The 552,759-nt window shown below is 36.4% G+C and overlaps 3 protein-coding genes and 1 pseudogene across 33 annotated transcripts in view; 1 reads left to right on the top strand and 3 right to left on the bottom strand.

Annotated features, from left to right (window-relative positions):
- The window catches only part of TTC6 (tetratricopeptide repeat domain 6), a 229,610-nt gene extending 113,075 nt beyond the window's left edge, over nt 1-116,535 (bottom strand). For 5 of the 14 annotated variants that reach the window (XR_013521159.1, XM_017977426.3, XM_078334802.1 and 2 more), the window contains exons 1-7: nt 116,411-116,535; nt 103,308-104,252; nt 54,565-54,675; nt 51,013-51,219; nt 29,529-29,647; nt 24,895-25,089; nt 11,699-11,840 (exon numbers count right to left, since the gene is read on the bottom strand). Coding sequence is in view for 13 of the 14 variants with exons in the window: in XM_017977426.3 (XP_017832915.2) it covers nt 11,699-11,840; nt 24,895-25,089; nt 29,529-29,647; nt 51,013-51,219; nt 54,565-54,675; nt 103,308-104,237 (1,704 nt within the window). In the remaining variant the exon portion in view is untranslated. Of the gene's footprint in view, nt 1-2,594; nt 2,749-11,698; nt 11,841-24,894; nt 25,090-29,528; nt 29,648-51,012; nt 51,220-54,564; nt 54,676-81,050; nt 81,935-103,307; nt 104,253-116,350 lie in introns of those variants that run through there. The other 9 variants (XM_054240616.2, XM_035260381.2, XM_035260383.3 and 6 more) reach the window with 9 other exon arrangements.
- Nucleotides 116,536-132,487: 15,952 nt separating this feature from the next.
- On the top strand, nt 132,488-138,355 carry FOXA1 (forkhead box A1). The gene is made up of 2 exons (XM_017977060.4): nt 132,488-132,833; nt 135,207-138,355. The coding sequence occupies exons 1-2, from the start codon at nt 132,762-132,764 to the stop codon at nt 136,536-136,538; spliced, it is 1,404 nt and encodes a 467-aa protein (XP_017832549.1). The 5' UTR covers nt 132,488-132,761; the 3' UTR covers nt 136,539-138,355.
- On the bottom strand, nt 135,731-549,005 carry MIPOL1 (mirror-image polydactyly 1). Of its 18 annotated transcripts, none has more exons than XM_054240619.2 (15): nt 548,947-549,005; nt 542,737-543,358; nt 503,969-504,106; nt 503,299-503,377; nt 483,730-483,961; nt 482,103-482,238; nt 480,367-480,472; nt 465,879-466,008; nt 445,327-445,360; nt 444,897-445,067; nt 398,265-398,372; nt 318,220-318,314; nt 231,671-231,901; nt 147,906-148,051; nt 135,731-145,862 (listed from the first exon to the last, which is right to left on the bottom strand). In XM_054240619.2, the coding sequence occupies exons 4-15, from the start codon at nt 503,315-503,317 to the stop codon at nt 145,846-145,848; spliced, it is 1,425 nt and encodes a 474-aa protein (XP_054096594.2). In that variant the 5' UTR covers nt 503,318-503,377; nt 503,969-504,106; nt 542,737-543,358; nt 548,947-549,005; the 3' UTR covers nt 135,731-145,845. The 18 variants fall into 18 exon arrangements, 16 of the variants coding, with proteins under 16 accessions (XP_054096594.2, XP_078190921.1, XP_035116256.3 ...); XM_078334795.1 differs by lacking the exon at nt 542,737-543,358 and adding an exon at nt 485,576-485,648; XM_035260365.3 differs by lacking the exon at nt 542,737-543,358.
- Nucleotides 270,963-271,081, bottom strand: LOC118145460 (5S ribosomal RNA; annotated as a pseudogene).
- Nucleotides 549,006-552,759: the final 3,754 nt, after the last annotated feature.

Raw genomic sequence — 552,759 nt, 5'->3', positions numbered from 1 at the left:
ACAAAAAACTGTATTATTTATTGCTTAGGCTCCCAAATACATCTAGTAAAGTATAAACTCATGGACTTGAAAGGCTGCTATAATTGTAACAGTAACTGCTGGGGAGGAATAGAAATGGAATTAAGAAATAGAAGAGGCCGGGCGCGGTGGCTCAAGCCTGTAATCCCAGCACTTTGGGAGGCCGAGGCGGGTGGATCACGAGGTCAACAGATCGAGACCATCCTGGTCAACATGGTGAAACCCCGTCTCTACTAAAAATTACAAAAAATTAGCTGGGCACGGTGGCGCGTGCCTGTAATCCCAGCTACTCGGGAGGCTGAGGCAGGAGAATTGCCTGAACCCAGGGGGCGGAGGTTGTGGTGAGCCGAGATTGCGCCATTGCACTCCAGCCTGGGTAACAAGAGCGAAACTCCGTCTCAAAAAAAAAAAAAAAAAAAAAGAAATACAAGAGGCCTTAATAATACTTTTTTAAATGTTATGTTAAAAAATGTGAAACAAGTACGACGAAATGTTAACATTTTCAAAATCTTACCAACATGTCAGGTGTTTGCTAGTTTGGTTTCTGTATTTCTTTTCCAAATAAAAATTAATCAGGCCTAGGGGAATTTTTTAGGGATATGAAACTATTCTCTATGATACTGGAATCGTGGCTACATGACATTATACATTTTTAAAACCCCGCTGAACTTTGAAGCACAAGAAGTGAATTTTGATAAAATGCAAATTTATGTTTATGGCCATACCACCCTAAATATGCCTGATCTCATCTGTAATATGAATTTTTAAAAATCATTTAGGAGGTCGGGAGGAATCCCAGGCTGGAATACAGAATGTAACAAAACAACCTAACTATATTACAAATATATGAAATAATCTCACCCAAGGGGTGGGGAGAAAAGTTGCTGACCTCAGTAATTTTGGAAATGAGTAGAGTATATAAAACTAAAGGCAAAAGGAACTGTACACATAGCATTGTACATTAGATAATAAAGTTGTAGCCCACATGATTATGAATTAACAATTCTGACACTTTCATGCATGTGCACTGAAATTGAAAAATTTGATAAATTGAGGGAGAATGGTGAAAACCTGGTTTGTCACTGCTGGAGTGGAAGTTTAAAGAAAAGGAAGGAAACTAGAATTATCCATGATGTGAAGAATTAGAGTTGGATGTATCAGTAAGAACTTATATTAAGCTTACTATAGATACAGATGTTTACATATAGAGATATGTATAGATATGTGTATTTATTTATACAAGTTTATATACACACATACATTTCCTTGCTTTGTCAGCAGACAAGACCTAGAAGCAACAATGCCTAGCATACCTACTGCCATACCCAATAAAGACAGCCAGGGCTTCTTATTGAAATGGCTGATTCTAGGACTGGGGCAAGAAATACACAAGATGAGCCTAGAATATCTAATACTGCCAAAAAATTAAGAAAGCGACATAAAAGCCAACTGAAGGAATTCCCAATGGCCAAAGATCAAACAATTTTAGCAAAACTAATAGTAATGTAATATTGGATTACAACTCAAAGTATAACATATTCACAAATCATACTGATATAAATAAATGACTGAATGAATAAATAAATGAGAAGAATAGACATACTTCCTATACAAAAGAATTCTAATAAATTCTAACAAATTTTTGTAGACACTCTACCCTTAAGGAGGTAGAACATAACTCCCCACTTCTGAGGTGTGGCTATGTATGGTGCCTTCCTTCTGAAGAGAATAATATGGGAAGGGGAAAAAAAGAGAAACTTTAAATGAAGAAACCTGGTAAACATTACCTAGCCAGGTGATGGAGGTTAACATCAACATTGATAAATCATGTTGATAGTATGTAGCCAAATACATTATGAAAATGGCACTTTTTATCTCATGGTCTTCCTCCCAAAATCACATAATCCAATCAAATCAGAGAAACATCATGACTGGGCATGGTGGCTCACACCTGTCCCAGAACTTTGGGAGGCCAAGGCTGAATAACCACTTGAGGCTAGGAGTTCCAGACCAGCCTGGACAACATAGTAACACCCTACAAAGTAATTTAAAAATTAGCCAGGTGGGCCAGGTGCAGTGGCTTACGCCTGTAATCCCAGCACTTTGGGAGGCCAAGGCAGGTGGATCACGAGGTCAAGAGATCGAGACCATCCTGGTCAACATGGTGAAACCCCATCTCTACTAAAAATACAAAAAATTAGCTAGGCATGGTGGCACGTGCCTGTTATCCCAGCTATTCAGGAGGCTGAGGCAGGAGAATTGCCTGAACCCAGGAGGTGGAGGTTGCAGTGAGCCGAGATTGCGCCATTGCACTCCAGCCTGGGTAACAAGAGCAAAACTCCGTCTTGGGAAAAAAAAAAATTAGCCAGGTGTAATGGCATGTGCCTGTAGTCCTAGCTACTCAGGAGGCTGAAATGGAAGAATCACTTGAGCCCTGGAGATCAAGGCTGCATTGAGCTGTGATCATGTCACTGTACTCCAGGTTGGGCAACAGAGCAAGATCCTATGGGAAGGGAAAAGAAGGGGAGGAGAGGGAAGAAGAGGAGAGGGAAAAGGGAGGGAAGAGGGCCCCCTACCCTCAAAACACGCCCTGGTGTATGATGTTCCCCTCCCTGTGTCCATGTGCTCTCATTGTTCAACATCCACTTATGAGTGAGAACATGCGGTGTTTGGTTTTCTGTTCTGGTGTCAGTTTGCTGAGAATGATGGTTTCCAGCTTCATCCATGTCCCTGCAAAGAACATGAATACATCCTTTTTTATGGCTGCATAGTATTCCATGGTGTATATACATCCCACATTTTCTTTATCCAATCTATCCTTGATGGGCATTTGGGTTGGTTCCAAGTCTTTGCTACTGTGAACAGTGCCACAATAAACATACATGTACATGTGTCTTTATAATAGAATGATTTATACTCCCTTGGGTACATACCCAGTAATGGGATTGCTGGTTCAAATGGAATTTATTTATTTCTAGGTCCTCGAGGAATTTCCACACTGTCTTCCACAATAGTTAAACTAATTTACCCACTAACAGTGGGAGTGTAATCTATTTCTTCACATCCTCTCCAACATCTGTCTCCTGATTTTTTAATGATTGCCATTCTAACTGGGATGAGATGGTATCTCAATGTGGTTTTGATTTGCATTTCTCTAGTGACCAGTGATGATAAGCTTTTTTTTCATATGTTTGTTGGCTGCATAAATGTCTCCATTTGAGAAATGTCTGTTCATATCCTTTGCCCACTTTTTGATGGGGTTGTTTGGTTTTCTTCTTGAAAATTTGTTTAAGTTATTTGTAGATCCTGTATATTATTAGCCCTTTGTCAGATGGGTAGATTGCAAAATTTTTTTCCCATTCTGTTGGTTGCTGGTTCACTCTAATGATAGTTTATTTTACTGTGAATAGCCCTTTAGTTTAATTAAATCCCATTTTTCTATTTTGGCTTTTGTTGCCATTATTTTTGGTGTTTTAGTCATGAAGTCCTTGCTGATACCTAGGTCCTGAATGGTATTGCCTAGGTTTTCTTCTAGGGTTTTTATGGTGTTAGGTCTTATGTTCAAATCTTTAATCCAGCTAGAGTTAACTTTTGTATAAGGTATAAGGAATGGATCCACTTTCAACTTTCTGCATATGGCTAGCCAGTTTTCCCAACACCATTTATTAAATAGAAAATCCTTTCCCTATTGCTTGTTTTTGTCCAGTTTGTCAAAGATCAGATGGTTGTAGATGTGTGGCATTATTTCTGAGGCCTCTGTTCTGTTCCCTTTGTCTATATCTCTGTTTTGGTACCAGTACCATGCTGTTTTGATTACTGTAGTCTTGTAGTATAGTTTGAAGTCAGTAGCATGATGCCCCCAACTTTGTTTTTTGTTATTTGTTGTTTTGTTTTTGCTTAGGATTGTCTTGGCTATGGGGCTCTTTTTTGGTTCCATATGAAGTTTAAGGTGGTATTTCACAATTCTGTGAAGGAAGTCAATCTCATTTATAGATAACATTGAATCTAAGAATTACTTTCAGTAGTATGGCCATTTTCATGATATTGATTCTTCCTAACCATGAGCATGGAATGTTTTTCCATCTGTTTATGTTCTGTCTTATTTCCTTGAGCAGTGGTTTGTAATTCTCCTTGAAGAGGTCCTTTACATCCCTTGTCAGTTGTATTCCTAGGTATTTGATTCTCTTTGTAGCAATTGTGAATTGGAGTTCAATCATAGTTTGGCTCTCTGTTTATCTATTACTGGTATATAGGAATGCTTCTGATTTTTGCACATTGATTTTGAATCCTGAGACTTCGTTGAAGTTGCATATTAGCTTAAGGAGATTTTGGGCTGAGACAATGGGGTCTTCTAAATATACAAATATGTCCTCTGCAAATAGAGACAGTTTGACTTCCTCTTTTTCTCATTGAATACCCTTTATTTCTTTTTCTTGCCTGATTGCCCTGGCCAGAACTTCCAATACTATGTTGAATAGGAGTGGTGAGAGAAGGTATCCTTGTCTTGTGCCAATTTTTCAAGAAAATGCTTCCAGTTTTTGTCCATTCAAAACCTGGAATTGGCGGTGGGTTTGTCATAAATAGCTCTTATTATTTTGAGATATGTTCCATTGGTACCTAGTTTGTTGAGAGTTGTTAGCATAAAGGGCTGTTGAATTTTGTCAAAGGCCTTCTCTGAATCTATTGAGATAATCATGTGGTTTTTGTCTTTGGTTCTATTTATGTGATGGATTATGTTTATAGATTTGCATGTGTTGAACTAGCCTTGCATCCCAGGGATGAAGCCTACTTGATCATGATGGATAAGTTTTTTGATGTGCTGTTGGATTGGTTTGCCAGTATTTTATTGAGAATTTTTACATCAATGTTCATCATGGATATTGGCCTGAAATTTTCTTTTTTAGTTGTATCGCTGTCAGATTTTGGTATCAGGATAATGTTGGTCTCATCCAACATTTGTCTGTGAATTATTAAGTACATTTTTTATAGGATGCAAGACTTAGGTCAGGGTTCTTATTTTTGGCTATGGGATGTACAATTGATTTAGCACCAGTTGTTTGAAAAGGCTATCCTACACCATTGAATCACTTTTGCATTTTTATAAAAAAATTTGTACATATCTGTATAAGTCCATTTGTGGGTTTGCTACTCTGCCGCACTGATCTATGGGTTTATTCATCCACCAAGGCCACACAGTCTTAATGACTGTAATATAGTAAGTCAGAAAGTTAGATAAACTGCTTCATCCCATTTTATTATTCTTACCCAAAATTGTTTTAGCTATTCTACTTTCTTTCCATTTCCACACAAATTTTAGAATACTCTTGTTTAAATTTACAAAAGAAAAAAAAGAAAGAAAGCCTTGCTGGAAATTTGATAGGAATTGCTTAAATCTGTATATCAATTTGAGGAGAAATGACATGTTTACTATGATGATCCTTCCAATCTATAAATATGGAATCTCTCTATATTCTTAGATCACTTTTATTCCTTTTATCAGCATTTTGTAGTCCTTAGCATCTAACTCATATACATGTTTGGTTAGATTTACACTTAATTATTTCCGTTGCTAGAATTATAAATGATATCGTTTTTTTTTTGTTTTTGTTTTTGTTTTTTTTGAGACGGAGTTTCGCTGGTTACCCAGGCTGGAGTGCAATGGCGTGATCTCAGCTCACTGCAACCTCTGCCTCCTGGGTTCAGGCAATTTTCCTGCCTCAGCCTCCCGAGTAGCTGGGACTACAGGCACACACCACCATGCCCACCTAATTTTTTGTATTTTTAGTAGAGATGGGGTTTCACCATGTTGACCAGGATGGTCTCGATCTCTTGACCTTGTGATCCACCCACCTCAGCCTCCCAAAGTGCTGGGATTACAGGTATGAGCTACCAAATGATAGAGTTTTAATTTCAGTATCTAGTTCAGTACACATTCATCTATAGATAACATAAAAATACAATGAATTATTCATGTTTATCTTGTATCCTGTCACTTTCTTGAGCTCAATTATTAGTTCTGTGAGATTTTTCTTGTACAGATTCCTCAGAATTTATTTAATTAATTTATTTATTGACACAGGCTCTCACTGTTCTCTAGGCTGGAATGTAGTGCATGATCACAGCTAACTGCAGCCTCAACCTCCCAGGTTCAGGTGATCCTCCCACCTTAGCCTCACGGAAAGCTGGTACTACAGGCACACACCACCACACCAAGCTAATTTTTGTATTTTTTATAGAAATAGGGTTCTGTCATATTGCCTCAGCTGGTCTCAAACTCTTGGGCTCAACCAAGCTGGCCATCTCGGCCTCCCAAAGTGTTGGGTTTACAAGCATGGGCCACTGCACCTAGATGATTCCTCAGAATTTTCTGTGTTGACAATCATGTCATCTGCACATAAGGGCAGCTGTATGGCTTCTTTTCTTGTCTTTAAGCTTTCCTTTCCCTTTGTTGCCTTAATACACTGCCTAAAATTTGCAGCAGTATATTGAGTAAGAGTGGTGTGGGTAAACAATTAAGCTTTCACCGTTAAATACAATGTTAGTTCTAGGTTTTTGTAGATGCTCTTTATCAAGCTGTAGAAATTTCCCTCTATCCTATTTTTCTGAAAACTTTTATCATGGAAATGGGTGATAAAATTTGTTAAATGCTTTCTCTTTGTTGATAATTATGATCATGCGATTTTTCTTCTTTATTGTGTTAAAATGATAAATTACAAAGATTGACTTTCCAATACAGAAGCCAGTCTCAATCTCTGAAATAATTCCCTAAAGTCATGGTGGATAATTATTTTTACATATTTTTAATTCTATGACCTAACATTTGTTAAAGACTTTTATATCGAATATTTATTTATAAGGAGTTGTCTTAGTCTGTTTTGCACTGCTATAACAGAATACTTGAGACTGGATAATTTATTCTCTCACAGTTCTGGAGGCTAGGAAGAAGTCCAAGATTGAGGCACTAGCATCTGATGTAGGCCTTCTTACTATGTCCTCACATGGTAAAAGGCAGAAAGTCCAAGAGGGAAAAAGGGGGCTGAACTTGCCCATTTCTAATAGCATTCTTCCCATCCATACGGGCCTAATCACCTCTTAAAGGTCCCACTTCTTAATACTGTTACAATGAAAATTAAACTTCAACATGAGTTTTGGAGGAGACAAACATTTGAATCATAGCAAGGATATTGGTCTGCATTTTTCTTTCTTTCTTTTTTACTGTCTCTGTCTAGTTTAGATACTAGGGTATTACCAGCTTCAAAAAATGAATTGGAAAGTCTTCCCTCCTCTTTTATCTTCTGAAAGAGATTGTATAGAATAGGTGTTAATTATTCCTTAAATGTGTGGTAGAATTCTCTCTAGTAAAGTCATCTGGCCTGACATATTTGGGCAAAGGGGAATGTTTTATAAATCAATAATTCAATGTCCTTAATACTTACAGGGCTATTCAAATTAGTTTTTACTGGGTGAGCTGTGGTAGTTTGTGTTTTTTGAGAATTTCTTCATGTCATCTAAGTTTTCAAATGTATGTGTGTGCAGAGTTGTTCATAGTATTTCTACATTAATTTTTTGATATCTGCAGGGTCTGTAGTAACATCTCATTTCATTTCTAATATTGTTAATTTATGGCTTTTCCTTTTTTTTCTTGTCAGTCTTGCTAGAGATTAATTTCATTGATCCTTTCAAGTGACTAGCTCTTTCTTTAATTTTCCTTACTGTTTTTCTGTTTTCAGTTTCATTGATTTCTGCTTTTATTCCTTCCTTCTGCTTCTTTGGGGTTCATTTTGCTCTTTTTTTCTTGGTTCTTAGGTGGGAGCTTAAATCATGAATTTGAGACTTTCTCTTTTCTACTGAAAGCATTTAGTGCTATAAATTCTGCTTAGCTATATCCCACCAATTTTGATATGTTGTATTTTCATTCAGTTCAATGTATTTTTTAAATTCCTTGAAACTTCTCCTGTAACCCATATATTATTTATAACTGTACTGTTCAGATTCCAAATGTTTGGAGATTTTTGTTATCTTCCTCTTACTGGTTTCTACTTTTAGTCCATTATGGATTTGCTCTATCCTGCTATATGCTTCATGGCATCTGAAAAGAATATGCATTCTGCTTTTGTTGGGTACAGTATTCTATAAACCTCAACTGGAACCTACTGGTTGATGGGGGTGTTGCTGATTTTCTAAGTGTTCTATCAATTCTTGAGAGAGAAATGCTGAACTCTCCAACTACAATTGCGGAATTGTCTATTTCTCCTCTCAGTTCTTAGATTTTGCTTTGCATATTTTACAGTTCTGTTATCTGGTATATATATTTTTAAGACTGATATATCTTCTTGATGTGCTGATACTTTTATCATAATATAATGCCCCTCTCTGTCTCTCATAACTTTTTCAGTTGGAAGTCTATCTTATCTGACATTAATATAACCATTCCCACTTTTTTTTAATTGATGTGTGCATATTTTTAACCCTTTTATTTTCAAGCTGGCTATATGATTATAAGTTTGCTTCTTATAAACATTATATACCTGGGTCATGTGTTTGATTCCAGTTTATCACTCTGTCATAACCATTTACATTTAAGTTAGGGCTTAAATCTGTCATTTTAGATTTTGTTTCCTGTCTGCTCTGTCTGGTTTCTTTTGTTTCTGTTTTCTTTTTCCTGTCTTCATGTAGGTTACTTGAACATGTATTAGAATTCTACTTTTATTTATTTATAATGTTTTTAGTATATCTCTATATGGCTTTTTAATTGTTACTCTAAGTATTACAATTTATAAACATAGCGTATCACTATTGACTGAGGGTGTCATCTTACTAGTTCAAGTGATATATAGAAATCTCACCTCCCTTATGTCTCTTTACCATTTCCCATTTATAATATAACCTAAATATTTCCTCTATATTCTGTTACAACCACATCAGCATGATAAATTTTACTTCAACTGACAAATATAACTTGGAAAACTCAAAAGGAGAAGGAAACTTTATTGTACTTATCCAAATTTTTGCTTCACATGTGCTTTGTTCCTTCTAGATATTCCTGGATTTCTTTCTCTTGTTATTTCTCTCCATTTAGAGAACTTCTCTGAGCCTTTCTTTTAGGGGAGGTATGCTGGCAACAAATTCTCTTAGTTTCCTTCTATTCAGAATGTCTTGATTCCTTCATTCCTAAGGGATATTTTCCTGGAAATGTGATTCTGGGAACACATTTATTTTCTTCCAGTACATGAAAAATGTTCTGCCACTTACTTCTGGCCTCCATCACCTCTCATAGGAAGCCCATTTACATACAAATTATTTTTCCCCTGCAGGTAGCATGTCATTTCTTTTTTGTTACTTTCAAGGTTTTTCTTTATCTTTCATTTTCAGAAGTTTGAATATTATGTGGTTTGGTCTATATTTCTTTGGATTTTTCCAGTTTGGGATTTGCTCAGGCTCCTGAATCTGTAGCTTTATGCCTTTTGCCTAACTGGTGAACTTTTCAGACATTACTTATTTCAGTACTTTTCAGTCTCACCCCATCCTTTAACACAAATACTAGATCTTTTGTTATAGTCCCTCAGATTCCCTAAGGCTCTATTAAAATTTTTTTCAGTCTGTTTTCCCTTAGTTGCACATATTGAGTAAATTCTAATTGTTCTGTCTTCAAGTTTGCTGATTCTTTCTCTCTTTTCCATTCCACTCTTGAGTCCAACCATTAAGCTTTTCATTATAATTATCGTATTGTTTCAGTCTAATATTTTAAAGTTTCTTCTCTATGTCTTCAATTCATTTACTAAGACTTTCTATTTCCTTCCTGAATCTTTTTTCTTTAATTTGTTTCAAGTGTTCGTAATCGGCCATTAAAGTATTTTTATGACGGCAGCTTTAAAATTTTTTATCAGATAATTCTATGTCGTCTCAGTATTGTCATCTATCAATTTTCCTTTTACTTTGAGTTTGAGATTTTCCTAGGTCTTACTAGAATTAGTGATTTTCAAATGAAATTTGAATGTTTTGGATATTATGATATAGGATTATGGATGTCATTTAAACATCCTCTTTTAGCAAACACTTCACTGGACCTCCCCTCTGATACTAACACAGCAGGGAGTGGGAGGACTGGCTCATTACTACTAGAGGAGGATGGAAGCCCAAGATCCCCAGGTGGTCCCACCTGACAGTACGGAGAAATCTCATTTCACTCTATTAAGATGAAAGTCCCAGCTCCACACTGAGCCTTTTTTGACCCCACCTTGGCAGTAGTGTTGGAGAACCTTGTGACACTCTGCCAAGGGCAGAAGTCTAGGTTTCCCTGTAGGCCTTTACTGGTAGAAGTGAGGGTGGAGCCGCAGTTTTTTACTGTGGTTTTTGGGTGTAGTACTGAATTATTTGTCTAAAAATGTCTGTGTTGCTAGGCTACCTCTTTCCTGGTTCTTTGGCTAGAGATAGCAGGCTTTTGTTGGGGATTTTTTTTTCATTACCTGTTGGTATAAACTAACTCACCACCATGCCGTTCTTTTGGTCCCAAAGTTCTTAGCTATTGTGCCTCCTTCTCCTCACCTTGCAGAGTCTACTTACATTTGCAATACCCAGGGTTTCTACTCATACTTAGCAGGAAGAATGGGAAAAATTGCTTCTACTTCATCTTCCTCAGAAGTAAAAGGTCTTGCAACTTTCAAGAAACTACCATTTGTTAGGTTTTGGTGTTTACCAAAGGAAAATATTGACAATTATGGTTTAAAGGCTATTAAAATAATCTAACTTTTCTAATTGCAAATTTCTGTGAGGCCAGAATCTTCTTACACATTTCAACAAAACAAACTACCACATAATTAATGCAGAAACAGACATGAGAGTCCATTTGTCTTTTATTAAGCCAGGCATTATATTTTTTTAGTCTTAGTTTCTCACTTAATTTTTTTCTCATAATTATTTTTCATAAAAACACTTTTTTGGAAGCTCTCTGTCACCTTGTCACTCTGCCACCCTGGCACCCTAGTTGACTGCAGCCTTGACCTCCTGGGCTCAAGCAATCAACCCACCTCAGCCACCCAAGTAGCTGAGACTACAGGCCCGTACCACCATGCACAGCTCACTATTTTATATTTATTTTTGTAGACATTGCATTTCAATATGTTGTCCAGGCTAGTATCAAAATCCTGGCCTCAAGCAATTCACTTGCCCTAACCTCCCAAAGTGCTGGGATTACAGACAAGGAACATATAGAACTTTATTACTGCAATTTTTAATAAATAAGTATTTTAGCATTTTCTCAGTTTTCATTATTAACAACATGTTAATAGATGTAATTCACATAAAAAATTATTGAGGTCCTTGATAATTATTTTCTGAGAGGGTCTCTCTCTGTTGCCCAGGCTAGATTGCAGTAGTGCAATCATGCATGGCTCATTGCAGCCTCAATTGCCTGGGCTCAAGTGATTCCCTCACCTTAGACTCCCAAATGGCTGGGTTATTATTTGTAGATACAAGGTCTCATTATATTGGCCAGGCTCTTCTAAACTCCTAGGCTGAAGCAATCCTCTTACCATGTTCTCTGAAAGCTCTGGGATTACAGGCATGAGCCACCACACCTGGCCAGTCCTCAATAATTTTTAAGAGTACAAAAAGTTTCCTAAAACCAAAAAGTTTGAGAACCTGTGAGGTAGAGAAAACCAATATTAAAGAAAGTCCTTACTTCCTCTCCCAAGACTTGCAAGTGTGGTTTGTGAGCACGCTCTCTAGTTCCTTGTGCAAACTCAGGTGGTATCCCTCGCGGTGTCAGAGGAACATGAACATATTCTTGGTTGTCATCCATAACAGGAATTCCATACAATATTCTACAATGTGATAAGAACAATAAGTTTGTTTTTCAAGTAGTTGACAAAGCATAAGATGTTTGCCCTCATTTTGTAACTCTGCTGAAATAAACACATGGACATTTGACATCTCCACTAAACGGAGATTGTGTAGAAGTCAGATAATCCAAAATTAGAAATAATAAAAAAATACTCATCTGGTTCTTAATATATTTTAGTAATAATATTTATGATGGTTTTGTTTCATTATATTGGAATAATAAATTCACCCTATGAAAGCCTAGTTACAAAAGAGGTTTTAAAAAAAAAAGCTTCTCTACCTTCTAATCTAACCTGCTCCCCATTCCAAGCTCACACATACACACAAAGTTTTGTTCTTGGATTGGGGCAAAGCATCAGCCTAAGCAGAAGTGTCTTCTCACATTGTGGTTTTCCCTTCTTAATGCGATGAACAGAAAACTGTTTAGACATCAAGTCTTCCTTTCTAGGCTAAAAGCTACATATACATAAGAATACATATGGAATAAAACTTATCAATAAAAGCCTTAAGCTGAAACATGAGATAAATCAAAATTTGAAGATAAAACGTATCATTAATTACTGACCTACTGAATGGCTTAGAAATACACTAACTTTTGTATTGCAACACTTAACCTTAAAATAAAGATAAAATGAACATAAAGACAAAATATCTAAGAACATATATACAGTCATGTACCACAAAATTACTATAGAATATCAATATCACATGGAAGCATTTAGAGCTACTGTTGCCTCTAACTTACTGATATACTCTTACATGAAGAACCACTTTATGAGTTACCAAATGTGAAAATTAAGCATACAAAAACCCAACTGATTTCAGTTGCTTAAAAATACACTGAAATACTCAAATCCCATCATACCTGCTGTTAAGAAGTAGACCCACTCAAAGCCATGCTGGAGAAGATATGGCTTTGTCAAAGTAGAGTCATGAAAAAAAAGCTTCCTATCTTACCTACTAAAATACCTGAATTCAAAGACAGGTTAAAACTCTACTTCCAGCAAGGTGAACACCACGGCCATTCAACACCCATTCCATCCACCTTCTAATGTGCTTTCCTGACCTGCCAAGGATGGGGAGGCAAAACTCTCCTGGCCAGGCATGGTGGTTCATGGCTGTAATCCCAGCACTTTAGGAGGCCAAGGTAGGCAGATCACTTGAGGCCAGGAGTTCAAGATCAGCCTGGTCAATACAGCGAAACCTCGTCTCTACTAAAAATACAAAACTCAGCTATTGAGCCCTACCAGAGGTTGCAGCCAGCCAAGGTCATGCCACTGTGCTCCAACCTGTGCTACAGAGTGAGATTCTATTAAAAAGAAGGAAAAAGAAAAAACTCTCCTGAAGCCAGTGTTCTAGATATTATTTAGAATCCACTAACCAAATGCAATTTAGAAGGCAAAAGGTTCTGATGTTTCTGTTGGCAAATACAGTCATGACAATGTTGAGTTCTTCTGTAGCAGTGTTCCAGTTACTACTTTGTGAGTTATGTTTTTTGTTTGTTTTTTGCCAGTGAGCATGTCAAACAGACACAGTGTGGCTCCAAAGTCCAAAGCTGTTACAGTAAAGGCTACTTAATCCCTGAATCTCAGCTAAGGTGGTATGTTGCCAGTGCTGGCTTCCAGATTTGCTGCCTTCCTGCGTCAGGAGCAGCAGTGCCCTAAGCAGCCAGTTAAACATGCTGTGTGAGTCATCCCTGGGAGATCTCCCTACCTAAACCCACTCACTGATTTTAAAACACCAAATTCCCATTACTAAATCCCTTTTTGCTTAAAATAGCTAAAGATGTTATAAGGTTTGGCAGTGTCCCAACCCAAATCTCATCTTGAATTGTAGTTCCCATAACCGCTATGGGTTGTGGGAGGGACCCGGCAGGAGGTAATTGAATCATGGGGGCAGTTACCACCATGCTGCTGTTCTCCTGATGTGAGTTATCACAAGATCTGATGGTTTTATAAGGGACTTTTCCCCCTTTTGTTCATCATTTCTTCTTGCTGCCACCATGTGAAGAAGGACATGTTTGCTTCCCCTTCCACCATGATTATAAGTTTCCTGAGGCCTCCTCAGTCCTGCAGAACTGTGAGTCAATTAAGCCTCTTTCTTTTATAAATTACCCAGTCTTGGGTCTGTCTTTATTAGAAGAATAAGAAGAGACTAATACAAGATGTTTCTGTTTTCTGCAGCTGAATCCAGGAAAACAAAAGAACAGGAGAAGGTCTAGGGACTAAGAGAAGGAGACAAGTGAATACATATATCAGGATCAATAAGTACTTCTAAGATAGGTTGTAGGGAGAGGGAGATGGTGATGAGGAGAGTAGTGGCTAAGAAGTTATCTAAAGGCACTGTTGTACTTTTCTCTGGCTCTAAGCCAGAAACAGGGTAGTAAAAGTCATTTACCTCTTATTATCATTTGCTCTTTCATATTCCAAAAGCACACCAAATGGAAATACGAATTGGTTGGAAGAAAGTGAAGGTCATTGGACATTCTAGAGTGCATAGCTCTGGTAGACAGGAATGGGGGCCTTCATGTCTACCTTTCTAAGTGGAAAGATTTACCTAAGGTTAACCTTTATGCTCCTGTATGACTAAGATGAACCACTTACCTAGAAATTTTTATCCAGATTTTCCCTGCTTCCTTCTTTCTGTCCAGAAAAAAGAACCAACCCTTTCTAGTGTTCTCTTTGGAAAACACCACTATCTATCTCAGTGGTTCAAACTAAAAATCTCTTCATTGCCAATCTCTCCCTCACTCCCAACAGTAATGACTATTTCTGTTCATTCTCCCTCCATGATGTCCCTCTTATCCATTCCATCTTCTCTCATCTGAGTTTTATGATACCATTTTTTCTGGTCCCTTACCTCCACACCCTCCTTCCTCCAATCCATGCCACATAGCCCTGCAACTGCTGTTAGCAGTCATCCTCTCTCCAAACATCTTACTAACTGCACACACAGTATACATAACCCAAGCTCCTGACCCTGGCAGTCAGGGTCCTTCACAGACTGGGGACCACCTACTTTGCCAACTCTGCTTCCTTCTCCCAACTTACCACCCAAGCTATGTTTGCAATGCAAAAAAAATGCCTTATGTGCTGGGATTACTCCAAGGACAATAGGGGAAACAGTAAAAACCAACAGGCCATTATAGTACCAAGTGGCTATGAAAATGGCGAATGATAAGGGCAAGACCTTCAGATCTCAACTCCTCCACGAGACCTTTACAAATCCTTCTCTGCCCAGCCCAGATACATGTCTGCCTCCCTGGTTTCCCTGTTGCATTTGATCTGCTCTTTCATTATACAATATACTGCATTCTATTCCATATGCCTTTTTTCACAGTAGAGCATAGGCTTGTTTGGGAGAAAAAGTGAGACTTATTCATTTTCTGTCTCCCAAAAACTTGAATGGAGTAGGTACTAAATAAATATTGTTGAATTTTGCTGAGTAAGAAAAGTCTCACAGCCAAAGCCAGCCCCAGACTCTGCCCTGGGGAACTGAGAATCACTGGTAAGGCATGAGATGCTGGGTGGTTCTCAAAGTGGGTTCCCTTTCGAGCAGCATTAGTATTACATAAGAACTTGTTAGGAATGCAAGCTACTGAGCCCTACCACAGACCTAATGAATCAGAAACTCAGGAGCTGAGGCCTAGTCATCTGTGTTACAACCACCTGAAGGTGATTCTGTCCACTCTGAAGATGGAGAACCATTGAGGTACTCAATCTTTCCTAAAGCAGCCTAATCATAAGAATATCCTGGGGTGAAATCAAATCTACACCTTCCCAGACCCCTTCTCTGAAGATTATAATTCAGAAGGTTTGAAATAGAGCCTGGGAATTGATACACTTATCAACCCCAATGACTCTTACCCTCAAGGAAGACTAAAAATCACTGATGTAATGGAAAGAGTGAGCCTTTGGAATGATGTTAAAAAACAGAATTTGGGCCCCTCACTATGCTATGTTTCCTTCTTCAGTCGATTTTCTCATTGACAAATGACAACAGTGATTTTTTCAGAGTCTAATGTCTTAGAAATCAGACATGATTTCTAAGAAGAGGCTTGCACACAGAATATGCTAAGAAAGTGATTGATATTACAACCACTATTTTTTATGGTCATGGAGGGAGAGGAATGAAGAAAACAAGCCCACTCTCTCAGAGTGAAAGTTAAACCTCCTTTCAGGTCAACATTAGTCTCCCATGAGGCCAGGCAGAGAAATGTATTTCAGATAGTACGATGCTGTTAAAGAAGTTTGGAAAACATTTTTTCTAAGCTGTGAGTACTCTTAAAATATCTCTGCACACATCTTCTATGAGTTCCATAAAGATGACTGTGAGCTACATCTTGTGAAGCATGAAGAAGGGATCTCCCTCCAGCAATCCTCCCCTACCTTGGTATGACCCTAACAGAGAGGCCCTCCATTACAGCTTCACTATCTCTTCTTAACAAATTTATCTTGCTCCTTGGTGTACAAAAGCCTGAAAGAGGCTTCACAGGATGTTGCTCACAGTCACTCTTAAGTAACCACAGAAGATGCATACAGGGAAATTTTAAGAGTGCTCACATACAAAAGTTTCATCAAAGTCAATCTCACATGCAATGGTTCTATTCTAGATACCATTTTTTAAAGTGCTCATAGCAAACCACTAAACTGATTTCACAACCCACTCACTGGGTCACAATCTACCATTTGGAAAACATTAACTTGCAGAGAATGTTGTTTAAAAAGCAGACTTCAAGGTCTGGAAAAAGCTTTAGGTATTCATCTTCTTGAAAATGTTAATCTATAGACAATTTTCTTTAGTCTTGTGTAATTTTTCCTTTAAAATCGACAGCAGAAGCATATGAATACTTTGTATGTTTTAAAAAGATCAGAAAATATCGTCTTGATAAAATAACAAGTCTATAGAAGAGTAAGTGTATAACTACAGAGAATTTTTTTTTTTTTTACAAAACATGACTGGGGAGGGGGAGATTGTATTTTTCATCATTGTAACTTCATTGCTACATGCAAACAGTGACATCTGGTGGAATGATACTGCTTTACTTTTTAAAATATCCAGCTTTCACATATTGGCAGTTACAGAAACAGACATATTTCCAAATAATTCCTTTTTTGGCATTTCTACATAAAAACAGAAAGACACAAGTCTAAAATCTTACCAGACATTGATAGTGCATACTGAAATGATTTTTTTCATCCCAATCTGTATTTTTTTAAAAATGCTAAAGGCATACTGATGGGGCTATTTGTTCAAAGTGAATATAACAAATTTGAAATGAGGTTACTATTGATTCCAGTTCTATCTCTGCCAGCAACTGTAATTTAGAGTGTAAAACTTTTCCTCAGTTTTTCATGCATAATATGAGAGGCTTAGGCTAGGGAACTACTAAGATCTCTTATAACTCGGTTCAGTGTACTTCTGTGACATATATCACCAACTCGCACAGTGATTTTTGTGTTCTTTGGTGTAATACCTTAGACCACTGCTTGGATTATGTAGCAAGGAACAAGGCCATGTAAGGGGTAGGGGTTGGACTAGGATTAGATCTGATCATTGAGAAATGGCAGATGGTAGGGGAAGTTCAGTCCTAGATACCGATACTGGTAGGAAATGAAAAGCATATGAGACGGAGCAGAGTATTACAAATGAAGTATAACAGACCACAGGTCCTGGGTGCACTATAATTAAAAAGGTCTAGCATGAGATGATGGCACATTTGGGTGGGGGGCAACCAGTGATAGGAAGTACAAAACCAGGCAATATACAGAGACTCCAAAGCTTTCAGTAATTAAGTAATTAGCATCAGAGAAGTCTCCCACAATTACCAAGGCCACATCCTTGGCCTAGACTCAAAATAGGGGATTTTTCAGTTCCTACGTGGGAACAAGGAATAGTAAGATAAAAATCCTCATTCTGTATAAGCAGAAGTCCTGCTTCCAAAATTGGTTTACAATGGATCAAAAACAAACTACCAAGAGCAAGTAAAATATGCTTCACAAAGATTATCCAACTAAGGCTCCTCAGATTCTTCCTAGATTAGATCAAATTGGTCCTAAAAACAGAATGAGAGTGAGTATACAGAATTAAGCATAAAGAGAAAACATGAGAGGACCTTTCACAAATACACAAAGCAGTAGAACATAATGGAAACCACATTTAAAATTATAAAGACCTGGGTTTGAATCCTAGCTTTTTCTAGCTACATAAACATGGTCTAGTCAATCATTATGCTGTATTTTTTATTTTGGAAATAAAATGATTTTATCTACTACATAGAGTTGTTAATGACACAAAATTAAATCATAGATGCAGTGTACTTCAATGCATTTTTTCTGTTAGATGATTTTCCATTTTCCCAACAAATATTACTACCTTATTTGAAGGATTTGGATAAAATTTTTCAAATAAAAGCACACATTATATATCTGATTTGTAAGCTATCATTAGTAGAGATAGTAAGTCAAAATAATTACTCATATATGTATCTCTACATTTTTATTTATATATATAGATAGACATCCTCAAAGGAATACAGGTTGCCAAAATAACATATACAATGTCATTTTCATGAAATGTATGTGTGTGTGTGTGTGTGTGTGTGTGTGTGTGTGTATATATGCACAGAAAAGCTTATAGTAATCTACCATATAGAAAACCCAATAGGAAAAGGTCACCCTTAGTACAATACTTTTAGCAATCACAGAGAGAAACTATAGAAGCAAATTTTTCAGATCCTGTCCCATTCCACCCCAGTGCCTTTCAAGATTCTGAATTACTCAACTACTAACATAAACCTGCATCTCTGGTTCTCCTACTTAAGATCTAAAAGTACTATCCTAATACCTCCAAGATAAACAGTCAAAAAATGCCAGATAAATCTATCCAATAATAACTTTGGGTAGCCAAAAATAACTTGTCTTCATTCAAAGATGAGTACACAGAAAAACCTAAAATAATTTCTGTGAAGACAGTCTGCAAACTATAAGAATGAAATACAGCATTCAAAAAGTGACAGAAAGAACATCCTTTTGGGAAAGATTTATTATAGGAAACAAAAATATTTTTGAAAGATACTGCTTTGTGTTCTTGAAGTAATAAAATTCATATAAACAAAAGAGATTTTCTTAAGAGACTGATAGAATTTAGAAAAATATGTAGATGCCATAGCAGTCTTACAACGGAAATTAGAAGGACTTTTTAAATTTTATACCACAGAAAATGAAACCTCTGAAGAACAGAGGTTTGAGAGACAAATGTAAGCCAAACAATGATAAATGTAGAGGAAAGATAATGAAGATCCAACATACAGTTAATTGATATTCCTGAAGAAATGCACAAAATAAATAGAATAGAAACATTACTCAAACTAAAACAAAAAAGTCCTATAGTGAAGATTTATATTTGCATATAAGAAGGGCTTTCTGTGCACCCCCAAAATTAATTAGAAAGCAATCCACTCTCAAACATATGCTAGGGAAATTGTTCAAATTAAAGCAAAACATAAAATTCTGTAAGCATCTAGATGAGTAGGAGAAGCAGATTACATGCAAATAAATAAAAAACAGATTGGCTTCACATTTCTGTCTCACAAAATTAGATATCAGATAATGATACAAACAAAAAACACATAGACAAATGCTGGCTTATGAAACAGATTATAGGAATAGCAAAGAAGCAAAAAAGAAAAAAAAAGAGACTATAAAATGACAAAAAATAATACCAAGTACATCTGATAGGACAATAAATGAATATGGGGTGACCCAACCTATTATAAGAATAAAAATTCTGATTGGTTAAAAAATATTTCAGTCTATGCAATCTACAAGGGACGCATCTAAAACAGACTAAAATGAAAGTGGAAATAGATAACATATAAATAAAGCAAAAACAAAGAAAGTAGTTTTCACTTTTATGAGTTTAGTGTAGAATGAAAACAAGAAAATCACAATTAACAGTTTCTTGAAGTTTTTCACTCACACACACACACACACAAATTGTTTTATATAATCACATACTTCTGCATTTAGTTCTACTTCCTTTCAGAATACAGAGCCCTACCTCATTCTTTATTATGGTTGCAATGCGTCTCATTATTGAATGCACAATTAAAATTCTTCCACTGACGGATGCTTAGGTTGTTTCCAGTTTTTAGTTAATATAAAAAGTGATATGATGAACATCCTTGGGCATTTCTCTTACCAAATGATAGTCATCAGCATATAAAGGTCCTTGATAAGATCAGCTTGGTAAGCCTGGCCACTCCAAAGCTGAGAAGTCAAGGGATCAGAAGTCCCTCGAGGAGGGACTGAGAAGCCATAGCCAGGGAAGCAGGAAGATAACCAAGAAAGAAGTGGTCCCTAAGGCCAAGGGATAACTGTGACTTCTATAAGAATAAGTGATCAACCGTGTCAAACACAACTGAGAAGACAAGGACTGTGAGATCTTAAAGCAAACCTGATCATGTCATTCTTCCTCAGAAACCCTATCAATGCTTTCCCAGTGCACTGTGACTAAGAATCCCTCCCACAAGCACTCACACACGCCCTCACATACATACACATACACATACACATACACATACACATACACATACACATACACATACACATACGCATACACCTACAGGGTAACCATAAAATCTTGCCTTCTCTCTAGCTTCAAATGTATCACTACTCTTCCTGTTCTCTAATACTGGACTTCTTTGCAATTCTCAGATGGATTCCAATGATCCACAGCATGAACTCAAACCTCAATGTGTATACAAATTTCCTGCATTTCTAACACCTTCCCAGATGATGGTGATGCCACTAGTCTGTGGACTATACTTTGAGTACCAAAGATGTAAAACATTCTTTCCCCTCCTCCTATCTTCTATCCATATATTCAATATAAGTATCATCTCCTCAAATCTTCCCAAATAATCAGGGACTCCTCTTACATGTTTCCATAGTACACTGCACACCTCCATATTGTCGCATTCACAGTAATTAACTCACCTCTCTTTTCACTGATCTCCAGGTTCCCTGAGGGCAGTGGTGTCTCTCTTGTTTGCAGATGCCTCTCTAATGCCTACCTCTGTGCATACAACAGAATCTGGCATGCCATTTGATTTCACTATTTCTTGACATGGAAATATATTTACACATAAGTTTTTAAAAGTTAGGTTACAAAACATTATGCGTATAGTATTATTCTGGTTTTGTTCTATCTTATTTATTTGCAAAAGGAAAAATCTGGAATCCTATATTTAAGAATGTTAACAGTGTTATCTATGAATGGCAAGATCTTGAATAATTGTTTTTCATTTTTGCATTTGCTTGCATGTTCTTTCATATTTGTTAAAATATTTGTATTGTTTTCTGTAATAATCAAAAATGAAATTAAACATTGAATTTTGACACTTAACCTTTGGTTTTTCAGTTGTTGTTGCTGCTGTTCTAATATATAAAACTAATGATCTATCCACATATTTTACAAAAATTGACTAGAAATTTCTTATTTAATTTGAAGCCAACTAGAGGGTTAAGTCTGGGATCTATCGCCTGTTGTTCACCATCCAGAAGCTGGCTAAGAGGGGGGCCTGATTTGAAAAGGTCAGCCAATGTTTGTAGGACAGCATTTTTGCCACCAATTTTCTTGATGGTGAATCAAGAAAATACACAAGCAGTTTTAGATGGACAAATAGTGAAATGGAACAGAAATCCATAAATAGACTCAACATGCTTGAATTTAAGGTATTTAAAAGTTAGCATTTTGATTCAGTGAGGAAAAGAAAATTCATTGAATAAAATATATTTTACAATTATTCTTATCAAAATAAATTACAAATGGATTAAATATTTAATGTTTTTGAAAGAAAACCACAAAGTTACTAGAAGAAAACATGAGAGAATATGTTCAAATGTAAATATATAAACACCCTTTCTAAGATTAGCATTAAGACAAAAACACATAAAATGATTGCTACATTTAAAAATTTCTGATAGCATAAAACACTATAAACAAAACTGAAAAGCAAACAACAAATTAAAAATATATCTATAATATATATATGGCAAATAACTAAAATTTTTAATATAAAAAGATCATTTATAAAATATTTAATATAAAAAGATCATTTACAAAACAAAGAAATATATGACAACTCCACAAAATATGATCTAGTAATTCTCAAAAGGAAAAAAGCAAATAACCAAGAGGCATCTAAAAATATGTTCAACCTTACAAGAAATGAATAAAAATAATAAGACTTTTAAAAATTCAAAAAGAGTAACAATCATAGTTTGGCAAGAGTGTAAGGAAAAGAACAGTGTCATAAATTGGCATAAACAGCATCACTGCAGCTTGGTTATAGTAGTAACCATTTGGCCAGGCACAGTGGCTCACACTTGTAATCCTATCACTTTACGAGGCTGGTGCATAAGGATCACTTAAGGCTAGGAGTTTGAGACCAGCCTCGTCAGCATAGTGAGACTCTATGTCTACAAAAAAATAATTAGCCTAGTGCTACCCAGGAAGCTGAGGTGGTAGGATCACTTGCGCCCAGGAGTTCAAGGTTACAGTAAGCTACAGTTGTGCCATTGTGCACCAGCCTTGGCAAAAGAGCAAGACCCTGTCTCTATTTAAAAAAAAAAAAAATTGTATGAAGTAGTAAATATCATGAAATAAATGTAGAAACTCAGGCTATAGAATGTCACATGTGGATTAAACACATACATATACAAAAGATGTCTGAAAGGCTGTTCACCAAGCCATTAACATTAATCTAAGTCTTTTAATGATTTCCCCTACTTTAAAGCCTCAAAATATAAAATTCCATACCAAAAAGTTGAACTAAATATCTATAAACTTCTCTGTATAATATACAAATATTTTTAAAGCAAAAATATGGCCAATATGAAATATTTTTATAGTTCTCATCATAATTACTGTTTAGCAAAATAAGCCTAAGTTTGAACACTACAAAGCTGTTCATATAAATTTAAGTATATACTCTTACAATTCCATCAAAATATTCTTAGTGTTTCCCATAAATGATTACACAAACTTGGAAACGCATTAAAACTATACAACCACAAGTATTACTACCTTTGAAGTTAACTGATCATTGCACAAAAAAATGCAAAAAGCCATCAAATGAAAGGGTATGGTATTCATTTTGTTTACAGTTACCTTTCTTGAGAACACTCTGTAGTGCAGAAAAAAATTATATATTTCTCCGAACTTGTAGGTTCAGCAGACAGATATATTTTGAAAAGGTTAAGCTATGTTTAGCAAGGTAATCCTCAAGAGATAGATGCTGGAGAATTAAATATTCAGTACTTAAATTAACTTCTTATTTGGTACTTAAGAACAAATTGCCAAGAATTATCCTCATCAAATAGAACGTTTATTGACTCTCTTGGAAAAAGAAAGTGAAGTCTACTTGAAGAAAAATATTTTCAGAATTGAAAAGAAACCAGCATTTCTAACACTTTGCATGAATAATTGAAGCTGTAAGTCCTGCAAATGATGTTTGGCTTGCATAGTGCTAATGGTAATGATTCAAGACAACAGAGTTTCATGACTACTAGATTATGTTTATGTCTTTATTTTCTACTCCCAGCTTTAGGCTCTAAAATACATTCCAAAGACTGGCATGTTGAACTGCTGTTTTCTACTGGAGATACTGGAGCAGTTCTGAAATTTCAAAAATTCTTTATATATAATTTTTTTAAAAACTGTAATTTGATAAAGCAAAACTAACAGACTTGAGATGTATAAAATTATGATTGACAAATAAATCCTAAATCTTTTTTGCCTACATAGAAAACAAACATAAATATGACCTTCTTTTAGGAATTCAAACTGAAACTAATTGTGACTGCTAATCACTGGGAAACAAGGTAATTTTTAATTCATGAAAGAATGCAATAGTGTTGCAATTTTTACTAGAAGTCAAGTTGGAGAAAATTCATTCAAAATGTACCATGAAAAGTAAGGGTACTAATAAATTTTCCATTTAACTTAATATTTAATATTTGTAATAGTCGTAAAACATGTAGTACATTTTTCAGTGTTTTTACCATGGCTTCTGAAAGGCCGTGACTGGAGGGTAAGCATTCTCAATGGGCAGGTGATATTGGTGCTTTGGGTGGGTGGGCACAGAGTGAGTACAGCTTACTCTTTTTATTTATAAAGCACAGACATTCATATAGTATATAAACAGATATACAGTATATCTGGTGTATTAAAATTTAATTAGCAGGGGTGATTAGGAAAAAAAGCCTTAAAATTCTCTGTAAGTGGGTGATAATATTAAAAGGCTGAGAAAAACTGAGTTAGACAAACCCAAATTCTAATTACTATCAAGAGATAAGAACTTCGGCAAGTAACCTGATATCACAGACCTGAAATTTCTTCATAAATAAAATGGAAATTACAACTTCTCCCTTACAGTTAAAAATTTAAATAGAAAACATATGCAAAGCACACAGCACAGTGCTGAGAATATAGTTACGGCAGCATAAACCTTAGGTTCCTTCCCTTTTCTCCTCTCTTTTGATGATGCTGTCAATTATATACCCTCCACAAAAGAATATGTAGATTCCAAAGGAAGGTGAGACCCAAGGAGAAGTGGAACAAACTCCAAGAGCAGTGACTTTTATACATGATCCGTGGACTCAAGTATGCCCAATGATGATGAAATCTAGTTCAAAAGACTGGCTTGCTTAACTTTTATTACCCTCAATTTCCAGATCTGTACTCCAGAGCTGTGATGACAAACAAATGAGATCATGTAGGTAATATGCAACACTCTGAGAATACTAAAGTTACCTTAAATTTGGGAATGGGTTCATGTTAATACCGTCAGGAAATGGAGACACAGACCTAGACTGTGTACCCGAGGAAGCATTGGAAAAGATGAAAAACTGCTCCCCACTCTTTAGTGTCCAAGAACAGAATCAAGTCTTTAAAATCTAGTCCTCAAAGGCAGGATTTACTTGACAGTTTAAATTTAGTTTAAAATAAAATTACTAGTGGAACTCTTACCTCTCTGTTTGTTCTTCATCTGTAAAGCGATCATCTAAGAAAGAGGTTCCAAAGATTCCAAGCAAAGTACTGTGGCCTTTCCTGTTAGCAGTGTGATACACTCGAGAAGCCAGGCACAGGTCAATGGGCAGCTGCCGGGCTGGGATGGTGGTGCAAAGATTGTGAAGGTGCGGTGTGAAGTAGTCTCGTGGAATTCTGCAACAGAGAAAAGAAAGTGGACTTTCATCATGTTGTGGCCTTTTAGATATAAAGTACATTTATACTGATAACTTAGTTCAGGTTCTAAAGACATATATAAATGTGGGAGATCTGATTTAAAACTACAATAATGGTATATAACAAATTTAATATCACAATCTTAGGCCATTGTTCAGAGCTTTAAACTTGTGTCCAACTGCCTGCTGAATAGCTCAGCCTGTACCTCTAGAGACTATAGTCTACAGGCCTCTCAGGATCAATAAGTCTAAAAACAAACTCTTCATCATCCCACCCTAACCTCTTCTCTCCTGAATTCTGAAACTCAGTCTAGAGATGTTGTATCCAGCCTTCATGCATTATTCCTTTGCTACTCTGCTCAAATGCTAATTTCCCTAAAGAAGTAGAACAATATTGGTAGGGCATTACCCATTAGTAGCATTGATGGAACTCTGGGTATCTCTAAATCAGTATGGTACCTCCTTTCCCACTCTGCTGAAACTTGACTCTGTCTCCTGTCTTTCCTAAGTAGAGAGGATGACATGAAATCTGCTTTTTTTTTTTTTCTTTTTGAAACGGAGTCTCACTCTGTCACCCACACTAAAGTGCAGTGACACGATCTCAGAGCTCATTGCAACCTCTGCCTCCCAGGTTCAAGTGTTTCCCATCTCAGCCTCCCAAATATCTGAGGCTACAGGCCTGTGCCACCACGCCCAGCTAATTTTTGTGCCTTTAGTAGAGACGGGGTTTCATCATGTCGGCAAGGCTGCCCTCAGAGTCCTGACCTCAAGTGATCCTCCTTCCTCAGCCTCACAAAGTGCTCGATTACAGACATGAGCCACTGAGCACAGCTGAAAATCTTTAATCCCCAGTGCCACCTGTCATCCAATCGACAATTATTGAGCACCTACTACCTGCCAGATTCTGTGCTAAGTCCTCTACATACATTTTCTCTAATTCCCACAATGAAGTGCTATTGGAGGTCTAATTATCCTTATTTTGGATAGGTCACAAAATTGGGTATCCACTAGTATCCACACACAACATTACTGGCTATCAGCCAAACTTCTTGCCTATTAGTGACTTCTGGGTGGAAGTGCCCTTCTCCAGAAGTACTCCATGCCTACCTTCCCACTAAAGCTTACATAACCAAATGGCCTTCTTTTCATCAAATCAAATCAACTTTAGATATTTAGATCATGTTCTCTTCTGACGCCCAAAACGCAGCTGAGAATATGAATCACTTGTTGAAATTGCTCTTCCTTCATGGGCCTTTAACGCTGCACTATCCCAGATTTCCATCTACCTCTCAAATTCATCATAATCTGATTTAGTCGTTAGTTTTCCTTCTCCAGTTTCCAAACTGGATGTGGTTTCTGAGGTTTGAACTTCTCTTTGTACATTGGAAAAATCATCTTTAGTGTTTCAGCTATTACCTCTGTGCTGAGAACTCCCAAATCTTACCTCCAATATCACTACCTCAATTAGATTCCTCATTTTGAAGACAGAAAACGTTTTTGACCCCTCTCTCTTTTGCCTGCTCATCCAATGGAGAAAACTGAGTTTCTACCCTACACAGGATTGCTCAGGTGTTCTCCTTCTCCATCCTCACTGCCAGCACATCCTTCATCACCTCAGCATGCACAGGCAGTCGTTTGCCAGTTGGGTTGAGCACAGCACCCTCTGTCTATTCTTCCCCTCTGCAAAGTTCTACCAGATTAATCTCCTTTACTCAGCACATTGGTTGGTTGTTGCTTACTGCATCTGTCTAACTTCCTCTCTCTGTTTCAAGGCTCCTAGACTTTGAACTTACTTCTAGCATTGTGATTAAGAATGCAGACTCTAAAGTCAAACACTCTTTATAATTCTCGCTTGGTCTTAAGCAAGACAATTAATGTATCTATGCCTTCTCTTGGATACAGTTGCTTAAGAAAGAAGAGTGAATGCATTTAGAATGGTGTTTCTCACATGGCAGATGTTAGCTATTCTCATCAGTTTCTGGGACAAATTACAAGACTAGACCTGTCAGTCCCTTCAGTTATGGATACAATGCTGTCTACCCTTTTGTCCATGTCTAAATATCCTTCAAACAAGATCTCAAGGACAGACTTCTCTGCCAAGTTTATCTTTTTTTCTTTTTTACAAACTTTTTTTGTAAGTTGCTCTACTCTTATGTCACCCACTTTGACCCTTTATCTAGAGGGTTAATGCTCGTCTGTCCACTGACTACTCCATATGGCTGGGACTGCTTCAGAGATTAGCATAGTGTAAAGAATATAGACTTTGGAGTTGACTAGGCCTGGATAAGGATCTTGGTTCTAACACTTGCTAACTGTATTACTGACTTCTTTAAAAGTCTTCCGATAAATGAGGATAAAAATCCCTAACCCTTGCCTTGCCTTTATAAAAACCGACAAAAATAGAAGATATGTCATTCCCAGTCTATGGAAATCTCTCAATAAATGGTTTATTATTGTTGTTGTTACTATTATTTTGCACTACATAGCACCTAACCCATTGCCAGGCACCATATGTACACTACTGAATCATCTGAATCATAGAGAGTGATCTATGGCATTTCCAAAAGAGCATAGGGCCTACTAAAAACAGGATATGAAATGTGTACGTGTGCATGTGAAAGAGGAAAACAGAGGTAAGTCTAAACATTTGGCGCCTGAGACAAAGAGGCCAAACTAGAGGAGAGAAAGGGGGTATCCAGAAAGCCAGGGCTTCCAGGTACTCTAGGCTCCTAACAAAGGGCTTTTAAAATAGAGGGGGGAAAAGGTGTGCTCTGATGTCAAGCTCGCCTACATCATCATTCTACCTGAGACAGGTCCTGACTAGTGGAACATGTGTGAGATTACTGATTTTTATTTTTTCTTTTAAAAGCATCACAACCAATGTGAATTCCTGTGTACCCATTATAGTCTATTAACATGAATAAGCAAATAAATTTCCCTTGGTTATTAACCTCAGTAACAATGTGCTGCAACAGATGTTTGAACTCCCAAGAATACAATTTAATTTGAGGGCTAGTGAGAAAATTTAGGTTGAAAATTGAGTAAAGGAAAAGGAAGAGTAAATAAAAGACTTTCAGAAACACTTTTCCAAGATTCTCTTTTACTATATAATTTTTTAAAATATCAGACTCTTATTGCTCTGCATCTCTTTCTATTTCTCACTAATGGAAATTTCTAATTTTGGTTTTAATGAATTAAAGCAGTACTATATATATCAATAAGATCTACAAATATTTTTGGCATGCTCAAGAAAAGCTGTGTGTTTTTATAGCACACTCTTCTTAAACAGGACTATTTGTCATTCTTTGAAACACTAAGACATAGAAAAGAAAAGACTCTGACTCTGTGTGTGGCCATACTACTCTACTTAATGCACTAAACGCAAGGTTTTTTAGAAAAAAAAATCAAGAAGTTTCTGCTTCATTGATAGTCTGACAGTAACTATTTATTGAAGGTAAAATACTTGTTGTCTGCTGTCACTATTTGTTTTAATACATAATCTTGCTAACTAAATGAGCTTAAAGCAATGCAGATAAGCAATGGTATGTACAGGGTCACTTAAATGCCAATTTGACTGTTTCATAAACTTTGGAATTCTTTTCCCATGAGTCTATTCTCAGCTACTAAATTGTGAGTAATATCCATTTACAAAGTTTGAGCTGGCTATAAAAAGGTTGTCTTCCATGTCCAGCATACTTTTCAGTGCCCTAAACAACAACAAAAGCCAATAATTAAACCTTCTTCAAACCCCCATTACGAGTTAAATGAAGAAGAATCTAGAAGAAACCAACCCATAAAAACTTAGTGGTAAAATAAGGAGAAAATTAGAATTTCAACAAGGTGACTAGCAAAAGGTTAACCATAATCTAAAGTGCATTTCCACATTATTATTTAAAAAATTGTGGTTGTATTCCTGTGTAGTAAGAAACTCCATTAAAAATATGGATGTGAGCATGAAGCACGATATTAATAGCAGAGAAAAATAATGCCATCTAAATTACCAAACTGATGGCTTATGGACATTTTGCATTGGCTTGTTTTTCATTTAATCATAACAAAATCAACCAATACAATAGGCAATTGATCCAAATCAGGCTTTAAAGTGACCAAAAATATCAAATCTAACATGCTAACATTTAATTTTCTCTAGTCTCACAAAGAGTTTTTTTTTTTATTCCAGCTATTGTTACATCATGAAAGTAAGTACATTTTCCAAAAACAGGAAAAGAAAAAAGCATGGATTATAGCACATATATTTAACTGTAAAATCTACCACCAACTTTTCCTGTAAGAAGGTTTAACCTCATATATGAATTTCTAAAACATCTAGGTTTTTTTTTAAAAAAATGTATTTTCATGTCTCAGTGCTACTGAATAACTTCTCTTCCAATAGAAAAATTGTAAGTTTAAGAAAATTACTTTTTATGTAGTTTTTTATCACAGCGTGGTTTTGAAGACTTTCTTGGTCTCAGTGATTCATATTTCCGCATTCGCTTAATTTGTTTTCCTTTGATTTGCAAGAATTCTGATGATTTTGCCTTTAAAAAAATACAAAGTGTGCTGTTAAGGGAAGATGTAACATGAGAGTCAGATCTTTCTCTCATATTTAATAAGCCATCTCATACTAAAACTCCAGATTTCTATGTATATTTTATAAAAGGATCCTAAAAGTAAGTTGATGGTTTCCTCTAAATCCATTCCTAAATTTTACATATACACCTTTATAACAATAAAAATATTAGTACCATATTTATTTACAATATTTTTATTTATTACCTCAAAATTATTAAAGAATAAATATAATATTTTCCCTCCATAAGTGCACTCTTCTTTATTGGTATTTGTAATAAAACTTACCCTTAGTTTCTTAAAATTTGGTATGACTGCTGGTTACAACCACAAGCTAAAAAGAACTTCAGTGCTTTATATTTTTGTTTTGATCAACATTTATCAAAAGTTGCACTGTTTTAAAGTTTGTACGTCTTACAGTTGTACTGTTTTCTATTTGTTTTGCTTGAGGAAAATCAAATACATTTTGTATCATAAATAATTGCCTTTTACTCATTGTAAGTATCAGGGGTATTATTTCCCTAGATTTTCTAGAAATTTTTCAGAATTCATGGTGATCATTCATGTAAAGATATTTTTCTCTGTGGGTTGCTCTATATATTTTTGAGATTAGACTTAAGAAAGAAATCAGGGAGGCCCTCCTTAGAAAAAGCTATGGTTGAATAAGTAGAAGATAGCCAGATAAAAGGAAGTTAGTTTATTTATGTTAGGTAGAGGGTTTAAGCTTGATACAGTAGCAAGGAAGGAGGTACTGCAACTTCTTGGGTAATGAAGTAATGACAAATAAAGTTCAATGAATATGAGCATTCCATCTAAACATCTTGGTAATCTGAATTTCCTGTACAGTATTTCCACAAAGTGGTCATCACCTGGCTGGAACATGGTCAGGAGTGGAGAACTTGAATGCAAATAAAGTCAGCCACTTTCTCTTTGAAAGTCTTCCAGTCCTGGAGTTTTTGCTTGTTTCTTTATTATTGAATCTAACAACTTTCATCCACCAGTATCAATTCAAACCTCAGGAACCATACAAGCACAATGTAGCTCTCAGTTGTTTGAGAGACAGACAAATATTAGAATACAGTTGACTCCCCTTTGCCTGCTTTTCCCTCAGATATATATACCCAGTCCTTTCAACTCTATCTTACATAACATGGTTTTGAAGTACTATACTTAGTCATCTTCACTGCTCTCTTCCAAACAGACTCTAATTTGTCAGAGCTCCTTCTGGGGTTGGATACCTGGATGTGAACACAATATGTGAGGTGTGATATAATCAGATCAACCAGAAAAAAAATGGTATTTGTAAATCAATGCAAACCATGATTGCATTTGGCTTCATCACAAAACAGCCTAAAACACCAAAGCTTTTCACATTTGCTACTAAATCTTGTCATCCCATATCTAAACACTTAGTGTGTGGATCCTAAGGCTATCCTAATTAAATTTTATCTGAGATGACTAATTATATCTTTTTTTAATTCTTCATTTTTGTGGGTACATAGTAAGTGTATATATTCACAGGGCACATAAAATGTTTTGATACAGGCATGCAATGCATAATAATTACATCAAGGAGAATGGAGTATCCATCCCCTTGAGCATTTATTCTTTGTGGTACAGACAATCCAATTACACTCTTTTAGTTATTTTTCAATGTACAATTAAATTATTACTAACTGGCTGGGCATGGTGGTTCACGCCTGTAATCCCACACTTTGGGAGGCTGAGGTGGATGGATCACATGATGTCAGGAGTTCAAGACCAGCCTGACCAAAATGGAGAAACCCTATGTCTCCACTAAAAATACAAAATTAGCTGGGCATGCCTATAATTCCAGCTACTTGAAAGGCTGAGGCAGAAGAATCTCTTGAACCCAGGAGGCAAAGTTTGCGGCGAGCCAAGATCACATCATTGTACTCCAGCCTGGGCAACAAGAGTGAAACTCAGTCTTAAATAAATGCTATAGTCACCCTGTTGTGCTATCAAGTACTATGCCGTATTCATTAATTCTAACTATTTTATGTACTCATTAGCCACCCCTACTTCATACCCGCCAAGTCTCCCTTCCCAGCCTCTGGTAACCATCCTTATACTCTCTTATCTCCATGGGTTCAGTTGTTTTTATTTTTAGATCCCACAAATAAGTGAGAATCTGTGTTGTTTGTCTTGCTGTGCCTGGATTATTTCGCTTAATATAATAATCTCCAGTTCCTTCCATGTTGTAGCAAATGACTGAATCTCATTTTTTTTTTTCTGAGACAGAGTCTCAATCTGTAGCCCAGGCTGGAGTGCAGTGGTATGATCACAATGCACTGCAACCTCGACCTCTTGGGCTCCATTGATCCTCCCACCTCAGCCTCCCAAGTAACTGGGACTACAGGATGTACCATCAAGCCTGGCTAATATTTGTATTTTTGTAGAGATGGAGTTTTGCCATGTTTTCCAGTCTGGTCTCAAACTCCTGAGCTCAAGCAATCTACCTGGCTAGGCCTCCCAAAGTACTGGGATTAAAGGCTTAAGCCACTGTGCCCAGCCTCATTCTTTTTTATGGCCGAATAGTACTCCATCATGTGTATGTACCACATTTTCTTTATTGATTCTTCTGTTGATTGACACTTAGGTTGCTTCCAAATCTTGGCTGTTGTGTGGCCAGTGCTGCAACAAACATGGGAGTGCAGATATCCCTTTGATATACTGATTTCCTTTCTTTGGGGTATGTACCCAGCAGTGGGATTGCTGTGTCATATGGTAGTTCTATATTTAGTATTCTGAGGAACCTCCAAACTGTTCTTCATAGTGGTTGTCCTAATTTACATTCCCATCAACAATATATAAGGCTTCACTTTTCTCCACATTCCTGCCAGCATTTGTTATTGCCTGTCTTTTTGATATAAGCCCATTTTAACTGGGATGAGATATCTCATCGTAGTTTTCAACACTTTTCAAATGTTAGTTTGCCACTTGTATGACTTCTTTTTTTTTTTTTTAGAGACGGAGTTTTGCTGTTGTTACCCAGGCTGGAGTGCATGGCGCAATCTCGGCTCACCGCAACCTCCGCCTCCTGGGTTCAGGCAATTCTCCTGCCTCAGCCTCCTGAGTGGCTGGGATTACAGGCACGCACCACCATGCCCAGCTAATTTTTTGTATTTTTAGAAGAGACAGGGTTTCACCATGTTGACCAGGATGGTCTCAATCTCTTGACCTCGTGATCCACCCACCTCGGCCTCCCAAAGTTCTGGTATTATAGGCGTGAGCCACCGTGCCCGGCCCTTGTATGACTTCTTTTGAGAAATATATATTCAAATCTTTTGCACATTTTAAAATAAGTTATTAGGGTTTATTTCCTATGGAGTTGTTTGAGCTCCTCATATATTCTGGTTATGCATCCGTTGCAGGATGGCTAGTTTGCTAATATTTCTCTCATTCTGTGGGTTGTCTCTTCACTTTATTGATTGTATCCTTTGCTGTGCAAAACCTTTTTAACTTGACATGAACCTATTTGTTCATTTTTGCTTTGGTTGCCTGTGCTTGTGTGGTATGGCTCAAGAAATTTTTGCCAAAACCAATGTCCTGTAGGTTTTCCCCAACATTTTTTGTGGTAGTTTTACAGTTTGAGGTCTTAGATTTAATTCTTTAATCCATTTTAATTTGATTTCATCTATGGTGAGAGATAGGGGCTAGATTCATTCTTCTACATATGGATATCCAGTTTTCTCCACACAATTTATTGAAGAGACTGTTTTTCCCCCAGCATATGTTCTTGGCACTTTTGTTGAAAATGAGTTTACTGTAGGTGTGTACTGAATTCTGTTCCATTGGTCTATGTGTCTGTTTTTATGCCAGAACCATGCTGTCTTGGTTACTAAAGCTCCAAAATATAATTTGAAGTCAGGTAATGTGATTTTCCTCCAGGTTTTTTGTTTTTGTTTGTTTGAGGGGTTTCTTGTTGTTGTTTGGTTTTGCTTTTATTATTATTATTTACTTAGGATAGCTTTGGCTATTATGGGCCTTTTTTGGTTTCATATAAGTTTTAGAATTGTTTTTTCTATTTCTGTGAAGAATGTCATTGATACTTGTATACAGACTGCATTGAGTATGTATATTGATTTAGGTAGTACAGACATTTTAACAATATTGGTCCTTCCAATCCATAAACATGGAATGTCTTTTCATTTTTTAGTCCTCTTCAATTTCTTTCCTCAGTGTTTATAGTTTTCCTCATGGAGATCTTTCACTTCTTTGGTTAATTCCCATATATTTTGTAAAAGGGACTACTTTTGATTTATTTTTCAGTTTGCTGACTGTTGGTTGGCATAGAAATGCTACTGATTTTTGTATGTCAACTTTTTATCCTGCAACTTTACTAAACTTGTTTATCACTTCTAATAGTTTTGTTTGTGGAGTCTTTTGGTTTTTCCAGATATAAGATCATACCACCCCCAAACAAGAATAATTTGACTTCTTCCTTTCCAGTTTTGATGGCTTTTATTTCTTTCTCTTGTCTGATTACTGTAGTGAGAACTTCCAGTATGGCGTTGAACAACAGTGGTGAGAGTGGGCATCTTTCAGGTGCTTCAGATTTTAGAGATAAGGCTTTCAGTTTTCCCCATTCAGTATGATACTAGCTGTGGGTCTGTCATTTGAGGTTTTTTAATTAATTAATTAACTAATTAATTTATTTATGAATGTGACAGAGTCTTGCTCTGTTTCTGTGACTGGAGTATAGTGGTGCAATCTGAGCTCACTACAACCTCTGCCTACCAGGTTCAAGCAATTCTCTGGCCTCAACCTCCCAAGTAGTTGGGCTTACAGGAATGCACCACCACATCCATATAGTTTTTGTATTTTTAGTGGAGACGTGGTTTCACCATGTTGGCCAGGCTGGTCTCAAACTCCTGACCTCAGGTGATCCACCCATCTTGGCCTCCCAAAGTTCTGGGTGGGACTACAAATGTGAACCACTTTGCCTGTAAAAACCATATGTGGTTTTTATTATGTTGAGCTATATTCCTTCTATACCCAGTTTTTGAGGAGTTTTTTTTTTTTCTTTTTCCATGAAGCGATGTTGAATGTTATCAAATAGTTTTTCAGCATCAATTGAAATGATCATAAAATGTTTGTCTTTCATTCTGTTGATAGGATGTATCACACTGATTGATTTGTATATGTTGAACCATCTTTGCATCCCAAAGTGGGATTTATCCACTTTGTCATGAGTGATCTTTTTAGTGCATTGTTGAATTCAGTTTGCTAACATTTTGTTGAGAATTTCCACATGAATATTCATCAGGGATGTTGGCCTGTAGTTTTCTTTTTTTGATGTGTCTTTGTCTGTTTTTGGTATCAGGATAATACCGGCCTCATAGAATGAGTTTGGAAGTATTCCCTTCTCCTCCATTTTTCAGAGTAGCTGGAGTAGAATTGGTGTTAGTGCTTTAAATTCTTGGTAGAATTCAGCAGCAAAGTCATTGGATCCCAGGCTTTTCTTTACTGGGAAACATTTTATTATGGCTTCAATCTTGTTTGTTTGTTTGTTTTTTGAGACGGAGTTTCGCTCGTGTTACCCAGGCTGGAGTGCAATGGCGTGATCTCAGCTCACTGCAACCTCTGCCTTCTGGGTTCAGGCAATTCTCCTGCCTCAGCCTCCCAAGTAGTTGGGATAACAGGCATGCGCCACCATGCCCAGCTAATTTTTTTGTATTTTTTAGTAGAGACGGGGTTTCACCATGTTGACCAGGATGTTCTCAATCTCTTGACCTTGTGATCCACCCACTTCGGCCTCCCAAAGTTCTGGGATTACAGGTGTGAGGCACCGCACCCAGCCCCGATCTTGTCACTTGTTATAGGTCTGTTCAGGTTTTGAAATTCTTCCTGGTTCAATCTTGGTAGATTTTATGTGTCTAGGAATTTGTCCATTTCTTCTAAATTTTCCAATTTATTGGCATACAGTTGGTCATAGTAGCTACTAATGATCCTGTGAATTTCTGTAGTATCAGCTGCAATGTCTCCTTTTTCATCTGAGTTTATTTATTTGGATCTTCTATCATTTTTTCTTAGGCTGGCTAAAGGTTTATTAATTATCTTTAGCTTTTTAAAAAAACCAACTTTTTTACTTCATTGATCTTTCATATTGTTTTCTTCTTTTCAATTCAATTTATTCCTGCTCTGACCTTTATTCTTTTGTTCCCCTAACTTTTGGTTTGGTTTTCTCTTTTTTATTCTAATTCTTTAGGATGCATCATTAGATTGTTCATTTGAAGTTTTTCCCCTTTTTTTGATGCAAGCATTTACAGCTATGAACTTCCCTCTTAGTGCTACTTTTGTTGTATCCCACAGGTTTTGGTATGTTATATTTCCATTATCATTTCTTTCAAAAAGTTTTCAATTTCCTTAATTTCTTCATTGACTTGCTGGTCATTCAGGAGCACACTGTTTAATTTCAACGTGTATAGTTTCCAAATTTCTTGTTGCTGATTTCTAGTTTTACTCTATTGCATTGTTTTCTTGTTTGGTTTTTGTTTGTTTGACAGAGTCTCACTCTGTTGCCCAGGCTGTAGTGCAGTGGCACTATCTTGGCTTACCACAACCTCCTCCTCCCAGGTTCAAGCAATTCTTATGCCTCAGCCTCACAAGTTGCTAGGATTACAGGCATGCACCACCACACCCAGCTAATTTTTGTATTTTTAGTGGAGATGGGGTTTTGGCATGTTGGCCAGCTGGTCTTGAACTCCTGACCTCAAGTGAGCCACCCACCTTGGCCTCTCAAAGTGCTAGGATTATAGAAGTGAGCCACCACACCTGGCCAGTTTTACTCTAAGTGGTCACAGAAAATATTTAATATTGGTGGGGTTTTTTAATGTTTAAAGACTTGTTTTGTGACCTAACATATGGTCTATCCTCGTGAATGATTCACGTACTAATGAAAAGAATGTGTATTCTGGGGACCGACTCAAGATGGTGCGGTGAGAACAACCCAGGATTGAAGCTCTCGGTGAACGTGTGGAGGGTGAGTCAGGGCTGCATTTCCAGACGGATCTTTGTTGCCCACAGAACGGGGAAATTCCCAGGTATAAAAGAGACGCAAGACACCAGCGCAGTGGTTTTGGCTGGTGCAGCCGGCGGCTGGTGCAGCCGGCGGCCAGCACTGCAGTGCAGTAACCTCCACAGCACTCCACACAAACTGCACTGGTCTGGGTGCCCTGCTGAACCAGCAATCTGAGACTTGAGAGGGCAGATTGGTATATACATCTGATTGAACAAGACTTGGACAGTGAGCCAGGCCAGGAGATTAAAGGGAAATGACGTTTGGGCCAGGGCAGTGGGACAAACAAAATGGCGATTCCAAACGCTCCAGGTGGAGAGTTTCACTATGGGCACAGCTGAACCCAGGATGGTGCAGCTCGGTGGGGGAGGGGCGTTTGCCATTACAGAGGCAACCCGCCCCTACTGAGATACACTCCCACTGCTGCCATTGCCGAGGCAACCCACCACAACAGAGAGACTCCACCACAGGGAGTAGCCCATGGCAACAGGGCGGAGACCGCAGCAGCAGGACAGAGCCTGCAGCAACAGGGCAAACCTCACACCAGCAGGGTGGAGCCTCGGCAGGCAAATAGTGACTAGACTGCCTCCTAGCTGGGCAAGACAGTGCAATGGACACTCATAGAAAAAACCTAGACCCCCTGAGACAGAGCATCTGAGAAAAAAAGGGTTTTTTTTATGAGTTCTGCTGCAACCGAATTAAATGTAGCAGCCTAACAGCCCTGAATGAACAACAGAGCTCACAGATCAGCACTTGAGCTCCTATAAAGTACAGACTGTCTCCTCAAGCAGCTCCCTGACCCCTCTATATCCAGAAGCTTGACATTGGGCAGGCATCATTCTGGGACAAAGATAGCAGAAAAAGAAACTGGTAGCATCCCTCACTGTTCTGCAGCTGCTATAGGTGCACCCCAGACAAGCAGGGCCTGGAGTGGACCTCAGCAGTCCTACAGTGGAGGGACTAGACTGGTAAAAGAAAAACCAAGTAACAGAAATACTTCATCATCAAAAATATGGGCGTCCACTCAGAGACCCAATCGAAAAGTCAGCAACTACTCAGATGACAGGTGGATAAATCCACAAAGATGGGAAGAAACCAGCGCAAAAAGGAGGAAAACACCCGAAACCAGAACACCGTGACTCCTACAAAGGACCAAAACTCCTTACCAGCAAGGGAACAAAGCTGGACAAAGAATGACTGTGACAAAATGACAGAATTAGACTTCAGAAGGTGGATAATGAGAAAATTTTGTGAGCTAAAATAACATGTTTTAAATCAATGCAAAGAAACTAAGAACCTTGAAAAAAGATTCGAGGAAATGATAATAAGAGTGGATAACTTAGAGAGGAATATGAATGAATTGAAGGAGCTGAAAAACACAATACGGGAACTTCCCGAAGCCTGCACAAGTTTCAACAGCCGAATTGACCAAGCAGAAAAAGAATATCAGAAGTTGAAGATCAACTCAATGAAATAAAATGAGAAACCAAGATCAGAGAAAAAAGTGCAAAAAGGAATGAACAAAGTCTCCAAGAAATGTGGGACTATGTGAAGAGACCTAACCTACGTTTGATAGGCGTACCAGAATGTGACGAAGAGTATGAATCCAAGCTGGAAAATACTCTTCAGGACATTATCCAGGAAAATTTCCCCCACCTAGCAAGACAGGCCAACACTCAATTACAGGAAATACAGAGAACACCACAAAGATATTCCGCAAGAAGAGCAACCCCAAGGCACATAATTCAGATACAACAAGATTGATATAAAGGAGAAAATACTAAGGGCAGCCAGAGAGAAAGGTCGGGTCACCCACAAAGGGAAGCCCATCAGACTCACAGCAGATCTCTCGGCAGAAACTCTACAAGCCAGAAGAGAGTGGGGGCCAATATTCAACATCCTTAAAGAAAAGAACTTTCAACCCAGAATTTCATATCCAGCCAAACTGAGCTTCATAAGTGAAGGAAAAATAAAATCCTTTGTGAAAAAGCAAGTAGTCAGAGATTTTGTCACCACCAGGCCCGCTTTACAAGAGCTCCTGAAAGGGGCACTACACATAGAAAGGAACAACCAGTACTAGCCATTCCAAAATCACACTAAAGGCTAAAGAGCATCAACATAATGAAGAATCTACATCAACTAATGGGCAAAACAGCCAGCTAGCATCAAAATGGTAGTATCAAATTCACACATAACAATATTAATCCTAAATGTAAATGGACTAAATGCACCAATCAAAAAACACAGACTGGCAAATTGGATAAAAAGCCAAAACCCATCATTGTGCTGTATCCAGGAAACCCATCTCACATGCAAGGATACACAAAGGCTCAAAATAAAGGGATGGAGGAAGATTTACCAAGCAAATGGAGAGCAAAAAAAAGTAGGAGTTGCAATTCTCATCTCTGATAAAATAGACTTTAAAGCAACAAAGATCAAAACAGACAAAGAAGGCCATTACATAATTGTAAAAGGATCGATACAACAACAAGAGCTAACAATCCTAAACATATATGGACCCAATACAGGAGCACCCAGATACATAAGGTAAGTTCTTAATGACTTACAAAGAGACTTAGACTCCCACACAATAATAGTGGGAGACTTTAACACTCCACTGTCAATATTAGACAGATCAACCAGACAGAAAATCAACAAGGATATCCAGGGCTTGAACTCAGACCTGGAACAAGCAAACCTGATAGACATTTACAGAACTCTCCACCCCAAATCCACAGAATATACATTCTTCTCAGCACCACATCACACCTACTCTAAAATTGACCACATAATTGGAAGTAAAGCACTCCTCAGCAAATGCAAAACAACTGAAATCATAGCAAACAGTCTCTCAGACCATAGTGCAATCACGTTAGACCTCAGAATTCAGAAACCAACCCAGAACCGCACAGCTTCATGGACACTGAACAACTGGCTCTTGAATGTTGACTGGATAAACAATGAAATGAAGGCAGAAATAAAGAAGTTCTTTGAAACCAATGAGAACGAAGACACAACATGCCAGAATCTCTGGGACACATTTAAAGCAGTCTCTAGAGGAAAATATATAGCAATAAGTGCCCATATGAGGAGAATGGAGAGATCCAAAATTGACACGCTATCATCAAAATTGAAAGAGCTAGAGGAGCAAGATCAAAAAAACTCAAAACCCAGCAGAAGACAAGAAATAACTAAGATCAGAGCTGAACTGAAGGAGATAGAGACCCGAAAAACCCTTCAAAAAATCAACAAATCCAAGAGCTGATTTTTTGAAAGGATCAACAAAATAGACCACTAGCAAGAGTGATAAAAAAGAAAAGAGAGAACAACCAAATAGATGCAATAAAAAATGATAAAGGGGAAATCACCACAGATTCCACAGAAATTCAAACCATCATCAGAGAATATTACAAACAACTCTATGCACATAAATTAGCAAACCTGGAAGAAATGGATAAATTCCTAAACTCCTGTGTCCTCCCAAGCCTAAACCAGGAGGAAGCTGAAGCTATGAATAGACCAATAACAAGGTCAGAAGTCGAGGCAGCAATTAAGAGCCTACCACACAAAAAAAGCCCAGGTCCAGATGGGTTCACAGCCGAATTCTACCAGACACATGAAGAGGAACTGGTACCATTCCTTCTGAAACTATTCCAAATAATCCAAAAAGAGGGAATCCTTCCCAAATCATTTTATGAGACAAACATCATCCTGATACCAAAACCCAGCAGAGACCCAACAAGAAAAGAAAACTTCAGGCCAATATCCATGATGAACATAAATGCAAAAATCTTCAATAAAATATTGGCAAGCTGATTGCAACAGCAAATCAAAAACTTATCCATCATGATCAAGTAGGATTCATCCCGGGGATGCAAGGCTGGTTCAACATACACAAGTCTATAAACATAATTCACCACATAAACAGAACCAAAAACAAAAACCACATGATTATCTCAATTGATGGAGAGAAGGCATTTGACAAAATTCAACAGCCCTTTATGCTAAAAACCCTCAATAAACTCGGTATCAATGGAATGTATCTCAAAGTAATAAAAGCTATTTATGACAAACCAACAGCCAATATCATACTGAATGGGCAAAAACTGGAAGCATTCCCTTTGAAATCCAGCACTAGACAAGGATGCCCTCTTTCACCACTCCTATTCAATATAGTACTGGAAGTTCTAGCCAGAGCAATCAGGCAAGAAAAAGAAATAAATGGCATTCAAATAGGAAAGGTGGAAGGCAAATTGTCTCTATTTGCAGACGACATGAGAGTATACCTAGAAGACCCCATTGCCTCAGCCAAAAAACTCCTGAAACTGATAAGCAACTTCAGCAAAGTCTCAGGATATAAAATCAATGTGCAAAAATCACAAGCATTCGTCTACACCAATAACAGACTTAAAGAAAGCCAAATCAAGAACGAACTGCCATTCACAATTGCTACAAAAAGAATAAAATATCTAGAAATACAACTCACAAGGAACTTAAGGGACCTCTTCAAGGAAAACTACAAACCACTGCTCAACGAAATCAGAGAGGACACAAACAGATGGAGAAACATTCCATGTTCATGGTTAGGAAGAATAAATATCGTGAAAATGGCTATACTGCCCAAAGTAATTTACAGAATCTACGCTATCCCCATCAAGCTACCATTGACTTTCTTCACAGAACTGGAAAAAACCACCATGAACTTCATATGGAACCAAAAGAGAGCCCACATAGCCAAGTCAATTCTAAGCAAAAAGAACACAGCAGGAGGCATCACACTACCGGATTTCAAACTATACTACAAGGCTACAGTAATCAAAACAGCATGGTACTGGTGCCAAAACAGAGATATAGACCAATGGAACAAAACAGAGGCATCAGAGGCAACACAACATATCTACAACCATATAATCTTTGATAAACCTGACAGAAACAAGCAATAAGGAAAGGACTCCCTGTTTAATAAATGGTGTTGGGAAAACTGGCTAGCAGTGTGCAGAAAGCATAACTGGACCCCTTCCTGACACCTTACACTAAAGTTAACTCCAGATGGATTAAAGACTTAAACATAAGACCTGGTACCATAAAAACCCTAGAAGAAAATCTAGGCAAAACCATCCAGGACATAGGAGTAGGCAAGGACTTCATGAACAAAACACCAAAAGCATTGGCAACAAAGGCCAAAATAGACAAATGGGACCTAATAAAACTCCACAGCTTCTGCACAGCAAAACAAACAGTCACTAGAGTCAATCGGCAACCAACAGAATGGGAAAAAATTTTTGTAGTCTACCCATCTGACAAAGGGCTGATATCCAGAATTTACAAAGAACTCAAACAGATTTACAGGAAAAAAACAAACAAGCCCATTCAAAAATGGGCAAAGGATATGAACAGACACTTTACAAAAGAAGACATATATGAGGCCAACAATCATATGAAAAAATGCTCATCATCACTGGTCATTAGAGAGATGCAAATCAAAACCACATTGAGATACCATCTCACGCCAGTTAGAATGGCGATCATTAAAAAATCTGGAGACAACAGATGCTGGAGAGGATGTGGAGAACAAGGAACACTTTTACACTGTTGGTGGGAGTGTAAATTAGTTCAACCATTGTGGAAGACAGTGTGGCGATTCCTCAAGGCCTTAGAAATAGAAATTCCATTTGACCCAGCAATCCCATTACTGGGTATATATCCAAAAGACTATAAATCCTTCTACTATAAGGACACATACACACGAATGTTCATTGCAGCACTGTTTACAATAGAAAAGACCTGGAACCAAACCAAATGCCCATTGATGATAGACTGGATTGGGAAAATGTGGCACATATACACCATGCAATATTATGCAGCAATCAGAAATGATGAGTTCATGTCATTTGTAGGGACATGGATGAATCTGGAGAACATCATTCTCAGCAAACTGACACAAGAACAGAAAATGAAATACCGCATATTCTCACTTATAGGCGGGTGATGAAAAATGAGAACACATGGACACAGGGAGGGGAGTACTAAACACTGGGGTCTATTGGGGGGAAAAGGGGAGGGCCAGTGGGGAAGAGAGCTGGGGAGGGATAGCCTGGGGAGAAATGCCAAATGTGGGTGAAGGGGAGAAAGGAAGCAAAACACACTGCCATGTGTGTACCTACGCAACTGTCTTGCATGTTCTGCACATGTACCCCAAAACCTAAAATGCAATAAAAAATTTTTTTTAAAAAGTGTGTATTTTGTAGCCATTGGATGAAATGTTCTGTAAATATCCATTATATCCATTGCTCTATAGTGCAGATTAAGTCTGATATTTCTTTGTTGAATTTCTTTCTGAAAGACCTATCCAATGCTGAAAGCAGGATGCTGAAGTTTTCAGCTCTTGTGTTAGAGTCTCTCTCTCTCTCTCTTGTTGCCTCCCTAATATTTGCTTCATTTATCTGGGCACTCCAGTGTTGGGTGCATATATAATTAAAACTGTTATATCCTCTTGCTGAATTGGCCCCTTAATGATTGTATAGTGACCTTTTTTTAAATCTCTTCTTATAGTTTTTGTCCTGAAATCTATTTTGTCTCATATAAGTATAGAGATTCTTGCTCTTTTTTGTTTTCCATTGGCATGGAATCTCTTTTTCTAACCCTTTATTTTCATTCTGTTTGTCTTTACAAGCGAAGTGTATGACTTGTAGGCAACAGATCAATGAGTCTTGTTTATTTAATCCATTCAGTCACTCTGTGTCTGTTGATTAGAGTGTTTAGTCCATTCATATTCAATATTATGAATGATGAGTAAGGACTTACTCCTGCCATTTTATTACTTGTTTTTTGGTTGTTTTGTGGTCTTCTCTTCCTTGTTTCTTTCCTGTCTTTCTTTTAGTGAAGGTGGCTTTTGTTATATGATCTAGTTTCTTGCTCTTTATTTGTGTATCTGTTGGATGATTTTTCTACCATGAGGCTTGAAAATACTGTCTTATAGTTCATTATTTTAAACTGTGAATGACTTTACACTGTTTTTATAAATACACAAACAAGCAAGCAGAAAAAAAAACTAACAACGACTCCACACCTTAAGTCCATTCTCCTGCTTTTTAACTAATTGTTGTTTCTATTTATATCTTATGGTACTGTCTATATCTTGAAAAGTTGTTATAGTTATTATTTTAGATTGGTTAATCATTTAGTCTCTCTACTTAAGTTTACACACCACAGTTATGGTGGTACAATATTCTGTGTTTTTCTGTGTACTTCCTATTACCAGTGAGATTTGTGCCTTCAGATTATTTCTCATTCCTCATTATCATGCTTTTCTCTCTGGCTAAAGTATTCTTTTTAGTATTTCTTGTAGGACAGGTCTGGTGTTGATGAAATCCTTCAGCTTTTGTTTTGTCTGGGAAAGTCTTTTTTCAAACATGAAGGATAATTTCACCTGATACATCATTCCAGGGTTAAAGTTGTTTTTATTCAGCACTTTAAGTTTGTCAAGCTACTCTCTCCTGGTCTGTAAAGTTTCCACTGAAAAGTCTGCTGCTGGACATATTGGAGTTCTATTGTATGCTGTTTCTTTTCTCTTGCTGTTTTTAAAATCCTTTCTTTATCCTTGACCTTTGGGAGTTTAATTATTAAACGTCTTGAAGTAGTCTTCTTTGGGTTAAATCTGCTTGGTGTTCTATAGTCTTCTTGTACTTGGATAGTGATATCTTTCTCCAGGTTTAGGAAGTTCTCTGCTATTATCCCTTTGAGTAAACTTTCTAACTCTATGTCTTTAATCCTCTTTAAGGCCAATAGCACTTGGATTTGCCCTTTGGAGGTTATTAGATAGAGCTTGTAGGTATGTTTCATTGTGTTTTATTCTTTTTCTTTTGTCTCCTCTGTGAATTTTCAAATAGTCTGTCTTTAAGCTCATCAGTTATTCCTTCTGCTTGATCAGTTCTGCTACTAAAAGACTCTGATGCATTCTTCAGTATGCCAACTGCATTTTTTAACTCCAGAAGTTCTGCTTGATTCCTTTTATTTATTTCAATTTCTTTGTTAAATTTTTAAGATAGAATTCTGAATTCCTTCTCTGTGTTATCTTGAATTCGAGATTCTTCAAAACAGCTATTTTGAATTCTCTGTCTGAAAGTTTATATATCTCTATTTCTCCAGGGTTGGCCCTTGGTGCCTTATTTAGATCATTTGGTGAAGTCATGTTTTCCTGGATCATCTTGATACCTGTAGATGTTCATCTGTGTCTGGGCATTGTTGAGTTAGTTATTTATAGTATACTTTGCACTCTGGGCTTGTTTGTACCCATCCTATTGGGAAAGGCTTTCCAGATACTTAAAAGGAGTTGGGTGTTGTGGTCTCAGCTGTATCTGCTTTAGGGCATGGGACCCCAAGCCCAGTAATGCTGTGGTACCTGCAGAATCATAGAGGTACCACATTGATGATCTTGAACAAGATCCAGAGGAATTCTTATTCTCTTCCTTCACTTTGTCCTAAATAAATTATGTGTATATATATCTCCAACTGGAGCTGGGGATGGAGTAACACAAGCACCCCTGAGGCATCTATTCCTAGGTCTGCACTGGGTCAAATCTGAAGCCAGCACAGCACTGGGTCTTGCCCAAGGACTGCTATAACCACTCCCTGGCCACTACCTATGTTTCATCAAAGACCAAGGACTCTACAATTAGCAGGTGGCAAAAACAGCCAGGCCTATATCATTTGTAGCAAATTCACTCACGCCCTGGGTGAAACCAGAGGTACCATCCAGGAGCCTGGGACTAGAGTCAAAAACCCTAGATGGCTATCTGGTATTCTATTGTACTACAGCTGAACTGGCACTGAAACCACCAGATGAAATCCTTCCCACTCTTCTTCTTACTTTTCAAAAGCAAAGGAGCCTCTCCCTGTGGCCACTGCCATCTGAGGCTCATGGCAGATACTGCCAGACTCCTGCCAATGTTTCCTCAAGGCCTAAGGGCCCTTTAGTCAGTTTGTGTTGAATGCTGCCTGGGACTCGTCCTTCATGGGAGCAAGCTTCCCTCTGGCCTAGGGCAGGTCCAGAAATGGTGTACAAGAGCCAATTCCTGGACTCAAGGACCCCAAGAGCCCACTTGGTGCTCTACTCCCCTATAGCCAAGCTGGTTCCTAAGGTGCAATACAAAGTCCTCTTTACTCAAGCAGAAGGAGTCTCACCCTGTAGCTACCACAGCTGGGAATGTGCTGAGTTTTGCCTGAGGCCAGCAAGTCTCAGAGTCTCACCCAAGGCCCTCAGCTGGTATCGTTTCTAGTTATTCAGAGCCCAAGGATTTTTCAGTTAGGAAGTAATAAATCCTATAACAATTTGGTCCTTCTCTTCAAGGCAGCAGGTCCCCTTCTGGCACAGAGCATGTCTAGAAATGCCTAGGAGCTTGGGCCTCATGACTCTGACTAGTGCACTATCCTGCTGTGGCTGAGCCTGTTATCTAAGACACATGAGAAAGTCTTCCCCATTCTATCTCCCTCCTGAAGCAAAAGGAGTATCTTTTGGAGCCATGAGCCATGCAGCCTGAGGTTGGGGGAGAAGTTATGCCAGCACTCCTTAGCTGTCCTGGCTGGTATCTCAGTAGGTTGCATGCCTCCCTAGTCCACTATCTCTGAGCCCAGTTCAACCCCAGGACTTACCTATATGTTGCAGTGCTTGTGACCTACATTGCCCTTCAAATTTATTTGGGGCCTCAGAGCACTTTAGCCTGTGGTGGCAAGGCTTTTAAGAAATCGAGTTCCAACCACTGAGATCAGCTATTCCTCTCTGGCTATGGCTCATTTAAATGCACTCTCTGTGGGCAGGCACCCTCTGAGTTTGGTTAAGTTTTGCTTTCTGCTACAACAAGACAGCACCGGGTTCAATAATTCACAATTGCTGGCTCTACCTCTCCCCAAAGCATAGAAACACTCTCTTCACCACTTCTCTGCTGCCGATGGGTCAGGGAGAGGTGGTGTCAGCAATGCAAGACTATTTTTCCTACCTCTTCAGTTCCTCTTTCAGTGATACGTAGTTACAATCAGGTACTATGTCTTGAGGTACTGTGGTGGGGTGGAGGGAAAATCAGTAGAGCCTTCTATTCCACCATCTTGCTCCACCTCCTCCAGACAAATCTTACCAGCAGCATTTTTAATGCTATCTACAAATTTAGTCAGCAAGCTTTTCATGATCTCATCTGATATGGTTTGGCTGTGTCCCCACCTAAATCTCATCTTGAATTGTAGCTCCCATAATTCCCTTATGCTGTGTGAGGGACCCAGTGGGAGATAACTGAATCATGTGGGCAGTTTCCACCACAATGTTCTCATGGTAGTGAATAAGTCTCACAAGATCTGATGGTTTTATAAGGAAAAACTCCTTTTTCTTGGCTCCTATTCTCTTCTGTTGTCTGCCCCCATGCGAGACACACCTTTCACCTTCCACCATGATTGTGAGGCCTCCCCAGCCATGTGGAACTGTGAGCCCATTAAACCTATTCCTTTTGTAAATTGCCCAGTCTTGGATCTGTCTTTATCAGCAGCATGAAAACAGACTAATACATCATCTAAATCATTAGGAAATATATTGAATTGGACACCACCCCATAGCGGTCCACCAGACTTCCATGTACTAGTTGTGCATCCTTTGCATAACTAATTACAAATCCATTTAGTAGTCCAGCTGACCACAATGTCCTCTATAAAACCATCATTCAGAGGCTTTCATAAGCAGGTTGCTGATATTCCAATGATAATAGCAATAACTAATGTTTATTGAGTTTTCTGTGTGCTAGGCATTGCTCTAAGTGCTTTATGTTGTAGCATCTACATATAATCCTCACAAAAGCACTGCCATTGTCCTCAGTTTACAATACAGACATATAGTAGAGTTCAGTACTTTGCCCAAGGCCACACTACTAGTAAAGGGCAAAGAGAGGATTCTCTTTGGTCCTTGGACATCTAGCTGCAGAGCCTGTGCTATTCTCACAATACTCGTATGTTGAACACCAGGTCTGACATTTTTATAACGCTCAGTCTAGGAATTCTAGGAAAATAAATGAGTTTAGTCGTCCATGGCTAATCCTTAAAGGACCCATACTCCAAGTGATTATCACTTTCTTTTAGAAGGGTTCAAACATGATTCTTTCAATGAGCCATTTAATAATTCTAGAGTTTTGTCCAATGTCAATGCATAGATTGCAGAAATCACAACCTTTACACTTAAAAAAAAAGTCATATTTGCAGTTGCCAGTCTCCAGGCATTGGCACCTCTCCCACTACAGCAGCTCCCCAAAGCTGCTGCTGACAGGTGCAACAAGCTTAAACCCATCTATCTGAGCCACCCAGCAGGCTCAGATGTCGAAGGTAACTCTTAAAATTTTTTACAAGGCTTGGACTTTAAGTTTCTATTATCAATTCTTCTTCTTTCTAAAGATCACTCTGCCTGTCAGATTTAAAGCACACAAAGCATGAGTTTATCAGCTTCCTTTTCTCTTTGTCATACTTCTGTTTATTTAAAACCTCAATCTTTTTCCAAAAATAAATTAAGGCAGCACTGTCATCTCTTGTCATCACACTATTTAATCCATATGACAGAGTTACCTTTCTTTTTAGTCCCCCTCTCTTTGCTCCAAAACTAACATTAAAAATACTTGGTTTTGTTCTTAACATTATTCATAGGACTAAACCCATTCTGGATCTCAGCCTTCTTGGTATAATTTTATACCAACATGCCACCTTTATATTTATCTATGAATATGCATTTCTATGGACATTTTTTAAACTCCAAATGCAATAGATTATTCATATGCATTTTGTGAGAATTTGGGGAATTTAGGGCATCCCCAGACCCCTTAAACTTTCTTTAATTTATAATCTCAGGTCACGTGATCCGATCTACAGTTTGTATAGACTTTTACTGACATTTTCTAAAATGTTCAACCATTCTATTATTGGCTTATGTCAGTTATTTCTTCACATAATCACTATTATTTCTATATAACTTTGTTTTGTTCATCATAACTGAAACCAAAATACTAATTACCTTCATTATGCTAATGAGCTTCTAAGAGTAGAAATGGCCAATTAGGTAAGTATTGATCAAATTCTCTATTTTGCTGAACAAGACCTTCCAGCATATATCTCAGCAATTAGAGTCCTGCATTGTTCCTTTATCATGCCCCTGTGCTAGTTCTGGCTAGTTCTGTTTAATTGGGTCAGAAAAGGTCCCATTAATCCTCAGCCTGGCTAGGCTTGCTGGAGTATATTGTTCCTCATTCTGCTAGCATTTTGTGTAGAAATGCTAGAAACTAACCTTATGCCCTCAAATGTTCACATACAGTGTAAAGTTCATGGATCTTGATATGTTAACACAAAAAATAAATACATAATTCTTGGTGAAGACTTGGTGGGAATAGTTCAGGGCTATTTTTATGGCATTTCTGAAGGGCCCGACAATATCCCACAACAAAAAGGCATAAAATCTTATTAGACATTCTCTTCTCCTCCCCATGAAACATTGCTCATTTCAGTTTAGAGTCTTTTTCTTCCATTCACCAAGTCACTCTGATCAAAACATTCTTCCCTTTGGGAGGCCAAGGCGGGTGGATCACAAAGTCAGGAGTTTGAGAACAGCCTGCTTATATGGTAAAACCCCATCTCTACTAAAAATACAAAAATTAGCCAGGCATGATGGCATGGGCCTGTAGTCCCTGCTACTCAGCAGGCTGAGGCAGGAGAATTGCTCAAACCGGGGAGGCAGAGGTTTCAGTGAGCTGAGATCACACCACTGCACTCCAGCCTTGGTGACAGAAAGAGACTTCATCTCAAAACAAAACAAACAAACAAACAAAATTCTTCCTAGAATGCTTCTTAGAAACATCCAAGTGTATGCTTTGTAAAGAGCACGACTGATTGGGTCAGTCACTGGAAGTAGTTATAGATTTTCTCTGGTCAACTATTACTTGTGGATCTTCTGCTAGTGTCATGCAGGATGAACCTTAGAAAACAGGGCTTGAGAAATGAAGAATAACCACTGCATTAATTCAGACATAAGGTCACCAGGCCCTGAGTAGAATGGGGCAACTAGAAAAGAGAAGAAAAATATAGAAGCAATAACATTTGGGAAATTCCAGGCTTTAGACATTGATCTATACATAAAAAGCAAGGGAAGGGGAAGGCCATGGATAAATCCCTGGTTTCAGAGGTGGGAATCTTGGGCAAAAATTGAAGAACAGGTAATGGCTAGTTGACGTGGGGGAAGTGTAGTAGGAACATAATCACTGGTGGGGTGGGGAAGCCCAGAAGAAGAGGAATTGACCAGAAAGTCTGTTTACCCAAAAAGGGGCATCCATCTGAATAAGTCTGGGAGAAGATTTCTGGTGATAATCAAGACAATACACTATGGTTCAAGGAAAAGGGGCTGGTTTTTTTAATGCTAATAATAATATATCTATTTTTAAGTAAAAAAAAAGTGACTCAAATTAAAGAAAAGAATGAATACAACAGTCCTCCCTTATCTGTGAGGCATATGTTCCAAACCCCAGTGGATGCCTGAAACCTTGAATACTACTGAACCCTATATACACTATGCTTTTTCCCATAGGTACATATTGATGACAATGTTTAATTTATAAATTAGGCACAATATAAGATTAACAACAATAACTAATAATAAAATAGAAAATTATAACATGCTGTAATAAAAGTTATATGAATGTGGTCTCTCTCTCTCTCTCTCTAAATATCTTATTGTCAATTTCCATACTGCACTTGACCACAACTAACTAAAACCTTGGATAAGAGGGAACTTAAACCCTACTGTAAAGGAAGGGTGATATTTAAATATGGTAAAAATTATGTAAACAATACTTAAAATGAATTATGTAAACATTCTCACAGTAGAAAATGACTCGGGGGTTAGTATGAACCTAAATGAGGTAACGTTATAAAAGCTACAAAGTTCACCATGTTCTGGTTCCTGGACTACAATTCCTGACTTCCTTGAGATAGTATCTAGAAGATTCTTGGCCAATTTCTAAAAGACCTAAAAGTTCCTTCCCTCCTTGAAAATTTTTCTCTCCCCAGAGTTGCAATTAGGGTTGACACTAGAAATTCACGAAAAACATGTTCTCTTTTCCTAAGTAGGCAACTTGCACTTCTGTGGCCCTGTTTTCAGGGTGAACACACCACCACCCCCGCCCCCAGCCCCATATCTTGGTCCTTGCTTGGGCCATTCCTTCACACCTGCACATCCTCAATTCTCATAACTCTCAGGTGTTTCCAACATAAATAGTCTCTTACCTTTAAAGACATCGGCTTGTCTTCTTTTGAATCACTTGTGGGCTGTCCATATTCCAAAGGTTTACTTAATTCCTCTGCTGACCGAACTTGCAAAGTTTCCTGAGGTTTAAATACTGTGCTTTCTACTTCTAAGGGTCCCCATTCTATATCCTCTTGTTCAATCTGGAAAATACTTGATATGGCTTCAGGAAGTTCCTTACACATATTCTGTCAAAAAAAGTAAATGTGCAAGAATGCTTTTTTAAAAATTGGTCCTTCTAGGGTTTTCAATAATACAACAGTTTCTATCTGTTTTCAATAATACAACAGTTTCTATCTGACAACAAGATGAATATGAAAAATGTATGCTTGAAACTAAGCAGAGGTGATAAGTTTCCTCTGAATGCTTAGAATCTCAAACTGACTTAAGAAAAATGTGAAGCCTAGCAAATTATTTTCCTTGGCCCTTCTCTCAGAAAATATAGCCATCCCACAGTTGTTATAGGTAAAAGATGGCATTTACTACCAAATACTTTAAAATTGTCTTTATTATGCAAGAAGGCATAGCCAGATCGAGAAATTTGATTTTGAAAAATAGAACTTTAATCTTGAGCTCATGCTTTTTTTTTTTTTCTGCATCACAAGTCATCAAGCAGGGCTCATGTTTTTACAGAGGTACTAAATGGTGTTATGGAAAGATTAAGAACTTTGTTACCAGATGGAACTGAATTCAAATCCTGGACCTGTTAGTTAACAGATGTTTGACCTTAGTCAAGCTACTTGAACTTTTGTAGCCTCATTTTTGACACTGGTAAAAGGGGGTTAATAAATCGATTTTATAAAATGGCAAAGTAGATGCACTGGGGTAATTGCCTTGTGAACCCTCCTCTTATACTGTCTACCTATGGTAAACTCAATCATTATAATGTTCCATAGCTTTTGGAACTGCTGATCATTCCCTTTCTTTTGAATTTCTCTGCTCCTGACTTCCTCAACACACTCTCCTAGAGTTCTCATTTGGGAGGGGAGGGGAAAGGAGGGGAGAGGAGACAAAACCACCACTTGTGGAGTTGTGGTGCAAGAGTATCCATAAGTATATAAAAAGGCAATTGAAATATTTCTCCCTTTCTGTAAGAGATCAGATTTACTTAACATACTTCAACCAAAAGAACACATTACAGCCTGAATGCCAAAGCAGATATGAGAATCTAGTTTCTCTATTAAATCAGAGAGTAGATTCACAACAAATGTAAGACAATTCTACTCTTTTCACTCAAATTGTTTTGTTTTGGATATTTTTTGTCTAAAAATTATGTTCTTATATTAATAATTAGCTTATTATTTTAAATGAGTGAATACATATTTTAAATTTTTCTCAGTTTTAGTTTTTAATATGGTTAATATTGGTTGATATGATCCACATAAACAAAAATTCTCATTAGATCCTAAAAGTAATTTTTAAAAGTGTACAAGTGTCCTGAAACTAAAACTGTGAGTCCTTCAAGACTTTAAAGTTTGAGGATTCCTTTAAAAAGAAATTAACTGTGTCTCACTTTATCTTTTATATCTCAAGCACTTAGCACATTATATACACTGTAATTATTTATGGATAAAGAAATGATTTCAATTTTTCTCTGCTATGTAATCTCTATTAGAACACCCATTACATAGCAGTGCACTTTGTCTCTTTATAAACTGACCTACTCCCTAAATGAGTCTCTCCAGACAAGAGCTGTCTTTTCTATCTTTGGATCAACCGTGTCTGAAACAATACCAAGTACATAATAGGAAGAGCAGTGAATGAATAAATTCTGTGATTTTTGGTAAATATGTAAGGAAATCACTCACTATGATCAAAAACTGTTATATTCAAAATGATGGGTACTCGAAAGGTATTCTATTAAGAAGGCTTCTTTTTAAAAAGAAACAAGTTGCATCAAAGAACTAAGAAAGCTCTGACTTGTGGCGTTGAGATGCTCATGACTGAGGCCACCATGTGCTGAGAGTAGGAGCCAGGTGCCACTTAGAAAGAACAGGTCCTCCCAGAAGGGAGTGTGCTGACCAGTGCCGCCCAGACAAATCTCAGCCCAGGAACCACCAGGGTAAGCTTCTAGGGCAATCTAAGGGGCAGGTAAGGCAGATAGAGTTCTGTTGTCTGGCATAGAGTGGGCACTCCACAAAATATGTCTGGAATAAAAGACACCATAGAGGAGCCTTTCTACCATGACCAGGTACCAAGTTGAAAGGCATTTTACCGCTAAAGTAGTGGTCTGCTTCCTCATAAAAAGCCAGAGCCAAAAGAGGTTCAGTGATTGCCTGTAAATGTCAAGGCTAAAGGAATGGTTCCAGTAGAATTACAAAGAAATTAATCTTTTTGCTTAAATATTTATTTTAAATAATCAAGATGATATTTAAGTTAGGTAACTGATTGTGGGCCTTTTTCACAGTTTCCTTCAAAATAGTATATTTCCTTATACTTTATATGAACATAGTGAATGGTATTAAGTTTATCCTATTAATGAAGATTTCTATCTTGCTAAACATAACTGATCTTGTGTTTTCAATTTACTATACCTGTTAGAGGCTTCGAGGTCAGAAGTTTTGATATCTACTTGTAAATGGTGTCACCTAAAGGCAGCTGTCAATGTCAGTGTTAAGCCCATAGCATATGTGATAAGGCTTCACAATTGATATATACACATACTATTATAAAGGGCTACCGGTACCATCTCATACTGGGTCTTAAGGCAGGTGATGGGAATACAAAGGAGAAAAAGATATGGCCCCAAAGCATCTCGAACTCTACTGGTTCTACCATTTGTGATAACTCTAACATTACAGGATCCATAGCTTTCATGAAAAGAAAAAATTCCATGCACTTTCTGAACATGATATATTAACCTAAAAATGAAATATGATCACAATTTTATGTATGTGGGGGTCATATTTTCAAGAACCAAAGGAGAAGGTTATTTAATAACATTTTAGGAATTCTTTGTAGAGGAACTGACCATTAATTAGGCTCTCACTTTTCTATATAAATGTGGGTTTCTATACACAGGGAGACACTGCCCATTCACAGGAAATATGTTCCAGATTGCTTTGAATCCAATGGTTATTTTGCCAATGATGGATAAAAATAAAACTTTATTTCCCAAACAAATTTCTGTCACCAACTGTCCATATTTCTCAACCAAATTCTCCCCTTGCAATGCTTTTAACAATTATTCTAGCTGAATACAGAGGAAAGTAATACTTTCTTAGAAGCTAACAACTTTTAATTAATGATACACCTACCTTCTAGATCTAAATGTCTCTAAATCAGAATTGTTAAAATCTTACCCTTCTAAAAAGAGTTTGGGGTCTTAGCTCAAAAGATCCATGGAAGCCAGCAACAGTGAGCCAAAATGGCCAGGACTCCCAGGGTGGCATTGAGTTAGATGTGCTCACAGGTAAACACACCTCTAAAATACATCAGAGGAATTTTTTAAGCTCTCTATATAAACATTCAAGCAATAGGAAGCATCCTGTTACTTTAACAGAGGAAAGGAGGATTTTTATTAAAGACTTTACCATTTGCGATTCCTCAGCACCTATCTGGAATCTATGCTCTGCTTGTATCTGAGGTGTTTCTGCTTGCATAGATGATGTTTTGAGGTACAATTTTCCCATTAGAGAAATATCCTTAAGGAGAAAAGGAAACAAAATGATGCCAATTTTTAAAATCTCTGAGGTGCATCATTCATTATACTAAAATGCTATATGTCTCTATTTCTCATTTCATGTAGTAAATGAGAAACAGAGACATATAAGCTAGTCAATCACCTGCAGTAAATACATACAGCAAAAAAAATAAATAAATAAAAGCAGGGTGCAGTGGCTCACACCTGTAATCCCAGTACTTTTGGAGGCCAAGTTGGGTGAATCACCTGAGGTGAGGAATTTGAGACAAGCCCGACCAACATAGTGAAACCCCATCTCTACTAAAAATACATTCCTGCTAGCAGCATACAAGGATTTCAGTTTCTCTGCATCCTTGTCAAGTCTTGTTATTTTCTGTTTTTTTTTTTTAAATTATAATCATCCTAGTGGGTAGAAAATGGCATTCTCATTGTGATTTTGATTTGTGTTTCCCTGATTATTTGTGTTGGTCATCTTTTCATGTGCTTATTAGCTTTTGAATATCTTTCTTGGAGAAATGTCAAAAATACTTTGCCCACTTTTTAAATACATAGAAATAAAAATTTGTTGTCTATCTGTGATTATATTCTCACTTATAGTGGGGTGGCCAGGACACTTACAACTTGTAGGAAGAGGAAGGAAGGGAGTGAAATTCTTAAGCTGAATAATCAGCATATTTCCTTTGAAGCTTCCTTCTGTTGTTATTTTCTACTTTAAAATGGTGCAGCCACTGTGGAAAAGTTTGTTGGTTCCTCAAAACTTACATACTATTACCAATCAACCCATCAATTCCCCTTTTAGAAGTATGCCCAAAAAAAATTGAAAAAAGCTATTTCAATAGATATTTGTACAATGATATTATCGCAGCACTATTCACAATAGTCAAAATGTGGAAACAAGCCAAATGTCCATTCATGGATGAATGGATAAACAAATTTGGTATATCCATACAGTGGAATACCATCCAACCAACAAAGTACTGATGTACGCCACATGTTGGATGAATCTTGAAAACATTATACTAATTGAAAGAAGCCAGATACCACAGGTCATAAATTGTTTGATTCAATTTATACGAAACATCTAGAATAGGAAAATCTATGGAGAAGAAAGCCAATTTGTTGTTGAGGATGGGGAATGGGGAATGACTGTTTAATGTGTACGGAATATCCTTTTGGAAAGATGGAACAGTTTTGAAACTAAATGAAGGTGATGGCTGCTCAACATTGTAAATGTTGATGCCACTTACAGCAACATTTGATGTAATTGTGCACTGTAAGATGATTAATTTTACATTATGTGAATTCATCCCAGTGTAAAAAAAAGTAATTGGATGTGATGAGCACTTGAAAATAGTAGGTGCACAACAAATGCAATTTCCCTGCTCCTTAGACATTTTTAATTAATATAGCCATAAAATTTATTTGTGATAGTTAATATGTTGCCCAATGACACACAGGTTTATTTTTGCTTGCCTATACTCTAGTAAAGCCAGAGAAATAAACTTCACACTTTTCATGTTAAAAAAGATGTGCAATACAAAAAAATGTTTTATTTACAACAATAATTTTGTTAGTGCTGGATCTAAAGTTTAATCACAAAGAAACACAAATGGATGTATAGGTAACAGGTGAGATTTTAAAAAATGCACTTTATTCAACATTAGGAAATCCACTAATTCATAATTAAAGTATAAAAACATACAATGATCTTCATGGTACTCTCAAGTGAAAATCACATGGTAGTCTAAGGTGGAATGATAAAGTGGTTGAGCACACATGCTATGCTTTTGGTTTCAAATCTTGACTTCAGTTGGCTTAGGACATTCTCAAGCAAATTATTCAATCTCTCAATTTTGTAAAATGGGAATAATAATAGCACATACATCATATGCTTATTATGAGGATTAAATGATACAATACATGCAAACAGAAAATATCTTATACATAATAATAGTTATTATTCCCATTAAAATAAAAAAGCAAAATAAGGATGTCTATTGCTACCATCATAATTTGACACCATACTGGAAATTCTAGATATGAAACAGAAAAGAACATAATTATAAGAAATGAATTAACCACATAACTGTTACTTGAAGAGGCTATGATTATATACCTAAAATTCCCAAAATAATCTGTAGAGTTATTCAGATGGAAAATCAATTTATCGAAACCAAATTCAGAAATTTAGAAAATAAGAAAAAGAACAAAATTATGAAAGCAACAAAAATTATAAACTACCAAAATAGTGCCTTAGGAAACATGAGGAAAACAAAAAAAAAAATTGACTGAGACATAAAAATTGACTTTTTAATGTCAATTTTTAATACACAACTAGTATTTTATTTAACATGTATTAATTCTACCTTGTCTCCCTAAGTTGTAAACTGTAACTAGTAGTATACTTCTACACCCTTACAGAGTCTGTCAAAGTGTTCAACAAATTTTTTAACTCCATACATAATTGAAAATTTATAAACCTGTAAGCAGTCCAGCTTCACAATCCTGGATGCATTTTTTTATGTGTTTCATAGAGCTGTTTCTACCAATGGCATGTAACAGAATCCAAAATGTCTGAGCTAGAAGGGCCTTAAAGGATCAGTAAAACCCAAAGGATGCCCAAATTTTTCCAGATGCTGAAACCAAAGCTTTGAGGCTTAAAGGGTGCTGTGAAGTATTCAAAACAAACAGAGTACATGGTCTTTCCCCTAAACTGCTTCAAGCAGATAGATAGCAACAGAAGCGGCAGTGTTCCTGTGGTCTGTAAGGCAGGCCCAGTATTTTCTCAATCACCATTAAAGGAAGGGGTAGAGAGACCAGCTGCCCTCTACCCTTTGTCATGTAATCCAGGTTCTCCCCAAATGGCACCGGCCCAAATAGCATGGGCCAAAACAGTGTTTCTAAAATATACTCCTTATGTTCATCAGCACTTAATCAAGCTGCATTGCCTTTAAATAACTTACTATAAAGTTTAAGCTTTAGAAAGAAGGAAAGAAAAGGCATCGTATGGCCCTAAATGTATGTATTGCCCACGCAGGCTACTTTCTTGAGAAACTGTACTGATCTGCATTGACTTTCTCTTGCTTCCTGCAGGCAAAACCCCAACGGCAGTGGTCTCTGGAATCCTCCTTACAGGCACAAGAATATATCAGGGCTGCCTGACATCCATTCTTTCCCATTGTGACCTTTTACATTAAATATATATATGATTGGTCTGGATGACTGGACCCTGTATTCCACAGACCTGTCAGTTCTAAAAATATTATTTAAAAATGAACAACAAAAAAAGGAATCTGAATGGCTGCCACATAAATTTAAATATCAAAATTTCTATGGGCATTATCTAAAACTAAATGTATATAGCACCTTTCCCACAAAGTCCCAACAGAACATAGTCCATTACTTAAACCTGTTCAAAAAGTACAATAGTTCCAGAAACAGAAAATTATTTCAAGTAAAATTTTCCACTTTTTAATATTACTTCTCTGATAGCTACTCTACACAAGAAAACCACAGTGCTTTTAGAAAAAGAAAATGAGGCTTCTTCTAGATCCTCCCATTTTAACTACTTGTCTCTGTACTTTCTAGAACAGCAAATGCTACTGGACATCACTTTCCCAGCTGTGTCTAGTCAAGGTACTGAGCTATGTTTTCTCCTCCCCCATGATTAAGTATTTGTTTTCCATCTGGCTCTACCATCTTTATATGTCCTAATTAAAAAGGCCAAGTAGATTAACATGCCAATATTTCAACACAAAATATCACAACTACATATTTATGTACTCCATACTAGGTGAAAAAGCAACAAAAATCATTCCAGTCATTAAACACCCTATGTTAAAAGAATTTAAAGTTCATATACAAATAAAAGTACTGACAACTCTTTTTAAGACATTTTAATTTCAAGCTATTCATCTGTAAAGTATGTAATACTAAAATGCGCTTGACCTTTCTTCGTAAAAAGGAAATTAATGGCAATTTCTCTCCTGTGGAAATCCCAATTGCCTGAATTACTGATACTTTAGAAACAGACTTTTTAAAATGCTGTATGTAATTTTATGCAAGTTGACTATATATCTTGGACTTAATAAATTATAGCCTCATTTTGTTATTTGCTAGTTTAAAATAAATTGTTTAATAATAGATGTGTTTTTAGAGGAAATGCTGTCACTTGGAATTAACTTTCCAATGATATAATCTTCTATAACCTACTCATAATATGCTATATGTACTCTGTAATTTCCCTAAAAAGAATGAACTACCACTACGCTATGGTATTAAACCAAAATATTGGGAAAATAAACACTAACTGCTGCTTATGGATAACACTGAAACTACATGTTATGCATATAATATTTTACTTTTTCATATGTATAAACTGCATTTCTTAGGTGTTTTAATGTTTTAAATATATTTACATTTTAAAAATTATTTAGTTTTGTTTTCTGTTTTATAACTGTAGTGAGAATGATGTTTTGAAACAAAGTTTTTGGTTATTATATATATATATAATATATATATGTATACTGGTTACATATGTATACTGGGTCCTATCACTTTTCAGCAAAATACAAAATCTTTTAGAAATTCAGTATAAATAGGTTATAATACCCATATTCTTTATTCCCTTATTGAGAAATAATGTACATGCCATAAAGTTTACCCTTAAAATATACAATTCAGTGGTTTTAGTAATATTTACAAAATGGTACAATCATCATCACTTTCTAATTCCAGAATATTTTCATCACCCCAAAAAGAAATCCTAAATCCATTAGCAGTTACATCCCATTCTTCCCTTCCTCCAGCCCCTGGCAAACAAAATAATCTTTTTGTCTGTATGGATTTGTCTGTTCTGGACATTTCATATACCTAGAATCAAACAATATGTGGCTTTTTTTTTTTTAATCTGGCTTCTTTCATTTAGCTTAACATTTTCAAGGTTCATCTATGCTGTATCATGTATCAGTACTCTATTTCTTTTTATGGCAAATTATATACCATATTTTGTTTATCCTTTCATTAATTATGGGCATTTGGCTTATTTCTACTTTTTGGCCATTATAAACAACACTGCTATGAAAAAAAGGAAAAATGAGGTATTCATGAAAATCTTGTTTAAATCAGGTCGTCTAAAACAGATGCAATGCAATCAGAAAAATATTGCCAGAATATGATAATGCCTATGGTTGGGCAATGCACCATTCTTTATTCCTTGACATTCATATTAGAAAAGACAACAGAAGGTCCAAACTTTTCGTTTCAGAAGGCTATGAAGAAATTTAAATTAACATACCTGACTCTAGGTTATGGCATCTGCTATGTCAGTTATGTCAAATTCATCCCTTTGAATTATGTACCAACTGTTTAGTGAGTTATGATGTGCTATGCAAGCAAGCGGCACTGTGCCACAGCCCTCCAGGACTCAGAATCCAAGAGAAATACAAGTCAAGATTCTCTCCCTCAAGAAGTTTCAGTTAGTTAGAGAGATGAAAACAGCAGACTAGGAATAATGTTTTTCAAAATGCAAAGCAGTATATTTAATCAAGCATAATTATTATGCACAGGCTCCAAGTTCAATAGAAATCTAATTTATTTAGAGAGATGAGGATAAGGGTATAAATATCAGAGAATGTTCCAGTTTTAGTTATGCTAGTGAAAAATAAATGTGGTTCTGGGTCAAGGGATAGAGGGAGGGGGAATGTAGTTCTTATCTCATATTTTAATATAAGAGCACCTGAAAATAATTATGCATCTATATCAATGAATTTTGAAAGTTCGTATGCCTCTTTTGTTTATGTAGTCAATAGTATTTCATAAAACTAAAATTCCCAAGACACACACTGAGTGTATTAGTCTGTTTTTACACTGCTATAAAGAACTGCCCAAAATTAGGTAATTTATAAAGAAAAGAGGTTTAATTGACTCACAGTTCTGCATTGCTGGGGAGGTATCAGGAAACTCACAGTCACGGTGGAAGGTGAAAAAGGCACCTTCTTCACAAGGCAGCAGGACAGTGTAAACACACAGGAAAAACTGCCATTTATAAAATCATCAGATCTCATAAGAATTCACTCACTATCATGAGAACAGAATAAGGGAACCACCCCCGCAATCCAATCACTTCCCTTCCTCAATACATGGGGATTACTGGACACTCCCTCAACACATGGGGATTACAATTCAAGATGAGATTTCGGTGGAGACACAGAGCCTAACCATATCACTGAGGAAATACAAAAACATATTTGCTATGTCTTCTCAAATGACACTACATCTCAAAAACAGTTTTTGCTGTTCTTGAATCAAATAATAAATTTCATTATTTTCTTAAATGTTTTCCATTGTAAAACCATTCAAAATGTTAACTAATATAAAACTCAACAAATTAATACACAGTTCGCCTATCCTGATGTTCAACAAAAACATTTGTAGTACCACTTGCAGGTCTTATTTCAAAAAGGCTCTAGTAAGCATTGTCCAAGATGATCCCCAATGATTCCCTCCTCAAGGTATTGAAAGGCGTCTGGATTCACAGAATAAGTAGAGGAAGGACCAAATAAGTCACAGAACCCAGAAGCAGGAGGCATCATAACAGTCTTTTAGCAATAATAAACTTTCCAAGGTTCCTCATTACCCAATGGCCTGGAATGAATCCTTATCATCCCTTTCATAAACAGATATGGTATATTCAGGAAATGTTAAAATTCAGTTGATGGCTGGCATGGTAAAGTGCATTAATGGTCTCAATTCTTCACCTCTCACTCTATCCATACCTTTTGCTATATGATTTTGCATTTTTTATCCATCAAGAGGCAAAGTTTATTTTCCTGCCTCCTGACTCTGAATGTATCAATTTGTCTCTCAATTTATCCATTTTATTGCTTCAGCCAGTAAAATGAGGCAAAAGTAATGATGTGCCAATTCCTACCCTAGGACTCAAGAGTTTACAGGTTGCTCTCTTGAACTTCTGCTGTTACTATGAGAAGTGTGTGCCTAGTCAAACCATTGGTTCCAGGGGGATAAAAGTGCATAGATGTCCCTGGTCTAGATGTACAACATGAAACAGAGCTAACCAACCTAAAGTCTCCAACCAGAATAGAACCCAGCCTAGATTAACTGACTCCAGCCAATCCACAAAGGTGAGAGCTATAATAATATTGTTTAGTACTAAGCCCTTAGTTTTGAGAGTTTGTCACACAGCATTAACTGTCTGATACAACTGGTGAATAAATTAGAAGGCAAAAAAAAATAAGGCTAGTAAGGTCAAATTATGAAGAACCCTTTATGCTATCTATTCCTGCAGTTAGTAGCTATCTAGCCAAACTTTTAGTGAGAAAATAAATTAATACTAGTGTCTGGTGAATAAGCTTTAGTATGGGTACAAACTGAAAGTTGGTCCTGGAGACACTATAGGGATCCAAGTGAAAGCTGATAAGAGCCTAACCTAAGCCACAGACAGTGGAAATAAGAATATCTGCTTAAAAATAACCCTTATTCTCATTCTTCATCTTTAAAAGGTATTCTTACAGATCAAAATAAAAGATTAATGAAAATAACCCTAAAATTTTTGAAATATAGGGAGCCCTGACTTGATTCCAAATGGGATTCAAACATTTTTGGGCATGTCTGACAAAGTCCGATGGACAGACTTTCCAAAATCTCATTTACATGAGTAATGGAGAGTCACTTGGGAAAACATCCCAACAAATGAAGAAGTTAGCTTGATGAGCAGAGCCCTGTATGAAAACCTTGGTCTTCTGGGAACAGATGCAGTTCTGTCTCTCAGATCTGTTCCCAGCTCCACCCCAGTGAGACTCATATCTGATTCTTAGTATTAATGTCCTGGACAGGGGGTGGGGAACCAAAAAATGAGAACATGGGTACTATAAGTGAACTATGAAAGAACTAATTAACTTAAAACTGTCCCACTAAGACATGAAGAGGAGTCCTCCTCCCCTAACCTAATCTCCCTGTCCCAAGCAGGGTTGACTTACCTAGTAGGCACAGTAGGTAGAGTGTCTACGGTCCATGGTATTTTAAGGACCCACAAAAATGTTTTGTTTTTAATTTATTTTAAAAGAAAAAGAAAACAGTGTGATTTATAAAAGTGAAAGTTTCTTTCTTGTAAATTCATTTAAGCTCTTTGTAGGCTCTGGATATTAGACTTTTGTCAGATGGTTAGATTACAAAAATTTTCTCTGATTTTGTTCACTCTGATGATAGTTTCTTTTTCTGTGCAATAGCTATTTCATTTAATTTAGAACCCATTTGTCAATTTTTGCTTTTGTTGCAATTGCCTTTGGCAGTTTTATCATGAAATCTTTGCCCACACCTATGTCCTGATGGTACTGCCTAGATTTTCTTCTAGGGTCCTTATACTTTAGTGTTTTACATTTAAGCCTCTAATCCATTTTGAGTTAGTTTTCATATATGGTGTGAGGAAATAATCCAGTTTCAATTTTCTACATATGGATAGCCAGCTCTCCCAGCATCATTTATTAAATAGGGAGTCCCTTCCCCATTGCTTTTTGTTGTCAGCTTTGTCAAAGACTGACAGTTGTAGGTGTGATGTTTCATTTCTGAATTCTCTATTCTGTTCTATTGGTCTATGTGTCTGTTCTTATACCAATACCATGCTGTTGTGGTTACTATAGCCTTGAGTATAGTTTGAAATTGGGTAATGTTGTGCCTCTAGCCTTATTCTTTTTGCTTAGGATTGCCTTGGCTATATGGGTTCCTTTTTGGTTCTACATAAACGTTAAAAAGTATTTTCTAATTCTGTGAATAATTTCAATGATAGTTTAATGGGAATAGCATTAAATCTATAAGTTACTTTGAGCAGTACAGTCATTTTCACAATATTGATTCTTCCTATCCATGAGCATGGAATGTTTCTCCATTTGTTTTTGTCATCTCTTATTTTCTTGGGTGGTAGTTTGTAGTTCTCCTTGAAAAGGTCCTTCACTTCCCTTGTTAGCTGTATTACTGGGTATTTACTCCTTTTATAGCAATTGTGAATGGGAGTTCATTCACAATTTGGCTCTCTGCTTGCCTGTTGTTGGTGTACAAGAATGCTAGCAATTTTTGCACACTGATCTTGTATCTTGAGAATTTGCTGAAGGTGCTTATCAACTTAAGAAGCTTTTGGGCTGAGACAATGGTTTTTTTTTTAAGTAAGTGATGATTTGGAAACATGACCTCCTAATCACATAAACCTCATATTAACTTTCATCATAACAGTGTTTGACTTTTCAAAGACAGCCAACTGTGACATAGCACCAATGTTTTCTCAAAACTTTTGTCTATGATAACACCCTAAACCTCATGTCTGAAGTAACTGACATAACTAATAAAGTAAAAAGTTTAAATCTGATGATATTAGTAGGATAATTGAAGATAAGCATTTCAAATTAACTCATAAATCTTGATAATTTATCATAATAATGTTTTTTGAAAAAAGTAAATGTAACTGTGCAATACAATGATTGATTACAATTTTGTGAGACAAAACACCCAAATTTTAGAGTGAAAGCACAGATATATGCTCAAAAGCATCATTTGAGTTTCCATAATCATGTTATTTTGCATAATTTCAAAAGTGAAGGTGAAATAAAGGCTTTTTCAGTGTATCTAGAAAAAACCATAATCTCAACCCAAAAGCTCCTTCAGCTGACAACTTCAGCAAAGTTTCAGGATACATAATTAATGTACAAAAGTCCCTAGCATTCCTTATACACAAACAATAGCCATGCCAAAAACTAAGCCAGGAATGCAATTGCCACAAAAAGAATAAAATATCTAGAAATACAGAAATACAGCTAACTAGGGAGGTGATAGATCTCAACAGTGAAAATTACAAAACACTGCTGAAAGAAATCAGAAATGACAAAAACAAATGGAAAAGCATTCCATGCTCATGGATAAAAAGAATCAATATTATTGAAATGGCCATACTGCCCAAAGCAATTTACAGATTCAATGCTATTCCTATCAAACTCAACAAACTGACACAAGAACAGAAAATGAAACACCGCATATTCTCACTCATAGGTGGGTGATGAAAAATGAGAACACATGGACACAGAATGGGGAGTACTAAACACTGGGGTCTATTGGGGGGAAAAGGGGAGGGCCAGTGGGAGGGGGAGGTGGGGAGGGATAGCCTGGGGAGAAATGCCAAATGTGGGTGAAGGGGAGAAGAAAAGCAAAGCACACTGCCATGTGTGTACCTACGCAACTGTCTTGCATGCTCTGCTCATGTACCCCAAAACCTATAATCCAATAAAAAATTAAAAAAAAAAAAAAAAAAAAAGAACTGGGGAAAAACTATTTTAAAATCCACATGGAACCAAAACAGAGCCCAATAGCCAAGGCAATCCTAAGCAAAAAGAGAAAAGCTATAGGCATCACACTACCTAACTTCAAACTATATTATAGGGATACAGTAAACAAAATTGCACAGTACTGACACAAAAACAGGCACATATACTAATGAAACAGAAGAGAGAGCCCAGAAATATGGCTACACATCTACAACCATCTGATCCTCAACAAAGCTGACAACAAGAAGCAATGGGGAAAGGACTCCCTATTCAATAAATAGTGCTGGGAGAACTGGCTAGCCATATGGAGAAGATTGAAGCTGAACCCCTTTCTCACCAATCCTATTGGAAGTTCTGGCTGGGGCAATCAGGCAAGAGATCAAAATAAAATATATTCAAATAGGAAGGGAGGACGTCGAATTATCTTTGTAGATGACATGATCCTATATCTAGGAAACCCCATCCTCTAAGCCCAGAAGATTCTTAAGGTCATAAGCAACTTCAGCAAAGTCTCAGGATACAAAATCAGTGTGCAAAAACTGGTACCATTCCTATATACCAATAACAGGCAAGCAGAGAACCAAATCATGAATGAACTCCCATTCACAACTGCTACAAAGAGAATACCTAAAAATACAGCTAATGAGGGAAGTGAAGGACTCTTCAAGGAGAACTACAAACCACTGCTCAAGGAAACCAGAAAGGATACAAGCAAATAAAAAACATTTTATGCTTAAAGATAGGAAGAATTAATATGAAAATGGCCATACTGCCTTAATGCTCTTCCCCTTAAACTACCATTGACATTCTTCACAGAATTAGATCAAACTATTTTAAAGTTCATATGTTAACAAAAAAGAGCCCATATAGCCAAGACAATTCTAAGGAAAAATAACAAAGCTGGAGGCATCATGCTACCAGACTTCAAACTATACTATAAGGCCACAGTTACCAAAACAGCATGGTACTGGTACAAAAACAGACACATAGACCAATGGAACAGAATAGAGAACTCAGAAATAACATAGCACATCTACAACCATGTGATCTTCAGCAAACCTTAACAAAAACAAGAAATAATGGGAAAAGGATTCTCTATTTAATAAACGGTGCTGGGTGAACTGGCTATCCATTTGCAGAAAATTGAAACTGGACTCCTTCCTCACACCTTATACAAAAATTAACTCAAGATGAATTAAAGACTTAAATGTAAAATACCAAACTATAAAGACCCTAGAAGAGAAGCTAGGCAATACCATTCAGGACATAGGCATGGGCAAAGATTTTATGAAAAAAAAAAATCAAAAGCAATTGTAACAAGAGTAAAAATTGACAAATGGGATCTAATTAAACTAAAAAGTTTAGGCACACCAAAGAAACTGTCATCAGAGTGAACAAGCAACCTACAGAGTGGGAGAACATTTTTGCAACCTATCCATTTGACAAAGGTCTAATATCCAGAATCTACAAGGGAACTCAAGTAAATTTACAAGAAAAAAAAATTTTTAAGTGGGCAAAGGACATGAACAGGCTCTTCTCAAAAGAAGACATTCATGCAGCCAGTGAATATACAAAAAAGTTTCAGCATCACTGATCACTAGAGAAATGCAAATCAAAATCACAATGAGATATCATCTCATGTCAGTAAGAACTGTCATTATTAAAAAGTCAAGAAACAACAGATGCTGGCATGGCTGTGGAGAAATAGGAATGTTTTATGCTGTTTGTGGGAGTGTAAATTAGTTCAACCATCTAACAGGTGGCAATTTCTCAAATATCTAAACCCAGAAATACCATTTGACCCAGCAATCCCATTACAGGATATATGCCCAAAGGAATATAAATCATTCTACAATAAAGACACATGAATGCAAATGTTCATTGCAACACTATTCACAATAGCAAAGACATGGAATCAACATAAATACCTATCAATGATAGACTGAATAAAGAAAATGTGGTACATACACCATGAAATACTATGCAGCCATAAAAAGAATAAGAACATGTCCTTTGCAGGGACATGGGTGAAGCTGGAAGCCATTGTCCTCGGCAAACTAACACAGGAACTGAAAGCCAAACATTGCATCTTGTCACTTAAAAATGGGAGGTGTACAATGAGAACACATGGACACAGAGAGGGGAACAACAGACACTGGGGCCTGCCCACGAGCGGAGTGTGGGGGAGAGCATTTGGAAAAATAGCTAATATATGCTGAGCTTAGTACCTAGGTGATGGGTTGATAGGTGCAGCAAACAACCACAGCACACATTTACCTATGTAACAAACCTGCACATACTGCACAAGTACCCCAGAACAACCAAAAATAAAAATTCTTAAAGAAACAAAAAACCCTGAAAGACAACCATCCTAGACATAGGAATGGGCAAAGATCTCTTGACAACAATGCCAAAAGCAATTGCAACCAAAACAAAAATTGACAAACAGGATTTAATTAAACCTATAAGCTTCTGCACGACACATGAAATTATCAACAGAGTGAACAGACAACCTACAGAATGGGAGAAAATTTTTGCAAACTATGTATCTGGCAAAGGTCTAATGTCCGGCGTCTATAAGGAACTTAAACAAATTTACAAGAAAAAGCAAACAACTCCATTAAAAAGTGGACAAAGGACATAAACAGACACTTCTCAAAAGAAGACATAGATGCAGCCAAAGAGCATAAGAAAAGAAGTTCAATATCACTAATTATTAGAGAAATGCAAATCAAAGCCACAATAAGATACTATCTCACACCAGTCAGAATGGCTACTATTAAAAAGACAAAAACAACAACAACAACAACAAAAAACCAAAAAACAGGTGCTGAAGAGGTTGCAGTATAAAAGGAACACATATACACTGTTGGCAAAAGTATAAATCAGTTCAACCATTGTGGAAAGCAGTGTGGCAATTCCTAAAGAGCTAAAAATAGAACTACCATTCAACCCAGCAATCCCATTTAGGTTGTTATATGCCCAGAGGAATATAAATTATGAAGATACATGCACACAAATATTCATTGCAGCACTATTCACATAGCAAAGACGTGGAATCAACCTAAATGCCTATCAATGGTAGCGTGAATTATGAAAATGTGGTACACATACACCATGAAATATTATGCAGCCATAAAAAAACAAGATCATGTATTTTGTGGGAACATGGATGGAGCTGGAAGCCATTATCCTTAGCAAACAAATGCAGAAAGAGAAAACCAAATACCACATATTCTCACTTGTAAGTGGGACTAAATTACACAAAGAAAGGGACTCATGGACACAAAGAAGGAAACAACAGATATTGGGGACTACTTGAGGGTGAAGGGTGGGAAAAGGGAGAGGAGCAGAAAAAATAACTATTGAGTACTAGGCTTAGTAAATGGATGATGAAACAATCTGTACAACAAACCCCCATGATGCAAATTTATCTATAGAACAAACCTGCACATGTACCCCTGAACCTAAGATTAAAAAGTTTTTAATGACTTTTTCAGACATTTTACTTATCCAGGACTTTTTCTTTTTTGTATAAATATATGGAGTATAACTGTAGTTTTTGCTACGTGCATACATTGTGTAGAAGTCAGGGATTTTAAGACATCTTTCACCCAAATAACCCAAAATACCTGTTAAGTAATTTCCTATCTTCCATCTCCTCCCACCCCCTCACACTGCCAGGTGTCCACTGTCTATCATTCCATACGCTACATCCATGTGTATGCATTATTTAGCTCCCACCTACCCAGGGCTTTTCTAAAAGTAGAAAACCAGAAGATCAGGCAAACCCAAAATGCCCACACCAGGCCCCCATCACTTCACACACACTTTGAAGTAACAATAGCCAATGTCCTCATGGTCTCTCCTTTGTTCAAAAGAGAAAACCCTGATCCCATAAAATGACTGACAGACTCTTCACAAGGTAATGTAAATAAGTGTTGGCAAAAGAAGGGCCCACCGACCAAATCTGGCTCACCACCTGTTTTTGTTTGGCCTATAAGCTAAGAACTGTTTTTTTATGTATATTTTAATGGTTTCTTTAAACAGAAGAATGTTTCATAAGTGAAAATAATTATATGAAATTTAAATTTCAGTATCCATTATGTTTTACATTTTATCAATTAAAAATTTGTGGAAATTATTTTCTCTCTTGTTATATAAGTGCCTAAATACTATCCTTGATTTTGTCTCCTGGTTCAACGTAGCTTAAACTATTTACTATTCAGCTCTTTACAGAAAAAGTCTGGCCACCCTTGATGTAAATGACAACTAATAAAAAAGCACCTCTCTGTAGAACAAATGCATCTCTAAAATGGACCAAAGGAATGAATTTTTCATACTGCAATGTCAGACAAAAATGTTTTTAAGGGTTGATACATACTTTAAAAGATCAAACTCTCTCCTTATGTAATAGAGTTACACAGGCTATGCTGATTTTATCACTCTATTACATATCAGATTGTTTGAAAAACAAGATATATTGGCATTTTCCTCAAAATTAATTTCATTTAGCGTTTAGGTCTAACTGAGCAACTACTCTGCTCTTCCTCTGTGCTTTAACTTGATTTTTTTATTAATCAAAATATTTTACTACATTATCATCTTTGAAAGAAATCTACTTAATAACAGTATATTAAATAATTTTCAATCCAGAAAGCCAACAAATAAGCTTTTCATTTTTCTTTGTGGGTTGTTCATACCATTCACCTTGGGATATTCAGTCCCCCAAAGACACCAGGCCCTTTCTTGTCTCTGTGTCCTTGTTTATGCTTTTCTCCCACTCAGGAATTCACTTCCCAAATACTCTCCTGGGTAGTTCCCCAGGTAACACAGGAAGATAAGTAAGATTTTTTTTTGTTTGTTTTATTTGATGGAAAGGGTTTTTTTTTATTTTTTTAATGGAAAGCTTCCAAAACTTCCACACCTTTTGGAAAACCATTTTTTTATTAAAATGCCCCTCCTAAACACTCACTCAGAATTTATTGATCCCACAACACATTGCTTGCACTTCTATTTGGCATTTAGCTCGTTATGCATTTAGGCTTTTAGGATCAACCACCCCTAGTTCCTTGCAGATTTCAAGAAGGTGCTTCTCTCCTGGTATTCCCCATCTCCAGAATTTCAAGAAGCCGCTGAAAATGTCAGAAAGGAGAAGCCATCCTTGATGTCTCCTCTTTCTCTCAACTTCTAAATCTAATTCAGCATGAAACTCTTAGATTTTCTGCCTGAAAGTCTCTGGAATCCCCACTGGAGACTCTTAACTGTTATAACCCAGACCTCTAACTACCGTCCACCACAGCTATTCATTCCTCACACTAAAGTCAAGGTAATCCTCTCAAATCAAACTCCCATCAATACACGCATACCCTGGACTAGGTTAACTACCCATAGACTCTCACAGCACAAGGCAGCTTACAAAATTGTTTAGAGTTTTAAGCCTGTCTCTCTCACTAGATCATAAAACAGGGACTGTATCACAATACCTGGTACCTAGTAGCTGTTCAAAGATGTTTTATGGATGAGTTTACCAAGTACCAGCGCGTCTGGGAGACCCCCACCCAGGCGGCATTGAAGGCAATGAGAGGCAGACACCCAGAAAGAACAGCAAAGTGGATCTATCCTGGGGGGCAGCAGCCTACCGAGCTGAGAACCTCAGGGGCTGACAGCATGCCAGGCTGAAGGCCTCGAGCAGATTCTGATTCACATATTTAAACACCCTCTCTTAAACAGGTGATTCTTATTAATAAACAGGTGTTCTGCATTTACTTATAACTCAAAAATATTCCCAGTAGGCAGCTGTTACCCACTTAGCACTAATTGCAAACTAAAAGGTATTCTCCACAAGGGAGCCATGGGGGCAGGGTAAACTCAATGTTTCTCAGCATGAGTTAATGCAAACCAACAGTTCTTTGCATCCTCAAGGCTGCCAACTACTTTAAAGGAGTCCGTTTTAGAAGCTCTATACTTAACGTCTGTAGTTTTTGGAATACCTTTTGGAATTGACTTCAGAGACCACTTGCCATTCACAAAAGAAAATTTGTCTTTCCTCTTCATTGCTACACCTGGATTTTTGACTCAAGGCAGTTTCACTCCAATCAAAGTGTTCACACATTTAATTTGCAAGACATTGCTCTAAGTGACATTTGTTTCCAAAATAAAAACTCCAAACCAACTCCAAAGACTAGATACCTAACAAGAGATTAGCAAAAGAAGGTACTGTGGAAATGCGAGCTAACAATTATTGAACATTGAGTGTCCATGGACACTTTACAAACATTATTTAATTTAGTCCTCACAACAAACCAATGTGGTAGTTGCTATTATTCCAACTTTACAGATAAAAAATAACCTGAAGTTAAGAGAGATGATTAAATGTCTAACCATGTGTAGCCTTCAATTGTGGACTACAAATAAGACTGATTTTGTAACAAAGTCCTTTATTAATGTCCATGAATGAAATATTGGGTGGTGTCAAATTAATGTTTCTGAATGTCAAATTAATGTTCCTGAATGTACTATATTTCTTGGGACTTTGCAGCCTTATTTCATTCCTCTTTTGGTACCTGTTCAGACTATTTGGGGTGTCTTCACGCTGCTGAGTCATGCTGAGTAAGCCTGGGAGGAGCTGTTAGGAAAATAAAAATCTAGAACAGGGAAGTCTCATGCCTTTATCATAGACATGGCAGAAAGTTCAAGAGAAAGGCAGTTTACTTCAAACTAACACAAAGGGAGTTCTGGAAAAAAGGCTAAGACTGCTTGGCTGTTCATACCCTATAAATTCAAGACATCATGATTCATTAATAGCACTATAGCAAAGTAGCAATACAGAAATTAAAACACTAAGTTTTATTTTCAAACTGCTGGGAATAAAATGCAGAAAGTTAAAGTAAAAATAGAATAATATGAGAAACTATTTTGTTTCCAGAATTTTACCATTTTTTTTTGTTTTTGCTTTTCTAGATGAACTTCTCTATTTAGATAAATATATTTATCAATTTATGTTTTATCATAAATATTTATTTTTAGAGTATAATAATTCAAGGGTGGCATTTGGCCATGATTCTTGCTTTTCCAGTCTTTGTGTCAAAATCTCTGGGCCTGCTACACTGGACAAGCAAGTAGTTTAACGGCTGGGGGAATGAGAGCTGTCAGTGGCAGTAACTGTAATGCATGTGCTAAGAGCAGCCAAGATAACTCCCTCACAGTATTCCCAAACACATTCCCAGGGTACTAAAATCATGTACATAGTATGAATTTAGAAATAACAGAAGGAACAAATTAATAAATGGAAGAGTATAATCTTCAGATTAACATAGATTATAAAACCTAACAACATTCCTTGTATATTAGAAAACAACATTTTTCAAAGATTCAAGTACCTGACTTGGCCATACTCTGGGAGAGCTATTATTTAAACTAATTTGAATTTTGTCTGGATATCAACTATATATTTCTCTTAAATGCATGAGATTAAATTTAAAAAGGAGAAAATTTTATCACTGAGCTGCTTACCCTCTGAGTGACAATTCTATCTGTTCTAACTTCTGTTTTCTTAGAGCTACATTTAATAAATGTTCTATAAAAAAAGAATTTCTAAAAAGCATTGTATTAGTCCTTTCTGCCATTGCTATAAAGAAATATCTGAGACTGGGTAATTTATAAGAAAAGAGGTTTAACTGGCTCACGATTCTGCATGCTGTACTGGAACCATGGTAGCATCTGCTTCTGGGGAGGCCTCAGGAATGTTCCAATCATGGCAGAAGGCAAAGGGGGAGCAGGCATGCCACACTGCAAAAGCAGGAGCAAGAGGAGCAAGAGAGCCAGGGGGTAGGTGCTACATACTTAAAAATTTTTTTTTCATTATTTTTTAAATTTTGTGGGTAGATAGGTGTATATATTTATGGGGTACATGAGATGTTTTGATACAGACATACAATGTGAAATAAGCACATCATGGGAAATGGGATATCCATCCCCTCAAACATTTATCCTTTGAGTTATAAACTACTCACTTTTAAATGACTAGATCTCACAATAACTCACTCACTATCTCAAAGACAGTACCAAGGGGAATGCTGCTAAACCATTCATGAGAAAACTGCCCCTTTGATCCAGTCACTTCACAACTGGCCCCACCTTCAGCACTGGGGATTACATTTCAATATGAGATTTGGGCATGAACACACATACAAACTATATTAAGCATCTGTAGAAACAATTATCTTAGACAAGCTTTAACTATAAGAAGAATTGCTTTAAATAAACACTCTTCTAATTGGGGACAAATATGTAAAAGGAAGTTTACCTTGGACATGACTCGATAGTAAGAACCTCAAAATGTATTCTATAAGATAGTTATTTATTCTTGTGCTCGGCTATTATAATGATTGTAGGAAGTTGCCAGTGTATAAATAAATAAAAAGGTGTAACTTAAAAACAATAATAAACATGAATAAGTTGACGAGAGAATGTCTTGCAAATATTTTCTTATTATTTTATCAACAACTCTCTAAGAAATGTGACTACATTTTACTAAAATGAAAGCCCAAAAGCAAAACAAATCATAAGACCTCAGAAAGATTTAGAAATTGGAGGTACCTAATTCCAAAAATGAGAGTGCAAGTGAACCAAAAACAGCCTCCCTAGATAAACCCTCCATGCAGTCCAGTAACATCTCTCCCACACCTCATCAGAAGACAGCAAGTGTTAAACATAAGGCATCCTAGCAGGAATTCATACTTTGATACAAAGTAATAAGCTAAAATGGAAAATATTCTCTCAGAAAAGAAGAGGAGGGAACAAAAAGGAAAATAGGAGAGATATATATATATAAATAAGAAAATCAGTCCAGACCCCCAACATCCAAATAATAGAAGTTACAGAAAGTGAGAATTGAGAAAACAAAGGGGAAAATATTTAAAAAGAAAAATCCCAGAAATGAAGGATACTGGAATGAAAGGGCCACTCTGAACCCATCACAAATAAATAAAAAAGAAGTCACATCATGTCATGTCATATATATTTCCCATGTATCCTTTCTTGGTAGAGTTAGTAAATTAAGAAAGGGGAAGACATGGGATCCAATCAACAAATGAAGGCAAAGGCGGGGGCCACTGCTAAGTATCGAGTCCACTGCTAAGTATCAAGTCCAGAGGGCCATTCATCCTGATTATACCAGGAGATCAAAGGGCTCCAAGAGGAATGCCTCAAAAAAAAATAGATTACCTAACATATCTGAATATTTTAAGAAGACATTTACACGTGTATAAAGAGTTTAGGGATAACTTAGTGATGTACATATAGAAAATTAAGTTATTTTGTGAAAAAAAATAAATCTTTCAATCATTAACTGTAGGGAAAAGCAGTTACTTGAGAAAGGAAATGTTACCTGTGGTATCTACCTAAATATAATATTACAGATATCAAAAATTATAATTAGCTATATTGGGAAGATAGGAAAGTATATGTGCCATGGGTAGGGAGGGGTAGGTGCTAGTAAAAGCAATAAATCATAATATTCCATAATAGGAGTCAATAAGTTCTCTCTAATATGGGGGGAAATCAGAAACTAGTAACATTAAGATATGATTTAGAATCTAAAGGCATATATAAGATGAAATAACTAAAAGGCTGGTAAGTGGTTGTCTTTAGGGAGTACAAATGAGAGGTGTGAAAAGGTTTGACAAGAACTGCTTTAATAAGCCTAGTCATACTATATAGTTTTTAAACTATGTTCATGTATTACTTTGATCAAAATAAAAGTTAAAATATAACAAAAACTAAAGCACTAGAATAATAACAGCAACAAGAAAATTAAATCTACCTCTTCTTGCATCTTCCATCTCTCTCTCTGCTAGATCATTCCTCTCATCATATAAACATTCATTTAAAAGAAAATCCTTATATAACATCTTTCAGCTATAGTCCAATTTCTTTCTATCACAACCAGTCTTACTTTAAATTATTCTCTGATCAGGTGTTCACCATCCCTCCTCAATGTGCTGCAATGGATTAAGGTGAACCATATAAAATTGCTGATCTGATTATTTTTAACTATAAAAACAGCAATTTCATATGGCTCAACTTAGCAGTTTACTGTCATCTCAGCCACCAAATGCTGAGTCCATCACCTGAATACTTGCTGTCCTGTTTAACAGTGCCCTGATCTCCAGCCTCATTGCCCTGCCTGAGTTCAGACATATTTCATTTCCTTCTTGATTAAGGTTTCAGCTCCTCACTCTTCTGCCCACCAATCTGCCTCCAGAATGATCTTTCTAAGATATTAGATGTATCACATCACTTTCCTGCTTCAAATCCTCCAATGGCAGCCCAGTGCCATCAGAATCAAACCTAAATTCTTTTCCATGGCCACATGTTGACCACTGCATGCCTCTCCAGCTTCATCTGTGCCCTCTATACGTGCTTTTTTTTTTTTTTTTTTTTTTTTTAGAGTCAGGGTCTCGCTGTGTTGCCAGGGCTGGCATGCAATGGCTACTTACAGGGGCAATCACAGCACACTGCAGTCTCGAACTCCTGGCCTCAAGTGTCCACCCACCTCAGCCTCCCAAGTAGCTGGAACTACAGGTTTGCACCACAGTGCCTGGCACCCTCTATATTTGAGACACACTAAACAACTTACATGCAGAAATGTTCCTTTTATTTTCATACATTAAAATGTACATATGGGAGATTAAATATCCCTGATATGTGGCACCTTGAAGGTACTTTATAAATATGTATGAAAGGAAAATTCAATGTTTTCATTGATGACCCAAAAATGAATCATGGATGAAAAAATATATATAACATGTACAGTACATATATTCAATTTCTTCTAAGAGCCAAGTGAAAGTTAAAAAGCCTGACTATGGTTATTTAAATATTCAAATGGATAGTGACAGGAATCTAAGAACAATGTATGATTTGTGTTGACAGAGAAAGGAGAATTAGAAAAAGAAAAAAAGAGGAGCAGGGAAGGGAGGGGCAGAGAGGGGTTTGGGAAAATAGCTTCACCTCAATTTTACAATGTAACTACTAAGTAAAGAAAATTCATAAATACAACAATCTGTGTGCAGGAAATTGTTCTCCATTTTCTAAAAAGTGATGAAACGAAGTCCTTATAGTTAGCCTTAAATAATATATGTACCAAGTATTAATACTTATATTTGTTTTCCGATGAAGAACTGCGTCATGAAGTTTTAAAAGCTGCCCAACCAGTTCTCAAACTAGCATCCCATCCAAGGAAAGTTTAATTAGGTTTGGAGTTTTGTTTAAACTGACAGCTGTGATTCAAAAGCCCCCAGGGTCAGCATTATAGTTTGCATTGTAAGTAACCAAATTGCCCAAAGGTATTCTGTGGTTCCACAGCTGTTATTTTTTTATTCTGATTTGCAAAGGATACAGTTAATAACACTATGCTAAGAATATGGATTATTCAAATGCAAAAATATTATTACAGTATCTCTGAGTCAATTTCTAAGGGGGAAAAAAAAGCTGTTATTCTTCACCTATCCACTGTGCAGTCATCCAAAGACCCGACCTCACAGATCTAGCAGAGACACGAAGCAGGATGTAAGCAAAAAAGGCCTTAGAGGAAGCAAAAGAGATGTTAGCAAAGGCCGGTGCAAACGAAGCTTGCTCACTTTCCCATAGGAAAGCTTTGAGGCCCTCCCTTGGAGGCTGTTTACTTTCACTTTACAAACAATGTAGCCAAGCTTATTTACCTAGTTTCTAAGCCTAGGGCAGAATAGAATGAGATGTTAGGATGAGAGCTGTGGGAGAAGGGGTACTTACAGCAAACCAAAATACTGACTGCAAAACAGAGAGCCCTCAGCCTAATGGGGAGGAAGAAACAAAAATTATCCAAAAGGAAACAAAAGAACTCAAAATACAGCTGAATGCAGGGAGTGGGGGCAAACACTTCACTTACCCAATGAGATCTTGGAGTATCACTATATGACAGCATAGCATAGAAGATCGACATCCAAAACAGTGCCCTTTTTCCTCAAGAAAAAGATCAACTTAGAGCCTCTCCAGGGGCACACCTGTGCTGGGTAATGGACATGCAAGAAGGAACGAGCGACACCTGCTTTCACAAGGGAGCCAGAGTATAGCGGACGTTAGAAAATGTTTCTTCTGAAAGACTAAGCATAAAAGAAAGTTTAACTGGGTGGGGCGCGGTGGCTCACGCTTATAATCCCAGCACTTTGGAAGGCCAAGGCAGTGGATCCCAAGGTCAAGAGATCAAGACCATCCTGGTCAACATGGTGAAACCCTGTCTGTACTAAAAAATACAAAAATTAGCTGGGCATGGTGGCATGTGCCTGTAGTCCCAGCTACTCGGGAGGCTGAGGCAGGAGAATTGCTTGAATCCAGGAGGTGGAGGTTGCTGTGAGCCAAGATCGCACCATTGCACTCCAGCCTGGGTAACAAGAGAGAAACTCCGTCTCAATTAAAAAAAGAAAGAAAGAAAAAAGAAAGTTTACTTGTCCTTAAAATACTGAATTGCTAATTATCAAGAAAAGTCAGTATCTAAAGATGACTCATTTTTAAGGATAGCAGTTACAATGAATTAAAAATCTATTTGAAATACTTACGGGGTTGTAGAACCTAAACTCCATAATTGTTTCAAATAACTGTTTGACAATATATAACATCAAAGAATACAGGAGTAATAGTTAGAGGATCTAGAGTTTGTTCTCTCTGCTTCACCACTAATGAAACATGGCCTTGGCAAATGAGTTACTTCCCTGAGACTCCATCTCCCCATCTGTCAAATGAAGAGGTTAAAGAGACAGTTGTGAAATATCCACCAATGTTTCCCTCTAACTCACACAGTCAATATTCTCCCTTTACCCACATAGACCACTGAGGGCCCATGGCCTCAGGTAAAAGGCACTACCACAGAACATAAAATGATAGACAAAAGCCTCTTTCTGGCTTTCAGGTTTCAAAAACCTGGGAATCAGGTGGAACAGTAAGAGAAAATGACAGGTGATTTGGGAGAAAACAAGATGAGTTTGAGTAACATTTCCTTTCTCTGCAGTTAGACATGAATTAAATTCCTGGGCCAGAAGAAGTCGGCGGAGAGGTGAAGAAAACATAAATGCTGTGTGGTCCCTGGGCTAGGGGCTCATACCCAGCTCCCCAGGGATAAGCCCAAAGGAAACAAAAGGAAGATGTGTTTGTGGGAAGGAAGAACAGAAAAGACCTGGGACTTCTCATGAAGAATCCAGGAAGCAGCAAGATCCCAGAGAATAAACAGCCCTATGGAGTGTCAAGGCAGGTGGAACATTATATCATCTCACAGAGTTTAGCAGGACCCAGAATGGCCTGAGAACAGCAAAATGATTTCTGTGTGCCCAAGAGTAGAGAGATTGGAACAGGGACAATTTAGAAGGGACGTGTGTGGACTAACAATGTTGGGAAGACCTAAGCGGACCATCAGATGGAAGTATGGATGTCTCAACAGAGGTGTCCAGCATGGCATGTGATCTTAAGAAACTCTATGTATTCTGGGGGTGGAGAGGTATGGATCGCCAAATTGTACAGACTAAACATGGTTCTTATACATCTGTTTACAAACTGAGATTCAAACCCACTATATGCTGAGATAGATTCCACAGCAATAAAATCAAAAAACCAAGCCACAGAATAAGAAGAAATAATCTAATACCTTCATGATAATAAATGTGGGAAAACACAAATAAAAAGAATAACTGTCTAGAAATGTACAAGTCACAAAATTGACCTGGGGGATGGTTACAATTAACATCCCAAATGAATTAATAATCATTAAAGAAACCAAAATAATTTTTTTAAATCTCTTTACCCAAGACACAAGCCCAGACAACATTACAGGTGAAAATTACCAAACTTACAAGGAAAATATAATCCCTCTCTTATACAAACTGTTTCTGGAGAACAGAAAAAGAAATCAGACCTACAATGTATGAGGATAGTACAACCTTGATATAAAATGTGGACAAAGGCAGTAGGAGAAAAAAAAAACAACAGTCTCACCTTTGAAGACAAATGTAAAAACTCTAAATCATCAGTGTATAGCAACATACTATAACTCAGAATATTTTTCCCAGAATGTAAGGATAGTTCAGATCAACTAGTAGATCACAATAACAGATTAAAGAAAAAAAGTACTCAACAAATTTCAACACTTATTCATGATAAAAATTCTTAGCAAGCTGAGAAAAGAAGTAAACCTAATAATGAACATCTGTCATAAAGCTGTAATGAACAACATGCTTAGCAGTAAAACTCTAGAAGTCTTTGGTTTAAAATCAAGGATAAAACAAGAACTCCTCCTATCACCACTTTCATTAAACACCAACTGTATTAAACAAGAAATTCCACAAATTCAACATATTTAAACCAATACGATAATAAACAATTTGAAAATACAAATAGAAAATGCATCCCATGTACAAGAGCAATAAAATCTATAAGATGGGCAGGGGTGTGAGAGAGAGATTGTGTGTGTGTATGTATGTGTATATGTGTGTATAAATGTTATAGTTACAACCCTATGGTTAAACCTTGTAGTCTTCATCTTACTAGACTTGACAGTATTTGACATAGTTATTGGGTCCTTCTTGAAATATTTTTTTCACTTGGTTTCCACCAAACACATTCTTCCGGTTTTTCTCCTCCATCAGGCTCTCCTCAGCTTCTCTGGTTCATTCCACTTCTCTCTGCCTCTAACAAACAGTGGCATGTTCTTGGGCTCATTTCTCTTCTGCTTTCTAGTTACACTTATCCCCTTGGTCATCTCTTCCAGTTTCATAAATTTAAACACCATCTGATCACTGATGACTTCCCATTCCTCTAACCCTAACCTCCCACCTGAACAGTAGAATTATAACTGACTGCCTGTTTGACATCTCCGCTTGGAAGTATATTAGGCACTTCAAACTTAACATGTCTAAAATCAGCCCCACAATTGGGCTGTCCACCCTTCATCTTCTCCATGTCAGAAAATGGAAACTATTCTACCAGTTAACTACACACACCATAAACCGTAAAGTCATCCTTGATTCACCTCGTCTCTTTCCACCCCATTCACCCAACAGACATATAAACTTGTTATGTTCAACAACCGTCAATGTAGATGCTGAATCTGAACATTTCTCACATCCTTCCCACTGTCACCATGATTGGTCCAAGCCACCATCATCTCTTGCCTGGATTATTTTAACAGGTGCCCAACATATCTTCCTTCCTTTGCCATTTCCCTCCTATAATCTATTGTCCACACTGTAGGCAGATGATCCCTTTAAAACAGGAACAGATCATGTCACATCCCTGCTCAAAACCCTCCAGTGTCTTCCCACATCGCTTGGATTGAAATCTAAATTTCTTACCATTGGCTACAAGACTATGGTGATTCTCAGGAGGGACAGTACTGCTCCCTAGAGAACATTTAGAAATTGCTGGGCAGTGGGTGGGAGACACAGCGTTTTGGTTTGCTAGAATAAGAAAGTGCGATTGGCATTTAATGGACAAGAAGAAGCCAAGGATATAGTAGACATCCTGCAGCTCACAGGGCAGTCCCACAAAACAAAGAAATATATGTCCTGAAAAACTTTCACGTGGGTAAAAAAGTTTCATAAATAGACAAGGCCAGAATCTAATTTCACTTTATATATTTAAACACAAAACATATCCCTCATTTAACCCATGCTATATTTTCCAGAAATGCAACTACTGTGTAAATCCCAGCAACTATGCGACAATAGTTTAGTCACCAAAACAACACACCTGTTTCACTCTGCATTTGTAGCAGTTATATACAAATACATACAGAGAATATATAAAGTTCATTTTGTAAACTTAGAACTAATCATAATTAAATTAGCAGAGACAAGTGAAACTTGGGGCTAAAGAATATTGCATTAGTTAAGGTTTTAAAAAATAAATGTTATTGCCAATCTATATAATTTTTAAATATTTTAGCAAAATAATAATACATTTATATTGGGAAAGTTACATATTGAAGTTACTAATTTTGAATGGCCTTTTGATTTTGTCTTACCCTGAAATTGTCCACAGAGGTCTATTTCCTGTCTTCATGTAGTATTACTTTCTTTTTTCCCATCCATCCTATAGTCTCATCATCTTTTGAAAACCATGGCTGCCAAGGTCTTTGTAAGTACCAGAAACGGAGTATGTTCTGATATGTTCAGATTTCAAGATGGGAGAGATGTTTTACTTGTTTTGGTTTGGTTTGGTTTTCCGATACTTTGTCACTTTGTCCAATGTTGCAACAGAGATTTATTTTGACATTACATTTATAAAGAGGCCTAGCTTATTTTCTCTATTTCAAAAGTCTATCACTGGTCTTGGCATGCATTCTTACTTCATGTAAGGTTATTTACTATTTTCTCATCATGTACAAATAAGCCTGTCTGCTATCATTTATCCTAATATATTCTAGTGATAATTGTACTGTTATTTCATTTTCTAGAACTTCTTATACAACACAACTCCTTATATTCCTACCCAAAGAGATTCACTATGGGTTGATAAAAGCAGCTAACAACTTCATGTGTCTTCCAGTGTAGTTGTTTATAATTGATTTAATCACATGTTACTCTCATTGTTCCTATATGTTACAAAAAGGGTACATTTTCACATTGCATGAATAGATACAAGATAATTATCTATGAATTTTGTTCATGATAATAAAAAGGACAAAATATACCCAATAAGAAAAGTGTGCTGAGTCTGGTAGTATTGACAACCACTGCCCCAGTTGATCTGGCTCTTGGCTACCTCTATGACATCATTTCCCACCATACTCCCATTGAAAGATCCCTACCTTGTTTCTCAAACATCACAGAACATTTCCACCTTGGAGCCTTGCACTGTCTCCTCCCTCTTCCTGGAATGTTTTCCTTCATACATGAATTGGATGGCTTGTTCCCTTACTTCCTTCAGACTTCTGCTCTAATGTCATGTTCCCCTATGGTCCTTTTCTGATCATCTTAGTTAAATGTCTCTCCCTCACCCATTCTTCTATCTCTCTGTCCTAAATTATTCTTCTTTTTGTTACTTATTGCCACCTAAGACATTACTAATTTCTTCACTCTCTGCCTCCTCCCTCTAGACTGTAAGCAAGGATTTCACGTATTTACTGACATTTCAAAGCATCTTGTATAGCACCAGACATAACAGGCACCCAATAACATTGCAAGAATGAATAATTGTTTTAAATACCAAAGAGTGTGCTGGTGAGAATCTGGATTGAGCAGGTAGGTCCAGGTCCTCCATTTCTAATTGAGACACTGCTGTCATGCTACTAAATGTTTGCAATACTGAACTTTTACTGAATATTTTGGAGGCTGAGCAGGAGAATTGCCTGAACCCAGGAGGCAGAGGTTGCGGTGAGTCGAGATCGCGCCATTGCACTCCAGCCTGGGTAACAAAAGCGAAACTCTGTCTCAAAAAAAAAAAAAAAAAAAAAGTTTCCATAACTGAAAAGTATTGGAACTGGCCATTCAAATGAGTAAAGAGTGAAAAGTACCATACTGCACAAAGCTGGTGAGGATATGGGGAAACAGACTTGTATCCCCTACCAATTGGAAAGTAGTTAGTTCAACCTTACTGGGATGCAATGTAGTAGTATATACTAAGAGCCTTTTTAAACGCAGCCTATTTAACATGTATTATCTTATTTAAGAACATTTTATTCTCACAATATTTAAGGTAAGTATTATTAACTCTATTGAACAGATAAGAAAGCTGAGGCACAAATAATTTAAGAAAAAAATAAATCACAAATCAAGGATCCCAACCTAGGTCATCTAACTCTAAACTCAGGGCTGTCTCCACCCTTTTCCATTGTCTGCTGGCTCCCTTGTTATGTTTCCTAACACCTTAAAGCTAAAAACTGTGCCATGTAACAAAATCTTCCCATACTTAGCCAAGCAGAGGGCTAAATATTGCAGGTACTCAAAAAAAAGTTTGCTGGAAGAGTGAATAACACTTTGAGCCATAAGAGTCTCTATAGAAGGTGTATCGCCATAGAGACCATGTCAGAAAACACCTCATTATTTCTTCTACCCTTTCCGTAGTCACAGAATGTGAACCTTGGCACATACCTGCTCAGGATAGTGATTTCATTTTTCATCCTCTTTCATAGCTGAATGTGATCATGAGTCTAAATTCTGCCAGATTAAATATAAGCAGAAGTGGTGTGCAATCTCAGACACACACTTTTCTTGTGTAACACCTTCCTGCTGGCTGGAATGCAGAGGTAATAACGGATGCAGCTATGTTGGGCCTTATGATGAGCTTGGGAATGCAGATCAGTGGAGCACTCAAATGGCAGGATTCTGGATCCCTGGCCCTATGGAACACTACATTGGTATTACATTACCTTTTTGTAAGACTTTTTTTTTTTTTTTAACAAGAGAGAAATAAACTTTCATCCTAAGCCACTATTAATATTACTTCGGGTTTTCTGATTATCTGGACCCATTAGCTGCTCTGAACTAGTTCTATTAGGAGTGCCTCTTACTCCTTCTTTCACTGTAACTTGATATGTAGTTAAACCAATTTGGCTTCGTACTAGAGACAGCTGATATGAATTATGCATTCCTTTTAGCATTTTCAAAGATTCCATTGTAAATGGATATTTAATAAGCCTTTTCACTTAACCCTAAAGAGCAACAGAACAGTCATGCATAAAAAGCCATAATTCCATAAACTGTTTAATAATCACTTTCCAGAGTAATAATTGATTGTCAAAGACTATACAACTAGGCAGGTCTCAACAGCATAATGAAATCAGAACAATGAAAAGTGTCTCAGCTGTCTCAATCTTTCCTTTCTTCATAACCCTATTTCCAATGATTAAGAGATGAAGAGCTTGAGACAGTGATGTTCTTGAGGGGAAATCTGGCTGAAATGATGAGGTCTGGCTTTATTATAATCTGCTCCTGTATGCCTAATAAATGTGTAGTAAGCCAAGAAAATGACAGGAATTTTATTTATTGTATTATCTGTGCAATACAATAATACAGTCTAAAGAAAAGATAGGCTTCCTCTTTAAAAGGTGAGGAAAAGGTAAAAGGTACAGGGAATTTTACTTATTAACAAGACTGAAAAAAAAATCTGATAACAAGTGTGCTGATTAGCAACTGGCCATGTGATCATAGCCATCCTGTAGCCCTCTTTAAATAACATCCAAAGCATTAGCTCTTCCTCCTGGCTTTTGGGAATTCCTGGTAAGGCCATGGACACACCCCATTCTCTCAAGTCAAAAATTCTCAACAAGACCCTAAAACTTATCACAGAAAGTAATATTTCTTTTCTGTTTGTTTTTGTTTTCTTTTGCTTTTGGGTTTGGGTTTTGTTTGTTTGTTTTTTGTTTGTGAGACAGTCTCATTATGTTATCCAGGTTGGAGTGTAATGGTGCAATCTCGGCTCACTGCAACCTCCGCCTCCTGGGTTCAAGTGATTTTCCTGCCTCAGTCTCCTGAGTAGCTGGAATTACAGGTGTGAGTCACCACACCTGGCTAATTCTTGTATTTTTAGTAGAGACAAGGTTTTACCAAATTGGCAAAACTGGTCTTAAACTCCTGGCCTGAAGTGATCCTCCCATCTTGACCTCCCAAAGTGCTAGGATTACAGGTGTGAGCCACCACACCTAGCCAGATGAGATTTCAAACATCATTTTATGTACCATATAATAACATTTCTATCAATGATAGACCCCAATATACAACAGTGATTCTATAAGATTATACTGCATTTTTACTCTACCTTTTCTATGTTTACACATGTTTGCTTAGATACACAAACACTACTGTGTTACAACTGGATGCAGTATTCAGGACAGTAATATGCTTTGTAGTCCAGAAGCAAAAGGCTATACCACATAGCCTAGGTGTGTAGTAGGCTATACCATTTAGCCTAGGTTTGTGTAAGTACACTAGGTTGTTCATGCAATGATGAAATCGCCTAATGACGCATTTCTCAGAAAGTATCCCCTTTGTTAAGAGTCAAAGGAGCTCTTCTTCCATCTGGCTAAGATGAGAAGTACTTGCAGGTATTCACTTTGAGAACACGTCAAAGATTTTAAAAATAATAAAGCTAAGAAGAATAAGTAAAAGCAGGTCAGTCTGTTACTCTGCTGTTATGTGACATGAGAGATGGCATATAAAGATTTTATCTTTCATTAATATTAACAGCAACTTAAGTTGGCAAAATCAGTGGTTTTTGACTGAATGTAACTGGTTAGTGAGCATATAACCAATTGCAAATGTCACCACCACCTGCAGATATCCCTCCTGTATCCTTTCACTCTGATGACAAAATGTGATGCCTTAGGTGCTCAACCAGAGTCTCATCCCACACCCACCATCCCTACCAATAGGGTTCTGTGAGCAAATCCTTGGCTCTTGCTGACCCTCCTCAGGCCTGGGTGTGCTAGGCTCAGAAGCTACCAGCGGAGGCTATGGGGCCATCCAAGCACAGGAAAGTGCAATGGTCCTCCCACTAATGCAGAGATCTGAAGGAGAAGTCAAGGGACAAATAATTCTGGATACCTGAATATCTAGGTTTTAAGGCAGTAAAAGAAAAAAGGTAGGAACAGTATAAAAGAGAAAAAGCAAAGTGCCATCTGCATGATGTAATACGAATAAAATCAGTTCTGGACTGGCTGTCAGAAGAACTAAATAGTTCTAGTCTCAACTATGCTAATTAACTGTGTGACCTTGCAAAAGTCACTTTCCTCACCGGGTCTAAGTTTTGTTGCCTATAATACAAAATTAATCAGGTTACCTTCCAGCTCTAGACACTATTTTAGTGAAAAATTAGGGTAAATAAACACTATGGGGAAATTTATCACCAAGACTTCGAAAGCTTTTTTCCATATGAGAAAACAAAGTAAAATATGTCAAAGAAAATATATTAAATGAGAACATATTATTTATAGTTACAATGAGATAGACTAAAAAATTAAAGCTTTTCCTACTATGTTCATAAAAACTCACAAAAATTATAAATACGACTAATTGTGTCAGGCTATCCCTCTTCCCTACGGCGATACTAAGATTCAGCACCCTTTGCAATGAACTGAGAAAACCAGGTACTTATAAAAGAATATGCCTCAAAAAATAAAACACATATCCAACACAACTTGAAAATGTGCTGTGCAGTCTGTTAGACTGTTTTCATTTGGGATAAGAGATGCTTACACATGATTATGGTTGGCTAGCTCTCAAGATTTTGATTTTACTGTCAAACTGTTTATCTACCCATCCCTAAAACCCACATATTTACCTATTCTGCTTTAAAACAAACACTGTAAAGAATACAGCTGCCTAGCTTCAGGCTGTTTACAGCTACAGAATGGCTGACTTCAATCACAACCAAATACTGTACTTTTCAGTAATAAAAAATAAACAGCTTCCCATGTACAATATGTCAATGTGTAACCTAACTGGAATATTTAGTCAGTTCAATTTGCTGTTAAAGTAACTATATTATTTTAAGCTCTGGTATCAACTTTACATGTTAAACAATTGTTTTAAATTGTATAAGATTTTTCCTCTAGTTTTATACTCAATAAATAAATATCATGACTCAAAGGTATCACAAAAATTACCCTTAAAGTAGACTAACAATCTACAATGTGAAGGCAGCAATCAGTGCTGGATATTAACAATGCAGCTTGTCAGCTAGTGGCCCACCTCACCTTCCACTCGGGGAGATTCTAAGGCCTTGGACCAGTCCTTAAAATGTAAAAGCCTTAAAAGTGTCTACATTGGCCGGGCATTGTGGCTCATGCCTATAATCCCAGCACTTTGGGGGGCCAAAGCAGGAGGATCACCTGATGAGGTCAGAAGTTCAAGACCAGCCTGGCCAACATGGCGAAACCCCATCTCTACTAAAAATACAAAAATTACCCAGGCGTGCTGGTGCACCTGGAATCCCAGGTACTCGGGAGGCTGAGGCAGAAGAATTCCTTGAACATGGGAGACAGAGGTTTCAGTGAGCTGAGATTGTACCATTGCACTCCAGCCTGGGAAACAAGAGCGAAACTCTGTCTCAAAACAAAACAAAACAAACAAACAAAAAAGTCTACATTACAAAATCAAAGGTGATATTGAGTTATATATTAAAATAAGAAACCTCGGATGACTAGAAGCTTTTACCCTAAATAAGTAATTATACCTGAAATAGCCAGAAAAATCATTAAAAATTCTTCACTTTATCTCATATGCAGATCTTAAACTCTGCTATGCATAAATATTGATCACTTTCAAAATTCAAATGCACCTGGCCATTGTCCTTTGGTGTCTAAATTAAGGGATTTAATTACAAAAATAAGCAAAAAAAAAATCATTGCTGGGTAGCATCTGTACTAAGAAATGGAAAATAATACATATGCATTCTATAATAAATTAGCATTTCTTTTGTCAAGTAATTCTATATTTTAATCTCAAAAATAAAATCTCTTACGGAAAGTAAACTGCACCTGTATCCAACAAAGAATAGGCTTATTTTGAAGAAATAACTTCTAGCTGATTCGAAATTCTTGTTAAAATCAAACCAGCTAAAGGAATAGGAATTTTCCTTAAGACCTAATATATATATTAGACCATGTCTTAGACTAGGTCTAAGATACATATATATCTTAATATATATAAAATATATATACCTTATATATACATATAAGATATATATATATCTTATTTTGCTTCTTTTCTGTTTGTTTTGTTTTGAGACAGGGTCTCTCTCTGTCACCCAGGCTGGATTGCAGTGGTGCAATCTCAGCTCACTGCAACCTCCATCTCCTAGGTTTAAGCAATTCTCCTGCCGCAGCCTCCTGAGTAGCTGGGCCTATGGGATTATAGGTGCACACCACCATGCTGGGCTAATTTTTTTCTTTTTTTTAACTTCTTGTAGAGACAAATTTTGCCACGTTGCCCTGGCTGGTCTCAAACTCCTGAGTTCCACCTTGGCCTCCCAAAGTGCTGGAATTACAGGTGTGAGCCACTGCACCCAGCCACTTTGCATTTTTTTAAATAAATAAAAATTAAATACATAGCATTTGTATTTACTGAAAGCATCCAAATGTTATGTGAGAACTTTTAAATTTACACAGAGAAAGCTGTAAATTAATTTGGCAATAAAAGGAAACTTCTTAATTATTATATCATTTGTACTAGCATAAACTGTTACGTCTGTGAGGACCACAAAGAAATGCACGAGGCCAGGCATGGTGGCTCATGCCTGTAACCCCAGCACTTTGGGAGGCCAAGGCGAACAGATCACGATGTCAAGAGGTCAAGACCATCCTGGCCAAGATGGTGAAACCCCATCTCTACTAAAAATACAAAAATTAACTGAGTGTGGTGGTGGGTGCCTGTAGTCCCAGCTACTCAGGAAGCTGAGGCAGGAGAATCACTTAAAACTGGGAGGCAGAGGATGCTGTGAGACGATATTGTACCGCTGCACTTCAGCCTGGCAACAGAAAAGACTCCATCTCAAATAAAAGAACTGCATGAAGGGAATGTTAAGAGAAAAGTGCAATAAAAGTGTCTGTAATTTTGAGTCGAAAACATTTGCCCAAACGAGTCCCTACCAGTTGTACTGGTATAATTCAAACACAGATTGCTTTTCTCTGCCCAAATCCTGGTAGGTTATTTGATTTATACCTTCAATGAGAAAAACGTGTTCCTAAGACAGGAAAAGATAAAATTTGAAAAGTAAAGGGCCAAAAAAATTTTAAATACTATGAATTCTGCAATATGCAGCTCTACAAGATAATACATCATAAGTTATACATAGCAATGTATGTTCTTTGATATGTATCAAAAAGTTAGTTGCAAAATTATATGCATAGTATGTTCTTATTTTTACAAATAAAAAATGTATATGTATGTATGTATGTACAAACATTTGTACTAAGAATTGAGAAGTGTATAAACAATAAGTATTAGTTAGTCCGGGACGTTGGGGGTTTAAAAAATATATATGATTTCCATATATATCTTCTTATAACTTATAAAAAGCACACACTTTTATAAAGAATCTGCTAACCTCTTTAAAGATTTTATTTTGAGATGACTGTAGATTTATATTCAGTTGTAAGAAAAATACAGAGATCTCTTTACCAGCTTTCCCCAAAAGTACCATTGTGCAAAACTATAATACAATAATATCACAACCAGGGTATCAACAGTGATACAGTCAATATACAAAAATATTTCCATCACCACCAGGATTTTTCATGTTGCCCTTTTAAAGCCACACACTTCCCTCCCACCCCCACCTAACCTTAACTCTCAGCAACCACAAATTTGTTCTCCATTCTTATAATTTTGTCATTTCAAGGACATATATATAGGCTGGGGGCAGTGGCTCACACCTGTAATCCCAGCACTTTGGGAGGCCAAGGTGGGTGGATCACCTGAGGTCAGGAGTTCAAGACAAGCCTGGCCAATATGGTGAAACCCCATCTCTACTAAAAACATAAAAATTCGCTGGGCATGGTGGCAAGCCTGTAATCCCAGCTACTTGGGAGGCTGAAGCAAAAGAACCACTTGAACCCGGGAGGTTGCAGTGAGTCAAGACCACACCACTGCACTCTCCAAAAGAAAAGAATCTAACTTTTGGAGATTGGCTCTTATTGCCTCAGCATAATTCTCTACAGATTCACCAAGTTCTTGCAGGTATCAATACTTTATTTCCTTTTCTTGCTAAATTGTATATCCATTTACCCATCGAGGGACATCTGGGTTGTTTACAGTTTGGGATTATTATGAATAAAGCTGCTATGAACATTTGTCTCAGATTTTTGTGCAAGCATAAATTTTCCATTCTCTGTAATACATGCCCAGGAGTGCAATTGTTAGATCACATGTTGCAAAGGGGTGCAATTGTTAGATCACATGCTTAGAAAAGTATGCTTACTTTTTTAAGAAACTGCTAAGCTGTTTTCCAGAGTGGCTATGTTATCTTATATTCCTACCAATAATGTATGAGTGATCTAGCATCTTTGCCTCCTTGCTAGCATTTGGTATTGTCACTATTTTCCTTTTTCATTTTAGGCTTTCTGGTAGGTGTGCAGTGAAATGTCATTGTGCTTTTAATTTGCATTTTCCTAATGACGAATGATTTTGAATATTTTTTCATGTGCTTATTTGGCATTTGCATATCCTCTTTGGTGAAATATCTGTTCATACCTTTTGCCTGTTTTTTTCTCTTTTTTTTCCTCAAGGCAGGGTCTCACTCTGTTCCCCAGGTGGGAGTCCGGCAGCATGATCAGAGCTCACTGTAACCTGAAACTCTTTGGTTCAAGAGATCCTCCTGCCTCAGTCACTTGAGTAGCTGGAGCTACAGGCACCAGCCACCACACTGATGTCTATTTTCCAGCTGGATTTCTTACTGTTGAGTTTTCTATTTTCTAATTGGATTTTTTACTGTTGAGTTTTGAGAGTTCTTTATAAATTCAAGATACTAGTCCTTTGCTGAATGTGTGGTTTGCAAATGTTTCCTCCCAGTCCACGGCTTGTCTTTTTATTCTCTTAACAGGGTCTTTTGCAGAAGGAAAAAAAAAATTTAATTTGGGTAACATCCAATTTCGCAATTTGTCTTTTGGATCATACTTTGAGCGTCAAATCTGAGGACTCTTTCATAGCCTGAGATTTAGAAGATTTTCTTCTTTGTTTTTGTCTGAAAGTTTTATTGTTTTATATTTAAGTCCATGAGACAGATTGAGGCATTTTTTGTTGTTGTTGTTGTTTTGTTCTTTGTTTGTGGGTTTTTTGTTGTTTGGTTTGTTTGTTTTTTGGCTTGTGGATGTCTATTAGTTCCAGTACTATTTGTTGGAATGAAGTTAACTGCTTCTTCACTTTGTCAAATCACTGGGGCATGTCTGTGTGGCCCCGCTGCTATGTTCTCTATTCTGTTCTACTATCTCTCCTTCCATCCCAATATCACACCGTCTTGATTACTATATCTAAATAATAAAGCTTGCAATAAGGCACACTGGTATCTCCCACTTTTTTCTTCTTCTTCAAAATTATTGTAACCATTCCACTTCCTCTGCCTTTCCATTAAAGTTTAGAAATCTGTTTGTCAATAACTGTTATAAAATTTGCTTGGATCAAATGGCTTTAAATGTAATTTGCTTACAAGTGGATACCATGTTACTTATAGTTCAGTAAACCATCCATTATAATATTAGTTGGGAAGTTGGATAATTGATATACTTTTTCTCTTTCCCCTAAGGTATACATTTAGTGCTATTAATTTTTCCCTCATCATTACTTTTGCTATGGTATACCAATTTTGACATGTATTTTTTTTAATTCAGGTCAATTTTTAAAAATTTTCCTGATACTTCCTCTTTGTCCCATGGATTATTCAGAATTATATTATTTAGTTTCCAAGTTTTTGGAGATTTTCCTATTATCATTTTGTTATCAATTTCTAGTTTGATTCCATAGGGTCAGAGAACACACTCTATATAGTTTCAATTCTTTTAGATGTATTAAGGTTCATTTTATGGCACAAGATGTGGTCCATCTTAGTATATAATCAGTGGGAAGTTGACAAAAATGAGTACTCTGCTGTTGTTGGGCAAAGTATTCTAAAAATGTAGGTTAGAGCCTAGTGGCTGTTATGGTCCTTGAGTTATTCTATATCCTTAGGGATATTCTGTCTAGTTTTTCTACCAATTGTTGAAGGTGTTATGTATTTTTAACTATAATGTTCAATTTGTCTATCTCTCCTTCCAGTTTTTACTTCACATATTTTGTAGGTCTGTTATTTGGTAAATACATACTTAAAATTGTGGTTGGTCTTCCTAGTAGGTTGATCCTTTAATAATATCATAAAGTCCTCTTTGTCTCTGGTAATTTTCTTTCTTTCTTTCTTTCTCTCTCTTTCTGTCTACCTGTCTTTTGTTCTTTTTCTTTTTTTTTTTTTTTTTTTTTTTTGAGATGGAATTTCACTCTTGTTGCCAAGGGCTGGAGTGCAATTGTGCAATCTCTGCTCACTGCAACCTTCACCTTCCAGGTTAGAGATTCTCCTGACTCAGCCTCCTGAGTAGCTGGGATTACAGGCATGAACAACCACACCTGACTAATTTTTGCATTTTTACTAGAGACAGGATGATTTCACCCTGTTGGTCAGGTTGGTCTTGAATTCCTGACCCCAGGTGATCCACCCACCTTGGCTTCCCAAAGTGCTGGGATTGCAGGCTTAAGCCACCACACCTGACCATCTCTGGTAATTTTCTTTGCTCTGAAGTCTACCTTATCTAGTATTAATATATCCACTCCTGCTTCCTCCCAATCAATATATTCATCATACATATTTTTCATACCTTACTTTCAACCTGCCAATATCATCATGTTGGAAAAACATTTCTTGTACACAATATATCATTGAGTCATGTTTTTAAACCACCTGCCAATCTGTCTTTCAATTGGTATATTTGGACCACTTATAGTTACTGATACCTTAGGATTTAAGTCTGCCACTTTATTTTTTGGTTTCTTTTTGTTCTTTCTGTTTTTGCCTATCTCCTTATGGGCAACAACATTTTTTATAATTCTATTTTGATGTGTCTATAGTGTTTTATTTTTTATTTTTCACTTTGTATATCTTTTTTAGCCATTTCCCTAGGTAGTACATTATACCAGTATCAGTAGCATGGTCTCCTGGCATGGAAATTGTTCCAATTAGAGTGACACATAGAAACCTTACCTCCCTTTATATCCACTTTAACTTCTCTATGTATAATTGTTTTAAATATTTCCTCACCTACATTTAGAACCACATCAGATAGTGTTATAATTCTAGCATCAATCATCAAACACATTCTAGAAAACTCAAGGAGAAGAAAAGTCTATTGAATAAAACCATAGTTTTTATTTAGTATGTTCTTTCCTCCTAGTTCTCCAAGAATCCTTTTTTCTAATCTTTTCTGCTTAGAGAACTTCCTCTAGTCATCCTACTATGGTAGAACTGCTAGCAAAAAAAAAAAAAAAAAAAAAAAAAAAAAAAATCCTAGTTTACGTCACCTGAGAATGTCTTGATTTCCTCTTCATTCTTTATAAGTCATTTCACTGGAAATAGAATTCTGGTAGACAGTTCTTTTCTTTCAGTACTTCAAAATTCTGTGTCAATTCCTTCTGACTATCGTAGTTTTCAATTAGAAATCTACCATCAAATTATTATTTCCTATAGGTAGCATGTTGTTTCTCACTGCATTATATTTTTGTTTCTTTGACTTTAGTTTTCAGAAGCATTACTATTATGTGTCTTAGTGTGGATTTCTTTGGTTTGGAGTTCACTCAGCATCCTCTTGAATATATGTAGGTTTATGTCTCTTGCATTGGGACATTTGGGAAGTTTCGAGCCATTGTTTCTTTTTGTACTTTTTCAGTCTCTTCTTTCAGGACTATAATGACACCAAGCCATATCTTCTGTTTTAGATCCACAGGGTCTGTAAGCTTCTGTCATTTTTTCTCTCTCAGTCTACTGTCTTTGTTTTCAGCTCAAGTATGTTGTATTGTTCTTCAAGTTACTGATTTTTTTCCTCTGTCTTCTCCATTCAGCTAGGGAGCCCATTTATTGAGTTTCTATTTCAGTTATTGTATTTTCCAGTACTAAAACTTTCCTTTGGTTCTTATCTGAATTTTTTGTTTCTTTACTGAGACTTTCTACTTCTCTGCTAAGAATTTCTAGTTTTCCATTTGTTTCAAGTACATTCATAATTGCTTACTGAAGTGTTTTGGTAGAGGAGCTGCTTTAAAATCTGTTAGATAATTCTAACATCTTTGTCATCTCAATTTTGGCATCTATTAATTGTCTTTTTTTCTTTCAAATTGAGATATTTCTGGATGTTGGCATAATAAGTAATTTTCTATTAATACCTGGACATTTGGGGTATTATGAGAATTCAGATATTACTTAGGCTTTCTGTTTTAGCTGGCTTTCTCTGACACTGCTCAAATAGAGGCAGTGCAGGGAGGCAGTGCACTTCCCCTATTGCTGCCAGGTAGAGGTAGAAGTCTAGGTTCTCACTCAGCCTCCACTGGCAACAGGTATGGGGGCCTCCTTGTTACTGCAGTGGTGAGACTAGGAGTTCTGACTCCCCATTTGGCTTCTGCTAATCCCATCCCACTTGGAAAGACTAAGAGTGTCTCATTACTGTTCTCCACATGGCCTCCATTGACACCAGAGAGAAGAGGGAGAGGGTGGCTTCTTTACTTCTGGGCAGTGTTGAAAGTCTAGATGCTCCATTGTTGCCATCCCACTGGGAATGGGTAGGGGGAACTTTTTACAGCCCATTGATATTGGAAATTATATTAGGCTGTTCTTGTGTTCCTATAAAGAAATACCTGGCTTGCAGGATGACTGAATAGGAACAGCTCCAGTCTGCAGCTCCCAGAAAGATCAACACAGAAGGTGGGTGATTTCTGCATTTCCAAATGAGGTACCAGGCTCATCTCATTGGGACTGGTTAGACAATGGGTGCATCCTACAGAGGGCAGCCAAAGGAGGGTGGTGCATCTCCTCACCTGGGAAGTGAAAGGGGTCAGGGAACTTCCTCCACCTGCCAAGGGAAGCTGAGAGGGACTGTACTGTGAGGAACAGTACATTTCAGCCAGGATACTATGCTTTTCCCACATAGTGTGGGGAGGGGCATCTGCCATTACTGAGGCTTGAGTAGACAGTTTTCCCCTCACAGTGTAAACAAAGCCACCAGGAAGTTCGAACTAGGCAGAGCCCACTGCAGCTCAGCAAAGCCACTGTAGCCAGACTGCCTCTCTAGATTCCTCCTCTCTGGGCAGGACATCTCTGAAGGAAAGGCAGCAGCCTCTGTCAGTGACTTATTCATAAAACTCCCATCTCCCTGAGACAGAGCACCTAGGGGGAGGAGCAACTATGGGCGCAGCTTCAGCAGACTGAAACGTTCCTGCCTGGCAGCTCTGAAGAGAGCAGTGGATCTCCCAGCACAGCATTCCAGCTCTGCTAAGGGACAGATGTCTCCTCAAGTGGGTCCCTGACCCCTGTGCCTCCTGACTGAGAGACACCTCCCAGTAGGGGTCGACAAACCCTCATACAGGAGAGCTCTGGCTAGCATCTGACAGGTGCCCCTCTGGGACGAAGCTTCCAGAAAAAGGAGCAGGCAGCAATCTTTGCTGTTCTGCAGCCTCCGCTAGTGATATCTGGCAAACAGGGTCTGGAATGGACCTCCATTAAACTCCAGCAGACCTGCAGCAGAGGGGCCTGACTGTTAGAGGAATAGCATCAACATTAACCAAAATGACGTCCAAACAAAAACTTCATCTGAAGGTCACCAACATCAAAGACCAAAGGTAGATAAATCCATGAAGATGAGGAAAAAACCAGTGCAAAAAGGCTGAAAATTCCAAAAACCAGAATGCCTCTTCTCATCCAAGAGATCACAACTCCTCGCCAGTAAGGGCAATGAAACTGAAAAACACAGCATGAGAACGTCATGAAGCATACACAAATATCGACAGCCAAATTGATCAAGTGGAAGAAGGATATCATAGATTGAAGATCAACTTAATGAAATAAAGCATGAAGACAACACTAGAGAAAAAAGAATGAAAAGGAAGGGCATTACATAATGGTAAAGGGCTCAATGCAACGAGAAGAACAAACTATCCTAAATACATATGCACCCAATACAGGAGCACCCAGATTCATAAAGCAAGTTTTTAGAGACCTAAAATGAGACTTGACTCCCACACAATAATAGTGGAAGACTTTAACACCCCACTGTCAATATCAGACAGATCAATGAGACAGAAAATTAACAAGGATATTCAAGACTCAAACTCAGCTCTGGACCAAGTGGATCTAATAGACATCTAGAGAACTCTCCACCCCAAATCAACAGAACATACATTCTTCTCAGCACATCACATTTGTTCTAAAATTAATTATATAACTGGAAGTAAAACACTTCTCAGCAAATGCCAAAGAACAGAAATCCTATCAAACAGTCTCTCAGACCACAGTGCAATCAAATTTGAATTCAGGATTAAGAAACTGACTCAAAACTGCATGACTACATGGAAACTGAACAACCTGCTCCTGAATGACTAGTGGGTAATAACAAAATTAAGGCAGAAATAAATAAGTTCTTTGAAACCAATGAGAACAAAGACACAACACACCAGAATCTCTGGGACACAGCTAAAGCACAGTTTAGAGGGAAATTTATAGCACTAAATGCCCACAAGCAAAAGCATGAAATATTTAAAAATCAACACCCTAACATCACAATTAAAAGAACTAAGAGAAGCAAGAGCAAACAAATTCAAAAGCTAGCAGAAGACAAGAAATAACTAAGATCAGAGTAGAACTAAGGGAAATAGAGACACGAAAAACCTTTCAAAAAAAATCAATGAATCCAGGAGATCATTTTTTGAAAAGATTAACAAAAGAGACTGAAGCCAGACTAATAAAGAAGAAAAGAGAGAAGAATCAAATAGACACAATAAAATATGATAAAGAGGATATCACCACTGATCCCACAGAAATACAAATTATCATCAGAAGATCCTATAAACACCTACACCTCAATAAACTAGAAAATCTAGAAGAAACGTGTAAATTCCTGGACACATACACCCTCCCAAGACTAAATCAGGAAGAAGCTGAATTCCTGAAAAGACCAATAACAAGTTCTGAAATTGAGACAGTAACTAATAGCATACCAACCAAAAAAAAGCCCAAGACCAGACAGATTCAAAGCCGAATTCTACCAGAGGTACAAAGAGGAGCTGGTACCTTTCCTTCTGGAACTATTTCAAACAATAGAAAAAGAGGGACTCCTCCATAACTCATTTTATGAGGCTAGCATCATCCTGATACCAAAATCTTGCAGAGACACAACAACAACAAAATTTCAGGCCAGTATCCCTGAGGAACATTGATGTGAAAATCCTCAATAAAATACCAGCAAACTAAATCTAGCAGCACATCAAAAAGCTTATCCACCACAATCAAGTTGCCTTCATCCCTGGGCTATAAGGCTGGTTCAACATACACAAATCGATAATCCATCATATAAACAGAACCAATGACAAAAACCACATTATTATCTCAACAGATGTAGAAAAGGCCTTCAATAAAAGTCAACACCCCTGCATGCTAAAAACTCTCAATAAACTCGGTGTCAATGGAGATAGAATGCATCTCAAAATAATGAGAGTTATTTATGACAAACCCATAGCCAATATCATAGTGAATGGGCAATAGCTGGAAGCATTCCCTTTGAAAACCAGCACAAGATAAGAATGCCCTCTCTCACCACTCCTATTCAACACAGTATTGAAAGTTCTGGCCAGGACAATCAGGCAAGAGAAAGAAATAAATGGTATTCAAATAGGAAGAGAGAAAATCAAATTGTCTCCCTTTGCACATAATTGTCTATTTAGAAAACCCCATTGTCTCAGCCCAAAATCTCCTTAAGCTGATAAGAAACTTCAGCAAAGTCTCAGGATACAAAAATCAATGTGCAAAAATCACAAGCATTCCTATATACCAATAATAGACAGAGAGCCAAATCATGAGTGAACTCCAATTCACAATTGCTAAAAAGACAATAAAATGCCTAGGAATATAACTTATAAGGGATGTGAAGGATCTTTTCAAGGTGAACTACAAACCAGTGCTCAAAGAAATAAGAGAAGAGACAAATAGAAAAAAATCCACACTCATGGATAGAATCAGTATCGTGAAAATGGCCATACTGCCCAAAGTAATTTATAGATTCAATGCTGTTGCCATCAAGCTATCATTGACTTTCTTCACAGAATTAGAAAACAACTGCTTCAAATTTCATGTGGAACCAAAAAAGAGCCCATATAGGCAAGACAATCCTAAGCAAAAAGAACATAGCTGGAGGCATCATGCTACCTGACTTCAAACAGTAATACAAAGCTACAGTAAACAAAACGGAATGGTACTGGTACCAAAACAGATCTATAGACCAATGGAACAGACAGAGACCTCAGAAATAATGCCACACATCTACAACCATCTGATCTTTGACAAACCTGACAAAAACAAGCAATGGGGAAATGATTCCCTATTTAGTAAATGTTGTTGGGAAAACTGGCTAGTCATATGCAGAAAACTGAAACTGAACCCCTTCCTTATACTTTACACAAAAATTAACTCAAGATGGATTAAAAACTTAAATGTAAAACCTAAAATCATAAAAACCCTAGAAGAAAACCAAAGCAATACCATTCAGGACACAGGCATGGGCAAAGACTTCATGACTAAAACACCAAAAGCAATGGCAACAAAAGCCAAAATTGACAACTGGAATCTAATTAAACTAAAGAACTTCTACACAGCCAAAGGAACTTTCATCAGAGTGAACAGGCAAACTACAGAATGGGAGAAAAATTTTGCAATCCATCTGACAAAAGGCTAATATCCAGAATCTACAAGGAACTTAAACAAATTTACAAGAAAAAAATCCCATCAAAAAATGAGTGAATAATATTAACAGACATATCTCAAAAGAAGACATTTATTCGGCCAACGAACATATGAAAAAAAGTTCAGCATCACTGGTCATTAGAGAAACGCAAATCAAAACCACAATGAGATATTATCTCAAACCAGTTAGAATGGTGATCATTAAAATGTGAGAAAACAGGCTAGGCATGGTGGCTTACACCTGTAATCCTAGCACTTTGGGAGATCGAGGTGGGCAGATCACCCAAGGTCAGGAGTTTGAGACTGGCCTGACCAACATGGTGAAACCCTGCCTCTACTAAAAATACAAAATTAGGTGGGTATGGTGGTGCATGCCTGTGATCCCAGCTACTCAGGAGGCTGAGGCAGGAGAATGGCTTAAACCCCGGAGGCAGAGGTTGCAGTGAGCCGAGATCATGCCATTGCACTCCAACCTGGGCAACAATAGTAAAACCTTGTCTTAAAAAAAAAAAGTCAGGAAACAGCAGATGCTGGAGAGGATGTGGAGAAATAGGAATGCTTTTACACTGTTGGTGGGAGTATAAATTAGTTCAACCATTGTGGAAGACAGTGTGGCAATTTCTCAAGGATCTAGAGTCAGAAATACCATTTGACACAGCAATCCCATTACTGGATATATATCCAAAGGATTATAAATCCTTCTCCTGTAAAGGCACATGCACATGTATGTTATTGCAGCACTATTCACAATTACAAAGACTTGCAACCAACCCAAATGCCCATCAGAGATAGACTGGATAAAGAAAATGTGGCACATATACACCATGGAATACTGTGCAGCCATAAAAAAGGATGAGTTCATATCCTTTCCAGGGACTTGGATGAAGCTGGAAACCATCATTCTCAACAAACTAACACAGGAACAGAAGACCAAACACCACATGTTCTCACTTATAAGTGGGTGTTGAACAATGAGAACACATGGACACAGGGAGGGAAACATCATACACTAGGGCCTGTTAGCGGGTGGGGAGCTATGGGAAGGATAGCATTAAGAGAAATACCTAATGTAGATGACGGGTTGATGGGTACAGCAAACCACCGTGGCACGTGTATACCTATGTAACAATCCTGTACTTTCTGGACATGTATCCCAGAACTTAAAGTATAATAATTTTTTTAAAAAAGATTTAATATCATTAAAAAAAAAGAAATACTTGAGACTGGGTAATTTATAAAGAAAGGAAATTTAATTGGCTCATGGTTCTTCTGGCTGTACAGGAAGCACAGCTCTGGCATCAGCTTCTGGGGAGACTTCAGGAAGCTAAAAATCATGGTGGAAGGCAAAGCAGGAGCAAGCACTTGACATAATGAAAGCAGGCACAAGAAAGAGTGGCGGGGAGGGGCCACACATTTTTTAATAACCAGATCTTGCAAGAACTCTCTCACTATTGCAAAGAGAATACCAAGCCATGAGGGACCCTACCATGACCCAAATACCTCCCAGCAGGCCCCACCTGCAACATTAAATATTATAATTCAACATGAGATTTGGGTATGGACAAATATCCAAATTATATCAGAAATATAGGCTCCCCATTCAGCCTTGAGTTGTGGGATGGGAGTGGGGCCACAGGTTGTTCTGCAGTATTTAGCTGGAGTAACATAGTTATTGTCTAAAAGTTTTTTGCTTGCTAGGCTGCCCCTTTCCTGATCCTTTGGCTAAAGAGCAGGCATTTGTTGCAGCTTTTTCTAGCTATAGCCATTCTCATTCCTATGTTACCAGATGCTTTAGCTAACAGTTTGGGAGAAATCATGCAAAAAGAAAAGCCAGAGAATTCACCACCGTGTCCTTCCTTGTGTCCCAAAGTCCCCAGATGTGCTGTCTTCTGCTATGCACCTTTTGGAGTCTTCTCGTATTTGTTTTATATACAATGTTCAGGGTTTATAGTTAGTTTTACTTAGCAGTAAGAATAGAGAAAACAGATATCTATTTCATCTTCCCTGTTATGTTCTAATATAACATTTTTGTAGACTGTATATTATTTGCTTATAGGAGACCTCAGACTATGAATTCTCTCTTATCTAGGTAATGTTAAGCCATTTTCCTTTTGAGCTGTATGATCAAAAACAACCATGCATGACAGAAGCAAGGAACCACCTGGATACTGTATCCTCCAATTAACATCTGGAAAGTGGTCTGTGAACCCCAGCCTTACGTAATTAGAATGTATTTTTGTGACTGATACTATTGAATGTCTTGGCAAAACAAACACTAACATTAATAACATTTTTACTTCTCCTCCCATGGTACATGCATGTTGTTTAAGTCAGTGGTTCTCAATTGGATGAAAGAGTGTGGCACGATTTTGCCCTCACCTCAAGGGCTTACCTGGCAACAGACATTTTATATTATGACTTGGGATGTTCTACTAGTATGTATTGTGTAGAAGCCATGGATGCCTTGAAACATTCACAAGACAGCCACCCTCAATGAAAGTTAAGTGGCCCAAAATGTTAGTAGTGCCAATGTTGAGAAACCTGGTTTAGATGTCAGACATTTGACAGCTAAGTTTAATCCTCTGTATTCTTTACAACTCTAGGCCCATGTAACTGTGGACCTCCAAATGCTACATGTGCAATGTCCTTTCCCAAGCTCTCAACAAAGACAGTCTAGCCTGCGGAGATCATCTTACCTCTCGGCTTCCCTCTAGGGATTGCTGTGTGGCTGTAAGTTATGATTTCTAAAGTGAAGAATCATGTTCCTTGTTTTTCCTGGAAAGAATGTCATTTACATAAGCCCCAAAAGTTTAAAACAAACGTCCTTATTCTAACCTTCTTAAGAATTTTTAAAATCATAATTTGGGCACCACTTTTATACTTGCATTCTTATTGCTGTCTCTCACCTACCACCCATTGCCATTTCAACAAATTCCCCATTGTACCTTATTCACCCTAATTAAAGTTCTGAAGCCAATTTTACTTTAAGAAATGCAACCTCTAACTTCTGGAATTATTGTTGGGTGGGGGTATCAAAATTTTAAAAGCCAAGAACAAAATCCAGGCTGCACTCACAAAATTAAGATAATGAGAAACAGGAATGGGACTGAAAAACTTGATTCTGTCCAAGATATACCTGATTCTAATGCTCTGCAATCCATGCTGCTTTCCTACATAAAACAATTTGGGTAACTGAAACGCCATTAAAAAAAAATACATAGGAGGAATTAACACTTCTGGTAGAAGAGCAGAATACACTTCAAAGTTCATTATTCATTTAATTGTTTATCTTCGTATATCCCTAAGTCCATTTGAGCCCTTCAAAATACAATCTTTCTTATGGGACCCGCTCTGAAGTATAACTTTCTGCAACTGTGCAAGACTTCTGGGCCAGTTTCTAATACCAACCCCTTTTCATGTCAAGTACCTTAACTATGTCATAGAGTATGGGCCTAACTCAGAAGAAGGGGCAACAAGGCCTTTCTTCTCTTTGCTAAGGCTCTTCATTGGGCATCCCTGATTTCTTTTCATATTCGATTCACAGAAAATCTAACTAGAAATACCCATTTTGAAATGACCTGAGCAGTCACCCTGATCTTGTTCAGTAACTATGGGGAGATGTGAGTCTCAACCCAGAACATTTGTCATATTCTGCCCACAAGCACTGGGCCAAAGGCAACACTACAGACACTTGTTCATACCTGTTTTTCTTTCCCTTTATGGTCACATTCCTTAAATCACAGCCAAGAGTGTATTCTGGGGCCGAAACTATTTTAAAGACATAATGCAGTAGCATTATTCTGTGTACTGATAAGATATTTGTAGCTGCAGCCAAGAACAGTAATAGAATATTCTTGCTTCTGTCATTCTCAAAAAATACTATGTCTCATATTTCTTTCTTTCTTTGGCTATGGGGCTCAAGTTCCTTTGTTACTACTTTTGCTGTCAATGTTCCTGCCACAACAAAGTCTGTATAATGGACAAAATATCTTAAACTTAAATATGACCCTATCTAGCTTTGCTTCCTGCCAGGTACAAATCATAGTGAATCAATGGGCTGTCCTGGGCATAGTGTCAGTTCAGTGTCGCAGATGAGACTGACTGGGTTGGAATCCCAGCTCTGCCATGCATTAGCTCCAGAACACTGTGCCAATCTTTTTTAATTTCACTAAAGCTAGAAGGCCTCCACGTCAGATAGGACTTTTATTGCCATCTATTGACCTGAGGGGGTTGTCATGGGGACAAAAATGCACATAAAGTGTGTCCCATCGAGTTTGGCACACAAGAAGCTCTTACAAATCTCTATAATTGGGAAGACCTAGAAAACAAAGTTTTAAAAAATGTTTCAAAAGATGGTTGTCAATAAAAATAAAGAATTCTTATAAATTAAATAGTAATACGCTGATCTTCTTAAGATATAAATGCACTTACTGTAATTCACCACTAGTAATACTAAACTGTAACAGAAAAAAAGAGTTTTTCACATAAAATGCCTGTTTCTTTAATACTAAATAATCACAAAAACCTTTGAAGGGGAAGGCTACCAGCAATGTATTACTGAAGTTTTTAGCAAATGTTCTCTGAACTAGTTTTTGGGATCATCGCTCAGTTTCCCTCACTTTGAAAAGAGGATACACTCCCTAGACAGAAAAATCAAAAATTCAAATGGAAAATTCAAACAAAATGCAAAGAACGTGAATAATACCGCAGTGTTTTCGTGTTATAACACACGACACTGAAATATTATCCATAATTAACTATTCTTACTTATGTAATGTACCACAAATTGCGTTTGGGAGAAATGTTACTCTGGTTCTGGTTCACCTACTTCCATTCTAATGTCGTAGTTCTGGCCAAGTACGCTCCGTATGAGCTCTTTGATGGTCTGGTCGGAGGCCAGCTGGGCCTCGGACTGCAGCGAGGCGATGCTCTCCTGGATGGACGTGGGGACCACGCGGGCTGGCAGCAGCGCCTGCCCGGCGGTCTCCCGCGTGTCGCAGGGCGGCCAGCTCTCCCGCTCTCCCCGGGCTCTTAACCCCGCCGCTTCCGGCGCCTCTGGGGACCAGCTCTCGCTCACGAAGCAGGTGCGTATCCTCACTTTCCTCCTCCCGCCGCCCGCCTCCGCGGAGCCGTCCCCTGCGGAGACGTAGCTGACCTTCCTCTCTCTGGCTTTGCAAGGCCCTGTGAGTGGAGCTACCGTCTGGCTCTCCTCGCGCCCCTTGGCCAGGTCGAGGACCCGCCTGGGGCCCGCGAGCCGCGGGCTCTCCAAGCCCCTGAGCTTCGCCGGCGGCTCGGGCGGCGGCAGCAGGACCACGGGTCTGGCCGTGCCGAACCCCGAGGCGATGACTGGCGGCGGCTTCTGGGGCGGGTGCCGTAGGAACGCGGAGCTCCGCAAGTAAAAGTCCCGGGGGAGAAATGGCCGGGTCTTGCCGGGAGCCGCCGCCTCGCCCAGGCCCGAGGGACGCGGCGCGCCTCCGAGCACCTCCTGCAGGAGGGCGGCCGCGGACCTGGCAGGGCCTTTTGCCGGAGGGGACCCTCTCGACGCCCGGGATGCGTCACGGGAAAGGCGCGCAGGGCGGGCCGGGCCAGGGGCCTGGGGGCTGTGGACCCGGCCTTCACCTACACCCGGCTTGGAGGCCAACTTCTGCTTGAATCGGAGAAAATCCTTTTTAGTCTCCTGCCGAACCTTCTCAAGCTCTTTAAACATGTACGATTCCTCTTTGTGTTTCAGGCCAAAGTGCTTCGGGATCGTGGACATCTTGACAAATTTGACCTTTAAAGTAAGCCCCCAAGAGAATCATATAAGTGGTGTGCGTATATACATAAATATAAAACAAAACTGGAATCAATAAAATTCCAGCTCAGCAAAGCTTCTTATAATGGAACCTCACTGTGTTCCCTGACGCACAAGTGGGTAAAATTATCATGTAATTTTATATCCACCTATTGGTCCTTTCACAAGAACCATGAAAAATCTCTAAAACAGTCATTTTTCTTGGCGTAAGTTTCCCAAACCCCTATTGGATTTCTTTTAACATTTCTTTAGACTCTGATGCAGTGTTCCACTTCTAGGCAAGCAGGCATCATACTAAGCAGGGCTTAGAAAATCCGCAGGACCCCTGCTACAACAGAATAAAGGCCACAAACTGTGGCATGGAGCCTGGATCATTCGGCCCATATTGTTCAGAGTATTTCAACTTTTTTTTTTTTTTTTTTTTTTTTTTTTTTTTTGAGACAAGCTCTCACTCTGTTGCCCGGTGGCTGGAGTGCAGTGGCATGATCACGGCTTAGCACAGCCTCAGCCTCCTGGGCTCAAGTGATCCTCCCACCTCAGCCTCCTGAGTAGCTGAGAGCAGATGTGGTATACCACATTCAGCTAATATTTTAAACTTTTTGTAGAGATTCAGTCTTTTTGTGTTGCCTAGGCTGGTATCTAACTTGTGGCTCCTGCCATCCTCCCATCTCAGCCATCCAAAGTGTTGGAATTACAGGTGTGACCAATAATGCCTGGCTTGTTTCCACAATTTGAATTCATAGCCAACAATTTTAAATTGGAAGATTTTCATATACCAATTCAGATTTGCAGTTTCTCTGAAAAAAAGAAAAATGAAGGCTCTGGCAGTGTAAAGGCCAAATCCCGGCTCTTGTGACTAGACAGCTGTTTCCCCTTCCCTCTCCAGTTGGTGGCAGATGCCCCCTTCCTGTCCCAGTTCACTCCCTCAAAGTGTCACCTGAGCCACAGCAGCCTGTAGGAAGGGAATGTGGGCAGCCTCAGAGTGGGCTGCAGCCAGATTATGAGGCCTTCACTGCCGCTCTCTACTTTTTCTGTGAGCTACTGGAAACCACTCAACATTTTTAGCAGAAAAGTGACTTCGTACATTGAGCAGAAGAAAGAATAAAGCCTGGAAGGGCAAGTAAGAATATAGTAGCTGGAGCCTGAGTCTGGCTTTGATAATGAAGCAGAGTAAAAATAAAGGCAAAGCAAGGTAAAACTGACAAGACCTGGCCAACGATTAGGAATAAATGGAAGCAATTAAAGCTCCTTCGTAAAATAGGGATTTTGAGTCACCCTAATGAAGTATTAGTCATAATAAAACTTTTGTTATTCACTGAACTGTACCCTTTAAAATGGTTAAAAGGACAAATTTTGTTATGTGTATTTTAACTACAGTTTTTTTTTTAATCCATTATTCAGCAGAGCCAGCTAGCTATGACCATAAGTAGATTTCGAGATATTGAAAGATCATTACCCAAAGTCAGGCTAGCGGTAAATATAAATAGGGGCCAATGGCGGGTTCTGTGGCACACTTACCCATGGGAGGCAGGAGCGGCAAAAGCAGAGAGTTAGAAAAATGAAGAGGACAGTGTTCACAGAACACACCAAAAGTAACATTTCAAGAAATCAGAGTAAAATGATTAAAGTCAAACAAAAGACAATGAACTAGAAGAATAGTAAGTCTTCAGAGAATACTCAAGGGCAGGTTTCTTTGAAAATAAATAAAACAATAGAAACACTTCTGGAATATCATCATTATTTCCAGACATGATCATCTACCGGAAAACACAGACACTAGAACTATAATAGAGTTCTACAAAGAATTTTAATTTAAAATATACATATCCCCCAATAATTCCCTTATACCAAAATGGTCCTATCAAAAACATAATGGACTCTAACATGGACAACAGAGACCCTGTCCCTATTTTTAAAAATGTTTTTACGGCCGGGCGCGGTGGCTCAAGCCTGTAATCCCAGCACTTTGGGAGGCCGAGGCGGGTGGATCACGAGGTCAACAGATCGAGACCATCTTGGTCAACATGGTGAAACCCCGTCTCTACTAAAATTACAAAAAATTAGCTGGGCACAGTGGTGCGTGCCTGTAATCCCAGCTGCTCGGGAGGCTGAGGCAGGAGAATTGCCTGAACCCAGGAGGTGGAGATTGCGGTGAGCCGAGATCGCGCCATTGCACTCCAGCCTCGGTAGCAAGAGCGAAACTCCGTCTCAAAAAAAAAAAAAAAAAAAAATGTTTTTACTATGATGGTAAAATTTCATTTGTGATATATTTTCTTTTCTTTTTTTTTTCTGAAATGGAGCTTCACTCTTATTGAACAGGCTGGAGTGCAAGGGTGCTGTCTCGACTCACCTCCACCTCCCAGGTTCAAGCGATTCTCCTGCCTCAGCCTCCCGAGTAGCTGGGATTACAGGCACCCACCACCATGCCCAGTTAATTTTTTCAGTTTTTAGTAGAGACGGGGTTTCACTATATTGGCCAGGCTGGTCTTGCACTCCTGACAGTGGGTGATCCATTCACCTCTGCCTCCCAAAGTGCTGTGATCACAGGCATGAGCCACTGTGCCCAGCCCATTTGTAAAATTTTTTAAAGTAAGTATCTAGGCATAAACCTAACAAAAACAATGTACTAAAATTACTCGATTGCATTTTTAAAATTCTACTGAAGGACATTAAAGAAAGATTCAACCAAATAGAAAGTTAATGTTCCATGATGGAAAGACCAAATATTTTAATTGTATTAGGGCTTCCCAAAATACTATATTGGTTCCATGCCAATGCAAAAATCTGAAAATGATATTTTGAACTTTGAAAGGTAATTCTGAATTCATTTGAAATAAAAGGTTGGATTAGCCAAAAAAAAAAAAGAAAGAAAGAAAGAAAGAAAGAAAGAAAAACAGAAGTGAGGGAGCACTTGTCTCTCAATGAGAAGCAACCAGATAAATAAAACGTTTACAGATGTAAGAATTAGAACTGAAAAACTGCTGCTAAAATCAGTAGCTACACTGAGAAAGTGAAAAAAGGATTAAAAATTATATTAGTTATAATATAAAGGCAGCATTAAGTTGATGAGAAAAGAATTTTTTAATAAATTGTGTTGAGACAGCTGGACAACTATTTGGTAAATTTTTTGGTGTATTTCATGTCATGTACCCAAATAAATCCAGATGGACTTAAAACCTAAATGTGGAAAACATATTTTTATTTTACTTTGCTTTTTTTTTTCACAGTCTCACTCTGCCAACAAGGCTGGAGTTCGGTGGGGAGATCTCGGCTCACTGCAACCTTCCTCTACCTCCTGGGTTAAAGAGAGTCTCATGTCTCAGCCTCCTGAGTAGCTGGGATTAAAGGCACACACCACCACACCCAGCTAATTTTTTGCATTTTTAGTAGAGACAAGGTTTCACCATGTTGCCCAGGCTGGTCTCAAACTCCTGAGCTCAGGCAATCTGCCTGCCTCAGTCTCCCAAAGTACTGTGATTACAGATGTGAGCCACCGTGCCCAGCATTTACTTTGCATTTTTATCACTTATCCACATTTCTTAGTTGGACTCATATCAATTCATGAAAGAATTATCTTTACAACTGTAATTATTCATTAATAATGATGTTTGAGTAGTATGAAGAAAATATTCTGTTTATTCTCCAAATATAGTCCTATTGCTTTTAACTGAAGACCCTGCTACATGAAGAGCTCATCATATCTGGGAATCAATAGGCTTTCTTTCTTTACCTAGCTCTACCACTGACTTGACCTTCGACAATTCAATGCTATCCATCCAAAGGATTCATATTAAAAAGTGAAAATAATCTGTTGCCAGTTTTCCAGGCCATACGATATGGACATTAGAAAATATTTCTAAAGCCCTTAAGAAAGTTTCCCTGCTTTAAAAAATGCTGTATAATCCCCCCCTCCACAGTATTTTGGCTGTTATTGTTTGCACAGGTGGCAATATGTTCATATCAACATTATCTGCATTTCTTCCTGCAAAAGGTTGAAAGGTAGTAACTGGAACTGAGCACAGACCAGAAGTACATTAGTACCTGCTGAGAATCTGACTTGACTCTCCCACTTGCACTTCCCTTTTATTTCTTAGTTCCTGCTTTCCCACTTCTCCCAGGCATTTGGTTTGCTATTGAAGTTTAACAAGTGTTCATTGTTTAACACTTCTCAGTACATTCCCATGAGTTCTTAACAGGAAAGTTGCTCTTTCTATCTAAAATTAAACCAACAGGAAATAGAACTTCTAAATTCAACAGGAACTTTTATTGTACATTCAAGATGTGTGGTATCCCAGTGCTTCATGGGCCAGTCCATCAAAGCTAAGTGCCTTTATATCCCCACCCACTTTTACCACACAAAATAAGTAAAATGACTTTTAAACAACCATTCCTGTGAGAAAATAGCTTGTTCTCTTTTTCATAGGAGTAATTTACTAAGAGAGACTAGTTCTAGTTTGGAGATACCAAGGGAAAAATAATATAGTTGTCTCTAAAAAAGAAAGTATTCATTTACATGATGTGTCAAAGTGGCAGCTCACAAACCAGGTTGATTATGTTTACCCTACACATTAAAATGGGACAGAATGCTCTTAAAATCTATCTATGCCTTTTCCTTTCTCTTCTGCCAGGAGGTTCAAGGCCTGAGCACTAAAGTAGTCAGAAGGGTCAAGAACCAACCTTTTCTTCTCTCTCACAAGGCCAGGTCAGCCATCAGAAAAAAGTTCTTCAGCCAAAAATGGCTGAAGCGTCAGGGAGGCCTGCCTGCTTGAATTTGCTAGACCATTGCAAGTTCTTGCAGTTGCATCTGTTCTTGCTCTCTGGTTCTTGCAGTTGCATCTGTTCCTCCTATTGGAACAGAAAATCCAAAACTCTGCTCTAGATTATAACTAAAGTAGAAATAAATGGAGCAGATTACCACATGACTTGGTTGCAAGCTGCACAAATCCCTCTCACAAAGGAAAAGCAGTCCTGTATATGTTAGGCCTAACTCATCAGAGTATTACATTAGGAATGGGCCCAGCAAGTAATATGGATTACCTGACTTTGACCTCTTCCAATATGTAGTCAGATACCACACTGGGAAGGATAACTTATTAAGAACAAGATTTGGGTTCACCTAGGTCCATAATCAAATATCAGCTCAATTGACACTTCCTAAATTTCAGGCCAATGTCCATTTCCGACGCACAGTACGAAAGTTCTAAAAGAAACCTTTTAGCCCAAGGACAATCTATCTCATGTAGTAAAATCTTCAGCCTCTCAAGGAAAATAAAAATATCCTGAAAACAATATTTGCTTTTGAAATATCAGTGGGAGAAATGAGATCTGTTTGTGCCCTCATTGTCATTTACCAAAAAAAAGCCTCAAAAGAAATATATAAACATATTAATAACTTTGCTAAGAGGATTGGAAAATAGTAAATCTTTTTCTATTTTTCTGTACTTTCTGTAATACTTGTTTTGCTGCTTTTAATCCTGTTAATATCAATAATAGTAACTACCACTTACAGGTGCTCATTTAAAGGGATATAGAAAATAGAGAAAAACATATTTTTCAGGATCAGAAGAGGTTTTTCTCTAAACCATTCAAAAACTCACAGAAATTTCATAACTAAAAACTATAAAAAGCTATAATTTCATAAACTATTTTAGCTGTTTATAGTCACCTAGAGTATTCCTATATCCGTTGTGAATATATATTTACCTTCAAAAATACATACATATAGAAATACATAACAGCTAATGATACAAAAAATACTCCCCTGCCTTTTTCTTCTCCCTATTTTCTATCTTCCCTTCTTGGACTCCCTTTAATTCCTAAAAAGTCAAAATTAAAAATAAAATGTAATGGCCAGGTGCAGTGGCTTATCTTGTAACCCCAGCATTTCGGGAGGCCAAGAAGGGAGAAATGCTCCAGCCCAGGAGTTCAAGACCAACAAGAGCAACACAGAAAGACCTGGTCTCTACAAAAAATAAAAACCTAAGCAGGCGTGGTGGCACATGCTTCTGGTCTCAGTTACACAGGAGGCTGAAATAGAAAAATTGCTTGAGCCCGGGAGGTTCAGGCTGCAGTTACCCATTTTTGTACTACTGCACTCCAGCCTGGATGACAGAGTAAGACTCTGTTTTAAATAAAAATACATTTAAAAAATACATAAAAATAAAATGATGTGTGTGTGTTTTTAATGTTCATTGTGCTTTTGACATGTTAAAATGCTTCCTGCTCTAAGTTTCAAAAGCAATTTGTTGGAGATCCACAGGTGCATCTTTCAGACCAATTCTGCATGACATATAAAGTCTGGACAAAATATTTTGTTATTGACCTAAGAATTCTTAGGAGTAAACAAAAGCAGGAAGATTGTGGAGAAAGTCAACATTTGTAGAAACTGCCCTGGAGAGAAGTTTCCAGGTTTATTGTGGTTTTTCTTCAAATAGTCTCTAATTGCCAACTGCCATAATGCAAGTGGCAAAAACATTGATAGAAAGCCCTTCATCATTCTAGCCAGAACAATCAGGGAAAGGAGCCCAAACAACAAACATCACTGAGAAGTGAGAGAGAAATTCCAGAGGGAAGAGACCCAGAGAAGATAATCCCCAAATTCTCTCTAAACCCCAGGTCTCAGACCGACCTTTGATACATGTATATGCAGGACAGACTCAATGTAGCACAGCAAAGGCTTAAAGAGCTGAACTGAGATTTAGCTGAACTGAACCACCAACCACAGAGTAAGACAGATCTTACAATGAGTTTAACTGACTGGTGAACTGCCTGCTAAATGAAAAACAAAAACATTCTTCAGAAAGGATGTGACAGAACCCAAACTCTACATGACAAAACATTCACAACGTCCAGGATATAGTCCAAAAGTAGTTGGCATGAAAGACTCAGGAAAATTGACTCATTCAATCTCAGAGGTAAAGATAATCAGTAGTTTTCAGTCCAGAAATGACTCAGATGTTGAGAGTATTAGGAAAGGACAGTAAAGCAACTGTTATAAATATGCTCAATGAAGTAAAGGAAAATATGCTAGAGATAAATAAAAAGAACATCTTGGAGTATAAATTAGTTCAACCATTGTAGAAGACAGTGTGGCAATTCCTCAAGGAACTAGAAATAGAACTTCCATGTGACCCAGCAATCCCATTACTGGGTATATAGCCAAAGGATTATAAATCATGCTATTATAAGGACACATATATATGTATGTTCATTTTGGCACTGTTTACAATAGCAAAGACCTGGAACCAACCCAAATATCCATCGATGATAGACTGGACAAGGAAAATGTGGCACATATACCCGATGGAATACTATGCAACCACAAAAAGTAATGAGTTCATGTCCTTTGAAGGGACATGGATGAATCTGGAAACCATCATTCTCAGCAAACTGACACAAGAACAGAAAATTAAACACTGCATGTTCTCACTCATAGTTAGGTGTTGAACAATGAGAACACATGGACACAGAGAGGAGAGCATCACACACTGGGGTCTGTCTGGGGGACTAGGGGAGGGACAGCAGGGGGTAGGGTGGTTGGGGAGGGATAACATGGGGAGAAATGCCAGATATAGGTGACAGAGGGATGGAGGCAGCAAACCACATTGCCATGTATGTACCTATGCAACAATCCTGCATGATCTGCACATATACCCCAGAACCTAAGTACAATTATATATATGATACAAAGAAATATGTAATATTTTAAAAAATAAAATCTTGGCAGAGAAATAATAAAAAGAGAAATTTCATACCTGAAAATATATTTTCAAAAAATTTTGACAAGGAAAATGGAGATGTCAGAGAAAAGAGTAACTAAGTTGAAAGATAAATGCACAGAAACTATCCATCATAAGAAGAGAGAAAAAAGAAAGCCTGAGATCCCTGTAAGGATAATACCAAAAAGTTCTAACATTCAGATAATTAATGTCCCAAAGAAAAGGAAGATGATTGCTCCAGTAGCCTAGATGACAGAGAACCTGTCTCAAAAAAATAAAAAATAATCACGTTTGAGAAACTCCTGAATTTGACAAAAGACAAATTTATAGATTCAAGAAGCTCAGTGAATCTCAACCAGAATAAATGCAAAGAAAATCCTGTGTAAGGTGATCAAAAACAAAAACAAAGATAAAATTCAAAAACAGACAGAAAGAAACAACACATTATTGACAGGGAAACAATAATTCAAAAGACCATGGACTTCTCATCAGACACCACTAAGAACAGAAGACAGGGAAACAGGATTTGTAACATGCTAAAAGATTTTTTTTTTTTGACTGTCAACTCAGGCCAGGCACAGTGGTTCATGCCTGTAATCCCAGCACTTTGGGAGGTCCAGGCAGGCAGATCACCTGAGGTCAGGAGTTCAAGACCAGCCCAGCCAACAAGGTGAAACTCTGTCTCTACTAAAAATACAAAAATTAGTCAGGCATGGTGGTGGGCACCTGTAATCCCAGGTACTTGGGAGGCTGAAGCAAGAGAATTTCTTGAACTCAAGAGCTAGAGGGTGCAGCCAAGATTGTGCCATTGCACTCCAGCCTGGGCAACACAGCAGGAGTCTGTCTCAATAAACAAATAAATAAATTGATAAGTTTAAAAAAAAAACTGTCAACCAAGAATTATATATCTTGCATGCATAATTTTTTTAAAGGTAAACAAAATAAAGACACATTCAGACAAAGAAACCTAAAAGAATTTTGAACTCAGGAGCCAGAGAGTGCAGAGGGCCAAGACTGTGCCATTTCACTCCAGCCTGGGCAACATAGTAAGAGTCTGTCTCAATAAATAAATAAATAAATAGATAAATTTTTTAAAAACTGTCAACCCAGAATTCTATATCTTGCATATTTTTTAAAGGTAAACAAAATAAAGACACATTCAGACAAAGAAACCTAAAAGAATTATTCACCAGCCAATAGGAACTACAGGAAATGCTAAAGAAAGGTCTTCAGGCAGAAGAGAAATGACACCAGAAGGAAATTTGTATCTTTAAGAATGAACGAAGATCAGAAATGTCAAATGTCTGAGTAAGTGCATGAGGCTATTTTTTTCTCTTAAGTTTAAAAATAATGTATGAAAATTATATTGTGGTGTGGGATGTTTATGTAAGTAGATGTGGTACCTATGACAACAAGAACCATAAAGACTGGGATAGCACTGGATAAAGGAATTATATGGTGGTACAGTTTCTGAATTTTATGTTAACTGTTCAATATTAACTCTAAGTAGACTGAAGTGTTAAGGATGTATATTGTAATTACTAGAGAAACCATTCTTAAAGTAATACAAAGAGGTGTAACTACACAATAGATAAGAAAATGAAAAACAAAAGATATTATTAAATCTTAGAAAATATTTTAGATTGAATAATCATGAAAACACAACATATCAGAATGTGCGGGGTATCACTAAAACAGTGTTTAGAAGGTAACATATACCTTAAATGCTGAAAAAAAGAAGAAAGGTCTAAAATCAACAACCTAAAGTTCCACATTAAGAATCTAGTAAAAGAAGACTAATGCATACTCAAAAGAATGGAAGGAAATAATAAGTATACGAATATAAATCAATCACATGGAAAATAGAAAAAGAATTGAGAAAATTAACTAAGCCAAGAGTTGGTTCTTCTAAAATATCAACAAAATTTAAAAACCCATCTGGCTAGACTGTTTAAGTGTACAAAAATCACCAATATCAGGAATGAAAGAGAGAATTTCATTACAGAACCTAAAGATACTAAAGAGCAATTAAAGAATGTGATAAACAACACTATACCAACAATATTAACAATTTAGATGAAATGGGCAATTCTGAAAATTATGACTTACCACAGTTAACACAAGAAACAGGAAATCCGAATAGCTCTATATTTTTAAAAGATTTCATCAAAAAATCTCACCACAAGGACACTTCCAGCCCTGGATGGTTCTCTCAAATATTCAAGAAAGAAATAACACCAATCTTACACAAATTTCCTTCAGCAAATAGAAGAGGAAGGAACATTTATTTTATGGTATCTACATAACCATAATAGTAAACATGACAAAGCCATGTTTTAAAGAAAGAATATTACATACTAATATTCCTCATGAGCATACATGCAAAAATCATTAACACAACACTAGCAAATCAAACCCAAAAAACGTATTTTTGAAAAGGATAACAGATTCTGACCAGAGTTTATCCTAGGGTTGAAAAATTGATTTAAATATCTTGATTTCATTATATTTATTTGCAAATCAATATAATTCACATGAAAAGAATATAATTATTTTGATAGTGAAAAAAACATTTGACATAATTCAACAACCATTCAGGATAAAAATAAATTAGTAGCTCTAGAGAAACTATGAATCATAGGTAACATCCTCTATTTAATTAAGATAATCTACAAAAAAATTACAGCTAACATTATATTTATGCTTTCCCTCTAATGTTGGAAACAAGGCAAAAATGTCTCACGTTTACCATGTGTATCCAACATCATACTGAAGTTCTTAGCCATTGCAATATGGCAAGATAAAGAAATAAAAGTAATAAAGATTGAAAACAAAAAGGGAAAAGTGTTTCTATTTGCAGGTAACATAATTTTTTACGGTAAAAATCCTGAGGAATCTACAAAAATCTATAAGTACTAATGAGTGAATGTATCAAGGTCGCACAATACACAGTTAACAACATACAAAATCAGTTCTATGTTTATATAGTAGCAGCAAACAACTGGAAAATATTTTTTAAATTCCACTTACCCTAGTGCCTCCACACAAAAAAAAAATTTAGAAATTAATTTAACAAGTCCAAAATCTCTACACTGAAAACTACAAAACATTATTTACATAAATTAAAGACCTACATAAATGGAAACATATTATATCCATAGACTGGAAGACTCAGTATTCTTAAAAATCACAATTCTCCCCAATAGATCTATAGATTCAATGCAATCCCAATTTAAAAAAATACAGCAGGTTTTTAAATATAAATTACAAGCTGATTCTAAAATGTATACATAAATTCAAATGACTTAAAATCACCAACGTAATTTTTAAAAAGAAAAAGCTAGAGGACATACACTATCCAATTTCAAAACTTACTGCAGTAAGCTACACTTATCAAGGCAAAGGTTGTGGCAAATCATTATGCCAAGCAAAGGAAGCCAGACACAGAAGGGCATATAGTGTATGCCTTCTTGTAAATGAAATTCTAAAACATGCAAACTTTTCTATAGTGTCACACAGCAGATCAGTGATTGGTCGCAGGGTGTGGGCTAAAAGCAGGGGTGGAGAGCAAAGAGAACAGAAGAATGAAACGGTTCGATTATCTTGATAGCAGGAAATGTTTCAAAGGTGTATGCATCTGTCAAAACTCATCAAATTGTATGTCTGTGCCTCGTACATTGTACAGCTAACTCTTCATTTGTGCAGTTTACTGTACAAATTATGCCTCTATAAAGTTGTAGACAGGGAAAAAGCAATCTGTTCAACTTTTAGATGTGCACATTAAAAAAAAATCTATTGATCTCCTTTAAATTTCTGCAGTAGTTCCATTGTGGGTCTGCGGCCTTCAATGCCAACAATTCTCGCATTAAGCCCACAGTGTCTCACTGACCACCAAGGAATTAGAGCCAAACTCAGGAAACCGCTCTGTGTTCTGAAACTACACACATTGATCCTGGTGGGAGCAGTCACCTAATGGCAGTTAAGGTTTGCTCAAAACAAGCTGCCCTGCAAAGGGACAGTAGGGGTCAGGTAAATGGAAATTAAAGTCCCTCCACTGTGACCTTTCACCTCCCGAAGTCTCTCTGAATCCCCTCCTTTCTCCTTCCTAGCCTATTTTCTCCTGTCCCCACAGTCCGGTCCTGCGTCCTGCACCACCTCTCTCTTCTACCAGGTTCTCTATCCTCCTCCCAGCTCCTCTTCGACCCGCGCTCATTCTCCCACGAAAGGCAGCCCTAAACTCCAGCCCCAGTGCCCCAGCCCTATCTTCCACCGTGATATCTGCCAGGCTGGGGCTGAACCTGCCACTCAGGATTCTCGAGGCGGAACAGAGGGGACAACCGCCCCGCCCAAACAACGCACTTCTCCTTCGCAGAGCGCCAGCACGAAGTCACCGCGCCCCCGGCTGCGCTCTCCTCTCACCCGGCTTCGAGGGCGCCTCCGCTCCGATTCAGGTGGCGGTGAGGTTGCCCCGCTGCCCACAGGCCATTCCGGTGCCGAGGGGCCGGGTGGGCTCGACTGGCCCCAAGGACGAAAGGACGCGCTCCCCGTCGCCCAGCAACGAGCCGAGCCGAGCCGCGCGCCCTCCCCCGTCCCCACCCCCCGCGCCACGGCGCGCACCTCAACTGCACCCACCTCGCGAGACCCGCTCCAGGGCAGCCTCGGACTTGGACCCCTAAACGAAGGCCTCACTTCTCCCAGCGCTAAAAGACACTGCCCCCGAGGAGCCTCCTGGACTGAAGCCTCCTGAATTGGCCGCTTTTGCCGAGCTTAACCAACTTTTTACCTAAAACTCTTGCTCTTTCTACGTTTAAAAGAATAATGCTGGACGCCCAGACTTAAAACTTCAGCTTTGGGGGAACAAAACAGATGAATCTCTCACAAACATAATGTTGAGCTAAGAAGCCAGACAGGAGGAGTACATACTGTGTCATTTCATCACATAAAGTCCCAAAACTGCAGTGCTAATGGATGTAGGCTCAGCTGGCATATTATAAATAAACACAAGAAGGTAACAGCCATAAAGTCCAGAGAGTAGCCATGTTGGGAGTGGGACGGTGATGGTGAGTGGGCAGGCAGTTCCGGGGTAGTGGGGATGCTAGCAACATTCGATTTTTTAACCTTGATGATGGCGTCTCAGATTTTCTCTTTGTGATAAACCATTGTTTTCTATTGTGTTCATTTTCCTGTGTAATATCTCACCATTTTTAAAAGCTCAAAAACAAAAAAAAAGAAAAAAGAAAAACCAATTAGAGAAAATAGTGTAGATGAATGTGTTTTGCTCAGTACACTAAGCAGGCCTGCACATATTTATTTTATATTCCTCCGTACTATACCAACCCCTCTTTCCAAATACTCAGGCAACTAAAAAAATGAGGTGGAGAGAATGGCAGATAAAATGTACTGGAGTTTATTGTCATGAATAGTCAATATAAGAAATAAACATTCTAGAGAGGCTCCATGAGATCTGTGCTGGAAGAGGGCAACATGTTTCCCAGAAGTTCAAGATAAAACGCTTGTTCTCCACATTTCCCTAGGGAGGGGCCTCTCAATAGCCCAGCTTTGGATACTGATCCACTCAGGCATCCTCAGGCCTCTGAGAAGGAAGCTCCTGCTCTAGAAACAGAAAGTCAGGCTGGGACACACAGCTTTACTATGTGGGCAAGTTGCTTTCATTCCCCGGGTTTCTGCATGCTCATCTGTAAAATGGAGATCATTATCTAACCTCTCAGGTCTGTTATTTCACTCCCTAACACAATATGTTCACAAATGGTTGCCGAATGCTCTCAAGATGAGAAGCATTCTACCCTCTGGTTTTATTGCATTCATCTCACTGCCCTGTGAGCACTCTGTATGGGCAGCTTTACTCTAAGTGTGGGAGTAGCCTCTTCAGGCCAGGACTAAATTGCTTTTCCCTACTAATTAAAATAACAAGCAAATAGCCAAAGGGCTTGTGAAGTGATTAAAAGTTCATGGTACTATCCCAAATGCTGCACAAAAATAATACACAGCCCATGTTCCTAAACTGAAAATACATTTTAAATTAATGCAACCTTCAAATACGTCTGTCATAGAGTCAGGAAACAATTCAAATGGCAAATAAATATTGTTGATTAATACTTCATATAATCAAAAAACAATAAATATTGTTTATCAATACTTTATGTAATCAAAAAACAGCAACTAAGAACTCAAGTATCCATGTCATAAGATAATACAATCCAGGGAACCTAGGTAGTATTATCATCTTCATTGTACAGATAAGATATTGTTCAAAAAGATTAAGGAATTCACCAGAGGTCCCCTAGTTAGTAATACTGTGCTAGAAACCTCTATTCCAGGTCTAGTTTGTTTGTTTATTTATTTATTGAGACAGGGTCTCACTCTGTCACCCAGGTTGGTGGGCAGTGGGGCAAAAATGGCTTACTGCAGCCTTGATTTCCCAGGCTCAAGCAATCCTCCTGCCTGAGTCTCCCAAGTAGCTGGAACTACAGGAGTGTGCCACCATGCCCCACTAATTTATTTTTTTTATGCTTTGTAGAGATGGGAGTCTCTATGCTGCCCAGGATTGAGCATTTGGGCTCAAGGAATCCTCCGACTTTGGCCTCCCAAAGTGCCTGGGTTATAGGCACAAGCCACTGTGACTGGCAGATCTAGTTTCATTTTTAAAAAGGTGGGAGTGGGAGACAGTAGAAGTGGGAGGAGAAGTTAGTTATTGATTTAAAGGTATTTTAAACTTGTTGATACTGTAATGTCTTCATATGAAAATGTTAACACTTCTAGTACCATTTTGGGAATAAGACTCAAAATAGCAGCATCAAATCATTCAATAGTCATTGAAACACTATGATTTCCTCTAGTTTTTGCCACTCTCCAACCACCGCCTACGAGTCCTCTTGCCACTATAGCTCACTATAGTGTGAGCGAAAGTAGGGCCAGTGTGACTTTCCAGCTTCCACAGCTTTGATGCATCACCACAGAACAAAGTCCAAACACACAGTTCTCCAAAGAGAATTTGAGGCTCCTCACAATTAGAGCCTGTCTAAAGGTTTAAATACTTGGGAAACAAATATTAAAATCATGACTTTACTTCAAATTATGGCCTAAATAAGTTCTAACTGGATGAAATATTTTGATTTTGTATAGATAAGACTTGCAAGCACTAACCAGGTGCAGTAGCTTACACCTGTAATTCCAGCATTTTGGAAGGTCAAGGCAGTACAATCACTTGAGCCTAGAGTTCAAGAGCAGCCTTTACAACATGGTGAAACCCTGTCTCTACAAAAAATACAAAAGAAAAAAGAAAAAAAAACCCAGGTGTGGTGGTGTGAACCTGCAGTCTCAGCTACTCAGGAGGCTGTGGTAGGAGGATTGCTTAGGCCCAGGAGGTCGAGGCTGCAGTGAGCCAGGATCTTACCATTGAACTCCAGCCTTGATGTCAGAGAGAGATGCTGTCTCAAGAAACAACAACAACAAAAACTCGTAAGCACTAAACCATAAAAGGCAGAAACTATAAGTAAAAACAGAGTTTCTGAAATATTTGCATTATGCATTAAAAATAAAATTAAAATGCAAATAAGAACCTGGTAAAAATTTTATAACACTTATGGCAGACATGGGATCAATATTCTGCAGATGAGAAGGAGACACTCCACATTTTCAACTGGCTAATGAAGGTGAGAATAGGCAGTTCCCAAAAGAAGAAATATTATGGCCAAAAGAAATAGAAAAATATTCAACTCAATTAATCTCATAAATACAAATTAAAACAATGTTACACAATTTTCATTAATCAAATTACAAAGTTAGTAATAGAGTGTGTGCATGAGAGTAAGGAAACAGAATTGCTCATAGATTTCTGAGGGCATACTGCTAGATGTCATATAGCAAAATGTCTAAAAAGGCTTAAATATATCAGTCTGGGCAACATAGCAAGACTCTGTCTCTACAAGAAAAATTTAATAATTAGCTGGGCATGGTGGCATGCACTTTGGGGCTACTTTGGGGCTGAGGTTGGAGGATTGCTGGAGCCCAGGAGTCCAAGGCTGCAGTGAGCTATGATTGCACCACTGCACTCCAGTCTGGGTGACAGAGCAGGACCCTGTCTCAAAAAAATGAAAGAAAGAAAGAAAGAAAGAAAGAAAGAAAGAAAGAAAGAAAGAAAGAAAGAAAGAAAGAAAGGAAGGAAGGAAGAAAGGAAGGAAGGAAGAAAGGAAGGAAGAAAGGAAGGAAAGAAAGAAAAGATTAAATACTTGCATGTATTTTAACCAAGAAATTCCACTTTTATGAACTTTTTCTACATATAAGTATGCCAAAATTTCAAATAATAATGTTGAAACATTGTTTTAATCATTAGAAGGCAGAATCTTATCTTCAATTTAGTACCTTTAGCATCTAGCACAATGTTGGCACATGTAATTCTCATTGATGGTCACATCTAAATAATGTCACTGGTTTAGATAGTCAAGACTGAGTTGTTGTCAGACACAGACCTGAAAAGAACTGAGCTCTAGAGTTAATGTTCTAGAGATGAGGAGCCAAAAATGCTGAGGCCTTGTGGAACACACAAGGACATTTCCCATGAACCCCTCAGTCACTGGACCTAGTTTAGTGTCTGCTTCTATTAACACAACTCACCACTAGCAAAAGTCTTAGTCCTTGATTTATAGCAAAGTTCAGTTCACTGATGAAAAAAAAAAACCTTTATACTATCAATATTTGATTTTAGCATCAGTTACTTTAACAATTATGTCAAATGCAAATCAGCAAATTAAAATGGCAAATATAATGCAAATAAACTCAGAGTTTTCTCCCTTGCTAGACCCATATGCAACCTTTCCTGCAGAAACCAGCCACCACAGAAATCCTGGAGCCTTCATGTCTGTACTCCAAGAGGGTGATGGGGAAGGAGTAAAGCCTTTTGATTACTTACAGGATGAGGATGAACTGGAAAGAACTGAACATATCATACCTCACTTCCATGAATCCTCATTCCTCTCCTCATCAATCAGGTCCCCACAGAAAACATATGGCACACAAAAAAAGATTTTCCTGGGGGAAAACAAATTGAAGGTGGGATTAAAGGGAATTAACAAGAGAAAATGAGCCACTCAAGGTCTAGCAATATTAGGAAGTTATTGCCACTTCTGATCTGAATGGGCAAGGTGGGGAAAGGAGGTGTTAACACAGCCTGGTGAAAGCTGAAACTGTGGAATAAGGGCTGCTGATGCGACTGTAGACACAGAGAGGGGAAATAAAGGACAAAACCACAGTGAGGCAGGGAGGCCTAAATACTTCTACCATTCTACCCTCCTGCCATTCAGTCCTGCATCATTGTCCTACATTGGTCAGCCCCATTTGGAAGTCCAAAGGCAAGGAAGACTAAGTAGTGTGGCCTATGAAGAACTTGGCAAAGTGGGGAGCTGGAGGGCATAACAGAATAACCAGCAGAGTCCCCTACTGTACAGCCATTGATCCACAGAAACAAACATGGAGACAGCTTCCAGTGCCGTAGGGTGCTCCAGCCTTCTCCAAGCACCTGCTCACCCCACCTTCCCCATGGCAACCTAATTAACATCTGCCAGGCTTCCCTCCAATGAGGTTCTAGTATCTAAGCTTATGGAGTTCAGGAATGTACCCCTAGGATGTCAGCTACCACTCTTCTTTGGAACACCCTGGAAGTCTGGCACTGGGGCATGACCTCAGGGTTCTTAAGGCAAGATAAAAATAGCGAGCACTGAGCAGAAAGAAAAAAAAAACTGAGTAAAACTACTCATTTGAAAAAGAAAAGATACAAGTAACACTAATGAGTCTGGTCCAAAGCAGGTGTACTTGGCGGGGAATTAAGGATTTATTTTTCTTGGAGGTATTGGCTGATGTTTAGCATTCCATTTACACTTTACACTTCCAAAGGGCTTTGCTTAGATGTTCTCCAGCTATGGTAATGCACTAGAGATTTTGCTGAGTTTGAGGTCAGAGTCATTCCTTTTCTAAAGCTAGGTATGTAAGACTGTTGTATGTGCTTTGTAGCCTAAACATTGAGCTTAGAGAACCAATGCCTGGTTTATGCTTAGAAAAACTAACAGCTCTCCCAGTAAGCTGTAAAAACAGAAGCTGCATTTAGCCAGGGATCACAGCCTGAGACTTCTGTGTACCAGCCCACTTCCCCCCCATATTCACCTACCCACATACCAATCCAAGAAAAATTAATAAGCTTTGAATATGTGTTGTTTTTCTGTTTTCCAGTGAAGGAAATATTCTATTTTATCCACTTGGATCCTGATTACTGAGTGGAGCAGAATTCAGAAACTTCCTGAAACTGGCACTCATGACCTTCTTAGCCCATCTAAGCCCTGTTTAAAATCTGTGGGACATTTCTTATGAAAGAGTCCTGTATCCACAGCTGAGCTGCAGACATCCCAAACTTCATCAATAGGAAGGTTTAATCAATTTCTAGTCTTCACTTGAACAGACATATCTATATGTGAGCAGACAAATCACAGAAACCCCTCTGTGATTCAGTCTTTTCAGACTATACTGTCTGTCTTAATTAAACTTTAGCATCCCGCTAAGCTTTCTTGCACATGCAAGGTAACATTTAAGTCTTTAATATTTGAAGCATACACCGTAAGCCCAGCATGCTTGCTTCATTTCAGATGGACTTCAACTCCCAAGAAGAAATTTATAGGGAATTAAAATCAAATAATTTTTGAAGACAGCAACTAAAGCTTCCTTGATAATGATGTCTTGGGTTTTCAGGATTTTAGAAAATGTCTAAGTATACTTCTCTAAATGCGTTATAAGTTGTTCTAACTGTCCATGAGAAGGGCAGAGGAGGAAGGAGAAAGTGTCTAGGTGAAATCAAGAGTCTTGCTTTCTCATCTCCCTAAGTTCAGGTGCTGAGGGTGGATTGGCCTCTCAGAAGCCCAGACTTCATTTTCTTTCTCTTTCTCATCTCCCCTCTTCTTCCCAGGTATCTCCTAGATCCAAGCCGCAACCCCATGTTTGCCTGATATACACACAGCCAGGGCGATGGCCGGAGCCTTTGAGAGAGGTGTACCCAGACACCCAATGCCTGCAAGTCCAGCCAGTAAATTCATGTGGGCTCCAAGAATCCTCTCAGGAGCCCAGGAAAGGCACAGAGAGACTCTTGGGGAGGGATCTTCCCTTTCTCACCTATGAGTAGAGGAAAGGACAGTTTGTTCTGCTACCCCAGTCGGGTTCAACAGGGCCTAAAGGGTAGGAGGTTCAAGACCTCTCATCTCCTCTCCCCTTGAACCACCTTCCTCCAGAAGGTCCTTAATGTGAGCTTAATGCAGTCTCTGGATCTCCTTCAGATGGTGCATTGCCTTTGTCATCCATCACTGACTGGGTGGAGAGTGACTCTGCCAGTCAAGGAAATTGGGAAGTTCCAAGCAGAGTCCTGGTGGACACTGAGACTTCTCCCCCTGCCACGGGGCCCAGTTCTCATGGGAGAGCTCTCTCCTCCTCCTGGACTGTAGCCTGGAGGAACTGCAACATCACAGAGAAGGAATGGTGACCACAGGCAAAAGATCTAGAAGGGGGAGTATGGGAGGCACACTTGGTCGGCAGCGCCTGCCACTACATATCTCAGCATTCAGCACCGCCCAGGCTCCCAGAATTCTGTGAAGGCTCTTTTTGTTACCACTTATTGCATACTCAATCTACACTTAACTGGTTTGAGGTGGGTACTCCCAAACCCATTTTACAGTTGGGTTGAGGCTGCAGTATCCAGATTGGAATCCAGGTCTGATTCCAAGCAGTAATTGCATTGAACATCCCCCGCTGCATGGCTGATTGCATGGAATATGCCCCAATGAAGTTTGTCTAATGAAAAAGACAACATTTCAGAGATCTTCACCCTCAGACACTTCACCTGAGACTGCCAGCTCTATGGAAAGGAGTGTGCAGAACATTAAGCCTTTGCCTCACTGAGGAGGCTTTGCCTGGGCTTAGAAATTAGAAGGACAGGTTGGTCTCTCACTCTTCTGCTGCTGCTGCTCCTGTCTTTGGAGATGCCAGCAGTGAAAAGGAGGAAAGCTTTTGCCCTAAACTTACCATAAAACATGGACCACAAACCTGGATATTCAGCAAAAAGGAAGGAAATTTTTGTGGTACCAATTATCCCAGAGTCTTCCTTCTCTCCTGGAAAGTCACTTTGCCACTTCTGGAGCTGAGCCACCCACCACCACAATCACCATAGCAGTTTTCTTCTTAGGTTCACACAGGTTCCTCATTTCCCTGGGTGAGGTTGTCCGGGCTGACTCTCATGCCAGCCACTACTCCAGACTTTGTTCCTGCAACTGACCATTGCCAGAACCCAGACATTGGGTCCAAGCTCCTCACTTGGGAAAAAAAAGGAACGTCAGCACAGAGAGCCTGGCTGGGGTTTCCTAGCATATTAGAGGTCTGCAGCACTGGGGCCAACCTCAGAACCATGTTGCCCCACTCTAATTCTAACACCAGGTCTGCATCTCCACATTCCTCTTTGCTTCTCCCCCCACCCCCACCTCCCTATTCTTGGTCTTTTTCTCTCTCTCCCTCTCTCTCATCTCTTAGGATGGTGGTTTATTCCCATCCAGCACCTGCAGGAGTTTGTGAAGCTCCTGCTCCAGTGTAAACTGACCTTCAACCCCAGCACTGGGCTTTATTTATTGAAACCACTTCTCTTGGTGGGGATATAGGGGGGAGGGTCACGAGGAGGTCAGTGGAGACCAGCAATTCACAATGGAAGGTATTTTGGTGGGAGGAGGCCAGTGGGATTAGAAGAGTGGGATCTACGCCACCGACTGCATCCTCCAAAGCATTTGAAAAAAAAAAAAAAATCGACATCAGATCTGCTAAAACTGAAAACCTGAGTCTCTAAGGTGGGTGAGGCTTAACCTGAGTTCCCAGCCCCGCTCCCTGACCTCTGTAACTGGGGTCTGGGTGGGGCAGCTTGAAGAAGAGGATCTGAAAGCAGGATGGTTGGGGTGCAGATCCTTGGCAGCAGCTGAGCCACAGCTGAACCCCATATCTGCGCAGTGGGAGAGTGGGGGGTGGTAGGAACACCGAAGACACCAGAAGCTGCCGGAGGATCGCACAGCCTTGTGGCTTCCTGAGTGACAGCAACCCAGAAGAGGAGGTAGGCACGTTTACTCTTGTAAAGACTCCCCCAACTCCAGCTTTCATGGCAAATAATATTTAAAAATAAAAAAATGACACGAGGGGTCTCCAGTTATTACCTTGCCGCAACACTGCCCGTTCTGAGATTGGTGGTACTTTAAGGAAATCATTACATTACACAGGGAAAGTGTATAGAATAAAATACTTTGTATCTTATGTATACTTTGTATCTTATGTAAAATAAAATACTTGGTATCTTAAAATGCTTCCTATCTTATGTAGAATAAAATACTTTTTATCTTATGTATACTTTGTATCTTATGTAGAATATAATACATTGTATCTTATGATACAAGACAGAGAGGCAATTAAGGTCAACACCTGGTAATTTCAAGTGCGCTGTCTCGGTCTTGGCCAGCTAAGAAGCAGGCACCAAGGAGGATCACATCTGTGAGGCTCGCTGCACAAACCGGCCCCGCAGGCTCGAAGAGCCCCAGGCGCCCCCCCAGAGCAGGGGCCCAAATGAACACGAAGCGTGTTCTAAGCCGGGAGCGCAGCCTCGAACTAATAGAGAGCTCTAGTGTAAAGCTTTTCCTTCTCACTACATGGGCTCAGCTTTATTTGTTTGCCAATTTAAACATATTATTTAAACACTGATGTTTCTTTTCCAGCTCCTAGTGAAACGTGTAGCTTGACAAGAAATTGATGGGGTTCTTCATCTTTTAGTCAATGTCTGCTATTGAAAGGTGAGGCTGCTGCCTTTTCACAGCAAGGGGAAGTAAAATATTTGACTTTGGGCCACAAGTTGGCCGCCATATAGGGGCAAAGCAAGTTGCTGATTCTGCCCATGTCCAGGTATCCAGGACAGGAAGCATTTATTTGTTATGCCACCAGATGATACTGGTTAAAATCAAGCATGGATGACAGAAAAAGAGTCAGACTCACTGGGTTTGGAAGCTCAAAGTTCTCAAGTATCTGAGACCCTGTCCACTGTGCCAGAGCATCTTTCCCATCCAATTCTTCACTCAGTCCATTGGCCCATTCATTCCATAAAACCTTTGTTTTCCTAGTGCACCTAGCTAAACCAAATCTCTCAGATTCTCTCACTTGGGGACTTTGGATGTGGTGGATATGGTCTCTAGATTCAGGAATTAAGCTAGCCTGGCCAGTCTCCGGGCTGGGGTAGTTAGATGACTGACTCAACAAATCTTTATTGAAAGTCTACTATGGTGCAGGCTTTGCTCTGGCAGCAGGAACCACAGCAGTACCTACCCTCAGGGAGCTACTAGACCAGTAGGGGAGAGAAAAAATGAATAAGAAACAAATGGAATTTGCTGTCAGTATGTGATAAGAACCTGGCAAGGCATCGAGAAGAAGGTGTGGACCTAAGAAGGGCAGGGCTCAGTTGTTTGTGAAAGGCTGCAACATTCTCAACAGGCACTCCAGGAGTCTGCTCTGGACTTGCCACCACAGGTAGTATCCAGTGGTGGCTGTTGCATTTCTTTTCTTTGATCTACGATTCTGGTAGGAAACCAAAATTACAGCATTTAGAAAGTGGTCAGAGTTCCTGCAAATCTTGCTAGTCATCTAGCAAAAGCAAATGCTGCCAATGAGGCTGCTTCATAGTTAAAAGCAAACTCACTGCAAGGTAAGCTAAGCAGTTTTCTTCTGTGGTCCATAAAATAAGGAAAATTTTTTTAAAAAAAATCACACAAATGCACGACTCTTAAAGCAAAACTTTTCTCTGATGTTAGCTCTTGGTATAGCTGCTGGAAGTCCCAAAAGCAGCTACCCAACAGTGCTCTCCAATCGAATTTTAATTTTAAGTAATGAATGTAATCTCCCTCTAGGCATGCCAGTAAATTAGTTGGCAGTCCAAAGCATAATTTTAAAATTTGGGGGGAAAGCAGAAAGCTGATACAATGAAAAACTGCTGGTAGAATATATTTTTATTTTCTTTCCAAGTGTAGGATATGACATTATTGTTATTAAAACATCTGTTAAACAGTGCTATGTAATTTGAGGGTAATCACATATGAATAACCAAAGTTAAACCACCAGGGACTACTGAGAGACCCTGGGAAAGTCCCTGGGTGTGTGGAGGGAAGGGTGCGAGTAGATTGGAGGGCACTGGCTGGCCTGGGACAGAGAAGCTAGACACTGGTAGACCCTTCAGGAAGGATTTAGGTTTAAGCTGTCAGCTTTGAGGCAAGAGATGAAATAGTTGACTTTTCCAAGCCCCATCTGCTTCCACCACTGCTCTCCATTAAGGTGCGCTTCTGCTGATGGAGAGGAATCCAGGTCCTGACGTACCCTCCCTCACCCAGGTTTCCAGCCTCTCAGCTCTAGCACACAGGACAAGTAGGCCGGTGGGGAAACGCCGGGATCGCAAAGCACTCTACTGAGTCTGTGGCACCTAGTAGGACCTCAACTGCTCAGGTCCTTTTTGCTCTAAGGCAAACCTAAGAGCAGTCACGTTTCCCTCTAATTTTCCAACTCTTTGTGGGAAGCGTGCATTGCCACTCCCTTCCCTAGGCCCCTACCCCTACGGGTTTTAAAGTAGAGGTCCGGTAAAGCCTGAGGATCTTTGAGCAGCACGGAGCGGAGACCGCGCTCCCTAGGAAGAGGATCGGCGGGCCGAGGAGGGACCGGCTGGGGCTGAGCACATCCTCCAACAGGCGCTAACCGGTTTGAACAAAACAGTAACTCGGGGGCCACCGGGAGGCAGACCTGGGCGGGGGCATCATAACCGGCTCCTGGGGCCTCGGGGGAGATGGGTTACCGTCCTCCGCGAGGGCCTGGAGGGCACTTCTTCCTTCCAAGGCTGTCGATTGCCCAGCAAGGGAAATCGCCTTTTTCAATCTTTCTCATTTGAATACATGAAAATGCGAGTTGATTTTGGCAAGGCGATGCTCTCCCACGGCCAGAGGGACGGTTCTGTCGCCCGCGGGAGAGGCCGGGTGGGGAACAGCTCCGGCTCCGACATCCGGCTGCAGGTGAGCTAGGTCCGCGCCCGGGGCCGCTCAGAAACCTGGCGGCGCTTAGGCAGCAGTAGGGGAAAGGACAAACCCAGTGGCTGTTTTTGTTTGCTTCAACAAAATAAGCGAAAGCTCGGGATATGTTTGTGTGTTGCTTTTACACACACAGACACAGACACGGGCACACGCACAAGCACATGCACACACAGCTGGGAAAGGATATGACTGTACAGAACTGCCTGCAAAGCCCCGTCAAGTAGTCCCAGGGCCTCTACATACTAGAAAGTTGTGAATTGATCCCTTAAAGATTTAAGGATGGAAGGAAGGGAGAGAGGAAGGAAGAAAAATAAAAAGGCAGCGAGGGAACCGAGTTCGAACCCTGGCCCGGCCCTTGCTTCTCCTCTCGCGCTGGGGACCGCTGTCTCTCGGGGCCCTGGCCCCTTCCCCACCTCGGCGCACACGTCCAACTGCGAAGGCCAGGCACACGCAACTGTGACCCCTTGTTTCCAGCGTCTCAGGACTTCCTCACTTCTAAGCTGAGCCGGGTCCCAGTCGGGGTCGGCTTTGAACCGTGTTAACGACCACAGGTCTTAGTTTCATTGCATCCGATTCTCCCTTGCAGAAGAAGGACTTAAGCTTCTTATCTGGGTGGGGGGCGGGGGCCCGCGGGGTAAGTCGGACCACCCCACACCAAGCGTGTCTGGGCCGCTGCGGCCGCCACCTGACAACAACCCCGTCCGGGGAAGGGTAGGCAAGGAAAGCGGGAGGCGAGGCAGCCACAGAGGGAAGCTCTGGTGAGACTCCAGTGGGACCGCAGAGCCCCGCAGGCCCGGGTCCTGCTTTCTGCCCACCCTGCGGTCCTGCTAAATGGCAAAGACCCGGTCGCCGCGAGAGGCCGCCGGCTGGGCCAGAGGCCGGAGTCCGCGGCCTTTCCTTCCACCTTCCGCCGTCGTCGCCCTCTGCTTCTCCCTGCCTGGTGAATATCTGCGGAAGGGGCTCCCAGCCAGATTCTGCTGGGAAGTGTAAGCTGAGGCAGCCCAGCGTGGTCAAAGGACCTAGTGCCACCCGGGCACTGCGGGACTGCGCCAGGAGCAGGCCCCACAGGTGTAGCAGGCGCAGCTTCCGGGAAGGGCGGAGCCGCTTCCTCCGCTGGCGGCCACCTGGAGTACCCGCGCACCCTACCGTCCTCACTGCCGCCGCTAACCTCCACTTGAGGAGCCCGCCCTCTCGGCGACCTGGACGGCTCCAGGCTGTTGCAGACCCGTCCCTACCCAGGCAACTTTAGCCTGGGACACGCCAGGAGACGCCAAGTGTCTGCCTTCGTCGGTTCCCTGCCCTGAGTCCACCCAGCCTCCCCAGAGCTGAAGACAGGCCTGGTTTCCTCCAACGAGCAGCACAATCCTTGCAAAGCACAGTTTGCAATAGTGTAGGTGCCTGTTTGGGAAAAGCGGCTGGAAAAGAACAGCCTGCAGCCGCTGGACTTGGCTACCGACTGGCCAGCAATCCAGACAGCAGCATTAATTTATGTATGTATGTATGTATGTATGTATGTATGTATGCATGCATTTCCAAGTCAAAGACCCAATACGACTCTGCTGATTCGCCTTTAAACTTCGGGGAAAGTGACTGGTTGGCATTTGGGTATACTAGAACTTCACCTCCTAAATTTGTTAGGGGTCTTGCAGTGCGCTCACTGAGATGGAGAGAGTCTGGGAGCTGGCCGAACTGTCATCTCTCCTTCCACCTCGGCCTAGGCTCTAAGAACCTAAATTCCTGGCTGTGGTTTGCCTGCGGAGTTCAACCCACTATCGCCTGGCGGTGCTCCCTGGAGTGCCTGCGGAAAATTTCAGCGATCCCTCTCCACAACAGGAGGCGCTGTGTTTGTGGAGAGGGATCCATCCCCACCCCCTACCCCCGCACCAGGCCGCGAACCTGTGATCCCCGAGCTGGATTAAGGCTCTGAAGCTGACAGAGTCCATTCTGCACCACCGGTCTTGGGCTTTGAAGAAGCCTAGGAGAAATTTCGCTCTGGCCATCACGCTATGAACAGTGGATGTTTTTTTCTTAAGTCAGCTTGTTTTCTTTTAAGATTAGACTTAGTAAGTTTGGGAAATGGGCTAAAATAATATTTGATATTGTAATTGAGCCCCCTCCGTAAGGTGACAGTGTTTTTACCCCGCTTAACGCACCAGATTTTTGTGCACCATAAAAGCCATTACTATCTATAAATTGTTACTATTGGTAGAAAATACCCTAGACTTGCTCGATGTTATTGAAGAGCCAAGAGAGTGTTGGAGAATCACCTCCAGAAGGAACAAGGAAGCTCATTAGCACTGAAAGTCCCCCCACCCCCATCAGGCCAAGGAAGCTAAGCATCCGTGTACTTTACAAATGGAACTAAAGTCAGCTGCTGATGGAAACTTTGCACAAAAGCATTAGTTTCTGACACACAATTCGCAGATACATTTACACAAACTGATGGGACAACTTGCAGTTACAGGAGCAGGTTGCAGTAGGGAGGGTTCCTGCCCTACTGAGTTCCAGGTGAAGCTAATTTCATTCATTCCTTTCCTTATGATGTGACATTTCACCCACCACCCTTTTTGAAAAAAAAAAAAAGTTGTAATCCAATGCTTTTATCTTTTTTTATTTCCTTAACTGCACATCTTCACCCTCTCTGCTCCCCTGCTGACTTAAGAGAGTTGTTTGGTTCAGGGACTTAAAGTGATTCTCTTGCCAGATTTCAAGTAAGAGAGATTTAAAAGAACAAAGCACAGGGAAAAAGGTATTTGTTTGGAAGACAAGTTAAAACACATTTCTTAAATTGAGATTAATAGCAGTTTAAAAACTTTGCTAAACAAGAAGATTTTGCGGATTCTTAATTACTTTAGAAAGATTTTATTTTATTGTTACTTAAGGGAACCTAGTGCTTCTACAGGCAGTAGAACACACACAGGGTCACAGACACTCAGAAACTAACACACTCAGTCACACGTGCTCGGAAATACACAAACGATCACACACTCAGAAACACATGCACCATTTCCCAACTTATCACCAAGTCATTGCCTATCACCCAGTCACTTCAGTAGTTCTCTCTGCCATGACAAGTGGGCAATCCGCCACCCACGGCCCCATGAAAGTCAAGAGACTCTGCGTGGGGGAGACTCTCCCACCGACGTCCAGAACCGATTAGGAACCAAGCGAGCCCCTGAGATCCCAGCCCGGTCTCTCCGGTCACAGACAGGATCAAACTCCCCTGCAAGCCATCTCGGGCTTCTGCCTGGAAGCTCTTTCGCAGTGCAGATGCGTTCACGCGCCCGGGCCCTTGCGCTCCCAGCTAATGCGCGTGTTATGGAAGATGTCCCCTCCCCCTGACCTTTTCCTATCAGAAACCAGACGGTCGTCTACAGCTCAGTCCCTGAGGCAGCTGAAGGGGGGCGGGAGGAGGAGCCCGGCAGAGGGAGGACCGCCCGACTTGGGTCCGCCTGCCCTATCCCACAGACATCTGCTCTCAGTTTCTTCCTCTTTATGGTCGCTACAGATGACAAGGGGAGAGGAGCGGACCGAGGCTGGGGGAGAAAAAAAGTTATGTCATAAAGATATAAACCATAAAGGTGACTCACCTGCTCTTAGCCGCAGGTACGAGTTTGTGGCAGCGCCTCCGCTCTGCTAGCCAGGAGCTCAGGTCGGCCTAACGTCATTTGGCTCGGCTGACTCAGATGGTCGGGTTTCTAGTGACGAAGCAAAAGTGGGGCTTTTTTCCCTTTTCTAGTCTGAAGCCCAGAGGAAAGAAAAAAAAAAATATCTGTATTCTCCAGTCTCCTGGGGTTGAACTTTGAGTCAGGAATCAGGAAGGAGGGGGAAGGGAGCAGGAGGGGCGCGAGACTGGGACACAGTCGGAGCTCGGAGGGTGGCCAGTACCTCTGGGGAGGAACCCCGGTGTCACTTAGCCCACAAGGTCTCTAAGCTCGGGCTCCGACGCCACCGCCCCCGGCCTTCTCTGGCTGCGAGATTCCCATCCAGAGTCCTAGCCAGCCTGCCCGGCCCCGCCTATTTTTTTCTTTTTCCAAAGGGGGTTACACCCCCTCCCACCCCATTTCCCTCTTTCCCTAGCCTCCGGGCTTAAACCAATTACACTGCTTTGCAAACAAAGTGAGGGCCGGGCTTGGGGGAGGGGGCTCAGGGGAGGGGGCGCGCGGCCGCAGCGGCGGCGTGGCGGGGCGGGAGGCGCGGCGGCCGGACTGGCAGGCGGCCGCCTTGCAGGTGCACCTCGGGCTTTGTAGGTGCGAGCGTCTTTGTGCGGCGGACAAATGGGGAGAGGACGAGGAGGTGGGCACTCGAGCGACGTAAGATCCACATCAGCTCAACTGCACTCGCCTCGCAGAGGCCGCCCGCTCACTTCCCGCGGAGGCGCTCCCAGGCGCCCCGCTCCGCGGCAGCCGCCTGCCCCCTGCGCTGCCCCCGCCCGCGGCGCCGCCGCCGCCGCCACCGCGCACGCCGCGCCCCGCAGCTCCGGACTTGCTCTTCGCCCGGGTGGCGTTGGGCCGGCGCGGGCGCTCGGGTGATTGCAGCGGCTCGGCTCCCCTCCCCCGCCCCGCGCCGTGCAGCGCGGCCGCCCGTCGCTTCGCACAGGGCTGGATGGTTGCGTCGGGCTGGGTGGCTCCAGGATGTTAGGGACTGTGAAGATGGAAGGGCATGAGACCAGCGACTGGAACAGCTACTACGCGGATACGCAGGAGGTGAGAGACTAGGAGAGGCGGGCGGCGGGCAGGGACCCCCTGGAGCCCGTGTCGGGGGAGGCCGGGGAACGGTGGGTGCCGGGCAGGGCAGGCAGGAGGGCCGGGGGAGCCTCCTCGGTGCCACCGCTACCTGCCCGCTGATGTGGCCCCGGCCGGGCCTCGGCCGGGCCTGGAAGCGGGACCTGCTGCCCTAGTCTGTCCCGACTCTCGCAGCCGGCGAGAGAGTTTTAGGAAACTCCAGGCTTTGAAAACAGCGGCTCTGGGAAGCGCTTGCCTCTTCCCAGCGGAGAGGGGGAGCGGGAGCCGGGCCCAGGGTGTCGCTGGCGGGAGAGCGCGGGCGCGAGTTAGAAGCAACTCTAAGAAAGCCGGAGCACGCCCGCAAGGCGACCTCTTCCTCCCGTCGTTTAATTCAAAGACCTCTTCTAATTAAAGCGCCCTGCAGCCAAGTTGAGTGTCTCAATAATGAAACGATTTCTAAATTTCGTAAAACTTGTTCTTCAAAAGCCCTGTTTGGGGAGTAGTGTGTTTCTTTTTCTCTAAAACCGCTGGGTGGCGCTAGTGCGACCAGCATCTTCTTTAGAACTCCGGGCCCAGAACCTGTTTCTCTTCATTGTTCCCTTAGTGGCACGTTCTTGGGGTTTATTTTACAATGTGCATAAAAGGATTACAGGGAAAACCAGGTACAGGCAGAACTGCCACCTATTAAAAGTATTTTTGTGGAAACAGCTGGCGATTACCCCCCAAAAGTTTACCGTTATTGAAAACCCGTATTGGAACTGCCTGGGATAATTTTGGGAAGAGAGAAAGAAAATAAAACCCCAAGGTAAAAAATACTTCTAAGACGTGGACAGAAAAATATAGAATCAGGTAATATTTTGATGGTAACTAATTTATTTAGATTCATATATTCACAAATTTACCTCTGAGTTTATTTGCATACCATAGTTTAGTGGGTGTTCCTATTTAAATCTATTCTCCTGTTTTCAAAAGGGCTCATATTTGCTGATGAAAGTAAACTTAAGGACGTAATTATTCCTTATTAAATTATTAGAGGAGTACTTTTTAACATCCCTAGGTTCTGTATTTTTAAAATACTATACCTAATGCTTCCCCACATTGCTATGGATAAGGATTTTCGCTTGTTGATGATTTTAAAAAGAGCTCAGAGGTCTCAGAGGTTTAATTCTGATGTAGTAATCTCGACCCCACCATTCTATCAAGACCTCTATCGAAAAGTGTTTTCTTACATGTTAAAGCTGAGAATTAGCAAATACAATAGCATTAAGAAAAAATAAGTAGAATTTGATTTTAGAATTTTAAATTATTCAAGACTACTCACGGAGTTTCAAAATCCAGGCATTGAAATCATCATCAGCAATATATCAATATGGGGAAAAAATGATTTGTTTTGACAAACTGTGTCACCAAATTTTTCAAACAGGGGACTGTGAAGTGGTGACAAAATTAATGCAAGTTTCTGAATAGCTTGCAGAGGTGTACAGGTAAAGTCACGTTAAAATCAAAAGTATATAGCACGTTGAAATTATTATGGCACCCTCTCCCAGCCCTTTCTGTTTTTAGTTTTATTTTTCCAAAACTTATTTAATTTCTGAGTTTGCTTCCCTTTTAACATTACAGTTGCTACAGGTAGGTAGAAAACACTACTTCTAAATATGATAAACAACAAAAAGTCACCAAAGGCAATAAACTCCTAGGACAGTAAAGCCAGTTGTAGGGAAATAAATGATTCAGGGGGTCCCACGTCCATAGATGATTTGCTCTATCAGGGAGTTTCATTAACAGCCTCCTAGAACAACCGAAACCGCTGTGTGGTCAGCCAGGCCTACAGACTCAGGCGAAGAGGGCGTGGAGTTGGTGGTTCCCTGTGGTCCACCCCAGTGGGCTTGTGACGTGGAACCCATTGCACCCTAAGGGTGAAGTGAATAAGCGGAGGGTCAGAGATTAATTCTATTTTTGGAGTTTTAAAGACGATTTGCCCCAAAGAGCTCTTTGCTGAGGCTGGTTGGGGTGGATACTTAGGATACCGCCCGGTGTGGATGGAGGAGGCGATGAAGGGGTCCTGGAAGCCAGCCCCTGAGCCTGGCATGTAAGGCGATTACACATCTTCCTGGGGACATACTTTCTGTGAGCGCTTATCTTTTCGTGCCTGCCATGCTAGGATTTTCCCCGTGCTGTGCGAGACGCCTTTGCTCAGTCTGGGGAGGGCGCCTAGCCATTTTCCCGGGTGGGGGTGTCTCGTGTTCTGCAGAAATGCTCTGCACTTGCCCCCGTGTTCGCTGCGGGCGGCAGCCCTCCTGCGCCCACCACTAACCCCGCCCTCCGGGGCCTCTTCACTCGCTGTCTCCGCTCCAGGCCTACTCCTCCGTCCCGGTCAGCAACATGAACTCAGGCCTGGGCTCCATGAACTCCATGAACACCTACATGACCATGAACACCATGACCACGAGCGGCAACATGACCCCAGCGTCCTTTAACATGTCCTATGCGAACCCGGGCCTGGGGGCTGGCCTGAGTCCCGGCGCGGTGGCCGGCATGGCGGGGGGCTCGGCGGGCGCCATGAACACCATGACGGCAGCCGGGGTGACGGCCATGGGGACGGCGCTAAGCCCCGGCGGCATGGGCGCCATGGGCGCGCAGCCGGCAGCCTCCATGAACGGCCTGGGCCCCTACGCGGCTGCCATGAACCCGTGCATGAGCCCCATGGCGTACGCGCCGTCCAACCTGGGTCGCAGGAGCGCGGGCGGCGGCAGCGACGCCAAGACGTTCAAGCGCAGCTACCCGCACGCCAAGCCGCCCTATTCGTACATCTCGCTCATCACCATGGCCATCCAGCAGGCGCCCAGCAAGATGCTCACGCTGAGCGAGATCTACCAGTGGATCATGGACCTCTTCCCCTATTACCGGCAGAACCAGCAGCGCTGGCAGAACTCCATTCGCCACTCGCTGTCCTTCAATGACTGCTTCGTCAAGGTGGCGCGCTCCCCGGACAAGCCCGGCAAGGGCTCCTACTGGACGCTGCACCCGGACTCCGGCAACATGTTTGAGAACGGCTGCTACTTGCGCCGCCAGAAGCGCTTTAAGTGCGAGAAGCAGCCGGGGGCCGGTGGGAGCGGGGGCGGAGGCACCAAGGGCGGCCCTGAGAGCCGTAAAGACCCCTCGGGCGCCGCTAACCCCAGCACCGACTCGCCTCTACACCGGGGGGTGCACGGAAAGGCTGGCCAGCTAGAGGGCGCGCCGGCCCCTGGGCCCGCCACCAGCCCCCAGACTCTGGACCAGAGTGGGGCGACTGCGACAGGGGGCGCCTCGGAGTTGAAGACTCCAGCCTCTTCATCTGCACCCCCCATAAGCTCCGGGCCCGGGGCGCTGGCCTCTGTGCCCCCCTCTCACCCAGCACACGGCCTGGCTCCCCACGAGTCCCAGCTGCACCTGAAAGGGGACCCCCACTACTCCTTTAACCACCCGTTCTCCATCAACAACCTCATGTCCTCCTCGGAGCAGCAGCACAAGCTGGACTTCAAGGCATACGAGCAGGCACTGCAGTACTCGCCTTACGGCTCTACGTTGCCCGCCAGCCTGCCTCTTGGCAGCGCCTCAGTGACCACCAGGAGCCCCATTGAGCCCTCAGCCCTGGAGCCGGCATACTACCAAGGTGTGTATTCCAGACCTGTCCTAAATACTTCCTAACCCCCCGGGACTGGGGGGTTCGTCTGGCATGGCCATGCTGGTAGCAAGAATGAAAAAATTCAACAGCAAACAAAACACAAACCAAACCGACAACAGCATAATAAAATCCCAACAACTATTTTTATTTCATTTTTCATGCACAACCCTTCCCCCAGTGCAAAAGACTGTTACTTTATTATTGTATTGAAAACTCATTGTGTATATTACTACAAAGACAACCCCAAACCAACCATTCTTTTCCTGGGAAGTTTAATGATCCACACGTGTATATATAAAATTCGCCTCCTTCCTTGCCCCCCTCCCTTTCTTCCCTCTTTCCCCTCCAGACAACATTCTAGTCTGTGCAGGGTTATTTAAAACAAAACAAAACAAAAAAGGAAGATGGTCAAGTTTGTAAAATATTTGTTTGTGCTTTTCCCCCCTCCTTACCTGACCCCCTACCAGTTTACAGGTCTGTGGCAATACTCTTAACCATAAGAATTGAAATGGTGAAGAAACAAGTATACACTAGAGGCTCGTAAAAGTGTTGAAAGACAATACTGCTATGTAGCAAGACATAAACAGATTATAAACATCAGAGCCATTTGCTTTTCAGTTTACATTTCTGATACATGCAGATAGCAAATGTCTTTAAATGAAATACATATATATTGTGTATGGACTTGATTATGCACATGCTCATATGTGTAGACATCCTTCGTATATTTACACAACATATAGAGGTAATAGATAGGTGATATCATGATGCATTCTCAAGAGTTACTTGACTGAAAAGTTACAAGGACCCCAACCCCTTTGTCCTCTCTACCCACAGACTGCCCTGGGAATCAATTCCTCAGGAATTGCCCTCCAGAACTCTGCTTCTTGATTTGCAGAGTGCCATCCATGGTCATGTCATTCTGAGGTCACATAATGTGTAAAATTAGCTTCTATGGGTGTGTACCATTTAAAGAATATTTTCTTCCAGAAAAATGGAATATTATGATGTTGGAGGAGAGATAAGTTATAGGGAGCCGGATTTCAAAACGTGGTCCAAGATTCCAAAATCCTATTGATTGTGGCCATGTTAATCATTGCTATCATGTGCTTGTTTCATCCAGTGTTAATGCACTTTCCACAGTTGGACATGGTGTTAGTATAGCCAGACGGGTTTCATTATTATTTCTTTTTGCTTTCTCAATATTAATTTATTGCATGGTTTATTCTTTTCCTTTACAGCTGAAATTGCTTTAAATGATGGTTAAAATTACAAATTAAAATGTTAATTTTTTCAATGTGATTGTAATTAAAAGTATTTTGATTTAAATAACAAAAATAATACAATATTTTAAGCCGTGGAAAATGTTCTTGATCATTTGCAGTTAAGGACTTTAAATAAATCAAATGTTAACAAAAGAGGATTTTTGTTATTTTTCTTCACTTAACTAAATCCGAAGTGGATATTTTAAATACGATATTTTTCAAATTCTAGAACTGAATATAATGACAAAAACAAAAATAAAATTGTTTTGTTTTTGATTTTAACGAATGTCTATCTAGTAAAAAGCAATGAAAGAAAATCAAGTAAAGTGCATAAATTGAATTAATACTCCAAGAATTGAGATTTTTATGATTCTTTGTTCCCAGTGATGTTTACTTCATTTTTTTCTCACACCGGCTTAAGCCTTCTGTGCTTCCTTTGAGCCTTTCCACTACAAAATCAAATATTAATTTAACTACCTTTCCTCCTCCCCCAATGTATCACTTTCCTTTATCTGAGAATTCTTCCAATGAAAATAAAATATCAGCTGTGGCTGATAGAATTAAGTTGTCTCCAACAGCGACTCCTGAACCCTCTTCTCATTAAAAGAGAAACAAAACTTAGCCATCAGGGTAGCTCTGGAGGAGGTGGGAGGAGGGGAGTTAATTCGCTCTGGCAGGGGCAGCGTTGTGCCGACAAGACAATTTAGGTTGGCCCCTATTTTGCATTTTGTGAAGAAATTTTTAAAATTTTTATTCAAAAATATCTTACCTAAGTACTTAAAGTTGATTATTTGTTTGCCTTCTAAGGACTTTTAAATGCAACGTCACACCCCTTAGTTGCTTGGGATCACAAAATGAGTAATCTCCTTTGATAGCAGGCTCCCTTTCCAGTCCACCTATTTCTTTGTAAGTCTTGTTCGGATTGACATCAACAATAACAACACCAGCTCAAGCAGAGGCCGGCCTGCCTGAGCCCTTGTGTATGAACTCCATCCTCACCAGGGCTTGAACTTGGACAGCCTTTACTTTGATCGCCCCACTCGACACCGGGGACAAGATAAAAAGAGCTGTGTGAGTCGCTTAATTATAGCGTAATTGCCTTCCCAGATGAGAGAAAGGGTGCCATGTAGCACTTGAGAAAAAACCAGAAATCCCACACCCCAGCTCACTTCAACTAATGAAAGGAGGAGATGAGGGAAATTACTAGTTTGAGTAATTTCAAACCCTGGTTTGGAGGCCTCGCAAGGACATTAAAGTCCCCAAGAGAGGAAAAAGCTTCCAATCCCAACCGTTACTCATATTTACATAAGGTAAACAAACGTTGGCAAATTCAGCTTCCAAATGTAATATAAAGGCGTGGGCTTAGGCCTGGGAATCCCGCCCCCACTGAATCTAAGATGTCTAACTTCTGTGCTGTCCCCTTTCTCATTTTCAACGTAAAAGAAACATCAGTGCCTTGCCTTCACCCCACAAAGCTTAAGCTAGCCTTAGTTCTTGCTCTCTTACTTGCCGGAGACTTTTTCTAGTTAAGCGGTGAAGGGGGCACTTTGGAGGCCTGCCTCGGGAGTTGGGCTGCGGGGAGGCTGCAGGCTCAGCCCTACCTCGCGGGCTTCTCGCGGTTCTCAGATCGCACACTCAGCCACCTCTGGGCGATGCGACCTGCCGCCCGCGCGTTACGACGCGCGCGGGTTGGCGTCCAGGACAGCTGGTTGCCAGGGAAGGCGGACAGAGCAGGACAGCAAGCATCTCGAGGTGACAAGTGCAGTTAGTTCTTCATTGTTTGGGCATTTTCCCTTCCAAGCGAATAAATCTCCTGTTGAGCCCGGGACCTAAAAGTCAACAAAGAAGGCCAGCCGCCTCGTTACGGCTCCAGCGGCCCCGGCTGCCCGCGTTACCGCGGCTGCTCCCGCTGCGTAATCCCTTCCTCGGAAACCCCAACACACAAACGCCCGGGCGCCCGGGTCGGGGCGTTCCGGCCCAGGGCCAGGAGGAAAACATCTGTGGTTCCGAGGGAGTGCGGGGACCCTCCCCGAGAGCGCCGCCTTTCTGCCACGACCCACCCCATCCACTTTTCGTCTCGGTGTTTCCACATTTCTTCACCTCGCCAGCTCTTGAAGACCAGGGCCGGAAAGGGCCTGCTGACCGCCCCGCCGCGTTGTCCCGCTCGCAGGATTTAGGAATTTCGCCCGAGAGGGGGAGGGGTCCTCGGAGAGGGGAGGGAGGGGGCGGGGAGGGGCGAGGAGGGAAAGCGTTCCTCCCGACCCGAGTGTACAGCTCCGGAGGCACTCGGATCCACCAACGCCATCGAGAAAACACTTCCAGAAAAAAAGGAAAAATAAATGTTTTGGGAGTGTCAGGGGAGGAGAGCTGCAATTGTTACTCTCACCTTGCGTTTGGGAAGCGCAGGTCTGAAACATTTTTAAGGTGATAAAAAGAGAACCAAAGATAGGAAAGAAGAAAAGCTCATCGGTTCTATTCAGCAAAAACTAAACAACTCTCAAGTGTTCACAAGTAGAAGGAAGCTCCGTCCATTTTCTACATGATGACTAATACTGTGTTTAAATCAAAGACAAAATTTAATTTCCATTGTCCCTTTGTGATCCCCCTTATACAGATTAAACTGGTGAGAATTATTAGGGAAGGAGGGATTAAAACAAACAAGATCCTATTAAAGCTCCTAACCTCTGTTTTCATTTTCTGAAGGCTAGATACCTGATTGATTTCACTGTAAGTATAAAACACATTATTTTTATCAGAAGTCTAACAGATTTGAATGAGCCATGACAGAAAAGAAGTCCTGAAGTGATAAAAATGTAAGCCCTTGTTTTGGCATTTTGAAAAATTGGTCTCAATTCCACAAACATGCTTATTAAGTTTTTTTTTTTTTGCAAAAAACTGCTGAGATCAATACAAATTCCTTTCAATGTGAGCCAAAGTAGGAGACCTGTAGCCCAAATTAATTAACCTTTCCTCAAGATCAATTGGCTTTCTGTTGATTTAGCAGTAATATTGTAGAACATTTAGCTATAATGTATTTTAATGTGATACCTCAATGTCAAGAGGAAAAAATGTGTTGAAAAATAAAATTGCTTAAATAATTTAATATACATTTTATACATTTGTAAAAAATATTTTGCCTTCAAAAATTAAATAATTGTAATAAAGTGTGCTTTGCAACCAAATGGAGTTAAGAACATGCCTAATTACTCCAAAATAGTTATATGCAAAAAGGTGATTGTTTTAAAGATACCTAGAACTAAATAGGTAATCAAATTATGCTGAAATTGAAAAACAAAATTTTCTCAAACTAAAAGAATCGTTAGAATCAACTGATCCTCATGAGAGTAAAAATGTAAGAAAATGAAATGAAAAAACGTGAATATTTCACAATATTCCTGTTTATAAATAGAATCTATTTGGAAAGGTAAAGGATTTTTTAAAGTAGCCACTTATGCAAGTTTTATTCTCATCCACGATGTTATTTAGTGCATCCAAATAACTTTTAACAACAGATTACCTTAAATCTTCTGTTTTTTTCTTCCAAATAGTTAAGTTTGGGGGGATAACAGCCCCACTGGCTTTTCTCTTTTTAGCCCCAGCCCAGCGTGGTTCTTTGAACTTTGGCCAGCTGGGAGTGCAGCCCTCAGCTTTTTGTTCTCCACCATCATTTTACCAAGCAATACGGGGCTGGAAAATACTCGTGTCGTTCAATTTCAACTTGTAAAATGCATGCATTTTCCTATTATAAACATTTAAAAACACCCGACAAGGGAAAAATCCTCACTTGCCACCTTTCTTTTTCTATTTAACTTCCTTATTTCTTCAATTACCTTAGCTGTGACTACACTGTAAGAGCAAAGCGCATGGTGAGAGTGAGCTCACCCTTGCAGCCCCGGGAAATAAAGAGCCCTCCTTCTTCTAGGTGCCACTCTGTGATCTTTTGGGGTTCCCTATGTTCCAGTCAACCTACAGGACAGAGGCAAGATATTCTCCCTCAATATCCGGGAAGGAAAGGGCTTAAGTACAATCGTGCTGGAACACATCAGAATCCAGGTGGAACGCAGGTCAAGTCACTAGCGAAATCAAGTTAAGAACCAGGCCAGTGATACCCACGGCAGGCCTGACTCAGAGTTTAGGTGTGAGATTGCCTTGGTTTGACTTTTACGTCTCTTAACACCCGTTCAAGATTACAAATCGGGGGCTTTTTCTTTTCTTTTAATTTCTGGAACCAAGAAAAAAACAACGTGGAAATTCCCCCCAAAGCATTGCTTGGAAATACGGAACAATGAATTAAATTGGAAACCTCCTTAGTCCCCCTCTCCCCCTCCACACCTTTAAAAAGGAGTATATTTGTTACTCTTTTGCTTGCCAGCTCATATCCCGGGTCAGTTTTTTGGTTTCTCTCTCTTACACTAAAGGATTGTTTTAAAACACAAACAATTTAATGAAAAGACTGTAAGGGGCTTTGCGGCGGTTTGTATCCTTTGTATGTTTAATTTTAAAGGTCCATTATGCCCGAGGGAGGAAGAAGGTGCTCGCCTAGTCCCTTGCTCCAGGAGAGCGAAATTTCTTTGCCTGATTCAGGTGATTGGGATATTATTGGAACGTTCCCCTAGCTCTGGGTCCCACCTGGGGGACTTTGTGCCTCACTACCGCAGTCCAGCTATACACTCGTAAACCAATTGCGGCTCAACCCTGGGCGCCAACTCCCGCTGCTTCCTCCACAGCTTTTCGTAGGGGGAGACCGATTCAGGAACTCAAGCTGCAATGAGCCGTGTTGTAGCGCAGGGCCTCGTCCAGGTTTTCTCGTCTCTCCCTGGAGTCACACCGCCTTCTGCTGACACGCGCTTCCTTTGTGTCATGCCTGGCTAATATATTAATGGGGCGGATAACCCGGACCCTTCGAGGAGGGGAGGAGGGGACTGGAGATGGGAGGGCAGCGAAGGGAACCGAACAGCTCTGGTTGCTGACCCTTGGGCCAAAGAGCCCTTGGGCTGACCAGGGATGGGGGAGCGAATCGAGGAGGGGAAAGTTCACATTGGGAGCACTAAAAGTAAACTTAAATGCCTGAAACAAGTTTTAGAAAAGGTGACCTGATGCCAATGCGCGGTCCTGAGCACGAACTGCGCAGCCAGACACTGCGGATGCTCCAGAAACTGCCCCTACGGCAGAGAGGGCTGCGCGCCTGCAGCGGAGTGTCCGCACCGCCCCCCACCCCGGCCACCACCCCCGCGGCCAGGAGCTCCGCCGCGCTGTGCTGTGTGCAGAGTCACAGGTGAAAAGTCCTAACTGCGTGTCGCACGAAGGCCACTCGCGGAGTGCACACCTTCTCGGACGCAGGCTCATCAAGCTCTAGCCGAGCCAGCCACCTTAGATACTGGGTCCCAGTGCCAAAAAATAAAGACCGGCCCGCTCCCTGCCCTCAAGGAGAAGCCACCTTTCCCCACCCTCACCCCCAAAGGGTTTTGCGGCCTCCCAGTCGGAGGTCTTCACCCATCAGCCACACAGGTGGATCCCCTGCACTAAGCCAGGTGGGCGGGAGGCACTGCAGATCCCTGCCGCGAGGCCTGAAGCCCTAAGGACCCGCAGCTGGTTGCTCGCCGGGTCTCCAGTCCAGGCCTCTCGGGCCGAGCCCCCTCCCCGCTGGACCCTGGCCCGCCAGACGGTGCCCTGGTGCCTCGAGACATATGCTGCCCGCAGGCCGCGCGGCCCGACGTGGTGCTCATTGCCGAGGAGGTTCTCAGTCCATCAAAAGCCCGGGCTTTCTTCAGCCGTATGGGCCGCGAGGTGAACAAGAATGCCCGGGCCCCTTCACTTCAAAAGCAGCGATCAGGGAAAAGGCTCCCCAGAGAATTTTTTTTCCCCCTCAGCCTTTCATTCCTGATTTGAAAAAAAAAAAAAAAAGGCATCAGCAACTCCAGGGCCCGGGCGAGCCTAATGCCCTTTGATGGGGATTGAATTCATTATCTCCAATAACACAATTGTGCTTGGCCAACGAAAAGAGCAAAGCAGGGCTCTATCCCGCCGGAGGGGCCCGGCCGGGCGGGGCGGGCAGGCGAACAGCGCTCCTGGGACCCGCACAGTGGCGCAGTCCTGGCCCGCCAGGCCCGCTTCGGCGCCCTCTGGGCGCTGGGGCGCGGGCGGGCGGGAGGCTGCAGGACTAGTGGCACCGCCCGCAGGGACCACGCAGAGGGGCGGGACGGCTCTGTCGTTTGATTTAGATTTATTTTTCGTTCCTCCCTTCGCAACCATCCCCTGAGGGCGGCCTCCGCAGACTGGGTATATCCTCTCTCCTGGCCTCCAGCTGCGAAGCCAGCCTGCGTCCCTAGCTGAGCACGCGAGGTTCTCAGCATCCGGGCCGCGCCGCGCAGCCCCGGCGCAGAGCCGGCTGTACCGGCAACCTGGCACCGAAAAACTGGGCCCCCTCTGGCTTCCACGCCAGCCATTGCGGAAAGGTGCCCCAAGAGCTTGAGCGGGGACCACGAGACAGCAGATCCCTCCCCCGGGTGCAGGGGTCTGGGCTTCCGGCATGATGCCTTGTCCCCTCCTCTCCTGGGCCCGTGGACACTGCCTGGGACCACCACCTGACATGAATGTCGCCTCCTCCCGGATTCCACAGCCATCCTTGCCCTTTCAGCCACCTCCAGCCCTCGCCTTTCTGTCGTCTTGATTGTACCATGGTGGAGATGAAAATCGACTAAAACAGACGTTGCGTGTCTTGACCTCTTGTGTGTGTGTGTGTGTGTGTGTGTGTGTGTGTGTGTGTGTGTGAAAGAGAGAGAGAGAGAAGAGAAGAGGAGAGGAGAGGAGAGGAGAAGAGAAGAGAAGAGAAGAGAAGAGAAGAGAAGAGAAGAGAAGAGAAGAGAAGAGAAGAGAAGGGGGAGGGGGGAAAGAGAAAGAGAGATTATATTTTGAATCTTTAGGAATCATGAGCAAAGAAGACGGCGTCTGGTGTCTTAAGTCGCAGTTCAAGGCACTACTGAGATGCTTCCTACACAACCTTACTTCCCTCCTCCCCCATTACTGGGGAAAGTTCGGAGTGCAGTTTTGTTTTAGACAGACAAATAATAATAATAACAATTTACAGTCCTTTAAAATACAGAACACTTATTGAAATGCTCTGCGGTAGTAACTGTGGATTGGTGGTTCCTCACCAATGAGTCATGACTATCCCAACCTCCAAGCAATGGATTCTTCACCTTTCTCTTCAGAGAATTAGAGCCAGAACACACATGCTGTAGGAGGTATATAGACAGGTAGATAGCTATATATATTCACACAAATAGATATATCGACTTAGAGGAGCATCCACAAGAATTTCTCATCTGTACAACTGTCCTAAAAGCAAGGAAGTAAGAAATTGAGCAATTGCTAATTTGAGGTCAACCAAGAGAAGTGTTTCAGATTTGACTTTCAGCGAGGCATTATTTTCATCAGGAGTATAGGGATTAGTTATTTAATTCTCTTTAGCATAAAGTAGAGTAGTCTTCACAAATTCAACCCATTGACTCTGACTACAACCTTCAATGTTAAGGCCACCGAACTGGGGGTGGTGAGGTAGGGCGGTTTCTCTTGGTGTGTAAGATTAAAACACTTCAGTTCTTTGTTCCGGAGCTTTCTTTTTTCCCCTTTGTCTTATAGAGCAGCATCCTGAATGTAATTTACATTAAAACATAAATTTACTTTAATGAAGTCTGAGGTAAATAGTTTTCATTTACTTCAGAAACGATGTAAAACATTTACCTTGCAGATATTCTGAGTGTCTAATAAATAAATGCATAGGAAATTCTATTCTTTAGGTGAGTTTTAAACTCTGGATTCTACAGGTTATCAAAAAAAAAAAATGAATGACTTCTCTTTTGGACCCTTAGCCCATTTTTTATTAACTTACTAAAAATAGGTTTGAATCTTGGTGACTGGTTCATTTACATTGTGATGACTTACTTCAGTCACCTTTTATAAAATCTCTTTTGCAACATCAAGTGGAGGTTTAATCTTTGTCTTGAATTGTGCCACACACATCCCACACCTAGTGGACTGCTGTGCTTCCTTTGCATATTCATTGTCACATGCTTAGAAATACTGGGAAGAGAAAGGCATTTATACAGGGTAAATATGGCAGTGAATTAGATTTTACACATTAACAATTTGAATAAGAGTTTAACATAATATGTATAATCAGAGTAAGTTATATGTAAGTATAGCTATTTAAGAATTAATTTTCATGATATTTTGAGGACTTCAGAGGACTCAGGACCCAGGGTAAGAACTATTCCCTGCATAACAATATGTTCAAAACAACCACCAAAAAACCTTTAATTCTGACAGATAGTCACCCGACCACAGAAGCTACAGGACAGGCCTGTGGCTTATCACATAAACAATTAATCTAGTGTCTGAGCACACATAAAGGATTATGTGGCTTCAGGTGAGCAGGGCCCCATAGGATGGATGAATTACTAAACAAAAGATACTATGATTTTCACGTAGATGTCTTTGGCCATGGAACAGAATTAGGAAGAAAGGAGATGCGAAACATTTCAACAGAAATGAAAATCCAATGTAATCTAAAGTGCAACTCCAAAGCCCATTTCAGCCTTGAGAATATCTCAATCATGAAGCCATGGAAAGTAGCGATGGAAAAGACCCTTTATGTCTTCTAGTTCACTCATCGGCAAGATTACTCTCCTCAGAATATTCCCAAGCCATGTCTTGAATAGGTTTAAACATCAAGAATTGAAGGACTCCCTTCCACTTCTCGAGTTTCTTGGATAAATTATATTCATGGTGCAAAACATTTTGCCAACTGATTATTTTCTCTGTTATTTATTAAGGTAAAATTGTCTTGCATTTTAAACATGCCTCTTTTAGGATCCATTTTTATTAGTTCTCAAACCGGTTTCAGATACCCAAATGCTTGTCTCTTTATTTATTTAGCCAGCCTATACATACGTACTTTATTTAGTTCCTATATAAGATTGATCCAACCAAAATCCTAGTTGGGAAACTTCCTTTAATATGTATTAAGCATTTGATTTTCTATTCTTAATACTGAGAGTAAAATAATAAATTTAAATCTCAAATTCCTTTGAATGATACCAGCATTATAAACATGAGACTTGATCCATTTGTGAGACGTCACCCAAATGCTAAGTCGTGAAGTTTCTTTGCCTTTTAATTTATGATAAGACATCATAGGACCTCAACTTCTTAAAATATGGTAAACTCTTAAATTATAAGAAAGAAAAACTAGAAACCAATTTGGAGTTGGTTCATTGAGAATACTGTTCCTCTTACTGGAGAGATTTGAGTGTTTGTTTCTTGTGACCCAGAGATTTACATGTGTCCTATCAGGAATACATTATATTCAGAGTTTTTAATAGCAAATAGACCAAGGCAGTTAATTGTAAAACTTCTCTATTTCAATTGCAGAGATTCAGAAGCTGGAACTGGAGTGCTGCATTATGATTTGGCATCCCATACTCAGAACCAGACTCTGGCCCCCAATGTGCCAAAGGAGTAGCCCGCCCTCTCAACAGTGACCTTGCTATGTCCAGGCTTACCGGTCTTTTATACTTCATCATTTCCGCTGAGTCAGGAAATTAGGAAGGAAACGCTCCTTTGGTCTGACAGATAATTCACTTTAGAAGTATAATCATAGCAAGAACAGATTGTGAGGTAAGCAGAGAGAGGAAATGAGAAATATTGAGAAATGATCTCCCCTGAATTCCATTCACCTATCTATCTCATCGTATAAAATAGAATAGGTGAAAAGGGAAAATGGTAATTAGAATCAAAATGAAAGATTGTAAGGTCTCTGACAAGTCAAAGAGTGATACTGAGAAGTTGTGTAATAATACTATAAACTACATACATCCATTGAATACTAGATTGCAAATATTTCAGCTTCCTTCCAATTTGCTACTGGGTCTTGAGAGGAGAAAGTTCTACTCAGTCTTGATAATTTATCTGATACAGCAAGTGACAGTGCTGGGTTTTATTCAATTCCCTGTAAAATGAGTTCTACCTTAAAATATCCAAAGAGACTTTTAGAATAAAGTAAGGTCTGCTTTTCCCCCCAGGATTTATAGTAAACACATATTTTAAAGCCTTATGTTCACTTACAGTTATTACCAGGTGATGCTGTCTGTGGAATAACCTGAGATTTTAACACTATGCACAAATTAACTTTCCCGGAGTATACCAGAATCCTTTCTATTTTCATCTTACCCTCAGCAACAGAAAAAGTGGTATAGTAGCCAGTGTTCAACCTGAAATATAAAAAATATGTAGAGCATAGTAAGATTCCTCTCAACTACAGGCAAGAATTATCATTTAATTACAACTGAAATTATCAATGAGGATAATAAACAATGATTACCATACTTTTAAATAAAAATTTTAAGTGTTTTTAACTCAGGCAGGTAACTTGTTTTCAAGAGGAACAGAAAACTGAGATTGCCAAGGAAACGTAAGTGTTGAAAAGATGAGAGAAACGGAAGTACCATAGCAGAAGCAGCAAAAGGTATTAGGTCATGTATCGACTCACAGCTCAGGGGACTGAGGGAGTGAGAGATGGGACAGAGGCAAATTAATAGCTGGAGAGAGCTAGACAGAGTGTGCTGAGGAAGGGCCAGGCGTGAAAAGATTTGGTGTTGTCATAGCAACAGGCTCAGCCCTGCTCCCCCTGAAGCCCATTCAGCTCTGAGCTGCCGGAACACGTTTTTAATTAAAGCGTATAAAAGTTGTTTTGTAAGGACTTCTCATTCGATAGATTTCAAAATGGTTAATCAGGCTTCATCTCCTTTTGATGCTCACAAGAGCATGGGCTACAGCATGCACAGAAACTACTGCTGCTGCCGCTAAGTGACTTATCTCTCAATCACACTTAATACCAGAAATGAGCAAGGCATCTAGTTATTTACATACACAAAAACAGAGGATTCAAGTGGGAGTAGGGAGTCCATTTTTATAATGGTGAGTGGAAGCATTAATTTTCTTTGCTATGGAACTCAGTTCTCTGGATGGCCATGGTCCCTGGTTGATGTTGTATTTAACTTTTGAAAACAGCAAGATTTTTTTTTTTTTTTACTTTGAGAGATTTCATCTCCCTTTCTCCCAAATCTTGGCTGATGATCTTGTTTCTAACTTCACCGAAAAAGGAAAAAGAGAGAGAGAGAGATTATTTTACCTGTCATCCATTTCTTCATCTACCCTTATCCCAACTGAACATTTATACTCCTATACCAAATGCATCCTCCATTAGGTCGCAGATGAGAAGGAGTCCTGCCTCCTCTCTGGGACAAACATACTGACCAAATGATTTTACTGAACACCAACATTAGACAAGGACACTCTATAACCAGAGTGAAGTGAGACAAAACCAAGACCACTTTGTAATTTTGTCTAAGCACAGATGAAAACAAGATCACTATGTAAACTACAACTTTAGCAAGCATACCCTCATCCCAGCTAATAAGAGTAACTGTTGCTTCTTTATAAATTACAGCTGTAAACAAAGTACCACTTTCTTGAACTCTCCCCGGAATAACCTGACACAAGCATCAATCCTATAATAAGTCCTTTCTAACACCCTCTTACTAAAATGCCACACAAGTCCCCATGATGTGTAGTCTCCCTTATTTGCAGTCAGCAACAAACCCAAATTACTCAACTACAGATATGTCCCTAATGGTCTGGTGTGAGAATATTGACAGGCCTTTTGTTCCTTTGTTTCATGGCTTGAACTATCACATAGCAAACTAAAAATTAACCCTTACCCTTTGAACAAAACTCCTATCTTATTTCTATACCATTTTACTTGGCATTTCCATGATTATCTAATATATTAAAGCAATACATTTCTTTCTTAGTAATAGGGCATCCCTCCTGATTTTTACATTTTTCTCATGCTCTTAGTCACTCAGGCTTGAAAAGTCATAGTCATCGTTGACTTGTCTCTCTTATTACCCGTATATCTGCAACTGATTAATATGCCCTGTCAGTAATCCCCATTCCCAACCTCTATTTTCTGGACATTCCAGAGGTAACAATTTTAGTCCATGCTACTGTTCATTATCTGCTAAAATAGCCTCCAGATGCTCTTTGGCCAGTTCTTATCCGTACACCATTTCTAGCCTAAGGTTCCTGAACAACTAGCTTCCCTGAATGCAAATAAATTCTAACCTCTTGAGGCCACAGTTTTCACAGAGGTAAAATTAGAAAGTATACATAACTAGCACAATTTTTCTCTCTTAGAAAAGATAACATCATCTTAGGCTGCATACATGAAATGGGGAAAGTAAGAATGCACTGGTCAATACAGGGTCATGTTTCATGTATTAGGAGTTATTCTTTAAGGACTGTAGGCCCAGCATGGTGGCTCACACCCTTAATCCCAGCTGTTTGGGAGGCTGAAGTGGAGGATTGCTGGAGGCCAGGAGTTCAACACCAGCCTGGAAAACAAAGTGAAACCCTGTCTTTACAAACATTTTTAAACAGTTAACTGGGCATGGTGCCATGTGTCTAGTCCCAGCTTCTCAGAGGTTGAGGCAGCAGGATCACTTGATCACTTACTGAAGACTGCAGTAAGTGATCACACCACTGCACTTCAGCCTGGGTGACGTGGGAGACCCTGTCAAAAAAAAAAAAAAAAAAACCCACAAAACAAAACACCAAAGGAAAGGAAAAAAAGAAAAATAGAGAAACGTAGAAGTAGAAAAAGCAAGATATTTAAGAGATTGTGACTACAGGTGAGAACTAAATCATGCCTTGTGAAGGATGTTTTCGAATGGGGAGGTTTGGCCACAGAATAAAGTATTTCTGTTATATTTGAAGGATATTACAGTTATTTTAAGCATATGTGGTAGGAAAGAATTAGGGCCAGAGGGTAGAAATTAGGGACTTACCGATTACAGCTTATATGAGACATTCATAACATCGTTCTAGATTGAGTAGGTTACCTCAGGAAATACAGAGCTTGTCAAAATTGGAGATTCAAGTGTACAGAAGATGACCACTTGGATGTACATTTTCCTCAGACTTATGCTTTATTTACTTAGCTCTAGTCATTCAACTTTCAATTACAATAGATATGTTTGTTATGAATAAAATGAACTTTTTATTTCATGTATTCTATTTTTAAAAAGCAGTCAATATTCATTTGCCATATCCCACAGATTTAGCCTTCCTGGTGTATTCATTCCTTCCCTTGTCAGTATGATCCATCTGTGATCACCTTCCTTTTGCCTACCCAATTTCCTCTAGGATTTCTTTCCGTGGACATCTGCTTGTGATATTCTCTCACTTTTCGCTGGGCATTTAATTCAAGGTTGTTGCTGTTGTCTTACTTTCACCACTTTAAAGATGCTATTTCATTCTTTTCGGGCTTCTGTCAGAAAAGACTTACTCCTACTCTCCTGAAAGCCGTGGTTGTTTTGTTCTTTTTGTTGTTTCTTTCTTGAGTTTCTGTAGTCTCTAGCAGTTCCAACTTCTGAGTCACCTCCGGGTCTGGTTCTGCTGACCATTTTGTCTTTTAACATAAGTCTTTTAAAATTTCTTTTTAATGTGTCTTATTTCTTTAAGTTAAATGCAAGGTATTTTTGTGTACAGCAGTAGAGACTGAAGTAAATGTTCAAAGTGGGAATATCTATCCTTCCATCAAACTATTACTGTGGGGCTATTAGTCAATTTAGTCAGCATTTGTGGTAAATTGGGCTTTGGTGTAGCCATGCTTATTTTCATTGTACAGCAGGCTTGAAATTTCTCCATTGGTGGGCTGGGCCCACCAATCTTTACCTGGGCCTAAGGGATAGGATTGTTCGTGTCCTTCTTCTTGTGGCAGACAGCTTTTGCCTCATGTTAAAGCAGGGTTTCAGTTTTCTACATCTTAAGTGGAAGTAGAGCTCTCTGATTGTTTTGAAGATTTGTCTATTTGTATTTGTATTTGTAGCAGTTTTACCATGATGTGCCTAGGGGTGTGTAGTGTGTGTGTGTGTGTGTTTTGGGTTCTTAAAGAGTATCATGTTTCAGCAGCATATTGTTCATCTGTTTTAGAAAATTCTTGGTCAATATATCTCCAAATATTGATTCTACTCCATTTTCCTTCTGTCCCTGGACCCGAATTACACACATTAAGCCTTTTACTGTGTCCTATATATCTTTTACAATGTTTTATAGTTTTCATCATCTTTTTTTCCTTTTTCTTCTTTAATTTGGATATTTTCCATTGGCCTCTCTTTCAGTTCCTGAATTCACTTTTCTGGTAGGTCTAATCCACTAAAACTGTCTATTGATTTATTAACTTCATTCTATTTTTCAGTTTTAAGATTTCCATTTGAATTTCTTTTAAATTTCCATTTAAAATCCAATTTTTGAGTATATTTGATTACAATGATTTTAAAGCCCGTGTCTGATAACTGGATTTGTTTCTAATTTCTGTTTTTGTGCATGTGTGTGTGTGTTGGTTTTTGGGCATTTAGTTTTATTTTCTGCCATGCTTGATAACTTTCAGTTGAATGATAAATATTGTGTTTGAAAATAGTGGGGGTTCTAGCTGATATTGTTGCTTTCTACAGAGATTTTATTTTTTTATTTTAGCATTTGAGAAGATCCCCTTGGCATAGTTGAGGCTAATCTAGTTATAATTTGTCCTTACTCTTGTGATGTAGATTTTCCAAGGTGTGAATCAAAAGCTGAGCTTCTTCTCTTTGGTGAGACTTGCACTCCAACTTTTGTCTCCTCAGAATCATGGGACTGATAGGTTCTCACCCTAGGTTTTAATCTTTCTAATACATATTTTTTTACTTGGTTTTTCTGTGTCTTGTCTTGAGTTTAGCCTGTTGGATATAAAAAAATGCCTTGAAGGAAAAATGCAGGTAGAATGTTGGCCTTAACCATCCATAGTACTTTTCTTTAGATCTTGGCCCCTTGCATCATAACTGGTTAATTTAACTCTGAATTCCATTTTTGGTTTCCTCAGCCCAGTACAACTGCCACAGGCTCAAGAATGCTGCATTTGTTATGCCTCTATGTCCCAAGCCTTGAATCAGCAAACATCCCAAGGCGAAAATAGCTATGAATGCAGTACTCACTTCAGTGTGTTTTCCTTCTCTCCAGGATCTTGGTCCCTGAGGTCCTAGCTGCAGATTGTTCTCCAGAGCTTTCAGATTTTGTTTTGTTTTGCTTTGTATTTTGTCCAAGTTTTATAGTTATTCTCAGTGAATGAATTCATCTGGTTCTAGCAAGTCTGTCATAGCCAGAAGCAGAAGACATTTCCTTATTCTATTCTAAACCGGAGTCCTTAACCATCAAGTCTTGGCAATTCTTATAAGATCCTCTTAATTACCTGTGTTCAAGCCTCAAATTCACTTTCTCACTCATATTTTATGGGTTTGCATATATTTGAGTCACAGTTATGGCAGAATTTATTTTTTGTAAACTTTGGTTGACTGAACAATTAAGATCATTTGCTTATATATCACAACTCTAGAAGAGTTGAAGATCTTGGGATTATTTATTTCCTATTCTTTTATCTTCTATCTTCCAACAATCTTTAGCTTAAAATGTTAGTCACCTCTACAACACTCTTCCTTCACTTCCATCAGCACAGTTTACTATCACTTTAGCTCTCTAGAACTCAGCTTAAAATCCATTTCTAAAGAGTAGAAAACACAGATTAACATCATCATGAAGAGCAAATCTTCACACTTAGAATACAGATCAGTGTACACGATTCCTACTGGAGTTTGCCCAGTTTGGATTAGATAATGTCCATAATGGAGCATTCTTACAGAGAGGCAAGTTGAATACAAATTTAGTTCAAATTACTGTAGTAGTTAAACAATATATAGTAATTGAACAACTAAGCATAGTGATACACAAATCTAGGTTAACCAAAAAATTATCTTGGAAATAGATTACAAACTGGGTTCAAGAGAGCTGAAATGATAGTAAACCATGCTGGTGGAAGTGGACATAGAATGTTCCAGAGGTGACTAACATTTTAAGTTAAAGATTATTGACAAATAGAAGATAAGGGATTAGCAAAGAAACGAAAGTGTGTTAGTGTTGGTATTATACAGTTTTGTTTTTGTTTTGAGACAGGGTCTTACTCTGCTGCCCAGGCTGGAGTGCAGTAGTGTGAACTTGGTTCACTGCAACCTCCACTTCCCGGGTTCAAACAATTCTCATGCCTCAGCCTTCCAAGTTGCTGGCATTACAAGTGTGCACCCCAATGACTGGCTAATTTTTGCATTTTTTGTAGAAATGGGGTTTCGCTATGTTGGCCGGGCCATGTTGGTGAGGCTGGTCTTAGACTTCTGACCTCTAGTGATCCGCCAACCTCAGCCTCCCAAAGTGCTGGGATTTCAGGGGTGAGTCACTATGCTTGGCTGTATTATACAGTTTTCAAATTTCTGTTGGAAATTAAGAAATTTAAAAAGTCATATAATCTAAGTCTACATTCAAAGACAACATATGTAGTGTGGATTAGAAGAAAGAAGTCATTGGGGCTTAGTGAATCTTTTCAGAAAGAAATTGTAGCATAGTCACTAGCTAAGTGACGTAGTAATGGACATAAAGTGGAAGAAATTGATTAATACTATAACTTGCGGAATCTTTCAGTGGAATGGTGGAGCTGAGGGCAGGGAAGAGGTTAAGAGAATAAATACAATGAAAATAAATACCATTTTTTAAAAATGCCCTATAAAGACATTTAAGCTTAGAAGCTATCAAACAGTATTCTTGCAGATATTGGCAGGAGAGAAATTCATGGCAGGGAGTATAAAAGATTTGGGTGCTATCTTTGCCTTATTAAATTTCAGGGATGAATCTCCATTTCAGACTAATTTATTCATTAACACATTCAGCACATTTGTTGAAAACATGGATAAAGCATTGTGTTCATGATTTATAGAATTATATTAGATGATCCTTGATCTTGAGGAATTTATGTGATAGGAGTGATGAGATAACACATTAATAATTAGAACGAAAAGAGAATATGGCCAATTTAGTTTCTGGCACACAGTAGGTGCTCAATCCAGGTATGTTGAATGAATGACGAAGCACATATAAAATAGAGTTGAGAAGAAAAGTTATTTATATGTAGAAGGGTCAAAAAAGTCTGGGTGTGGTGGCTTATGCCTGTAATCCCAGCTTTTTGGGAGGCTGAGATGGGAGGACTGCTTGAGCTCAGGAGTTTGGGACCAGCCTGGGCAACATGGTGAGACCTCATCTCTATGGAGGAAAAAAAAATAAAACACATTAGCCAGATGTGGGGGTGCACACCTGTACTCCTAGCTACTTAGGAGCCTGAGGTAGAATGATTGCTTGAGCCCAGGAGGTCGAGGCTGCAGTGAGCTATGATTGTGACACTGCACTCCAGCCTGGGAGTCAGAGCAAGACACTGTCAAAAAAAAGGGAAAGAAATAATAAAAAGGCTTTTATAGAGAATAAGACAGCTGAGTAAAACCATAAATGTAAGATAGGATTTAGGATTTAGATATGAGATTGCAGTGAGGGACAATTCCAGGTAGAGTTAACAGTGTAAGAAATTGGAAGCCAGAAAGTTCAGGGTGTATAGAGCCCAAGGTGACATTGAAGCATGAAAGGGGATGTCACAGAAAGCTAAAGCTGAGAAAGTAGGTTGGAACAAGAGTCTGGAGGGCCTTAAATGTACCAACAAGTTTGGTGTTTATTCAGTTAATAATACTTAACATTAGAAAGATAATGTATGGATGACAAAGTATTTGAATCCCTTGAAGAGATATGGTTAGAGGTATAAAGAGAATTTATAAGAAAGAGTGAAGAGAGGAAGAGAAGAGAAAGGTTCATCGGGATGTATTTGGCAATTGAGACTGTGAAGCTCCAGAGCAGAAAAAAAGAAATAGAATTGGGAATCAAAGATGTTCATAATACAAAGGTGTAGATATAAACCTCCTTCAAGTGCTGACGCTCTTAATGGAAGGATTCATGTTATTGAGCTTGTACAAGTAGAATGCCATTATTTCACTATCACCCAGAAAACAATCCATTGCTATAATTAGCACTTAATTGTGCTATGTAATATGAAATTCCTTATTATATCTTTTCAGAGGCAGCAAGTAAGAACAGGTAGAAGGCAGTTTCCTGGGAAAAGTGGTCTATATTTACTGTCTGCATTTCTACATTTTTCATTCCCCTCTCAGTTCACTGCTATCTGGATTTTGTCTCTCATTTCAGTAGAACTCACTCTCATTAAAGTCACCAAGGACTTCCTAATTGCCAATCCCAATGGCACTTTGTTCAAACATCATCTCCTTTGGGAAGCCTTCCTTAATGTCACAGAAAGAGCAGGAAACCCTTTTACCTGTGCTGAGCCTATCTCTGTCATGGCACCTACCACGGTATATTACAATCATTTAAAGCTATGTAAATTCCCTTTTAACTGTGATTTCCATGAGGTCAGAGACTATGTCTTATTCAACTTTGTATCCCCAACACCCAGTATAGTATTGCCTGAATAATTAAGAAATACAAATACAAATAATAAACCTGCCTCTAAATTATCTCATTCAATCATCTCTGCAGGATATACTTTTAGAGAACATACTGAAGACTTTTTTTTTTTTTGAGACAGAGTTTCACTTTGTTACCAGGCTGCATAGAGTGCAGTAGAGCTATCAAGAGTCACTGCAATCTCTGCCTCCTAGGTTCAAGCAATTCTCCTGCCTTAGCCTCCTAAGTAGCTGGGACTACAGGCACCTGCCACCATACCCAGCTAATTTTTGTATTTTTAGTAGAGATGGGATTTCACCATATTGGCAAGGCTGGTCTCAAACTCCTGACCTCAGGTGATCCATCTGCCTTAGTCTCCCACAGTGCTGCAATTACAGGCCTGAGCAACTGCACGTGGCCAAGACAAAATACTGAAGATTTCTAAATATAAACAGAACACAAATTGTCCCAAGAACTTCCAAACAGAACTAGAATAGAAACATTTCCTCTGAGAACATTACTTTTACCTTTCCTTGTACTGTACATTATTTGTAAATCATTAAATAATTAATATATATTAATAAAGCCAAAATGTTTTACTATTGGTCTTCTTGTCTCCCACCCCCCTCAACCATTGTCATAGTTCATTATCCATACTTCTTGTGACACTATCATGTTGTGATTTCACTGGGTAAGGACTATTTGGATTTACCTAAATATTTTAAAGTGTCTCTTATAAGATTCCAAGATAAATAAGAATTGATAAAAATAAACAACTCCCATGAACAAACTTATTTATTTCTAATTTTATCTAACATGGTTTTGTCTAGTAATATAGCTCATGGTTAAGTAATATTCCTCATGGTCAATAAAGAAATTCAGTGTTTTATTATTACAACTGTTTTGCCAAATCCTTACATCTTTGAAATTTAACATGTGAAGACCACTCTTGCCTATATTTTTATAAAAACATACACACTGCTAATCTCTTTTTAATCCAATTTTGCAATTATTTTGGAATTTACCAACCTGGATACATATGACAGTTTAGAGTTATTTTTGGTTCTTTCTCTTCCTTTTGCTCCTTTATTGCCAAATTGTTTCTTCTTATCATCTATAAAGCTCACACTTTTTATCCTTTTCTTTAATTCTGGTTAACATTTGCCTTTTCAACCTTATACTTACCTATCTTTACTTCTCCTATTATCTTGTTCATCTATTATTTTGACCATTTTACTTTGGTGAAAGGTCTTCCTATGACCTTCCTATCATATGTAGAACTATCTATGAATAACTATACAGGTATCTACATATGCCCTGAAGATAATCATCCAGATAATCCTTGGAAAAAATTGAGGACAGCCTTTAGTCAAGCACCAGGAGAAATAGGGCTGTCATCTTTTAAGAAAGTTTTTTAAAAAAATCAAATTAGTATCTAATACAGTACAAAGTTCAAGACAACCAAAAACTTAGAATCTAAGAGGTAAAGTATTCATGTTGTCAGTTCATTAGTACCCCATCTGAGTTTATAATTTCCATGAAGAAACTTGATACATACTGTGAGTTGAAATAACAATGACAGTGTATAATCATGTGCTAACAAATAGTAGAGACTAAGCTTCAATGATCATTATATGAGGGTTCCTTGGGGTGGAACCAATATATGTAGGTGGAGCTGACGTCTGAAAACAATGATATCTTGATTTGGTATTACTTGTGATAAATGTCCCAGTTGCCCAAATGCATTATTTATATATATTCCATATTTTAAAAACATGTCTATCAAACTAATTTCAATATTATCATTTAAATAAAATATACTATGAGATAATATAATATGTGACCAAAGGAATCTGTAAATGCTTTGTTCTAAAACTACTATTATTTTTGTTTTTGCCATGAGATTTTCAATTTAATAATGCTGAGGATAGTTATTTTGAGAGGGGTTAAATACAGGTATATTTTAAAACTATGTTCAGTTTTTAAGAATAAATTAATATCTAAACATATTTGAATTTAGTTTCTGATTTTTCTTTAACAAAAGTCAATAAAAGAAAATCATTGGATAATTACCCATTTGTTGGTAGATGGTATTAAAAGACATTAATAATTTATATAAACAATATTTGTTAAATGTCAAATTAAATGTCAAACATTTTCTTTCTGAAGTGCTTTCTTTGATGCTTACAAACAACCATGCTGTCATGCTGGGGTAGCAGTAATGGAGGTTCTGCTTTTGCTCTTGAAAAGGAGTGTTGGAGCATCTCTGGATTTTAGATACATAGGAAGCCCTTACAAAGACTTTACAACAGACTGAAGAAAAACAGAGATCAAAATTTGGTCTTTTAAATAGTACCTCATCATCGTTCCTAATGGAAACTTTTCTTACTTCAAATTCTTTTTTATTTCTAATAAGGTGTAAACTATGCATATATGACAATATTTGCTAGCAAGAGAATCATAAAGAAGATATGCAGAAAATAAAATTTTTAGGAAATAAAATATTCCTTATGATGTACCTTAAAACAACAAAATGAACAATTAAGATGTATAAATATGAACTGGCTGTGCATTTACTTAACTTTAAGGATATCAGAATTAATCTTTTACAAAAAACCACTCATTCTTAAAAGCAAAGTATAATTGTTTGCCACGATTATTTTAATAAATATATTTCTTTCCCAGGATAAATTTTAAACTCAGAAAAGCAAGGATTGGAATTGGAAGAGTTAAAAAAACACGAAGCAACAGTAACTCTATTTAGATAAGGGGATAGAAGGGTGGAGCAAGGGAACAATACACTAAAGTACCTTTCTTTCTCAGATCTTGGTTCAAATTAAGGTTAAATTCCAAAGGAGGATGTGTTTTCCCCACATGGAGTCTTAAAGGACAGGCCTTTGTTTCCAACTTCCCAGAGAAGATATATGTTAACACAAACAAAGCATTTCATAATAAATTTAACTTTTATAGAGTGACTAATGCCCTGTGGAGATAAGGCAGACTCTCAGTCACCTGTGTTTAATCCAGGCCGAAGAAATTATGCCAAGAGCACACTGACAAAACTTTATTTCTTTGGAGAAGATGGCAGTAACTTGGTAGGGAGCAGGAAGGGTCTTAGTTTTAAAAGTCTTGTTGGAATGACTCTCATTCTCACTGTGAACCCGTTTAGCATTTATGTACTTTGGAAGGACAAAGAGGTGAGGTAAGCCTGCCAAAATTTGAATCTGTGTTTCTGGGAACCTGTTAGTAGGTCAACTGTTACAAATGTAAGAGGAACTGCAAAGGAGCGGTAAATACTAGAAATTTGGGAGTTGGCCTGCAAACAGCTTTATTAAAGCTTGCACTGTTTCTTCTTCTAGATCTCAGGTGAGGTGACATGATATTTAAAATGCCACAGAGTATCACTATTTCTCAATCCAACCAGGCTTGGGTGCAGGTAGGGTGGGAGGTAGAACACCATGTAAAGAGACAACTGTTTTCTGCTAAAAATATTTTACAATTAACAGACAGAAACAGAGATCTTTAAACTTTTACTTGGGATCTTGCTAACAATAATAATTTATTAATCTCTCTCTCCTAAGAAAGACAAATAGTTTATTTATGAAAATAGTACTTTTATTTCCCGTTTCCTTCTTTTGTCTTTATGTTGTTATTAACTAGAGGCTTAATTGTGAAGTCCTTATTCTTGCAAAATGTCACTGAATTTGTGGTTAGGTAAAGTCACTCATTGAATATACATCCCCTTTCCATGTGCAATTTCTATTGACTTCAATTGAAGAGTAAAAGTGCTGTGGCATGTGAGGAAGGAATTCCTTTTGAGAAAAGGAAACTATCTATTTGCCTCAGTCATATAAAACACATCTGACTATACATTATACAAGATTTAATTTATTTTTTATATTTATAAATTCACCCTTGATGAAAGGCTTAGGCAATCTAAATAAAATTTAAATAAAATAGAATAGCAGCCTCCCTTCTCCATTCACTAGAAAATGGAGACACAGACATAGAACAAACTTGATTTTAGTTGCTATATGATAACTTTTAAAACACTTATTTAGTTTATCAATCTGCAGGTCACTAATATTGATTTTAGACAAAATTGACTATCATCACTTATTTTACTTATTTTTATCATTACTTATTTTAAAGATTCTCTCATATCTTTACAGTTTTCAAGTTCCTTCTTGTGCTATGTAAAAATACCTTTATTCTCTTTATGTTAGCCAGTGGCTAAAAGAAGATAACTTTTCTGACTCTGGACTACTAGACAAGGGCAATGAGGTTTCTCTTCTCGGGCTACGTAATGCCAAATTCAAAAATCAGAAATTAACTTTCCCAAATTTCAGAAATTGATTAATTTCTCAGAGGGGAACACCACAAGGGGGCAGGTGAATCCAGGCTAGGTCCTAGGTAAGAGGGTCTCAGTATTGGGAATCCTGGTCAAAAGATAGGGAAAGGTTAGGTGAGAATTAGAAACAACTCTAAAGATAGTGTTTCTTCATGAACATAGCATTAGATCGGATCACCCAAGTGCAATTTTATTGATCACATCTCCAAAGACATTAATTACAATACACCAAGAAAATAAGTGAAAGATACCAAACCAATATAAATAGTCACAAATATGAAAGTGCTTACTATGTTTAAGAAGGCCAATGGGATAATTTTACCAAAAAGGAAAAGACTGTATGTGAGAAGAAATCCAAAATTTACTACAGAGCAATCGGGGTATGGTTTGAAGATAAATTACAACCAGACAAGCTAAGTAGCAAGTAATAAAAAGATGACATAAGAAGATATCTTTGCTTCAAGGTGATTTTAATAATGAACAATTTCATAACAGAAGCATAAACTTTGAATAGAGCTATGCCAGTTTTTTTTGAACACAAAAATTAAGAAAATAATTTGAGGCACTTTAGGAAAGAGACATCTGCTGTTTAAAAAGATTAAAGAGTCTGTTTTGGTTTCATTAGAAATTAAACTTACCCTACCAATAAGAGGCAAAAATTTATATTTAAAACTTAGTTCTCCTAAACAAATATTTTAAAGTTGATACCAGATATCTCCTATGAGAATGTCAATGACAGTATCTTCTATGGCCAACATGTATGTATACCTTCTGTGCAAAATAGCCAGGATGAATTCTGTTTGGCAAAGCTTGAAATTATCACCAGTTTCTCTTTTATACCTCGCTAAGAAAATATATTTAATTATTTGATGTGAATAGACAGTATATTATTTTATCTTTTATACATTAACAAAATTAAACACACAGAATAGTGTAGGTTATGAAGTACACAAGTTTTGGTGGTTGTTATTGGTAGTTTCTATTTCATTTCCAATAGCAATTATAATCTTTAATATGAGCTCTTAAGTAGCTTCTTCTATTTGTGATAAAATTAACTTCTTTTTAGGGCTATATAATATTTTTATATAGTGACAATGTACAAGTCATTTCTTTTATTATAATTCTATTGATTGATGAGGTTATCCCATAATAGAATTTAGGGCAAGCCAGGTTTTAGAATGTGGGACTCCAAATTGATCAATCTTTCTGTTGTACCATGATATGTATATATATACATATATATATTTTTTGGTATCATAGGACTCAACACTAAACTAATAAGCCTATTTTTAAAGCAAAACTCTGGACTGAAATGTGAATGCCTATTCCTATTATACTTTAACAAATGCTATTTATTGCCAAATTCCCTCATTCTTTTCATTATATGCATATGCATATATAAACACATACATACATAATATACTTGCATACACACAAACTCATGCATACATACATACATACATACATGATGCGGTCCATTGGTGGTATTTTAGAGCTCTCTTTCTCCTCTTTTCACTCTGAATTCTCTTTTCTTCCTTGTCTTTCTTTACTCCAAGTGCTTGCCATCTCCTCATATGCTTTGTCACCTTAAGGACATGGAAGCAGCTTCTGCAATGCTTGAAATAATAATGCTTTGATTTATTAATGTGAAAAGTTGGATGGCTTTTAAAAGCTGACCAGTCCAGGGTTATTTGCACATAGTAGACATTCAATAAATATTTGTTGATTTGATTTATTCTAGGGTAAAGAAATGAGTAACAACTCTTTTTGTCTTCACTGATGTGCTATGGTTGAGCCTGTGTACAAATCCATTTATGAGTAAATATTAATGGTCAAGGTCATTGAAGATGTTTTAGGGAGAAAAAAAAATCTAGATCTACAGGCTGTTAGAAATAGCAATGTTTGGGAGCATGTTTAATAAAATACTCTAAGTAGTTATGAAAGAATAGATGACAGACACTGTAAAATAGGGGCTTACTAAACAGCATTCTGGATAAATCATGTGGAAAGAAAGTGATTATTCCAAGAATTTTGCATTTTTGTTTCCATATACTAAGGCAAAGGACCTTTACATTTAAAAAAATTAGGGATATTATTTTGGCTATAAAATTTAGTGAGCATATATAAGCTACATAATATTTCCCTTGGTAGATTCTCCTCTGCAATAGTCCCAAAAGTGTTAATGTATGGCTTTATTGACGACTGAGAGGCTCTGAACATATAGCATGAGAATTCGTCCCAAATTTCAAGCAATGTATAACCTTTAAGGAGTTAAACTCTATACTCCTATCATACAAAAGAACATAATTATTTCCCTTTCTGGATTACCAACAGTAAAAACTGTTTCTGAGCTTACAACATGTTAAATTTTGGCTCAAGGCAAATTTATAACAGCAAGGTTTATGATAAAATCTGTCAAAACATTAACCATGATGCCACAAGTTTCAGCTCTAAGCAGCAGCAGATAGGGAAGCTGTATGGCTGACAACCTGAACAGCTTAGGGATGGATGTACATTTGTAATTCCAGCTCTGAAAAGTGCCTGCTTATGTCACGTTATAAATGTTTTTAAATTCCTCTTTTCTCATTTTTCACAAATGTGAAGGTTTTATATAAAAAGACAATGTTTTAAGTGGTTTCAAAGCAATTAGAGATCCTACAATTAAAGATATAATTCTAAATAAAAAGTTATTAGTTAAGAGAACTTTAGATGTTCAAGACAAGAGCTAGGAATCAATAGTGTTTTCATTTCTTCTGTGATGAATCTCAAGAAAAATTAAGTATGAATGCAGGTAGTATCTTAACCTTTTTGCTACTTAAGGCAAATATGATTCCTTTGGTCACATGCTAGCATTTAAGCAATATTCATCTATGTAATTTTAATTTTCAACGTGGAAAAATAATGCTAAGTTTTGGTTTCTTGTTCCTTCATGGTAAAAAAGCTATATTTCCTGAAAAATTATGAGTAAAACACGGTTACTCCTCTTATTTAAAAGTAAATCACTCTGCCAGCAGTCAATTATAATCAAGATAGTTAACTTTGTGTATGAGGTACATACTAGAAACAGTATTGGAGAAGAACATATGATATTGAAAAAAGTAATTTGATTAGACACAGCCAGGACAGATTTATGAGAGGAAAATCTTCTTTAATGAACTTAAAGTATGTTAATGTCACGGCCCTACAAGTAATATGCAGTGAATATTCTTTGCTTAAGTGTTTCAAAAAGACTTTGAGACAACTGACCTATTTGTTGAAGAATGACAGGCATGTTTTTAAGCTTTAGGATCATCATTCAACAAATTACATGATGAAAACTGGTAGAGTCTGAATCAGAGACAAAATAATATTAGTAACCAAATATCAATTTTTGAAGCTGTAGTTTGATAGGTAATATATGTGCATAATTTATTTTTGCTCTCACATATCTTAAAATATGACTTGGGTATTGAAAGAATAATATATAACCAGAGAGTAAAATCTCAAGAAAGTATACCAAAGTCATAAGAACTCATATAACTTTGGTCGTTTGTAGAAAATGAGGGACCACTGAATTTGAAATCATAATTTAAAGTAGATGCAGCAACATGAGAGGACATCCAAACAATTTACACTGGTTTATACACTGTTAGCATTCTCCTTCTCCTTGTCTGAATTTGGACAAACAATGTAGTTATCACTATTGTTCAATAAGGATTTAAATTGCCTATTTTCTCATTGGGAAATTTTGTATAAACTTTGTAGTCAACAAAATAAAACCAGTCTTCAGTTCATCAAAGGAGTGAAATTTCAAACTTTGGACTGCAGAGAACCAATATTTAACAGTTATACAAGAAGTGTGGATTAAAAACAAACCAAGGCTGAATGTGGTAGCTCATGCCTATAATCCCAGCACTTTGGGAGGACAAGGCAGTTTGCTTGAGTCCAGGAGTTTGAGACCAGCCTGGGCAATATAGGGAGATCCTGTCTCTACAAAACATTAATAAAAAAGGAGCCAGGCTGATGGCGTGTGCCTGCAGTCCCAGCTACTTGGGAGACTCAGGTGAGAGGATAACTTGAGCCTGGGAACTTAAGGCTGCAGTGAGCTATGATCACACCATTGTACTTCAGCTTCAGTGACAGAGTGAGAACCCCTCTCAGAAAAGCAAAATAACCACCCACCCTCCACCCCCCAAAAAATAAAAAAAGCAAACCACAACACACACACAACCAAACCAAACCAAAAAAATTTAAGAACACCACAAAACCCCACAACAACCCTTCTCTTTAAATTGGTTAATAGATTATGGTTAAAAGGTTACAGTATTTAGGTAAGAACAATGTTTTACCTGGTAATGTGCCAGGTGGTAGATAATTTGACATAATTGTATATTTTAACATTACTGTTATAGAAAAAATATTTAAATTTTAATCTTTTCATGTCATATTTTTAGAACGGCACATCACACAAATGTTTAGAAAGTTAAAATAGTTTAAAAATTTAGCTTTCATCATTAAACAAGAATGATTATTCATCAAGTATTTACCTGTACAAAGAAATATGAACAAGACTGAATTTCTCCTCTTCAGGAGCTTGAATTCTAAGGGGAAATAGTAAAGGAATACTGAAACGAAGAGAAAACTTAATAACTGCCCTAATAGAGAGATGAAGAAAGAGCTATATGGCAAACAGAAGGGAGATTAACTACCAACTTGGTGGTGGGGTGGGGGTGGGGAATTAGGGAAAGCTTCATGTAGCGGGTGGTACATAAGTGTTCTTGATGTATGAATTGGATTTAAACAAGAGAAGGTGGATTTGACTGAGTAGAGGGTTAAAATAGCAAATGAATCAAACAGCGAAAATATAGGGCAGGAACTGAAATGATATTAGTATGTTATGAATAAAAGTCACTTTTATTAACTTGCTTGCCATTCATAAGACAACAAAATGTGGCATAGAACTTCTTTATATAATCTGGGCAACTGGCTCTATAAAAAATGCAACATGGGCCCAGAGAACTTTTCTAAAATGTAAAGAAAATAATATCTGCCATATAAAACTAACTATATTTCTTGAAAAGTTGTTGCAATTTGTAAAAGTTTTTTATTTATAAAAGCAGAAATAAATTATTGCTGAGATATAATTGAAGCTTTAACTGAAAGGAAACTTCTGATTTAAAAAGCTTTTCCTCACTTCTTTTTGACAACGATTACATATTCATATTCATTCATTCCTCTATGTCACCTAAATAAAATTATACAACTAGTTTTTATAATATGACCACAGTTTAAGATGCAAAAAGCAAACCTAATTTTGCAAAATGCTGACTATAACATACTAAGACATTAGTAATCAGTATACACACTCAAATAAAAGTGTAATTCTTCAAAGAAATAACACTGAGATATTTTATGTCAAATTATTATATCATTGCTTAACATATATTTGAATTTTCTCCCACAGAACTATCTTCAGAACTGGTTTATGAGTTAGAGAAGAAATTCAGTCTCTTGTCTTTCAGTCACTTGGTTTTTAGACTCAAGATACTATAGTTAGAAGCAACATGAAGCAGCTATTTTAAAGAAAAACTTGTTCTTAGCAAGCCAATGTGTACCTAATCTATATGGGTCTGAGAGACATTCTTTGTGACATTATCAGGAGGATCTCCCTAAGCAACAAAAAACATTGTCATGGACCAAAAGGGCCACATGAGATAAAGTATGCATGACTGGTGCATTTGGCAGTTCTCACCTTTTCAAAATATTATACAATTATGGTTCCTCTATTTTAGGCAAAGTTCCTAAGTTTTAAAACAGGTATACTTTTTGAAGTTTCTGTCACAGTAGGTATGATTTTTGAAATGAAAATTACCTCTTAATTTTCTTAGTGCACTTTGGGTTATTTCTTTACTTTTCACATACATAAAGGCTACCTTTTTAGGGAGCAGTTGGTTTAGGGAGGCAAGAGCCTCTTAGTTGCATGAAGACATATATATTATATAATCTTAATTATAAAACTAAAAATGTTGATTGCTGCTGTTTTCTAAGTCTTGTCTTATATGGAGCCAGTGTTAAAAGTTCGTTAGCTAGAGCTTAACAGCACAATGGCTTGAAGGAATGGAGTTACCACACAAGTGTTTAAATTCCATGCCGGATCCCTAGCTACAATGGAGAAGAAAGTTCAAACAACAAAAACAGAGTTGCAAGGTCTGAACTTGTGTGTCATGGATACCTCTTACTCATCACCAGGCAGCACTTATTCAGGGCAACCAGGCCCTCCCAAGCAACATGGTTAATTGAATAAGGATTCTGAACCTTTTGGCTGCAGATAAACCAAAGCAGCACATGGCTCATAACTCAAAGATTTCATTTTAGGCAGCTGTCAATTTTCTTGCCCAGGCTAATTTGGATTATTCAATCATTTTCTTTTCTTTAATGAAAAACTGCTTGTAGTTGCTAGGGGGGACAAAGAGCTCCAATTATGGATCTTGGAAAGTAAATTTACTATCTGCTCATTTTAATCATGCATACAAGTGATACTAAATTCACAACATTTATTAGCAGTGCAATTCTCTCTCTCTCTCTTTCTCTCTCTCTCTCTGTGTGTGTGTGTGTGTGTGTATAGATTTAATAACATTCAATCTTGACTACTGTTTCTTGCTATGATGGACCTGGTACCTCCTGCAGTAAGCAACTAAAAATGTTAGAAAATGGGAAAAACATCTTTTCAAATTCATCAATACGTTGGCAGTCAATAAGGAATACTCTGAGCCCCAAATCTAAGTAAAATGGGACTCTGAGTGGTAAGTAAAGCACAAAAGGCAATTTTCACCTTGAAAGCATTTGTCTTATCATAAAGTAAAGTTGAGCTTGGGTTTTTGTGGCCTTGTAATGTAGAAGGGGACAAAGGACAAAGCCAGAACCCATCTGGGGAGAGAAATCTTGAACTCAGGCTATGAATGAAGGATAAAAAAAAAATTCCCCTATGAATTTTATAACCATAGGCCAGCTCTTCCGTGGATTTTCAACCAAAATTAACATTACCTAACTGGCTTAATAAGAGTAAAATTAAGATTTAGAAGTGATCCAACATGCTTCCAAGTGACTAGCAGAAGCAAATGCAAAGCTCTATGGAGGAACCCACCTATAACCCAGGCTTTGAAAAACTCCATAGAGAATAATTCTAAGAAGATGTAAGCTCACATTAATGAATCACCAAACATCTGAAGAAGTAAGGCAAAATAAATATGGCTAGTAGAAATAACAGACAAAAAATTAGAGCAGCAAATTCTTGACATGTCAAAATTATCAGAAATTAAGAATAAAATACATATATATTTAAAATGTATAAGAAAATAAAAAGGAAATTAAAAATATGACACAGGAACTCTAAAAATGATCATATGCATTTGGGTATGAACAAAATATAACCTCCAGAAATGAAAAGTATAATAAGAAAATTTAAAACTCACTGTATTTCTGCTTCCAGACAGAACAGAATAGTTTGTGACAGACCAGTGCGCCAACCAAAAACAACTAGAAAAGCTAAATAAAGTACAAAAAACAGTATTTGTTTAAAAGCATAGAGGAGGATCTAAAATAAAGACAACTAGAGGGACTAAGATTTCAGAAAGGAGAACAACAGAGAGGTAAACTGATGATCTGCAGCCACTTTTCCCCTGGAGGCATTTGCAGGTTCTGGGTGAAGATGAGGGAATTGATAATGTGGGCTCTGTCCTAGCAGAAGAGTGCTTCTAGGAATAGGGAAACTAGCAGAGCTTTGGGCAATTTTGCAGGGCTGGAGTGACAGAATTGGAGACCTAAAGGGCCTGAAACACATATCTAGTTCTCCTTTCAAGATACTTGGCAAATTCTGAGATGTCTGAAGTGAGAGATTAAAGAAGCTAAAATGAGAATTTCTAAAAACCTTAGTGAAGATATCACTTTCACCACTGAAAGCCCTAGTGAACTATGCAACAAGAACGGAGGCAAACCAGAAAAATGATCCTTATTCCAACTGGAACCCAGCTTCAAGTCAACACAGTACCTTACTGGATAAAGGTGACTGGGTTTCATTCAGTCATACCAGGAGAGTAAAGGATAAATCCTCTCTGGAGGAAGACAAAATCATCTCGAGTTCAGGTTATATTACATTCAATCAAGAATGAATAGGCATGCCAAGAGACAAAACAGACAATAGAGAAAGATCCAGACATAATTCAGATATTGGAGTTAATAGGCATGGACTTAAGAGTAACTATTACCAGTATGTTCAAGAAAATAGAGGCAAAGGGGGAAGAAAATAGATTTAGAAAGATGAGCATTTCACCAGAGAATCAGAACATACAAAAAAGAAAAATGAAATTGTAGAATTTAAAAATTCAAACCTAAAGTTAAGAATTCAATAGATGGCTTTCAAAGAAGACAGGCTTAGTAAAGTAAAAGACAGGTAATTTAAAAAATTCAAAATTGGTTGGGTGTAGTGGCTCAAGCCTGTAATCCTAGCACATTTGGAGGCTAAGATGGGAGGACTGCTAGAGACCAGGAGATCAAGCCCAGCTTGGGAAACCTAGCAAGACTCCGTATCTTAAATAAAAAAAAAAAAATCGAAACTGTTGCACATAGAATTAAAAAAGAAAAAGAATGGAAAATATGGGAACACAGTGAAAAGGTTAACATATATGTAACTGAAGTCTCAGGAGGAGAAAGAGATATTGATTAAAGATGTCCTAAAATTGACAAAAGATGAAGATAGAGATTTACTAAGGTCTCTGAACTCAAGCAAGAACTATAAAAAGAAGACCATAGGGGTCCAAAGTGGCTCCCGCCGGAGGTCATGGCGCTCGCGAAGGCGAGGTCATCGGTTCAAGGCTAACCTGAGCAACCTCATAGAGCTCAAACTGATTGGCAAAAAAAAAAAAAAAAAAAGAAGAAGACCACATCAAGGCATAAAATTAAACTGCCAAAAAAAAAAAAGTAAACAAAAAATGTAAAAATCCGAGAAACAAAAAAGTTTACTTCAAGGAGACAATAAGACTGATAGCTGATTTCTAAACAGGTAAGAGAGAAGCTAGACATTAACAGGATGACATTTTAAAAGATCTACAGAAGGACGTACACTATTGACTACCATGGAATAACAGGGACCAGATTTATCCTGCCACTGTCCTTAAGAAACTAAAAAAACAACAGCAATAAAACCAAAACAAACACCAACCAAATAAAATGCAATAGTGAAAATACATGAAACAATGTTTTTGAACTTTGGACAACAGGCAGTCCAATACAGTGAATCAAACAAATGAAGTGAGCCTTATGATTGCCCCAGTTTATTGTCTGTGGAATTTACAGGGTGTGGAGAGGGGCAACAAAAACAGAGCTTGGAAGTCTCCCTGAGTTGAGAACACAGAGTTGAGAATCTGGGGATACCAGGGAAGACAGAATTTTCAGCTCAGAGTACTGGAGAGGAGAAATTCTAAGCGGAGGAGAGGGCTGCACAGAGAAAGAGAGAGAAAGAGAGAGAGAGCACATGCACAGGAGAGCAAGTGAGCAAGCTCTGGAGAGTTGTAGAGTATTCCTTGAGTCTTCCTTTGAGTACTGATCAGCACACATATGTCAGCGAACTAGCAAGGCCAGGGTAAAAACCACCAGGAAATAAAAGGCAAAATAATGATCTAAACTCACACATGATTAGGAATGGTTTCTGTTGTGACAAATTGGAGTAGATAAATCACATAACCACAAAGAACATAAGGTAATATATTCAGAAGGGGATTGCCTCGCTTGTGTGGAAAACTCTGCTCCAGACTAGCTGTTTTGGTCTTGCCTGTCAAAGTTAAAACAGCCTTAAAAGTATCATACTGTTTCCAATCAACATAACTGCACTCCTGAACAAAACTCAAAACATTTTAAAGAAATACAAAAATATCCAGCACTCAACAAGATAAAATTTACAGTAACTGCAATAAAAAGTTGCCAGCATGCAAAGCAGAAAAATATAACCTATGGTAAGAAAAAAAAATCAATCAGTAGAAACATCTGTAAATTACATAGATGATATAGTTAACAAACAAGAACATTAAAACAGTTACTACAGCAATCCCTTCTTCTCAGCTTGGGCGATACATTCCAAGACCCTCAGTAGATGTCTGAAACCAAGGATAGTACTGAACCCTATATATATTTTTTTTGTTTATGTACATTTTTATGACAAAGTTTAATTTCTAAACTAGGTATAATAAGAGATTACACATAACTAATAATAAAATAGAACAATTATAACAATATACTGTAATAAAAAGCATGGCATGTAAATGTGGTTTTTCGATCTCAGAGTATCTTATTGTACTATACTTACCTATTCTCGGACTGTGGTTAGTTGTGGGTCACTAAAACCAAGAAAGTAAAACCACTGTATATGTCTTATGTTCTTGAAGATAATGTAAAGCATAAACAAGTTAATGAGAGCTATAAAAAATTTTAAAAACTAAATTCTAACTTATAGAGATGAAAAATACAACATCTTGAATAAAAAGGCTCTGGATGGATTAACAACACATTAGACACTGCAAAAGAAAAGACAAGCAAACTTGAAGACAAAGCAATAGAAACTATCCAAAATGAAACAGAGAAAAAATGAAAATACTATAAAAATATAGTTAGATGGAATGAATAAGATCTAATTTTTGTACAAGATGATAAGTAGCACAAGATGATTACAGTCAATAATTATTGTATATTTTTAAATAATTGAAAGAATATAATTAATTATAATAAAAAGGATAAATGCTTGAGGTGATGGATACCCCATTTACCCTGATATTATTATGCACTGTATGCCTGTATCAAAATATTTCATGTGTGCCATTAATATATACACCTGCTATGTAGCCATAAAAATAAAAAAAATTAATGAAGCATGAACAAGCTGTAAAACAACTTTAAGTAGCCTAATATCCAGAGAATAGTAGTTCCAGATAAAGAAAAAAAAAAGAGATAGGGAGAAATATTGAAAAAGGTAATGGCTGAAATTTTCTGATAAGACTATAAATTCATGGATCCAAGAAGTTCAGCAAACCACAGGCACAGAAACATGCAGCAATCTATATTATAAATCATAATCAAATTGGTTAAAACAAGTGACAAGGGGAAAATCTTTAAAGCAGTCAGAGGACACACAATGTAGAGAATAACAGTAAGAATGACAGCAGGAACAAAGTAAGCCAGAGGTATTAGACCAATATCTTTAAAATACTGAAAAAACCCCACAAAACTCTGTTAACCTCAAATTCCATATGCAGCAATTTTTTTTCCACACAGAATGAAGGCAGAAAAAGAGTCACATTTTTAGACATATGAAAGTTGAACCAACAGTTCTGCACTAGTATATAGATGATAAATACTTATCATCAGAAAATATATAAGGAAAACAGTAACAGGTGAAAACCTGGATATATGCAAAAAAAAAGGGCACTGGAAATGGTAAATACATGAGTAAATATGACATATGTTCATTTTTATTTTGAAAATTTTCTTAAACATAATTAAGTTTTTAAAGTTAAAAAAGTTACAATTATGTGCATTAGAGAAGTAAAATGTGTGACAAACCACAAAGGCCATACATGGTGAAACAATAATTTAACAAAGTAATGTGATAGTTTAAATATTACCAGTTTATAGAATCTTTGCCCCTAAAGACACCTAGTGCCCAGCTCCACTCTGTTCCTCTTTTAGTCCTCTTTTACTCTAAGATTTGAATTCTAAGTTCACTCCAGGTGATACATAGTCTGTTTACATTTACCTTATCATGATTGAATAATCAAACACAAGAGAAACATTGTTTTTAGATTTCAGCTATTGACACAAAATTCCATGTACATATTCCAAAATTAGTAGAGATGCTTTATGGTAGATTTGAGTCAGTCTATTATTTCTTAATTAATTTGATCTCCTTTCTTAGGTTCTTTCTAATGATATTTGCTGAAAATAATATTTATCTTCAATATTTTATTACTATAATTTTATTTTATATCTAAATAGTTTTGAAAGATTCCTAAGGTACCTAACAAATTTGTTCATAATGACATTTATCTTTATTACATTTGTTAAGGAAGTCAGACAGTTTGACAGTGAACTTAATCTGTTTCTTTACTGCAATATATTTTATAGTGCATATGTAGTACACTGTCTTCAGGATTGTATACTTAAAAATTTGATTAAGATCGACGTATAAGAATTGCATTGAAATACGTGTAGGATTTGCAATAGGGGATTTTATCTGAATATAAAGTAAACATGTATTTTAGAAATTTGAGTTTGTGCATTAAAATACGCCCTTTTAAATAATCAGATAGTCCCAAATTGGTGCCTTCTAAAATAATAGCATAAACCAAAACTATATTTGGAGGACAATTAGATTACAAAAATTAAGCATATTAAGACTTCTGCAAAGGAGTACCATTGTATGCAATATTTTAATGATTATCAAAAATACATATTTATCATTGTCAAATTCTATTTATGAAGTCCTACATTAAAAAATTCAACCTATAGAAGTTTAACTTAACTTATGCTAAAACATATAGTAAAAAAGAAAAGCTTTTTAAAAAAATTTCAGTATATATGCACCAAAGTGAGCACAAGAAAACATTTTCAAAAAAGATTATTCTGGTAAAAGGATTACAAAAAAATTGGTAACTTGAGATGCTCTTCTGGAACGTAGGCTGCTAGATTAAATGTGCAAGCTCCAACTTAACAAATGTTTAAAATATTTGAGTTTTTAAAACAGTGCCAAAACAAACCAAATCTTTTCTAGAGATGACATATTTAGCTAAGCACGAGCAAAATAAATCTTTCAACCATTCCATGTATTTGTTTAAAGCCTCAGAAACCACGTGCATTTCCAATAAAACACGAACAAAATACTGAAATCACCGGAGCCTAACAGTTGACTTATAAATCATTTTTTTGAAAAGGTAAATGCATCTGTGTGCATATATATATATATATGTAAAATATGAATAGACAGGTTAGTTGTAAATAGTAGTTACCAGCAACACAATAAAATCAGTAAAAAATCTGTATAAAAAAACAAAAATGTATAAGCCATGGCTATTTCATCATACAATGCTTTATTAATCACAACTATTTGAAAATAGAAACTTTAAAAATAATTGTGATCTTTAAGAATAGTACATATAAAATGCTTTTCTATAAAGTTATATTCAATATTAACGGTATAAATCTTTAATATTCTAGCTTTTTAATAAAATAAACTAATTATTAAATAAATGACCTGATAAGATGATTGAGTTTATTTGAATAAGGAAATATACAAAGGATCAACTTTATCAATGAAAAAAGCAAGCAAAATATTTTATTCCATAAAGTATTTAAAATACATTAATACATTTCTAATTTATTTATAAAGTTTAAAATTCTCATATATTAATAATTAGTAACTTTGCTTTAACTGCTTATACCTTGCTTATAACCAATAACTTTGCTTATAACTGGTTTTAGCTCTAATAATTGCTCTAGGAGATAGAGAGAGCCTTGAAGTTTAGACTACCATGTGATAAAACTAAGCTGATAGGTTTTAGCATCAGGACAAATTAAAAATAGTACAAAGAGACTCACATTATATTTTATTAGAAATCAATTGTCAACAATATTTCTCATTATTGAAGGCTGAGGCAAAGCAATGCTGCCACTATAATACCATAGAAAGGTGGTAATAATGTGATGCTGTTTACATATGCAGTTCACATTATTGTACTTTATTGAAAGAAATGTGTACAATCTTTTGATTGTTAGCGAATTTGTATGTAGGTATATGAAAGAAATGGTACTGTAACAACAGAAATCGCAAGAGTTAAAATCTTTACTTTGAATTTTTTGTTTTCTTACAGAGAGGTTTAGAGACTCCTAGTTGCATGGAGTATTGTTGTAAGATCTTAGTTCTAAGTCCTAGGCAGTACTTGGCAAATTCTAAGGCTTACTGAGTCTGTCTCCTCATCGGCAGAATGAACATAATAATAATTATAATGACAGTAATACTAAAATTATCATTGCCATCATTATTATATAGGTTATATATAAAATTTGTTATTATTATTATATGGTTGTTGATAGGATGAAATGAAAAAGAAAAACAGATGTAAAAGGACTTCGTAAATCATCAAGTGCTACAAATGTTTCCTGTGAATTACTTATTTTTACAAGAAGAAGTGAATTCTCTTGTTACTAAGGAATTAGACTTGATGCGTAAAGCAAACTCAAAGCAACATTTCTCAGCAGTGTGGAATACTTCTAAAGTTGCATTATTGTTGAATATATAGAGAACCTATCTTCAGTAAGCAAGGCTATTCCTCCATACAGAAAAAATACATAAAGACCATATGACATACTGTTGATGGACATTTTTAAGTGTATGAAATTAATTAAGATAATATTTGGCTGTAATACTTTGCATTTGAAATTCTGTAGACAACTCATTGAAATTTTGTGAATAACTCATTTTCAAGAGGATATTTTTGGGAGATTACCTACACTGAACAATAGTGGATGTTAGAATTATTTTGTGAATTTAACTTTATAATATCATAGTCTACAAAAGTTTTGCATATTAATTATTGGAATTGGTTATTCTAGTTTGATCATTTAAGTGTAGAAAGATTTGTTTGGAAATTGTGAAATGCCTTTATACTATATTTTATGTCTTCTAAAGCCTCAGACAAAATAACTGAAGAAAAGTTCGTCTGTTTTCAGGATTAAACTAAAAATTCAATTTTACTTGTAATTTATTTTAAGAGGGATCAAGAATGGACCATTTTGTTACAAAAATGGTTTTTCTTTACTTACCTGAACCTCCCAGATGACTTTGAAGATGCTGTTTCTTCACATAGGGAGCTGTTACAACTTTCAAATACAGCCCAGAGACAAGACTCCCTGTATGACCAAATCATTACCTATTTCTGTATTATAGAGTCCCTGGTCTATAAGAGAATATAATTCTCTTTAGAACTATAGAGAAAAATAAATTAGTTTATTTTAAACTCCCATTGTCCCTTATTTCCTAATTCTCATAGTTAAAAAATTACTTTAATGAATACAGATTTAATAAGGAAGAAATAGAGTTTGTTAGCATTATGATTCTTTCATTACCTATGACAAAGTAGCTTACATTTTTCCTGTGAAGTAAAAAAAATTCAAACGTATAATCTACTATGATATATGAAAGAATGGTGCAATAATTGTCTTGGATGTACTTACCCTGTAAATAGGCAATGGTAGCTAATTTAGCTCAATCTTAAAGATAAATTAAAAATGTATAGACTTAGAAAAAAATTTTCCTTGCCTAAAAAATTTTCACTAATTAAATCTCTACTTGTCTATTTCATCCTGTTCCATGCATAGTCATTTCCTCTTGGGCTTCCATCTGTTTTAATCTAAAAAAATAAAAATATTTTGACTATAGCCAATTACATAAAAATTTCAGTTCTATTCATAACTTCATATGAATAGAAGTGATTGCTATGTTGTATCTTAAATAAAAAGCAGGTAACTTTAACCAAATGGCAAGTTTACTTTTTTCTAAGTAATTTCTACATTATAATTTTTTAAAATATTTTTTATTGGATTCCCCTCCTCCACAACAAAAATAAAATGGTAATTAGAAAAAGATAAACAGTAAGAATACTTAACAGGTTTGATGGTCTCTTTTTTTTTTTTTTTAAGATGGAGGCATGCTAATTTTCAAGCAAAAATGACAGAGACTTGGCAATTATTATAGCTTAAGTAGAGTTTGGATAATTATTCAGACCCAACATTAAAAAATACTGACAATGTGAATTCATAAGTGTACATTAACAATCTCCCCTTTTTATTGAAAAGTTTGCATTACTTGTAGTAAAACAAAAAATCATGCCTTGATAAATGTAATTTTAATGTATCTGTCTCTTATTAAAACAAATTACACATTTAATTCATGGGATCTATATTCAATATTTTGTAATACTAACAAAGATTACATACATGCATTGAAGGAAGACTACACACTCATGTTTAAGCCTCTCTCATCAGTTACGAAATATACCCTATATTGAAAAATGCATGTATTTGAAGTTTTGACCTAACACAGTGGATTAAAGCTTAGACAATATTTACTTTGCTGCGCTTTGATTCAGAAAGGGCCATATGTAAAGATATGATCCTAACCAACTTTAACATGTTTCTATAATGATCTCTCTGTAAAAAAATTTATATTAAAGATATTGAGATATAAAATAGTTACAAAATAAGCTGTAACCTTTTATCTACCTATTGGTAAAAGTCTGTAGTTAATATATTTGGATAAATAACTCAAGTCAGCAGCAAAGTGGTTAAACATTTGTGATTTGATTTTATCTCAGCTTGGAATGTGGTTGGAGTGTCCCACTTCTAACAACTGTTTGCTAAGTTAAGGCTTTAGTGTTTACACAGTGTTGAATGAAGCAGCCTGGTCACCAGATGTGATCGCTTCCCCAGACTGTCGTTTTTTCAGTCAGATCACTGTCCTCATGGTCCCGGTTCCAACCTTCTTCCTCAGCACATCCACCAGCCTTTCCAACCTAAGTTGGGGTGGGGGTGCAGGTGGGAAGGGGGAAAAAAGTGCAGTTATTGTTAAAAATATCTTGGCTGATAAAGGACAGTATTTGCCTGTGACCAAGCAGTCCTCACAGTCATGTTAAGAAACAAAGCATTACTGTGAGAGACATTGGTACAGACTGCCAAATATTTGAGGTTAAAAAAAAAACAGCAATGACACAAACTTTAACCCAGATTCTTGAATTATGTCAGCATCGGAAGCCACACAAAGTTTTTATGATACTCATTTCGATACATTTACCTATTTGCATTAAGGTTGTGAATGAATCATTTACTATGCAATGACAGGATTGTATATTAAATGGAGAATAAACTGATTTTCAACTTAGAAAAGCACATATTTTAAAACAGAAATACCAGCAATCTTTCACCTGTTACTTAGTTAGATAAGTGATTCATTGGTTGGTATACTGTATAACTTCTAAGTACTAAATTCCCTTCTTTTTCACAGAATTGGCTGATAAAAATAAAGCTAGAAATTATGTGGCTAGGTGGGAAAATTTTCAAGTTACAGTAGCTTGGAAATAATTTAAGCATACACAATGATGTGATACTAATATAACCAGACTTTTAGTTCTAATTAAAAACCAAGTTTCTATCTCTGAGTATCATAAATACACTAGAATTTACCTATATAGACTTTTTAGTTAAATAAAATGATTTTTTTAGTTGATTAGAAACTTGTCAATTAAATTGAAAAGACAGTCAAAAATTCAGAAGTCCATTCTTCAGTGTTCTGACTACTCTGTGAGCAGGAGGTCATATTCATGTGGATCAGTGAGAGTTTTGCTTGACAAAGGATGATAGAATCAGACCATTAATGGGTTTTCTTCTTTTATTTTCTTTACTGGAAGCATAAAACCTCAACCAAAAATCTTGCTTCATGTTATACACACAGAAATCTTCCTTATAAATAAATATCATGCCTAGCAGTTTTCATATACACAATCTTCCTCTCTCAAAGACTGGTAAGCAGCACAGTCTAGCCTGCTTCACAGTTTGCCTCATTTATATGGATCCATGCATGAGGGTCCTTTGCAAATAAACACACCACAGAGCTAGACACTAAAGGAATGAGGGCATTCTTAGTGTCATACATTCTAGTTTAGATGACTTGAAAGTTTCAGTAAGGAATGTAGAAATTAACTGCATATAATGCTGAAAACTAGCTGAAGTTTATTGGATAATTTTGCATCTATCAATAATTCTGTTGACAAAAAGCAGGAAAATGAAACAAAATAATTCAGTGCATCAAAAACTTTGCTTTAAGAAACACAGTAATGATCTTAGAGTAAAAATCTTACCTGAGTTTATCACTGCAAACTTTTCTAAAATGCAAACTATACATAAATGTTATATATCCACTAAAACAGTCTAGTGAAGCAAGTACCTGAATAAGAAGAGTCATTAGAAAATTCACTGTATTCTTAGATTAGTCTGTAATACTTGGACCTTCCCTAGTTTTTAAAAACTTGTGCCACCTTACACACTCTGAATATTATGACTCACAGGACTATATGAATCCTTTAAGGCAAAGTTTAATTAACTTAAATTGTGGATGAGGGTAAAGAAAAATGTTAGTATGAATTATAGAACTACACTATGAAATTTTAGGTTTATTGTTAAAATCTAATAGTAATTTGAAATACCATTAAATAGTTTCCAGTAGAAATCATTTTAAGACATTAGTAGCATTTCTTTGCATATGTTGTTAAAAGCCAGAAAATATCACTTGCAAGTTGACTAAATGTATCCTTTCTTCATAATATAATTTATATTACTAACTAATAAGAAAAACCTTCTTCATAACATAAACATAAGCTCTATTTTTTCTAGTTATTATTATTACTACAAATCCAGAATCAATGGGATCCCAAATTACTGAGATGAATCTATGTTGTGCTTCTTCTGGCTTTTCCTTTACAGACAGGCTCATCTTACTTTTGTTTCATTTTTCTACATTAGGACATCTTTCCATTTAGAACTCATATCTTGTTAAGGTAAAAGATTAGTAGGAAATTCTTAAATATCATATTTTGCAATGTCTTCATTATATTTCAACAATTACCAGATCAACTACATTCTCAATTTATCCAGGTCGAATGATTTATGAAAATTTGATCTCAGAAATGAGAAAAATGTCAATTACTTAGTTTTGTGAAAGCTTACTGACTCCTGTAATACAATGAAGCACCTATTCCTTCCTGTAAGGAATGGAATACACCTGTCAAACATGGGCTGTGCCAACAGGAAGGTAGACATGTGTGACTGTTGAAGCACCTTGGAGGATTTGCCTGCAGGCTATTCTTACTGTCCAAATCAATAATGTCCTGAAAACAATATGTAGCACACTAAAATACGCTCCAGCTGCTTTAAATATTACTTAGTGATATCTTCGCAACAGCTTCATGAAACAGGAAAACGGCTAGAGCTAGGATTAGGATTTCTCCGTTTTAAATATGAAGAAACTGAAGCATAGACAAGTAAATCCTTATACAAGGTTTTGAGGTAAAACAGTGATAAAGCTGGTCCTGGTTTCCTTGTTTTTAGTTCAGAGCTATTTCCATTAGGGGTTGAGTGACTATAGACCTACAAATTTTACATTACAGGGTAATAGACTATTTGTCTTAGTAGCATAATTAAAAATTTTTCCTCAAGTTATTCAGTTTAACTGGGGACATATTTGCTGGTGTGTTTCATCTGGTATTTTAGTAGCAACACATTATAAGAAATTAAGTTACAACCACAGAACATACATTCTTCTCATCTGTACAGAAAAGCATATTCTAAGATCAACCATATGTTTGATCATACAGCAAGTCCTCATAAATTAAAAAAATGAAATCATACCAAGCACACTCTCAAAACAGTGCATTAAAAATACAAATCAATATCAAGAAGACCTCTCAAACTACACAAATACATGGAAATTAAACACCATCCTCCTAAATAACTCCTGGGTAAATGTCAAAATTGAGGCAGAATCAAAACATTCTTTGAAAGTAATGAAAATATGCACACAAATTACTAAAATCTCTGGGATGCATCTAAAGCAGTGTTAAAAGGAAAGTTTATAGTGCCAAACACCCTCATCAAGTAGTTGTAGGATCTCAAATTAACAATCTAACTGCATCTAAAGAAACTAGAAATAAAAGAATAAGCCAATTCAAAGCTAGCAGAAGAGAATAAATGACTAAAATTAGAGAAGAACTAAATGAGATTGAGATGCAAAAACCCATACAAAAGATTGATGAAACCAAGTTGATTTTTCAGAAAAATAAACAAGACTGATAGACTGCTAGCTAGATTAACAAAAGAAAGAGAGAAGACCTAAATAAGTACAATCAGAAATGACAAAGATGACATTACAACTGATTCCACGGAAATATAAAAAATCATCAGAGAATACTATGAACAACTCTATGCACACGAATTAGAAAATCTATAGGATTAGAAAAATGAGAAAATCAGTGATAAAAGATCTACTAACAACAACAACAAAAGCACTGGACTTGATAGATGCACAGCTGAATTCTATGAGACATATAAAGAATTGGTATCAATCCTACTGGAAACTATCCCAAACAATTGAGGAGGAGTAGCTCCTCCCTAACCCATTCTATGAAGCCAGCATTAGCCTTATATGAAAATCTGGTAGAGACACATGAAAAAAGAAAACTGCAGGCCAATATTCCTGATGAAGATGTAAAAAATTCTTTACAGAATATTAGCAATCTGAATCCAGTAGCATGTCAAAAGGTCAATATATCATGACCAAATAAGCTTTGTTCTTGGGATGCAAGGCTAGTTCAACATAGGCAAATCAATAAATGTGACTTGCCAAATAAACAGAATTAAAGGCAGAGACCACGTGATCATCTCAGTAGATGCCATAAAAGCTTACAATCAGATCCAACATCCCTTCACAATAAAAACCCTCAACAGACTGGGCATCAAAAGAACTATAACTCAAAATAATAATACCCATCTATGCATGACAAACACACAGCCAACATCATACTGAATGGGCATAAGCTGGAACCATTCCCATTGAGAACTGGAAAAAGACAAGGATTCCTTCTTTCACCACTCCTTTTCAATATAGTGTTGGAAGTCCTAGCGGGAGGAATCAGGCAAGATAAAGAAATAAAAGGCATCCAAATAGGGAAAGAAGATTTCAACCTGTCTTCACCGATGATAAGATGCTATACCTAGAAAACCCTAATGACTCTGAGAAAAGGACCCTAGAACTGATAAATGACTTACTTAAAGTGTCAGCATACAAAATCAGTGCACAACAATCAGTAGAATTACATCTTATTATATTAATAACATCCAGGCTGAGAGACAAATCAAGAACACAATCCCTTTTACATTAGTCACACAAAAAAATGGACACGAAAAGATGGAAAAACATTCCATGCTCATGATTAGGAAGAATCAATATCGTGAAAATGGCCATACTGCCCCAAGTATTTATACATGCAATGCTATCCCCATCAAACTACCACTGACCTTCTTCACAGAACTGGAAAAAAACCACCTTAAACTTCATATGAAACCAAAAAGAGCCCATGTAGCCAAGACAATCCTAAGCAAAACAAACAAACAAACAAAAAACCAAAGCTGGAAGCATCATGCTATCTGACTTCAAACTATACTACAAGGCTACAGTAATCAAAACAGCATGGTACTGGTACCAAAACAGAGATATACACTGGCACCAAAACAGAGATATAATGGAACAGAACAGAGGCCTCAAAAGTAATACCACACACTATAACCATCTGGTTTTTAACAAACCTGACAAACACAAGCAATGGGGAAAGGATTCCCTGTTTGATAAATGATGTTGGAAAAACTGCCTATCCATATGCAGAAAGCTGAAACTGGACCACTTCCTTATACTTTATACAAAAATTAACTCTACATGGATTAAAGCTGAAAACATAAGAACTAATGCCATACAAACTCTGGAAGAAAACCTAGGCAATACCATTCAGGACATAGGCATAGGCAAAGACTTCATGACTAAAACACCAAAGGCAGTGGCAACAAAAGCCAATATAGACAAATGGGGTCTAATTAAACTCCAGAGCTTCTGCACAGCAAAATAAACAATCATTAGAGTGAACCAGCAACCAACAGAATGGAAAAAATTTTTGCAATCTACCCATCTGACAAAGGGCTAATATCCAGAATCTACAAAGAGCTTAAACAAATTTACAATTAAAAAACAAACAACCCCATCAATAAATGGGAGAATGATATGAACAGACACTTTTCAAAAGAAGACATTTATGTAGCCAACAAGTATATAAAAAAAAACCTCATCATCACTGATCATTTGAGAAATGCAAATCAAAACTACACTAAGACACCATCTCATGCAATTTAGAATGGAAATCATTAAAAAAATCTGGAAACAATAGATGCTGGAGAGATTGTGGAGAAAAACGAATGCTTCTACACTGTTGGTGGGAGTGTAAATTAATTAAACCATTGTGGAAGACAGTGTGGCAACTCCTCAAGGATCTCGAAATAAAAATACCATTTGACCTAGCAATCCCATTACTGGGTATATGACCAAAGGATTATAAATTGTTCTGTTATAAAGACACATGCACATATATATTCATTGTGGCACTGTTTATAATAGCAAAGACTTGGAACCAACCCAAATGCCCATCAATAATAGACTGGATAAAAAAATATGGCACATATACACCATGGAATACTATGCAGTCATAAAAAAAGATGAGTTCATGTCCTCTGCAGGGACATGGATGAAGCTGGAAACCATCATTCTCAGCAAACTGACACAAGAACAGAAAACCAAACACCACATGTTCTACTCATAAGTGGGTGTTGAACAATCAGAACACATGGACACAGGGAAGGGAACATCACACACCAAGGCCTGCTGGGAGGTGGGGGATCTAGGGGAGGGAAAGCAAAGAGTGGGGGGATTGAGGAGGGATAACATTAGGAGAAATTCCTAATGTAGATGACAGAGGGATAGATGCAGCAAACCACCATGGCATGTGTATACCTATGTAACCATTCTGCACATTCTGCCCATGTACCCCAGAACTTAAAGTACAATTTAAAAAATGAAATACCTATATGTAACCAGGAAAGTGAAACATCTTTACAACAACTACAAAATGCTGCTGAAAGAAATCAGAGATACTGCTAGGTGTGGTGGTTTAAGCCTGTAATCCCAGCAGGCTGGGAAGCCAAGATGGGAGGATCCCTTGGGCCCAGGAGTTTGAGACCAGCCTGAGCAATGTGGTGAAACTTTGTCTCTACAAAAAACAAAACAAAACAAGAAATTCATTGGGCATAGTGGTGCATGTCTGTAGTCCCAGCTACTTGGGAGACTGAGCCAGGAGGATCACTTGAGCCTAGGAGGTCAAGGCTGTAGTGAGCCATGATTATACCACTGCACTCCAGGCTGGGAAACACAGTGAGACACTGTCTCCAAAATAAATAAATAAATAAAAATGAAAAGGCTGGACACAGTGGTTCATGCCTGTAATCCCAGCACTCTGGGAGTGGGAGGCTGAGGTAGATAAATCACTTGAGGTCAGGAGTTCATGACCAGCCTGGCTAACATGGTGAAACCCCATCTCTACTAAAACTACAAAAATTAGGCAGGCAAGGTGGTGCAAGCCTGTAGTCCCAGCTACTTAGGAGGTTGAGGCAGGAGACTTGCTTGAACCCAGGAGGCAAAGGTTGCAGTGAGCCAAGATGGAGCCACTGCACTCCAGCCTGGGTGACAGAGCAAGATTCTGTTGAAAAGAAAAGAAAAGGAAGGAAGGAAGGGAGGGAGGAAGAAAAGAAAAAAAAAAAAGACTACACAAATAAAAAGAAAAACACCTCATGCTCAAGAATTGGAAGAATCCATATTGTTAAAATCGCCATACTGTCCAAAGTGATTTACAAATTTGCTATTCCTAGCAAACTACCAACATCATTCTTCATGGAATTAGAAAAAAAAAACTATTTTAAAATTCATATGGAACCAAAAAAGAGCCCAATAGCCAAAGTAATCATAAACAAAGAGAAAAAAGCCAGACGCATCATACTACCTGACTTCAAACTACATTATAAGGCTGCAGTAAAAAACAGCATGGTACTGGTACAAAAATAGACATACAGGCCAATCCAACAGAATAGAAAACTCACAAAAGCTGCACACCTACACACATCTTTTTTTTGTTGGCCTCAACAAGGCCGACAAAAGCAAGCAATGGGAAAGGGCTCTCTATTCAATCAACAGTGCTAGGATAACTGGCTAGCCATATACAGAAGAATGAAACTAAATCCTTATCTTTCAATCTGCACAAAGATTAAATCAAAGAGTGATTAAAGACTTAAATGTAAGACCTCAAACCATAAAAATCCTAAAAGAAAACCTACGAAATATCATTCTGAACACATGCTCTGGCAAAGAATTTTTGGCCAAATTCCCAAAAGCAATTGCAACAAAGTAAAAAAATATAAGTGGGACCTAATTAAACTAAAGAGCTTCTGCACAGCACAAGAAATTTTCAACAGAGTAGACAGATAACCTACAGAATTTAATAAAATATTCACAAACTATGCATCTGTCAAAAGTCTAACAGCCAGAATCTATGAGGAACATAAACAAATCAACAAGAAAAAAACAAATAACCTCATTACAAAATGGGAAAAAGACATGAACAGACACTTCTCAAAAGAAGGCATACAAGTGGCCAACAAACATTTTAAAACAGTTCATCAGCACTAATCGTCAGAGAACTGCAAATCAAAGCCATCTTGAGAATCATCTCACTCCAGTGAGAATGGCTATTATTAAAAAGTTGAAAAACAACAGATGCTGGCAAGTCTGTGGAGAAAAGGGAACACTTATACACTGTTGATAGGAATGTAAATTAGTTTAGTCCATCTGAAAAGCTGTTTGGAGATTTCTCAAATAACTTAAAATAGAACTATCATTCAATCCAGCAATCCCATCACCAGGATTTATTTTCAAAGGAAAATAAATCATTCTGCCAAAAAGACACATGCTCACATTTGTGAATTGCTGTGCTATTCACAATAGCAAAGACATGAATTCAACCTAGGTTCCCATCAGTAGTGGATTAGATAAAGAAAATGTGGTACATATATATTATGGAATACTACACTGCTAAAAAAGAATAAAATCACATTCTTTGCTAAACACTGTGTACTCACGGACATAAACAGCAGACATTACAAACTATAGAGAGGGAAAGGGAAAGATGGGGCTATGGGTGGAAAAACTACCTACTAGGTACTATGCTTACTACCTAGATGATAGGATTTGTACCCCAAACCTCAGCATTATGCAATATATCCAAGTAACAAATCTGCACAGGTACCCCTTGTATCTAAAAGTTGAAACTAAAAAGGAAAAAATTAAAATCATGCCCCTGTACAGAGTTAGAAAATAGTTAAAATATATTATTTGCTATAATAAAATTTCTAAATAAACTTCAAAAATATGTACAGCTATTTTTAGATGAAAATCCTATTTTTTCAAATAACATTATTTTTATATGTTCTATGTAATTACATCTCATGCATGTACTATAATGGGATACATAGTTTTCCATTATGTAGGTTAACAATAAGTTATTTACCAATTTGCTTAATTGGCTTATTTCACTTAGTTTCAGTTTTCTTTCTTTATTTTATTTTTATTTTTTTAAGAGATAGGGTGTCACTATGTTGCCTAGGTAGGCCTCAAAGCACTGGGCTCAAGTGATCCTCCTGTGTCAACCTTTAGAGTAGCTGGAACTACAGACATGTACCTCATTGCCTGGACATTTTTCAGTCTCAATGAATATTGTGATATATTTTGAAAGGCAAGTAATACTTAAGGAGTACTGACTATGTGCCAGGAAGTATGAGAGGTCATTTATCAATATACTTAATTTTCATGATAACTCCATATGAAGTATTAGGCTGGTACAAAAGTTATCATGGTTCTTGCCATTATTTTTAAATTTTTATTTTATATTATATTTTATTGTACTTTGGGCTCTGGAGTACATGTGCACATCAGGCATTTCTCCTGGTGTTATCCCTTCCCATCCTCCTGCTCTCCCCTCCACTGTCCCTCACCTCCACTCTACCCCACCTACGTAGCCAAGTGAGTGTTGTTCCCTTCCCTATGCCCAAGTGTTCTCATTGTTCATCACCCGCCTGTAAGTGAAAACATGTGGTGCTTGGTTTTCTGTTCTGTTTTGTGTTAGTTTGCTGAGAATGATGGTTTATAGATTCAACCATGTCTCTATAAAGGACATGAACTCATCATTTTTTATGGCTGTACAGTATTCCATTGTGTATATGTACCACATCTTCTTTGTCCAGTCTATCTTTGATGGGCATTTGGGTTGGCTCCAAGTCTTTGCTATCATAAACAGCACTGCAATGAACATACATGTGCATGTGTCTTTATAATAGAATGATTTATAATCCTTTGGGTATATATCCAGTAATGGGATTACTGGGTCAAATGGAATTTCTGTTTCTAGATCCTTGAGGAATCACCACACTGTCTTCCATAATGGCTGAACTAATTTACACTCCCACCAACAGTGTAAAACTGTTCCTTTTTCTCCACATCCTCTCCAGCATCTGTTGTCTCCAGATTTTTTAATGATTGCCATTCTAACTGGTGTAAGATGGTATCCCAATGTGGTTTTGATTTGCATTTCTCTAATGACCAGTGATGATGAGCATTTACTCATATGCTTGTTAGCCACATATATATCTTCTTTTGAAAATTGTCTGTTCATATCCTTCTCCCACTTTTGAATGGGCTTGTTTTTCTTTCTTGTAAATCTGTTTTAGTTCTTTATAGATTCTGGGTATTAGCCCTTTGTCAGATGGGTAGATTGCAAAATTGCTTTCCCATTCTGTTGGTTGCCAGTTCACTCAAATGATTGTTTATTTTGCTGTGCAGAAGCTCTGGAGTTTAATTAGATCTGATTTGTTTATTTTGGCTTTTGTTGCCATTGCTTTTTGTGTTTTAGTGATGAAGTCCTTGCCTGTGCCTATGTCCTGAATGGTGTTGCCTATGTTTTCTTCCTGGGTTTTTATGGTGTTAGTTCTTATGTTTAAATCTTTAATCTACCTGGAGTTAATTTTTGTATAAGGTATAAGAAAGGGGTCCAGTTTCAGCTTCCTGCATATGGCTAGGCAGTTTTCCCAACACAATTTATTAAACAGGGAATCCTTTCCCGATTGCTTATTTTTGCCCAGTTTGTCAAAGATCAGATGGTTGCAGATGTGTGGTGTTGCCTCCGAGGCCTCTGTTCTGTTCTATTGGTGTATATCCCTGTTTTGGTAACAGTACCATGCTGTTTTGATTACTGTAGCCTTGAAGTATAGTTTGAGGTCAAGTAGCCTGATGCCTCCAGCTTTGTTCTTTTTGCTTAGGATTTTCTTGGCTATGTGGGCTCTCTTTTGGTTCCACATGAAGTTTAAAGTGTTTTTTCTAGTTCTGTGAAGAAGGTCAATGGTAGTTTGATGGGATAGCATTGAATGTATAAGTTACTTTGGGCAATATGGCCATTTCACAATACTGAGTCTTCCTAACCATGAGCATGGAATGTTTTTCCATCTGCTTGTGTCCTCTCTTATTTCCTTGAGCAGTGGTCTATAGTTCTCCTTGAAGAGATCTTTTACATTTTTTATTAGTTGTATTCATGAGCATTTTATTCTCTTTGTAGCAATTGTGAATGGGAGTTCAATCATGATTTGCCTCTCTGTTTGCCTGTTCTTGGTGTATAGGAATGCTTGTGATTTCTGCACATTGATTTTTGTATCCTGAGACTTTGCCGAAGTTGCTTATCAGCTTAAGGTTTTGGGCTGAGACAATGGGGTCTTCTAAATAATCATGTCATCTGCAAATGGGGACAATCTGACTTCTTCTTTTCCAAATTGAATGCCCTTTATTTCTTTTTCTTGCTTAACTGCTCTGGCTAGAACTTCCTATATTATATTGAATAGGAGTGTGAGAGAGGGCATCCTTGTCTAGCGCCAGTTTTTAAAGGAAATTCTTCTAGTTTTTGCCCGTTCAGTATGATATTGGCTGTGGGATTGTCATAAATAGCTTTTATTATTCTGAGAAATGTTCCATGGATACCTAGTTTACTGAGAGTTTTTAGCATAAAGAGCTATTGAATTTTGTTGAAGGCCTTCTCTGTATCTATTGAAATAATCAAGTGGTTTTTGTCTTTGGTTCTGTTTATGTGGTGAATTATGTTTATAGACTTGAGTATGTTGAACCAGCCTTGCATCCCCAGGATGAAGCCTACTTGATCATGGTGGATAAGCTTTCTGATATGCTGTTGGATTTGGTTTGCCAGTATTTTATTGAGGATTTTTGCATCCATGTTCATCATGAATATTTTCTTGCCATTATTCTTAATAACAAAACCTGCAATTACTTTTGCACCAACCTATGGGTATTAATATCAAATGACAAAACCAGAGTATATGGGTGTAATTGGATAAGAGTCAGATAGCTACTGGGTTTTGGAACTGAGACATGATGCTAGGTCTAACTACCATGTCTCTGATGGTTCCAATTTACCACAATGCTTCTGAAAGCATTGAGACTTCTAAGGCGTGTTCCTGTATTTTTGTGGTCTTGAATTACTGCTATTGACCAGATAATTCTATTGCAAAGGGAAAGAAAGGAGTAAAAGCAGAACAAGTTCTTCATCATTATTTAAATTGTACCAAAGTAAATATCTCATTGTAAATTCCCTTTTAGAAAATAATTTTTGTATTTGTCAACATGAGAGTAGGAGAATTCTTGTTCACAACTTTCTTTCCAGAAAAAGCATTCATATTATTTAGGCAATGAAGTTACTCCAACACTCCATCAAACATACTTGACATTTTTTCCCCAGAGGGCAAGAAACCATGGAAATCCAAGAGAGACGGATAACAATCACCCCTTCAGCAGAGGTGACAAAGTCACTAAAAATGCTGCACTTAGGGTTTCCCATTAATATCAAAGATCTTACCCTTTTTCAATCAGAAGGGTAAGAAGACTTTAAACATAATTTTTGTTTCTTTTACCATTATGGTTGTTCTTTTGTTGGCATTTTTAATGTTGATGTATTTATCATCTTTTCTTTACACTTTGCTCCCTTGATGACACTTAAATCCTCATAACTTCCAAATCGAGACCCCTTTCTCGAAATTCTCTTCTGAGTTTTAGACTCATCCAACTGCCTTCAAGACATCTCCTCTTGCTTATACCCTCTTATTGTCAACTGGTATCATTGGCTGCATATCATCTGCAGTTTATAAAGTTGGCTGGATATACATGTATTTCAAAAAAGAGAGAAAAACAGGAAAAACTTTGGAGATATGGCCAATGATATTTAGCTTTAAAGCATCATTACTAATCATGTATGAATTAGTTTATTGATTTCTACTATAACTTCAAAATTAATCAAATCTAATTCAGTCCTTTCCCCTAGACCAGTGTGCTATGTAAAAAGTTATCAGCCAGGCATGGTGTTGCATGCCTGTGGTCCAGGCTGAGGTTGGAGGATTGCCTGAGCCCAGGAGATGGAGGCTACCAGAAGCTGAGATTGCCACTGCATTCCAGCCTAGGAAATAGAGCAACACCCTGTCTCCAAAAAAAGAAAGGGAAAATAAAGGAAAAGAAAAAGAAATTGAAAAAAGACAAAGAATTACTGGAATAAAGTATACAAGGAAATAATGTAGATAAATTAATTTACCTCCTAATATATGCAATTATATACAGCACCGTCATTCATTCATTTATACGTACTTCTTGGGTAACTGTTTTGTGAATAGTACCTTCTAAACACTTGTTCTACACAGCCTTTTAGATGTTTCTACTGTAGATATATGTCATATGAAGTCTTTTAACAAAATTCTCGGTAAGGATGGATTATAGAAGGAGTTTTCATCCATAGCAGGTTATAATATAGGGAGCTTCATGTTATATCCTTTTGAAGTGGCTGAAACGTTTTAAATACTGTGAACAAGAGAGCGTGTGTTACATAGGAAAACAGTGAGAAAGTAAGAATAAGCTGTACTCAGATCTCACAATTCTTGGGTCATTTTATTTACCATGCTGCATTAGGCTTGACTTTTATATTTACATTAACATTAGAGAAATTACTTCACACCTTGAAATTCAGCAAGAAAACCGGATTTATTGTTGAGATGAAATAGAACATAGAAAAAACTTGGGATATATATATTCAACTGTATTTAGATATGTGGCATTCCTTTTTCTTTTTGAGACAGAATTTCACTCTTGCAACTTCCGCCTCCCAGGTTCAAGGGATTCTCCTGCCTCAGCCTCCAGAGTAGCTGGGATTACAGGCCTGAGACAATATGCCTGGCTAACATTTTTGTATTTTTAGTAGAGATAGGGTGTCTCCATGTTGGTCAGGCTGGTCTTGGACTCCTGACCTCAGATGATCTGCCCCCCTTGGCCTCCCAAAGTGTGGGATTACAGGCATGAGTCACCATGCCTGGCAACATTCCTTTTTCAATGTCATCAATATCAAAAGTAGACAAGGTACCAAAAAATTACCTATATTTTAAACATTGACTAACATTTACTATCTTTTAAGTAACCTTGAAAAATAAAGCTCAACAACCAATCATATCAATTAATTTCTACTTAGGTGAGTAATAAACATAAAAGTAAGATATAAAATTTAAAATATGGAAAACTTTGTTTTCTTTACTTTTGTTTCACCCCCTTTAAAAATCAGAACATAGAGAAGAATTAAAGCAATATTTTCTTCTTTCTAGTATCACTAAGGTAATTTTAAGTTTTGGATTTTACAATACTACTTTTGGTATAATGTTACTCAAGGCTTAATTAAGACTTTGTAAGTTAGCTGTCTCCATTAAAATACTCTCCTTGGTATAATTTTACCCAAGGCTTAATTAAGACTTTATAAGTTAGATGTCTAGATTGCCCCCTGGATTCCAGTTAGTCCATGGCAGCACTAGCTTAGTGGATGACACTATTAGGAAAGTATTTAACAGAAGATAATGGAGTTATTTTGCTTAATCCCCTAATAACATTAGGAAGCAACTGAGATAACAGAATAAATTAAGTAACAATTTTATTGGGTTCTTTCACTTTGTCTATCAGAGGATATTTAAATCATATGTAAGATTCCCAAGAAAACTCAACACCCATGAGGCTCCAGAAAGGTAGGACAATGTGTTTACTACTGTATATTTGGTAACTTGCCCAAGGAGCTCTCAAAAATCATTAGAGTACAGTTTATGAATAAATCTCACACACATATGTTGGGAATAAGGAGTACATTTACATTTTCTATTCTAAAGTAATGGGTTGAAATTTTGATGATGACCTTCTAAAAGCAGGTTTTTGAGAATAAAAGGAAGTCAATTACTTGATGTGAAGATTTGCAGTATATATTTTGTTAGTAACCTTTGCAGAAGAACATTAAATGATAGAGAAATTATCTAAAAAGAACAGATTTCTCTCACTTTAAATTGAAGGAGTTTGGGAGACTTGGTGAGAAAGATGTTAGATAAAATTTCACTCTAAGTAATAACTAAGAAAAGGTTAGCCTTTATCAGGAGGAATTATCTAATGTGATAACAATGAATCACTGATTCTGATTCTAGAAAACCAGCATTTTAGATTTTTTTTTTTTTTTTGAGATGAGTCTTGCCAGGCCGGAGTGCAGCTCTCCTGCCTTAGACTCCCAAGTATCAGAGATTATAGGGATATGCCACTGTACTCAGCTAATTTTTTGTATTTTTAGTAGAGATGGGGTTTCGCCATGTTGGTCAGGCTGGTCTCAGCTCTTCTTTTTGATTTCCTAATTTATCAGAAGAAAAATGGAGAAACTTAAAAAGAAATGAAGTTGCTATGAATGTAGACTGCTTATACATCTTCTATGGAAGAAGCATCGGAGTCAAATATAAGCAGGCATGTGACAGAATGTAGAAAAACACAAATTCAAGGTCAACCATTTCAATGATCCCATTTAAAATTCTTTTGATTTCTAGGAATTGGAATGGGGTACATCAATGGTATTTTTTAAAAAGGCTATAGATTAGTGGAAAAGTCCCTCTTTTTGCCTTATTCTGGTATTTGTGTTTTACTCCTGCTCGCCATATGAGCATTTGCTTAAGTTACATCTGAAGGCTCACAGAGAATCTTGACTTCTTTTAGTGAGAAAAGGAGTTTGTCAATTCTAAGCAAAAAGAACACAGCAGGAGGCATCACACTACCGGAATTCAAACTATACTACAAGGCTACAGTAATCAAAACAGCATGATACTGGTACCAAAACAGAGATATAGACCAATGGAACAAAACAGAGGCATCAGAGGCAACACAACATACCTACTACCATAAAATCTTTGATAAACCTGACAAAAACAAGCAATGGGGAAAGGATTCCCTGTTTAATAAATGGTGTTGGGTAAACTGGCTAGCCATGTGCAGAAAGCAGAAACTGGACCCCTTCCTGACACCTTACACTAAAATTAACTCCAGATGAATTAAAGACTTAAACATAAGACCTGGCACTATAAAAACCCTAGAAGAAAATCTAGGCAAAACCATTCAGGACATAGGAGTAGGCAAGGACTTCATGACCAAAACAACAAAAAGCATTGGCAACAAAAGCCAAAATAGACAAATGGGACCTAATCAAACTCCACAGCTTCTGCATGGCAAAAGAAACAGTCATTAGGGTGAATCGGCAACCACAGAATGGGAAAAAATTTTTGCAGTTTACCCATCTGACAAAGGGCTGATATCCAGAATTTACAAAAAACTCAAACAGATTTACAGGAAAAAAACAAACAAGCCCATTCAAAAATGGGCAAAGGATATGAACAGACACTTTACAAAAGAAGACATACATGAGGCCAACAAACATATGAAAAAATGCTCATCATCACTGGTCATTAGAGAAATGCAAATCAAAACTACATTGAGATACCATCTCACGCCAGTTAGAATGGCGATCATTAAAAAATCTGGAGACAACAGATGCTGGAGAGGATGTGGAGAAATAGGAACACTTTTACACTGCTGGTGGGAGTGTAAATTAGTTCAACCCTTGTGGAAGACAGTGTGGCGACTCCTCAAGGACCTAGAAATAGAAATTCCATTTGACCCAGCAATCCCATTACTGGGTATATATCCAAAGGACTATAAATTGTTCTACTGTAAGGACACATGCACACGAATGTTCATTGCAGCACTGTTTACAATAGCAAAGACCTGGAACCAACCCAAATACCCATCGATGATAGACTGAACTGGGAAAATGTGGCACATATACACCATGGAATATTATGCAGCAATCAAAAATGATGATTTTGTGTCCTTTGTAGGGACATGGATGAATCTGGAGAACATCATTCTCAGCAAACTGACACAAGAACAGAAAATGAAATATCACCTGTTCTTACTCATAGGCGGGTAATGAACAGTGAGAACACATGGACACAGGGAGGGGAGCACTACACCCTGGGGTCTATTGGGGTGAATAGGGGAGGGACAGCACGGGGGGAGCTGGGGAGGGATAGCAGGGGGAAAATGCCAGATGTGGGTGAAGGGGAGGAAGACAGCAAATCACACTACCATGTGTGTACCTATGCGACTATCTTGCATGTCCTGCATATGTACCCCAAAACTTAAATGCAATTAAAAAGGAAAAAAAAAAAAGAAAAGGAGTTTGTGGTCACATCATTGTCTCATTTAAAACATCACAGCTTCACTATTTTTAGAGTGGCTTTTGTTAAAAATTAAGAGTGATAAATTATTTGCTCTTAAATATTGTTTTGAAAACTGCTCAATTATACTGTCCTTGAAGTCTTTTTCTTATGGGGAATCCATCCTTGGTTTCAAGATAAGGACATAATAAACAGAAATCTGAAGTATAATTTCATTCATGGTATTATTAAACTTTCAGGTAGTCACTGCTTCTTTCTGGCAGTTTAAAACTGCATGTTATTGGGCTTAGCTATATTATAGAGTCCTAATCTTTTTACATATATAAGAGTGATTCATTTTTCTAAAACATCAGATTTAGTTGTTACATAACCATGAAAAGGCAGGTTGCTCTGAAATTGTTATTATGCATATTCACCAATGTTATTTAATTAGTATAGTATCACAACATAGAAAAAAGAGAATGTTACAAAGCCTATATCACATATGTAAAAGAAACGAACAGGTTTATATTTTCATTTATCACAAAAATAGTGTGCAAACATATACACTTTTTTGTATTTTATAGACAAGGAATTCTGAATGCAGATAAAGATTGAAGAACTAAGAGGTTACTCAGTACCATCCTACTCTATGATATAATGCATGAACAAGGAAAAACACATATTAATATGTTACTAGCATGATATATACCTATATACATAAGCTAATAAGCAAAGATTTATGGCAACTATTCATTAATATTATCTAGGTGATTTACTCAAAATAGGTATTTGTTACCTAACCAAAGTTAGGTAACAAAATACACACCAAAAGAGATAGATACGGCATATTGCCCAAACCTAAACTAATCTAAGGAAAAATAACAAATTACAATTTTCACGTCATGTTTTGTAGTTTCTGAAAATCCTTGATGATTTTACCAGGATTTTACCAGGTTTGAGATTATTCTCTTAGTTAGACTGTAAGACTGACTTTCATTTCTTTTTTTCCAATGCCTGATTTTTTTATGCTACTTGTTAAAGTAATTTTCATTCTTTAATATCCATTCACTTCACAGTTAATACTTTACAAGCACCACAGATGACTTGAAATTAAATCACATACATCTTTCTTTTATGTGTTAAAGTGTTAGTATTAAGGATTAATGGGCTTTATTCACAGTATCTAGATTATTCTTTGGCATTAAGTTAGTAACATAGGAACACATTAACTCTTTCGAACTGACAGGACACTAGTAAACCATATCAGGAACTGAGTTACAATGATCTTAAGTGTGAATTACACTTATGTTCAAATTTATTTACTGTGAGATATTTATTTATTCACAGAGACTTTTCATATGATTTCCTTTAGACTTACAGCATTTGTACTGTTAACAATATATGTACTATATATTCTTGAAAAATTTTTTAAATTGGCAACAAATAAATAAGTCCTCATCTATTTATAATGATTATGATTTAGAGACTTCTAGAAGACACTTTTTCATTTTTTTTCTTTTTAGTAATAACAAACATTTATTCAGAAATGGATAAGTAATACATAGCCATCCTTCTACCTTTAATGCCTCTTCCTCTCCTTTTAAACAGATGGGTAATGTAGGCGGATGGGAGGTGGAAAGGACATAAGGACCACCACCTTCACTGTCTCCCAAGATGACAGCTTACAGAGCAGAGGAAACAAACAGGTCCCCTTTCCTACCCTCAGTGTACCATATGGTTACCTAAAGGGCCAGCTCCAATGAAAATTATTGTTTCATCTTAATTAGTAGAGCAATTCTCATATGTGTGCTAAGAGAATAGCCTCAAACCGGTCTCCTAAAAAAGTCCTCAAGGATTTTCAGAAACTCTGCTTAACATGACATGTAAAAACTGTAATTTGTTATTTTTCCTTAGATTAGTTAAGGTTTGGGTAATATGCAGTATCAACCTTTTTTGACGTGTGTTTTGTTATCTAACTTTGGTAGAAATACTTATTTTGAGTAAATCACCTAGAAAATACTAATGAATAGTTGCTGTAAATCTTTGCTTATTAGTTTATGTACATGTATCATGTTAGTAATATATTAATATATGTTTTTCCTTGTTCATTTATCATTTCTTAGAGTAGGATGGTACTGAGTAACGTCTTAGTTGTTCAGTACAGGTAATATATAGAGAAGGAAGGCTTCAAGGAAATTGAACTTGGCCCTATAAAATGGGTAGAATATGAATAAGCAAAGAGGAAAAAAAGAGGATAACACAGAGGAGAAAAGTAGCACAGATGAAGCACAGGTACAAGGGCGAATATAATCTGAGAGGAGCTGCATAGAGGTGTCTGGCAGGAACAAAGAGAGGCTAATAAGCAAAGATTTACAGGAACTATTCATTGTCCATCCTCATCATGTGCCTTCTTAAACAAAATAATTAGTAAAATTAGTTCTGGCCAGGCATGATGGCTCATGTCTGTAATCCTAGCACTTTGGGAGGCTGAGGCGGGTGGATCATTTGAGGCCAGGAGTTTCAGGCCAGCCTGGCCAATACAGTGAAACCTCATCTCTACTAAAAATACAAAAAATTAGCCGGGCATGGTGGCGGGAGCCTGTAATCCCATCCACTCGTGGGAATGAGGCAGGAGAATCCCTTGAACCCAGTAGGTGGAGGTTTCAGTGAGCCAAGATCACTCGACTGCACTCCAGCCTCGTTGGCAGCAAGACTACATCACACAAAAAAAGTCCTTTATACTTGCCATGCAGCCTCCAGCTGCTTATATCTGAACTTTAAAATATTCACATATCAGGCTACTTCTGATAATTCAATCTGAATGACATCACTTCAGAAAGTGATCTGCTGTTTGCCTGGTAGAGGAGTTACATATTATTGCCTTTTGAAGGATGATACCTCAAACTGCAAGCCTTGACATCTGGCCTATCTTTGAACCGCTAAAGATACAGCTCTTATGAATAATCTTTATCATTCAGAATAACTTTGGACATTCTGACGTTTAGCACTAAACTCCATGGAATGAGTTTAATTATTTGGGAAATGGGGTTATACAATCTAAATTGCTATAATTCCAAAAAAAATTCTCATAGGTATTTCTATTATTCCCAGAGAAGAATCCTTAGAAGCCCTTCCTTTCTTTTCCTTGTCAGTTTCTAGAAGCCAATTTTGATGAGTTTTATATCTGCCACCTGGCCTTACTTTTCTGAAACTCAACTTAATATTTTTTCTCATAAATTTATAAGTTAGGGTTACACAAAAAGAAAATGAAATTAGTTCTTAGTATGGAACTAAAGACATTCTATTAATGGCACTGTGTTTTTCCTATCTCTTATGCAGAGTTTCTCCTATCTCTTATGCAGAGAACCTTAAAATGCTGAATTCTTTACCCTTCACATCATTGGTCAGTAAATCGCATATTGTCAATAGTGTTTCTGACATGAATTTCTTCCTCCCATTCTCACTGCTACCAACCTACATCAACACATCATTTGTCTATCTTGTTATACTATACTATCATGACTGCTTCTTAGCTGGTACTCTTCTCTCTAACACCAACCTGATTTAATTAATATTCTAATGCTAAGTGAGAGACTGATGTTCCTAAAATGCCATTTTCATCAAGTAATCATTGCTACATTAAAAATTCTACACTGACTTCTTATTTCCTACATGAAATCTAAATGCCTTTGCATACTTTTGAAGGCTCTCAGTAATTCAGACTAGTCTTGCTTATCTGATACCGTGCTCCAGGAGCCTCTGCTCCTGCCAGGCTGACCTCCGTGTACCTCCTCTTATAGATTATATTCACCCTTGTACCTGTGCTTTATCTCTGCTGCTTTTCTCCTCTGTATTACCCTCTCTTATTCCCCCTATGCTTATTTTATATCCTACCCATTCTACAGGGCCAAATTCAAGTTCCATGAAGCCTTCCTTCTCTCTATATTACTTGTACTGAACAACTAAGAGGTTATTTAGTACCATTCTACTCTATAAAATAATAAACAAAGAAAATTATGTTAATACATTATTAGCATTATATATACACATACATGCACACACATTACAGATAACAGATACTTTTTAACTTAATTCTACTTGAGGGCACTTGAACCCTCTCCAAATACTTAGGTACAAGTATGTTTACTGCAGCAGTATTTGGAAACAACTCAATACCAGTGGTATAAACTTCTCATGGGCAAAGGAGGTATGAAATCCTTTTAATATATCCCACCAGTAGTCCTAAGTACATGACACAATGTTTTCGATTAGTTGTCTTTCTCTATATCTTATAATAGCAGTAACAGAGATGAAAATAAATTTTGTTGCTTTTTCCTTATACTAGTCTACATTTTTCCACTAAAATTCGACATCTTTTCAAAAAGTCATAAAATGTTTTAAATTGCATCTAGTAAGTAGTCAGACTAACAAGAAACTTTTTGTAATAACACTTACAATGAAATGTCAAGGAGAAAAGGTGTTGCCAACTGTAAAAAACAGGTTGAAAGAGTTATTCATGCTTGTCACCTTTTTGCCAAAAACTTCCCTTAGGTATAGCACTTCGAATGCTATGTTCATATACCTGAAGATTTAAATGACTCACATTAACAGTTTCAAAAAGTCTGGTCCACTATTTTGACATGCTTACTGAGAACAGTGCATGACTATTTTCAAGGAAGTTATTAGCTTCTGTTTAAATCTTCTCTTTCAGTCTATACAAACTATAGCAGTGAAGCTCTTTGATGGGACACACAATGCCTTTTCCAGCTTCACATCATTCTTTTCTATTGCTTCACATCATTCTTTTCTATTATGTACCAGTGTCTTTGAAAGTTATAAAAATTATTTAAAAAGTATGGAAATTCTGAATAGAGAGTTTCTCCGTACTTGTACCATAAGTAAATCCAAATTAAGTTCTAGCTATTACTATATATCTTTATAGCATTTGCAACTTAGATCACTCTTAGAAAATATAATAATAATATATTTTATAATTAGAGGGCAAGATGAAATATCTTTCTGCTACAAAAAACCAGGACTATATTTCTCTCTTTTCCATATACCTGAGGGGAGTTAAAAATATACAGATCCTCAAGGATATCTCTATAAATAGCCTAATTGTTTTTCCAATTGATAGAATTTTTTTTTTCTAACAATTCTAAATATTCTTTAACTCAAAAATTCCACTTCCAGGAATTTGTGCCCTCTGTAATAATCATAGATAGGTGCAAATATCTAGTCGTAAGTATTTTCACTGCAGTGGTATCTGAAAATAACAGTTAAGTTATAGTACAATCATATAATAGACTTAAAGCCATTTAAATTATTTATTCCTTATGTGTAAAAGATTATAACATAGGAAATTATTCATAATATGCTAAATAAAACAATCCAGTCATAATATTGTATGTATTGTATGAAAACATTTTATAAAAATGCCAAATTGCTTAGCTATATTTAAATTTTTTTCTAAAATGAATATGTATTAATTACTTTAGTAATTTGTAAAAAGAAAATATGATGGATGAAAAAAGCATTTTCTGATTGGCCAACCAAAAACATATTAATACTTTTTTTGATCATGATGAACACTTGTATATAACTACTAAAGTGAACAACAAGAGGGTATTTAAAAAGGAAAAAAATGCAACCTTTTTTCACTTCCTATTCTCATTTATTTTTAGCTGAACTCTCTAAGGTTCCAGGATCTTATGAGCCTGACAGAGAATTAAGCTCAAAAACTATATGTGGCTGTGTCACTATGAGTTTATACCATATATATATATAGTGCATATATATATAGAAAATGAGCTTATCCTATATATATATAATGCATATATATATAAAATGCAGGTTTTTATAATTTTACTTCTTCATAGCTAGACATTACCCAGAAAAATAAATTAAGGGGAAATGTGGTACACAAAGATGGAAGAACTACTTATTTTATTGTTTTGTTTTAACATTATAAGTCAAGGCCCTACAATTTTGATAATTAAGCATTTGTAATATTTGAATGAAAAGAAACAGAGTTCTTTTTACAGTTAAGGCTAACTCAGATGCTTTCCTTTAATCTCATACATCCAAATGAACCTAATCTAGCATCTAAGGGTTCAAACCTCTCATTGTGTTTTGATTCTGTTTGTTCTATCCTTGAAGGATATTTGCTTTGGAAGAGAAGATTTATGACTGAAGAACTATGGCTAAAAAGCTTATTTGCTAAGATAAACACATCTGAATTAGTATTAAGTTATAAAAACTATAACCTAATGGACTTCTAATTAATAAAAATAACTGTTTAAAAGGAAAAAAAACCCACAAAGACCAAGTTTACAAATAGTTCTAATGCCTTCTCTAGGTAATCATAAATAACAATAATAATAATAATAACCTCAAATAGGCAACTCAAAAGAAGGCAACCTGCCTGTTATCATAAAATACCACAATTTAACAAATAAATCTGACAGAGTAAAATAAAAATAAAACTTCTCTGTTAAAAAAGTATGCAAAGGCCGGGGGCGGTGGCTCAAGCCTGTAATCCCAGCACTTTGGGAGGCCGAGGCGGGTGGATCACGAGGTCAAGAGATCGAGACCATCCTGGTCAACATGGTGAAACCCCGTCTCTACTAAAAATTACAAAAAATTAGCTGGGCATGGTGGCGCGTGCCTGTAATCCCAGCTACTCAGGAGGCTGAGGCAGGAGAATTGCCTGAACCCAGGGGGCGGAGGTTGCGGTGAGCCGAGATTGCGCCATTGCACTCCAGCCTGGGTAACAAGAGCGAAACTCTGTCTCAAAAAAAAAAAAAAGTATGCAAAATTGCAAACAGAAAAAACTGCTTACAGTGCATATAATAAAAAGCGAATTTATTTACTATTCAAAGGATTTTTATAAATCAATAAAAATTGATTTATAAACAATTGTTTGTCCAACACAAAAATGGGAAAGATCAGGAATAGGCAGTTCACATAAAAAAATATATTGCTAATAAAATATTTTTAAATGTTTAATCTTCTTCCTAATAAAATAAATGCATAATAAAACAATATAATATTTTACCTTTCACGTTGGAAGGCTAACAACTTACTAAATAGTAATGAATGCTTACAGAAATGAGCATTCTCTTAGACATTGCTGTTCTCAAATATTGTTCATATAACTTTTTAAGATAACAATCTGGCAATTTTTATCAAAGTTAAAAGAACACATATTTTTGAACCTCAAAATGTTTATTCCTAGAAATTTATCTTACAGATCTATCAAAATAACTACAGAAAAATATGTTTCAGGAAGGCTTCTCATTTATAGCACTGTTTGTAACAGCAGATTTTAGAAATAAAACCAAATTACTTTCTTTCATCACAGAACTTGCACTCTGGTCTACAAAAAATATATGTAAAGAATACATTTTTAAGATTCAAATTATACTTTTACAATACTTTATATTATCTGGAAATTGTGAATCAGTGCTTATAGTTTTGAAAGTCTATAACGAGGCAGACAGTGTTGAAGACACTAACATTTCAAAGTTAATTTTAGCACTATCAAGATATATTTTTTATCTTTCTTGGGCACATCAGTATAAATTTTTATTCACAAACAGGCAAAACAGTGATTATATTAACCAAATTGTAAAGAAAGAAGCTGTGGGGAGTCAAGACAGCTTTCATTTGGGTTTCAATGAGAACTTGAGGCTCTAAAGCAGTTCTAATTGTTCATATATTTTGTTTTCTCCATTAGGGGCCCATCCTTCAAAATCTAGCTGGAGTCTGAAGCAAAAAGGACATCTTTTCAAGGAAAAAGTTACAAATCTCTCTTTCAGAAAGCTCTTTAATGTGTGGCATTTGATATTTTCTTTTTACTTAACCCAACTAATATGTGGTTTTGCATCTCACTAAAAATAAAACTTAACTGACTTGTCCAACTCTAGAAAAAAACATTAACAACAAAGGGATAAAGTTTGGGGGAAATGTTGAAATATAAAAAGTTCCCAGTTGTGACAAATTTTTAATAACAAATTCAGCCTTCTGTTAAGTTACTACATCAATTGGTAATATAAAATAGCATATATAAAACTACAATGACCAGAGAGGCTTATTTATGGGGGACTAATATTTAGTCTCAAGTTATTAAGAAATCATATTTTAAGTTATCTATCACATTTCTTGATGATTCTTCTCTATAACTTTAACAACGTTTGATATGCCATACTCTTTTAGAAATACTATGATAAAGAAGCCATTCAGAGTATCCTCTACTTTTTCCCATTTTATTTTCTCCATCATTGAGGAATATTCAATACAATACCATAGAGGAACAAATGTAACGGAATGAGAGCTTTCTCCTTAATTTCAACAACTGATAGAGGCACAAAACAATGTAAAATCTTCACTGGGTATCTTTATTGTTAATTTATCAGGTTCAACTTGTTTTATGGACAAGTAGGCTATATGCATAATCCTTTAATGTAAAATTTCAAAGTTCAGAAAGTTCTGAAAAACAAAAAGTACTTTTATAAGTTAGTTGCATTCCTGTTGCTGCAAAACTGACCTGATTTAGGGTAACAGTTCACATGTCTCCTTGCAGAAATATTCATGTGTTTGACAATAGGGTGCTTCCTGGAACAACATTCTTTTATAGGATTTAGAAAATTCTGAATTATGAAACACATAGAACCCCAAGGGCTTTAAATGAAGGATATGGATCTGATTAGGTTCCATGTTACTCCTTTAGGAGGTGAACAATATTGTTCACATGCCATAGCAAATTCATTATTTTTAAATCATGTTTTTGGAAGGCCTAAAATTGAAGATATTACATTTTATGGTACATTCTAAAAAGTAATCAAGAGTTACATAACATAGGCCAAAGAGTTAATGGAATATATGGTTTCCACAATGATAAAGCCTTCCTTGATTCACCCAAGTCTGAGATAGATATCCTTCTTAAATGTCCCCACAGTACTACATACTTCCCCAATTATGATTGCTGTTTACTGGTCAGTATCCCTTGCTAGACTGTATGGTCAGTGATATCAGATGCTGCTGCCTTGGATTTTATTTTACCAGTAATTCCCAGTGTTTGTCACAATGCTTGGTGCATAGCACATGCTTGTTTAAAACAATAACTGAATTGGAGGGCAGAAGAAATAAGTTTCAAATAATTCTCTAAGTACCTCCAAATAACTCAAGGTAGGAGAGGTACTACTCTCATTCAACTTCTATCCTTTCATTATTTAAGGATCCCTTTTATTCTTATTTCACCAGAATATTTTAGCAGCTGTCCGTTTACTAACATTTCTATTGTGGCGATAATCATGCTCATTTTATTTCCAGGTTTTTTTTTTGTAGTCTTTCATGTTAATGATTATACTTCCTTTATCCTTTTAAAAGAAGCTTCAGGCAGGGCGCCGTGGCTCACGCCTGTAATCCCAGAACTTTGGAAGTCCAGGGTGGGTGGATCATGAGGTGAGCAGTTCAAGACAAGCCTGACCAAGATGGTGAAATCCTGTCTCTACCAAAAATACAAAAAAAATTAGCTGAACGTGGTGGTGGGCACCTGTAATCCTAGCTATTCAGGAGGTGGAGGCAGAGAATTGCTTGAACCTGGGAGGTGGAGGTTGCAGTCAGTCGAGATCATGCCACTGCAACTCCAGCCTGGGTGACAGAATGAGACTCTGTCTCAAATAAATGAATGAATGAATAAATAAATAAATAAAGTGTCAGTGTTTAAATATTTATATTTCATTACTTAAATTTTTACCAGATTTCCATAGCTGCTGATTTTTATTTTAAAAACTGTTTATCAATATCAATATCAACAACAAACAGGTCTGAAGTACAAATAAAATTCCTACATATCACTCATATATTCAAATAATACTGTCTACATTCACCACAGTTGAGTATTCTTTTTCATAATTTTATTTTTCTCATTTTTACTAGTAGAGCTGGCTTAACTTTTGACTCAGATTCTCTCTGTATTCATCTTGACTTGAAAGAGGTAAAAATTTAATTTTTCCTATGTCAGCAGCATTTTGAACTGTAAAATTCAAGTGTGTATGTAGGAAGCTATCCAGAACTGACTGCACCACAGACAGATCCTACTAACAGTGCTGCTCATAATCTATTAGTTTCTGAATATGCGTGATTCCTGGTACTTAATTTTGGTTCAAGCTTTGGTTTCCTTAGAAGGTATGGCCCTTCCATGACCTTAGATTTCCTTAGACAGAATCTTACAGATTTTCTAGATTGTGATGGTATTCTAAGGTCAGATTATGATTGTGCATTTGCTCACAACTGTCACTGCTCATGAAGCAATACAACTAACTGAGTCTTACAGACCACCAATTTCCAGCTACCCAAGGCCTGATAAATGTTAAGTTACATTTAAACAAATCTTTGTGGGAGGCAGCTTCTAACATGGCTCCCAACAATTCTTGCCTCCTCTTGGTATTCACACCACTATGTAATCCCCTTCTCTGTAGCATAGACTGGCTCTAGTGACTTGTTTCTACTGAACAGAATATGGCAAAAGTGACGGAATGTCATCTCTGTGATTAGGTTACAGAAGACTGTGACGTCCATTCTGCTACTTTACTCTTTCTTTTGCCCTTTTGCTTGTTCAATCTGATGAAGCCAGCTGGCATGTTGGGAGCCACTGTATGAAGAGACCCAGCAAAGAACCAAAGGGTACCTTGAGTGCATGAGGAACCAAGGCCTTAGTCTAACAGCCTGTCAGGAACTAAATCCTGACAACAACCATGTGAGTCAGTGAGGAATTTGATCCTTCCCATCAGGTCTTGAGATGATGCAGCCTTGTGAGAGACTCAGAGCCAGAGACACAGCTAAGCTGCACTGACTCGTAGAAACTGTGAAGTAATGTTGTTTTAAGTCATTAAATTTGGGGACAATTTTTTATACAACAACCTATAATTAAACTAATATAAACCTGCAAGGCAAAACATTTTAAATCCTGAAACAAAATAATAACATAAAATTGTAGTTTCAAATTATATAGTTGTCTGGTTTAAATGTATCCATTATATTTTTTTAATAAGATGTAAATTCATTATCTGCGGGAAATACATATAGAAAATAATCGTTTTTGGCACAAAATAATTGACACATGTATGAATAATGTAGTTTTTAAAGCTAAACAGATTCTTGGCAAGATAGTTCAGTTAAAACTTTTAGGTAAGAATGATCTACTCTATTGGAAGGAAAAATATTCTAACTAGTGTTCTGAGGTCATGCCTGGTATTGCAGACATCAAATACATCAAAAGATATTATCTGGCCTCCTCACATAGTCTAATGGCAAAGTTATCAGAATAAAAATCCTCTTTACAAGTTACATTCTTTTTACTAGAAATTTCTGCAATAAATATAGGTAATACAAATCCCAAATCTTTTCTTAAATGGACTTACTAACAATTCTAAAGGATTATCTGTTATAAATCTAAGTCCTCCCTTGAGAAACTAAGATGTCAAAAAGCACATTCACTTGGATGTTTTACATACTACTGAATTCAACCTTCTAAAGATGTCATTCCATTTCACTCTGTTCTTCCTCTAGTCTTCCAAATCTCAGCAAATGATTTTGCCATCTATCAAACTGTTCAAGACAATTATCCGAGAGTTCTCCTTGACACCCTGTATCTTTTCAGGAAGTCCACTGCCCAAGTTGATCACATCTCACTATTTCTCTCTATCTCCCCCTACCCCATATCCAAGTTACCACAATTTCTCATCAGTTCTATTATTTCCTAGCGAGTCTCTCTATTTATATGCTTGTCTCATTCCAATTATCCTCAGCATAGCAGTCAGTATTAATATTTTAACAATGCAAATCAGAATACATCCCGAGATAAAAATCCATCAACAACTTCCACTGCTTGTAAGATAAAGTCAAAAAAATGAATAAAACAGACAAAAACCACAACGAAAGTTAAATGGTTCCATAAGATCTGATTCTGTGTAATAGTCCATCCTCCTTTTTGCTCCAAGCAGCCATTATTTTGCTGCAAAAATCTTCCTTCAGTTTCTCCATCATGCCAAGTTATTTGCTTTGGCTTCCATATAATAGGTTTTTTCTGCTGGCTAATTCCTGTTTATACTTCTGGTTCCAGCTGAGAAAAATGCCTCTCCCCCTACTGCAACACTAAATTGGATCTACCTGTTATATTCTAGAATTCCTAGAAACTTTTTCTCATCATATTAAACATAATTTGTAATTATATACTTATGTGTAGGAATATTTAAATATGTCTCTCCTGAAAGATTATTTAACTTCATGAGGTCAAGGTACAGTGAGGAAAAGATACAGTTTGAGTTTGTTCATTAGTGCCTAACACAGTACCTGGAACACACAGATGTTTTTAAAAAATCTGTTGAATTAGGACATGAATAGAATTGATCAACATCTATTATAATTACTAAATAGGAAAATATTTCAATCATGACCTGTTTTGAATATGCAACCATCTTTCCTCTTTTATCCATTAGGAATTTTTCTCTTTCATCTTTCTTATTTAGAATGAAAGATTTGTATTTGAGATCTGGGAAAAAAAAACTTAATATTTATATTTGGCTTAGCTAGTATAACTCATCTATTCACTTCATGAGATATCTGTAATGATTTGTGTTTAAATTTTTACTTTAAAATAACTAATCAGGATACCTAGATCACCATTTAAAAATACAAATAGCCACTTCTGGTAGTCAAAAAAGGATATTTCTGAAAGTGACAAAAACTATCACAAAACAGTATCAAAGCTAAGTTTTATCACAGAAGTATGAAGTCATTAATTAATTAGGTAGACAAATGGGTTAGCTGTTATACTTAGAACTTGGTCCAAAGTCGGGCCAGGCACGGTGGCTCATGCCTGTAATCCCAACACTTTGGGAGGCCGAGGTGGGTGGATCACGAGGTCAAGAGATTGAGACTATCCTGGTCAACATAGTGAAACGCTGTCTCCACTAAAAATACAAAAAATTAGCTGGGCATGGTGGCGCATGCTTGTAATCCCAGCTACTCAGGAGGCTGAGGCAGGAGAATTGCCTGAACCCAGGAGGCAGAGGTTGTGGTGAGCCGAGATTGCGCCATTGCACTCCAGCCTGGGTAACAAGAGTGAAACTCTGTCTCAAAAAAAAAAAAAAAAAAAAAAGAACTTGGTCCAAAGTCTAATGAGTAATGAAACTTGTTTATTAAGCAGGAACTTAAAGAAAATAAGCAAGTGATGTGACTGGTAACACAAATCTTTGAGGCACTGATATGATTCCCTTCTAAAGACATTTACTTAGTGTAGACTTTATTGTGTTTAAATTGTTACTGAAATATTTTAAAGTTCTGTATTTTTGTTTTTCATGTGATACAGAAAATGTATGAAACCACTATAAAATTCAATTACTAAAAATGAAAATTATATTAACATGTCCCAGTTTAACTCCCTAAATAAGAAAATATGATTAATATCTATTAATTTGCCACTAACATGTAGCTCTCGAGAATAACTATGTGAAATGTAGTCCTAGGAAACACACATTTTTATAATTTTACTATTCACTGGATTCATTATTCAAAAAATTATGAGCAACAGTACAACCAATAAATACTACACAATAAATGATGTATTTTATGGAAAGTCAAATGCTTTCAGAGTAAATATAATCACAACATATTTTTTTGGACTCGTGTGCCCTCACAGTTTGCTTTTAACTGCTTCATAGAGATGGCAGTTTACACATTATAGTGGTGTTTTATTGATTTATCAGTTACAGAGTATAATAAGCATTCTTAATAAACTGGAAAAGCTAACTCTGAGGCAAGTTGCAGAATACTTCGGAGCAAAATTAGAAGGTTGGCATAAGGGAAAGATATATGGTATAAACTAGACAAGCAAAGACTAATATTTAGTAAGTTCACTAACACAAACAAATTAGGTTTTTGAGTTGTATACTATGTCCACGACGGGAAAAATGTTTACTTAGTATTTTATGTCATATGGTCAATTATTCTATAACAAACTATTAAATTTCCTTTTTAGGAAAATGTTCTCTTAAGTTACATTTAACATTAATATGATGTAACACATACTTTCTCCAGCAAAAAAGTCCTTTCTTTCAATAATGTATCTAAATTTTGCTACCTTAGATAATTTGACTTTCACATGTATTTGTGGGGCATGTTTTGTTAATTAATAATAAAAATATTTAAAAATATGTTTTTAGTAGTTTAAAATAAATACTTTTAAACAATAAAATGTGTTAAATTGTAAGAGAGTAAAAGAGTTGAGAAAAAACTGTACAATAACATTCTCTAATGTATCATGTAAAAATGTTATAATTTAGGTGAGGGGACTCAAGATGGCACTTTGAGAACAACCCAGGATTGAAGCTCGCAGTCAATGTGCGGAGGGGGTGAGTCAGGGCCGCATTTCCAGACGGATCTTTGTTGCTCACAGAACGGGGAAATTCCTAGGTATAGAGGAGACGTGGGAGGCCAGGCAGAGGTTTTGGCTGGCGCAGCCGGCGGCCGGTGCGGAGGTGGCCCGTGCTGTGGCAGCGCGCTGACCTCACAAAGCGCGCTCGTCCGGGTGCCCTGTTGGGCCGGCAACGTGAGACTTGTGTGGGCTGAACTTGAGACTGAACGGGACTTGGACAGTGAGCCAGCCCAGGAGATTCCAGGGTGACAGCGTTTGGGGTAGCACAGTGGGACAAACAAAACAATGATTAAAAACGCTCCCCGTGGAGGGATTCCCTGAGGCCGCAGCTCCGTGGGGAAGGGGCATCCACCATTACCAAGAAAAACCGCCCCTACTGAGGTACACGCCCATTCCTGACGTAGCCTGCCATTGCCAAAGCAACCCGCTACAACAGAGAGACTACACCGCAGGGCGTAGCACGTGGCTGCAGGGCGGAGACCGCAGCAGAAGGGCAGAGACTGCAGCAACAGGGCGAACCTCACACCAGAAGGGCGGAGCCTCGGCAGGCAAATAGTGACTAGACTGCCTCCTAGCTGGGGAGGACAGCATGGCAGACACTCACAAGGAAAGCCCCAACCCCCCCCAGACAAAGCATCTGAGAAAAAAAGTTTTTTTTTTTATGAGTTATGTTGCAGCAGAATTAAACATAGCAGCCTAACAGCCCTGAATGAACAACAGAGCTCACAGCTCAGCACTTGAGCTCCTATAAAGTACAGACTGTCTCCTCAAGCAGCTCCCTGACCCCTCTATATCCAAAAGACTGACTTTTGGCAGGCATCATTCTGGGAAAAAGATAGCAGAAAAAGAAACTGGTAGCATCCCTTACTGTTCTGCAGCTGCTATAGGTGCACCCCAGACAAGCAGGGCCTGGAGTGGACCTCAGCAGTCGTACAGTGAAGTGGCTAGACTGGTAGAAGGAAAACCAAGTAACAGAAATACTTCATCATCAACAATTTGGTGTCCACTCAGAGACCCAATCGAAAAGTCAGCAACTACACAGATGACAGGTGGATAAATCCACAAAGATGGGAAGAAACCAGTGCAAAAAGGAGGAAAACACCTGAAACCAGAACAACTCGCCTCCTAGAAAGGGCCAAAACTCCTCACCAGCAAGGGAACAAAGCTGGATGGAGAATGACTGCGATGAAATGACGGAATTAGACTTCAAAAGGTGGATGATGAGAAACTTTTGTGAGCTAAAAGAACATGTTTTAAATCAATGCAAAGAAACTAAGAACCTTGAAAAAAGATATGTAAAAATATTCGGGGAAATGAAAACAAGAATGGATAACTTAGTGAGGAATATGAATGAATTAAAGGAGCTGAAAAATACAATACGAGAACGTCGCAAAGCATGCACAAGTTTCAATAGCCGAATTGACCAAGCAGAAAAAAAAATATCAGAAGTCGAAGATCAACTCAATGAAATAAAATGAGAAACCAAGATCAGAGAAAAAAGCGCAAAAAAAAAAATCAACAAAGTCTCCAAGAAATGTGGGACTATGTGAAGAGACCTAACCTATGTTTGATAGGCATACCAGAATGTGATGAAGAGAATGAATCCAAGCTGGAAAATAATCTTCAGGACATTATCCAGGAAAATTTCCCCACCTAGCAAGACAGGCCAACACTCAGTTACAGGAAATACAGAGAACACCACAAAGATATTCTGCAAGAAGAGCAACCCCAAGGCACATAATTGTCAGATTAAACAAGGTTGAAATAAAGGAGAAAATACTAAGGGCAGCCAGGAAGAAAGGTCGGGTCACCCACAAAGGGAAGCCCATCAGACTCACAGCAGATCTCTCAGCAGAAACTCTACAAGCAAGAAGAGTGGCGGCCAATATTCAACATCCTTTAAGAAAAAACCTTTCAACCCAGAATTTCATATACAGCCAAACTGAGCTTCAGAAGTGAAGGAAAAATAAAATCCTTTGTGAGCAAGCAAGTACTCAGAGATTTTGTCACCACCAGGCCTGCTTTACAAGAGCTCCTGAAAGAGGCACTACACATAGAAAGGAACAACCAGTACCAGCCATTCCAAAATCACACTAAATGCTAATGAGCATCAACATAATGAAGAATCTACATCAACTAACGGGCAAAACAGCCAGCTAGCATCAAAATGGCAGTATCAAATTCACGCATAACAATATTAACCCTAAATGTAAACGGACTAAATGCACCAATCAAAAGACACAGACTGGCAAATCAAATAAAAAGCCAAAACCCATCAGTGTGCTGTATCCAGGAAACCCATCTCACATGCAAGGATACACAAAGGCTCAAAATAAAGGAATGAAGAAAGATTTACCAAGCAAATGGAGAGCAAAAAAAAAAGCAGGAGTTGCAATTCTCATCTCTGATAAAATAGACTTTAAAGCAACAAAGATCAAAAGAGACAAAGAAGGCCATTACATAATGGTAAAAGGATCGATACAACAAGAAGAGTTAACGATCCTAAACATATATGGACCCAATACAGGAGCACCCAGATACATAAGGCAAGTTCTTAATGACTTACAAAGAGACTTAGACTCCCACACAATAATAGTGGGAGACTTTAACACTCCACTGTCAATATTAGACAGATCAACCAGACAGAAAATCAACAAGGATATCCAGGGCTTGAACTCAGACCTGGAGCAAGCAAACCTGATAGACATTTACAAAACTCTCCACCCCAAATCCACAGAATATGCATTCTTCTCAGCACCACATCACACCTACTCTAAAATTGACCACATAATTGGAAGTAAAGCACTGCTCAGCAAATGCAAAACAACTGAAATCATAACAAACAGCCTCTCAGACCATAGCGCAATCAAGTTAGAACTCAGAATTCAGAAACCAACCCAAAACCGCACAGCTTCATGAAAACTGAACAACTGGCTCTCGAATGTTGACTGGATAAACAATGAAATGAAGGCAGAAATAAAGAAGTTCTTCGAAACCAACGAGAACGAAGACACAACATACCAGAATCTCTGGGACACATTTAAAGCAATCTCTAGAGGAAAATATATAGCAATAAGTGCCCATATGAGAAGAATGGAGAGATCCAAAATTGACACGCTATCGTCAAAATTGAAAGAGCTAGAGGAGCAAGATCAAAAAACTCAAAACCCAGCAAAAGACAAGAAATAACTAAGATCAGAGCTGAACTGAAGGAGATTGAGACACAAAAATCCCTCCTAAAAATCAATAAATCCAAGAGCTGGTTTTTTGAAAGATCAACAAAATAGACAGACCACTAGCCAGATTGATTAAAAAGAAAAGAGAGAACAACCAAATAGATGCAATAAAAAATGATAAAGGGGAAATCACCACAGATTCCACAGAAATTCAAACCATCATCAGAGAATATTACAAACAACTCTATGTACATAAACCAGTAAACCTGGACGAAATGGATAAATTCCTGGACTCCTGTGTCCTCCCAAGCCTAAACCAGGAGGAAGCTGAAACTATGAATAGACCAATAACAAGGTCAGAAGTCGAGGCAGCAATTAAGAGCCTACCACACAAAAAAAGCCCAGGTCCAGACGGGTTCACAGCTGAATTCTACCAGACACACAAAGAGGAGCTGGTACCATTCCTACTGAAACTATTCCAAATAATCCAATAAGAAGGAATACTTCCCAAATCATTCTATGAGACCAATATCATCCTGATACCAAAACCCGGCAGAGACCCAACAAGAAAAGAAAACTTCAGGCCAATATCCATGATGAACATAGATGCAATAATCTTCAATAAAATATTGGCAAGCTGATTGCAACAGCAAATCAAAAAACTTATCCATCATGATCAAGTAGGATTCATCCCGGGGATGCAAGGCTGGTTCAACATACGCAAGTCTATAAACGTAATTCGCCACATAAACAGAACCAAAAACAAAAACCACATGATTATCTCAATTGACGCAGAGAAGGCCTTTGACAAAATTCAACAGCCCTTTATGCTAAAAACCCTCAATAAACTCGGTATCGATGGAACGTATCTCAAAGTAATAAAAGCTATTTATGACAAACCAACAGCCAATATCATACTGAATGGGCAAAAACTGGAAGCATTCCCTTTGAAATCTGGCACTAAACAAGGATGCCCTCTTTCACCACTCCTATTCAATATAGTACTGGAAGTTCTAGCCAGAGCAATCAGGCAAGAAAAAGAAATAAAGGGTATTCAAGTAGGAAAGGTGGAAACCAAATTGTCTCTATTTGCAGACGACATGATAGTATACCTAGAAGACCCCATCACCTTAGCCCAAAAACTCCTGAAACTGATAAGTAACTTCAGCAAAGTCTCAGGATATAAAATCAATGTGCAAAAATCACAAGCATTCCTCTACACCAATAATAGACTTAAGGAAAGCCAAATCAAGAACGAACTGCCATTCACAATTGCTACAAAAAGAATAAAATACCTTGGAATACAACTCACAAGGAACGTAAGGGACCTCTTCTAGGAAAACTACAAACCACTGTTCAATGAAATCAGAGAGGACACAAAGAGATGTAGAAACATTCCATGTTCATGGTTAGGATTAATTAATATCGTAAAAATGGCTATACTGCCCAAAGTAATTTACAGAATCAATGCTATACCCATCAAGCTACCATTGACTTTCTTCACAGAACTAGAAAAAACCACCATGAACTTCATATGGAACCAAAAGAGAGCCTGCATAGCCAAGTCAATTCTAAGCAAAAAGAACACAGCGGGGGGCATCACACTACCGGATTTCAAACTATACTACAAGGCTACAGTAATCAAAACAGCATAGTACTGGTACCAAAACAGAGATATAGACCAATGGAACACAACAGAGGCATCGGAGGCAACACAACATATCTACAACCATACAATCTTTGATAAACCCAACAAAAACAAGCAATAGGGAAAGGATTCCCTGTTCAACAAATGGTGTTGGGAAAACTGGCTAGCCATGTGTAGAAAGCAGAAACTGGACCCCTTCCTGACCCCTCACACCAAAATTAACTCTAGATGGATTAAAGACTTAAACATAAGACCTGGCACCATAAAAACCCTAGAGGAAAATCTAGGCAAAATCATCCAAGACATAGGAGTAGGCAAGGACTTCATGAACAAACCACCAAAAGCATTGGCAACAAAGGCCAAAATAGACGAATGGAACCTAATCAAACTCCACAGCTTCTGCACGGCAAAAGAAACAGTCACTAGAGTGGATCGGCAACCAACAGAATGGGAAAAAATTTTTGCAGTTTACCCATCTGACAAAGGGCTGATATCCAGAATTTACAAAGAACTCAAACAGATTTACAGGAAAAAAACAAACAAGCCCATTCAAAAGTGGGCAAAGGGTATGAACAGACACTTTACGAAAGAAGACATATATGAGGCCAACAATCATATGAAAAAATGCTCATCGTCACTGGTCATCAGAGAGATGCAAATCAAAACCACATTGAGATACCATCTCACGCCAGTTAGAATGGCGATCATTAAAAAATCTGGAGACAACAGATGTTGGAGAGGATGTGGAGAAAAAGGAACACTTTTACACTGTTGGTGGGAGTGTAAATTAGTTCAACCATTGTGGAAGACAGTGTGGCGATTCCTCAAGGCCTTAGAAATAGAAATTCCATTTGACCCAGCAATCCCATTACTGGGTATATATCCAAAAGACTATAAATCGTTCTACTATAAGGACACATGTACACGAATGTTCATTGCAGCACTGTTTACAATAGCAAAGACCTGAAATCAACCCAAATGCCCATCGATGATAGACTGGATCGGGAAAATGTGGCACATATACACTATGGAATATTATGCAGCAACCAGAAATGACGAGTTTGTGTCGTTTGTAGGGACATGGATGAATCTGGAGAACATCATTCTCAGCAAACTGACACAAGAACAGAAAATGAAACACCGCATATTCTCACTCATAGGCGGGTGATGAAAAATGAGAACACATGGACACAGGGAGGGGAGTACTAAACACTGGGGTCTATTGAGGGGAAAAGGGGAGGGCCAGTGGGAGGGGGAGGTGGGGAGGGATAGCCTGGGGAGAAATGCCAAATGTGGGTGAAGGGGAGAAAGGAAGCAAAACACACTGCCATGTGTGTACCTATGCAACTGTCTTGCATGTTCTGCACATGTACCCCCAAACCTAAAATGCAATAAAAAATTAAAAAAAAAAAAATAAAATAAAATGAAATATTTTATAATTTAAAAATGTAAAGATCATGTACCCAAAGGTGGTTATGTTCTCTTATAGTTTTATTTTTGAAGCCAAAGAACATATATATATACACACATACACATATACATACACACATACACATACACACACACACACACACACACACACACACACACACACACACACACACACATATATATTTATTTTTTCTTTAGGCAGCTTGCTCTGTCACCCAAGCTGGAGTACAGCTGCATGATCTCGGCTCATTGCAACCTCCAACTTCTTGGCTCAAATAATAAAGAATAAAATTTTTATTAAACTTTGTTTTGCTTTTTAAAATGGAATAGTTTGAGGACTTCTGAGAACCTATAAATGAGCAAAGAAGATATCCACAGAGCAGTTCATGATTCAACCAGCTGACTGAGCTGTTTATCATTCAGCTAAACAGAACTGGCCAACATGTTGTTTTGGAGCATAATTTTTTTCTTTCTCAGTTATAACTTCTTTAATTTCCATCCCTAATAGGCCACTGAACTCGTGAAGCAAGCAGAAAGTATATGGATGTTGAAATACAAATTAACGAGGAGCGTAAAAATAAATCTGTAAATTCACGTCAGTATTCTCTTCATGAGATCTTTAAATTGTATTCATTTGATCACCCTACTCATGTTACCTATTATGTAACTGCTATTTAATAAACAAAGATAAAGAAAGAGAATATTGGAATAATAATATTCAATTTAGTTTTTCATATACTCGCATAAAGGCCAAAATATCCACAACATGTTATCTGTGAAAATATTCTAGAAAATAGAGGCTCTATTATTTTATTTTAAAAGTAAAATGTGGCTGGGTACAGTGGCTCATGCTTGCAATCCCAGCACTTTGGGAGGTCGAGTGGGTGGATCATCTGAGGTCAGGAGTTCGAGACCAGCGTAGCCAACATGGTGAAACCTCACGTATACCGAAAATGCAAAAATTAACTGAGTATGGTGGCAGGTGCCTGTAATCCCAGCTACTCAGGAGGCTGAGGCAGGAGAATCACTTGAACCTGGGAGGTGGAGGTTGTAGTGAGACAAGGTCTTGCCATGGCACTCCAGCCTCGGCAACAGAGCAAGACTCCATCTCAGAAAAAGAAAAAGTAAAATGTTAATAATTCCAAATATCACCTCACAAGCAGTTTTTTAATGTCATAATATGTTACTAAAATTTAATCTACTTACTTATTTATATTTAGTCCCTAAGCCCAACTTAATATACCATTATAAAATTTAACAAATGGTGCTTTTTCTTATATAGCTGAAGTCAAACACCATGTGATGTTATATATTATAAATACTAAAGATTGTGTTAAATAAAATTTATAAAACAATCAGTGTAACTCAACTTCTTTATCTTATACCAATGCAAAAATAATGTTTAAAACACCAGCTAGAGAAAATATATTGAAGAGATTCAAGAGGCAAGAAAGGTTGTGAAATGTTGCTTTAACATTGCTAAGGGTTTTGATCATTTTAAACCCAGAAAAGTTTCAATTAATGATGGAGGAAGTGAGTCAATGATTTTTATACTGCCAAGTGAAATGCAACAAGCTAGAATAACTGGTTAGTTTTATTAAGGTATCTTATTAAGATGGCTTATTAAGCCACTCACTACTGTTTTCATAGGGCTTTAGGCAGACACTAAACTTTAAAATGTAGGATTCGTTTCTTCCCAACTTTCATAAAAGTCATATATAATTAGCACTGAATGAAATTTTCTAATGTCAACATTTCAAGTTTTGATTAACAGGGAATACAAATCAACCTTACTCAGGTTTAATTCCAAAGATAGGCAACATCCTTTGGGAGACTAGCAGAGATAATATATCAATGCAACTTCAAATTTTAGATTAAGCCATGGGCCTACAAAGTAAAAGTACTATTCAACTTATTAAACTGGCATCATCACAGTCATTTTCCCTACTTGATTTAACTATGATTCATAAAAACCATGTATTCTCAAATTTAGATCAATATTTAAGGTCTAGAATGCAATCAGGACCCTGCTGATAGATATGATGATTGATCTACATAGAGTATGAAAGATGACTAAATTAAAGATAAAGTAACAGTTGATGAAAGTGGTGCAGGTTCCAAATATGAATTAAGACATAGAAATTTAAAGAGTGGTAAGGTTTATGGACACCATATGATTAAAAACATGGCCAAATTCTGTAAGGTGGAAAGAACCACAATTGTTCATATCTATGATGTCACTATCATTTCTGAATATAAAATACCATTCAATAGAAATCATACAAGTTAGGATAACAGCAAGGTATCATCATTATTATTTTTAATGAGAATAACTTAGGAGTCTCTTTTGTTCCCCTGTAATAGTCTTATTTTTTCCCTTGTAATAGTGACTTTTTCATCTTCTATAGGATATCCAAGGTTAGAACTAGTGAGGTGAATGAGGCACTCATCTCAGGTTAAAATTTAAAAGAATGTTAAAGAAAAGTAATCAAGATGAGTAATATGTTAATAAAAATAGTTTTAAAATCACGATTAACACATAAACTTAAATAATATCAAAATTTTAAAAAAGGAAAGGATCAGTACCTAGTCTAACACTGATAAAGTCTCTAAAGCAAAACTTCTTTACATCATAATGAGTTTCTTTAAAAGAAAAATTTTGATAAAAGGTTAAATGGTTTAGGTCTGTCCCATCATTTACATAAGCACAGAATACATGAGTGAGAAAAATACCCAAAGTAAATTTTAATAATAAATCCCTAAATATTGTTCTAAGGCAGTTGACATCATAAATCCCTATGTCTAAACCCACTCTGATTACTAAACTCTAAACCCCTTGGTTATGCTAAGTAAGCTCTCCCAAACTATTTAGACCGATTGATTCTAATACCAACGTTGCTTCTTTTAACTAATTATATAGCTGATTCATAGTCTTTGCTTGAATTGATTATACTGGAAGTTACAAGGTAGAAAGATTTTCTAATTTTATCATTCTCTCTACATTTATTAACTGACATTCTTCTGTAGAAAAGATTTTTTTCTCTTCATCCTTCATCTCTTGTTTTTGAGTATGTTTATAGACTCTAAGATGTAAAAGTTCCATATTTTGTAATCAAATAAAGTTCTTTTTTTGATTCACACATCATCCCAATTTGGTCAGTGGGAACATTTTCATGCTGGCTTATGTATCCTGCCTATATAATCCCATTTATCTTTGAGCATTTGCTTGTTTCTTGGCACAAAAAGACATCCCAGACTACTCTGTATTTTCCCTGACCTAGACCTAGAAGCTTTGTACTTTTTAATGGAAAATGGTACTTAGAGACTAAAATCTGGGAGCTAGGAATGTCTATTGCTTTTAAGCCTTTTTCAGTGGACAGAGCTAAGAAAAATATTTATATATTTAAAATCATGCCAGGTAAGGTGGCTCACACCTGTAATTCCAGCATTTTGCAGGACAGAGGTGAGCAGAACACTTGAAGCCAGGAGTCGAAGACCAGTCTAGCCAACATGGCAAAAACCCATCTCTATTAAAAATACAAAAATTAACTGGGTGTGGTGGTGTGCACCTGTTATCCCAGCTACTCAGAAGGCTGAGGCAGAAGAATTGCTTGAACCTGGGAGGTAGAAGTTGGAGTGACCTGAGATCCTGCCACTGTACTCCAGAGTGAGACTCTGTCTCAAAAAATAAATAAATGAAATACAATAATGGGTCAATTTTGATATGTTAAATTCAAATTTAATGTTACAGTTTCTATTTCCTAATGCCATTTATTTTATGGTGGAAATCTTAGCTCCTAATAATGTTTGTTTCTTTATTTGCTCAATCCAACAATATACATAAAATTGTTTAAAAATGTTAATAACTGCAGGACTAATAACTGTTAATATAGTGAGCAACATTAAAATTTCTTTGCATGTATTTTTGTTCTTAGAATATATGCCACTAATAATGTATAGTCATAGTATGATAATCAAAAGATACTTGAAGATACTCTCTGTATCTTATCAATTTGCTGTACAGTTAGGTGTATTTATTTGTATTTGTAGTCACTGTTAGGGCTTTCTTTTTATCTTTTTAATTTGATTTTCATTTCTGAATATGTAAAAGATTTACATGGTCCAAAAGTCAAATCTATACAAAAGGGCATACTCAGAAAAGTTGCACTCCCATCCTCGTCTGTATCTGTTTCCCATATATCTCCAAAGGTAAACACTTTCGATTCTGGCTATTTCCTGTTCCTTTTATTCTTATTTCTCACACAAAAGGCAGTATATGAGAAGTACTTGTTTTTTTTTTTTTTTTTTTCAGTTAGGAATCTGTCCTGGAAATCATTCAATATCAGTGTATAGATATCTTTCTTATTCTTTTTTATAGCTGCACTGTATTACACTACGTGCATGTACCATCATTTATTTAACTACTCTCCTGTCTGGGTTATTTTTATTTGCTATTAAAAACAGTAATGTAATTCTTATGTTGTTTCATATGCATGAAGGTTTATGTTCAGGATAGAGTCCTACAAATGATTCTTCCTTAGTCAAAGGGTAAATGCATATGTACTATTGTTAGATATTGCCAAGTTATCCTCCATAGGGATTTTACCATTTCATGTTCTCACCAGTAATGCATGAGAACACACAGAACCTTCTTCCAGTTTTCAAGATCAATGTAAAGAATCTCTTTCAAAAGTTACATGGTTCTTAGATTGTGTCTAAAATATAATTTTTCTCCCTTTCTGTTTCCAAACAGACAGGTGATCATAATGTTTTAATTTAAAATACATAAGTTGAACATATTAAATGTCTTATGTTTATAGAGCACATTATACTTTTCAAAGTACTTTTATGCACATGCATTTCATTTGATCCTTATAGCCATGTTTTGAAGACTAGTGCAAGTATATTTTCCAGATGAGAAAACTGAGAGCAAATTTAATGATTTGTACATACCTAGTGAATCCTAGTTAATGACACTTGAGGGTCCTGCTGGTTCACTAATATTTTTACTAGATAGGAATGAAGTTGCCTCCCCTATAACTTAGAATTTTAGTGTCTTCATTTACTATGTGTTAGTGTAACTTGCTAGATAAAAGTATTAGGAATGCAAACTTAATCATTATATTTAGCTAATAAATGGCAGAAACAACAAAGCAATTATTGAGTTATGTAAGCTTGTGTTTTAAGTTTATTTTGGATAATAAAGCTTCATTTGTTTGGTTTAGCTTAAATATTGTATAAACTAAAAAGTGCTAACCAAGTATAATATCGTTTACTCTAAAAAATACAGCATATTTTAAAGAGTTATATAAAATAAGTAACAACTTGAATACAATGAATTAACTTTTAATACATAAGCAATTGCTGTGTATTTCTAAAATCATAGCAAATAGAGTAAAAGGTAGCCAAGATGTAATTTCAGGACTGAAATAAAGTTCAAAGTTTTCCTTTGTACTAAACAATGTCTCTTTGCATTCTGTGAAAAGGTGAGAGAAAAAGTTCTATTCTGAGAATAAAATGTTTCAGCTACATTTTTAATTAGATTGATTTGTCCTTGAGAATGGCAACATATATTTATCCTATCAAGTGTACTTCAAGAAAATATTAAAGAATGACATTAACGAATATAAGCTGAGTCCTCACACCAGAAGGAATGAAATCATTGAGCATAGATATAAACCCCGATTTTGGCCTCTTTTTCATAATGTAAACTGTATTCCATAAAACACAATCTGTATGTTAAAGATGCTGTTTATTTTTGAAGTTAAAAAATAACAAAAAGACTTTAGACCCACATATAAAAGGTACTCTTTTTATCCTTTTCTGAGACACTGACCTGTATACTCATTTAAAAATGAACACCACATCTTTACGTTATTAAATCTTTGTTTTGATCTATTAGTATTCACCAAAGTGCCATTTTATAAAACCCCACACTGAATAGACAAGGCTGGAGGTGACCATCTGCAGCTTTAGAGTCTGTGTTTGAATTGATGAAAAGAGCTTTGTGTTTTCATTGCCAAGTTTGATTCTTCCAGTCATTAGGCATTCCCCTCAGATCCCATCAATGAAGCCGGACTCTCTTACACCCATGTGTTAAAATTCTCTTCTCCTCATGGTTTCCTTTGCAGCTCTACTCAAGAATGACTATTGGGTCTTAGCCACATTCTTCTCACAGCTGTGTTAGAAAAGAGCATCAGAAACTCTTCCTAAAACCCATATGTGTATCTGGTCAGTTCTCTGTCTTAGGGTCACCTCACATTGTGGTGTGATTATACAGAGATTCATTCTTGTTCTTGAACTGTGCTACTCTCATCATTCTGGGAAAGATTTAGGCCCTCTGAGAGTCAGTAGTAGAGAACTTTTTGGAAGACTGATGTGAAATACACATAACTTAACTCAGAAGGCAGATTAGTTTAACTTAAGAAAGATATTTCAAGACACTAAAAATGTTTTATGTTATTTTTACCATTATGTAGCTTGTTATATGGCAAACAGTAACAGAAAGAGAAATAACATGCTTATACATTACACAGGATAGTGTTGTATGAGACAAAGGAAAAACTGAAAAGATGATGATGTTCCAAGAACTACTGGATTGTATTGTATAAACACCAAAGCAACGAAAAAAAGTTAAAATTAGTTTGGTAGGTTCCAAAATATCATTTACATGTAATTTGTAGAATCTTCCTTTTTTTTTTTTCACTTTTGTCAGTCTTCCTATAAAAAGACCTGCTAAAATAATCTACAACGGTGTAATTATTTTTTCATTATATTCAGGTTAAGAAGTGAAAAGTGCCTCTGTTGAGTTGTTCAAGAATGTACAACACTGAAGGAAGAAAGAAGATACACTTCAGCTGTAACTATAATCAATATTGTTATAGAAACTTTTTTTCCTTAAATGTAACTGATCAAGAATAAAGCTAATCTATGGACAACGTTTGTGATTTCACCATCAGACAAAGTTACACTGAAACAAGCAAAGGATTCTTCACTGTGTAAATTTACCCAGGGCCAAATATGCACAAGTGCAAATCCCTGACCCAGTAGGAATAAATAACCAATTACGGAATCTTAGAATCCAAGTGAAATTTTTATTTTGTCTTGCTCTTGGGATCAACTGATTTTCTCCCAAATATATTTTGGGAATAAAATCTGTACCTATTATACCTGTTTGTCTGTTTAGGATAGTTGTGCAACTGTGAAATCAGATTTTAGATGAGCATACTGAGGATTTATTCAAAGCAAACCAGACCCTGTTTTATATAAAATGTATATATTTTCTATATTAACCAGTAGATACATTATATCAATTCTGTGTGTTTAAGAATAGAGACAACAAAGGGGAAAGTTTTGAGTAAGTCATATAAAGTATCAAGTAATATGATATGTTACATCAAGTCTAATGAGATTGAGCAACCTTTAAGCAGGAATGACAAAAACTTCTAAAAATCTAACTTCTAAAACAACTTCCTTTCCCCCTCTACAGTAAAATATTTTAAAGTACACTAACAATTAGTGTCATTCAGTAACCTTTTCCTAGGGAGTTCGAATCCCTTTATACATCTTATTTTTATCAATTCTCCAACTAATTTCAGGTAAGGTAGATGAGTACTCCTAACTTCACAGAAGTACCCAGGAGCCTGTCAAGGCGTAAACCGTTAGAAAACTTTTGACTGCAGCTAAAAACAGAAGCAAGGAAAAGTATACTTGTTAGATCATATATCCCTCTAAGAAACTTGTATTTCATATAAAATATTTGTGTGAAAATCACGTGTGTGTCTCTAAGGTATAAAAAATGTGTTTCTCCCCTATCAAATTTTAGTTAAAATGTAGATGATCATCATAAGTGGATTCTATATTATCCCTAAAATAATAAAAACTCTGGTCTTTGACTTTTTAAATCACTGTAGTACTGGGATTAACAAAAACCCAAAACTCCTGTATTTTATTTAAACTGAAACAGTATGGATATCTCATATTTAGTTTTTTGTTCTTTTTCTTCCATTCCTCTCTATTGTGTTCGTCTGAAACATGTTTTATCTATCTGAGTATGCAGAAACATATAATAGCTCAACTCTAGTTCATTATTGGAAGATAGCTTCTGAAATGAAGAAGTAGATTAAGTACAAAAAGCCATGTTGTAATTTAAAATTTTGGTTCCTACTTTTAGGCTCTTAATTACTCATTCCATAAGGTTAGTTACAAAAGGGATCTACCTTATCAGGAAAAATACAGAGTCTAGGTTTAAAGGGCCCTTTTTCTTCTTTAGCCTGGATCCCTCACTTTCCAATCTACTGGGATTTCTTATATTCTGGGTTAAGCTTCAATCCTAATAATCCTACATTAATCCTCCCCTGGCATAAAGGAATTAGTCAGATAATTAAAACTGTTTCTTCTTCATATCAACATGAGACATTCCCCAGTAGTGAAGATGTAAGCCCAAATTCTTTAGTTTTTATAAATAAATGAATATAATTATGCATTTGTCAAGCATTGTAGGTATATACCTATGTATAATAAGAGCAGCTCTAACGAAACCTTCTTTATACACTAGATGAATGGGAAAGGTGATCCACTATACAGGCATATGATGGAATTGGTGATAATTTTAATGAAATGCTTTTTAATAGAGTATAAGATGAAATATTTCACAAGTTAAAGATGTAATCAGATAACTTAATGTTTATAATTCACAAATCCAGAATATTAAATTCTTTAAAAGCATATAGCATGTCCAAGAATAAAAATTAAGCATGTTTAGATGCTGTACATCTTATAATGACTATTTAGGAGCCATCTAAGTTCATCTTCCATATGTAGATGACAATAAAACTATCTTCAATTAGATTTAGATTTAGAAGGTGCCTGCCAAAGCTAATTAGGGAGGGCGTTTGTTGATAAACTATCATAAGTAAATTAACCTTATGATAGTTTTATTCAACTTATTATTTGGTGAAGTACATATATTTCACAGCTTATAAATTTCAAACACAAGAAAACATTTTAAGGAGCAATTTCTAGAGAAGTTTTAGGTACTCTCACTTATTAATAGTACTAATAAATCAAAGCTCACTTTCAACATTATATAAAGTATTGATTTATACCTTCTTCTAAGTTGAGGAATTTCAAAAGTTATTCTTTGATTCAATCAACACATATTTATATTGTTTAGATATGTCTAATTTTGCCTTGGAGCTTAAAATTCAACAAAGAATTTATAAGAAAAATATTACAGGCAAAGTTGACAAGAATCAGAATAATTTTAATGAAAAGAATGAAATTATAAAAAAAATCACTAAGGCCTTTCATTTTTTAGAAGAATTATTTTTCATTATGGTTAAAATCAGATTCTGGAGCCAGCAACAGATGTAAAAAATCTAGTAAAATCTTTTGATAAAAATAGCATACTTATTTTTTTTAATTGAGAAACTTTAGAAATGCTCTGTTCCTCTTCCCAGCACCCACAGTCATGGATCCTGTTTTATAATTCAACCTGCAAACAGATTAAGCAGCTGAGTTTGTAGAAAGTATGTTTGCTCTACACTAAGAACCCTTGTGTGACACTATGGTGACTCCCCTGACACTTTGAAGAGAACTACAGATGGTTCTTACTCATTAGCTGGAAAACCAGGCTGAGAATTCACAATTTCTTTGTAACCCCAATTTCTTCATAGAAATCCGGTATTTGGTCAAAAGGCAGAAAAGACTTTAAACAGCTTTACTTTTTTTTTCTTTGTCAATAATGCTCAAAAGATACAGCGTGCCCTATATTTCAAAAGACAATCTACAACTTAAAAAAACCTATAAACTGAAGTGCTTTAGCCTGATCTTTGATGTTTTAACTATGCTATAAAAATGTAAGATGAGCAGAACTCCTGTACATTTTAAATAATAGATATTTTCCTTTTAGGAAAGTATGGAAAGCATGTAAGTTCTTGAGTTGATACATCTTTTCCAGCAAATGCCTTTAAAAGTTTACCATTTTTTCTGTATCTCTTTGTCTCATCTATTCATTATATAGTTACAGTATATAACTCCTCATATAGTTTACGGGAGAATTTGAATCATATCCCAGTCAATCTGGCCCACAGTAAAGATGAGATATGACAAAACTTATTTCAGTTTTAACCCCAGATCTTTGAGAGTTTTAACTTTATAAGCCTGGTTGTAATTACTTTTACTTTAGGTAACTATGTGTATCTTAGGCATGCTAAGTATAGCAAAATGTATTTTTAAAAGTCCTTTGGAACTTGTTCCAGGCCACAAGAAGCAAGTATCCTTGTAGATGGAAAAGAAACTATAGCATAAAGAATCACAAAATTTTAAATCTCTCACGAGGAATAAAAACATCTTTTAATAGATTGGTGTGTCAGTTTTCTTTTTAATAAATGAGGATTAGGGATAGTCTTTGATAAAACTATTAAGAGAAGTTTTTCCTACAAAGTTCCTGTGCTCTTAGCTGCTCTTCAGTTCCCTTTACCTCCACATAATCCCTCTGTCCAAAACCAAGCACATTCAGAACCTAAAAGAGCAATCTAAAAGCTACATCACAATGTGCTATGCTTCTACAAACATTCACATTTTTCAATAAAAGTACATAAATATAAAAGAATTAATTTCCATTGGTAAAAGATTAAGCTTTATGATAGGTAGGACAAGAAGATATTTTTTGGTTATGAGATAAGGCATGCACTGACTTTTTCCCTGTAAGTGATGATCTGCCTATACTGGCTAGCTTATGGATGGTAATCCTGTACAACTTATCTTTCTATGAATAGTCCTATTGGCTAAAACATTTAAGAAAATATCAAACATTTTTATGACTCTGAAAGAAAGTAAATTAAAAATTCTATGGTTAGTAACAGTAGAGAGTCTCTACTACTACTAAAGATTTCTGGTATTCTAAATGTAATTAAATTTGATGGAAGTGAGTGGTTAAAATCTGATCAACAGGAAGTATAGTGCTACCAGCTCCTCAGAGAGTGAAAGGTGTGGTGGTAGCAGTGAGGGGAGGGAGGGAAAAACCAGTCATAGAAGTCATACTTTTCTATACAACTGGTAAACTCTGGGCCTAAAAAGTATTTATTGTGGGCCTACAGTAGAGTGGAGCATATCTGGTTTTCCTGCATATCTCTAACTTGATCTGCTTTTACATTATTCTGTTATTCTCTCAAACTATTAAATTGTTACAGTTGATTTATTGATAGCATTTACAGAATACTTACTTTACAGCAGTTTTCTGAATGAGTTTTTAGAAGAGATGGGGAAACAAACATGAATAGAACACAATCCATGTCTTAGGGGATCTGGGAGAGAGTGCAGAAGATAGAAAATAGATATACAAAATATATCACCTAGGCCTGGCACAGTGGCTCATACCTGTAATCCCAGTACTTTGGGAGGCAAAGGTGGGCAGATTGCTTCAGCCCAGGAGTTTTGAGATCAGCCTGGGAAACATGATTAAAACCCATCTCTACCAAAACAAAAAAAATAAACAACAAAAAATGAATTAAAAAATTCCAAAAATATTTGCCAGGTGTAGTGGTGCATACCTATGGTCCCAGCTACTGGGAAGGCTGAAGGTGCAGTGAGCCATGATTGTGTTGCATAATTGTGCCACTGTACTCCAGTCTAGGTGACAGAGTCATACCCTATCTCAAAAAAACCACCAAAATCAAAACAAAACTACATATACACACACAGAAGTACATGTATGTGTGTGTACATATATATATGCCATATATATGCATAATCTATATCTATGTATATATACACATATGTATAGTTTATATAGTATGTATATATAGCTTTATATATGGATGTGATATATAGGTAACATATTTATATACATGTATAGACACATATACTTTATATATATTATATACACGTGTATAGACACATATATAACATATGAAAGAATATGATACCAGAACAATGGGAGAAGGCAAGTGACATATATAAACACATAGTTTATATATATGTGTTATATATACACATTTATGTATATATAAATATTATGTTATTTATATACACATATAAATTATATATGTTATTTATATATATAAATGAACATTTACTTAAATATTTAAATATTCATAAAAACATTTATTTAAATATTTAAATAAGTATATAAATAACATTAAATACTTATATAAATAACATTCATGCTATTTATTTATATTTATATAAATATACATTTATATGTTATTTATATACACATATATAGTTTATATACACATATATAAATTATATATATAAAGTATATATACACATATATAATCTATATATAAATTTATATATAGATATATAAATTATATACACATATATAGATTATATATGTGTATATAAATTATATATGGAGCATATATATAATTTAAGTGTATATATTATATGTTTGTATATATTATATATATAATGTATGTAATATTATATATATTAAATAATATATAAATATATATGATATATAAATTTATATATATACATATAAATTTATATATCGATTATATATGTGTATATAAATTATATATGAAGTATATATATAATTTATGTGTATATATATATTATATGTATGTATATATTATATATATAATGTATTTAATATTATATATTAAATAATATATAAATATAAATTATAAAATGTATTTAATATATATTATATTTATATAAAAATATATATTATATAACGTATTTAATATACAATGTATTTAATATTATATAATATATAATATATAAATATATATTATATAATGTATATATTATATATAATGTATTTAATATATAATATGTATTATATATAATGTTTTTAATATTATGTATTAAATATATATTATATATTAAATATATAATGTATATATTACATATATGTACACATTATATATATGTACATATATAATATATTATATTATATGTACATATATAATACATACCCACATATATAAATTATATTTATATATAAATTATATGTGCATATAAATTATATATGTATTATATATATTTATAATATATAAATATATGTATTATATATAAACTATATATGTGCATATAAATAACATATATGTGTATATACATGTTATATATGTTATATGTGTATATTATATATACATATATAAACTATATATGTGTATATAAATATATAAACTATATGTGTATATATACATATATAAATTGTATATGTATGTATATATATATTTGTACTATAGATGTACATATATGTAGTGGTTTTTTTTTTAATTGAGAAAATGTAGAAATGAACTCTGTTCCTCTTCCCAGCACCCAGAGTCATCTATCCTGTTCTATAATTCAACCTGCAAACAGATTAAGCAGCCGAGTTTGTGGAAAGTATGTTTGCTTTATGCTAAGGACCCTGTGTGACACTATGGTGACTCCCCTGACACTTCAAAGAGTGATATGTATGTATATATATATACACATATGTATATAGATAGATAGATATCCTAGATCCTAGATGATTAGTAAAGGTATGGATTAAATACTTTGAAAACATTAAAGAAAGAGAAAATAAAGAAATTAGTAACTGGAAAAAGCCAGTTAAGGCTTTATTTTAGAGGTGACATTTGGACTGGACTTTCAGAAGTAACAACAATTTGGCCAGGCAATAAAAGGGAGAAATACATTCTAAGAAGAAGAAATAACATGTGCAAAGAGGTTGTGGTAGTGTTGGAGAAGAATATGATACTAGAACAATGGGAGAAGGCAAGTGATAGGCATCATATGTCATGTTAAATCATTTAACTTGAGGGAATGAAGAGCCCTAAAAAATCTTAAACAGGGAAATAATACAAATAACATTTTAGAAAGATTAATTGGTGGCAGTGAGGAGGATAAATATGAAAGACCTATGCAGGTCAACTAGTTTTATGATTATTCCAATAGTCTAGGTGAGTGATGATGAGGGCCTGAATGAATGAATGCAATTACCAAGAGAGTATAAGGTAAGGAGAATCATGAGACATTTAGGCAGCAGACAAAACAAAGATTTGTGGCAAAGTGAATGTGAAAGGCAAAAATGAGTGAGGAAACAAGGACAGCTTGGAAGTTGCTAAAGTCCATTAATTGTGACAGAAAATAGAGGAGAATGGGCAGGACTTTATTTTCAGAAAAGTGAAGAGTAAAGAGTTTTGGAAATCTGAGACTGGATCTCAGGGGATAGGTGAGTGCTAAGATAAGTATTTGGAAGTTATTTGGCTAATAAGTAGTATTTGAAGCTGAAGGAAATAGATGACATTCCTGGGAATTGTGTAGAGGTAGAAGAAAAATAAAATCTTTAAGAAACCATTATTTTGGATATCTGGGAGGTGTATTCCCTGAAAGAAATGAAGTAGACACAGTCAGAGAAGTTGTAAAGGTAGAAAAAAAAAAAAAACGATGCTACAGAATCTAAGAAAAGAAAAGACTTCAAGAAGGAATGATGAACAGTACTAAATGAAGAAAGTGAAGTAGGATAAATATTCTAAAAGTGGCTGCATTTGTTATTGGATGCTTGCTAACCTTAAAAAAAATCCTAAAATAACATTATGTGAGCAGAGGGACCAATATACACAAAGGCATTTAGTCCTGAAAAGGCAGAGCTCATCTGAGGAATGAGATAGTATAATGGAGTAAAATGCCAAAAGAAAAAGAAATTATGTAATACAGATTGTTCTAAAAGCATTATATGTATTAGCTCATCAAATTATCATGGCGATGTTATGAGATAGATGTATTATTTTCCACATTAGCATAGTGTTTTATGTTCAGGTTCACATACCTATACATTCTGAATCCAAAGCCTGAGCTTTTAAACCACTGTGTTATATTGCTGAAGATATATGAAGTTCTTTATTTATTTTTACCATGAACATATATTCATTGTATAATAAAAATATAGTTAAAAGTGAGCCACTGAACTTAGTAGTTAGAAAATTACTGGTGATCTTAAGAAGAACAATTTAAGTATACGAGCTAGCCACAGTATACTGAATAGCAGAGGAGTAAATGGGAATTGAAAACTTACAGATAGTAAGTGTGAATATAAATCAGTTATTCAAGAAATTTGATTGTGAAGGGAAAAGGGAAAAGTTATTCAAGAAATTTCATTGTGAAGGGAAATGTGATTGTGAAGAAACCTTTTTAATTTAAATTTTAAATTCCCAGGAATATTGATATATTTTCAAAGAACTTTTAAACATATTAGCTAATAACAGTGATTTTAGATGTTTAGAGAGTCTACTAATACCATCTTACAAAGTCTTATAAGTTGGTTTCCTTTAAGAGGATAACATTTCTCTTAAACTCAATAAAATAGGCCAATATCCTCATGAAGATACACCTTTGCCCAATTGGTGGCAATTAAATATGAAATACAGTGGATCAAATATGAAAAGGAAACCCTATAATATTTCAACTAGGTCTTATTGTTGGAAATCAGAATAAGAGATTTAACATTTAATTCTTATAAATGACATAGTTGTACTTAAATGCTGATCCATGGATTAGTGCCATTGCATCAGAAAGTTTTGAACTGTCTGTGGTTAAATGCACAAAATTAGGAAGAGATACTGATTTTGTCAGAGTTAAAGTTATTTAATTTAAACCATTATCTGAGATTGTTACTTCTACTTCTTGGTGTATAAAGATGATTTCTTTAATGAAATGATGATTATAGTTGATGAGATCTAAAAGATAAAAGGTTTATAACACTTGCAAAGATTTTTGAAATTCGAATTGGTCTGTGGGAACCACTGTTTTGGTCATGTATGGAAATTAAAGTGTCATATATAAAGAAAACTTTGAAATTTGTAATTCGTAGACTTGAAGCAAACAGAGCTAAATCAGATACTGACTGTCAAAAGTTACTGATTGTGATTTACAAAGAAATGGTATCTACCTATATATATCACAGTGTTCTTAGAATATTAATGTACATTGTGAATAACTGGATATAGTTTCTGACTAAATATAAACCCAATCTTTTAACTTATAAATACATATGATACACATAAATCAAAGGTTTCCAGGTACACTGGTTTTAAAACAGTCTTGACTACTGATTTATATAACTTTGGCTATTAATCAAAATATAATTTCAGGGATATTGAGGAAATGATTGAGATGACATTTTCAAATAAGAAGTAGTGGGAAGTAAGAAACCTTGAAGTAAGCACTATTTCATAGTGTAAAACTGACAAAAAAAATTTGTTAAGAAAAAAGGTATATCTTAGAAATTGGAGGTGACATATGAAAGCTGTAATGCTGTTAATAATACATAAAGAAGGTTAAAATATGTTCTATTACATGTATTCTATGTATTCTATTACAGTGGTTCTATTACATAATGCTGTCTCAGAAAATTCTGCTACAATGTTCAAGTCCAATAAATCAATAAGTGACTTCTTTGCCTGATAAGCTATTTGTTAACATTTTGCTAGCTGTCAAAATGACTGACAGATTATTCAGCTTCATTTAAATTTTAATAAAAATGTAAAGATTATTTAAAATAAACAAATATAATTATGCACTGTGAAAAGCAGTACTGAATACTTCAGAAGAACAACACAAGAAAATTAATTTCACCCTACTGGATTTTATGCATCTACAAGTCTCAGACTGCAATATCACAGATGATCTCAACTCAAGCAGGATTATTGTAAAGCTAAATGAGTTCAGGTGGTAACTTGACTGCCTCTTCCCCTTGCTAATAACTTTGCCTATTAACTTGGGACTGTGAAATAATTTAAATAATATGGTCTTCGTGAACTGATAATCAGTTATTAAATAAAAATGGTTTGCCCTACACGGTAACAGTGATTCCCAAGAAAATAACTTTTTGACCCCAAATATGACATATGGTATCCAATCTAAAAAGGTTCATTTGGTTCAGTCTACTTTTGTCTTAAGCTATTAATATGATCAATAATGTTTGGTTCCCAAAAGAAAGTGTTATTTTGTTTTGTTTTGTTTAATGTCTTTGAAGTATTACAAGATCATTTTACTTACTTTTGAACTTTTTCATTGGCCACTTGGGAGGCCTCTATGGCATGCTGAAGTTGTAATTCCATATTTGCTCGCTCTGTCAGAGCTTGTTGCAGTTGGGTAGCCAGTTCCTCATTTTGTTGTTGAGTGATGGAAACAATGTTCTCTCTGTTTTTTAAAGCTTCTTCATATGTGCTAAGAGTGTAGTTAAACTGATCTTTCAGATTTTCTTCTTGAGATAAAGATTTGTGTAAACTGAGAGAAATTAAAACAAAATTTAAAGATAAGTAATGTAGACTGAGTAATCAATTAGCTATTTAACAAAAACCGCCATTTAGACTCTCTAGTTCTAAAAATCAATAAATACTTAAATGAGCAAATGAAAATAATTTTTATGTCACAATATTATAATCGATAATTTCTCTCCTTCTAGGCTGAAAGCTACCCGGACAAATGATGCTACCAAAGCATACAAAAAGATGCTGCCAGATGTTAATTTAATTATATCAGTGTAAATATTACATTCAATTTTCTTTTAAAGGGATAGCAGAGAACTAGAAAATAAGGTATCTCTAGGCAAATAAAATAATATAATAAGCTAAAAGAAGTAAGAAGAGAATGGCATTGGTTTAAGAGATTGAGGGTCTATTCTGCTAAGCACTTAAGGAGAATGGATGAGGTTTATGCAAATACTGACCAGCCTCCTACACAGCATTTTCTCCTTGTCACAGTTGAGATATAAATAAATTTAAAATAACTAGTCAGATTGCACAGAAATAATATATATTCATATATACGTGTGTATATGTATTCTTTTTGGCTAATGAATCTTATAATGAATACATCTACTCATTAAGTCATACAGAGAAATAGCATATAAATTAAGACTAAATAAATGCAGAAGAAAACGCAGACAAATAGAATCCTAAAATGCTAAAGGTCAAACCTTTGATATGTCATTACACCTACCAGCTGAGGTTATTTTGAAATGGCACCAAACACCTCACTCAATTAAATAAAGACATTTTGAAAATATAAATATTTAATAAGATAAATTTAAAATCCACATAGGAGATGTTCTTTTTTATTAAATATCATTTCAGTATATGCATACAAAGGAAATGCCGATCGGAGACATTTGAAGTAAAACAACTTAACTATATGATATAGATTGATAATGTGAAAGAAAGCAATATCATTATTAAACCTGCAAAAAGCTAGTCAATGAACTTTGGCACTGTCCTAATATCTAGTCTGATACTTTGTTTAAAACTGTTCAGACTAATAATACTTTTCTTTTTTTTAGTTTAAGTTACCTATAAGCCTTTACAGTATGCTTATTTTGGAGAAGGCATCCCATAGAACTAGGATGGACATGAAACAAGGACAGTCAGCATACCAAATGAAATCATTGCAGGATTCAAATTATTTCCTAAGACTACAGACTGTTACTAAGTCCTGGTCAACTGGTTACTACATAGAAAATTAGAATGGTGTGTAGTGCCACATTGGTAGACTGCAAAAAGTATCTTTTTCCATGGTTTTCATATTGTTATTAATCTAACTAATCCTATTTCATTTCTTCTCAGTTCTTTTTACCAACCCATATGCCTAAAGACTATCTCTTGCCCATTTTCCTTTTTCTGTCCTCTCACTTTCCGCATCTTGCCTATTCCAAGTTCCAATTTTCTTCAGCTCACCCTCTTTATCTCCCTTAAAGATGCAAGAAAGAAAGAAATGAAAAACAAACTAAAAGCAAAGGCTTAATAAAGATGCTTGTTTATATTCTTTACATTTAAAACATTAGTTATATTTTAATTCTTAATTACATTTTAAATTACACAAAGTGCATATATATAGAGTATTCAGCTTGAAAAAATGTGAAGAACAAAATACAGAATAAACACAGAAATCTAGAAGACCCCTCCCAGTGTTCACTCCCATTTTTCCCCCACCCCAAAAGCTAATTACTAATCCAACCTTTATCAAAATGTGAATTGCCTATTTTTAAACTTTTTGTCTGGCTTATTTTCCTCAACAATCAGTATGTGTGGTTCATCTTGCTATAGCATATAATTCATTGCTTTTTATTGCTACAAAATATTCTGTTACATACATACGTCATAACTTATTTAACAATTCCACTGTTGTTGCTATGAATATTCTTGTATATGTCTTTTGAGGGACCTAGGTATTTATGTCTAAAGTAGAATTTCTCCATAGAGCATGCGTTATTTTCAGATTTTGTACTGCTGATAACAGATTCTGATTTAGATTTAGATGCTGCTAATAGTCTTCCGTATTAGTTGTACCAATTTATAGTCCCATCAGCAAAATATGAGTTTCAGTTGCTTCACATTCTCCCTCAGAATGGCACTGTCAAGTGCTTTTTTTAGTTATTGTAATATGGATGCAGTGATATTTCATTCTCTTAATATTGTCTTATGTATGTGTGTATTGATTGATTGATTGATTGAGACCAGGTCTCACTATGTTTCCCAGGCTGACCTTGAGCTTCTGGGCTCAAACAGTCCTCCTGCCTCAGCCTCCTGAGTAGCTGGAACTATAGGCACATGCCACCATGCCTGACTCTTAATGCTGTCTTTTGATGAAGGTAAGTTCTCAATTAAATAAAGTTCAATTTACCACTGTTTCTTTAATGGCAATGCTTTTCATAAACTGTTTAAAAAATCTTAGCCTACTCCATTCCCTTATATTTTAACTTTACATATATGGCCTAGTTTAAAACTCAGTGAGACAGCTTAGTTTGGGAATTCTGCGTTTGCCTATCATGCCTAAAGTAGTAACCACTATATTGTAACCAATTACATATTAAGAATCAATGATTCCATTTAAAAAATCTCACCATTATTAAAATTATGGGCATCCTGATTTAATATCCTAATCACTCCTCACTTCCTATCTTCTAACATTTAATTTTTAGGGGGCAAATTTATACCTGATTTTGATTTTTCTCTCAGTTGGACATGTTTGGATTGTCCCTGCAAGTTCAAAAGCTACTTATTCAAAATGAGTTGGAAACCTGTCAATTACCATCAAGACTTTCCCAAACAAGGAACATGATCTTTTTAAAAAGATAAAGTAGTTATATCACTTAAAATCCTGCAATAGCATTTCTTTGCACTCAGAAAACAATCTTTAAAAACAATAAATGCTATACTTTAACTCACTGAAACTCGCAACTTGCATGAGAAGTCCTATTTAATATTCCTTTTTTTACTGATAAAGAAGTGGAAATGAAGAGAGGTAAGTAATTTAATACATGTAGCAGAGCTAGAATGTGAACCCACAGTCTTTATCTATGCACTGGAACCCTCTTCTATACTTGCTGTGGTCTAAAAAGCCCTGCATGACTCACCTCTCACTTCTTCCTCAACTTTTAGCTTGGCATTCAGATTCTCAAGTGTGTCAAGTATTTTCTGCTGAAGGTATTTGTTTGGAATGCCTTTCCATCCATGCTTCTACCTGACAAAGTCCTACTCATCTAGTAAGTCTTATGTATGTGTGTCATAGCAAAAATAACACTTTCTTAGATACACCTAGATGACTCTTCAATCTAAAGCTTGATGTTTCTCTGTTAGTCTGTCTCACAGATCCTACTCTTCCTTCTCAGAACTTAAAATTCATAGCTTTTTTTCCAATTCATCTTGTGGTTTTCTTCCCAATTCTAAAATATGAATACTTCATTTATATAGAGTAATTTTATTTTATGGGAGGAATACATTCCTTAAGGACTATAATAAATCAAAATGTTTATAATTCTAAGGAAATTTTCCAGTAGGAATAAAGGTGAAGAAAGAGAGCTATGTTTCAAGCATTTATAAATCTGTAATCATTGAAGCACAATTTTTGCTTTGGTACTCCTTCTTCAGAATGGTCTTCTTTAAATTGACAACAGAGCCTCCTTGTTTAGCTTTCTTCACAAAGACATATTACATTTACCCTCTTCCAAAGTTACTAATTTTTAGATGCATTTTCAGCATAGTAGTAGTATTATAATTCAATGGCACTTAAATTGTATGGGAATATATTTTAGGTTACAGTAGGCATAAATGATGAAATAACAACAGAAGAGTCACTGAATCACTCTCAGAAATTCTAAAGCATGTAATCAAATAGTGCAGCTTACACAATATCCACATAGGATGGTAACTATTTCTGTTAACCAGGAAGTTAATGATGTAATAACATAAGTAAAGTTTAAATTCACTCTTCCAGTTTTAAAATTATATAATTCTTTATAAATTTATTGTTTATAATTTAGAGTAGAAAGTAAAACTTTAAAAATATTTTTACTTACTAATATTTCATATAATCATATTTCTAATTAACATCAAATAAGCCTGTACACTGTCTCCTATGCTGCTCACCACAATGAGTCCAATGGCAGGCTAAGGTAGAAAATGTCCTTAATGCATATCACTCCAGTGAGTACCATGTAATAGAAATATTTTCTGATGTGGCTTCTGTCTTGGTTTTAATGTTCCCTGGTCTATTACCTTATGTCTGTGGCCCTGACTATTTTCCTGGTCCCTGACTCTTCATGCCACCTCAGCTAAATATAACTTGGAATTAACAGGTTTATGAGCCACTGAGATGTTTTGCTTGCAGATATTTACATTCTCTTCAAATTGTCTGCCCACCTGCTCATTGAACTCTCTCTCTTAACTGTAATGTCCCACATGAATTCAGCTTATTCTTGCAACTAGTATTTTTCCATTTGTACCAAGTTTTGATGCTACTTTTCCTGACTTCCTCTCTTGTCTCCATGATGAGGTATTGGTCAAGTCCTTACAGGAGATCATTTTACTCGTCATCCTACAATATGCACTTACTCTGTTTATGCTTCTTTATTTTAGAGTAATTGTTCAATCATTAGTGTGTTCTATATATGCTATTTAATTGGATAAATATTTTTGGATTAAAATTATTAAAATAATTTTGGATAAAATTAAAATTTAGGTACAACAATGTAGATCAGTAGGTCTTAACCAGGAGTAATTTTGTTCCTCAGAGGATATTCTGTAACATCTGAAGACATTTTGGTCACAACTGGTGGGGGTGGCAGGGAGGCTGAGATAGTACTAGCATTTAGTGAATGAATAGGAGCTAGAGATACTGCTAAACATCCTATACTGCAGAGGATAGATTCCTACAACAGAGAATTATCCAGACCACTGTGTCAACAGTGCTGAAACTGGTGTAGATTAAGAGATGTTGGGTTGAACTTAGAAGGTATAGATTCAAATTGTCATTTGCTCTGAGTGACATTGGGAAAAACACCTACTGAATATTAATTTTCTCAACTCCAAAACCATAAGAAAAATGTCATGGAATTCATATAAGAATGAAATGAGATCTACATGTGCGAAAACAACTGGCACAAAACCTGCCAAAGAATAAGCATTCATAACTGTACAATTTTAAAAAGAAATTACTTATATCTAATTAACTTTGTACCAAATCTTACACAATACTCAGGTATTTTATAAACATTTTACTGAGAAAAACAGCTGCCTGTTCCTACAGGTTTTTCATGAATTGGGAGAAGGAAACTAGTTTTCTTAACCTTTATTCACTTACTGATAACATTCTTAAATCATTCTTTTTAAAAAATGGGCAGGTTAGGCTTGGTTTACTGAATTAAAATAAATAAAACCAAAGCAAATATGAAATGTAGAAGTATGTGCTGCTTTTTCCTAAGAATACATTTCTGAAACGATAATGTATACTTTTGTTTCCTGGTTTACTGCATCAATTAATTTGCTAGGACCCTTTCAAAAAGATAATTGAGGTTAAGCATGGTGGCTCATGCTTATAAAATCAGCACTGTCAAAGGCGAAGACAGGAGGATTGCTTGAGTCTAGGAGTTCTAGACCAGTCTGAGCAACATAGCAAGATCCCATCTTAAAACTCTTTTTTTAATTAAAAAAGAAAATCATTGACTTCCTCACTTATTTTTAGGGAAATTAGCATATGCTCCAGTATAACAGGTCTTAATTTTGAATGACATATGGATAAAGGAAAATATATTCAGAATGGCTAAGGAGTGTGGATGAGGAAATTTAATCTGCAAATGAGATAGTCTAGTAACTCCAATGATTTGCTTCCACTGTTGCTGTAGTTGGTTTAGTTTAATAAAATAACTTGCTAAAGTAACTTGAGAGAAAATAGTTTTTTTTTATTATAAAGTAAGCCAATTAATACTGAACTGAAAATTTCAAGAATTTTAAACTGGACAAGGTGTTAAGATATTTATTAATATTTATTTAAAGCCTTCTGGATGCTACATTTAATAATATAAGTTGGGTGTCACTAAATATCTGTTGAATTCATGTCTAGAAATGTAACAATCTATACAAATAATTCCAAAGAAGTATTAAAAATAATCTAACTTTTTGGAGTTTTTTTTAGACAGTCTTGCTCTGTCACCCACGGTGGAGTGCTGTGGCATGATCTCAACTCACTGCAACCTTCGTCTCTAAGGTTCAAGCAATTCTACTACCTCAGGCTCTTGAGTAGCTGGGACTACAGGCACACACCACCACACCCAGGTAATTTTTGTATTTTTGGTAAAGACGGAGTTTCATCATGTTTCACAGGCTGGTCTTGAACTCCTGACCTCAAGTGATCCACCCACCTCGACCTCCCAAAGTGCTGGGATTATAGGTCTGAACCATTGTGCCCAGCCAAAAATATCTAACTATTAAATATCCTATAGCACCTGGAATTGATGTAAAGTTAGTTCCTTATTATCTAAGAATGTATTGTGTACTACATAATGTAGTGATCTGAGAAGCAGAGTGGTAGGAGATTATACTCACAAAGCCACTTATGTTTATATACCCCTGTATAGCTCATAGGCAACAAAGTTTGAGTTTTATCATAAAACACATAAATACAATTTTATGGGCATCACTAAAATGAAAAAATTATACATTCCAATTTAATAGAAAGGAGGCTTCTGCTTTTGAGGAGATGGGAGAAATAGAAGATGCAATTAAGAAACATATGGAAATTTTAGAACTGAAAATATAATAACTGAAATGAAAAGCCCAGTGGATAGGCTCAATAGCAGAATTGAAGGGATGGTGAAAGAGTAAGAGAACTGGAAGACCAAACAATACAAATGATTCAGTACAAATAACTGAGATACAGACTGAGAAAAATTATCAGAGTTTCAGGGACCTGTGGACTATAATAAAAGATCTAATGGCCAGAAGCAGTGGCTCTCACCTGTAATCCCAGCACTTTAAAGGCCAAGGTGGGCAGATCATGAGGTCAAGAGATCAAAACCATCCTGGCCAACATGGTGAAACCCCATCTTTACTAAAAATACAAAAATTAGCTGGGCATGGTGGTGTGCACTTGTAATCGCAGCTACTCAGGAGGCTGAGGCAGGTGAATCGCTTGAACCCAGGAGGCAGAGGCTGCAGTGAGCAGAGGTCACACCAGTATACTCCAGCCAGGTAACAGAGTGAGCCTCCATCCCCCACCCCCCCACTGCCAAAAAAAAAAGATCTAACATTTCGGTCATCAGAGTCATGGAAGAAGAAATGAAAGAGGAGAGAACTAAAAAGTACTTAAAGAAATAATGGCTGAAAATTTTCAAATGTGGCAAGACACATATACCTACAAGAAGTTGAGCAACTCCAAAAGGGGAAAACTCTTATAAATGCATGCAAAGACACATCATAATTAAACTTCAAAAAAGCTAAAGCCAAAGACAAATGACAGAACTCAGCTTCTTTTTCAAGATTGACTAGGATTCCATTGTGTGTATATGTGTGTGTGTGTGTATATATATATATATATATATACATTTTCTTTATTCATTCATCTTTTGATGGTACTGATACTTAGGTTGATTCGATAACTTGGCTATTGTGAATAGTGTTGCAATGAACATGGAAATGCAGACATCTCTTTGAAAAACTAATTTCATGCCAGTTGTGGTGGCTCATACCTGTGAAGTCAGCACTTTGAAAAACTGAGGTGGGAGGATTACTTGAGGCCAGGAGATCAAGACCAGCCTGGGCAACATAGTGAGATCTTGTCTCTACAAAATTTTTTAAAAAATCAATCATGTGTGGAAGCATATACCTGCAGTCCAGTTACTTGGGAGGCTGAGGCAGGAGGACTGCTTAGCCTTTGAGTTTGAGGCTGCAGTGAGCTATAATCATGCCACTGCACTCCAGCTTGGGCCACACAGAGCAAGACCCTGCCCTTGAAAAGAAATGATTTCAAATCTTTTGGGTAAATATACAGAAGTGGGATTGCTAGATCATATAATTCTGTTTTTAGGTTTTTTGAGAACCTGCATTCAGTAATCCATAATGACTATACAATTGGCCCTCTATATACATGAATTCTGCATTTGTGGATTCAAGCCACCATGGATGAAAAAATATATATATTTTAAAGGTGAATGTTGGCTGTGCACGGTGGCTCACACTTGTAATCCCAGCACTTTGGGAGGCCGGGGCAGTTGGATCTCTTGAGCACAGGAGTTTGAGACTAGCCTGGGCAATGTGGCAAGACCTCATCTCTACTAAAAAATACAAAAACTTAGCCAGGCATGTTGGCACAAGCCCATAATTCCAGCTTCTCAGGAGGCTGAATCAGGAGAATGTTTGAATCCAGAGGCAGTGATTGCAGTGGGTCAGGGTCATGCCACTGACTGCACTCCAGCCTGGGTGACAGAGACCTTGTCTCAAAAAACAAAAATAAAAAAGGATGGTTGTTTCTATATCTATACTGAACATGTGCAGATTTTTTTCTAGTGATTATTCCCTAAACACATAGTATAAATATTATGTACATAGCATTTACATTGTATTAGGTATAAGTAAGCTAGAGATGATTTAGGTATATAAGAGGATGTGCATAGGTTATATGCAAATATTACACCATTTTACACAAGGGATTTGACTATCCATGGGTTTTGCTATCCAGAGGGGGTGGTGATATCAATCTCCTAAAAGATACTGAGGGATGGCTGACTTAATTTGTGTTCCCACCGAGTGTATACAAGGGTTCCCTTTTCTCCATATCCTCACCAACACTTGCTATCTTTTGTCTTTTTGATAAAACAGCTAATATGGTAAAGCTTTGTGTCCCCACACAGATCTCATGTTGAATTGCAATTCCCCAGGTGTTGAGGGAGGAATCTGATGGGATGTGATTGGATCATGAGGGTGGTTTCCCCAGTGCTGTTCTCATGATAGTGAGTGAGTTCTCATGAGATCTGATGGTTTCACAAGTGTCTGGAATTTCCCCTGCTTGCTCTTCTCTCTCCTGCCACCAGGTGAAGAAGGTCCTTGCTTTCCCTTCACCTTCTGCCATGATTGCAAATTTCCTGAGGCCTCCCCAGCCATGTGGAACTGTGAGTCAATTAAAACCTTTTTTTTTAAAATAGATTATCCAGTCTTGGGCATTGCTTGATAGCAGTATGAAAATGGACTAATACAACAGCCATCCTGACTGGTGTGAGATATCTTATTGTGGTTTTAATTTGCATTTCTCTATGATTAGGAATGTTGAGCATTTTTTTTTTCATATATCTGCTGGATATTTGTATGTCTTCTTTTGAGAAATGTCTATTCAAGTCACTTGCCAATTTCTAAATTGGTATTTTGTTTACTTGCTATTGAGTTGTTTGAGTGGGTTATATATTTTGGATATTAACTCTTCATCAGATGTATAGTTTGCAGATATTTTCTCCCAGCCCACAGGCTGTCTTATCAAACTGTTAATTGTTTTCTTTGATGTGCAGAAGATTCTGGGTTTCATGTAATCTCATCTGTCTATTTTTTCTTGTTCTTGCCTGTGCTTTTTGGGGTCAGATCCAACAAACCAATGTCATATAGTTTTCCCCTTATGTTTTCTTCTAGTAGTTTTATAGTTTCTGACCTTTCATTTCTTAATCCATTTTTAGTTGATTTTTTTGTGTGGTGTGAAATAAAGATCCAACTGCATTTTTCTGCCTGTGAATATCCAGTTTTCCAAGCACTATCTATTGAAAAGACTATCCTTTCCCATTGTGTATTCTTGGCACTTCTGTCAAAAATCAATTGATGATAGATATGCGGGTTCATTTCCAGGCTCTCTATTCTGTTCCACTGGTCAATAGGTCTATTTTTTGGCAGTATCATGCTGCTTTAATTGCTATAGCTTTGTAATATTATGTGAAATCAGGGACTATGATGCCTGTAGCTTTGTTCTTTTTGCTCATGATTCCCTTGGCTATTTGGTTTTGGGGTGTGTGTGTGTGTGTGTTGGGGGGTCCATATGAGTTTCAAGATAGTTTTTTTCTATTTCCATTAACAATGACATTAGAATTTTGATACGTATTGCACCGAATCCTTATATCACTTTGGGTAGATTACTCGGTATGACATTTTAACAGTATCAACTCTTCTAACCTATGAACATAAGATGTCCTTCCACTTATTTGTGGCCTCTTCAATTTCTTTCATTGACATTTTAGAGTTTTCATTGTACAGGTCTTACATCTTCTTTGGTAAATTTATTCCTAAGGTTTAATCTTTTTTAGGGGGTAGCTATTGCAAAAATGGGATTGTTCTCTTGATTTTTTGTTCAGATGGTTCATTGTTAGTGCATAGAAGTGCTAGTGATTTTGGGGTGTTGATTTTGTATCCTACAACTTTACTGTATTTGTTTTAAGTGTTTTTGTTTTTTTAGAGGATCTTTCTCTGCCACCCAGGCTGGAGACTAGTGGTGCAATCATAGTTCACTATAACCTTGTACTCCTGGGCTCAAGCAATCCTCCTGTGTCAGCCTTCCAAGTAGCTAGGACTAAAGGCACATGCCAACATGCCCGGCTACTTTTTAAAAAAATTTTAAATAGAGATGAGGTCTCACTATTTTTCCCAGGCTGATCTTGAACTCCTGGCTTCATGTGATCCTCCTGCCTTGGTCTCTCAAAGTGCTGGTATTACACGCATGAATTACTGCACCCAGACTGTTTTATCAGTTCTAAGAGTTGGTTGCTTTTTTTTTTTTTGAGTCTTCAGGGTTTGTGATCCTGTTGTCAGCAAACAATGTCAATTTTCACTTCTTTCTTTCCTCTTTGAATGACTTTTCTTTCTTTCTTTTGCCTAATTACTCTGGCAAGAATTTCCAGTACCATGTGGAATAGAATTGGTGAGAGTGGGCATTCTTGTCTGATCCCAGATCTTAGAGGAGAGGCTTTTAATATTTTTATTGCTGAGTGTAATGTTAGCTGTGGGCTTCTCATATGGCCTTTATTGTGTTGAGGTACATATTTTCTATATCTTGTTTGGTGAGAGGATATAGAGGATTTTTTTTTTTAATCATGAAAGGATGTTGAATTATGTTAAATGCTTTTTCTGCATCTAATGAGATAATCACATGGCTTTTGTTTTCATTCTGTTAATGTGAGGTATCAATTTTATTGATTTGCATATATTTTACCATCCCTGCATCCCAAGAATAAATCCCACTTGAAAAAGTTGTTGACTTTGATTTGATAGCATTTTGTTGAGAATTTTTACATCTATGTTACTATGAATACTGGCCTGTAATTTCCTTTTCTTGTAATGTCCTGGTCTGACTCTGGAATCAGGGTAATGGTGACCTTGCAAAAAAAGTTTGAAAGTATTCTCTCCTCTTTAATTTTTGGGAAGAGTTAGAGAAAGATTAGTATTAGTTCTTCATTAAATGTTTGGTAGAATTCAGCGGTGAAGCTGTCAGGTCCTGGGCAACTTTTTATAAGAGATGTTTTTAATCACTGATTTAACCTCCTTAGTCATTACTAGTCTGTTTAGATTTTCTATTTCTTCATTATTCAGTGTGGTAGGTTCTATTGTCTAACAATTTATCCATTTCTTCTAGGTTATCAAATTTATTGCCATATCTTTATTCATAATATGTGTGTGTTAGCAGTTGTAAGGTCTCCTCTGTCATTTCTGATTTTCATTTATTTAAGTCTTCCCTCTCTTTTTCTTAGTCTAGCTAAGGGTTTGTAGATTTTTGTACTGTTTTTCTAGTCTCTACTTCTGTTTGTTTTTTTTTTTTTTTTTTTCTCTGAGCTTTATTATTTCCTTCCTTCTGCCAACTCTGGATGTAGTCTTTCCTAGTTCCTTTAGGAGAAAGAATAAGTCATTTATTTGAAACATGTCTTCTTTTTTGATATGGGCATTTATTACTGTAAAAGTTCCTTAGAAGTGCTTTCCTCTATACCATAAGCTTTGCTATGCTTTGTTTTAATTTTCTTTTTTTTTTTTTTTTTTTTTTAATTTTTTATTGGATTATAGGTTTTGGGGTACATGAGCAGAGCATGCAAGACAGTTGCATAGGTACACACATGGCAGTGTGCTTTGCTTTTCTTCTCCCCTTCACCCACATTTGGCATTTCTCCCCAGGCTATCCCTCCCCACCTCCCCCTCCCACTGGCCCTCCCCTTTTCCCCCCCAATAGACCCCAGTGTTTAGTACTCCCCTTTCTGTGTCCATGTGTTCTCATTTTTCATCACCCACCTATGAGTGAGAATATGCGGTGTTTCATTTTCTGGTCTTGTGTCAGTTTGCTGAGGATGATGTTCTCCAGATTCATCCATGTCCCTACAAACGACACGAACTCATCATTTCTGATTGCTGCATAATATTCCATGGTGTATATGTGCCACATTTTTCCAATCCAGTCTATTATCAATGGGCATTTGGGTTGATTCCAGGTCTTTGCTATTGTAAACAGTGCTGCAATGAACATTCGTGTACATGTGTCCTTATAGTAGAACGATTTATAGCCTTTTGGATATATACCCAGTAATGGGATTGCTGGGTCAAATGGAATTTCTATTTCTAAGGCCTTGAGGAATCGCCACACTGTCTTCCACAATGGTTGAACTAATTTACACTCCCACCAACAGTGTAAAAGTGTTCCTTTTTCTCCACATCCTCTCCAGCATCTGTTGTCTCCAGATTTTTTAATGATCGCCATTCTAACTGGCGTGAGATGGTATCTCAATGTGGTTTTGATTTGCATCTCTCTGATGACCAGTGACGATGAGCATTTTTTCATATGATTGTTGGCCTCATATATGTCTTCTTTCGTAAAGTATCTGTTCATATCCTTTGCCCACTTTTGAATGGGCTTGTTTGTTTTTTTCCTGTAAATCTGCTTGAGTTGTTTGTAAATTCTGGATATCAGCCCTTTGTCAGATGGGTAGACTGCGAAAATTTTTTCCCATTCTGTTGGTTGCCGATCCACTCTAGTGACTGTATCTTTTGCCGTGCAGAAGCTGTGGAGTTTCATTAGGTCCCATTTGTCTATTTTGGCTTTTGTTGCCAATGCTCTTGGTGTTTTGTTCATGAAGTCCTTGCCTACTCCTATGTCCTGGATAGTTTTGCCTAGATTTCCTTCTAGGGTTTTTATGGTGCCAGGTCTTATGTTTAAGTCTTTAATCCATCTGGAGTTAATTTTAGTGTAAGGTGTCAGGAAGGACACCTTACTTTCTGCACATGGCTAGCCAGTTTTCCCAACACCATTTGTTAAACATGGAATCCTTGCCCCATTGCTTGTTTTTGTCAGGTTTATCAAAGATTGTATAGTTGTATGTATGTTGTGTTGCCTCCGGTGCCTCTGTTTTGTTCCATTGGTCTATATCTCTGTTTTGGTACCAGTACCATGCTGTTTTGATTACTGTAGCCTTGTAGTATAGTTTGAAATCCGGTAGTGTGATGCCCCCCGCTGTGTTCTTTTTGCTTAGAATTGACTTGGCTATGCGGGCTCTCTTTTGGTTCCATATGAAGTTCATGGTGGTTTTTTCCAGTTCTGTGAAGAAAGTCAATGGTAGCTTGATGGGGATAGCGTTGATTCTGTAAATTACTTTGGGCAGTATAGCCATTTTCACGATATTAATTCTTCCTAACCATGAACATGGAATGTTTCTCCATCTGTTTGTGTCCTCTCTGATTTCGTTGAGCAGTGGTTTGTAGTTCTCCTTGAAGAGGTCCCTTACGTTCCTTGTAGAGGTCCCTTACGTTCCTTGTGAGTTGTATTCCAAGGTATTTTATTCTTTTTGTAGCAATTGCGAATGGCAGTTCGCTCTTGATTTGGCTTTCTTTAAGTCTGTTATTGGTGTAGAGGAATGCTTGTGATTTTTGCACATTGATTTTATATCCTGAGACTTTGCTGAAGTTGCTTATCAGTTTCAGGAGTTTTTGGGCTGAGGCGATGGGGTCTTGTAGGTATACTATCATGTCGTCTGCAAATAGAGACAATTTGGCTTCCACTTTTTCTATTTGAATACCCTTTATTTCTTTTTCTTGCCTGATTGCTCTGGCTAGAACTTCCAGTACTATATTGAATAGGAGTGGTGAGAGAGGGCATCCTTGTCTAGTACCAGATTTCAAAGGGAATGCTTCCAGTTTTTGCCCATTCAGTATGATATTGGCTGTTGGTTTGTCATAAATAGCTTTTATTACTTTGAGATACGTTCCATCGATACCGAGTTTATTGAGGGTTTTTAGCATAAAGGGCTGTTGAATTTTGTCAAATGCCTTCTCTGCGTCAATTGAGATAATCATGTGGTTTTTGTTTTTGGTTCTGTTTATGTGGTGAATTACGTTGATAGACTTGCGTATGTTGAACCAGCCTTGCATCCCTGGGATGAATCCTACTTGATCATGATGAATAAGTTTTTTGATTTGCTGTTGCAATCGGCTTGCCAATATTTTATTGAAGATTTTTGCATCTATGTTCATCATGGATATTGGCCTGAAGTTTTCTTTTCTCGTTGGGTCTCTGCCGGGTTTTGGTATCAGGATGATGTTGGTCTCATAAAATGATTTGGGAAGGATTCCCTCTTTTTGGATTGTTTGAAATAGTTTTAGAAGGAATGGTACCAGCTCCTCCTTGTGTGTCTGGTAGAATTCGGCTGTGAACCCGTCTGGACCTGGGCTTTTTTTGTGAGGTAGGCTCTTAATTGCTGCCTCAACTTCAGACCTTGTTATTGGTCTATTCATAGTTTCAGCTTCCTCCTGGTTTAGGCTTGGGAGGACACAGGAGTCCAGGAATTTATCCATTTCTTCCAGGTTTACTAGTTTATGTGCATAGAGTTGTTTGTAATATTCTCTGATGATGGTTTGAATTTCTGTGGAATCTGTGGTGATTTCCCCTTTATCATTTTTTATTGCATCTATTTGGTTGTTCTCTCTTTTCTTTTTAATCAATCTGGCTAGTGGTCTGTCTATTTTATTGATCTTTTCAAAAAACCAGCTCTTGGATTTATTGATTTTTTGAAGGGTTTTTCGTGTCTCAATCTCCTTCAGCTCAGCTCTGATCTTAGTAATTTCTTGTCTTCTGCTGGGTTTTGAGTTTTTTTGATCTTGCTCCTCTAGCTCTTTCAATTTTGACGATAGGGTGTCAATTTTGGATCTCTCCATTCTCCTCATATGGGCACTTATTGCTATATACTTTCCTCTAGAGACTGCTTTAAATGTGTCCCAGAGGTTCTGGCACGTTGTGTCTTCATTCTCATTGGTTTCGAAGAACTTCTTTATTTCTGCCTTCATTTCGTTGTTTACCCAGTCAACATTCAAGAGCCAGTTGTTCAGTTTCCATGAAGCTGTGCGGTTCTGGGTCGGTTTCTGAATTCTGAGTTCTAACTTGATTGCACTATGGTCTGAGAGGCTGTTTGTTATGATTTCAGTTGTTTTGCATTTGTTGAGCAGTGCTTTACTTCCAATTATGTGGTCAATTTTAGAGTAGGTGTGATGTGGTGCTAAGAAGAATGTGTATTCTGTGGATTTGGGGTGGAGAGTTCTGTAAATGTCCACCAGGTTTGCTTGCTCCAGGTCTGAGTTCAAGCCCTGGGTATCCTTGTTGATTTTCTGTCTGGTTGATCTGTCTAGTATTGACAGTGGAGTGTTAAAGTCTCCCACTATTATTGTGTGGGAGTCTAAGTCCTTCTGTAAGTCATTAAGAACTTGCCTTATGTATCTGGGTGCTCCTGTGTTGGGTCCATATATGTTTAGGATCGTTAGCTCTTCTTGTTGTATCGATCCTTTTACCATTATGTAATGGCCTTCTTTGTCTCTTTTGATCTTTGTTGCTTTAAAGTCTATTTTATCAGAGATGAGAATTGCAACTCCTGCTTTTTTTTTGCTTTCCATTAGCTTGGTAAATCTTCCTCCATCCCTTTATTTTGAGCCTTTGTGTATCCTTGCATGTGAGATGGGTTTCCTGGATACAGCACACTGATGGGTTTTGGATTTTTATCCAATTTGCCAGTCTGTGTCTTTTGATTGGTGCATTTAGTCCATTTACATTTAGGGTTAATATTGTTATGTGTGAATTTGATACTGCCATTTTGATTCTAAGTGGCTGTTTTGCCTGTTAGTTGTTGTAAATTCTTCATTATGTTGAAGCTCTTTAGCATTCATTGTGATTTTGGAATGGCTGGTACTGATTGATCCTTTCTATGTGTAGTGCCTCTTTTAGGAGCTCTTGTAAAGCAGGCCTGGTGGTGACAAAATCTCTGAGTACTTGCTTGTTCGCAAAGGATTTTATTCTTCCTTCACTTCTGAAGCTCAGTTTGGCTGGATATGAAATTCTGGGTTGAAAGTTCTTTTCTTTAAGAATGTTGAATATTGGCCCCCACTCTCTTCTGGCTTGTAGTGTTTCTGCCGAGAGATCTGCTGTGAGTCTGATGGGCTTCCCTTTGTGGGTGACCCGACCTTTCTCTCTGGCTGCCCTTAGTATTCTCTCCTTTATTTCAACCCTGTTGAATCTGACGATTATGTGCCTTGGGGTTGCTCTTCTTGCGGAATATCTTTGTGGTGTTCTCTGTATTTCCTGCAATTGAGTGTTGGCTTGTCTTGCTAGGTGGGGGAAATTTTCCTGGATGATGTCCTGAAGAGTATTTTCCAGCTGGGATTCATTCTCTTCGTCCCCTTCTGGTACACCTATCAAACGTAGGTTAGGTCTTTTCACATAGTCCCACATTTCTTGGAGACTTTGTTCATTCCTTTTTGCGCTTTTTTCTCTGATCTTGGTTTCTCGTTTTATTTCATTGAGTTGGTCTTCGACTTCAGATATTCTTTCTTCTGCTTGGTCAATTCGGCTATTGAAACTTGTGTTTGCTTCGCGAAGTTCTCGTATTGTGTTTTTCAGCTCCTTTAATTCATTCATATTCCTCTCTAAGGTATCCATTCTTGTTATCATTTCCTCGAATCTTTTTTCAAATCTTTTTTCAAGGTTCTTAGTTTCTTTGCATTGATTTAATACATGATCTTTTAGCTCACAAAAGTTTCTCATTATCCATCTTCTGAAGTCTAATTCCGTCATTTCGTCACAGTCATTCTCCGTCCAGCTTTGTTCCCTTGCTGGTGAGGAGTTTTGGTCCTTTCTAGGAGGCGATGTGTTCTGGTTTCGGGTGTTTTCCTCCTTTTTGCGCTGGTTTCTTCCCATCTTTGTGGATTTGTCCGCTGGTCGTCTGCGTAGTTGCTGACTTTTCGTTTGGGTCTCTGAGTGGACACCCAGAATGTTGATGATGAAGTATTTCTGTTGCTTGGTTTTCCTTCTACCAGTCTAGCCCCTTCGCTGTACGACTGTTGAGGTCCGCTCCAGACCCTGCTGTCTGGGGTGCACCTCTAGTAGCCGTGGCACAGCGAGGGATGCTACCAGTTTCTTTTTCTGCTCTCTTTGTCCCAGGATGATGCCTGCCTAATGACAGTCTTTTGGATATAGAGGGGTCAGGGAGCTGCTTGAGGAGACAGTTTGTACTTTATAGGGGTTTAATTGCTGAGCTGTGCACTCTGTTGTTCATTCAGGGCTGTTAGGCTGCTATGTTTGATTCTGCTGCAACACAGCTCATTAAACAACCCTTTTTTTTTTCTCAAATGCTCTGTGTTGAGGGGTTTGGGCTTTATTTTTGGATGTCCGATCAGGTGTCCTGCCCAGCTCAAAGGCAGACTAGCCACTGTTTGGCTGCCGAGGCTCCGCCCTGCTGTTGTGTGATTCGCGCTGTTCCTGCCGGCTCTGCTGTGGTCTCCGCCACGCCCTGCGGCGGAGTCTCTTCGTTGTAGTGTGTTGCCTCAGCAACGGCAGGCTGCGTCAGCAGTGGGCGTGTATCTCAGTAGGGACGGGTTGCCTCGGCAACGGCTGGCTGCCTCAGCAGTGGGCGTGTATATCAGTTGGGGCAGGTTGCCTCCGTAGTGGTGGACGCCCCTCCCCCACAGAGCGTCTCGGACCGTCTGCCCGGGATAGTTTGAAATCGCGGTTTTGTTCGTCCCACTGGGTATCCCAAGCGATCTGTCCCTGCAATCCCCTGGGCTGGGCTACTGTGCAAGTCTCGTTCAGTCTCAAGTCCAGCCCTCTCAAGTCTCAGGTTGCCGGTTCAACAAGGCACCCGGACAAGCGCGCCCTGTGGGGATTGCTGGGTAGGGCCGGCCGCCGCCCCGGCGCCGGCTTCGCCAGGCAGACCTACTGCCTGGCGTCCCGTGTCTTTTTATACTTGGGAGTTTCCCCGTTCTGTGGGCAACAAAGATCAGTCTGGAAATGCAGCACTGACTCACCGTTTGCGAATTCAACGCGGGCTCCAATCCTGGGTTGTTCTCACAGCGCCATCTTGAGTCCCCTCCTCTTTTTTTTTTTTTTTTTTTAATATTTTATTGGATTTTAGGTTTTGGGGTACATGAGCAGAGCATGTCAGACAGTTGCGTAGGAACACACATGGCAGTGTGCTTTTCTTTCCTTCTCCCCTTCACCCACATTTGGCATCTCTCCCCAGGCTATCCCTCCCCACCTCCCCTTCCCACTGGCCCTCCCCTCTTCCCCCCAATAGACCCCAGTGTTTAGTACTCCCCTTTCTGTGTACGTGTGTTCTCATTTTTCATCACCCACGTATGAGTGAGAATATGCAGTGTTTCGTTTTCTGTTCTTGTGTCAGTTTGCTGAGGATGACGTTCTCCAGATTCATCCATGTCCCTACAAACGACACGAACTCATCATTTCTGATTGCTGCATAATATTCCATGGTGTATATGTGCCACATTTTTCCAATCCAGTCTATTATCAATGGGCATTTGGGTTGATTCCAGGTCTTTGCTATTGTAAACAGTGCTGCAATGAACATTCGTGTACATGTGTCCTTATAGTAGAACGATTTATAGTCTTTTGGATATATACCCAGTAATGGGATTGCTGGGTCAAATGGAATTTCTATTTCTAAGGCCTTGAGGAATCGCCACACTGTCTTCCACAATGGTTGAACTAATTTACACTCCCACCAACAGTGTAAAAGTGTTCCTTTTTCTCCACATCCTCTCCAGCATCTGTTGTCTCCAGATTTTTTAATGATCGCCATTCTAACTGGCGTGAGATGGTATCTCAATGTGGTTTTGATTTGCATCTCTCTGATGACCAGTGATGATGAGCATTTTTTCATATGATTGTTGGCCTCATATATGTCTTCTTTCGTAAAGTGTCTGTTCATATCCTTTGCCCACTTTTGAATGGGCTTGTTTGTTTTTTTCCTGTAAATCTTTTTGAGTTCTTTGTAAATTCTGGATATCAGCCCTTTGTCAGATAGGTAAACTGCAAAAATTTTTTCCCATTCTGTTGGTTGCCAATCCACTCTAGTGACTGTTTCTTTTGCTGTGCAGAAGCTGTGGAGTTTCATTAGGTCCCATTTGTCTATTTTGGCTTTTGTTGCCAATGCTTTTGGTGTGTTGTTCATGAAGTCCTTGCCTACTCCTATGTCCTGGATAGTTTTGCCTAGATTTCCTTCTAGGGTTTTTATGGTGCCAGGTCTTATGTTTAAGTCTTTAATCCATCTGGAGTTAATTTTAGTGTAAGGTGTCAGGAAGGGTTCCAGTTTCTGCTTTCTGCACATGGCTAGCCAGTTTTCCCAACACCATTTGTTAAACAGGGAATCCTTTCCCCCTTGCTTGTTTTTGTCAGGTTTATCAAAGATTGTATAGTTGTAGATATGTTTCGTTGCCTCCGGTGCCTCTGTTTTGTTCCATTGGTCTATATCTCTGTTTTGGTACCAGTACCATGCTGTTTTGATTACTGTAGCCTTGTAGTATAGTTTGAAATCCGGTAGTGTGATGCCCCCCGCTGTGTTCTTTTTGCTTAGAATTGACTTGGCTATGCGGGCTCTCTTTTGGTTCCATATGAAGTTCATGGTGGTTTTTTCCAGTTCTGTGAAGAAAGTCAATGGTAGCTTGATGGGGATAGCGTTGATTCTGTAAATTACTTTGGGCAGTATAGCCATTTTCACGATATTAATTCTTCCTAACCATGAACATGGAATGTTTCTCCATCTGTTTGTGTCCTCTCTGATTTCGTTGAGCAGTGGTTTGTAGTTCTCCTTGTAGAGGTCCCTTACGTTCCTTGTGAGTTGTATTCCAAGGTATTTTATTCTTTTTGTAGCAATTGTGAATGGCAGTTCGTTCTTGATTTGGCTTTCTTTAAGTCTGTTATTGGTGTAGACAAATGCTTATGATTTTTGCACATTGATTTTATATCCTGAGACTTTGCTGAAGTTGCTTATCAGTTTCAGGAGTTTTTGGGCTGAGGTGATGGGGTCTTCTACGTATACTATCAAACAACTCTATGCACATAAACTAGTAAACCTGGAAGAAATGGATAAATTCCTGGACTCCTGCATCCTCCCAAGCCTAAACCAGGAGGAAGCTGAAACTATGAATAGACCAATAACAAGGTCAGAAGTCGAGGCAGCAATTAAGAGCCTACCACACAAAAAAAGCCCAGGTCCAGACGGGTTCACAGCCGAATTCTACCAGTCACACAAAGAGGAGCTGGTACCATTCCTTCTAAAACTATTTCAAACAATCCAAAAAGAGGGAATACTTCCCAAATCATTTTACGAGACCAACATCATTCTGATACCAAAACCCGGCAGAGACCCAACAAGAAAAGAAAACTTCAGGCCAATATCCATGATGAACATAGATGCAAAAATCTTCAATAAAATATTGGCAAGCCGAATGCAACAGCAAATCAAAAAACTTATTCACCATGATCAAGTAGGATTCATCCCGGGGATGCAAGGCTGGTTCAACATACGCAAGTCTATCAGTGTAATTCACCACATAAACAGAACCAAAAACAAAAACCACATGATTATCTCAATTGACACAGAGAAGGCATTTGACAAAATTCAACAGCCCTTTATGCTCAAAACCCTCAATAAACTCAGTATCGATGGAACGTATCTCAAAGTAATAAAAGCTATTTATGACAAACCAACAGCCAATATCATACTGAATGGGCAAAAACTGGAAGCATTCCCTTTGAAATCTGGCACTAGATAAGGATGCCCTCTTTCACCACTCCTATTCAATATAGTTCTGGAAGTTCTAGCCAGAGCAATCAGGCAAGAAAAAGAAATAAAGGGTATTCAAATAGGAAAGGTGGAAGCCAAATTGTCTCTATTTGCAGATGACATGTTTTAATTTTCATTTGTCTTAAGATAATTTTTAAATTTTTCTTTTAATTTCTTCATTGCCCATTGGTTATTCAGGAGTATTATATTTGTGAAGTTCCTAAAATTCCTCCTGTTTTGAATTCTAGGGTTCACACTAATGTGGTTGAAAAGAAAGATATGATTTCAATATTCTTAAATTTTCTAAGGCTTGTTTTATGCTCTAACAAGTGATCTATCCTGAAGAATGTTCCATGTGTGCTTGAGAAGAATATGTATTCTGTTTCTGTTGAACTGAATGTTCCATATATGTCTGTTAGTTCCATTTGAGCTAGAGTGTTGTTCATGTCCAATATTTTACTACTACTTTTCTTTCTGTATTATCTGTCCATTGTTTAAAGTGAGGTATTCTCCAACTGCACTGGAAACAAGAAAAAAATAAAGTGGTATACTGAAGTCTCTTGCTATTACTGGATTGCAATTTATCTCTCCACAGATTCTTCAATGTCTGCTTCATATATTTAGGCATTCTGATGTCACATGTGTATATATTTATAATTGTTATATCCTCTTGAAAAATGGACCTCTTTATCATTGTATAATGTCCTGTCTCTTTTTTAAAGTTTTTGACTTAAAATCTCTATTGACTAAAACAATATTTACAACTGTTATATTCTCTTGATCAACTGACTCCTCTATCATTATTATAATGTTCTATTTTTTACAGTTTTGAATTAACATCTAAATTGTCTAAGAATAGCTACCCCTGCTATCTTTTGGTAGCCATTTATGTAAAATATCTTTTTGTTCCCTTTCACTTTCAGTCTATGTGTCCTTAAAAGTAAAGTTTAGTCTCTGGTAGACAGCACATAGTTGAGTCTTGGTTTTTGTTCATTCAGTCACTCTATGTTTTTTTTTTAAAGATAATTTACTCAATTTTATTCATGGCAATTATTGATAGGTAAAGACTACTGCCATTTCACTAATTGTTTCCTGGTGGTTTTGTTGATACTTTGTGGTATCTCTTGCTATCTTCCTTTGTGGTTTCATGGCCCCAGATTTTCATCAGTAATGACCTTGGCAAATTTGTCAATGAATTTCTCTGCTGCTTTGTGATCAGATGTTTTATCACCATAAATCTTTAAAAATTTAATACCTTTCATTTCTTTTTCAGTTTCTGCAACCAGCCTGTTAAATATTTGCAGTTTTCTTCAATTTTCAGTTCATTGTGCAAGATCTTTGCTTGTTTAATGACGAGCATACCATTAAGTGTCATAAATTCACTGCAACACTGATGGATCTACTCTTTCAATACATGATTGAGGTCTTCATATTTTAGCTTTATGTAGTGTTTTATTTTTAATCACTTTAAGCATAGAACTTCAATGGCTTGTCCTTCTGTTACTTCAGGTCATATATGGTAGTCATTCTAGCACTGTACTCTTTTGTAAGACATTTCACACTTACACTGCTGTCCAGTCTCTCCAATAGCATGACTTTCTGAGCTACAGATAAACATAAATGCTTCTTTTTTTTTCTTATCATTGTTCCCAATGGGGCATCTGCAGACCTTTTAGATATTTTCAGCAATATCTTTACACCACAGAGCAGAGAATAAACAATACAAAACAAAAACACACAATGAGCAATGAATATAAATTCTTGCCCCATGTGGGGCATTATAGTGACCTGCTGTTCATGCATCTAGCCTGCACACATGCCATTTTATTACGCTTCTTAGGTGTGCTTGTGTAGGGGAATCTGGATAAGAACAGAAAAAGTATATTGAAGTTGAATGGGAATGGGGATGGGAGGGTCTTTTTTCCCTTGAGGATGCTGAATAAACTGTGTGTTGTGTGCCTGCATTTTTATTGTAACCTGTCACATGAGGTCAGGTGTGGAATTTTCTACTTGTGATGTCATGTCAGCACTCACAAAAGTCTTAGACTTTGAGCATTTTGGTTTTCAGATTCAGGATGTGCAATTTGTACTGATCTCAGGGACATTAAAAGTATAATAGAAAAATGTTATGAACAATCCCATGCCTGTAAGCTTAATAACTTACATGAAAGTGATCAATTCCATGATAGACACAAATTACCAAAACTCATACAAGGAGAAATAAATAATTGGAAAAAATTTTTATGAAATAAATTCAATAAAATAATCAATAACATTCCAAAAATGAAAGCACCAGGCCCACTGGTGAATTCTAGTCAGTATTTAAGAAAAAATAACGTCAATTCTCTATGATCTCATTCAAAAAATACAAGCAGAAGAAACATCATTTAATTCAATTAAATAGGCTAGCATTACCCTAATACCAAAACCAGATTAAGACGTTACAAGAAGGTAAAGCTTACAAACCAATGTGATGTAAAAACCCTAAACAAAATATTAGCAAATTAAATCCAACAAAATATATAAGCAATTATACTCTATGATCAAGTGAGACTTATTCCATATATCCAAGCCTGGTTTAAAAATCAATTAATGTACTCCATCACAAAAGAGTCTAAAAACTAAAAATTTTTAATAATATAAAAATGCGTTAGAAGTATTTGACAAAATCCAATACCCATTCATGATAGAACCTCTCAGAAAACTAGAAATAGGGAGGAACTATCTCAAGTTCATCTATAAAAACTGTACAGTTATTATACGTAATCATAGGAAAATAGATGCTTTATCTCTAAGAACAAGAAAAAGGTAAGAAGTGCTCTCTCACTACTTCTGTTCAGCATCGTACTGGAAGTCCTAGCTAATGCAATGACACAAGAAAAGAAAGTGAAAAGTATAAAGACTGGGAAGGAAGAAATAAAACTGTCTTTTTCTGCAGATGACATGATTAGGGTTGAAAATAACATTGCAAACCAACCAACCAACCAACCAACCAAACAACTCCTGGAACTATTAATGATTAATGATTAAAGCAAGGCTGCAGGACATAAGATTATTTTAAGGTCAATTACCTTCCTATGTAGCAACAATGAACAATTTTGAGATTACATTAGTGCCAAAAAGAGAAATATTTAGGTATATATGCAATAAAATATGTACAAGATCTATATGAGGAAACCTATGTAACTCTGATGAAAGAAATCAAAGATGTAAGTAAATGGAGTCTTGGGTAAGACAACTCAGTATTGTTAAGATGCCAGTTCTTCCAATTTGATCTATACATGCAACACAATCCCTATAAAAATTCCAGCAAATTATTTTGTATTGACAAATTGATATTTAAAGCTTATGTAGAGAGGTGAAAGACCCCAAATAGTCAACTCAGTATATAAGGAGAACAATGTTGGAGGACTGACACCACCTAACTTCAAGACTTACTATACTACTGTGGTAATGAAGACAGCATTGTATCACAAAGGAATAGACAAATCAATCAATGGAAGAGAAGAAAGCCCAGAAACAGATCCACACAAATATTGTCAACTTATCTTTGACAAAGTAGCATAAGCAATGTAATGAACAAAGAATAGTTTTTTTTAAATAAATAGTGCTGGACAATTGGATATCCATATGAAAAAATGAATCTAGACAAAGACCTTGCATTTTTCACCAATTGTGAATCAAGATGGACTATAAGACTAAACAGCAAAACACAAAATTATAAAACTTCTTTAAAAAAAAAACAAGAGAAAATCTAGGTGACCTTAGGCTTGGTGATCAGTTGTTAGATGTAGCACCAAAAACGTAGTTTATGAAAGAAAAGAACAGGTAAGTTGGATCTCGTTAAAAGTAAAAACTTCTGTGCTACAAAAGGCACTGTTAAAAAGAATGAAAAGACAACTCATGAAACAGGTGAACATCATTGCAAAACACATATTAATAAAGGACTGGTATTCAAAATATACAAAGAGCCCTTTAAAATCAACAATAAGAAAATAAATAACTTAATTTAAAAAATGAGCAAGGCTGTAATCCCAGCATTTTGGGAGGCTGAGACAGGTGAACCACTTGAGGTCTGAAGTTCCAGACCAGCCTGGCCAACATGGTGAAACACTATCTCTACTAAAAATACAAAAATTATGGTGGTGCATATCTTTAGTCTCAGCTACTCAGGAGGCTGAGTCAGGAGTATCGCTTGAACCTGAAAGGTGGAGGTTACAATGAGCCAAGATCGCACCACTGCACTCCAGCTTGGGTGACAGAGCAATTCCGTCTCAAAAAAAAAAAAAAAAAAGTAAAAGATCTTAACAGACACTTAAGCAAAAAAAGCATATGGATGGCAAAAGCATATAAAAGGCTCAACATCACATGTCATCAGAGAATTGTAAGCTAAAACAACAATTATATGCTACCACATTACTATTAGAATGGCTAAAATCCAAAAACCTAAAAATATCAATTGCTGGTAAGGATGCTGTACAACTGAAACTCTCATTCATTGCTGGTGAGAATGTAAAATAGCACAACCACTATGAAAGACAGTTTGGCAGATTCTTTCAAATCGAATATAGTCTAGGTAATTAATAAAGAAAAGGAGGTTTAATAGACTCACAATTTCACATGGCTAGGGAGGCCTCATAATCATGGCTGAAGGTGAATGAAGAGCAAAGGCATGTCTTACAGGGTGGCAGAAAAGAAAGCCTATATAGGGGAATTGCCTTTTATAAAACCATTAGATCTTGCAAGGCTTATTCACTATCATGGAAAAAACTGCCCCCATGATTTAATTTCCTTCCACCTGGTCCCTTCCATGACACATGGGGATTATGGGAGTTACATTTCAAGATGAGATTTGAGTATGGACACAGCCAAAAAATATCACCATATGATCTAGCAATCATGCTCCAATGCTTTACCCAATAGAGTTCAATAACTATGTCCATAAAAAAACCTACACATGAATGTTTATATTAGTTTTATTCATAATTTCTCCAGACTGGAAACAACCAAGATGCCTTTCATTAGGTGAATATATAAACAAACCATTATGTATCTATACAATGAAAAAATATTTTTATACTTTAAGTTCTGGGGTACATGTACAGAATGTGCAGGTTTGTTACATAGGTACACAAGTGCCATAGTGATTTGCTGCACCTATCAATCTGTCATCTAAATTTGGTATTTCTCCTAATGCTGTCCCTCCACTAGCCCCCCAACCCTTGACAAGCCATGGTGTGTGATATTCTCCTCCCTGTGTCCATGTGTTCTCATTGTTTAACTCCCACTTAGGAGTGAGAACATGCAGTGTTTGGCTTTCTGTTCTTGTGTTACTTTGCTGATAATGATGGTTTCCAGCTTCATCCATGTCCCTGCAAAGGACATGAACTCATCCTTTTTTATAACTGCGTAGTATTCCATAGTGTATGTGTGGCACATTTTCTTTATTCAGTCTACCATCAGAGAATACTATAAACACCTCTATGTAAATAAACTAGAAAATCTAGAAAAGATGGATAAATTCCTGGACACATACACCTTCCCAAGACTAAACCAGGAAGAAGTCAAATCCCTGAATAGACCAATAATATGTTCTGAAGTTGAGGCAGTAATTAATAGCTTATCAGCCAAAAAAAAAGCCCAGGACCAGATGATTCACAGCTGAATTCTACCAGAGATACAAAGAGGAGCTGATACCATTCCTTCTGAAACTATTTCAAACAATAGAAAAAGAGAAACTCCTCCCTAACTCATTTCATGAGGCCAGCATCATCCTGATACCAAAACCAGGCAGAGACACAACAACAAAAAAGAAAATTTCAGGCCAATATCTCTGATGAACATTGATTTGAAAATCCTCAATAAAATACTGGCAAACTGAATCCAGTAGCACATCAAAAAGCTTATCTACCACAATCAAGCGAGCTACATCCCTGGAATGCAAGGCTGGTTCAACATATGCAAATAAATAAATGTAATCCATCACATATACAGAACCAATGACAAAACCACATGATTATCTCAATAGATGCAGAAAAGGCCTTTTATAGGCCAGGCGCCATGGCTCAAGCCTGTAATCCCAGCACTTTGGGAGGCTGAGGCAGGTGGATCACGAGGTCAAGAGATTGAGACCATCCAGGTCAACGTGGTGAAACCCCTTCTCTACTAAAAATATTTTAAAAATTAGCTGGGTGTTGTGGCGTGTGCCTGTAATCCCAGCTACTCTGGAGGCTGAGGCAGGAGAATTGCCTGAACCCAGGAGGCGGAGGTTGCGGTGAGCTGAGATCGCGTCATTGCACTCCAACCTGGGTAACAAGAGCGAAACTCCGTCTCAAAAAAAAAAAAAAAAAGGAAAGGCCTTTTATAAAATTAAACACCACTTCATGCTAAAAACTCTCAATAAACTAGGTATTGATGGAACGTATCTCAAAATAGTAAGAACTATTTATGGCAAACCCACAGCCAATATCATACTGAATGGGCAAAGCTGGAAGCATTCCCTTTGGAAACCAGCACAAGACAAGGATACCCTCTCTCACCACTCCTATTCAACATAGTATTGGAAGTTCTGGCCAGGGAAATCAGGCAAGAGAAAGAAATAAAGGGTATTCAAACAGGAAGAAACGAACTGTATGCTTTTCAAAACCATCTTTAATTGAGAAAGAACTAACAGGGTGGCAACTAATTGAGTGAGAACTCACTCATTACCATGAGAAAGGCACCAAGTTCATCATGCAGGATCTGCCCCCATAACCCCAACACCTCCACTGGGCTCCACCTTCTAACACCACCACATTAGGGATTCAATTTCAACATGAGGTTTGGAGGGGCCAAACATCCAAGCTACAGCAGTGTCCAAACTAGACCTAATCAGACCTGAATTCAGTTATGCTAGATACAATTTATAATAGTGATAAATAGAAGCACTGCTATAGGAGGACTTACCAGATAGTGTGTGGTCTATAAAACTTATTAGGTTTTATGGAAAACTGCTGAGAAAACATACTAGGCAGGAATCGAGAAAAATTAAAGGACTATGATAAGTCTCTTCAAGTATTTCAAGAGGCACTTTACAGAATCCTGTGTTCCTTCAGAGGGTAACATATTCCAGCTCAGAATGGGACTTATTAGAATTGTACAGTAGGATGCTGATGCCTTACAAAAAAATAAGATGTTCTCATTATGTTAATGTATCCCTGCTTAGTACTGAAGGGTAGATAAAATTACCTTTACATAATTTTTCAAAGAAGACACATAGTTAAAAACAAGCTATCATCATTTTTCATCTTAATTCTGCTTAGATGGGGGCACTCAGTCACAAAAGAATAGTGCCATCTGCATAAGGGTCAATTCTAGCCAAAATAATTTTTGAGGAGCTCAGCACACTCTCACTAGCCAGTTTCTCCACAATGAGAAATTATACCCCACTACATCAACATGAATAAATTTTTACACTAAAAATGTATAGGCTGGTGCAAAACTTATTTTGCAATAATAATAGCAAATAACTGTTCTTACAGAGGGCCAATATTTTTCAATTTTGTTAATTACCCCAACTCCCTTAGAAACCATAAATCAAGTCTTATTAAATACACAGTTTTATTTTACATTATATACAGCTTAGGGATAGGCACTGATGTTGAATTCAGATATGAGGTCTAAATAAATTCATATTATGAGACTATTACTAATGCACAGTGCTTGCTACACAGCTGTTTGTAAATAGCTACTTGGTTAATTGAAATGCTAATATAGTACATGCCTATTAAAAGCTAATATAGTAAATGCTAATATAGTACATGCATGTACCATTATGCCTATTATAAGCATATGCTTTGTTTTACTTGGAACTGCATAGTGATGCATTGAGATACCTCAGGCCCTGTTTGTCTTCCTTCTATAAATGAGTGACTATTATGTGCTGGGTGCTTTGCTGGGGCTAGAGATGAGTATTGATCAAACACATGTTTTAAATTATTACAAATGCTATAAAGCAAAGGAGGTGACATTTGAGTTGAGATTTAAAGATAAAAATAGGTATTAAATTGAAGGATGGTGGAAGAAAACTTTTCAGACACAGGGAAGGACATGTACAAAGGCCTATAGCAAGAGAAAAGAGAGCTGAGGAGCTAAATAAATCCCAATTAGGCAGTGTTCAGAGACCATCAAAAAAATGTGGTTGGCATCAGATCACATAGAATCTTCCTGAAATATAGAATATTTTGGTCTTTATCATAGAGCAAATAAGAAACTGCTAAAAGGTTTTAAAGAAAGGGTAGAATATTTGCCTTTTAAAAAATTGCTCTGGCTAGGAGCTAGTTTGTATAGCTACAAGTGATCACATTCTCTAATAAGACACTAGATCTCTAACTGCTAAGCCTCACCTCTCCCTTCTCTAAGTTGGAGAGCTTTGGAATTGTAAGAGAATATGGAGCTATACTGAGGTGCAAACCCAGGAAATATAACAAAGTTCAGGAACTTATTTTTTTAGTTATTTGGGCCAGACATACTACTTAGAAGATTTTGTTGTTTTCTATCAAGGATTTTGACTCACTAAATTATGAAAATATTACTGTTTGTTCTACAAGATGGGATTTCTCTTGGACCTGGTTTGGTGTCATCTCATTTAGAATCAAATTGTCTGTTTGTTGTATTTATCTTCACAACTTCAATTCAAGGGTCTATAATCTCTGTCCCCAAGTGTTCCTATGATTTTTACTAAATATAAAAGATACTTAAAAATTTATTTGTATAAATTCAGTGAGTACATGTGCAGTTTTGCTACGTAGATATATTGTGTAGTGGTGAAGTCTGGGCTTTTAGTGTACCCATCACCCAAACAGTGAACACTACACCCAGTAGGTAACTTTTCAACCCTCACCCACCTCCCAACATCCCCCATTTTGGAGTTCCCAGTGTCTATTACTCTCCTTCGCATTAAAAGATACTTTTCAGTCATCTTATTTGACCTGAGACCAATTCTTTCTGGAAATGCCTTTTTTCCCTGCTTTCCATGACAATACAATTCTGGTTTCTGCTTATTTTCCTTGATGCTTCTCAATCTTCTTTAGGGACTTCTTGTCTTCTACTTAACCTTTAACTGGTATCTTCTCATTCTACCTACTCTCTCTTGATTTCAACCCACACTGATGGTATATTAGTCTGTTATCACATTACTATAAAGAACTACTGGAGACTGGGTAATTTATAAGAAAAGGGGTTTAATTGATTCACAGTCCTGCAGGCTGTGCAGGAAGCATGGCTGGGGAGGCCTCAGAAAACTTACAAGCATGGTGAAAGGCAAAGGGGAAGCAGGAACATCTTCACATGGCAGAGTAGCAGAGAGAGCACAAGGGGAGATGATGCACACTCTAAACATATCATGAGAACTTGCTTTCACGAGAACAGCAAGGGGGAAATCTGCCCCCATGATCCAATCACCTTCCACCAGGCCTCTCCTGCAAAACTGGGGATCACTATTCAACATGAGATTCTGGGAAGGACACAAATCCAAGCCATATCAAGTGGCTTCACTTGATCATCTATATAACTAATGACCTTTAACTCTGAAGTATTTCTCTCCAACTCATATTTCTATGCTGAGCAATTGATTTTCATAACCAACTCATAAACATCTCCATGTCACCAGTCTTCAAATATCTACAATTAAATGTCTAAAGCTGAACTCATGATCTCATTTTTGTACCCCTCTGCAAATTGGCCCTTTCTATTCCTTTCCTTAGGCATCACCATCTACTCAGTTGTTCATGCATGAAAACTGTACGTCCTCCTTAATATTTATCTCTCATCTCACACTCTATTCAATTATGCTGTTTTAAACATAAATCTCCTTTGCATCTTTCAATTTCTTTCCATCCTCATTTTAGTCCATTTTCTGTTGCTATAACAGAATACCATATGCTAGGCAGTTTACAAACAATAAAAGATTATTTGGTTCTGGAAGCTGGAAAGCCCAAGAGCATGGCATTGGTATCTGGTGAGGGTTATCCCATGGTGTAAAGTGGAAGGTGGAAGGACACACAAGAGAGAGAAAATGGGGGCTGACCTTAGCCTTTTATTAAGAGCCCACTCCTAACATAATTAATCCTCTTCTATGATAATGGAATTAATCCATTCATGAAGGTTAATGAATCCAGCCATGAGGCAGAGCCCTCATAGCTGGATAACCTATTAATGGCCCCACCTCTTAATACTGTTAAAGTGGCAATAATTTTTAATAAACCTTTGGGGGACACATTCAAACCATAGCAAGCTCCATCACCACTATCTTAATTTAGAGTGACTGCCATTTTTCTTTCAAGTGTATTACCACATGATATGGTTTGCATCTGTGTCCCTGCCCAAATCCATGTCAAACTGTAATCCCCAGTGTTGCAACTGTGGTCTGGTGGGAGGTGATTAGATCATGGGGTTGTTCTCATGAATGGTTTAGTACCATCCGCTTGGTACCGTTCTTGTGATAGTGAGTTCTCACCAGATCTGGTTGTTTAAAAGTATGTAACACCACCCTGCACTCTCTCTCTTCCTCCTGCTCTGGCCATGTGATGTGTCTGCTCCCCCTTTACCTTCTCCATGACTGGAAGCTTCCTCTGGCCTCCCCAGAAGCAGATGCCACTATCCTTCCTACATAGCTTGCAGAACTGTGAGCCAATTAAACCTCCTTTCTTTATAAATTACACTCTCAGGTCCCTTTATAGCAATGCAAGAATGGAATAACATAGCACGATAGTCTTTCAATTGTTTCTTGTTTTGAGTGAGTTTTCTAAAGCACAAATATGAATGTATCATTCCCTGGGTTAAATGCGTCCCATAGATTTTCATACATTTTTATTTTTATTTTTTTATTTCTGCCTTCATTTCACTGTTTATGCATCATTCAGGAGCAAGTTGTTCAGTTTCCATGTAATTGTAATGTTTGAGTGTTTTTCTTAATCCTGATTTTTAATTTGATTGTTCTGTGGCCTGAGAGACTGTTTTTTTATGATTTCCATTCTTTTGCATTTGTTGAGGAGTGATTTACTTCCAATTATGTGGTCAATTTTAGAGTAAGTGTGATGTGGTGCTGAGAAGAATGTGTATTCTGCGGATTTGGGGTGGAGAGTTCTGTAGATGTCTATTAGGTCCACTTGGTCCAGATCTGCATTCAAGTCCTGGATATCCTTGTTAACTTTCTGTTTCATTGATCTGTCCAATATTGACGTGGAGTGTTAAAGTCTCCCAGTATTATTGTGAAGGAGTCTAAGTCTCTTTGTAGGTCATGAGGAACTTGCTTTATGTATCTGGGTGCTCCTGCATTGGGTGCATATGTATTTAGGATAGTTAGCTCTTCTTGTTGCATTGATCCTTTTACCATTATGTAATGCCTTTCTTTGTCTCTTTTGATCTTTGTTGGTTTTAAAGTCCATTTTTTCAGAGACTAGAATTGCTACCCCTGCTTTTTTTTATTCTCCATTTGCTTGGTAAATCTTCTTCTATCCCTGTATTTTGAGTCTGTGTGAGTCTTTGTATGTGAGGTGGGTGCCCTGAATACAGCACACTGATGGGTCTTGACTTTTTGTCCAGTTTGCCAGTCTGTGTTTTTTGATTGGGGGTTTTAGGCCATTTACACTCAACATTACTATTGTTACGTTTGAATTTGATCCTGTCATTTTGTTACTGGCTGGTTGTTTTGTCCGTTAACTGATGTAGTTTCTTCATTGCATTGTTGTTCTTTACCATTTGGTATGTTTTTGCAGTGGCTGGTACTGGTTGTTCCTTTCCATGTTTAGTACTTCCTTCAGGAGCTCTTGCAAGGCAGGTCTTATAGCAACAAACTCTCTCAACAATTGCTTGTCCATCAAGGATTTTATTTTTCCTTCATTTGTGAAGCTTAGTTTGGCCAGATATGATATTCTGCATTGAAAGTTCTTTTCTTTAGGGATGCTGAATATTGGTCCCATCTCCCTTCTAGCTTGTAGGGTTTCTGCTGCAAGATCCACTGTGAGCCCAATGGGCTTTCCTTTGTGGGTGATTTGACCTTTCTCTCTGGCTGCCCTTGGGATTTTTTCCTTCCTTTCAACCCTGGTGAATCTGACAATTATGTGCTTTGGGGTTGCTCTTCTTGAGGAGTATCTTTGTGGTGTTCTTTGTATTTCCTAGATTTGAATATTGGCCTACCTTGTTAGTTTGGGAAAGTTCTCTTGGATAATATCCTGAAGGATGTTTTCCAACTTGGATTCATTCTCCCCGTCACATTCAGGTATGCCAATGAAGCATAGATTAGGTCTTTTCACATAATCCCATAGTTCTTGGAGGCATTGTTCATTTCTTTTCACTCATTTTTCTCTAATCTTGGCTTTTCATTTTATTTCATTGATTTGATCTTCAATCTCTGATACCCTTTCTTCTGCTTGATCAATTTGGCTGTTGAAATTTATGTATGTCTCACGAAGTTCTCATGTTATGTTTTTCAGCTCCATCAAGTCATTTATGTTCTTTTCTAAACTGGTTATTCTACTTTGCATTTCATCCAACCTTTTTTCAAGGTTCTTAGTTTCTTTGCATTGAGTTAGAACATGGTCTTTTAACTCAGATAAATTTGTTATTACACACCTTCTCAAGCCTGTTTCTGTCAATTCGTCAAACTTATTAAACTTATTCTCTGTCATGTTTTGTCCCCTTGATGGTGAGGAGTTGTGATCCCTGGGAGAAGAAGAGGTGTTCTGGTGTTTGATGGTTTCATCCTTTTTGCGCTGGTTTCTTCCCATCTTTGTGGATTTATCTATCTTTGATCTTTGACTTTGGTGATTTCGGGAGGAATCTCTGAGTGGACATCCTTTCTGTTCAGTTTGGAGCTAGATCTTTTTTGGCCTGTAGAGGTGCTGCTGGTCTGCCTAGGATTCAGTCAGGCTGCTAGGTTGGGCTGTCTTCCTCTGGAGTTTGTTTACGCAGGTGTTAGCCCCATCTTCCCAATGGCATCTCTCCTTCCCCAAGCTCGAACTTCCCGGTTAAGGTCAAACTGTCTCATTCACTGCAAAGCCCTCTAGCCTGCGGGCTTCAGTTTCAGTTTTGTGGGGGTGGGGCCTGCCAGGCTCTATGGCCTGTTTCCCTACTTTCAACTCTGCCTCTTTCTGTGGAAAAGGTAGTTCTGTCTCACTGGTGTTAGTCCAAACTTCCATCCAGGTTCATGCTGACAACTTACGGCACCAGGTGGGAGCAATTGCTCAGATTTGCATTGAAAACCCACAGCACCCCCTCAGCCTGGTGGGGCTCTCGTGGACTGTGGGTTGCAGGAGGGACGAGGGAAGCCATGGATCTGAATCAGAGTATGGAAGGCATGAAGTCCCTGACCCTGTAAGCCAGCTGCACGTTCCAGGTGGGGATGTGCCCCGTACTGTCTCAGTTCATCCCTCCCTGGGCTGCTCTTGCCCTGCTTCAGCTTCAGCTTGCCTTCTCTGGGCTATTGTCAGTGTCCTACCAGTTCCACTGAAATGAATCCGGCACCTCACTTGGAATTGTGAAGTCCACTAGCCCTGTGCATCTCATTTGCTGGGAGCTGCATTCCGATGTTGCCTCCTCTTGGCCATCTTGGTGCCCTCTGTTAAACCTCATTTACAAAGCTTTTCATGCCTCTCTTTATAGCTCATTTCTCATCATTCACCTCTTTACCTCTATATTCCAGTCAGGATGAATAACCTTCAAGTTTCCTAGAACACCGACACTATCTCCCTTTACTTAACTAGCTCCTACAGATCCTTTGGATCTCAGCTTGGATAGGAAAGTCTCCAAGAAATCTGACCTAGTATCCAGCTTAGGTCATTCCCTCATGCTCTCCCATAGTACTCAGACATTTCAAATGGATAAGGAGTAAACCCCATGAGAAACTGTCTTTTCACCATTTAATCTCTATCTATTACCTGGAAAAGGGTTTAATAAATATTGTGAAATGGATACATTAATAATTTGTTCCTTAAGCCTGTTTTATGTGGTTCTTAAGTTTTTATGTTTTAATGGATGGTGAGAATCTGTAATTTGCATATGTACTGCAGAATATAAGGTCTGGATATTTAGGACTAGTCTATAGTTAATCAATGTGGATTACAGACTAATTGCTTTGTGTACACTAAAGAGTAATTTAAAAACATCCCGAGATTTAAAAAGGAAATGAAAGAAAAGTAAGCAAAACTAACTTCATGAATTACTGTATCCTGGAAGGGAATGTTACATTGATTCTCATTACTATAACATCATTATGGATTTCAGCAGTTTTCCTGGAATGCTAAAAAGAAGTGCTACTGGAAGATCCCTGGTAATTGAGTAAACATTTGCTTGTGGTAAAATAATTGCTAAAAGGGGCACTCATTCAATAAACATTTATTGAGCAACTACACACACACAATGCACACACACATATGTATATATATGTTTATATACTATATTGTCACATAGTATATGACAAGTACATAGTAAATGCATGGGAATACAACAGTATACAAAGAAGATAAAAATTTCTAATTGTATAGAGGCTTTACTCACCATTTTATCTTCAGCACTTCAAAGAATACTTAATAAATATTTGTGAATTAACCAATGTTTCTTAAGACCTGCTCACAATCTATATCTCCTTAAGTCTTGATGGCCTTCAATTGTAGATGTGCTATTGCATAGCAGATCCCATAGATAAGGAAGAAAGGCTGTGATTCTCCTGAAGGTAACTTCTACTTCCCTTTATATTTCTTATTTTAAAATTACTTCACCATAATTTATCATAATTGCCAAAATGTTAGCTTGTGAAATCTGAAGCAGGTATCTTTACAGAGAATAGAAAAAAATAATCTTTTATCGTAATTTTGTTGATGATTTTGCCTACAGTAATGAGAGAACTGTTATTCATTTACACCAAGATGATCCCTAATTTAAGCAAATTACGCATGTGCTGTATGTACCTTATTTTAAAAAATCAACTTATTTATTTCATTATATTTTTCAATGGTTTTTCTGTACAATATGTGAAAATTGAAAAGTTGAATAAAGTCAACTGAAGGTTCTATCAGATTGCTTTATCTACATGTTTTAGGGATTATAAAGATAAAATTAAGGTTATAGTTTCTTTGAGAGCTAAAGTACTTAGCAAAACATTCATTGAAGTTTCTTCTTTGCAGTTTGATAATGCTAAAACTTGCCTTATTTCACATTTATAAGCAACAGAATTCTTTCAACAAACATAGCTAATGATCAGGATGAATGTCATGTACTTTTGTTTTTATCATCAGGAAATATTGTTTACTTTGCTGTAATATTTATGTAAGTCATTTGATTACATGCCTTTTTTAATTAGCTTGAAGGAAGCAATCACTGGCGAGAAAGTGGAAATCAATTCTGATCCGATATTGATAGCTACTGTGCTGTAAACTGTGTGTCCTTTCTAATTAAATGTAAACATGTTCAGTTCTAAAGTCCAGCAGCAATGACAACAGTCACTAGGAAAGATTGCCTAAGTACTGCTCAACTGATTTGCCTGGCCTTTATTTCTTTTAAAGTTGTGCTTGTGCAATCATTGGTGGGGTAAATATTGGTTGTAACTGACTTTTTTTTTAGGTCATCTTCAGAGAAAAGATTTGACAAGAATGTAGAGTGCTCTGTAATGCCTAAAGTTACTTATTAACTATGTCCTTCTGATAGCTAATCAATGGCATTGCATAGAGTGAAATTTGGTGCACTAAACTGCCCCCCTGTCCAAAGCCAAGTCTTGGTAAATATTTAATGGCTGTAAAGGTGTTTTGCTAGTTATCAAACTGATATGTTAAAGGACTCTTAAAAGCAACTTTATCTTTCCTTCTCTTCCATAAATAATTTGCTCAGCAATATACTGTGTAGGCGTAAAAGTATTTGGATATTTCATTTTATTATCTTCCTCAGAAAAAGAAGAAATAAGAATTAATATAAAATCATGTTCACATTAATCAAGTACTTTGTCACTTAAACATAAGAGAGAAAAATAACAACCACCAAACTTCACTCTTGGTAAAATGCCAACTTGAAAAGCATAAAACCCAACCTCTTTCACTTTACTAAACACTACACTAGACTTGTTCGAAACCTGTTATACAGCTGTCATAAGGAAATGTTATAAACTTTCTGTTGCAACACACTCTGAAAAACCAGAAGACATTTAGATTTTTGCTTTTTATTCAACACAGTACAGGTTGGGTTTTACATGTTTACTTTTTAACTTATCTATTGAGTTTAAAGCCCCCTTGTTTTACCTTTAACTCCTAGGTAGGCAGATAAACTAGCAGTTTCATTCTTTAAATAAAAACAAATCTCCCAAGATGTAAGTTTTATTAGAATACTTGATAATTGCTTAGGTCTTGTCTAGAAAAGAGACTGATTTCTTTAAATTTACACTTATTTCATGCTTACAGATTGTGAAGGAAGTTAGTAATACATTTGTTTTTTATTCTGGAAGGAGAAATAGTTTAAATGTATTTCAGTCTAAAATTTAAGACACTTACTAAAGACTGACTGACTTATGAGGTGGGAATTTTAAGAGCCTAATTGCAGAAAGTCACAAATTACATTCCTAAGTGTGAAATAAGAACTGGCGACTGAAAGCACTACACTGAATTAATGACAATATCAAGATGCATCCAACATCAAAAGGGTTAAATTTTAAAAATAAAATTTAAAAATAAAAAAGGGTTAAAATTTAAAAATAAAAAAATACTATTAGAGTAAAATCATTAAAGTTTAATTTCCAGAATGAAAAAATATTACAAATTTGCTAGATTTGAGGCGTAATGGTGCATTTCTCAACACTAGGAAGACCTGCCTATTTTACCTTGTGGTGGGCTGAAATGAATATTTACATATCTTTTTGCCTGACATAGCTGGTTTATGGAAGAGAAATAGCTTTCTATTATTAGTGACATATTAAGTAAGTTTTAAGTGTTATTGATGGTCCAAGTGCAATGATGGGAAGTTTTCTAAATTGTTCCTAAAATCCTGTCTAAAGATGATTTCAATATTGTATCACTTTAAAAGAGTAAGGCACCATGTTCCACCACGTTCCATCTTCAAGGAGTTTCATTTTATATATTGCTAACCATAATATGGCAAAGTTCGAAAATGCAGCATACAATATTCATGTTTTTAAATTGTAATTTCTGGTTTATGCCTTCTGAAACATGTCTATATTGATTTAGATCTCTGAAATGTTTATTATAAAGGTATTTTCCTACTTCTCAAGTTTTGGTGAGAAATCAGATCAGAACAAGGCAAAGGCCAGCAGTTACATGTCTGGGTCCTCAATATAAAATGATAACAAAACTACACTGAAATAAGTTGAAAATACGATGCTAGTTAACTCAGGCTGCACAGGTAACCAAGTACTCATGGAAACAAAAAAATGTAAATTGGGTATACTGCTGCTAAAATAGGCACTTCAACAGAAAATTAATTTTTTTTTTCTGGCACCTATACATAATTGCATATATGTGAAAAGACAAGCTGCATCAACTAGCCTTTGCCAGCCAGCTTTTTAAAAATTTGTTTTTATTTTTATGGATTCAGGGGGTACATATGTAGCTCTATTACATGGATATATTGCATAGTGGTATATTCTGGGCTTTTAGTATACTCATCACCCAAATAGTGAACATTGTACCTAAAAGGCAATTTTTCAGTTGTTAACCTCCTTCCTCTTCCTACCCTACTTTGGAGTCCCTAGTGTCTATTATTCCTCTCTGTATTTCCAGGTGTATCCATTGTTTAGCTCCCATTTATAAGGGAGAACACAGAGTAATTGATTTTTTGTTTCTGAGTTATCCTCTTAGGATAATGACCTCAAGATCCATCCATATGGCTGCAAATGACATATTTTCATTCTTTTTCATGGCTGTGTAGTACTCCATGGTGTATATGTACCACATTTTCTTTTTCTTTCTTTCTTTTTTAAGCATACAGCACCCAGCATTCCCAGGCAGTCTCACATCCAAGTACTAACCAGGCCCAACCCTGCTTAACTTCTGAGTTCAGGAGAGATCCCATGGGTTCAGGGTGGAATGGCCGTAGACTGTACCACATTTGCTTTATCAAGTCATCCAGTGGATGAATATTTAGGTTCATTCCATAATTGTGCTGTTGTGAATACTGGTGTGATAAATGCACAAGTGCAGGTGTCTTTTTGTTTAGGTAGATACCCAGTAGTGGGATTGCTGTGTTGAATGATAGTACCATTTTTACTTCTTTGAGAAATCTCCATACTATTTTCCACAGAGGTTCGTTTTTTCCACATCTTTGCTGCCATCTTTGTTTTCTGACTTATTATAATAGCAATTGTGACTCATATGAGATGGTATCTTATGGTGGTTTTAATTTGCATTTTTCTTCTGTTTAGTGATTTGAGTATTTTTTTCATGTTTGTTGCCCACTTGTATGTAATCCTTTGGGAAATATCTGTTCATGTTCTTTTCCCAATTTTTAATGGGGTATTTTTGTTTCTTGTTGAGCTATTTGAGTTCCTTGTTGATTCTGAGTGTTAGTCCTTTGTTGAATGCATAGTTTACAGCAAATAGCACCTCTCTTCTATAGTTTATCAGTTTAATGTGTTGATTATTTCTTTTGCTGCCTACAAGTTTAGTTTAATTGAGTCCCATTTGTCTACTTTTGTTCAAAAGTCCCATTTGCTTTTGAAGTCTTAGTTATAAAATCTTTGCTTAGGCTGATGTCCAGAAGAGTTTTTCCTAGGTTTTATTCTAGGATTTTCAGTTTCAGGTCTAATGTTCAAACCTTTAATCCATCTTGAGTTACTTACTGTATATGGTGAGAGACGGGTCCAGTTTTGCTATTCTTCATATGGCTATCCAATTTTTCCAATACCATTTATTGAACAGTGTGTCCTTTCTTTACTATATATTACAAGTCCTATCAAAGATCAGTTAGTTGTAGGTATGCAGCTTTATTTTTGGGTTCTCTGTTCTGTTTCATTGATCTATGTGTCTATTTTTCTATCACTACTGATATGGTTTGGCTCTGTTTCCCCACCCAAATCTCAGCTTGTAGCTCATCTAATTCCCATGTGTTGTGGGAGGGACCTGATGGGAGATGACTGAATTATGGGATTGGGTCTTGTTGTTGCTGTTGTCGTTGTTCTTATGATAATGAGTGGATCTCCCAAGGTCTGATGGTTTGAAATACAGAAGTTTCCTTGCACAAGGTCTCTCTTTGCCTGCTGACATCCACATAAGATGTGACTTGCTCCTCCTTGCCTTCCACCATGATTGTGAGGCTTCCCCAGCCATGTGGAACCATAAGTCCAATAAACCTATTTCTTTTGTAAACTGCCCAATCTCAGGTATGTCTTATCAGTGGCATGAAACAGATTAATACAGTAATTTAATAACAACAGAGTGAGGAATTGCTGAAGAGATACCTCAAAATGTGGAGTGACTTTGGAACTAGGTAACAGGCAGAGGCTGGAACAGTTTGGAGGGCTCAGAAGAAGACAGAAAAATGTGAGAAAGTTTGGAACTTCCTGGAGACTTGTTAAATAGCTTTGACAAAAATGCTGATAGTGATATGAACAATAAGGTCCAAGCTGAGGTGGTCTCAAATGGAGATGAGGAACTTGTTGGGAACTGGAGTAAAGGTCACTCCTGTTATGTTTTAGCAAAGAGCCTGGCAGCATTTTGTCCCTGCCCTAGAGATTTACAGAACTTTGAACTTGAGAGACATGATTTAGGGTATCTGGTAGAAGAAACTTCTAAGCAGCAAAGCATTCAAGAGGTGGCTTGGGTGCTTTTAAAGGAATTCAGTTTCAAAACAGAAACAGAGCATAAAAGTTTAGAAAATTTGCAGCCTGACAATGCAATGGAAAAGAAAATCCTGTTTTCTGAGGAGGAATTCAAGCTGGTTGCAGAAATTTGTATAAGCAACAAGGAGGTGAATGTTAATCCCCAAGACAATGGGGAAAATGTCTCCAGGATATGTCTTCACAGGTCTTCACAGCAGTCTCTACCATCACAGGCTGGAGGCCTATGAGGAAAAACTGGTTTTGAGGGCTGGGCCCAGGGTCCCCGTGCTGTGTGTTGTCTAAGGACTTGGTGCTCTGCAACCCAGCCACTCCAGCCATGGCTGAAAGGGGCCAATGTAGAGCTCAGGCCGTGGCTTCAGAGGGTACAAGCCTCAAGCCTTGGCATCTTCCATGTGGTGTTAAGCCTGTGTGTACACAGAAGTCAAGGACTGAGGTTTGGGAACCTCTGCCTAGATTTCAGAAGATGTATGGAAACACCTGGATTCCCAGGCAGAAGTTTGCTATAGGGGTGGGGTCCTCATGGAGAACCTCTCCTAGGATAGCGTAGAAGAGAAATGTGTATGTGTGTGTGTATTTTTTAGTAGAGATGGGTTTTGTCATGTTGGCCAGGCTGGTCTCAAACTCCTGACCTAAAGTGATTCGCCCACTTTAGCCTCCCAAAGTGCTGGCATCACAAGCATGAGCCACTGTGCCCAGCTTCAATATATTTATATAGTTTTGATAGTTCCTCTTGGTATTGATTTCTAGTTTTATTCCACTGTGGTCCAAGAAGAAGATACTTGGTGTGATGTCATTTTATTGAATTTATTAAAGACTTACTTTATGGACAGACATATTATCTATTTTGGAAAATGATCCATGTACAAATGAGAAAAAATGTATATTCTGTCACTTTTGGGTAGAATATTCTAAAAATGTCTGTTAGGTTCATTTGGTCTAGAGCTCAGTTTAAGCTCAGAATTTCTTTGTTGATTTTCTGCCTAAATGATCTGTCTAGTGCTATCTTGGGGTGTTTTGAAGTCCTCCATTACTATGATATTGCTGTTTATCCCTTTTTGTAGGTCTAGGAGTATTTGTTTTATGAATCTAGGTGCACATATATTTAGGAGAGTTATATCTTTTTGTTGAATTGAACCCTTTATTATATAATAATTTTCTTTATCATTTTTTAACTGTTGTTGATTTAATGTGTTTTATCTGATATAAGTATAGCTATTCTTGCATTTTTGTTTTCCATCTGTGTGGTATATATTTTTCAACCCCTTTATTTGAGTGTATGAATGTCTACCTATGAATGTCTAGGTGGGTTTCTTGTAGGCAGGAAATGCTTCAGCCAGCTAACTTGTGAACCCAAATAACATGTGGTATGATATTGTAGGTGATTTAGTTATATGTTTCCACAGAAATTGTCTGATTTGGAAAATTACAAAAGAACAAAAACCTATAGAAATATATACTAAGAGCACCTAACCCAGATTAAGTTTTGAAAAAGGGATAAGAGTTAATCAAACAAGGAAAAATAAAGGGTGTTTCAGGTAGAAAAGGTATATGTGTCAGCGTAGCAGTATGAGAAAATCTTCGCTGAAAATATTTAGTTAATTATGGGGTTGCAAATATGGCTAGTCCTAAATAGAAACCTTCAGAGTAGAGAACAAGTACCACATTGTACAGTAAGGCAAGTGAGGGAGAGAATATTATCTTGAGGGAAGGATAGTGTCCTCATCTCACTACTCCCAAGTGTTTTGTGAAACCAAGAAAAGAATAATCCATTCTCTGATTGCTGAAAACCCAATGTGTGGCAACTGTTGAGTCTGGTTGAAGGCATGTCCATTCCCATTTATTCAGAGCACCTACTTTGTGCCAGACACTGTTCTAGGTACTAAGGATAGAGCAGTGAATGAAAAAGATTAAGAAACCTACTCTTGTGGTACTTTCAGAATGAAGATTTTATCCAGCTTTAGGAAAGACTCACTTGCAGGTAAAGTCCCTTTCTGGAGAGCTAACCTACAGCCCTGGTCTAAAAGGCTCTTATCGCTCATGAATTTTTTACACTGAAGCACCCAGATCCATTTCTTTATAACAAATTCTTTATTTCAAATCTTATCATTTTATGATGAGTATTTTTATATTATATATAGCTCTGAAATAAATTTCCTATCAAGAAAGTATATATTGATGCAAGATGTCCTTTTCAATAAAGATATATCAAAGTAATATGCAAGTATTAAAAAGGATATTAGTTAGAATCTTCAAAAACTAGTCAACTATAAAAACAATTTCTTAAAGGTTGTCTGTAGAGTGAGATTTCATATGTTCATACTTTATTCTAAAAGATTCTATGTTTTTAGAAGACAATAACATTAGAATGAGCTTTAATATTTGATATTAAAAAAAGGACTAAAATATAAACACTAGATTTTGTAGTACTTCAATATCTCTGTCTACCTTCTAGTAATCAATGCCTATATGAAATTTACTTTTGGAAGTGACAAATACAACTGTGAGATCTCTTTGAAACAAGTCAATAATAAAAACACATAAGCCAATTTAACAAGCAAATTAAAATAAATTTTAATTTAGCAGGGAAATGTTTATTACCCTTGTAATTCTATATTTACCTGGCTTGGGATTGAAATAGTGGATTAGGGCAAGATGGCAATAATGCTGAGCTTACTATAACAAAGAATGTTAGGGTCTTTTCGCTAATAAAAGTTCTATTTCCTTTATCTGAAAAATTCATAGCCACAATATGCTTGTTTTTCATTTAATATGTGCCTATTATGGTTTTGTATAGAACTTACCCATAATATAAGTATGAACATGGTCCCAGACAACAATTTGTTATTCATCTGGGGAATATACTATGGACAGGTATCATTTAGCAACATTTATTTAGGTTGAGGAATATGTATCTGATCTTGTTAATTACTCAAGGAAATATATATTATTTAAAATATAGATTCAACTAGAGAAAATATGAAAGAAGACTAATTTGGATGGGCAAAGGACTGAAAACTGACCTACATCTTATTTATTTTATTCCTGCAATGAGTATGATGAGTTCACAAAAAAGTTACCAATATTAATATTATGTAGAATAAACCTGTATTTTCTTCTACATGATATTGATAAGTCAAGGATTGTAAAATAATGCTGTCAGTGCATCCTATATTTTTGCAATTTATTGAAACACATTGAAAAACAGAATATAACAAATAATTTATTTAATGGGAAAATAACATATGAATAGAATAAATCCAATTTGGTAAACACAGATTTACCAAATCTGAGCTATTAAGGGATTATTTACATCACAATGAAATACATTAAAAAAATAAAATCTGTAATTTTCATGGAACAACACCACATTTCTAAAAGAGTATAAATGAAAAAAATCATATCTATAATATAAACACATTAGTTGTCCTAGAATTATAAACTGAATAAGAGCATCCTTGCCTTAAGAAACTCAAAGTGCAAGATGAGAAGGCAGATAATAATAGAATTTGGGAGCAGAGAAGAAGCACACTTAATTTGACTGGTGAAGGAAAGAGAAGAAAGAGAGAAGAGTGCCAGTAGGTTACTCACAAGAGAACAATTCCTGAAGAAAAGTATGAGGTAGCATGAGCAGAAGCATATTGTAGAGAAAAAGAACAGTATATAGATAACAAAAGCAGTTTGGCCTCATGTACATGACAAGGAAAGAACAAAAGATGAAGGCAAAGTGCAGTTCTGAGTTAGATCAGGAGAAGACTTTAAAACTATAACATTATTTTGTGGGAATGAAAGGCTATTACTGAATTGGTTTTAAGGTAAATGGCAATCAAGAAAGAGTCAGGCATGAATTTGAAGAGAACAAAATCAGGTGTTGAGAAATTATTTAGGAGGCTATTTCTGTAGTTTCAAGTGATATATAATGAAGATCTGAATAGGATATTAATATTAACAATAAAAAGAGAAAACAGATTCAATAAATATTTAAGAAGTAAAATTGATGGAATTTGTTGATTCATAGGAATTCAGAAAAAAGAGCAGTTTTAAAAAGAACATTTGATGCCTTCCATTTTAGACATTTTGAATTGGGTTTACCAAGAAATATCAACTGAAAATGTCCAGCAGATAGTTTTGATGTACAAACTGAAACTAAAGAGAGAGATGTGGCTTCTCCATTTGGGAGTCATCAGCATATAGGTTGGGGTTAAGGAAACCAGAGGGGTATATGGAGACAGTTCAAGGAAAAGACATATAACAATTATCACAAACAGTGAAAATAATTCTTATAAGACAGTTACAATATATCATAGTAAGAATTTTTTATGAGATATTGTCATTTTTCTGACATTTTAAATGAAATAACCAGAAATATTTCTCAGCTACCTCCCATGTGCTGAGTACTGAGAGAAAAAGGAGAGAAGTAAAATTTATTCCTTAGTTAATACTTTGACAATACTATATTTCCCACATGGATTTATACATACATGCTTCTTTATGCTTTACATGATGAAAGTTCTCATATCACAATAGGTACTTTATATTTTTTCATTCTGTTTTTTATAATAGAATATTTTTGTTATCAACTGTCAGCAGCAGGATCATGAACCATGATTGAGAGGTGAAAACAGTATGGTATTTGTAGTACAAACCTGGGCTGTTTCATTCAATGTCAGTATGACTTTGGGGAAATTACTTAACTGAATTTTAGATTTCTCAATTTTAAGGCAGATAATACTGCTTATCTTACACAGCTGTTATGAGCATCAGTTCAAATTATAAATATAAAAGAACTGCCAAAAGTAAAGGTCTATATAAGTGTTAGCTAACACTATCAGTAAACCTTCTGTGGTTGACTACCTAGACAGTATGGGAAAGTGAGGGTTAGAAGATCCACATCAAGACTGCCAATGAAGATTGGCCTCATAGAAGGCCAAACATGGGAGCACCCTGAAGCCTGTAATCCAGTTGGAGTAAGGAATCTGAAGCCATGAGCATAGTTCTGGTCAGAGGGCACACAGGTCATGAGCAGAGCCAGTATGTAGAACATGACTCCATGAATCAGCACATATTGACACTGGGGCAACTGTATGACATAGTGTGGAAATGTCTCATTTGTTCTAGGTTATGGCTAACTAGACCCACTCTGCAGATGCTTATAAACAGCTATTGAAAAACTTTTGATTATAAAAGAGCTTGATAGTATCCCTCTGGAAACGACCGGATTATTTAAATCACACACACAGAAAAACATCTGCAATTCTGGCCTAAACGACAGCCATTTAAATCTTGAATTTTAGTGGGGAAAAAAAGAAAAGTGGTGATACTAAATAGTGTGGTTTTCACTAATGACTAACTGACTAAGTAGCCTAGATAATTTGAGTAAATATACAATATATCTGCAAAGAACACTGGTTTTGGTTAGGATGCTTTGGTTCTAATTGCATGCTTGCCACTAACAAACCATGTTACTTTGGCTAATTCTGTTTAACTTATTTTTCAAGGTCTAATTCTAAATGTGCAGATAATATTAAAATGACACTAATTATTTTAATTAGTGCCTTTTTGACACTTATAAACAGTGTATTCAATGTGTACAATAATTTTGAAAGGTAGTTACCATTTCATTTAAAATGAGAAAATGGAGCTAAAGAGGTTAAATAATTACACAGAGTCAAGCAGGGTGAAGGCAGGATTCCTATCATAATATGCCTTCTTCCAAAGACTATATAATTTTTGTTTTTCAAAACATGATTTTCTCAAGACATTTTCGCCCTTAAAATTTTTTTTATTTTTATTTTTTTTATTGGACTTTAAGCTCTAGGGTACAAGTGCACATCCCGGAGGATTATTCCACAGGTACACACATGCCACAGTGGTTTGCAGTCTTGGTCCCCCCATCGCCTACATCTGGCATTTCTCCCAGACTACAAGTCTACAGTAATCAAAACAGTATGGTACTGGTACCAAAACAAAGATATAGACCAACGGAACAGAACAGATGTCCCAGAAGCAATGCCACACATCTACAACCATCTGATCTTTGACAACACTGACAAAAACAGGAAATGGGGAAAGGATTCCCTGTTCAATAAATGGTGTTGGGAAAACTGGCTAGCAGTCTGCAGAAAGCTGAAACTGGACCCCTTCCTTACACTAAAATTAATTCCAGATAGATTAAAGGTTTAAATATAAGATCTAGCACCATAAAAACCCTAGAAGAACACCTAGGCAATACCATTCAGGACATAGGCACAGGCAAGGACTTCATGATTAAAACACAAAAAGCAATGGCAATGAAAGTCAAAACAGACAAATGGGATCTAATCAAACTTAAGAGCTTCTGCACAGCGAAAGCAAAAATCATTAGAGTGAACCAGCAACCAACAGAATGGGAAAAAATTTTTGCAATCTACCCATCTGACAAAGGGCTAATATCCAGAATCTACAAAGAAGCAGATTTACAAGAAAAAACACACAACCCCAACAAAAAGTGGGCAAAAAATATGAACAGACACTTCCAAAAAGAAAACATCTATGTGGCCAACAAACATAAGAAAAAATACTCATCATCACTGGTCATTAGAGAAATGCAAATCAAAGCCACCTTGAGATACCATCTCAAGCCAGTTAGAATGGCATTCATTAAAAATTCTGGAGACAACAGATGCTGGAGAGGATGTGGAGAAATAGGAACACTTTTACACTGTTGGTGGGAGTGTAAATTAGTTCAACCATTGTGGAAGACAGTGTGGCGATTCCTCAAGGATCTAGAAATAGAAATTCCAATAGACCTAGCAATCCCATTACTGGGTATATACCTAAAGGATTATAAATCATTCTACTATAAAGACACATGCACACGTATGTTCACTGTGGCACTGTTTACAATAGCAAAGACCTGGAACCAACCCAAATGCCCATTAATGATAGACTGGACAAAGAAAATGTGGCAAATATATATCATGAAATACTATGCAGCCATAAAAATCTATGACTTCGTGTCCTTTGTGGGGACTAGATGAATCCAGAAACCATCATTCTCAGGAAACTGACACAAGAACAGAAAACCAAACACTGCATATTTTCACTCATAGGTGAGTGATGAACAATGAGAACACATGGGCATAAAGAGGGGAACATCACACACTGGGGTAGGTTGTGGGGTAGGGGACTAGGGGAGGGAAAGTGAGGGGTGGGGAGACTGGAGAGGGAAAACATCCTTAACATTTTATAAAACAAATGTTTAATCAAATACAATGAGTACAAATGTAAATTCCAGGTTCTATTAAGTAATGTATCAAAGCTTAGTTATGAGATCCTGAAAAAAAAAAACACTAAGAACTTTTAGTTCTTCCCTTCCCTGTTTCACTTTTAGAACCATTTAAATAAAGATAATTCATGCTACCAATTATTTACAAGATGTAGGAAGTAAAAGGCCTTGAAGACACAAAGAATATGGCTAACAATATAACTGCCTATCATATGTCTAAGAAATCTCTCGAGACTTCTTGAAGTTAAAAAAAAAATCATACTTTTAATGCTCTATGTATGACCGAATAATAAAGATTATCAGATGGGGATTGAAGGAAATTTCTTTCATTGGTAAATAAAATGCATAGGCTAACATCATTCATTTTCCAATCTTATTACTGCTGCTTCTTAATACCATTGCCTGGTTTCTAAAAGAAATTCCTTAGAAGGACGTTTATCTAAAAATACCTAAGGAATAAAGCTTAAGGAAGAGAGAATGAACATCCTGCTACTTGACATTAATCCCATTAACTCTGAGTATGCAACAGACGCTCTGGCATTATTCCTAACTGGAAGACACTGAAGTTAAGGCACAAGGCTTTAAAGCTAATGGGAGCTGCAAAACTGAAAACAGTGTACATCAACTTGATAATATGCCCCTAAGTTATTTTTCATGGATAGTGTCATTCTTCTGTTTAATCAAGAGTTAAAAGCATGTGCAGTAATTCTTTATTTTCACAATATTCTTTCTGACAATAAAGATAACAACTATGAGAACAGCTTTTAGCTGGCCAAACCTGATGTACTGGTTTTGTTAATAAAAAATTCATGACAATTAATGAAATGGATCTATTAAGACAGTCCCCCAAAGTAGTACAGCTGCCCCACCTACAAATGAACTTCTCATGACCTATATTATTCAGAAAGAACTGTAGTAACTTGCATTAAAAATTGTTACATACAAAAGGTTCAAACCAAATCAAAGCATTACTCAGAAGCTGGCAAGACACTTCAAGTGAAGAATGCTTGATATGGCCACTTTTAATCAAGTTTGCATTTGTTGTTTATACTTATAAAACTAATTCTATAATTGATGCTTTTCTACTATATTAAATTTTTAATGCAAACCTATGTTTAAAAAACATTTTAAGATATTAAGTAACACTTGGCTGAGTTCCAGATTTCACACTTTGTTATTAGACCTGTATTGAAAAGAGAGACTTTTTGGTAGCCATATCTCTTTGTTTTCATCTCAAATCCTTAATGGTTAAGTGCTAGGCAAAGAGAATATGTAAAAGAACCTTAAGGTTCGTAATGATTAATTTGATACATTTTGACAAACACAATTCAGCAAAACAGTTACTTTCTGCAGGTCGCTCCTTAAAAACAATCCTTTAACTAAGTCGCTTTGATTTTTAAAATCAAGTGGATGTCAGTCTTTTTCTATCATAAATGTATTTCTTCATTAAACAATGCTGTGATTATGAAAGAGAATCAGCTCCATTTCCATATATAAGAATCACAGTCTATAGAGAAAAGCTCATTGTTTAAGAATAACAGACCAGCCAAGATGGCATCGCGATGCCATGTGAATATGTTATTCATGATAAGAATATGAAAACCTTTTGATGTACAATCTTTTCTAAACCAAAAAGCCTCACCATATTTCAGACTATCTTTCATTTAGAAAAATTTATTTTAAAAAATTCTCAAAAATACACAAGTAGAAGAAACACTGGCTTCTGACACTTACAAGACCATCTCAATAGCTGCCTTCTTTCTCTTCCACACATGTTAGTTGAGCACCTACACCAATGTGCAAGACAGTGGAGAATAAGGTACAGAGATGAAGTAGGGGGTGATACACAGGTGAACAAGAAAGATTAACTATTTACAACTGTTGTGACAAGGGCAGAGTATACACCAATGTATACAAAGTAGCTAATATTGCCTTGGGGAAGAGGTGTCAAGAACTCCATAGAAAATATCAATCTTTATGAATAAATGTGATATAGACCTTAAAAATAAATTTTTAGAATAATTTAAATATAGGAAACAAATAATATTTCTATTTAAAAAATATAATATTAGCCGGGCATGGTGGCTCACGCCTATAATCCCAGCACTTTGGGAGGCTGAGGCAGGTGGATCACCTGAGGCTGGGAGTTCAAGACCAGCCTGACCAACATGGAGAAACTCAGTCTTTAAACTAAAAATACAAAATTAGCTGGACACGGTGGTGCATGCCTGTAATCCCGGCTACTCAGGAGGCTGATGCAGGAGAATTGCTTGAACCCAGGAGGCAGAGGTTGCAGTGAGCCAAGATCATGCCATTGCACACTAGCCTGTGCAACAGGAGCGAAACTCCATCTCAACAAACAAACAAACAAACAAACAAAAAACCCTATAATATTATGGATGCCTTAACTTTATAAATACAGTTATAAAACCACTTTATTAAATTTTTAAGTGAATACATAATGTTTTACATATCAAGGTACAAGGCATCTTAAAAATTCAGATATTGCAAAACATCCACATTAAAATAAAAGGTATATAAAATGTATTTAAATGACAAAGGAGTGAAAAATATATGTGTAAGTTTTGATTTTATAACAATTGGCTAATGGGTGATATTACTTTCTTTTTTTGCTTTTTTAAAATTACTTATTTAAGTCACAGGGTCTGTCTGTCACCCAGGCTGGAGTGTAGTAGCCAATCATAGCTCACTGCAGCCTCAAACTCCTCGGCTTAAGCCATTCTCTGACCTTAGCCTCCTGAGTAGCTGGACTACAGATGCGTGCCACCACATTCAGCTAATTTCTTAATTTTTGTGTAGAGATGGTGTTCTCATTATGTTGCCCAGGCTGGTCTCAAACTCCTGGCCTCAAGTGATCCTTCTGTCTTGGGTTCCCAGAGTGCTAGAATTATAGGCATGAGCCACTGCATCCGACTGGTTTTTGATTATATTTAATTTTTTTCCCCAAAAAAGCTCTAGGATAAACAGAAGTCAAAATATTTGCACTTACAGAAATATCTGGCAAATTTAATTGCGTAGATAATATGAATTACTTCTCCAAGTCATTAGTTTACTCCTGGGGACTAACAGATATGTATACTATCCCATACATTTGCATCCCTTCCCTCCTGAAATCACACTGAAATAAGTATCACAGTTTAGAAAGAATAAACCCATAAAAGGGAAGATAAGGGAGGTAGGAATAAAGGTGGTGATTACCACTAATGAGAAATTTCAATACATTTTGTAAGACAGAAGATTGATGAGTGTGTCCACAGATAAAATGGGCAGAGAAAGAAGCATTCTAGAATATACTACGTGAAAACTCTAGAAGGTACTATAGCTCTGGGCTAAAAGGTGACTGGTACAAAGGAGAGTGAGGGTGAAAAATTGGGTCATAAAACAGGAGGATTAATTGAAAGTCTGTCCTCTTTGTGTCTCTCTGTCTCTCTCTCTTTCTCGCTCTGAGACAGAGTACTGCTCTGTCACCCAGGCTGAAGGGCAGTGGTGTGATCTTGACTCACTGCAACCTCCACATCCAGGGTTCAAGTGACCCTCCTGCCTTAGCCTCCCAAGTAGCTGAAACCACAGGTGCGTATCACTACACCTGAATAATTTTTGTATTTTTTGTAGAAATAGGATCTCACTGTATTGCCCAGGCTGGTCTCAAACTCCTGGGCTCAAGTGATTCGCCTACCTCGGTCTCCCAAAGTGCCAAGATTAGAGGTGTGAGCCACTGTGCCTGGCCAAAAGTCTCCATATAAGACCTTTAACCTGAGCACAGAGGGCTAGCACCCTGATGTTTATCAACAAGCAAAGAGCTGAGCTTTAGGAAAATGAATTTCCTGAAGGAAGCTAGTCTAAATATGTACTCCCAAGTCAAACATGCCTTGTTTTGGTACTTGTAAAATTACTTACCCACTAGCTTAAAATTAAAGTGAATCCTCAGGCTGAGTGCTCAGGCTTGTAATACCAGCACTTTGAGAGGCTGAGATGGAGGATGGCTTGAGGCTAAGGGTTTGAGACTAATCTAGACAACAATGGCCAAACCCCATCTTTACCAAAAATACAAAAATTAGCCAGGCGTGGCAGTGCACACTTCTGATTCCAGCTACTCAGGTGGCTGAGGTAGGAGGACTGCCTGAGCTCAGCAGGTTGAGGCTGCAGTGAGCTGTGATTGCGCCACTGCATGCCAGCCTGAATGACAGAGTGAGACCCTGTCTAAATCAATCAATTAATCAATTAATTAACTGAAGTGAATCCTACCAGTTTAGTTCCCTATCTAGCCCATTCAGTAATCTTCAACAGAATTCTCCCAAAGAAAAGAAACAGATCTACTTACATATTAGCTAATAAGTCTAAAGCAGACAGTCTGCCATTTTTTTTAACTAGGAAAAGACACATGTTGAGGAACAAAGGATGAAAAGAGAAAGAACAAAGTAAATAGAGAGAAAAATTGGTCCCCAAAGAAATACACAGTTCAGATAAAACAAAAAAATAAACAAATATAGAAAGCCATGAAAAGGCATCATATGGATTATTTGAAATTGGGATGCTATAAAAAATTAAAAAGAAAGCATTTTTTAAAGAATAAAAATACCATTTACCAAATTAAAAGTTAATAGGAGGACTTGCTTGCATAACAAAGTGAATATACTTAGGGCCACTGAACTGCACACTTAAAAATGGCTAAAATAGAAAATTTGATGTTATATATATTTTGCCATAATAAAAAAGTCTGTAAACCTTTACCCAACTTGCTAAATGAAAAAGTATTTCACCAAAAAGCTCCTCTTAGTCAATAGCTATGGTAGAATATTTTTTATCCGTGAACAACTTATTTCTATGCTAGAAAATAAAATGCTACTTAAAAATGAAAAAGTAGGTATAATTTTATATTTATACAAATAAATATTTCAAATACATTGACAAAAAAAGACTTGAAATAAAGTTGAATTAATTTCTAAGTCCATGTATCAGAATTTAAAGAAGAAAATCTGTCCAGAAAGTATCCGGCCATTAGGATACCAGAAAGAGAGAAACCAAGGTGAAAAATGGAAGAGAAAACTGTAAAATAATATTAAGGAGAATTTCTCACAGATGAAAGCCAAATATATTCAAATTGCAAGCCTCTATACGTGGAAATCACAGTAAATGAAGAAAGATCCATTCCTAGATACCTCCCTTATGAGATTTCAGAGTATCAAAATGAAAAGAAATTGAGATAAAAAATTATCTTCCATGAGAATAAGTCTACAAAGAAGACCGATCCATTCTGAAATCAGTTAAATGAAGCAAGAAAAGAAAAAGAATAACATCTTAAAGGTTTTGAAAGGATGTAATGTTAAAATATGAATTATATATTCAGAAAACTTCTCTGTTTGAAAATTACTTAAAGAGGAAATAAATCAAGAAAGACGACATGGAATCCATGAAACAGTGAAACCAATGCAGAAGAGAAGACAAATCCTAAGATGACAACTGTGTAGCAGCCTGGAGAGCCACAGAGGTTCAGACTGCAGCAGCGGGATGGATGGCCCTAGAGTAAAGGTAGACCTCATTGGGCCGGGCGTGGTGGCTCAAGCCTGTAATCCCAGCACTTTGGGAGGCTGAGGCGGGTGGATCACGAGGTCAAGAGATCGAGACCATCCTGGTCAACATGGTGAAACCCCATCTCTACTAAAAATGCAAAAAATTAGCTGGGCATGGTGGTGCATGCCTGTAATCCCAGCTACTGAGGAGGCTGAGGCAGGAGAATTGCCTGAACCCAGGAGGTGGAGGTTGCGGTGAGCTGAGATCGTGCCATTGCACTCCAGCCTGGGTAACAAGAGCGAAACTCAGTCTCAAAAAGAAAAAAAAAAAACAAAACAAAACAAGAAATTAAGAGTGACAGGATAGGAAGAATTGGAATAATGATGCACAATATCCAAGGAGAAAATGATGGCTGGGAGCAGTGGCTCAGGCCTGTAATCCCAGTACTTTGGGAGGCTGAGTGGCAGATCAGTTGAGGTCAGGAGTTTGAGACCAGCCTGGCCAACATGATGAAACCCCGTCTCTACTAAAATTACAAAAATTAGCTAGATGTTGTGGTGTGTGCTTGTAGTCCCAGCTATTCGGAAGGCTGAGGCAGAAGAATCACTTAAACCCAGGAGGCAGAGGTTCAGTGGGCTGAGATGACATCACTGCACTCCAGCTTGGGCAACAGAGTGAGACTCCATCTCAAAAAAAAATTAAAAAAAAAAAAGGTAAATAGTAAGTTCAGGCAGGATAAAAAACAATCTGTATAAGAAAGTCATGGCTCAAGTAAGAAAGAAACCCAAAATACGGTAGAATTTTAAGTAACTGATGAAGTATTTTAAAACCCTTTTGTCTTGATCCAAAGAACATTCTCTTCGGCACAGGGTTGACATATTCAATCCAAAGGAAACGAGTTATAATTTTAGAATACCACATGGCTAGCATGGTCAGGAATGTTGTTTCTTATTTTTCAAATCTTCACATCAACTTGTAAAAAAGCAATGAATAATTTCATTACTAATTCCACTAAAGGGCAGGTAAATGATAAAATTCAAATTCTTCATTTTCATTCAGTTTGTTGAACACTTTTTAGGTCTGTTTGCCACAATATAAATTCTTTACAGATTTATATGTTTTTTACAGGTCTACATTATGTCAATGTTTACACTCATAAATATAATTACTTATAATATGAGTACACGTAGGCTTTATTTAAGTACTTTGGCAATTGTTTTGTAGATTTTTTCTGCCAAAGATTTCTTCCATTTTTTTACTGGTAATATCAACTGCAGAACCTATTAAAAGGAAGATTAAAAGAAAATAAAAAAAGCTATTGATTCTTAAAAATGACTTTGACATGGAAAAAATTTTAGCAACCTGTCTGATCAAGTACCAATGTATGGAATGTAAAAAATACTTCTCAAGTGACAGAAGGAAGAATGTGATCTTGCTGCCATTCCCTTCTTTGTTGGCATAAACCAGAAATTATTTTAAGGTAGTTCTTGAGAAGATACAAAGAGCCAAAAATGAGTTAAAAATGTTTGAAGAGTTATATAAATACCTGAAGAACTTAAACTTGAAGACATAAAAGAAAGTGTCTGTCATAGAATTGGAAGACATTATATGTTCACCAGCAAATACTGATTAATTGCAAAAACTATGAGTGACCTCCATATATATGAAAACGTCAGCAGAGTACTGATTTTGAAATTTAAGGTCCTGTTTTTTTTTCTTTTTAGAATAATTAACAATGTAAAGTATGACTTTTAGTTCCCTAAGATCTTTAAAAGTTCCTCTCCCCTTGCACGCTCTTTTAGAAGACACCACACTGATTTTAGAAGACAACAACACAGCAAACAATGACATTAACTTCCTTGTAAAGATTTTCAGACTTTATGTTATGGAATAAAGTGGACTGCTGAGACTTTGAAAACTGCTAGTTTTATTTTTTTGCTAGCTATAATTATTTATTGGCAAACAAAACAATTCTTCAAGAAGAAAAAAGTTTGGGAAGCAAAAAGAATTCTGCTATGTATTAGAACCTATTTAAAATAACATCAATGAAAACAAATAGGATTTCCTGCTAGTGATATTGTGGGCACTTTATAAACTACTAGGAATATCAGTTTCAAACTAAGTAGCGGATACAGAACATGTTGATTCACATTTCTTATTTCAGATTCTGTGATACCTTCTGCAATAATCTCTATTCCTGCATTACCCACACTGGCTATGGCTGCTAGTGCTATAGTGCAGAGACTCCACTTTAAAGGATGATCGGCAGGTACTGAAGGGTTATAAAGGACTGTTAGCACCTAATTGGGGTTTTCTCTCTAGTGCAGTGACTGAAGTAATTATTATGAAACACAGTTTTGGAGAGAAATATTTTGGTTTTGGTTGATCCGACTTTATTTTTGTCTTTAATTTATGAGCATACCGAGTTTGCAGCCCTGTAACGAGAGTCACTCAAAAGTATGCACTCTTTCTGCTTGTTTGATAAAATCAGTCAAGAGTCCCGAACTTTGGCTCCAATCTTGCTCTTCTGTGTCAATGGCCAAATCATTTTATCTCTTTAGTTCACCTACCAACATTCATAACTGCCTATCTACCCATACATTGAAAAGACAGGTACCGATATTCTTTAAGTTCTTTGAGCCAAATGAAGTCACATTACATCTATATTATTAAAAAAAAAAAAAAAGCCAGCTCACTGGAATTAGTATTTAAGATAAATGAAGAAGTCATGTTGACTTTAGCTGCCAGTGGGAGTAAAATGCAAATGAGCACCATCAACAAATAGCATTGAATTATCTACAGTCACATATCATTGTTCTGCTTCTTGCTCCTCTATTTAAATTTAACATGTTCTTATCCTTACAGCTTCTAATACATACAAATGCAATGACACAAAGTAGTATCTGTAAAACTGTAAAGCATTTCAGGGACCGGTGAGTGCATCAGGGAGCTAAGATTGAAAAGCTACCCAGATTGACACAGTAAAATGAAGGAACTAGAACCAGTTTCATTTGGTTATGTCTTTTTGAAGATAACACATAAAAATTTGCCTCCTAAAAGTGTGATGGGCATCTTTCAGTGAAATTAGATTCAGAAACCTGGAGAACTAGAGTGTAGTTATTTATTATTAGACAAACCATTACATAGCAGCTACTATAAGCGAGATAGTATATTAGGTGTATGAATAAAAAGTAAAATAAGAAAAAGCAACTGTCAGGGTATTTTTTGTGAAGGATGTGAGGTTAGGGTTAATGTTAGTTTTTTACATATAATTGTTTACATATCCACTTGTCCTATCACTGCTTCTTGAATGGTGACCTTTTACCTATGAACTGCCTTGTCTTCATTGTTGAAGATAAACTGACCATATATGTGCTGGACTATCTTATCCTCAGGATCTATATGTACATTTACCCTTTCACCAATATCAATGTCTTGATATCTGTGACTTTACAGAATGTATCTCGAAATCAGGTATTTCTCTAACGGTGTCTTCTATAAAATTGCTTTGGCAATTCTAATCACTTGAACTTTAATATAAATTTTAAAATTAGCTTGTCAATATCTACAGTAAAGACAGATGTAATTTTTATTAGGATAATATACAGCCTACAGATCAATTTGGAGAGATTTGATATCACAGCAATATTGAGTGTTCCCATTTAAGCACACTATGTAATTCTTCATTTACATGGGTCTTCCATAATTGTTTTAAGCAATCTGTAGTTTTCAGAGTACAGAGTTAAATTCATCCTTAAATTTCTCATAATTTTGTATGCAACTTTTAAAAAGCTATTAGAATAAGTTAATTCAGATCAATATGTACAAATCAATTCTTTTCAATAAATTAGTAGTAAACAATTAGAAAATAAAATTTAAAAGTTCAGTTTCTGTTAAAGATTACTTAGGATTTTCTATGTGTACAATATATCATCTGCAAATAAAAGCAGCTTTATTTTTCCAATTTTTAATAATTATGGGTTCCTACAGAAACTTGAAGTAGTAAAATCATCCTTGCTTTGTTCTTGATCTTACATAGAAATCATTGAGCCTTTGTCATTAAATATAATAGCTATAAATTTTCTCCTAATTTTGTCTGACTGAACAACTGAATGGGTTTTGAATTTTATCACATGCTTTTTCTGAATCCACTGAAATGATTATTTTTTATCCCTTATTCTGTTAACATGGTAAATTACATTGATTTTCCAATGTTATACCAACTTTGCATTGCATTGTAGTATCCTTTGCACTGTAGTACCCTTTATAAATGTTGTTAAATTTGTTTGCTAGTTTTTGTAGAGGATGATTTTTCAGCGTATCATCATGAAGTACATTGGCCTGAGTTTTTGTTTCTTGTAATGCCTTCATCTGGTTTTTATACTAATGTAAATCAGATGTCATTCACTGAGTTGGGAAGTATTCCACCCTCCTTTATGTTCTGCAAATGTTTATGTTAAGATTGTTATTACGTCTTCCTTAGATGATTGGCAAAACTCGCCATGAAGACAGTTGGGCCTAAAGTTTCTGTGCAAAACGTTTTAAATTATGAATTCAATTCCTCTTCCTCCTTCTTCTTGTCATCCTCCTCCTTCTTCTTCCTCCCCTTCTTTTTTTGAGACAGTCTCTCTGTCACCAAGGCTGGAGTGCAGTGGTGCAATGATAGCTCACTGCGGCCTCAACCTCTTGGGCTCAAGCAATCCTCCCATTTCAGTCTCCTCAGTCGCTGGAACTATAGGTGCATACTACCATGCCTGGCTAATTTTTAAATTCTTAGTACAGATAGGGTCTCACTGTGCTTCCCAGACTGGTCTCAAACTCCTGGCCAAAAGCTCCTCCTGCTGTGACCTTCAATTTCTTTAATAGATTCCTTAGGATTTTCTTCTAAAGATTCTTTAGGATTTTCTATGTGTACAACATATCATCTGCAAATAAAAGCAGCTTTTATTTAAAATAAATAAAATAAGTTCGGCTGTGAGAACAACCCAGGATTGATGCTCGAGGTCAATGTGCGGAGGGGGTGAGTCGGGGCCGCATTTCCAGATGGATCTTTGTTGCCCACAGACTGGGGAAATTCCTAGGTATAGAGGAGACGCGGGACGCCAGGCAGAGGTTTTGGCTGGTGCAGCCGGCAGCCGGTGCAGAGGCGGACTGCGCTGTGGCGGTGCTACACAGTACCCTGCACAAAGCGTGCTCGTCTGGGTGCCCTGTTGGGCTGGCAACCTGAGACGTGGGAGGGCTGAACTTGAGACTGAACGGGACTTGGACAGTGAGCCAGCCCAGGAGATTCCAGGGTGACAGCATTTGGGGTAGAGAAGTGGGACAAACAAAACGGCGATTCCAAATGCTCCCCGTGGAGGGGTTCCCTGAGGCCGCAGCTCCATGGGGGAGGGGCATCTACCATTACCGATGCAAACCACCCCTACTGAGGTACACGCCCATTGCTGACACAGCCTGCAGTTGCCGAGGCAACCCGCTACAACAGCGGGACGCTGGCCCGTGGCAGCAGGGTGGAGACCGCAGCAGAAGGGCAGAGCCTGCAGCAACAGGGCAAACCTCACACCAGCAGGGCGGAGCCTCGGCAGGCAAATAGTGACTAGACTGCCTCCTAGCTGGGCAGGACAGCATGGCAGACACTCACAAGGAAAGCCCCAACTCCCCCAGACAGAGCATCTGAGAAAAAAAGGGTTTTTTTTTTTTAATGAGTTATGTTGCAGCAGAATTAAACATAGCAGCCTAACAGCCCTGAATGAACAACAGAGCTCACAGCTCAGCACTTGAGCTCCTATAAAGTACAGACTGTCTCCTCAAGCAGCTCCCTGACCCCTCTATATCCAAAAGACTGACACTTGGCAGGCATCATTCTGGGACAAAGATAGCAGAAAAAGAAACTGGTAGCATCCCTTACTGTTCTGCAGCTGCTATAGGTGCACCCCAGACAAGCAGGGCCTGGAGTGAACCTCAGCAGTCGTACAGTGAAGGGGCTAGACTGGTAGAAGGAAAACCAAGTAACAGAAATACTTCATCATCAACAATCTGGGTGTCCACTCAGAGACCCAATCGAAAAGTCAGCAACTACACAGACGACAGGTGGATAAATCCACAAAGATGGGAAGAAACCAGTGCAAAAAGAAGGAAAACTCCCAAAACCAGAACACCTCGCCTCCTAGAAAGGACCAAAACTCCTCACCAGCAAGGGAACAAAGCTGGATGGAGAATGACTGTGATGAAACGACAGAATTAGACTTCAGAAGGTGGATAATGAGAAACTTTTGTGAGCTAAAAGAACATGTTTTAAATCAATGCAAAGAAACAAAGAAACTTGAAAAAAGATATGAAAAAAGATTCAAGGAAATGATAACAAGAATGGATAACTTAGAGAGGAATATGAATGAATTAAAGAAGCTATAAAACACAATACAAGAATGTCGCAAAGCATGCACAAGTTTCAATAGCCAAATTGACCAAGCAGAAGAAAGAATATCAGAAGTCGAAGATCAACTCAATGAAATAAAACAAGAAACCAAGATCAGAGAAAAAAGCGCAAAAAGGAATGAACAAAGTCTCCAAGAAATGTGGGACTATGTGAAGAGACCTAAGGTACATTTGATAGGCGTACCAGAATGTGACGAAGAGAATGAATCCAAGCTGGAAAATACTCTTCAGGACATTATCCAGGAAAATATCCCCCACCTACCAAGACAGGCCAACACTCAATTGCAGGAAATACAGAGAACACCACTAAGATATTCCGCAAGAAGAGCAACCCCAAGGCACATAATGGTCAGATTCAACAAGGTTGAAATAAAGGAGAAAACACTAAGGGCAGCCAGGGAGAAAGGTAGGGTCACCCACAAAGGGAAGCCCATCAGACTCACAGCAGATCTCTCGGCAGAAACTCTACAAGCAAGAAGAGAGTGGGGGCCAATATTCAATATCCGTAAACAAAAAACCTTTCAACCCAGAATTTCATATACAGCCAAACTGAGCTTCAGAAGTGAAAAAAAAATAAAATCCTTTGTGAACAAGCAAGTACTCAGAGATTTTGTCACCACCAGGCCTGCTTTACAAGAGCTCCTGAAAGAGGCACTACACATAGAAAGGAACAACCAGTACCAGCCATTCCAAAATCACACTAAATGCTGACGAGCATCAACACAATGAAGAATCTACAACAACTAACGGGCAAAACAGCCAGCTAGCATCAAAATGGCAGTATCAAATTCACACATAACAATATTAACCCTAAATGTAAACGGACAAAATGCACCAATCAAAAGACACAGACTGGCAAATTGGATAAAAAGCCAAAACCCATCAGTGTGCTGTATCCAGGAAACCCATCTCACATGCAAGGATACACAAAGGCTCAAAATAAAGGGATGGAGGAAGATTTACCAAGCAAATGGAGAGCAAAAAAAGCAGGAGTTGCAAATCTCATCTCTGATAAAATAGACTTTAAAGCAACAAAGATCAAAAGAGACAAAGAAGGCCATTACATAATGGTAAAAGGATCAATACAACAAGAAGAGCTAACTATCCTAAACATATATGGACCCAATACAGGAGCACCCAGATACATAAGGCAATTTCTTAATGACTTACAAAGAGACTTAGACTCCCACACAATAATAGTGGGAGACTTTAACACTCCACTGTCAATATTAGACAGATCAACCAGACAGAAAATCAACAAGGATATCCAGGGCTTGAACTCAGACCTGGAGCAAGCAAACCTGATAGACATTTACAGAACTCTCCACCAGAAATCCACAGAATATACATTCTTCTCAGCACCACATCACACCTACTCAAAAATTGACCACATAATTGGCAGTAAAGCACTGCTCAGCAAATGCAAAACAACTGAAATCATAACAAACAGCCTCTCAGACCATAGCACAATCAAGTTAGAACTCAGAATTCAGAAACCAACCCAGAACCGCATAGCTTCATGGAAACTGAACAACTGGCTCTTGAATGTTGACTGGATAAACAATGAAATGAAGGCAGAAATAAAGAAGTTCTTTGAAACCAATGAGAACGAAGACACAACATGCCAGAATTTCTGGGACACATTTAAAGCAGTCTCTAGAGGAAAGTATATAGCAATAAGTGCCCATATGAGAAGAGTGGAGAGATCCAAAATTGACATCCTATTGTCAAAATTGAAAGAGCTAGAGGAGCAAGATCAAAAAAACTCAAAACCCAGCAGAAGACAAGAAATAACTAAGATCAGAGTTGAACCGAAGGAGACTGAGACACAAAAAACCCTCCAAAAAATCAAGAAATCCAAGAGCTGGTTTTTTGAAAGATCAACAAAATAGACAGACCACTAGCCAGATTGATTAAAAAGAAAAGAGAGAACAACCAAATAGATGCAATAAAAAATGATAAAGGGGAAATCACCACAGATTCCACAGAAATTCAAACCATCATCAGAGAATATTACAAACAACTCTATGTACATAAACCAGTAAACCTGGACGAAATGGATAAATTCCTGGACTCCTGTGTCCTCCCAAGCCTAAACCAGGAGGAAGCTGAAACTATGAATAGACCAATAACAAGGTCAGAAGTCGAGGCAGCAATTAAGAGCCTACCACACAAAAAAAGCCCAGGTCCCGATGGGTTCACAGCTGAATTCTACCAGACACACAAAGAGGAGCTGGTACCATTCCTTCTGAAACTATTCCAAATAATCCAAAAAGAAGAAATCCTTCCCAAATCATTCTATGAGACCAATATCATCCTGATACCAAAACCCGGCAGAGACCCAAGAAGAAAAGAAAACTTCAGGTCAATATCCATGATGAACATAGATGCAAAAATTTTCAATAAAATATTGGCAAGCCGATTGCAATAGCAAATCAAAAAACTTATCCATCATGATCAAGTAGGATTCATCCCGGGGAGGCAAGGCTGGTTCAACATACGCAAGTCTATAAATGTAATTCACCACATAAACAGAACCAAAAACAAAAACCACATGATTATCTCAATTGATGCAGAGAAGGCATTTGACAAAATTCAACAGCCCTTTATGCTAAAAACCATCAATAAACTCGGTATCAATGGAACGTATCTCAAAGTAATAAAAGCTATTTATGACAAACCAACAGCCAATATCATACTGAATGGACAAAAACTGGAAGCATTCCCTTTGAAATCCCACACTAGACAAGGATGCCCTCTTTCACCACTCCTATTCAATATAGTACTGGAAGTTCTAGCCACAGCAATCAGGCAAGAAAAAGAAATAAATGGCATTCAAATAGGAAAGGAGGAAGCCAAATTGTCTCTATTTGCAGACGACATGATAGTATACCTAGAAGACCCCATCGCCTCAGCCCAAAAACTCCTGAAACTGATAAGCAACTTCAGCAAAGTCTCAGGATATAAAATCAATGTGCAAAAATCACAAGCCTTCCTTTGCACCAATAACAGACTTAAAGAAAGCCAAATGAAGAACGAACTGCCATTCACAATTGCTACAAAAAGAATAAAATACCTTGGAATACAACTCACAAGGAACGTAAGGGACCTCTTCTAGAAAAACTACAAACCACTGCTCAACGAAATAAGAGAGGACACAAACAGATGGAGAAACATTCCATGTTCATGGTTAGGATGAATTAATATCATAAAAATGGCTATACTGCCCAAAGTAATTTACAGAATTAATGCTATACCCATCAAGCTGCCATTGACTTTCTTCACAGAACTGGAAAAAACCACCATGAACTTCATATGGAACCAAAAGAGAGCCCACATAGTCAAGTCAATTCTAAGCAAAAAGAACACAGCGGGGGGCATCACACTACCGGATTTCAAACTATACTACAAGGCTACAGTAATCAAAACAGCATGGTACTGGTACCAAAACAGAGAAATAGACCAATGGAACAGAACACAGGCATTGGAGGCAACACAACATATCTACAACCATACAATCTTTGATAAACTCGACAAAAACAAGGAATAGGGAAAGGATTCCCTGTTCAACAAATGGTCTTGGGAAAACTGGCTAGCCATGTGTAGAAAGCAGAAACTGGACCCCTTCCTGACACCTTACACCAAAATTAACTCTAGATGGATTAAAGACTTAAACATAAGACCTGGCACCATAAAAACCCTAGAGGAAAATCTAGGCCTAACCATCCAAGACATAGGAGTAGGCAAGGACTTCATGAACAACACACCAAAAGCATTGGCAACAAAGGCCAAAATAGACAAATGGGACCTAATCAAACTCCACAGCTTCTGCACGGCAAAAGAAACAGTCACTAGAGTGAATCGGCAACCAACAGAATGGGAAAAAATTTTTGCAGTTTACCCATCTGACAAAGGGCTGATATCCAGAATTTACAAAGAACTCAAACAGATTTACAGGAAAAAAACAAGCCCATTCAAAATTGGGCAAAGGATTTGAACAGACACTTTACGAAAGAAGACATATATGAGGCCAACAATCATATGAAAAAATGCTCATCGTCACTGGTCATCAGAGAGATGCAAATCAAAACCACATTGAGGTACCATCTCACACCAGTTAGAATGGCGATCATTAAAAAATCTGGAGACAACAGATGCTGGAGAGGATATGGAGAACAAGGGACACTTTTACACTGTTGGTGGGAGTGTAAATTAGTTCAACCATTGTGGAAGACAGTGTGGCGATTCCTCAAGGCCTTAGAAATAGAAATTCCATTTGACCCAGCAATCCCATTACTGGGTATATATCCAAAAGACTATAAATCGTTCTACTATAAGGACACATGCACACGAATGTTCATTGCAGCACTGTTTACAATAGCAAAGACCTGGAATCAACCCAAATGCCCATCGATGATAGACTGGATTGGGAAAATTTGGCACATATACACCATGGAATATTATGCAGCAATCAGAAATGATGAGTTTGTGTCATTTGTAGGGGGACATGGATGAATCTGGAGAACATCATTCTCAGCAAACTGACACAAGAACAGAAAATGAAACACCGCATATTCTCACTCATAGGCGGGTGATGAAAAATGAGAACACATGGACACAGGGAGGGGAGTACTAAACACTGGGGTCTATTGGGGGGAAATGGGAGGGCCAGCGGGAGGGGGAGGTGGGGTGAGATAGCCTGGGGAGAAATGCCAAATGTGGGTGAAGGGGAGAAAGGAAGCAAAACACACTGCCATGTGTGTACCTATGCAACTGTCTTGCATGTTCTGCACATGTACCCCCATACCTAAAATGCAATAAAAAATTAAAAATAAAATAAAATAAGTTCAGAGTTTTTATTTCTTTTTATGTCTGCTATGGGTTTATTTCTAGACTCCCAGTTCTATTTAATTTCTCAAGATGTCTAATCTTATGCTAATACTATTCTGTTTTTATCAGTGTAGCTTTGTAGTATGTTGTGCAATCAAGAGGTGTGAGTCTGCCACTTTTGCTCTTTTTTTTCAAGATCAATTTGGCTATTCTGGGTTTCTTTCATTTCCATATAAATTTTTTGAATTAGCTTTCAATTTCTACAAAGAAGTTAGCTGGCATTCTGATAGAAATTATGTTGGATTTGTAGATTCTTATTATCTTAACAGTATAAATGAAATCTTCTGATCCATGAACACAGATGTTTTTCCATTTACTTAGACCTTCTTTAATTTAATAATGTTTTATCACTTTCAAGGCATAACTTTTTGCTATTCTTTTCTTACATTTATTCTAAAGTATTTTATTCTTTTTGATGCTATTATAAAGGTTCTTTTCTTTTTTTCAAATGTTACCTTAAGTAACAATGTTTTAAAATTTTTATTTATTTTTATAATTTTAGTTTTTATTTTAGATTTGGGGGTACATGTGCAGGTTTAAGAAGCTTTTGATGAAATTCAACATCCCTTCATGATAAAAACAAACAAACCTTCAACAAACTAGGCATCAAAGGTATCATATACCTTAAAATAATAAGAGCCATATATGACAAACCCATAGCCAACATCATACTGAATGGGCAATAATTGGAATCATTCCCTTTGATAACTCAAACCAGACAAGGATGTCCACTCTCATCACTCTTTTTCAACATTGTCCTGAAAGTCCTAGCCAGAGCAATCAGGCAAGAGAAATAAATGAAAGACATTCTAATAGGAAAAGAAGTCAAACCATCTCCCTTTGATGATTCTATGCCTAGAAAACCTAAAGACTCTGATAAAAGCCTCCTGAAAGTAATAAAAACTTCACTAAAGTGTCAGGATACAAAATCAATGGACAACAATCTAGCATTTCTGTATGCCAATAACATCCAGCTGACAGCCAAATCTGGAATTCAATTCCATTTACAATAGACACAGACACAGACACACACACACACACACACACAAACACACACACACACCAAACTAGAAATAGAAGGAAACTTCTTCAACCTAGAAAAGGGCATCTATGAATAATCCACAGGGGTGAGGCATGGTGGCTCACATCAGCAATCCCAGCATATTAGGTGCATAAGATCTGTACAAGGAGAACTACAAAACACTGATGAAAGATAATGTAGCTGATACAAACAAATGGAAAAACATCCCAGGCCCATGGATCAGAAGAACTAATATTAAAATGACCATGGTCCCCAAAGCAATGTGCAGATTCAATGCAAACCCTATCAAAATACCAACATCATTTTTCACAGAATTGGGAAAAATTATCCTAAAATTCATAGGAAACCAAAACAGAGTCCGAATAACTAAAGTAATCCTAAGGAAAAAAAAAAAAATAGAAAAAACAAAACAAAAAGCAAAACAAAACTAGAGGCTTTTTTACAGTACATTATGTTATTTGACTTAAAATTACACTACAAGGCTACAGTAATGAAAACAGCATGCTACAGGTACAAAAACACACACAGAGATCGATGGAACAGAAAATAAAACCCAGAAATAGAGCCACATATTTACAGCCAACTGATCTTTGACAAAATTGACAATAACATACACTGGGGAGGAGACACTCTTTTTAATAAATGGTGCTGGGAAAATTGGATTACCATATGCAGAAGAAACTGGACCCTTATCTCTCACCATATAGAAAACTCAACCCAAGATCAATTAAATCCTTAAATGTAAGACCTAAAGCTGTAAAAATCCCAGAAGAAATCCTAGGGAAAACTCTTCCGTATATTGGTCTAGGCAAATAATTCATGACTAAGATCTTAAAAGCATGAAAAAAAAAAAAAAAAAAACAAAAATAGACAAATGGTACTTGGTTAAACTAAAAAACTTCTGCACAGCATAAGAAATAATCAACAAAATGAATAGGCAACCTGAAAAATGGGAAAAAATATTTGAAACATATGCATCTGGCAAGAGCAAGAAACTCACATAACAATAGCAAAACCAAATAATCCCATTAAAAAGTGGGTAGTTGATAAGAATAGACATTTTTCAAAAGAAGACATACAAATAGCCAATAGGTATATGAACAAATGCTCAACATCACTACTCATCAGAGAAATGCAAATTAAAATCTCAATGAGATATCCTCTTTGACACGACTTAGAATGGCCATGATTAGAAAGGCAGAAAATAACTTGTTGGCAAGTTGGCAGACATAAGCGAACTCATACACTATTGGTGGGAATATTAATTAGGACAACCTCTGTGGGAAACAGTATGGAGATTTCTCAAAGCGCTTAAAACAAACCTACTATGTGATCCAGCAATCCCACTGCTTGGTACCTACCCAGAGAAAAAGAAATCATTACATTGCACTCGTATGTTTATCACAGCACAATCCACAATGGCAAAGATGTGGAATCAACTTATGTGCCCATCAACAGATAACTGGATAAAGAAAATATGGCATATATACACAATGGAATACTACTACTCAGCTAAAAAAAGAATGAAATTATATTTTTTTGCAGCAACATGGATGGAATTGGAGGTTATTTTCTTAAGTGAAAGAAACAAGACAAATACAAATATTACATGTTCTCACTCATTACTGGGTGCTTAAAAAATGAGTACTCATGGACATAGAGAGTGGAAAGACAACGGAGACTCAGAAAGGTGAGAGGGTGCACAGGGGGTAGATAATGATAAATTACTTAATGGCTATTTGGGTGATGGATACCCTAAAAGCCCTGATCTAACTATCACTTACTTCATGCATGTAATGAAACTATACTTGCGCCACACAAATTTATATAATACAAATATATGTCAATTGCAATGTGTGCATTTTATTTAAATCTTGATTAAAACAAATTAATAAGACATCATTACATGAAACAATTGGAAGTTTCAACACTGACTGGATACTTGAAGATACTAAGAAATTATTGTTAAGCCAGGTGTAGTAGCTCATGCCTGTAATCCTAGCATTTTGGGAGGCTGAGCTGGGAGAAGCTGTTGAGCCCAGCAGTTCAAGATCAGGCTGAGTAACAGAGTGAGACCTTGTCTTCATACACAAAAAACCCCAACAAATTAGCCAGGCATGGTGGCATGAGCTTTTAGTCCTAGCTACTCAGGACACCCTGCCTTGGAGGAAGAGGCTGCAGTGAGCTGTTACTCCACCACTGTCTAGCCTGGGCAATAGAGCAAGACCCTGTCTTAAAAAATTAATTAGTTAAATAAAATACAATTTTAGCATAACCACAATACCATTAACATACTTAAAAAAACAATTTAATTGTTTTTTTTAAGTATGTTAATGGTATTGTGGTTATGCTAAAATAAGAGTCCTCATCTTTTAGAGATATGTGGTGAAATATTTACAAATGCAGTAACACTGTATATGTAATTTACTTTAAAATAATACCAGAGAGTGGGGGTATATGCATGAGACCATGGATGAAATGTGATTGGCCAGGGGTTGATGTTTTCAGGGGCAAGTAATGTGTACATGTAGAGCTCATTCTGTATGCTTTTGTATGTGTCCAAAATTCTCCATAATAAGCTTTTCAAAAAGTATTTAGGCTTTTAAGATGCTTTAAATTTTATATAAAGTAAATAAGTATTTGAGTATACATTTAATTTTCAATGCTTCAAAGAATAAGCTCTCTATTCCCAAGGGTCTCCAGGAAACACAGAATAAAAACTAAATGCACGTTAACAATAAAATTCTTGCGATTTCCTCTCAATTCCATAATGTAACACAATATGTTCATTACAACCTCCACTTTCACTTACTCTGTTCTTCCAGGCTAGAATGTCTTCTTCCTCCTCTCTATCAGAACCTTGTTGGTTCATATACTTCAATTCTCCAGTATTCCTTAAAATCTTGTGAAATTTATTCAAGCCTAGAAGAATCTCTCCCTTCTGTGACTTGCAATGGAAACATCCAATTATTTCATTTAACAGAACATAGTAACATGTTCATTTTGAGTAAATATTTTTTTCTCTCCAGATAATTATAACCTATTTGAAGATAGCAATTGCATCTTATCTTCTGTCAATTCTATTTTTCACAAAAGTCTGCACAGTCCTTAGTACATAGTAGGTTCTTAATAAATTTACATACAGCTGAAAATAGCTATCTGGTTAATGATTACTACTATAATTGTTGTTATGTAAGTGATTGTGCTATAGCACAGATAAAACAACAATATTAGTACTATAACATACTAATAAAAATAAACTATTATGATTGTGTTAATAAAATTGTTGTTAGGCACAGTATTTACTTTTTGTACTCTGACATATGATATAATGCTAGAGCTTAAAGGTTCAAAAATATCAGAGGTACTTTATTTATAAATCCAGACATTGACTGTGGTTATAATTTGCACAGTTTGGTTGAATGCAGACAAAGACTGTTAAACTCCAAAGCACGTGAAATTCTTTCACTGTTTTAACCTGCCTTTAACATGGTTGCAGTGATGTGTTTTGTGCAATAAACATGTCAAGCATATCCAAATCAGGAAAATAATGCTGAAGTACCAGTTTTGCTTTGGCAGTATTTCTAAAGAAGTGAGAACAGGAAGTGGTCCAGTAGTAGAGTAAAAGGCCCAGCTTTCAGGAGGCTTAGGTAATATTTATACCTCTGTCAAAGGCCCTAATGTAAACTAGGGCATGTTAGTTTTCTCTCTATTTCAGTTTTCCCATCTCCAAAAAGGAATATGGGAAAACGATGTTGAAGGGATTAAATAAGATAACATGCATATGCACTGAACTCCAAGATATACGATAGATGGAATTAGAAACATAGCTTTAAAAATTATACCTGTATTTTCTGGGGTAAAATTTTTTTTAACACAGAATATTGAAGGAAATGTTATATTTTGAATTTGTGCCCTTTGGAAAAACATGTTTTTTATAGTCTAGGGGAAAAGTGATGAAAAGTATTAGATTTCTATCTCTCAGTATATTTTTGAACATTAAAATGTTGCTGTGTGAACAAACAACTCCTGAAAACAAATTGCTAATCAAAAAGGGCCAAATCTAAGTTCAAGCATGTCATTTTGACTAAATATTTTTTTAAATGCCTCACAAGGAAAAAATCTACCATCTTAACTACAGTGAAAACTGATTCCTAAAGAAAAATCAAATTCCATGTCATGTTCAGAAAATATTCCATTTAAAGTCTAAAATGCATAAAAAAGTTATAAATGTATTAATAGAATCTCAAAAAAGAGCTAATGCAAACAATAAAACTCAACATAAAGATTATAATAATAATGCATTATCTTTATTAAATACCTAAGTGTACCCAAGGGCTATATAAAGCATCATACATGCATTAATTGATTTGGTTATTCTAAATAATATGAGGCAGGTATAATTACAATTCTTATTTTGCAGGTCAGGAAATTGAGGCTTTGAGAGGTTAACTACCTGTCAATAGTCAGTCAGCTAGAAAGTCAGAACCTGCACCATCTGTCTTACTGCAGTGTTAGCTCTGAATTAAACGGCTATCATACAAAAGAATAAATGGAAAAGTTTTGTAAATAAAAAGGTGAACGAAAACCTAATGAAAGTAGATTTAGAAATATATGATGTTTTCTTCATTATTAATTATAATTTAAGTTAACTGTGTGTCCAACTTTCTAGGACAAAATTCTCAATTTTCTCCTTTTTTCATATAATTTTTTCAAAAATTTTTATTTTTTATAGTTTAGAACAGCTAACCAAGCTTGATAGGACAACTAAACTTTCCATGGGTTAAAATAAATGAAAATCTTTATCAGATTAAAACAAATGAAAATCTTGATCAGATTAACATTGAATGAAACTAAAAATTTAGGCTTTTGAACTTCTTGATTGCTTCACATAGTAACTGAATATTGTTTAGTTGTGATTCAGTCAGAACCAGGAAGTTTTAGAAGCTATTCGGTAGATAACTGGAACTACATTAACAGAATTGTCACAAAACAGAACAGATTGTCACAAAATTCTTATAAGACTAAAGAGAATAAGACATACTGTACAACAACATTTAAAATTTGACAACTAAACAATAGTAAATTAAACCTTAATAAATTCAGAAGTTTCATAAATATCATAAATTTGGAATAGTCAGTGGGGCACAGTATGTTTTTAGACTGACCTGAGTTTATAAAATAATTCTTTTGGAATTATGGGGAAACATTCAGTCAAGTCTATTTTGACCCTTGCAAACTTTTGGAAATCATTTAAACTTTAGAGAACTGGTTCATGATTTGAAGAATGGAAACTCTAGCTACCTCACATATAATTGAATCTGGAATATTTACACATTTAAATGCCTAACTCTAGGTAAACATTTATCCTTTTGGGAGAGGGCCAGGTGGCAGGACCTCATGGCAAAATAACAATGTGAAGTCCCGGATATCTGACTGCACTGCCAGTGCCACCCAGTCTTAAAAAGACTGCTGGATCATCATCATCATCCTCAGCCAATATTTACTAAGCTTTTTATGACAGCAGTGGCATTAGAAAGTTTATAGAAATCAAAACTAGCTTAAAGATTTCAGTTTATTAGATCTTGTACTGTATGTTTAACATTTATTGTTTTTATAATTAATGAATCAGAATGTTCCTGAACAAAGGTCTTCAATTATTAGCTATTATTTTCATTTGCCAAGAATTTTTAACTAGTTTAGATTCAACAAAAACTTTAATTCATTTATTAATGTATATGTGTCATACAGAGAAAAACATTCATAATTAAAATATACTAAATAAACCTAAGTACATTGAGTGAAATTTATTGAAATATGAAGGAATTTTCTCCTCTCATTATCATTTTTTGACTATAGCCATGTTCACAGGATTGAATTATTTTAAAAAGGCATCCTCTTCATTTCTATCCAGTCATAGGACCCTTCTTCTATATCAAGTGAAAGAAGAATGTTAATAGTTCTTTTAAAGTTGGTAACTTTTTTTAACATTTTATTTTACTTTTAAAAAGTACTTGAACTTTTTAACATTTTTAGCATTTTATTTTACTTTTGAAAAGTGCCATGAAAAATACCTTCAAAAACAGAAATATTTGGCAAGCATAAAATGTAAGTGAAGTTATCATTTGTATGTATATTTTTCATAATACAGGTGAATAAAATCTACTTTGGAATTTAATTCCCTTATGAATTCTGCCTTTTGTAAAGCACAACACTAATAAAATCTATTTTAAAAAATGAACTACATTGTCATAAATATATGTATACCAAAACATAGATCAGTTTTTCATTATGAATTCTAAGCATTAAGCTTAATTTGTGCAAGATGCCACACATGAGTCTTTTCAAAACTTACAAACCCACTGATGTAATATACAAAAGTAATACATGTACATAACATTTTTTAAAATTCAAACACTTATTAGGTTATAAAATAAAAGTTAAAATGTCCCCTTCTCTAACTTACCATGCATATAAATCTGACTGCTAGACTCAGACTCACTTCCCAGACAACCTGCTGTTAAGTATCACAATGTTTATGTATATATATTTTTATATAAATACATACTCATTCACTGTCATTAGAAAAATGCAACTCAAAACCACAGTCAGATACCATCTCATGCCAGTTAGAATGGTGATCATTAAAAAGTCAGGAAACAACAGATGCTGGTGAGGCTGAGGAGAAATAGGAATGCTTTTACACTGTTGGTGGGAGTGTAAATTAGTTCAACCATTGTGGAAGATAGTGTGGCAATTCCTAAAGGACCTAAAACCAGAAATACCATTTGACCCAGCAATCCCATTATGGGGTATATACCCAAATGATTATAAATCCTTCTACTATAAAAACATATGAACATGTGTGTTTATTGCACACTATGTACAATAGCAAAGACCTGAGACAAACCCAAATGTCCATCAATAATAGCCTGGATAAAGAAAATGGAACATATACACCATGGAATACTATGCAGCCCTATAAAGAAGAATGAGTTCGGGGCTAGGCATGGTGCTTCATGCCTGTAATCCCAGCACTTCGAGAGGCCGAGGTGGGTGGGTCACCTGAGGTAAGGAGACCAGTCTGACCAACATTGTGAAACCCCATCTCTACTACAAATACAAAAATTAGCAGGACGTGGTGGCAGGCATCTGTAATCCCAGCTACTTGGGAGGCTGAGGCAGGAGAATCGCATGAACCTGAGAGGCAGAGGTTGCAGTAAGCCAAGATCTTGCCACTGCACTCAAGCCTTGGCAACAGATAGAGACTTGGTCTTAAAACAACAAAAAAAGAATGAGTTCATATCCTCTGCAGGGACATGGATGAAGCAGGAAACCATCATTCTCAGCAAACTGACACAGGAACAGAAAACCAAATACCACACGTTCTCACTTTAAGTGGAAGTTGTACAATGGGAACACATGGACACAGAGAGGGGGACATTACACACTGGGACCTGTTGGGGGTTGGGGAGTAATGGGAGGGATAGCATTAGGAGAAATACCTAATGTAGATGATGGGCTGATGGGTGCAGCAAACCACCATGGCACATATATGCCTATGTAATAAACTGGCACATTCTGCACATGTATCCCAGAACTTAAAGTACACTTTTTAAAAAAAGTTAGCCAGGCATAGTCGCATGTATCTGTAGTCCTAGCTGCTCAGGAGGCTGAGGTAGGAGGATCACTTGAGCAAGGGAGTTTAAGGCTGCAGTGAGCTATGATTGCGCCACTGCATTCCAGCCAAGGCAACAGAGAGAGACCTTGACTCAAAAATAAAAACTTTTTTTTTAAAATATGTGCTAAAGCAAAACAGTTTTATAAGGAAATGTATGTGCTCATGCAGTCAGTACAGTTCTTTTTTTTTTTTTTTTTTGGAGACGGAGTTTTGCTCTTGTTGCCCAGGCTGGAGTGCAATGGCGCATTCTTGGCTCACCGCAACCTCCGTCTCCTGGAGGATATTGCACTTAAAATAAAAACTTTTAAGTGCAACATCAACCCTTCACTGGTTTTCCAGTGGGATGGCTTGCCCTGAGATTTTCAGACTTGTCAGGTCCCACAATTGTTTGAGCCAACTTCTTAAAACCAATCTCTTACCCTATTTATACACAGTCTATTGGTTCTCTTTCTCTGAAGAACCCTGAATAATAAACATCTCATACTATAATCCTAAGGGTCCCAAATTGCCAGATCTCCTAGATCTCATTTTGGCAATGAATTTAATATTTTTTTTCCCAATGACATGCAGATAAAACAAAGCATTTTCCAAACCATGGAAAATATTTTAATTTATTTTTTCACTCTAAGAAATAATGCTGCAATGCACAATGGATAATGATACTGTTTCCTAGTTTTTTTTTTTTAATTCTAAATTTTAAGAAAGATAAAATCCAAAAAAATGTTTCTGATGATAGTTTTCAAATATGTTAAGAAATTCTGTTGGTAGATGATATATTTGCTTTATTTTATGGAGACCCTATTTTTGACCCACATTCCTGTAAATGACTAACCTACATGCTAGATTAGGTTCATGTCATCTCAAATCATTCATTCATTCACATATGTATCAATGAGTTCTTATTATAGGCGTTGCACACACACACAAAATTGTGCAGGAGACACTTTGAATCTGAAGAAACTTTAAATCTAGTGTTAAATTTTATTCTTCATTCACTTGTTGACATATATTTACTGAAGTGCTGCTATACATAAAGAACAGAAGCACTAGTAGGGGAATTAAGATACATATTCATAGAACTATTGGATAAGAGAGCATGAGGTATGTATTGTGAGAGAGCACTGTGAATAACTATGGTAGGAATTTTACATAGTGAGATCACTTATAATGGGCAAGATTAGAAAAGGATTAATAGAATAGTTGTTATTTAAATTATGATGTGAAGCCTCAATAAAAATGGGATAGGCAGAGATGGAGTACTCCTGGAGGAAAAGATGACATATGAGAAAGCACTGAAATGGGAAACTGTTGGGTATGTCCATGAAATACTGAACAATATAGTTTGGAAATGCACATAATAGTCAAATCAGTGTAACAAATATTTGTTGAGCGCTTACTATGTGTGAAGCAGTATACCAGTGACACAACTATGAAGGAAACTGGGAAGCAAAAAGATGATTAGTGAAATATTAAATTAGAAACAGAGATGGCAGCAATATCAAGAAAGTTCATGAATGTTACATTAAAGAGTTTGGACTTTATTAATATATGTAATGTGGTATTGTTAAATACTGTTGACGGCTGAATTAAAGGGTGAAAATAAAGTTTCAGGATTCTTAAGAGAAGTAAAGATGGAAGACAAGTAAATAAAGTGGCCAGAAAAGCTTGGGCATGAAATTATTCAGCTGTGGTTCAAGTAGGAAAAAGGTAAAAGTGACAATGATTGCAAGGAAACATCTAGTAAAATTTGTTTATAAGTTAAATTTAAGAAAGGTATGAATCAAAGATTACCTATGTAGGAGGCAACTGGCATCTCTGGATGTATAATAATAGTGATTCTGATTGCCAAGACCAAGGGAAACACTGCACTTTTTAAATCTAACAAAATATAAAATTATATTTTTCTCAAGCTAATAGAAACAATGTTCAGAAACATCAAATTCCAGGACCTATAATTAGCAAACCTATTCTAATACAAACTCTGGGTCCTTTGCTAGGCACAAACATTAAGTGACAAAATATTTTGTTAAATGCTCTTAAAAGCAGGTTGAGTCACTTTGTAAAATAACAATTAGCAGTTGAGAGCTAAACATGTTGAAATTTAGTTTTGTTCTTACAACCTACTGTGTTGAATAAGGCACAGAAAATTGTGAAAACTGATAATGCAAAAAAAATGTCTTGCTGGATAGAAATCTATAGAAGATATAAATTTACTTTAGTAGCAATAGCCTCTTTACTAATGTAATTGTCTTAGGTCTCAAAAAAGCAAAAATTTGTAAGTGGTTTTATAAATTACATTTATTAATGTATTTCCTTTGCACAGTACTTTGTAATTTTCAAAAACATTAAAATATACCATATCATTGATTTTCATATTAAGCAGGTGAGATATTATTGCTGTTTATAGGTTAGGCAATCGACATTCAGAAGTTAAGTAACTTAGTAAATATCATATTCTATAAGTTGAGAGGAAGAAGAGATGAATGCTTAATAAATATAGTCCAAAATGTATACTATAAAAAACTGTTTTGTTTGTTTTGCATTCCAGAGCCACCAATACATATATATAGTGACTCGAATAGTGAAGCCACCTGTGCATTTTTAAATTTAAAGGCCCTGAAAATAGATACAACTTAATGGCATACACAGAATTTTTGACTCGAAATGTTACTAAATAAAAATTTAATCTATCCCATATAAAGGGGTAACAAATTTCACAAAATGTCAGAAGTAGGAAAAGCTTCTCACATCAAAATTAAAGAAACTGAAACCTAGAAAAGATGGAACTTTTCTAAAGTAATAAAAAAAATCTGATTAATGCCAAAGATGGAAATGTAATTCAAGTTTTCTTGTGTTCTTTTTAATCACAGCTTTTACAGAATGGTATCATAATGTGGCTCCATAGACAGTTAATCATTAGGGAATAGAGATGTGACAAAAATTTTATGTCACTGGGTAGGCCAATTGACACCACTGACTAGAATATACAACTAATGAGGTCAGGATCAAGTGTTCAACCCCACTCTTGATGAGGATTTGCAATGAGAAAAATACTGCTTCATGGCTATAGTTTGCATGCTATAATCAGTGACTGTCTTACCAACTCATAGTTCTGACCAAGAAAGCATATGGTTCAATAAAAAACTATCACTACCATTAAAAAAAAAAAAACCAGAAACAAAACACAGATTCTAGTGACAGTAGTATTTCTAGTTGTTAAGGATAGTAGACACACAGATGAAAAAAAGCATATAAAAAGAAAAGGACCCATACTGAATAAAATATACTAATGTAGAAAAAAAATAAAGAATTTCACTTTCTTTTTGAGTATATTTCATCTGGCCTCTATCTTTATGGTTTCTATGACTTTTAAATGTATACCACAAACCCAGTAAGTAGGGTTCATGTTTAGCCCACTTTTCACTATGTCAAACCCATAAGTATTTCATATAATCATTGCCAAAAAATACTAGTACAATCATAGGAAACAAAAAATGTTTTTGTTCTAAAATGTGAAGTTTACCATATTCTGAATGGCATTACAAATTCACACATGGAATCACACAAAATACAACAAAAATTTAAAACACATTGACTGCTATTAATTATAATATGTATAATAAATCCTATACTACTGGCACCAAACAACAAGATCTAATTCTTGTCTAAATACTTTAATCTACACTTTCTTTAAGTGAAAGAAAATATAAGGAAGCACTATAAAATCAGCAAACATTGAAATCAGCATTCCCTTGATTAGAAAAGAGTTTGTTATTATTATGCCTCCTGACTTAGGAATGCAGCACTACAGGTTTACAACAACAGGAAAAAAATCATTACTAAATACAAATCTAATCCCTACAAGTTTAAGATTCTTTCTTGATGAAACTGTCTAGATTTAGATTAATGAAGCTGTTGCAAATAATTTTAGCATTTGCTATGGCAATAAAGAGGTACTAATACTTTACTAATAGCACTTTCAAAATATGTGCAATTTATTTTAAATCTTGTTATTGTTATTCCTCTCCAGCTATCTTATCTGCTTTAATGCAAAAGAGCTATTAGTTACAGTGTAAGTTTAATATCTCTACCCTCCCATCTTACTGGTCACTGCTCCTAGCTGCCAAAAGAAACAAAAGGCCAACTTTCATTTTCTTAGCACTCAAAATATTCTAAAACTCAAAGGAAACAAACAGAATAAAGAAACTCAGAAACCTGTATTTCCATATTTCCATTTTCCTTATTTCTATATAAAGGAATGGAATTATTTTACCAGCAGAAGCTTTTATACTAAACCAGAAAAGAAATGATTTTTTTTTAAAGGCCACTATCACTAGTTAATAAAGAAAAAAAAAAAACTGGGGAGACAGAGTCTCACTCTGTTGCCCAGGCTGGAGTATGGCGGTGTGATCTCCACCTATGGCAACCTCTGCCTCTTGGGCTCAAATGATCCTCTCACCTCAGCCTACTGAGTAACTGGGATTACAGGTACATGCCACCATGTGCTGCTAATTTTTGTAATTTTTGTAGAGATGGGGTTTGGTTGTGTTGCCCAGGCTGGTCTTGAATTCCTGGACTCAAGTGATTCACTGGGCTCCCAAAGCACTGGGATTACAGGTTTGAGCCACCACGTCTAGCCGCTAACTAGTAAAATTAAAGGAAACGTAGAATGAAAGTCATCATCATATTTTAATCTGCCCCTAAAACGAAGAACTGATCATACATCATCCTTCGCTGTTTTGGCTGCTGGAGAGTTGACAGTCAGACTTCAAAGTTTTCTCTTTTGCTGCTTCACAGTATATACAGGCAGGCTGTATTCTGACTCGCTCCTGGCTCTAGCTACCTATGCTAACCCTATATTTTTCTGGCCTTATTTTTTTTCTTAAGTATTGGTAAATAACTTTCTCTAATATGACAATATACATGTATAAATATATATGCAAATGTAAGCTGACTTGGATAGCTGAAAGTATTGCTTGTCAAACATAATCCATTATCTATTAGTTTTATCCATCTATTTAATCTATCCGAAAATTACAGAATTCGTTTTAGGTTCCTTCACATAAAATAGAACCTTTTCATTTCCTCTATAACACAGGAAAATTAGTAGGAAAACCCAGTATCTCTATGAATTAGCTGTGTTTCACAAATAGATTTCTAAGCACCATTTATTAGGTGTGTAAGAAATACTATTTACTTTCATTTAAATCAAATTAAAGTAGACATTAAGCTTTCAGGAAACAAGCTTGTTTTATTGGTAATTTACTCTCCCTTCTTAGAGCTGTACATTCCAGGAATCAACCTGATTCCATTTAAAATAAATTGCTGTATATCCTTACAGAATGTTCTCTGTAGCTTTAAAAAATGTGTGGTGAAATAACAACATAAAATTTACTATTTTAACCATTTTAACTGTACAGCTTAGTGGCAGTAAGTCCACTGACAATACTGTACAATTATCACCATTATGCATTTCCACAACTTTACATCATCCCAAATAGAAACTGTGTGCATCATATAGCTCCTCACACTTAAAACTCCCTATTCCCCTTTCTCCAACTCCTGGTAACCTCTATTTTTTCTGTCTCTATGAATTTTAAGTATTTCATACCAGTGAAATCATATAATCTTTGTCTTTCTTGTCTGGTTTATTTCACTTAGCATAATGTTTTTAGGGTTGTCCATGTTGCAGCATGTATCAGAATTTCATTTCCTTTTGAATAATGACTAGTTGGATAATATTCCATTCTCTGTATATACCATATTTTGTTTACTTATTCATCTGCTGATGGACACTTGGGTGGTTTCCACCTTTTGGTTAATGTGAAAAATGCTTTCATGAATATTGGTGTGCAGTATCTGTTTGTCTTACTTTCAATTCTTTTGGGTATATATCTAGGAGTGGACTTGCTAGGTCATATGGAAATTCCATGTTTGACCTTTGATGAACCACCAAGTTTTCTGCCATTGTGACTGCATCATTTTACATTCCCATCAGCGATGCAAGAAAGTTCTCTGTAGCTTTTTTGTTTTAGGAGAAACATGGATCTCCCTGGAAGATGCAACTTCCCTTAAATTTCTGAGTGGATACAAAACATTCTTCCATGTATTGCACATTGTGCAGGTTTCCTCTTTTGAAATGTCTAGTGATGTGCCACTCTTCATTCAATATGTAGGATTTACCTATTATTGGGTCATGCTGAGAACTGAGTGCTTCACTTTATTTAAGCATTTCACTTACATAGTAACATTCCACTTTCTGACTTCAATTTCCTGTCTTTTCAGCTCTTGAATTATATATATGCTATTTTTTTTAATTGTGCTTTAGGTTCTAGGGTACATATGCAGATAATGAAGGATTGTTGCATAGGTACCTATGCAGCAATGTGGTTTGCTCCCTTCATCCCCGTGTCACCTATATCTGGCATTTCCTCCCATGTTATCCCTCCCCAACTTCCCCACCTCCTGCTGTCCCTCCCCTAGAGCCCTCCCAACGGACCCCAGTGTGATGCTCCTCTCCCTGTGACCATGTGTTCTCAATGTTCAACACCCACCTATGAGTGAGAACATGCGGTGTTTGATTTTCTGTTCTTGTGTCAGTTTGCTGAGAATGATGGTTTCCAGATTCATCCATGTCCCTACAAAGGACATGAACTCACCATTTTTTATGGCTACATGGTATTCCATGGCGTATATGTGCCGCATTATCCTTGTCTAGTCTATTGTCAATGAGCATTTGGGTTGGTTCCAGGTCTTTGCTATTGTAAACAGTGCCTCAATGAACAGATCTGTGTATGTGTCTTTATAATAGAACGATTTATAATCCTTTGGGTATATATCCAGTAATGGGATTGCTGGGTAAAATGCAATTTCTGCTTCCAGGTCCTTGAGGAATCACCACACTGTCTTCTACAATTGATTAATTAATTTACACTCCCACCTACAGTGTAAAAGTGTTCCTTTTTCTCCACATCCTCTCAAAATCTGGATACACAGCATCTGTTGTCTCCAGATTTTTTAATGATCGCCATTCTAACTGGAGTAAGATGGTATGAAAATGTGGTTTTGATTTGCATTTCTCTAATGACCAGTGATGATGATGTTATTTTAGCTCTGAAAAGTTTGTCATTATCCACCTCTGAAGCCTGTTTCTGTCTATTCATCAGACTCATTCTCCATCCAGCTTTATTCCCTTGCTGGTGAGGAGTTGTGATCCCTTGGAGGACAGGCATTCTGGTTTTGGGTGTTTTCATCCTTGTTGTGCTGGTTTCTTCCCATCTTCATGGATTTATCTACCTGTGGTCTTCGTAGTTGATGACTTTCAGATGGGGTCTCTGAGTGGACATCCTTTTTTTGATGTCCAGGCTATATCTTTCTGTTTTTTAGTTTTCCTTCTAACAGTCAGGCCCCTCCACTGCAGGACTGCTGGAGGTCTACTCCTGACCCTGCTTGCCTGGGGATCACCCATGGCAGCTGCAGAACAGTAAGGGTTGCTGCCAGTTTCTTCTTCTGTTATCTTCATCCCAAAAGGGTACCAGATGTCAGCCTGAGCTCTCCATTATGAGATATCTCTTTGGATACATGGGGTTTGGGGAGGAGCTTGAGGAGACAGTTTGTCTCTTATAGGAGCTCAAGTGCTATGCTGGGAGCTCCATTGTTCTGTTCAGAGGTACTGGGCAGGTATGTTTAAGTCTGCTGCAGCAGAACTCATAACCTCCTCTTTTCCCAGATGCTCTGTCCTGGGAAGGTGGGGCTTTATTTATAAGTTCCTGATGTGCTGCTTCCTTTTTTCAGAGATGCCCTGCCCAGCAAGCAGGTAGTCTAATCACAGTCTGCCAGCAGAGGCATTGCTGAGCTGCCATAGTCTCTGCCCAGCTGCTGTGTAAACTTCCTTGTGGTTTTGTTTACAGAGGTACAGTTAGAACTGCCTCAGTAATGGCAGTCTGCCTCGGTAATAGTAGACTGCCTCGGTAATGGCAGTCTACTAGGCAGATTGCCTTGGTAATGGCTGATTGCTTCTGTAATGGCAGACTGCCCCTGAAATGGCAGATGCCCTTCCCCTGACTGAGCGGAACCATCTTGGGTCCAGCTACACTTGTTGCAAAACTCTCAGTCCAGAGTGTTTCAGATTGTTGGTCTTTTTGTGGGTGGGACTCACCAAGCCAGATCACCTGGCTTCCTGTTTCAGCCCCCTCTTTTTCAGTTGAATGGGCGGCTCTGTCTCCTAGGCATTCCAGGCACCAATTGAAATGGCAGCCCAGATTTGTGTGTTTTTTTTTTTAGGAAACCCTTGGAGCTGGCTGAAATAGCTGTGCTGGAAACTCACTGCACTTTTCAGCCTGGGAATCTCCTGGTCTGCAAGCAGTAAAAACTTGTTTGGAAATGCGGTAATCACTCACCCTCTGTGTTGTTCTTACTGGGAACTGCACTCCAGAACTATTCCTATTCAGTCATCTTGGATCTCCCACTTCCCCCCCCATTTTTTTTTTTTTTGAGAAAAAATTTCACTGTTGTTGCCCAGTCTGGAGTGCAATGACACAATCTTGACTCACTGCAACCTCTGCCTCCCAGGTTCAAGCAATTTTCTGCCTCAGTCTCCTAAGTCACTGGAATTACAGGTGCCCCTTGCCACGCCTGGCTAATTTTTTCTATTTTTAGTAGAAATGGTGTTTCGTCATGTTGGCCAGGCTGGTTTTGAACTCCTGACCTCAGGTGACTCACCCCTCTTGGTCTCCCAAAGTGCTAGTATTACAGGCATGAGCCACCGTGCCCAGCCTATATATATATTTTTTGAGACAGGGTCTCACTTTGTCACCCAGGCTGTAGACAAATTTTCTTATTCTCACTACATTTACTCTATGATCTCTTCAAGATCTATTGTTTCTTGATTCCTCCTTTTTTCTCTGATATAGGTCCCTTTAACTTTTCTTCCTAACATATTTAGCTTAGACTATCATTCATCATCTTAACAACTCTTTTTTTAGTACCCTCGACTTCTCTGCTCATTTTTTTTTTTTGCCCTGTAAATTTGTAATACTAAATCATTGCAATTATTTGCCTTCGGTGTTTCTGTATAGGGAGAGTTGAATGTATTAAATTACACAACTGTATAAATGATTACTCATATAAATGTATGGCATTCATTACAGCCAACTGAGTCCTCCAGATTGCTTGACTTTGTTCTCTTCCTCACCCTCTTCAGTTCTTTCTTCCATTTCCTTTAATATCTAATCTCTGTCATTCCTTTCAAAGTATTCTGCCCTCTCATGTTCAGAAGCCCACACTGACCCCTACTTTACGGAAAACAAAACAAAAACAAACAAACAAACATTGAATTGTTCTTACCTCCTTTACTCCTGTCTCTGATTACAATCTGTCTAGCTTCCTGTCCAAGGTGAACTTTTCTACAGATACCCTAAATCCTATCTCTTCCTACCTCCTCTTAGATCCTGCTCTATAACAATTCTTTCTATTGGCTTCTTAAATTAGCCATAAATATACTCAAGTATTTTCTATTTTTCAGTAACAAAAAATCCTTACCTACATTTCATCTCTTCTCAATTATCATTACCAGTTTTCTTATTCAAGTTTCTTCAAGGATTACTCTATTGTCCAAATTGCTATGCTTCTTTACTTCCTAATTATTCTTTAATTCACAGAAAACTGACATCTATATCTAATACGTCATTGAATAAACTCCTCTTGTGGAAGTCACGAATCGCCACTGAATTTCTAATATAAGGATACCTTTGGTCCTTATCATAGTTAAACACTTAGTAACATTTGACGTTTTTTCCTTTGGGAAATCTTTGATTTCAGTGATATATTTTTTGGTTCTATTCCTACACCTCACTGGCCTTTTATTTTAAAAAGAAATATGTCTAACACTGGTTGATCAATAACAATAAACCAAATACTGTGCTAAGAGCTGAACATACTTAAAACAACCCTATATATAGGTACTATTATTTTCATTTTAAAGAAAAGAAAGGGACTTGGTGAGGTTCATTTATACTCAGCCACACATGGCATGGTTAACTGCAAATCCAAGTGGCTTTATTACATCAGAATTTTTTTTTAAAGTAGCAGTGGCCGGGCGCAGTGGCTCATGCCTGTAATCCCAGCACTTTGGGAGGCTGAGGCAGGTGGATCACGAGGTCAACAGATCGAGACCACCCTGGTCAACATGGTGAAACCCCGTCTCTACTAAAAATACAAAAAATTAGCTGGGCATGGTGGCATGTGCCTGTAACCGCAGCTACTCAGGAGGCTGAGGCAGGAGAATTGCCTGAACCCAGGAGGTGGAGGTTGCAGTGAGCTGAGATCGTGTCATTGCACTCCAGCTTGGGTAACAAGAGCGAAGCTCTGTCTCAAAAAAAAAAAAAAAAATCCTCCCATTAATAGAGTGAATCGATTACTTATCACATTGTAACATCCATGATCAGGGCACAAATTACATGGTAGTCATGTCTTAATAATGAGTTTAATATATGCCTCTTTATTACTTTACCAAGAAAAGACCCTAATTTAATGCAGCTAACTGAAAGGTGCATGTAGAACATCAGCTCTCAAACTTGGCTGCACACGGGAATTTCTAGAGCTTTAAAAAACACACTGATATCTGAGCCCTACCCCTTGAGATTCTGATGTAATCAGCATGGGGTGGGCTAGGCATCAGAATTTTTAGAGGCTATCAGGTATTCTAATGGCAGCTACAGTTGAGAATCATGGTATAAAAGACAGAGGAACGAGTGTAATATTCATTTTGTAGTCCAAAATAAAGTAGGTTGGTAGCATGTATTCATTCACCGTCAGGGTTTTGCTCACCTGTATGCCCATTTATAGGCACTAATTCTAATTGCAAAAGCAAATGATTCCAACAGTCAGTCACCAACCAAACATACTTGATGTTTGCTAACTGCATTAGTTTCCAAGGGCTGCCCGTAACAAAGTACCACAAACTGGGTGGCTCTAAACACCAAGTATTAAATGTCACACAGTTCTGGAAACTATAGAAGTCTGGAATCAGGTGTCAGCTGGGCTATGTTCTTACTGACAACTGCAAAGCAGAGTCCTTGCTTGCCTCTTATAGTATTTGTTGTTTGCCAGCAATTGTTGGCATTCTTGGCTTGTAGATACATGGCAATCTTCTCCCTGTGTGTCTTCAGATTGTATTCCCTCTGGGTATGTCTCTTTCTATATCCAAAATTTGCCCCTTTTTATGGGGACCCCAGCAGTAGTAGATAGAGTCCACCCTAATGACTTTATTTAAACTTGATTACCTCTGTACAAACCGTATTTCAAAATAAAATCACATTCTGAAATAGCAAGGATTAGGACATCAGTATAGTCACTTTTGGGGGGCAGAATTCAACCTATAACAATAGTCAACTACTGCAGATGTTAGTAACATTGCTTTAAAACACTAGTGTTTAACTTGGGGATGAGAAAAAATTACATCTTTATTTTCACCAACTCTCATACTGTTTCACCAACTACAGTATTTCCTACAATTATAAACATGAGCAAAAAAATCACAGTAGTAGTATCACTGGTTCTTGAGGGTTTGCACCCATAGAAATCACTGGTATTTATGTCACATTTCAGCATTTGCGGATATCCAAAAATATCACTTACAATCATCACTGGCTTGAGATTAAAATTGTTAATGGACTTGCTGCTAGATCTAGTTATTTTATGCATTAATAATGATGCAGGCATATCATGATGTATCATAACATAATATTTTCATAATTGTATTTCAGTAAAACTTATTTTGCTTTAATTACATTTTATGCATTTTAACATTATTCTGAGGAATGGTCCTGATTAAAACAAAAATTACCCAAATTAAGACAAAAATCTTTCAATACCTTAACAGGACCCTTAGTGAATTTCTATATTACAGAATTAAGGATTTTTTTAAATTTAGTAATCAAAGAATATACATGGCATTGTGCATCAGTGTGCTTTTTCAATTTTTTTTACCATGATCCACTGTAAGAATTTATGTTTTACACATAAGCCAATACACAATATTTTCTCTTTCCCACACACAAACCTGAAACAAAAGTTTACATTTACTATACATAAGAGATGCATTCTGACATTTCTATTCTATTGATTTTCATTAAAAAATACCTACCTTATTAATTTATATTAAAAATACCTACCTTATAATTTATATTAATTATATATATTTTATATTTATATGTATAAATATAAACATATTTATATTTACAATTGTTTTAGAGGTGGAATTTAGATGGAAAAACAGCTCAACAGCTAACCAGGCTTCATTTAGATAACCGGTAATGGATTATATAAATTTCATAATTATGATGAGAGTGTAAATTTAAACTTTACCAAATATAGGAAGAAAAGAGGTAGAACAATAAATATTATGAGGCTGAATCATTTTTTATTATAAAAATGCTTTAAGTGCAGAATATTTAATTTCATTGAGGTATTTCCTCATTTGCTATTGTAAAATCAGGTAGAAACATTTCCCAAACTAACAATATTTACTTAACCCCAGGCTAAAAAGAATTTTACCTGTAGTAAACTCGAAGGGTCTGGATTTCCTCTTCCAGTTTTTTGTACTGTTGAACTGCAGTTTCTCTGGCTTCTTGCATAGATAACAACTTTGCCTGCAAGTAATTAATATTTTAAGAAATCCAGTATTCATTTTGGTATGATAAAATACAATACCACAGTAAGAACAGTAGTCTTAAATTACTAACAGTTAAAAAAAACTTACGAATGTTTTTAGTAGTGTCTCATAAGTTACCATAAAATAGTCTAAATGCATTAATAATACAAACACTAAAAATATGAACACACTAAATTTGGTAACTTTGCTCATTACTAAACTTCAACCTTATTTATCTGTATCATCAGATATATGCCCTTCTGCAATGTTTAACTTTATACACAGAATTCAGAATGTGGAACATGGGTTTCAGAGCAATATCTACAGTAGAGATAAGTACAATGGGTATTTCACTTACAGATTTAATGTGGCTCCACTGCCTGATCATACTAGATTTTCTTTTAACTTTATTAATAGTAAAACTCAGAAAATTCTAAATATGTTGTCAAGTTATCTTTGATATTTAATGTGAAAAAATACACCAGACTACAAACTGATTCTTACAGATATGATTTAACCTTTTCAATTCCTTTTCTGTGGGGGAAAAAAATTCCCAAAGGGGAGAATGGCAGCAACCCTGAATGCTAGCAATGTTTTATTAGAGGGGTGTAACTGTTCCTTCCTGCTATAATTTTTGAGTTTTAAAGAATGGGTAATCACTTTTTTCAATGAGGTAGTAATTTAAAAAGAATTTGCCACCCTCCCACCATCATTCCCATTGGATTTTAAACAACACCAAAAACAGTTTTCAATATAACTTTGAAAATGTGGCACTGGTAAGTCAGGCATTAGTATTGCTTATTAAAGTTAAATTTGCATAAAATGATTATTTTTCACTTTGCTTTAAATTGCATTTGAAAGGTAACACAAACTGCTGTCACAAACCTCACAAACTAGGACACCCTCGTTAATTAAAAAGTAATAGAAAGTCTGAAGTCACAGGTTCAGAATTTTGGTGAATTCATATAATTTCATTGGAATTATTTTTTTGGTTAAGAATGAAGTCATAAAAAACTTGTGAAATCCTGATTATAGAAAATTAGTCAATGAAATAAAAGTGAACATTACACAATGCCACTTTTCTATTTTAGTAATAGAGAATTTTAAAAACATGTAGCAATTTAGACCTTTGCATATAAGTTTTAGCATTAAGATTAATTTGTTCTCTGAACTGGTAAATTCTACCAAATTTTAATTTTATAGTTAAATTTAAGATGTTCAAATGCATTAACATGCCATATTCCATAATTATAGACAAAAAATTCTAAAAAAAATGGAAAAGCATATAAAGTAAAAATAGATGGCTGGTTCTTAATGAAAGCTTTTCCAGTTTTCAGTATACCATAAAATGTGATTAAAATGGTAACTTGGAAGACAAAGATACCCACTGTGACTAATGGCAGGTCAAAAAGAATCACACATATCACATTCAACTTAGAAAACTTCAAACTTCAAACATGCAGTTAAGGAATATCAAATATTGAACAGGTAATGGAGATTTTACTAAATAAATAGGTGCCAGTGCTACATATGTACAAATGCTAAAATATGATGATTGTTTTGAAGTCTTTTACTTGGTACCTGTGCACAGAAACGAAAACCAAAACCAACCAACAAAACACTAATTCTTGTAAAAGAACACTAAGATATAGTTTTTGCATATACATGTTCATAATGAAAATGGGATTGTGATAACTTTAAATTCCCAAGCTTAAGGTGTTATTGAACATTTCATGTTCTCCTCCCACATTTAGTTGACTATGAAAACTTGGTGGTGCTTTATGATAATTCAAGTTCTTAACTCCCAGTATCTAATTTTCTTCCTAGACCCTAGTGACTATGTTTAAAGCTATTATAAACTTTCTGGCTTTACAATATCCTTACTTTATCAGACATATACTTACCTGGCAGCATTTCTTTTTTGGAAAATACCCCTGCCCTATACTACAGTGATCTTGCTCAGTCTTTGTGGCTAGAACGAACTTCATCCCCCATCACCTCAGGTATACAATCCAGGTTGTCTAATTGAAGTATTTAATCCCCTAGCCCCAGAATAAAACCGAGTCCTGACAATGTCACTTTTACTCTTGGATCCACATATGTCTGAAAACAGATCCAGATCCGCTTCCTGGATTTCTAGGGTAGATAAATCTACCCATTCATTGGGAGGTAAGTTGGAGGGGGACTTAGGCTAGTTTGAGTTGGGTATCTGTTGCATGCATTGTTAAAACATTTAGCCAATTTAAATGTGCTATTTACTTCTACAGTATTTCCTTGATTGATATTAATACCACATAATTCTATCATACTATAGGTCAGAAAGAAATTTTGTATCAAAAATACCAAGGAAATTAGCAAACAAGATATATTCCTGTTTTTCTTTCTGGCATCCTATTCCCATATTTCTGGAAATTATTTTTATATTTCATTTATGTGTATACTTGCAAAAATAAACACATGCATCAAACAAAAACTAACAAAACTCAGTGTAAGAGAATATACAATGTAAAGTAAATCTCCCACCTCCCATCCTTAGTACTACAAATCCCTTCTCCTGAGATTACTAGTTACCTGTCTAGTTGTTGTACATCCTTCCAGAGATTGTTCTATACATATATAAGCATATATGGATACTTTAAGTAAATTGTCCCTATTTACAAAATTGATAGCACTTTATACATAGTGTTATAAACCCTGCTTTAATTTTTTTTTAATTGCTATTTTGTTTCACATAAAAAAAAATTCAGCTGGTTACCGTGGCTCCTGCCTATATGGTAGCTTATGCTTCATTTCCCAGGGCTTTGGGAATGTAAGATGGGAGAATACTTGAGCCCAGGAGGTTGAGACCAGCCTGGGCAACGTAGCAAAGTCTCATCTCTACAAAAAATTTTAAAAATTAGCCAGGTGTGTTGGTGCGCACTCAGAAGACTGAGGCAGGAGGATTGCTTGAGCCCAAAAATTCAAGGCTGCAGTGAGCTATGATCACATCACTGCACTCCTGCCTGGTTGACAAAGTGAGACCCTGTCTTTAAAAAAAAAAAAAATCCACTATCCCATTCCACATATCATACTCGTTAGTCACATCCCCTTTCTTCCTTCCAAGCACCAAAGAAAAACACATTTGGGTTCATCATTTTCAAGAATATTTTATACTTTTACTATAGTATAAACATTTTACACAAGTATAACACATTTTATTTTTATAGTCATATTTTAGGCAAAATTTTATCAAAGTAAAACATACATGCAACATAAGTACATGTATGGAGTTTTCAATATCAGATGTATTGAGTCGTAATTTATACAAGGTAAAGATTTACCCATTTTCGGTATATAGTTCTGTAAATTTTGACAAAGTTATCCAGCCTTGACATACAATATTCCTGTTACCCGAAAATGGTCCTTGTGCAACATTGGAATCAATACCCCTCTTTTTACACACAGCCTCTGGCAATCAGTGATGTAATTTTTGTCCCTATAGTTTTGCTTTTTTAAGAATGTCATACAAATGGAATCATACAGTATAGTCTTTTGAGTCTAGTTTCTTTCACTTAAAGAGATTCATCCATATTATTTTATGTATCAGTAGTTTATTCCTTCATATCACTGAGTAGTATTCAATTGCATGAATGTATCACAATCTGTATATCCACTTACCAGTTAGACATTTGGCTGATTTCCAGTTCTTTGACTATTACAAATAAAGCTGCTACAAATATCTACATATAGGTCATTTTTCTAGAAATATAACTTTGTTTCTCCTGGGTAAATACCTAAGAGTGAAACTGCTGAGTCCTGTGGCAAGTGTGTGTTTACACTCTATACATACATAGTTATATACTTTATTAAAAAACTGCCATACTTTCTGCCTAAAATGATATCACTTTAAAGTATCCATACTTAACTACAATCAATGCCACTTGTTGACTTCCTACTCTGAGTTAGAATTCTTTCAAGTGCTTAAAATATATTACTATATTCTCATAACCAACCTATAAGGCAGTTGCTATTATCCCTGTTTTGCAAGATATAAAACATAGGTTCATGGAGCTTAAGTGATTTCTAATTATAACAAGAGCAAGTAACTCATAGAAGTCAAATAGAAATTCAGACGTCTTTGTTCCAAAATACATAGTTTCTTTTTATATCACTGTATACATTATATATAAATTATATAATTAGAGGTGACACAATGGAATCAAATCGTCATGCAGTAACAAAGTTAATGACAATAATGAAAGTTCACAGAATAATCAGAGTATATTTCACTATACCTTACGTGATTGAAAAATGGGTTCGTTAACTGATGTTAGGTTAGACTTATAGTTACCTATCTTGATATCAGTCTTGACCAATGCCATCTAAATAGGACAGCCATTAGTACTGGGACTGTATCAGAAATGAACTACATTGTTTCCTTAGTGTTTAATCTAGTAACTCAGAATGACAAAGAAAAGACTACATTGTTCACATCACTAAGCACTATTCTTAATCAGTATTGGAGAGAAATCACTTTTATCTCTCTTTGAGATCTTGTTATGTTTGGCTTAAACGTGTTTTTAATAGTTATAGTCTGATACAGTTAAGCCTTCTTTTGGTAACTCCAAGACCTTGAATGGAAATTGGTTTTTATCTTAGAACAGAGTCATTTGATGTTATGTGTGATATCTGGTAAATAAAGAAGCATACAGTACAAATTAAACCATAGAAGAAAATAATTTTAGACTAGAAAAGGATCTCAGAGGTAATACGGAACCTTACTTTTATAGAGGAGGAAATTGTCTTTAATACACCATGTTCAGGGAAATGTTTGGAAATTGTCCAAGGTTTCATAGCAGGTTAGAAAGAACGTTGGAACTAACAGGTATCCAGAAAACATTGCTTATTTTACCAAAGAAGACCACATTTCAACATGGTATAATTTAATATGTATGTTAGTTATTTTAATAGAATTATTTTCCAGAGTAACTGTAAATATATATGATTAAGCTAGCACTATTAAACACATCTATATCTAATTAGATATCTTCAAACAATACATCAAGTTACATGATTGCTCAAACAATATGACTATAGAACTACTGAGATTTTAATTTTTAACCTCAAAAGAAGGTTAAGAACCTAGTGAAAAAAAAACATAACTAAATAACTTGTATAAGGAAACTCAAAGTGTTAAAAGCTGTTTTTAAAAGGATAAAAATGACCAGGTTTCAATTAAACCTCCACTTCGGAGGAGGATTCAAGATGGCGCGATAGGAACAACTCAGGATCGCAGTTCTCAGTGAACGCTCGGAGGATGAGTCAAAGCCACATTTCCAGACGAATCTTTGTTGCCCACAGAACAAGGAAAATCCCAGGTGTAAGAGAGACATGGGACGCAGGTGCAGCCATTTGGCTGTCACGGCCGCTTCAGCTGGCCGCAGCGCAGCAGCACTCTGCAACAATCCGCAAAAAACACACTGGCCCAGGTGCCCTGCTAAACCGGCAATCTGAGATTTGGGAGGGCAGATTAGCATATCCATCTGATTAAACGGAACTTGGACAGTGAGCCAGACAAGCAGATTCCTGGGAAGTGGTGTTTGAGCCAGCGCAGTGGCTCGCTGCATGGGAAATCACACAGATCCCGGTGCACTAACAGCGAACGACTGAAACACCTCGGAGAAAGCCAGCCGTTCAACTTAAAAAAAAAAAAGAGAAAGGCGCTCTGAGGCAGGGAGCCAGGCAAGCAGGCTCAGTGGGCTTCAGCCCCACAGGGACAAACAAAATGGCAAATCAAAACGCTCTGGGTGGAGAGTATCACTAAGGGCACTGCTGAACCCAGGACGGTGCAGCTAGGTGAAGGAGGGGCATCCGCCATTACTGAGGCAATCTGCCCCTACTGAGGTACACTCCCATTGCTGACGCAGCCGGCCGTTGCCGAGGCAACCCGCCATAAAAGAGAGACTCCACTGCAGGGCGGAGCCCGTAGCAGCAGGGCGGAGCCCGCGGCTGCAGGGCAGAGCCTGCAGCAACAGGGCAGACCCACCATAAGCAGGGCAGAGCCTCGGCAGGCAAATAGTGACTAGGCTGCCTCCTAGCTGGGCAGGATAGTGCAATGGACACGCATAAAGAAAGCCCCAAATCCCCGAGACAGAGCATGTGAGGAAAAAAAGGGGTTTTAAGAGTTCTGCTGCAGCAGACTTAAACGCAGCAGCCTAACAGCCCTGAATGAACAACAGAGCTCACAGCACAGCACTTGAGCTCCTATAAAGTACAGACTGTCTCCTCCCAGCTCTCTGACCCCTGTATATCCAGAGTACCTCAAAAAGGACTGATCAGACTGACATTAGGTGGGCATCATTCTGGGACAAAGATAGCAGAAGAAGAAACTGGTAGCATACCTCACTGTTCTGCAGCTGCTACAGGTGTACCCCAGAGAAGCAGGGCCTGGAGTGGACCTCAGAAGCTGTACAGCGGAGAAGCTAAACTGGTAGAAGGAAAACCAAGTAACAGAAATACCTCATCATCAACAATCTGGGCATACACTCAGAGACCCAATCGAAAAGTCAGCAACTACTCAGATGACAGGTGGATAAATCCACAAAGATGGGAAGAAACCAGTGCAAAAAGGAGGAAAACACCCCAAACCAGAACACCTCGCCTCCTACAAAAGACCAAAACTCCTCACCAGCAAGGGAACAAAGCTGGACGGAGAATAACTGTGATGAAATGATGGAATCAGACTTCAGAAGGTGGATAATGAGAAACTTCTTTGAGCTAAAAGAACATGTTTTAAATCAATGCAGAGAAACTAAGAACCTTGAAAAAAGATTTGAATAAGATTCGAGGAAATGATAACGAGAATGGATAACTTAGTGAGGAATATGAATGAATTGAAGGAGCTGAAAAACACAAGACAAGAAATTCACAAAGCATGCACAAGTTTCAATAGCCTAATTGACCAGGCAGAAGAAAGGATATCAGAAGTCAAAGATCAACTCAATGAAATAAAATGAGAAACCAAGATTAGAGAAAAAAATGCAAAAAGGAATGAACAAAGTCTCCAAGAAACGTGGGACTATGTGAAGAGACCTAACCTACGTTTGATAGGTGTACCAGAAGGGGATGAAAAGAACGAATCCAAGCTGGAAAATACTCTTCAGGATATTATCCAGGAAAATTTCCACAACCTAGCAAGGCAGGCCAACACTCAAATCCAAGAAATACAGAGAAAACCACAAAGATATTCCGCAAGAAGAGCAACCCCAAGGCACATAATCGTCAGATTCACGAGGGTTGAAATGAAGAAGAAAATACTAAGGACAGCCAGAGACAAAGGTCAGGTCACCCACAAAGGGAAGCCCATCAGACTCACAGCAGATCTCTCGGCAGAAACTCTACAAGCAAGAAGAGAGTGGGGGCCAATATTCAACATCCTCAAAGAAAAGAACTTTCAACCCAGAATTACATATCTAGCCAAACTGAGCTTCATAAGTGAAGGAAAAATAAAATCCTTTGTGAACAAGCAAGTATTCAGAGATTTTGTCACCACCAGGCCTGCTTTACAAGAGCTCCTGAAAGAGGCACTACACATAGAAAGGAACAACCAGTACCAGCCATTCAAAAACACACTAAATGCTAAAGAGCATCAACAAAATGAAGAATCTTCATCAACTAAGGGGCAAAACAGCCAGCTAGCATCAAAATGGCAGTATCAAATTCACACATAACAATATTAACCCTAAATGTAAATTGGCTAAATGCACCAATCAAAAGACACAGACTGGCAAATTGAATAAAAAATCAAAACCCATCAGTGTGCTGTATCCAGGAAACCCATCTCACATGCAAGGATACACAAAGGCTCAAAATAAAGGGATGGAGGAAAATTTACCAAGCAAATAGAGAGCAAAAAAAAAAAAGGCAGGAGTTGCAATTCTCATCTCTGATAACATAGACTTTAAAACAACAAAGATCAAAATAGACAAAGAAGGTCATTACATAATGGTCAAAGGATCGATACAACAAGAAGAGCTAATGATCCTAAATATATATGGACCCAATACAGGAGCACCCAGATATATAAGGCAAGTTCTTAATGACTTACAAAGAGACTTAGACTCCCACACAATAATAGTGGGAGACTTTAACACTCCACTGTCAATATTAGACAGATCAACCAGACAGAAAATTAACAAGGATATCCAGGACTTGAACTCAGACCTGGAACAAGCAAACCTGATAGACATCTACAGACCTCTCCACCCCAAATCCACAGAATATACATTCTTCTCAGCACCACATCACACCTACTCAAAAATTGACCACATAATTGGAAGTAAACCACTCCTCAGCAAATGCAAAACAACTGAAATCATAACAAACAGTCTCTCAGACCATAGTGCAATCAAGTTAGAACTCAGAATTCAGAAACTAACCCAGAATCGCACAGCTTCATGGAAACTGAACAACTGGCTCTTGAATGTTGACTGGATAAACAATGAAATGAAGGCAGAAATAAAGAGGTTCTTCGAAAACAACGAGAACGAAGACACAACATACCAGAATCTCTGGGACACATTTAAAGCAATCTCTAGAGGAAAATATATAGCAATAAGTGCCCATATGAGAAGAGTGGAGACATCCAAAATTGACACCCTATCGTCAAAATTGTAAGAGCTAGAGGAGTAAGATCAAAATAACTCAAAACCTAGCAGAAGACAAGAAATAACTAAGATTAGAGCAGAACTGAAGGAGATAGAGACACAAAAAACCCTTCAAAAAAATCAATAAATCCAAGAGCTGGTATTTTGAAAAGATCAACAAAATAGACAGACCACTAGCCAGACTGATATAAAAGAAAAGAGAGAATAACCAAATAGATGCAATAAAACACGATAAAGGGGAAATCACCACAGAATCCACAGAAATTCAAACCATCATCAGAGAATATTACAAACAACTCTATGCACATAAACCAGTAAACCTGGAAGAAATAGATAAATTCCTGGACTCCAGTGTCCTCCCAAGCCTAAACCAGGAGGAAGCTGAAACTATGAATAGACCAGTAACAAGGGCAGAAGTCAAGGCAGCAATTAAGAGCCTACCACACAAATAAAGCCCATGTCCAGATGGGTTCACAGCAAATTCTACCAGACACACAAAGAGGAACTGGTGCCATTCCTTCTGAAACTATTCAAAATAATCCAAAAAGAGGGAATCCTTCCCAAATCATTTTATGAGACCAACATCATCCTGTTACCAAAACCCAGCAGAGACTCAACAAGAAAAGAAAACTTCAGGTCAATATCCATGATGAACATAGATGCAAAAATCTTCAATAAAATACTGGCAAGCCGATTGCAACTGCACATCAAAAAACTTATCCATCATGATCAAGTAGGATTCATCCCGGGGAGGCAAGGCTGGTTCAACATACGCAAGTTGTTGAACATAATTCACCACATAAACAGAACCAAAAACAAAAACCACATGATTATCTCAACTGACGCAAAGAAAACCTTTGACAAAATTCTACAGCCCTTTATGCTAAAAACCCTCAATAAACTCGGTATCAATGGAATGTATCTCAAAGTAATAAAAGCTATTTATGACAAACCAACAGCCAATATCATACTGAATGGGCAAAAACTGGAAGCATTCCCTTTGAAATCTGGCACTAGACAAGGATGCCCTCTTTCAGCACTCCTATGAAATATAGTACTGGAATTTCTAGCCAGAGCAATCAGGCAAGAAAAAGAAATAAAGGGTATTCAAATAGGAAAGGTGGAAGCCAAATTGTCACTATTTGCAGATGACATGATAGTATACCTAGAAGATCCCATCGCCTCAGCCCAAAAACTCCTGAACTGATGAGCAATTTCAGCAAAGTCTCAGGATATAAAATCACTGTGCAAAAATCACAAGCATTCCTATACACCAATAAAAGACTTAAAGAGAGCCAAATCAAGAACAAACTACCATTCACAATTGCTACAAAAAGAATAAAATACCTAGGAATACAACTCACAAGGAACGTAAGGGACCTCTTCAAGGAAAACTACAAACCACTGCTCAATGAAATAAGGGAGGACACAAACAGATGGAGAAACATTCCATGATCATGGTTAGGAAGAATTAATATCGTGAAAATGGCTATACTGCCCAAAGTAATTTACAGAATCAATGCTATACCCATGAAGCTACCATTGACTTTCTTCACAGAGCTGGAAAAAACCACCATGAACTTCATATGGAACCAAAAGAGAGCCCACATAGCCAAGTCGATTCTAAGCAAAAAAAAAACAGAGCAGAGGGCATCACACTACCAGATTTCAAACTATACTACAAGGCTACAGTAGTCAAAACAGCGTGGTACTAGTATCAAAACAGAGATATAGACCAATGGAACAGAACAGAGGCTTTGGAGGCAACACAACATATCTACAACTATACAATCTTTGATAAACTCGACAAAAACAAGTAATGGGGAAAGGATTCCCTGTTTAATAAATGGTGTTGGGAAAACTGGCTAGCCATGTGCAGAAAGCAGAAACTGGACCCCTTCCTGACACCTTACACTAAAATTAACTCCAGATGGATTAAAGACTTAAACATAAGACCTGGCACCATGAAAATCCTAGAAGAAAATCTAGGCAAAGCCATTCAGGACATAGGAGTAGGCAAGGACTTCATGACCAAAACACCAAAAGCGTTGGCAACAAAACCCAAAATAGACAAATGGGACCTAATCAAACTCCACAGCTTCTGCACGGCAAAAGAAACAGTCACTAGAGTGAATCGGCAACCAACAGAATGGGGAAAAATTTTTGCAGTGTACCTATCTGACAAAGGGCTGATATCCAGAATTTACAAAGAACTCAAACAGATTTACAGGAAAAAAACAAACAAGCCCATTCAAAAATGGGCAAAGGATATGAACAGACACTTTACGAAAGAAGACATATATGAGGCCAACAATCATATGAAAAAATGCTCATCATCACTGGTCATCAGAGAGATGCAAATCAAAACCACATTGAGATACCATCTCACGCCAGTTACAATGGCGATCATTTAAAAATCTGGAGACAACAGATGCTGGAGAGGATGTGGAGAAATAGGAACACATTTACACTGTTGGTGGGAGTGTAAACTAATTCAACCATTGTGGAAGACAGTGTGGCGATTCCTCAAGGCCTTAGAAATAGAAATTCCATTTGACCCAGCAATCCCATTACTGGGTATATATCCAAAAGACTATAAATCGTTCTACTATAAGGACACATGTACACGAATGTTCATTGCAGCACTGTTTACAATAGCAAAGACTGGAATCAACCCAAATGCCCATCAATGATAGACTGGATTGGGAAAATGTGGCACATATACACCATGGAATACTATGCAGCAATCAAAAATGATGAGTTCGTGTCGTTTGTAGGGACATGGATGAATCTGGAGAACATCATTCTCAGCAAACTGACACATGAACAGAAAATGAAATACCACATATTCTCACTCATAGGTGGGTGATGAAAAATGAGAACACATGGACACAGGGAAGGGAATACTGAACACTGGGGTCTATTGGGAATAGGGGAGGGACAGCGGCGGGGGGAGCTGGGAGGGATAGCTTGGGGAGAAATGCCAAATGTGGGTGAAGGGGAGGAAGGCAGCAAAACACACTGCCATGTGTGTACCTACGCAAATGTCTTGCATGTTCTGCACATGTACCCCAAAACCTGAAATGCATTAAAAAAAAGAAAAAAAATAAACCTCCACTTCATAGGAAGGCTTGGATGCTCACCATTGTGTATTACGATAGTATATTGTTATTTAGAGCTGATTCCTTAGAGGTTCTTCTATTGTGTCCTTATGTCCTGTCCTTCTGTTTATCAGACCAGAGATAATGAGGTTCCTCAGTCGAAGTCATACATGTACTGTCGAGTAATATATGAGATAATCTGACATGATGAGAGAGAAGAAAAGAGTTTGTGGAGGAAGCAGAATTCAAAACATTCATAGGCAGAAACTGATTCATGGGCAGTGAGCAGAAGCCATGGAGGAGAGAAAGGCAAGGTAGAGAGATGTATGCCAAAACGACACTGCAGCCATGGTGATTAAGAGAATGTTCTATGGAACCAGAATGGCTAGGGTCACATCGTTTCTTCACCACCTACAAACTGTCCCATATTGGCAAGTTGGCAAATCTTTATGTACCTCAATTTCCTCACCTACCAAATGGGGTAACTATTCCTTATATCTTAGAGGGCTGATGTTAGGAAGAATTAAGTTAAAATCTGTAAAACACAACAGTGTCTGGCACATAGTAAATGCTTTAATAAGTGATGATTAAATAAACAGTAGGGAAACAAAAACTAGCTGGATCACTCAGCATATAAGGAAGCAGGAGATGTGCTGCAAAACAAGTAAAGAAAATAAATAAGACATTTATGCAGCTGACAAACATGAAAAAAAGCTCATCATCACTGGTCATTAGAGAAATCCAAATCAAGACCACAGGCATATATCATCTCTCACCATTTAGATTGGCAATCATTAAAAAGTCAGGAGACAACAGATGCTGGAGAGGAAGTGGAGAAATAGGAACGCTTTTACACTGTTGGTAGGAGTGTAAATTAGCTCAACCATTGTGAAAGACAGTGTGGCAATTACCCAAGGATCCCAAACTAGAAATATTATTTGACCCAGCAATCCCAGCAATCTGGGTATATACCCAAAGGATTATAAAGCATTTAGTTATAAAGATACATGCACATGTATGTTTACTGTGGCAATGTTTACAAGGGCAAAGACTTGGAACCAACCCAAATGCCCATCAATGATAGACTGGATAAAGAAAATAAATATACACCATGGAATACTATGCAGCCATAAAAAAGGATGAGTTCATGTCCTTTGCAGGGATATGGATGAAGCTGGAAACCATCATTTTCAGCAAACTGACACAAGAACAGTAAACCAAACACCACATGTTCACACTCATAAGTGTGTACTGAATAATGAGAACACATGGACACAGGGAGGGGAACATCATACACCGGGGCCTGTTGGGGCACAGGGGTGGTAGGGGAGGGATACTGGGGGTGGAGATTGGGGAGGGCTAACATTAGGAGAAATACCTAATGTAGATGATGGGGGGATGGATGCAGCAAACCACCATGGCATGTGTATACTATGTAACAAACCTGCATGTTCTGCACACATACCCCAGAACTTAAAGTATAATAAATAATTTTTTAAATTGTAAAAAAATAAAATCTAGTGTAAATCTGGCTTCTATGCTGAAAACCTTTCCACATACTAAAAGATGTCCAGTCTCTGAGAAGTCTTGCTATTTATAGTCCTCCTCATGATTCTATCTTCACCAAAAAGTCTTTGTTGACCAAGATAACTTAGGAGAGTTTTCTTGTTCTTTGTCATAGACCACGTAATTTTCCTTCCCAACAAAATTAGTACAGTTACACACAGAATAATAACACTTTGGTCAACAACAAACCACATATATGACTATAGTTCCTTAAAATTATAAGACCATATTTTTACTATACTTTTTCTATGTGTAGGTATGTTTAGATACATAAAGACTTGCTGTTGTCTTACAGCGGTACATGCTGTACAGGTTTGTAGCCTAGGAGCAATAGGCTATACCACATAACCTAGGTGTGTAGTAGGATATACCACCAAGGTTTGTGTAAATACACTCTATCATGCCCATACAATAATGAAATTACCTAAGGATACATCTCCCAAAATGTATCCCCACTGTTAAATGATGCATGACTATATACCAAATGTCATATTTTTTAAGAATCTCCTTTTAATATGTCATAGAATTTTCAATGATCACATGTAAAAACAGAATACATTTTTGAGACTTTATTTTAAGGAATTCATTAAGTTTAATATAAGTTAGATTCTGTTTATCATTAACACAATACCAGCATTTATAATATGTTAAATATGTATAGTGATGTGTGATTTATAAGAATTATACTATATTATCTAATTTGAGATAGTAGGAGCTTGAATACTTACATTGAATGCTATTTCTATCATTTTAGGAGAGAGGAAAATAAGAGTTAGAGAGGTTATTAACTATGTAGATTGTTAATGAGGGGGCAAATCCTGGTCTTCTTTCAAGTCCTAACAATATGGCACTACAGTTATACGTAGACTCAGCAAAATAGGAAAACACGCCAGACACTGTTCTAAGTGTATTATATATTCACATATTATTTTTCAAAAGGTATTGTATAGTAGTTACTATTACTATTTTCATTATATAGATGAGGAAAATGTTACTTCACTTACTTAAATGTCAGCCAGCTAATGAATGGTGGAGCAAGGGTTTGAACTCAGGAATTGTAGCCCATGTCTCTCTTTTTAACTACTATGCTATAAACACTAAACAAAATTTGGTGCTTTAAAATAATCTGTGCTAATTTTTATCAATGAATTATATTACCTAATTTTATTTAAATAAATTGGCATAAGAATTTTTTAAACATAACTCATATAGTTATTTTAAGATGGCATCTAAACCTTTCTTGGAGGCACATATGTAATTTTTGGACATTAGTCCATTTAGTGACAAAAGGCCATCTATGGTATTTCCCTCAGCTTTACAGACCCCTGGCAAAAAAAAAAAAAAACAAAAAAAACAACAACAACAACAACAAAAAAAAAACATAGTATCACAGCTTCTCAGAAATATTAGCAATAGTATATAATTTATTTTTCAGGAATAATGATGGTGAGGACTTCTCTCTACTGCAGTAGAGAAGAAATCCTATTCTTTTTTGGGGCAGATGTGGCACAAATTTCCAAGCATTTATCCATTTACACACATGCAAGTAAGACAGAGAGAAAAGAAATCTCTCTCTACTGGATCTAGCAATGGTTCAGCAAGTGTTTGTTCTGCTTGGCTTTCAAGTGTGTTTTGAAGACACTATTCTCAGTCGACTAGCCTGAGTTCCATTTTGTGCTTGTTTCCTAGTACGGGGCTTAATCTTGAATCCAGACCTGTCTCTGTTTACTTGGATTCAGGTTCTGCCTAAACTTATATCCCCAAAAGTATATATTACTTCAGCTTTTTCAAACACCAAATACTAAGATATGGAAGCATAAACATGTAATTGTGCTTCTATATCAACAAAAACAAAGAAGGAATCTTAAAGCAGCAAAAGATAAATGATTTGTTATTTAAAAATAATTCTCAATAAGATTAACAGTGAACTTCTTCTAAGAAACCATGGAGGCCAGAGGCAGTAAGATGGCATATTCAAAGTGATGAGAGAAAAGGTGCAAAGAGATATTTCACAAGAAAAGATATCTACATGGCTGACAAACATGATACACTAGTTTTCAGGGACATAAGATTTAAATCCTAATATGCTGTCACTTAATCCACAATTGAAGAGGTAAAATTAAAATGATTAATAATAGTAGAATATACTGGCTAAGATGTGAAATGACTAGAAATCTCTTACATTTTGGGTTGGTGTATAAACTAGTATCACGCTTTTAGGAAACGTTTGGACTATTGATAATGAATGGCTTATTATAGAAATATGTCACTAACTAAATTGGGAGAAGTCAACTTGTCTTTTCACATGTATTGTGGGTATTAATAAAGATTATATTATGTTAGATTTGATTTTTAATAAAGTCACTAAAATTATAGGTTAATAATCCTTAATTCACTATACAAAAACCCCAACATTTCTGAAAACAGAAAATAACTTAAAAATTTTTTTTGGTACTGAAATCAACTGACGTTAAACCTGGGAAAACTGATTTAAAGCTATTTATGGTCTTCCTTTATCTCACTTAATGTAAATATTCACATTTTTTGCAGAAATACTGTGTTTGGTTAGTTTTTAACTTATATGTGACTCCCCAGCATTGTTGCAGGGCTTTTAAAAGCCAGTAGCCTTGAGGCGCTATGTTTATAAGATAAAATAGCCTAGCAAAAGCCTTTTAAACTATGGTGTTTTAGGAACTGCCTTATTTCCCAATCCCTCACTCCAACCAGATGTTGTTACTTGATCCTACCTGTGGTCTCATGCCCACATGTATCTGGGAGCAGTTATCCTCAGCATGATAGGAAGAATAATGTCTCCCAAAGAGGTCTACATCCTATTCACCAGAACCTGTGAATGTATTAGGTTATATAAAAGAGGAGAATTAAGATTGGAGATGGAATTAAAGTTGCTAATCAGGTGACCCTGAGATGGAGATTATGCTGGATTATCTGGGTAAACCCAATGTAATCACAAGTATCCTTACAAGTGGAAGAGGGAGGCAAAGAATAAGAACCAGAGAGATGGCAGTGTAGGAAAAAGTACACTGGCTACATTACTGACATTGAAGATGAAAGGGGGGCACAGGTCAAGGAACATGGATAGCTTCTAGAAGCTGGAAAACTTGAGACAACTTTTGGCGTATCTTCTTATTTCCTTTATAAAGTTCTATTTTTTGCTATTGCTATTTGTCTCAATATTTATATTAACATTCATATTTAAATGAGTATTTAATACTATTAAAATAATACATTAAATTTATATTCCTTTTTAAACCATTAGTTCCTTGAGAGTTGGAACTAAGCACATATGCATGCTTTTTTATACATGGTACAAATAAAGATGTGCGTTAAATATTTGACAATATTAAAATATAAAAAATATTTGACAAAATTTAAAATATTAAAAATGGTGTAAACCATTCATGCTGGCATTTAAGGCCTTCCACAATATGGCATTTAATGCTCTCTTATTCCTTCACCTTCACTTTAGCCAAGAACCTTCCATAAATTCTCCCTAATTGTAATATTCCCTCCACTAGAAACCAAATCTATGCCATGCTATCAAATCTGTATCAATCCTTCAAGGCCCATTTTAATTATTACTTCTTACATAAAGCCCTTTCTTGATTATCTTCCGCATTCCAGAAAATTTTTCACCTCTAAAATCCTTAGTAATATTTTTTAGATTTTATTTTACATGAATGTTTTATGAAGTATAATATACAAAAAGAAAAGTTCAGGGCTCAATGAATCTTCATAAGTGAACACACCTGTTTAACCAGAAACTAGATAAATAATAGAATTATTTCCAACATCTGCAAACATCCTCATGCCTCTACCTAATCTTCACCTTCCCCAGCGGCAACCATCATCTTGACTATCTTGACTTCTACCACCATAGGTCAGTTGTGACTGTTTTGAACTTTATGTCAACAGAATAACATAATATAGAATAATATAATATGTATTCTTCTTTGTTTTCTTTGCTCAACATTAATCTTGTGAGATTCATACATGTTGTTTCTTGTTCCTTATTATACAGTATACAATTATAACTCTTGTACGTTATCTAATGACCACAAATATACCACAATTTATCTATTCCATTCCAATGATAAACCTTTGGGTTGTTTTGCCTTAGTGATTTTTAAACCCTTTCTTTATGACAACTATCTCAACCTATCTTACACTACAGTTATTTACATAAACACATGTCAAGGTAGGGACTATGTAGTAATCAAAAAACATGAATACAGTGCTCAGCACATACCAGATGCTTTGTAGATACTGTTGAAGTATAGTATTACACATTATGACGTCACAATTAAAACAGATAAGCATTTCACATTTTCAAAGAGCTCCCACATACATTGTATCATTTGAAATGATAGGAAGTAATACTACAGGGTAGTTAAGAGCAAGGTCTTTGGTGTTAAGCAAATTTGGGTTAGGCTACCAACAATCAGCTCTATGACTGAACAAGTTAAGGCTTCTGAACTTCAATTTTCTCACTGGTAGCATGAAAGTGATAATATCCATCTCATAGGATTATTATGCAATAATAAAAAGAGATAACTTACTATATCATATAGCCATATCAAAGTGAATATGTAAGCTATATAAGAGGCACAATTGAACCTTTGGTGTGATATGATTATGAAGTAACTGATGTCTGTAAGGAATAGCACCGTGCTAAGTGACAGGCGAATAAAGTGAGAAAGGACTTCTCTCTAATGCAATAACTAACTCCCAAGGAATCCTATTCTGTTTTGGGGGCAGGGGTGGCACAAGTTTCCAAGCATTTATCCATTTATGCACATGCAGATAACAGAGAGAGAAAAGAAATCTCTCTCTACTGGATCTAGCAATGATTCAGCAAGTGTTTGTTATAGACCACGGTTAGTTCAAGCCATATGGTAGTCTAGACTAGGGTTATTAAGGACCATAAAATAAATATTTTAGCTTTGTGGGCCATACAGTCTCTGGAACACGGATTCAACTGCTATTGTAACAAGAAAGTGGCCATAGACAATATGTTAATGAACCGATGTGGCTGTGCTCCAATAAAACTTTATTTGGAAAAACAGGCAGCTGGTCCAGAGGCCATAGTTTACCAACCATAGAGAACTAGAGTGGCCACAGGTTTACACAAGGTCCAGAATCTCTGATGATCTTTTTAAGTTTTTGGTTAGGTGCCAGATACCTTAAAACATGAGGAATGGAAATGCTAAACACATTGTCGGTACATTTGACCTGTTTAGAATGAACATATTTTTAGGGACAATGAAAGAAAATATCTATTTTCTTTCTGTTTTAGAACAGGTTATTTAGAGTAAATAATGGTAGGATGGGGAAAAAATTCATGTGGTTGTATGGAATCATGTGCTATGTAGTATCAACACATCCCAACAGGAAACCAGTCTGTCAGGGAGACATGACTTCAGCTATTAAATACAATGCAAAATAAACAAAATGTTAAAATGTCATAGTTTCAAACAGTATTTTGCCTGATGTTAATATAGCTATTAACAACATTCTTTTGAATAGTGTTTGTCTGACATGATTTTATATTTTTAAAATTTCAATCTATTTTATATGCCTAGGTTTAGATGTGACTCTTGTAAAAAGCATATTTTTTCCAGTTAAACAATCTTTGTTTTTAACTCGAACATTTGGTCTTTTGACATTTAAAGAAATTGCAAATAAATTTGGCTTTATATCTATCATCTTTTTGTATGCTTTCTACTTGCCCCACTATTTCTATGTTACATTTTTAAAATAAAAAACATCGCTTCATGCTGACTTTTGAATGGATTCATTTATTATCATCCCATTTCCCTCTATTTACTTTTGAATGCCATACATTCATTTTCTATTCTTTAAATGGTTATCTCAGAAATTACAAGATATAGCTTGGCTTATCAAAAAATCTAATATTAATACTCTTGGAGAGTAGGAGGACCTTAAAATCCTTTAACTCTATTGACTTGCCTCCTAATTTATTTGCTATTTTTAAAATGTATTTTAATTCTTTTTACATAGTTTCAAACCCCCCCCAAAATATTATTATTTTGTTGAGCCAATATTCATTTATATTAGTCACTTTTCTTTTGGGTTCTGATTCCTTCCTTGTTGGGAGGTCCCTTACACACTTGTGTGTCTAAACAACAGCTCCTAAAAGTTTCTTTAATACAAATCTGAAACGATTAACTCAGTTTTCTGAAAATGTCTTTATTTTATATTCATTCTTGAAGGATATTCATGCTGGGTATATGATTCTAAACAGGCAGTTATTTTCTTTTAGTACATTTAAAGCATTATTCTAATGTCTCCTGACTTCCACTGTTCTGTTCAGAGGTCATCTTTAAGTCTAACTGTTGCTCATTTGAAAGGAATCTATATTTTTCCTTTGACTGGCTACTTTTATAATTTTATGTTAGAATGCTAGATGTTTAGAATTCTTTGATGTCAGAATTCTTCAATTTGATTATGGTGTGACTGGGTTTAGATTTCTTATCTTGCTGTGGATAGATATTTTCCATCAGTTTTAGAAAAATCTCAGTCATTTTTCAGCTCTAATGATGCTTTTCCTGGATTGCTTGTATTCTCTCCTTTTTGGAGCCCAATTAAATGCTTATTAAACCATCTGACTGTAAATTAATTTTTTATTCATCCATCTGTGTTGAATTATGGGTAATTTTCAGATATATTCCAACATCTGTCTTCTAGTGCACTAATTTTTTTTTTTGCTGTGTATAATCTGGTGATCAACATCTCACAGAATGTTTTATTTCTAAATAATTTTTTTGTCTTTTTTTGTAAGAACTTGCAACTTTTTTTTCCAGCTTTGCCTAGTGTTTCCTAGAAAGCACCTGTGGATTACTTAGGGTTGTGATTCATATTCTATTTATTTAAATATCATTTAAGCACTTCATACATAGCTACTTATATTCTTTAGATGACTTTATTATTTGTTTGTTTTTGTTGTGTTGTGTCTGATGACTGTCCTTCATGATGGTTTTCTTCCTGATGTGCTTGACTAATCTTTAATTTTGAATTCAAATTTTCCCAATAACAATCTTGGGAATCCTGTTGGACTAAATTGGGTATGCCTTCTTCAATGGAGTACTTGTGTCTGTTTCATGAGGGAGCCAGGAAGAAAATTCCTAAAGTTCAAGAGGCCTGAATTAATGCAGGAGTTTCTGGTGCTGCATTCAGCTCCCTAACTGACCAAGTATTGGGACCACAACGAAGATACAAAATATTCCTATAGATATGTGTTCTTAGTGCAGCTCTGGCCCTTCTGTGTGCTTATCATGGGGTAGGGAGTTGCCTTTGGTTCATCTCTCATTTTTTGGTGAAGTAAAATCTTTAGACATTTCTTCTACTTTTTTTGTGAGACAAGCAATGCTGGCATGGATGGAACTGCTCCATCCAGGACATAGCAGTTTAGCAGCAGGAGGGTTCCTGCAGTATCTGCCTGCTACACTGCAGGAAATAGAAGTCTATGTTGAAAGTTAACACATATCACAATCATGAAAAATAGAACCAAACTGTTTATAATTCTCATATTTGGTAGATCAGCTTGTTTTGTTTGTCTTTTAAAATAATTTTTCTGACTTTTTTTTTCTTTTGAGACAGGGTCTCCCTATGACACTCAGGCTGCAGTGTAGTAGTGTGATCTCAACTTACTGCAGCCATGGCCTCCAGGGCTCAACGATTCTGCAAACTCAGCCTCCTAGATAGCTGGGGCTATAGGTGTGTACTGACACACCCAGCTAATTTTGGTTGAGATGGGATTTCATCATGTTGTCCAGGCTGGTCTCAAACTCCTGGCTCAAGTGATCTGCCTGCCTTGACCTCCCAAAGTACTGAGACTACAGGTGTGAGCCACTGCACCTGACCTTGTTTTTAAATAAAAAGTATACAACAAGTAAAGTTTCAGATTGGCATTTTCAAGTATTTTTCTGAAAATAAGACAATGTGGGGATTTCTAGTCTAAAATCACAAGATATGAAAAGTAAAGTAAAATTTTGGATATAGTCACTCTAATATCTTTTTCTCTTTTAACATTGTTTTTTAGAAATAGTGGGAGAGTCGAGTGTGGTAGCTCATGCCTGTACTTCCACCACTTTGGGAGGGTGAGGCAGAAGGACCTTTTGAGGCCAGGAGTTTTAGACCAGTGAGGGCAACATAGTGGCTATGTCTCTACAAAACAAAAATCAAAAATTAGCAGTGAGGTGCCCACCTGTGGTTTCAGTCACATGGGAGGATGAGGCAGGAGGACTACTTGAGTCCAGAAGTTCCAGGTTACAGTGAGCCATGATTGCACCACTGTACTCCAATTGGGTGACAGAGTGAGACCTTGTCTCCAAAAAAAAAGAAAGAAAAGAAAAGATAAAGTGTACTGGTAGATAGTACCAAAGATTGGTTAGATAAAAATTTTGATTAAATGATTAAGAATAGTACAAGGTAAATTTCCAATATTATCATTTTTAAGCTGAGTATTACCTTGTGTGACAATATCCTTCCTGTCAAAACAGTGGTCTCTCATGTACTACCTTAAACATTATATAAGAATTATTTAAATAAGAACTATTTAAAGCAGTTTAATCCTTACAGGAGCTAGTGTGGTTCAGTTGAGCAATGTGTGTTATAAATTTCTGATATCCAATAACTGCCACATATTCTAACTTACATATAGTTAGAGGTTATCACAATGCCACTCTTTAAAAGGTATGTGTAATTAATTATATAATTGATAAAATGTTCAAAAATAGAAATTGAAATATTCTTTCCAACTGTCTTTAAAAATGTAAATCTTTTGGCCAAGGCGGGTGGATCACGAGGTCAAGAGATCGAGACCATACTGGTCAATATGGTGAAACCCTGTCTCTACTAAAAATACAAAAAATTAGCTGGGCATGGTGGCACGTGCCTGTAATCCCAGCTACTCAGGAGGCTGAGGCAGGAGAATTGCCTGAACCCAGGAGACGGAGGTTGCGATGAGCCAAGATCGCGCCATTGTACTCCAGCCTGGGTAACAAGAGCGAAACTCCGTCTCAAAAAAAAAAGTAAATCTTTTAGGGAAACAAATTTATTGTGTAGGAAAACCATTCATTAGGAAATTATATACTTAAACACTCAGTGTTTAAGGTTATATGGAAAGCTTAGTGGCAGAACCAGAATTAGACTCTGGATTGCCAGTGGGTCTATCTATGCATTAACTACTCTGCTAACTTTCTCCAACCTCAAATGTGCCACTATTGCAATTAACTCCAGAGGTGACACGCTTTACTCCAAGTTTTAGCTCTTGTCCATTTACTGTCATTTAACTACTTTGTATTTTTATTTTCAGTATCTGATATAATTTATTTAGGCCTTTTGCAATTTAAAATATTTGTCTTGAGCCATTTCTTAGTGTATTAATTTAGACCATGGAAACTTTATCTTTTCTTTGTATCTTTTAAGTTGAATGAACCCCAGCTCAAAAGGTACTAAAATCTTAATCTGTTGCTAGTTAGATGCCAGTTACTTTACTTAAATACTGAGACTTCTTGACTCCACCTCCGAAAGTCATTCTTACTGATATGTAAAAACCACTGACTATTTCACTGGCATCACTAGTAGTCTATCCATCAATTAATGAGATTTACCACTTTTAATGTCTAGAACAGAGGCTAATCACATAGTATTTAATGGACTTCAGAAAATATATATTAAATGTTTATATTTTCATCTACCAAACTGACTATTCTTGAGGTAATTTCCTCAGGAAATAAAAACAAATTATGCGCAAGAAAATACTTAAAGCATCAGCTGGAATGTGGGTTCCTCAAAAAAGTTCACTCTCCTTTTTCATGGCATGATACATTCCTTTCACTAAGCTCTCTGGTACTACCTAAGAACATGAGCACACAGAGAAAATTAAATTCTTATTTAAACTCAAGAAGCAAACATTTCTCAAAAGGACAATATTTCCCTCCTTTACACTTGAGTTGTAAACATTACATGCCAATGCCCTTTTATTTAGTCAGAATTTTAGCAAGCAGTATTTTGTTTATTTGTTCAGGATCCTGTATGTTTTTTCACTACATCTAGAGTACACTTCATCACCTGAACACCTGCTGAACCAAACTTGCCTTGCCAGCAAAAAATTTTGAAATTATGCAATCTGTAATTCAGTCCATGGCAAGCACTTGGGTAGAATTTCTTCTATACCTTTCAACATCAATTAAAGAACCGCCTGCATAGAAATATTGCCAAATGAAAAGTTAGTGAAGCAGGTTTCATCAAGTGAACTTGTCTATCATTTTAGCTAAGGATTTGTTGGATACTCAAATAAGCACCATAATAACTGCCTATCAAATTAATCATAAAATTATTCTAAAATTTTATGAATGTATCAAAAGGAAAATCAGTATGATTATGTTATCTTTAATTAATACACATACATTTATCATTCATCAAAAAGTTTTTTAAGAACACAGGCTATAAAGAAAGTGTAAAAGACTATGGAAATGGCTATTGAAAAAACAGCCATGAAAACTAAAAAAAAAAACAAAACTCTTAAAGAAAGGAAAACATTTTAATCAATTTTGTTTTACAAAGAAAATTTTTAAATTGGAGAAAAATTAGCAGACTTTTGGCATGTACACATTAATTCATATCTAGTAAACAATTATAACTGCAGACACACATACATATAAAGATTTATAATCAAGGCTATAGGAAAGATTTTTTTTTAACTAAAACAGTTCACAATTACATGAAAGTACTAAAAGTATTCAAATAAAAAATATTAACATATAAGTCTCTCATTTGTGAAACGGTTTTATTCAGGTGTCCATGTCCAAGCCAGCAAGTATCTTGTTCATTTATTATAAAAATAAACAAGAAATTATCAAGGTTATCTAACTTAAAAGCAACTTCTTAAAAAGGCCAAATCACATTTTAACATAAAATAAACCAAGCAAGATTTCACAAATACACCAAAAGTTTTCTTAAATATTTTAAGTTGACATATGTGCATTAAAATGAGTAAACTGAAGTTTTTAAGAAAGGACAATTAAAATGATTTTTAATCAAAGGAAGAGGGCTTGCTAACCCTGACTTCATTTGTATTAATCACATATGCACTAATTTAAACAAAAATTCTGTATATGAATGTGGAAATTATTTGGGGGTACTGTCTAAGCATGTGAAAAGCACAAGAAAAAAGAATCCCCTGTTTCCTTTTGGATGCTTCAGACAACAGCAGCACAGCCTAGGGCACACTGCTGAGGATTTTAACTGTTGTATGGAACTACTCAAAATGCTTTTGATCCATTTTATCTTGCAAGTTAGCAAAGAAATGTTGCAATAAGAAACACCAACAAAGATCTAAAAAAGTTAAGCTCTGGATTACCATATTGTATTCTCCTGCCATTCAGCGCTTCATACAAAGGCAGTGGTGTTCAAAGTAAGAAAAAAAAAGTGGGGAGAGAGAAAAAAAGAGAAACTGGTTTCAGAAAGGGCAAAGCACAAAGTAAATAATATTCTTCTACATCCCTTCTTTTTCACAGATTGGATGTTAAAAGAGTTGCAGCAATTAGGCTTTTGTTAATTACCAGCTGTTGAAACAGATGTGTTGACTATCCTTATTAGTCAACAGCTGGGTAAGAAGAACAATCGATGCTCCCTAAAACCAACAGCCAGCTGCTCTGCAGTAATTATCTCCAATTATTAATACAGGTGATAAAGACAAAAAGCTCCTATCTCTCTCTTTCTATAACTTTGACAGTTTCAATAACTATAGCTTTATCATAATAAAGAAATAGAAAAGGCATTTATTAAAACAAGTAACGGTGATATATTAGAGTAGCATTAACTCTATGGTAGTTTCCATTATGCAATTTCTGGAAAAGAAATCAGACAAGTCCTAAAAGTAGAAGCAGATATTCTGTAGGCTTTTATTTATCATATTTCAAATGTCATTGCCAAGTTACTTCTCCAGTACTAACAATAATAGCTAAGCACTTAAGTTCTTTGAAAAAGAGAAGCATAACTAAAGTCTGTCCTTTCTGATTTCCAGGTGTTTTCACTGATCATATTTTATACTCAGTTCACTGAAGCAATATATTTCTTCTTGGTATGACTAAATATCAGTGTCTTGTTCCCTAGCTTAAATTTCCTAGGTGACTGGTAGAAGCAATTTTACCAAACCCAAAAAGAATTCATTTCATTGCAGTAAATACTTCATGTATACAAAGAGATCAGCAAAACAAACAAGCAAGCAGGCAAACAAAAAAATAAAAACATTTTAGCTAGTGGACACCATTTTCTGATATATAATATTCAAGTTTCTAATTATGAGGATGTTAAAAAAATATACCATGTTGGGCCACACTGATAAAATACCATTAATTACATGTTTTTAAATTACTTTTATATTTCCTATTTTAAATGTTCATATTAAAATTTTACTTACAAAAAATGTAAAACAAAGATTTAGACAAGCCAGGCAAAGCATCTCTTTCCTACAAAAGACGAGTCTACAAGAATTTACAACGATATCTATTCACTAATTAGAGAACACTTAAAGACATTGCCTTTCTGAAAACAAGGATTAGAGCTGGATGAATGCACCCCTTTCACAAACCTTCTTCATGTCCCTGTTGGGTCATCACAAGCAGCTTGTTCTTCCAGCATTAAATAGAAAAGCCTACTGATTATCAGTTTTTAACACCTCAGTTAGACATCAGGACAATTAACAGGGACAGAAACTTTAAATAACATGTAAATACATCATTTCACTAAGAAAGGCTGTAATAAAAAACAATAAACTGAACCAAACTTTCTAAAGCAATATTATATAGGTTGCCACTGAGGTATTATGGATGTCTGATATAAAAAATGTTAGCTGGAGGCCAGGCACAGTGGCTCATGCCTGTACTCCCAGAACTTTGGGAGGCCAAGGTGGGAGGATTGCTTGCAGCCAGGAGTTCAAAACCAGCCTCTGCAAGACAGCAAGACTCCATCTTTACTTGAAAAGAGGCTAGAAGTGTCTTATCACATTCTATGTAATTATGGCTCCTAAAGTAGAAATTTCAACATTTATATAATTACAAAACAAGAGAGAGAAGCAAATTACCAAAACAGGAAAAAAAAACAACCCATCTCTATGAAACCAACCTCCCATGAGAATTTGTTAATAGTTAAGATTCTGTAATTTACAGGTAATCCCTTGATATATAGAAGCTAACAAAATGTGTAAACAGAGGAACAAAACATTAGCATTTATGTTTGAAAATCTCTATTAGACCATAGAATTTTTCTGTGATTTCTCAATTTTAAAAAAAGATCTAACTTTTCAGCATAATAGCAGTGAGAGTAAATATCTTCCACCCTGATATTGGGCAGCCCTCCTTTCCCTTCCCACTAGGCAGAAATATTGGAAAAGCAAAAGCAATATATAGCAGCTAATCGTGCTTCTCTCTTCTCTGTGGAAAGGAACAGGTTGTGGTTATTGCCTAACGAGCCCAACCATCTTATACAACCATGCAGAGTAGCCATGGCTACAACTGAAGCAAGAGGGCTACCCTCTCCTATTTATATTCTAAGTGACCTAATCAGGGAAGGCAGAAGTGAAACCTGTTTCGAAGTCACAGTTCCTAAACTCGTTGCCGTTTAAAAATAAGCCAAGAAGGCCCGGCGCAGTGGCTCAAGCCTGTAATCCCAGCACTTTGGGAGGCCGAGGCGGGTGGATCACGAGGTCAAGAGATCGAGACCATCCTGGACAACATGGTGAAACCCCGTCTCTACTAAAAATACAAAAAAAATTAGCTGGGCATGGTGGCGCATGGCTGTAGTTCCAGCTACTCGGGAGGCTGAGGCAGGAGAATTGCCTGAACCCAGGAGGCGGAGGTTGTGGTGAGCCAAGATTGTGCCATTGCACTCTAGCCTGGGTAACAAGAGCGAAACTCCGTCTCAAAAAAAAAAAAAAAAAAGACAGGAAATGTATATCCTCTTTCCTTTGGAAAAAAACTAATGGCAATATATAATGAACATCTGATTGCTACACAGAATTCCTCTAAATGCTGCCTTTTTGAAATTTAAAAATACTTAGGCCATAATTCGTCTAGAATTTAAAAATACTGGAACAAAACTCAAGCACTCAGAACTGCTTTCAATATGCTGTACCTAAGGTATCTCATTTTCTTTTCTTTTCTTTTTTTTTGAGGAACTAGGATGTTGAAAAGTAAAAACAGGAGAGAAGGAGAGGAAGAAAAAGAGGGAGAGAGAACAGGAATATTGCTTCATTCTAGAAATGGGTATTAATAATGGCCGATCAATATTTTGTGTATTTAAAATGGAGAACTCTACAAATATTTATTGAGTTTACTTGTTCCGAATCTGAGTTGAAGTCCTTGATATCCTTATTAATTTTCTGTCTCGTTGAGTCTAAATCTCGTTATGGGTCTTATGTATCTGGGTATTAAGATCTCTTAGTGTTGCATTGATCGTTTTACCACTGTATCTTTGCTGCTTTGAAATCTATTTTATCAAATGTGAGAATTGCAACTCCTGCTTTTTATTTATTTATTTTTGCTCTCCATTTGGTTGGTAAATTTTTCTCCAACCCTTTGTTTTGAGTCTTTGTGTATCTTTGGATATACCATTAGGTTTTGGCTGTAACTTTTGATTGGGGGATTTAGTCGATTTAAATTTAGGGTTACTGCCATTTGATGTTAATTGGCTATTTTATCCATTCGTTGATGTAAAAGTTCTGCTTTACAAGAACTTCTGAAAGAAGCATTATACATAGAAAGAAACAACCAGTATGAGCCTTTCTAAAAATATACCAAAAAGTAAAGAGCATCAACATAAAGAAGAATTTACAGGTATCTCATTTTCACACCAATTTCAAAACATTTCAATTTAGAAATTTCATTGAATAGCTTAATTAGCTGGGATAAACACCTGCATTTTCTTATCCATAACACAGGTGTCCACTGTTCAGCATGCCTTCCTATCTTCCTCATTGGCAGACTCATAAACATCCTCACAGTTAAGTCTTTCACATCTTTTTCCTGTTTCACTTTAGGTTCTGCATACATCTAATAAAGTACTGATTTAATTTTACATGCATTTTTGGGCACATTTATCTCCCCAAAATGTGGCAATGTTTTTTCCTTTCTGTATTTTCAGCCTGTAGTATGTAAGCTTTCGTTAAATATTTTCAATAATAACTACAAATACGTATTTTTAAAATCAGGATGATATCTTTCATAATTGTTCAGAAAGTACATTTTAATAAATCATGTGATATATAATCATACCACAGAAAGATATTAATCTAGCTTTACACAGCATGCATATCCCTATGAATAAGAAAATTCATTCTCTTAACTGAAATAATCCTCTTTGCTTTACTGAATGTCATATTCAAGACACTAATTCTAGTTTTGCACCATCTCATAAGTGATATGCCTAAACAACAAAGGAAAAAATATTTAAAGCAAAAATAAGATGTTTAAACCTCTTTTATCCATACTCCTACTTCTACAGTTTTGAATAATTTAAAACTGTAGTTCCATGCCATATTTTTTATTTTTCTTATTGTATGTAACATATTTGAGAACCCTGTCTTAACACACATCACAATTAAAGTTATCACTGCTTTCTTTCTTTCTTTTTCTTTTTCTTTTTTTCAAGCCGGACTTTCACTCTTGTTTACCCAGGCTGGAGTGCAATGACGCGATCTTGGCTCACCGCAACCTCCGCCTCCTGGGTTCAGGCAATTCCCCTGCCTCAGCCTCCCGAGTAGCTGGGATTACAGGCACATGCCACCGTGCCCAGCTAATTTTTTGGTATTTTTAGTAGAGACGGGGTTTCATCATGTTGACCAGGATGGTCTTGATCTCTTGACCTTGTGATCCACCCACCTTGGCCTCCCAAAGTGCTGGGATTACAGGCTTGAGCCACTGCGCCCGGCCAAGTAATTCCACCAGGAAGAATAATGGGTATATTCTTAGTCTTAATTGTTTGAAATAAAAAGTCTTCATTTTGCTCTCTGCTATAAATGATATTTTGGCTAAATATAAGATCCTAAAATTGCAGTCTTTTCCACTAAGATTTATAAACATAGTTGGACGGTGATGTTTTCCAGTATTGCAAGTGAAGAATTCTATGCTGCTGTGATGCTCTTTCTTTTGTAAATAATCAGCTTTACACAATTTTGTAACAAACATTATAAAGGTATAACATTTTCTCTTCACCATTAACATACAGATATTTTGCCCAGATATGTCTATATATTTAGCATATGTATATGAATTTACATAAGCGAAGATGTAATTTACTTATTCTACTCAGTCATTGCTACGGACTTTCAGTTTGATAACTCAAGTTTTTCTTCAGCACAATTTTTTCTTCTATTATTTCTTTAAATATGGTTTTTCTTACATCTACTTCTTTTGCTCCTGCGCTTACTCCATTTTCCACAAATTAGGTTTTGCTTCTGATCATTTCACTCCATTTCTCTGTGTTTTTGCTTAGTGTTTCTCCTTTTGCTGTTCCAAATCACTATATTTTTTGTCCCTGATAATTCATATTAAAATTACCTATTATATTTTTTAAACAATGGTCTTTTTTTTTAAAAAATCACGTCTTCAAAATATCTTTGGTTCTCTATAAGAAGATTTATTTTCATTTTATTTTCTTCTCCTTTAAGCAAAAAAGACTTAATTGGAGCCAACTATGTGGTAGATGTGGTCTTTCTTCATACACCAATGAAATTCCCTGAATTACATATGGTCTCTAAAGGCTATTCACATCAGATGGTATGGGGTCCCAGAGTATATTTCAAAACTGGCATAGTTAGAATAGTGGTGATGCAAACAAGTGAGTAGTAAGTCATTTCTTCATTAGGGAGATTGGCAAGTTTCTGTATGACACAACCATTAACAGGACAAGGGGTAGTTTCCTTCCAAGGTCTAAGAAAACTTGGAGTTTAGGTAGTTGAAGCAAAAATAACTCTCATTACATTGTTTCTTCTCTATTATTGATTCAAACGTTTAAAAATTGTATTTATTTTGCTTCCATACAAGTGGAAATAGTACTCCTTTTGGATAATATTGACTCCATAGGGAATTTATATTGGTCCCACAGAGTGGTCAACTAGGCTTTGTACTATTCCTTATCAAGGAGCTTCAGTCCCAGTATATTCAAATACCAATCATGTATCTTATGCTTTAAAAATGGCATTTCTTTTTTTTTTTTTTTTTTTTTTGACGGAGTTTCGCTCTTGTTACCCAGGCTGGAGTGCAATGGCGCAATCTTGGCTCACCGCAACCTCCACCCCCTGGGTTCAGGCAATTCTCCTGCCTCAGCCTCCTGAGTAGCTAGGATTACAGGCACACGCCACCGTGCCCAGCTAATTTTTTGTAGTTTTTAGTAGAGACGGGGTTTCACCATGTTGACCAGGATGGTCTTGATCTCTTAACCTCGTGATCCACCCGCCTCGGCCTCCCAAAGTGCTGGGACTACAGGCTTGAGCCACCGCACCCTGCCAAGGATGGCATTTCTAAACTTAACTCACTTGTTTACAAAAATCAAATAAACTCAATTTCACTGTCTTTGTCAGTGACATTATTTCCCTAATTACTCAGTCTTAAAAACTTGAAGTTACCTTAAAACATCTCCTTCATTTACCATATCCAGTGAGCAAGTCAATAAGTCTTACTACTTATTTCAAAATGCTTCACCTTCTTTCCTATCTCTTCCTACTGCTGTTATTTAAGGGCCTCCCAATCTTCTTTACTTCACTCGTCAAATATTTTAATAGCCTCCAAGTCAGTCTTTCCTATCTTTCTATGCCTGCCCTAATTAATTCCACTAAAACTTGTGAGATTACTGTCTTCTGACTCTCATATTATCAAGTCATACATATTATCACTCCTTCAGGCAAAAATCTTCAGGGCTTGTCCAATTCTTCCTTCACCAAAAATAATCTTTTCTTCACTTTCAAGAGCCCACTGCACAATATTAGAGTTTTTCAGTAGGTGATCAATCATTCTAGGAAATGTCTCCATGGGATATAAAAAGTTCCAGTCTTTGGCAATAGGTGAACAAGTTTGGGGAAAAATGTACAAATCCATGCAGTGTTATAAAAAAAATAGACCTAAAAACAACACTGGTGTTAGTATCTAATGGATATGGCATAGATTATCTGCTTTCTACAGTTGCTGTTTTTCCTATTAATGTGAGCAAGCATAATTTATGGGTGATAATTAAGGATCATCCATAGTTTCACCACTCCTAGTGATGTGACTTAAGTACAACTTAAGTGGATGGTAAATATGAAAGTTAACAACCCATCTTTGACTTTCTCTGTGGATTAACTATTGTGCTTTGTATCAAAAGAGTGCTAGTTTAATTTTTAACATTAGGAATATTATTACCACCCTTTATAAGAACTCAGATAATGAAAATGAGAATGATGACAACTCCAATGCCTGCATGACCTAGATATCATAAAAAATGAAGACTAAATAGAAGAATGCCTCACTGGCTTAGGGAGACAAACAACAAAAACAGAATATACTGCACACTGTAGAGAAAAGAATTTGGAATTCAGCATCCTGGAGAAGGAGATGTGAAAGCGCATATGAAGACTGAATCTCATAAACCAAGTATTTTCAATCAGTCAGAGGTTTGTTTTATTTTCCTCCCAAAATGGTTCCAATACCAGCAGCTGCTGTGTTACCTTGGGCCACATGAAACACACATTATTGTATGGTTTCCCTGATTGGTCTATAAAACTGAGTGAAGCCATTAATACATATAGTCATTCAGAGGTTGCAACTAAAATGTCTTATGAACAAAAAAAATGAAAATATTTATAAGAGATGCATTGGCCTCCTATGGTGTACAGCTGATTCTGTCAGCCCTTAATAGCAATCATGCTTTCTACAGGATATCAAGTAATATGTGAAATTATGACAATAAATGTTCCCCCTACTTATCAGGTATTCTTATTTCAAAAATGAGGATTTAAATCATCATCTTGAATTCTGTGGTTTAAATAAAACCAAAGAAACAATTTTTAAAAAGACTGTTGATGTTCTTTCCAAATACAAACTAGACTTTCCTCATTTATCTGCCTTTTTTGGGTACATAACACACTTGTAAATTTTGAAAGTTTCTATTTAGTCGATAAACTTCATATCAAAAAAAAATTAAAAGATCTTATCTGTTCAATATTTGGCATACCTTCTATATAGCATTGCTGGAAGGGGTGTGATTTGCTTACCTGTAATATTGTGATTTTCATATTACAAGTTTTTGGTCACGTTTCAGTTTCCCAAAATATGCAAAACTGTTTAATGATTTTTCTTTACTCTATAGAAATTGAGGTAGATAGCCTCCTTACACATGTGCCTACAATGGCTATTATTGTTTATTGCCAGAGAAGATATAAAGATTGGCCTGAGAAGAGAGATCATCATGGCAGATGGGAGGCAGCACTACATTGCAGCTTCTACTTGGACAGAGCAGCATGTGGAGGCTCATGTCGTGAATTTTAGCTCCAGAACAACTGCAAAAACAAACCAGTTCACATCACAGGACTCTGTGAAGACAACTCCCAGTTGTCTACCAGCCTGGAGCTGGGTAGACTTGCTGTGTGGCAAGACCCAGAAAAGAAATAACAATCACTGCAACTTGGCTCAAAGGAAGCTACAGCCTTAGAAAAATGGGGAGAGTACTACATCAAGGGAACACTTCATGGGATAAAAGAATCTGAACAACAACTTTCAGCCCTAGACCCTCCATCTAACAGAGTCTACCCAAATGTGAAGTAACTAGAAAACCAACCCTGGCAATATGACAAAACAAAGCTCTTTAACACCCCCCAAAAACCTCACTAGCTCATCAGCAATAGATCCAAACCAAGAAATCCTTGATTGACCTAAAAAAGAATTTAGGAGGTTAGTTATTAAGCTAATCAGGGAGAAACCAGAGAAAGGTGAAGCCCAATGCAAGGAAATCCAAAATATAATACAAGAAGTGAAGGAAGAAATATTCAAGAAAATAGCATAAAGAAAAAACAATAAAACTTCAGGAAACATTAGACAAACTGATAGAAATGCAAAATGCTCTGGAAAGTCTCAGTAATAGAATCAAACTAGTAGAAGAAAGTAACTCAGAGCTCAAAGACAAGGTCTTTGAATTAACCGAATCCAAAACACCAAAAGCATTGGCAACAAAAGCCAAAATAGACCAACGGGACCTAATCAAACTCCACAGCTTCTGCACGACAAAAGAAACAGTCACTAGAGTGAATCGGCAACCAACAGAATGGGAAAAAATTTTTTCAGTTTACCCATCTGACAAAGGGCTGATATCCAGAATTCACAAAGAATTCTAACAGATTTACAGGAAAAAAACAAGCCCATTCAAAAACAGGCAAAACATATGAACAGACACTTTACAAAAGAAGAGATACATGAAGCCAACAAACATATGAAAAAATGCTCATTATCACTGGTCATTAGAGAGATGCAAATCAAAACCACATTGAGATACCATCTCACGCCAGTTAGAATGGCGATCATTAAAGAATCTAGAGACAACAGATGCTGGAGGGGATGTGGAGAAATAAGAACACTTTTACACTGTTGGTGGGAGTGTAAATTAGTTCAACCATTGTGGAAGACAGTGTGGCAATTCCTCAAGGCCTTAGAAATAGAAATTCCATTTGACCCAGCAATCCCATTACTGGGTATATATCCAAAGGACTATAAATCGTTCTACTATAAGGACACATGCACATGAATGTTCATTGCAGCACTGTTGGCAATAGCAAAGACCTGGAACCAACCCAAATGCCCACTGGTGATAGACTGGACTGGGAAAATGTGGCACATATATACCATGGAATATTATGCAGCAATCAAAAATGATGAGTTCATGTCCTTTGTAGGGACATGGATATATCTGGAGAACATCATTCTCAGCAAACTGACACAAGAACAGAAAATGAAATACCACATATTCTCACTCATAGGCGGGTGATGAAAAATCAGAACACATGGACACAGGAAAGGGAGTACTACACACTGGAGTCTATTGGGGGGAATAGGGGAGGGACAGCAGTGGTGGGGAGCTGGGGAGGGATAGCCTGGGGAGAAATGCCAAATGTGGGTGAAGGGGAGGAAGGTAGCAGAACACACTGCCATGTGTGTACCTATGCAACTATCTTGCATGTTCTGCACATGTACCCCAAAACCTAAAATGCAATAAAAAATAAAAAATAAATAAAAAAAGGAAAATATGAACAAAGCCTCCAAGAAGTCCAGGATAATGTTAAATGACCAAACCTAAGAATAATTGGTGTGCCTGAAAAGGAAGAGAAATCTAAAAGTTTGAAAAATATATTTCAGAGAATAATCAAAGAAAACTTCCCCAGCCTTGCTAGACATGTAGACATCCAAATACAGAAGCACAAACAACACCTTGGAAATTCATCATGAGAATATCATTGCCTAGGTACATTGTCATCAGGTAATCTAAAGATAAGAATGAAATAAAGAATCTTAAGAGCTGTGAGACAAAAGTACTAGGTAACCTATAAAAAATGCCTATCATATTAACTGCAGAATTCCCAGCAGAAATCCTACAAGCTAGAAGGGATTGGGGCCCTATCTTCATCCTCCTGAAACAAAACAATTATCAGCCAAGAATTTTGTATCCAGCAAAACTAAGCATCATATATGAAGGAAAGATACAGTCTTTTTCAGACAAAGAAATGCTGAGAGAATTCACCACTACCACCTCACCACTACAAGAACTGCTAAAAGGAGCTCTAAATCGGAAAACAAATCCTGGAAACACATCAAAACAGAACCTTGATAAAAAACAAAACAAAAAACAAAGAAACCAAGCTGGGCACAGTGACTTACACCTGTAATCCCAGCACTTTGGGAGGCTGAGGCAGGTGGATCACCTGAGGTCAGGAGTTTGAGACTAGCCTGGCCAACGTAGTAAAACCTCATCTCTACTAAAAGTACAGAAAATTAGCCAGGTGTGGTGGCAGATGCCTGTAATCCCAGCTACTCAGGAGGATGAGGTAGGAGAATTTCTTGCACCTGGGAGGCGGAGGTTGCAGTGAGCTGAGATAGTGCCATTGCACTCCACCCTGGGCAACAAGAACAAAACTCCGTCTCAAAAACAACAACAACAACAACAACAACAAAAAACCAAAACAAACAACAAACAAAACACAAAGAAACCAAGCCAACAACAGCATAATGAATGCAATGGTACCTCACATCTCAATACTAACATTGAATGTAAATGGCCTAAATGCTCCACTTAAAAGATAGAGAACCGCAAAATGAGTAAGAACTCACCAACCATATGCTTCCTTCAGGAGACTCACCTAACCCATAAAGTCTCATATAAACTTAAAGTAAAGGAGTGGAAAACGGAATTTCATGCAAAATGACACCAAAACTGAGCAGGGTAGCTATTCTTACATCAGACAAAACAAACTTTAAAGCAACAACAATGAAAAGAGACAAAGAGGGACATTATATAATGATAAAAGGCCTTGTCCAACAGAAAAATACCACAATCCTAAACATATATGCACTTAACACTGGAGATCCCAAAGTTATAAAACAATCACAAATACACCTAAGAAATGAAATAGGTAGCAAGACAATAATAATAGGGGACTTCAATACTCCACTGACAGCACTAGACAGGTCACCAAGACAGAAAGTCAACAAAGAAATAAGGATTTAAAGTATATCTTGGAACAAATGGACTTAACAGATACATACAGAACATTTCATCCAACAACCACAAAATACACATTCTATTCAATAGCTCCTGTAACTTTCTCCAAGATAGACCATATGATAGGCCATAACATGAGCCTCAGTAAATTTAAGAAAACTGAAATTATATTAAGCATTCTCTCAGACCACAGTGGAATAAAACTGGAAATCAACTCCAAAAGGAACCTTCAAAACCATGCAAATACATGAAAATTAAATAACCTGCCCCTGAATGAGCACTGGGTCAAAAACAAAATAAAAATGAAAATAAAAAGATTCCCCAAACTGAATGAAAATAATGACAAAACCTATCAAAACCTCTGGGATACAGAAAAGGTGGTGCTAAGTGGAAAGTTCATAGCCCTAAACACCTACATAAAAAGACTGAAAGAGCACAAACTGATATTCTATGGTCACACCTCGAGGAACTAGAGAAACAGGAACAAACCAAACCCAAACCCAGCAGAAGATAGGAAGTAACCAAGATCAAAGTAGAACTAAATAAAATTGAAATATATAAAAAAACAAAAGATAAAACAAAAATTGGTTGTGTGAAAAGTTAATTTAAATTGATAGACCATTAGCAAGATTAGCCAAGAAAAAAAGAGAGAAAATCCAAATAACCTCATTAAGAAATAAAACAGGAGATACTACAAAAGACACCACTGAAATACAAAAGACCATTCCAGGCTACTATGAACACTTTTATGCATATAAACTAAAAAGTCTAGAAGACACGGATAAATTCCTGAAAACATACAAACTTCCTAAAATCAGAAAGAATTAGATACCCTGAACATACTAATAACAAGCAGCAAGTTTGAAATGATAATTAAAAAATTACCAACAACAAAAAAAAGTCCTGGACCAGATGGATTCACAGCAGAATTCCACTAGATATTCAAATAAGAATTGGTACCAATCCTTTTGATACTATTCCACAAGATAGAGAAAGAGGGAGTCCTCCTTAATTAATCTATGAAGCCAGCATCACCCTAATACCAAAACCAGGAAAGAACATAATTAAAAAAGAAAACTACAGACTGATATCCTTGCTGAACACAGATGCTAAAATCCTTAACACAATACTAGCTAACCGAATCCAACAATATATCAAAAAGATAATCCACCATAATCAAGTGGGTTTCATACCAGAGATGCAGGGATGGTTTAACATGCTCAAGTCAACAAATCTGACACACGACATAAACAGAATTAAAAACAAAAATCACATGATCATCTCAATTGATGCAGAAAAAGCATTCAACAAAATCCAGCATCACTTTATATTTAAAACTTTCAGCAAAATTGGCATATAAAGGACATACCTCAATGTAAGAAAATCCATCTATGACAAACCCACAGCCAACATAATACTAAATAGGGAAAAATTGAAAGCATTTCTTCTGAGAACTGAAAGCATTCCTTCTGGAACAAGACAAGGATGCCCACTGTCACCACTCTGCTTCAACATAGCACTGGAAGTCCTAGCCAGAGCAATCAGACAAGAGAAAGAAATTCAGGGCATACAAATAAAGAGGAAGTCAAACTGTCACTGTTTGCTGATGATATGATTGATTACCTTGACAACTCTAAAGACTTCCCCCAGAAAGCTCCTGGAACTGATAAAAGAATTCAGCAAAGTTTCTGGATACAAGATTAAAATACACAAATCAGTAGCTCTTCTATACACCAAGAGTGACCAAGCAGAGAATAAATCAAGAACTCAAACCCTTTACAATAGCTGCAAAAAACAAACAAACAAACAAAAAAAACAACTTACAAATATGCCTAACCAAGGAGACAAAAGACCTCTATATGGAAAACTAAAAAACATTGCTGAAAGAAATAATAGACAACATGAGCAAATAAAAAGACATTCCATGCTCATGGATGGGTAGAATCAATATTGTAAAAACGACCATACTGCCAAAAGCAATCTACAAATTCAATGCAATCCCTATCGAAATACCATCATCATTCCTCACAGAATTAGAGAAAGCAATTCTAAAATTCATATGAAACTTAAAAAGAGCCTGCATAGCCAAAGCAAGACTAAGCAAAAATCACAAATATGGAGACATCACACTACCTGATTTCAAACTATACTATAAGGTCATAGTCACCAAAATAGTATGGTACTGGTATAAAAACAGACACATAGATCAACGGAACAGAATAGAGAACCCAGAAATAAATTCAAATACAGTCAACTGATCTTCAACAAAGCAAACAAACTGGGGAAAGGACACCCATTTCAACAAAAGATTCTGGGATAACTGGCTAGCCACATGTAGGAGAATGAAACTAAATTCTCATCTTTCACCTTATACAAAAATCAACTAATTAAGGACTTAAATCCAACACCTTCAATTATAAAAAATTTTTAAGATAACATTGGAAAAACCCTTCTAGACACTGGCTTAGGCAAGGACTTCATGACCAAGAACCCAAAAGCAAATGCAATAAAAACAAAAATAAATAGCTAGGACTTAATTAAACTAAAGAGCTTTTATATGGCAAAAGGAACAGTCAGCAGAGTAAACAGACAACCTACATAGTGGGAGAAAATCTTCACAATCTATGCATCTTACAAAGGATTAACATCCAGAATCTGCAATGAGCTCAAACAAATTAGTAAGATAAAAACAAACAATCCCATCAAAAAGTGGGCTAAGGACATGAATAGTCAATTCTCTGAAGCAGATATGTAAATGGCCAACAAACATGAAAAAAATGCTCAGCGTCACTAATGATCAAGGAAATGCAAATCAAAACCACAATGCTATACCACCTGACTCTTGCAAGAATAGTCATAATCCAAAAATCAAAGAACAGTAGATGGATGCAGTGATTAGAGAACACTTCTACGCTGCTGGTGGGAATCTACCCAGAGAAAAAGAAGTCATATGAAAAACATACTTGTAGACTCATTTTTATAGCAGGACAATTCCCAATTGCAAAATCATGAAACCAACCCAAATGCCCATCAATCAATGAATGGATAAAAAAACCTGTGGATATATATACATATATATATGTATATATATACATACACACAATAGAATACTACTCAGCCATAAAAAGGAATGAATTAGCAGCATTTGCAGCAACCTGGATGAGACTAGAGACTATTATTCTAAGTAAATTAACTCAGGAATGGAAAACCAAACATCACCATATGTTCTCACTGATAAGTGGAAGCTAAGCTATGAGGGCGCAAAGGCATAAGAATGATAAAACGGACCTTGGAGACTTGAGGGGAGGGTGAGAGGCGGAGAGGGATAAAAGACTACAAATAGGGTGCAGTGTATATTGCTTGGTTGATGGGTGCACCAAAATCTCACAAATCACTACTAAAGAACTTAATCATGTAACCACACACCACCACTTATACTCCAATAACCTATGGAAAAATAAAACTAAATAAACAAATAAAAGGTTGGCCTGCCATAAAATCATATTTTCAAAGGATGGGACAAAAAATATCCTTCTTTAATTTAGAAACATAATAAGGATAAGTAATTTATATGCTTTTCTCTAAACTTGTTTGATGATCACTTAAAAAACTACAAGGAGCCCCCCAAAAAAGAACAAACCACCTGAGTTTGATGTTGCATGTATGTTGCAACAAGTATTCATATAGTAAAACAAAACAAAAAACACACCTTTTTTTTTGGAAAATAAGAATGTTTCAGAACTCAAAAAAATGTTACTAGAAAGGGCAGTGTATTAATTTCCTAGGGCTGCTGAAACAAAGAACCACAAATTGGGTGGCTTAAAACTCACAGAAATGCTTTCACATTTCTGGAAGCCAGAAGTTCAAAATCAAGGTGTCAGCACAGTTGCTTTCTTATGGAAGGTCTGAGGGGGGACCTTCCGTGCCTCTCTCCCAGCTTCTGGTAGTTGCCATTAATCTTTTATGTTCCTTGGCTTGTGGACCCATTACTATAATCTCTTCCTCCTCATTACATAGCTTTCTTTTCTGCATCTTTTGTGTCTGTGTCCAATTTTTCCTCTTATAATGTCCCCAGTCATGGGATTAGAGGGTACCTTAATCCAGTATAACCTTATTTTAACTCAATTATATTTACAAAAATCCTATTTCCAAATAAAGTCACTTCAGAGGTACCAGGGTTAGGATTTGAACATATCTTCCAGGGGACACAATTTTAACCACTACAGGCAGCCAAGTTGCACAAAACTGTTTTAATTTCTTTAATAAATTACAACTCATTTTATGTCTATTTTTTATTTCATAAGTTCAAATTACCTTTGTGCCCAACTAATGCTGAAATAGCCTCCCACAGAGTTCAACATCCACTCACAATAAAAACATTTAGCAAACTAGTCAAGTGACTAAAACTTTCTCATAATGATAAGGGATATTTACAGATAATCACAGCTAGCAACATACTTAAGGTAAAATACTGAATACTTTCCCTCAAGATGGAGAACAAGGCAATGATATCTTTTATCACCACTATTATTTGATATAGCTAAATAACTCACAGTCAATGCTACAAGGAAGGAAAAAGAAATAAAAGGTATACATCATGGAAAGTATTAGAAATGTCTCTATTTGTAGATGACATGATTACATAGAAAATCCCAAGTAATCTTTTAAAAAGCAACTGTAAAATTAATAAGTAAGTCCATCAAAGCTGTAGGATACAGAATGAAACATCAAAACCAACCATATTTCTATATACTATTAATGTACAATTAGAAAGCAAAATTTTAAAATAATATTAATACCATTATAATAGTGCTAAATATTACTTAGGTGTAAATGCAACAAATATACAAAATCTATATGCTCAAAACTACAAAATGCTTATTAAATAAATCAAAGAAGACCTAAATAACTGGAGACACACATACTGTTCCTTGATCAGAAGACTCAGTGAGTAAAGATGCCATTTCTCCTATGAAAAGCTGAATCGGATTTTTTTTGTAGATGTAGACAGGTTGATTTCAAAACATATAAGAGGCAAAGGAAGTAGTATAGCTAAAACAATTCTAAAAAAAAACAAAATTGGAATAACTGGAACATTTAGTCCATTTTGTTTAACAAGGATTATGTTTACTACTTTAATATTAGTTTGGACTATTATATCACTTTCCCTCTTCATTTCACTTCTCCAGTAATGCTATAACCTTTGAACATTTTGAGTCCATTACCCACTTTTAGGCTTTAAGGTTATTTTTCTCATGGACTTTAATTTATACATGCATGTGAAATGGCATGAGCCTTTATTATTAATTTTGAATGGGCTTCATTAGGTAAATATTTTAAAATTACAAATACATTTTTCCTTCTGGTTGCTCTGAATTCCTTCTTACATTTCTAAGTTTGTGTTTGGTATCATTTTCCATTTGTTTTAAGAACTCCCTTTACTTTGTCTTTCAATTCACATCTGCATGTGACTAATTCTCTTGGGGTTTGTTTGTCTGAATTATGTTTACATGTCAGTATATCACATTCCACTTTGAAAGATATTTAAACTAGGTATAGAATTTTACACTGGCATTTTTTTTTTTGAGCGTTAACAATGTTATTCTAAGCTCTTTTGTCATCTGTTATTTCTACTGAGAATTCAGCAGTCAGTAATGCTGTTTGTTAAACAACATTTTTTTTTCTCTGTCTTTTAAATTTTTCTCTTTATCTCTGTGTATTACTTCAATTGTGTTGTGTCCATGTGTCATTTTCTTTTATTTATCCTACTTGGTGTTCTTAGAGCTTCAAGAATTTGTGGTTTCAAATTTCCCCCATTTTTGGAGAAATCTTGGCTATTATCTTGTAAATTCCTGCTTGTCATATTGGCTTTGTCATCTCCTTCAGACTCCAATTATACCTATACTGTACTATTTTGAATTTCACTGTCTCTTCAGCTATGTCTCCTCTCCCCTAATTCCTTTTTATCTTTGCTATAATTAAAAAATTTACTGTTGACTTGTTATCTAGTTTACTAATTTTTCTGCTAAGTCCATCTAATGTCAGATATTGTAGTCATCATTACTAGATTTTCTATTTTATTTCCATTTGATTATTTTATAGAGATTACAATTTTTTATGAAATGCTTAATATTTTCATCTACTTTCTCTGTTATTTCTCCTACCATTTTGGATATTTTCATCATGGCTATTGTAAAGTCCCTGTCATCTAATGCCAATATTTGGATTAACTTTGAGTCAGTTTATATAATGTGCATTTCTCTTTGTTTTCAGCCTTTGGTCATATCTTCTTGTGTATCTAGTAATTTTCAATGGAATGTCTTCCATTGTATATAATATACAAGTAGACATTCCAGATATTATTTTGTCTTGAGGTTTAACCTTCTCTGCCAGGCAGATAAAGTGGGGGCTGATTATTTTAATTAACAACTGTAGAATATGGAGAACAGTTAGCCTCTAGTTCTTTTTGTTGTTGTTGTTGTTTTGAGACAGAATTTCTCTCTTGTTGCCCAGGCTAGAGTTCAATGGCATGATCTCAGCTCACTGCAACCTCCATCTCCTTGGTTTAAGTGATTCTCCTGCCTCAGCCACTGGAGTAGCTGGGATTACAGATGTCCACCACCATGACCAACAAATTTTTTTTTTCTTTAGTAGAGACAGGGTTTCACCCTGTTGGCCAGCTGGTCTCAAACTCCTGACCTCAGGTGATCCACCCATCTCGGCCTCCCAAAGTTTTGGGATTACAGGTGTGAGCCACTGCATCCAGCCTCTAGTTCTTATAAAACAGCTGCAAAGTCCATTCTGCTTTTCAGACTTTTTGTTTGTTTTTAATCTCCAAATCTGTGCAGCTGCAGATATCCAGAAGGCACTATTGGATGTGTGTTTAAGACTCCCTCCCCTCAATATCAACCAAAAATCTGTTTTTTTAAAAAAATACCTGACAATGGTTCTCCATAAGTATAAAGCTATAATTTTCAGATTTCTGCCTGCAGATAATAAATACATGCCTATGAGATAAAAGTGGTTACAAAAATAGGCTCTCCTTTCAGATTCTTCACTTCAACTGTTTTAGTCTCTCTAGTCTTATTACTCCAATGAATAAAAAATTCTCAGGAATCTAAAATCAAGACTCAGAAGATAGAACAATGAATACATAATACAAAAATTGACAGGAAAAAGAGTAAAGAAAGACTCAGGTTACCATAATGTCAGAGAATCCAGCTGGAAAACAACATATCTACTCCATATGAGTCATGTGATTAGGTACAATATCTACACATACATATGTTAACTCTGGGATTATGTTTCTTCCTTCAAGAGTTGAAAAGATAAGAAACAGAAAAACTCTTTTACTACATGCCAGCATGCATGTTTTGGTCTTATAAAGAAGACACATTATTACAGTAAAAATGTGTTTTTTGTTTTTGTCACCTTTCATTCTTTTATAGTTTTTCTGGTAGGACAATATTTCAAATTTATTTTAGAAAATCATCCTTTCCCTATTCATAATATAACCTTAGGAGCAGATTTACCTAAGGCAGTCAGTATATTTATTTTCATTGATTACAGTAATCAGTTTAGAGATAAATGAATAAGCACATGACGTCTAGCAGTCCAATCCAAGTTTAAAAGACCGAATTCTACAATTTGTTTTTATTTTTGATAAACAACTTGTTTTTCTCACTAGCCTTCAACTGGGAAGTTGAGAAGGCAGAAACTTCTACCTCTTGAAACTCAAGCCAATACATAGAAGAGAGCAAGCAAAACTCAGACACAGAAAAAAAGTTTTTGAGTCCTACACAAGACTTTGCTGAAATGTAAAGAGAAATGAGCTACTATTACACACAACATGGATGAATCTCAAAATCATCATGTTGAAAGAAGCCAGACACAAAAAAGTAGGTATTATATCACTTTACTTGCATAGCATTCTGGAAAATGCAAATGAACTTATACAGACAAAAAAGCAGATGAGTGATTGGCTGGGCTGGGGTAGAGTCTGGGCTGGGGGTAGAGGCTGGAAGACAGCATAAAAAAATCTTTTGGTGGGATGATAGAAATGCTCTGTATCTTCATTACAGTGGACATATATATCAAAATGCATTGAACTGTATACCTTAAATTGATTAAATTTATTACCAGTAAAATTGATTGAAAAAAAAAACAAAACAAATAATAAAAAATCTCTGAAAGTTAGCCCTGTCCTTGGTCTTTTCAACTATGTGAAAAATAAGTTTCTTTTATGCTTAAGCAATTTAGGGTGTGGTTTTTTAACCCTTGAAACAAACAAGCAAATACTAGCCAATACAAGTACATTCGATTTACAAAATTTACCACGGCAAGCAAATGTATTAATGCATTTTTGAAAGATAGTAACAGTTGAAAAAAAAGGCTTACAGGTGCTTAAAGTCTCAGTTGTCTTTTAAACAAATAATTGTTTTAAAAAAAACCCCACGATTCTCCAAAAATGCTGAATACCTCAAGTTTTCTTTCATCCTTTCTAAAATGAGAGTCTAACAATGTTTCTCAAGCTCTTATATTGTTTAGGAATTGTCACATAATGTTTTTCCTAATAACTGATTAACATTTTTCTACTTCACGCTTCTAGTTGGACAAGAAATAATATATAATTCTCCAAGCAGCATTATCAAATATTTGCATTGTTTTAAGAAGCTTTCCCTTCTCTTGGTTCAATTATCTTAAATGCTATCTAAATTTTTATTTATTTTACTATATATTTTTGATCTTAGAAGCTTTCCCATTTCTACTTCAGAATTACATAGGACAATATTAGTTTTAGAGAAGTATGATTGTAAAACACCCAGTATTTTATAATAAATACATTCTAAAAACAAGACTGATAGCTTTCAGATTGAAAAAATCTGCTATAGAGAAAACTATAGTCTTAAAAATAGGGAAGTTAAAAATGTGCTTGAGACAGATAGATATATTACATTTTTGTTAGAGAGTCTTAAATTTTATATAATATAATAAAGTGAATATACATGATTAGATTGAAAGTTAGGTCACAGGTATATAGTACTACCAATTGGAAATTGTCATTAGTACAAAACTGATACACTCAATGGAAATACTATGTCAGGTTTCATGATTTAAGTTAAACAATCCAAGTTTCTGGAAACAAATGTCCTAATAGCCCTAAGAGTCTTTCCTCCCCTGTACTTCCTTCTTAGTCACAGAAAAGAATGAAAATGGAACACTTAAAATAAAATTACCTTTTACTTAGCAGTTGTTTCATCTGAACGAAACATTTCTTCTGATCCATGTTAAACTATATTTAATACAGAACTATTATAAATCCTTATTACTTTATTCTAGTTATGTTTATATAGTTTATGCCATTTAAAATAACTTTACCACTTTCCTTATATTTAAAAAACATTTCCTAAATACTTTCATCATATTTTAAAAATTCAGATTTTATTTTTCTCACAGTTTCATTATCTTCTAGGTAATAAACACTGTCATATATAATTCCTTTAAGGTAATGCCCACAGCTGAGCATTATTCACCCAGATGGATATCAACACCAAACTTATGGTTTTTGAATGGAATATTATTGAATATTATTTTATAGCTTTTATGCAATACTAGTTGAATTTATTTTGAGATAATAAGTATAACAGATAATAGGCATATTATCAATTGTCCTTGTTGGAAAATGATATAACTATAATTTGTATTTCAAATCTATTGAAAATCTGGGATTAGAACACAGATATATGTGAAGCCATTATGGAGTATGAACTATATTGTTAAAATACTATTTATATTTAAAGATAGCAAGGTCAATTATTGCTTTATGTTTTTTAAGACCTAACATGGTGACAAATTAGCTAAGCACTTAATTCTGTATTTAACTCAGTGATTTTGCTGTGATTCATTATATTAACAACTGTCTAAACAACTATATAAACAATTTACAATTACCTAAATAAAATAAGACCTAGAATATAGGTTCTTAGCCTAAATCTCATCAATGATCTTGGGAGGGACATAAACTCCATGAAGCTATATGCAAATTTCTTCAAATCTGTATTTTTCTAGGGAGAAGACTCGACATTTGCACTGGCTTCTCAAAAGAGTTTCAACCACAAGAAAATATTTAAAACTCCAGTTGTATGGAGAAATAAGATCAATTTATTGTCAAAAGACAGAATTATTCCTTTTTTATATCAACCAGGCTTGACATTAACTGTAATCTCATGGAAATGTCCACTACTGTAATTAAGTATTTGTATGTAGAAGAAATGCATCACAGAATATATGACATCTGGCTGTAACTACTGTACTAAAGAAATAAAGAGGCTTAAAACAAATACTGAAACAAACAAATCAGAAAGAAATCTCAATTTTATTAAACGAAAATATCATATCTAGGAACATCTCAAATTGAGAATAAAGTTTATATAATACTTCAGTGTCATATGAATGTCATAAAATAACAAATGTACCATGTAATTATTTAAAAAGCACAGGTCTATAAATTGGAAACACTAACCAGCTAAGAGATGACAGGTAGGCTGAAAAATCAACCTATTTCCAAACCACTAAAGAAGATGTAAATAAATCTAAAGGGTAAACTACTTTTGTAGGTTTATAAAACCACTTGTATAAAGCAAAATATATAAAAAGAAGAGGTGAGAAATGTCTATTAAAGGATAAAAAATTAACAAAGCTATGTGTCAGGCCATTTTGGTTCATACAGTTTTCTTTCATTTCTCTCTAAAAAGGTATATCAATTTTTATTTTTCACAAACTTCCTTAAATTAAGAAAGAAAATACATTTGTACACTAAAAAGCAGGTTTTCATTAGCTTTTTCTAGTCAGTGAGCAAAAGGCTGAGAAGAAATATATTTTTTAAGAAATGGTTATGCTGTAGTATCATTTATATATTATATAAGCCATGAATGACATTAAACACATATGTAAGTATGTGTAGTGATACAGTGTATAAAATAAAAGGAGATAACTAAATGCTTGCAACAGAAAATAAAAGTGTAAAGTTTAGATCTTTTTCTTTACTATAAAAAAAAAACAGCCATCCTGAGGGCCTGTGCCATTCTTAGGCCAATTTCAGGCAGATTCTGAAAAGCTGGAAAGTAAACACAGGTGTTTTAAAACTAGAGCTGCTGTCACAGACAACCACAAACACCCTTAACTCTGATGTGGCAACGCCTCTTTCCCTCCCTCAATTTCTTAAAGCAATACCCAAAAAGAAAATGTCAAATGTTTCACCTTTCAACACCTCAGGATAAGTAAGAGCTTAAAGTGTTGTTCTGTAAATCTCTAGCAAATAGATCATTTTTTCACTACTTTTGAATGTAGCCAATTAAATATTAATTGCATGAAATAAAAAGTGGAATTTCTTTAAAAATTTCTACCACCCTAAGCTTTCACGCCCCCTTCCACCATACTTTACAGCAGTTTCTTTAGATTCTTAAAGCAAAATGTTTTGTTTGACCACATCTAGATTGTTTCTTCTACTGCATAGTTTTTACAGAAAATACCTGATTTTTTTCCCTGTAAGGTTTAACAGACAACTCAGAAAAACAGAGTTTTAATTGAAATATACAATTCTGTTTTAGAAAACTGTATCCTAATAGGTACCTAAATAGGAGTAGAAATCATTTACAGAGAAAAATAGAAAACAGTAAGTAAAATCATTCCCAAACTGCTACAAAACAGGGAACTCATGTTTTGAAATCAACTCATAAATTGAATAAGTTTTCAAACACTGAAATATCAATCTATTCCTTATAATTGTAAAAAATTGCCCTTAAAAAGCAGGGATAAAATTCACTGGAAATTGATAAGTTACTACCTAACTAGTAAATATAAGAACAAAAGAAAAATGAATTTTTCATATTTTACCATATACATCAATTAACAGGTACTGTTAAGGGAATAGCTAAGTATCAATCAGTTCCCAAATTAATCTTGGAGGTTATTTTGAGAGGTTTAGTCCTACCCTCAGAATTTCACAAATAATTCCTTTGTGCAATTTATATAAGAACTGCTCTCTGAAATCTCACTTGTTTGTATATTTGATTATTTTTAACAAAACCGTAGTAGTTTCTATGATGTAAGCTTTTACTAAAGAGATGTCTGCCTTTTTAAATAATGAAATAAAAATTAATGAATAGGAATAAAATAAAACTGAATAACAATTTTATATCAGTAGCTATATTTTCCCCAAAATTTCCTCAGATATTTTATAATTTTCTATTACCTTTTTAAAAATTGTGATGGACTAATATCAGAGCTATATAATATTTGGCTAAACAGAGTCAATCAACAATAAATAAAAGTAAACTTTTGCCATCTTGTCCAGATCCACCCATGCATTGCTTTGTCTCACATTTGAACGACACTATATAGCATTAAGAGACAAAATAATAACGTTGTGACATAAATCAATGAAGTAAAGACATTCAGAATTGAAATGAGTCCACTATACTTTGGTATTATAACATATGCATGATATCCATGGGCACAAAAGAGCAAGGAGAGGACAGTGTGTCAGCATTAGAAGTTAATTTCCTTGCTTTTGTTGGTTTGTATTACCATCTAATATTACATAAACAATCTGTTTCTAGGCAATTAATTTCTTCCTCAGCTCCTCTGCCATGATGAGCTGAGTTCATCTGAACATTAAATATCCTTCAGCATATAAAAATCCAGTTTAACAGCAACAGCAACAAAAGCCAGTAAAGGAATGTCATTTAAAAATCAAATTTACAAAAATATAAGATATATAACATTTGCTTAATTAGAAAGAAGGCAACTACTTACATTTTACAACTTCTCAAAAGGTGAAGGTAATTAATACAGCTGAATTTATTAAAAACAAATGATATTACTATATCTTAGAATACTCAAGATTTGTTGGTAATTCTTTCTTGGTCTTTCTCAATGTAAAGTACTTATATGAAAACTTGTGGATCTAGATAAAACCAGCAAATGACTAACCCAAGTAAGATTCCAGCAACTACTACAATAAGTAAATTTTTCAAAGTGGCACCTCAGGTGTAAAAGCTGACTATCATATAATGGAGCAAAAATACAGTGGACAAATGTACTTTTTTGACTGCTATGATCATGACTTAATTTCATTATCCTCATTTTCTAGTAAAAATAATAGTCATTCTAGTATTTAAAATGAATAATTTATGTAATAAGATACAATATAAAAATGGTCACTTTTAGGAAAGAAAGACAAAAACGCTGATATAAATTGAGAATAAAATGCACAAAAATGACTCTGATCTTAAACCTAAAATAGGAAGTATCAAAAGAAGGTGAAGACTAAATAGTCATAAGCCACAAACAATACAGGAAATAAGATACTGGATTACACTGAAAACACTTGCATGGAATATATAAAGCTACATTGCATGATTTTGTGAAATTATTTAAAAAGTACAAATAAAAGATCATATATGTTATTTAGATACAATTATGGTTGTAGAAGATTCAAAGTTAACATTTTCTAAAGAAAAGCCTGCAAGTTATCAAAACTCCCAGAGACTGACAGTCATCTGAAAATACATGAAATTTTGTTTCAAGATTGTGAAATATATTCTTAAAAAATATTTAATATGAATACAAGAGAATAAAAATGTTGGAAAAATACCTTTTATATTGAATTTTAAATACTAATTAATAAATTATAGGATCTATAAAATGTGTCTAAGAGTCAGTAGGCAAGAGTGATTTTCCAAGATGCCTTTTTCTGTTTCAGTTAAAATTAAAATCCATGCTGTCTAATCCTTGGAGTCAATTTGTAATTAAGGGGATTTGATGAGAGACCAGGCACTGAATTAATGATAAAATTTAATATCTGTTTTAATGCATCAACATAACAGAAAAACTAACCAACACTGAACAACACAATAAAGTCATTTTGTTATAGAGGACATATGTATGTCAGTTTGTGAATGTTATTTTTTTGAAAAGAAGTATATGCGCTAAAGTTCTTTAGATGAACTGGTAAAAATGGTATATCTAAATATCAACACTCATGTCAAAAATATTAGGATAAAGATTAGTTTGGCACTGAAAACTACATTGGTATACGCAATTATTTTACTGGGAATTTTATATAATCTCTAATGAAGGTCTCAACTACTTTCCATATCATGTTTCAAAGAAGAAACAGTAAAGTAAATTAATTGCATTTGACAATAGTAAGTTTATTTATTAAAAATACATATTTAGTTTAGAAAGGATATTTAATTTTTAGATCTAACAAATTAAATTTCATAGTATTTCAAGCAAGCAATCTGGATTTTATGCTACAGTTTTCACATCACTACTATACTGAAATTCATAAAAGAATTTATCACTTATTCCAAATCACGTTAGGGCACAACTTTAAGTACAATTCAGTTACTGGAAATGGCTAAACCTCAGAGAATGAAACATTTCATTTGACCAGCATTCACCATGTAGTCTCAACCAATTCTTACTCCTAAAATACCAAGAAAGCATTAAAAAAGACATAAAACTGATAACACTACCAAAATACTGACATCATCCTAATATAGAAATCAACTTGAAAATCAAACAAAACTAAAATATAAAAGCACTATTGGTATCAATTTAAGAACAAAAAATTCATAGGCCTAAAAGAAGGTTGAGGAACTATTTTGTCCTTACTTTACCTTCCAAACACAAAGTCTATACTAGGCAAGTTTTGAAATTCAGAGTAAGATATTCTAATTCAGGTCAGGTGCAGTGGCTCATGTCTATAATCCCAGCACCTTGGGAGGCTGAGCCAAGAAGATAGCTTAAGCTCTGGAGTTCCAGACCAGCCTGGGAAAAATAGTGAGACGTCATTGCTACTAAAAATGAAAAAAAAAAAAAAAAATAGCAGGGCATGGAAGTGTGCCTGTAATGTCAGCTACTTAGGAGGCTGAGGAAGGAGGATCACTTGAGTCAGGAAGATTGAGGCTGCAGTAAACGACTGCACCACTGTACTGCAGCCTGGTTGACAGAGGGAGACCCTGCTTGAAAAAAAAAATACCAATTCAGTAGACTTTGGGTCAGGCCAGATTTATTATTTTGTAAACATTTTTTGATTATTTAAATACATGTCTTTGTAAAGAATAAATAGCCTATATTCATTACCTAATCTGACCTCTGCTAGGTATTGCTTTTAGAGCTATCCAGGGCATTGTTCCCAAAAATATATCACAGACACCTGCTCTTCTACATCCTCTTGGCCATTGTGATAGCAAAAGTCAATAGGTCAGACAAAGAAGGGAGAAGATAATAAACTCCTCAAAAAATAATTTACATTTTTTAACTTTTAAACTTTACATTTATAAGAGTCAAGGCTTCCACTATCACCAATGAGAGGTAAGGAGAAAGGCAGTAATTAAGGTGCCTACTGTTGATGTGGGCAGAGATAGGAAAGGCCTAGGAGGAAGGCCTGGGAATACTGGGAGTCTTACATATTCCATTCTTTTCCAGGTCAGTGAACATTTTCTTATTAAAACAATTTCATTCTACCACCCAAATTCCTCTCCCAGAAACATTGTGGCCAAACTGTAAAAAGGATAAGTATATATTGGCTTAACAAAGGAAGCAGGGCAACAGACAATACAGAGCATTTCCATTAGAGAAAATACCAGGTCCAAATACCAGGTGACATAAACATTGGAAAAGCATTCCAGGATCTATCCAGTCAGTTAACATATTGATAAGTCTTTCTGTTGGGACTACAATTCAGTCTCCTACTAAAAATTTATAATTGTATAATTTTTAATAACATTTCAATATAATTCAAGGCCCACCAGAACTTGCAAAAACATTACAGAGAGCTCCAGTGCAGCTTTCTTTTCCCAAAGATAATATCTTATTCTCCCAATGATAATCCAACTTCTCACAATGATGTCTTATTATATATGTACCATACTGCATTGCCCAGACCAGAAAACTGACAATTCTATTTAACTCAAAAGATATAGAAGTTATTTGGATTTCATCTGTTTTTATATGCACCCTTTCTCCCTCTCCTTTTCCTTCCCTCCCTTCCTCTCTCTTTTCCTTTATCCTTTCCTTCTTATATTCTTTCCTTCCTTCCCTGTCTCCCTCCCTCCCATCATTCTTTCCTTCCTGGCTTGTAAGTCTGTGACATTTTAACATCACCACAATGGGAATACAGAATGATTACATCACTGTAAAGAAATTCCCCCCGTTACCTCTTAATAATCACAGCCTTTTCCCAAACCCAACTCCTAGCAACCACTGATTTGTTCTCTATTACTACAATTTTGGCACTTTGGGACTTATATAAAAATGGAATCATATAAATTTAACCCTTTGAGAATGGCTTTTTCATTTCACTTGAGACCCATCTGAATCATGGATACATTAATAGGTTGTTTACTTTTATTGTTGAGGATTATTCTATTGTGTGGACATTTATCCACTGACCTACTGAATGTGGCTTCTTTCCAGTTTTGGGCAATTATGAATAAAAACTGCTATGATCACTTATGCACAGGATGTGTGTTAAAATCAATTTTTATTTCTCTGAGATAAAAATCCAGGAGTTTAATAGCTGGGTTATACGGTAAGTATAAATTTAACTTCATAATAAACTGCCAATGTTTCAAAGTAGCTGTACCATTTTACACTCCTAACAGCACTGTACGAAAGATTCAATTTCTCCACATCCTGTCAACATTTGGTATATCAGTATTTTTTTACTGTAGCCATTTATTTGGTGTGACACAATGTCTCACTATGATTTTAATAATCTTGTAAATTTTTAGAGAGAATTTTAATTTAAAAATGTTTTAAAAATAGTAAAGTCAAAGTTTAAGATTTCAGCTACTTTTGTCAAACATTCTGCTTCAGCAATATTGGAACTGAATCCAGGAATCAGAATTAAAATAGTCATACTGTTATTCAATTACTCTGCTCCTAGATAATCTAGCTTGAAGAAATAAGGCACAGTCTTTAAAAATTTATCCCTTATGCATCCTTTTCCAGGAAATTATTAGAAAATGTTTCCATCAAAAGGAAAGAGTAAATCAAGAATAAGAAAACATGGATTCAGGAGACAGGGGATTCAATAGAGAAGAAACTAACAGAATCCACAAAATGACAATGAAGGTAGATTCCAAGACCAGTAATGTGTTGCAGTCCTACAGAGAAACTGGTTCAGATTCTATAAAAGAAAACTGTAATAATTTTAGGTTACCTAATGTACTTGAATATACTAATAGGAAATTTATATGTCTAATAAAGAGTACATGGACGTATTGGTAATAGAAGTAAAGTATGCAAACAAACTAGACAATAATCCTGAAAAAGGCAAAATATTGAGAGAAAAAAGGAAACTGGTTTTTCAAGGACTGTAAGGGGTCTGAGATGTTTACCCTATTTCTAAACCAAAAAAAAAAAGCTTGGCACAGTTTCATTCACGTTGGCAAAAGACACAAGAATCCTAGGTCAAGGACAAAAGACTTAACTCAGGCACAGTAACCAGCATAAACTTTATGCTTGCATTGGTTCCCTTTGCTTCCTAAGTCCCATGGGAACAGTACAGAGAGGCTCAAGGAGATACTGCAAACATAGTGAGTTTACATCACCTCTGAAGAACTTCAAGCTTAAGGAACCCAAATCTTTTATAATACGCTACAAGCAAACTTGCCCAGCCTTTGTATTAGAGGATGACATTATTTTTATTATGTTGGACAGGAAATCTCTTCTCATTTAAAAGGAGACACTAGCTCTACCTTCCAAGGTATTCACTAAATAAAGATCCTTTAAAACATAATTTGGAGCAAAGGCTGTTAGTGACTCCACAAGACATATAGAAACACAAAAAACCCATGGGAGAACTGACTCTAAACATGGTTAATTTAGAAGGTCACTACTAGCATTAATTTAAAAAATGTTAAATAGAGTAAAAAGTTTCTACATGCATATATATCATTAGAGAATGCAACTTTTCCTTTTCTTTTTTTTTGAGACAGGGTCTTGCTCTGTCACCTGGGCTGGAGTGCAGTGGTGCCATCTCACTGCAACCTCTGCCTTCCGGGCTCAAGCGATCCTCCTGCCTAAGCCTGAGTAGCTGGAATTACAGGCATTTGCCACCACAACCCGCTAATTTTTGTATTTTAGTAGAGATGGGGTTTTGCAATGTTGGCCAGGCTGGTCTCAAACTCCTGGCCTCAAGTCATCCACCCTCCTCAGCTTCCCAACATGCTGGTATTACAGGCATGAGCCATGGCACCCAGCTTCCTTATATTTTTGCTTTAGTTTTATATTTATGTAAAACTATGTATATTATGTAAAACTAATACATAGTTTTACATAATATATTTATGTATATTATGTATATATGTATATTATGTAAAACTAATATACATAGTTTCACATAATATATTTATGTATATTAACTGGGTCATGACAGAAAATATAATTATTGCTGAGATGTCTGAATACTATATGGTCATCTATGAGTATTTACCAATAATGTAAATAATGAACATGGAACAAAAAGGCCAGAAAGCTAAATCTTCATAGTAGGAAGTCAACTAATAATAACTAAAAAGGACAAATCAAGAAATAAGCTTTTTATTAAAATATATAATGCAGGCACAGAAGAGTCAAACAAGTTGACAGTGATTTTTTCTGTGGAGTAGAAATCAGGAATGGTTGATGAGGAATCAGACTGTTCTTTTTGTTTACAACCTTACAGAATTATTTGGCTTTTAAAAATATGTGCTTTATTGGCCAGTTGCAGTGGTTCATGCCTGAAATCCCAATACTTGGGGAGGCTGGGGCAGGTGTTTAGGAGTTTGAGACCACTCTGGCCAACATCGTGAAACCTGTCTCTACAAAACATATAAAAATTAGCGAGGCATGGTGGCAGGTGCCTGTAATCCCAGCTACTCTGGGAGGTTGAAGCAGGAGAATCACTTGAACCTGGGAGGCAGAGGTTGCAGTGAACTAAGATCATGCCACTACACTCCAGCCTGGGCAACAGAGGAAAATTGTCTCAAAAAAAAAAAAAAAAAGGCCAGGCGCAATGGAAGGCCGAGGCGGGTGGGGTTCAGGAGATTGATGAGACCATGGTGGCCAACATGGCGAAACCTTTTCTCTACTGAAAATACAAAAATTAGCTAGGCATGGTGGCGTGTGCCTATAATCCCAGCTACTCGGGAAGCTGAGACAGGAGAATCACTTGAAGCACGGAGTCAGAGGCTGTGGTGAGCTGAGATCGCGCCACTGAACTCCAGCCTGGCAACAGAGCAAGACTGATGAAAAAAAAAAGAAGAGTTCTACTGGAGAATGCTTATGAAGTATTAAGCAGGGAAAGTAGAACACTTAACCACATGTGTGGTATTAATTCAGTCAATAGAAATTTATTTATTTAATGGATACCATGTGCCAGGCACTTTTGTAGGAAATTCAGCCAGGGCTAGTTTTCGGTTGTTATGTATGGGTACAGCCATTCAAATTGTTAACAGCTGGCATCTGCTGTGATTGGTTAGTATCATTAACTTACTTAATATCAATAATTTTAAATGTCATCAGTAGATATAGAAGTGTACAAGGTAAACAAAAATCTCTAACTTCATAGAGCATTAATTCCTATCAGGAAATGAGACACAAAAATATAATAAATAAAAATTTCATTTTATCATACAAATTATCATCTTACTGTGTAAGATAATGTCATGTACTTTAGAGTAAAAGCCAAAAAGAAGACAAAGAAAATGTTGCTGGGGTTTGGGTTGAGTCATAGGACAGATTGGTCAGGGAGCCCTTACTAGGCAGGTGGCATTTAAATAGACTTGAATAAAATAAGAATGTGAGCTGTGTGAACATTTGTGGGAAAAGCGTTCCTTGGAAGTAGAAACAGGCAGTACAAAGTCCAAAGATAAAAGCATGCCTGGTGTGACTGAGAAACAGTAACAGTATTGCACCTAAAATGAAGTAGGATATAAGGGGAAGACCAGATCAAGAGATCTTGTAGGTTTATCCTCTAGTGAAATGGCAAGCCATAGAAAGGTTCTTAGCAGTAGAGTAGGGAAATATAATTTACATTTTATTTTATTTTATTATTGCATTTTAGGTTTTGGGGTACATATGCAGAACATGCAAGATAGCTGCATAGGTACACACGTGGCAGTGTGATTTGCTGCCTTCCTCCCCTTTACCAAAATCTGGCATTTCTCCCCATGCTATCGCTCCCCAACTCCCCCTGTCATGCTTTCCCTCCTCTATTCCCCCCAATAGACCACTTTTGCAAAGTGTCTCTTCTTATTCCCTGTGCCCATGTGTTGTCATTGTACATCACCCACCTATGGGTGAGAACATGCAGTATTTCATTTTCTGTTCTTGTGTCACTTTGCTGAGAATGACGTTCTCCAGATTCATCCATGTCCCTACAAAGGACATGAACTCATCATTTTTTGTTGCTGCATAATATTCCATGGTGTATATGTGCCACATTTTCCCAGTTCAGTCTATCCTCAATGGGCATTTGGGTTGGGTCAAGGTCTTTGCTATTGTAAACAGTGCTGCAATGAACATTCGTGTGCATGTGTCCTTATAGTAGAAAGATTTATAGTCCTTTGGATATATACCCAATAATGGGATTGCTGGGTCAAATGGAATTTCTATTTCTAGGTCCTTGAGGAGTCACCACACTGTCTTCCACAATGGTTGAACTAATTTACACTCCCACCAGCACTTTAAAAGTGTTCCTATTTCTCCACATTCTCTCCAGCACTGCTGTCTCCAGATTTTTTAATGATCGTCATTCTAACTGGCGTGAGATGGTACCTCAATGTGGTTTTGATTTACACTTCTCTGATGACCAGTGATGATGAGCATTTTTTCATGTTTGTTGGCCTCATGTATGTCTTCTTTTGCAAAGTGTCTCTTCTTATTCTTTGCCCATTTTTGAATGGGCTTGTTTTTTTCTTGTAAATCTGTTTTCATTCTTTGTAAATTCTGGATATCAGCCCTTTGTCAGATGGGTAGACTGCAAAAATTTTTTTCCATTCTGTTGGTTGCCGATTCACTCTAATGACTGTTTCTTTTGCCGTGCAGAAGCTGTGGAGTTTGATTAGGTTCCATTTGTCTATTTTGGCTTTTGTTGCCAATGCTTTTGGTGTTTTGGTCATGAAGTCCTTGCCTACCCCTATGTCCTGAATAATTTTGCCTAGATTTTCTTCTAGGGTTTTTATGGTGCCAGGTCTTATGTTTAAATCTTTAATCCATCTGGAGTTAATTTTAGGAAGGGGTCCAGTTTCTGCTTTCTGCACGTGGCTAGCCCCATTTATTAAACAGGGAATCCTTTCCCCATTGTTTTTGTCAGGTTTATAAAAGATTGTATGGTTGTAGACATGTTGTGTTGCCTCTGATGCCTCTGTTCTGTTCCATTGGTCTATATCTCTGTTTTGGTACCAGTACCATGCTGTTTTGATTACTGTTGCCTTGTAGTATAGTTTGAAGCCCCGTAGTGTGATGCCTCCTGCTGTGTTCTTTTTGCTTAGAATTGACTTGGCTATGCGGGATCTCTTTTGCTTCCACATAAAGATTAATGTGGTTTTTTCCAGTTCTGTGAAGAAGGTCATTGGTAGCTTGATGGGGATAGTGTTGAAACTGCATATTACTTTGGCAGTATGGCCATTTTCATGATATTGATTCTTCCTAACCATAAACATGGAATGTTTCTCCATCTGTTTGTGTTCTCTCTTATTTCGTTGAGCAGTGTTTTGTAGTTTTCCTTGAAGAGGTCGTTTACATCCCTTGTTAGTTGTATTCCTAGGTATTTTATTCTCTTTGTAGCAATTGTGAATGGCAGTTTGTTCTTGATATGGCTCTCTTTAAGCCTGTTATTGGTGTATAGGAATGCTTGTGATTTTTGCATATTTATTTTGTATGCTGAGACTTTGCTGAAGTTGCTTATCAGTTTCGGAAGTTGTTGGGCTGAGACGATGGGGTCTTCTAGAAATACTATCATGTCATCTGCAAATAGAGACAATTTGGCTTCCTCCTTTCCTATCTGAATACCCTTTATTTCTTTTTCTTGCCTAATTCCTCTGGCTAGAACTTCCAGTACTATATTGAATAGGAGTGGTGAGAGAGGGCATCCTTGTCTAGCGCCAGATTTCAAAGGGAATGCTTTCAGTTTTTGCCCATTCAGTATGATATTGGCTGTTGTTTTGTCATAAATAGCTGTTATTATTTTGAGATACATTCCATCAATACCAAGTTTATTGAGCGTTTTTAGCATAAAGGGCTGTAGAATTTTGTCAAAGGTTTTCTCTGTGTCAATTGAGATAATCATGTGGTTTTTGTTTTTGGTTCTGTTTATGTGGTGAATTACGTTTATAGACTTGTGTATGTTGAACCAGCCTTGCATCCCCAGGATGAATCCTACTTGATCATGGTGGATAAGGTTTTTGATGTGCTGTTGCAATCGGTTTGCCAGTATTTTATTGAAGATTTTTGCATCTATGTTCATCATGGATATTGGCCTGAAGTTTTCTTTTCTTGTTGAGTCTCTGCCGGGTTTTGGTATCAGGATGATGTTGGTCTCATTAAATGATTTGAAAAGGATTCCCTCTTTTTAGATTATTTGGAATACTTTCAGAAAGAATGGTACCAGTTCCTCTTTGTGTGTATGGTAGAATTCGGCTGTGAACCCATCTGGACCTGGGCTTTTTTTGTGTGGTAGGCTCTTAATTGCTGCCTCAACTTCAGACCTTGTTATTGGTCTACTCATAGTTTCGACTTCCTCCTGGTTTAGGCTTGGAAGAACACAAGTGTCCAGGAATTTATCCATTTCTTCCAGGTTTCGTAGTTTATGTGCATAGAGTTATTTGTAATATTCTCTGATGATGGTTTGAATTTCTGTGGAATCTGTGGTGATTTCCCCTTTATCATTTTTTATCGCATCTATTTGGTTATTCTCTCTTTTCTTTTTTATCAGTCTGGCTAGTGGTCTGTCTATTTTGTTGATCTTTTAAAAAAACCAGCTCTTGGATCTATTGATTTTTTGAAGGGTTTTTTGTGTCTCTATCTCCTTCAGTTCTGCTCTGATTTTAGTTATTTCTTGTCTTCTACTAGGTTTTGAGTTTTTTTGATATTGCTCCTCTAGCTCTTTAAATTCCGACAATAGCGTGTCAATTTTGGATCTCTCCACTCTTCTCATATGGGCACTTATTGCTATATATTTTCCTCTAGAGATTGCTTTAAATGTGTCCGAGAGATTCTGGAATGTTGTGCCTTCGTTCTCGTTGGTTTCAAAGAACTTCTTTATTTCTGCCTTCATTTCATTGTTTATTCAGTCAACATTCAAGAGCCAGTTGTTCAGTTTCCATGAAGCTGTGTGGTTCTGAGTTAGTTTCTGAATTCTGAGTTCTAACTTGATTGTACTATGGTCTGAGAGAGTGTTTGTTATGATTTCAGTTGTTGTGCATTTGCTGAGGAGTGCTTTACTTCCAATTATGTGGTCAATTTTAGAGTAAGTGTGATGTGGTGCTGAGAAGAATGTATATTCTGTGGATTTGGGGTGAAGAGTTCTGTAAATGTCTATCAGGTTTGCTTGCTCCAGGTCTGAGTTCAAGTCCTGCATATCCTTGTTAATTTTCTGTCTGGTTGGTCTGTCTAATATTGACAGTGGAGTGTTAAAGTCCCCCACTATTATAGTGTGGGAGTCTAAGTCTCTTTGTAAGTCATTAAGAACTTGCCTTATATATCTGGGTGCTCCTGTATTGGGTCCATATATATTTAGGATCATTAGCTCTTCTTGTTGTATTGATCCTTTTACCATTATATAATGACCTTCTTTGTCTCTTTTGATCTTTGTTGTTTTAAATTCTATTTTATCAGAGATGAGATTTGCAACTCCTGCTTTTTTTTTTTGCTCTCCATTTGCTTGGTAAATCTTCCTCCATCCCTTTATTTTGAGCCTTTGTGTGTCCTTGCTTGTGAGATGGGTTTCCTGGATACAGCACACTGACGGGTTTTGGCTTTTTATCCAATTTGCCAGTCGGTGTCTTTTGATTGGTGCATTTAGCCCATTTACATTTAGGGTTAATATTGTTATGTGTGAATTTGATACTGCCATTTTGATGCTAGCTGGCTGTTTGCCCCGTTAATTGATGCAGTTTCTTCATTTTGTTCATGCTCTTTAGCATTTGGTATGTTTTTGGAGTGGCTGGTACTGGTTGTTCCTTTCTATGTGTAGTGCCTCTTTCAGGAGCTCTTGTAAAGCAGGCCTGGTGGTGACAAAAATCTCTGAGTACTTGCTTGTTCGCAAAGGATTTTATTTTTCCTTCACTTATGAAGCTCAGTTTGGCTGGAGATGAAATTCTGGGTTGAAAGTTCTTTTCTTTTAAAATGTTGAATATTGGCCCCCACTCTCTTCTGGCTTGTAGGGTTTCTGCTGAGAGATCTGCTGTCAGCCTGATGGGCTTCCCTTTGTGGGTGACCCGACATTTCTCTCTGGCTGCCCTTAGCGTTTTCTCCTCTATTTCAAACCTGGTGAATCTGATGATTATGTGCCTTGGGGTGGCTCTTCTTGCGGAATATCTTTGTGGTGTTTTCTGTATTTCCTGGACTTGAATATTGGTCTTCCTTGCTAGGTTGGGGAAATTTTCCTGGATTATATCCTGAAGAGTATTTTCCAGCTTGGATTTATTCTGCTCATCACATTCAGGTACACCTATCAATATAGATTAGGTCTCTTCACATAGTCCCACATTTCTTGGAGACTTTGTTCATTTCTTTTTGTGCTTTTTCCTCTCTTCTTGCCTTCTCATTTTATTTCATTGATTTGATCTTCAACCTCTGCTATCCTTTCTTCTGTTTGGTCAATTCGACTGTTGATAGTTGTGCATGCTTCGTAAAGTTCTCATGTTGTGTTTTTCAGCTACATCAATTCACTCATATTCCTCTCTAAGTTGTCCATTCTTGTTATCATTTCCTCAAATCTTTTTTCAAGGTTCTTAGTTTCTTTGCATTGAGTTAGGACATGTTCTTTTAGCTCATGGAAGTTTCTCATTACCCACCTTCTGAAGTCTGAATCTGTCATTTCATCACACTCATTCTCCATCCAACTTTGTTCCCTTGCTGGTAAGGAGTTGTGGTCCCTTGTAGGAGGCAAGGTGTTCTGGTTTTGAGTGTTTTCCTCCTTTTTGCACTGATTTCTTCCCATCTTTGTGGGTTTATCCACCTGTCGTCTGAGTAGTTGCTGATTTTCCAATTGGGTCTCTGAGTGGATGTCCAGATTGTTGATGATCAAGTATTTCTGTTTCTCAGTTTTCCTTCTAACAGTCTGGCCCCACTGCTATAGGACTGCAGAGGTCCACTCCAGGCCCTGCTTGCCTGGGGAATACCTGTAGCAGCTGTGGAACAGTAAGGGTTGCTACCAGTTTCTTCTTCTGCTATCTTTGTCCCAGAATGATGCTCACCAAATGTCAGTCTGATCAGTCCTTTGTGAGGTGACTCTTTGGATATACAGGTGTCAGGGAGCTGCTTGAGGAGACAGTCTGTACTTTATAGGAGCTCAAGTGCTGAGCTGTGAGGTCCATTGTTCATTCAGAGCTGCTAGGCTGGTACGTTTATATCTGCTGTAGCAGAATTCATAAAACCCCCTTTTTTTCCTCAGGTGCTCTGTCCCGGGGAGTTAGGGCTTTATTTATGAATATTCATTGCACTCTCCTGCCCAGCAAGGAGGCTGTCTAGTCACTGCCTGCCTGCAGAGGCTATGCTCCAGTTTACATTTTAATAGTATCATTCTGGAGGCTGTGCTGAGAATAGAGAAGGGCAAGGAAAGAAATGGAGACCATTAGGAGGCTTTTGCAATAATCCCAGCAAGAGATAGAGGCTTGAAAGATAGAAGTAGCAGTGGAAAAGGTAATAAGTGGCTAAATTCTTGATATGTACTAAAAGTACAACCAAGAGAATTTGTTTACAGAGACAGTGTGGAATGCAACAGAAAGACAAGAGTCAAGGCTAACTCCTGAAATTTGGGCCTAAGTCACTGCTAGGTTAAAAGAATGTTCTTTTCCAAAAGAGTCTGCAGAATGACCAAGTTTGGAGGTGGGCAGGACCAGGAGTTTGATTTTTGGTATATTACATTTATGGTGTTTATATACAGCCAAGTTGTGATAGGCAGCCTCTAGCATGCCCCAAATGATCTTGCCTCCTGGAATTCATGTCCTTATGTAATCCATTCCCCTTGAATATGGGCTGAACTATGTAATTTACATTTTAAAAGTAAGTATGTATTTTGAAATCATCATAAACTCACAGGAAGTTCAAATATCCAGGGCGGTCACAGGTACCCTCTACCCGATAACTCTCAATGGTTTAACATCTTGTACAATCACAATACAATATCTAAATACCACAGTATGATATATAAATCTGGCACTTTGGCACAGTCCACCGAACTTACTCAGACTTCACCAGTCTTGCATGCACTTGTGTGTATGTGTGTAGTTTTATGCAATTTTATCACGTTTATTGACATAACTATCACCATAGTCAAGATACAGAACTCTTCCATTACCACAATCAAGATAAGGAACTCTTCCATTATCACAAGAATCCCTTTGTAGCCATAATCCTGTTGTCTTGGAGTAAATACTAATCATACACCTTTTGCTCTAAAAAATGACTTAAACTATATGGCTATTCTACCAATGACCATACTAGCTTGAAAATGACTGCTCTTCTCTTAATTCAGAATCTGTATGGACCTGGATTCAGATTAGTTCACAAATATATATTGTTGAATGAATAAGTAAAAATATGATACCTCACTACAAATTCACAAAATCACACTGTTTTGTAATTTAAATGACTGAAAGTTATTTAACCTCCTCATTTTAAAGATATAAAATACTTCGACAAAAACCACACAGTTTGTTCATAGCAGAGCAAAGACAAGAACACAGGTCTTGATCCTGCACCAAATGTAACATTGGCATAATATATCAAATTTTATAATAGATTACACATATATTTTATTAGCTGTAACACTATCTCCCTGCTTTTATTATCTTATAAATGTAGGAGCCAATACTCACAGAATTTCTACACTACATAGCTAGTAAATGGTAAAATTCAAGATTTTAAAATGAAAATTGGTTACTAAAATTATCTTATAGAAAATAACCCATAACCATACTCCACTGTTAATAGAAAATATCTAACTGGGCATATCAAAGATAGTACACTAACATGGCTGCTCTAAGAAAAAGGCTAGTAACTCATTTAAATATGTGATTTCATCCTTTTATTTTCTTGAGACAGGATCACACTCTGTCGCCCAGGCTGGAGTGCAGTGGCATGATCGCTATTCACTACATCCTCTGCCTCCCGGGTTCAAACAATTCTCCTGCTTCAGCCTCCCAAGTAGCTGGTACTACAGGTGTGCACAACCATGCCTGGCTAATATTTAAATTTTTAGTAGAGATGGGATTTTGCCATGTTGACCAGGATGGTCTTGAACTCCTGACCTCAGGTGATCTGCCTGCCTCAGCATCCCAAAATGCTGAGACTACAGGTGTGAGCCACCACACTCGGCCTCAATAAATGATTCTATCTTAAAAAATTGTATTATTATTTACTATTAAGTGCAATTAATAGTGCTTGCCATTTACTTAGTCTCTTAAAAGAGCTTATCTCGCAGTACAATACAAACATCAGAGGACAAAATGAGCAAACCAAAGCTCTTTTATCAATATTTCTAAGTCAATAGTAAAAAACGGAATTCCTGTTGGCATTTTCCAATTTATAAACTAAGAAATCTTAGTGCAAAACAGAAATCCTTCTATAGAATTTTCACTGGGCACAGATAATGATTATTAAGACAATATTAGAGAAAAATAATTCCATGTTATCCATGTCTTGAACACTGTAGATAATAAAAACTTTGACTTCAACTAGGATATATTAAAATGATTTTTATATAAAAACTGGTGGTATAATATGATATAAACAATGTGCTAAATTCCAAGGGACTAGCATCATAAAAGTTATGATTCTTTATATACAAGAATTTTCTGATTTAGGGAAAATGACATTTAAATAATCAACTAATAATAAAAACTGAAAAAATAAAGTCATAACAAAAGCAAACACCAGAAGAAATTAAATAACATGACACATTTAGGAAACTCCAAGTAGCAGGGAATGCCTGGGGTTCAGCAACAATAAGGAGAGAAGTAATTCCAAGAAGAAAAAGAAAAAGAAAAGCAGGGTAAAACTATAGTGTAGAGTCCTAAATTCCATACTTAGAAAAGGCTTGAATTTTCATTCCACAGGCAACAGAATGCAACCAAATATTTTTATTTATAAAACTGTGAAGAGTGAAATCGCTCTTCTTCTTAAGTTACTCTCTCTCTTTTCTGTAAAATCTAAGGCATTACTCATCTTTTTATCACTGTATTCAAAGTACTACCCCATTATTGCTGTGGAGAGCTCAGTGAGTCTGCTGTCCTTCGTAAATGCCTTTTTCTAACACGTTGTTCTCCATAAGGCCTTTTCTTTAATTTCTGTGTTCCCCAGCGGTTTTTTTTCTCATTTGTTAAAATGAGAATTCATTTGAGATTCCTAGATCTGAGGTTTCTGTCATTTGATAATTCTTAAAAATATTAGTGATAATTTCTTTTTACCTTGCCTTTTCTTCATTCCCTTTGCTATCTTCTCTGAAACTGAATATTTTAGTTCATTTCACTTCGTCTTTTGTGTCTTTTAACATCTATTTTAAAATTTTCATGTCTTTGTCTCTCTGGCTTCCATTTTCATACTTGCTTCCGATCTTTCAGTTTACTAATATTTTCTTAAACTCTGTGTAATCTGCTATTAAACCTATTTGCTATATGTTTAATTTTCATTACTTTGTTTTAACTTTCTATGAGTTCAATCTAATGATTGAATTCAATTTGAGTGGATTTTCAGTCATTTTTCATCAGTTTACTTGCTCTTTTCAAGCCTCTCTTTTTTCCTAAAAGATAATAAACATACTTATATCATACTGTGACAGATATATTAAAATATTAGAACTATTTTTTGAACTATATGATTTTGCTGCTGTATATTTTTACTGATTTTCATTACAAGTGCCTTTTTCTCTTATGTGTTTTTTGATTTCTTTTTCTTTGAGCTAAGGGTCTTTGAAACATTATATATAGGAATTATTAGATGTCTAATGTGAAGGCAGTTTCCGTTAGTCTGTTGTCTATGGGCCCTTTCAGGGCAGGATCACTTAAATCAAGTCCTTGGCTTTTAGAACTACACATGCAGAAAAAATTCAGGCTACTCACCCATGCAGTTCTAAACTTGCCCAAAAAGTGGCTGTGGATGGCAAATTTTTAGAGATTTTTCCCCCTTCACAGTGAAGAGAGTCAGGTTCACTTGCAATCTTATTTGTATGAAGCGCTTGCCTGTTGTTCACCTAAACACTAATGGTGTGACCATCAAGAATAGTAGTTTCACAAAAGGATCTCTAATTATAACACTCACTGGTAGAAATGCACTCTGGGCTCTATCTAACTCCTGTCTCTCCTGACCTTGCAGCCACTAATATGGAAGATCAAATTCACCAAGATTTGACAAATTTATTCAGTGTGAAAGGCAGGTTCAGGCAATAACTTATTCCCCATGTTTTGTTTTGTTTTTTTTCATTTCCACTTTGTTTGAGGCCTATGTAGATTCTCATTTTCTTCCTTTCTCAAGAGTGTATTTTAAAAATACTCTTAAAATACAAATTATCACTGTCCCTTTTCAACACTTTCATCAGTAGAGTCACTCAAGATATCTGTATCTTACTACATTGCAGAAAATGCAAGAATTAGCAAAGGTTTTTGAGTAGAAAAGTATCAACTATATTTTAGAATGATATCTGATGGCAGCGACACAACTGCTTAAGAGGTGAAAAACTGAGGACAGAATAATTAGTTAGGAGAGTACTACTATCATCCAGGTGACGAACTTAACATAGAATAGACAATAAAAATGGCAGTGAAGTCTGGGCACAGTGGCTTATGCCTTCAATCCTAGTACTTCGGAGGCCTAGTTGGGAGGACTTGCTTGAGGCAAGGAGTTTGAGACCAGCCTGGCCATCATAGCGAGATTCTTGTCTCTCTAAGAAATTAAAAAATGAGTGCAGTATCGTGACATATACCTGTAGTTATAGCTACTAAGGAGACTGAGGCAGAAGGACCACTTGTGCCCAGGAATTGGAGGTTATAGTGATCACATACCTATGTATAGGTAAATGATCATACCACTGTACTCCATCCAGCCTGGATGAAAAGGCGTAAAAATAGAAAAGAAATAACTACCACATTCCTGTCAAGACTGAATGTTGAATTGCTTTATGGTGGAGGAGAGCTGGAAAGGATATGAAGATTATGTCAACTGTCTTAGCCTACATACCTAGAAGGATGGTAGGACCATTAATTGATAGATGTTAATAGACCAATTTGGCAGTAAATAATAGAAAATCATAAAGAATGATTTAAAATATAAGGCTATTTTCTCTTGCCCCCAAAAATATCATGGTATAGTTGCTTAACATTCTGTCAGTGACTCATTAGCTAAGAGGTTCACTGGTATTACAGCCAGCTATCCTTGGCCTTTTTCTCATGACTATAAAATGACTGCTGCAGTTTCAGAGACCGGGTAATAAGAAGGGAAGAAGGAATGATGTTTACTTCATCTGCCCTTATGTAAGGAAAACAAAAACTTTTACGGAGATGCTCCTCTTTCTTCCTCCACTACTTACTGCCTCACTTTTATGTCTCACTTGTAAATAGAAAAGCTGAGAAAGTATTGAACTTTCCCAGTGTCCATAGCAGAGGCATGCAAAGGAGAATATGACTGGAAATAAATGTTGAGTTATACAGTCAATAGTGACTGTATAAGAACTCAGGACCTGACTTCTTCCTAGGGAGAAGCCATACAGAGTCAAATTAGGCATTTGGTTTCAAACTTGCTGTGGTTAAGCACACATTAAGATATTCAAGTGGAAGAGCAGACATGAAAGTCATTGGGACAAAAACGATAGATGATGCCATAGGAAAAGATGAAATTGAGAAGACTACAAAAAAGAAACACAAACTGCTGGTGAGAATATGGAGCAACAGAAACTCTCATTCATTACTGGTAAGAATGCAAAATTGTACAGCAACCTTGGAAGACAATTGGCAGTTTCTTATAAAATGAAACATACTTTTAAATATGATCCAAAAATTGCATTCCTTAGTACATACTCAAATGAGTTGAAAACATTGGGGTCCACACAAATAAAATGCACATGGCTGTTTACAGGAGCTTTATTCATAACTGCCAAAACTTGGAAGTAACAAAGATGCCTTTCAGTAGATGACTGAAAAAATAAACTGTGGTATATCCAGACAATTAAATATGATTTGGCTAGTGTTAAGAGTTTAGCACCAACAAACCTCTAAGCCCATGAGCCACTGACAAAACATTAAGCAAATATATCCTGACTTTTTGTTGAGCAACAGAAAAAAAGCCCTATATTTTAAGCACTTAAAAAAAAAGCTATGAAGCCATCGAAAGACATATAGAATTTAAAATGTATATTACTAAGTTAAAGAAGCCAATATGAAAAGGCTACATATTCTATGATTCCAGCTATATGACATTCTGGAAAAAGCATAACTATAGAAACAGCAAAACGCTTAATGGTTGCCAAAATCTAGCGTGTCAGGAAGAATGAACAGGCAGAACACAGAGGATATTTTGGGCAGTGAAACTGTCCTGCATGATACTATAATGACTATATAACATTAGATATTTATCAAAAACTATTCAATGTTCAACACCAAGTGAATTCTAATGTAAACTATAGACTTTTGGTTATAATGATGTCAATGTAGATTCACTGACTATAACAAATGTACCACTCTGATGCAGGATGTTGATAGTGGGAGAGATTGTCTGTGGGAGCAGTAAGTATATGAAAACTCTCTGTGTTTTCCAAATTGGATGTGAACCTAAAACTACTCTAAAAAGCAAAGTTTATTTTAAGAAATAATAATAAGGAACTAACCCAGAGAAACATCTATTCTTTAGAAATAAAAAAAAAAATGGGTACCAGCTATCAAGACTAAGTAAGGAAGAACAATCAAGGAAGAGATAAATAATGGGAATACAGTAACAGAAAACTACAAAAAGCCAGTCACAGCAGTAACTTCCTGTAATACCAACTACTTGCGGTGGCTGAAGCAGGAGCATTGCTTGAGCCCAGGAGTTTGAGATCAGCCTGAGTAACATGGCAAGAACCTGTCAAAAGAGAGAAAGAGAGAGAGAAAGAGAAAGAGAGAGAGAAAGAGAGAGAGAGAGAGAGAGAGAGAAAGAGAGCGGGAAGAAAGGCAACTACAGGCAAATGTGTCAAGAGGGACGGTGACAACAAGATTGAAATAAGTTATTATTCTTAGGTGGATTGGGATTAAAGATAATAAATATCAAAGTTTTATTAACCATCAGAGCGTTTTTATAGTCTAAGGGAGATTCACTTTCAAAGGAATTCATTGAACAATTCCAATAGTGGGAAGGTAACGACATGTGACAAGGAAGGTAAATTAATAAAAGGAGGCTGGGCATGGTGGATCATCTATGTAATTTCAGCACTGTAAGAGGTCAAAGAAGGATGTTCACTTGAGCCCCGGAGTTTCAGACCTCATCTCTACAAATTGTAAAAAAATCAGCTCGGCATGTTGGCACATGCCATGATTCCAGTTATGTGGGAGGCTGAGGCAGGAGAATCACTTGAGCCAAGGTGGTCAAAGCTATAGTGAGCTGTGATTGTGCCACTGCACTCCAGCCTAGGTGACAGAGTGAGATGCCCATCTAAAAAAAATTATAGTAACAATAACTATAATAATTTTTTAAAAGAAAAGGCAACATACATGAAATTTCTTATTAAGTTTGATGTCTACATATTTATACCTAATGCAAATTTATTTTAAAAACACTCTATGTTCAAGGGTGGGCATGGTGACTCACACCTGTAACCCCAGCAATTTGGGTGGGTGAGGCAGGAGAATCATTTGAGGCCAGGAGTTTGAGACCAGTGTGGCATCATGGCAAAATCCTGTCTCTACTAAAAATACAAAAATTAGCCAGCATGGTGGTGCACACCTGTAATCCTAGCTACTCAGGAGGCTGAGGCCAGAGAATTGCTTGAACCTGGGAGTCAGAGGTTGCAGTGAGCCAAGATCATGCTACTACACTCCAGCCAGGGTGATGGAATGAGACTCTGTCTCAAAATGAACAAACAAACAAAAAAATTTAAATGTTTCATGTTCTTCAAGAAACCAATTAACATAAGTACATAAAATTTACATTAAATGAGAAAATAAGCTCTTTTGTTAAAAAGAAACTTTCAAAGTATATACTAGTAACAGTATAATTCAGTCCCTTTTCCTATAGATACCACTGTGTTTTGCTTGTTATTAGGGAAAATTGAAAACATAAAAGTAGGAGAAACAGTGCTGTCTTGCAATTCTTTTTTTTTTTTTTTTTTTTTTTTTAAGACAGAGTTTCACTCTTTTGCCCAGGCTGGACTGCAGTGGCACAATCAAACTCTGCTAACTGCAAACTCTGCCTCCTGGGCTGAAACAATTCTCATGCCTTAGCCTCCTGAGTAGCTAGGATTACAGGCACCCGCCACCATGCCCTGCTCATTTTTGTATTTTTCAGTAGAGAAGGGCTTTTATTATGTTGGCCAGGATGATCTTGAACTCTTGACCCACAGTGATCTGCCCGCCTCAGCCTCCCTACGTGCTGGAATTACAAGCATAAGCTACCACATCCAACCTACAAATTTATCTAGTATAATTGCATCCTACATTAAAAAGAATGCTTATAAATGATGACTAAAAATCTAATCTTAGGCTTTACCATAAAAAGTAACTTAGGAAAAAGTATCTGGGTATTAGAATAAAAAAAGACATTATTATTAAAATGACACTGGTATTAAAAAGTGTTTCCTTGTATGACATCTGATTTTGCCATAATCAAAGCTCTGTGTAGTCTATGACCATTAATTTTGATTGTTTTCCCCCTAAATATATCTCTAGAACTGTTACCTTAAAAATTTCCATGTAATTCAATGAAATAAAGCATGAATTTTTCAGTTCCTACCCTACTCAAGTTGACACTTAATAGTGACAATAACAATACTATTTGTAATAAAATACTAGAAATATCATTGGCCAACTGAAAGCTTTAGAGACAGCGATTCTTTTTAAAAAAAAGTTTTTCCTAAACAGGCGCCATGGCTCACACCTGTAATCCCAGCACTTTGGGAGTCTGAGACAGGCAGACCATGAGGTCAAGAGATCAAGACCATCCTGCCAAACATGGTGAAACCCTGTCTCTACTAAAAAATACAAAAATTAGTGGGGTGTGGTGGCATGCACATGAAGTCTCAGCTACTCAGAAGGCTGAGGCAGGAGAATTGCTTGAACCTGGGAGACAGAGGTTCCAGTGAGATGAGATCATGCCATTGCACTCCAGCCTGGTGCCTAGCAAAGGAACAAGATTCTCTCTCAAAAAAAAAAAAAAAAAAAGTTTTTCCTGACACTCATTAAGATACTAACTAATAAAATCAGTTAACAAACCAAAAAAATAATATTTATAAATAAGTTGTAAAAGATAAAAGATATTGCTCAGAAAGTAGGTAAACTGTTCATTCACCAGGTAGATTGGTAATAAACTTATTATTCATAACTCATATGACAACTTAAAAATAAATAGTGCTATAATTAGTACATCAAATACAAACCAAAAATTCCTGGAAGGTAAGAGTAGTTTTTTGAAAAAAATTTAGAATAAAGCAAATGTATTATAATTGATCTAATTTTCAGAAAAAATTTAGGGTTTCTCATGAGGAAATATGGCATAAAATTACTAAAAAATTATTCAGTTAGTGTTATATGAGACAGATGATTTTAAAACAAGCTTAAATGAACATAGATGATTAAAAGAGATTGAGTTGATGAATTTTTAAAAGTTAATTCTTGGATTTCCAAGATGGCGTGGAAGGAACAACTCGAGATTGCAGCTCTCAGTGAAGGCACAGAGGGTGAGTCCTAGCCTCATTTCCAGACAGATCTTTGTTGCCCACAGAATGGGGAAATTTCCAGAAGTAGGAAAGACACAAGATGCCAGCGCAGCCCACTAAGCTTACGCTGCCGTTTTGGGCGGCGCCGCAGCGCAGCGGCACCCTGCACAAAACACGCTGGTCTGGGTGCCACGTTAAACTGTCAATCTGATATTTGGGAGGGCAGATTAGCATATCCATCTGATTAAACGGGACTTGGAGAGAAAGCCAGACCAGGAGATTCCTGGGAAGTGACATTTGAGCTGGTGCAGTGGGTCACTGCATGGGAACTCGCACACATCCCAGTGCCCTTTCAGCAGGCGACTAAAACACCTGGGAGAGAGTCAACTGATCAAATTAAAAAAAAAAAAGAGAAAGAAAGAGATCTGAGGCAGAAAGCCAAGTGATCAGGCTCGGCGGGTCCCACCCCCACAGGGACAAACAAAATGGTGATTCGAAACGTTCGAGGTTGAGAGTTTCACCACGGGCACAGCTGAGTCCAGGACAGTGCAGCTCAGTGAAGAAGGAACATACGCCACTACCGAGGCATTCCGCACCTACTGAGGTACACTCCCATTGCTGATGCAGCCTGCTGTTGCTGAGGCAACCCACCATAACAGAGAGATTCCACCAACAGGGAGGAGTCTATGACAGCAGGGCGAAGCCCATGGGCAACAGGCAAGAGCCAAAAGCAACAGGGCCAAGCACACGACAGTAGGGTGGAGAGCACGGCAGCAGGGCAAAGCCCACGGCAACAAGGCGGACCCCGCGGTAGAAGGGTGGAACATCAGCAGGCAAATAGGGACTAGACTGCCTCCTAGCTGGGCAGGAAAGTACAACGGATACTCATAAAGAAAGCTCTAACTCCCCAAGTCAGAGCATCTGAGCAAAAAAAGGGGATTTATAAGTTCTGCTGCAGCAGACTTAAACGCACCTGCATAACCGTCCTGAATGAACAAGAAAGCTCACAGCTCAGGACTTGAGCTCCTATAAACTACATTCCATTTCTTCAAGCAGCTCCCTGACCCCTGTATATCCAAAGAGTCACCTCAAAAAGAACTGATCAGACTGACAATTGGGGGGCATCATTCTGGGACAAAGATAACAAAAGAAGAAACTGGTAGCATCTCTCATTGTTCCACAGCTGCTACAGGTGTACCCCAGAATAGCAGGGCCTGGAGTGGACTTCAGCAGTTGTACAGCAGAGGGGCTAGACTGTTAGTAGGAAAACTAAGAAACAGGAATAATTCATCATCAACAACCTGGGCATCCACTCAGAGACCCAATCGAAAAGTCAACAACTACTCAGATGACAGGTTGATAAATCCACAAGGATGGGAAGAAACCAGAGCAAAAAGGAGGAAAACACCAGAAACCAAAACATCTCGCCTCCTACAAAGAACCAAAACTCCTCACCAACAAGGGAACAAACCTGGAAAAAGAATGAGTGTGACAAAATGACAAAATCAGACTTCAGAAGGTGGATAATAAGAAATTTCCATGAGCTAAAAGAACATGTTCTAAATCAATGCAAATAAACTAAGAACCTTAAAAAAAGATTTGAAAAAAGATTCGAAAAAATGATAACAAGAATGGACAACTTAGAGAGGAATATGAATGAATTGAAGGAGCTAAAAAACACAACACGAGAACTTCACAAAGCATGCACAAGTTTCAACAACCGAATTGACCAAGCAAGAAAGGATATCAGAAGTCGAAGATCAACTCAATAAAATAAAACAAAAAACCAAGATTAGAGAAAAAAGCACAAAAAGAAATGAACAAAGTCTCCAAGAAATGTGGCACTATGTGAAGAGACCTAAGCTACATGTGATAGGTGTACCAGAATGTGATGAAGAGAATGAATCCAAGCTCGAAAATACTCTTCAGGATATTATCCAGAAAAATTTCCCCAACGTAGCATGAAAGGCCAATATTCAAGTCCAGAAAATACAGAGAACACCACAAAAATATTCCTCAAAAAGAGCAACCCCAAGGCACAATTTCACCAGATTCACCAGGGTTGAAATAAAGGAGAAAATACTAATGGCAACCAGAGAGAAAGGTCGGGTCACCCACAAAGGGAAGCCCATCAGACTCACAGCAGATCTCTCAGCAGAAACTCTAAAAGCCAGAAGAGAGTGGAAGCCAATATTCAACATCCTTAAAAAAAAAAAAAATTTCAACCCAGAATTACATATCCAGCCAAACTGAGCTTCATATGTGAAGGAAAAATAAAATCCTTTGTGAACAAGCAAGTACTCAGAGATTTTGTTACCACCAGGCCTGCTTTACAAAAGCTCCTGAAAGAGGCATTACACATAGAAAAAAACAACCAGAACCAGCCACTCCAAAAACATACCAAATGCTAAAGACCATCAACAAAATGAAGAATCTCCATCACTAACGGGCAAAACAGCCAGCTAGCATCAAAATGGCAGTATCAAATTTACACATAACAATATTAACCCTAAATATAAATGGGCTAAATGCACCAATCAAAAGACACAGACTGGCAAATTGAATAAAAAGCAAAAACCCATTGCTGTGCTGTATCCAAGAAACCCATCTAACATGCAAGGATAAACAAGTCTCAAAATTAAGGAATGGAGAAGATTTATCAAGCAAATGGAGAGCAAAAAAAAAGCAGGAGTTGCAATTCTCGTCTCTGATGAAACAGATTTTAAAGCAACAAAGATCAAAAGAGACAAAGAAGGACATTACATAATGGTCAAAGGATCAATACAGTAAGAAAAGCTAATGATCCTAAATATATATGAACCCAACACAGGAGCACCCAGATATATAAGGCAAGTTCTTAATGACTTACAAAGAGACTTAGACTCCCACACAATAATAGTGGGAGACTTTAACACTCCACTGTCAATATTAGACAGATCAACCAGACAGAAAATTAACAAGGATAAGCAGGGCTTGAATTCAGACCTGGAACAAGCAAACCTGATAGACATCTACAGAACTCTTCACCCCAAATACACAGAATATACATTCTTCTCAGAACCACATCACAAATACTCCAAAATCGACCACATCATTGGAAGTAAAGCACTCCTCAGCAAATGCAAAACAATGGAAATCATAACAAACACTCTCTCAGACCATAGTGCAATCAAGTTAGAACTCAGAATTCAGAAACTAACTCAGAACCACACAGCTTCATGGAAACTAAACAACTGGCTCTTGAATGTTGACTGAATAAACAATGAAATGAAGGCAGAAATAAAGAAGTTCTTTAAAACCAATGAGAATGAAGACACAACACACCAGAATCTCGGGGACACATTTAAAGCAGTCTCTAGAGGAAAATATATAGCAATAAGTGCCCACATGAGAAGAGCGGAGAGATCCAAAATTGACACGCTATTGTCAAAATTGAAAGAGCTAGAGGAGCAAGATCAAAAAAACTCAAAACCCAGCAGAAGACAAAAAATAACTAAGATCAGAGCAGAACTGAAGGAGATAGAAACTCGAATACCCCTTCAAAAAATCAATAGACCCAAGAGCTTTTTTGAAAAGATCAACAAAATAGACCACTAGCCAGACTGATAAAAAAGAAAAGAGAGAATAACCAAATAGATGCAATAAAAAACGATAAAGGGGAAATCACCACAGATTCCACAGAAATTCAAACCATCATCAGAAAATACTAGAAACAACTTTATGCACATAAGCTAGTAAACCTGGAAGAAATGAATAAGTTTCTGGACACCTGTGTCCTCCCAAGCCTAAAACAGGAGGAAGCTGAAACTATTAATAGACCAATAACCAGGTCTGAAGTCGAGGCAGCAAGTAAGAGCCTACCACACAAAAAAAGCCAGGTCCAGATGGGTTCACAGACGAATTCTACCATACACGCAAAGAGGAGCTGGTACCATTCCTTCTGAAACTATTCCAAATAATCCAAAAAGAGGGAATCCTTCCCAAATCATTTTATGAGACAAACATCATCCTGATACCAAAACCCGGCAGAGAGTCAACAAGAAAAGAAAACTTCAGGCCAATATCCATGATGAACATAGATGCAAAAATCTCCAATTAAATACTGGCAAACTGATTGCAAGAGCACATCAAAAAACTTATCCATCATGATCAAGTAGGATTCATCCTAGGGATGCAAGGCTGGTTCAACATACACAAGTCTATTAACGTAATTCACCACATAAACAGAACCAAAAACAAAAACCACATGATTATCTCAATTGACGCAGAGAAGGCATTTGACAAAATTCAACAGCCCTTTATGCTAAAAACCCTCAATAAACTCAGTATTGATGGAATGTATAGCAAAGTAATAAAAGCTATTTACGACAAACCAACAGCCAATATCATACTGAATGGGCGAAAACTAAAAGCAATCCCTTTGAAATCCGGCACTAGACAAGGATGCCCTTTCCCACCACTCCTATTCAATATAGTACTGGAAGTTCTAGCCAGAGCAATCAGGCAAGAAAAAGAAATAAAGGGTATTCAAATAGGAAAGGTGGAAGCCAAATTGTCACTATTTGCAGATGACATGATAGTATACCTAGAAGACCCCATCGTCTCAGCCCAAGAACTCCTGAAACTGATAAGCAGCTTCAGCAAGGTCTCAGGATATAAAATCGATGTGCAAAAATCACAAGCATTCCTATAAACCAATAACAGACTTAAAGAGAGCCAAATCAAGAACAAACTGTCATTCACAATTGCTACAAAGAGAATAAAATACCTAGGAATACAACTTACAAGAAACGTACGGGACCTCTTCAAGGAGAACTACAAACCACTGCTCAACGAAATAAGAGAGGACACAAACAGATGGAGAAACACTCCATGTTTATGGTTAGAAAGAATCAATATCGTGAAAATGGCTATACTGCCCCAAGTAATTTACAGAATCAATGCTATACCCATCAAGCTACCACTGATTTTCTTCACTGAACTGGAAAAAACCACTATGAACTTCATATGGAACCAAAAGAGAACCCGCATAGCCAAGTCAATTCTAAGCAAAAAGAACACAGTGGGAGGCATCCCTCTTCCGGACTTCAAACTATACTACAAGGCTACAGTAATCAAAACAGCATGGTACCGGTACCAAAACAGAGATATAGACCAATGGAACAGAACAGAAGCAACAGAGGCAACACAACATATCTACAACCATACAATCTTTAATAAACCTGAAAAAAACAAGCAATGGGGAAACGATTCCCTGTTGAATAAATGGTGTTGGGAAAACTGGCTAGCCATGTGCAGAAAGCAGAAACTGGACCCCTTCCTGACACTTACACTAAAATTAACTCCAGATGAATTAAAGACTTAAACATAAGACCTGGCACCATAAAAACCCTAGAAGAAAATCTAGGCAAAACCATTCAGGACATAGGAGTAGGCAAGGACTTCATGAACAAAACACCAAAAGCATTGGCAACAAAAGCCAAAATAAACAAATGGAACCTAATCAAACTCCACAGCTTCTGCACGGCAAAAGAAACAGTCACTAGAGTGAATCGGCAACAAACAGAATGGGAAGAAATTTTTGCAGTTTACCCATCTGACAAAGGGCTGATATCCAGAATTTACAAAGAACTCAAACAGATTTACAGGAAAAAAACAAGCCCATTCAAAAATGGGAAAAGGATATGAACAGACACTTTACAAAAGAAGACATACATGAGGCCAACAAACAGATGAAAAAATGCTCATCATCACTGGTCATTAGAGAGATGCAAATTAAAAGCACACTGAGATACCATCTCACGCCAGTTAGAATGGCGATCATTAAAAAATCTGGAGACAACAGATGCTGGAGAGGATGTGGAGAAATAGGAATACTTTTACACTGCTGGTGGGAGTGTAAATTAGTTCAATTATTGTGGAAGATAGTGTGGCATTTCCTCAAGGTCTTAGAAATAGAAATTCCATTTGACCCAGCAATCCTGTTACTGGGTATATATCCAAAGGATTATAAATCTTTCTACTATAAGGACACATGTACACTAATGTTCATTGCAGCACTGTTTACAATAGCAAAGACCTGGAACCAACCCAAATGCCCATCGATGATAGACTGGACTGAAAAAATGTGGCACATATACACCATGGAATATTATGTAGCAATATAAAATGATGAGTTCATGTCCTTTGTAGGGACATGGATGAATCTGGAGAACATCATTGTCAGCAAACTGACACATGAACAGAAAATGAAATACCACATATTCTCACTCATAGGCAGGTGAGGAAAAATGAGAACACATGGACACAGGGAAGGCAGTACTACACACTGGGGTCTATTGGGGGGAGTAGGAGAGGAGCAGTGAAGGGGGAGATGAAGAGGGATAGCCTGGGGAGAAATGCCAAATGTGGGTAAAGGGGAGTAAGGCAGCAAAACACACTGCCATGTGTGTACCTATGCAACTATCTTGCACATTCTTCACATGTACCCCAAAACCTAAAATGCAATTAAAAAAAAATTAAGCAACTTTAGCAATGGTTATAAGCCACACACACACACAAACTAATCTTTTATAGAGAAGAAGGAATTACAAAGCATTAGATATTTCCATTTTTATATAGAAGATAATTTATAAAACAAATGAAAAAATGTATTGCCTAAGTTCTTCAAATACTTGAAAATATAGTCAATTTTATGTAAATATACATATTATCAATAAAATATGTTTGATATTTATAAAAAAAAAAGTTAATTCACCCTCTCATCGTCACCAAGAATTTAAGCTAGCTTACCTAATGAAGGTTATGAAGGATTAAAAGATGACAGAAAAATTTGAGACTTTTGCAAAAAAAAAAATGTGCAACTAGAAAAGATTATAATATAGCATATATGTCAGAAGTAAAATCATAGCTATATTATTTTAAATTAGATAGTATCTATAGTTAATAGAAATTTCTGTCTTATGGGGGTTTAATGTTTGTTTTAAACTTCCAGGACTCTTTTGGTCTACTTATTTCCTTCTAATTTTAATGAATTCTTATTAAAATTTATCTATTTCCAGCCTGGCCAACAAGGTGAAACCCTGACTCTCCTAAAAATACAAAAATTAGCCCGTGTGTTGGTGGACACTTGTAGTCCCAGTTACCTGAAAGACTGAGGCAGGAGAATGAGTTGAACCCAGGCAGAGGTGCAGTGAGCCGAGATCACGCCACTGCACTCAAGTCTGGGAAATGGAGTGAGACTCTGTCTCAAACAAACAAAAAGCATCTATTCCATCTATTTCTAGAATTTTTATTTTAGGCACTGTTTTAAATGGAGACAGGCATATTTAGAATAACCCCATGAAATCTGTCCCATAATGCTGATAATAAGTTAACACACATTATGGAAGCTGCCTTTCAATTAATGTTCTCTATTTTGCAAGTATACATTTTTAAAATGATTATTCTTAGTTTTCATAAAATAGTAAATTCCTTTTTGTTCCTTTCTCATTTATGGTTTTCATCTGTCTAAAGCAGAAAGTGTATTAAATAATAATAATGAAGTTATTATAAGCCTACCACTGACAAGATAAAAATGAAGCTAAATACATTTTGTGGAAAAATCTTACTTCTACCAAATCTTACACTTCTTAGACAGAATAAAAATAGTTTTTACATTAAAATGTCACAATTTTCCTCATATTTGGTACATGATTCCAGCTTAGTGAGTTACATCGCTAATGCCATGATATTGCTCTGTAATATGCAGCAAAAAAAAAAAAAAAAAAAAAAAAAAATTTAGGGCAGCAAAGTAAAATATAACCTTCTTGGTAGCAAATCTTTTCTAATTGTACAATAAAAACAATGATGAATCTCTTCTGTTTCCCATGGATTTCTTTTTTTAAACCTTAACAGGTTAACATGAGAATGCAAGCACTTTGAAGGTAGAGAAAACTACTGTGTACAGGCACTATACTGGGAATGGGGCAAAAGCGTGGTGGCTCGCGCCTGTAATCTCAGTACTTTGGTAGGGTGAGGCAGGCAGATCACCTGAGGTCAGGAGTTCAAGACCAGCATGGCCAACATGGTGAAACCCTGTCTTTAAAAAAAAAAAAGAAGAATGAAAAGTCTCAAGTACCTTGAGAAAAAAATATAATTAGTAGAATTAAAATCATGTCCTTTTTTCTAATTACTTGATCTATATTACAATGAGAAAGAACTTTTTGTCATGAAATGTGCACTTCATTTGTTTCAAGTTCTAGTTGAATTTATTATTTAACATCTTTCTGTTGTAACATTCAAATTACCTCTTCAATTCCCAAACACATTCACATATTCTTAAGGACTGTCAGTTCTGTGGGTGACTAATATTACAAGGTCTTTTAAAAATTATTATAATAGGTATTGATGCAAAGCAAAGGCATATGATTTAATTTTTTTCCTTTTAGTGTGGTCACTTTTTATTAACTACAAAAGGTTATTAACTACACAGGCTATAAAAAAAACAGGATAAACAAACAAAAAGTTATTAATATACCACCACTCAAAATTCAGAAAATATGTTGTTTTCATGTGCACATACATGAAATAAGTAATACCATACAGAAGGGTGCTATATCTGTGTTTAAAGAAGGGGTTGTTGGCAAACACCACAGCTCACTTCTGCTGAAATGTACACAACTGATATATGCAGCACAGAAAGCCGGCACCAAGGGCTTACAACCTTAATTTGCCTGCAAGAAGGAATGGAGATTTACCTTCAGAGCACGTTCTTGATTGTTTTCAGCAGTCAGATGTCTCATGTTGTTTGCTGAAGTCTGGTTCTGCTCTTTCAGATGATGAAGCTCCTGCTCTAGCCGTTTGCACTGCCACAGGGGAAGAATCCCATTAAGTAAAGGAGTTATAGCATTTTTTTTTTACCAAGCCAAATAAATTAATGTAAATAATACTGTATTCTCTAAAAGACAAGGGTTTTTTTTGCAATAAGAATGGTAAGTAAAAGTAACGTTAAGTACAATAAATAAAAAACATTGCTTATAAGTATTCTACAAATTCAATGACAATTTTCAGTGAGTTTGTTAATCTGAATATTATTATACAAATCGCAAAAATACTTTTATAAAATTAAGGTCAAACCATATTTAAAATTATTTTCTTCTTTGTCCAAATGGTTCTAATTATCTATCTGTTGTTTGAATAAAAGAATGCTTCTAAAAATCATATTGGATTCTAAGTAAACTACAATATGATACTGTATAATCACCTTTAATTAACATTTAAAAAATAAAAATTACAAGGTATACATTTAGAAATACTTCCAGTTTTTAGAAATATCTAAGGAAAGAATTTTATATGAAAAAGAGCAAGAACCAGTGTGCCAAGACTTGGAAACAGATAAAGAATTGAGTGCTTTTAATTTCTCTTATTTTGACCAAATTTTATTTTTAAGTTGAAGTGATAACATTCATATGAAATGTCCATTTTAACCTACTTGGAATACAAGTAAATAATATAAGAGAAAATAAGTAAAACAATTATAAGTAATAGTATCAATGAGACAACAGAGGCATCTATGTTCAAAAATCGTTTAAAATATCTTGCCCTTTGAATATAAGATTTCAATATAAATATGTAAAACATTTCACACAATAATTACACAGGCTATAAAATGGTAAGCTGAAAATCAGGACAATATGAAGATACATGGGGAATTACAAAAATAAAGTACTAAACCCATCATTGAGGAAAAAGTTCAAAACCATTCCTTAACTATTTTAAAATTAGAATATTTTAAAAACAACTAATAAAAACACATACTGATTTAAGATCTGGACAAAGTTCTTTCTAGATTATTTGCCAAATGGCTAGTTGTCATAATGGATGAATAAAAAATCATTACTTATGATACAATCACAATGCAGCTGTCATCCGAAATAACATTTCTTAATACTCTGATTTCTTCGGCCTCTGGTCTGAATAATATTATGCAGTATGTATCAATATTTCACAACTTTGAGTAATATACAAAATGTTTTAGAAGAAAAAGTCTTACCAGACTCCTGATATTGACTTAGATTGCCTGATGATACTTGTATACAAATATAATAATGAGTATACATATTTCACACATATATAATATTATAAAACCAAAACACACTACAAATAAATAAAATAACCATAAAATCAAGGCATTTCTAATTAATATTAACTTAATTTAGCAGAGAGTTTTGTTGAAACTAAATTCTGCAACTATAACACTGACTTAATGCAGATTTTTTTACATTGCCATGTCTAGTCCATCATGTGCTGTATGGCAACTTAATTCACCTACCATATTTTTTAAAATTTACAGAAAAATTTTGTGACACATATTATTTTGCATTTATTTTCAGGAGACACATGATCTATACATTAAATTATGTCTCTGTCTTTTTAAGCCAGTAACAAAATACTTGGAAGAATGCAATCAAATCACAGTGTATGTTACTGAAGACACAAATTATGACCTAAGAAAATGAATAAAGGTACAGCACTGTCACAAAACAGTAGAGTTATTCTCTACTAAAATTATCCTTTACATTTTCAATTACATTTATACAAAATTATTAAGATATGTATTAAAATATAATAAGCATGACCTATAAGAGTTTAAAGGTTAGGGAGATTATTTTGGCTATGGGAGAAAGAATAATTCATGGAACTGATAATATCTGAGTTGGGCTTGTTTGGGGCATAGGATTTTGTAAGTGACGCTGGAGAAAGAAGAATAATACAGGAGAAAAGAAATGAAGGTAGAAACTTGAGGAGTTAATCTGAAGAAAATGAGGAAGCATGGTCAAGAGTTGTGTGACCACCTATTCTTTTCATTCCAAATAAATTAGAAATCACCCAGAAATAGGGATTTATCCCAGGTACATCATGCAAACATGAAAAAAAACAAGAAATACTAAATGTTCTTGTAAAATAAATATTTGTAGCATATTTATTACATTGTTTATTTAAATTTATGTAATCATATATTATTTCTTCATTTGACATGATCCTTGACAACCCTAACATAATCCCCATGAAAACATATTCATGTATAATTTCCACTGGTTTGTTTCTTTTTTACTTTTATTGAATTCTGTGATTTTGATATTTATTTTGAAGCAATGGGATTGAACAGTTTATTCATTAGGAGATGGCATACTATATTAATTACTGTCACTTTATAATTTCATAAAATATTTATAAAGCAGATAAAGATCATATCCTTTAATCACATCTCAAATTTTTGGTGATATTCTCACCAAATTAATTTTTCAATATGCTTTTAGTTGTTAAATTTGTCATTTAAATAAGACAGAAAGGGCAAGAATAGCTATACTTATATCAGACAAAATAAATTTCAACATAAAAACTTTAAGGAGAGACAAAGAAGGTCATTATATAATGATAAAGTGGTCAGTTCAGCAAGAAGATATAGCAATTTTAAATATAAATGCACTCAACACTGAAATGTATATTTATACATACATACATAGCAAGTATTTTTAGAGCTAAAGAAAGATATAGACTCCAATACAATAATAGCTGGAAATGCCAACACTTCATTTTCAGGAATGAACATATTTTCCATAAAAAAGTCAACTAAGAAACTTCAGACTTAACCTGAACTATAGACCAAATTGATATTTACAGAACATTTCATCCAATGGCTGCAAAATACAAATTCTTTTTCTCAGCACATAAATCATTCTCATGGGTAGACCAAATCTTAGGTCACATCAAGTCTTAAAACATTTTTAAAAACCTGAAATCATATCAAACATCTTCTCTGACCACAATAGAATAAAATGAGAAATTAATAACAGGAGAAATTTTGGAAACTAAAAAATGCATTGAAATTAAACAGTAGGAATTTTGGAAACTATAAAAAAACATAGAAATAAAACAATATGCTCCTGAATTACCAGTGGGTCAGTGAAGAAATTAAAAAGGAAATTAAAGAACTTCTCAAAACAAATAAAAATGGAAACACAACATCACTACAGGATACAGCAAAAGCAGCACTAAAAGGGAAGTTTATAGTGAAAGTGTCTACATCAAAATAGAAGAAAAACCATTAATAAACAAGTTAACAATGCATCTTTAAAAAATCAGAAAAAAAGCAAACCAAACCCAAAATTAGTAGAAGAAACAAAAACATCAGAGCAGAAATGAATAAATTTGAAGTGAAGAAACAATACAAGAGATCATTATAACAAAAGCCAGAGTAAGAAAAAAAAAGAGAAGATCTAGTAAAATCAGATGAAAAGATATACTACGACCAATATGGCAGACATTCAAAGAATTATTAGAGGCTACTATGAGCAACTATGTGCCAATACATTGGAAAATCTAGAAGAAACGGAGACATTCCTAGACATAAACAACCTGCCAAGATTGAACAAGAAAGAAATCCAAAACCTGAACAGACGAATAGCAAGCAATGAGACTGAAGCCATAATAAAATGTATCTCAGCAAGGAAAAGCCTGGGACCTGTCATGGCTTCACTGCTGAATTCTAACAAATATTCAAAGAAGATCTAATACCAATCTTACTCAAACTATTCTGAAAAACAAAAGAGGGAAGAAAACTTCTAAGCACATTCTCTGAGGTCAGTATTATCGTAATACCAAAACCAAAGATACATCAAAAAAAAAAATTGTAGGCCAATAAATCTGATGAATATTGATGTAAAAATCCTCAACAAAATACTAGAAAATGAGATAAACAATCTATTAAAAAGATCATTCCAAGCCTGTAATCCCAGCACTTTGGGAGGCCCAGGCGGGTGGATCACGAGGTCAAGAGATCGAGACCATCCTGGTCATCACAGTGAAACCCCGTTTCCACTAAAAATACAAAAAATTAGTTGGGCATGGTGGCGCGTGCCTGTAATCCCAGCTACTCAGGAGGTTGAGGCAGAAGAATTGCCTGAACCCAAAAGGCAAAGGTTGTGGTGAGTGGAGATCGCGCCATTGCACTCCAGCCTGGGCAACAAGAGCGAAACTCTGTCTCAAAAAAAAAAAAAAAAAAAAAAAAAAAAAAAAAGATCATTCATCATGACTAAGTGGGATTTATCCATGGGATGGAAAGATGATACAACATACATAAATCAATAAATGTGATATATCATGTCAACAGAGGAAACAAAAACCATATGATTATTTCAACTGATGCTGAAAATATATTTGATAAAATTTAACAATGCTTCATGATAAAAATATTCAAAAAACTGGGTATAGTAGGAATGTACATCAACATAATAAAAGCCATATATGACAGACCCACAGCAAGCATCATACTGAATGGAAAAGGGCTGAAAGCTTTTCCTCTAAGATCTGTAACACAACAAGCATGCCCACTGTCACCACTGCTATTCAGTATAGTAATCAAAGTGCAGGCAAGAACGATCTGACAAGAGAAAGAAATAAAGGGCATCCAAACTGGAATGGAATAAGTAAAATCATCCCTGTTTGTAGATGATATGATCATAAATTTGGAAAAACCTAAAGACTACACACACATACACACACACACACACAAACACAAACATAAACTATTACAATTGATAAACAAATCTGGTATGGTTGAAGGATACAAAATCAACATACAAAAATCAGTAGCATTTTTAGACATTTTAGAAAGTACTCCCATTTACCATAGCCACAGATAAAGTTAAATACCAAAAGACTAATTTAACCAAAGAAATGCAAGATCTCTATAATGAAAACTATAAAACATTGATGAAAGAAATTGAAGAGGACATCAAAAAACGAAAAGATAGTCCATGGTCATGGATTGGAAGAATTGATATTGTTAAAATTCCCATACTACCCGAAGCAATATACAGATTCAATAAAACCACTATCAAAATAGCAATGCCATTCTTCACAGAAATGAAAAAAAAAAATCCAAAAATTTATATGGAACCAGAAGCAACCCGTAAGAGACAAAGTTACCCTAAGCAAAAAGAACAAAACTGGAGGATTCACTTTACCTCACTTCAAATTATACTACAGAGCTAGAGTAAACAAAACAGCATGGTTTTGGCATTAAAAAAAAAAACGCATAGACCAATGGAACGGAATAGAGAACACAGATACAAATCCACACACTTACAGTGAACTCATTTTCAACAAAAGTGTCAAGAACATAAACTGGGGAAAAGACAGTCTCTTCAATAAATAGTGCTGGGAAAACTGGATATGCATATGTAGAAGAATGAAACTAGACCCATATTTCTTGCCATATACAAAAATCAAATCAAAATGGATGAAAGACTTAAATCTAAGACCTAAAACTATGAAACAACCACAAGAAAATATAAGGGAAAAATCTCCAGGACATTGTTCTAAGCAAAAATTTATTGAGCAATACCCCACAAACACAGAAAACCAAAGCAAAAAATGGGCACGTGGAATCACATCAAGTTAAAAATCTTCTGCACCTCAAAGGAAACAACAAAGAGAAGAGACAACTCACAGAATGTGAGAAAATACTGGCAAACTACCCATCTACAAGGAATTAATAAGCAAATATATAAGAAGCTCAACTCTATAGGAAAAAAAACTAATAATCTGATTTTCTTTAAAAAAGGCAAAAGAATTGAATAGACATTTTTCGTTTTTTCTTTTTGGTTCTTTCCCTTTGTTTACAAATTACCATATAATTAGCAACTTGCCATGGCAACTTCTTTATATATATATATTTCAATGCACTTTAGGTTCTGGGGTACATGTGCAAAACATGCAGGATTGTTGCATAGGTACATACATGGCAATGTGGTTTGCGACTTCCTTCCCCCTGTCATCTATATCTGGCATTTCTCCCCATGTTATCCCTCCCCAACCTCCCTACCCTTCTCTGTCCCTCCCCTATTCCCCCAACAGACCCCACAGTGTGATGCTCCCCTCCCTGTGTCCATGTGGTCTCATTGATCAACACCCACCTATGAGTGAGAACATGGGTGTTTTTCTGTTCTTGCGTCAGTTTGCTGAGAATGATGGTTTCCAGATTCATCCATGCCCCTACAAAGAACACGAAATGATCATTTTTTAGGGCTGTAGAAATGCCATGGTGTATATGTGCCACATTTTTTTTGTCCAGTCTATTGTCAATGGGCATTTGGGTTGGTTGCAGGTCTTTGCTATTAAAAATAGTGCCGCAATGAAGATACATGTGCATGTGTCTTTATAATAAAATGGTTTGTAATCCTTTGGATGTATATACCCAGTAATGAAATTGCTGGGTCAAACGGAATTTCTATTTCTAGATCCTTGAGGAATTGCCATACTGTCTTCCATAATGGTTGAACTAATTTACACAACCACTAACAGTGTAAAAGTGTTCCTATTTCTCCACATCCTCTCCAGTATTGGTTGTCTCCAGATTTTTTAATGATCAGCATTCTAACTGGTGGGAGATGGAATCTCATGTGGTTTTGATTTGCATATCTCTAATGACAAGTGATGATGAGCATTTTTTCATAAGCTTGTTAGCCTCATAAATGTCTTCATTTAAAAAGTGTCTGTTCATATAGTTTGCCCACTTTTGAATGGATTTGTTTTTTCTTGTAAATCTGTTTTAGTTCTTTGTAGATTCTGGATATTAGCCCTTTGTCAGTTGAGTAGATTGCAAAAAGTTTATCCCATTCTGTTGGTTGCCAATTCACTCAAATAACTGTTTCTTTTGATGTGCAAAAGCTCTGAAGTTTAATTAGGTCGGATTTGTCTATTTTGGCTTTTGTTGCCAATGCTTTTGGTGTTTTAGTCATGAAGTCCTTGCCTATGCCTATGCCTATGCCCTGGATGGTTTTGCTTAGGTTTTCTTCTAAGGTTTTTATGGTGTTAGGTCTTATGTTTAAGTCTTTAATCCATTTGGAGTTAACTTTAGGGTAAGGTGTCAGGAAGGGGTCCAGTTTGTGCTTTCTGCCCATGGCTACCCAGTTTTCCAAACACCATTTATTAAATAGGGAATCCTTTCCCCATTGCTTGTTTTTGTCAAGTTTGTCAAATATCAGGTGGTTGTAGATGTGTGGTGTTGCCTCTGAGGCCTCTGTTCTGTTCCATTGGTCTATATCTCTGTTTTGGTACAAGTACCATGCTGTTTTGATTACTGTAGCCTTGTAGTATAGTTTGAAGTCAGGTAGTAAGATGCCTCCAGCTTTGTTCTTTTTGCTTAGAATTGACTTGGCTATGCGGGCTCTCTTTTGGTTCGATATGAAGTTTAAGGTGGTTTTTTTCCAGTTCTGTGAAGAGGGTCATAGGTAGCTTGATAAGGATAGCAATAAATATATAAATTACTTTGGGCAGTATGGCCATATTCACAATATTGATTCTTCCTAACCATGAGCATAGAATGTTTTTCCATGTGTTTGTGTCCTCTCTTATTTCCTTGAGCAGTGTTTTGTAGTTTTCCTTGAAAAGATCCTCTACATGCTCTGTTATTTGTATTCCTAGGTATTTTATTCTTTTTGTGGCAATTGTGAATGGTAGTTCATTATTATTTTAGCTTTCTTCAAGTCTCTTATTGGTGTACAGAAATACTTGTGATTTCTGCATATTGATTTTGTATCCAAAGACTTTGCTGACGTTGCTTATATGATTAAAATTTGGGGCTGAGATGATAGGGTCTTTAAATATACAATCATGTCCTCTGCAAATATAGACAATTTGATTTCCTCCTTTCCTAAGTAAAAATGCTTTATTTCTTTTTCTTGCCTGATTGCTCTGACTAGATCTTTCAATACTATATTGAATAGGAGTGGTGAAAAAGGGCACCCTTGTCTAGTGCCAGATTTCAAGAAAATACTTCCAGTTTTTTTCCATTCAGTATGATATTTGCTGTGGGTTTGTCATTAAAAGCTTTTATTTAGTTGAGAATTTTTAGCATAAAGGGCTCTTGAATTTTGTCAAAGGCCTTCTCTGCATCTGTAGAAACAATCATGTGGTTTTTGTCTTTGGTTCTGTTTATGTGGTGGATTATGTTTACAAACTTGAATGTGTTGAACCAGCCTTGCATCCTCGGGATGAAGCCTACTCGATCATGATGAAGAAGCTTTTTGATGCACTGTTGCAATTGGTTTGCTAATATTTTATTGAAGATTATTGCATCTATATTCATCATAAATATTGGCCTGAAGTTTTCTTTCTTTCTTTTTTTTTTTTTTTTTTTTTTTTTGTTGAGTCCCTATAGGGTTTTGGTATCAGGATGATATTGGTCTCATAAAATGATTTGGGGAAGATTCTCTCTTTTTATATTGTTTGTAATAGTTTCAGAAGGAGTGCTACCAGCTCCTCTTTCTATGTCTGGTAGAATTCAGCTGTGAAGATACCTGGACCTGGGCTTTTTTTGATTAGTGGGCTATTAACTGCTGCTTCAATTTAAGCCCTTGTTTTTGGTCTATTCATGGTTTCCACTTCTTCCTGGATTAGGCTTGGGAGGGTGTAGGTGTCCAGAAATTTATCCATTCCTTCCAGGTTTATTGGTTTCTGTACATAGAATTGTTTGTAGTAATCTCTGATGGTAGTTTCTATTTCTGTGGAATCAATGATGATATTTCCTTTATCGTTTTTTATTGCATCTTTTGATTCTTCTCTATTTTCTTTTTTATTAACCTGGCTAGTGGTCTACTTTGTTAATCTTTTCAAAGGACCAGCTTCTGCATTTATTGATTTTTTGAAGGATTTTTTTTTTTGTCTCAATCTCCTTCAGTTCTGCTCTGATCTTAGTTATTTCTTGTCTTCTGTTGGATTTTGAGTGTTTTTTTTTAATCTTGCTACTCTAGCTCTTTCCATTTTAATAATAGGGTGTCAATTTTAGATCTTTCCTTGCTTCTCATGTGGGCATTTATTGTTATAAATTTCCATCTAGACAATGCTTTAAATGTGTCCCAGAGATTCTGGTACATTGCGTCTTTGTTCTTCTTGGTTTCAAATAACATCTTTATTTTTATTTATTTATTTATTATTTTTTTTGAGACGGAGTTTCGCCCTTGTTACCCAGGCTGGAGTGCAGTGGCGTGATCTCGGCTCACTGTTCCTCCACCTCCTGGGTTCAGGCAATTCTCCTGCCTCAGCCTCCTGAGTAGCTGGGATTACAGGCACGCACCACCGTGCCCAGCTAACTTTTTATATTTTTAGTAGAGACGGGGTTTCACCATGTTGACCAGGATGGTCTCGATCTGTTGACCTCGTGATTTACCCACCTCGGCCTCCCAAAGTGCTGGGATTACAGGCTTGAGCCACTGGAACATCTTTATTTCTGCCTTCATTTCATTGTTTATCCAGTCAACATTCAACAGCCAGCTGTACATTTTCCATGATGTTGTGCAGTTCTGAGTTAGTTTCTGAATTCTGAGTTCTAATTTGATTGCACTGTGGTCTGAGAGACTGTTTGTTTTGATTTCTATTCTTTTGCATTTTCTGAGGAGTGATTTACTTCCAATTATGTGGTCAGTTTTAGAGTAGGTGTGATGTGGTGCTGAAAAGAATGCATATTCTGTGAAATTCGTGTGGAGAGTTCTGTAAATGTCTATTAGGTTTGCTTGGTCCAGGTCTGAGTTCAAGTCCTGGATATTCTTGTTAATTTTCTGTCTCATTGGCATGTCTAAAATTGACAGTGGAGTGTTAAAAGTCCCCCACTATTATTTTGTGGGGGTCTAAGTTTCTTTGTAGGTCATTAACCTGCTTTATGTATCTCGGTGTTCCTGTATTGGGCACACATATATTTAGGATAGTTAGCTCTTCTTGTTTCATTGATCCTTTTACCATTTCTGTAATGCCCTTCTGTGTCTCTTTTGATCTTTGTTGGTTTAAAGTCTATTTTATCAGAGACTAGGATTGCAACTCCTGCTTTTTTTTTTTTTTTTTTTGCTCTCCATATGCTTGGCAGATCTTCCTCCATCCCTTTATTTTGAGCCTATGTGTCCTCTCATGTGAGACGGGTTTCCTGGATACAGCACACTGATGGTTTTTGACTTTTTATCCAATTTGTCAGTCTGTGTCTTTTGATTGGGGCATTTAGCCCATTTACATTTAAGGTTACTATTGTTATATGTGAGTTTTATACTGCTATTTTGATGCTAGCTGGTTGCTTTGTCATTAGCTGAATCTGCTTCCTCACTGTGTTGATGTTCTTTACCATTTGGTACATTTTTGGAGTGGCTGGTTCTCGTTCCTTTCCATATTTAGTGCTTCTTTCAGGAGCTCTTGTAAGGCAGGCCTGGTAATGATGAAACCTTTCAGCAATTGCTTGTTCAAAAATGATTTTATTTCTCTTTCACTTATGAAGCTTAGTTTGGCTGGATATGAAATTCTAGGTTGAAAGTTCTTTTCTTTAAGGATGTTGAATATTAGCCCCACTCTCTTCTGGCTTGCAGGGTTTCTGCTGAGAGATCTGCTGTGAGTCTGATGGGCTTCCCTTTTTAGGTAGCTCGACCTTTCTCTCTGGCTGCCCTTAGCATTTTCTCCTTCATTTTAACCTTGGTGAACCTGACAATTATATGCCTTTGAGTTTCTCTTCTTGAGCAATATCTCTGTGCTGTTTTCTGTATTTCCTGGACTTTAATATTGGTCTGCCTTGCTAGGTTGGGAAGTTCTCCTGGATAATGTCCTGCAGAGTGTTTTCCAGCTTAAATTTATTCTCTCCGTCACATTCAGGTACACCTATCACATGTAGATTAGGTCTTTTCACATAATCCCACATTTCTTGGAGGTTTTGTTCATTTCTTTTCACTCTTTTTCTCTAATCTTGTCTTTGCATTATATTCATTGAGTTTATCTTCAATCTCTGATATGCTTTCTTCTGCTCAGTCAATTCAGCTATTGAAACTTGTGTATGCTTCACAACGTTCTTGTGTTGTGTTTTTCAGTTCTATTAGTCATATTCTTCTCGAAGCTGTTCATTATCATTACCATTTTGTCAAACTCTTTTTCAAGGTTCTTAGTTTCTTTGCATTGGGTTAGAACATGTTCTTTTAGGTCAGAGAAGTTTGCTATTACCCACCTTCTGAAACCTGTTTCTGTCAACTCATGAGACTCATTCTCCATCCAGCTTTGTTCCTTTGCTGGGATGAGCTGTGATCCCTTGGAGGAGAAGAGGCATTCTGATTTTGGGTGTTTTCATCCTTTTTGTGCTGGTTTCTTCCCATCTTTGTGGATTTATCTACCTGTGGTCTTTGTAGTTGGTGACTTTTATATGAGGTCTCTGAGTAGACGTCCTTTTTGTTGATGATGAATTTATTTCTTTCTGTTTCTTAGTTTTCCTTCTAACAGTCAGGCCCCTCTGGTGTAGGACTGCGGGAGGTCCACTCCAGATCCTGCTTGCCTGGGGATCACCTGCGGTGGCTGCAGAACAGTAAGGGTTGCTGCCAGTTTCTTCTTCTGTTATCTTCATCCCAGAAAAATACCTGCCAGAAGTCGGCCTGAGCTTTCCTTTATGAGGTGACTCTTTGGATATATGGGGGTTGGGGAGCTGCTGGAGGAGATAGTCTGCCCCTTATAGGAGCTCAAGTACTAAGCCATGAGCTCCATTCTCTTCAGAGCTGCTGGGCAGGTATGCTTAAGTCTGCTGCAGCAAAACTCATAACCACCTTTTTACCCAGGTGCTCTGTCCTGGGAAGGTGGGGCTTTATTGATAAGTTCCTGTCATTCTGCTGCCTTTTTTCAGAGATGCCCTGCCCAGTGATGAGGTAGCCTAGTCACCCTCTGCCAGCAGAGGCATTGCTGAGCTGCTGTGGGCTCTGCCCAGCTGCTGTGTGAATTTCCTTGCAGTTTTGTTTATAGGGGTATAGTTAGAACATCTTCAGTAATGGCGGTCTCTCAGTAATGGCGGATTGTCTCTGTAATGGCAGACTACCTTCGTAATGGCAGACTGCGTCCATAGTGGCATACTGCCTCAGTAATGGTGGACTGCCTCAGTAATGTGGACGCCCTTCCTCCAAAAGAGTGGAACCATCCTGGGTTCATCTGCACTTGCTGCAAAACTCTGAATCCAGAGCATTTCAAATTGCTGCTCTTTGTGGGTGTGGGTTCCACTGAGCCAGATCACCTGGTTCCCTGTTTAAGCTCCCTCTTTTTTAGTTGAATGAGTGCCTCTGTCTCCCAGGTGTTCCAGGCACCAGTTGAAACGGCCACCCAGATTTCTCTGAGTTTTTGTGTGGAGACCTTCTGTGCCAGCTGAAATAGCCATGCTGGGAACTTGTGGCACTTTTCAGCCTGGGAATCTCCAGTTCTGTGAGCAGTAATAATTCGTTTGGAAATGTGATGTTTACTCAACCTCTGCATTGTTCTCACTGGGAACAGCACTCCAGGGCTGTTCCTATTTGGCCATCTTGGATTTGCGCTCTCTCTCTCTCTCTCTCTCTCTCTCTCTCTCTCTCTCTCTCTGAATAGACATTTTTCAAAAGATGACATACAAATGGCAAACAGGTGTATGAAAGTTGTTCAATATCACTGATCATCAGAGAAATGCAAATTAAAACTACAATTATGTTACCATCTTACTACAGTTAAAATTGCTTTTACCCAAAAGACAGGTAATAACTAATGCTGGTGAGGATGTAGAAAAAAAGGTGAAAAGGGTGAACATTTCCTGAGCAGTACCTCATAAGTACAGGCAACCAAAGCAAAAATGGACAAATCGGATCACATCAAGTTAAACAATCTTCTGTATAGCAAAGGAAACTCTCAGGACAGTGAAGAAACAAGCCACAGAATGAGAGAAAATATTTACAAATTATCCATCTGTTGGCGAGAACATAAATTAGTAAAACCACTATGGAGAAAAGTTTGGAAGTTCCTCAAAAAACTAAAAATAGAACTACGATATGATCCAGCAATCCCACTGCTAGGTATATACCCCAAAGAAAGGAAATCAGTATACTGAAAAGATTGTACCCCTATGTTTATTGCAGCACTGTTCATAACAGCCAAGATTTGGAAGCACCCTAAGTGTTCCTCAACAGATGACTGGATAAAAAAATTGTGGTATATATATAGTGGAGTACTATTCAATCATAAAAGAAAAAAGAGATCCTCCCATTTGCAATAACATCAATGAAACTGGAGATCATTATGTTAAGTGAAATAATTCAGGCACAGAAAGACATCATCACATGTTTTCACTTATCTGTGTGAACTAAAAAATAAAAACAATTGAACTCATGGACACAGGAATTAGAAGAATGGCTACCAGAGGCTGGCAAAGGAAGGATAGTTGAGGGCTGCAGAGAAATGGTGACAGTTAATAGGTACAAAAAAAGAGTTATAAAGAATAAATAGACCTACTATTTGACAGCACAATAGGGCAACTATAATCAATAACAACTGTACATTTAAAGATAACTAAAAGAATATAACTAGATTGTTTGTAACACAAAGTATAAGTGCTTGAGGGGATGGATACCTCATGATTAATACATGCCTGTATCAAAACATTTAATGTACCTTATAAATATATACACCTACTATGTACCCACAAAAATTAAAAATTAAAACATTGTTAAGTATATAAAGTAAAAAAAAAAAAAAAAGGAAAGAAAGATAAAGAAATGAAAAAGCAGGATGGGCTGGGCCCAGTGACACATGCCTGAAATCCAAGCACTTTGGAATTTAGGGCAGAAGAACCACTTGAGGCCAGGAGTTGAAGACCAGACAGGGAACAAAGCAAGACACCACACCTCCACAAAAATAAAAATAAAAATAAAAAAATTTGTTAGGTGTGAAGTCTTTCACCTATAGTCCCAGCCATTAGGGAGGCGGAGGTGGGAGGATTGCTTGAGTCCAGAAATTTAAGGCTGCAATGAGTTATGCCCTAGCCATGGCATTCAAGCCTGGTCGACAGAGACCCTGTTTCTGAAAAGAAGAAAAAAAATACAGAAAGAGACAGAAAATAACACAAACTATTATATTTATCACTAACATTTACAAAATGTAAATTAATCTTTCATAATTTAGATTTTTAAAAAACAAAATATTAGAACTACGTAACTAATTCCTCCCTGCTTAAATGTTACCATTTTTTTTTTTTTGCCGTCAAGGAACCCCTATTGTGAAGTTCATTTTTTCAACCAATATTTATTAAGCAGTTACTCTGTGCCAGGAAGTTTTAGATGGTTGGGCATGCAGCATCTAACAAGCTAGATTAAAAGAAACTGTACCCTCATGGAGTTCACGTTCTAATTGAGAAAAAAAGACAATAAATGAAATAAGTAAATGAAATATATCAAATGATAAAGGTGAAAAATGTTGAAGAAAAACAGGTTAAAGCCATACACATTGCCAATAAAGTAAAGAAATACTTTGCAATGTCAAATAAAAAAGACATAATTGACAAGATAGTTGAATACAGAGACTAAGAAGATATGGCAGTAAATCTTGCCTATCTTTGGAAGGAGTGGTTGAAGAAGGAACAGTGAGTTCAAAGGCCCCAAGGTGGAAACATATTTGGTATGTTTGAGGAATGGCAAAAAGAATCCTGTAGAGAATGGTAACTCTCTCTCTCTTTCCTTTTTAAAGACAAGGTCTCCTTCTATTACTCAGGCCAAAGTCATAGCTTACTACAGCCTCAAACTCCTGGGCTCAAGTGATCTTTTGTCTTAGCCTCTGGAATAGCTAGAACCACAGGAACACACCACCATGCCTAGCTATTTAAAATTTTGTTTTGTAGAGTCGAAGATTTGTAATATTACCTAAGCTGGTCTCAAATTACTGGCCTCAAGCAGTCTTCCTGCCTGGGCCTCCCTAAGTCCTGAAATTACAAGTGTGAGCCAACATACCTGGCCTACTCTTTATTATATAAACTTTACCACTGGGTAATCAAACAATAGATAAGATAATACCTCTCTTTAGAGAAATATTCTAACTAATAAATATAATATGAATGTTATCTTTAGAACATCACAATTTTGAAATTATTAATATAGTAACAGATCTAGGCATTGAGATTTGCTAACAACATAGAAAGAAGTGCAACTTGACATGTGCTTCCAGATGAAAGAACACAAAACCACCTATAAAGTAGTTTTGGTAATAAAAAAAAATCTAAATCTGATTGAGTCTCTAGGTCAAGTATCCATATTTGAATACTTGAAAAAAAGTACACATATGGGAAAAAAAGAAAATAGAGGAACATATTAAATGATACCATAGATATGCAATAAAAAACTGGAAGACTGTACAAGAAAATGGACTTTATTTTTAATTTATTAAAAAAATAAATTCCACGGGAATAAAAAAGATGAAGAGGAATCTATAAATTAGAAGACTGTTAAAAGGCAATTTGAGCATCTGTAATGTGTGATTCTTATTTAGATATAGATTCAAAACAAACAGGTGTAATTATAATATTTACGAGGCACTGAAATTTCAAACTTAAACTGGATGTTTCACAATATTATAAAATTGTTAATCAGTTTGGTGTAATAATGATACTGTAGATATGTTTTAAACAAGAGTCTATATATTTCTGAGATATACTATAAAAGTTATAGATAACAAGAATATTATGTCTGTTCTTTACTTTCTGAAAAATAAACATGCCTTAAGATGTTTTCTAACAAAAAGTTCCATAACATTGTCTAAGTTTTTAACAACTGCTGGTTTTCCTCCTGTACAATCTGCTTTTAGTCACAAATCATCTTGATTATATTACAATCAAACATCTTCCCACTTGGATATAATATAGCTATTTCCTTTGCAGACAAAAATAATAGTGGACTTTTCCAGTCAAAACAGAAACTAAACTTCGGTGTCAATGTGAATTATGTACATTGAACTGTAGATGTTTGAAAGCACTTAGGACTATAGGAGTTTTTATTTCTTTTCATTAAGAAGAATTTTTTAAAAATCACTCAATTTTAGATGTAAAATAATAATTACAATGCTTTTTCCACATTACAATAGCTTGTACTGTAATGTGAAGAATTTTCATTTAGAAGAATTTTTAAAAATCACTTCATTTTAGATGTAAAACTAATAATTACAATGCTTTTTCCACATTGCAATAAATATATATTTTTTAACTTGAAAAGGTAACTGGTTTTTTTAAACTCTGGCAAAATAGCAACAGTTTGATTTAGATGAACACTTACAAAAGAATAAGAGGTTTACAAATACCAAAAATTAAGTGAATGAATCTCTGAAACCACATACATTACAGCTGATATGTATGTGTGTATATTTATACATTATATATAACATAACTAAGTTATTCAATAAATAATTATTGAGCATCCACTAGGCAATGTATCAGCACCAGTCAGGCAATATATGCCATGCAATGACATGTTTCTACACATTTATGCAGATATATAAATATACATTTTAACTACATACTAAAATATTATATCAAAGTAAATAGAGATTTAATAATATGGTAATATATATTGATATTTTATACTATTAAATTATGCATAAGAGATTTATTTGAAGAAACATTTTAAGTTAAAAAGAAAAATTATGAGTAAACTTAAAATTAGATACCACTAAAAATTGTAGATACCAAGGAGGAAGGATTCAAGATGGCTGAATAGGAATAGCTCTGGATTGCAGTTCCCAGCGAAAACACAGAGGGTGAGTGAACATCGAATTTCCAAACAAATTTTTACTGCCCACAGACCAGGAGATTCCTGAGTGGAAAAGTGCCACGAGCTTCCAGCATGGCTGTTTCAGCTGGCGCAGTGGGTCTCCGCACAAAAACTCACACAAATTTGGCATTTTTTCAACTGGTAACTGGAATGCCTAGGAGACAGGGTTACCTGTTCAACTGAAATAAAAAAGGGGGTTGAAACAGGGAGCCAGGTGATCTGGTTCGGGTGGTCCCACTCCTACAAAGACCAGCAATCTGAAACACTCTGGATTGAGAGTTTCACAGCAAGCAGAGCTGGACCCTGGACAGTCCAGCTCTGTGAGGGGAAGAGTGTCTGCCATTACCAAGGTAGTCAACCACTACCAAGGCAGTCCACCATTACTGAGGCAGTCCACCATTCCTGAGGCAGTCCACCATTACCAAGGCAGTCTGCCATTACCGAGGCAATCCACCATTACCAAGGCAGTCTGCCATTACAGAGACAGTCCGCCATTACTGAGGCAGACTGTCATTACCGAGGTAGTTCTAACTATATGCCTATAAACAAAACTGCAAGGAAGTTCATACAGCAGCTGGGCAGAGCCCACAGCAGTTCAGCAATGGCTCTACTGGCAGAGGGTCACTAGGCTACCTCCTTGCTGGGCAGGGCATCTCTGAAAAAAGGCAGCAGAATGACAGGAACTTATAAATAAAGCCCCACCTTCCCAGGACATAGCACCTGGGAAAAAAAGGCAGGTATGAGTTCCACTGCAGCAGACTTAAACGTATCTGTACAGCAGCTCTGAAATGAACAACAGAGGTCACGTCTCAGCATTTTAGCTCCTAGAAGGGAAGACTCTTTCCTCAAGCATATCCCTGACCCCCATACAACCAAAAAGACACCTGAAAAAGGAGAGCTCAGGCTGACACCTGGTTGGTATCCTTCAGGGACAAAGATAACAAAAGAAAAAGCTGGCAGCAACCCTTACTGTTCTGCAGCTGCTGCAGGTGATCCCCAGGCAAGCAGGGTCTGGAGTGGACCTCTAGTAGTCCTATAGCAGGGGGTCCTGACTGTTAGAAAGAAAACTAAGAAACAGAAAGAAATAACTTCATCAGCAATAAAAAGGATGTCCACTCAGAGACCCCGTTTGAAACTCACCAACCACGAAGACCACAGGTAGATAAATCCACAAAGATGGGAAGAAACCAGCACAAAAGGATGAAAATACCCAAAACAGAATGCCTCTCCTCCTCCAAGAAATGACAAATCCTCATCAGCAAGGGAACAAGGCTGGATGGAGAATGAGTTTGATGAATTGACAGAAACAGCCTTCAGCAGGTCGGTAATAACAAACCTCTCTGAGCTAAAATATCATGTTCTAACCCAATGCAAAGAAACTAAGAACCTTTAAATAAGGTTTGAAAAAATGCTAATGAGAATAAACAGCTTAGAGAGGAATATAAATGAATTGATGGAGCTGAAAAACACGACACAAGAACTTCACAAAGCATACACAAGTTTCAATAGCTGAATCCACCAAGCAGAAGAAAGGATATCAGAGACTCAATGAAATTTAAAATAAGGCAAGATTAGAGAAAAAAAGAGTAACATGGAATGAACAAAGTCTCCAAGAAATACGAAATTATGTGAAAAGACCTAATCTACGTTTGATAGGTATACCTGAATGCGATGCAGAGAATGAATCCAAGCTAGAAAATAATCTTCAGGATATCCAGGAAAACTTCCCCAACCTAGTAAGGCAGGCCAACATTCAAATCCAGGAAATACAGAGAACACCACAAAGATATTCCTCATGAAGAGTAACTCCAAGGCACATAATTGTCAGATTTACCAGGGTTGAAATGAAAAAAAAAAAAAAAAAAAAAAAACTGCTAAGGGTAGCCAGAGAGAAAGGTCAAGTTACCCACAAAGGGAAGCCCATCAGACTCACAGCAGATCTCTCAGCAGAAACCCTACATGCCAGAAGAGAGTGGGGGCCAATATTCAACATCCTTAAAGAAAAGAAATTTCAACCTAGAATTTCATATTGAGCCAAACTAAGCTTCATAAGCGAAAGAGGAATAAAATCATTTTTGAACAAGCAATTGCTAAGAGATTTCATCACCACCAGGCCTGCTTTACAAAAGCTCCTGAAAGAAGCAATAAACATAGAAAGGAACAACCAGTACCAGCCACTCCAAAAATGTACCAAATGGTAAAGAGCATCAACACATGAAGAAACTGTGTCAACTAATGGTGAAATAACCAGCTAGTATCAAAATGGCAGGATCAAATTCACACATGATAATAGTAACCTTAAATGTATATGGGCTAAATGCCCCAATCAAAAGACACAGACTGGCAAATTGGATAAAAAGTCAAAACCCATTCGTGTGCTGTATCCAGGAAACCCATCTCACATGCAAGAATACACAAATAAAGGGATGGAGGAAGATCTACCAAGCAAATGGAGAGCAAAAAAAAAGCAAAAGTTGCAATCCTAGTCTCTGATAAAATAGACTTTAAACCAACAAAGATCAAAAGAGACAAAGAAGGGCATTACATAATGGTAAAAAGATCAATGAAACAAGAAGAGCTAACTATCCTAAATATATATGCACCCAATACAGGAACACCGAGATACATAAAGAAAGTTCTTAATGACCTACAAAGAGACTTATACTCCCAAACAATAGTGAGAGACCTTAACACTTCATTGTCAATATCAGACAGATCAACGAGACAGAAAATTAACAAGAATATCCAGGACTTGAACTCAGACCTGGACCAAGCAAACTTAATAGACATTTACAGAACTCTCCACATGAATTCTACAGAATATGCATTCTTTTCAGCACCACATCACACCTACTCTAAAACTGACCACATAATTGGAAGTAAATCACTCCCCAGAAAATGCAAAAGAATAGAAATCAAAACAAACAGTCTCTCAGACCACAGTGCAATCAAATTAGAACTCAGAATTCAGAAACTAACTCAGAACTGCACAACATCACGAAAAATGAACAGCTGGCTGTTGAATGTTGACTGGATAAACAATGAAATGAAGGCAGAAATAAAGATGTTCTTCAAAACAATTGAGAACTAAGACACAATGTACCAGAATCTCTGGGACACATTTAAAGCAGTGTCTAGATGGAAATTTATAGCAATAAATGCCAACATGAGAAGCAAGGAAAGATCTAAAATCGACACCCTATCATCAAAATTGAATGAGCTAGAGGAGCAAGATCAAAAAAACTCAAAATCCATCAGAACACAAGAAATAACTAAGATCAGAGCAGAACTGAAGGAGATAGAGACCCCAAAAAGCCTTCAAATAATCAGTAAGTCCAGAAACTGGTTTTTTCAAAAGATCAAGAAAATAGACCACTAGCCATATGATTAACAAAAAAGAAAAGAATCAAATAGATGCAATAAAAAACGATAAAGGGGATATCACCACAGATTCCACAGAAATACAAACCACCATAAGAGATTACTACAAATAACTCTATGCACATAAACCAGTAAACCTGGAAGAAATTGATAAATTCCTGAACACTTGCCTCCTCCCAAGCCTAAACCAGGAAGTTGTCAAAACCCTGAATAGACCAGTAAGAAGGGTTAATGTTGAGGCAGCAATTAGTAGCCTACCAACCAAAAAAAGCCCAGGTCCAAATGGGTTCACAGCTGAATTCTACCAGACATACAAAGAAAAGTTGGTACCACTCCTTCTGAAACTATTACAAACCATACAAGGTTACAAACCATCAGGTTTTGGCTATCCTTATACCAAAACCTGGCAGAGACTCAACAAGAAAAGAAAACTTCAGGCCAATATCCATAATGAACACAGATGTAAAAATCTTCAGTAAAATACTGGCAAATTGATTGCAACAGTACATCAAAAATCTTATCCATGATAAAGTAGGCTTCATTCCAGGGATGCAAGGCTGGTTCAACATACGCAAGTCTATAAACATAATTTACCATATAAAAAGAACCAAAGACAAAAAACACATGATTATCTCAATAGATGCAGAGAAGGCCTTTGCTGTTGTCTTTTTAATTTCAGACACCATAGTGCATGTTATGTGGTAGCATATTTAAATTTATTTTTCCCTGATCACAAATAATAATGAATATGTTCACGCTGTCACTTTTGGATGACTGCTTAAGAAAATACAAAGCAGTTTTCAAAACTGGTTGTACTACTTCACACTCCCATTAGCAATGAGGAGTTTCAGTAGCTCTACATCTTCACCAATGTTTGGATGATTTTGATGTTCTGTTCTAGTCTTTTGTTCATTTTTTCTTTGGTTGCATATCTTTTTATTATCAATTTATACATGATTAAATATGCATTTAATACAAGTCCACTGTATTAAAAGGCATATGAAAAGACAGAAAACAAAAAAACGCAACTGAAGAGACAGAGCAAGTATCAGAGCCAGACTCAGAATTGGCAGGGATAATGGAATTATCAGACCAGAAATGAAAAACAACTATAATTAATATGTTAAGGGTGCTAATAGATAAAGTAGACATCAGGCCAGACAGATGAGCAATATAACTAGGGAGATGGGAATTCTAAGAAAGAATGAGAAAGAAATTCCAAAGATCAAAAACAGTATAATAGAAATAAAGAATGCCTTTCTTGGTCTTATGAGTAGAGTAGACATACTGGACAAGAAACTCAGAAGAAACAAAGATGGACATTATATAATGATAAAAGAGAACGATAACCTGAAAGTTTCACACTTCCAGATTTCAACATTACAAAGCTGCAGTAATTAAGACAGTGTGCAATTGGCATAAAGACAGACATATAGACCAATGAAACAGAATAGCAGGGTCTAGAAGTAAAACCTTGCAGATATGGTCTAGTGATTCTTGATAAAGGTACTAAGATCATTGAATGAGGAAAGGATAGTCTTTTCAACAAATAGTTCAGAAACAACTGAATATCCACATGCAAAAAAAAAAAAGAATTTGGACCCTTACTTTATATCATATACAAATATTAGCTCAAAATGGATCAAAGACTTAAACATAAGAGCTAATAATAACTCTGAAACTCTTACTAGAAAATATATGGAAACAATTTCGTAACATTGCATTTGTCAATGATTTCTTGAATATGATACTGCAAGTGCAGACAGCTAAAGATAAAATTGAACTATATAAAAATTTAAAACTTGTGCACAAAAGGATACAGCCAAGAGAGTGAGAAGACAATCCATGGAACGGGAGAAAATATTTGTAAATCGTGTATGAAATAACGACTTTATCTACAGAGTATATAAAGAACTCAACAACAACAAGCCCAGCTTAAAACTGGGCAAAAAACTTGAATAGAAAATATTTCACCAATGACAATACATAAATTACAGCATTATTCACAATGGCCAAATTAGAAGCAACCAAAATCTGCATTAGCAGATGAATTGACAAACAAAATGTGATATATACAAATAATAGAATATTACTCACCCTTAAAAAAAAAGGAAACTCTAATATACACTACAACATAAATCAACATTGAGAACATCATTCTATGTGAAATAAGCCAGTCACAAAAGGACAAACACTGTATGATTCCACTTATATGAGGTACCTAGAATTCTCAACTTCATAGACAAAAAAAGTAAAATGGCCATTGTCAGGGGCCAGTGGGAGAGTAGAATGAGGAGTTATTGTTTAATGGGTACAGAATTTTAAGTCTTGCAAGATGAAACAGTTTTGGATATGGATGGAGATGTGAACACTACTGAACTGTATATGTAAAAATAGTAAAGACAGTAAATTTTATGTTATGTATATTTACCACAATTTTTAAAAAGACAAAAAATTAAAACCCCAAGATACTACCTCACATCCACTAGGATGGCTATAAAAAAAGAATGATAGTAACAGGTGTTAGCAAGAATGTACACAAATTAGACCCCTCATAAACTGTCGGTGGAAGTGTAAAAAATGGTAAAGGTACTTTGGAAAACAGTTTGGTAGTTCATGAAAATATTAAATATAGTTACCACATAATCTAGCAATTCCACTTCAAGATATATACTCAAGAGAAATGAAAAATATGCTCTCAAAAAACCTGTACATTAATGTTCATAGCAGCCTAATAGTCACAAAATGTAAACAACTCAAATGTCCATCAGCTGATAAATGAATAAACAAAATATGGCATTTTCAAAAAATTAATTGGCAATTTAAAAATGATTAATTTTGCAATACAAGTACTAATACATACTACCACTAATACATATTACCAAATGGAGAAATGTTGAAAAAACTTATACTAAATGGGCCAGGAACAGTGGCTCATGCCTGTAATCCCAGCACTTTGCCAGGCTGAGGCAGGTGCATCAAGAGGGTCAGGAATTAGAGAGCAGCCTGACCAACATGGTGAAACCCTGTCTCTACTAAAAATACAAAAATTCGCTGGGCATCAGGAGGCTGAGGCAGAAGAATTGTTTGAAACCGGTAAGTGGGGGTTGCAGTGAGCCGAGATCGCTCCATTGTACTCCAGCCTGGGCAAGAGAGCTAGACTCTGTCTCAAAAAACAAAACAAAACAAAACAAAACAAAACAAAACAAAACAAAACAAAACAAAACAAAACAGAAAAAGATACAAAGTGAAAAAAGCCTGTCACAAAAGACCACATACTCTATGATTACATATATGTAAAATCCAAAATAGACAAATATATAGACAGATAGATTATTGGTTGCTTAGGGCTAGTGGGAATAAATTTTGGGAAAATAAATGGAGAGTGTCTATTAATGGGCAAAGGGGTTCTTTTGCGGTTGATAAAAATGTTCTAAAATTGTAGTGGTGACTACACAACTCTGAATATACTGAAAAACATTATATTGTACACTTTAAGTGTATGAATGGTATATTAATCTCAATAAAGCTGTTAACAATGTAAAAAACAATTATATATGGGTGAATCCATTTCCACTCTCAATACAGTTCCACTGATTTGTGTATGAATAAGCTACAGTCTTGATCATCACTTATAGTTTTAGGGTCTTAAAATCAGGTAGCATAAGTCTTCCAGTTTCATTCTTTTTAAGATTTTCTTAACAGTCGAGGTCTCATATTTCCATCAAATTTAAAATACTGAATTGTCAATATTTTTATTTCAAATGTATCTTAACCTAGATGAATAAATTCTTTGGAGACACAATTTACCAAAATTTGCACAAGAAACAGAAAATCTAAATAGATTTAGAAAATTTATTTAAAACAAATTTGTCCATTTCATCTGCGTTACCAAATGCATTAGCATGAAGCTGTATATATTATTCAGTTATTATCTTTTTTTCTAAATTTCTCTTTTTACTCTACATTGGCCCTTGAATTATTTTAAAGGTGCTGCTTAATTTTGTATTCTAAATACATTTTCTAGTTAATTTCTCATTCAGCTACCTTGTAGACAGAATATATATGTGTATAAATCAAATCGTCAAATTTATTGTGACCTATTTTAAAGTCCAGCATATATTCTTATCTTTTTTTATTGTTCCATGTGAACTCGAGAAGAATACATTTCTATAGTTGTCAACAGGTGATTGCAAAGTCAAGCCTTCTATAATGGTAATTAATTTTGTTCAAATAGTCTGTCAATTACATAAAGAACAGCAGTGATACCTCCAAATACAATTGCTAAATAGCGTATTTCTTCCCTTAGTTCTCTCAGTTTCTTCTCCTTGCACTTTGAAGATCTGCTGTTATGTATATAAACATTTAGGATAGTTATGGATTTCTGATATGTCCCCCTTTATTGCTGGTAATAATCCTTGACTTTGAGCCTACTTAGTCTGATATTAATATAGCCATAGCAACTTTCTTATGTTTATAGCTTACATATTACATATTTCCACATTTTACTTTCAACTTATATATGTCTTGTCTCAAACATGTTTCTTACAGACAGTATATAAAATTGGGTCAAGACTTTTCACTATCTTTAATATATCACAGTATCTGTCTGTAATTGGAGTACAGCTGGTCCTTGAACAACACAAATTTGAAGGCTTAAACCTAATTATACACAGATTTTTTTCAATAAGTATATCAAAAAAATTATTGGAGATTTGTGACAATTTGAAAAAACTCACAGATGAACTGTGTAATGTAAAAATATCAAAAAAGTTAAGACAAAGTTAGGTATATCATGAATGCATTAAAAATGTGCATAGTATTCTATTCATATAATTTACTATGATAAAATGTATGAAATTTATTGGAAAAAGTTAAAATTTATCAAACTATACACAAGAACACAGATTGTACATGGAACGATTTGCTATCAAGATAATGTTAACAAATGTAAAGATTAACGGCAAAAAACACAACTACTTTTGCACTGATATAATAGTATTAAAATATAACAGCATAAAATTATTTGTAGCAATACTGTACTACTATAATAATTTCATAACCGCCTGCTATTGCTACTGCAGTGAGCTAAAGTATTGCAAGTATTTCCTTAAAACACCCTGGGATGCTAATCATCTCCAGAGCAGTTCATCTCTCCAGTAAACTGTATATCACAGCAAAAGTGATCTCTTGCAGTTCTCATGTATTTTTCACTCACTGCAATACTGTAAATTTTCCATAATACCATGGGACCATACAAAGTGCCACTGGTGATGCTGAAAGTACTCCAAAGAAGCCGAGAAAACTCATGACATTACCAAAAGAAGTTGACTTGCCTGATATGTACAGTAGATTGTCAAATAAAATTGCTGTTGCCTGCCATTTTAGACAATTCATTCTATAAATATACAGTTCAGTGTTGTAAATGTATTTTCTCTTCCTTACAATATTCTTCATAATATTTTCTTTTCTCTAGCTTACTTTAAGAATACAGCATATAGTATAGTTTGAGGTGAGATAGCATGATGCCTACAGCTTTGTTCTTTTTGCTTAAAATTGTCTTGGCTATGCGGGCTCTCTTTTGGTTCCATATGAAGTTTAAGGTGTTTTTTTCCAGTTCTATGAAGGTCAATGGTATCTTGATGGAAATAGCATGGAATCTATAAATTACTTTGAGCAGTACGGCCATTTTCATGACATTGATTCTTCCTTTTTTTTTTTTTTAATTGCATTTTAGGTTTTGGGGTACACGTGAAGAACATGCAAGACTGTTGTATAAGTACACACATGGCAGTGTGATTTGCTGCATTCCTCCCCATCACCTATATCTGGCATTTCTCTCCATGCTCTCTCTCTCCAACTCCCCACCCCCTGCTGTCCCTCCCCTATTTTCCCCCCACAGACCCCAGTGGGTGATGCTCCCCTCCCTGTGTCCATGTGTTCTCATTGTTCAACACTCGCCTATTAGTGAAAATATGCAGTGTTTGATTTTCTGTTCTTGTGTCAGTTTGCTGAGAATGATGGTTTCCAGGTTCTTCCATGTCCCTACAAAGGACATGAAATCATCATTTTTGACTGCTGCATAATATTCCATGGTGTATGTGTGCCACATTTTCCCTGTCCAGTCTATCATCCTTGGGCATTTGGGTTGGTTCCAGGTCTTTGCTACTGTAAACAGTGCTGCAATGAACATTCATGTGCATGTGTCCTTATAGTAGAATGATTTATAATCCTTTGGATATATACCCAGTAATTGGATTGCTGGGTCAAATGGAATTTCTATTTTTAGGTCCTTGAGTAATTGCCACACGGTCTTCCACAATGGTTGAACTAATTTACACTCCCACCAACAGTGAAAAAGTGTTCCTATTTCTCCACATCCTCTCCAGCATGTTGTCTCCAGATTTTTTAATAATCGCCATTCTAACTGGCATGAGATGGTATCTCAATGTAGTTTCAATTTGCATTTCTCTAATGACCAGTGATGATGAGCATTTTTACATATGTTTTTGGCCTCTTGTATGTCTTCTTTGAGCATGGAATGTTTTTCCATCTGTTTGTGTCCTCTCTTATTTCCTTGAGCAGTGCTTTGTAGTTCTCCTTGAAGAGTTCTTTCATGTCCTTTGTTAGTTGTATTCCTAGGTATTTTATTCTCTTTGTAGCAATTGTTCACTCATAAATGGGAGTTCACTCATAATTTGGCTGTCTGTTATTGGTGTATAAAAATGCTTGTGATTTTTGCACATTGATTTTTTATCCAGAGACTTTGCTGAAGTTGCTTATCAGTTTAAGGAGGTTTTGGGTTGAGACAATGGGGTCTTCTAAATATATACAATCATGTCATCTGCAAAGAGAGACAATTTGACTTCCTCTTTTCCTAATTGAATACTCTTTATTTCCTTTTCTTGCCCGATTGCTCTAGCTAGAACTTCCACTATGTTAAATAGGAACGGTGAGAGAGGGCACCCTTGTCTAGTGCCAATTTTCAAAGGGAATGCTTCCAGTTTTTGCCCATTCAGTATGATATTGGCTGTGGGTTTGTCATAGATAACTTTTATCATTTTGAGACACGTTTTATCGTTACCTAGTTTATTGAGAGTTTTTAACATAAAGGGCTGTTGAATTTTGTCAAAGGCCTTCTCTGCATCTATTGAGATAATCATCTGGTTTTTATCTTTGGTTCTGTTTATGTGATGGATTACATTTGTATATTTGCATATGTTAAACCAGCCTTACATCCCTGGGATGAAGCCAATTTGAATGTAATGGATAACCTTTTTGATGTGCTGTTGCATTTGGTTTGCCCATATTTTATTGAAGATTTTTGCATTGATAGTCATCATGAACATAGGCCTGAAATTTCCTTTTTTAGTTGTGTCTCTGCCAGATTTTGATATCAGAATGATGTTGGTCTCATAAAATGAATCAGAGTATATTCCTTCTTTTTGTATTGTTTGGAATAGTTTCAGAAGGCTAAAAACAGCATGGTACTGGTACCAAAACAGAGATATAGACCAATGGAACAGAAGAGAGGCCTTGGAAGTAATCCCACACACTTACAACCATCTGATCTTTAACAAATCTGACAAAAACAAACAATGGGGAAAGGATTCCCTGTTTAATAAATGGTGTTGGGAAAACTGGCTAACCATGTGCAGAGAGCTAAAACTGGACTCATTACTTACAGCTTATACAAAAGGTAACTCCAGATGGATTAAGGATTTAAGCATAAAACCTCAAACCATAGAAACCCTACAAGAAAACCTAGGCAATACCATCCAGGACATAGGCATATGCAAGAACTTCATGACTAAAACAACAAAAGCAATGTCAACAAAAGCCAAAATAGACAAATGGGATCTAATTAAACTTAAGAGTTTCTGCAGAGCAAAAAAAACCAATCAGTACAGTGAACTGGCAATCAACAGAATGGGAAAAAATTTTTGCAAGCTACCCATCTGACAAAGGACTAATATCCAGAATCTACAAAGAACTAAAACAAATTTACAAGAAAAAAATGAACACCCCATCAAAAAGTAGGCAAAGGATATTAACAGGCACTTTTCAAAAGAAGACATTTATGTGGCCAGCAAACATGAAAAAATGTTCATCATCACCGGTCATTAGAAAAATGCAAATCAAAACCACATTAAGATACCATCTCACACCAGTTAGAATGGTGATCATTAAAAAATCAGGAGACAACAGATGCTAGAGAGGATATGGAGAAATATGAACACTTTTATACTGTTGGTGGGAGTGTAAATTAATTAAACCATTGTGGAAGACAGTGTGGCAATTCTTCAAGAATCTAGAGCTAGAAATAAAATTTGACACAGCAATACCAGCAATCTGGTAATACCAGCAATACAGAATTATAATTCACCATATTATAAAGGTATGTGCACAGGTATGTTTACTGCAGCACTGTTTACAATAGCAAAGACTTGGAACCAACCCAAATGCCCATCAAGGATAGACTGGATACAGAAAATGTTGCACATATACACCATGGAATACTATACAGCCATAAAAAAGGATGAGTTCATGTCCTTTGCAGGGACATGGATGAATTTGGAAACCATCATTCTCAGCAAACTGACACAAGAACAGAAAACCAAACACAGCATGTTCTCACTCATAAGTGGGTGCTGAATAATGAGAACAGATAGACACAGGGAGTGGAACATCACATACTGGGGTTTGTTGGGGGATGCGATACTGGGGAGCAATAGCAGGAGTGGGGAGGTTGGGGAGGGATAGCATTAGGAGAAATGCCTAATGTAGGTGAAGGGGAGATGGAGGAAACAAACCACCATGGCATATGTATACCTATGTAACAATCCTGTAAGATCTGCACATGTACCCCAGTTCTTAAAGTATAATAAAATTAAAAAATATAAACAAAGAATACAGTATATAATTCTTATAACAGTATAACATACAAAAGATGTTAGTTATGTGTTGTTAAAGGTAAGACTTGTAGTTAATAATAGGCTATTAGTAGTTAGGTTTTAGGGGAGTCAAAAGTTATAGGCAGTTTGATTCAACATGATCAAGTGAGATTAATCCCAGGGATGCAAGGATGGTCCTACATATGCAAATCAGTAAACGTGATATATTGCATCAACAGAATGAAGGACAAAATAATATAATAATTTCAATAGATGTCAAAAAAAGCATTTGATAAAATTCAGTATGCCTCCATGATAAAAACTATCAACAAACTGGGTATGGAAGGAACATATCTCAACATGACAAAGACCGTAAATGACAAACCTACAGCTAGTATCATATAGAATAGGAAAAAAGAAAGTTTGTGTGTGTGTGTGTGTGTGTGTGTGTGTGTGTGTGTGTTTTGAGAGGAGTCTAGCTCTGTCACCCAGGCTGGAGTACAGTGGCATGATCTTGGCTCACTGCAACCTATGCCTCCCAGGTCCAAGCAATTCTTCTGCCTCAGCCTACCAAGTAGCTGGGATTACAGGCTCCTGCCACCAGGCCCAGCTAATTTTTTTATTTTTAGTAGAGATGGAGTTTCACCATCCTGGTCAGGCTGGTTTTGAACTCCTGACCTCAAGACATGTGATCCACATGCCTTGGCATCCCAAAGTGCTGGGATTACAGGCATGAGCCACTGTGCCTGGTCTAAAAGTGTTTCTATAAGATCTGGAAAAAGACAAAGACACTCACTTTTGCCTCTTTTATTCAACATATTACTGAAAGTCCTGGACAGAGCAATTTGACAAGAGAAATATATATAAAGGGCATTCAAACTGGAAAGGAAGAACTGAAATGATCTTTTTAAGGAAATGGCATAATATTATATTTAGGGAAACCTAAAGACTCCACATACACACACACACACACACACACACACACACACACACACAATTAGAACTGACAAATGAATTCAGTAAAGTTGCAGAATATAAAATCAACATAAACAATTGGTAGCATTTCTATATGTCAACAGTGAACAACTGAAAAAAAAGTAATCCCATTACAGATAAAAATAAAGTAAAATACCTACAAATAAACTTAACCAAAAAGCAAAAAATATCTACAATAAACACTATAAAATATGGATGGAAGAAACTGAAGAGGAAGACACACACACAAAAGCTGGAAAGATTCCATGTTCATGGACTAAAAGAATCAATATTGTTAAAATGTCCATACTACTCAAAGCAACCTATAGACTGAATGCAATCCCTATCAAAACACCAATGACATTCTTCACAGATACATTAAAAAAAAATCCTAAAATTTATATAGAGTCACAAGATTCCAAGAATCGAGCAATCTTGAATAAAAGAATAAAGCTTCAGACATCATATGACCTGACTTCAAATTATGCTACAAAGCTATAGTAATCAAAATAGCATGGTAACTGCCATAAAAACAGACACATATGGGACCACAGGATAGACTAAAAAAACAAAATAAAAGCATACACCAGTGGAACAAAATAGAAAACCCAGAAATAAGTCTCTACATTTACTCATTGTTGACACAAGTAACTAAAAAAGATAAAAATACAATATATCCCAGATGTCTACTCCATTTTAGCCCTTTAAATACAACAAATACTACTGTGAGCACAAAAGTCAACAAAACCAATATATCACTTCTCTGTTTAACCCATTCCTTACTGATCTCTCCTCCTGGCATCTAAATTTTCTGGCTGTGTACTCTGTATATTCTAGCAGTAAAGAAGAAAAGGGTAGAATGGTAAGTCTGAGGAAGTAATCTGAACAGGTTGAAAAAAAACAACGACACAAAACACAAGATACACAGTCCCTTAATTTTAGAAGTATCTGATGTTCTGAGAACAGCTCTTTTATCACACCCACAGCTCCTCAAGATCTCAATCTGCTGGGATAGCCATCGGGTTTAAGAAGAGAAAATGGTGATCCAAACCTAGAGGCTATTATATTCTCACATTTAACATATGAACTGTTAATTATATTGAGGATTATTATATGGTATCATAACTATACTGAATACATTAAAGTTAAATTCAAATTATGTTTGTAAAAAATTTAAGAACACTATATTGATATTTTCCTAGCTTCCAGGTGTTTAGGATATTTCCTAAAACCTCTTTGGAGACTAAATGGATTTGAGATTGAAATTATAGTACCTGAATTAAAAGTTACAATTCACTAACAACACTTCATCTTCAAATTCAATAATAAAAGTAAAAATTCTAGAACCATTCTTGATTTATTGTTTTGATAAGAATTATGGCCAGGCATGGTGACTCAAGTCTGTAATCCCAGCACTTTGGGAGGCTGAGGTGGACAGATCACCTGAGGTCAGGAGTTCCAGACCAGCCTGACCAATATGGTGAAACTCTGTCTCTACTAAAAATACAAAAATCAGCAGGGCATAGTGGTGGACGCCTATAGTCCTAGCTACTCAGGAAGCTGAGACAGGAGAATTGCTTGAACCCAGGAGATGGAGGTTGCAGTGAGTCAAGGTCATGCCATTGCACTCCAGCCTGGGCAACAAAAGCGAGACTCATCTCAAAAAAAAAATAAAAAAGAATTATACCAGACAAGTACTGTCTTTCTATAGTTTAATATGAACAACCAGAATATAATTAAAATGTAGAACAATATTTTATTACTAAAACGATTAAAATAACTATAAAATTACCACATAGAAGGTCTGATTTGGCTTATTCATTTTTTATAATCTTTTCAGTGCTGCAAAGGCATTTATTTCTAAGATGATAATTTTACTTCTCTGGCTAATACAACTACTAGGATTGGTATTTTGATCCTTTTTGTACAGTTATAACCTTGTAATGTTGAACTCTGCAGTTAGCTAATGGTCAGAAAAACAAAATTCAGTAAATAATACCATTGTAATGAGCTGGTTCTTAAGTAAACTTCAATGGATTTTCTCAAAATCCATAAATAAACAACAGTATAACCTAAATGTTAAGTTGGCAGTTATTGCATAAAAGGACAGAGATGTTTAAAACAAAAAGCAGAGTTAAGGAAATAGTATCAGTGTTTACTGGATGACAGCCACAGTTTAATAGTTTATTAAGCTCCTTCTCAGTTATTATATTCCTGGAATCACAGGTGCTTCCTCTTGGTTTGCAAACTTTCTTTGCCATTATAAATGTCGTAATCTTAACAGAGCTGTCAATTACTTAAGTGCTCACTCTTAATTTTCTTATGTAATGTATGTTGCCCAAACATTGTTAAATCCTAACAGAAGCAACTCTAATTTCTAACATAACAACAAGACTAAAACTAAAAGTTTGTATGACAAATCAAAGTATCAACAAGTTGAATATTATATAAAAGGTCATTCTCATTGAGATTTAAGACTCAAATTATTTCTGAACATATAACTATGATAACTAGTGTTCTCTACAGGAAGCAAGTAAATATTTGTGTACTGATTAACCAGCTACTGTAGCAAAAGCTTTGGAGACCTCAGACAGTTAGTTCTCAAGACACTTTCTAGTTTTTAATGAAGTCAATCATTTACTTGCATTCTCTCTCTTTTTTTTAATGTTCTTAAAGTTGTTTTATGGATATGTATATGTAAGGCCAGGAACATCATTCAAACCACTAAGTGGTGATTAACTTAAGAGCAGTCTCAGTGAAAAGAGTCTATCATTCAATTCCTTAAAGTCAAGTAGTATTTTAAAACTATAATTTTCCTATGACTTAGCTCTTTCCCTTACCTGCCCTCTTTGTACTTTTATCATCTCTGGCCTTCGGAAGTAATTTTTTACTGTCAAGATCATTCTATATGTTCATAAGCCTAATCTCTTTATTTCCTCAGCTCAATACAAAACTGCTTCACTTTCAGTGATACTTCTCTCTGAAACCTCTGTAGCTGAGCACTATTACTTCAGATGCAGGAAAAAAGAACTTGGATTTTCCTGGTTCCCAAATAGCATTTCCAGACCACTAATCCTTCATTAAATAACGCTTTCATTTTTGAAGTTTCTGCTATCTCATTTAGAGCAGTGCTCCTCAAAATGCAATCTAGGGACAAGCCATACTCCAAAACAGTCTGTTACTGACATGAAGCTAGTACTAGAATTCAGAGTAAGCAATCAAACATTTTATAGAAATCTGACAGAGAAATTTTATGACTGTTAAACCCAATAATTTAAAAACTGCATGTTTGAATTTTATGTATCTATTGAATTTTGTATATCTATTTTTTACATTTCATTTTTTGGCAATTCATTTTTATTCTATGTTACAAAAGCAGTAACACAAAATAAAATGTCGAAAAAGCTTTGAAAAAACTTTTAAAAAATGGTCCTTCACCACAGCTAGTTTGAGAAGCACTGATTTCGATTACTAGCTTCTCATCAGTGACACTGTGAACCACTGACCACCAAGGTTACTTTCCCATATTTCAATAGAAAATTTTCTGGACCAGGCGCAGTGGCTCATGCCTATAATCTATGTACTCTGTATCAGAGTCTGTTATACAATGCTTTTTCACCCATGGCCAGGATTCATGAGTTCAATAATTAAGGGATAAAAATAGGAATAACTCCATTCACTTTTACCCCTAGTGATCCACTAGCAAAATATTTGCTTCCTATCTCTGCAAATTAAGATTCTGTTAATTCAAGAATCTTAGTTCCAAATGGAGAAAATCTTTCCTGGGAGGACATAATATGGATACCACTTATCTGGAAGCTGAAATTACCACATGAAGTTCCTCATGCCTTTGAATCAACAGTTGAGAAAGGAGGTTGCTATATTGACTGGAATCACAGATCCTAACTACCAAGAGGAAACTAGGTTGCCACTATCCAATGGGGGTAAGGACAAATATACGCGAAATACAGGAGATACCCTAGGGCATCCCTTATATTCATATTATATATCTATTCATATCCTGTGAAAATATCATTTCAAAATGAGAGTAAAACGATGACATGCATATAAATTAAATGATCACTGGATTCAACAACAGCAGATACAGTATTAGAAAAAAAAAGACTAAGGATAAAAGGAGAAGAAAGGAAGGGGAAGAAGAGGAGGAGAAAAAGGAAAACAGCAAGGAAGGAATGAAAGGAAAGGAAGAAAGGGAGGAAGAAAGAAAGAAAAGAAATAAAATGCTAAAAAATAGTTATTTAAGTTAAGGAAAATAACAAAATTGAGATTTATTCCTCCATGAAGAAATAAAGTGAATTTAAAATAAATGTGTAGATAAAAGAGTATATTTTTGCTTCTGAGAATTTCTTTGAAAGCAACTTTTTATTTGAAGCAAAATGGATATAAAATACATGTCAACATATCAAAAAGATTAGGGCAAATGGAATTTTGCTGCTTAGGAAGTCTTACAATTTAAAGCATGTAGTGCATTATTAATTTGAAGCAGATTGTGGTAAGTGAAATAAATAGATATATCATGGATTGAAAAACTTAAAATTATTAAGATGTCAGTTTCCCTCTGTTCTGGTGATCTATAGATTCAATGCAATGCCAATCATAACCCCATCAAGTGTTTTATAGAAATTAAAAATCTGACTCTCATAGGAAAATGCAAAGAGCCTAGAATAACCAAAACAACTTTCCAAAACAACAAGTTGGAAGACTTTCAATGCTTGTCTTAGAAATTTACAGTAATTAATGCAGTGTGACATTGGCATAAAGATAGACAAATAGATCATTAGAACAGACAGCACATCCATACACAGACACACACTTACATGGTCAATTAATTTTTTTCAATGTCATGAAAGCCACTTAATGGGGGAAATCATATCTCAACCAGTAATGTTGAAACAACTGGATATTCGCCTGTTTAAAAGAAATAAACTTCAATCTTTATCTCACCACCATACATGATGATTAACTCAAAATAAATCACAGTTAAAAGTAAAACATTAAAGCTTGTAGAGGAAAACATCAGCTGTAAGCTTTGCAGTCTTGAAAATAGATGTCAACAAAATTTAAAACTTTTTCCCATCAAAATATGGTATTAAGAAAATGAATAAGCAAGCAAAAACTGGAAGAAAGTATTTTAATACATATATCTGACAACAGACTTTATATAGAACACATAAAGAATCACAGATCAATAATAAAAAGTCAAATCACCCAAAATAAAAATGGGCAAAAGACATGAACGGATTTTTCAATAAAGAAAATATTTGGATGGCCAATAAGTATCTGAACAAGTTCACAACAGCATTGGTCACTGAAAGGTGCAAATTAAAATCATAATGATATACCAATACATATCTATTAAAATAGCTATAATTAAATGCACCGACAATAACAAGTGTTGACTAGTGTGTGGAGCAATCAGAACTTCAGTAAATTGCTGCTGAGAATGTAAAATAATATAGTCACTTCCACATAAAATGTGCTGATTTCTTTTAAAAATAAATACATCCCTATCTTATAATGCAGCAATTCCACTCTTAGGTATTCAACAAAGAAAATAAAAATATATTTCCACAAAAAGACCTGTATGAGAATTATCATAGCAATCTTAATAATAAAAGATTAAAAACTAGACAAATCTAAATGTCCACCAATCGGAGAATGAACAACAAATGTAATATTATACAATGAAGTATTACTTATCAATAAAAGGGACAAAATTACTGATAGGTAAATATCACAACTATCTTGCTGATACTACACAATACCACTTAAACAAAATTCTAGAATAAGCAAAACACATCTGTAATTTAAAAAAAATCAAAGAAGTTGTTTGGATGGGGTAGAGATGATTGATAGAGAAGAAATATGGCTATGAAAATGTGTATATCTTTATAAGGATGTGGTTACATGGGTGTATAAATTGTCAGAACTCATCTAATAGCCAGTTTAACATTTATGTATTTTGTACATGTAAATATTAACTAAAATCAAAATTGCAAACAAATAAAAAGTAAACATATTAACACTTAAAACTTTCTGAATTTTCAACAACTTAAAACCAAAATAACAAAAGCACTTATAAAAATCTCTAATATACTTATGATTTTGATAAATATATTTATTTAAAAAGTTTCTAGATAAATTATTCTCTTAAAGTACATTTAACTTCATATTTCAACCTGCTTATAAGATTATTATAATTTTTACCACAATGGGCTAGGTTAATATTAATAATGAGTTAATATAACTTCTAACTTTTTCAAGGGACTGTAACACTGAAACAGGCTACTGGTAACAAGAAGAACCATTTTCCTCTGAATCTTTTCAGGATTTTGACATTAAATATTTAAATTAATTACAGAAAGTGGTTTGGGAGTGTAATCTTTTATGATCCTAGAGCTTAGGATTATGACAGATGAGTCAAGTAGCAATAAATCAAACAAACCTGTATGCAAATGCTCAAGCACAGCTACAGAGTCATTTTCAAAACAAGAGTGAAGGCCTTAACATATTATGTCGAGAATGCATGTTTTATTTTATATTGTCCTGACAGTGTGGACCGAAGACAACTCTCTTGCTTTGAATGATATATTCAGATATCTTTACATTCCTCTTAGATTATTTGTAAAATAACAGCAGATAACTTTCTAGCTACTTGGTTGCATGTATTTGTGTTTCTGAAAATTCAGTGTAAATATAATCCATTAAAGTGTTAAGTTTTACTTATTTTTATAATCAGAATTATTCTGAAGAAATAAAACCACAGAAATTTCAATTTGTGTGCACAATTTATGTGCACAAAATTTTATGAAGCTATATGTAGCTTCCTAAGAATACTACTAGAAAATTTTTAGTTCCCTTTATAAAATGGATCTTTAGAATAAAGATGGTTTCATGCCAAAAAGTTTATAATATAGGCTCCCCAATATTTAGAGAGTTCCACATTTTATAAAAATCTCTAAATATTGGGGAGTCTATATTATAAACTTATGTTCATAATGTTCATGGCTCATAATGAGTTCATAATGAGTTCATGGCTCAAATTCACATTTCTTGTAATCCTGCCCAACCTGCAACTTGAAGAACACTGCCTATTCTGGAAAGGCAGGATAGGTTTACTATGACACTAAATGACAACATAGAAAAGAATGGTCATGATGCACTTAATATGCTCTATTATACTTTTAAGTGGTATTTATAATGCTGGTAAAGACTAATTTTAAAAAAAAATTTCAAATATTTTGATATTTTATGCATCTTAAGATAATAATAGTAGAGTTTTAGAAGTGTTATGCTGAAATGAAAAATCATCATTCCATAGGAATAACCTATAAGGGTTAGCACAGAAATAATAGACAAAAAGAGAGCCAAATCATGAATGAACTCCCATTAACAATTGCTACAAAGAGAATAAAATACCCAGGAATACAATTAACAAGGGATGTGAAGGACCTCTTCAAGGAGAAATATAAATCACTGCTCAGGGAAATAAGAAAAGACACAAACAAATGGAAAAACATTCCATGCTCATAAATAGGAAGAACCAATATCGTAAAAATGGCCATACTGTCCAAAGTAATTTGTAGATTCAGTGCTATTCTTACCAAGCTACCACTGACATTCTTTACAGAATTAGAAAAATCTACTTTAAATTGCACATGGAATCAAAAAAGAACCCGTATAGCCAAGACAATCCTAAGCAAAAAGAAAAAAGCTGGAGGCATTATACTACCTGACTTCAAACTATACTACAAGGCCACAGTAACCAAAACAACATGGTACTGGTACCAAAACAGATCTATCTATCTATCTATCTATCTATCTATCTATATATATATATATATATATATATATATATAGAGAGAGAGAGAGAGAGAGAGAGAGAGAGATAAATGGAACAGAACAGAAGCCTAAAAAATAACACCACACATCTACAACCATCTGATCTTTGACAAACCTGACAAAAACAAGCAATGGGGAAAGAATTCCCTATTTAATACATGGTACTGGGATAACTGGCTAACCATATGCAGAAGGCTGAAACTGGATCGCTTCCTTACACTTTATATAAAAATTAACTCTAGATGGATTGAAGATTTAAATATAAAGACCTAATACCACAAAACCCTAGAAGAAAACCTAGGCAATACCATTCAGGACATAGCTATGGACAAGGATTTCATGACTAAAACTCCAAAAGCAATGGCAACAAAAGCCAAAATTGACAAGTAAGATCTAATTAAACCAAAGAGCTTCTCCATAGCAAAAGAAACTCTCATCAGAGTGAACAGGCAACCTACAGAATGGGAAAAATTTTTTGTGATCTATGCATCTGACAAAGGGCTAATATCCAGAATCTACATGGAACTTAAACAAATTTACAAGAAAAAAACAAACAACCCCATCAAAAAGTGGGGGAAGAACATGAAGAGACATTTATCAAAAGAAGACATTTATGTGGCCAAGAAACATATGGAAAAAAAGCTCATCATCACTGGTCATTAGAAACATGCAAATCAAAACCACAGGCAGATACTATCTCATGCCAGTTAGAATGGTGATGACCATTAATCCTGCATTAATGCATTAACCATAAAGAGAAAACAATGATAAATTAGGCTTCATTAAAATTAAGAACATTGCATCAAAAGACAGGATTCAGAGAATAAAAATGCAAGCCACAGACTGTATAAATATATGTAAATTACATAAATCAATAAGAAAAACAAACAAATTTAATAATGGGCAATAGCTTCAAAGAAATATTTCATAAAAGAAGATACCAAAATGTCCAAAAGACATATAAAAAGATGCTAACATCATTAGTCATTAGGGAAACAAAAGTACAAGATAAATCCACAATGAAATATGACTATACACCCATCAGAATGATTGACATTAAAATGAGCAATGATACCAAATATTAACTCTTAGAACTAGAGAAACTCACTTACATTGCTGCTGTAAACTGGTATGACTTTGGAAAAACATTTGGCATTACCTAATAAAACTAAACCTATGATTCAAGTATGTGCCTGTATATGTATCAAAAAGGATACATGCTTAAGTCCATGAAAAGATAAGAAAAGAATCTCTATAATACTTCATTCATAATAGGTTAAAAATGAAAACAATCTAAATTTCTGTCATCTGTTTAATATGTAAATAAATCATGGCATATTCACTCCATAAAACAGCACACCACAGTGAAAAACATACATTATTAATAATTATTAACAATACAGATCAACATAAAGTAGTAACACTGGGTGACAGAAATTAGACACAGTAGTATATATGATTCCTTTTATATAAAGTTTTAAAACATGCAGTTTGACCTATGGGGACAAAAGAAAGAAAAATGAAAAAGAGACAAGAAGGAGCCTTCTGGAGTACTAGCAATGTTCCATACCTTGATCTGGGTGCTGCTTACATAGAAATACACATATAATGTGTGTACCTATGCAACTGTCTTGCATGCTCTGCTCATGTACTCCAAAACCTAAAATCCAATAAAAAATTAAAAAAAAAAAGAAATACACATATAAAAATTCATCAAATCCTTCACTTGAGATTAGTTCATTTCAGGTTATAACTCTATTTGCAAAAATACCGGTTTCGATAGCTTTCATATGTATTCCTCTCCTTATTTTTCTTGTTTAGAACCTCATCTCTTCCCTCAATTATGATAGGTTCCCATCATAATTTGTCTCCTCATACTTATATTTATATTACTCAAGGAACTTTATAAAGTCTTGCCCAGAAACCTTCCTCAAGAGTAGCACTTTCTGCATTTTCAGAAACTGAAAAGCTGCAAGTTTCACATTACCTAGAGAATAAAGTCTACATTTCTTAGCATTTTATCCACTTAAAATCCCCAAATAAAATTTCAAATAATATTTCTAGGTACAACTTTTCTAAGAAGGCTATTGAACTCCCATTCACAATTGCTACAAAAAATACCTAGGAATAAAACTTACAAGGGATGTGAAGGACCTCTTCAAGAAGAACTGTAAACCACTGCTCAAGGAAATAAGAAAGGACATAAATAGAAGGAGAAACATTCCATGCTCATAGTTAGGAAAAATCAATATTGTGAAAATGGCCATACTGCCCAAAGTAATTTATAGATTCAATGCTATGCCCATCAAGCTACCACTGACTTTTTTCACACAATTAAAAAACAAAAGCACCTCGAACTTCATATGGAACCAAAAGAGAGCCCGCATAGCCAAGTCAATCCAAAGCAAAAAGAAAAAAGCTGGAGGCATCATACTACCTGACTTCAAACTATATTACAAAGCTATAGTAATTAAAAACAGCACGGTACTGGTATCAAAACAGAAATATAGATTAATGGAACAGAACAGAGGCCTCAGAAGTAATGCCACACATCTACAACTATCTGATCTTTGACAAAAGCAAGCAATGGGGAAAGAATTCCCTATTTAATACATGGTGCTGGGATAACTGGCTAGTCATATACAGAAAGCTGAAACTGGATCCCTTCCTTACAACTTACACAAAAATTAACTCTAGATGGATTAAAGATTTAAACATAAGACATAACACCATAAAAACCTAGAAGAAACCCTAGGCAATACCATTCAGGACACAGGCATAGGCAAGGACTTCATGACTAAAACACAAAAGCAATGTCAACAAAAGCCAAAATAGACAAACGGGATCTAATTAAACTAAAGAGCCTCTGCACAGCAAAAGAAACTATCACTAGAGTGAACTGGTGACCAACAGAATGGGAAAAATTTTTTTGTGATCTATCCATCTGACAAAGGGCTAATAACCAGAATCTACAAAGAACTTCAACAAATTTACAAGAAAAAACCCATAAAAAGTGGGTGAAGGATATGAATGGACACTTTTCAAAAGAAGACATTCATGCAGCCAACAAACATATGAAACAATGCTCATCATCACTGGTCTTTAGAGAAACGCAAATCAAGACCACAGGCAGATACCATCTCATGCCAGTTAGAATGGAAATCATTAAAAAATCAGGAGACAGATTCTGGAGAGGATGTGGAGAAATAGGAACCCTTTTACACTGTTGGTGGGAGTGCAAATTAGTTCGACCATTGTGGAAGACAATGTGGCGATTCCTCAAGGATCTAGAATTAGAAATACAATTTGACCCAGCAATCCCAGCAATCTAGGTATATACTGAAAGGATTATAAAACATTCAATTATAAAGACACATTCACAACATATGTTTATCGCGGCACTGTTTACAATAGCAAAGACTTGGAACCAACCCAAAGGCCCATCAATTATAGACTGGATAAAGAAAATGTGGCAAACATACACCATGCAATACTATGCAGCCATAAAATAGGATGAGTTCATATCCTTTGCAGGGACATGGATGAATCTGGAAACCATTATTCTCAGCAAACTGACAAAGAACAGAAAACCAAACACAGCATGTTCTCACTCATAAGTGAGTGTTGAATAATGAGAACACAGGGACACAGGGAGGGGAACATCACACACTGGGGCCTGTCATGGGGGAAAGGGTGGTAGGAGAGGGATAGAATGGGGTGGAGATTGGGGAGGGCTAACATTAGGAGAAATACCTAATGTAGATGACAGAGAAATGGAGGAAGCAAACCACCATGGCACGTGTATACCTATGTAACAATCCTGTATGTTCTGCACATGTACCCCAGAACTTAAAGTATAATGATAATAAAAAAGAAATATATGTTTATTTTTCAATGTTTATATTCTTTAGATTAGCCTTTTCATTCCTAGGAATTTTCCTTTAGGAAAAACACATAAATATACATAAAAATTTAGTTACAAAAATGTTCCCATTCCCAAAACTGTCAATGGCAGGCAAGTTAAACAAATATTAACATGCCCAAATTATCAAAGTATGAGGCTTGGTACAGTGGCTCATGCCTGTAATCTCAGCACTTTGGAAGATGGAAGGGAGTAGATCACTTGAGCTCAGGAGTTTAAGACCAGCCTGGGCAACATGGTGAAACCCTCGTCTCTAAAAAAATACAAAAAAATCACCCTTGGGTGGAAGTGTGGGACTATTGCCCCAGAGACTTGGAGGCTGATGTTGGAGGATCACCTGAGCCTGGGAGGCTGAGGTTGTAGTGAGCTGAACCAAAGCCATGATCACACCACTGCATTCCAGCCTGGGTAACAGAATGAGACTCTGTCTCAAATAAATAAATAAAACAAAGTAAAATTATGAGACTATCTAACAAAATGTCAGATCAATGTGAAAAACCAGGCTACAAAGTAGTACATACAATATAATATGCATTGAAAAAAGACAATGTACATATAACTATTTCTAGGAAGTGAGTTTGGGGACAATTTTTTCCTTCTTTTTGCTTATCTGTACTTTCTAAAGTTATATATACTTTCAAAAAGTTGTAAAAATTTCACAATAAGAAAAAGCAAGTAATTACAATAGATGAACTATCAACAATATATTTTAGCAAGATAGACTAAAAAAACACGCATAAGCAAATAATTATATGAAAGAATATTAACAAACCGACAAGGGAAAAATTAATTAAAATTTTATAGCCACTACAATTAATAATATCAAATATGTTTCCTACTTTTCCTGAAAAATGAAACTTTGAATGTTATGCTTTAATTTCCTTTTGAGTATGACCTTTTTGTCAAATTTCTTGCATTTTAACTTATCATTACCTTGTATCTATTATATGCTATAGACTATGTTAATTATAAGAAACACAAAGTGAAAACAACACTAAAAAGGAGAGATTAAGACACTAGGATATTTGATTATGCCCTTTGATAAAGTGAAAAGACAACTTTGAAGGTGACATCATTGGGCAGAATTCTAGGTATGTTCATCAAGTGGGTTTGTCAGCGTATGCTGCACTCCCTAATCTCAATCTGCTTTATCAAAGTGACTGCTGGTCATGTAGATGCCAAGTGAGGAATTCATAACCAAGCCAGGAATGTTCTAGTACCCATTTGTGAATCTTGAAATACGTGTCATTATATTATCTTTGCAGACCTTAATTTCTGTACTTGTTACAATATAAAGGAAATTCCTTGCAAGTTTTAAATTCATATTTTTCCTTAGATATACTTCCTCTCTGTAACCACTTCTGAATCTGGCTTACTGTGTGATAAAATATGTATCATTTAGGGTTTATTTTTTCCTATACATCCATATAAAAATTACACAGAAAAACATCTGGAAATCACTAATCTTAATAATTGTAATATGTCCAAAACCTTTATTTCAAGTGCCTTTTTCTCTTGACTGCAACTCACTATAGCGCAATTATTTGACAAACCAAGAACTCCAATACATGGGCTTACCCACTTTTTACTATCCAGGACCTTGCCTTCTGTAATACCACACTCTCCTCTGTTTCTTTCTATATGCCTCATAACTCCTCTACCTCTTTACATAAGGGAGAGTCCATGGTGAGGGAGAGTGTGTGTTTCACTGCTATAATAACTCTCTGGTCCCTAACACATTAAAATCTCCATTGTAGTTAAAATCAGTTACCTACTATACCATACTACACTCAAGATTGGAATACTGCTAAAAGAAATCACACAATTTCACAGACAGGTTTTTAAAAATTTAGCTACTGTAATTATTTATTTATTATTGCATTTTAGGTTTTGAGGTACATGTGAAGAACATGCAAGATTGTTGCATAGGTACACATGTGGCAGTGTGATTTGCTGCCTCCCTCCCCATCACCTATATCTGGCATCTCTCCCCATGCTATCTCTCTCCAACTCCCCACCCCCTGCTTTCCCTCCCCTATTCCCCCCAACAGACCCCAGTGTGTAGTGCTCCCCTCCCTGTGTCCATGTGTTCTCATTGTTTAACACCCACCTATGAGTGAGAATATGCTAGCTAGTGTAATTCTTAAATGTGCATTCAGCTCTGCCTGGCAATCCTACATTTCTCTAGTTATGTTCATTTATATACAAACAAAAAAAATGATTTCAAACTGTCTGTACTTTATAAATCTTCACCACCATCCACTAATCCGCTGAAAATCTAAGTTAATCTAACATTTTTGTAGAGAATGACACTGCACCCCCAATTTCCCATTACTAAATTTATCAACTTGCCAGCATCTTTATCTATCCAAGCTTTTTACAGACATCTGCTGGAATGAAAGTAGTTTCCCTATTCCTAACAAAAGCCAATTCCTACACTTATGTTCTAGAACCTATTTCCTATCAATTTACTCATCTACTCCAAGACTTGGTATGGCAATTATCATTTTAAACCCTTAAAACATCACTTTTCCTTTTTCCTGGTTTATTTTTTTTTAAACAGAAGTATGTAAAATTATGAGAATATCTAATAAAATGTCAAATCAATGTGAAAAAACAGGCTACAAAGTAGTACATATAATATAATATGCATTGAAAAAAGACAATGTACATATAACTATTTCTAGAAAGTGAGTTTGGGGATAATTTTTTCCTCCTTTTTGCTTATCTGTACTTTCTGTACTAATCTGTAGTTAGAAAAAGGTAAAGTAGAAAAGGCAGAGTACAGGGTGCAAATACAGGTAGGCTGGTAGATGATGAAATGGCTGGGGACATGCAGAAGTTATCTTTTTAACTGGGAGGAGAAGTTGGATGACTACAGAGAAAGAAGAGATAAAATAGTCCTCTAGAGGGAAGAGTGAATAGACAAGCAAAAGGCAAGAAGTTGCCAGGCAACATTGAAAATCTACTTGAAGATATTAATAGCTGGTCATGGATTTAAGGTAAGTCCATTCAGTAAATTTGTGTGATTTTTCTCCTGCCTTATAAAGCTGTGAGGAAACAAAGCAGAAAGATTCATTTAACTAGGTTTGATTTTGCTGGGTGAGTAGGACAAAGGAAGAGGGAGCCAAGAAAAATAAGGTTATATTATATGCAAGTTGGTGATAATTATAATGGGCAATGGAATTTAAGCTACATGTGTGTGGTGGGCAGAATAAGGACATAAGGGGTTTGAAAGATAAAAAAGAGTAAGATCAATAGAAATAAGTTAAGGCCAGGCACAGTGGCTCACACCCATAATCCCAGCACTTTTGGAGGCTGAGATAGGCAGATCACTTGAGGTCAGGAGTTGAAGACCAGTCTGTCCAACATGGCCAAACCCTGTGTCTACCAAAAATACAGAAAAAATAGCCAGGTGTGGTGGCACACACCCACAGTCCCAGCTTCTTAGGAGACTAAGGCAGGAGGATCACTTGAACCTCGAAGGAGGAGACTGCAGTGAGCCAAGATTGCACCACTGCACTCCAGCCTGGGTCACAAAGCAAGACTCTGCCTAAAAAAAAAAAGAAAGAAAAATAAATATATAAGTTGAAAAATTGATAGAGTCAGAGTTCTAGAGTGAGTGAGCTAGAAAGACAGCAGCTGGTAGTCAGAAAGTGGAGGCCTGACATTGAGACTCAGAATGACCAGGAACAGAGTATGACCACAGAGTAGATGGCAGATATTGTGTGCAGCACACAAGGACTAAAGCAGAGAAATTCTAGGAAATGAGAGACTGTAATTTTTGAAAGGATTGTCTACATAGGAATTTACATCACCAAGAATTATGACATTACAGCAGGCTAAAGAAAGAAATATTGGAACAGATCCAAAAATCTTAACAAAACAAGGGAAGTGACATAGAAGTGTGTACATGACTACAACAATATTGTGTACTGGGTAGTATAGTCTGATGCATGAGTTTCAAAGCTGGACATGTTCAGGGAGTGAAAAAGACATTGATTTGAAAACAATAACAAGGCTGAGTATGGTGGCTCATATCTGCAAACCCAACACTTTGGGAAGTCGAGGTAGGAGGATCACTTGAGGCCAGGAGTTCAAGAGCAGCCTGGGAAACAAGGTGATACCTCATCTCCATTTAAAAAAATAAATGGAAACAGTAATGAGAAAGAAACCTCTAAGCCCAGTGGTATAACTGGTATGAGAGAGCACAGCCACTACTTTAAAGGACTGCACTGGAAGCAGTGGCTTGTGGGAGGTAATCAGGTTTCGGGTAGAACAGGAAGATGTAAGTGGAATTCAGAAAAAAATACATAAATAATTTTGATCTATTAATCATTGTTTACTAAAAAGTACTGAATTAGGCAATGGGAATAAAACAGTAATACAGACATAGTCTCAGCTCTCAAAAAACTGCAGCTTAAGTAAGAAGTCCCATATAAAAGTGATTAATTGAAATAATAAAACTAAATTTCTATAACAAGTTAGCATGTTATAAAACAAGTTTAATTTTATGAAGAAATGAGACTGCATTCAATTTTATTTAAAATGAGGTTATAAATTTTGAACAGTAGTATAAAATACATAATTATTTTAAAACAGCTAATCATTGTGGTATTAACTATGTGCTAAAAACTAATATGAATTAAGAATATCTGGGCCAAAGTCATTTTTTAATGGTTAAAAAAACAGAAGAAAATGGTAAGTATATGCTTTTACAGATACATGCAGAGTTACCTTAGACAAGGCAGCATCCCGTTCTTCTATTAGTGCACTCATTTCTTCTGCAGTTATTCTCATTTTACATTCTTTGGTCTTGTAGATTCTATCCACAATTATAGCTCCATTCTTCTGAATAGCTATCCCTGTGTCTGCATTGTTTATTCTGTTCAGTAATTCCTGTAATGTCTACCAACACCATTATATGTTAGTCAGACATGAAGTTTTAATATATTTTATTTAATATAGGGTTTTAATTAATAGGCACATGTGAATTGTAAATTGACTGAGTGAAGTTATTGAATTTTCATACTGCAGCAAAGATGTACATTATTAGTGTGTCAATTCTTCTTTTTCCCACATCTTAGTTCTTGAAACCCACTCAATTGAACTTAAGCCTCTAAGATATAAGACTGACATCAAGAAATCTCCTCAGAGAATGGCTTACCATGTCATTTTCTTCAGGGTTAATATTTTCTAGCCTAGAAAAAAGGGACACAGAAAGCCTGATCAGTAGCATTTCCTTAGTGCAGCAAAATGAGTTCGCTTTTTAAATCTTTAGAACCTCAAGTAATTTCATTCGACTAGTCTTTAGAGTCAACCATGACACTGAACATATTAAAGTGCCACCTGCTCGACTCCATCTTTCAATAATGCTCCATATCTTCTGCACCTACTTCAGACTGTTAAGTTATTAATGTTTACTGCTATATATGACTACAAGGATCAATTGTTCATATGTGCTTAGATGAAGAAAGTTCCCCAGTGATAAAAGCACTCATTCTCATCATTATATTTATTCCTGGACTTTCCATTTTTATCAGAAACTGTATTTCCTCTCTTTTTCGGACACCATCATAAGTAAAACAAGGCAAGTATTTTTATTACATAGTTTAACTATGTTCCCTCAAAAGCAATGGCAAATAATTACACTAAATTTGAAGTGAAAAATCTCTTGCTATTACCTATATTATAACACAAATGTATAGGAAGGTTGACCGAAATTGTTCCAAGCTTTTAGATGACTAATGAATGTTATTTTCTTCTTCCTAATATAAGTAGAATTATTCAACATAAAGACAAAAAGCACAAATTGGCTCCCCTCAGAAATACACTTTGTTTTCTAAGAGTCATAGTGGTTCCTGAAATGATTACTGATGTTGAGAAATTGAGGAAATGCAGTAAAGGTAAAGAAAGCAGTTTTAAATTACATAGAAAATGTCTATAATATAATTTAGGAAACCATTTAAAGTAAGTAAATTAAAAGAAAATTTGTAATATGTGTTAGTGAAAAGGTACAGATTCTAGAAAGGATCTAAATTATTTTAAAATTACACTAAAAAGTTTAGATATCCAAGTTGCTGTTTTCTCAAGTTTTCCCCCATTTCTGTGCTTCTGTGATTTAACATCTACCATAAAAGAGGATACTAGCCAAAGATAAGAGAAGACACCTAATAAATATGCCACTGAATGGTTCCAAACTTCACAACTGGATAAAATTGCTACACTCATAGAAAAGTAGTATTTTTAGAACACAGTATTTTAAAAGAAAAAATATATATACACATATATTAAAAAGCTATTTCTAGACATACATAAATAGTATAAGTTAACAGGAAGGTATAGTAATTTTAAGTTATATGTAATTCAATGTGTCTCAAACTACTAACGTGCACTTAGGTTTACATTTAAAGAAATGCAACTACCTTTATCTTTTATTCTACAAAACAAATGAACAATTTTCAAAGATGCTGCCTAACAAAAGTTTGTTCTACAAGAATTGTGAGGATAAACACTTCTTTTCATCTCAATTGAAAAACACAGCAGAAAAGTACATAACAATAGTCTTACATTTATTATCACAGTAAAAATATTTGAAGAAAACTAGTAGCACTTAACCAGTAGTAATTGGTTGGCTAAATATAATTTCTAAGGAAGTTATATATAATGAGAAATATTTATCTTATCTTTTACTGCCATTCTTTTCAGGTAAAATCAAAGTAAGACCTAATTACAGCAGCTATCCAATAAAATCCAATTTAAATGCTTACGAATTTCACAATTACCTTATTAAACTTGATGATTTAAAATGTGAAGAGATACATGATAATTAAACATTTACATCAGTAAATTCCTCTGGAACCTTTGCAACAACAAAAGACATTTAATTACCAAGGTTATAAATCTCTATTTTTAGCTTCAAAGAATTATATATGACCAGGAAAGAAACAACAGCAGGTTACCTAATCTATGTATTCCAAATAATCAATATACACAAAAAAACGTGTATGGAATTTCTATGTAATGTTTATAGGCTGTCTTCAGGCATTGCAATGTAAACCATTACTGTAAGGAGAGAAAGATGAAGAGTTCAAATGTTTCAAATTAATATCTTTCAATAGGAAAGGTTTAAGATAATTGTATTTAGTCTAACATTAAAACTCCCTACTAATAATTTAAACATTTGTAAAAAATCAGAATTAGAGGAAGATGGCACAGTAGGAGCAACTCAGGATTGCAGCTCTCAGTGAAGGCGAAGAGGGTGAGTCCAAGCTGCATTTCCAGACAGATCATTGTTGCCCATAGAACAGGGAAATTCCCAGGTGTAGGAAAGACATGGGATGCCAGCGCAGCCATTTCAGCTGGCGCGGCCATTTCGGCCAGCACCACAGTGCAGCGGCACTCCGCACAAAATGCACTGGTCTGGGTGCCCTGTTAAACCGGCGATCTGAGATTTGGGAGAGCAGATTAGCATATCCATCTGATTAAACGGGACTTGGAAAGTGAGCCAGACCAGGAGATTCCCGGGAAGAAACATTTGAGCCGGCGCAGTGGGTAGCTGCATGGCAAATTACACAGATCCCGGCGCCCTACCAGCAGGCAACTGAAACACCTGGGAGACAGTCAACCGTTCAACTTTAAAAAAAAAAAAAAAGGGCTCTGAGGCAGGGAGCAAGGTGATCAGACTCGGCAGGTCCCACCCCCACAGGGACAAACAAAACTGCGATTCAAAACGCTCAGGGTTGAGAGTTTCACTGCGATACAGCTGAACCCAGGATGGTGCAGCTCGGTGAGGGAGGGGCGTCCAACATTACCGAGGGATTCCGCCCCTACTGCGGTACACTCCTATTGCTGAAGCAGCCTGCTGTTGCTGAGGCAACCCGCCATAACAGAGAGACTCTGCCAACAGGGCGGAGCCCATGACAGCAGGGCAGAGCCCATGGCAGCAGGGCAGAGATCATGGCAACAGGGCAGACTCCATGGCAGCAGGGTGGAGCCTCGGCAGGGAAATAATGACTAGACTGCCTCCTAGCTGGGCAGGTCAGTGCAATGGATACTCATAAAGAAAGCCCTAAATCCCCAAGACAGAGCATCTGAGGAAAAAAGAGGTTTTATAAGTTCTGCAGCAGCAGACTTAAACATATCCGCCTAACAGCCTTGAATGAACAATGGAGCTCACAGTGCAGCACCTGAGCTCCTATAAAGTACAGACCATCTCCTCAAGCAGCTCCCTGACCCCTGTATATCCAAAGAGACACCTCAAAAAGGACTGATCAGACTGACAATTGGCGGGCATCATTCTGGGACAAAGACAGCAGAAGAAGAAACTGGTAACATCCCTCACTGTTCCGCAGCTGCTACAGGTGTACCCCAGAGAAGCAGGGCTTGGAGTGGACCTCAGCAGTCGTATAGCAGAGGGGCTAGACTGTTAGAAGGAAAACGAAGTAACAGAAATACTTCATTACCAACAATCTGGGTGTCCACTCAGAGACGCAATGGAAAAGCCAGCAACTACTCAGATGACAAGTGGATAAATCCACAAAGATGGGAAGAAACCAGCGCAAAAAGGAGGAAAACACTGGAAACCAAAACACCTCACCTCCTACAAAGGACCAAAACTCCTCACCAGCAAGAGAACAAAGCTGGATGGAGAATGAGTGTGATGAAATGACAGAATCAGACTTCAGAAGGTGGATAATGAGAAACTTCCGTAAGCTAAAAGAACATGTTCTAAATCATTGCAAAGAAACTACAAACCTTGAAAAAAGATTCGAGAAAATGATAACAAGAATGGACAACTTAGAGAGGAATATGAATGAATTGAAGGAGCTGAAAAACACAACACGAGGCAGCAATTAAGAGCCTACCACACAAAAAAAGCCCAGGTCCAGACAGGTTCACAGCCGAATTCTACCAGACACACAAAGAGGAGCTGGTACCATTCCTTCTGAAACTATTCCAAATAATCCAAAAAGAGGGAATCCTTCCCAAATCATTTTATGAGACCAACATCATCCTGATACCAAAACCCAGCAGAGACTCAACAAGAAAAGAAAACGTCAGGCCAATATCCATGATGAACATAGATGCAAAAATCTTCAATAAAATACTGGCAAACCTATTGCAACAACATATCAAAAAACTTACCCATCATGATCAAGTAGAATTCATCCTGGGGATGCAAGGTTGGTTCAACATACTCAAGTCTATAAATGTAATTCACCACATAAACAGAACCAAAAACAAAAACCACATGATTATCTCAATTGACGCAGAGAAGGCATTTGACAAAATTCAACAGCCCTTTATGCTAAAAACCCTCAATAAACTCGGTATTGATGGAACGTATAGCAAAGTAATAAAAGCTATTTACAACAAATGAACAGCCAATATCATACTGAAATGGCAAAAACTGAAAGCATTCCCTTTGAAATCCGGCACTACACAAGGATGCCCTCTCTCACCACTCCTATTCAATATAGTACTGGAAGTTCTAGCCAAAGCAATCAGGCAAAGAAAAGAAATAAATGGTATTCAAAAAGGAAAGGAGGAAGCCAAATTGTCTCTATTTGCAGACGACATAACAGTATACCTAGAAGACCCCATCGTCTCAGCCCAAAAACTCCTGAAACTGATAAGCAACTTCAGCAAAGTCTCAGGATACAAAATCAATGTCAAAAAATCACAAGCATTCCTATACACCAATAACAGACTTAAAGAGAGCCAAATCAAGAATGAACTGCCATTCACAATTGCTACAAAGAGAATAAAATACATAGGAATACAACTTACAAGGAACGTAAGGGACCTCTTCAAGGAAAACTACAAACCACTGCTCAACGAAATAAGAGAGGACACAAACAGATGGAGAAACATTCCATGTTCATGGTTAGGAAGAATTAATATCATGAAAATGGCTATACTGCCCAAAGTAATTTACAGAATCAACACTATCCCCATCAAGCTACCAATGACCTTCTTCACAGAACTGGAAAAAACCACCATGAACTTCATATGGAACCAAAAGAGAGCCCGCATAGCCAAGTCAAATCTAAGCAAAAAGAACACAGCGGGAGGCATCACACTTCCGGACTTCAAACTATACTACAAGGCTACAGTAATCAAAACAGCATGGTACTGGTACCAAAAGAGAGATATAGGCCAATGGAACAGAACAGAGGCATCAGAAGCAACACAACATATCGACAACCATACAATCTTTGATAAACCTGACAAAAACAAGCAATGGGGAAAGCATTCCCTGTTTAACAAATGGTGTTGGGAAAACTGGCTAGCCATGGGCAGAAAGCAGAAACTTGAGCCCTTCCTGACACCTTACACTAAAATTAACTCCAGTTGTATTAAAGACATAAACATAAGACCTGGCACCATAATAACCCTAGAAGAAAATCTAGGCAAAACCATTCAGGACATAGGAGTAGGCAAGGACTTCATGACCAAAACACCAAAAGTATTGGCAACAAAACTCAAAGTAGACAAATGGGACCTAATCAAACTTCACAGCTTCTGCACAGCAAAAGAAACAGTCACTAGAGTGAATCGGCAACCAACAGAATGGGAAAAAATTTTTGCAGTTTACCCATCTGACAAAGGGCCGATATCCAGAATTTACAAAGAATGAAAACAGATTTACAAGAAAAAAACAAGCCCATTCAAAAATAGGCAAAGAATAAGAAGAGACACTTTGCAAAAGAAGACATACATGAGGCCAACAAACATATGAAAAAATGCTCATTATCACTGGTCATCAGAGAAGTGCAAATCAAAACTACATTGAGATACCATCTCACGCCAGTTAGAATGGCAATCATTAAAAAATCTGGAGACAGCAGTGCTGGAGAGGATGTGGAGAAATAGGAACACTTTTACAGTGCTGGTGGGAGTGTAAATTAGTTCAACCATTGTGGAAGACAGTGTGGCGATTCCTCAAGGACCTAGAAATAGAAATTTCATTTGACTTAGCAATCCCATTACTGGGTATACATCCAAAGGACTATAAATCATTCTACTATAAGGACACGTGCACACGAATGTTCATTGCAGCACTGTTTACAATAGCAAAGACCTGGAACCAACCCAAATGCCCATTGATGATAGACTGAACTGGGAAAATGTGGCCCATATACACCATGGAATATTATGCAGCAATCAAAAATGATGAGTTCATGTCCTTTGTAGGGACATGGATGAATCTGGAGAATCTCAGCAAACTGACACAAGAACAGAAAATGAAATACCACATATTCTCACTCACAGGCGGGTGATGAAAAATGAGAACACACGGACACAGGGAAGGGAGTACTACACACTGGGGTCTATTGGGGGTAATAGGGGAGGGACAGTGGGGGGGAGCTGGAGAGGGATAGCCTGGGGAGAAATGCCAAATGTGGGTGAAGGGGAGGAAGGCAGCAAAACACACTGCCATGTGTGTACCTATGCAACTATCTTGCATGTATGTTCTGCACATGTACCCCCAAACCTAAAATGCAATAAAAAAAAAATCAGAATTAAAATTTCTATCAAGGCTATTCCAGATCCCTGGCACATGAATTTAGAATTCAGGCTTTAAATAATTTGTGTGATTGCTGCTGAAAGCACATAATAAATAGTGATTTGTCATTTGCCTATAAATTATTTTAAATTATGTTTTTGGTAAGGCTACTGTGCTAGGTCTGACACACAAGACATAAGTGAGCCAAGTCAGCCACTTAGCATTTGTATCTCAATCTTGCTTTGTTATAATTCTTTATAATTGATGTAAGTATAGTGATAAATGGCCATTAAAAGAACAGTATAACTTTAGTCAAAATCAAAAAAATGATTAATTCAAGATTTGAAAATCTACATAGATACAAGTAACTTTCTCTACTGTGTCTCTTTAAAAGTTTCAGGAGATATCACAGATATCAAATAAAGATTATATCATAATTTAATCTTGACTAGATTACGTAGAGCAGGTATCAGCCAAATTTTTCTGTAAATGGGCAAATAGTAATTATTTTAAGCTTTGCTGTATGCTCTCTATCATAGTTACTAAGTTTTGCCTCTGTAGTACAAAAGCAGCCATACATAATACTTAAGTGAACAAGTGTAGGTGTATCCCAATAAAACTTTATTTACAAAATAGGAAGCAGGCTGGATTTCAACATAAGTTCTTAGTTTGCAAATCCTTGATACAGTGTTGGAAAATGAGACTAGCTCTTTGATGTTTGTGCTATAAGTGCCAATTTAGAATATTTGACATAATTTTCTAAGCTAGATCATTCAATATCTAGTTTAAGATTAAGAACCAACAAAAATAATTTTCAGAAAATGAAATTCAGGTCTACAATAAGTATATCACATACTGTGTCACTTAAAACAATACAAAACTTAGACAACCTGCCTTTTCAGAAAAGAGGTGATTTGAAACAACTATACATGGCTTTCAATTTTCTATTTAAAATTACTTTGGGGAAGGTACCAAGGTTTACTAGAGTATGTACAATACATAACACTTTACTGATCTAAATACTTAAAATAATAGTTGGTGTTATATGAAATATATCTGATGAACTATATATCTCATTAATACCAGATTTACAATTAGACAAAAGAATTCTAATCTTTTGTAAACTTTAAATTATGCCTACAACAGTCTAACATGACATAGTCATGATAATTAGTAAGAATTTTGCTGAAGTAAATGTCTATGGGCTCAAGTTTCAATTGATTTCCTATAGCATGCAAATTCTGACTGACAACCTTGTACTCTAAGTGAAAAGATTCATGCGTGAAATGTCGCATTTCTTGATTTATCCCTAAATCAGTCAATATCACCCTTTCCCTTTCTGAAACTAGTCATTCACCTTGTTCAATCCTAAGATGCCAAACTTTGACCTCAAATGATAAAAAACTTTCACATTTTTCTAAAAATTCTAATTTTTTTTGCTTCTATTCTAATAAGAAAACTCTGATTTGCTTTTATTCTCTCTCATTTTCTACATACCACATTTAACATGTAAAAAAAAATACCAATGATAGCAAAGAGACTGAAAAAAAGGTACCATGATCTGAAAAGGTATAATACACAAATGCAAACGTGTTTGATAGTATGTAAATGTAAGTAATTTTAACTTGAATCCTTTTTATTTTTTCCCCTAATTTTAGATAAAAGCTAAAAAAGAAAGAGAAAAAGCATTAAAGATCCAAGGGGTAAAGAAAAGCAGAGAAGAGGTAGAATAAGACAAAGCAGACACTGTAACAGAGACACAGTATAGATCAGAAGTAGCAAAGCAGATGAGAGAAAAAAGATGACAAAGGATCTGAAGATTATAGAAAGCAAGAAATTAAAATTTTTTAAAAAGATGTGAAACAATTTATATAATTTTATCCTATACTCAATGCCCCCAAATACACCTTTCAGTCAAGCAAAACAGTTATGAATTTGTCCTGTTATCAAGATGGAGTCCCAAACACACTCTTGAAGGTTCAGAACCTATAGATTCAGCAGAAGAGAAGGGAACTTCACAGAAACATCTCAAACTATACTGACTTAATATTCTTTGTTGCTGTTGTTTTTCTTGCTTGGTATGTGCAGCCTTCCCTGACTCTTTCCCCTACCTGAACTCCTAGACTTTGATACAAAAGGAGTACCTCTTACAAGCTGTTTCTAGAAATCAAAAATTCTTCAAATTAACTGTTAATTGTTTTAACTATTTATATGATTACTTATTTACTTAACTCAATTTGACCATAATGCTGTGTCCCTCACAACTAGCACTGTACCTGACACAGTATATACTCAATAAATATTTACTGAATGAATTAATCAATTAATTAAAAGAAAAATCTTGGAATTGAATGTGTTCCTTTTTGCTCACTCCCATTCTTCCCTTAATACTAATGCTCTAAAGAACAATATGAAAAGGATTCTGCCTCAAGGAACACTAATTTCAATATATTTTAATAAAAACTGTAACAAATATATGTAAAAAGTAGATGTTCAATGAAGGATAAAAATAGGGAAGAATGATAGGCTCAATTTAAACATATTAGTTATAGAGAGAATAAACCAACTAAGAGATCAGTTTAACAGGAGTTCTGAGGAATAAGTTTTGGCTTGGATATACAGGCAGATGGTTGTAACACTGATCAAGATAGGGGATCAAGGAGGAGAATCAGGTTTCAAGAATGAATTAGGAAGTTTCATTTTGGATAGGCTAAGTTTGATTTGCCTGTGTAAATCTGAAATAGACATTCTAACAATGTGTAATTGATTGACTTCAAGTCTTTGGCCAAGTAGTCTAGCCCTCTAAGCTTTTTCACCTAAAAAACATGAATATACCCACTTCAAAAGAGTTGTGACATTTTATGAAAAACTGATTTGTTGTCTTCTGTAGGTAAATTTGATTGTTTTAGAGCACAAAAATACTTTTAGAAGTAAATCTCATGAATAAAATTGATGATTGATTTAGGTAACAAAATTTATGAACATAAATAGCATGCAAAATAATATACCACTGTTCGGTGCCTGATAAATTGAACATCATAGTACCTGCTGCAAATCTCCAAAGAAGAGTTCTAAAGTTTTAATGGCTGTATTATTGAATTTTTATAAAAAGGGTATCCAGAATAGCCAAAACAACTCTGTAATAAAAGAGCAAAGTTGGAGGACTACACCTGATTTCAAGACTCACTGTCAAGATTGTGTGATATTGACAAAGGGATCAACATATAGGTCAATGAAACAGAATAGTAAATTCAGATATTAGCCCACAGATATATAGTGAACTTATTTTTGACAAAGGTGCAAAGGAAATTTAATGTAGTAATGACAGCCTTTTTAACAAATGGTGATAAAATAAAAGAATATCCATAAACAAAAGAAAAAAAGGAATTTTTAAAAAATGTTACCAAAATTTAAACACACTGCCAAACACACTAAGAGACTCAGAAAAATAAGACATAGACTAGAAAATATTTGCAAACCACATATCTGATAAAGGACTTATATCCAGAATATAAACAACTCTTTTAAACAATAAGGGGAAAAATAATCTTATTTGAAAAACCGTATAAAATATCAACATTTGACCAAAGAAGATATGCAGATAAAAAATAAACATTTAAAAAGATGCTCAGTATGTGTCATCAGGGAAATGCAAATAAAAAATAAAAACATTAAGATACTACTACATACCTGTTAGAATGGCTAACATCCAAAACAAGAAACAAAACAAAAACAGTTCCAAATGCTTGGAAGAAAACACAGTAACAGGATCTCTGATTTGTTGCTAGTATAGCCACTCTGGAAAAGAATTTGGCAGTTTCATGTAAAATTAACATAGATTTAATTTATGATTCAGCGTTAGTGCTACTGGGTTTACTCAACTGATTTGAAAACGTATGTCCAGACAAAAACCTGTATGTGAATACTTAGAGCAACTTTATTCAAAATCACCAAAAATGGAAGTAACCAAGATATCCTTTATACAAAGAAATCAATCAACAAACTGTGGTACTTGCATACAATGGAATACTATTCAACAAGAAGAAAGAACATAATATAAATTCATTAATGTGAATACATTTTGCTAAATGAAAGAAGCCAGTTTGAAATGGCTACATATTGTATGATTCCATTCATATGACATTCTAAAAAAGGAAAAACTATTAGGGGAAGAAAGCAGGTCAATAGTTGCCACAGAGTTGGGGGGGAAGAAGATTTGAGTAGAAAAAGCAGTGGAGATTTTTAAAGTAGCAGAACTAATTTGGATACATGACACTATGCATTTGCCAAAGCCCACAGATATTTACAGCACACAGTGAACCTTAGTGTATGCACACAAAGAAAGCAGCTAGGAGATCAAAGAACACTAGGCTAGAATAAGTAAGTCTAATTACATAAAATAAATAAATAAGTCTACTACAATAAATAAGTCTAATTACATTAAAAAATATGGCCTAACCTCAAAAAGGTGGGGCGGAGAAAGAAGACAAATTAAGTAATTTTGGAAAATGGTGTCTTGAAACTATGAGACTTAAGAGTAAAAGAACTATATATAGTATATTCTCATTGGTAAAATTATTTCTCATGGAGTTACAGGTTAATGATTCAGAAAGAGTTAAAACGTATACTAGGTTTCACCAAATAAGTAAATAGATAGTGGTTGCTTGAGGCCAGGTTTGTCCTGGATGGAATTCCGGATGGAATAATTTACAGATGAGCAAGAAGGGAAGCCTAGAATGAACCATCTGGTAATGGATTCAAATTAAGAACATCAGTGTGAACTCATGTTTAGCTTGATATAGGTACAAATGGATAGATGAATAAATAAGAGATATGTGTGTATACATCAGTTAGCATACATGTGTATTTCCTACTGTGTCTGCAGAAAATGTCTAGAAGCAGTCATACTCCCACAACAAAGGGCACACCCCACACCCACATCTTGGTTTCTAATACTATTTTCTAATAAAAGGAATTAGAATTCCTTGGAGAAATGACTGAATCTACTGGAGGGGCACAGCTCTATACATCCTGGATTATTTTGTCATGCCAAAAAGAAAATGTTCAAAAATCAGAAGGGGCCAGGTGTAGTGGCTCATGCCTGTAATGCCAGCACTTTGGAAGGGTGAGGCAGGAGTATCATTTGTGCTCAGGAACTTGAGGCTGGCCTGGGCAATATAGTGAGACTCTGTCTCTAAAAAAATTTCTATAAACTAGCCAGGCATTAGCCAAATGAGTGCCTGTGGTCCCAGTTACTAGGGAGGCTGAGATGGGAGAATTGCTTGAGCCCAAGACGTCAAGGCTGCAGTGAGCTGTGACCATGCCACTGCACTCCAGCCTGGACAACAGAGCAAGACCCCATCTCAAAACAAAAACAAATAAATAATGTAAAAGAATGGGGACATGTCAAAGAGATACAGGAGCTAACTTGAAAGCGTTTCCAGTCTACAAAGGTAGAACATTTCAAGCAACAACATAAATAACATAGTATTAGATTATAATTCAAAGTATTAAATGAACATCTATGAGTCCATACTGACACAAATGGCTGAAAAAATAAAAAATGGGAAAAGAGACAAATCTGTATTGAAGAATTACATATAATTTATATAAATATTCTCCCTTGCAGGAGGTAAAGTTCAACAACCTCCCATCCTCATTCTTTAGTATGGACTGTACTTAGTGATTTGCTTCTAAAGAGTAGAGTATAAACAAAGGAAATGGAGGTAAGTAGTTTTACAGTGGAGAAACTTGGCAAACCATACCTTGGCCAGATGATCAAGGTTAACATTACTGGTAGTAAATCATGTTAGTAGAATATAACCTTGATGTGAAGAAAATGCTACTCACTTCTGTGGTCTTCACCCTAAAAACTCATAACACCAGCATAACCAACCATAAGAAAAACCCAAATTGGGAAACATTCTGTATAAAATACCTTGATCAATATGCCTCAAAACTATCAAAGGTCCTAAAACACAAGAAAAGTTAAAGAAAATGTCACAGCCCAGGGAAGTCTAGGGAGACATAAAAACTAAATCCGATATGGAATCTTGGATATGATTCTAGAGCATAAAAAGGACATTTGAGAAAAAGTGAAATCCAAAGAAAGTATAGAGTTTAATTAATAGTCATGTAACAATACTAATTCTCCCCTATGACAAAAGTACAATAGTAATGTAAGATGTTAACAATAAGGGAAAATGGGTGAGGCTTATGCAGCAACTCTCTGTATGCTCTTCGCAACTGTTCTGGAAATATAAAACTAAGCTATAATTTTCTAAAAATCTTTAAAAAATAGAATTCCAAGTAAGGATGGAATAGGAAAATCTGAACACCCAAATCTACTAACCCCATCATATAACTACATGAACAGAATATACAAATTAACCAAATAGCAAAGAAAGTAGGATGTCATGTAGTAATTTTTTAAAACAGGGAGGGGGTGCTGGGTAGAGAGATGATGATTTTGGCTAGATTACCTACAAAACAGGTGTTGGGAAGACAGTGAGCCAACAAAACAGAATTTTTCACTTATATTATGCGGCTTAGAAATAATCTGAGAATGATTGAGTAGAGAGCCCAGAGAAAAGTAACAAAAACCTTTCATGAAGAAAAGCCTGTATTACCTAAGAATCTGTATAGAGGAGGCAAGAATCAAGGCTTGCCATGTGTTTTTTTTGTATTTATATTATTTTACTTTTTAAAATCAACTTTTATTTGAAGCTCTGGGATACATGTGCAGGATGTAAAGGTTTGTTACATGGATAAATGTGTGCTATGGTGGTTTGCTGCACAGATCAACCCATCACCCAGGTATTAAGCCCAGCACCCATTAGCTGTTCTTCATAATGTTCACCCTCCTACAGACCCCCAACAGGTCCCAGTGTGTGTTGTTCCCCTCATGTGTCCATATGTTCTCATCATTCAGCTTTTACTTATAAGTGAGATCATGTGGTGTTGGTTTTCTGTTCCTGCTTTAGTTTGCTGAGGACAATGGCTTCCAAATCCATCCATGTTTCCACAAAAGACATGATCGTTCTTATGTTCCTTCTTATGGCTGCATGGTATTCCATGGTGTCTACGTGCAACATTTTCTTTATCCAGTCTACTGTTGACGGTAATTTGGGTTGACTCCATGTCTTGGCTATTGTGAATAGTATTTTTTCTTAATTTTACAACAGTGTATTGCTTAAGGTAAACTTAAAAATATATACATTTTAAAAATATACTTTGGTAGCCACCTGTGGTGGCATGCAACTCTAGTCCCAGCTACTCAGGAGGCTGAGGCAGGAGAAGAGCCTGAACCTAGGAGGCAAAGGTTGCAAGCCATGTTTTACTACAACAGTGAAACAAATAAAAGCTCAAAAGCAATTATTCCCATGAAATTAGGATACATATACGGAGACCAGATAGCATGAACCCTTAATGCGTGGCACCAAAATTCCATAAGCAGAGGAACCTCCAGCAAAAGAAGAATACAGTCCCAGAGAGGTCTTATCAAACTCCATTCCCAACCCATTGCCCTAGGGTTATATAGAAAGGTACCAAGAGCAATGCCTTGCCAAGAAATGGCAGCTCAAAGAAGGCAAACGGGACTCAAAACATGTTTATTAGGCCAGGCACAGTGGCTCATGAATGTAATCCCAGTACTATGGGAGGCAGAGGCAGGTGGATCACCAGAGATCAGGAGTTTGAGACCACCCTGGCCAACATGGCGAAACCCCATCTCTACTAAAAGTACAAAAATTAGCTGGGCGTGATGGCACATGCCTTTATTCCCAGCTACTCAGGAGGCTGAGGCAGGAGAATAGCTTGAACCCAGGAGGTGGAGGTTGCATTGAGTGGACATTGCACCACTGCACTCCAGCCTGGGGGACAAGGGTGAGACTTCATCTCAACACAAAAATGTTTATTAAGGAAAATTCATCTGTACCATTCTGTTCTGCTAAAAGTTTTTGACATAATTGCCCATTCTAAGCATGAGCAAGATGCAAAGAAATGATATGGCAACTATGAATATACCATAAACACAACACAAAACATATGCAAAAGAAACTAGTTCATAAAAATAATAATAAGACATAAACCAAGGTGCTATGATTTGAATGCCTGTCCTCTCCAAAATTCATGCTAAAATTTAATGGTCATTGTAATGGTATTAAGAAGTAAGACCTCTAAGAGGTGATTAGGCCACTAAGCTCCTCTCTTACCGGTTGAATTAATGACATTATAGAAAGGCAAGTTTGGCTCCCTTTTGCCTCTTTTTAGCCTTCTGCTTTCCACCATGTGATGACTCAGCAAGAAATCCTCCCAGAACTGTGAGCCAATAAATTTCTGTTCATTATAAATTACCTAGTCTCAGGTATTCTATTATTGTAGCAGCATGAATGAAATAAGACACAAAGGAAAGAAGAAAATTTTCCTACCCATGGTTGGTATTTTATTAAAAAGTAAAAAAAAAAAGAAGAAGAAAATTTCAATAAAATAAGAGAAGGGGCTAAAACAATAAAGTGAAAAAAGAAATATAAAACTTAAGGAAATAAGTTGAGAATAAAAAATAAACAAATAAATAAAAATTACATACGTTAATGAGAAAGACCATGGAAAAGAACAACTGGGATTACCAACATAAAGGAAAGGTTTGTAGTCATCACAGTGAATGTAAAAGCAGATTAAAATATTAATAATTATTGAACAGACAACACATAAGGACAAAAATGTTCCATATAAGTATAGCTGGAGTCTCTGAAGTAGAAAACCTAAAAAACAAACCATTTGCAGACCTAAAATTTTCATGAGCCAGTTGTGGTGGCTCACAGCTATAATCCTAGCACCTTGGGAGGCAAAGGAGGGATGACTGCTTGAAGCCCGGAGTTTGAGACCAACCTGGGCAACATAGCAGGACCCTATCTCTTCAAAAACACTTCTTTAGAAAGTAAAAATTCCATGAAATAATAGTATGCAACCATAAAAAGGCACAAGATCATGTCCTTCACAGGAACATGGATAGAGCTGGAGGCCATTATCCTTAGCAAACTAATGCCAGAACAGAAAACCAAACACCACATTATCGCTTATAAGAGGGAGCTAAATTATAAGCACACATGGACAAATACAGTGGAATAACAGACATTGGGGCCTACTGGAGAGTGGGGCGGGAAGAGGTAGAGGATAAGGAAAAGTAACTAACAGATACTAGGCTTAATGCCTGGGTGATAAAATAATCTATACCAAAAAATCTCACAAGTTTACTTATATAATAAACCTGCAAATGTACCTCCAAACTTAAAAGTTAAATTTCTTTGAAAAAAAAAAAAGAAAAAGGTAAAATTTCCATGAAATAAAGGAAGAATGAAATAGTCCTTTAAAAGGCATGCTGTGGTCCCCAAAACCTTATTAAAAAATGATGGACACAATTGCCCTGATTCAGCTCTACTTCATGAATAAAGGATGAATCCTCAGGTTATCTGACAAAAAAAAAAAAAAAAAAAAAAAAAAGACCGACAAAAACATATACACACAGAGCCAGGCACGGTGGCTCATGCCTGTAATCCCAGCACTTTGGGAGGCTGAAGCGGGTGGATCACTTGAGGTCACGAGTTCCAGACCAGCCTGGCCAACATGGTAAAACCCCACCTCTACTAAAAATACAGAAATTAGTCAGTCTCAGTTACTTGGGAGACCAAGGTGGGAGAATAGCTTGAACCCAGGAGGCAGAGGTTGCTGTAAGCTCAGATCATGTCACTGCACTCCAGCATGGGTGAGAGAGCCAGTCAGTATCTCAAAAAACAAACAAACAAACAAATCCCCCCCCACACACAAGGAGATGGGGAATCTGATTGATCTCAAGACTTTTTTTCAGGCAAACACTGTCAGAAGACAAGAGAGTAACATTCTTATAATGTTCAGAATAAAGAGATACTTGACTCAAGAATTACATTCTTAAAAATTTGAATACAATGATAACAGCCAATCTGAAGCATGTTAAATCAGAGAATAAGGTATTTATGTGCTCTTCCTTTGAAAGTGAAATTCAGTCACCTGCTGTGATATTGTGAAATATACATTTGGTCATCATTCCACTCCCCCACCCTTTTCCTCACATACATGGAATCTCCAAAGTGCTATCTTTTTGTATGCTAATCATTATTTGATAGCTGGCAGCCCTTAGATAGCTTCTGGATGGAGGCTGGTCATGAGGAAGGCTGCATGATTAAAAGGTGGTAACTTTGAGTTTCAACCCCCAACCTCTGCAGAGGGGCTAACAGTTAAGTTGATCACCAATGGCCAATGGTTTAATCAATCATGCCTATGTAATGAAGCCTCCATAAAACACCCAAAAGAACAGAGTACCTAAAGCATCCTGATAGCTGAACATGTGGAGGTTCCTGGAAGGTGCTGTACCCAAGTAGGGCATGGAAGTTTTGCATCTCTTCCCTTATACCTTCACCTATGCATCTCTTCATCTGTATCCTTTGTCATAACCTTTATAATAAACTGGTAAATGTAAGTAAGTTTCCCTGAGTTCTGTGAGCTGCAATAACAAATTAATTGAACCCAAAGAGGGGAATATATGAACCCTAACTTGAAGCTGGTTAGTCAGAAGTTACAGAGGGCTGGACTTAAGATTTTTGTCTGAAGCAGGGCCAGTCTTGTGAGACTGAGCCCTCAACCTATGGGATCTGAGGTTTTCTCCAGGTAGATAGTGTATGAATTTAATTGGAGGATACCCAGCTGGTGTCCACTGCAGAACTGATTACTTGTTTGATGTGTGGGTGAAATAACTACACATTTGGTCAAAAAGAGGCTTCCATTTTGATTGTTGTGTTAAGTAAGAAAAGAAAAAAGCACTTTGAGTTTGTGTTTTTGTTTCCACTGACACACCCAAGGATTCTCCACAATAAAAAACTCAGGGATAAAAATGCCATCTATGATGAAAGTTCCAGCAATGATTATTCAATCCTTTTAAAGTTAAGATTAAACAACAGGGCACACTTTAGCTAGAAAAACTAACATGGCTAAAGAAATGAATATAACTTTTACAGATTTCTTAATGTGAAATTCATAATGAAAAAAGCAGAGTTTTAATGTGCTTATTTCTTTCTTTTATATGAGAAAAGAATCTTAATCTGAGGAATGCAAGCCCTTTTAATTATCAGGCCCATAAAGAATGAAAATGAAGACTGCAATTATGTCCTACTTGCCGCCCTATGAGTTAGTATTCATTTATATTTTTTTTTCTTGAGAGAGGATCTTGCTCTGTCACCCAGGCTGGAGTGCAAAGACACAATCAATCACAGGTTCACTGCAGCCTCTATCTCTAGGGCTCAAGTGATCCTCCTACCTCAGCCTATAAAGTAGCAGAGACTATAGCAGTTTATCACCAGGCTAGGCTAACTTTTTAAAATATATATATTTTTATAGAAGTGGGGTTCCACTATGTTGCTCACAATGATCTTGAACTCCTGGACTCAAGCAAACTTCCTACCTTGGTCTCCCAAAGTGCTGGGATTACAAGTGTGAGCCTGCTATTGCCACAAGCAGCTATAAATCAACCTAATAATGTTATACCAGACACTATGACTCATACCCTATAGCTTATAGCCAATCACTAATTATAAAATTACAGTTCCTGACAAACTTTGTATCAACCCACTGCCTATCTCTCTTTTTTGCATTTAAAAATTCACTCCTGGCCAGGTGCCATGCCTAACACCTGTAATTCCAACAGTTTGGAAGGTTAAGGTGGGCAGATTGCTGGCGCTTAGGAGTTTGGGACCAGCTGGGGCAACATAGCAAGATTCCATCTCTATTTAAATTTAAAAAAAAACCAAAACTTTAAAACTTAAAAAAAAAAGTCCATTTATAACTCCTGCTAATAGAAGTGTATTTCAGAGCAATGTGGATCTACGTTCCCAGGCTGCAATCCTCATGCTTGGCCCCAGTAAACTCTCTACTTATATTAATTTTACTTCAACTTCTTCTTTTAAGGTCAATCCATACCTGAGTGTTACATGATATCGTTAACTGAAACAATAATGAGAAAATTTTGACCAGGCCTTGTGGCTCATGCCTGTAATCCTAACACTTTAGGAGCCTGGGCGGGCAAATTACTTGAGTCCAGGAGTTGGAGAACAGCCTGGGCAACATGGCAAAATGTGGTTCTGTTCAATTTTTAAAAATAAATATATATTAAATAAAATAAAAGAAAAAGAAAAAAATGTTGATGACTCCAACACCTTAATTTTTTTCAGTCTCATTTCTTAATATTAGAAGGGTGTTTAGAAAATTAATATAGCTATTGAGAGAAAATACTGCATGAAGTTCAAAATTTTCTTCAGTTTCATTTCAATTGACTATTACTCTTAAATTCAAGTTAACACTTACATAGTACTCACCATGAGCCACATACTTTTCAATATTTAGTGATTTGGCTGGGTGCAATAACGCATGCCTGTAATCTCAGGGCATTGGGAGGCCAAGGTAAAAGAATCACTTGAGCCTACAGTTTGATCCCAGTCTGGGCAACACAGTGAGACCCAATCTCTACAAAAAACTTTAAAAATTAGCCAAGCATGGTGGCATGTTTCTAAAGTCCCTGCAGCCATAACTCCCTGGGAGGCTGAGGTAGGAGGATCACTTGAGTCCAGTTCAAGTCTGCAATGAGCTCTGATCACACCACTGCATTCCAGCCTGTGTGATATAGCAAGACTCTGTCTCTGAACAAACAAACAACATGTACATATACATCTTTTAATTTTATATATATTTTACATATATACATACATAGTCAATAAGTAATTTAGTCCTCATTACAACCTGTATAAGTCCTCATAAACTGCACTATTATATACATTTTGTGGGTCAAAAATCTGAGCCCTGTAGACTTCGGGTAATTTGTCCATGACTATACAGCAAGGAAGCAGCAAACCCAATATTCAAGAATAGATTGGATCCAGAATCTGTGCTCTTAACCTCTACACTACACTGCCTCTCAAATACAGCATGTAGAGAATTACTTGATTTTTAATCAATTAATTCTATGACTACCTCCAATCAATGGCAAGCCATCTATCCTTCTAGGTAATGGTTTTTAAGTATATAAGAGAAAATGTTTGAAATAATGTTCCCCTATAGATAAAGATGGTTATTCTGGAATAGGCATTGTGGAATTTAGGTGAAATTTTTGTTTCTTTATTTGTTTTTCCAGTGAGTTTGATGCTCTATAATGAGCCTATCAATCTTCAAAAAACACAAAGTCATTAATTTAAACAAAAAACAAATATTACCTAATCACAACTTGAACACATATTATTATTTATGGCTTTTTGTCTCCCCAATGAACCATGTTTTAATTAGTACTTTACTCTGTTCCTCCAAAGAGCCTAGTACAACACTGGACAAAGTAAACATGCCATAAGTATGCTGATTGATCATCATTAAATATTAGATTACTGCATTCTATCTATCTGTGTAGGTAACATATTCTAGATGTTCTAGGGTGTTTCTATCCAAAGCCAATTCCTTAGACTAGCATCAGGAGTAACATCTGGGAGATTGTTATAAGGACAGAATCTCTTGTCCCAACCCAAACCTAATGAACCAGAATCTGCATTCTGACAAGATCCCCCAAGTGATCGGATTGCACATTAAAATCTGAGAATTATATATGTCTACGGCATTGTTTCATTAACTGTAATACATCATTTACCTATCAGAATCACCTGGGTTGCTTGTTAAAAAAAAAGTGTATTCTTAGGCTCCATCCTACTCCAAGTATCACTAAAGTTCAAAAACCAAAGCTAAAAAAACTGCAAGTAAAAAGTAGTAAAGAACAGAAACAGCAATATTAAGCAAAGAGCAGTGAAAGACTCAGATAGCTGAAATAAATTTAAAAAGTGATAATGAGGAGAAGAGGAGATAATAATAAAAGGAGTCACATAGGAAGGAACAACAAACTATGAAGAAATAAAGAAAGTAATTTTGTTGAGAGTGATGTGCATTCCTTTCTTTCTTTTTCTAAATTGACTGCTATTCCTGACCGGCAAACTAACATGCTAAAGGTTTTAGAAAAAGACTGGAGATATGCAGTTTCCTAGTTTAACACATGAGTCACATTTTTGAATATGTAACTATCACATAAAGCAAGCCTTTTATAAATGTTCCTAATATCATAGAGAGTTTTAAATGTGTACAGTACATACACTTTTAGAGACATTTCCATGTGCTTGGCTCGTGCAATTGCTTCATCTCTGTCCTCAATGGCTAATTGCAGTCTAGACATAACAGCTTCATCACGTTCCTTCTGTGCAAAATACACTTCTTCAACCAGAGCTACCAAAATATATGACACACAATCAATCATAGAAAATAAAGGAGAAATACATACCTTTAGCAAAAGTAAAAGCCATAAGCAACTGTTATTTTAAGGACTGCTCATTAAACTGAATTAGTATCAATTAATACATTCAGAAAATATTATTTTTAATAATAGGTACTGCAAAACTGGGATACCACCTCAAACCCCTAAAAAGAGCAAAAATTTAAAGATCTAATAATAGCAAATGTTGTAATAAAGAACATGTGAAATAAAGAAAACTCTCATACATGTTCCAGATAGGCAGATATATTTCTACAACCATTTGAAGAGCAATTTGGCAACGTTTATTGAAATTGAAGACAGGCCTAGCCGAGCAAATCCCTTCTTTGGTATGTAGCCTAGAGAAATGCATGCATATATGTAAATGTAAACATGTATAAAAATACTGCAGAATTGCTTATAATAGCAAAAGCTTAGACATAACCCAAATGTCCATCAACATTAACAGAAATAAATAAAGTACATTCAGAATGGAATACTACCCAGCATTTAAAATGACTTGACTATGGACAGATGGACAAATCTTAAACACAAAATGTTGGCAAAAATAGCACGTTTCAAAGTAAAACAACTCTACCCACTATTTATGAATAGACACAATTAATACAAATAATACAATGAGCACGGAAAGGATAAACACCAAATTCAGAATGGTAATTACCTCAGTGGGAAGCTAGAAGGGGAGAAAAGAAAATGAGTAAAAGAAGAATAAAATAGGACAGAGCTCTGCTGTTATAGTAGTGTACATCTGCACAGAGCACTGGGTACTGTTGATATAGATTTTAATACAAATGGCATCATCTAGATTTCTGCACCACTGTATCAGGAGCTTTAATGTTATCTGAAATTATTTGTTAAGCATAATTTTACTGCTTGTATGTTTGAAATCTTACATAAATTAAAAAAATATTACTGCAATGTTTCAGAAGGAGGGCCTCAAATACATTATTTATACTGTCAAACTACAAAAAAAAAAACTTCAGAAAAATTTTGAAATGCTCTTTTAGTTTGTAAAGCATTGGATCTCTGCCCAAGGATTGTTACAGATTACTACACAGTTAATCAAGATAGTTATTGGGCCCAGCATGGTGGCTCATACCTGTAACCCCAGCATTTTGGCAGGCCGAGGCAGGAGAATCACTTGAGCCCAGGAGTTCGAGACCAGGTTGAGCAATATAGTGAGACCTCGTCTCTACAAAAAAATTAAAAATTAGCCCCAGTTGGGTGCAGTGGCTCACACCTGTAATCCCAGCACTTTGGAAGGCCAAGATAGGCAGATCACTTGAGCCCAGAAATTCTAGACCAGTCTGGCCAACATGGTGAAACCCAGCTGGAGTCTGGGAGGTAGAGGCTGCAGTAAGCTGTGATTGTGATTCAGTGTGGATGACAGAGCAAGACCCTGTCTCATAATAATAATTTTAAAAAATCATTATTATTGTATTATTTAAATTGTAAGTAGTGAAAAAGTCGTGGTAGAATATGCAGCATGGATCTCTCTAGCCAGTCAGTTCATACCCTAGGCAAGATGGCATAAAATTTCATTACAACACTACTCAAAACAATATGCAATTTAAAACTTAGGAACTGTTTATTTCTGAAATGGTTCCCTTAGTATTTTCAGACCATAAGTAACTGAAACCATGGAAAAAGAAACCACAGATAAGATGGGACTACTATATCAATTCTTCATGCTGTGGTTTTGTTTGTTTGTTTGTTTGTTTGTCTCACTCTGTTGCCCTGGCTGGAGTGCAGTGGTGAAATCTTGGCTCCCTGCAACTTCCGCCTCCCGAGTTCAAGCAATTCTCCTGCCTCAGTCTCCCGAGTAGTTGGGATTACAGGCATCTGCCACCACGTCCGGTTAATTTTTTGTATTTTAGTAGAGATGGGATTTTGCCATGTTGGTGAAGCAGGTCTTGAACTCCTAACCTCAGGTGTTCCACCTGTGTCGGCCTCCCAAAGTGCTGGGATTACAAGCATGAGGCACCATGCTTGGCACTTCATGCTGTTTTGAAAGAAACTTCTGTCGACTGTAGTACACAAAACTGAATTTTATTTTTCCCTTCTAATTCTATAGAATATCCTTCCAGGAAGGGCAATAACAACAGCTTAGAGAAAGCAACATAGTGGTAAAGTATTTACCAGCATGTATAAATTATGTATCTTGCATAGTATGGAAAACAACGTGGTGTATGGAAGAATATAAATTTTGATTCTGATCTAAGGTACTCAAGTATAGCAACCTTGTTTTGTTAATTTCTTAAATTATTTTAGTTGAAGTTCAGGTATATAAAATTAATAAAATACCAATATTCATGATGTTATAAAAAACTAAATTAGAAAATATATGAAAGCTCTTGGCCAAATAAAGTGGATCATCAACAAATGTTAGTTCTACTCTACCACTACAGTAACCATACTCAAACCACAGACTCACAATGTGACTTAATTCCTAGACATATTAATAATGTGGTTTTGATTAATTTGTAGTACTTATATATTCAAAATCGAAGTCAAAATTCTTCAATTTTTAGCCTTTTTCATTGACAGGCAAAAATTATATAAGGGACTGAAAGAAAAATTATTCAGAACCCATTTTATATTATATGCTACATACCATGATTAAATTAATAATAGTTTATCAAAAACAATGGCTGGGTACAGTGGCTTACGCCTGTAATCCCAGTACTTTGGGAGGTCAAGGCGAGCTGGATCACTTGAGGTTAGGAGTTTGAGACCAGCCTAGCCAACATGATGAAAATCTATCTCTACTAAAAATACAAAAACTAGCCAGGCATGGTAGCACATGCCTATAATCTCAGCTACTCAGGAGGCTGAGGCAGGGGAAGTGCTTGAACCAAGGAAGAGGTTGCAATGAGCCGAGATTGTAACACTGCACTCCAGTCCGGGAGACAGAGAAAGACAAGGTCTCAAAAAAACAAAATTCTGGTATTCTAAGATGTTTTGAGGGATAAAATGGGGAGAAATGCCAGATATAGTCAAAGGGGGAATAGAGGCAGCAGACCACCTGGTTATGTATGTACCTATGCAACAACCCTGCATGACATGCACATGTACCCCAGAACCTAAAGTGAAACTGAAAAAAATAAAAGTTCATCATATACTTCTAAGTTGCCTCCTTAGGGCAGTAGGCAGCATATCAGACTAATAAAATACATCTAATTTGTAGACCAGATAGAATGGACAAAAATGATGGTAGTGATGTAAGCACAGATTAACATATTACCCTGAAATATTCTGAGATATTAAAAGGTTAAAATATGAATTACTAAACTTTGAATGCCAAGAGGTTTTCTTTCACTTTTATGAGCTGTGGCCAGATCTTCATATAGTGACTTTTAATGCAAATTGTATACCACTTTACATGCAACAGTACCTGATGGGAGAGGTAAGACTAGCATATCAAGGGCTTTAATAATAAGTCTAATCATCTCTATGCTTAAAGATAAGTGCTTTATACAGAGGATTTCTTTGGTTCTTTGTGATCAACAGAAAACATTTTTTTAAATGTGACTTCAAATCCAAAGATGTATACATGCATTTAAAGGATGTTACCATTTAAGTATTCTAAGGTTAAAATTTTAAATACCAGAAAACACACATGCACACACACATAAAATATTGTTGCAGAATTTATAAATGATAAGAATGTTTTTCAAAATTAAGGTATTACTCTAAAGATTCAATGCAATCCCTACCAAAATTCTACTGTAATTCACAGAAATAGAAAAACAATCCTAAAATTCATATGGAATCACAAAAGACCCCAAACAGCCAAAGCAATCTTAAGCAACTACCATTCAAAATATATCACAAAGCCAGAGTAATCAAAACAGTATAGTGGCTGAGTGTGGTAGATCACCTGAGGTCAGGAGTTCAAGACCAGCCTGGTTAACATGGTGAAGCCCCATCTCTACTAAAAACACAAAAATTAGCCAGGCATAGTGGCCCAGGCTGGTAATCCCAGCTACTCAGGAAGCTGAGGCAGGAGAATCACTTGAACCTGGGAGGCGGAGGTTACAGTGGGCTGAGGTCATGCCATTGTACTCCAGCCTGGGTGACAGAGCAAGACTCTGTCTCAAAAACAAAACAAACAAAAAAACTCCAGCATGATACTGTCATAAAAACAGACACACTGACCAATGGAACAGGACAGAGCACCTAAAAATAAACTCACACATTTATGGTCTTCCACAAAGGTGCCAAGAACACACAATGGAGAAAGTGCAATATCTTCAATAAATGGTTCAGGGAAAATTGGATATCCACATGCAAAAGGAAAATAGGCATCATTTCATCCCTTATTCAAAAATCAGTTTAAAATGTACTGAAGACATAAACCCAAAACCTGAAACTGTAAAACTACCAGAAGAAAACATAGGGGGAAAGCTTCCTTCACAGTGGTATAGACAGAGACTTCTTGAATAAGACCCTAAATGCAAAGGCAATGAAAGTAAAAGAAGATTAACAGGATTGCATCAAACTAAAAAGCTTCTGCACAGTTAAGGAAACAACAGTAAGAGACAACCTACAGTGTAGGAGAAAATACCTGCAAATCACACAGTAATTAAAATAATAATATCAAAAATATACAAGAAACTCAAACTATTCAATAACATGAAAACTAATAATCCTATTTAAAAATGGGCAAAGCACTTTGGGAGGCTGAGGTGGGCAGATCACTTGAGGCCAGGAGTTCGAGACAAGCCTGGCCAACATGGTGAAACCCCTTCTCTACTAAAGTTACAAAAATTAGCCAGGTATGTTGGTGCGCACCTGCAATCCCAGCTATTCAGTAGGCTGAGGCAAGAGAATCACTTGAACCCAGAAGGCAGAAGCTGCAGTGAGCCAAGACGGTGCCACTGCACTCCAGCCTGGGCAACAGAGTGAGACTCAGTCTCAAATAAAATAAAACAAATAAAAATGGGCAAAGAACCTAACAAACATTTCTCAAAAAAAGACATACAAACAGTTAACAGTTATATGAAGAAAGCTTAACATCTCTAATCATCACCAGAGAAAGGCAAACTAAAATCACAATGAGATATCACCTCACCTCAGTTAAATTGTCTATTATCAAAAAGATGAAAGATAACAAGTGTCGGTGCGATGTAGAGAAAAGCAAACTGTTATGCACTGTTGGTTGTACTGTAAATTAGTACAGCCATTTTGGAAAACAGTATGAGGTTCCTCAAAAAATTAAAAATAGAGTTACCATATGATCCAGCAGTTCCACTTCCAGGTATATATCCAAAGGAGTTGAAATAAGTATGCTAAAGAGATGCCTACACTCCCATGTTCATTGCGGCATTACTCACAATAGCCAAGATATTGTGAGTAATGGGCCAACCAATGGGCCAATCAATGAATAAATAAATTTTTAAAATATGGTACAATGGTATACAAAAGAGTTTTTAAAAAGTTAAAATTCAGCTTTTTCAGCTGGTAAAGCTGAAAAAAGAAGGGATATTCTGTCATTTGCGACAACATGGCTAGACCTAGAGGGCATTATACTAGGTGAAATAAGCCAAGTACAGAGAGACAAATACTTCATGGTCTCACATATATGGAATCTAAAAAGTGGAACTCACATAAGTAGACAGTAGAACAATAGCTACCAGAAGCTGGGGTGGGGATGGATGAGGAAAGGAGAGATATTGGTCAAAAAATACAATTTTCAAGTTAGACAGGAGGAATAGGTTCTGGTGATCGATAACACATCATCAAGGTGACTTATAATTAATAATAATGTATATTTCAAAAAGCTAAAAGAATGGATATTAAATGTTCTCATCACAAAGAAACAGAAAGTATTTGAGAAGGTGAATATGTTAATCATACTGATTTGATCACTTAACCATTTATATACATGTACTGAAACAGCACATTGCATCTCATAAATCTGCAAATCATACATCAATTAAGGGAATAATATATATGATTATTATTTGTCAATTAAAAATAAAACAAAAAATCCTAAAACCAAAATTAACATATTACTGAATTATGTATAACATCTATTAGGTTAGATGTGAAATTTGTTGGTTATAAAAAACCTGATTCTAGAATTCAGTACTTTTGAAGGATCAATATGCAACTCTCAAATATTTTTAGTAAAGAAAATTTAATTGTAAACACAGAGCTTTTCCAAGGTAGATGACTATTACAAAGTTCACTAGAAAATCAATATAGCATTTTAGTTGGAATTTGCTCATTAAACACCCACAGCTCTAATGCAAATTATGATGGAATGAATAAAGCAAATACGCATGCTTCTTTCTTTTTATTAAATGTAAAATCTACTGTTAATTGCATCTCATATGTCATACAAACTTTTCTCCTTAACTATTAAATAGAAGCTTTAACAAAAGTCATTAGAGATTCTCTTTCTTTGACTTGAATAAATTTCAATATTTGTTCAGTAAAGGTTCACAGCAGTTAAATTACATTAACAAATATTATTAGCTACTATGTAAGCCAACCAAGTAAAATACTTATATTGTAGGTAAAACAAATCATTGGGTGTTTACAATAATATTTGGATATCTCCATTTTTAAACATGGTTATCAAATATCCTATAATTCTTAGTCAAATGAGAAAGATTCAGAGAGGATCACCCATACCCCCCACAACCAAATACTCAAATTTGTTTAGTAAGCTAATTGTTTTCTAATATGGGCAAGAGTAAATATGAAGAAGCTGAACCATACTAAGTATGAGTTTATTGAGTCAAGGCAGAGTACATATTTTCTTAGTAGACCCAAGTCTATTGACAAATCCATATTCCACACTTTTCAAACTGCTTTTAAAATACAGTACGAGTGAGATAGTACCTTGGATAACATTCTAGTTTAAACAACAGCTCATGATTCTCTAAATAACATAATTTAAAGGATAGACATTTCACAGAAAAAAAAATCCATCTGTTAACATCTTACAGTAGTTACGTAAATATAAAAGGCTAAATTAAAAAAAAGAAATCATTAGGATTTTAAACATATCAAATAATAACTGGATAATAATTAATGTTGAAAAATTCTAAGCAACAAATATAATATAGATGATAATTTTGAAAAAGACCAGACTTTGCTACATATGAAAGAATCTCAGATTCTATGAATATCTACCGTAACAGTATTACATAAGGCATAACCATTTGGAGAAGAATTATAATATTAAATTGATTCCTTGCAAATATGAGAACAATTAGCATTTATGAAACCACCACATATATAGGCTAGAATTACAAACACTATACATTTTAATTTCCTTAATAATTGTAATTTTTCCTTCTTCGCATAAACTGGTTATTGGAAATTTAAAAATAGATGGTAGATACCCCACTCCAGTAGAAAATTAACTAAAACCTACTCTAAGTAGTTCAATGTTTTTGTTTTTGGCAAAACAATGCTGAATGCAACTTATTACTCCAGAAATTCTTTCATAGACTGGACTATTTGCTTTTTGCACACACATTTTTATGTATATACATACCTAATTACTTCAGAAAATTACTAGAAGTATGATGACTAGATTAAAAGTCAGCTTTCAAAACGCCTAAAATATGTTGTCAAACTTTCCTCTGTAAAGTTGCTGTAAATTTATAAACTCAGTATCAGTACAGAAATTGTTCAAGATTAATTTGAAAATTATGCAAAACATTTCAATAGCAAGACAATGAATCAAAAGCCTTTTTTAAAAAACGCTTGATTACTATATACATGTATTTACTACAGAAAACTCAAAGACTATATAAGAAAGTTTTAGGCCGGGCGCGGTGGCTCAAGCCTGTAATCCCAGCACTTTGGGAGGCCGAGGCGGGTGGATCACGAGGTCAAGAGATCGAGACCATCCTGGTCAATCTGGTGAAACCCCGTCTCTACTAAAAATGCAAAAAATTAGCTGGGCATGGTGGCGCGTGCCTGTAATCCCAGCTACTCAGGAGGCTGAGGCAGGAGAATTGCCTGAACCCAGGAGGTGGAGGTTGCGGTGAGCCGAGATCGCGCCATTGCACTCCAGCCTGGGTAACAAGAGCGAAACTCCGTCTCAAAAAAAAAAAAAAGTTTTCTGAAAATATGCTCTATGTTACATTCAAAGATTTATTATATGTGATATTGAAATTACTTTTTCAATGTGAAAGAGAAAATTTTATCCCTGAAGCATTAAAATAAGTATTGATAATTGTATGCCTTTTGAAATATAACTTAAAGAGTTTTGTTTATTTACTAAAGAGATTAAATTTTAATAGATACCAATATAAAAATTCTTTGAAATATAACTCCTATCTAAACTTTTTCTAATCTCATTTCCTCTTCAGAATCATTAGACATGTGAAAAAGTCTTTATATAAATTTCTAAAAAGTTTTATTTTTGTTATTTTTATGTTTTAAATACCTTAACTACATATATTTCCAAATTCTTGATATTATGCTAAAGTCCACTGTATGTTAAACCCAATAAAATATTTCCAGTTGTTGCCTATTCTTATGTGTAATAGATCCTCCATCTACTCAAATTTTATTGTCTTTCCAGAAAAAAAAAACAAAAACTTTTCTAGGAAGCAAGGATACAAAATTGGTTATATTCTTTCCTCAAGTATTATTTGACCTGGCACTTGTCAGAATTCATTCTGATTCATATCCACAGAATTTTGTAGCCAAAGGCAGTAATATAATCAATAATCTACATATCAATACTTTTAACTGCTCTGTTTTACAGAGATGAGCCTTTATGTTCTTATCTGAAATTAATGGTCATATTCATGAAACCCTTTTTCTTTTCAAATTAAAAAAATAAAAATAGATATAAATTTAATGTAGTATTATAAATTAATACTGTTAAGGCATTCAAGTATTAGGTTAAAGCTATCACATTTTATTGATGCTTATTATATACACAGAAAAATGAGATTCCAATGTGTATTATTTCCTAAAAATAAAAATTAGCCATCTTCTATTCCGGTACAGAAAATTAACGTTTGTTTCTCTTAATCATTAGATGGTCAACATCATCTGAAATATGATACATAGTAACAGATAATCTTTTTACAAGAGAATAATGTAAACATTTTCTATTATACATTTTTCCCCATTTTAATCCATTGGGGTATCTTAATATACTTGCTGTAATGGTAGATTACAAATCTATATTTTTACCATTAACATTTAACCTGAAGAGAAAAACTTGTCATAAGTTTCAGGGATTCCATGTACTGATCGTTTCAACAATGAAAATTAAACTCCTCTCGTCCCTACCAAAAGCAAATAAACATTCTCTGTAATAAAAAGATATTGACAATATATTTTTCATTTACAAAGTATCAGTCTAAATTTGCATATATAGAAAGAAATCTATGTTTAAAGAGAAAAATCAAATTAAATGCTTGCATCATTGGTACAATAAGCTAAGCAAATTATGTAACCATTGAATTACATGTTAAAATACAGTAAGATAGACTAGATTGAAGATGATAGATAGATAGATAGATAGATAGATAGATAGATAGATAGAGACTTATAAACACAAGACTTAGGAACTAAGGAGTTCTTTTGGCTAAAACCTAATATTGGCTTTATTTCAGTTTAATTGGAAGAGGATCTTAAATTCATCTTCTCCATGAGATATCAGGAACCTGGATTTCTCTTTGTACCAAAGGTTAATAAGAAATGTGTCTGCAAAAGTCAAACAGCATTAAATACCAAAAACTGATTATTATTCTACAGGAGTTGTTCTGTCATTCATAATCTCTCCATGCTCCAACCTTCCACAGCTAATCTTTAATGGATGACATGCAAGAAAGAAAAATAACTAACATATAAAGCAGAGGCTCTAAAGTGAGCTTTTAAGAAATAGAAAAATAAGGGTTTTAAAGATATATAAATATTTTAAATATCACAAAATAGCATATAAAACACTATCTAAATAAATACTTTTAGGTGAAAAGTAAGCATCATCTGCATACTATAAAAGCAGTAGAATAACAAAAATTAAAGAGACAAAAAAACACTAGACAATGCCCACCAGGACTGTTTAGGAAAAATGAAAGGTTTAATTGGACAAGCTAATTTTAGAAGGCATAAAAACACATCATCACTGATATAAGAGCAAATTAATGGATGCAAATCAGGCCACAGCATACTATCTTTCATTGTTAAACTCAATTTAACTAAAACAAATTTTAAAATGCTTATGTGTTAATGACTTTTTTTTTTCTAAGGTGAGAAGAGATGCATACCTAAAGAACAAAAATGCAATGTTTCTTCTGTGCTTCTCTAAAATATCCCCTAGTATTTGAAGGTCATACATAACAAATGTCAAATAATATTACTTGCATGTATAATTTAATGAGCTAAAACTCAGTAAAAAGTCTTAAATAGCTGCAATGAGGTAAATCATTAATGCATAGGGAGTGAGGTGGTCATTTCAGCTTTTCCTAAGACTAAATAAGACCTACTTGTTACACATTGTAACTTTTTTCTAGAGGTTTTAAATTTTTTTCAGTATCTTCACACTTTTGAAATAAGGTTAAATCTAAAAATTAAGGAAAACTCAAAACTGGGGATCCAATTAAATAATAAATAAAAATCCTCTGTAAACTATTTTAACAAAAGAAATACAAATCAATTCCTTGTATAACAAAACCATTTATAAATAACTATCCCATACTTATCTATATAATTAATATGGGATAGTAATTTACATAACTACACAATAACAAGGAACACTTTGGGTATGTCCTCTCTTAGATGAAGAAGTCTTGAGAAAACAAGATGGTTACAACATCATTATCTTATCATCATAATTATTTATTGAGTTTCTTCTATGGGTTAAGCACTTCATAAACATTATCTCACTTAAGCATTGAAGCAACCTATAGTAGATTTTAACTAATGCTTAGTGAGGCTGTCATTACACATGATAAGTGGCAAAAAGATTAGAACAAAGGTCTGAATCCAAAGTCTGCACATTTAACCACTACTTACAACATGTATGCTGTATTATGATTGAGAAGAGGTAACAGGCAATAAAAAAAAAAAATGCCAGAAATCACAAATCTGTCTTATTTGCTGATTTGCTGATTCAGTGTCCAAAACAGAGCTTAGAACATAATGAGTCCTCAATAAATATTTCTTGTTTGATTTGTAAAGAAGTAAGCATAGTTCCCGTGAAACATTTAAGTGCTTAATAAAGAGTGTCAATGATGGTGACAATGACAATAATGATGGTGATGTAAGAGAAGAAAAAAAAGGAAAAGGGGTCAACCATCAGAGATTTTAACATGATAGGGGACACAGCTGATTTTCAAACTCTCATAAAATCACATTAGAATAACAGATTCATGTTATGAAAAAAACAATGGAGAAATAAAGCAAAAAAATTTGAAGCTAAGTAATGGTCTACATGAAAATTTATCATACATACACATTGCATAAAAGCTCAAATCTTTTGCATCCCATTTTATTTTGAATTCACATTTTAGAAAAATATATTAGTGATCTAACTGCAATGTTATTTATAATCCAATTCTTTGTTTCTTCTTTCGTTTGTCCATGTTTAAGTTTAGTGTCCTTTCAAAATCTATTAACAGTAACCCAGTAATTTTTAACTAAAAGCCAAACAGTTATAAAATGTCTTCTTATAACTTCTGGCAATAATTACATTATTAAAGGTTTAAGATTATCATAAATGTAAAAGCAATAAAATAATATTAATTTGAGCTACAACTTACTGAGTACTAGTTATATACCATGTCCTTTTACATATTATCACTTATCTTTAAAACAGTCTGGTAAATTGGTTAACATTCACATTTTACATGGGAGAGGATAAACCCAAAGAGGACAAATAACTTGCCCAAAGGTAGAGAATCAATATCAAGTGCCCAAGCTGTAATTTGAACCTGGATCATTGTGACTCTAAAGATTTTGGTCTTTCCAATTGCCCTAAACTGCCTAAAGAGAACTGGACATCTTTTGTTTTATGTGGTCTTGTCTGTACTAGATTCTTATAAATTATACAATCACCTTAGAAGACAAAATGGACTAATATATATGTTACATAATAAACATAAAGACATAAAAATAAATATAAAGAAAAGTGGCATGGGTAAAAAGGCAAAATTGGATCACTGCCATCATATGGTTTTCGTAAAACCATACAGTCTTTATATCTCAAATTTTAAAATTAGAGTGCTAGTAATTTCTAAAAAAAGAAACCATATCTTTTGAAAGCAATGTTTATTTTTTCTAATACTAAATCTATGCTCATTATAGAAAACTGGAAAAGGTAGAAACTGTTCACTGAAAAATTAATAGTTTCACTTAAAGACCACCATTTGCCACTTATTTTATATAATATATATGTATATATTTTTTCTTTTTATAAAATCACATTATAAATACAGTGTATCCCCTATTTCTTTCAACTAATAGTTATGTTTTTCTCATATCCTTGAATATTCTTGATTATTGCAAAATGTCTCAAATTGTAAATGTATCATAACATTTAATAATTTCCTTATGGTTAGACTGTTTTTAACTCTCTTGCTATCACAACCAATATATTAATTTCTTTATACATAAATTTCTATATTTTATATACTCTAAGAAAATGCCTACTATTTCCTTAGGGTACCTCATATTTTAACTAACATTTTATTTTTAAAATGTATAGACTTTTTAATCCTATTTGCTATTTCTAATGTTTAGTTTAGATGTTTTTATAAGCATTTCTTTTATTGTCAAATGGTTTGATCTTTTTAAACATATATATTCTGTTTAAGGACATTATAATAATTTTATGCATGCATAATTCAAACTGTTCTAATGGGAACCCTTAAATATATACCAATAAATAAAATATTTGAAGTATCTACTTAGCTACACTATAAAAAAATTAAAGAGTAAATATTATTGCTTAATTAGGTTTTCCCTCCAAGAGATAAATGGGCTAGCAGACATATCAATTCACAATTTTCAATAGGTTATGAAAACCCAAATCTCATCAAATTATTTCTGTAAGACATATGCAAAGTTAACATTATGCAAATGTATTTACTGTAATAGTATCCTAACAATTAGTATATTTATATATTTGATTACAAAAAGCCAAGAGATTTCCAAATTGTTCTGTTTATATTTGAAATATTTATTTTTAACAAAGTATTAATTTTTCTTAAAATATGTTACCCTTGTATTTTCCCATACACAAAAATAAAAACATTTTAGTAGTTTAACATTAACAGAAAAGCAACCATCTAGCATTCTACCGTCTAGCTGGTGTACTTATTTATGATCATCTTTGTTATATTTTCATAGCAATGTTTAGTTCTATTTTCCACAGTAATATTTTGAAGACAGGCTCTATTAGTCAATCATGTTTCTGATCTAAAACAATTCTTTCACATATGTAATCCTATTAAGTAACTTGTAAAGCAGTATTATAACCTCAGACTAATCATAAAATTCAATTGTTTCTTGAAAGCATTCCAAATGATATAAAAATGTTAAAATAAGTGATGTCTAAAACGGCTCTGAATGCTAATGTCTATTCCTTTATGCAATTTCTCTTAACATACTAAAACAATGTGAGAGAGACATTCACAGTGGCATACACAGATGGAGATCATAGACTACTGAGAATCATTTCATTGTATCTATAACATATCAAAAATAAATTTAAAAATTTCTCCTTGCAAAGACTTGTGAGTAAAGACAGACTCCAGAACATATTTAAGGTAATCATTTATAATCTGAAAGTTTGGCAACCTTTCACTTTAATCTCAGGGAAAATATTATCTCTATTAGCATCTACATCATCAGATGAAAACTTATTTATTGCACGAAACAGATTTTTTAATCAAATGTAGGTTTCCATTGGCAATGAAGATGTGACTATCTTCATACAAAGGCGAAGTATTTCCTCTCAGGGAGCTAAAACAGTAAGTGGTATTTGAACTGCTGGTTGAAAGGTAGAGGCACTGGTAATCATTATTTCCCCTTGTTTGTTCAGCCCCTTCCAACAAAACAAACAACCTTTTTGTGATTGGATTGACATGGTGTTAACAATGCATTTAATGCCCAAATCAGTATGAATACAGGTAAAGCTCTCACTAATACCAGTACCAGGATGTTAAAGCCACCTATTTTCTAAGCAGTCAAAAAAAAAAAAAGGGGGGGACAGAGCTTCCCCTCCTTTGGCAAATAAGCGAGTATGCTAGTATTCACCAAGACACACCATATAATAACCTTATGTGTGATTCTTAAGGCCATATGTTAATACTCATCTACTATACCTGCTGTCTTTTCAGCAATTTTAGCTTCTGTTTCTTTCTCTTGGAGTTCCAGCTTAAATTTTAGTTTTCTCTGTTCTTTATCTTCTTTAGCCAGTTTCTCTTGAAGCTAAAGCACATTAAAAAAAAAATAGATTTTTATCTGACGAATGTCTTGCAAAAATATAACTAATTTCAAAGTAAAGTTTTTGCTTTTTCTTAATTCTTATATAATATTATATTCAACTGCCTAAATATATAACTTCAGAAAAAAATCAAGAATTTAAGTTATTTATAAAGTAATAATTTTATACCTGTAATAATATAGAAATTGTAAAAACATCACAATATACACTTAATTTATTTAGTTATATGTGCATAAATAGGCAAATGAAATTCACAGAACTAACATTATTTTTAAAAATAACTACTGCAGGCCATGTATGGTGGCTCATGCCTGTAATCCCAGCACTTTGGGATCACCTGAGGTCAGGAGTTCAAGACCAGCCTGGCCAACATGTGAAACCCTGTCTCTACTAAAAATACAAAAAATTAGCTGGGCATGGTGGTGGACACCTGCAATCCCAGCTACTCAGGAGACTGAGGCAGGAGATTGCTTGAACCTGGGAGGTGGAGATTGCAGTGGGCTGAGATTGTGTCATTGTACTCCAGCCTGGGAAACAAAAGGGAAACTCCATCTCAAAATAATAATAAAAATAACTACTGCAAAAGCAGTCTCATCCATTCTTTTTTCTTAATACAAAATATTTGGAAGGGATTCACCTAATAAAATAATGAATAGCAACACTTTACAGTTTATCTTAGTAAGTCCAATATTTTGAAACAAAATTAATAATCTTAATATCTGATACAAATCTCCCTTTGAGAAACTATCCCATCCTATTCCATTTAAACTGGCATTGATACCTGACTCATTATTGGCATTTAATAAATAACCGCTAAATGAAAGTACAGAAAACATCTCATGCTTTCAGACAGAATCCCTCCAAATGCTTTTTTAATTCCTTCCTAGGCTTCTGTCATTTTAGTTGTTTTCCTTCAGACATGATCAACATTCCTAATATCATGCTTCAGTTTGACTAGGTCAACTGACTAGAATATTAAAATTAGATAAGTATGTAGAGGTTAAAAAAAAAAAAAAGAAGGTATAGAAAATGTACATTATTTAATAAAATTATTTAATAATCACATGAATATAACTAGAATAAGGGTCAGAACAGAAGATAAAACATAACAAGACAAATTGTATTGGATAAAGTACAGCAGTATAAGATAAACACAAAGTAAATTACAATATTGCCAAGCTTTGCTACTGAAATGTTTAATTACATATATTATTGAGGTCAAATATAGGGCACAGATACTAATAAAGAAAAAAAATTAAGAGAGTAACATGAAACCAGTGCATTCTATTTCTCATTCTCCGTAACACTCAAAGTTTTACTAAAATTTGAATGAATTTTTTCTTTAAAGATACCTATACAAGGAATCAGGGGTTAGTTTATGTAAAAGGAAGTGCTAATACTGGCCAGCAAGGTAGGAAACCAAAAAAAAAAATGTTTTCATAGTCAACCCCTTAACTCAACCATAACCTGATGGCAAGGTATGGCAGAAACATAAAGCTACTGTTAAATGATTAAAGTACAAAATAAAGCTGAAATATGATGGGCAATAAAGGAAATTTAGAAGATCAACAACTAAAAGTATACTATACAATCATCAGATGTTCCATATTATACCTTTTTATTGCTTGTTCTCAGAATATTCAATTCTTTTAGAAGAAATGCTATTGTATTCTCTTTATCTGAGTCTGAAGTAACTTGACAAGGAGTCATACATTCATAATGCATATCATTATGTCTATGTTCCATAATGCTGTAATAAAGAAACTGATTAACGTTCAGAGTAACACAAACTAATTTTTTTGACATTTTGTATGCTACTTGAGAACAGTACCAACATAAGCAAGTAGTATAAAGGAAGGGAAAGGCAAAGAGATGGGCTATTTTTTTTACAGGCCTTATATTAAATTTGTAAGCATTGGTAAATCTTGGAGTCACTAAGAAGAAATTTAGTAAGGGCTGGGACAGTCAGTGCAGCTCTATTTATCATGTAAATCTTCTGTTGTAATTATAATAGATATCTCATAATCTGACTTTAGCCCAATCTCTACTATTTACTTTACCCATGTGGTTATAAAATGTTTATCCCTACTTCATTCTGTGGTTCTACCCCCAAATATGTACTCCAATCTACATCCTAGTAAGAATCTGATAAAGGGTTAAAAGGTTTTATTATATGTTACTATCCATTAACACATCTACTGAATAATTTGAAAGTAGAAATAAAAGTTCCTATGCAAAACTCTGTTAAAAATTGTATGCTGTAAAGTATTATTTTATCTAGACTGAAAATACACTAGTCACTGAAACTTCTTTTTAAATCTAATAATATTTTTATAGTACATGACTAATTATCAAAGTTCCTTAATCTCATACTTAAAAGTATAAGGTATCACAAATTCAAATCCTTTCATGAGCTAGGTAGGCAAGATGAATGGGTAAAAGCTGAGAATGTAAAATAATAAGGAAGGCAAATGGTAGAGCACAAGGCCCTTTTAACAGCATTCAAATTCATTTAAACGAAAAACAGTGCTAACCCAAACCAAAATGCATGTTTGGGCTTACCTTATCCTAGAGCTGCCAGCTTTTTACTTTCATGAATGATATTTCATGTATATCAATTTAACAGTTATTTTCAAATATATAATAAAACATCACAGAAAATAATATTGAACAAGATAGAATTAAATCTCACTGCCTTTCGTTAGATGCACGTTGTGCTTTTTCACTTAGTTAACTAGACATATTATATCCATATCACAGAAACAGTAGAAAACCCTGGTAGATCCCCCAAATTCTAATGAGTTTAGAATTAGTCAACTCCAAAAAGAATGAAAGAAGGAAAGAAGAAAAAAGGGAAGAAAGGAGAAAGGAAGAAAAAGTTCTTCTACTTTCCACTCTCTCTCTCTCTTTTTTTTTTTCTTGAGACAATCTTGCTCTGTCACCCAGGCTGGAGTGCAGTGGCATAATCTCAGCTAACTGCAACCTCCGCCTCCTAGGTTCAAGTGATTCTCATGACTCAGCCTCCTGAGTAGCTGGGATTCCAGGCATGTGCCACCACACCTGGCTGATACTTGTATTTTCAGTAGAGACAGGGTTTCACCATGTTGGCCAGGCTGGTCTCAAACTCCTGACCTCAAGTGACCCGCCCGCCTTGGCCTCCCAAACTGCTGTCATTACAGGCAAGAGCCACCACGCCCAGCCCCCATTCCTACTTTCTAAATCTAAGGCTGTGAGCACTTACTTGGATTTTTCAGTAGTACAGTAAACAGACTCATCATCTGGGTAAGAACTGATGATCTGAAAATTCCTTGATCTCTGCTCTGACCATTTTGTGTTCTCATAACTTATTTCATTAACTAATTCAGTGGATTTCTGATGCATATTTTCCTCAGAACTCACAGTCAGTTGCTCATCTGGCTGTGTACTTTTATTTATCCTTTTAGTTTCTTGTTCAAGATAACTGTGGGTTATATCTGTATTTAAACAAACAAACAAAATAACACATGATATATCAAACACTGTAACTATTTATTGATATTAAATCAATCAAATAAATATTTTTGGAAATACTCTCATAGCTTTAAAGATATAATTTCTAGTCTTATTTCTACTGTAATCACATAAGCATATACAGTGTGGTTTTTACCATTGAGACTTCCATTTCCACAGTCAATAGATAACTCTGCATTTTGGAATAACCTAAGGAGATTTCTTTTAAATCCTCAGAGCTTAAAAAATCTCTGGGAGTGAGACCTAGTTTAAATTTCTGAAGATCCCCAAATGATTCCAGCATACGCTCAAGGCTGAGAATCACTGATTTGGGGATATTATTTTCTAGGTGAACTTTTCTAGATTTCTGAAAATAGTATAAAATAATTATTATAGTGAAGAGTTAATATATGTGGAACTCTGGTATTAGACTGCCTGGGTTAGAATTCCAGCTTTGCCAAGTGAATCACTTTGGGCAAGTTACTCTCAGTTTCTTTTCTGTAAAATGGGTATATAATATTTGTTGTTAAGGACTGAGTTAACATACTCAAAATACTTGGCCTAGTGCCTGACACATCAATACATGTTAGTTATTATTTTTGTAATCATCGTCATAATATTAAAATAGACACAATACAAGGGAGAATGATTTCTAACCTTCATCTCTAGGATGTATTATACATCAGAGAAGATACTTTGCAATGCCTATCTCACAAAAATTATCTTAAGCTACTGCTAGTAAATAATGGCTATTTCAAAGGGACAATGTACATGTAATGACAAAGTAAAGTTTTGGGGAGAAAATGACACACAAATACGAACACAAAGCAAACTCATTCACTAGTAAATCAATTCAACAGGCCCCAGTACTGATTGTAACTAGTACTTCCTTATTTAGGGCAGAAATATTTCTTGAACTTTAAAAGGCAGATGAATCTCACCTGATTTTTGGTGGTGCCTTTTTAAATCTGCTAAACTTACAATCGTTGGAGGCACATACGAGTAGTTTTATTTTATTTTACCCTATTTTTTTTTAAGATGGGGTCTTGCTCTGTTGGCCAGGCTGGAATGTGGTGGTATGATTATGGCTCACTGTAGCCTCAACCTCCTGAGCTCAAGCAATCTTCTTGCCTTTGTCTTCCGAATGCCTGGAACTAGAGGAGTATGCCACCTTGCCTGGCTGATTTTTATGTTCTGTAAAGATGGGGTCTTGCTATTTTGCTCAGGCTGAGAGTTGTTTTAGAATTTAAACAAAAGGGGGCACTTATAAATAAAATACCTCTCATAAAAATATTCACTTTTTAAGAAAAAATTATTTGCTTGTATATTTGCTGAAATTAGGTATAGCCAGTTATGAACTCTAGATCTTGGACATTATTCTTATTGCTAGCTAGAAGCTAGATGAGTACATCTGTTTTTGGTAAATTACTCTCTATTTCACTCTGAAGAAATGAATTAGAAGAGAGAATGTCCTATCATAATTATACAGTATAAGAGAGCTGTGAACCTTCAACATTATATTAACTTAAATTTGACAGTTTTAGGAACAGATACATCTGAAGATCACTTGTTCATATTTGACATCTTGAAATTCTTACTTTGTTTGCATTAGATAGTCACCATGCAACTTGTCTGTAATAGGCTGCATTAGCATAATGGAACTCTCAAAATCTGAATGAGAAAAGTTTATAAATGGGCATTAAGGAAAGCCTCTATATCATTAATAGACTATGCTTTCTAACACATATAACACATAACATATAACATTGTAAATAACTCAAATGAAAAACAATCAGAAATAATCACTGAAAGCATTATCAAATAACAAAATTGCCCCTAGGGACATATTTCTTAAAAACTATTAGGCCCCCCACTCTTCTTCAGTTTATGAAGTACCATGTTTCTTCAAAAGGGAAAAGAATGGTCCATGGATCACTGTCAACTATAAAAGCCCCCAGGTCCCCATGACAGCCGCACAACTGCTTCAGACTCTTGTCCAGTGCTTTTCAACCTGTTCAAGACCAAATTTACCATTATCTAAAATTAATTCAGTATATTTTTTACTTTCAGTTTTTTATTCCTAACCTCCTGGTGTTGATCTTATCTCTGCTATTTAAATTCGCTATTTGTTTACTAGTTTTATAGTTCTCTTCCTTCAGCTATAACCTAATGTCAAATTTGTGATCTCCTGAACTCTTGATAAATCACCACTATTTTACTTGTGACCATACTATCTTCTTCAAACTTAGAGCAAATATGGAAGCTTCCCAATAAGAGCTTCCCAATAAGAGGACTCTGTTGATCCTTCCTGGGTCTTAGTAAATATAAGTCCTTGAAGTTTTATTACAATGCATCAATTTCTGACACACTCTAGACTTTCATTCTAAAATTTAATTTTAAATGTTTAATATTTTTTAAGAATCCATACTGTGTGACTTGACTCTATTTCTGGATATTTCTCATTTCGTTCAGTAGTAAAAACTTTTAGATTTCTAATTGAAAAGGCTCATCAGAAATTTGGAGCTTGCTCTGCAAATCAGACTATCCATACCCTTCTACTGAAAATTTATTTTAAAAAGATTAAAAAAAATATTTTTTAGAGTCAGGATCTTGCAATGTTGCCCAGGCTGGCATCAAATTTCTGGGCTTAAGCAATCCTCCCACCTCAGACTCCCAGTCTGAGAATTTAATTTTACTTTAGAATAAACATAGCTGATTTATAAAAATTTTCCTGTCTTTTTCTTTTCTGACCAACTATTTTGGCAAATATGATTCCAGCAAATCAATGTTAAATCCTCTGAAGGCTCTCAATACTCTTCCTCTCTGCCATCCTGCATTACACTATATTAGTATTCAAATACTTGTATTAATTTATTTATTCATTCATTTACTTATCATTCATGGAAAACTTACAGTGTGATATGCCTTGTGGTAGGTACTGGGAAAACAAAGATGAATAAGAAACAAACACTCCACTCAAAGACTCTCTAGTACAGTGAGGATGGCAAACTCATCTAATGATCTGAATACAATATAATAAAGACTATGCTTGGGCTATGGAGGCCAAATACATACAATATGCTAACCATACTAATGCTCACCTGTAAGACTCTAGGAAGATTTCACATAGGCATTTGCTCCAGAAAAAGGACAAGAAGGATTATGAGAAGTAGCAAACTGCCAAAGGATAGCCAGTTACACAAAATAAAGTTAACAGATTATAAAACTAAGGAGAGAATAGAAAGAATAGGAATAGATATAGAGGAGAAGGAATCAATTTAGGAAACACAAAGAGACATTTCTTGTACTGAAATCACAAGATGTTATAGTTATAGTCAGGAAGAAAATATCTAAAATGAGTAAACAGCTAAGGACAACGTCCAAGGTATGGCTCATCTGGAAATGGGTTGATGAAACAAATTAAAAGTGAACATACTTGGAGAGGAGAAAATCAAGAGGTTAAAGTGCTGAAAGTATCACCTTTGAAGGCACTGAAGTCATCCAGAGAAATGGCAGAAAATGAAGAGAAGAAATGAGAGTCAAATGTCAAAGATTTCAATGACTGCAGAAGCAAGCTAAATGGGAAGGCTGACAAAAACTGACAGTAGATAATCCTTCATTTTTACCTTTTTATTTTGAAATAATTTGTCTTATAAAAAGTTACAAAACAGTACAAAGAATTACTGTATACACATTACCTAGACTCCCCAAATATTAACATTTTATCATACTTGCTTTATTAACCATTCTTTCTATATGTATCTACACAAATACCTTTTTTTCTTTTGAAAGAGGGTCTCGCTCTGTCCTCCAGATTGTAGTGTAGTAGCACAATCATGGCTCACTACAGCCTTGACCTTCCGGGCTCAAGCAATTTTCCCATCTCAGCCCCCCAATTAGTTGAGACTACAGTTGTGTGCTGCCATGCCTCACGTAAAAAAAAAAAAAAAAAAAAAAAAAAAAAAAAAAATTCTCTGAAAGAGAACTATAAAACTAGTAAACAAATAGCAGGTTTAAATAGCAGAATAAGGTCAAGTAAACACCAGAAAGTTAAGAATTAAAAAACTGAAAGGAAACATATATTGAATTAGACCTAGAAATTTGGGACAAGTTGTAGATAATGGTAAATTTGGTCTTGAATAGGCCAAAAAGAGTTGCCATGTTGCCCAGGCTGGTCTCAAACTCCTGCGCTCAAGTAATCCTCCTGCTTCTCCCTCCCAAAGAATTGGGATTACAGGCATAAACCACCATGCCTGACCTCACAAATTTTTTTTTTCTGAAACAAAAAAAGTTACAGGCATGATGCACTTTGACTTTTCAAGACAAATTTTAAGATACTGCTCTATTATCTTACATTTTGCCTAAATTTCTTTACCTTATTCATAGCCCAACTTTGTGAATTAGAACCTTTTCTAACCAAGAGAAGATAAGAGCAGTTGTAACTCTCTCAAGTCACTAACTTCTCAAGAAGTTCAGTCTGCAATTATTTTCCCTAAGCTCTGGAGCCCAGGAGAAGAATCTTTATGAAGTGATAATGAGATGAAGCTACTAAAGCTTTAGCTGAGCTTATTTGTATTGCTCCTCACTTTAAAAAGAACTGCATACAGAAATATAAACACAAGCCAATAAAATGCCATGAAAGTGAAGCTACTGGTCTGTTTTGCATATTAGTCAATTTAAAAAATAAGATAAACCTTAAACAGAAAAATATTCACTTTTGATTCAAACTCTTACCTCTAGGCAGATGAAAATTTAAACCTAAAACCATCCTGTTGCTTCCTCTATCACTTTCATATGATTTGAAACGGAAACTCTCTTTAGTAATCTACTTTAGTGTTTAATCAATGTCATTGTTAACTATTCTATTATTATGACTAACTGAATACTATTCAACTTCATTTCTCCATATGGACTTAAAGAATAAAGTGTCAATGTCTTCTTCATCATTCAAAAGTTATGAAGTCAGATTTTCTTTTCTCAGAGTTGAAACAATGGAAACAATTTTATCATTACTATCAATCTCTTCATTTGTTTTTCTGTGGGCACATTGTTTTATTTAATAAGAATTCAACCACTTCAAAACAAATATAATTTCCAACTCTGGTAATTACTATCTAATACTATCATTAACACATAAACTTATCCTGCTACCATTTGAAAATGACATTATGGATTACTACTAGGTATTACCCTAAAATGCCACCTACTGCTACTGCTAGAGGCAGTTTATTTATCTAGGCATTGAATCTCAGTATTTAAAACATGTGCATAGACCAGCCACATTATTTACTTTGAAGACCCTGTATCTCTCTAGTGACTTTCATGCTGTTTCAATGAACCATTTTCATGATCTAATGAATTCTTGCTAGCTCCTGGAGATGTCAGCATTGTTAAGTGTCTCAATGCTAATGCTGTTTTTAAACCCTCAATTCCTTAGTCTGGAAAATTAACAGTACCATTGCCTATCCTAGGAAAGAAAGCTTTGAGATTCCCTTTGAGTTCAATTCTTCAGACAATTACACATTTTTTAATGTATACTATACTCAGTTAGATTGATGCTACCCAATAAATCACGACTCATTGCCAAAAATAACTATTATTTAATGACCACTATACAGAAGTAAGGCACTGGCTAGAATCAAATAGCGTTTCTTAGAGGCTGGGAAATTCTGTTCTGCCTGGCTTTGTAAATAGTTTGTGACAACTGGTATCTGTGTAAATGGATTTGATGGTCTCCTGGGGGGTCAGTACTGTTTACAGAGCTGTTTCTTCAGAGTGGTTGAGCTAGAATTGTCTCTAGGGATCCTACAGGGGTTACTCAGAACAGCAACATCCCAGCTACCTGAGAGTTCAGGGACAGAAAAGAGAAAGGCAAGGTAAAAGTCCTAGGGGCAAATACATTCAAGTAAATGGAGTGCCTGCCTCCTGAGATGAAGATGCTAGTTGATGCATTTATATCTAAAGTGAACATAGTAAAGGCAATTTGTTAATGTGCGCTCTGATACTTGAGAACACAACTTCACCACTTCTGTAAATTCTGTCTTTTTTTGGGGGGGAAGAAGGTTATTACTTACACCTTCCATCTGATTTTATAATTATAAAAAGAACCATATCTCATGCTTAATGTTTCTTTCCTTCGTATATGGTCCATCACCATATTATATAAAAACATAGAAATATAAGACTTTTTTTGCTATTAGAATGCAAATTTGATGTGACAATGGAATTTCTATAGTAATTCCACATTTTAAACATAAGATTTTTTTTTCAATGGTTAAGAACTTTTTAAAAAATGAACGTTAGTTTTGAAATAATCAGAACAGTATCAACTAGTGATGGCTTCCAATGATTTCTACCAATTCTTTAATTTAAACACAGCATATACTCTCTTTCTCTCAGTGTATATAAATACTATTTATTTCCATTACTAAATATTTCCTTTTCTGTGGAATACAGGGTTAGCTTCCCACACAAATGCATATTCTATGTGCTCCCCCCAACATCTATGCAACACAGATGTGTATTATATGTGTTTTCCCCACATGTAACATTATCAAAAACTTGTCACATTATAGTAGATCTGCCTAATATGTGTGTACAAGATAAAAATTTAGACCATCCAAGTGGTCTAACCATAACACCACTAATATATTTAGACCCTCCAAGCAGAACTACAGTCACTGCACGGATTCTGAAGACAGACTACAGGGTCTGAATTCTGGCTCCACAATATAGCTGTATAACCTTTGGCAAAATATTTAATCTTTAATCAACTTCCCTAGCAGTAAAGGGTATAAAATAATAACATCTCCCTCAAAAAAATTAAGAGAATTAAACTAAGTTACATAAATCTTTTAGAAAAGTGTTGGCACAAAATACACAATAAATATTAGCTATTATCATCTTTAGAATCTGCTTTGCTAAAAGCCAGTTCCTCTATTATGATTTATCTTACCTTTCTGTGAGATAACATCACCATCTTGGGACCATATTCAAACTTATAATTCAAATTTATATCTTTACTTTCTCTCAAATATTAAGAAAAGGAAGAAAGGTATCTATCATCCTAGTTATTATTCTAGTTTTCATATTTTAAATTTTCTCAATTTCCTAAACAAATTTATTTGATGATCAATAGTCAGCATATAGTTGGACAACTAAAATCAGTACAGCTGATTTTAGTCAACCAAGCTGTTACCTGGTCAACCAAGCTGTTAACTAAACATTTTTCTTCTATGAAATGTTAGCAACTATGTGGAAGAATCTCTTAGAAATACTAATATACATAATACTTTCTCTTTTTCTTCTGTTTTTCTTTTTTTGGGGGTCCAAATAACCTTATCCTGTTAACAATTGTATATAATTATTTGAAAATATCAGAACACATGGAAATGAAAATACTTAAGATAGGTAAAACTTGTAATTCATACATAATGGTTTAATAAAGTTTGTATCAATTATAAAACTAATAAATTACAGAAGTAATACTACTTTGAAATTTAGAAATCTTGACACTAAGGAAAGATCCTGAAAGATAATTCACGGTCAAAGAAAGAAAATTAACAGTAAATTCAATCCCATGGCAGGAAGACAAGAAATTTAAATAACACACTTCTATAACATAATTTGATCATGTATTATATTGGCATATGACATAAATTACAATCAGGATCACAGCTGCTAGATCATAGGCTCTTATCTTCCTGAGACTCTAGTTTAGGAGTCACAGGAAATTAGGTAACTTAGCTTAAAAAATGGAAACGTTTTACATGAATACTGTATACTAGCTCTCTCAGGGCTTTTTAAGTTTGTTTTTTGGCTTCAGCAATCATAAAATAAAGCTATAATTTTACTTTCATTGGTCCACATAATTAGTACCCTCTCTGCTTTAAACAAACTTGTCAACGTACTTTTAGATTGTTTCTATACACAGTATAAATGAAATTGTAAGAGACTCTTTGTTTCATCTACTTTTCAATATCATCGCCAAGTTAATTACCAACCACAACTAGGTAATTATTCTATAATGTGTTGAATCACATTATAGAAGAATAGTTACCTAGTTGTGGTTTCTACAGTTCATGGCCTCTTCATCTATGTGTGTCTCCCTTTCTGGATTGTAAGCTCCCTAATATACTCATATTCCTAAAATACATAGGGCAAAAACAGTGGATATATTAGGTCTTTCATTCAATGAAATGAAATGAATCAATGAAGGAAGATACTAAATTAGGTTTCTTATTTATTTATTTATTTTTTGAGAAGGGATCTCACTATGTTGCCCAGACTGGTCTTGAACTCCTGAGCTCAAACGATCCTCCCACCTCAGCCTCCCAAAGTGTTGAGATTACAGGTGTGAGGCAATGCATCTGGCCAGAAATACTGAATTAGAAAATCAGCTAAAGGATATATGGAGAGTAAACAAGCATTGAAAATGAGTACTTTATTCAACACTTATTAAGTACCAACACAGTGCCAGTTGCTGTGTAGGATGTAAAGGTAAATTAAAAAGTCTATCTGCTCTCAGGGGAATTGACAAAGAATTAGGGAGGCAAATGATATGAATAACCCTTGCAAACAAGTAAAGAAAAGGTTGTTGGTAGAATGGGGGTAGTCCCAGTGATGTTCAATCATACAGATCAGCACTATCCAAAAGATAAATGGTTCAAATTGCTTATCCAATTTTTAATTTTCTAGTAAGCTCATTAAACAATAACAAGTAATATTAATTTCTCAAATATGACCAGTTCAACACATAATACTAAAAAATTGCTTTGAGAAATTTTACATTCCTTTTTGTACTATAATTACAGCAAATCTCAGTTTGGACTAGCCAGATTTTAACTGCTCAATAGCCACATGGTGCCCATAGCTACCATATTGGAAAGCACAGACAGTGATTTCTTATGTTCTTTTTTTTTTTCAAGACAGGGTTTCACTCTGTCACCCAGACTAGAGTAAGGTGGCACCATCACAGCTCACTACAGCCTCAACCTCCCAGACTCAGGCTATCCTCTAGCCTTAGCCTCCAAAGAAGCTAGGATCATAGGCAAGTGCCATCACACCTGACTAATTTGTTTTTATTATCTGTAGAGACAAGGTCTCCCTATGTTGCCCAGGCTGGTCTCGAACTCCTGGGCTCAAGTGATCTCAAGTCCATCCCATTTCAGCTTCCAAAGTCCTGGGATTACAGGTGTGAGCCACTCTCCCTGGTGCATACATAATTCTTAACAAGGCATAATGTACACACACTGAGAAGTCAAAAACATATTGAATGGTGAAGGCTATGTGTAGCTATAAGATATTGAAATAAGCTTTTATTAAGGCTGAAACCCCAGAAAATCATGAAATCTGTCAATGTCACATAACTTATTCATTTGGACTTAGAGTTAGATATACAAAATAAACTGCATCCTTTATACTCCTACACGTGGTTATATTTAGATAAACACACATGCCAAAAAAAGTGGTGAGATTATTTTACCTTAGTTACGGCAATTCAATGACTTGATGCAACATGTTTCAAACTATCTATCAGCTATTCATAAAAATTATTTTACTGAAATTTTATTCTTTTCTTTTATAGAAAAAGAGCTATTTAAAGCAGTGATACTACACCAATTTTTTTTTCAAGTTTTTGTTTTGCCAAGTCTGAAATAGTCATGAATGAATCAATACTCATTCTATCGAGGAAAAGTTCTGATTTCCATGTAAGAACTACATAAAGTGCATAGGTAATTTGTGTAATGCTATCATACTGTAAGATTTTAAATTTCAACATCCTTGACCATATGTAGGCAATGAGCACAATATAATAGTGTAATATCCTGCAGCCTAGGCTATATAATTAACTTACAAATCACATAAATTTATAAATTAAGGGTTTATAGAACTTCTATGACAAATATCAAAAACACTGCAAATATTTAGGCTGAAATGACTGTGAAAACTATCCTAAAATTTAATTAACTAACATAACTACTTTTGTTGTTATTACCCAGTGATATCAGCTATTTGGCTACTTGTAATATATTTGTAACCTTTTCAGCCTTTCTCAAATTTTCTTATTAGAATAATTTATAAAAGTTAATTAAAAACATGAATGAACTTAGAAAGTCTTCAATTTCTACAACTGCAATAAAATAGGTTTAATAATTATGTATTTTTTGTTTATTAAGAATAAAGACATACTAATTGTGAATTCAACAATTTCATAAATAATTTATAGAAGATAAATTTTCCAGTCATAAGCATAAAGAGGAAAGAAAACAAACTTTCTTTATATGTGGCACTCATTTTGTTTAAGAATATATTTAGATTTGGAAAACAAAACAGAAGAATCACTAGTCAGATATTAAGGGGGAATCCCTGAAACACAATGTTAGTTCTAATGGATGGATGATTGTGTTTGGTCTTTTGAAACTTTGAAGTATAGGTAAGTCTTGATCACACAAATTAATAAATCCTAAAGCTGGAGTTAACAATAACCATTACACCCAAATTCTGCAGCTTAGCCTAGCCAATTTTTCAAAAGGTCAGGTTGTGAACTGGAGAAGATCAGGGAGGTCCACCGCATAGCTTTGTTGCCAGGCATCTCTCGTCTGGATTGTTGCAGGCATTTATTAGTATTCGTCAGCAGACTCAACAAAGCAAACAAGAAATTCAAGCACGAATAATAAAATGAAATGCTGCTATATAACCCTTTGTCATTCAGCAAATATGGGACTTTTTAGCTACATTGTTCCTAAACCTGGGTTACTACTTTAATTTTTCTCCACAGCGCTGACTGAATGAGTATGCATGTGTGTTAAATGCAGAGCTCCCCTAACAACTGCAGGACTGCCATTTAATCTGTTGGTAGATGGACCATTTCCTGTGGGAACCCTAGCTATGATTTCCAGATCCACCAAATAAATCTCAGATTAAGATTCCAAATGAAACCTGTCTTTGGCAGATAAAAAATGTCAAGATGGATATAAACAGTAAAATTATAAATTATCTAGGTGTTGCATGACAAACCAATGCTCAATTTTTTTTGTTGATATGTGCCCAGATATCAAAACTATATGAGACATTCATCAAATGTCACACTTTCATAATATTGGAGGCATCATTAAAATTGTTTGTCTAAGGACCTCAAAGTGTTTAAGCAGTAGCTCAAAAGTATATTTGTGCAAAGTAGAAGAATAAATTTACATATCAGCAGCAGCTCATAAGGGATGGGTAAATATTCTGTTTATCTCTCATTGTAATTCAGGTTACTTTAAATACAAGGTTTTAGGAAATCATTATACTCTATATGACATCATTACATAACTTTCTATGCAAATTATATATTTTATTCAAATTCCCCATCTGTTCCTCAAAAAAAAAAAAAAGAACATACACACACAAAACAAAACCAAAACACCCAAAAAACAAAATGAAAAACATGAAAAGGTAGGACAGCTATTTAATTAATCAACTGTTATCCCTAAACTAGTGCCTTGTTAGTTATACCCCTAACATGATCAGCTCCTTGTTAGAGTTAGCATTTTAAACTTTTTAAAAAAGCATTAGGTACTTGAAACAAAAAAAAAATAGAGCCTAAGAAAAGTAAATTTGTTTTTTGGTAATGTGTTCATTTCAAATGACTTAGGGGAGGGGTAGAGACTTTAAAAAAAAAATAATAAAGGGTCAATATAGAACATTATGGAAAGCAAAAGTCCTATCAAAAATGCAGAGGAAGTCTCTGATGCTAGTTTCTATGGCATTCTCAAGAGATCAAGAACTGCTTTTTAAATAAATTTTTTTGTCTTTGTTCTTCTTACCTAAACTAGTGCAGCCTTGTCCTAATCTTAAACTCCATACTAGTTGATTATAAAATACAAGCAATTAAGTTTTCCAAAAGGAAACAGGTTTGCTGAACTACAATCATTACTTTTTTTAACTTTAAACTCTTAAAAGCAATTGAGTATAACAGCTTCAGTGATTCCAAATTTTGTAATATTTGGTTTTTTGATAAACATTTGCACATTATCTAATCTACTTAAAGTAGAAATTCTTTCAAATTATGACTTCTTTCTACTTTTATAATAATTAATGGAAAGGATACAGAATACTCCCTACTCCATATTCCAAATCTTAGGGTTTGTACATAGGCCTGAAACCTTAAGGCCTACATATTTGTTCTTTTTTCCCTTATCATAATTCTTTCCTACAAAATTTGTTGTTGGTTCAAGGAAATTAATGCTAAATGAACCATACCTACCCTAATCTGCTAGGGATTAATATTAATTTGAAAATTTGGAATTTTCAGGAGTCAGGAGAACATTAATTAAAGAAAGAAATCATGGTATCTTGTGCTTAAAAGTAATTATATTTCTATCCTAAAACTGTTTAAATCAAGGAACATTTTTTTTGGATTGTTAACTGTGTTAATTTTACAGTGTATCAAATTATCTAGGTACAGATGGCAAAACTGTATTTAAAAGGAGCATTTTATTGTTAATTTTTAAAATATCAAGTGGCAAAAACATTGTTTCTATACAAGTAAAATTTTATCAGCACAAATGCATCAGTTTGTACTATTCACCCACCAGCATCCTAATAATACTAAATGGTTACATGTAAAAACTAGAATCTGTCAAAAAATAAACATAAAAGTCAAAATACAATTTTTAAAAACAACTACTTTTTACCTTACATCTTTTCAATACAAATATGGCACAGTATTATCAATTTCAACCAAAAGTTACAGATAAGAATACTTGTAATTCAATCATATACACTATAATCTACTTAATTTTGAAATTTTGAAGCCTGCTTTCCTCTAAGTTTGCTTTTTCATATTTCCTAAAATAAGCAGAACACAAAGAAAAACGGTATCGGAAATTCTCCCAAAAGTATAATAACATCCTACATGACAGGTTGCTTTGATTCAAATAAAACCAAACCACTAAAAGTTGGAGTATTTGGTGAACTCCTCCAAAAGATTTTTATTCTACTACTACAAATTTATTTCTAACCAAAGAGTAGTGAGTAAATGTACACTAAAATATATGATTTTATCATTTAAGAAACTTTTAAAAAATGTATTTAAAATACCTTTAAATCCAGGAAGTCACCTCAGTCCTACTCTACAGTCAACCTGGACCAACACTCTAAAGGGCCTTCAAGTCAGTCTACATACCAGTGTATACTGATCCAGGTCTCCTAAATCAACAAAATGCCAATGCACACTCAGATCTTTATATTAATCATACTACAGAGGCCACACAGTCATCTGAAATATGACAAACTGAAACTCTCATGTCTAGAAAATTAAAGATTCAGTAATATTACGTTAAGATGCATGTTGTAAATATGGGTTACAGGAGGTGTTCTGGCATGAAAGGCCGTAACTAGAAATGAATGACGATTTTTAGCAAAGAGCTCAGAAACTTAAGGATGGAAAATTTAAAACAAAGCAAAAAATATTTTGACAAAATCAAGTCATTTTTTCTATTTAAAAAAATTATTGTTTTCATGATCACAAATAAATTTGAAAGAATTTGCATTTTAAAAGTAGAGTTTGTATTTGCTTAAACCAAAGAAATAGAGTCACAAGTTCTACAGAGAATCATACCGACAGAATAAAAAACACGGAAGAAAAGGTCCTATTTAAAAGAGAAATTTACCATTTTTCATGCTCATTTTTCCTAGAAAGGATCATTTCTATAAAATGGAGGGACCAAAGATGTAAGAATTCTGCATGAAGAGTACAGTGTGAACGGATTTAAAACACTAAAAATTTAGTAAAAAAAAAAGAAAGAAAGAAAAAAAGAGAAAGAAGAAATCCTATTAGCTCACAAACTTTTCACCTATTAAGAATTTATGAATTAGTTCACTGATTGTAACAAATGTGCAACTGTGGTGGAGAACTGACAGAGAGGGAGGTTGGGTATATGTGGGGGTAGAGGATCTACGGGAACACTCCGTACTTTCAATTTTACTGTAAATCTAAAACTGTTCTGAAAGATAAGGTCTATTTTTCAAACTGTCAACACATAATTTAAAAAGTTATTGGCATAAACTCACCAACATGAAGTATTCATATGAAAAATTATGAATCTTGAAAGAGTTCATAACAAATGTTATAACCACCTAGAAAACTAAGTTGCCCTTGGAATCATTTTTTGTTTTTTCATTCCATTTTTCTACGCAGTCCAAGAGTATTAACAGAATCATTCATATCAAGATTAAAAAATAAATAATCCCAGAATCCTATTTTAATAAATTTATTTATATTAAAAGAAATTTTTTTAAAATAAAAGACTATAACCTCAACCATTCTTCTAAAAGTAGTCTGAGCATCTCCTCAGGAAATGAATCAATCCTTGTTGGCCAGGTGCCAGTATTCCTAAAACCACTCTCTTAAATATTCTAGATGGTCATGTGTGAGAAGCTACTAGTACTCTATTAAGCCAGGTCCTATGGAGATAAATAGTAAATTTAATCAGACCTCAGATATGTTCTTTTTTAACCCCCAATGGCATGTGGAAAATGTTTAAAATGCAATATTAAATCCACATTTGCCAAAAGGAAAAGGTACATAAAACTACTCTGTGATGCCACTAACCTGGAGATTTTTATTGCAACTGGAATTTCAATACAGATAAAAATAGATTATATCCTAAATGAATGTTATTAATTACATATTATATTCTATCAATTATACTAACTATAAGCATACCACTTTGAAAAATTAAAGTTCCAGTGATATTCTGAACATTGTATTAGAAGAAAATTGAATTCTTATAAAACTATTATAACCACTGAAAATACTGTTTGTAAGGATTCTTAATACTTTTAAAACTCAGTAGATCTAACTTCCGCAGCTAAAAGGAATAAGAAAGACAATCACCACGATTTACTTAAAAGTACTGTAAAATACGACAACCATCTTTTCTTTTCCCTTTTTATTTTTTATTTTTTTTCGTTTTAAGCATCTATATAACCACTACCACCATCACATTGGTGGAAATAATTATTCTGGTTTGTGAAATACAGATTAAATAAATTCATTTCCTGTTTCAGGCATTGTAGTAGGGACTTTACATATAGCATTCCTAATTAATCTTCACAATAGTCCTAAATAGATAACTACTCTATTTCATATAAAAGAAAATTTAGGCTTACAAAGATTTATGAAACTTGTACTCTAATCCAAGTAGATAGTAAGTTAAAGATTTAAAAATTGCAACTTAAGTTTAGCTCCAAAGCCTGTGTTCTTTCCACCATAACATTTTACTGACATTATTAAATGTATTTGTTTTCCAATGCAATTTTCTGTCTGCTTTAAAATATAGGCAATAATCTAAAACCACTAATTATATTACTTCTTTACAAAAAATATACCATTACTTACTAGGAAGCCAATTATTAAATAAAATTTAAGTCCTATAATTTAATAAAAAATTATTAGTGATCCAGACATTTTTAAAACCTTTAATTTCAAGAAGTATATAATCATAATATCTAGGAAATATTTTTTTTCTACCAGCTTATCTTGCTGGTAGAAATGAATGTCCACTCTAAGCAATTTTCCATTTCCTTCTTCTCTGTCTTAAACATAAAATAGTTTATTAAACTGATATGAGATTCTACAATCACATTTTAGTCATAATGATCACCAACATTTAAAAGTATCAGTGATGTTTTCCTACAGTGGTTCTTCAGTGCCTACATCTACATATTGTTTGCAAATCATGCAATAGTTTTAGTTATAATTCAATTACAGAATAGCAGATGGACAAAGGTAAAAAAGGATATGTACTTTGTGAATAGAGAGAAAGATAAATGAATCAATAATAAAAGTAGTTGATAGTGGCACACAGGCTCAAAATGCCATGCACAAATACACATTATTCTGACTCAATAAGAGCTACCAAACCACTTGCAAGTTACCTTTTGTTAAGTTCCATTTATTTTAAAATTTTTTTGTGATAGAAAAATTGTAAGAATCATGGATACAAACAATACTTGCTAGTCCAATTCTAAAATAAAGAAGAGGACAACTGCTTTTTACTTAAATTCAGTAAGATAAATTTTAAAAAAATATTTACTAGCCTCCAATAAACTGAAACATACAGGAATTCTATTCACATAGCAATTCTAGAAGTGTTTTTTTACCTCATTTCAAATAAGTACAATGATTCCTGATTTAGAATCATGCTCATTTTCTAAGCTTAAAGACAAATTAGTTAAAAATATGTAGTCTGTATCTAAATTTAGATAATACATAAATAAAAACAACTACTTTGTGTGTAAAATATATATTACATATGATGATCCCCCAAAATAATAAACCTAAAAACAATATTGAACAAACTCATTAAATTGAAAGGTTTTGGTTGAAAGCTTCTTCAAGATATAATTCTCATTTTTCTTACCTTTAAATGGTAAAAAAAAATATTTAAAATATAACAGATTTAATATTTAATTTTGGTAGGCACAGTAACCTTTTTTAACCTTTCTTAGGGAACACTGACCCCTAAAGGTTCTAAATTTAATTAAGTTTCAACAATATTCTAAATTTAACTGGTATCCAGACCTCATTTTTACCTACATAATTGCAAGCATATATACTGAGGGCAGACATATTTACCTCCAAATAATATGTAACTATTTGCAAAGGATTGTTATATGGTATAAAACAACTAGACCATGTTTCTGCTAATAAAAATCACCAACATTAACTTAAGAAATGATCGGGACTTTAAAACAGTATTCCAAATAATTACTCATATGAGATTTATTTATGATCTTGATGTGTTTTTTCTTACACAGTTAAGTATATAAGAAGTGAGTACAAAAAAAGGGCTAAACAACAAATAATATAATAACTCATTCTTTCAGAGGGTTAACTTTACTAAGTATAAACTCCTTTGATTATGACATTTCATTTTTTTCTTGTTTCTTTTTTTTTCAAAAAAGAACTCTTAAATAGAAATTTTCAAAAAAAGATAAAACATCACTTACTTCTTGAGAGGCCTGAAGATGGTAACACATTTGTTGCTGGCAATATATGTTTATTCACACACACATTGTTTCTATCAACTTACAAACTACATCAATTCAGGGTTGTTTTTTAACTACTTAAAGAAACTTCTGGGCTAGGTGCAGTTGTTTTCGCCTGTTATTCCAGTGCTTTCGGAGCCTGAGGCAGGAGAACTGCTGGAGGCCAAGAGTTTGGGACCAGCCTGGACAACACAGTGAGACCCCCCCAACTCTACAAAACAATGTTTAAAAAAAAAAATTAGCTAGGTGCAGTGACACATGCCTGTAGTATAAGCTACTCAGGAGGCTGAGGAAGGAGGATTGCTTGAGCACAGGAATTTGAGGTTACAGTGAGCCATGATCATACCACTGCATTCCAGAAAAAAAATGACAGAGTGAGACTCTGTCTTTAAAAGAAAAAAAAAAAAAACTTGGGTACATTTTGTAGATGTCGTCACCCACCCTATCTACCAACATCAGCTTTCCACTTTCCAGAATGTCTATAATGACAAAGACAAACAAAAACATAAATGGTTATATCTGTTACATTATCAATCTTATCAACTCTTTGACTTAAAATATTTCAGCAGTGTTTCTACAATAAAGCTAGGAAAAGAATGGCCACTTCAGCACTTTTTATAATAAAATCTGTAAGATGACATAAAGGCATATCTGTGTAATACAAGTTTTAATTAACTTAATTTCTTTTAAAATTAGTAAAATTAAACTAAATAAAATAACTGTTGAATGGAACAAACTAGGAACATTTATATAAGATAGAACTTTGAAGCAATTTGTAATTTAAGATAAATTCCATGAACCCTGCCATCAGGGAGATGATGATGTGAGATTTTACTGTTTAAACATATCTGTTATCACAAGACTCAAAAGTTAAAATATTTATGTTTATTTCCTAATAATGTTTATTTATTTATTTATTTATTTGCGATAGAGTCTCCCTCTGTTGCCCAGGCTGGAGTGCGATGGCATGATCTCAGCTCACTACAACCTCCACCACCAGGATTCTAGTGTGATTCTCCTGCCTCAGTCTTCTGAGTAGCTGGGATTACAGGTGTGAGCCACCACACCAGTTAATATTTGTATTTTTAGTAGAGACAGGATTTTGCCATGTTAGTCAGGCTGGTCTTGAACTCCTGACCTCAAGTGACCTGCCTGCCTCGGTCTACCAAAGTGCTGGGATTACAGGGATGAGCTACCAAGTCTGAACTATCTCCTAATAATGTTTATCCTTCTAAAAAGGATAAAAATGTGGTTAGAATATGCTGAACAAGAGCGCTGTTAGGAGAAGGGGAACCAAGAGATGCATACAGTGTTTTAGTAAGAATCCTATTTTTTCAATTATAATATAAGAGAAATGTTTAAAAGATGTACATAAAGTTTTAAGCTTTCAAATATATGTAGTATCATATTCAGAAAGAATATTTTCTCAAGGATTCCAAATTTTCAACATTTTACTTAAATCTCTCTTGTCCCCCCCCATGTGTGCTGTTCTTATCTGTCTGTCCGTCCATCCATCCATCCATCCATCCATCCATCCATCCATTTTTCAATGGACCATCTCTCACTCTGCCTCTGTCTTTAGGCTGTCTTTCAAATTGTATCTGTCTCTAACTGTTCTTTGCCTCTCAGGCTGTGTCCCTCCACATGTGTATATCTATGAATATTTTCTTCTCTGTCTCACATATGTGTCTTAGTCTATTTTTCTGTGTATCTATCTTCTGATCTGTGTATTTCTCCTCTGTCTCCATGTATTTATGTATCTCTTTCGTTCTCTCTACTCTCTTTCCTTACTTTATGTGTGTCTGTGACTCTATGTGTTTTCCTCTTCAAGTATCTTCCTTCCTACGTCTCTTTCTCTGAGTATCTCTTTCTCTGTGTCTTTCTTTCTCTGAATGTGGCTCTGTTCATCTCTATCACAGCCAATCTCTCAGTCTCCTCTGTCTCTTTGTATGTACATGTTTCTCTTTCCCAATGAATCTGTTTGCTTCTCCCTCTCTCAATGTCTTTTCTATGTGTCTACTTTTCTGTGTGCATGTATGTGTCCCTTTCTCTCTGTGTATGTCTCTTTCTCTGTGTGTCTTTCTTTGTATCTTTTTCATAATCCCTGGGTCTCTGTGTGTGTGTGTCTCGTGTGTGTGTGTGTGTGTGTGTGTGTGTATGCACGCGCACGCGCACGCATTGGTCTGCCTCTAATATATTGGTTAGAACAAACACACTTCATTCAGTGTCTTGAACTACGACAACACCTGGGGCTTGGTATTAATACCTTAAAAGTCCTTACCTTTTGACCAGTCCTCCATTTGTACTTCCTTTCTTGTTTGCTCTGGCAATGTCTCTGGTTTTTACTCCAAGATTTGCTGCTAAAATAAAGCCAACTCTAGATAAATAAACTGAAAACAATATATGAGAACACACCTAAACCTTACCTTTGTTTAACAGGGAATTTACAGGATAAATGCTTTTCTAAAACATTTATAATGGGACAATTAACTGAGAATTTCACTAGGTGAAATTAAATCTTTTTCTCAGAAAAAGGTTATTTTCTTGACACTTATATTTTAGCATATACAGTTCAGGTTAAGCTTTTTAGAGATTCATGCTGATTTGGGTAGAGAACCATTTTATTTATTTAGCTGAAATCTTCTCCAACTATAATTTTAAGCATTTAAGAAAAATACATTTTTTATTTTATTTGCCATAAATTTTATATCAAAAATTTCAAATTTACTGATTTGAATTTACTATGTGTATATACATATATTTGTATAGATTACTTTTATAAATTTTACTTATAAAAGTAATTTAAGAATACTACTCTAATTTTAAAAAACATAAAAACCATCACTAACTTGTGGAATTACTGATATTCTTCTCTCTTGTTTTCGTAGTAAACATGATAAAACATTATGCAAGTTTTTTTATGCTTTTAAGGAGAATAAAATTAGATTTACCTCAGAGATAGAACCCTGCGTTCTTTAAAAAGTCCTCAAATAAAGCTGTAGTAAGCTTCTCCTTTTCCAATTTTCTCTAAATATGTTGATTTGGAGTTGGCAATCTTTTTCTAAGTTTCTCATTTACTTTTGGATTAGCTGAAAATATAGGAAGTTATTAATATCAAAGAAATATGTTCCAGTCAATGAAGCCATTTCCCTACATATTGCCCAAAAAGGTTAATAATAATTGCAGTATTTTAATAAGAGATTCATATACCAAGACATGTAGAAAATACAGTCTTTAATAACCTCTGGAGTATTTTAAAACATGTCTTACAGGCCTTAATGTGCTTAGTAATATACTATTTAAAACCATAATTTTATCCCTCTGCAATATACAGTCACTATTCCTCATCATTTACCCAGCTAATGAATGCCAGCAATTAGTAAAATGTAATCCCATTGCACAATCATTTTAATGCTTTTAGCACTCAGAAAAGTAAACACCAAATTAATACTGCTCAAGCCATATCAGATCCTAGTTGGAAGCAAGCAATTATAGTTCAGCTCCTCAGGTGTAATTAAATGATTGGAATGATTTAGTTCCATAAATGCAAGTTAATTCATAAGCAAGCAACAAATATACTGGGAGTAATTACAAGAAACATTGACAGTCTAAGCAGGGCAAATTCGTTTATAAGCCTGATGTAGTAAAATGGTGCCCTCTCCTGGGCATTTAAGGGAATAGCTCAGAGCCAAACAAAAAAAAATCACACAAAACCTAACTTTAAGAAAGCCTCTAGACAAAACAACCAATATATCAATTTGATTCTATGACTTATACCAAAAATATAAATTAATACTTACGATAATTTATGGACACCTGAATAATTAATGATTTGTCCGATAAAGCTCTGAGTCCCAAAATACATCTATTTTATATTGGCAATTTCTACACTTTTAATGAAATCAAATAATGCTTGTGACAGACTGCAAGTGAAACTTCTAGTACCCAGCAAGACTGCCAGTCAACACCTCTGTTCTCTCAATGGCAAAGCCTAACATAACTGTTATGGATAATAACTAAACTATGCTTTTATATATAGTAAAATATGCATAGAGAATCTAAAACAAAATATTCAATATTGCTGTGACTTTAAATAATGGTCTAAAATTATTTTTAAAATAAGCTTCAATAATCAAAACAAAAACCTGAGTACTAGTGTAACTGTCATTATAAGCATATTTCAAAATGTAAAGCGTAACAAGTACTACACAAAAATGCATCCTGTTTTAGGCCATTCCCAATATTTTACCTTCTTAGGCTATAATTCAGGACAAATGTACTTGTATACTAATTACTCAAGTGGTCCTTAACTTTTCACACTAAATTTTCAGAAGCTTATTTATTGTACTCTTAAGTTATGCTACAACCAATAAGACTGGATTAAAAATATGTATTAGTAGCCTTAAACCCAAATGGAATCATCCCATTGCCTTTCTGTAGATTTGAACATGTTCTCTGATAAAATATTGCAATTAGCACAATAAATCTTTACTTCTTCAAAAATGCAAATGGTCCTTGCAGAAGATAATGCTTAATACTACACCAGTATTTTTGGAGAAGGAGAAAGCATTAAATTAATGTCTTTTAAATTTGCTTTTAAGTGCATTAAAATAATCACATTCTAAGTCATAACCGGCAAAAACTATAAAAATAAAATAAATCAAAATATTTAAAAAGTACTGTCACAAAGTTTAAAATGTACAGCACATTTGCTTTGCCCTTGATGTCACAGTCTTATTTTTCGATTCATATCTTGTACACTGTAAGTTAATTGCTTTTGGAAAGTGCTTATTATTCATGTAAAAATTAATGTGCCAATGTGTTTAAATCCTCTTAAATGACCATTCATGCATCTTTCTTCTTTAAGTACCAATGAAATCTGTCAAAAGACATCAATGCAAAATGGTCTTTAAGGAAAGTTCTAATAGAGATTTTTTTCTGCTAACACAAGATTTTCATATTCACCAACTTTACTTAAATTCCATTAATTTTTTAAGCTACTTTTAATAAATTCACCAAGTAAAAATTTTAGGCCCCATAGTCTGTCATTTGTGTTCCAGCTGACATTATGAATATTAATAACAGTGTTATCCTGATTAAATAGGCTTCATATGAAATCCCTGTGAATCCTATAGCTCAGACATCTCATTTTTCCAACTCTTTATGAATTTGGATTCAGACATTAAACTGGAAAAATCTTAAAAAACAGATTTAGTGGCACATTTGCATATTCTTCAGCAAAAATTAGACGTTTTAATGATTCAAACAATTAAAACATATCTACATATAACAGGAGTAGAAGATTTCTGTAAACATGCAACATATTTATACTTCTGTCCTTTCTAGGACAAAGGATTAAGACTAAAAAAATACTAATTTCTGTCCTTATCTTAAAGATTTGATATCAAGAATTTGTTTTCAAATAGTATATATTCACATTAAAACTAGTGAGATGATTTTACAGTAGACAATTAAATAAATTGAGTTTCTTAATCCAAATGCTAACTTATTACATTACAGACAAAACACATAAACATTGCTTTATCCTCACTAATCTATACCAGGTTCAAGAAGAAAAGTACAATCAATTTTCAACTAAAGTTCGTTTATAAGTTATGCTGGAAAAAATTACCTGTTTGAAAAGAAAAAAACTCTACTATAACCAACAGAAAATATATGAGCAGCTATTAAATTAAAATATTCTCCATAATAAATTCCTAACCTTATTCTTCTAAGCTATTTTAATTCTTAAAGTTTTTCTGTATATAAAAAAGGAAGTGAGTCTTATCACATAAAAGAAAAATAAATAATTAAGCAAACTGCATACCCTTCTGTCTCTCTAGGTACACAGAAATCTTAATATAGCTGATAAAGTTTCCTACATACACTCATTAAAAAAAGTAGGTTGAAAAAATTTAAACAAACATCCCTATGCTCTCAAATGTGACTTGACTCTCCTATTTACTCAGCATTAAAACACTTCATGAAACAAAATTTGTTCTTTGACCAGTCTGAAATTTCTAATCTGCCTAAAAAATTGTAATTCTGACATTTACCCTTTAAAATTAAATAATGTCTTTTTGACAGAGAAGCATTTTAAAATGGGATTTCATTCCCCAATGTAACAGTATTCAGGATTTTAAAAAACATTTTAAATAGGAGATGTTCTTCCTACCTTCCTCCACAAAAAACACACTTTAGCAAAGGTTTTCAGCTGACTTTGGTTTATGCCATATTTTTCATATTTCCTTAGCTTAATCACAAATTTGTGTAAACCGAATCTAAATATCAAACTGGGGATCATTAAGAGTACTTCATTTTATTCAACTGTAATTTTAGAAAAACTCTGAATTTTGTATTTCCTGGCTTGAAAAACGTTGATCATTGCTGCATTAAAATAGTTTCATAAAAAGGAAAGCACGGTAGTTCAGAGAGCCAAATATTTTATCATACAACACAACATAATATAAACACATGTCCTACTATTGGAGTTTTCATCTTATTATAAAAAAGACTCAAACATTTATAGCCCCTGATACATTGTCTCTCCAAAATAATCTCTTTTAGCCAGTGTGCCTACTCCTTGCCAAGCTCCAGATAACTGAAGTTCCTCAGAGCCACAAAAAGCAAGAAGTAGTTCAGGGAGAAAGGATAAGCGATAACAGTGGCCCTGTACCACAGCTATACAAATTTAAAAGGCATATATTTAAATTATTTCACCCCCACAGTTCGACTATTAAAATTATTTACAAAATATGTAGGACATATTTTTATATACATACATATTCACTGAAGCTGTTTTTATTTGTAAGAACAAATACTCATGCTCCAGTCATCCTGGTCTTCCTTCCTTTCTTTGAACACACCACGCTTATTCTTGCCTCAAAGCTTTTATCTTTGCTATTATACTTTATGCCTAGAATTCTCTCTCCTAGATCTCTAAGCCATTTCTCTCATTATGCAGGCCTTGCTCAAACTCATCTCTTCATAAAGGTTTTGCCTGGCCATCCCATCTAAAGTAGAAACTCTTCTCTCATCACATTATCTGCACTACTGCCTTTGTGAAACTGATTTGTTTAGATTTTATTTCATTGTTTTTGATATAGCTCAGCAACTTATATGTAAACAGGGCCCTTAATTTTCTCCTCCATCTCTGTATCCTTAGAAGAGTACCTGGACTCAGCAAACATTTGACACACAGGCAGGTAAATGGACAGGTCGAGGGACATGATTAGCAGGAAACTAGAACTAATGTAATGTTCATCAATAGAGAATTGGTATAAATAAAATGTGGTTCAACCATATGGCAAACCTATATGGTTTATACCACAAATAAAAGAGATCTATATATACTATGTATATACTATGAGCCAGACATTATCAGAGGAGTTAGATATAAAATGGTGAATAAGACAAAAAGATTTCCTATGCAAATATATCCTTGTTCAAAACAATACAAGCATAAAATATGGATAAATTAAAAACAGAAAATAATGTATAATTATACTCATACATACATACATGCTTGAATAGGCACAGTATTTTTTTCTAGAAGTATACATAAGAAACTATTACCAGTGGTTAGTCTGAAGAAAGAACCTAAGATTTAGGGTGGGGAGACAGAGAAAATGGGGGAAAGAAACATTTATATTTCATTTTATATTTATATGTGCAATTTAATTTTTTAATTGGGTACATGTATTAGTTCTAATTTAATAATTAGGTATTTATAAATAATTTAGAATTTTAATAGGAAACCCTGAAGGACATTACATTAACACTGAGAGGCCCAAAATGAATAGAAAGTGATCTTCATGACACCCTTGAAGCTTTGAAAAAATTATTATTGCCTAATTAATATTTTATAATCATACTTTGTTATAATTGATTGACTGCTTGCTTGCTGGCTTGTTTGCTTGGATTAACTAGACTAAAAAGTTCAAAATAAACTAATACATATGGCAAGACTTTCTTGGAATAGAGAAATTGAAAACGTAAGAAAGAATTTCTGAGAATTAAGCAAATGTTTCTAAAAACCACATTTCTTAGTTCAATTAGGGACTATTTACAATTGTCTCAGGATTCAGGAGTCTAAAGGTTAAAAAATTATAACGAAAATAAATTGTTTTATATTATTACATTTTATGTCTGTCACAAATAGTTGCCCTTTGTTTTTATGCTTTAGTGTTCAAAAAATGACCATCAAACTGCCAGGCGTGGTGGCTCACACCTGTAATCCCAGCACTCTGGGAAGCCAAGGTGGGTGGATCACAAGGTCAGGAGTTCAAGACCAGCTTGGCCAAGATGGTGAAACCCCGTCTCTACTAAAAATGCAAAAATTAGCCAGGTGTGGTGGTGCGTACCTGTAATCCCAGCTCCTTGGGAGACTGAGGCAGGAGAATCACTTGAACCTGGGAGGCAGAGGTTGCAGGGAGCCAAGATCACACCATTGCACTCCAGCCCAGGCAACAGAGTGAGACTTTGTCTCAAAAAAAAAAAAAAAAGACCATCAAAAAAGACTAATTACTTCCCATCACTGAAGGTAAGGTGTCGGCCCGCTCCCCACTCCCCTGCCCCTGTAATAGAGATGAGGTCTCACTATCTTGCCCAGGCTGGTCTCAAACTTCTAGACTCAAGTGACCCTCTTCTCAACCTGACTAGCACATGGGCTGGCCAGATACTGCAAGCATTATTTTGGTGTGTCTGTGAGGTTGTTTCTGGATGAGATTAACATTCGAATCGGTGCACTGGGTAAAGTGGCCTGACGTCCATAACGCAGGTGGGCCATTTAATCAGTTGAGGTCCTGAATAGAACAAAAAGACTGACCTCTAGAAAGCAAGAGGGATCTCCTTGTGCCTTACTGCCTTCAGCTGGGACATCAGTCCTTTCCTGCCTTCAGACTATGAAGTATTCACTCTTGGCTCTCCAGGGTCACCAGCTTTCCGACTGCAAATCTTGGGACTTGTTAGCCTCAACAATCACATAAGTCAATTCCTTATAATAAATCTGTGTGTGTGTGTGTGTGTGTGTGTGTGTGTGTGTTACAATCACCTAAGTCAATTCCTTTTAATAAATTTGTGTGTGTGACCTATTAGTAGTTTCTCTAGAAGCTAACCATAAAGGGACATCACATTAAGAGAAAATTAATGCTTGGTGCTTCAAATATATGGCTTCCACATTTTTTTAAATTTGGAGGGTAAGACAATATACATTGTTGAATACTGCAGTGCCAGCTGCAAATGACACTTTGAGAATGAAATGGCACTGTCCTTATGTGATTGTGGAGGCTAACTGATAAAAAGCAAAAATCTAAAACTAGTATTATTTTCAGAGGGTAATCACATACCAGGATTTTCTAAAATATCCTGAAACGTTTTGCCCTAAGCCAAACTAAACTAAATCACTTAATCTAGCAAGGAACAGAATATAAAAATAAAGTTAGGTTATAGAATAGTTTCTCCAGGGAACAAATAGCCTGTTTTCTTAAGATCCATTTGGGTGCCAAGTTCTGATGCAATGACATACTCCTTCATACAAAGGTTTACATTTCCATACAACCAACTGAAGTTCCTGGCAAATCAAAGGTGAAAATGTATTAGAGCAAGCTAAATTGATCTATAATGACAACTGTTATAAGCAGCCACTTGAAATCAAACAAAAGAATAGCTATCAGAAAATGTCTTTCAAAAATAAAGTACAAATAATCATTTAGGTCTTTAATTCATTATATATTATAATGTTTACTAACAGATTTTCTCAAAATGAACGGAAGTCATTTAGCGATTTTTCAAAATTTCCGTAGTTTAACGGGAAATACTAACAAAGACCTTGACAAACAGAGGCATATACATAAGAACAAATATATTCTAATAGCAAGTTTTTGAGTTTTAAACATGTAATGATAATTTTATAGTTGAGCCATAGTTGCATACCACACCCCAGCCTGGGCAACAGAGTAAGTCCTGTCTCAAAGAAACACCAAAAAATTCAATATTTATCTATGCAGTTTGCTAAAATTACTGTAGCTAATCATTCCCAAAGGACAGTGCTGCATGCAACCTATGTACTTCATTTTTTAAAATTGTAATATTTTTTAAAATTGTAAGCTTGCAGGTTATAGAATACAATTACTAGAAGCGAAGATTTTAAAGATAGTAAAATGAATTAGACTTATAGTTCCAATTTCTTGTTCATTATTAAGAATGTCATAGCCTCCTCTATTCATTTTTCTGAGAAACTACAAAAGCTCATTTAACTTCTTGAGTCATTCTCAATAAATGCTTTCATTAATGAAAAGCATGTAGTAAGAATATGATCGCAAAACAAATGTTCCATAATGTGGGATAAAAATGCATTATAAGAAGCTGAACTATATATACAAATTTCCTTGAAGAAACAATTACTTTTATTCTTCCTGTAACTTAAAATTATAATTTCAACTATAAATTACAAATTAAAAGTTGAAATTTATAATTTAAACTATAAATTACATATAAATATGTAAGTATTTATGCTTTTTTTTACCATATTATAGTTTCTTAGAATACAGAAATGTATGTTCAACTACAAATATTTTTCCAAAGATACATATTTTAAAAGCTATCTCAAAATGAAAAATCAGCTGAGCTAAAATAGTATCTATAAAATTAATACTAATACAGTTGCACAGTATTTGTCAAAGTATTAAGTAAATTAAGCAATGTATGCTACTTTTAAAAGAGTTTCCAAAAGACACTGATGACTTTTCATTTTAAAAAGAATGAGAATATTACTTTTTTTGAGACTGCGTCTCATTCTGTTGCCCAGGCTTCAGGGCAGTGATGTGATCTCGGCTCACTGCCACCTACAGTTCCCCAGCTCCTATCCTCAAGCAATCCTCCAGCGTTGGCCTCCCGAGTAGCTGGGACCACTGATGCGAGCCACCATACCCATCTAATTTTTGTATTTTTTTTTTTTGTAGAGGTCAGGTTTCACTATATTGCCCAAACTGGTCTTGAACTCCTGGGCTCAAGTGATCACTGCCCTCTGCCTCCCAAAGTGTTGGGAATACAGGTGTGAGTTACTACACCCAGCCAAGAATATTACTTCTTTTAAGAAAGTTCCATCCCTATGATGTGATGATTTATATGATATAATCATGATTACAACTTTCAAAATAGCTGTATGAGTAAACTGACATTTTATGTTGTTAATTCTGTAAGAAAATCTTTTCTAAGATGCAAATAAAATGAAGGGAAATCAAAATCAGAATATTTATCCCGCCGTAAGTATTAAAACCATTACAAAAACACAAATATCATATGCCTCCTAATGGAAGTATGTATCACTAAAAAGTATTATCCTAGGGTGAGAATGGGACATGAGGTAAGAGAGCAGGATTCACAGGACAGGTAGAATATGGGGATATATATGAAACAAGATTAACCAACACAAACCATGAAGGATAATTGTCAAACTTGGGTAATACATATATAGGCATTTGTGATTCTGTTTTGCTACTTTTATGTATGGTTGCAATTATTTATAACACTTACAACATATATTGTGGCCGGGCATGGTGGCTCAAGCCTTTAATCCCAGCTCTTTGGGAAGCCAAGGCGGGTAGATCACGAGGTCAAGAGATTGAGACCATCCTGGTCAACATGGTGAAATCCCGTCTCTACTAAAAATACAAAAAATTAGCTGGGCATGGTGGCACGTGCCTGTAATCCCAGCTACTCAGGAAGCTGAGGCAGGAGAATTGCCTGAACCCAGGAGGCGGAGGTTATGGTGAGCCAAGATCGCGCCATTGCACTCCAGACTGGGTAATAAGAGCAAAACTCCGTCTAAAAAAAAAAAAAAAAAAAAAAAAAATGGGTAGTAACTAGCATGGAAGTCTACTATAAGACTTTGCTAACACTTTTAACAAAGCAACTCTCAAGAATTAAATGAAAGGTTTGGGGCCAGGTGTGGTGGCTCATGCCTGTAATTACCAGCCCTCTGGGAGGCTTGAGACCAAAGAATTGCTTGAGACCAGCAGTTCAAGACCTGCCTGGGTAGCATAGCCAGACCTCATTTCCACCAAAAAATTTAAAAATAAAAAATTAAGGCTGAGCATGGTGGCTCATGCCTGTAATACCAGCATGTTGGGAGGCTGAGGTGGGTGGATTGCTTGAGCCCAGGAGTTTGAGGCCAGTCTGGGCAACATGGCAAGACCTCAACTGTATATAAAAAAAAGCTGGAAAAGAAAAGAAGAAGGGATCAGATAACGTTGAACATGAACCCAACAGCAGCAGATAGTTCACATCCATTATCAAGAAAAAAATGTATCGCGTCCACGCCCTAACTAAACAGGACCAATGATTAACAGCAGAAACATTAATTAACACCACAGACATCTCAATTGAATCAGCTTACACAATTCTGATTGAAGAATAAAGTTAAGCAAACTTTCTACTCGATGGGTGCCAAGACCACTGCACCCAGATTGGCTGCAGACAACAGCAGAGCTTTCAATGGAAATTTTAAATAAGTAGGATCAAGATCCTGAAGCATTTCTTTGAAGACTGTAAGAGAGATGAACATGGTTTTACACCAGTATGATCCTGAAGACCAAGTCCAACCAAAGCAATGGCTACCAAAGTGAAAGCGGTCCAGTCAAAGCAAAAGTGAATCAGTCAAGAGCAACGGCCACGGCAACAGTTTTTTTGGACGCTCAAGGCATTTTGATTGTTGACTTTCTAGAAGGCCAAAGAATGATAATATCCGCTTATTATGAAAGTGTTTTGATAAAGTTAGCTAAAGCTTTAGCAGAAAAATGCCTAGGAAAGCTTCACCAGAGAGCCCTCCTCCCCTATAGCAGTGCTCCTGCTCATTCCTCTCATTAAGCAAGAGAAATTTTGTGAGAGTTTTGATAGAAAATCATTAAGCATTCACTTTATAGTCCTGATTTGACTCATTCTGACTTCTTTTTGTTTCCTAATCTTAGAAAATATGTAAAGGGCATTCATTTTTCTTCAGTTAATAATGTAAAAAGGATTGCACTGACATGGTTAAATTCCTAGAACTCTCAGTTCTTTAGGGATAGACTAAACGGCTGCTATCATCACCTACAAAAGTGTCCTGAACTTGAAGACACTTACATTGAGAAATAAAGATTGTATTTTTTATCTTTTAATTCCATTTTTTCAATAAATGAAACATTTTTTCAATAATGTTTTGAAGTCCCCACATATAGACTAAACTTTTTGAAAAAGTTAAAAGCTTTTTGAAAAATATAAAAATTAAATACAGCCAACTGATTACTTCTTGGGACCAATTTATATTTAAATTGCACTCATGCCACAAGTGCCTGATGCTAACATTTGTGGTGTCTATGTTAACATTGGCCCTAACAATCAAAGAATAACTGGAAGTTTTAGGGAGTAGTGAATTACTGAATCAAGTCCAAATGGTGTTCTGAGTGGCATTTCATGATGATGAAATACATGTGTTACCCCAAACAGTGACACTAGAGGGTGCTCTCTTCCAGAAGACTGGTCAAGATGCACCCATTTCGAAAAATGAAGCCATACATGGAGTGGATGCTTCACTAAGCTGATGAAACCGTCTACACCTCAGCTACACTGGAGAAGACTTACATACTCACTTAGGAAGGACTATGGAATATTTTAATCACTATAGAATCTGGCCATGTTAGACTGGCCAGATTTTAATCTTTCTGCCGTGGCAGTATGACATAGCAATGGGATTGCAGGTTCATTAACAGAAGTAAATGAAAATCAAATTTACTTGATCTCCAGAATTAGAAAATATGTGGGCAGGCTGATTTAAAGACCCCAAATGACATGATACTTATAAAAAATTGGGGAAAAAAATAAGCGAATTTGGTCTTAGAAAAACTATACATGCAAGTAAATGCCTCCATCAACACTATAAAAAGATACAAAATATTGCTGAAAGAGGAAAAAAAGAATAGTCAGAATGGTAACAGGATATCAAAAGGTACAAGTATGTGTTGACAGAAGAAGAAAAAGAACAGTCAGAATGGTAAGAGGATATTAGATTTGTGAAGAGATATAGTTGCAATTTCCATTTTCCCACTGGATGGCTCAAGTCCTGGTGATCACTGGGATACTAGAATGTTTCTCCTTTTATATAAAATATTGGGAAAAAACCATTGTGAGATAAATTATAAAAAGATGACTGAAAACGTGTAGAAAGAAGATACTAATAAGGGACAGACAGTAGACTGTGAAGGAAAGAGTTAAGCTGATCTATACCTTAACCAAAACTCCTTAAAAACCCTGATCTATGAAACTTATTAGCTGAGTGGTAGTTCTTTAATTAGTAACTTCTTTTAACTTTTATTTTCTAAGTATTATTTGTATTTACAATGTATCTTTATATCATTGTGTACTATAAAACAGCATACATTAGGTAACTACAGAAGTAAAGGATGCTTTATATGCCAAACAATAATATTTTTTAATTTTAATTTTAATTTTTTTTTTCAGAGAATGCTTGGCTCTGTCACCCAGGCTGGAGTGCAGTGGTGTGGTCATAGCTCATTGTAGCCTCAAACTCCTTGGCCACGGGATCCTCCCATCTCAGCCTCCTGAGTAGCTAAGACTACAGGCACACACTACTACATCTGGTTACTTTTGTAAAAATTTTTTGTAAATACATGATCTCCCTATGTTGCCCAGGCTGTTCTTTAACTGTCAGCCTCAAACAAGGCTCCCACCTCAGCCTCCTAAAGTGCTAGGATTACAGGTGTGAGCCACTGCTCCTGGCCTCCAGGGTTTTTATTCAGTTTTCTCACTCACATCTCATTTGGTAGCAATTTTTTTTAGTGATTTACCTTTGCTGATTGTTCCAAAACATTCATCTTAGTTTTCATAGAAAGAATGCTTTTTATAATGTGATTTCCATTAGCTTATTTTAATATAATTAAATTATATAATTATGATCACAGATACAATTACAGGTTTGAGAACAAACACACCTGATACTACTTTTTAAGTACAGAAATCAACTGGTAGGAGCAGAAATAGCTACAAGACATTCATCTATTAGCCTGAGTACGAAGTGCACCATAGGAATCAGTCAGTATGTTTATACCAGTGGGAATGGAGAACTTCCATTATTTTGGCAAATCACAGAGTGGAAGCCATTTAAAATAATTTCAACTATATATTGAAAATATTAGCTAGGCACGGTGGCTCATGACTGTAATCCTAGCACTTTGGGAGACCAATGCAGGAGTCTTGCTTAAGGTCAGGAGTCTGAGACCAGCCTGGGAAACATAGAGAGAACCCATTTCTACAAAAAATAAAAACATTATTTGGGCATGGTGGTGAGTGTCTGTAGTCCTAATTACTCCAGAGGCTAAGGTGGGAAGATCACTTGAACCCAGGAGTTTGAGGCTGATGTGAGCTACAATTACACTACTGCACTCCAGCCTGGGTGACAGTGACAGCCTGTCTCAAAAAAAGTAGTAATAATAATAAAATAAAATATTTTATATTTTCTTGGTCATGAGAGTACTGACTGAAAGTATAAGGACAGACCAATAGAAACTCACCAATTCCACAAATCAACTGTACACATTCTCCACAGATGACTGGTAAACAACGTATAGATAGATATGGAATAAATTTATATTTTACCTATAGTTATACAACAAACATGTAAAGTATTAAACTGTATTATATATTAGTTTACTTAAGTAATATTATTATCTCATCAGCTGCATTCCCTTGTTTGCCATGCAGTAGCACAATATCATTAGTATACAGCTCCATCTACCGGAGAAATAAGACTCACATTTGCAAAGCTTATGTGTCAGTCCTTTTCATTAATTTTGCAGTAAACCTTACAAAACTGACTTTTAGAAAAGCCAGTTTTTCATCTATAACATGTAATTACCCACATTTTTCCTAACCAAGATTCTGGCCAAAATTTTTCATTTGGTAAGTAATATTTATGAATACTTGATATTTCTTCAATATCTTCTAAAACTTTCCCATAGGAAAAAGAAAAGTGGCAGCTGATTTTTCCAAGGAAAAACTTAGTATTCACGCTGTCCCTTGAAGGAAGATGACAAAATAGACAAAGTTACTCCACAAGATAGAGATCTGGAGCAACACCCTGCAAGTTCCACTGCAAAACTCTCTTCAAAGTTCCTCTGGTCACAATAACAAACAGCTAGAGACATCCACAAAGGACAAGCAGGGTTTCTAAACACTTTTTTTTTCTTCCCTTTTCCTAATAATAAATAACATAGTAAAACAGTTTTGTATTTCTTAAAAATTTGCTGAAAAACTTTAATACTGTTAGAGCAGATTTAGAATTATCAAAATTCACCTCTTAATAACTATTTTTAAATGCATATTTATATATTTGAATTGACAAGTCAAAATTGTACATATTTATGCACGTTTTGAAATATACATTGTGAAATGGCTACATCAAGCTAATTAATGTATGCATTATCTCACATGCTTTTTTGTGGTGAGAACACAAAATCTACTCTTTTAGCAATTTTCAAGAATACATTGTTATTAACTGTAGACACTATGTTTTACAATAGCTCTTGAACTTATTCCTCCTGTCTAACTGAAATTTTGTCTACTTTGACCAACATCTCCCCAATCACAACCATTCCCAACCTTTAGCCCCTGATAACCATCATCTTCCTCTCTATTTCTGAATTCAACGTTTTAAGATTCTATATATAAATGAGATCAAGCAGTTTTTTGTAACATATACATTTTAATGTAAAAATATTTTAATCCTTAATGTAACTAAACTTTGATTCAAGCTCTATTTTTGAATCATGATACAAAGTATGTCAATTTAATTCAATAAAAGCTCCTAAGTCAACTACCAGCATAAAGAGGTATATAATCAGTGGTGACAATAACAGATTTTTCCTTTTAATAGATCTATTTTTATATCTCTGCAAAAACTCAATATGGAATTCAAGGATATTTCTCTTCATGCTGATTTAATTTAATAATCTAATTGGTGTGCTACTACATAATGATAATTCATATAACTAATGGGCCTGGGTTTTTTTGTTGGTTGGTTTTTTTGAAGGAGTTTTTGTGGGGATTTTTGTTTTTTGGTTAGCTTACTTTTAGCGGCAAGAATGAATAATGGGCTTAGCTGGGTACAGTGGCTCACACCTGTAATCCCAGCCCTTTGGGAGGCCAAAGGCAGATGGATTGCCTGAGTCCAGGAGTTTGAGACCAGCATGGGCAATATGGCAAAACCTTGTCTCTACAAAAAATACAAATACTAGCTGGGTGTGGTGGTACATACCTCTAGTCCTAGCTACTTGGGGGTCTGAGACAAGAGGATCACTTGGGACAGGGAGGGGGTTATGGTGAGCCAAGATCACACCACTGCAGTCTAGCCTGGGCAACAGAGTGAGACCCTGTCTCGAACATATACACACACAAATTAATCTTTTAATAATATTTATAAATTTAACAATGCACATCCATATCTCTAGTACCTGTTTTTCACAGTACATATAAAAGTATATACATGTTTAAATAAACTGTACACTGTAAAGATTTTTGATGACATTGTTGACTTATTTTGGAAACTACCATTTTCTATCTATTAACTTTTATTTATTGGTCAGGATACTTATTTTACCAAATCAAATTTATTTATTAATTTAGAGACAGGATCTTGCTTATTTTAGCAACTCAAATGGATATTTATTTAGAGACAGGGTCTCACTATGCTGACAAGGCTGGTCTCAAACTCTTGGCCTCAAGCAATTCTCCTACCTTGGTCTCCCAAAGTGCTAGGATTACAGACATGAGCCACTGTGCCTGGCCACAAATTGTTTTCAGTATTTCTTCTTTTCGGTGCCTTGCAACACTAATTACACATTAAAAATGTAAAGCAAAGTACTTTTGATAAGTTGATTTTTAAATTATTGTTTCAGACTTTAACCTGACCTGAAGAGAGAGGATGAAGATATCATCAGTGGTTGAAAGAAAGATAATTTGCTTCCTAAAGCAAGAACTACATTTCACCAGTAACCCAATACAAAGTTTTCTGCTATTCCTCGGTCATGATGCCATCATGTCATTACCATCATACCTAGACACTAGCAATAAACTGTTTGCTCTATTTATAAAGACAAGAAACTAAACAGTTTTTTAGTTAAGCTTGGAGTTTTTGTCCTAAAAATTTTTTAATCAGAAGTTAGGAAGATATCCAGTTCCCCTTAAGACACTGAACTGCAAAAGGCTGCTGGTTCTCTTCCCCCAAAATCAACCTAGAACTGCTAGAGAAAAAAAAAGAAGTCACTGACCTGAGGAATCAAACAAAACCTTTAATAAATCTATGTCAACTGTCTTGAAATAAATAGGGCTGGGGGCCACTTCAGGTAAAAGGCAAACATTAGTAATGCTGAAAGAATAGGTGAGAGAAAAATGTGTATCGTTCCTAAATCCCCCAAGTTGCCTTAGGTCAATCGTTGTCTGTCACACCAGTATAAAAATCCACAGCAATAGCCCAAGCAGCAAGTGCCAAATGGTACTGTCAAGGCAGGGTAAAAATCCTGCTGGAGTAATGAAAAGAGATGAGGTCTACCCATCATTTACTCTTCTACCCTATCCCTTTTCAAATCCCCATCCTGGTTAGATTATAACCATAGCAGTTCCTGTTAAATGTGCAAGAAAATCATATTTCCTAGCCTTGTTTATATATTGGTCACTTGAAATGCAGCCAAAGTAGTGTGGGCAGATGTAATACAATCCAATTTCACAACTTACCATTAAAGGCATTTTATGAGATTCTTTAGCTCTCTCTCTTATCTCATAACAACCTTGAGAACCTTGTGATGGTGGCATCACAAGATAGAAAGAACTCTAATCTCCAAGCCAAACTCCATATGAGTAAAAAAAAAATTGTGTTGTATTAAACCACTATTTGGGTGTTATAAGTGCAAGATAGTCTGTCTTATCCTAGAACACAACTTAAAGAGATTGCCACCCTACTTCCCTCAATCCTGACTAAAAGAGTTCCTTGTTGCTATAACAACAAATGTCAACAGGCGATTCTGTGGTGCATGAGACTCAATAACCTCCAGCTCACCCAACTTCCACTTCTGAAAATACACACACACACACACACACACACACACACACACAGCCACAAACATACACACACACCACACTTCATGTTTTAGACCTTGGATGTGTCTCTGTTCTGCTGTACCACCATTTCCAAACCCCCATATGGGGAGAGATAGTATACAATGATTCTGTGCAGGTTAAATTAAATAATTAACTACACCAAAAAAAATTCAAAGTATTGGATACATGAATGGACTATACAATGTTAATTGATCACGTATTTGGAGAAATACACCATTTCATTTGAACAGCAACCAGTCTCTAAGAAGCAGGAAAACGCAAGAAAGATCCCCCCTTGAGATGCTAAAAATCCCTAGCCTTAGTCCCATCTTTATTTTAGCCCAGTGGAAATTATTTCACATTACTGACCTCCAGAACCATAAGATAATAAATTTGTGTGTGTGGTTTTTTTTGAGATGGAGTCTCGCTCTGTCACCCAGGCTGGAGTGCAGTGGCACGATCTCAGCTCACTGCAATCTCTGCCTCCCAGGTTCACTTGATTCTCCTGCCTCCACTTCCTGAGTAGCTAGGATTACAGGCATGTGTCACCATGCCTGGCTATTTTTTGTATTTTTAGTAGAGACGAGGTTTCACCATGTTGGTCAGGCTGGTCTTAAACTCCTGACATCGTGATCGGCCTGCCTCAGCCTCCCAAAGTGCTGGAATTACAGGTGTAAGCCACCATGCCCGGCCCAAATTTGTGTTGTTTTAAGCCACCCAATTAGTGATGTGTTACAGCTGTTACAGCAGCAGTAGAAAACTAATACATATGACTTATGAGTTCTCTAGCTCTCACAGCACCTCATATATTCAGAGACATTTTCAGCTTCTTATAGAACAAATTCAAAAGAGGCATCACCGTCAAGAATTAACTGGACACTGAATTCTTGATAATCAGAAAGCTGCCAAAAATCCTGTGTCCAATCTCCCAAGGAGTATTTCTCACACTACCCAGAAAGGAGTCCCAAACCAGCATGTTAGCTGACATGTAAAACACTTTCTTTTTCTTTTTGAAATAGGGTCTCACTCCACTGCCCAGGCTAGTGTGCAGTAGCACAACCATGGCTCACTGCAGCTTTGAACTCCAAAGCTCAAGCAATCCTCCCACCTCAGCCTCCTGAGTTACTGGGACTACAAGCATTCACATACCACACCCAGTAATATGGTTTCACTGTCTCCCCACCCAAATGTCATCTTGAATTGTAGCTCCCATAATTCCCTCATATTGTGGGAGGGACCCAGTGAGAGATAATTGAATAAATGGGGTTGTTTCCCCCATACTGTTCTCATGGTAGTGAATAAGTCTCATGAGATCTGATAGTTCTATAAGGGGAAACCCCTTTCGCTTGGCTCTCACTGTCTTCTCTTCTCTGCCGCCATATGAGGTGTGCCTTTCACCTTCCACCATGATTGTGAGGCCTCTCCATCCACATGGAACCACATGTGAGCCCATTAAACCTCTTTCTTTTGTAAACTGGCTAGTCTTGGGTATGTCTTTATTAGCAGTATGAAAGCAGACTTATACACTAGATGCCCAAAAATGTGGAAGCAACTTTGGAAATGGGTAACAGGCAGGGGTTGGAATAGTCTGCAGGGCTCAGAAGAAGACAGGAAAGTATGGGAATGTTTGGAACTTCCTAAAGACTTGTTGAATGGCTTTGCCCAAAATGCTGATAGCAATATGAACAATAAAGTCCACACTGAGGTGGTCTCAGAGGAGATAAGGAACTTATTGGGAACTGAAGTAAGAGTGACTCTTGCTATGTTTTAGCAAAGAGACTGGAGGCATTTTGCCCCTGACTAGAGACTTTTGGAACTTTGAACTTGAGAGAGATTATTTAGGGTATCTGGTGGAAAAAATTTCATGATGTGACTTGGGTGCTGTTAAAGGCATTCAGTTTTACAAGGGAAGCAGAGCAGAAACGTTCAGAAATTTTGCAGCCTGACCCCGTGATAGTAAAGAAAATCCAATTTTCTGAGGAGAAATTCAAGCAGGCTGCAGAAATTTGCATAAGTAATGAAGAGCCAAATATAAATTCCCAAGACAACAGGGGAAATGTCTCCAGAGAATGTCAGAGGTCTTCAGAGCAGCTGCTCCCATTGCAGGCCCAGAAGCCTATTAGGAAAAAGTGGATCAGGCCCAGAATATCTGTGCTGTATGCAGCATAGGGACTTGGTGCCCTGTATCCTAGTTGCTCCAGCCATGGCTGAAAGAGACCAACATAGAGCTTGGCCTGTGGCTTCAGAGGGTGCAAGTCTTAAGCCTTGGTAGCTTCCAGATGGTGTCGAGCCTGCAAGTGCACAGAAGTCAAGAACTGGGATTTGGGAACCTCTGCCTAGATTTCAGAGGACGTATGGAAATGCCTAGATATCCAGGCAGAAGTTTGCTGCAGGGTGGGGCCCTCGTGGAAAAATTCTGCTAGGGCAGTGCAGAAGGAAAATGTGGGGTCAGACCCCCTCATACAAAGTCCCTACTGGGGCACCACCTAATGGAGCAGTGAGAATAGGCCCACCATCCTCCAGACCCTTAGAATGCCATAAAAGGAGAGTTTAGGGTAATTCTGTTATGGTCTCAGAAGATGAGCTGTAGGCAAAATCTGAAACTTCCCACAAATAACATAAGAGATCATGATTAGAATCTTGGCAGAAATATGGACAGTAAAGGCTATTCTGATGAGGTCTCAGAAATGAAGAACAAGTTACTGAAAAGGAGATTAAAGGTAATCCTTGTTAAAAAGTTGCAAAGAACTTGGCTGAATTATGTCCATTCCTGAAAGACTGTATGGAAGGCAGAATAAGCCCAATGAACTAAGGTATCTGGCAGAAGAAATTTCTAAGCAAAATATTGAAGGAGCTGCATGGTTACTTTTAACCAGTCTGGGAAACATAGAGAGCTACCTCATCTCAAGTAAAAAACAATTAGCCAGGCATGGTGGTGCATGCCTGTAGTCTCAGCTACTCAGGAGGCTGAGGTAGGAGGATCACTTCAGCCCAGGAGGTAGAGGCTGCAGTGATTGTGCCACTGCACTCCAGCCACCTAGGAGACAGAGCGAGACCCTAAAAAAAAAAGTAATGCTGTTTTCTCTGTTAGGTTTTTGACTTAATTGGGACCAGATACCCTGTTCTTCTTATCTATTTCTCTGTTTTGTAACAATAATGTCTCTCCTATGCCTTTGCCACTTGTATTTTCAAAGCACATAACTTGTTATTTCACAGACTCACAGTAGGAGAGGAATCTGCCTTGAAATTACAGAACATTTAATTTCAACTATATCTCCCTTCTTTCTCCTTTCTTCCTTCCCTCCCTCCCTCCTTCCTTCCCTTCCTTTCTTTCCTTCATTTCTTTCTCTCGCTTTCTCTGTCTCTCTTTCTTTCTTTTTATATCTGATTTCAATACGACTCTGGAGTTTGGACTTTTAAGTTTACGCTGGAACAACTTTTAGGGCTGCTGTTTGTGGGAAGCGAGTTTTGGGGAGTGAGGGGTAAAATGCTATGGTTTGAATGTTTACTCCAAAACTCATATTCAAATTTAATTGCCATGTGATATGGTTTCACTCTGTATCCTCACCCAAATCTTACGTGGAATTGTAATCCTCAATGTTGGAGGAGGGTCCTGGTGGAAGGCGATTAGATAATGGAAGCAGACTTCCCATTTGATGCTCTCATGATAGCGAATAAGTTCTGACGAGATCTGGCTGTTTAAAAGTGTATAGCACTTTGTCTCTCTTCTCTCTCTCTCTCTCTCCTGCTCCACAATGCAAAGATGTGCCTGCTTCCCCTTCCCCTTCCACCATAATTGTATGTTTCCTGAAGCCTCCCCAACCATGTTTCCTGTATAACCTTCGGAACTGTGAGTCAATTAAATGTCTTTTCTTCAAACATTACCCAGTTTCAGATAGTTATTTTAGCAAGGTAGGAACAGACTAATATGCCATATGACAATATTATGAGGTAGGACTGTTAAGAGGTGATCAGGCCATGAGAGTTCCACCCTCATGAATGAATTAATAACATTATTACGAGAGTAATTTTGTTCAATGGGCCTGCTCTTGCTCTTGTCTTTCCACCTGTTGCCATGAGATGACAAGCACAAAGGCCCTTGCCAGATGCCAACACTATGCTCTTGGACTTTCCAGTCTCCAGAATCATAAGTTGAATAAGTTTCTGTTCATGATCAGTTACCCAATCTGTGATATTTTGTTATAACAACACAAAACAAACTAAGGCAGGTACATTACAGGTAGATCATGAGCTTCCAGAACCAATGTATTAGTAATCATGAGACAAAATATTTTCAAATGATATTGTAATTCTAAAAAAAAACAGATTAACAAACAAAGCATAGGCATCTAAACATGTGTTGATATGGCTTAAGCAACACAGCAAGACGCCATCTCTACAAAAAACTTTTTAAAAAACAATTAGGTGGGCATGGTGGGACACACCTGTAGACCTAGCTACTCAGGAGGCTGAGATGGGAGGGCTGCTTCAGCCAAGGAGTTCAAGGCTGCAGTAAACTATGATCATGCCTCTCTACTCCAGCCTTGGGGACAGAGGGAGACTCTTTATTAATAAGCAAATAAATAAAGAGACATGTAGGTAGATTTTAATTTAAAATAAAATGAAAATTAATTACCTACATGAAATAAAGGCAATAGAAATTAAAATGCTGAAATCCTAAAACCAGTTTTTTACCTATAAAGAATCAAAAAGAAATTTAGACAGTGTATTTTTGTACATGAACTTTCTAAGCTGCAGTTCACTTACCCAAATGAATTAGAATAATCTAGCCCACTGTGCCAGCTCATGCCATTGAATAAAATGTTCTACTTTGGGATATTGTAAGCTATAACACACAATATCTGCAGCTCCCATGCTGGCAATAAGCTGTTTGACATAAATTAAGGAAGTGGCTTCAATTTACATTAAACTTAAAAAGATAATAAAAGTATTAAAGTACTAATTAGTTTCAAGACATGCTGCCTAAAGAAGTCTGTCATTCTTCAAAAAATATTTCATTAAAAAGAATTTTGATATTTCATTTTTCTTAGATTATATGTATATGGTTGAGACAATGCAAAACAGCATTTCATCATTCAAATGCCAAAAAAATCCACAGGAAATTACCATTCAGATCCCTTCCAAGAATATAATATAATAATACAAACATTTTTCTAATTATGTGATGAATACTTATATCCTCATACCTTAACATAAAATTAAAGGATCTTAGATCATACTTGATGAAAACATATCCTAAAATCAAAATATTATTTAAAATGGTAAAATGCACACAAAGTACAAACATTCTACAAAATACTCTGTCCTAACTATATATTATTTAGGGTAATAGAGCACAATGAAAAAAGCGTGCAAATACGAATCAGCAGGATTGGCTTTATTCATATCAGACAATGTAAAATAGAGAATATTACTCAAATAAATAAATATATTAAAAGTTTCAACTTATCAACTAAACATAAGCAATCCTAAGTATGTAAGCATTTAAACAAAACAGCATCAAAGTACCTGAGATAAAAACTGATAAAAAGAGAAAGACAAATCCCTAATTATAGTTGGAAACTTCATCACAACTCTCTCAGTCATCAGAATATGTGCTCAGAAAATCAGTAGGGATAAAGATGACTTAATACTCCAGTGACAAAGACCCCTGCCATGGTCAGATGCAGTGACTTACACCTGTAATTCTACCACTTTGGGAGGCCAAGGCAGGGGGATCGCTTGAACCCAGGAGTTCAAGACCAGTCTGGGCAATATAGTGAGACTTTGTCCCTATAAAACATTAAAAATATTTTAGGCAGGCATGGTGGCACATGCCTGTGGTCCCAGCTACTCCGTAGGCTGAAGTGGGAGGATCACTTGAGCCCGGGTTGAGGCTGCAGTGAACTGTGATCACACCACTGTACTGTACTCTAGCCTTCGTGACAGAGCAAAATCCTGTCTCAAAAAAAAAGGATTTTGCCTTGACCAAACTTTAATAAGCCTCCTTTAAACCCTCTACTACACTAGCCCTCAACCTTGTGGGCTTCTGTTGTCTGTCTCTGCATCATCCAGTTTTAGCAAGAATTCTGCTAAGTCAGTTTATTGAGAACCCTCCATCTTTGATAGCTGATTACCATGGCCTGCCTTCAGCAAGAATCCTGTCAAGTTGGTTTAACCACAATCTTCCCTAACCTTGATGATTCCCATTAGTAATTTTCTAACCACTCACCTCCTCCTTGCTCTTTAGCTGTAAAGTCCCACTTGCATCTGACCATATCATAAAAAAAACAAACAAAAAAATAGAATAAAAATAACAAGATGGCCCACAATATCAACTAAAGCTTTAAATGTATAAAATCTTTGATTCCACAATTCTATTTCTCAAAATCTATGCTCTAGCAAAGGGTGAAAACATATGTACAAGAATGTAAACTGCAATTCTGTTTACAGTAAGAAAATATTAGGAACAATGCAAATGTCTGTGGTCTAATTAAACAGCTATGGTACATATATATTATAAACATTATGCAAACACATACTGACATAGTGTGATAATGTGAAATATATATCTGGTCTTTATCCCATTCCTATGCAACTGCTAAAATCCTTAGACTCTTCAAAGTGCTGTCTTTTTGTATGATAATATTGACTGATAGCTTTAGGGTAGAGCTGGTCACTGGAAAGACTAAGGCATAATTAGAGGATTGAGACTTTTCAGCCATACCTCTCAGCCCCTGGGAAGAGTAGAGGGACTGAAAGTTAATCACCAATGGCTAATATTTTAATTAATCATACCTATGTAACAAAGTCTCCACTGAAACTCAAAAAGACAGGGTTTGGTGAGCTTAGGGATTGCTGAACACATGGAGGTTTCTGGAAGATGGAGTGTCCAAGGAGGACATAGGAGCTGTGACTCCCTACCCCCATACCTCAAACTCAGCATTTTTTTCTTTATACTTTAAGTTCTGGAGTACATGTGTGAACATGCAGGTTTATTACATAGGTATACACGTGCCATGGTGGTTTGCTGCATCCATCACCCTGTCGTCACCTACATGAGGTATTTCTCCTAATGCTATCCCTCCCCTAACCCACTGCTATGCCTCCCCTAGCCCCCCAAAACACCTACAAGCCCCAGTGTGTGATGTTCCCCTCCCTGTGTCCTTGTGTTCTCTTCATTCAACACCCACTTATTAGTGAGAACATGCAGTATTTGCTTTTCTGTTCTTGTATCTGTTTGCTGAGAATGATGGTTTCTGGCTTCATACATGTCCGTGCAAAGGACACGAACTCATCCTTTTTTATGTCTGCATAGTATTCCATGGTGTATATGTGCCACATTTTTTTAATCCATTGACAGCATTTGGGTTGGTTCAAAGTCTTTGCTACTGTGAACAGTGCCAAAATAAACATACATGTGCATGTGTCTTTATAATACAAAGATTTATAATCCTTTGGGTATACCCCCAGTAATGGGATTGCTGGGTCAAATGGTATTTCTCTTTCTAGATCCTTGAGGAATTGCCACACTGCCTTCCACAATGGTTGAACTAATTTACACTCCCAATAACAGTGTAAATAAGAGTGTTCCTATTTCTCCACATCCTCTCCAGCATCTGTTTCCTCCTGATTTTTTAATGATCACCATTCTAACTGGCCTAAGATGGTATCTCAATGTGGTTTTGAGTTGCATTTCTCTAATTCCCAGGATTAATATGCTTTTTTACATGTTTGTTGGCCTCATAAATGTCTTCTTTTGAAAAGTGTCTGTTCATATCCTTCGCCCACTTTTTAATGGAGTTGTTTGTTTGTTTCTTGTAAATTTGTTTAAGTTCTTTGTAGATTCTGGATATTAGCCCTTTGTCAGACAAGTAGCTTGCAAAAACTTTTTCCCATTCTGTTGGTTGCCAGTTCACTGTAATGATTGTTTCTTTTGCTGTACAGAAGCTCTTTAGTTTAATTAGATCCTACCTGTCTATTTTGGCTTTTGTTACCATTGCTTATGGTGTTTTATCACGAAGTCCTTGCCCATTCCTATGTCCTGAATGGTATTTTTAAAAAATGTTAATGTTCACAGGTACATAGTAGGTATATATATTTATGGGGCACAGGAAATGTTTTGATAGAGGCATACAATGTGAAATAAGAACATCATAATGAGGCCGGGAGCTGTGGCTCATGCCTGTAATCCCAGCATTTTGAGAGGCTGAGGCAGGAGAATTGCTTGAACCTGAGGGGCAAAGGTTGCAGTGAGCCAAGATTGTGCCATTGCACTCCAGACTGGGCAACAAGAGTGAAACTCCCTCTTAAAAAAAAAAAGAAAGAACATCCTTTGAGTTACAAACAATCCAATTATACTCTTTAAGTTATTTTGTACAATTATTATCGATTATAGTCACTCTATTGTGCTATCAAATAATAGACCTTATTCATTCTTCCTGGTTTTTTTTTTTTTTTTGTACCCAATAACCATCCCTACCTCTTCTACCCATCCCAGCCCTGGTAACCATCCTTCTAATCTCAATGTCAGTAAGTTCAATTGTTTTGATTTTTAGATCTCATAAATAAGTGAGAATATGTGGTGTTTGTCTTTCTCTGCCTGTCTTACTTTGCTTAACATCCATGTTGTTACAAATGACTAGATCTCATTTTTTGTATGGCTAAATAGCACACCATTGTTTATAAGTACCACATTCTCTTTATCCATTCATCTGTTGATGGATACTTAAGTTGCTTCCAAATCATGGCTATTATAAACAGTGCTACAACAAACATGGGAGTACAAGTATCTTCTTGATATTCTGATTTCCTTTTTGGGGGTACATACCCACAGTGGGATTCCTGGATCATATGGTAGCTCAAATTTTAGTTTGTTGAGGAACCTCCAAACTGTTCTTCATGATGGTTGTACTAATTTACATTCAAGCAACAGTGTACAAGGGTTCCCTTTACTCCACATCCTTGCCAGTATTTATTGCTACCTTTTGGATATAAGCCATTTTAACTGGGGTAAGATCATATCTCATTGTAGTTTTGATTTGCATTTCTTTGATGATCAATTATTTTGAGCATCTTCTCTTATGCCATTTTCCATTTATATGCACTCCTTTTAAAAATACGTGCTCAAATCTTTTAACCATTTTTTACTGGATTATTTTTTTCTAAAGAGTGGTTTGAACACTTTATATATTTTGGGTTTTAATTCTGGTCAGATATGCAGTTTGGAAATATTTTCTCCCATTCTGTGGGTTGTTTCTTCGCTTTGTTGACTGCTTCCTTTGCTATGCAGAAGCTTTTTAACTTGATGTGATCCTATTTGCTCATTTTTGCTTTGGTTGCCTATGCTTGTGGGCAGTGCTCAAGAAACTTCTGCCCAGACCAACATCCTGGAGATTCCCCCAATGTTTTCTTGTAGTAGTTTCATAGTTTGAGGTCTTAGATTTAAGTATTTAATCTATTTTGTTTTGGTTTTTGTGTATGACAAGAGATAAGGGTCTAGTTTCATTCTTCTGCATATGGATATTCAGTTTTCCCAGCACTACTTATTAAAGAGACTATCTTTTCTTCAATGAATGCTAGTGGAATCCTTGTCTGAAATGAGTTCACTATAGATGTGTGGATTTGTTTCTAGGTTCTCTATATTGTTCCATTGGTCTATGTGTCTGCTTTTATGCCAGTACTATGCTAGTTTAGTAACAATAACCCTGTAGTATAATATAAAGTCAGGTAATGTGATTCCTCCAGTGTGGTTCTTTTTGCTCAGTCTACTCCAGGTGTTTTGTCATTCCCTATGAAGTTTAGGATTTTTAAAATCTATTTCTGTGACTGTCATTGGTATTTTGATAGAAATTATGTTGTATCTGTAGGTTGATTTGAATAGTATGGACATTTTAACAATATTGAAAAAAATCAGTATCGATTCTTCCAATCCATGAACATGGAACATCATTCAATATTTTGAAGTACTCTTTAATTTCTTCCATCAGCATTTTATTGTCTTCTCTGTGGAGATCTTTAGCTCTTTTGTTAATTCCTAGATATTTAATTTTATGTGTGGCTACTGTAAATTATTTTTAAAATTTCTTCTTCACATTGTTCAGTTTGCATAAAAAAATGCTACTGACTTTTTAAAAATTCTATTTAGGTTCTGGGGTACATGTGCAGATCAATCAAGATTGTTACATAGGTACATACATGGCAAGGTGGTTTGCTGCCTCCATCCACTCGTCACCTATATCTGGCATTTCTCCCCATATTATCCCTCCCCAACCTCCCCATCCCCCACTGTCCCTCCCAAAGCCCCCCTCCCCACACCCAGTGTGTGAGACTATCATATGGTTTTTGTATTTGGTTCTGTTTATGTGGTGGATTACATTTATAGACTTGTGTATGCTGAACCAGACTTGCATCCCCAGCATTAAGTCTACTTGATAGTGATGGACAAGCTTTTTGATGTGCTGTTGCATTCAGTTTGCTGTTATTTTATTGAAGATTTTTGCATCAATGTTCATCATGGATATTCACCTGAAGTTTTATTTTTTCGTTGTGTGTCTGCTGGGTTTTGGTATCAGAATGATGTTGGTCTCATAAAATGAGTTAGGAAGGATTCCCTCTTTTTGTATTGTTTGTAATAGTTTCAGGAGTGGTACCAGCTCCTCTTTGTATATCTGGTAGAATTCACCTGTAAACCTGTCTGGACCCAGACTTTTTTTGGTTGGAAGCTATTAGTTGCTGCCTCAATTTCAGGTCTTGTTATTGTTCTATTCAGGGATTCAACTTCTTCCTGGTTTAGTCTTGGGAGGGTTTAAGTGTCCAAAATTTTATCCATTTTTTCCAGATTTTCTGGTTTATGTGCATAGAGTTGTTTGTAGTAATCTCTGATGGTGGTTTGTATTCCTATGGCTTCAGTGGTGATAATCCCTTTATCAATTTTTATTGCATCTATATGATTCTTCTCCCTTTTCTTTTTTATTAGTCTGGCTAAAGCACTATTTTGTTGATTTTTTCAAAAAACCAGCTCTTGGTTGTATTGATTTTTTTTGAAGGGTTTTTTTTTCTCTATCTCCTTCAGTTCTGCTCTGATCTTAGTTATTTCCTGTCTTCTGCTAGATTTTGAGTGTTTTTAATCTTGCTCCTCTAGCTCTTTCAATTTTGACAATAGAGTGTTGATTTTAGATCTTTCCTCACTTCCTATGTGAGCATTTACTGCTATAAGTTTCTCTCTAGACACACTTTAAATGTGTCCCAGAGATTCTGGTACATTGTTTCTTCATTCTTATTGGTTTTGAAGAACATGTGTATTTCCGCCTTCATTTCATTGTTTATCCAGTCGACATTCAAGAGCCAGTTGCTCACTTTCCATGTAGTTGTGCGGTTTTGAGTGAGTTTCTTAATCCTGAGATCTAATTTGATTACACTGTGGTCTGATATACTGTTCATTATGATTTCCATTCTTTTACATTTGCTGAGGAATGATTTCCTTCCAATTATGTAGTCAATTTTAAAGTAAGTATGATGTGGTGCTGAGAAGAAAGTCTATTCTGTGGATTAGGGGTCAAGAGTTCTGTAGATTTCTATTAGGTCTGCTTGGGCCAGCCCTAAGTTCAAGTCTTAAATATGCTTGTTGATTTTCTGTCTCACTGATCCATCTAATACTGACAGTGGAGTGTTAAAGTCTCCCCCTATTATTGCGTGGGAGTCTAAGTCCCTCTGTAGGTCATTAAGAACTTGCTTTATCAGAGTGCCCCTGTATTGGGTGCATATAGATTTAGAACAGTTAGCCCTTCTTGTTGGATTGATACTTTTACCATTATGTAATGCCCTTCTTTGTCTCTTTTGATCTTTGTTGGTTTCAAGTCTGTTTTATCAGAGACGAGGATTACAACTCTTGCTTTTTTTTGCTCTCCCGTTGCTTGGTAAATATTCTTCCATCCCTTTATGTCTGTGTGTGTCTTTGCACGTGCAATGGGTCTCCTGAATATAGCACACTGAGGGGTCTTTACTTTTTATCCAGTTTGCCAGTCTGTGTCTTTTGATTAGGGCATTTAGGCCATTTACATTTAATGATAATATTGTTATGTGTGAATTTGATCCTGCGATTTTGTTACTGGCTGGTTTTTTTGCCCATTAGTTGATGTGGCTTATTCATTGCATCATTGGTCCTTACCATTTGATACGTTTTTGTAGTGGCTGGTACTGGTTGTTCCTTTTCATGTTTAGTGCTTCCTTTAGAAGTTCTTGTAATGCAGGTCTGGTGGTGATGAAATCTCTCAGTAGTTGCTTGTCCACAAAGGATTTTATTTCTCCTTCACTTATGATGCTTACCTTGGCTGGATATGAAATTCTGGGTTGAAAGTTCTTTTAAGGATGCTGATATTGGCCCCCACTCTCTTCTGGATTGTAGGGTTTCTGCCAAGAGATTCTCTGTGAGTCTGATGGGCTTCCCTTTGTGGGTGACCCGAACTTTCTCTCTGGTTGCACTTAGCATTTTTTCCTTCATTTTAACCCTGGCGAATCTGATGATTATGTGCCTTGGGGTTGCGTTGCATTTCCTAAGAACATTTTTGTGGTCTTCTCTGTATTTCTTGGATTTGAATATTGTCCTGTCTTGCTAGGTTGGGGAAGTTCTCCTGGATAATATCCTGGAGTTCTCCAGCTTGGATGAAATGTTCTGTAAATATCTGTTAGCTCAGTTTGGTCTAAAATGCAAATGAAGTTTGATGTTTCCTTGCTGATTTTCTGTCTGAAAAATATCTCCAATACTGAAAGTAGGGTGTTGAAGTCTCCAGCTATTACTGTATTGGGGCCTATCTCTCTCCTTAGCTCTAATAATTGCTGTATATATCTGAGTGCTCCAGTGTTGGGTGCATATTTTAAATTCTTATATCCTCTTGCTGAATTGACTCCTTTTTCATTACATAGTAACATTCTTTGTCTCTTCTTATACTTTTTGTATTGAAATCTATTTTGCCTGCTATAAGTATAGCTACTCCTGCTCTTTTCTGGTTTCCATTCGCATAGAATAGCTCCCATCCCTTTTCCTTTTTTCTTCTTTTTGAGATGAAGGTTTGCTCTGTTGCCAAGGCTGGAGTGCAGTGGAACAATATTGGCTCACTGCAACCTCTGCCTCCAAGGTTCAAGTGATTCTTCTGCCTCAGCCTCCTGGGTATCTGGGATTACAGGTGCCCACCACCATGCCTGGCTAATGTTTGTATTTTTAGTAGAGACAGGGTTTTGCCATGTTGGCCAGGCTGATCTCAAACTCCTGACCTCAGGTGATCCCCCGCCTCAGCCTCCAAAAGTGCTCGGATTACAGGTGTGAGTCACCACACCTGGCACATTCCTTTATTTTCTGTCTATGTGTATCTTTGTAGGTGAAGTATGTTTCTTGTAGGCAACAGATTAATGCGTCTTGTTTTCTCATCCATTCAGCCACTCTGTGTCTTTTCATTGGAGAGTTTAGTCTATTTATATTCAATGTTGTTATTGAGTAAAAACTTACTCCACTTATGATATTCTCTTCCTTCTTTACATCTTGTCTTCCTGTAGTGAAGGTGATTTTCTCTGGTGATATAATATAGTTTCTTGCTTTTTATTTTTTGTATATCTATTTTATGTTTTTTGGTTTGAGGTTACCATGAGGCTTGCAAATACTATCTTATAACCCATTATTTTAACCTGAAAACAACAACATCATTTGCATTAACCAACAAGCAAAAAGAAAACTAATAAATATTTCTATGCCTTAACTTCATCTGCCTGATTTTTAACTTTTTGTTTTTTCTATTTACATCTTATTGTACTGAGTATGTCTTGAAAAGTTGCTTAGGTTACTACTTTTTTATTGGTTTATCATTTATTATTTCTATTGAGAATAAAAATAGTTCACACACCGTAGTTAGCAGGTCATAGTATTCTGTGGTTTTCTGTGTACTATTATAAGTCAGTTTTGTACCTTCAGGTGATTATTTATTACTCATTAATATCTTTTTCATTCTAATTAAACTACTCCCTTTAGAACTTCTAGTAGGACAGGTCTGGCATTGATAAAATGCCTCAGTTTTTGTTTGTCTGAGAAAGCCTTTCTTTCTCATTCATGTTTGAAGTATATTTTGCCAGATATACTATCTTAGGGTAGAAGTTTTTTTTTTTTTCCTCCAGCACTTTAAATATGTCATGACACTATCTCCTGTCCTGTAATATTTCCACTGAAAAGTCTGCTGCCAGCTACATTAAAGCTCCACTGTATGTTATTTCTTTTCTCTTGCTACTTTTAGGATCCATTCTTTATCACTGACCTTTGGAAGTTTGATTATCAAATACGTTGAGATAGTCTTCTTTGGGTTAAATCTGCTTGATGTTCTATAACCTTCCTGTACTTAAATACTGATAGCTCTCTCTAGGTTTGGGAATTTCTCTGCTGTTATCCCTTTGAATAAACTTTCTGCCACAATCTCTTTCTCCACTTCTTCTTTAAGGCCAATACCTCTTAGATTTGCCCTTTGAGACTATTTTCTGGATCCTATAGGCATGCTTCATTGTTTTTACTCTTTCTTCTTTTGTCTTCTCTGACTGTATATTTTCAAATATCCTATCTTCAAGATCACTAACTCTTTCTTCTACTTGACAGCTTCTGCTATTAAAGGACTTGGATGCATTCTTCAGTATGTCAATTGCATTTTCAGCTCTAGAATTTCTGCTTGATTCTCCTTAATTACTTCCATCTCTTTGTTAAATGTATGTGATAGAATTCTGAATTCCTTCTCGGTGTTATCTTGAATTTCTTTGAGTGTCCTCAACACAGCTATTTTGAATTCTCCAAAAGATCTCATATCTCTGTTTCTCCAGGACTGGCCCCTGGTTCCTTATTTAGTTCACCTGGTGAGGCCACGGTTTCCTGAACAGTATAAATGTATATTTTCTTTGGCATTTGGGCATTGAAGAGTTAGGTATTTATTGTAGTCTTCACTGTCCAGTTTATTGTAGCTGTTCTTGGGAAGGCTTTCTAGATATTTGAAAGGACTAAGGTGAAACCTAAGCTATATCTGTTTTAGAGGGAATGTCAAGCCCAGTAATGTTGGAGTTCTTGCAGACTCACAGAGGTACAACCTTGATGGTCTTGGACAAGATCTGGAAGAATTCTCTGAATTACCGGCAGAGACTCTTGTTCTCTTCCCTTACATTCTCCCAAACATACAGAGTTTCTCTCTTTCTGTTCTATGCCATGTAAATCTGGGGATGAAGTGACATAAGCACCCCTGTGGCCACCACCACTACGAATGTGCAAGGTCTGACCTGAAGTCAGCACAGCACTGGGTCTCACCCAAGGCCTGCTGTAATAACTCCCTGGCTACAGCCTATGTTTGTTCAAGGCCCTTGGACTCTACAATCAGCAGGAGGCAAAGCAAACCAGGACTATGTCTTTCCCTTCAGGTTGGTGAGGTCCCCAGGCCCCAGGTGGATCCTGAAGTGACATAAGAGTCAGGGAGTAGAGTCAAAAATGTTGGAAGTCTACCAGGTGTTCTATTGTACTATGGGTGAACTGGCACTCAAAGAACAAGATTCAGTCCTTCCTTCCCCTTTCCAAAGGCAGAGGCACCTTACTGCCTAGCCACTGCCACCCCAGGCCATGAGAAGTACCATCAGACTACTCTCAATCTTCCTGTACAGCCCAAAGTCTCTTAAGTCAGCTTGTCATGAATCCTGCCTGGGAAGGATTCCTGGGGAAGACCCTTCAGGGAAGTGGTCTCCCCTCTGGCCCAGGGCAGGTTCAGAAATGCCATCCAAGAGTCAACTTCTGGAATCAGGGACCTCAGGAGCCCACTTGATATGCTACCCACCTGTGGCTGTGCTGGTGTCTAAGGAACAAAGCAAAGTCCATCCTCTTTACTTTTCTACATACTTTTCTCAAACACAAAAAGTTTTTCCTCATAGCCACCAGAGCTGGTAATGCGCTGAGTCTTACCTGAAGCCAGCGAATCTCAAGAGCCCCATTCAATGCCCTTGATATAGTACCTGGGTATCACTGCTGATTATGCAGGACTCAAGGGATCTGGAGTTAACAAGTGATGAATGCTACCAGAACTGGTTCCTTTCCTTCAAGGCAGTGAGTTCCCTTCTGGTCCAGGATATATTTAGAAATATCATCTGGGAGCTAGGATGGGGAGTGGGCCTCACAATTCTAACTGGTGCCCCATTCTGCTGTGTCTGAGGTGATCTCCTAGATGCAGGATAAAGTCCTCCCCACTCTTCCCCACCCTCAAGCAGAAGGAAAGGGTCTCTTTTGGAGCTGGGAGCTATGCAGTCTGGGGCTAAGTGAGGTGTGATGCCAGCACTCCCTTGCCTGCTCCAGCTGGTATCTCAGTATGTCACATGTCCCCCAACCCCAGTCCACTGTCTCTGGGCCTAGTTTAGCACTAGAACTCTCCTAAGAGTTGCAGTCCTTATGGCCTAGACTGCCTTTCAGGTTTACAGGGAGACACACAGAGTGCTGCAGACCTCAGTGGCAAGGTTTGCAGGCACTCAAGTTTGGACCACCAGGATCAGCAATTCCCTTCTGGCTAGGGCTGGTTTAAATGTTCCCTATGTTGGCAGGCATCAGCTGAGTTTCGCCTGCTTTTCCTTTCTGCTCTAACAGGACAGCACTGAGTTCAATGTCTTACAGTTTTTGTGTTTTCCCTCCCCAAGTTCCCAGATAAACTCTATGCACTATGCCACCCCTGCTGGGAGTGTGGAAGCAGTGGTGGTGAGTTAGGACTACTTTTTCCATCTCTTCAGTGCCTCTTTCAGCAATATAAGTTAAAACCAGGTACTATGTGTGCTCACTTGATTTCTGGCTCCCATGAAGGTTTTTTTTCTGTGTATATTGTTAACTTGATGTCCTTGTTTTGCGGGGGTAGAAAGAGGGTGGTGGAGCTTTCTATTCCATCATCTTGCTCTGCCTCCTCATCTCCTATGCTTATTTCATCTCTATCCTTTGTATCATCTGAAACTTCCTTTACAAAGATTATGACGGTGAAGGAAATCAAGCATGGCTGACTCCATCTTGCTTCTAGCCTCTCAGGCTGGCTGTCCTTACCTTACCTGGGTGTAGGCCAAGTTAATCATGGGAGGAATTTATAGTTTAATTTTGAAGCAAGGATAATAATAGTTCCTGCCTTAAATGAAACCCTACTTGTTCGAGTACCAAAACCACCTTTGTAAAACTAATGAAAGGCCAAAAAATTAGGCTTATGGGAGAGACCTAAATTCTGCTAAAATGTAGCTTTAGTTAAATGATAACCAGACATTGTTCTCTCACTTGCCTTTCTATAATTCCTTGCTGTCAGGAGTCAAATGGCCAGAGGTCACAAGGTTTGTGACTCCCCGCTCTGCTCCTTTAGATGACTAAACCAGTCTATGGCCCCTACAGAGAGGCCAACTCAACACGAACATTTTCCACACCCCTATGATTTCATTGCGTGTCAGCAAAACTCATTCTCTAGTGCCCTGCCCACCAAACGATCCTTGAAAAATTCTAATCTTCAAGCCTTCAAGGAGACTCATTAGAGTAAAACCTCCAGTCCATCCATTTGGCTAGTTCTGCATTAACAAACCTCTCAACTGCAACAGCACAGTCCCAACGAATTGGTTTTGACTATGCAGTGAGCAGGAAGAACCCAATGGGCAATTAAACATCCTTTATAAATTGACCACTAAATGAATTTCCCTAGGTTCTGTGAACCACTCCAGCAATTTAATCAAAACTAAAGAGAAGGTAATAGGAATCCTAACTTGTGACTGTTGTTAAAACAGATGGAGCCTAAAAAAGAATGATGCACCAGTCTTGGGGAATGGGCACCCAACCTGTGGGTTCTGACACTATCTCCAAGTATATAGTATCAAAATTGAATTGGAGGATATCCAGTTGGTGTCCACTGCTTGTTACTGGGGGAAAAGCTCCCCCACATTTAGTCACAGAAGTCTTCTGTGTTGATTAGTGTGGTGTAGAGGAGAGGGAAATACAGTTTGAGTGTTTTTCAAAAACAAATGTATGTACAAGATATTATTAAAGAGGGAAGCTACAAAATAATAGAGCATATCCATTTTTATGTTAAGAAAACAAAAAAGCAGGGCAGGGTGCAGTGACTCACACCTGTTATCCCATACTTTGAGAGGACAAGCAGGGAGGATTACTTGAGGAGCAGAGTTCAAGACTAGCCTGGGCAACACAGGGAGACCTCATATCTACCAAAAAAAAAAAAAAAAAAAAACAAAATTAACAAATAGCTAGGTGTGGTGGCACACTTGTAGTCCCAGCTACTTGGGGAGCTGAGGTAGGAGGACTGCTTGAACCCAGGAGGTCAAGGCTGCAGTGAGCCATGTTTGCACCACTCCACTCCAGCCTGGGCAACAAAATGAGACTGTGTCTCAAATAACCCAATAAACCAAAACCATGTGTATATATTATATAATTTCTAAAACAACAAAAGGTTAGAAAAAGGCAATAATCAAAAATATAAAGGTATAAAATTACCCAGTTACCAAATGCTCCAATAATAAAAAATATAAAGGTATGAAATTACCCAGTTACCAAATGCTCCAACTGTAAGACAGAGATATTCCACTGGATTTAAAAAATCTAGTTCTATGTACTCATTAATCAAAAGAAGGCTGACATAACTATATCAAACTAGAAAGAAGTCACAAGTAGGGAAAGATACAAGAAATATGACAACTAAATATAACATCATATCTTGATTGGTTCCTAGAATAGGAAAAGAACATTAATAGAAAAATCTAGTGATATGTGGATAAAGTTTACAGTTTAATAAATAGTACTATTTATTAAATTATAATATTTTATAAATTTATTCAAATTTATGCAATATGTAGTGAATTACTCAGTGAAACCATAATATTAGTGTTCTGGTTTTTATCATTGTACTATGATTACGCATAATGATAATGTCAGAAGCAGAGTGACAAGGCCAGGTGCAGTGGCCCACGCCTGTAATCCCACCACTTTGGGAAGCGGAAATGGGTGGATAACTTGACACCAGGAGTTTGAGCCCAGCCTGGCCAAAATGGTGAATCCCCATCTCTACTAATACAAAAATTAGCTGGGCATGGTGATGTGCACCTATAATTCCACCTACTCAGGAAGCTGAGGCAGGAGAATGACTTGAACCTGGGAGGTAGAGGTTGCAGTGAGCCAAGATTGTTCCACAATACTCTAGCCTGGGTGATAGAGTGAAACTCTGTCTCAAAAATATTAACAAACCAAAATATTTGGATGGTGGCTACATGGGTGCTCACTTTTCATTCATTCATTAAACTGTCCATGTATGTCTTATATACTTTTCATGTATTACTTGCTATGTTTTCTAAAATTAGTTGATCTATACTATCTATATTAATTTATCTATGTTTTCTAAAAGTGAATTCCTCTATATTATTTATTTACATTTTCATTCATTTATTTTTTTCTGTTTTTTGAAACTTGTTACTCAGCAATAAAATACTCAAAACCATTATGAAGATAGGAAATTGGTATGCTTCAACAGACAATAAAATAATATCCAGCATTAAGGACTCCAGTAAAATGATTTTTATTGTACTCAAGCAGCTTCCAAAACTTATAAAACTGAGCATATTAAAATTCATTAACATACCAGGGCCTGTCAGGGGGTGGGGGTGGGGGAATAGTGGAGGGATAGCATTAAGAGAAATACATAATTTAGATGACAGGGTGATGAATGCAGCAAACCACCATGGCACATGTATACCTATGTAACAACCTACATGTTCTGCACATGTACTCTAGAACTTAAAAGTATAATTTCAAAAAAAGAAAAATAAAGTCATTCTCCATTTAACATTTATACATAATCAAACCATCCTGACACATAACTGCAAATTCATAACAAGAATAGGTTACCTGACTATATGTATCCAAAACAGTATAAAATCTAAATTTAAAATGCTTTCAGTGAATCAGAGGTGCTGTGTCAACAGCCAAAAGCAGTTCTACAGCAAATTTCTCCTATTGATCATCTACTAAAACACCAAATCAATCCTTTGAAGTCATCACTGCTTTACTTTGCCAGCTTAAAGATAAAACAAATGCCTAGCAATTAAATTATAACCAAAAACAAGTATGGGATTTATAGTTAAAACTGTTAATTGGTTTTTCAAGACATAAAAATAACATGCCCTCAGCTGGCTTGGTGGCTCACACCTGTAATCCCAGGCCTTTGGGAGGTTCAGGAGGGTAAATCATCTGAGGTCAGGAGTTTGAGACCAGCCTGGCCAACATGGCTAAACCCAATCTCTACTAAAAATACAAAAATTAGCCAGGCATGGTGCCAAGTGCCTATAATCCCAGTCACTTAGGAGGCTGAAGCACAAGAATCACATGAACCTGGGAGACAGAGGTTGCAGTGAGCTAAGATCACTCCACTGTGCTCCAGCCTGGGCAACAGATAGAAACTCCATCTCAAAAAATAATAATAGTATCATGTCCTCAAATAAATTTAAACTGATAAAAACAGATTAAAGCTTTTCTGATATTAATGAGTAGTGTAGTTGTCTATTGCTACCTATATTAGTCTGTTTTCACGCTGCTGATAAAGACATACCTGGGACTGGGCAATTTACAAAAGAAAGAGGTTTAATGGACTCACAGTTCCACGTGGATGGAGAGGCCTCACAATCATCATGGGAGGTAAAAGGTACATTTCACATAGCGGTGGCAGGAGAGAATGAAAGCCAAGCAAAAGAGATTTCCCTTTATAAAACTATCAGATATCATGAGACTTATTCACTACCACAAGAACAGTATGGGGAAAGCCACCCCCATGATTCAAGTATCTCCCACTGAGTCCCTTCAGCAACATAAGGGAATTATGGGAGCTACAGTTCAAGATGAGATTTGGGTGGACACACACCCAAAACATATCATTCTGCCCCTGATTACTCCCAAATCTCATGTCCTAACGTTTCAAAACCAATCATGCCTTCCAACAATCTCCCAAAGTCTTAACTCATTTCAGCATTAATTCATAAGTCCAAGATAAGGCAAGTCTCTTCTACCTATGAGCCTGTAATATCAAAAGCAAGTTAGTTATTTCCTAGATACAATGGGGGTACAGGCATTAAGTAAATACAACCACTTCAAATGGGAGAAATTGGCCAAAATGAAGGGACTACAGGCTCCATGCAAGTCCAAAATCCAGAAGACAGTTATATCTTAAAGCTCCAAAATGATCTCCTTTGACTTCATGACTCACATCTAGATCACACTGATGTAAAAGGTGGGTTTCCATGGTCTTGGGCAGCTCTGCCCCTGTGGCTTTGCAGGGTACAACCTCCCTCTCAGCTACTTTCACAGGTTGATATTGAGTGTCCGAGGCTTTCCAGCCACACAGTGCAAGCTATCAGAGGATCTACCATTCTGGGGTCTGGAGGATGATGGCCCTCTTCTCACACTCTGCTAGGTGGTGCCCCAGTAAGGACTTTGTGTGGGGAATCTGATTCCACATTTCCCTTCTTTACTGCCCTAGCAGAAGTTCTCCATGAGGGTCTCATCTCTGCAGCAAACTTATGCCTGGACATATCCTCTGTAATCTAAGTGAAGATTCCTATGCCCCAATTCTTGACTTCAGTGCACTTGCAGGCTTAACATCACATGGAAGCTTCCAAGGCTTGGGGCTTTTACCCTCTGAATACATGGTCTGAGCTCAATACTGGCCCCTTTCAGCCAAGGCTGGAGTGTCTGGGACATAGGGTACCAAGTCCCTAGGGTGCACATAGCATGGGGACCCTAGCCCTGGCCCTGGCCCATGAAACCATTTTTCCCTCTAGGCCTTTGGGCTTATAATGGGAGGGGTTGCTGTGAAGACCTCTGACATACCCTGGGGATGTTTTCCCCCATTCTCTTGGTAATTAACATTTGGCTCCTGGTTACTTAAGCAAATTTCTGCAGACAGCTTGAATTTCTCCTCAGAAAATGGGATTTTCTTTTCTATTGCAGGGTCAGGCTGCACATTTTCTGAACTTGCATGCTCTACTTCCCTTATAAAACTGAATGCCTTTAACAGCAGCCATGTCACCTCTTGAATGCTTTGTTGCTTAAAACTTTCCTCCACCAGATATCCTAAATCATCTCTCTCAAGTTCAAAGTTCCACAGATCTCTGGGGCCGGGGCAAAATGCCACCAGTCTCTTTGCTAAAACATAACAAGAGTCACCTTTGATCCAGTTTCCAACAAGTTCCTCATTTCTACCTGAGACCACCTCAGCCTGGACTTTATTGTCCATATCACTATCAGCATTTTAGGCAAAGCCATTCAATAAGTCTTCAGAAAGTTCCAAACTTTCCCACATATTCCAATTTTCTTCTGAGCCCTCCAAACTACTCCAGCCTCTCCCTGTTACTCAGTTCCAAAGTCAGTTACACATTTTTGGGTATCTTTTCAGTATCATCCCACTCTACTGGTACCAATTTACTGCGTTAGTTCATTTTCAGGCTGCTGATAAAGACATATCTGAGACTGAGCAATTTACAAGAGAAAGAGGTTTAATGGACTCACAGTTCCACATGGCTGGGGAGGCCTCACAATCATTGAAGAAGGTGAAAGGCATGTCTCACATGGCAGCAGAAAGAGAGAATGAAAGTCAAGTGAAAGGGGTTTTCCCTTATAAAACCATCACATCTTATGGCCTTATTCACTACCATGAGAACAGTATGGGGAAACCTCCCCCATGATCCAATTATCTCCCACTGTGTCCCTCACACATATGAAGGAATTATGGAAGCTACAATTCAAGATAAAATTTGGGTGGGGACATTGCCAAACCATATCACTACCTAAGACATTAAACCCAAATTCAACAGCTTAAAACAATACACATTTGTAATCTCACAGTTTCTAAAATCAGAAATTGAGTGTTGCTTAGCTAAGTCTTCTAGCCCAGGGTCTCTCACAAGGCTGGAATCAAAGTGTCAGCCAGGAGTAAGTCATCTCAACGTTCAGCAAGGAGAGGATCTGCTTCCAAACTGCTTCAGTGGTGATTGGCAGGATTAAGATCCCTGAGGGAGCCAGAAGCAGTGGCTCACACCTGTAATCTCAGCACTTTGGGAGGCCGTGGTGAGTGGATCATGAGGTCAGAAGATGGAGACCATCCCGGCTAACACGTGAAACTCGGTGTCTACTAAAAATACAAAAAAAAAATTAGCCGGGCGTGGTGGCATGCGCCTGTAGTGCCAGCTACTCTGGAGGCTGAGGCAAAAGAATCTCTTGAACCTGGGAGGCAGAGGTTCCAGTGAGCTGAGATCATGCCACTGTACTCCAGCCTGGGCGACAGAGCAAGACTCCATCTCAAAAAAATAAAATAAAATCCCCAAGGGTTTGGAGATTGAGAACCTCAGTTCCTTACTGGCTGGAGGTCCCCTTCCTTGACAGGTGGGCCTTTTCACAGGTAAGTTCACAACATGACAGCTGGCTTCATCAAGGTGAGTGAGCAAGAGAATGCCAACAAAAAGGGAAGTCACAGATTTTGTACTCTAATAAGAAGTGACATCACACCATTTTTGTCATATTCTAGTAGAAGTGAGCCTCTAGGTCTAGTTCACCCACAAGAGGAAGGGACTACACAAGAGTGAATATCAAGATCATTTTAGAAGGCTCCCTATCACAGATAGTATAACGGAAAAAGCAACTTGAATAAAAGTAAGAAAAAAATAGCTTCTAATAACTATGCGACTAAACTGAGAAGGTAGCCTAAATGACCTCTAGGGTCTCTTGGTATTCTCAACTCTGTGACTTTTGAAAAAGATTACTAGAGATTAGAGATACTTCATCAAAATGCCTCATTTCACAAAAGAAGGCTGAGTTCCAGGAAAAGTTAACACAAACAGGTATAGGCCACACTTATTTTGCTTCTATGCACAGTGCTCTTTCCACTATAATAAACTGTTTTTGCAATTAATGCTCTAAAACAGTTCTATCTTCTCTTTATAATAGTCTCAAGATCTAATAAATTCAACAGAATACAATGCTAACAAGAGCAGCTACAATTGATTAATCTTGTCTATTATCTCTTTTTCTCTCATCAACCCTATAGCCATCTCTAGATGGTACGTGAAGTTGAAAGTGAGTCATCTGTCCATCCCCAGTGTCAGGTAGTTGGACATACTAGTAATAAGATTTGCTGGAAATAAATTATAAAAGCAACAAATAAGCAACAGAGAAATACATTCACCTTGAACACACAGTCACCCTCAATACGGTAAACAAGATTATATGTAACCTAAATAAAATATCTAAAAACTGCAACCAGAAAAGGCAAGATTTGTTAGTAATGAATCCTGGAAAACTGTCCCAGAAGTCAACAATGACAATGTAGTATAGGCAATGTCCAGGAGAGACGGTACTGTAGGAGGCTAATGACTAGAATTGAACTCACAAATACATCCTTATTAACATGAAAGCATCACCTAAGGTTGATGGTACAAATGAAATATTTGTGCCACATAAATTCCCTATTTGCTCACCTATGAAGTCTGAAGCCATGGAGGGAGGGGACTCCTTTGTCTGAGAATCCCTTCCACAGGCACATGCCTTTTACTACCAATAATAATTTGTAGTGACTCCAAATTGATTCAAGGAGGGCCATGAAAAACATTGCATATTAATATAATTGCTTTGTGTGGGAATTATAAAGCAAGAAAGTATTTACATTAGTCACAGTGGGGTGTGTGTGTGTGTGTTTGTGTGTGTATGTGTAATGAAATGCAGTATGTACTGGATCCAGAATTTCTATTTAAGAAAAGCTTACTTAATAGCAATGAATTGATAAGCAATGATTGGAAGATGGGGCCTATCTTAAATCTGTCTGCATAACAATCAAGACTGAAAAAAATTCAATTACACATATTGAAAAAAGGATCACACTGATGCAGATAACCCTAAAGCCCTTCATTAGTATTAGCATATATCTAAATGTGCACTAAATTCACTTCTGTAAAATACTTAAAAACAAGAAAGGGCTGGTGCAGTGGCTAATGCCTTTGATCTGGGCACTTAAGGAGGCCAAGGCAGGAGGACCTGAGGCCAGGGATTGGAAAACAGCCTGGGCAACAAAGGTAGACTCTGTCTCAACAAAAACAAAGAATAGCTAGATGAAGGGTTGAGCACCTGTAGTCCTAGCTACTTGGGAGATTGCAGCAGGGAAGACAGCCTGAACCCAGTCAAGGTTACAGTGAGCTATGATTGCACCATTGCACTCCAGCCTGAGTGACAGAGCAAGATCCTGTTTCTAAAAATAACCACAAGAACAAAAAAACCCTACAAATTGTTAGCTGAAAATGTTAACAGGGATGGTGGGCTGAATGGTATTAAAGTAAAATTTTGGGTAGTATGGAGTAAAAGGCAGGGGGTTAGAGTAAAAGAAGATGAACCGGGCAGCCCAAAGGGACATTTAAGGAAGAAAGGACTGTCTGGGAAGAAATGTCACAGTTAAACTTCATGGCCCAAGTCACTGGCTACTACTTCCTATATCATAAGTATACACAATCACTAGATTAAAATGTCAATAAAGCCATCCCAAGATGGAACAGCTCAAAAGACAATATGTACCTTAAAATATTACAGTAAGTATATTATATATTTTTATACTTTTTTACTCAAAATGTCCAGAACCGTCTAGACATTCATCCTGTCCTAGGTTTTTAAATAATATCAAAGAAAGATTATCTCTCTTTTCTTTTCTCACTTCTTACTTCTCTTTTGCTTTTCAGATTTACAGGGTAAGGAGAAAGTGGGAGAACTAAAACACTACTAAGAAAAGAATCAAACTGGCCTCTAATTAGTCTTGAGGTAAAACAGGTAAACCAAATAAAGCATGTTAAGAGATATGAAATTCAGCACCAAAACACTATAGCACATGCTGCTTAACAGTATTGGCTGGGCATGGTGGCTCATGCCAGCACTTAGGGAGGCCGAGGCAGGAGGATCTCTCGAGCTCAGGAGTTCAAGACCAGCCTGCGCCACACGGCAAAACCCAATCTCCATAAAAAATACAAAAATTACCCCTGGCGTGGTGGTGTGTGCCTGTAACTCCAGCTACTTGGGAAGCTGCGGGCTGAGGTGAAAGGATTGCTTCAGTCCAGGAGCAATCCAGAGGCTGCAGTGAACCAAGATCACCCCATTGCACTCCAGTCTGGGTTACAGAGGTAAACCCTGTCTCAAAAAAAAAAAAAAAAAAAAAATATATATATATATATATATATATATATATATAGAGAGAGAGAGAGAGAGAGAGGTATAGACAGATAGATAGATATATTACTATGGATCTATACTTCTCCAACATAGCCCATCTGTTACTGATTGCACATGCAATCAATTGGCAAAAGACTGAACAAATATTTTTCAATAGAGCAGGGGTTAGTACATTATGGCCCACAACACAAATCCAGCCAGTGGACTGTGTCAAAAAAAAAAAAAAAAACTAACTGGAAAGCCATTAGGTTAAGACAGCTCCAGCACTTTGGGTTCCTATGTAAACAAACCAAAACCCAACTCAATATAAACAGTAAAACTAACTTGAGTTGAACCAGTCAGAAACCACCAACCAACTTCTAACTAGAGACATTCCACTGTAACCAATCAAATATGTTCTTTGTCTGTTTCCATAAACACCTTATAAAAGTTTTTCCCTCACACCCTCTTGGTGGAGTCTTGAACCACTTGTGGTCTGGTGATACCCAATTTATGAAATTGCTGAATGCTCATATAAACTCTAAAATTTTAATGTGTTTAAAGTTATCTTTTAACAACTGTTTTTGTATAACCCACGTGCTAAGAATGGTTTTTACATTTTTAAAGGGTTGGGGAAAAAGAAAAGAGGAAAAAAAGAGAAATGAATATGGAACAGAGACTGTACAGCCTGTACAACCTAAAATACAGGTAATCCAAGCTTCACACATTACTTGGTTAACTGAAACTCTACAAAGCAAGGGCTGCCTACATTTACTGTCTGTTCCCTTACAGAAATAGAGGATATCCAAATGCCAGTAAACACATGAATATGTGTTCAATACCATTAATCATTAAGGAATTTAGGCAAAAATCCCAATGTTATGTCACTATATGCCTACTAGAATGGCTAAAATGAAAAAGACAATGTGAAATGTTGAAGCATTTGGAAAAAACAGAATTCCCAGCCTGCCACCAAAGTGTAAATTGACACAATGTAAATAACTTTTTGGTAGTGTATACCACAAACACACATCTGCATATCCTGTAACACAGTAATTTTACTAGTAGGCATATATGCAATAAAAATGTATACATAATTTCATCAAAATATTTATAAAAAGCTTCATAGCAGCCCTATTGGTAATAGCCAAAACTAGGTGGAATACTATACATACAGCATGAGAATAAACTGAAACATAACTTGAATAAATCTTATAAACATAATATTGAGTAAAAATCAGACACAGAGGACTAAATACCATATTACTCCATTTATGTAAAGCAAATAATAGGTGAAATTCATTGATAATGTTAGAAGTCCAGATAACGATTATCTTTGGAACTATGAAGTGGGGCTTTTGGAATGCAATGATGCTCTTTCTTGATCTAGATACTGGATATGTGGATATATATACTTTGTGAAAATTCACTGAGCTGTACACTTATGATTCATGCATTTATCTATATGTCTTTATACTTTAAATATTAATGCAACATAAATATTTCTATAAACTCTAGGCCTTTGAAGGAAAATTGTATACATCTCCCATTCATTTTGCTGATTGCCATCATTATCTCCCATCAATGAAATGTCTTGATTCCTATTACCTTATATTAAAAAGTCAGCTTTGTTTTAATTAATTTTATTGGCATATGATTGCATAGAATGATTATGTAATCATTTTCGATTAATTCCATAACAGATCACAAGGAAAAGCTTTGAAAAGCCAATAATTTGTAATAGTATATTCAAATTATCTGGGGAAAAAAACCTCCTTGAAGTGTAGTTTTGTTTGGCCCTTTGTTTTGGCTTATCTCTGTCTACTACTACTGTGATTTAACCTACATAAAATGCTCAAAGAAGCTTTTCCAAATGTCTGTGCTTGTGGAAAGTTGTTTCTTTCTACCATCCTTGACTAATAATGCGCTGTCTTGTACCCTTCAGTTCCCTCCATCCATCGAGCTTAAAATGCTTCCCAAATGTTGCACTGGGCCCAGGGACATTGTGAACCAAAAAAAAAAAAAAAAAAAAAAAAACCTAACAGTATCTTTTTACAGCGTGGCTCAGCGCGCCTAAAGAAGCACCTCATTCTTCGCTCACACTTCCAAGTGTGAAAACTGAAATATAAAACGATTAAGTGATTCTCTCAAGGACACAGAGTCGATCAGAGGTTGAACGAGGACTGGAAGCTTCTGACTAACCGCGACTTAAGAGGGAAAAAAAGAAACAAAAAACAAAAACAAAAAACATACACCCCTGAAAGAATGCTCAGCTGCTCAGCTCCAGTATTAGGAAACTGGAGACAAAACCGAAATCATACCCAGAAAGAGTTGTCTGCCACCTGAGGACCCCACCACACTGACCCTCGAGGGCCCCTCCTCACTCCCGGCCGCGCGGGGTCAGCATTCACCGAGTACAGACTCTGCGCTGCCCCATTTCCTTCTCCAAGGAAAGGTCTGCGGTCGAAAACTCCAGGGCTGATCTATACCCACCACTATCACTCTCCGTCGCCCAAACCGCCCTGCCCCACCGTTTACCTGAGATGCGCCCGGCGTCGCCTGAGGAGTCGACTCTGCGAGCTCGCCCAGAGTTTCTCAGGCCCAGTGCGCAGCCACCACGTCAGCCAATCGCCGCAGGCTCGGAGCCTCCCGGCCCCAGGCCCACCCACAAATGACCGGGCAGGGGTGCGGGGCGGGGCCCGGAGCTGGAGGGAGAGTGGGAGCCGGTTGCCGGCGGCACGGGAGGGCCTACGGTGCGGCGCGCTGCAACACTGGGTGCAGATGGCGCGCACCGGGCATGCGCATGCCGCGCCGCCTGGCCGCGAGGTGGCTTCTCCAGGCGAAAGAGAGCCTGGGAAGGGCAGGGAAGAGTTTGGAGAGAAAGTAGGCGGACTTAAAACGCCGCCGTGGCTGCCCTAAACGGGTCGCTTATTGTTGTCCAGATCCCGACGAGGAGCACAAAACGTCCTTTCTCTTCCGAAAGAGCAAAACGTTATCTGGACAAAACCTAATCTGATAAGAAGGGGGAGAACGGAAAACTGAAAACGGCGTCTTGTGGCTTCACACTTGGCCTCGCCGAGTTTTCTTAGGACCTGGCGAAATTTTGGTTTCCTTCTTTGTGTGTGGGTTGGGATGAGAGGTGGGAGGGGCGTGTTTCGAAGCGGCGGTCAAGTGAAAAGGGCAAGGGATCGAGCTCCGGTTGAGTGAGCGATAGTACTACCTAGGTCCTGGCCAAAGAACGTTTCATACTAAAACCTTGGAGCTGGTGACTTTTTTTTTTTTTTTCTTGACTGAAGTGCTGGAAGGAGATCTGGATTATGTACGATATGTGAATCATCTAAGAAAAAATCTTGAACCTTCCAGAATTTAACAAATTCCAAAGTTTGTTCCATAGTTCAGAATTGCTTTTATAAATGTCACTTTAACTCCTGTTACTCATAATTTCTTCAGACACCAAATACTTAGTGAGCACATACTATGTGCCAGGTACTCTTCTAAGTGCTGAATAATGAACAATATTTTTTAATACACCCCAGAGAGTAGGCATAATATGAAGTACTGACGGGTTCCTAAATTGGTGTTTAAGTTAATGAAAGGAACTTATCCTTTAGTAAGTGTACAAAAGAGAGTTTAAAAAAACTAAGAAAGGCCAGGCGCCATGGCTCACGCCTGTAGTCCCAAAAGACTGAGGCTTGAGCCCAGGAGTTTGAGACCAGCCTGGACAACATAGTGAGACCTTTACTTTATTAAAAATCAAAAAAATTAGCTGGGTATGATGGTGCATACCCGTAGTCCTAGCTACTAGGGAGGCTGAGGTGGGAAAATCACTTGAGCCCCAGAGGTGGAGACTGCAATGAGCTACGATGGCTGGTGCCACAGCACTCCAGCCTAAGGGACAGAGCATGAACCTGCGAAAACTAACAAAATGGAAAACTTGGATGTAAATTACTTGGAACAACAGAGGTTATAATAGTCACAAAATTTTGGTTATGTATGCTATAAGGAACAGACAGTGCTCTTAAGAAGTTTGTTACAGATTCAGCTTTGAAATGCTTTTTTTTACTTTACTTCAGTCAGGATTTGAATCATATTTATGAACATAAAGTACCATAAAAATCTATGAAGCAAAAACAGAGATCGTTCAGTTGGTCAGAGTAAATACTCCAATCAGGAAGCATATGGCTTGTGTGAAAGATTAGGGCCAAATCAAATTATGTGTAAAACAATGGAAAAAATTGCTTTTCCTGGCTAGGGAATAAGAAATAAAGCAGTATAGTGATTACCACACTGAGAACATTCAAACCATGTAATGAATTAGTAGAATAAATTTAGAGAAAATTATAATATTTTTCATTGAGTAAAATTCATTTCCCTCTCTTTTTAAAGCCCATTAAAAAGAGAGCTAACAGTCTCCAGGATAAAGAGAATCCTCATGTTTCCTTTCAGTAAGCTGATTTTCCCCCTCTCTCTCTGTTTTATGCAATGAGTTCAAACATTAGGACTAATTCTCCCTATTCTTGGCTGGGCATGGTGGTGGCTCATGCCTGTAATCCCAGCACTTTGGGAGGCCAAGGCAGGTGGATCACGAGGTCAGGAGATCAAGACCATCCTGGCTAACATGGTGAAACCCTGTCTCTACTAAAAATACAAAAAAAAAAAAAAAAAAGAAAAGAAAATTAGCTGGGCTTGATGGTACATGCCTGTAGTCCCAGCTACTTGGGAGGCTGAGGCAGGAGAATTGCTTGAACCTGGGAGGCAGAGGTTGCAGTGAGGTGAGATCGAGCCAATGCACTCCAGCCTGGGCAACAGAGCAAGACTCTGTCTCAAAAACAAACAAACAAAAAATTCTCCCCATTCTTTTTCGTAATGTACCTGAAGTAACTTATTAATGCTCTTTCCCTAAAACTTTTCATATGACAACAGGTAACTTTTCCCCTACTCCCCTCCATCACCACCATAACTAATATATCCATTTCTTCATTCTCTATCCTTCTAACAGTTGCCTGTCTATAAGAAATGAAAGAGATAAATTAGAGCTTTTTTTCTCTTTGCAAAATGATTGTCAAAGATAATGTCTATGTCCTCATCCCTCATATAAGCTGGACTTTTGCAGAAATATGGATGAAGATGAGGAGAAGGAAATGAACCACTCTTTTATTACAGGGAACAAAAGAATGTCAGATTATTAATATTATCAAGTCTATAAATATCAGGCTCCCACAATGTGTCACACACTGATCAGTTCTGGAAACAAAATAATGAATAACAATTAGGCACACAAGTAGCTGAGAATACTGTGTGTATTAATCAGGGTTCTAGAGAAACAGAATCAACAGGATATGTGTGTACACACAGAGAGAGGGAGAGTGATTTACTATAAGGAAATGGCTCATGCAATTATGGACTTTTAGTGAGTCCAAAATCTGAGGGAAGAAGCTAGTAAGCCTCAGAAAAGAATTGCAGATGGACCCACATTATGGAATGTAATCTGTTTTAGTCAAAGTCTGCTGATTTAAATGGTAATCTCATCAAAAACAAAAACACCTTCACAGACGCATCCAGGATAATGTTTCACCAAATATCTGTGCACCATAGCCCAGCCAAGTTGACAGAATTAACCATAACACTGTGTAAACTGAGAAATGTCTTTGGAACAGGGGAGTTTAGGGAATGAGGAAGACCTAGGAAAATCTGAAGGGAATAATGCTTCCTGTAGTATGAATAAGACTTAGCGAGGTGAAGAGGTGAGGGTGGAGGTGCAGAGAAAACAGAATTCCTTATAAAGGAATCAATATGGAGGCAAAATACTGTAAGGAGCTATAAGCAATTTAGTATCACAGTATAAAATTTAACATGGAAAGTGATGGAAATGAAGTTGGAGGGATTATGTAATGTCTTTTTAAAAAATAGAGCTGGAGACTCACTACATTGCACAGGCTGGTATCAAAGTCCTAGCCCCAAGCAATCCTCCCACTTTGGCCTCCCAAAGTGCTGGAATTACATGCGTGAGTCACCATGCCAGGGAATATAAATGATCTTTCAATTAATTACCTTGGTCTTGATTCTATAGTCAATAAAAATTGAAAGTTAAACAAAAGTGATGAGATTAGATTTACACTTTCATTCATCAATTTTGATATATATTTCAGAAGCAAAATTATCAAGTTTGCAAGACTAGGTAATCTAATTGAAAATGATAAAAGGGTTGGGCTCTGTGGCTCATGCCTGTAACCTCAACACTTTGGGAGGCTGAAGCAGATGGATCACTTGAGGCCAGGAGTTCAAGACCACCCTATCCAACATAGTGGGATGCCCCCCGTCTCTACTAAAAATACAAAAATGAGCCAGGCA

Source organism: Callithrix jacchus, chromosome 8, assembly GCF_049354715.1.
Source record: "Callithrix jacchus isolate 240 chromosome 8, calJac240_pri, whole genome shotgun sequence".
Classification (NCBI taxonomy): domain Eukaryota; kingdom Metazoa; phylum Chordata; class Mammalia; order Primates; family Cebidae; genus Callithrix; species Callithrix jacchus.
Note: the sequence above shows the minus strand (reverse complement) of the source record. Positions and strands in the feature narration are given on the sequence as shown.

Coding starts and splice junctions, on each gene's coding strand:
- MIPOL1 (XM_054240619.2), bottom strand. Junction 482,239..483,729: donor TGTACTACTGAAAAATCCAA/GTAAGTGCTCAC, acceptor TCTTTATTACAG/CATTATGGAACATAGACATA. Junction 445,361..465,878: donor ATGGAAATGTCTCTAAAAGT/GTATGTACTGTA, acceptor CCTTTTTTCTAG/GCTAGAAAATATTAACCCTG.
- FOXA1 (XM_017977060.4), top strand. CDS start 132,762: ATGTTAGGGACTGTGAAGATGGAAGGGCATGAGACCAGCGACTGGAAC. Junction 132,834..135,206: donor ACTACGCGGATACGCAGGAG/GTGAGAGACTAG, acceptor TCTCCGCTCCAG/GCCTACTCCTCCGTCCCGGT.